The sequence below is a fragment of the Mytilus galloprovincialis genome, chromosome 2 (genome assembly GCF_965363235.1).
Source record: "Mytilus galloprovincialis chromosome 2, xbMytGall1.hap1.1, whole genome shotgun sequence".
Taxonomy (NCBI): domain Eukaryota; kingdom Metazoa; phylum Mollusca; class Bivalvia; order Mytilida; family Mytilidae; genus Mytilus; species Mytilus galloprovincialis.
The window spans coordinates 37,422,418-37,988,822 of NC_134839.1; the positions used below are offsets into that span (position 1 = coordinate 37,422,418).

General features: G+C 32.6%; 16 protein-coding genes and 6 long non-coding RNA genes across 30 annotated transcripts; 15 read left to right on the forward strand and 7 right to left on the reverse strand.

The window, feature by feature from the left end:
- Positions 1 to 14,571: 14,571 nt before the first annotated feature.
- On the reverse strand, positions 14,572 to 54,457 carry LOC143063530 (monocarboxylate transporter 12-like). 6 transcript variants are annotated; one of them, XR_012975034.1, is made up of 6 exons: positions 36,597 to 36,806; positions 33,406 to 33,549; positions 32,343 to 33,134; positions 29,677 to 29,773; positions 28,224 to 28,292; positions 15,411 to 15,481 (listed from the first exon to the last, which is right to left on the reverse strand). XR_012975034.1 is itself a non-coding variant. In XM_076235731.1 (5 exons), the coding sequence occupies exons 1-5, from the start codon at positions 54,401 to 54,403 to the stop codon at positions 15,315 to 15,317; spliced, it is 1,365 nt and encodes a 454-aa protein (XP_076091846.1). In that variant the 5' UTR covers positions 54,404 to 54,457; the 3' UTR covers positions 14,572 to 15,314. The 6 variants fall into 6 exon arrangements, 5 of the variants coding, with proteins under 5 accessions (XP_076091846.1, XP_076091847.1, XP_076091845.1 ...); XM_076235731.1 differs by lacking the exons at positions 29,677 to 29,773; positions 36,597 to 36,806 and adding an exon at positions 54,211 to 54,457 and having other exon boundaries at positions 14,572 to 15,481; XM_076235732.1 differs by lacking the exons at positions 29,677 to 29,773; positions 36,597 to 36,806 and adding an exon at positions 41,403 to 41,579 and having other exon boundaries at positions 14,849 to 15,481.
- A 4,918-nt stretch (positions 54,458 to 59,375) lies between these two features.
- Positions 59,376 to 140,223, reverse strand: LOC143063532 (uncharacterized). The gene is made up of 26 exons (XM_076235735.1): positions 140,071 to 140,223; positions 131,711 to 131,786; positions 127,782 to 128,111; positions 119,802 to 119,963; positions 116,749 to 116,848; positions 94,860 to 94,987; positions 94,031 to 94,189; positions 93,523 to 93,555; positions 88,800 to 88,961; positions 87,162 to 87,638; positions 86,405 to 86,590; positions 85,798 to 85,965; positions 85,486 to 85,517; positions 84,564 to 84,627; positions 83,616 to 83,792; positions 80,969 to 80,998; positions 79,154 to 79,306; positions 78,720 to 78,914; positions 76,735 to 76,893; positions 74,479 to 74,709; positions 73,913 to 74,003; positions 67,469 to 67,532; positions 66,376 to 66,474; positions 64,500 to 64,706; positions 62,483 to 62,536; positions 59,376 to 61,595 (listed from the first exon to the last, which is right to left on the reverse strand). Exons 2-26 carry the CDS (start codon positions 131,760 to 131,762, stop codon positions 61,503 to 61,505), a joined length of 3,606 nt encoding a protein of 1,201 aa, XP_076091850.1. The 5' UTR covers positions 131,763 to 131,786; positions 140,071 to 140,223; the 3' UTR covers positions 59,376 to 61,502.
- On the forward strand, positions 90,441 to 92,487 carry LOC143061938 (uncharacterized protein KIAA1958-like). Its single transcript, XM_076233800.1, has 4 exons — positions 90,441 to 91,150; positions 91,464 to 91,621; positions 91,925 to 92,071; positions 92,354 to 92,487. Exons 1-4 carry the CDS (start codon positions 90,585 to 90,587, stop codon positions 92,485 to 92,487), a joined length of 1,005 nt encoding a protein of 334 aa, XP_076089915.1. The 5' UTR covers positions 90,441 to 90,584.
- Positions 96,267 to 103,515, forward strand: LOC143062231 (uncharacterized). Its single transcript, XR_012974621.1, has 2 exons — positions 96,267 to 96,421; positions 103,306 to 103,515. It is a non-coding gene; the product is annotated as an uncharacterized LOC143062231 (long non-coding RNA).
- On the forward strand, positions 107,346 to 113,273 carry LOC143063533 (uncharacterized). Its single transcript, XR_012975035.1, has 2 exons — positions 107,346 to 107,635; positions 112,977 to 113,273. It is a non-coding gene; the product is annotated as an uncharacterized LOC143063533 (long non-coding RNA).
- A 3,353-nt stretch (positions 140,224 to 143,576) lies between the features above and the next one.
- On the forward strand, positions 143,577 to 148,232 carry LOC143062024 (uncharacterized). The gene is made up of 8 exons (XM_076233877.1): positions 143,577 to 143,603; positions 144,232 to 144,368; positions 144,746 to 144,881; positions 145,342 to 145,506; positions 145,828 to 146,013; positions 146,316 to 146,582; positions 146,996 to 147,172; positions 147,525 to 148,232. Exons 1-8 carry the CDS (start codon positions 143,577 to 143,579, stop codon positions 148,023 to 148,025), a joined length of 1,596 nt encoding a protein of 531 aa, XP_076089992.1. The 3' UTR covers positions 148,026 to 148,232.
- Positions 148,233 to 148,758: 526 nt separating this feature from the next.
- LOC143062232 (uncharacterized) lies at positions 148,759 to 152,447 on the forward strand. Its single transcript, XR_012974622.1, has 2 exons — positions 148,759 to 148,857; positions 152,195 to 152,447. It is a non-coding gene; the product is annotated as an uncharacterized LOC143062232 (long non-coding RNA).
- Positions 152,448 to 159,633: 7,186 nt separating this feature from the next.
- Positions 159,634 to 168,150, forward strand: LOC143062025 (uncharacterized). Its single transcript, XM_076233878.1, has 7 exons — positions 159,634 to 159,966; positions 161,630 to 162,143; positions 162,912 to 163,004; positions 163,253 to 163,929; positions 165,060 to 165,138; positions 165,973 to 166,080; positions 168,095 to 168,150. The coding sequence occupies exons 2-7, from the start codon at positions 161,657 to 161,659 to the stop codon at positions 168,148 to 168,150; spliced, it is 1,500 nt and encodes a 499-aa protein (XP_076089993.1). The 5' UTR covers positions 159,634 to 159,966; positions 161,630 to 161,656.
- Positions 168,151 to 178,851: 10,701 nt separating this feature from the next.
- Positions 178,852 to 180,048, forward strand: LOC143063538 (uncharacterized). The gene is made up of 2 exons (XM_076235741.1): positions 178,852 to 178,984; positions 179,639 to 180,048. Exons 1-2 carry the CDS (start codon positions 178,882 to 178,884, stop codon positions 179,962 to 179,964), a joined length of 429 nt encoding a protein of 142 aa, XP_076091856.1. The 5' UTR covers positions 178,852 to 178,881; the 3' UTR covers positions 179,965 to 180,048.
- Positions 180,049 to 185,666: 5,618 nt separating this feature from the next.
- On the reverse strand, positions 185,667 to 383,588 carry LOC143063537 (tRNA (guanine(27)-N(2))-dimethyltransferase-like). 2 transcript variants are annotated; one of them, XM_076235740.1, is made up of 8 exons: positions 383,434 to 383,588; positions 378,200 to 378,282; positions 376,780 to 377,020; positions 375,669 to 375,881; positions 374,344 to 374,534; positions 371,930 to 372,008; positions 370,580 to 370,834; positions 185,667 to 186,840 (listed from the first exon to the last, which is right to left on the reverse strand). In XM_076235740.1, exons 1-8 carry the CDS (start codon positions 383,490 to 383,492, stop codon positions 186,699 to 186,701), a joined length of 1,263 nt encoding a protein of 420 aa, XP_076091855.1. In that variant the 5' UTR covers positions 383,493 to 383,588; the 3' UTR covers positions 185,667 to 186,698. The 2 variants fall into 2 exon arrangements, with proteins under 2 accessions (XP_076091855.1, XP_076091854.1); XM_076235739.1 differs by lacking the exon at positions 185,667 to 186,840 and adding an exon at positions 367,694 to 367,948.
- Positions 203,046 to 205,501, forward strand: LOC143063534 (uncharacterized). Its single transcript, XM_076235736.1, has 4 exons — positions 203,046 to 203,572; positions 203,886 to 204,043; positions 204,347 to 204,493; positions 204,776 to 205,501. Exons 1-4 carry the CDS (start codon positions 203,058 to 203,060, stop codon positions 205,468 to 205,470), a joined length of 1,515 nt encoding a protein of 504 aa, XP_076091851.1. The 5' UTR covers positions 203,046 to 203,057; the 3' UTR covers positions 205,471 to 205,501.
- Positions 215,314 to 223,652, forward strand: LOC143063535 (uncharacterized). The gene is made up of 3 exons (XR_012975036.1): positions 215,314 to 215,456; positions 216,560 to 216,667; positions 223,490 to 223,652. It is a non-coding gene; the product is annotated as an uncharacterized LOC143063535 (long non-coding RNA).
- Positions 311,785 to 361,293, forward strand: LOC143063536 (uncharacterized). The gene is made up of 12 exons (XM_076235738.1): positions 311,785 to 311,874; positions 319,953 to 320,252; positions 329,850 to 330,092; positions 330,661 to 330,794; positions 334,928 to 334,985; positions 336,957 to 337,249; positions 337,712 to 337,790; positions 339,956 to 340,069; positions 341,681 to 341,845; positions 357,514 to 358,512; positions 359,719 to 359,859; positions 360,466 to 361,293. The coding sequence occupies exons 1-12, from the start codon at positions 311,796 to 311,798 to the stop codon at positions 360,789 to 360,791; spliced, it is 2,931 nt and encodes a 976-aa protein (XP_076091853.1). The 5' UTR covers positions 311,785 to 311,795; the 3' UTR covers positions 360,792 to 361,293.
- On the forward strand, positions 343,469 to 352,915 carry LOC143061939 (uncharacterized). The gene is made up of 3 exons (XM_076233801.1): positions 343,469 to 344,101; positions 351,972 to 352,148; positions 352,749 to 352,915. Exons 1-3 carry the CDS (start codon positions 343,696 to 343,698, stop codon positions 352,913 to 352,915), a joined length of 750 nt encoding a protein of 249 aa, XP_076089916.1. The 5' UTR covers positions 343,469 to 343,695.
- On the forward strand, positions 346,326 to 350,472 carry LOC143063539 (uncharacterized). Its single transcript, XM_076235742.1, has 3 exons — positions 346,326 to 346,727; positions 347,030 to 347,225; positions 350,414 to 350,472. The coding sequence occupies exons 1-3, from the start codon at positions 346,584 to 346,586 to the stop codon at positions 350,422 to 350,424; spliced, it is 351 nt and encodes a 116-aa protein (XP_076091857.1). The 5' UTR covers positions 346,326 to 346,583; the 3' UTR covers positions 350,425 to 350,472.
- Positions 352,844 to 355,900, reverse strand: LOC143061940 (uncharacterized). Its single transcript, XM_076233802.1, has 3 exons — positions 355,238 to 355,900; positions 353,303 to 353,479; positions 352,844 to 352,911 (listed from the first exon to the last, which is right to left on the reverse strand). Exons 1-3 carry the CDS (start codon positions 355,641 to 355,643, stop codon positions 352,844 to 352,846), a joined length of 651 nt encoding a protein of 216 aa, XP_076089917.1. The 5' UTR covers positions 355,644 to 355,900.
- Positions 383,589 to 388,164: 4,576 nt separating the features above from the next.
- LOC143063540 (uncharacterized) lies at positions 388,165 to 404,399 on the reverse strand. The gene is made up of 2 exons (XM_076235743.1): positions 404,240 to 404,399; positions 388,165 to 389,172 (listed from the first exon to the last, which is right to left on the reverse strand). Exon 2 carries the CDS (start codon positions 389,170 to 389,172, stop codon positions 388,576 to 388,578), a length of 597 nt encoding a protein of 198 aa, XP_076091858.1. The 5' UTR covers positions 404,240 to 404,399; the 3' UTR covers positions 388,165 to 388,575.
- An 8,895-nt stretch (positions 404,400 to 413,294) lies between these two features.
- On the reverse strand, positions 413,295 to 446,675 carry LOC143063541 (uncharacterized). Its single transcript, XM_076235744.1, has 9 exons — positions 446,336 to 446,675; positions 426,059 to 426,149; positions 424,084 to 424,183; positions 422,962 to 423,074; positions 421,105 to 421,278; positions 419,100 to 419,190; positions 417,148 to 417,269; positions 415,429 to 416,208; positions 413,295 to 413,731 (listed from the first exon to the last, which is right to left on the reverse strand). The coding sequence occupies exons 2-9, from the start codon at positions 426,105 to 426,107 to the stop codon at positions 413,469 to 413,471; spliced, it is 1,692 nt and encodes a 563-aa protein (XP_076091859.1). The 5' UTR covers positions 426,108 to 426,149; positions 446,336 to 446,675; the 3' UTR covers positions 413,295 to 413,468.
- Positions 446,676 to 477,784: 31,109 nt separating this feature from the next.
- Positions 477,785 to 481,535, forward strand: LOC143062233 (uncharacterized). The gene is made up of 3 exons (XR_012974623.1): positions 477,785 to 477,869; positions 480,847 to 480,892; positions 481,424 to 481,535. It is a non-coding gene; the product is annotated as an uncharacterized LOC143062233 (long non-coding RNA).
- Positions 481,536 to 513,032: 31,497 nt separating this feature from the next.
- LOC143063542 (flavin-containing monooxygenase 5-like) lies at positions 513,033 to 522,681 on the forward strand. 2 transcript variants are annotated; one of them, XM_076235746.1, is made up of 7 exons: positions 513,037 to 513,421; positions 514,136 to 514,244; positions 516,952 to 517,166; positions 517,950 to 518,249; positions 519,315 to 519,869; positions 521,384 to 521,549; positions 522,194 to 522,681. In XM_076235746.1, exons 1-7 carry the CDS (start codon positions 513,419 to 513,421, stop codon positions 522,457 to 522,459), a joined length of 1,614 nt encoding a protein of 537 aa, XP_076091861.1. In that variant the 5' UTR covers positions 513,037 to 513,418; the 3' UTR covers positions 522,460 to 522,681. The 2 variants fall into 2 exon arrangements, with proteins under 2 accessions (XP_076091862.1, XP_076091861.1); XM_076235747.1 differs by lacking the exon at positions 517,950 to 518,249 and having other exon boundaries at positions 513,033 to 513,421.
- A 1,723-nt stretch (positions 522,682 to 524,404) lies between these two features.
- On the forward strand, positions 524,405 to 531,207 carry LOC143063543 (innexin unc-7-like). 2 transcript variants are annotated; one of them, XM_076235749.1, is made up of 3 exons: positions 524,405 to 525,216; positions 525,934 to 526,877; positions 529,402 to 531,207. In XM_076235749.1, exons 2-3 carry the CDS (start codon positions 525,958 to 525,960, stop codon positions 529,640 to 529,642), a joined length of 1,161 nt encoding a protein of 386 aa, XP_076091864.1. In that variant the 5' UTR covers positions 524,405 to 525,216; positions 525,934 to 525,957; the 3' UTR covers positions 529,643 to 531,207. The 2 variants fall into 2 exon arrangements, with proteins under 2 accessions (XP_076091864.1, XP_076091863.1); XM_076235748.1 differs by lacking the exon at positions 524,405 to 525,216 and having other exon boundaries at positions 525,269 to 526,877.
- Positions 531,208 to 532,074: 867 nt separating this feature from the next.
- Positions 532,075 to 564,492, reverse strand: LOC143063544 (uncharacterized). The gene is made up of 5 exons (XR_012975037.1): positions 564,352 to 564,492; positions 537,763 to 537,906; positions 536,269 to 536,412; positions 534,377 to 535,159; positions 532,075 to 532,909 (listed from the first exon to the last, which is right to left on the reverse strand). It is a non-coding gene; the product is annotated as an uncharacterized LOC143063544 (long non-coding RNA).
- Positions 564,493 to 566,405: the final 1,913 nt, after the last annotated feature.

Consider the following 566,405-nt stretch of genomic DNA (forward strand, 5'->3'; position numbering starts at 1 on the left):
GAAAACAACGCTTGATACATTTCATGTGTCCGTCGGAATTTATTTCATTATTTTGTACTTCCGTTTAACACATATTTGGTACTTCATTGAAATGCTAAACAAACAAAAAAATGGACTGTCATCTTCCGATATTTCAAATGGTACAAGAGATCGAATTCAGCTGATACATAATCAAATAGGCCAAAATAAATATAGAGAATAATGGGGTGTTTAAATATAAAGCATAGAGAAAAATAGGCCCAAAAAATAAAAATAGAAAACAAAATTGCATAAACATTTAAAAAATACAGGAATGAGGACCTCAAAATGCCAGCCCATATATGATAGTTGATGTTTTGTCAGGGTTTAAAAGTACAAAAATTAAATCCGCCTTTAAAATTGATATATATTTATAGATTTGAAATGAATTTTTACCCGGAGTTTAAATCGGATTAATTATGAGATAACCAATTCAGCAATTCAAAATAACTGAGAGACCGAAAAGCATGAGTATATCGTAAAGTCCGTCATGTATGAGTTACTAAAAAACAAATTTGTGCAACAGTACATACTTATGAGGTTAAGAATTGTAAATGTAACGTTTAAAGATCGTTATTATCAAATAAGATTACATTAAGATATGCAGAAGTTGTATGTGTATCCCTCTCCCCAATGGTTGATTGTCTTGTGTGGATTTTTGTGTTGCTTTCTTGGAACCTCGATTCCTTATATATCAGGGATCATACATTTAGAAATATTAGAAAACTTTGAAATAACAGACGTGCAGGCAACTTGGGCAGGATCAATATTTAACAGCATGTTTATGCTCAGTGGTAAGTTTTGGAAATAAAACACGTGCGATTGGTTTTAGTTAAAATAAAATACTGGGGGTTAGTACAAGTTGAAAATAAATCTCAAGAGACATGTAAATCATGGCCTCTTTGTAAGCGAGCTTAAAGTAATACAGCTATACCTATACTAGTATATAAATGATATATGTAGATGTTGTATGTCAATGAGATTAAATAACTTGTAGGTGACAGTTAGGTCCGAGAACACAATTATTTCGTAGTGCATTTCTTTTAGAACATAAATGAAAATCAAAAAAATCCCACCTGCGCTTTCTCAAAGAAACTTTTACAGTGTGTTGTACTACTTTTGGGACAAATTATATCAAAATTATAGAAAACTTCATCGGCTCTAACTCAAAATATGGACAATTTTATGTTTAGGGCGTCTTGAAATCTTTTGACAGCTTCCGAAGTGCTAATTTTCAACCTTTTTCAGCTGGACCAAATCACTACTTTCCTTTAAAATTCTGGACCCAATTTTTTTTACAGTGTAATTTCACCCCCCTACTTGCAATTTGAGGCATTAAACATGGAGAAATAAATTTGGAAGGGGTATAAAAATTCATGGCAAGTAACCCACTGTCAACACTAGGGACTATATTCGTAAACGAAAACAACGAAAATCAAGGGACGACAATTGTGGTCTCGGACCAGTATGGTACCTAAACATAGAACAAAACCCATACCGCATAGTAAGCTATAAAAGACCCAAAAAATGCCAAGTGTACATCAATTCAAACTAGAAAACTAAAGGACTGATCTTTGAACAAAACCTTAAACGAAAAACAATTATGATATACCGTGAGCATCAAACGACAACCACTGCATCACAGTTTCATGACTTGAGAGAGGTACATACATGATTTAGCTGGTTGAGTATTTTTCAATTGTTATCTTTATCAGCATAAAGAAGATATTTGTCACTGGACTTATTGATTAAGCAAGCAACAATTCATGATAAAAATGCTTAGAAGTTCTGTTATTGTCAAAATTCTTCCAATCACTTTCAGATTGTATAAACACATTGTTACTCTTCTTGAAACTCGGAAAGATACTTAATATATTTTTCGTGTGTCCGAAAACTTTATTTACCTTTGTCGGGAACGTATGGTTCTCTGCATTTTACCTTTGTCGGGAACGTATGGTTCTCTGCATTTTAAGTTCATAGAACAATATAGGAACAAAGTATACACATTCGCTTTGTCTTCCTTTCGATTGCTACTGTCAGTTTAACATTGTTCGTCAAGAAACATGAGACACTTTTGCTAAGCCACTTATTAATATATATTGAAAAGCAAAATAATAATCGATGAAAGATTTAAGCAAACAAAATAACAGGTGAGCGAATCAGGCTTTGAGAGCCGCTTGTATACATACAAATATTTGTATATAACCATTTATTTTTAATATTTTCGTATATACAAATATCTAATATTGTGGCGCAAAACGCGAAAACACCCATCATAGTTTTACCATATTGTTTACTTGTAAGATGATATGTCTTGTTTTAAAGGTCCGATTGGAAGCCTTCTAACCAACGTCTTCTCCTGTCGAGTATGTATTATCACCGGATCTTTTGGTGGTCTAATTGGCTTTGTTGTAACCAGCCTGACAGAGAATATCTATATTATATATGTTACATATGGACTTATAGCAGGTACGATAAAATGTGTAATCTATTTGCATATATTCTAAAACGAAATCCCATAATACACAATGCCCTCCCTTGAATTTGTTATATTTTATTCAGATAATAATAATTTACGAAAGGATATAGTATGATAGGCTATTGCTACTGCTCCCTATTTTTTCCCTAAATTGAATTACACTCCCGCCTATTTCAAAAGTATATTTGGTGATTTTTCAGTGTTGGTTATCTTCCCTAAATCAAATATTTCATCCAAGGTGACCCTTCTTGTCCTAATTATCATACTTACAGATCTATATAGGTGAAATTTAACATGTGGAATTTAGAATTGATATTATAAATCAGTTTAGGAACAAATAGACTTGATAGGTAATGGAATTTTTTTTCGAGATATTAGATTTTTAAAAAAGTGTGTCTGATCCTTGTCTAAAACAATGGAATATGTTTAAACTACCAATTATCATTTTCTATACAGGCATAAGCCAGTCGCTGATATACACAGGCTTCGTTATTTCAGTTGGATACTACTTTGACAAGGGGCGTAGCATAGCAATAGGAATGGTTACTTGTGGTTCCGCGGTGGCTATGATTACACTCCCGCCTATAATGGACCAATGTGTCTTATCATTCGGAATTCATGGAACATTTCGTCTGATCGGTGCCGCTTTTTCCCAGTGTGCAGTATTTGGTGCATTGATGAGACCTAATAGTGTCGAAATGAACCGGAAAAAGGAAAATATAACTTCTATTTCCGAAGAATCATTTGATAATCAATTGGGAAAGGGAAAATCCGTTGTGAATTGTTTATCGGCATTGAGAAGTGTCGAGTTTGTCCTATTTTGTATATGTACGTTTTGCTGGAATGTCAGTTATAACATTTCTAATCTTTATTTTCCTAAATATTTCAAAATTAATGGCGTTTCGAAACTAGATGTGAGCTATTTGCTTTCAGCAACGGGTATAGGTAATCTCTGCGGTCGATTCCTCGTTGGACTAGCTGCAAGTGATCGTAAAATTGGGAGCCGTCTCTTACATTTTGGACAGTTCAGCTTGATTGGAATTTTCACTCTATTTTTACCTTTTTACAAGAATTTTACAAGTCAGTTTTTATACATGGCGGCCTTTGGATTATATACAGGGGGTGCGTGGATTTTACAGGCTGTTATAGTTGTTGAACTGGTTTCCCTGTCAAACTTAGCTTCCGGTTATGGAATTATGATGCTATGTGGTGGACTAGGTCAACTGGTTGTGCCCCTTCTTGCAGGTAATTTTTATGCGTCACATTCAATAGTAATGTATAATTATCTTAGATGCTCATTTAAAAAATAACAAATTAGAGTTGGCAGGAAATGGCCACAGCATTTATTAACAAATATGATATATGTACTATTATATGAAATGCAATTTTTGATATGATATGAACTAAAATTCAGTGATAGAAATGCATGTTTCTTTGAAAATGTTGTATGATGATCGCCGAATATGTTCGAGGTGGCAGACCATATATGAAAAGGGGCAAGTTCAAGATAAGCTATTAACCCTGGAAATCAGAGGCTAATGCTATCATACGATTTAAATAAGTCTGTAAACTGCAAATATGTTCTTTAAGCGCAGCGAAATCTGCCATAAATCAAACGACTAACTCTGGAAATCAGAAGTTATCGCTATCATTGATTAATTCAAATCTGCAACTATTTCACATGTTAGAACATTGTAGAATGTAATAAAATCCATAATTAATCACTTCCAAGTTATCCTTTCAATTTCTGTGTATGTCCACTCTTTTACGGCCAGTATACCTCTATAATCATCTATTTTTCGTTGCTTGACAGTCTCTATATTAGAATCTGAACAGCGTTCAACATGGTATGACGATATAATCTATGTGGACAATACAAATCTGAAATAAACAAACAAAAACCAAACAGCAGTATCTTCCGCAGGAATTGAATTCTAACAAATTAAGGGGAGGGTGGGCGGGTTTGCTAAAAAAAGCGTCTTCTTTTGCCAAATGTCGACGGTAAAAGGAGGATTATGGGTAAATCAATCACTTGGGAAGATCGATAATCCAATTAAAAACCAAATAATAATAAAATTGACGAAGTAGTATAACGGACATGGTGCCTGAGCACAACCGATAACTGATTTAAAATTTAGATTTTAAATCTTATTATCTTAGATGCTCATTTAAAAAATAACAAATTAGAGTTGGCAGGAAATGGCCACAGCATTTATTAACAAATATGATATATGTACTATTATATGAAATGCAATTTTTGATATGATATGAACTAAAATTCAGTGATAGAAATGCATGTTTCTTTGAAAATGTTGTATGATGATCGCCGAATATGTTCGAGGTGGCAGACCATATATGAAAAGGGGCAAGTTCAAGATAAGCTATTAACCCTTGAAATCAGAGGCTAATGCTATCATACGATTTAAATAAGTCTGTAAACTGCAAATATGTTCTTTAAGCGCAGCGAAATCTGCCAAATTGACGGTGCTGCGACAGTTTTAGTCCTCAGATAAAAGTTTCGTAGAACCGTCAACCGCCAATAAAATTGGGGGGAGCTGCGCGTAGCTGTGCCATTTCAAGCAAATTTGAATGAAACAATTTCTAATAAATGAACAGAGTAACAAGGAAGAAATTATTTACATTATACATAAAAGAGCATCAGTAACGCTGATGTTTCATCTAAACTAATTACAAAGTTCATAATATGAGCAGATATAATATTTTCAACGAGTCAACTATCAAAATTCAAAGCGTATAATAGTCGTCTGGAAAAGTAAAGCCACCCGTCTTACTAGAAGTAATTGTTTCTAGTGCTCCCTGGATTATATTCAGAAAAATTTCATTTCCAATCTTAGTTAAATGCACCCCATCTTCTGCTAAGAACTTATGTGTAGCTTTTATGTCAGGATACCGAATGTAACAGCCTCCATGCTTTATCATGTGGACACCAATGGAACTGTTTAACCGACGTCTGCACTTCTCCATACAGTTCCCATTGGTTGAATACCTCCACTGCAATCTTGGTAATACTTGCGACCAAATTAAAGTCGTTTCAGGCAATTTATTTGATAACCATGACATAAATTTAACAAGCTGGAAATGTAAGTAACCTAGTTTGATATTACCTATATCATTTCCCCCAATGTGCACTATAATATAGCTGGGAGGATCTTCAAATCTCAGCATTAATCTAATGCGATTTTTCATCTTGGAGAGAGTTAGTCCACCGGTTCCTTGCCACCAGTCCCTAATTAAAGGCAAAATCAAAAGCTCAAACACATCAAACAAGTGGATAACAAATGTCATATTCCTGATTTGGTCCAGATATTTTCTTAGGTAGAAAATTGTACCTGCTTTTATAGCCAGCTAAACCTCTCACTTGCAAGGCAGACGCATACAATTCCATTATATTGACAACGATGTGTGAACAAAACAAACAAACATTATAGGTAAAAATGTCAAAAAAAGGATACAGCAGTCAGCATTGTGTCATAATCTTAATCACTATAAAAACAAACAAATATGCAACAAAGAAACATAAAAAGGCATATAGACAAAGCACGTTAGCAATAATGAAGGACAATAATACATAAATTTACAATAACACAAGGACGGGATGGACAAGTACAGAGTAATGTCATATGTAACCAAGAAACTGAAAGGTATATAGATAAAGCACATTAACTAAAATGAAAAAAACAAGAATACAAACTTTTACAAAGGCACAATAATACTACGACTAGATGTATAAGGACAGAGCCACGTCAAATGGATATCACAAAAATACACTAAACAGTAAATGTAATATTCAAATAGACAAATAAAAAATACTTTAACACGTTATTAAGATAGGAAAAAAATCATCAGTAGCTGCAAACTCTTGAAGTTGGAAATGTATATCGTATATGCAGGTGAAGTTGGTATATAGCTACTATCTGCGGGAAATTGATAATTACATAATTAAAATCGTCTCGTTTGTCAAAGATTCTGGTACTGAGATGACTGTGTATGTCAAATTCAAGGTATAAGTGTAAAAAAATAAGCGGAGGCAGCCATGTCTGTTTTTTCTAAAATATCTAGTTTTGTGGGATATATGAATAAAACCCAATCAGAAAAGTTTGGATTGTTGATGGAACGAACATCATCAATATATATGAATGTGAAATTAAATGACCTGGCTTCTTTAATCTTCTTGTTTTTGACGAGTGTAAGAAGGAACTCCGACTCATATGAAACTTGAAAGTGGTTGACATGAAGAAGCGCACAGTTCGTTCCCATAGGAATGTAGACAATATGTTGAAAAAAGTCTACCTCAAAATTCAACAAATATGTTGTCAATAAAAATGTTCAACATACTGTCTATTATCAGTTGTTTATTTGTGTAGAATGTTTTACCTTTTTTTTTTTTAGTTTTAATCCAGTCATTGTCAAGTATATTTAAAACATTTGTGCATATTAGGCAAAAATCAAAATCATACAAAGCAAATTTTATACTTTAATCAAGCATCATAAACGTTCTTTTATTCAATTTTATTAAGTGACTAAGTTTTGTTATCTTGCAATACACAGTTTGATTAATTTGCTGATAGCCTTAAATTGCAGGGGCTCATATCACAAATGTGTCGGTTAAAAAATATGTGACAGTCAACAGGTGTTCAGGTGTGCGTTATATATATATATATATATATATGAGTCTGAAAGATTGTGTAACAATACCGATAAATAGATGGAAAAAATATATTTATATATATTTAAAGAGAGAGAGAGAGAGAGAGAGAGAGAGAGAGAGAGAGAGAGAGAGAGAGAGCGTAAACTATGTTGATGTACCGTACACATATAAATTATAAACATATAATACAAAAAAATCTCCAACTTATTTAATTTCAACTATTTGTAGAAGTGTTGGATGATAGCACGAATAACAACATAAAAGATATTGACCTGTCAAAGGCGTTCACATTATCAGGTAAACATGAGTGTTATGAATAACACAAACAATAGGTTTTGAGGAAAACGGTTTTACCTTTGTTCAGAATAGCATTTTGTAGAAGCATATTATTTCATTGTGGTATAAACAAAAAAAATAGTACTTTATTATAACTTGGTACTTATGAAAGTTACGAAGTGTTTTGTTTGGTTGGTAATGGTACATGTTGACATTCTGACTCAGCTGAAACCAAACATACATGGTTTCTAAAAACTGAGCATCACGATCTCAACAAAATCCGGGGATGATTCAGGTTTTGCAGAAGGGTAAGCAGATACTGCTCCACAAACCGGGTGCAACGTATCCGTTAATTTTGGACAGATGTTGAATAACCAACACTCAACCATTTCTGATAAAATAAATTGAAGATATGATTTCAACTGCATCACTGGGAACTCTTGGTTTTATACATTCTTTGTAAGCAGCATCTGTTCATAAAGAAAATTCTTAATGTTTTTAACAAATGTATTTAAAGTTAATGCATCTATCATAGTTAAGAATCTAGAACAGAGGTATCGAAAACACTGGTGTATACAACATTTTGGAAACTTTTGTCATAAATTCACTGCCATCCCATCTTATATAACATTGATTTTTGTTTCAATATATGAATTTGACAGGACCTTATAAAGCAGAGTATTCCGATAAAAATACTTATCGGTCGTCCCACTGCCTATATCACTCTGCTCAGCTTTTACCGATTATCAGGTTGTCGGCATGTTGATATTGTAAAATGTAAAACTAAGAAAACGCCTCCAAAAGATGTAAATACAGCCCGATAAATCGATTATCAGATTATCGGCATTTTGATATTGTGAAATATCAGCTGCTCGACAAAAAGTTTCACATTATGACTCGCAACTAATATTTTACAATATCAACATGCAGACAACCGGTAATAATCGGTACAATTGACCACAACTGGACTGGTAAGAAGATATCTTTTTTTGGTACGGCCAAATATCTGAATATGAATGCCTAGGAAGGTGTGCATTAGATGATATATTAAAATGAAATATTATTCCTATTATTTGCTCTTAACGTTGTAGTACCATTTAAAATTAATTAACCGTATCAAATACATGGGCTATATATATATTTTTTTTATAAGTGCATCATAACAGAATCAAAGTCAATGTAACAATATAGAAAAATTAATAGTTGTACTTTAAGCCAGAAATATCTTTACGTTATAGATAATGCATATTTTAAGGTTTTTCTTGTCGTAGAACACACCGAGGGGTGTCAGGATTGATCAAATGAAATCTGGCTTTTTTTTTTATGAAAGTCTATATTAAAATTCATCTCACATATATGATCATGTTTTGTTTATTGTAACGATAAATTAACAAAACTTCACGGTATTTATTTCTAAAATTAAAATGCGGGCAATGAAGGTTTCTTTTACATCTATCATCGATTGAACATTAAAAAAATAAATTTCCAAATCGGCAACAAAAAACTATCAGACGAATGAAATTTTGAAGTAAATTATAGATTGCATTTTTATCAAGGAAAATAATGACCTCAAACAGGTCATAATTTTATGCCTTTGAGCATATTTCATTGAAACATGGTATCGTCCGGGTTGATTCTGAAAAAGAATGACCTGTCGTTCTGAAAGAAAATAACTCCATATAGGTATATAATTTTAAAATAACCCACGCATATGAACGTAGGTTTGTTATAGGATGCTATATCAAAAGAATTTAACAGACCCTTTCAACATGACATTGAAATTGATCTAGTTCACAAAAAAGAAACACAACAACAACTTTGTTTTGCTCTCATCCTTTACACTTCATTTCTTAAAACCCTTCGAATCAATAACTTTCATGTCAATAATGACTCCGTATTTTAGACTCTTTTCTGTTTTAATATATTTGCTTGATATATTAGGAAAAAAACACCAACATTTTAAAACAGTTAAAAAAGAAGCGTTGCTCAGAAATTTAACACCTTTAATTATAAACCTATTATGGCAATACTTTGGGTGGAGAATTGTCTCATTAGCAATCATACCACATCTTCTTTTTAATATTTACCAATTTCAAGCCTATTTTGTCGCTTCATATTTTATATTTTATTATTCTGGACTTTGTGGTTAATTAAGACATGAGTGTTTTACTCATTTAAAATGAAATAGATAACAGAGAATCGTTGATAATAATAGGCAAAAACGATGAATCGAAACAAAGTGACATAAAAAGAATAATACAAAAATAAGGACCTCAATAATTGCTACGTACAGGGCATACGGCACTGGTTCCTTAAATGACCTAATGCGGTATGGGTTTTGCTCTTTGTTGAAGGCCGAACTGTGAGTTTCTAACATGAAGGAATGTTCCTTTATTGGCATCCATACCACACATCCTTGTTTTCATTTTAGATGAACCTACTGTAGCCCTTATGACTGATTTGATTCTAACAACTACTATATTTCAAGTGCGTTAATAATACGTATTTATCTTTCAGGTTCTCTTTACATTCTATCAGCTATGTTGTTTGCATTAACAGCAAGGAAACCGTCATCTAAATCTAATGCTTTAACTACCACAAGGCATGTTGACAAAAAGATTACAAGCAATGCCAATGATTTAAACTATGAATTAGAAATGGAACTATTTATAGAAAAACTTTAAACAATTCATTATTTACTAGTTTTATCTGTAAGAGGAGCAAATGTTTTATACTTGTAGTCAGCACTTCGGTGTTGACATGAATATAAATTATATGGTATTTCTTATAAATTTCCTGTTACAAAACTATGAATTTTTCGAAAAACTAAGGATTTTCTTATCCCAGGAATAGATTACCTTAGCCGTATTTGGCACAACTTTTTTTGGAATTTTGAGTCCTAAATGCTCTTCAACTTTGTACTTGTTTGGTTTTACAACTGTTTTGATCTGAGCGTCGCTGATGAGTGTTATGTAGACGAAATGCGCGTCTGGCGTATTGAATTATTATCCATGTACCTTTGATAACTATTTATACTAAATACGACCTGAGATTACCGACTTATCACTAGAGTTTTACATGCAATGAGCATCACGACGTGCAGAAGGAATTGCTTACCAAATAGAGGCTCCTAAGCCAATCCCCTGTATTTGGTGGGGTTCATGTTTCACATTATAGGTAAAGAGTGTTTGATATGTACCTGCAGGTGAGCTTGTAGAACTTATCATATACATTTAGCACCGTGTGATTTCAAAAAATGCGCCGCACCAACAAATTTGAATCCCCACAATGATCATACATTTCATAAAATCTATTCTGAGGACAGAACATATGTCATTGTGGTGCTTTAATGCTCTATGGGAAAAACAGGTAAAGATGTTTTATACGTACTTGAGTTTTGAAGTGTATACATGTGTATTTCTGTTTTTTTCATATTCTCTAATGATATTACTTTATGGATAAATGTACATTTAACAAAAATATCGAACTCCGAGGGAAATTCACTAATCAAATGGCAAATCCAAAAGCTCAAACACATTAAACGAATGAATGATATATTCCTGAAGGCTTTGTACATGCATTTACTAACATATATTAAACCTGTTTTATAGCTAGCTATAGATATCTCTCATGTGTATGAGTGTCGCATACAATTCCATTATATCGACAACAATTTGTAAACAAAACAAAAAGATATGATAGGTAAAAATGTTTAAAAAAAAAAAGGGAAACAGCAGAAAAAATTGTATTATAAATCTAATCACTATAAAAACAAACATATATGTCACAAAAGAAAAAAAATGGCATATAGACGAAGCAAATTAGGAAAAAAAAGACAGGAATACAAAACATTACCATGGTTCAATAACACAATGACGGAAAGTATAATTACCAACCCACGTCAAAAAAGGATATTACCAAAATTTAACTATACATTCAAAGTGATTATTTTCAAAGGCATATAAAAGAAAACTGTAACACGTAATCAAGATGATAAACAAAGTCAGAACATGGAATATATACTTCAAGACCATTGTGTATTATTTGTGAAGTTGATACGGAATATTTACCAACAAGGTATTGGTATCTTCCAATAAACGTTTTTTTAGAAAAAGGACGAGACGTTGTTTTACATAACGCTGGTTCATCAACTTTCTGGTCAGACAATTGTGGCGTTTTGAAAACTCGGAGTAGCAGCTTCAAGCTCTTGACTACCAAATGAGTTGGGAAATGTATATCCCATATGCTGGTGAAGCTAATAAATTGCTACTGAGGTGGAGAAAATTAATAATTTCAAAACTAAAATCGTATCGTTTGTTATAGATACGGGTACTAAGATGACCGTTAATATCAAATTCGAGTTATACTTCTACAATAAGAGTATAATTTGCTCTTTTCTATTCCAATACAAAACGTCTTTTCATCTGTCACCTAATATGCATACTCATATATAATATAATCACGTTTTTACCAGTTTAAATAGGACAAAACTGACAAGGGCAAACAGAAGCTTATAGGTTCCATTTCTGTTAATATCTACTATGCAATTTCCCATAGGAACTCCTTTTACGGCTAAAACTGTACCACTTTTACTATCAAGTTTTGAGAAAAATTATATCCTAGAATGGAAATGTCATATGCACTACTATTTTTTCCCCAAAGGTTAAAACAAAGGGCTGTGCGGCATATTTTCAACGTTTATATGCCCCGAGTTTTAACTTACACTAAAATTATGTACTACCCCTGCCTTAACTTAAGGATTTCTACAGACTTCAATATGACTGATATGCATATGCATATTTACTGGTAACATTTCCAAGATATTTCTCTATGAGCTGAAACACAGAGATCATAACTGGAAACTAGTACATTCACAAAATTATTATTTCTATGAATATTATATATCTCCCCAAAAGAGGCGTGGTTTGAGAAACAGCTGTATTTACAAAGTGCAACCTATAATGTTTTGTTTTGTATTTTTGGTATCATTTTGTATCTTGCATTAACTATTATTTTTACTTTTAAATATAAGTTTGCCCTTTGTGGTCTAGGCATATTGACATCAATACTTATAGATTATCGTTGATCATCTCAACGAGATACTTTCTCGCTTGAGCCGGGACGGCGAAAGGGAGAAAAGCAATCGATTTGAGATGACCAATGATAATCTGTTTATCGCTTTTTTACCTTTGACTACGTTGTCAATTTCATTAGCAACGCCACGTGCCTCCTTAGTTTCTAGCGATAATTGTCCATCTCAAGCGAGTACATGATGTGAAAAATTATAAGATCAAAGAAAAAATGCACAAAATAGCGATAATAAATGTTATTCTTACTATTGAGTCCTATAGCAAGTGATAATTTTCTTAAAACAGTGTAAATTGGATGAAACTCAAAAGGCTGATCAGACGGAAATATTTTTCATTGTGTTTACAGTACCATTTAAATCGTTTACTAAAAATTCAAATGATAGTCAATTGTTTCTTGCATTCAATTCATATTTCAAAATCAAAATGGCACAATATGTGAAAAAACAACAACAATCATTGTAATATTAAAAGGTTTTCACTGGGAGTTGTCCTTCGATGTCAATGTTTTGTGACTTCCTGATGAATCTGAAATGGTATTACTATTTCAAAGTGAAACGTTATCAACAATTGCTGAGAAGACAACACAACATAATTCACCCTTAACAATTCAGTATAAAAATTCGCTCATCAGACATCATAAGTCTGTGTCCACACTTGTTTTCCAATGACTAAAAGTTAGAATTATCTCTCTTTGTCAAGGTTTCGAGACAAATTTTAAAATGTTTCCAAAAAGATGTTTTCCCTTATGTGGGAAAAAATCAGAAAAGAATGAATGACATTTCTAATTTAATTCCAAATGCGATGCAAATGGATAAAATTACTTAAAAATTACTTATAAGATAATAAAATCTGTTTCGTCTTCATAAAGTTTCAACATATTGGCACTCATTCAATCGCCAATATCAGACAACCATTATTTTACGTTAGTCTGTACAGATCGGAGCAGTCTCATTGCGGTCTTGTTATTGTGCGTATCATCTGCGTACGAATGGTGTTACACTCCTTGGCGCCTGCAAACTTCATATACTGTTTTTTTTCTCCGAAAATACAACACAGTTTCGGCCCAAAGACCGACCCCTGCGGTAGAATCAATTGACAAAAATTTATCTGTACATGCATATAAATAAAATAATAGTTTATAAGATTGTTTAAACACGTGACTAGGTAATTGACGAAGCATCATTAGGAGAGGTAATAAGTACAAAAAAGTGTCCCATAAATGATTGAAAAGACGCATATAGGAATATATCTGATTGACACTACTTAAAGGGATATATCTGATTGACACTACCTACAGGGATATATCTGATCGACACTACATATAGGGATATATCTGATTGATACTACTTACAGGAATATTGCAACCAATAGTTGTATTGTGTCATTAATTTGAATATGTACGTATGAATATGATATTTTGCAAATATTGCTTACCACGACATATACCTTTATACATCATTCAATGAAGAATTTAGTTACACCGCTCTCCAATGTTACGGTTTTGACCCAACAAACTAGATTAACCCCGCCACATTCTGTATGTGCCTGTCCCAAGTCGGGAGCCGGTTATTCAGTTTTTGTCGTGTGCTGCTGTATATCATATTTGTTTTTCGTTCATTATTTTGTACATAAATCAGGCCGTTATTTCTTTTGTTTGAATATTTATAGCTGACTACGCGGTATGGGTTTAGTCCTTATTGAAGGCCGTACAGTGATCTCTATTTGTTTAAAAAAAATGTCAGTTGGTCTTTTGTGGAGAGTTGTCTCTTTGACAAACATACCATATTTTCTTATTTTCATTTTTTGAAAAAATACTTGTTAAATAGAAAAAAAAACATTTTGTAGTATGATGAGTCACACATTTAGATATTATTTTGAGAGGTCATAGAACCTTTAAAAATAAACTGATGGGCATTGCATTGTCGTAATAAAGAGAGATAACTCTTGATTGTCAGTTGAATAAGAATACATGTTATATTTTAGCTGAATTACAGCATCGGTACACTAAATGTATGTTCTACCATTTTAAAAACAAGCAATTGTTATGGGTTTTGCCTCATTCACTTTTTATTATAAATATATAAAAATTGAAAATTGAAATTAGAAAATGTCACTAAATAAAATGTACAAATAAGCAAACATAACAAATTGCTGTAAGTAAAATAATAAAATATCAAAATGGCATCTTTAACCACGTTAGCGATTCAGGCTCTTGGTAACCTCTTGTTTCTGGACATTCATTTGGCTATATTTCAAATAAAAGTATTGTAAAACAAGGGGAATATACCAACGATCAATGAAATAAAAAAGTCGAAGTAAAACAGACAACACTTTATGTTCAAAACAAAACAACAGTTCACAAAACAATAGATAGTTGACTTGTGAGTGCGACTCATAAACCCCCGCAAATATAGGGGATAGTCTCAGACGACCTGATTTGGTAAGCAGTTCCTTCCCCACTCATGTCACCCGTTACCATCGTGTTGCTTATTGCAAGTAAACTCAAGTGATACGTCAGTTATATCTCTACGCATTTACAATCATGATTGGTAACATGTTATGTTCTTTATGTCATATAGCTCTTCAACTGTTTCGCTTCGTATACATTCGGACTTTCAAATATTCGGATTTGTGCGTTCCTGGTGAAAGCAAATCCAGAAAAGCGCTTCGGAAATATGAAATATATAGTGTTTCAATCATTTCTTATCTCAATATAATCTATCATTATCTTTTGCTCCGCTCAAAGATAAATCTATAAAATAACAAACCATTCATTAAAAATTCAACGTTTTTCTATAAATAATTCCATTTCTAAATCATCATTTAATTCAATGTCATTAGTTTTCTTCTTTTCGTCACCGTGGCTTAAATTTGTTACAGAACTATATTTAGACGACGACTTCCTTGCTGTTAACGCACACAGTATAGCTGATAAAATGTAAAGAGAACCTGAAAGATAAAACGTATAATTATCGAACTAAACATAGTTATATAAATTAAGTCATGCATGTGGTCACATGAAGTTTGGCTTAAAGAATTTCGAAAATGTTCGAAATTCTCTAACAGAAAAAGGTTGACTAAGAAAATTGAGAGTTTTGTATTGTTTGTTTTAAAATCTCCTGACTCACCTAATTTTAGGTACCGAGTATCTGGCGGACATAAACTATTCGGAATCGTCACTGGCAGACAGAACTTTCATTTGTTACGCAGTTAACGTAACACGCCACAGTTTGGAAATTAAAATTGATCCACAAAATGTTTAATCAATTTCCTTTCCATGGTTTTCTAATAAACCAATAGAACTGTGTGTGTCCATACATATAATATAGATTACATTTTTGTTTTTTGATACCGACTTAATCAGCAAGGGCGAGCGGACATTTGAGTCAAAAAATAAAATGACTGTATTCTTTTCATCGGCAATTTATCTTAACTGTATGTTTGGTTTTTTGTTTGTTGAGAGTATGAATTAAGATGAAAAAGTTATAGTAACATTATTTGAACGCAAAAAGCTGTTGTATTTGTTCGGTTATATGAATGAAGTTGTGTGTATTGCATTAATAAATTGACACGTATGGTTAGTGGACATTTTCTGAAGTAAATAAACCCCTCATAGATACCAGGATTGAAATTTTATATTTACGTTAGGCGCTCGTTTCGTCTACAAAGTCTCTTTTTTATACAAATAAGGCCGTTAGTTTTCTCGTTTGAATTGTTTTACATTGTCATATCGGGGCCTTTTATAGCTGGCTATGCGGTATGGGCTTTGCTCATTGTTGAAGGCCGTACGGTGACCTATTATTGTTATTGTCTGTGTTATTTTTGGTCTCTTGTGGATAGTTGTCTCATTGACAATCATACCACATCTTCTTTTTTATAATCATCAGTGACGCTCGAATAAAAAATGTTAAAAAGGCCAAATAAAGTACGATTTTGAAGAGCATTGAGGACCAAAAATTCCTAAAAGTTTTGCAAAATACAAATTAGGTAATCTATTCCTGAGGTAGAAAAGCCCTAGAATTTCAAAAATTAAAAGTTTTGATTAACAAACTATCAACAAGAATGTGTCCCTATGGGGTAAAAAAATCTAATTTGACATTAAAATTAGAAAGATCATATCATATGGAACATGTGTACTAATTTTTAAGTTGAGAGGACTGCAAATTCCTCAATAACTACCTCGACCAAAAACTTTAACCTGAAGCGGGACAGACGAACGAACGAACGCATGAGCGAAGAGACGAACGAACAGACGAACGAACGAACGGACGAACGAAATGACGAACGAACAGGCGGACGAATGAACGGACGAACAAAAAGACGAACGAATAGACGAACGGACGCACATACCAGAAAATATAATCACCATAAATGGGGTATACAAATAAGTGATGTAAACCTGACCACGCCGTTAAGGAGGCATGCAATGATTGTGACGGTTATTTGGTTATTACGTTTATCCAACAAAAAAATAGTTTTCAACATATGTAAAAAGATTTAAAGATCTAGTTCATGTTTTGTGACATTGACATGGTTTAAACGGATCACTTATCAACCGTCAAGGTTTTATTTATTGAGTAATTTAAATTTAAATCTAAACACTATTCACACTCATAATTTGTGTAACATCATTATTTTCCCCTACGTTACACATTAATGAAGGTTATCAGACGGCATAAGTTAGTATGTCTATTACATCAACTAAATTAATATGTGTTTGAAGAATTTCTTTAAAACAAATGTACAAATGTAAAGGTATTAGTATATAATGTCTTTTTTTTTGTTGTGCTCAATTTGTTCTACCTTTCATAAATAAGGGACCTGTAATTCTTCACAATTTTAAAATAAGTACAAAAATTTCTTAAACTGAATGTATAATATATAAAAAAAGTCTGAATTGAAAACAACGTTCAAAACTATGATTGCGTAAAGATGCCAATGTTTATACGTGTGCATGTAAAACAAATTTTAAGGTATGTAAATAGTTATCAAAGGTACCAGGATTATAATTTAGTACACCAGACGAGCGTTTCGTCTACATAAGACTTAACAGTGACGCTCATATCAAAATGTTTATAAAGCCAAACAAGTACAAAGTTGAAAAGCATTGAGGATCCGAAATTCCAAAAAGTTGTGCCAAATACGGCTAAGGTAATCTATGCCTGGGATAAGATAATCCTTATTTTTCGAAAAATTCTAAGTTTTGCAAACAGATCATTTATAAAAATGACCACATTATTGATATTCATGTCAACACCGAGGTGTTGACTACTGGGCTGGTGATAACCTTTGGGACGAAACGTCCACCAGCAGTGGCATCGTCCCAGTGGTGTAAATAGTTATCAAAGGTACCAGGATTATAATTTAGTACGCCAGACGCGCGTTTCGTCTACATAAGACTCATCAGTGACGCTCATATCAAAATATTTATAATTAGGTACAAAGTTGTAGAGCATTGAGGATCCAAAATTCCAAAAAGTTAGAAGATGTCGTAGTGTCAATAATTTTTTATTCGGGGAAAACTTTCAAACAAAATTATTGCATAAGAATCAGTAGCCAATCTGTTTAGTTTTCCCAATATAAAGACCAATTTATCCTGGCAGTACCATAAAGAAACTCAAACTTCCGCTACTCGAAAAACGTTATCTGGAATGAATGCGGTTGGTAGAGTAAAAATTTTCAACCAAAAACATGGTGCTAATTTTATGTGACGGCGACTATACTAATTCTTTCAATTGAATTAAAAGTGCAAGATTTATGAAATACATTTTAAAGTATCCTAACATCTGAAGGCTTGTCGATACAAAATAATTGCAAAGTTCAATTAATTCAGACAATTTCCCTCTGCTTGTTTGGTAAAACTATAAACTATAAACACAAATTATAATTTATTAATTGTGGATATATACATATAAGCGTTGGTCGGGTAAAGCCAGTTGAATTAGCTGTTCATGTGTACATTAATTACTTCATTACTTCATGCATGTTATTTCAGAAAAACAACTATTAACGGCATGACACACTTAATCTAACCTCAATGAGATCCAAAGGGTAAACCAAGCAGAACAGTGTTAAATCACTAAACCAGACAGCTATATTTCTGTGTATACAAGCATAACGTTACAGTTTACTTGCTTTTTTTTAAATGCCTTAGTTTATAAATAATCGAAAAGACCATAAAACATAGATTGAAATGTAAATCATTGTGTAAATGTGTTTTTATTATACTGTAGAATGGAAGTATAATGCCTTCTCCTTATCCGTCCGTGCGTTTGTCTGTTCTTCAAAAATATGCTACCGTTGTTCTTTTTTAATTGTCAGTTGGTTGCTGGGTCGTGTATTTTTACCAAATATCCTTTTATTAACATTTACATATATCATTAATTTTTGACGAAACGCGTGTCGGGCGTACTAAAATATAATCCTGGTACCTGATAATTATTTGTATATTCCAACTAATTAGATTCGTCCAAAAATAGTCAAATGCGCCACTGTATTTTTAAAGTTTGACCGAAAGTAGTTTTAGAATATCTAAAAATTAATACTTTCTGACACAGTTGTAACATCTAGATAATTTACCTGGCGTGATTACAATAATAACATAACAATAGTAAGCTAGCATTTGTATGTGGTCGGTACGAGGATAAAACAACTTTAAGAGGTACTGGGACTTCCATCTCTGTCGAAATTCTTCTTTCAGGTTGATATATCCTCGTTTCGAACATCAACATACAAAATAAGACATTTTCAAAGGAAAAAGAAAACAATCACACAACAGAAGTGTACTTTCTGCACCTAGAAGCTCATCTAGCCACAAGCGTCATGCAAGGTATTGTCATCGCTTAGAATGATTAGACAGCTTCTAACAATGTCGAATATCAAAATGAAATCCCTTACTAATGATATTGGGATGATTCTTTACTTACTTGCAGTTTTTGTGAACAAACTGAAATAAGATATGACATAAATGGAACTATCATACGAGAAATACATGCATACGCTCGCATATTCATCCATTATGAAGAAATGTACATAATGTGTTCCTCCACTAATTTCGAATTATTGCTACTATTAGAAAGCAGAGTGGTGGAACATATAAAAATATGAAGATACTGTACATGTATTATTGCGACTAAGAAAACTCTCCACAAAAGACCAAAGGACATAGAATACACCGTTCGACCTTCAACAATGATTAAGACCGAAACCCCATAGGCAGCTATAAAATGCCCCAAAGATTATTTCAATTAAATCCGAAGAGCCACCGTAAAAATATTCTACGTGTAGCAAATTCAATATTGATTAGGGAAAAAAACCCAAGGGTTAGCAATTTCTGTTGTTATGTATAAAGCAAAACTATTAGCTGAATGGCAATTTGTAAAGACCCTAACAATGATTGTTTACCCGTTAGTCAAAGCTGTTTACTTTTTTTTTTTCGCAAACCCCTTGTTCTTATCATTGATAAAGTGAACTACAATTTCTATTTCTGTTTACAGTAATAGAATATATTATTGGTAATAATGTTTTAAATATTTTATACAAGAATTAAATATTTTATACAAGAATTGTCACTTAACAGCATTTTAAAAGGGGTTAATAAAAAATGAATTATAGATATTAATGTATATTTGTGGAAATAAAAAAATGTTTTTCATCAAATCAAATCATTTTCAGGTGCACCTGAGACATACATTGTGTATGAGTCCCCCCTTCTGATAACGACATCGACTATGTGACGAAATACTTATCGAGTGAAATTTCTTCTTCGCTCAGGGGAACGTTTTCTTTTAGGAACAACCTTTGTCTTGAAAGTACTACTAGTACAGTTATAAAGCTTTCTATCAGTACGGTCGTCTATTTGCCGACCCCATTGATCCTCGTAGTACTGGTATACAGAATTTGTATAAAAAATTAAAGTTATAATTGATTGTAGAAGCTAAACAGCAATTGTTACATTCTATTTTCTTTTATTAAAAATTGCGAGATCCCGCCATACTACGAGGGAATTTGTAACTAATGTAGTAATTTGACTACAGATATGGTTAATTTTTAATGGAATCATAGACATTGTCTCCTCCTAAGTTTTACAAATTTGTACATTTATTCTTTCTGAAAGAACCATAGGCTAAGCATGGTCTATTGTTGTGCTCGTTTTTAGTTTTTTTTTTCGAGTGATGCGAGTCAAGTTCTGTGTCTGTGTGACACGGGTGCTCAAAGAACGGAGAAAATAACTTAGGAAAGATAATCTAGAACTCTATGATGATCAAAAACATTTCTTCAGTTGTGCGAGTTTGTATAGTATTTTTTTTTCTGGTTGTGAACGATCTGATCTTTCTGTGTAACACGGGTGCACTGAGAAAGGAAAAAATACAAGTTTGAGTTTTTAATACTACTTATTTCATGAGTTGGATAAAGTGATGACAGTTGTAATAATTGGTGAGAGAGTACGTGGTGTGAGCAGATCGTGTTTTGTCATTATTCCATGTCCGCCTGCTTAGAAAACGAAGTATTCAATATAAGATGGGTAGTAATGTTAAAAAGTGTTATAATTACGGAATATCCGTTATTTGAACTTATCGCATGTTTTATCACTCGAAAAAGCCCGAACTACACTCGAAAAAAAATGGACCAAATCACTCGAAAAACCACGATCCTAGCTGGACACTATACCTACCGTGTACTATGTATAGAGACATGCATAGTAAATCTAAATTAAAAGAAGTAATTCTTAAAGCTTACTTTGACAACTTTTAAACTAACTTCATTTCAACAAGTTTAAATTACATGTTCTAAAATAGAGCTACAAAAAAAAAAAAAAAAAATGCTCTGCTCTATAGATTTTCTTTCATAAATGGAGTCTGAATTATATCCATAGTAAGTGCACCGTATCAAATGCATATATGAAAACACCAAGACTTATAAACTGTTACGCGTCGCATACTTTGTTTAGAGACATGCATGATAAATCTAAATTGAAAGACAAATTTAAAAAAAGGAATTCTTAAAGCTTACTTTGACAAATTTTAAACTAACTTCGTTTCAACAAGTTTAAATTATATGTTCTAAAATAAGGCTAAGAATTGTTTGTATTGTAGTAAATTTAATTCTTTAAAATTTTATTCAAATACGCTATTGAACATAACTAAGAGCCAATAAATACAATAATTTTGTATTTTACAATTTGGTGCCTTAATTCAATAAATAAAAGTCGTCATAGAACAGTCTCATTTTCATACCGGTATTCGAAATGACTCGTTTCATTGCTATGACAACAAATATGTCATAATAACAGTGTACGTATAGGAGCCAGGGGACAAAACTATGCCCCCTCCCATTTGAAGACAAAAATTGAAACTAAAAAATGAAAATGAAAGAGAACAATCAATAAATTTTAGATCATTACACTACATAGAAAATAGTTTTTTTTTCTTTTCACTTTCAGAAGTTTGCCTCCCCCCTTTTCCACACACAAACTTTTTTTCAAACTTATCCATTCTTGTAAATGGCCTATTTCTATACGAAGGTATATACAGACAGACGTACCGCCGGAATAATCTCAGCTACAGCGGAAGGGGCATTGATTTTAACGCTTGTCCGTCTGTACGTCCGTACGTATTCGTGGGAAAATTTACAACTTGGAAGTTTCCGCAATTTAAATTTATTTTGCCTCAAACAAATGCTATGAAACTTATATACAATGCTAATTACCAACAAACTGAGATCAAGTTTAAATTTGGCTGGCATCACTTTCACCGTTCAAGCCCATTTAACGGAAAAATGTTAAATGTGTCGTCTACGCGCTCTACCTTTATTTGCCTCAACAAAATGTTATGAAAGTTACATACAATGCTTATTACCACTTCAACAATGAGCAAACCCCATACCACATAGAAAATCATATAAAACCCCGATGTCATTATATGAAAAAGAGGACTGCTTCAAATGATACATATGTGGATAATTAGCATGTTCCAGAGAGGTATATACAGCTGGTAAAAACATAAATTAAAGCTGGTACTCCAGGAATTTATTTTCACCTAATTTGACACAAAGCTTCTGTTTTTTATCTTTATTATACACAAAATTTCTGTAACCTGTTGTACTCGTCGTTTAATTGCTATTTTAGGAGGGAAATGATAACTTTATTTGGAAATGTTGTTTTTTAGTGCAAATCTTTTTTATTGTTACTATCAGAAAGTTTTCTTGTGAATTTTTAACTTATAGTGTCTTTGCTAAAACAGAACCAACATTGAAAGATCAAGTTTTCAGTGTTTACTTAGAAGGTAATATTTTGACACTAGATTTCCCAATGACAGCAATGAAAAAATCCGAAAACCCTGGGTAAAATTGATATCCAGGAACATTGCAAAACATTTTCACCAGTTTCAAAGGCGGTTTCGGGTTAAAGAAATAACAGAAATAAATTAATAAATAATCATTTAAAAAAAACAGTTGAAATTGTATATTACAGTCAAATATAGTATGTCAAAACTATGTAAGCATCCTCTACAATGAAAGAAAATTTGTCTTTTCGGACACAATGCGAAATGCTTAATTTCTTACAGCATAAAACTCTCAATATGTTCCCTGTGTGGATAAAAAAAAACCGCTACGATCTCCATTCATAGCCTGCCTATTCTCTAATTTTACACCTGACAATAATTCTCATTCACTACACCGAAAAGTGGACGACATATTTTTTGTGTTGTATAAATGAGGATGCTGCACATTCTGTATGTGCCTGTCCCAAGTCAGGAGCCTGTAATTCGCTGGTTGTCGTTTTTTGCTGTATATCAAATTTGTTTTTTCGTCTGAATTGTTTTACATTTGTCATAATTTCGGGACCTTTTATAGCTGAGTATGTGATATGGGTTTTACTCATTGATGAAGGCCGTACGGTGACCTATAGTTGTTTTAATTTCTGAGTCATTTTAGTCTCTTGTGGAGATTTGTCTCATTGGCAATCATACCAAATCTTCTTATTTTAATATTATGAAAGATTCTCAAGTCATGAAAAGAAGAAGAAAAAAAAACAATCGAACAAGGATTGAAGTGACACTCGATATCTCTCTCTGCCGGAGTAAGTGATAACAAGAAATTTTTCACTTGTCTGACATAATGTCGGCACATATCCTTTGATAAGTGTTATAATGTTTGTCTGTGCACAATTATATTATTAATCTACGGTATATTTTATCAGATCAATTGATCAGATTAAGACAATATTTGTTGTGTTTGGATTGCAACTGCAATAAAACAGGATTATCTTTCTTGATTTGCGAGTTTTGAATTCTGAATTCTGAATGATCCTTCTCGGCTTTCGTAGTTATCATATCAATTTAAGTATACACTGTGGTGTAGCAGATCATCATTTCAACCTTATAGACAAAGGTGTATTCACTGAATGCCCACAGTTTATTCATATCATAGTGTATTGTATGAGAAAAGCAGGCAACTTTCTGCATTAACTCGTATTTTTAAATGAGCTGGAGTTGTGCAGGCAACACAATCTCTATATTTTTCGGCTAAATGTTTTAGTCTTCTTCCTATTTTAGTACTCAATATACATGGTCTAAATTTAAGCGATTTCTGTAATTTAGTTTTTTTTTTTTTATTTCGATATTACCTTTTTTTCTCCTATAAGTTCAACAGAAAAAAATTACCTTAACATAAATGCATGCTTCTTTTGAAGGCAGAGTGTGAGCTTAAATAAACGGTGACCCCATATTTTTATTTTATTTTTCTATTAGGAATAGGCTAAAGTTTATTTATAAAAAAAAAAATAATAGCGAAATCCTATCTAAGAAAAAAAAAAAGATTTATACTCGCGAGTCCCCTTAAATTCGTTTATCTATTATGTATGTTCAGTTTTAGGCTTTTTATTACCCGGTCCTTTGGACATTTACCTATTATGGTCCAATATATTCAAGTGTATTCAGCTATCAATTTTGAAGACATGTTGCACTCATATAAAATGATTTATTTTTATTGTTTAGGTAAAATATGCTCCTTACTTGATCTCTGTTGGAGAGTTGTTTCATTTGCAATTATACCGCATCTTCTTATTTTATATTCTAATTAAATTTAGTTCCAGAAAAAAGCCATGAAAAGGAATAAATATTAAAAAAACAAGAATGTGTCAACAGTACACGGATGCCCCACTCGCACTGTCATTTTCTATGATAAATGTACCGTGAAATTGGGATAAAAATCTAATTTGGCATTAAATTTAAAACGGACGAACGAAAATAGGGCATTAGAACACCTTGATTATTATCATTTCGCATACAACTATATAATTCAAAGAGAATTTGAATAATTGGATTTTCTAAACTTTCATTTCACAAAGATTACAAGGCATAATTATCTTATTTTGACATTAGGAAACTGACACTTTTTATTATCTTCATCGATGTAGTAAGGAGCTTGTTGTTTGCTTCACGTCCAGTGGCAAATATTTAATAAATATCCAATGAATGAGTACAAATTTATCTAATAAAAACGCAGACAAAGTTGTACTTTGACAAGGATGAAGGGCAAAAAATTTATTGTATTTGTATTTATATATTGTATGTTTCTATGTAAACTTGTACTTAGTTTTCAGAGAATAAAGTATCTATATATCTAACTTGCATAGAGCATAACACTTTCCATACACGAAGCATCAGGTTTACTGTCCAAATGACATGATATTTTGTGTGACCGAATATATACATCAAACTAAGCCAAACGGATGACCTATATACATTGTTTTGTATCATATGTAAGGGAGGTCATACCCAGCACAGAGACACTGGGATTATTTGAATACACCTGGACACTCCTGGTCCAAGTGGATAAGTTTGAATACATGCCCTTCAACATCCGTATAACATTTTTGATGGCCCTTGTGCATTCGACTTCATTGTAGTTTATGAATAGACTCCTGCAGTACCTGTAAAATGTGTCGTAGGCATTTGATTTTTGATATTTGTCCCAAATCATAATTATAAGTTCATATCACACTGACGAGAACGTCCATTCAATTTTTGGGGAAGGGATATTGCTTAACAATTAGATAAATGAAAATAAATAATTTGCCCAAAAAATGAAGGAAAATAGTTACAAAATTATAAATAAAATAATTTAGCACAGGTGAAAACTAATATTTATATCATTTATATCGCAAAGAATGCCTCATTACCAAAACCTATAAACGAGTGAAATCTTTGAAGACGTCATTCATTCTTTTGAATTAATTTCTTGGAGGAGAGCGAACAATTAAAAGTTAATTTTGAAGAAAAAAAAAAGACATTGTTTTTTTTAAAATATTTATAATCTTGACTGGATGTTTTTGAAAATATAAGGTTTTTTTTTGTTATTGTTGAAGAAAAAAGTTCGACTACAGAAATATACCTCTCTCTTACATGTATACAAAGATTTATAGCTGATACCAGATATAGATTAAGCTTGAATTAATGAAACGTACAATATTTATAGTTGTCAATGCAGAAGGTTTTACAGTTTTTTTTTTTTTTTTATTTACTCCTCGAGTTCAAAATGATTGAATAATATTTATTTGGGGTTTTCTTCTGACTAGTTACATTCAAATTAATAAGAATGCGAAGTTAAAACTCTAATCGCACATTTTGATATAATCCTTGACCAATGATGTCGGAATCAATCATACGAACCCTACAGACAAGATTATTATGGGATCAAAAACAGAATCAAAGTACTAAAATACTGAACATAGGATGACCGCAAGTTCTTTTGGGTGGTCACAAAAAAATAACATCTCTATACCTGAAAGTGAGGTGAAGGTACATAGACATAAAAAAAATCTGAGACAAGTTCGTGCGCTAATGATGAATAAATGAGTGGGAATTCAACCTCACCGTAATAACTATTACATAATAGTGATACAACTTAGTATACTCTGGTTTGTTGTTATATATTATATAAATGTTTGTTAATTACATTTACATAGATATAGGAAGATGTTGTATGAGTGCCTATAAGACAACTCTCCGTCCAAGTAACAATTTATAAACCATTATAGGTCAAGGTATGGCTTTTATATAGTTTCATCTTTTGTATACATTTTTTTGTATCTTTCTATTCTACTATTCTAATAATAGTGCAGTGCAAGCGCATGGTGGACACCCTTCTGTCATAATTCGGGTTTTCTAATAGACTGGATTTAAGTAGGCATTCACATTTCCCCCAAAATTTTCTTGGAATATTCTTCATCATGCGTAAACACAAATTTTCGGTATTCTTGATTTGTTATAATTGATATATATATATTTCCCACGACAAAACATTTTCAAACTATTTATCTATGTTCTTAAAAATAATTTTCATGAATATTTATTGATGAAATTGATGTATTACAAGCGATAAGGAATGTTGTGTTCTGTTTAGTTATCAGTCAATAACGATAGCCACGTGGGTAGAAATGTCTGTGGCAACAATACACTGAAATGCCCTCACGGTCATTCGATGTAAAAATCCTATTATCACCATTTACTTGAATGTACTTTTTGTGGTTTTCTTAATGCTCAGCGGCATACCGGTATGTTATTTATATTCTTTTAACCAAGAACATATTAACAAAAACATAATACCAATGGTAGGTTTTGCATCCGAGTTGACCGACAGGAATAAAGGGCGAAACAGTTATAAAAAATAGCGTATGGGGATAAGAGGAGACATTTTTTTTTAATAGGCAACTTTCAGACCACTCGTGCAGGATGTGAACGCTACTATCATCACAAGGGGCACAGGACGTTTGTGCTTTTTTACCTGTAAATCGATAGGACATTTGCGCGTCAAATAGTATGGACATTTGCGCTTTAAATTTTGATTAACCTGTATTAATTGCGCTTTTCGTCTTCCTGTAATTTAAATCATTACGTAAGTAAATTCAACTTTTTTAAAAAGCGCAAATGTCCTATGATTTGAAGCGCAAGCGTCAAGAATACAAAGCGTAAATATCCTATGCAAAAGCGCAAACGCCCCGCGTCGATCACAAGCCTATCAAATCAAATTAAACATATAGAAAATAGTTAAATGAACAAATCAAACCGAAACAAGATGAAGTCTTGATTGATTGATTGTTTGTTTTCGACTGAGGTTTGCGACGTATTGTAGCATATTGTCTAGAATGCACAACCGCTGGAAAAAGTTAACACTTATTATAAAAATGTACAAAACTCTTTGATCATTGTAGTGTCGAGTAAATTTATAAACCAATGAAAACACACGACATATCAATTACGTCTAATGTGCATACTAACGCACCCGTTAACCTTCAGAAACTACATGTTAGATCCCGGAATACATTATTCTGTAGATTATTTCAATGAATGCATATTCACAACATATATTTTTCAATTCATAAATGCATGACTTATCACATTATAGTAATTGCTACTATAGAGGTAGCTTTGAAAAATCACTGCCAATTCATAAAACTACCTAACAACTACATATTTTAGGATTCAGAAGGGTCTGAGATATCACAATTTACATGTAAAATTTTCAACCAAACTTGACACTTCGTAATCTTTTCTTTTTTTAAGGTACCTAGCAACCAAATATGTTTGTGATTACATTAGTATATTCCTCTACAACATGCTATTGTTAAACCCGGGACAGCCTTATTTGTTGTCTCTATTTGATTATTATTCAAAACACTTATGTTTACCTGATACAGCGAATACTTTTGGTAGATCTATATCTGGTACGTTGTCATGGTTGTCATTTTCCAATATTTCTGCAAATAGTTAAAATTGAGAAAGTTTGAAGTCATTTCTTTCTGCAATTCATAATTCATAGTTGTACATTGTATTTTACGCAAAGTTATTGTTTTTGTTTTGCTGTGCTTGGAAAATATGATTAATCTTATTTATGTCATTACATGTTTTACAGCTGATTTATATTTTTAAGCATGTCGTGACTATCACATGACAAACGTCTTACTGAGAAATTACTTATATAAGTCGGATTACACATATTTTCAACAAAACTGCCAACTGCTACACAGTATAGAGTACATACCTGTCGACTGGTACATATTTGGAACTAATACATTGAGGTTTGTCTCTATGCCTTTTGTGTTTCTTTGGTGCATACGATGTTGTATACATTATATTATTGGGCTATGTTAACTTTTTGTATTCTTGTCTTTAATTTTTGCTAATGTCGTTTGTCTATAATGCCTTTTTTTGTGCTTTTTTCCATATATTTTTAATAGTAATTAAGATTATTATAACACAATGTTGATTGCTGTAAACCTATTTTTGACATTTTTACCGATTACGTCTGTTTGTTTTGTGCACACATCGTTGTTAGTATAATGGACTTTGATGCGACTATCATACAAATGAGAGGTTAAGCTAGCTACAAAACCAGGTTTAAGCCACCATTTTTTACATAAGAAATAAGAAAATGCTTGTACTAAGTATGGAATATGACAGTTGTTATCCATTCGTTTGATGTGTTTGAGATTTTGATTTGCTATTTGATTAGGAATTTGCCGTTTTGGATTTACTTTGAGTTCAGTATTTTTGTGATTTTACTTTTTGTTATATATAATCTCATGCGATTTAAGGATGTGAGCATGTTCATCAAGTCATTGTTTGCCAGATAACAAATCTTAGTCATTTGTATTGGATTACAAAAGAAACCCACTTGCGGTCACTTGAATTGGAATATCATGATTATTTTCAATAAATACTGTATCAACTAATCAAGAACACGTAATTATAACTAATGTTTCAACTAGTAAGCGATTTTTAACGTCAAGAACATAAACCTTATTCCGTTTTTCATTTCATTTTTTGATATTATAGTGTCGGGTATTTTTTTATTTCCATTAAAGAACGTTTTGGTGCGTTGTTGTTTTGATACGAAGGAACACACTGACAAGCAGCAGAGACTGGAACAGGATCCCGGTAATATTATAAAAAAACTCAAAGTGAAATGAATTATGGCAAAAAATATAAAATACAAAAAAGAAATGATTCTAAAATATTAATACTGGTACAGGAAGTACTTATTACCGGTATTACAAAAAAAAAAACTTTGCGACATTCCAAGTTCCGGCTCATAAAACCTGCATGTCTATCAAGAAATGACTACAACAATTTGATACTCACGTGTTTACCTCTTTCTGGATATTACGGCTTTTTCCAAGACAAAGCATTGAAGATTTTTATATAAATCAGTAACTCTCCGTTTGATAGAGGACGTTACCTGTAAATCCAAGACATTTTTCAAGGCCGTAACTACCCTTGAGGCAAGTGAGGCAATTGCCTCACTAAAATTTCGACACTGATTTTTTTTTAATACATATATATAAATATAATAGTCATTTGATTGTTGTTCTGTCTCAACCTTAATTTCTATAACTTGTCATAATTCCTTTTAAACTATTCTTCCTGGATATAACTCAGCATCTCAACGAGTGATGTTTCTCGATTACATTAACCTAGTAACGATAATCATTATGGATCTTTAGTTAAAAACAGGCTCTTGCAGAAAAGGAAAAGCGACACTGAAGGTAAAGAAGGAATAGTTCTAGTAAACTAGTTTTTTTGTGAACAGAGTCTGAGTATTGCATATAACTTCATTAGAACAATCCAAAAACGATAAGTAGACTGACAAATCAAGTACTGGTCTTCGGAAGGGGGCAGTCCTGTCTGCGTATTCAATTCTCAGTTTCACCCACTTTTGACAAATCAAGTACTGGGCATCGCAAGGGGGCAGTCCTGTCTGCATATTCATTTCACGAACTTTAATCTTTCTCTTTACAGAATATAAATTTAAAATATAAATAATATGAAACATGAATGCATGGATTAGTTTTTATCCATGTTTCTTTAACCTTAAAAATTGAAAGAATATCCCATATTCCAATTTGATATTAATTATTGAGGAATGGTAGAACCTTTTACACAGGATTTTGTCTTTACTTATTCGGGACAACGGAATTTTGTTTCTTTATATTAGGGGTTTCGGAATCGGACACCCCCAACCCCTAACCCCTAAATTTATAGATTCTGGAACTAAAATACCACCAACTATTTCCAGAAATAATTTGAAATTACGGAACTACATGTAAACGTCAAAAACTCCATTCCAATTCCCCTGTACCCATATCATACATACTTACTCTATAGATAGAATCATATACATGTATCTTATCTCATTCTATCCCTAGTTTGTCTACTCTTTGTCAGCATAAAAGCGAGTTTAATATTTTGTAACTGCGACTGTATGATGGTGCTTACAGGAAAGCTTGATTTCCTCTTGCAAACAAAACTGTTACTACCGATGCTGCTACCGAATTGCTGATGGAGAAGGAATTGGAAGAAGACATTGATCATTGTGTTGATGATAATGTGCTACCTTTAGAAACACAGACTGCCCTAAAACGACTGAAAACTTGGAAAAGAGTATGCATGAGTGGCGAGAGATTGTGCGGTCTTGCCATGCTCCATGTTCATTCCGATAAGGATATCAGCAGACCAAATTATGATTCTGAAACGATTTGACTGAACCGGCCATAGAAAAATTTGGCAAACTCTACTGAATCGATGTTTGTTCTATGTTCTGGCAGCAGACTCAAATCAGTGATATTTGAATGATTATCTTACATATAAATTTTAATAAAGTTGTTGAAAATTTGGTGTTAGTAAAAGTCTTAAAATATGAAAAATTTATATAAAAAGTGTCCAAATTCAAAACATTATCAAACTCTCTAAAAATGCCTAGAATGCAGGATTTTGCACCATTCATTTCGTACCCTCAAAAAATTTTTTTCGCCTCGCTTCGCTCGGCTCAATTACTTTGCCTCACTAAAATAAGATGCCTAGTTACGGCCTTGTTTTTTTGGAGAATGCCAAACTCTGAACCAAAAAGAGCCAGAGCAACATATTTTCCATTTCGAAAATTGTAAGGCGGCAATAGACCTAGTGTTGAGTTTTCATCTGGACACTGTTCAACTCTCATGCGAATAAATTTTATAATACTTGTACTTTCATTATGATGTATTGATGGTTGATAATTTATGAAACAGTGTTTTGTAAGGTCTTAGGTTTTATGAGTGTCTAAGTTGCACAAATAACATAAATCAGACTTGGAATTATAAATGAGTGCTTTAGAGTGAGGGTTAGTTATGCCATACATCTGGTTCAGGCAACAACACTTTCATTTGCAAGGTGAATGTTCCAAGACAGAATTACGAAAAGTGCCTGCCCAAGGTCCGAAACCTGCCAGCCACATGTTTGTGTGCCTACCCAAGCTCAAAAACCTCGTCGGTGTTTTTATTTCAGCTTTTGTTAGTAAAGTCATTTATTTTTAAATTTTGGTTCATTTATATGTTTCGTAGCCGAGTGTGACGTCCATTTTCGCTTGACTAGTATACATTATGGTAAGCGAGCAGCTGATGCCCGCCTCCACGTGCAGGACTTTCTCGCTGTGTTGAAAACCAATTGGTGGCCTTGATATAGTCATTTAGGAATTGGGTGCTGATAGCAGATCTTTAATTTATGTCAACGATAAATTTATTCAAATTTTCTCCAGATGGTGCGATTTAACAAGACAAATATAGACACTCATCTACTGCTTGTCAGTGTATTTTGTCTTCAAAATATCATTTTATATCGTTAGGTTGTTGACTCCCAACCTCTTCCTTATAATATATACAATAAGCAGTCAGCGCTTTTTGTGTTGACTTTCGATTGAAATGCAATTTTCTTTATCTAAATCTTTCATATAAGGAGTCTGTTTTTGAGATGATCTTTTATTAAATAAAAATTACCTGCGAGAAGAGGCACAGCCAGCTGACCAAATCCACCACATAACATTGCGATACCAAACCCGGAAGCTAAATTGGATAGGGAAACCAGTTCAACAAGTATAACAGTCTGTAAAATCCATACACCCCCTGTATATAATCCAAAGGCCGTCATGTATACAAACTGGATAGTAAAACTTTTCAAAAATGGTAAGAAAAGAGTGAAAATTCCAATCAAGCTGAACTGTCCAAAAAATAAGAGACGGCTATCAATTTCACGGTCACTTGCAGCTAGTCCAATGAGGTATCGACCACAGATATTACCTATACCCGTTGCTGAAATCAAATAGCTTACATCTAACTTTGAAACGCCATTGGTTTTAAAATATTTAGGAAAATAAAGATAAGAAATGTTAAAACTAACATTCCAGCAAAACGTACTTAAACAAAATAGGAAAAATTCAACACTTCCCAACGTCGATAAACTATTCCTAACAGATTTTCCCAATCTTACACATTGGTTATCATATAATTCTTTGGTATTCTTAGTTTTATTTTCCATTTTTCGGTTCATTTCGACATTATTAGGTCTCATCAATGCGCCAAATACTGCACACTGGAAAAAAGCCGCACCAATAAGACGAAATGTTCCATGAATTCCGAATGATGAAACACATTGGTGCATAATAGACGGGAGTGCAAGCATAGCCACTCCACAGCCATTAACTACTATTCCTGTTGCTATGCTACGCCCTTTGTCAAAGTAGTATCCAACTGAAACTAATACTCCTGTGTATATCAGCGACTGACTTGTACCTGTATGGAAAATAATAGACGGTAACTTAAACATATTATTTTGTCCAAAACAATGACAAAAGTACCAGACACTAGTTTATTGCAACTAATATAGTCTTTTCCATAAACGATATTGTTTGATTATGTTATCAATGGGTATGTTAAATGTTGTTTTGGCTAAAATAAATGGCATATCATTATTGTCTGTGTAAAAGATGACCAATTTGATTGTATATCATGTTATTTCTTTAGACAAAAATATATGCAAATTGATAGACATATTATATCATACCTGCTATTAGTCCATATGTAACATATATAATATAGATATTCTCTGTCAGGCTGGTTAGAACAAAGCCAATTAGACCAACAACAGATCCTGTCATAATACATACCCGACAGGAGAAGGTGTTCGCGAGAAGGCTTCCCATCGGACCTATAAAACAGGAGAAAAAAGTTAAAAACGCAAATACCGAACTCCGAGGAAAATTAAAAAACGGAAAGTACCTGAAATTCACGTTTCAAGTTATGATGATGTTAAACTATTGTGGCTGTTTTCACTTTTCGTACCACCATGTAAAACATTTGTATACGCAACTATTGAAATATTGTAAACATGCTTATTATCATAACGTTTGGAAGCTAACACACAAGTGGTATGTTATGGCGAAACTAGAGTGTCGCAGACAGTACTACGGCCCTGAAAAAAATATTTTTACTTGGGACAGGCACGTGCTAAACATGCCAACCATACCAAAACAGCATAGCCCAAGAACAATAAGGAAATACAAACATGATAAACGACAATCAATCAATCACCGGCTAAACGCATATTGGCAAGCAGATACTAGTGCATTTATTAAGATAATAACCATAAAAAATGCCCTTTCTTGGATCTTGATATCTGTATCTTAACGGGAAGCTTACTACCACAATTTACGTTAAAAGAATATTTTTTTTATTTTCCTCTTAATAATTCGTTTGAAGATGGTGACGTTTCCTTGTCACCATCTTATACTGTTCATATATCTCAGCTTGTTCGCTTATTTTTTACCGTAATATAAACCCAAAAATCAGATTAAGACAAAGTTTAATTCTACAAATTTTTGGCTCCTCAGAGGTGTACCTCCTTTGATTAAAGAAGGATTATTCTATTTTGAAAAAAATGATTTAAAAAAAATATTGACATGATTGATTTCGAGAATGAACAAAATAATTTTGAAATCAATAAAATCTGGAATAAACAAATTTTGCAGTTATGCCTTAAAGATGTTCTTAGGTGAGGTTTAGAAATTTACGTCAAATGGTCTTACTCCTTGGTTTTTTCCTTTAACATGCTTAATACATGGTAAACTATTTGCCCCATAACACCTATTTTTTTTTTTTCATAAAAAGATTTCAATAACTCAAGCTCATAAAAGGTCATTTACAAAATTTTAAGAAGATTCTTGATTTTTTTATAACGATTTAAGACCCATATATAATTCCAATGCAAACATAAGGTAAAAGTCCGAGTGGGCCTTTTCCCGCCATTTATTAAAACTAAAATATCTGGAAATAGAGCTCCGACCATAACCATCAATATTTTAGCCTATTTTGTTCCTTAACTAATGCTTTTCTGACTTATAGTATCAATTTTAAAGCCTTGATGTATTCAATTTCACTTAAGTACATCCTTAAAATCAACGTTTTAGTTATATTAACAACACTCTATGAATATAAGATTTGCAATTATTACATTAGTACAATGTAACTTATTTCATTATTTACGGAAATAGTGTCAAGTGTATTGCCTTGAATCATTTCTTTTATTGGCTTGTGTATGGCGTAACCTTGCACGCATTCACCTTCAGTTACATTTATACTTTTTTACATTTATTATTAACATAACAGTTTTTATATTTATAGTACGTACCAAAAAAAGAGGTAAGGAGAAGGGAAATACAAATCAGTTTTTCCTTTTTCTTTTTTCTGAAGAGCTCGTTATTTTATGTATCTAAATTAAATTTTAGAAACACAATGTTTTATCATAATTGTTTTGCATTTTTGTTACTGAAGGTACTCGCGATCGTTCAGAAAAACACTCCCATTTAGCAGACGATTATTGCTGTGAATGTATCATAGCATTTCTATTTAAAAAATAAATAAAATTCATAAAAAGATTTTTTTTTGTAAAATTCACTACTTGTCCATTATTAATTGTTTTTAGTTTGTGAGTCCCCGAGTAACAATGTACGTACTCATTATAAATATACTAATCAACAAAAGTAACGAAACAGAATATTGAACTGCATTTTGTGATTACATTTTATAAATAGGAAAAACTGTTAAATTATCAAATGAAAAAACATTTATTTACAAAGCGAATACATTTGATTCAGAAAATCTTTCCATGTTTGAGAATGAGAAGAATATATCGTGATAATGAACACAAGGGTCAATTTTATTTTGTATGAAATGATAACAAAAGCATATGGTTTTCAATTAATTTTGCAATTAATAAAATTGAAAATATGCAACTTTTTCTTTCGTCATAGTTTTGATAAGAAATAAAAAAAACATGATTTTAAATTCGTCATTTTTTTTTATTGCATTTGGTCCCTTATTTTAAATATTAACGGAAATTGAATTTAACCTTGTGTCAATTATTTTGTTGACTTCTGTAAGCTTTAACCTTGACGCATTTACCTAAAGATTTGTTTTGCACATTTGTTATTAACAGAACATGTTACATTTATAGAACGTACTAAACATAATAAAAATGATGGTTAGATGATAATGGCAAAATGAGTGTGATTTGACCCAATATTGTTAATTATCTATAGATATAATTTCTAAAATTTCAAGCACCGATCACAACCACAAGTAATTTAAATCCGATATTTAATTGTTGGTATGTCGATTTAACAATATTATGATTTTTAAATTCGGAAGCTCTTTACTGATATAAGTATCTCTTTCATGCATAACATTTTTAAATAAAATAAATGATATTGTAATAATTTGTATACACTAAGTATTTAATGTATCAATTTTTTCAATACATATAATAGGTATATAAGTATATATTTGACCGATTAAAATGACATTCAGATATTTTAAACACAAAAAAGATAACATGGTCAACTTACACAAAAACTCGACTCCTGATGTTCAATTATATTCAATTTGAATCCTTATTAAACTTTAAACCGACATAAAGAGAAAAATACGTAACAATATGTTCCTGATGAAGGTTGATATAGCGTTATTCTAATTTAAGCAGAAGAACAAAATGTTTCTCAAGAATCTGAAAGCGATGACAAGAATAGAAAAAAGCCTTCAATATTAAAAATAGTCTATAATTTAAAAGTAGCTATATTTCTGTACTCTTACATAGAGGTCATGTTTTTCTACCTCTCGGGTGTATTTTCAAATTTTACTAACCTCCAATGATTTATTATAACTAGAACCAATCACCGGATGCTTTATTTATTAACTTACAACTGAGCAAAAGCATACTGTTGAATATTGATCCTACCCAAGTTGCCTGTACGTCTGTTACATCAAAGTTTTCTATTATTTCTAAATGTATAATCCCTGATTTATAAGTAATCGATGTTCCAAGAAAACAGCAAACAAATCCAAATAGGACAATCAACCATTGTTGAGGGTGGTAAATATCAAACTTCTGCATAACTTAATTCAAAAGAAATAATATTACGTGATAATAATCTTTACAATTCTTTAACTCGCAGTTATTATCAAGGACACATTCGTTTTAAATCAATAACCTACACACGAAGTACTACTCTATATTATACTCTAACTCAACCACACTAGTTAAGAACAACCAAATAACATTTACCTTTGATTTATATTATATGTACTTCCTAAAAATCGTCCAAGGTCAATGCAAATAAAAGAATAGCTAATCCAGGAATTCAGACATTGAAAAATGTCAACTCGTGACTAAACAGCACTGGAAATGAACTAATGCATCACACACATTCGTGAATGAATGTCCTTTTTCTGTTGAACTTTTTTCTATACTAGTATTTCAATTCCTGAATTAGTTATTCCATACTTAATTCGATTTCAAAGCCGGATAAACATTCATATCTAGTCTAAACATATTATCTGTTAATACTTTTACTACATTCTAAAAATGTTTTATAACATATGTTATTTCTGTTCTTTAAGGCTTTTGATCCCAAGATTTTTTTATATTAGTAATTAATTGTTTGTTAAATAATATGAAAAACAAAATCAATATTGTAGATTTATACTGTCCTAATATATGTAACACTATACTATAAGTATAAAGTATTGCATGAATTGTATTATACTGTATATGTTATCCTTCTTGTCAATGGCTAAATAAGATAATTGTATGTAGTTGAATGTTTTACCGTATGTTATCCAATAAAGATCCGGGTTATCGGAAAATGAACAATTGTAATAAAAACTGACTTATTTATAAATACATTTAAACATTCTGGAATTCGTAGAAGCATAACATAAATAAATTTAAAGATAAAAAGTAGTTATTGGACCTAACAAAAACTTAAATAAAGGACTTTACAAAAAATATTTCAAAGAAACTCAGGTTAAAAGAAAAAGAGGTTAAAACTGGGAACATAAATAAGAATGAAAGATGAAACGTATCAAAATCTAAATGAGGTTGACAAACTAAAAAAACCTATATCTACATGTATTTAACGAAAGAAAAGCAGAAGTTGTAGAAAAGAAGAAGTGGCAGAAGCAGAATCTAATACGAACAATGCGCACTGCTCTTTCATGAATCTTGATATCTTTATTATATTTAACGCCTCATATCAAGATTTACGATAAAACAGATGATTTTTCATTTCCTATTGTTAATTTTCCATTTATGTCGATAGTGAAGTTTCCTTGTCACAATCCTATCTCAACTTGTTTGATTTGCTCGTTTATATAGCAACGTATTTTACTTCAATGAAAGAAAGCATTGTCATAATTGCAGTACTGAACAATTATAACACCAGGGTTATCGATATCACAAACTTGTCAACACATTTACAAAATAAATCATCGTGCAGACATCTTCATAATTTCACATTTAATCGTTCATGGTAATATTTATACAAAGCAATTAAATGCATGTCGTCATTCAACTCAAAAGCTAACAAAAGCTGTATGCAGACTTGTTCAGAAGGAATATAGTTATTACAATACTGTTGTCAGCTCATTACAAATAACCTTGTTTTGAATTCATATGGTTTCACCCCAAGTATCTTTGCATTGAAATAAACACATTTATTCTAAAACCAGTTGTTGGCATGCTACGGTTTATAATTTATGATGGTATGAAACTTAAGCTCTAACGGTAGGGACTGCCTAATTTTCATTTGATGAAGACATAACCTTTCTGTCAGTTTAATTGAGGTATTGAGCTCACGTGATCAGTAAGACAATAACAATCAAAACCAAGGAGTAAACAAAAACTCCCAAAACCAAAGGAAATTTACATCAACAGTTATAAATGATAATTAAGAAACAACACGAACTCCACTAAAAACCGGGAGTGAAATCAGGTGCTCCGGAAGGGTAAGCATTTCCTGCACCGTATACGGCACCAGTCGTGTTATTTCTTTGTTCAGTTCGGTAATGATGGAAGATTCTTATGACTGAGGAAGAATATCAGACATGATTTCTGACACATTTTTGTCATAATGGCTAATCAGCTCATGATGGTGACCGTAAAATTTCTTGAGTGATGACCTTAATTTGATTGGTTCATAGCCCTGTCTTAGCAACTTTTGAGAAAGCAGTATTCCTCGTTCAACAAAATCAACGTACTTTGAGCTAGCTCTAGAGTAACGTGTCACTTGAGACCCATATACTGGTGCCGCTGGGATGTTGCTACACAGAAATGGAAAGTTGACTATTGGAAAATTAAAATCATCACGTTTGTCATAAATTTTGGTATTCAACCTACCATCAGTAGTCATTTCGAGAAAAAGGTCTAACTATGAAGCAGATTTATCTGTGTCGGTAGTATCTTTAATTTCAAGTTCACTTGGATATATTAAATGTATGTGATCACTGAATCTATTATTATTAAGAGACAGTACATCATCAATATACCGAAAGGTGAAATTAAAAGACTGGGCTAATTTATTTTCTCCTTTCTGTACAAGCCCTTGGATAAATTCTGCTATTAGTCCTTTGTTAATGTATGTGTATTATTGTCATTTAGTTTCATCTGTTACCTATAATAACATCGGACGTGGACTCATTTTAAAATGAGTTTTACATTAGCTCGATGTATATGGGGAGGCTTGAGATCTCACAAAACATGTTTAACATTGCAGCATTTTTACGCCTCCCCAAGTCGAAACCCTCTGGTCTGTGTAAGTCATATTTGTTTTATTATTTCTATTTTGGTTCATTGATATGTTTCGGAGATTAGTGGGACATCCATTTTTGCTTAACTTGTACAAATTTTTGTTAAGGGGCCAGCTGAAACTCGCTTACTGTTGCGGGATTTCTTTTCGCTGCGTTTAAGACCCATTGGTGGCCTTTATATGATATCTGCTCCTTGGTTATTGTCTCTTTGACAAAGTCTCAGTTTCCATTCTCAATTTTACGTACAAGAAAAAAAAAGTAGTATAAAAAAACTATAGAACAAAAACATGGACAAGAAAAACTTAAAAGCGGAAAATGAAACATATTATAGAAAGAAAGAGAGAAAAAAGAAAAATAGAGATAACGTTAAAGAAAAAAGAAACACTCCGAATTTTAATTTTCAGTCCAGTAACAAACATCTCCTGCATGCTGATAAGAATGACATCCCTTACAGTCCATCGGAACTGTTTAACTGCCAAAAGGGATTCAATTTGACTTACTTACTTACTTACTGCCCATTACGCCCATTGGCGTGTGGGGCAGCAACGAAGTTTCTCCACATCTGTCTGTTTTGTGGGCTTTAAATAAAACTCTTTTACTTAAAAGTAGAAATATTTTTGTGCCCATGCTGACAAAGAGGTCATGATTCATGCTTACCTACCTCTCATGCTTAATTTTCATATTGTACTAAACTCCAGTGATTTTTTTCTACTATAACAAATCACACATGCTTCATTTATAACTTACAGCTGAGCATTAACATACTGTTGAATAATGATCCTGCCCATGCTGCCTGTACGTCTGTTATATCAAAATTTTCTATTATTTCTAAATGTATAATCCCTGATATGTAAGGAATCGATGCTCCAAGAAAACAGCAACAAAATCCACATGGGACAATCAACCATTGTAGAGAGTGGTAAATATTAAACTTCTGCATAATTTAATGCAAAAGAAATAACTTATATCACATTGATCTTTATGTTTTAAACATGTCTTCTTTAACTCACTGAAGTATGAACTGTTTTCATTAAGAAAACATTCGGTTTAAATTAACAACCTACACACGCAGTAATACTTTATGATATACTCAACAACAAAAGTTAAGGACCACAAAACAACATATTTCGTATCAATGTTGATTCATTCATAGGGTCTTTGCATTGGTAATTAACACATTTATTCTTAAACCAGTTGTTGGCATGATACGGATTATGTTTCACATCTATATTTCAACATGGTATGATACTATAAATCCCAACGGGAGGTACTGTGTTTGATTTGAATATGACGAAGACATAATCTGTCAATCATTCTAATCGATGTCTGACGCTGGCATGCTAGAAGTCCCTTATTAATTTATGTATTATTGTCATTGTGCTTAGTTTCTATGTTACCTATTCTGACATCGGACTCATACTTCTTTCAAACTGAGTTTTACTGTGGGTATTGCTATGTGTTTGTTTATTCTGTATTGGACAGAGGTCTAAACGGGGGGGGGGGGGGGGGGGGGGGTAAGATCTCACAAAGCACAAAGCATGTTTAAACACAACCGCATGTTTTCACCTGTTATAAGTTAGGAACTGCTGGCCTTTGTTAGTCTTGTGTGTTTTTTTTTCAATTTCAGCTCATTTATATGTTTTGGAGTTTGGTGTGGCGTTGTCCATTTTTATTGAACTAGTACACATTTTCTTGAGGGACCAAAAAAGGATGATTCAATGTGACTTTTAGATAGAAAAGGAGTCATTTTCGAAAACTGTTTACTACTTAAAAGTAGCTATATTTCCATACCCTTGCTAAAAAAAAAAAAAGTCATTATTCATAATACATATCTCTCGTGATTAATTTTCAACTTGAACTAGCCTCCATGCAATTTATTATTAGTTTAAACTAAAACAAATCGCTCATACTTTAACTTACAACTGAACATTGCTATACTGTTGAATATTGATCCTGCCCAAGATGCCTGTACGTCTGTTATGTCAAAGTTTTCTAATATTTCTAAATGTATAATCCCTGATATGTAAGGAATCGATGCTCCAAGAAAACAGCAACAAAATCCACTTAGAACAACAAGCCATTTCGGGGAGGGGTAGATATTAAACATCTGTATATCCTAATGCAAAAGAAATGACATCATATCATAATGATCTTTATACTTTAAACATTTCTTCTTTAACTCACTGAAGTATGAACTGTTGATATATTCGTTCTAAATTTATAACCTACACATGAAGTACTAGCTGATGACATACTCAACAACTGTATTTAAGGACCACCAAGTTATATTCGTTATTTAAATACCAGAACTTGTAATATTTTTCAAAATTTGAATATCGAAAAAGGAAAAAGGAAAAGGAAACAACTTGTGTCTGGTTATTTAAATAGTATTATATAGTTTCTGTCTTAAAATGGTATGTAGCAGTCATCATTGGAATGAAGAGTGGCACCGAGAAAAGTCTTTTGTTTGAGTACTGACAACAGATTTTGATACATTAAAAAAACATTATGAAGTCTATATTCCAAGTTGTATCACATCCTTGAAAAATACATTGTTTGTAAATTAGAATGTGTTTTTTCATGATGTGACCATTATTAGAACAAACAGTTTATTTATGATTAATCGTGTCAACAAATAGTTATTTATTTTATACTTTTGATTTCTTTTAGATTTACGAAACGAAGATATTGGAATCAGTTGAACTAAAATTTAAGTAATCACGGAAGTAGGTAGGATACATTCCTCAGTTGTTTCTCAAGTTACAATTTTTTGTAAAACAGGGGATACATTTCAACCTGTGATACCTGTTAATTTAAATATAATTATAAATGCTGAAAACAGTCGTTAAAAGCATGACAATGAAAGCAATGACGTTATATGATACTTTTTTTCAGGACATCATGAATATAGTAAAATGTGTAATTCAAAACATCGTAATAAAAAAACAAGAATACATGCGTCGTCATACTGGCATACACCACTTGTATTATTCAAAGTATAGATGAAAAAGATCAGGAAGCATTTCTGAACAGCTGATCAAACATGAAGCAATTTTGCTAACTAGTGTTTAAGAAATATGTGCTAAAAATATTTAAATTTATTTAACATATCGAAAAATTTTGATACGAATTATCTGTTTTATAAAGTGCTCATACACTCATGCACATTTTACGTGTAATCTTATCACTGTTTAGTTGCTTCCCTTAAATAAATCATTCTGGTCAGTATTACATGTGAAAATAATGACAACAATACTTGTTGGACAAAAGGATGGACAAATAGACTACCGGACAATATGACTACAATCTGATTAAAATATGATAAAAAAAAAAAAAAAACAAAAAAAAAAAACAGGGGAAACAGAGTTATTACATTGTGGTCATGATCCGAAATACCTCTCTTTTCCAATTTAAGAAAAATTCGTCTTCCGTTTTAGTGTCGCATTTATAGAAAAAGAAATAGTTCCTTGCATTCCCTTTTTAATTGCTTTAAAATATTGATGATAAATTATACTCGAGAACAGATTTAAATTTTAACTAGTGAGGAGATCGCGATTGTGTGACAATTACTACGAACAGCAACGAACCAGAAATAGTTTCAGGTAACTGTAAAATAAATATAAGTGTAATAAAAACCGATATATCTAAAGCTACATTTATACATTGTGGAATTCTTGAAAATATAACATACATTATTTTAAAGGTACGAAGTTATGGGACCCTGCAAAAACTAAATAAAGGACATTACATATTAATAGGAAACATTAATACAAAACTATACTTTAAAAAGACAAAACGCAACAAAATATAAAATAAAGTATAAAACTTAAAAATTATTAATATATAAAATAACTTGGTATGAAAAAAATCAGTCAGTAATTGATTTCTTTAAATTCGTCTCATAGTAACATTATATGTACTGAAATATACTGTTGAATTATTCAACCAATATTTGCAAAGAGAATTAATCCGATTAAAAGCATATTACAATTAGAACACGAGAAAATGAACACATAGGTAAAATTTATGTGGAAGAAATTGATAACGAAAAAACAATTGAATTTGATAATTAAGTATAAAATGTCTGCACTTAACATTTTAATGAGACAATGTTCATGTTTCAACCCATCAGTTTCAATATGGGTTTGGGGAATTTTGGGTGAACAAAATATTGCAAATAAAACATTTCGGTTTAAATCAATGATTTTGATAGGAAATCAACACTATATAGATACTAGACCAATCTTGCAATGTTTTGTGTTGGTACCACGTACCTTATTCCATTGCTTATGGAAATTGTATTTTACCTTGTATAATTGTGTTGCTGACTTGTGTATAGTGTTATTGCACGCAGTTACCTTCAGCTACATAATTACTCATTGCACATTTCTCATTAATTTAAAATTTGATATATAGAGCGTAATTAAAAATAAAAAGGTAGCGAGAAGGGAAATACAAAGTAAGTTTGATTTGAAAGCCCGATGATTTTCATTTATCTAAGCTGAAACCAAATATTGTTAATCATCAGCATATAATTTCTGGACTTCCTAATTCTGATCACTTCCACCAGTAATTTTATTCAAACAATGAATGATTGGACGGTTTAAACTATATCCAAATGTTTAAATTTGGGAGGTTAATACTATCCTGATGGAGAATATCCCTTTTATGCATGAGATTTAAAAACAAAACAAAGATTGAATGAACTGCCATATATACCAAGTTTTACATTACTGATAATAGATATATTTAAGGAAAGTATTTGGCCAAATAAACAGTGGCGTAGCTAGGCTATTTTTGAGTGTACGCCCTAATCTCGGCGAGAAGTATGAGGGCCCCAATCGAATCCAAGTTCTAACATCTACTAGTAGTGGGTTTGTGGGGAAGCCCTTTTCTGACATTAAACAGTAATCAATAGCAAGTTGGACATACTATCTTTTGAATCTTTTATGTTTTGTGTTGATTTAGAATGGTCATTGGTGTTAGAGAAAATATCCAAACCAGTTACTTTAAAATATGTTAATAAGGAACCGTAGGGCAAAGCAGTAACTGTAACAAAACCCCTTTATGTGCAAATGACGTTAATGGATATGAAGTGATTAATTTGCATAGATGTTTAGGTGCATTATGAAAATTCGTAAAGGGTTCCTTGGGACTGTGGTGTTCGCCTGGATTACAGCTTCCCAGCGAAAATTGAATCCATTTATCAGTCCATTACAGGAGTTTGAATAATTGAACATTTTCTGTAGATTTTTTTCTTGAGATGGAATATGACAATATCGGAAAAATTATTTCAAATTTATCATGTAAAATATAATAATCACAGTTAGACCGTCTGTTAATTGTTAAAAGATAAGTCCGTATGTCAATGGAAAAAAACATATATATTCTTAAAATTTTTCTTCATACATTAATTTGTTTACTTATTTTGTTTGTCACAAACTTAATGTATAAAGTTATATGGCAATCAATATTTGAATCTGAATTTGAATTAATGACAAAACAGCTTTTGCCAAAGATTCATAAAATTCGATAAAGGTTTGACAAAATAATTGAAGTGTAACAAACTTTTACCACAGACAGTATCTACTTGTATTAAAACTGCAAAAAAAAAATTCTTTTATCAGTAAAATGAGGGGGAATTAAATATATGAATTCATCCCTATGCTCTGGATACTCTTTTGAGAATAAAAAGCTTGTCCAACTTTCGTAAAATTTCACGAAGGTTTGACAACATAATTGATATTAAAAAAAATTTAACCATACTAAACCTAAATGTTGAAACCCCCGACGAAAACTAGGATCGCTATTTCTTGCTTTCGCGACAAAAAATGTCACAGGCTCGGCTAAAATCAAAGCTCATATTAGAATCTCAGCTCAGGATTATGAATTGCTTTAAACAAAAGGAAAGTAAAAAGAATGCCAACTAGATTCAGACTTTGACTGACAGAAAATTAACAATTATATAATACAGTACCATTTGATCGAAAGTAAATTCCATCACTTTTATTCGCAATTACAAGCTATTGAAAAAAGATTTACAAGCTTTCAAATCAGATCTTTTTGATTTATTGAGATTATTTTTATTTTATCAAAATCCAAGTGTACGCCCGGGCGTTTTGACGTAAACGAAGCTACGCGCCTGATAAAACGGCATCCAAGACAGGTGTTTTAAAGATGGAGAAAAGATAGCATTGGTAACCCATGGCAAAATTCCACTCCAGTTGTTTCAGACTTGAGTTAAAATTCAATTTGAAACACGTTTAATAATTTCATGCGTCCGAAGCGCTTTTCTGGATTTACCTTCATCAGGAACGCTCAATGCCAAACACTTGAAATCCGAAGATGTGTAAGTACCGAAACCGTTGAAGAGCTATATGTCAACTAGAGGCTCTCAAGAGCCTGTGTCGCTCACATTGGTCTATGTGCATATCAAACAATGGACACAGATAAATTCATGACAAATTGTTTTTTGGTGATGGTGATGTGTTTGTAGATCTTACTTTACTGACCATTCTTGTTGCTACAATTATCTATATCTATAATGAACTTGGCCCAGTAATTACAGTGGAAAATATTTTACAAAAAATTTCAAAATTTATGAAAATTGTTAAAAATTGACTATAAAGGGCAATAACTCCTTAAGGGGTCATTTGAAAATTTTGGTCATGTTTGACTTAATTGTAGATCTTTCTTTGCTGAAAATTATTGCTGTTTACAGTCTTGCAACTAAGCCCAAGAAATCACATCAAAATGATGTTGGGCCTATCATTTGCACCACTTAAAAAAACACCATAATTTTAAATTAAACTGTCACTCCAATTAAAATTTGTTAGATGACAGGAAGCACATGTTATTTCATCCTGATCCACAAGTGGTAATTGTTGCATAAATGGATTAATAGTAAATACACAGCACTGCCTCCCCCTTTTTGAGAGGTTTTATATAAAAATGACCCTCCTTTTTATAACACACTATATAAAATGCATTTACGTTTGATAACTATATATTGATTTGGGGTATGTATGATCTTCATTTCATATATGAATATGCTATTTAGAATCTTAAATTATAAATAGTCAATGTTATTATACTAAATTAAACTAATATATGAATTATTATGAAAGTTCACCTTCAAAATAAGTTCCAAATGCCTCCCCTCCTTTTTTCATGGGAAAAAATTGGTTGATTATTTAGGGAATCACTGGTGACTAGAGCGGCCCCCTATTAGGTCAGTCAGCACCCCCTTTACAAAAAGTTCTGGATCTGCTCCTGACTATAGGTGCTGAACGTTATGTTACATGTATATTAAAATTGGTACATTTTTTAGGCCAGAATGGCACAACCCTACCATAAAAATATTGAGGTATCATTTAGTATCAACGGGATCTATCCCCTAGATGAAAAAGACCTAATTGTTCTTCTTATATTCTTTTCTTTTTTTTTTCTTCTTAACATATTTTGACAATCTATCAATACATGCAATAAGAGGGTGTGGTTGAGCTCTCATAGTATTTTAGTAACAACAAATTAATGTATATGTAATGAACTTAATTAGGCTGTTGAAATTTACCGAAATTTACCATATTAAAGATTCAAAGCTTAAATATAACATATAAAACTATGAAAAATAATACATTATTTAAAACTTGTGCTTCTTGTTTTTAATATCTGATGAGGTACATGTAAAACTAAATCAGAATATTTACTTTTTACTTTTGTAATTTCTTGAGGGTTTATCAAAAATTTACACACTCAGTTTTTGTTTTAAACATCTGTTTTATGTTATATCATCTGTCCCCTAATCAGTAGTGGATGACATATTTATATCTCTACTTAACCATTTTATAATTGAGAGAAGATATGAAATTTTCACTCTGAAGGGCTTAGTTGGAAGACGGTTTACAGTTTATCTCTATCTATAATGATATTCAAGATAATAACCAAAAACTGCAAAATTTTATTTAAAATTACTAATTTGGGGGCAGAAACCCAACAAGGGGTTGTCTGATTTGTCTGAAAATTTTAGGGAAAATAGATCTTGATCTGATAAACAATTTTATCCCTTGTCAGATTTGCTCTTAATGCTTTGGTTTCAGAGATATAAGCCAAAATCTTCATTTTACCCCTATGTTCTATTTTTATCAATGGCGGCCATCTTTGTTGGTTGGCCAGGTCACGCCACACACTTTTTTTAAACTAGTTACCCCAATGATGATTGTGGCTAAGTTTGGTAAAATTTGGCCAAGTAGTTTCAGAGGAGAAGATTATTTTAAAAGAATACTAAAAATTTTGAATGGTTAAAAATTGACTATAAAGGGCAATAACTCCTTAAGAGGTCAACTGAAATTTTGGTCATGTTGACTTTTTTGTAGATCTTACTTTGATGAACATTATTGCTGTTTACAGTTTATCTCTATCTATAATAGTATTCAAGATAATAACCGAAAACGGCAAAATTTCCTTAAAATTACCAATTCAGGGGCAGCAACCCAACAACTGGTTGTCTGATTTGTCTGAAAATTTCAGGGCAGGTAGATTTTGACCTAATAGACAATTTTACCCCCATGTCAGATTTGCTCTAAATGCTTTGGGTTCAGAGATATAAGCCAAAATCTTCATTTTACCCCTATGTTCTATTTTTAGCAATGGCGGCCATCTTGGTTGGTTGGACGGGTCACGCCACACATTTTTTTTAAACTAGTTACCCCAATGATGATTGTGGCTAAGTTTGGTTAAATTTGGCCAAGTAGTTTCAGAGGAGAAGATTTTTTTAAAAGAATACTGAAAATTTTGATTGGTTAAAAATTGACTATAAAGGGCAATAACTCCTTAAGAGGTCAACTGAAATTTTGGTCATGTTGACTTTTTTGTAGATCTTACTTTGATGAACATTATTGCTGTTTACCGTTTATCTCTATCTATAATAGTATTCAAGATAATTACCAAAAATTGCAAAAATGTCCTTAAAATTACTAAGGCCTTTGGGCCAGGTGAGCTATAAATACATAAAATAAATAGCCAAATTCATCTAAAGCCATCTTTGCCTGAGGGAGTTGAAACCTTATAGTTTCTTAATATTTTCAAAATTTATAAACGAACAGTTTTAGAAAGGTTTGTTAAATCATGTCAGTACCGAAATACTGACTTCTGAGCTGATGATACCCTAGGGGACTGATGGGAAAAAAAATAACATTGGTAACCCATGGCAAAATGATTGCAAACATAATAATTCATAAGGGTTCCGCGGAACCCAGTGTCTCGCCTGCTTCTGTTGTAAATCGCTTGCTCAACAAAAACTAAAGGCTCTTAAGTGCCTCTGTCGCTCACCTTGGTATATGTGCATATTAAACAAAGGACACAGATGGATTCATGAAAAAATTGTGTTTTGGTGATGGTGATGTGTTTGTAGATCTTACTTAACTGAACATTCTTGCTACTTACAATTTTCTCTATCTGTAATAAATTTGGCCCTTTAGTGCCAGAGAAAAGTATTTTGTAAAAACTTACAAAAATGTCAACTGACCATTTTAGTCATGTTGATTTATTTGTAGATCTTATTTTGCTGAACATTATTGATCTTGATCTGATAAACAATTTTTTCCCTTGTCAGATTTGCTCTTAATGCTTTGGTTTCAGAGATATAAGCCAAAATCTTCATTTTACCCCTATGTTCTATTTTTATCAATGGCGGCCATCTTTGTTGGTTGGCCAGGTCACGCCACACACTTTTTTTAACTAGTTACCCCAATGATGATTGTGGCTAAGTTTGGTAAAATTTGGCCAAGTAGTTTCAGAGGAGAAGATTATTTTAAAAGAATACTAAAAATTTTGAATGGTTAAAAATTGACTATAAAGGGCAATAACTCCTTAAGAGGTCAACTGAAATTTTGGTCATGTTGACTTTTTTGTAGATCTTACTTTGATGAACATTATTGCTGTTTACAGTTTATCTCTATCTATAATAGTATTCAAGATAATAACCGAAAACGGCAAAATTTCCTTACAATTACCAATTCAGGGGCAGCAACCTCACAACCGGTTGTCCAATTCATCTGAAAATTTCTGGGTTGCTAGATCTTGACTTGATAAACAAATATATACATGTCAGATTTGCTCTAAATGCTTTGGTTTCAGAGATATAAGCCAAAACCTACATTTTACCCCTATGTTCTATTTTTAGTCATGGCGGCCATCTTGGTTGGTTGGCCGGGTCACCGGACACATTTTGCAAACTAGATACCCCAATGATGATAGTGGCCAAGTATGGTTAAATTTGGCCAAGTAGTTTCCGAGGAAAAGATTTTTGTAAAAATTAACAGACGACAACGGACTCCAAGTGATGAGTAAAGCTCACTTGGCCCTGTAGGCCAGGTGATCTAATGAGGAAAAAAATCAATAAAAATATTCCTCTTGATACTATCTTTTGACTGTAAAAAGCTTCTGTCCAAGTATGAATCTAATAAATGTTTTAAAACCTTTAACTGCAGACTGTATGTCATGTTAACTGGAAGAAAAACTAAGTCCATTTATAAGTAAAATACAGATACACAGGTACAAATTATCAACAAAATTTACTAGCTTTTGATCATAAACAAGCTTCTGTCCAAGTTTGGTACAAATTAAAAATAGTATAAGAAAGTTATTAAAATTTTTGAAAATTTAACCACAGAGTAAGTGTGTTGTTTCCTGGCAGAAAATCTATGTCCATTTAAAAGTAAAATACGGAAAAATTATTAAAAACAAAATTCAAAATTTACTTCTGGATACTATCTTATGATCATAAACAAGCTTCTGTCCAAGTTTGGTACAAACCCTGGATAGTTTAAGAAAGTTATTAAAATTTTAAAAACTTTTACCACAGAGTGAATGTAATGTTTACTCGCAGAAAAACTAAGTCCATTTATAAGTAAAATATGGAAAAAATGGAATTTTATTTTTACCAAATTTACTTCTGAATACTATCTTATGATCATAAACAAGCTTCTGTCTAAGTTTGGTAGAAATCCGGTATAGTTTAAGAAAGTAATTAAAATTTCAAAAACTTTAACCACAGAGTGAATATTTGTGGACGACACCGACGACGACGGAATATAGGATCGCTTAGTCTCGCTTTTTCGACTAAAGTCGAAGGCTCGACAAAAATGAAATACAGTTAAACCTGTTTAAACCGAACCTCTTCAACGGGACTTAAAATTTTGTTCGGTTTTATCAGGTTCACAACGGACATAATTTGATATGACGGTGCTTACGAACATGTTTAGTTTATACAGGTTTTCGGTTTAATCGGGATTCGGTCTAGTCAGGTTTCACTGTACCATGAAAATGATTATGAGTTACAAGAATGTAAAACAAATCAGACCGTCTTGGCATTTTTATTATTAATTGTAGTTTGATAAAAGTCCACTGACAACATCAGAAAAAATGAGCCAAAAATAATGAACATAGAAAAGTAGGCCAAACAAAAAATTGAAAAAAGAGAATGATGGATTCTTATATAATATAAATAATTGACAATGATGGACCAAAATAGAAAGAATATGAGAAGAAAAAACATACGGAATGAAGAATACAGCAATGAATGGGTCCATCTAGACCCTCATATTCGCCTCATAAAGTAGTGGGCATGTGGGTCATTATAAAAAAAAAGTGCAAATTTCGACGAGGTAATATTTTGAAAAATGATGTCATTGTTTAAAACTTTTGAATGTGTCCCGCTATTCTATAGTATGGTAGCAACAATATTCAGAAATATGCAATGGGAAAAATTAAGAGTTTCTTCAATTTTTACAATTTTAGGTAATCCTTTGAAAGAATCGTGTCAATGGTGTTACCAATTTAAAGCATACATTTAAGTACTAAATATTATTGTTTTACATCAAACAACTGTTCCTATTTGTTGTTTAGGTTTAAATTACAACTGATTGACATTATTCATATAGCTGTGCACTCTATTTAAACATAAATTTCAGAATCCATTGTCGTAAAAAAGTTGGCTGTCCTAATTATGGCCGTTGTAAATACTAAAAAATACACTTAAACTGAATATATGTGAATTTTATAAGATTAAATGATAATTATATACCTAATCCTTCGTACACGACTTATAAAAAAACTTTCATTTATGAATAAAGATAAAAAAAAATGTCACATTTTTATATAGTAACACCACTGACCCTTCAGTAACTCCAATGACACAAAAGTATTACCAATGACATCACATTTCAAATTTAACCTTTATCAAGTACTGAACACAAAGCCAAGATCATCGAGAAAAAGAAAAAGATGAAAAAATAACTCTTAGGCTAAAACATATCAAATTATATAACATAACATCCATTACTAAAAATGTCAATAGCGTTACTAAATAGTGTCATTGGTGTTACCAGCATACATCAGTTTGTGAAAACTGTGTATATGTAATACATGATATTGTTAAAACATTGTTAAATAAGTATTGTTTTTCATAAATAGTATGATGTTTAGCTTGTTAAACATGAAAGAAACACAAAACAATGCTGATTGTCATGATATATTCAGTGGTGTTACTAAACTGGTCAATGGTGTTATTTTATCAAAATGGTCTCACCATTGGCAGTTACACCAATGATTTAAGGTGTATTTTAAGATTCAGTTACGAAATAAGTGCTCCATTCCCCTATTCTATATGTTTTTACTGGTGCATGTTTTTATAATCAATATATTTCATTATTCAAAGTTAAGGTAATGTTTTCAAAAAATGATTTTTATAAAGGGTACGCCATGGACACTATTTCCAATTACGATATAACCTTTACTTACTTTTACGATTTTGTCACTAAATCTTCATCATAATTGTTTGTTTTCTTTTGCATAACATGCTGACAGGTAACATTGCTAAGGGTATAACTGTTGTAAATGCCCAAATCTTGCGAAAGATAACTCTTATCCTACCAATTTGTCCTTTGGTAACACCATTGACTTAAACAAGAGTGCACACGCTGAAATGTCTCGCCTTCTATACTAATCATTGATATTATGTTGATAGTCCTAAGTATAAAGCTTAGTTTTATTACAACTGTCTCATAAACTTAACATTAACCAAGATAACTAAACAAAGACCAATGAACCTTGAAAATGAGGTCAAGGTCAGATGAACCATGCCAGGCAGACATGTACAGCTAACAATGCTTCTATACAACATATATAGTTGATCCATTACTTATAGTTTAAGAAAAATACACCAAAACACAAAAACTTAACACTGTGTAATGAACCGTGAAAATGAGGTCACCGTCAAATAAAACCTGCGCGACTGACATAAAGATCATAAAATATTTCCATACACAAAATATAGTTGACCTATGGCATACAGTATTAGATAAAAAGACCAAAACTCAAAAACTTAACTTTGACCACTGAACCATGAAAATGAGGTCAAGGTCAGATGACATCTGCCCGCTAGACATGAACACCTTACCATCATTCCATACAACAAATATAGTAGACCTATTGCATATAGTATGGGAAAAACAGACCAAAACACAAAAATTTAACTATAACCACTGAACCATGAAAATGAGGTCAAGGTCAGATGACACCTGCCAGTTGGACAAGTACACCTTACAGTCCTTCCATACACCGAATATACTAGACCTATTGCTTATAGTATCTGAGATATGGACTTGACCACCAAAACTTAACCTTGATCACTGATCCATGAAATGAGGTCGAGGTCAAGTGAAAACTGTCTGACAGACATGAGGACCTTGCAAGGTACGCACATACCAAATATAGTTATCCTATTACTTAAGATAAGAGAGAATTCAACATTACAAAAAATTTGAACTTTTTTTTCAAGTGGTCACTGAACCATGAAAATGAGGTCAAGGACATTGGACATGTGACTGACGGAAACTTCATAACATGAAGCATCTATATACAAAGTATGAAGCATCCAGGTCTTCCACCTTCTGAAATATAAAGCTTTTAAGAAGTGAGCTAACACCGCCGCCGCCGCCGGATCACTATCCCTATGTCGAGCTTTCTGCAACAAAAGTTGCAGGCTCGACAAAAATGTTACATTTCCTTTTGGTGAAAATTTTTATTACAAAACCAACATTCACCTCTCAAAATCATTAAAAATGTTTGTATGTATCAAAATGCAATAAAAAGTGATAAATCAAAATAACAAATGATATAATAGTCCTATTTCAAGTCTGAAAGGATTTATAGTAATAATAAGTTAATTCTTGCTATGTTCAAGGGTTTAAGAAAACATTAATGATGTTTTTATAACATTTCATACTGTAAACAGTATATTGTGTATTACAAAACATTCATATCTAACATATGCAAGTGTTATTTTGATATATTTTCATGTCTGTGACTTAAAAAGACCCAATAACATAGTTTTGCATGTTTGTTTGATAATGACTCATATATTTTACGGGCTGAGGGCATGCAACTTGCCCGGAACCATGACATTTGTAAATTGTTTTGATCTAACCACTCATGGCGGTATATTTAAACATCCCGAGAAGTCCATAGCAAATGTTTAACTGGAAGGCGGGATAATACAATGTGGCCTCTGAATAAAGGAGTTGCTTATCATTTTCGAGGACAGCCTACTACCTAAAATAAGCTATAGTTGCTAACAAAAAGATCACGATTCATGTTTACCTACCCCATCATTTTCAACTGGTACTAACCTCCAGTGGTTTATTCAAACTAAAGCCACTAAACTTACCACTGAGCAATAGCATACTGTTGAATATTGATCCTGCCCAAGCTGCCTGCACGTCTGTTACATCAAAGTTTTCTAATATTTCTAAATGTATAATCCCTGATATATAAGGAATTGATGTTCCAAAAATACAACAAACAAAGCCACACAGGACAATCAGCCATTGTGGACATGGGTAAATATTAAACGTCTGCATAACTTAAAGACAATATATATATATCAATATATTTAATGTTTGTATTTTAAATATTTCCGTTTCAACTCATTTAAGAATGAACTGTTTAAAAGTATTAAGGGCACATTCGTTTTTAATAAACAGCTTACACATGACCACCAAATAACATTTGCCATTTAAATAGTCTAATGGTTGTCAAAGGGTTATACAATTCTTTGAGATTAACAGAACGAAGATTTAAGAAAAAGTTAGGCACTGAAAATCTAAAGGTTATTCTGAATGCTTACAATAATCGTTCGAAGCATGACAATGAAAAAAATATTTTTTATGAAAAGTTTATTAAGAAATCGAATAAAATTTGTACATGAATTTTTAAAGATCGGATGCAAAAAAGACAAGAATACATGCACTGTGGTACTGAGCATAAATAAATCATAATAATTCAAAGTGCCGAAGAAAAAGGACAGAAAGTACGCCTGATCGGTTCTCAATGCATACTCACCTTACAACTCATCAATGACAAGCTGCTGGACAAATATAGAATATTTTCTTCAGTGATGCTGGAATCATGTGAGAAAAACTCTTCATTCATGCAACATTCTAATCAATATTAAAAAACAAAAACAAAAACGATCGAACAACGAGAAACACTTTTGAACCACAGCAACAAAATGCATTCGATGAAGAACTGGCTCCTGACGTAGAATATGTGCATACAATCTTAGCGGGTTTTAAACGGTTTAACAGGCGGCAATCTTCACCCTAACCCGAGTTAAACCTTTTTATCGTATCAAAAAATGCCTCTGAATAGATACAAAATGTGCTCATACACTCGTCCACATTTTTGTACAATACATATTATCACTGTTTAGCTGCTGCCCAAATATAAAGTAATTCCTGAAAAAAAAGTATGACGACAATACTTGTTGGACACACGGATTGACAAATAGTCTAACGGTTTGACGGACAATGTGAATAATATATAATTTGAGTACGGTAAAGAGACTAAGAAGGGAAACAAAATCATAACAATGTTTGCCATTAGATACCTTGATTTCTCAATAAAAAAATACAACCTGATAATTTCGTATTTGAAATATATCTTGCAATTGCATTCACTTTACTGAAGTCATTCAACAACTTTCAATCATATGTTGTGAAGAATTTGTCGATAACGTTGCATCCAATTCGTAAAAAAAAATACAGTTCACACTCGTGACTGAAAACGCTGAAAATGAACTCATCAGCTTTTCGGTCATTCGCGTTGTAGAATATTTTTCTAGTCTTGAATTCCGGAATTAGTTATTTCATATCAAATGCGATTCGAAGTCGGATAAAAATGCCTATCTAGTTGAAATACATTATTGTTGTAGTGTTAATACCCTTATTACATCCTCGATTTTTTTATAACAGATTTAATTTCTGAATTGTTAAGCCTTGACAAACCATGGTCTAGATATATTTTATTACGGTATTCATTTGTTTATTAAACAATATGAAGAAATTCACTGTGATATTTTAATACTTTTAATACGGTTGGGAAAATGTATTCTTTAATTGGTATTTAAATATTTGTATTATTTTTTTCTGTATTCTTTAATTGTTAGGAGCCAACTATTCTCTGTTGTTTATATTTAAGGACCGCATTTTAAAACCAAATTTTGGTTAATTTTTACATAGCGATAATCTTGAGGTCATGCCGATGTATTGTTATCGCCTAGATTTCCATTATGTAAATCAGTTTTGGGTTTTTAACCGTTCTATAAACATGAATACGCGCACATAAACGAGTGCAAAATAACATTCCTTATCGTTTGATATAAATACATCTCTTCAATGAATAGTGATAAAAATATTTGTGTTTACAATATAAATTAATAATATGAAAATGTGTTGTAGTTAGATATATATATATAAGTAAAAGATCATTGATAATATCAATGCACACGTACCGAAAAATTGTCTTAAAGCATGCGGAAGAATACCTTAAAGAACGTTTTGCGACATTACCGGGTAAGGACCAGTAACTCTGTAAATGGTTTTGCGGGAAAATATGAATGCCTACTCGTATCCATACAGTAGCATTGCACTATTATTAGAATAGTAGAATAGAACGATATACAAATGGATGGAAATCCTATGTACATGTAACTGTTCTTTAAATATAAATATAATATATAACAACAAATCAGTGTATCACTACAATATAAGTTATTACGGTGAAGTTGAATTTCCTGTCATTTATTCATCATCCACGCAAGAACTTGTCTCACAAAAAAAAATTATCTCTGTACATTGACCTCAGTTTCAGAGATATGTGATTTTTTTTCTGAGACAAGTGCTTTAGACCATCCACAAGAACTTGTGGTCATCCGATGATCAGTACTTCAATACTTTGATTGTCTATTCTGTTAACACAGCCAACACCATCTAATGTGAATTCTGAACCCATATTTCATTCCAAATTATTAATTTACATTTTGTAGCTTATCTTTTATGCTAGTAAATACAATTCAAAGATATCTTTGGCAATACTGGATACATTAACCCATTTCAAAACAATTGATAGCCCAAATCAAATCAGAGTTGAAGAGCATTATAAACCAAAAGCCCAAATGCTGTACTAAAACGGATGAGAACATTTTCAGGAGCCTATTAGAATCTATTAGTTGTAATACCACACTTCAACTCTTTATACTGCTCTTCCAAACCATCTTATCAAAGAAAGTTTTACTATTTGAATAAATATTCTTTTAAATGTTATTGCAAATTTACTTAATTATTACAACTCATATAAAACCGTCTTCTTTGATGAGAAAGGTAAATATGTTAGGTTAGTAGGTATACTTAAAAGAAGCGTGATGAGATATTTGAAACTTTAAATGCTTTGCATCATATATGTACATTTCGGAAATAAATTTTATACAGGTTGTATGTATTCCTATGAACACCAATTACGCCCCTTTAATAGCGGAATTATTTCTGTACTGTTATGAATCACATTTTATAGCCAAACTCAGTAAAGACCTGTCTTAATTAGATTTTATTGAATTGATTAAATTCTGATGAATATTTGTATACTTCCGAAATTTACCCAAAGTAATTTACTTTAAAAAATTCAAAGAAGATCTTCCTTTAAACACCACCGTCTGTTCATATATCCCACCGAGTTTGCTTTGCACGTGTCTGAAGTGACGTTTTCGATTTCAATGAGAGTAATTTACGTAATAACGGTATTACTGGTATATTTTTAGTCAAGGAATCAGTTATCACAAATTGCTTAAACCCTTTACTTAATTCTTTAATAGATAAAACGATTTGGTTTGAAAGTTTGCATGTTAAAAAGCTTGTTACAAACAGGATAGCAAATCCTTATTTGTCGGGTGATGTTGTTTAGCAAGACCAGAAATTAAGATAGATCAAGATACTATCTGGTTTTACTTATCGACCCCTTAAAAACCTTATATATGTAGAAGAAAGGTTACCATTTCAACACCACAATTAGATCTTTGAATATTCTTTAATGGTATACATTTTATTTTGATATGATGAATGTTATTTAACTCGTATTCATGATTTTTTATTAGTTGTTATTGGCTTTGAACTAGCAATCTATAACTGAGTATTCTCAGATCTGTACTTTGTGTATTGTGTTTTGTGCTTTGTATCTGTCTGGTGGAGAGTTGTCCTAGTAATCATATCACATTTTCAAACCTTTATATTTACACTATATTTGATTTTTGCTTTTAACCTGAATTATCAAGATTGGCCAGGTTAACGGGAATGGATTAATTGTCCAAACAGTATAGGTTTTAATTTAATTTGGGTTCAATTACAACATATTCCATATTTAAATATTTTAACACTGCTCACGTTTCAGCAGTCAACCATTATGCTTATACTAAAAGGAAATCCTCTGCAACAGTATAGATTCTTTGAGATCAAACTTTAAGGTTATGGACTTCAGACTTTCTGACTGTATGAATTTTTTGATTACAGCTACATTCCGAACAGCTCAGTTGCCAGTAGTTCGGTACTGACATGAAAATATGGATATTTTTTAGTACAGTTTGCTATTAAATTTTTAAGAAATCTTGCAAGAAATCGTTCTAAATATAGAAATATATCTCCCTCTTGCAAGAATCTGATTTCTTGTCTAGCTTTGTTTATATGTTAAGTCCTTTTAAGTTTCCAAATATTTTGGCCTCGAATATAGATAAACAGACAATTGTTGTCAAAATGCATCTGGTGCAGTAAAATTGGTACCACAAATGCTATTGACCTTAAATAGTAATTAGAATCTACACAGGACCCCTGAAAGATGAAAATGAGGTCAAGGTTAGATGTTTTAAATGACTGGCACTGAAGGTTTCACACAATATTTTGTTTTCATAAATGAAAATGGGAAAAATATTGTGATTATTTATAAATTCATATTCACATTTGCTGGAAAAATAATGTCTGGTCAAATCAAGTATATTTTGGCAGGGGAGGAAAAATTAGAAAATATTCATTTATAAAAATAAATTGTTAGCTTGGTTCTTGTTTGAACTGAAATCTATGATACCCCACTCTTGTAATAAATTTTTTTTTTTTTATAAATGAAAAAAAAAATAAAAAAAGTGCTGTACCAGTGTAAAAGATAGTAAACAGTTGGGATCCCTCTAACATGTTTAACCCCGCCACATTATTTATGTATGTGCCTGTCCCAAGTCAGGAGCCTGTAATTCAGTGGTTGTCGTTTGTTTATGTGTTACATATTTGTTTTTCGTTAATTTTTTTTACATAAATAAGGCCGTTAGTTTTCTCGTTTCAATTGTTTTACATTGTCTTATCGGGCCTTTTATAGCTGACTATGCGGTATGGGCTTTGCTCATTGTTGAAGGCCGTACGGTGACCTATAGTTGTTAATGTCTGTGTCATTTTGGTCTTTTGTTGATAGTTGTCTCATTAGAAATCATACCACATCTTCTTTTTTTATATAACACAATAATTTTTAGATTAAAATATTTATTTAAAAAATGATAATATATTAAAATAAACAAAACAATGCCTTGTATAACATGAACTTATATTGTAGTTAAAGACCATTGAATAAATATGAACACATGGAAAACTATTTGACTCTTTCACACCTTACACAGACCTTATTGCTATTTCAGAATCTTTCAAAATTGACCTGAAATTTTATGACACTTGAACTATTGAACTATTGACCTCATACCTTGTTCTGATATAAATTTTGATTCAATACTTTTTTAAAAGGTGCATATTAAGAGTTAACTTTCACTGAAATAAAATAGAATATATACACAAACACTGAGGCTCTCAAGAGCCTGTGTCGCTCACCTGTTAACTGATGCTTTGGAAATCATGTAAAATAAGGTAAAAATTATAACTAATAGTATTAGATATTGGATATTATTAGATACTTTAAAGATATCCAAGATAATAACAAAAAACTGCAAAATTTTCATAAAATTATTAACTCAGGGGAAGCAACCCAACAACAGGTTGAAGGATTTGTCTGAAAATTTCAAGGCAGATGAATCTAAATCTGCTGAACCTTTTTGCCACCTGTCAGACTTGCTCTAAATGCTTTTGTTACAGAGATATATAAACCAAAAACTACATGTTCTATTTAAGCCCATGTTGGCCATGTTGGTTGGAAGGCAGGGTAATCGGACACATTTTTTAAATTAAATATCCTAATGATGATTATGGCCAAGTTTGGTATAATCTGTCTCAGTAGTTTCAGCCAAGAAGATTTTTGTACAAGATTACAAATAATGATGAAAAATGGCTAAAAATTGACTATAAAGGATAATAACTCCTTAAGGGGTCGACTGACAATTTTGGTCATGTTGACTTATTTGTAGATCTTACTTTGCTGAACATTATTGCTGTTTACAGTTTATCTCTTTCTATAATAGTATTCAAGATATTAACCAAAAACTGCAAAATTTCCTTAAAATTTCGAATTTTAGGGCAGCAACCCAACAACGAGTTGTCAGATTTGTCTGAAATTGATGGGCGGATAGATCTTTACCTGATCAACAGTTTTACCCCATGTCAGATTTGCTCTAAATGCTTTAGTTTCAGAGATATTAGCCAAAAACTGCATTTTACCCCTGTGTTCTATTTTTAGCCGTGTCAGCCATTTTGTTTGGCAGGCATTTTTTTAAACTAGATACCCTAGTGATGATTGTGGTCAAGTTTGGTTAAATTTGGCTTAGTAGTTTCAGAGAGAAGATTTTTGTAAAAGTCAACAGACGAGGACGACGGACGCCAAGTGATGAGAAAAGCTCACGAAAGGTCGGGTGAGCTAAAAATGTACAAGAATTAACCCCTTTTTTTCAAAAGGAGCTGAAGAAAGACGCTTATAATGAATCATGATACATTAGGTATTGTATTATAATATCAATGTTTTGGAATCCACTATTTTCATACTATACGTTTTAAATGTAATAAGTATACTTGGTATCAGTCTTTTTATTCTTTATAGAATTTAATATCTTCATGTGAAATTAAAGGGTGAATTTGGAAGCTGGATGAAAATAATGAAAGTCTCTCGAAATCCATAGTTTCAACTATATAATGATGAGAAATTATATAATTACCTAGAAATAGGAAGTTTCACTATAATTTGATAAGTGTTTAATTAAGTATTTAGTTTCTGTGAATTAAGTAGTGAATAAATTTTACTCAACTGAAATATTTATATTTGCACTTTTGTAGGAATATGAGCCTAATCTGTCCTTAAAAAATTTACAATAAAAACAATATCAATTCTCAAATTTCCTTTTTTCTAAATATATTGAAAATGTTTCCAAAATCATTTTGAGAGTTCCATCTAAACACTCATATAATTATAGAGGAAACTTCCTATTTCTAGGTTATTGTAAAATTTCTCATCATCACATAGTTTTGAACTGAATTATATATCTATAAAATACATGATAAAAATATATTTTTTGTGTAGTAGGGGTTCAGTCTTATTGACACAAACCCGCATTTGCCTTTTTTTTTTTTATACAAATGATAAAAGTTAATATCATATCACACCACATAATAATGGATTTTGGATTTCATCAAACAATATAATCTTCTGCATCTTAATTCAGGATTTTTCGTCTTTTTTGTCATTCACTTGTTCATCTTTTAAATCGCATGCCTCATTTTTAAAATAACAAGAATTTGGCTGATGGACATTCTGTAAAAAAAGAAAAAAAAAAGCATTAAGTATTAATGTAGAAAGTACTTATGAATGCAATATATGCCCCATTTCAAAGCTTTCCCAAAACTGACTATTTTAAATTATACAGTGCAAAAAAATCAGGAGCTACCATCCCACTTTAAAGAAGTACGATTTCTTTGTTTAGTTTAAACATATTTATTTATAGTGGATTGGGAATTAAGTTTTGCAACTTATATTAATCCCTTTCCACTTTGTAGGATTTCTTTGTTTAATACTGCAAATGTCAAAAATCTAAATGGACATTAACCTTACATTTATAAAATTGAACTTTGTTATGGTGACTCATTACTGCTACTTTCCAACAAGAATTGCATAAGAATATTAATAATTTCACCAAACATGTGAAAAAATAACAAAATCCAATATCTATGAATTGGTACAGGAAAAAAATTGTACACAACTAAAAAGAAATTTGTTGCCCATGATCACTAATGATCAGTCCAGATTTGACTTAAATTTGTAGTTTATATTCAATCGATTGATTGTTGTTGTTTTAATGCCACTTTTAAGCACCACTTTGGGGCTATATCGTGGAACCAGTTTTTAGTGGAGGAGGAAGCTGTAGTGCCCAGAGAAAACCACCAATCTTTAAGAGGAAAAAATTTAAGATTAGAGTCAAGTACATAGCACGAGGGGGTTCAAACTCACAACTTCAGTGTATATAAGTGACTTTATTCTTAGTCTAATGGAAGTGGCCAAGTTTTTAAGAAAAACATATTGCAACAGCTCACAGCAAAATAAAAAAGGCCAAACATTTGTTTTATATAGTGAAAAAAAACTTGTAATTTCTAGGAAATCCAGTACAAATAGAAACGACACTATAAAAAAAATTAGTGACTAACCTCAACTGTCATAAGATCAGCTTCTTTGCTTCTTGATGATCTCCTTTTGGCACACTGAAGAAAAAAAACGTTAAAAAGTAATAAGGGAAAGAAAAAGAACAAGAATGTGTTCACAGTACATGGATGCCCCACTCACACTATCATTTTCTATGTTCAGTGGACCGTGAATTGGAGTCAAAAATCTAATTTGGCATTGAAATAAGAAAGATCATATCATAGGAAACATGCATGTATATTATTTTTTAAGTTGATTGGACCTCAACTTCATCAAAAACTACTTTGACCAAAAACTTTAACCTGAAAATTGCACTTTTATTTTCTATGTTCAGTGGACCATGAAATAGGGGTCAAAATTCTAATTTGGCATTCAAATTAAAAAGATAATATCATAGGGAACATGTATACTAAGTTTCAAGTTGATTGGACTTCAACTTCAACAAAAACTACCTTGACCAAAAACTTTAACCTGAAGCGGGACAGACGAACGAAGGAACAGACAAAGGGACGGACGAATGAAGGGACCCACAGACAGAAAACATAATGCCCCTCTACTATCGTAGGTGAGCATAAAAATATCAGGCTGATAAAACCTTATAAATATTTTTTGATAAAACATCAATTAGATACTCAGGTATGTGATCACTGAGAACCCTTATTTTTATAGATTGACATTTCCAAGGAGTATAATTCTCTCTAAAAAATTAAAGATCAACACTGCATTTCAAACTGTTTAAGAAATAATTGATGTAAGCTATACTTTATTGTAGTTTGTAGTATTAACCTCACTATCGCACGGGCAAAAATAATCACGAATATAATGCCTACCCATGTTAAAACTACAATAAAGTATAGCTTGCATCAATTATTTCGATTCTGAATAGGACAATTTTAAAAGGTAATTTCTATGTCCGATAAGTATAAGTGTAAAAGCGTTTGTGTAGGCTCTTCCATGAACCTCCCTATTTATTTGTAAAGAAGCAAACGGCTGCCACTGTGATTTTTCAGTGGGAGCGGTTTGAACAGCCAGCATGAACGGTTGTCGTATCTAGATCAAATATGTCAATTTTGGAATGCAACACATTACAGTCATAATAAATGAATTAGTAACAACATACATGTGCACTATTTAAGGTAGATAGGGTGACTTCCTCCATCTTGGATTTTGAAATACTAAAAAACATCGCTCTAGATCTTTGATAGAATGTGCAAATTTTGAGTGTAATAGGTAATTCATGTGTAAGAATTTTCATTTCAATATAGAAAATGAGATGCATTATCATATTTGTGGTTGTATTTTACAAATTCTCATATTTTATCTCAAAATTCTATGTTGCAGTTTTCGTTTTATGGCAGAAAGTTGGGTTTTCTATGCATAATCTATACAAAATCTGTCAATTTTTAACAACCTGTAGCATGAAAATAAGTCCTGTGACCCATTCTTTTTATTACTTTTTTTTTTAAAAGCATGATATAAACTACATTTTGGCAAATTATTAAAAAATTCTATGGATTATAATTTAGACACCCCATCTAACTTAAGAGTTTGAAAGTGTTTTAAAGTAACGGAAATATATTAAGTGCATGATAATTTGATAAAATTCATTATTCTGAAGAAGTCAAATGTGCAAACAAATTTTATTGGATTTAGAGCATTGGTGTGTTCACAAAGCGAAAGAAGTACTTCATATTAGAATTCAAGATATTGCTGATATTAATTTTTATGTATTTTTCATTTTAATCTGATGAAAATAGTACAAAGCCAGGATTTAGTTAAAATTATTGTATTAAAGGAGCTCCTGAAATATTCCAGGACTTCCATAATTTGAGTTTGATATCCATATATCATTGAGGACCTCCTTAAATACTTCATAATTCCCTAATTCGATTTCAGGATAATATGAGTATGCAGGATATCCAGATTGCATCAAAAAGTCAAAATAAGCTTTATGCTATAATTATTTACCACTGTGCAAAATATCTCTCACCTTAAAGAATTTAAGAAATACAAACTACTTACTATCATTATAATTATAAACAGCAGACAAATTACAGCACAAACAACAATAATTATTATTATTATTGTCCTCATACTAATAGTTCCACCGTCCAACTTTGTAGCTTTGTCTGGTGATTGCTGGGGTTCAAAGTTCAAGGTCGTTTCTACAGATTCCTTATTGGCTGTCATTAGTTTGCCATCCATATCAACAGTAAAACCTTCTCTTATCTGAAAGTTAAAATGTGCTTGTCAATCTTATCTTAAATTTTGTTATTGGAATAAAATGTTTTTTTAAGGCTGTACCATGACCTATTATTACTTACATCCACAACATTTGAACTCTGGTGGATAGTTGTCTCATTTGAAATCCTACCACATATCTGTGTTTTCAAATTTAAATATTATACAGGTTATCTTAATTTGTACCCCTATTTTTTGACATTTTAACCTATTGTGTCTGTTTGTTTTGTTCACGCATCGGTGACAATATAATGGAATTTGATGCGACTGTCATACAAGTGAGAGGTTTAGCTAGCTATCAACCAGATTCAATCCACAATTTTCTACATTTGAAAATGCCTGTACCAAGTCAGGAATATGACAGTTCTTGTCCATTCGTTTTTGATGCGTTTTGTTTTTTGATTTTGCCATGTGATTATGGACTTTCCGAATTGATTTTCCTCTGAGTTCAGTATTTTTGTGATTTTACTTTTTAATACCAGTCTTTACACCATATTTCTTCATTGTCAACTAATTCAAGGGTAAAACTAAATACCCCTTTGCAACAGGGGGGGGGGGGACATAAAAACAAACTTTGGACTTGTTAGGTATCATCAACTGAATATGTGCTGATGTTATTTGAACACATGAACAACAATGATTATATAAAGTTGGTGATATCAAAAGTGGATGAATATTTTTGATTTGACAAAAGTAAAAAATATTTTTTTTATCTAGTGGGCATAAGAAAGATGATGAGCAGGTTCTACTTACTAATTCAGACTAACTGAGATCAGCGCTGGCCTTTGGTGGGATTTCTGTTGCTGTCTTTATTTTTCTCTGTTGTTTTTGATATACTGTTCATGTTGTCTTTTGATTGTTTTTTAACCACAACATGGTCAGTTTTGTATCAACTTATGAGTTTGATGGTCCCTTAAAATTTTGGTATCTTTTGCCTCTCTATCATGACAGACAACCACCTTCTGACAACTACTTACTGAATAAACATCTGAACTCATGTTTAAATAAATGGGGAATGTGTTGCTGGGATATAGATGATGCCCTTACTTGCATACAACTTTTTAAAGTGAAATAACTCAAGAAGGGTAAACTTGACAATACAAAAAATAAAACTTGATCTGTGTATTGTGGTAATAAAATTGTTATAATTTTAATAATATATAGTTGAGAAAAACTAGGTTAGAAAACACAAAGTTCAAATGAAAATTCAGCAATTTTTCCATTTTCAAAATGGATAAGTCCAGAATGGTAAAAGTAATGCCACCAAAGTTCAAACATGATCTGTGTTTTGTTGTAATAAGCATTGTGTATAAGTTTCATAAAAATTTGGTCAAGGCAAACCTAAGTTAGGGAAGGGAAACTTACAATTAAGCATTTTTTCAATTTGTAAAGGGCATAACTCTAGGTAGTAAAAGTGAGAGCACCAAAATTCAAACTTGATCTGTTTTTTTTTTTTGTGGTAATATGCATTGTGTTTAAAGTCCATAACAATTTGTTGAGGCGAACTAAAGTTATAAATCAGAACCCAATTTCATGACGTACAGATGGACAAAGGTAAAGCATAATACCAGCCTCCAAGATGGCCAGAGCATAAAAATGTTATGGGACATAACTATTAAAACAAGTGATTTGACCCCTTTCATGAAAATATATATACCTGACTTTCCAATAGATTAGCATGAGAGGCAACTTGAGGAAATTCATCACTGGAACTTGCTTCTAATTCTACACCAACTTTGATACTTCCTCTTTGTACCTATAATAACAATGGTGAAATTTATATTAAAAGAATTTAAATGTAAAAGAATTAAATATAAAAAGTAAACTCTTATAAAAACAAATTCCTGTTAAAAGTACCCAAGAAAAGCTCACAAAATGATTGCTCATGCCCATTGTTTTTACATCTTAATATACAAGGATTTAACCATGACATTTAAGATGTCATTCCAACATGATTCGTATCAAACCTTGATAGTGGTCATCAATAATATCACTACCAGTAACAAACATTCCCTGCATATTCAAAGCAAAAATAATGTTCAAACATAAGTTTAAAGCACATTCAGAATTACGCAATAGCATTACTTTGGATTCCTTCAAAGTCATCTGGGTAAAAATCAATAAAAAGTAAAATCACAAAAAAACTCCCAAGGAAAATTCAAAAAGGAAAGTCCCAAATAAATGGCAAAATCAAAAGTTCAAACACATCAAACGAATGGATAACTACTGTCATATTCATGACTTGGTACAATCATTTTCTAATGTAGAAAATGGTAGATTGAACCTGGTTTTAGAGCTAGCTAAACCTCTCACTTGTATGACAGTTGCATCAAATTCCATTATCTTGTCACCGATGCGTGAACAAGATAGCTCTACATAGTTGGCAGATGGGAATGTTGGATATTGAAGAATTTAGCAACATGCAATACTCTTATATATTGAAACCAGCACTGAAATTTTATAATTTTTTTTATGCTAGTGGTACTTCTAAATGTTTTACTTTTTCACAATTTGTAGCACTTTCTTACCTTTTCCAAAATAACTAATCATTGATAACAGTCATTTATTTACTCATACCACATCTTATTTCTTTGTTTTCTTTGCTTCATTGACACAATTCTATTGTCAGAATTGTTATCATGATTAAAACAATGAAAAGAATCTAATAACTATCATATCTTGACTTTTCATGATATATTTTCTACTAAAGGTTAAGCAATCAACTATCTGTCAATCAAATTCTCACTTACTGTAACTCTCTTAAGTATATTTGAAAAGTCTGGAGAAAGCTTTCTTAATGCATCAGAAATCAAACTGAAAAATAAAATCATGAATGTAAGTACCTGTATATATCGCTATAAATAAGAGACCAATGTATGAACAGACTTTTTTAAACAAAATAAAATACTATTTGACATTAAAGTCGCAACATTTTTCATGGAGAAATAAATTACTAGTCCGGCGGCTTCATGAACAATTGTGCACAACGTGCTACAAGCATGAAACTTGGCACAAACCTTCCTCTAGTATTACTCTTTAATTTCAGATAGGGAGGCATTTGAAAAAAATGTCTCACTTCCGGTAAAATTCAAAATGGCGGACAGTATACTTAAATCAGCCCAATATCGAAGACTGGTATGTGAAAAGGTGTTAAAATCATGCTACTATAATTATATTTGGCACGAACAATGTTTATGTGCTACTTTTGAATACAATTAGAGATTGTAAGTCTTTGGAAACCCTACTTCCGATAAAAATTAATATGGCGGACATTGTAATAATGTAAGCGTATTTATTTGGGAGGATAATTGAAGTGTATTTGAATGTACTGCTACTATCATCCTATTGTACAGGAACCTTCCTTTGGTGCTTCTCTTGGATACAATATATAGGCCACATGTCTATAAAATCACAACTTCCGGTCAAATCCAATATGGCAGACATAGAAATATGATTTTTTTTTTTTTTTTTTTTAAAATGTAAAAACATTTTTTTTGTGCTAGTCATTCAACTTTTGACTTTAAGTTATCCTCAATCCCAAATATTCCCTATATCTAAAAGAGGGACGAAAGATATCAATAATATGGCGGCAACACATTGATTTCTATTCACAATCACCACCACAAGCACACAAAGCAGTGCACGGGAGACCTGATTTCCCACATTTACAACGACCACCGCAGCCTTTTTTACATCTGCAATGCACAAGCTCCTGACAAGATGACGATGCCTCAGAAAGTGCTGTCCAAAAAGGTTCCCATTGATTATCTTTGTCCCTTTTCCATCCATAAGCACCTGGACTAGGTAGTAATGGAACCAATTCCAAGCTCGATCCCCATACACAGCCGCCTTGGAATATTGCACGTTTAACATGTTGGAAAAGACTAGATCGAGTCGGTGGAATAGCCTCAATTAGTCTTCCCTTTTGCGCAAACAGTTGTTTTCTTGCTTCATTAACCCCATTTGATGTGTTCGTTCGATCGTACATTAAAACCACGTATCGTTCTAGCAATGCCATTATTAAATCCATATCGGGTGATGTAGGTTGATCAATCATTATTCGGAATGCTAAAGTAACATCTTCAAATGCCATCCATGTTTCCCACGCAGTCTTTTTTCCTTTTCCAGCAAACGAAGATACGGTATCACAACCGGTAAAGGCATGGAACACAGGAAGTGTGTGTGATATCTCAATGCCTAGTGCATTTGAAAGTTCATGAATGGATATATATCTGAAGCTTTTTCCACTCCCAAACGCTAGCCATAGTTCGTCTGCCCCAATTTCACGAAATAGTGACACAGCAATGACAGCAACATCCGTATCGACTGTTCGAATTATGACTCGTTTAAGTCCATGTTTCACTGCATCCGACACATGCACCATGATTCTAGTGTCAGCCTCTTCATGTGAACATGGTGCTAAATTTAAAACATCATCACGTGGTGGTTACATAACACATCCTGATCATTTGTTGCTACAACTATCTTTTCTGCAAAATGTTGTTGAGCAAGATGCTGAGAAAGAAAACTAAAAAGTTCCTTTTTATTGTCATCATCTCTCAAAAAACTTTGCCAATTTTGAGGAATTTTATTTTGACCCTGGACTCGTCTGCGTATTCCCTTCCCTCGTTTGCTTCTGGTTGCAGCCTTCAAGCTATTGTCGATGTACACATCCCAGACTACATCCACTCTTGCTACAGTTTCCAGTTGTTTTCTAATATAAGGACAGAATATCAAATCAGCATAATCGTCAAAGGTACGAGATGTTGATGGTTTAAGCATATTCACAATTGCGGCACCGTCAATAACTAAAGCATCCACCTCAGGAGCATCACATGTCGTTGTTGTCAATGGTTCTAAACACTTACTGAGAAGATCCGATTTGGTTCCAAGACGCATTTTCCCATGCTGGCTCAATGCTGGCGGATTAATATTGTTTTCATGAGCAAAGAAGTCTTCCAAGTCGCCACCTCTTGTCTGACAAGATATATAGAGTCTTGAAAATAACGACACATCACTTTTCAGTATGCTTATTTTGTCCTTCATGGCCAAAACAGTCTTCCCGTGTGGAGTTCTAAATAATGCCATTGCATTTTTCTTGATCGGTTCAAAAATTGGAACAGTTCTTTTTATCAGTCTGTCTTCTATGTATTTTTCATACTGTGTTTTACCGATCTTCTCTATTTTGCAGATAGTATCAACGACAGATGTTGGTGCTATATCCTTTGTATCAAGGACAAGCAAATCTTGACTATCTTCAATGAACGGATTCCCTAACTCATTCATTACTTCTACCATCGACCAAATATCCTTCAAGAATGATTTTTGTACACTAGTCTTATTTTCGTGGTGATGTTCCTCTTCTTCTACCTCAAAATCACTTACAGTGCTCTCAAACTCTTTTGTCAACCTTGCTATTTCAGGTCCTGCAATCATCCATCGTCGTAAAGCTACAGGATTTTCAGTTAATCCAACTGCACCAACATCAGACTTTATTATTGCATTATTCTGCTCATGAGCATGGTCTATTGCTATTGCAGAAAACCTTTTTTTTGTTTTGTGCACAACAAACTTCCCCAACAAAAACTCAACATGAGCATCAGGATTGGTAGAGGAAAGAGCGGTCATATCACGAAAATGAACCGGTAACCATCTTGAGTAGTGGATATGATCTAGTGCAAAGAACCAAGGGATAATTCTAGTAATTGCATCTATATAGAGCTTAAAATGCCCTTCTCTTATGGCTCTGATGAAAATAAGCGCATCTAGTTCAAGTTTCAGAGTTAGGAACCAGTAGTGGAACTGAGGTCTTTCTGTAGACATTTGCAAGCACCACTCCTCCATGTCCAGTTTATGATCAAATTCCTCACTATCACTGTATTCCGGTAAGCAGCCTTAAGCAAGATGTACAAACAACATGCTGATATTTGATGAGCACGTCTGGTCCTTGTCACGTGACTAGCATTTAAAAATGCCTCAGCTTTACCAGAAGATGCAACATTGGCTTGTGTCAGCACAGATGTCCAACCAGATCCTTCCAACCAATCTCCAATGGTCTTAAACGTTGCCATTTCAATATGAAGTCCACCGAACATTACTATGAACTTGTTTTCACCGTAGATTTCTGGCCAATTCCATTGAATTTGCTTAGCAACTGCAAACAGAGGTTGATCAAACGCTATGACTGGATTCTGACCAGAATTTAATGCATCGACACTAGTCTTTATAACATCAAATGAGTGCTTTATCATTGTCACAGATTTAGCCTCTTCTTCAAAGAGTGGTAGAAGTGCTGATACGCAGGGTTAAAAAAATCCTTGATGGGTTCATGTTCTGCATGATAGGCTCCCAAAGAAACCAATGTTCTTTCCTCTATATCATATTCCTTTGAATTGGAAACAGCTTCAAGCCACCTGTATTCGTTCTGGACTGCTTCATGTAATTCATCAGTACATCCTTTACATGTACTATCTGTCACAGGAATAACAGGCACATTTGTCTTCAAAACAGCTGGTTTGACAACAGCATATGAATCAGGCAAACTTTCAGTCACTCGTCCGCCTTGGATGTTTGTTAATTGGAAATCTAATCGCTGTTGTCCATTCATTTGAGTTGTCACATGTTGGAAGAGAGAAATTCCTGTTCCATGAAATGAATCTTTTGCTGTCGTTGAGCTAGGGTTATGATCAATATTATCTACGGCGGCAGTGGTGAAAAGGCCTAACCGTAACGACGGAGGACAAACATATCCGTCTTCTTGATACTGTTTACATAGTGTATTGGTAAGAGATGCTGATACTGATAAAATGCGATCATATGAGACTGACAATCCTAGTTTATACATTTTGTCAATTAACCCTCTCTTCCTTGTTTGACAAGGAATCACTATTCCCAAATACATCTGTGAAGGTGTTTCTCTTGATTTTGCATGTCTGTTGGACTTTTGAATTCTTTTATGACTATTGAAAATCAGCATTTGAGCAATGGATAACGTTTCTTGGGAAAAGGAATCAGTGGTTATGTCTGGTCCATACAGTAACATATTCACTAACGTTGAAAGAGATCGTGGTACAGATTTTTCCTGACAATCGGCAGCAAATGTACCATTGAATTCTGAAGATGTTGCCATCATATCACTTCTAACAATCTTCACAGCCTTATATATCTGCATATAATTTGAGTCAAAATCTTCCTCACATGCTCTTCGTAAGGCTGGTCCAATGTCATCTTTAAATGCTAATAAATTTTCTCGACCTTGCTTATAGGCCTCAATATCAGGTATATATGTCAATAATCTATTCTTCAGTCTCGTACTATGGACTCTACCTTCTTGTTCGGCTCCCATTTTCTCCAATCTGTTACCATACATTTTTAAAAGATCTGACATCTTGAATACTGGTGATTATCTTCACTTCTAGATTCTTCTATAAAGCTTACTAATTCAGCTAATGCAATTCCGTGGCTGATTCGTGACTGTGTTCCTCCTTCAGACTCGTCGTCATTAGCCACTCTTGAAGCTTTTCGATAAAGATCTATTAAGCACTTCGCGTGATACTTTGCCTCTTGGGCTACAAGGTCTCCTGCACTTAACTTTGCTAGTAAGGCAGTGTCTTGTAGCTTTTGAGCACATTCACGAACACGATTGTCAATGCCATAGGTCGCTGCTTCACGTAACCTCTCATCTTCCTCAATAGAATCACAAAAGAAACAAACATAATCTTTCAGACCTATTTTACAGGGTAAACTCAGACGTGTTGATTTTCTTGCCTCTTGTAATAATGATGCTTGCCCATCATCAGATATATATCTATGTTGTCTCTTTTGAGCCCTTTTGAGTTCCGTAGTATTGAATTTTAGACGACACTTTTTATGCCATTTAGCATTGCTCTTTATCAGTGTGTTCTGAATGCCACTCCCATCATTTAGTTTATTTAAGTCTAACCAAGTTGGTAAGGAGTTAATCTCATTAAATTGTTCAAGGTTTTCGGATAATGTTTTATATCCAGCACTCGTGTCATTCTGCTTTGCGGAGGCAGGACATTGGAGTGTGTCGAGACTATCAGTTTGACAAAATATGCATTTAAACCAGTCCACATTTTGGTCATGTCCCCCTATTTGAGAAGATGTTGGTACTTGTTCATCAAATGTATCAATGAGCTGAAACGATTTGTTGGACATCTCTAGTGTAAACAATATTTTATTGTAAATAATAAAAGTTTAACTATGAACACATTCACAACTAGGATTTATAAACAAGCAACAAAATTAAGAGCTTATATTTGTAGTCTGTCTAATCAATCAGTTGACTATAATGAATCTATAATTCATATCATTCTACAAATAATCGGGTGAATTTGATGTCGGGGAATGAAACGAACTATCATATACTTACTGCAAAATGCATCCGAATACCAACATCTTTTTACAAAACAATATACAAAAATTTTCCAAAATTTACCAAATTCTTTTTTTTTTTGTCTGCCATTTTTTATTTTACCGGAAGTACGGAATTTTTATAAAGGTCTGCTTAATATGATATCAAAAACAGACACAAAAGAAAGGTTTGTGCCAAATTTGATGCAGTTATATTTAGTAGTACGCCTATAAACATACTTTAAGTCGAAATTAACTTGAGTAGGAGATGATGTCCGCCATTTTGGATTTTACCGGAAGTGAGATATTTTTTTTAAATGCCTCCCTATCTGAATTAAAAGAGTAATAGTTGAGGAAGGTTTATGCCAAATTTCATGCTTGTAGCAGGATGTGCACAATTCTTCTGAAATATGCTTGTAGCCGCCGGACTATACCTTTGTGATCTAATGATAGAAATGAATATATGTTGTCTATTTGCTGCTGGATAAAAACAAAATTCTATTCATCCTCCTGAAGAAATGTGTCTTCAATACTTTAAATTATACATAATTTTAGAAATACTTGTCAAACAGATAAGCAAAGACAGCAATGCAACTTTACTGAAAATATCATTGTTGTTTCTGTTAAACTGACTAGAGAAGAAAACAAATGTAGACATCGCCAGAATAAGCAACATCTATATCTCACTTCCGAGACAAAATATCTTGACTTTCGTCACAAGGGAGATAAAAACCATAACAGGAATAACCAAATATATTTGGCAGTACAACAGACCACATCATCCCCAACATCAGACTAATGTTAAATCAATTTGGGTTTACCTTTTTACTTTCTCTTCTTTGTTTTTAGCATACATGTCATAATCTTCTAAGAAGCTGAATGTTATAGTTGCTGATGTTGTGGTATTCTTCACTGCAAAAATAAATGAGAGAAAAAATATAGATCTAAGAATGCAATTTGAATGGTTTTGGAATGTTAGAATTTCAGAGAAAGATGTTAAATTTGCAAAGATATTAAGAAAACAAAATATATATTGACTTCTTATTTGTTCCTAATTTTGTAATTGAATTTCTGTTAACTATCAATTAGTTTTAGTTGTTGAATTCCTTCTACTCTACCATAAAAATGTAAATCAAACCACTTAAGAATAATAAACCACATGCCTACAAAATATTACTTAAAAAAACTGGCCAGAAGCAAATAAATTGTTCAATACGTGTATATATTTGGTTGAAGAACTTTTAAAAATAAAAAGATGGTATGATTGCAAATGAGACAACTCTCCACCAGTGACCAAATGATATAGAAGGTGAACACTTATAGGTCATCAGATCTCCATTGATCTTTATAGGCAGATTATTTAAAACAATATAATTTCCTTACTTACAACAATCAATTGACTCGTAAGAATTGGACAGACGTTTTTGGCTATTGTGGATTGTATTTCCTATCCCATCAACACACCAACACATCTTTCCAAAACATTGTTGCGGAATGAAATCTCCCTTTTCATCACAAACTGGTAACTGTTTCCATCTTTTTGAATGATCAGAACTCTTAATGCTTTTCACCATCCAATTATGTACCAGGCTTCTCTGTTGCTGACAAACTGGATGAACTGAGAAAATAAAATATTTTTGAACATATAAATCTAATTTAATTTTTAAAATATCATTTGTGAAGTCTTCAGAAGCATATAAAAGTAATTTACCTTTCATTCCCTTTTCACTAATGTGACCTACCCAATTAGACTATTTTCTGGGTTTGTAATAACATTAGCAACACAACGCCACATGTGGAGCAGGATCTGCTTACCCTTCCAGACCACCTCCCACCCCAAAGTTTTTTGTGGGGTTTGTGTTGCTAAGTCTTTAGTTTTCTATGTTGTGTCTTTTTCTTTTGTAGACATGGCGTTGTCAGTTTATTTTCGATCTACGAGTTTGAATGTCCCTCTTGTATCAATTTCATTTAGGAATACAATGTATTTTTTAATATGATAAGTAATTTTACATTAAACAAGATGAAATCAAAGATGACTTGTATGGCATTTAATATAGCTTTCTGGATTTTTCCATCATTGAGATAGCACTTGTTTTGCCACCACCCAGAATGTATAAATATGTTGTCAAATTCTGTAAAATAGGGAATCTTTTCATCCAAAGCCAAAATGTTGTGCTATGTCATGCTTTCTGCAAAACTTGACCTTAAGTAATCAATGAAAAAGGGCTGACACTTGAATGTCAAAATTAACAGTTCAGATAGATTAGATGAAACAATTTAAATATTTAGAAGTATGCACAAAACACATTTTTGGACTTTGAAGTATACGAGAATCTGGATAGGGGGAGCAGGGTCATTCTTTTCTTTATTCATATAATTTCATACCCATTTTCAATATTCCTTATAAATTTTGCCCATTTTACTCCATTCTTCATTTGATTTGCCTATTTATGTCACCCGTACGACAATGTCAAGTGACATATTGCTTTTCCTCTGTTTCTTTTTCTGTATTATTATTATACTTCCACCTATTTTGTCCGGCAGGTTTTTTGGAGTAAAATGGAACCAATCTTAATGATAGTTCACTATCAGGTGGAACAAAAAATTTCGGGGTGCAGGTGGGTCTAAGACCATAAAAAATGGCTGCCGTTTCCATGGAAACAGAATAATTGTGAAAAATTCCAGTTTTTGGTTTTGGTGAATAATTTGGAGATTCTTAAACTCAGAATCATCATATTTTGACACAATGTAGGTGCCAGCCATATACTGGTTTTGGATGATTTTGGCATTCATTGGAACTACTATGTTGCCATGGAAACTACACCAAAAATTTCAAAAATATCAAAATGCTCCAAATTTTTTGAAACTTCATGGTAACGATGAGCAACATTGGTAGATGTGGAATTTGGCGTTGGAATTTCCAAAATGTCTGCCGTTACCATGGAAACAGAGCATAAGTGTCAAAATGCTCTAAAAACTTCAGGAATTGGTGAATAATTTTGATATGCTTGAACTTGAAATCAACAAATTTTTACACAATATAGTTATCCACTATATACAGGTTTTGATTGATTTTGACAATCATTGGAACTACTCTGTTACCATGGATACAGGATCAAATATCTCAAAAATTTCAAAATGCTCAAAAATTGATGAAACTTAATATAATAGTTGACTGGCAAGTCTGGATGAGACTTTTGACTTTGGAATTTCCAAAATGGCCACCGTTGCCATGGAAACTGCAAAAAAGTCAAAATTTCTCAATATGCTTTGAACTTGATGAAACTTGATATTATTGTTAACTAGCAAGTACAGATGAAACTTTTGACTTTGAAATTTTCAAAATGGCTGCCGTTGCCATGGAAACAGCAGAAATGTGAATTTGTTTAAAATGCTCTGAATGTACTGAAAATTTACAGAAAGATGTATTGCCATGAATATATGTGCATTCACTGTTAAACCATTTTGAAATGGCTGCCGGTTAGTGGCAATAGGGGAAGGGTGACATCCGCTATTGCTTGCAATGGCAATTCTAGTTGTATTTATTTTTTATTTGTCCTTTTTCTGCATATGTTTGCCCATTATTTTCTTTTTTATAAGCCCTAATTAGACCTTCATATATGTGATCTGATAGAAAACATACCTTTATTGCAGGAGACTTTCTCCATAGTAACTGGATCATAAAATTCTGGCTGACAGGTACAAAAATTCACCTGACACAAAGCACCAGTCAAATAAGGACAGGTCATTGAAGTACATGTATTCTCACATGTCTTTGGTTGTGAATTCTCACACATTGAACCTGTCAAAAGATTTACAGACAATAAAACTATTAATACAGAGATGTCTTGTCTGTAATATTACTAATAGTAATTTGGTGAACAAATATACTTTTTTAATGAAATTGGACAGCCATTACTTATCAGTTCTAAATAATTTTATTATAATTATTATAATAAAAATAAATAACCATATCTCAATCTTTTACAACAGTCCTGCATGAGGGTAGTAATGTCCTTTACTGTCGGGCGTCAAACAGTCATTTTTGGCTATCATTAGTATCAAATTGATTAAAATTCTAAAGTGATTCATCAAAATATCCTTATTTTGATTCGTCAGAGTTCTCAAATAGCTATCGTTACAGTTATTTTTGGAAAAAAATTAACGTGATTCGTCTAAATCATTCGAATTTTTTATCGTCTAAAAGAAAGTGCACATTTTATTGTCATGCAACAAAAATTACTGTTAACGTCATTTAGCAGGAACTTTTACCGTTATTCGTCATAAAGGTGTTCCCATTACCACTCTCCTGTGTATCTGATAGAATTTAGATTGTACATTGCAGTCTATAGAAATATTAGAGGACAAGAAGAATCTATTTTTACATTGAATTAAATAACTGTGATGTGATAACTTTCATGGAAATGTAATAAAGTGAGAAATCTATTTTTTATTTCTTATTAATTTACCTGTACATTGGTCCTGGTAATCTAATAATTTACCTTTACATTAGTTCTGACAATCTAATAATTTACCTGTAACATAATATACCTGTGCACTGTTTATGACAATCTAAAAGCGGCGTTTTGCATTTGCGCCGATTTTTTCTTTCATTTGCGCCGATTTTTTTTTTTGCGCCGATTTTTTTTACAGGTGAAATGGTATAAGAAGATGTGGTATGAGTGCCAATGAGACAACTCTCCATACCAGTAATGTTATTTTCATTTATCTTTAAAGACCTCTTCCGTTAGCGAGTTGTACATATGTTATGAATTGTCAATCATAACATGTATATAACTGTTGTCTCCTGCTTAAAATCAAGAAGTAAAAACCTAAGATATTTAGCACTTTGTTTATACTAAAATGACGAATCAAAAATATATGTACAGCATTCAAATCCATAAAAACTTAACGGAATACATTCAAATCATAAATCTGTTCTTGCTGAGTATGTAGAGGCAACACATCTAATATATTCCTTTCTTATGATTTCGTCTCTTCTATATTTGGCGTAATTGTCGATAACTAAGGCCATCTTTTCTTTGTCTGGCATACGTACTGGTGGGGGCATTTCTAGAATTCGCATTTTCTCACAAGGAAGCTATTAAACCAAGAGTTCCAAATGGTGAAGTTGAAATCATCCCTTCGTTAATTATATGGACGCCATCACGAATTGGTTGACCGTTATGGAATGTGTACTTGTACGTTGTCTAAGAATGTATGACGTTTGTCATCAGAAGGAGCAGCGCGTCAGACAATGTCAAACGTGAAGCAGGCATCGATTTCATTTAGGGAAGCAATGGTTACCCGAAACATTGGGATAGCCATTTACCAATTGCAGTCTCACTTGATTTGTCTTTATACTCTGTGCTCAGCCAATGTAAAAGTATGAACTTACCTGTAACTTACCTGTAAATCCAATTAGGAAAAAATATAAAATCGGCGCAAATGAAAAAATGAAATCGGCGCAAATGAAAGAATGAAAATTTTCAAAATCAGCGCAAATGTCATATGCCCTCTAATAGTTACCTGTACATTGGTTCTGACAATCTAATAATTTACCTGTACATTGGTCCTGGTAATCTTATAATTTACCTGTTCATTGGTTCTGACAATCTAATAATTTACCTGTGCATTGGTCCTGGCAATCAAACACACTTCTAAAGTAAACATCCGGACCTTCACACTTGGTGTATAGGAAACTTTCACATTTAAATGTAAATATGTTATATACATATCTCATGACAGGATTTCCACAAGCAAATTCTCCAACGTGCTCCTGGTGGTCTGAATGATCAGGCTTGTGGCTCTTGCATTTATCCACTATAAATGAAAATAGAGGTTTCCTTTAGTATGGAATTTCATCAATTTATTCTTTTTAACATCCTATCAATTTTTTTTACAAAGAAATTAACATTCAGGCATTACATTCTGATGCCATTTTTGTTTTAATGATAGCAAAGGAGTTTGACGACAAATCATAAAATATCCATAGTTAAGAAATGCATTATATAACATTTACATATCCCTATGTACTTCTCTAAGCAATACTAAAATCTTACTTCCGCAAACAACTGGTTCCCCTTGTTGGTTTTCAAATCGAATAGAGCAATTATTACATGGATCAGGTATACAAATAGCACTGGGATTTCCCCTACAGGTCGACTGCTGACATGCTCCTATGCAAGGTGATGGGATATTACCATTTAAACAAACTGAAAAACAAGTACATATTAATAAAAGTAAAAGTTTAGTATGCATCAATATCAATGCACACAAATTTGTAATAAACCAATACATCTAGAGGTCAATATACTGTAAACCAACTTATTTTCATGGATACTTTATTTCGTGTATTTCCATTTAAAGTCCACTTCGCTGCTACTTAATTTTGCGACTTTCTAATTTATATGATGTAGTTCAATAAGGAAAGATGCAAGTGTTACATATACGCGAAGATTTCTATTCGCGTTATTTTTCTACTCACGAAAATAAGTTGGTTTACAGTACTTTGGAATCATTCATTTTCATGGGTACCAATTTTTGTAGATTGAGGAGAACTTGAATTTTCCTGGATATTTAATTTCATGGTTTTGCCAAAGTCTGCATAATTTCTTATAGAAAATTCTTAATTCTTTGTTCATTGGAACTTGTGGTTCACAGGTAACCACAAAATGCACAAAAATTAGAATCAAACAAATAATGATTAATCAACAGTACATTTTACGACTATAGGTAGATGTTATTATTATATGTAAACCTCGGTCTACATTTCAATTATTCTTGTTCATGTCGAGATCAAATCCAATAAAAGTTTATATATCATTATGATTTTTTTCAAAAATGCTGGTTCATTTTATTGAAATAGGAGAAGAAGAAGATATTTTTAACAGCATATAGAAATATAGATAAAGAGTAAATGACATAATAAAGTGAAATGCTTCTTTTTGTAACTTCATAGAGTTGTAAAAGCGTTGACCGAAGTACATTTTGTATTAAGCGCGGAAGTGCATCATACTAAAAATGTGCGCACGGTCAACGCTTTTACAACCCTATGAAGTTACAAAAAGAAGCATTCAATACTTATAATTACATTTTTTTAGCAATGATCATGAAAACACAAATTTTATTATTGTTTTATTTAATTCACCTGTGCACTTTATTGTGGGACCATGTGTTATCATGAATGAAAAGTTTTATTGAGCTATGCAATAACATGTGATGTGCAGTTAGCCAATCAGAATAAAGTATCATAATGAAACATACATCTAATGTAATTATTCACTCTTGAACTCTGTCTTAATAAAAAAAAAATAGCACACACACCTATGGTGTCTACATTTATTAATGCAACCAAAATGCATTATTTTCAAAGCTTTTATTAACATAAAAGTTTTGATTTCTATTCTATTCAATCAACCTAAGTAAATAAAAATCATATATTGTTTGTTCTCTTTATTCTTGTGGTTCAAACACATTTATATAAACATTGTAGAACTACTGTGGATTCATTTATTTTCGTGGATATCAATTTTCGTGGATTGCTAAAAACTTGCATATTCATGGTATTTGATTTCGTGGTTTTGCCAATCTCTGTATACAAGGTCTATAAAAAATATGATATTCGTTGAACATTTTAATTCGTGGTTCACCTGTACCAACGAAACCCACGAAAATTGGTATCCAACGAATAATAATGAATCCACAGTAATCACTGTATTTCTAATATGGAAAAACATCTATGTCCGAATAATGGGCCATTATTTTCATTCTTTTATGATCTTTTGCTGAGTGTATTCTAATTAATGTTTGTTATACCTTTAAACTATTTTGCTGTATAATTGACTGCTGTTTTGTGTGTGTACATATCTACATACCTGGTTTATGTGAATCTGTCAAATTGCTAGCTAAAAAGAAAAAGAATCATTTATCAATTATAAATACATAGATCTATAGAAATATTTTTAAAAGAGAATAAATGGTAAAAATTGGACCATAATTAAATTCAAACCCTTTCTTTTAGAGTCAATCTCTTCTACTTGAAGTCTTTTTACAATTAAAATGTTTCATAAGATTCTGATAAATAAAATTAATCCCAAATGATAAATAAATGGATTGATGTAGGGCTGGTGAATGTAGACATATTGACATCTGGCATGAAATCATATTTTACAATATTGTTAACAAAAACAGGCCAATGGGGTATGAAAATAAATTTCAGAGCTATACTTTGTATGAAATCAGACTATATACTAATGATTCTTAATTTATGTCATTAGAGATGAGCTGCAAGTAAAGGTGTCAAGACAACAAATTCAAAATCACTATTTATTGAACCATTTTGTTCTTCAATTTTCACAGCTTTCAAAATATTTAACTTTTAAGTTTAACTAAATAGAAACCAGATATATCCTGAATTGTACATGTATCACCTTTCTACATGCCAATTTTGAACCAATGTTTAAAGTCTTGTACATACATGTGATGGACTGTAAAATTCAGATCAGGAAATTTGGAAATTTTGGTCAGGAGATTGGACCTCAGATCAGGAGGTTTTTTATCGACATATTTTTCATCGTAAAACTAACCATATGATGTTAAAATCTGTCTTTTTTGGTTTTTTTTGTGTTTTTTTCTTCAATCTTCCTTGTGAATGGCATTAGTTAAAGTCTGTATATAGTAAGGAATAATTGAGAAGAATCATTTTTTCTTTTGTTTTACATTGTTGATTGCTGATGAGAATCTTTTTTTCTTTTGTTTTACATTGTTGATTGCTGATGAGAATCTTTTTTTCTTTTGTTTTACATTGTTGATTGCTGATGAGAATCTTTTTTTTTTGTTTTTCATTGGCATTGGTTTGAGATATAAGAGAGATATATGCTATACATTTATTACATAATAAATAAATAATAAATTAACAAACAATAACAATGGGTATGCATGGTTAAAAGCACTAATATGATGACAGAAAACTGATCATTGTCATTGTTTAAACTCTTTCATAATAAATAAGTTAAAGCACTGTCTATTTTACATTATTTTACACTAATGTCTCAAAGTTTAAGCACTGGTTGTGGAGCACTGTGACTCGGACTAAGATGTTGAGCTTTTTGTTGTCACCCTTGTCGTTGGACTCGTCTATCATTACAGCAAACTTCTCTTCTTTACACATGTCAGTGACTTTGTTGTCCCAATGTGGTGCTAGTGCCTGTGTTACAATGTGTGTGGTCTTTGTACGTCTGCAGGCGAACTTCTGTGCAGTGGGTGAGTCTGGAAACATAACTTTCATACATAGAGTCAAGTGGTCTGCAATCATGAATGGAAGGTTGTGGTCTGCAATAAAGTTGGCAAAAACAGTCTCTGCATAAGTAACTTTGTCAACGTTGTTGCTGTTGGTGAACATAGATGCTACTGATGGAGTTGTTGAAATGGATCCATGCTTCTGCTTGTGAGAAGGGGTCTCACTGTGTCTGGTGATGTCGTTACGGCCCCCATAACAGATCTTGAAGTCTACTTTGCAAGTGGTGCAGTATGCCTGGTCTTGGCCCTTGGAACTGGGTTGGCACCATTTGAAGTCAGCTTTCCAGGCATTGTTAAACTTAGTCATATATTTCTGTTGTTTTGAAACTGGTGTCTTTGAAGACGGAGATAACTGTTGTTTTGGCATTTTGAACACATAATGGTGTACAAAACAATCATTTTGCTTATATAATGTTTCAGTCAGCTTGTGTAGCAAACAGCTCACATTGAGCTGAAACCATTCCTTTTTCCAGTATTTTTATATACAATAAATGTTTTTCTCGGCATCAAAAAACTTCCGATAAATGTTTACACAACAACATTCCATTTTCTATCAATGCCGGTATTTATCGGTATTTACCTTTAATCATCCTTGGCGTGTGCCATAAACAGAAGCCACATAGAGTGATTGATATACCAACACCTTATGATTGTTCAATCAAACTAACTAGCCTTAAGCAGGGATTAAAATCTCCACATGTTGCGTAATCAGGTAATTTCAGTTTACACCGGATACGTTCGATAAACCTCGTGTTTTTACGACTTGTTAAAATCTCGGGTTTTTACGATCTCAATGATAAATTTTGTAAACAAAATAGTAAAAAATGGCGACTGAAAATTTTCATTCATGAAATATTTTCTGCACGGGATTTTTTTCTCTTCGACGGGAGGACGGGAGGGGACCCCTGAAAACGCGAGTTTTGTACTCCCGTCGGGAGGTTCACATGTATGCTTGTAACGTAATATCATCATTTGGAAGGCAACTGCTACTTAAAGTATTGTTACCGCTGATTTCTAGAGCATATTAATCATCAATTTTAATAAAAATTCATATGGACAAGGAAATTTTGGTTCAAAATGGTTATAAGATGTCTCTCTTTGACCCATATAACAATACTTTAAGCCAGTTTTGGACTTTGTCAACTTAGCCCAAAACTAAGCAATGATAAATCCCAGGAAGTACAATACTACACGAATTCCTCTGAAAGGCAGTAAATAACATACCAACTGATGTATTGCACTGAGCACGTCCAATCCTCAGTGTATCCTTAATGTAGGTACCAGATTGTACATCAACACACCAACATACACTTCCTGCACACTGCTCAGCAATGAATGATCCATCCAATACATCACAGTCAGCCACATAGTAGTGTAACTCGGGTAATATATCCGTTTTCACTGAAATTATAAACTTTTTTTTATATTCTTGACAATCATATATACAAGATAAACAAATAATACATACATTTTCACATGATGTGGTTATACAGATAAAATAATTTTACACTACTATAGTTTGGGAAATTACAAATACATATTCATACTTTTTCAACAGTTCAAAAATATGAATTTAATTTGATTTTCTTTTGTTTTACCACCACTTTTAAGGCACCACTTTTAGGTTATTTCGTGGCGGCCAGTTTTTATTGGTGGAGGAAGCCAGAGAAAACAACCAACCTTTTATAGAAAAACTAACAATCCTAGTCAATTAAGATTGGAGTTTAGTGCACCTGCACATGCCAGGTTCAAATTCACAACCCCAGTGTCAAAAATATGGAGATATGGTACGATTGCCAATGACAAGGAATGATATAACTATCCATCTTAGACAAATGGAACACCCTTAAAGTCATTTTCAATTAAAGTTGTATCATCAATCAATAAAATAAACTCTAACCATATTTCATCAAACATTTCATAGTTCTGAACTGATCTCAAGAGTCATAATTAGATATCAGAAGATGTGGTATGAGTGCCAATGAGACAACTCTCTCATCTATTAAAGTCATATTTTGTAAAAGTAAACCATTATAGGTCAAAGTACGGTCTTCAACACAGAGCCTTGGCTCACACCAAACAGAAAGCTATAAAGGGCCCCAAAATGATGGTAAAACATGGCTGTTTAGACTATTTCTGTCCTTAAAATCTTTAAAATTCAATTTTACTTACTTAAACATTCTGCATATGTTTCATTGTAAGCTATACAAACGGTATTTTCTTGGCATGAGAGTTTCTGTAATAAAAACAAACTTGCTGTCAGAATCAATTTGCACAAAATAATATATGGCTTGTCAAGCTTACAAGTACAAAATGTTAAATTACAAACAGTTTACTGATAACTGTATATTAAAAGGTAAAAAAAGTCCCTGTTACATTATCTTTTGGGGTAATACGTAAAATATCCGACACATCTTGATAAATTCTGTGGTAATTACAAGAGCATTATGAAACTTCATTTGCCTCTTGAGTCACATCAAATTACCTTAAAACTGACTTAAAAACTATAAATAATACCTGAACTATGAAAACAAGGTCACACCATAACTTGGGCTTACATTTATTAATAAGATGGTTATTCTTGATGTATTATGCAATTACTGTAAATTCAGAAATTATTGTGAGCATTTATTATTTTGATTTTGTCATTTTAGACTAAAATGCAATTATAATTTTTGCAATATTGAGAAAATACATGTTTAATTCATATAAAAAATTCAAAATTCAAGTTTTAATTATTGGGATTGTATCTCGGTCGCAGCTTTCACAATAATAACATGGCAATTATTTCTGAAATTACAGTATTTAGAAGTTAAAACTGATAAAAACAGCTGGTTCAAAAATAACCTTATATTCAAATAAACTGAAAATTTAACTAAATATTACATCTGAATCATGGACTATTGATCACAACATCCTTTAAAATTATTCATAATTAAACAACCAGAAAATTATGCTGATAGAAACACTATGAGCATATAATGTGGCTTTCAGCAACTAGAAACACAATAAATTAATAAATTTAATTTTGTCTTTAAAAGATTGATGCCATTTATACTTATTGTTTTAAAATCAAATTAGAATTTAAACTTACTTGACAGGCAGATGGTAAATTCAATGAGGTCCCTGCAATATAAATCAAAATTTTGCTAAAATCTTCAAGTTCTTGGGGATCTGTTTGGTCAACTATCATGACAATAATACATACTTAATACAATGGCTAAATAAGGACCTTTTGTTAAAAAAAAACATTTCTAAAAAAAGTCAAAGCATATAAGAATCATTTAAGTGTTTTTTTAAAGATTTTTATGTTATTTGCTATTTTTAGTAATACTTTATAGAAAACAAATCTGTATGATACATGTACAAAAAGATCAATCATTATTGAGACAAATCAAATACCAACCACATGACATGTAACACTGCTTTTCAGTGGAGAACTTGTTCCTGTTGCCATCACAACCACCATAAACAAACTGTTCACATCTATTTGATGTCACATTATAATACCACATTGGAAAGTAACCTTCACACAACCCTGGATCAGGACTACTTAAACACAAGTCAGGGATACCTGAAATTTAAATACTAATTATTTATTGTATTAAGTTATTATCCTTGCCATTTTATATAAAATGCTTTTGGACGACTCTTTGGCTCTTTGTTAATTTTCCCAGAAAGTTCACACCGTAAGCCTGTTCCTAAAAAACAACCTGACAAATCATGCTTATGACGTCTCTTAAGATAAGACACAGTCAAATTGTGTCATCAAGGCTGGGCAAATTTTCACATTTTGAAAAGTCTTTTTTCTAAGTACTGCAACTATGATTTGAAATGGCACCAAGCATTGTTTTATTGTAGGTGAATTTTCAGGATTAAATAGGCCCCAAAAAGTCTATGTCATTTGAAATGTTACTCAACATGTCAAGATATTTGAAATAAGTACCAAATTTTATGAAATGGCATCAAGGTCTTGAAATATTCTTAAATTCATTTACTTATATATACTTTACCTGGTATACATCCTCGAACACATGCTTCATTTGTCAGGAAGTTGTTGCCATTGCCATGACAACCATCTCTATACCTAAATGTTTCACATTTGCCTGTTGCTTGGTTGAAGTATGTTCTGTTTACATATTGTTTGCTGATACATTCACCTGATATAGGTGGCAGTTTACAAACTTCATCAGACATAACTGAAATGAGAAAAAAGTTATATTTTAAAAAGATAAATAAGGGAGAGGGTTTAACCTTAACATATTAAGATAATAAAATAGGATTTTTTTTGTCTCTAACTTTTATAAAAGCAGAATATAGAAAAAACATTTATAAGAAGTCAGTTTGGTATAGTTTCGTCAAAATAACCTAAGAATGTATTTTGCTGATGTATTATTGACTTTCTTGAAATTACATTTTTGCAGTTTTTAATTCAACCTTTAGTCGGGATGATCCTGAGCTATACATGTGCTCAGAATTTGGTTCATTCATAAAGAATGACAACAAATCTAATACAAGAATTAGAGTCAAATAGGTGAACATGATTTTGACAATTAGTGCCCATTTAAAGTGTCACTTTAGATATATCTTTTAATTATATTTCATAACATTTGTCTATTTTTGAAGTGTGCATGTTGATCCTTTGGTCATTTGTCATTGGGTAGGGCTCTAACACCTATTTTTTTACAATCATATACTATTTTTTATTTGAAAAATAGATGTTTACAAAAAAAACTCCAATCTAACACATTTTTGTTCGTTTGGCCTTACCTTGTACAGGGTTCTGACATGTATTTGCACATCCGTTGTAACAACACATTTTACCAGACCCACAGTCTATGTCACTGTTACATTCCTGTTGACAAATTCCTGCTGTAGTCGGCAAAATTACTGGACAAACAAAACTTCCCTTTTTTGATTGAAATATATCATCTCCAGTTCCCGCTCCTCCAAGCAGGGAATCAGTTTTATCATTATCATCAGTTATTTTCTGTAATAAGAACATAATATCAAGCCATGTGGATGAAGCTCGATTCTGTTTGGGATCCTGGGGTGAGTTTAAGCTATAGGACTGCAAATATGGGGGGTTTGTTGTGTCTGCCCAAGAAGGAGTGACCACACCCAACATTTGATTTCCAGATGATCCCTTGGATTGTAAATATGGTGGATTTGTTGTGTCTGCCCAGTAGAGAATTGGAGCAGCTTTTCCCAGCCTACCATATTGCATTCTTTCACACTTTGATATGCCTGTAAATACAAAATGAAATATAAAAAGTGAATAAGAATGTATTATCACTTTATTATTTTTTCTCTGTGTTCTTCAAAAATAAAGCCAATTATTGTATGTGGAGCATCAATTTTCTGTACAAAAAAAGGGGGAAGGAATATGATAGTCTGCTTTGTTACAACTACTTATTATCTGTAATTTAAACAGTTATATATAAATGGTAGTTATATCTATTGGATACCATAAAGAAGCAATTTCCACTGTCACATCTGGGATTATTTTGCACCAAAAATAAAAGTGAAAACATTATTCAATGCACATTAAAATAAACTACAGTGATTTCACCAACAAAACTAGAGGTTCACCTTGGTCTATGTGCATATAAAATGAAGGACACAGATGGATTTATGACAAAAATATGTTTTGGTGATTGGTTTGTAGATCTTTCTTTACTGAACATTCTTGCTGCTTACAATTATCTCTATCTTTATTGAACTTGACAGTAGTTAGTGGAAATTATTTTGTAAAAATTTACAAAATTTATGAAAATTGTTTTAAAATTGACTATAAAGGACAATAACTCCTTAATGACTCAACTGACAATTTTAGTCATACTGTCTTATTTGTAGATCTTACTTTGCTGAACATTTTTGCTGTTTACAGTTTATCTCTATCTAAAATAATATTCAAGATAATAACCAAAAACGGCAAAATTACCTTAAAATTACCAATTCAGGGGCAGCAACCTAACAATAGGTTATCCAATTTATCTGAAAATTTCAGTGCAGATAGATCTTAACCTGATAAACAATTTTACTCACGTCAGATTTGCTCTAAATGCTTTGGTTTCAGAGATATAAGCCAAAATCTACATTTTACCCCCTATGTTCTATTTTTAGCCATGGTGGCCATCTTGGTTTGTTGGCCAGGTCACCTGACACATTTTTTAAACAAGATACATCAATGATGATTGTGGCCAAGTTTGGTTAAATTTTGCCCAGTAGTTTCAGGAGAAGATTTTTGTAAATGTTAAAGACAGACAACGGAGGATGACGGACACCAAGTGATGAGAAAAGCTCACATGGCCTTTCAGGCCAGGTGAGCTAAAAACCCAAGTTGGAGATTTTTATTCATTTATTTCTGTTTTATAATATTAGAAAGAGCCACATGTATGGACTTACCATCAAAACAGCTGTCTACTTTACGATTGATCTGGTCGTAGAACTCAGTAGAACAATCATTACATGGATTGATACGACACACAGCATGTGGATTATTTGGACACACAGCATGTAAACAAAGGTCAATGGCGCAACACTTCATCATCTTTCCATTAGAACATCCTGTGGAAAAGATGGAGAGAATTAAAATCTGTAAAAACTTTAGTAAATCCATCTCAAGGGGATTCGTTTATTTTTGTTGAAACACATTTTCAATGGATTGAGAGAAGAATTTGTGGATATATGTAATTTTTTAAGTCTGCATATATTACAAACATATAGAATATGACCACTTTGTTAAACACCCAAATTCAATGTTAATATACTTATACACACATAAATTGGTTTATAAGGAATAACAATATATCCGAAGTATAGGATAGTGTCAGCCACTTTGTTGTATCCCTTTTATTCTTAACTTTATCTCATAAAGAGATCAGACTACAAGCTACAAAAATGGAAGGCAATGTTTTTATTCAGAAGGAAGATATAGTTAAAAAAATTATGAATAATTTTGATATCATGCTATATTCATGATATTCAAAAGTTTCTTTGCCAGGTAAATGAAAATCCAAATTATATATTTCAAAGGAATAACATTTCTGACTGATATTTTAAAATTTGTTCTTATGGTGTGCTGTTATACCAAGGTCCAAGGTCGAGGGGAGGGCTGAGAGTTCACAAACATGTTTTATCAAGGTAAATTCTATACGACCCAGCTGTCACAATCTTAAGTCATTCAGTGGTTTTAGTTGATTGCGGTTGTTCATATTTGTTTTTCCCTCATAGTTTTGTCACAATTTGATTTTTCCTCTGAATGGTGTCACATTTTTTCATGTCAGAGTCTTTCATAGCGGACTATTATAAAGTTAAGCCAGTATGGATTTGCTCATTGTAGAAGGATGTATGATGACTTATATAGCTACTTACATGTACATCCATGTCATTTCAACTCTGTTGAATAGTTGTTTCATTGACAATAACACCACACATCTCCTTATCTTTATTATAGTATTAATGAATGGGTGTTTTTATAATGGCCCTGTTATATGTCCAAGGTCTGTAATAATGGTCGAGGAAGTCTGTAAAGGCCCAAGGCATATAACAGGGCCATTATAAAAACACCCATTTCTTAATACATGTATTTACCAACTGTACTCTCTTACTCTTTTAATGACAGTTTAGTTTGAACAAAATAATCTGTACTTCACCATGATAAAGCTTTAAATATACCAAATATCCAAGATATTAAGTTGAAAGAAGTTATGTGTTGAAAAACAGGATGAACAGTGATCCCTTTATATGGTTCTTTATAACTCTTTAATGTTTGTTACTGGTTACTAAATTAAACAAAATACAAAAAGGTATTATACTCTTTACAACTTATTTTATTAACTTTATTAAAAACCCTTACTGGGCTTAATACAGACAAACTGGGCATTAATACAGGGCCATTACAGAAAAACAGGGCCATTACAGAAAAAACAGGGCCATTACAGAAAAACAGGGCCAATACAGAAAATATGTAATTTTTAATAAATATTATTAATTAACTGGAGCTTATTTGACTAAATACGAGTAAAACTGTCAATTCGATAATTTTGTCCTATAAGGCCAATACGGATTTTTCCGTATTGGCCCGGGTTTAGCAAGCCCAATATTAGCATATTCGATTAGCTCTAGACTAATCGGTTGAAATCCCGATAACTCTAGAGAACTACGGCTAGTGTCGTCTGACAGGAGAAAATGACAACAAAACGATGGAGCAATAGCTCTATAAAAAATATAGATGATGCGATGGATGCGTTAGTTGAAGACTATTTTCACTACGACGATTTATCTAATAGGGAGGCAGAGTACATCAAGAGAAATCTCGCGGATGTCAATGGGGAAGGAAATTTGATTCTGGAAGAAGTTGATTCAGCGAATTTCAACTTCCCAAATGAAATTCTGCAGGACATTGAAAATGCACAGAATCATGAGATTGACGAATCAGACAAAGAAAATAGCTCGAGTAGCAAGAGGTTTCGCTCTGTCACTGATGAAGACACTGACTCTTTTCTAGCTTTAAGTGTTAACAAGAACACAAAAACTAAAACAAAGAGTGACTTGAAAGTGATGCTGGATTTTTTCATATCTGTTGGAGAAATGCGTGATTCAGTGGAAATACCTGCCAAAGACTTGGACAGTCTGTTATCAAGATTTTTTCTTGGAGTCCTGAAGAAAAATGGTGACGAATATGAGCCTGACTCTTTATCCTCTATGTTCAACAGCTTGGATAGACATTTGAAGGACTCAAAAAGTAGTATAAGGTACGATTATTTTCATGTAGATTATTTGATATCTGTGAGACATGTAACTCCCTTGTCTTGATATAGCATGATAGCCTTTGCATTATTCTGTCAAGCATTATGACTCGAATATTCAGTGCCAATATTTTAATTTTAGCCTTGTGTCATTTTTTTGGGTAAAAACTATATATATCATCTGGGTCAATGTGGTTTTGATGATCTTAAGCTTGTGTACAATGAATATTCCTTGGTTTCTCTTTGCTATAAGTATAAAACATGTACATACAAAAATTACATGTCAGATATTATGCATATCTTTTCTTTAATGTTTCAGTATTAAAAAGGATCCTGAGTTCAACCACACAAGACGGGTATTAGAAGCGAAGCGAAAGGCATTAAAGTCATTGGGCAAGGGCAGTAAGCCAAACAGAGCTGAACCTTTGACGACTGAGGAAATCCAAATCTTGAGGGAGAAAGGCGTTATTGGAACACGTAAGTTTTAAAAAAATGTTGTATTCCAGCGTGTCAGTCAGTAACTTTTAATTAAACATTTTTCTAACCTTGTGGCAAACAAATTATTTTATTTCCTTGTCGCCCTCTATCCATCCCTGATTATTAAATGGTTGTTCTAATAAAAAATGTTTAAAATACACATAAGGTCTTGAACAATGAGAGTGTCTCCAGAGGTCTTTTGCATTTTGATACAGTATTTGTCCTTTAAATACTATTTTAAGTTGGATATTTACATTAAGATACATGTATTTTAGTTAAGTTCTTTTTTTTTTCTTTTTCCAGAAAACCCTGATGCATTACTGAATGCTGTGTTTTTAAATAATGCAACATACTTTGGTCTACGAGGTCGACAAGACCATGTTAACATGACATGGGGAGATGTCAAGTTAAAAGCTACATCTGATGGAAAGGAGTATTTGGAATTTAATGGTGAGATTATGTTATGATTTCCATCATTTAAATAGTTGATATTTTAAATCTTTTAGAAATCACAGAATATATACTTCTGTGGATAATGGATGTACATGTACAACAGTCCTGACAAAAGTTGGTAATTTGTGCTTTTAAGGATATTAACCATTGTTTTATATTTATCAAAACAAATCTTATTTACTATGCAATACATGTTTTTTGTTATATAAAAGTGAAAGTTTTGTACAGACAGGAAGGATAATTCTTCTTTAAATATTGACATAAGCATACTTTTTTCAGAAAGAAGCACCAAAACCCGTAGTGGAGCAAAAAGCAGGGATTTCCGGGATATTACGCCAAAGATTTTCGGGGAAGGAGGAAGTAATTGCCCTATTCATGTTTACAAGGAATACAAACGGCATAGACCTCAATGACATTAACTGATGAACATAGATTTTATTTGAGGCCTTTAGATAATAAACATGAGGAAATATGGTACACTCGCCAAACCATAGGCAAAGATAAATTAGGTAAAATGGTAAAAAATATGGCAGAAAAAGGAGATCTTCAAGGAAGAAAGGTTAATCATTCGGGACGTAAAACTTTTGCTACCACACTACTTCAAAATGGTAGACCTGCCAATGAAGTTGCTCAATTAGGAGGCTGGAAAGGCATTAGTACCTTAACTCATTATTCAGTACCGTCTATTGAACAACAGCAACAAGCTTCTCACACAATATCTAAGGTCATGTTGCCGAACTCAGATTTACAGACGACATCAGATTCAGAGGAACCTTGTGAACTTTCAAACTCAAATACATTAGTTCATAATAATTTAAATGCAAATGTATCAAATACAAATAATCAAACTGCTAACAAACATGACAACCCAATGGCCATGTTTGCAGGTGCAACTATAACAGGTGGTGTTTTCAATATTAACATATACTCAGGGGAAAGAAAGAATACTATAAACTGCAGCCAAGAGCTTTAATCTGAAAACTAGATAAAAACATGTTTTTTACTTGTTGTGTTTATTTACTGTTGATTATTTAATAAAATTGTTACTATTTTATTGTTTTGATTAAAATCCTCAATTTTCATTGATACATATTCAAATCACTACTATTGAAGTCCTGAATGTCAGATTTTCACACTATTTTCAATCTTCATATTGGCCCGGCTAGAGTTCATATTGGACTGGTTAATTAATAAAGGTATCATTGCGTAACAATTTTCATATTGGCTTAGTTATAGGTCCTCGGGCAGCCATATTGGCCTTCGGCTTCGCCTCAGGCCAATATGGTACCCTCGGACCTATAACTAAGCCAATATGAAAATTGTTACGCAATAATACCATAGTCATTTTTGGCAATAATGTACTTAGTTTTAATTAATATTGAACTGGCAAAATGTTTTAATTACAACTATTTCAATGTTTCTATCATCAACTAATCTGATGTAGTTACCTGGTGTTGGTAAACTTCTTCTGTCTCTTTCAGCTGGAAAAAAACAATAGAATAATTTAGTTTCAAGTTCAAATTCATCACAATTCCTTCAATGTTGCACTAACTAGTCTTCAAACAGGAGTTAAAAGATTATTTTAACTAGAAAACTTACATATCAACAACTGAAGGCACAATTTAGTGTAAGACACAGCACAAATAATGAATACTGATGCTAAACAGTTCATGTGAAATCAATTTTGTTTTCTTAAATTTTGACATTAGGCCTTGAAGGCATAAAACTTTGCTCAGTGCTCTGAGCACTAAAATCATGCTCAAAACATGAAATCCAGCAATTTGATTGGTTGATTTTCGAGTCTGAGTACAAAATTGATGCTCAAAAGTTTTATGACCGTGAGGCCTGGACTTAAGGAAGTGTTCTATGAGGCATAACCTTACCACAAAACAGTAAATATTTCACTAAAACAACAGCCATGGTCATAATAACAACGATCACTTTTTAAATACTCACTGGTAAGCATGCCATCTGGTGGCACACACTGGTCCCCTAATCCATTAAAGCAGCATTTATCATCAGGTCCAGAACAATCATCGTCAGACTTGCAGCCATCGTCTAATAAATCCATCATGGTCCATTGATCAGGACTTGGACAACTTCCTGCTCTGGTTGCTAATAAAAAACATCACAAAATTTAAAGGCTATTTGACATTTGTTTTATAACTAAATACTTGATTTGTTCCATCAAAATATATTCATATCTCAAAATCTGAGCTCAAGGCATTCAAACAATTTGTTTTGAATCAATAAAACTAGAGGTCAGAAAAAAATTGTGTAGTAAAAAACACTATAAATATACACAACTGATTTCTAAATTATCAACTTCTAAAGAAATCTTCCAGGCACAGTCTATATAAGTCAAATGGCCTTTAACTTAACAGTTAATTATCCCACTATTAAAGGATAGATACAAACTGATTTAGATTTTTTTCTTTCCAATATCTGTTTATATTGGAAATTATTATTATAAGGCATTTAAGTTTCAATAAATTGTCAGTTAGTCACTAGTTGAGTATTGGACCTTTCTGGTGCACTTAGTTTATCAAGGTGTATAGGATCTAGGATCAATATAATGCTCAATTTTAGGGGTTTTCACTCTTGATATTTCTGTCAATTTGTATTTTTTTTTTTGTATTTGTATTTTTGTGTCGGTTTTACCTGTCATGTCTGTAGATAGAACAAAATTAAGAGTAAAATAAAAGTACTCATCTAATAAATTGAAATTTCAGCATGCTTGTTTGAAAGGCTTGAATTTGTTATATAATGCAGTGCAAAATTATACCTTTTGAGCAATCTGGGTTTCCCCTTACATCTGAATCTTTTATTTTCGTTCCATTTGAATGCACACACCAGCAGATTCCATGTGAATCTAAACACTGTTTCTTCTGAAATTGTCCATCACTATCACATCTATTAAATATATAATTTGATTTACATTTAAGAATTGATTCTACTATTTCAGATTTTGTAAATGATTGCTAAAAAATTATGTTTTCTGAAATTAACAGTCCTAATTTGCATGCAAGTTCCTCATAATGAAAATATCATTTCTAGTGCATATTATAGTACTAACCATTTTTTTCTATCTATTTTATAAAATATTTTAAATTCTAAAGAATTGAATTCTTTTACTTCTCACTCAGGATTCTTTATTTAATAACTCTGTTCTATTTTTAAGTAAGATAATAGCATGATTCTCTTTTTTTCTATACTAAAAGTACCTACTGATTATAAAATTTAGGAAATGTGGATCAATAACAAATGTGAAATGAGTAAACTATACCCATTTAGACCAGTAGACATAGATGTGAACAATTTCAATTCCCTACTCCACAAGTGGTAAGCGCATAATTTGTAGTTTTTGTACTATTTCATACTATAGAAATGATAGTAAGTCATGGATTATTTCCTTTGTCGATTTGCGCATTTTTAGCAAATCAGTTGTATAGAATTTATATGTCGGTATTCAAACATAGTAAATACTTTTTGAATGTTGTAATATTTGTGGAGTTTAATTGTGAACTTTCATGTACTTGCGAGAAGTAATTTTATGGGTTACATGTGTACATTTTCTGTTAAATCTAATTTTTAGATTTTCATTCAAGAGAACTGTTCATCTTTCTTAAACAAGTTAATAACATTTTTTGCTGTTACAAAATTTACCATATAAACAAAATTTTCATCAATTTATTAAGCGAAATATTGTGTGAATATAAAAACAATTTTTTTATAAGTTATAACATGTATAATAACACTCTATTCACAATCATGACAATGCAGACATGATACACATTGCAAGAATCATTGTTAAAACTTGAAGAAATTTAGTTTTTTTAGTTTTTTTTAATAAATATGTACATGACATTTAATAAATGAAAATAACTGACCCATATCATAAAGCACCTCTGGTTTATGAAAATATCAAATCGTTTCTGTGGATTCATTATATTCTAAATTATATTCAACATCCAATTACCTTCAGAAGAAAGAATTCACTTTAATTGGGTTTTTTTTATATTATAAAATCATAATACATTTGAAACATAAATATTTTTTAAAAGATGGTTTTCCAAAAAATACCTATTTCAATAATAAACATAATTTTCTAAAAATACTATAATTATTCATGCTAGTGCGTCAATTCTAAAAATAGCTCACTGGGATTTTGCAAGCTCAAACATATCTTACCAGTACATTTTGAAAATTACAGGGTATATAAATTAAGGGGATGTGAAATTAATGTGATCACATTTAAGTTATAACAAAGGAAATAACAACAAAAGGAAAAAAACCTTTATATATAGCATTATCAACTCTGATTTCAATCAGAAAAACCAGTTTAAGGTAAATTTAGATTATTTATTTTGAGAATATTAGATGTTTAAATCTTTATATGCAATATATATGCATGGTTGCATTTTGTTAACTTGTCATTTGGTTTCTGGTGGAGAAGTTGTCTAACTGGTAATCATTCCATATCTTCTTATTTAATATATATATGTAAGACTCAGATCGACGTCCGGTCTCAAATCGACGTCCGTGTCTCAAATCGACGTCCAAATCTGACGTCACAATAAAATAACATTCATTCCAAATCGACGGCCAATTTTATGTCTAATCGACGTCCATTCTTTTGGTTTCTCTAATCGACGTCCAATTTTAAGCTTCTCAAATCAACGTCCGTTTGGACACAAAATATAAAATTTAACTGAACCGGCAAAAGCAGCTGAAACCGTTAGATTTTTAAACAAAATTGTGACAAATAAGATCTATTAAAGAAAAAAAAAAACATTTATGTAAACAGGTAGTGAAATCAGTTTTTAAATTTTAGAGACTACGTGAAAACTAGAGGCTCTAAAGAGCCTGTGTCGCTCACCTTGGTCTATGTGCATATTAAACAAAGGACACAAATGGATTCATGACAAAATTGTATTTTGGTGATGGTGATGTGTTTGAAGTTCTTACTTTACTGAACGATTTTGCTTCTTACAATTATATCTATCATGAACTTTGCCCATTAGTAACAGAGAACTATATTTGGTAAAAATTTACATAAATTTACCAAATTAATGAAAATTGTTAAAAATTGACTATAAAGGGCAATAACTCCTTAAGGGGTCAATTGACCATTTAGGTCATGTTGACTTATTTGTAGATCTTACTTTGCTGAACATTATTGCTGTTTACAGTTTATCGCTATCTATAATAGTATTCAAGATAACCAAAAACGGCAAAATTTCTTTAAAAATTACCAATTGGAGGGCAGCAACCCAACAACCAGTTGTCCAATTCATCTGAAAAATTCAGGGCAGATAGATATTGACTTGATTAACAATTTAACTTCTTGTCAGATTTGCTCTAGATGCTTTGGTTTCATAGTTATAAGCAAAAAACTGCATTTTACCCCTATGTTCTATTTTTAGCCGTGGCGGCCATCTTGGTTGAATGGCCAGGTCATCGGACACATTTTTCAAACTAGATACCCCAAAGATGATTGTGGCCTAGTAGTTTCAGTGGAGATTTTGTAAAAGATTACTTAGATTTATGAAAAATGGTTAAAGATTGACTATAAAGGGCAATAACTCCTAAAGGGGTCAACTGACCATTTTGGTCATGTTGACTTATTTGTAGATCTTACTTTGCTGAACATTATTGCTGTTTACAATTTATCTCTATCTATAATAATATTCAAGATAATAACCAAAAACAGCAAAATTTCCTCAAAATTACCAATTCAGGGGCAGCAACCCAACAACCGATTGACCGATTCATCTGAAAATTTCAGGGCAGATAGTTCTTGACCTGATAAACATTTTTATCCCATGTCAGATTTCCTCAAAATGCTTTGGTTTTTGAGTTATAAGCCAAAAACTGCATTTTACCCCTATGTTCTATTTTTAGCGGTGGCGGCCATCTTGGTTGGTTGACCAGGTCACGCCACACATTTTTCAAACTAGATACCCCAAAGATGATTGTGGCCAAGTTTGGATTAATTTGGCCAAGTAGTTTCAGAGGAGAAGATTTTTGTAAAAGATTACTTTAATTAACGAAAAATGGTTAAAAATTGACTATAAAGGGCAATAACTCCTAAACGGGTCAACTGACCATTTTGGTCATGGTGACTTATTTGTAGATCTTACTTTGCTGAACATTATTGCTGTTTACAGTTTATCTCTAACTATAATAATATTCAAGATAATAACCAAAAACAGCAAAATTTCTTCAAAATTACCAATTCAGGGGCAGCAACCCAACAACCGATTGACCGATTCATCTGAAAATTTCAGGGCAGATAGATCTTGACCTGATAAACATTTTTACCCCCATGTCAGATTTGCTCTAAATGCTTTGGTTTTTGAGTTATAAGCCAAAAACTGCATTTTACCCCTATGTTCTATTTTTAGCCGTGGCGGCCATCTTGGTTGGTTGACCGGGTCACGCCACACATTTTTTAAACTAGATACCCCAATGATGATTGTGGCCAAGTTTGGTTTGATTTGGCCCAGTAGTTTCAGAGGAGAAGATTTTTGTAAAAGTTAACGACGACGGACGACGACGACGGACGACGACGGACGACGGACGCCAAGTGATGAGAAAAGCTCACTTGGCCCTTCGGGCCAGGTGAGCTAATAAGGAGATATGGTATGATTTTCAATGGGACAACTATCCACCAGAGTTCAAATAAAGGGGATGTCAGCGTCGATTATAGGCATCCGTATGGCTTTTAACAATGATAAAAACCCATACCGTTAAAGGTTGTAATAGGCCACGACATGAATAATGTAAACAATTCAAATTATAAAATTAACGGTCTTATTAATATAAAAAAAAAACTATTCCGAAAAACAAAAATGACAGACATAAATCATCGAAAACCATTGCACTTCAGTCCCATAAAGAATATGTCGGGGTTAAACATGTGTGTGCGTGTAAAGCAAAATTATATCCGGGTGAAATTTGATCCGGAGGAAAAAATGTCACAGTAGTTGTTGTTATTTTTTTATCCGGAGGAAACTATTTCCCTGGGATATTTTATCCTTTGCCGTGAAATTCTATCTGGGTAGTTAACTTATTGAATAGTTATTAGAAAAAAATATCCTTTAAAAATACAATGAAATAATAATAGTGTATTTGAAATAAAGCGAAATTGTTAAAAAAATATATATTATAATGGGAAATAATTTCACAAATTATCCTTGAAAAAATTTCCTGAAATACAAAAAAATGTATTCAAGTCCATATCATCCTTTTAAAAAGAAAATTATCATGAAACATAGGGAAGAATTTCAGAATCGTAATTGTGAAAATAATAAGGTTAGTGAAATTCATGTAAAAGTGAGTTGTTTTCAGATCTCAGTACACATATAAATTTAAAAGTAAGGTAGAAATATAGTTGCATATTGCTACTGTTAACAGTAATAGAAAAATTTGATTATGATGATATTTTTAACTATATAAATAGTTTTGTCTGGGGACAGAGATGTAGTTGTTGATTATATGTAAATCAGATAAATCATAGCATAACAATATATTGGAACAATAGCATGTTTAACAGCTGGATAGTTTTTACCTGTGAAATGTTATCTGTCTTATTAAATCAAGTTGTAAGTCATCTTTTTATATAAATGAATATATAAAAAATAAGATTCAAATAAAAATTTCGCTATAAAATAGATTCAGAAATATATTATATTAATGTCTTTAAAATATAAATTGCTCATAATTACCTCCCTTTGATAAATTATGCAAATTTAGTCTACCTTTGTGAAACATTTTATAATTATAGTTGGGTATACATTGATTGTGAATAACTTACATAGTAGTTAATGGGACTCTATTTCACACGGTTCTGTGAAATATAGTACGGCAAATATATACCGGTACATACTATCCGCATAGATAGATTTTCACTCCTCTGGAAAAAATCAACCTGTGAAATACCATGCCTGGAAAAAAATTACCGGGACAAATTATCCTCAGGATAAAATATCACAGAGGAAGAAATAAACCGTTACATGCGCACTTAACCTAGACCAGTGGTGTAACAGCACAACATAGAACATGCTAACAATTTCTTGCGTATATGATTCACTCCAGGTGTAAAACTTAGACATTTGTTGAAAATATCTTACAGAGTCAGAATTATAATTCTCTCAAAACAATTCGCTGTACTTCTTTATTTTGTGTTGAAGACTGAATAATGCCCTCTAGATGGCGTTTGGTCTCTTTGTCGTTGGGTTGCTTTTACCCTTAAATGCATGTCATTTATTAATAGGAATAGGAATGACACGTACACACTATTATGTAGATCGAGTGTATTAACTTTTTATCAAAATAAACATTTTAAAATATGCATGTTCCCTATTTCGGGTTGAAAAAAATCTATATGGAAAGTATCATAATGTTTGAAAGTTTAGTTGTCGTAAGAACCCAACAAAACACGTACATGTATAAGTGTAAATTAAGTCTAGTAATTTATTATTTATTGATATTGGACATCAATTATAAAAGACGACTACAATCAATCGGACGTCGGTTGTCACATTGGACGTCGATTTGAGGAACGGACGTCGATTTGAGAAACAGACGTCGATTAGAGGCCGGACGTCGATCTGAGTCTTCTTATTTAATTTAGATTATTTATTTTGAGAATATTAGATGTTTAAATCTTTATATGCAATATATATGCATGGTTGTTAACTTGTCATTTGGTTTCTGGTGGAGAAGTTGTCTAACTGGTAATCATTCCATATCTTCTTATTTAATATATATATGTTGAACATGTTGAATGTTAACATCAAGGAGATTTGATCATTTAATTCATTGGTTTTTTTTTCAAATTCATTGATTCCATATCCTATATTTCCATCAATGACTTGGTCATGTTGGTTTTGGTATCAATTTAATTTCAACACATGCATTCAATTTGTTTAACAGTAGCCAAAAGTATTAACACCTGACGATAAAAAGCATTCATACCCTAAATAATCAGTACTGATGTGATGCCCTTTATAGGCACCATTAATTGGGAAATAACAATATTCTATTCAATCTATAATAGAACTAGAGGCTCTTAATTAAGAGCCTGTGCCCCTCACCTTGGTCTATGTGCATATTAAACAAAGGACACAGATGGATTCATGACAAAATTGTGTTTTGGTGATGGTGATGTGTTTGTAGATCTTACTTTACTAAACATTTTTGCTACTTACAATTTTCTCTATCTATAATGAACTTGGCCCTTTAGTTACAGAGGAAAATATTTTGTAAACATTTACAAAAATTTACCAAATTAATGAAAATTGTTAAAAATTGACTATAAAGGGCTATAACTCCTTAAGGGGTCAACTGACCATTTTGGTCATGTGGACTTATTTGTAGATCTTACTATGCTGAACATTATTACTGTTTACAGTTTATCTCTATCTATAATAGTATTCAAGATAATTACCAAAAACTGCAAAATTTCCTTAAAAATACCAATTCAGGGGCAGCAACCCAACAACCAGTTGTCCAATTCATCTGAAAATTTCAGGGCAGATAGATCTTGGCTTGACAAACAATTTTACCCATGTCAGATTTGCTCTAAATGCTTTGGTTTCAGAGTTATAAGCCAAAATCTACAATTAACCCCTATGTTCTATTTTTAGCCATGGCGGCAATCTTGGTTGGTTGAATTGGCCACGTCACCGGACACATTTTTAAAACTAAGATACCCAAATGATGATTGTGGCCAAGTTTGGTTAAATTTGGCCAAGTAGTTTCAGAGCAGAAGATTTTTGTAAAAGTTAACTACGCCGCCAGACGCCTGAAGTGATGAAAAAACCTCACTTAGGGCCAGATGAGCTACAAAAACAAATATATATGCAGTATGACACAAAATCAGTCCATGCACAGCAAAAACAAAAAACACACAAAAAGCAAAGAAGCACTGTGCTTTTATTACTGTTCTTATCTCAACATGCTCAATGTGTCAAGGCCTTTAACCATTGTTAACAACGCCAAGTTAGAAAACTCATTGCAAGTTTGAAACAGACCCTTTTATGATATTAGCACTGGCTTGAGTGGGATTCTTTGCTAAAATAATTTGGAAAGACTCAAATTGTAAGATGTAACACTACCAAATTGGTCCGGTAAATGACATCATTCATGTAATGTTAATCCAAATGAAGTACATTGTATAAAATGTGATCATGGTAATGAAAGTCAAAGAAAAGGAATTATTAAGGCAGTGTTTCACAAATTTATCAAAAGCTTTAAGTGCAATGAAATGTCATTTTTTTATGATAATTAATAAAAAAAATTAATTACTTAATTAACCATGTGTACTGTACATGTTTTGGAAACTGTTTGATTCAAATTATAAGAAAAAATGTCCACTAAATACTGAAATTCAGCTCGAAAAAGTTTGTACACCTTATGACCTGAGATTTCATTCTTCAATGCAGGTCATGACCTGCATTTTCATTGTCGTTGACGGGTATGCAATGTCGTGATGAGCCTTTTTCATATAAAATTTAAAGACTGTCAACAAATTGTTTTTAAAACTTTAGGAAATTGTGATTGTTTGATAAAAATGTATATATTTATATAGCTTTCACATCTTCTGTGATTGCTTAGGTTTTATTACATTAATGGTTAAAGTTTTTAAAATACATAAGAAGAACATTTTGGGTATAATTTATAGTTGTACATGTAGTATATCAATGAGACAAAATTCCACCCAACACAAATAACCAAAATATATCTTTAATACTTGTAAAATTTGTGTTTCTTATTTTTATTGAAAAAAATGGTGGAAATATCATAAATTTAACTCTGCTGAAGCAGCAACACCATATAGATGTACTGCCTGTTTAGTTTAGTTTAGTTTTAGTTTAAACATATTTATTTATAGTGGATTGGAAACAAGTTTTGCAACTTATATTAATCCCTTTCCACTTTGCAGGTGCGAGTGCTGCCTTGTAGCAGCATTAGCCTACTCTTTTTCGAAATCTACAAGGGTGTCTTTAACGTGGCTCTCTCTTAACACGGGTCAGCCATTTATCGTCCCCTTCCGACAGACTATCATCGTTTCCTCAAGACCATACTCGCAGATGGTGTCAAGGGAGAGCTGAAAATTGAGTTCCTGAAATTTTCATCCCAAACGGGAATCGAACCAGCAACCTTTGTGTCATCCAAAAAAGATGTTATATATGCATGTATACTTATAAGTTATATTGTTGTAGGATGGAGGAACCTGTTATAGAACAGATCATATGTTTTCACTGCAAGAAGAAGACAAACAACATAAAAATGGAATTAATAATAGATGCAGCTGGAAGAAGAAGAGTTAAAGCTTTTTGTGAAATTTGCAAAAACGAAAAATCAATGTTCGTTTGAATTGAAGTACAAACATTTTATTAAATCAGATAGCAAAATAAACTAGTTAAACTAGATTGATTTTTTTGTGTGGCCTTTTTTTTACTGCAACAATGAGTCTCATTTAAATATACATGTTTTCCTCGTTTTTTTCAATATCAAAATGTTGAGTTCCTCACATTTTTGAGGTTATCATGGTTATGAATGTGATCCTTTCTTGCCTGGTCTGTAAACAACAATTGAATTTGTTTTTCTTCAGTAATAAATTTTATCAATAAAATAAATGTTTGAAGCCCCCCTCTAGGTGCTGGGTTTTCTTACTTTGTTGAATACCCATTGGCGGCAGTGGGTTTTTTCTGCTTTTGGGTTGGGTTGCATTTAATTGTCTATTTGAAACATTTCCTGTTTCCATTCTCAATTTTATTGCTAGCATATGATCATTGTCAGATGTATTTGAAATAATGACAATGAATGAGATGTGGACCATGATAGACAATGAGACAACTAAATTTGAACATTATCATAGTTAAAATGAAGTGGATTTAAGCATCTATAGGTCACCCTACTACATATTACCTTGAGCAACACATATACTCATCTATATAAGGGTCAGACATGACAAAATGGTAACAAAATCAGGCTAATGACTTGTAACAGGTTGTACAATATATCATTGAATTTTGCAGAGTTAAATATTTTATAAGTGCTCATCTAAAACCCTCCCCTTGAACCTGGGACAGAAGTGTTACTGTGATAACATATGTACATGTACAACAAAAAATAACAAACTGTAAAAATCAGTTTGAAAAGACGTCTGACTCATCAATGTGCTTGATGGATCGTCGTACGATGTAGATGTTGATGTAGATGATTCAAATCTGCATGAAGCAAATAAGCCAAGTGAACGTCACACTCAACTCTAAAACATATCAATAAACCAGATAAAAAAACCCAGACAAAACATAGAAAGGCTTGACATTAAACATGCTTTGTGAGGTCTATATTAAGAGGGTGGTAAAGGGTTATTTTTGTGCAACGTGATCACCGTTTTTTATTTCACGTTCAACGTGTTTTTACTTTTTTATTTGACATTCAGTCGTGCAAGAGTCATTCAACGTGTTCTGCTTATTTAATTTAACCTGCATAGCGATTTTTAAATGCTTATTTTGCGTGCTCCGTATTTTCAAATAAAATTCAACCTTGGCAGGGATCGTCCAGAAAAAATGGATTCAATTTTATTTTTTGATAAAGCGGAAAGGCCTTTGATGTTGTTCCTTATCGATTTTAAAGTTTTCAAGTACAACAGAGAGTTTACACATACATGAAGACAGTGACTCAGTCTCAAAAGGTTCACATCAAAGTCTTTATTTTTCGTGCAACGTTCATGACAGAAATCATTTCACGTTCAACGTGAAATGATGTCTTCTTTCACGTTTTTCCTTGCAAGCACCCCCCTTTACCACCCTCTATTAACCCTCCCCCTATACCTCTAGATAATGTAGAATAAACAAACATCCACAGGCAAAAAAAAAAGTATGCATGTTTACTGTACCCCTACCTACCCTAAAGTTTTTATTTTTGATTAAGCACTGTTAAAGTCACAATGTTGCTCCCATAGACTCAATGTAAAAAAAAATTAAAAAATAAAAGAAAATCCCTACCTACAATGACCTACCTACCCTGTTTTTTTTTCAGCATTTGCATGATTTGACAGTAAACACACCTACTTTTTTGTTTGACCACACAGTTAAACACTGTTTAAAAGAAATTCAAAATTCTAACATTGAGCTCCATCATGTTTACATGTACAACATGGTATATTTCAGGGAGGATGCCTCTTCCTATATTATCTATATGTACAATAAAATTGAGAATAGAAGTATGTATACACAGATATACTTAAGGAATGGACCCTTCATATATATAATTTATATATAACAAGAATGTGTCCACAGTACACGGATGCCCCACTCACACTATCATTTTCTATGTATAGTGGACCGTGAAATTGGAATAAATTCTCTAATTTGGCATTAAATTTAGAATGATCTTATCAAAGGGAACATGTATACTAATTAAGTTTCAAGTTGATTGGACTTCTACTTCATCAAAAACTACCTTGACCAAAAACTTTAACCTGAAATTTGCACTATCATTTTCTATGTTCAGTGAACCATAAATTTGGGGTCAACTCTAATTTGGCATTACAATTAGAAAAATCATATCCTACTCCTAGGGCACATGTAAACTAAGTTTCAAGTTGATTGGACTTCAACTTCATCAAAAACTACCTTGACCAAAAACTTTAACCTGAAGCGGGACAGACGGACGAACGAACGGACGAACGGACGCACAGACCAGAAAACATAATGCCCCTCTACTATCGTAGATGGGGCATAAAAAAAGTTTTAAAAACTTACAAAAACATCACAGCCATTATTGTACTCAGTAATTCAAGATCTTCAAAACTGCACGCACACACAATGTGTTGAACAGAGAACTGTTCTGTTTAGTTGCAAGTTGATGCAAACTATAATCTAGAGCCTGTGTAGCATACCTGTTATCTATAAATTCATGATAAACTACCTTGACCAAAAACTTTAACCTGAGAAAGAGCTGTTTCACAAAATCTCATTTTCATGTTCAATGAACCATGAAATGTGGACCAAAACCTAAATTTGTAGTAGTTTTTAGAAATTCCCAATCATAATGACTATATATGCAAAGTTACAAATGGATGCAACTATAACTTCATGATAAACAACCTCGACCAAAAACTTTAACCTGAGAAAGAGCTGTTTCACAAAATCTCATTTTCATGTTCAATGAACCATGAAATGTGGACCAAAACCTAAATTTGTAGTAGTTTTTAGAAATTCCCAATCATAATGACTATGTATGCAAAGTTACAAATGGATGCAACTATAATTTCATGATAAACAACCTCGACCAAAAACTTTAACCATGAGAAAGAGCTGTTTCACACAATCTCATTTTCATGTTCAATGAACCATGAAATGTGGACCAAAACCTAAATTTGTAGTAGTTTTTAGAAATTCCCAATCATAATGACTATGTATGCAAAGTTACAAATGGATGCAACTATAACTTCATGATAAACTACCTGGACCAAAAACTTTAACCTGACGGACGGACCAATGGAGGCACAGACCAGAAAACATAATGCCCCTACTACTATTGTAGGCGGGGCATAAAAAGTCTAAAAGGGTACGTATACATCACCAAAACAATAAAATCATGAACAAATGTTAATTCTTTGGATAACAAATGCATATACATGTATATCCTTCATCAGTAAGACCATGTAAGATGTCAAACAGTCAAATGGTTCTTATCTTGACATTTGGCAGTCACACTTTAATTGTTAATATCTAGATCGTTACACAAATTATCATGAATCAATACACTGGTAATTATTTTAATATATATGTTTTGGAGAAGGATAAGCTGTAAGAGTCAGTATGCATGGAAAACAATTTCTTCGCCGATTGTCCTTTTTAAAAAAAATTCTATTGACAGAACAGAACCTCTAGTGCCTGTGCCCTGTTTGATATATTGATAACTGATCTGAAAAATACTTGAATAGGCAATTATCAAGATGATTTTTACAATGAAATATTTAAAATAAGTTTTGATTATAAAACTTTAATTTGTGAACATGGTGAAGAGGGGGATTGAAATCACGTCTATACCCAATATACCCAAAATAACACGTTGACACCCCTGCCTCCCTTGATAATATGGATTCAGTTGAATACTTGTAATAAGCCCCGATTAAAGATAATAATGATCTCATATTTATTTCATTCGTATTTCCCGGCATAAATTTTACCGCGAAACTATGTCATACTTATTTTCACTTTCGGCAAGTTTTGCACAGTTGTTTGTTATGCGTAATGATATTTCATAGTTACAGCATAATTACCTTATTGAGATGTTATTAATACATCTTAATTCTTTTATATCTATCTTTTATAATATTTATAGTATCCAAAATCCTACATGTCAACTGGAAGGCCATTTTTGTTTACTTTCACATTGGTGTGCACGAACTATTTTTAGAGTGTATTGATTGACCTGTGAACTTGATGACGTTTTCATAAAATATAGTCAGTTTCAAATTAGTCCTTGGCTGAAACAGCTGATTATGACAGGAGCAGATAATTTGTTATTAAGGTATTTACCACCTACTGTCATTTATTTAGAACACATTGCAACTTATTTATATTAATTAATTACTGTTATTAATACTATAATTCTTTAATTTATTTCAACAGATTTTGTGGTTTCTTTTTTACAAAGTTTGAACTTTTAAAAATGCTGTGACATTTAGAATTGCTATGATAATTCACAGAACAGTTGGAAAGCAGGTCACGGTTTGACCCCAAGTTTATCAGCAACAATAGAGTCACGTGACCGTGAAAATTCAGTTAAAAAACGGATGAGACAAACCTTATTTTAACTCACTGAATACTATTGTCGTAATAAAAACTTATTGACCTAACTAATCTTGAGTATCCATTGTTTATTCTCGCCAAAGCTCACACATCAAATCAAAGTCCTTTATTCTTTATTTTATCTGCAAACTTGGAGTTTGGGTGAAAATTGTCAAGTCTCCTGAACGAAAAATCTAAATATTTACGAGGAAACTAAAAATGATGGGCTGAATTTAAATTTAATAAAGCATCTCATTAAGACAAAAACTCGATATGAATATCTCGGCAATAGAATGTTGGATACGCAAACGTCAAATTGATTTCAAACCGAAGCGGTAGTTTTTATGCCGATTTGTGCAAGTGGTTATCTCCCCTTAATATCACCAGTCAAAAATAAAAACACAGCAAAATGCATAAAAATTAAAAAAGGAGTTTACCTTACAAAAATTAGAAAGAAAATAAACGAAACTCGATTTATAACTATGTTATGATAATATAAAGAAGAGATACTTCCCCCTATTTTTCAGAGAAGGACTAAATGTAAATATTAAAAGACAAAATATTACTGCAGTAAAAAAAAAACAATTCAGAAATGTGGATAATGACACCTACATGTAAAATTAATAACCTAGCTATATTGAAAGAAATTAGATCTGGCGGATGAAATATACTACATGCAGAATTTTTTTAAACACTTCTGATTATATTTAATGCAATAAAACATAGGTTATACAATTTCAATAATCTTTCTGAAATTGATATAATTATTAAATAAATAGTACTGATCATATATATTTTATATTCTATAAAGTGTGACCAAGAGTCTCAACAAATTTCTTCAAATTAAGAGAGCCTTTAAACTCAAGCCTATGTTTCTTAGTTGAACAGTAAAATACAAAAAAGGGATTTATAAGTTTTATACCAAAAATATTGACAGAAATTTTGTAAAAAAAATATATGCTTTAAATTATAAGTGAAAGTGACACAATTTTGAATTTCAGAATCATTATTATTGTAAAATTAAACTATTAGATTAGCTTGCACAGTAGCCCTTTGTCTTATTTCTCAGGGTATTTTATAGATTATGAAAGTAAACTTTTTGGAAAAAATGGGGCTTCTTCTCTTGAACAGGTTGCTGTATCAGCTTCTTTAAATAATTACATATTTATAAACAAAGTATTGTATATATACTTTATCTGAATACTAGTAATAGGAAATGAAATGAAACTGGTGGGACAAATTTTGTGCATTTTACTTCAATAATGATCAAAGATGCTTAAATTTGACAAGAATTTGCCATTTGAATAAATTCAATTTTGTAAGAACACATCTCTGAATAAGCTTCTTGTTTGGCTGACTTGGCTTGCTTGATAAGCTAGTTTTTGCTCTTATTACTATAAAATTGAGAATGGAAATATAGCTTACTAAGTAAAGAGATAATAATATAAGCAAGATTTTATTAACTGACCTTCATTTTCTTTTTCATATGTTTTTTTCCTACAGAATTTTCTTTGCAATGCATTTTCTATTGCTATTTTTGTGCTTTTGTCCATCCATACAGTAGGCTATCAATAGTTTGTCAGATCTGTCAGAATTTTCCAAGACGTTTAGCTTTAAACGCAATAAAAGAAGATCTTTGTTTGTTGTTTCACTTTTCCAATGTGTAAATTTTTACTATGCACATGACCCTGACACAAATTTTGTTATAAACGTTACATGACGTATGTTGAAAAAAGAAAACAATGTCACCGTCAATTTGTGTAGGGGATCAAAAGGGGTTTTAGTTACTTTAAAATACAAGTATCGTATGGAATTGTGAAAATCCACAATTTTTAATCAAAATTTCATTCATGTCTTTAATAAAATCAGTATGTTAGAGCACTTTGAAACAGGTACAATGAAAAGAAGCTAAACTTCACTGTTTTGAAGTTGAAACGTAGCTAAAACCAGATACAAATTGACATGGCTGGTGGTCACTAAAATTGATGTATAAAAGTAAAAAATGATGGCTTCAAAAAAGTGTATAAATTTGAAATAGGTTTCCCGGTTTCATTTAAGATTATAACCGTTCTTTTCTGTATTTGGATACGCAAACGTCAAATTAGGAAAAATCGATTTTTTTGGCGAACAAAAAAGATGGCTATTTTTTTTAGAACGGACAGGAAAAAGGAATAGCAATAACAAGCTATTTTTTGTAATGTTTGTATGTCGTAAATAAATTATATTGGTCACAAAACCTACAAATTTTAAAATTTAATTATAATAAAAGCATGACAAGTTGCAAAAAATACTTTAAACGTCAATCTTTTAGCCGATAAATTTGGCGGACTTTTTGACGTTACGGACGACTGTAGCGCCACCTAATTAATTCCCCCTGCTATTGTTGCTGATAGAGCTTGACGACAACGGCCGTATCGAAGGACTTGCTTTCCAACTGAGAATATCTGCCCAACATTCTGGAAAATCAAAGGGTGGCAGCAATTTAAATTAAACAATTGAAACACAAAAAAAAGAAAAAGATTATTTAAATATCCAACAAGCTATCAATGCATTTAAATGTGGACATACAATGTATAGTTGGACCCCCCCCTTTTTGTCCTGGGTTGGGAACCCCCCCTTTTTCAAATTGCTGGATCTGCCACTGTAACTATACAAATCCTTGACTGAGGCAAAGCAGGGGAGTTCACCACATTTTCTATGTTATATTTCATTATAGACAGAGAAAAATATTACAGTCATATTTACCCTTTTACAGCTTATTTGAGAAATTTAATTGAAAATTAACAAATATTTGATATTTTATAAAACAGTCTAAATAATACAATGTGTAAATCACATTTTTTTTTATCTTTTTCTAAGCATTCACAATTTGTTTTGATCTGACGTCATGACAATGCCTATTGTTGTATGACGTCAGAGGAGTAAAATAACCACATTTTATCTTTCATGTGAAATCAATGTAATACACCTTATCGCTATTTGTCCGCCATTACTGGAAATCACACAGGTTCCTGTAAAATTTTGACGTCACAATGGAAAAGTGATTGTTGTTGACGTCAAAAGTTCAAGCGGCCGGGTCAGCCGGGATTAGCGATAAGGTGTATTCAATGCAACCAATGTAATAAATAATATATTAAATAACTTAGATGAAATAGCTCTATCAATTTGAAAATCAGAGGTCTGTTAAAAGAGGGGGTTCAGTATTTCATGAAAGGGTTTCAAAATACGATACGTTTTTGCTGATAATTTGAAAAGAAGTTTTTTTTTCTTCACCTGAGTAAGGCTATATAAGCAATTCAAATATGAAATAAAAAACATACCTTCATGAGCTACTTGAAGAGACAATTAATATATATATTGGGGTAGAAATTTTAGACATTTACTCAAAATTTGTTATTTTTGGACATTTCTATCCTTTGGTAAGACAATTACCTAACTTTTTTGTTCAAAAGAAAAACTCAAGCAGATTTTTGTAAAAACATTTGGAATATCTTTTTTACATAATCATGCTCTAGTTTTGTATCATAATTCTTTGGAAATAATGACTTTTTATCAAAGTTGCAGGATTCGAAAAAGCATAATTTTTTGCTGTATATATATTTATCTTATTGTAGTAATAAACCATTATTTCTGACATTTTGGCCATTGGCCTTCTTCGTTTTTTTATTTTATTTTGGTAGACATTTTTCCTTTCACAATTATTAAGATGTTATCATAACAACAAGTATAGTTATCTTTAATTCAAAAAAATTGCATCATTTAATGAATAAAAATTAAACCCTAAGTCTCAATTTTTTTTATGGGGGTTCAATTTCCTGCTATTTTCTATGGGGTTCAATGAGTTTTAGCAATTTTTAAATTTTTTAAGGGACATAACTCAAAAAAGGTATAAGTGACACCACCCAATTTAAATCTGTGGTAATATTGCATTCTGTATAATTTTCATAATATTTGGTTGAGGCAAACTAAAAAGATAGAGAATGGAAACCAAAAATTCAGCAATTTCTATGTTACATATGGGGCATAATTCATGAAAGACAAAAGTGAAGCCACCCAATTTCAAATTTGTTCTGTCACAGTGTGTTGGTGGTAATATTAGCATTGTGTATAAGTTTTATAACATTTAGTTGAGCCAAGCTTAAGGTAGATACACAGAAACAATCTTTTGGGATGTTTGCAACGGACAAGGGTAACACTTAATACCCCCTTGGCCATTGGTTTAGGCACAAAAAGTAAGCAACAACAATGAAGAAGTGGAAATAAGACTACTATTTTGATTATGGTCAGGGTAAATTAACAATATTGCCAATGCATTAAGGATGTACACCTCTGATGAGCCAAACATTTCTAGAATTAAACTTTTTTTCTTAACCTGATTTTTGGATTCATATGACTGTAAACAAATAATTGGTGAAGAAAAAATCATATGGTGTTGCACTTCTTTTCTATGGCCCTTTGAAAATACCCAATCTTGATGATTTTCCCGTTTTTACCTATTTTTGGGCTATTATCGTGAAAAAAATCACAGTTTCACAATTTAACTTTTTTTCATACTTTCAATGAAGATTAAGTGGACCAATATGAATAAATTTTACTTAAAAAAAACTATAGGTAGGTGTTAATATAAGAAAGTTTTATCATGTTTTGATGCTTTTTTGTGTCAAATTTACCATTCTGTCAATTTTATCAATTTGTGATTTTTCTCAGTTTTAAGAACAAAATGCATTTTATTTCAACTTTTTTGTTATAAATGATTGAAAAAATACATATCTAAGAAATTTGAAAAGACAATTAAGAATATGGGATGTAGATAATTTTTGTAAAATCATTTTTTGTACCCCTCACCCATTTTCTCAAAATTTTGGCTAAAAAGACTGACTTGATTGGTCGTTAAATTTGAAAACAGGATTACTCAAAAACTATTCATTGTAAACACACAGAGTTATGTTTGATTAAAATGTTGTTTAAATTCTTTGATAATTTGTATCACATGTTTTGGAAATAATTCCAGAACGAGATTTTAACAAGACTGAAACATCAGAAGAACACATCCTTAATTTACACGTAAAAATATATTGTAGAATGGCTGCTAAAGAAGTAAAAGAAAAGGCCTCAGTTGTAGGAGCAAAATCGATCCATTGTTTAAAGTGCAAAAGGAAGACAAAAAGCTTACAAATGGCTATCATGAGGAATCCTGCAACCAAAAGAAGAAGAGTTAAAGCTGTCTGTGCAGTTTGCAGTACAAAAAAATCAATGTTCGTCAATAAAAGTTTCAAATGAAGATGACAATGATAGAGTAGAAAGAAGGACATATTTATTTTTTCAATTATATATAGATATTTATTTAACTTTTTAATTAAAGACTGTTGTTTTTTAAATTTGTTTTTAATCATTTGTAATCTTGAGCCGTCACATGTACAGTAATAAAATAAGTGTAAACATAAAAATAATGTGGTATGATTGCTAATGAGACAACTTTCCACTAGAGTTGAAATGATGTGTCAGTTAACAACTATAGGTTCTTGTTATTTAGTCTTCAGCAATGAGCAAAACCCATATGGCATAGTAAGCTATAAAGGGCCCCAAATAAAGTGGATGTCAGCAAGTAATTGTAGACAACTGTATGACCTTCAACAATTTGGAGAAAAACCCAAATTAGTCTACGTAAAAGGCGCAGACTTTTCTTGCTGTGTTGAAGACCCATTGGTGGCCTTCAGCTGTTTTCTGCTCTTTGGTCTGGTTGTTGTCTCTTTGACACATTCCCTATTTCCATTCTCAATTTTAATTTTAAATTTATGATATACATCAACAAACAATTATTAATCTATTAAGAATTAAAACTGTGTTCATTCAGAAATTTTCGGGTGCATTTATGACTACCGTAGTGCATTTAAGAACATTGTGAAATCAACAAGAAAAGTCTGTTTGCACATTTTTGTGTGAGGCACAGTATATATACAAATTATTTATTCTGATATAAACAAAACATTTAATTCCCATGACTACAATTCCCCTAGAAAAGTTGATCATAGTCTTGGATGCAGCTGTCTCATAGTTCTTTTCCAATGCTTTTGGTATAACGAGATTAATAGGTGTTGATTCCAGATCTTTTGTTGTCCCAGATAATTTTTTACAACTTTTCCAAAATCAAAGAAATTCAAACACATTGTCAATTAACAATACACAGTTCTTTTGATGTCTTTTTGCTTTTGTTGTCAATTCGTGTTGTTAGGTTGGTTTGAGCAAATCAAAAGTTTCTGGATTTCCTCTTTTTGGTATTGAATGACACAATTTTATTCTGACATTCACATAGTACTGTGATGGTGTATTTTATCAAGCATTTCTTATCAGCATGTATGTTATTGCATCAATAAAGAGTATAGCAGAAACATAAGTCTGCTTGTGTAAAACGGAATCCATATCAAAAGTATGAAGTCTTTGTTCTTGATGTCACAACACTGATTGCCTTTGGTCAGAAAGTCTCAAAAAATTTGAAACGAGATGAAAAATTATGTCTCAAGCACCAGAGTTCAATGATGTGGATATTTTTGGTTTTATATTTACAATGAGAAAAAACTATACTGTATATATTGGGTTTAGCTTATAACTCAAAATATAGGAAAGAGTCACAAAAATACCAGCATAAAAACAGTAAACACAAAGCACAGATATAAGAGTAGTTATCATAGTTACTGAAAGCTAGTTCCAAGCCAATTACAACTAATAAATAAATCATATTCTCCCAGACTATAGTATTATTCAGTACACATCCAATGGATTTAGTACATGTATAAAAACCATCTGAGAAACGCATTACCTGTGTTTAATGCCAAAATATAAGTAACAGTATCGACAGGATGTAGGATCACATTTTCTTGGGAATCATATATATTTGCAATAATGTTTCATATGCTTAAAACCTCTTCAGAGCATACCAGAAATTAAAGGTGAAATAAACCATGATGATTAATTTTTCAGTATGCAATATTTATTCCTTGATTCAGAATAGATAAGTAACGCATGACCTATATTGGTTTTTTTTTAATAAGTAGAAAAAAATACAGTGGAAACTTTAATATTTATTTGGAAAAGAATTTGATATTTACCATTTTTTACAAATTATCAAACTATAAAAATAAGAACAAGTGGTAGATTGCCAATAAGACAACTCTCCACAAGAGACTGAATGACACAGAAATTATTAACTATAGCTAGGTCACCATACGGACTTTATACACAGTTTTCTGACAAGAAAGTTTTCTATTTTTACATGTATTTTGTTTGAGAGCCTCAATCAAAATTAGTCTACCTAGTTCTAATTGAGTTACCCTCTTTAAATAAAGCATTTATTATTATTATGGATTCTAATATGTTCTTCTTTCGTTTTGGAAAAAAACAGACCTATTGTGATTGCCCGAACGTCATATTTGAAATTGCAATGTCAGAGATCAACGACATTATGTTGATCTTCCTCGCACAGAAATTAAACATAATCATTCTTGTCCACAGTGAATACTTCTAGCATATGCAATAAAAAGATGGCATTTGTATGAACAAAAGGGAATTGAGTGGAAAAAACACCCTTCTACAAGGGACAGACTTAGCACCCAGATTAAAGCTCTCACATACTGTAAATTCAGAAATTATTGCATGCATTTAGGAAATTATCATTTTTTATCTGGGAGGGTGGGCTGGTCAAAATGCAGGAGGGATAAAGTTTTTTTCTTTATGTGAAAAAGGAGGGTTCAATTTTTTTTTATAAATCAAAAGTGGGGGAATCAATATTTTTTTGCACATGGAAATATGTAGTTTACATTCTTCAAGAGACATAATGTGTAGAAGAATATCACTAAAGTCTAATCGAAATATACGTTTAACACCACTCATATACAATTAGGTAATTAAGACATTACAAGACTTTGGTGATGAAGGAAGCTGCCATTTTGTGTCATATTGTCTCATATAAAATACACAGGTGCTTTATAACCCTTATAATTCAGTTGTTATATTTCACTCACTTCGATCACTAAATTAACAAGCATTACTGCCAAGTTTTGTTATGATCAGCTTCATAGTTTTAGAGAAATTATGTACGAGTTGAAACGAAATCTACAGCAATTTGTGCAAAATTTGTTCAAAAATTCAAATTACACCACATCATGAAAGAATATGGTGTAGAAAAATAAATCCTCCAATAAATGATAAGATATTCATCTAATCTGCATACAAACAGTTAAAAATTGATACAAAAGATGATTCTGAGATGACGAACATCACTAATGTATCTTTTTTTTTCAATACAAGATTCCTTTGGGTTCATAGCCCATTATAGGAAATTACAAAAAAAAGTCAGAAAAACCTTCTAAAAGCACTGGCTTGCTCTACCTTCTAATATTCATGGAAGAGTCCTATTTCAAGACAATTTTCCCTCAAATACGTTTTTGGACTCAATCCAATGTTTCATGAATACCCTTCAAATTACGTAGTCTACAAATTTTACCATTTTTATATGAATAGTTTTCCTCGTGGTACAATATCTTATTTGAAAGGTGGTAGATTTCTTGAGAGACTCAAATTGTGGGTACTGGACTGGAATCCTGTAAATGGGATCCTATTCCATATACAGAGAGCTACCCCCAAGATAATTTCTCATTTTACCAGTATTCTCTGTGAAAAATCACAACATAGAGTTATTTCCCCTTGCATGTACTATAATCTTGTTCTTGTCTGATTAGCATAGATAAAACATTTTTACCAATTTTAATTTCTAGAAGAAAGCAACATGCAAATTCATAAGAGTGTTATAGTGAAACTGTGAAACCCTAACAGCAGTCCTGTTGATAAAAAATTTACCTTGGCAAAAATATGGCTGAACATATTTCATTATCTCTCTGTGCAAATAACTGAAGTGCTGCCATTCTTAATTGTTTCTGGCATGGTTTCAATGGTTTTTCTACAAAACATAAAGACAAATCATATAGTGATATACTTTTTATTTTTATTTCAAAGTAGTGGATCATAGTTGAACATCTCAAATTTGGCGAGTTAGCTTTGCTAAACTAAAAAGTGTAATTTTGCACAAAATCTAATATTACACAATATTGCATTTATGACTGGTACAAATAATACACAACATCCTAGTTAACACATGCTCATTCTAAATGCCTCAACTAATTGCAATAAATACAAGAAAACTGGCAGTATCTATCAAGTATCCAAGCAACCAAAAACATGCTTCTCAGTACGCAGCTTTATACGACCACAGAGGTCAAACCCTGAATAGTTGGGGCAAGTATGGACACAACATTCAAGCTTGATACAGCTCTGAATGTGGATTGTGATTAAACAGTTGACACAGCAAAAGTTTCTGATACAGAATGAATGTGGTCTAATGAACCTTTTTTTTTTCTTTTTTGCTTTTGAGTAGTACACATTGCTGTTGAATATTAATCCCCTCAAAAAGAATTTGCAAAAATACCTACTCATTTTAGTACATCATAAAATATCAAAATATAAAATGACATTAAGTCATAGTTAAACTTAATATTAAATAATAGTGACTTCTAACATGTCTAAATATATATTTACAGCTAATCATCTCAAGACAATCATCATTTTTTAATTCATAATTTTCAAGCAGTGTAAGGGAGGTAATCAATATATATATATTACAGTATTCTTTAAATGGAATTGGCTTACCTCACTTACACTGCATTTAAATTGTCTTTAAATTGTCTTTTCACCAGAAAACCCCTTGTTTTCCCCCTTTGTTGCCCCTAATTGCTAACTGATTAGAGCATAACCCCCCATAACCATCCCTTTGTAGTATGGAAACTTGTGGTATAGATTCAGAGAGGCTTATATACTTAAACACAAGTTATTGACTGGAAACTACAAAAATATTTATTTTGGCCCCTTTTTTGGCCCCAAATTCCTAAACTGTTGGGACCATAACCCCAAAATTTAATCCAAACCTTCTACATTTTGATATAAAACATTGTGGTACAATTTCAGAGCAATTGAAATACTTATACACAAGTTGATATCCTGAAATAGAAAAATGCTTGTTTTTGGCCCTTCTGGGCCCATATTTTAAAATGGTTGGAACCTTCATACCTAAAATCAATCCCAGCCTTCCTTTTGTGGTATTGAACCTTCTTATTACATTTCATAGAGATCTATTCACTTTAACAAAATTTATTGTCTGGACAAGTTATTGACTGGAAACTACAAAAATGCTTATTTGGGCCCCTTTTTGGCCCCAAATTCCTACACTGTTGGGACCATAACCCCAAAATTCAGTTCAGATGAAATCCTGAAAGTAGAAAAATGCTTGTTTTTGGCTCCTTTTGGGCCCCTAATTCCAAAACGGATGGGACCATCATCACAAAAATCTTTTTTTTTTGTGGTATTGTACCTTCTTATTAAATTTCATAGAGATTGATTCACTTAAACTAAAGTTATTGTCTGGAAACCAATGTGTCTTTGGCCGACGACGACAACATCATAATATTACCATTATATGTTTTGCGGTCGTATAAAAACAATATAATAACTCTTAATAACTACAAAAGCGAAAGTCACTAATTAGTATGTGGATTTATGACAACTTTTTCTAATCACCTACCATGCAATATTTATAGATTAATGTTGTTTTTTCTAACAAAACGGTGTTCCTCAGATACAACCTCAACGAAGGGGACAGGCCCAAGATGAGATGTAGCCTAAAACATCCTGGAGTTTGAAAGACCATTGATAATCTGTTTATATCTGTTTTCCTAGTCAAAAATGTTAGGCTCATGATGACATATTATACTTTTTGTCTGGACTAATAGAAAATATGCTGTTGTCAACAAACAATAGATAATAGCAATAATTTTCTATCTTAAGCCAGTAGCAAATATGATTATCACAAAAAAGATCATGCAAAAAATACACAAAATAGCAATAAGATATTGAATTATAAATATTCTGAATGGTCAATATTTCATGGCATAAGAAGAACCGATTTCTCTTAAAGAAAAGTTGATTTCTCTTAAAAAAAAGTTAACGAAGCAGCATTAAGTCACTATTGCTAAATGGCGATATATTATATTATATACAATTCTAAATTGCCATACTTGCACTCATAGTCAGAAAAATACATCATTCACTTTGAGAATTGAATTGTCAGTTTATCTCAAGTTCTTTCAATACCTAAAGTTGGTCTGTAAAACATTATTTTTAAGTTTATTAAATTGTCAGAATGTTACCTTACTCTATTGTAATTTTAATGAATAAATGGCTGACCCGTGTTACGAGAGAGCCATATCTCTTGCACGTTAAAGACACCCTTGTAGATTTCTAAAAAGAGTAGGCTAATGCCGCGACAAGGCAGCACTCGCACCCGCAAAGTGGAAAGGGATTAATATAAGTTGCAAAACTTGTTTCCCAATCCACTATAAATAAATGTTTAAACTAAACTAATGAATAAATATTTTTGAAAGTTTGGATACATTAGATTCAAAAGAAAATTCATAGAGGTCTGGGAAACAATGGCCTCCAGCAGATCAGAATTAAAGTTCACACACTGGGTACATGCCACTAAAACTCATCCCAGTCCTCATAATTACATTAAGTACTTGCTTCTGGCATGTAATAATTAATATTATGTACTTTTATATGTCCTAGAACTCATTTAATTAACGTATAATTTTAAAGAAAAAGAAAAATTCATGCCATTCTTTCACCATTTAATTCAGTGATTATTCACAATATTTGAAAAAAACCTTACAGTATATACTAAAAATTTAATAAATTGGACTTTTAAAAGTTCAATGGTTAAGTTATACTCATGTCAGGTTTTACTCATTCCAATTACATCATTTATTTAGAAATTGGTATCTTAATTTTTATTGTAGCTTTACCTGGATTGGTACAAACAGATCCACATCCACTTGGACAACAGAGTTGTTCCCCCTGACAAACTTGATCTTTTCCACATCTTATACTGTCCTGAATGTCAAAACATAAACCTACAGGCATGTTCTCAACTGACGGACAAGAACCACTACTGGTTGTTAATGGTTCTGAAATACAAAACATAAACCTACAGGCATGTTCTCAACTGATGGACAAGAACCACTCCTGGTTTTTAATGGTGCTGAAATACAAAACACAAACTTACAGGCATGTTCTCAACTGATAGACAAGAACCACTACTGGTCGTAAATGGTTCTGAAATACAAAACATAAACCTACAGGCATGTTCTCAACTGATGGACAAGAACCACTACTGGTCGTAAATGGTACTGGAAAACAAATATAAACCTACAGGCATGTTCTCAACTGACAGACAACAACCACTACTGGTCGTTAATTGTGCTGAAATACAAATTATAAATCTACAGGGATGTTCTCAACTGATGGACAAGAACCCCAACTGGTTGTAAATGGTACAGTCGGTACTGAAATACAAAACATAAATTATAAGCTTGTTCTCAACTGTTGGACAAGAACCACTACTGGTCGTAAATGGTACTGAAATACAAAACACAAACTTACAGGCATGTTCTCAACTGATAGACAAGAACCACTACTGGTCGTAAATGGTTCTGAAATACAAAACATAAACCTACAGGCATGGTCTCAACTGATGGACAAGAACCACTACTGGTCGTAAATGGTACTGGAAAACAAATATAAACCTACAGGCATGTTCTCAACTGACAGACAACAACCACTACTGGTCGTTAATGGTGCTGAAATACAAAATATAAATCTACAGGGATGTTCTCAACTGATGGACAAGAACCCCAACTGGTTGTAAATGGTACAGTCGGTACTGAAATACAAAACATAAATTATAAGCTTGTTCTCAACTGTTGGACAAGAACCACTACTGGTCGTAAATGGTACTGGAAAACAAATATAAACCTACAGGCATGTTCTCAACTGACAGACAACAACCACTACTGGTCGTTAATGGTGCTGAAATACAAAACACAAACCTACAGGCATGTTCTCAACTGATGGACAAGAACCACTACTGGTCGTAAATGGTACTGGAAAACAAATATAAACCTACAGGCATGTTCTCAACTGACAGACAACAACCACTACTGGTCGTTAATGGTGCTGAAATACAAAATATAAATCTACAGGGATGTTCTCAACTGATGGACAAGAACCCCAACTGGTTGTAAATGGTACAGTCGGTACTGAAATACAAAACATAAATTATAAGCTTGTTCTCAACTGTTGGACAAGAACCACTACTGGTCGTAAATGGTACTGGAAAACAAATATAAACCTACAGGCATGTTCTCAACTGACAGACAACAACCACTACTGGTCGTAAATGGTTCTGAAATACAAAACATAAACCTACAGGCATGTTCTCAACTGATGGACAAGAACCACTACTGGTCATAAATGGTACTGGAAAACAAATATAAACCTACAGGCATGTTCTCAACTTACAGACAACAACCACTACTGGTCGTTAATGGTGCTGAAATACAAAATATAAATCTACAGGGATGTTCTCAACTGATGGACAAGAACCCCAACTGGTTGTAAATGGTACAGTCGGTACTGAAATACAAAACATAAATTATAAGCTTGTTCTCAACTGTTGGACAAGAACCACTACTGGTCGTAAATGGTACTGGAAAACAAATATAAACCTACAGGCATGTTCTCAACTGACAGACAACAGCCACTACTGGTCGTTAATGGTGCTGAAATACAAAATATAAATCTACAGGGATGTTCTCAACTGATGGACAAGAACCCCAACTAGTTGTAAATGGTACAGTCGGTACTGAAATACAAAACATAAATTATAAGCTTGTTCTCAACTGTTGGACAAGAACCACTACTGGTCGTAAATGGTACTGGAAAACAAATATAAACCTACAGGCATGTTCTCAACTGACAGACAACAACCACTACTGGTCGTTAATGGTACTGAAATACAAAATATAAATCTACAGGGATGTTCTCAACTGATGGACAAGAACCCCAACTGGTTATAAATGGTACTGGAAAACAAATATAAACCTACAGGCATGTTCTCAACTGACAGACAACAACCACTACTGGTCGTTAATGGTGCTGAAATACAAAATATAAATCTACAGGGATGTTCTCAACTGTTGGACATGAACCACTACTGGTCGTAAATGGTACTGGAAAACAAATATAAACCTACAGGCATGTTCTCAACTGACAGACAACAACCACTACTGGTCGTTAATGGTGCTGAAATACAAAATATAAATCTACAGGGATGTTCTCAACTGATGGACAAGAACCCCAACTGGTTGTAAATGGTACAGTCGGTACTGAAATACAAAACATAAATTATAAGCTTGTTCTCAACTAATAAAATTGAGAATGGAAAGTGGGAATGTGTCAAAGAGACAACAATCTGACCACAGAGCAGAAAGCAGCTGAAGGTCATCAATGGGTTGTCAACACAGGGAGAAAATCTCTAACTAAGAGCCTTGTTCAGCTGGCCCCTAAAAACTAAAAACTAAAGTTACCAAAGGACATTACTCATTTTCAACTTAAAACAAATGTTCCTGGTTTGATTCCCTTTTTGGGATGAATTTTCGGCTCTCCCTTGACACCATTTGCGAGTATGGTCTTGAGAAAATGATGGTAGGTTGTCGGAAGGGGACGATAAATGGCTGACCCGTATTAAGAGAGAGCAATATCTCTTGTAAGTAAAAGACACCCTTGTAGATTTCAAAAAGAGCAGGCTAATGTCGCTACACCACTCGCACCCACAAAGTTGAAAGGGATTAATATAAGTTGCAAAACTTGTTTCCCAATCCTCTATAAATGAATATGTTTAAACTAAACTTAAAACAAAAGTTAAACAATGAAAAAGAAGATTAACTGTTGACACAGAGATGCCTGTCAGCAGAAAATTCAGACAATCTGATGGACAGCAAAATTGTTTTTGCTCTTTGGTTCGGTTGTTGTCTCTTGGACATATATTCCCATTTTCATTCTCAATTTTATTAATCAAAAGTCACTGGACCATGACATAACAGGTAGAACCTCGAAACAGTCATCAAACTGATATGATAGTATTACAACTTTATAGAAAATATCATTGTTCAAAGTGAGGCAGAAAAATTACCAGTTATTGGCATTCCCAAAAAAGCAGTACCTATATCCTGCCTTCCATGACTTTTGTTTGAGGAGACAAAATTTTCTTCCAGGTTTTAGTAAAGTTGTGGTGCATTTCTAGTCTTGTTCAGTATGTCATGTATGTTGAAACTTAATCTTTTTAATCAGACTGATAATAAAGAGAAGCTTTTATCTGGAATTAGCATATAGGGCATACTGGTAACCATCAAATTATACAATACAATAAAGAAGTCATGTGATATTGTCAAATATGTGTCATTTTCTCAAGATTATTTAGTTGGATCATCTGTAGTCTGCCAAGTCACGATAAATTTTATTCGAAAGAGCGTGTATTTTTTGCTGTTTTTTTTAGAAAAAAATTGCTTCATGTAATGTTGTCATGGTGACATAGATACATGATATGATACTTTGACACTTTCTCAAGAACACACACCGACTTAGATTAAAGGGAAATTCCGCGATTTTTTACTTATCATCTAATTATGTTCATCTTAACATAAAAAACACATTTGCAAAGTTTTAAATTTATAGTCCTTCTAATAACGGAGAAAATCAAGTATTTGTAACTTTTTTGGTTGAATTCTCGAGTGGGTCGTGACGTATTAGCCCGATTTATTGAATTCTGGGAAAAAATAAAATCTGTTTAACTCTTATAGCTTATCGACAATATACGTAATTAAAAGCGCACAGCTGACGAATGGTCGAAGTTATTAACCACAATTTAAGAATGAACGAAAGTGACTATGCATATATATACCGTTTTGTATTGATTGAATTAAACTCCTATAAAATTATCTCTAGTAAATGTTTTTGAATAAATTTAATTAATTATTGTTGAGATTTTTTTCATAAAATATTTATTGAACATTTTTACTGATATTGAACTGAAAATATTTCAATTCTTTTTACCGTTATTGTTTTGATAATCATTTCAATGCAACTAATGTGTGAGCAGAGTGTGTATATTATTTTGTAAAGGTCACTGTATATTTCTCGGCTTGAGGTCAATTCGTTTACCTTGTAGCTATTAAGCCGCAGGTGTGAGTTCAAGCGTACACAGGTATAAATGTTGTTATTTGGAAAGGATAAACAGAAAGAATTAGAAAGAGTATATGCTGCCATGATGTTAATACACTAAGATTTAATACACGATGAGAATAAAGATACAATAATTAAATTGTGTAAATTAATTGAAAATAAAATTCTGATTCGTAATTCCGAAAGTGTATAAAAATAAAAGGAAACAATTTTTGATTACTTTCTTAGCGGCAATTGGCGTGAAGATTCAAATATGAAGCAAAAAATAGTAGTTTTAATCTTTAATAAAAACTAAATGCAATATTACCCAATTTGATATACCATTGTACATCTGTTTGATATCTTGTACAGATAAACGACAGAATTACCATACAAGCATTTATAGTCAACACAATCAGAAAGAGTTCCCATCGTTAGACGGGGAATATGAAGGCTTCCAAGAATGAACAAGTGACATGTCTAACTCTGAACAGTTAGAAAACAGACTATCGACATCGACCGCTTGTTCTTAATATTTGAAACTGTATGCATATATATACGTATACGTTTATGATATAGTGATGAGTTCTTGCGTCTGACAAAAACTAAATTCCTTCATGGTTATATCTTGCCATACGTTTATATTGGTTTGTAAGGTGATTACTCAAAATCGTTATTTGAAAATCCTGTTTGTGAGATGTAGATTCATTTCAATACAGAAATTTCGTCTATATATTTCACAAGTGTATAACAGAGAAGCTCTGAAGGTTCATTACTCCCATTTTGTTTGGGTGTGAACCATCGATGTTTACAGCAATATCAAAGAATAAGGTGAAGATGGTAGAAAGAACTATGGGCGTCATGTGGCAAATATTACATGCATATCGGACAATGAGTTGTCAATCTGTATGAAAAGATTTCCAATACAACTATATTATTGAGAAGGAATGTTTACATGCTATACTCTCGTACTAGTATTACAGGGTTCTTGTGGCGTTCACCTTAGACACACATCGTTTTAACGATGTTTAAAAAAAGACAGAACCAATTTAATGTCATATTTCCCTATTTTTTAAATATAACTAAATTCTTTTATCTGACAAGAATACCCCTATTCAGCGAACAAGTAATTTATTCTTTTTTCTGTTATTGAATACCAAGAAAGAAAATAAATCCCGAAATTAATTTGAAACTTTGATACTCAAAAGTTTCCCAGCAAAATATTCACATCCCCTGGGGATAATTAGTGTTCGTCCAGTGGCATATATAACAATTGTGATGACGAACTCCTTCCTTTGTTTGAGAACAGTCTTATTGAAATATAAATCTGTGATTTTCCTAGGTCCACAGCTTCAATGAACCAAAGCAAAAGTTATACATCGACCTGTATTTAAATCAAATTGGTTATCTTCTTCTTTTGGTACACAACTGTAGTCTAACGACATTCGATGATTACATACTGTTGGCATACGTGGACTAGTCTATTTTCAACACTTTTACCCCTATTTATTCAAAATATATGTTTTTTTCTTATGTTCAATGTATACACGTATATATTTTAAATTGCGCTATAGTTCCGTAACTTTCTATCCAGTCGTATAAACGAATCGTCGGCAAGTGCGTACATTTTTTTAAATCAATATTTCTGGTCTGTTCCAATCTGTCCTTCACTATTGACAATGACTATATATTACATTTTCCCAAATTCACTCTTGGAAAAAATATTTAAATAGATTTTAATTTCATCAAATCTTATTTTTTGGGTATTATTTATATTTTTATGAATTATATTCTTTACACCAGAAATGTTATTTATAAACAAGCGTTTGAGTTTAGTAATGACAAGTAAGACAGAGTTGTATATTATACATCTGATAGTTCAAAATGGAAAGTTATAAGTTATAAGTTATCAGCCGTGTACACTGATCAATACCTGCAGAAGTGAAACGATGCATGAACTTGCAAGCCCGACAGGAAATCGCTTGAATACCTGGACGTGTCACCTCACACCCCTCACAATACCTTTGGAAGTAATACCTTTAGCCATGCTGGTGATCAGATGAGGGAAGATCAAAATATATTTGAAAAAAGTTTATTACTTTAAACAAGGATTTGTATAGTAATTACTATACAAATCCTTGCTTTAAAGAATTATGAACAAATTTGATTTTCGAAAACAATTTTCACGGAACACTTAATTATGATTTCAACTTTGACTTTTCACCTAATTCCAATATCAACAGTTTAAAAACAACAGACCATGGTATTTAAAAAAAAAGTAAGAATATTTTCCGTATCAAGTTAGTTAGTCGGATTAAACAACCGTACGATTGACAAGATATCGACACGCAATTACGACTACATCGGTTACTGTAGTTTTGTTTCTTTGTGGTTTATAGACATATCGTTTTTATTCATCGGGAAAGAAGACAAGATGGCGGATCTCGGAGAATTGATACTCTAAATTTAAAATCGATGGTGATCGCTTATCTAGCGGAATAAAACTTTAATATCAATGAATTTGAGCATTTTTATACAGAATGAACATAATATCAATTTTTGATTTTTTTGCGAAGTTTCCCTTTAAATGTCATGAATAATTTATACACAGGCTGAAATTATCTGTATATGATGGTCTCAATGTCTTTACTCCTCCAGTATTGACAAAATTTCACTGTTTTTTTTATATGTCATCTATAATCTTAATACATGTACAATGAATGTACCAAATACACCAAATCACAAGTAAAAAAACTTGCTGCAAATCTCACCTTTAAAGGTTTTACTGTGGCCTATAATTGCTTACATTCACTTCATTTTAACTCTGGTGGATAGTTGTCTCGTTTGAAATCATATCACATCTCTTTCTTTTTATGCTAATACATATGACATTCCTGTCAAGTTATAATAAAACTGACCGGTAAAAAAAAATATGAAAAGATATGATTTCCCACAGGGTTTACTGGAAACTAAGTGGCAGCATTAAATCCTCTTTTCCCAACCAACCAACAGTCAGGGTGATATTAAAGGATTATTTTCATGCAATGAGTTTTGACATTTTTATTTAACGTGCAACCGTGAAAAAGGTTCGTTACTCACTGTGTTTCATGAAATCGGTTAAAAGGATCAACGTGCAAGAAATTTTTGAATTGTTCGTTTATCGTGAAATGGCAATATTACCTCGCGTTCTTCGATGCAGATACCCCCCACTTTAAGCCCCTCCAGAGTATTGTTCTAGAGTTGCATCCAATAATTTTTCCCTATAAATTTCAAGGCATTATATTAGTGTTAACTTGATTAGGGAATGATAATAAGAAAATTGGCTATGCATTGTGTAACCATAAAATGTCAAGTCAATAATCTGCATACTAAAGTACATCAGTTTTCTTGTTGACAAGTAGGATTTAAAGACAGAATTTATAGTTCTTTATCAACAATTTTTTAACCCCTTTTTATGTATTAAGAGTATTTTGAAATGCTTTATTTAACAGAAGAAATTTATTTCTGAAACAGGATATTTAACCAATATTTGTCCAGAGAAAGAACAAAAAGAAAAAAATAAACCTGGTGCTTACATATATAAAAAGACTGTCTGAAATCATACACTGTTAGAAAATTTCAAGTCTTTAGATTTGCTTTACATGGAACATCAAACATGTCTTGAGTCTTTTAAGCAATTTTAGTTTCTAAAAACAAAAAAATAATAAGAGCTTTATTTGACCTACCAGAAATCAATTTAGGTTCAACCGGACAACAAGTTCCCATCTTACAGATGTATAAGTTCTTGCTACAAGTCATGTTTGTTTTACTGCAATCTTTTTTCAAGCCGTTTGTATCTATTTCTGGATTTTTACATGTATCATTTGGTTCTGGATCCGTCTTTGGTATAATGTTAGATTCTACTGCCAGTACTGGCCTAGATAATTGTAAGATAGGACAACATAGCATTAGATGTGTGACACAGAAGTGGTCATCACTACATTGGTCATTGGTCCAGCAGGTTTTGTTTTTGGTGCCGTCAGAAGTTTTTTCTGCATTGGTACATCCAGTTATCTCTAAAAATAAATATTTACAAGTTCTATATTATTTCAAAATGACATTTTTAAAAATATTATCCTCTTTAGGCTGTTCCATTTAAATAGATTTTTCTGCAAGAAGTTAACTTTTCTCTTCTATGATAAAGCTGAACTAGAGCAATTACCTATCATTGCTGTTTATTTATAATTGTCTTGAACATGCCTGAAACATTTGCCACTCGACATTAAGCAAACAATAATACATAAATTATCTACTAAAGTGATAGAGTTAGCTCCCCTTTCCCCCCATTTCAGTAAATCATTCCATTGCAGACTAATAGAAGAAGACTATATACTATCTTAAAAGCATGAAAATATGTACAAAATATTATCTAAAATCAAATTAAAGGGGCACTAGCTGTCAAATTCATGGTCACCGATTTGACTCAAATTCTCATATTTAATTTATAACAATGTAAAACATTTATCCAAACTATCAAAAGTCTAAAATAAACAATTTACAGAGCATGGGGTAGATAATATATAGGTTCGTTTCGTGTGTATTTTAGTCCAGACGCCATCTAATTAACCTTCGATTTGACCTCAGATGACCATATAAGCGATGTAAACATAAATAAAGATATGAATAGATTAAACCAACACGTGCAATTGGATTTTTATAGATCTGTTTGATTTTATTTTATAGATTGAAAATAGATGTTTCTCATTGTTTTTAACCGTATAAGAATGATTTTATGTGCATCGAATTAGTAATCAATTGATTTACAGTAGTTTCACTTTCATTGTTGACATTCTTTTTCTTTAAATAAACAGTACACGTACAATGCATGCGTTGTCAATCTCTAGCTAGGGGTTAAATTGAAGTTCACATGAATACAGATTTAAAGAGGTCGACTCATTCACTTGCAAGTGAATTACTAATTATCAATGTTTCTTAGCGTAATTTGACAAAACTGAACCTTTTTGGCAGCAAAAAGCGAATTGTTATTTCACTATTTCACTTTCATTATTGATTGAACAGAAAAAAATCAAACTTTAGATTTTTTATATATCTCGTAGCTAGTGCCCCTTTAAATTACTAATATAAAAATTTTGTAATTAGTATTTGATTGATTTGTGTTTAATGCCAATTTTAAAACTATTGTGCTATTTCTTAGCAGTCAGTTTTTATTGGTGGAGGAAGCTGGACTCATTTTTAGAGTACCCTGAGAGAAAAACAGACCTTTGGTAAGAAAACTGACAATTCTAGTCAATCAAGATTGGAGTCAACCACAACTGCAAGCCTCATGTGGGGGTTCGAACTCACTATCTTAGTGTTGACAGGCTAGTGATACAGAAGTTCAACTACTTGGTTACTGAGGCCCTTTGGAATCCAAAAACAAAATTTTCAGTGAATAAATATTTCTCAAGTTAGATTTGATTCAACTTAAGTGTATTTAGATCATGAACCTAATATAAATAAAAGTTCTCAAAACCATGATTTCCCAAAAAAATCCAGTGGCGGATCCAGAAATTTTCCTAAGGGGGGCCCGCTGACTGACCTAAGGGGGGGCCCTCTCCAGTCATGCTTCAATGATTCCCTATATAATCAACCAAATTTTTCCCACAAAAGGGGGGGGCCCAGGCCCCCCCCTGGATCTGCCTATGAAATCATATAATTATACTTAGTACCAATAGAAACCCAATAATCATAACCAAAGCCCTCTCGACCCTTTTAAATAAAAATACATAAATATCCTATCAATGCAATCCATACACATAAGATACATGTTACTCTATCTGGGTTTTTTCAAATTGAAAATACATGAAAGGGTTTGGTTTTTATTGGCACTAGGTATAGTTCACTTTTCTTCTTTTGCCGTCCATAGGTATTTGTTTTAGGCTTTTTATTACCATAATACCTATTACAAATTTAAAAAGAAAAGGTGTCAATATTTTTGCAATATAAGAAGTACAAATGTTTTTTTTTATATTTTATTTTTTATAAAAGGGAGGTCACCAAGGGCTGACCTCTACCTTCTCAGTATTGATGTCGATCTAATAAATACAGATGTCGAATGACACAAACACTAAATTCAGGTCTTTATATCTTAATCCTATTTTACGATGGTATTTATTGTCATTTATAAATGCAGATGACTTTAACTCAATGTCGTGATGGTATTTTTGCTTTTAACCTTGTTATGTATTTTAAAATGAGAGATAAATGTGCATTAAACTTATTTTATATGGTATCCATGTAAACAACAAAATTCTTCCACCCAGCAACAAGTATCTGGTTAATAAACAACAATTCAACTTGCACATGAGCTGGTTTTTTTTCTTGTTTTGCCAAGGACAAAGGTAATGTGTGCACTGTATGGAATTCACTATTCCTCAAGTGGTTTTGATCTACCTCCAATTTTTCAAACGTGAAAAAATGGTGCAAAAAAAATATCCTAATATTCATTTCTACTTTTGTCATAAAGAACATGAGTATACTTATTTTTCCATGTAAATATTCTGTTTTAAAAGTGTGAGGTCTTTTTTGTATGAACTATAGAACAGATTTGTGTTTAGGGGCCAGCTGAAGCTCTCCTCCTAGGTGCAGTATTTTTGTGTTTGTTGAAGACACATTGGTGACCTTGGGCTGTTTTCTGCTCTTTGGATGGGTTCTGTCTCTTTGACACATTCCCCGTTTCCATTCTCAATTTTACTAATCAAGATCTGAACAGTGATAAGTTAAGGCACAAAGTACAAGTTAAATTGCAATACCATTTTCTTTTGCTTGTTTACAACAAGAATATTGATCATTCCTTGTTTTCTTAGAAAATTTGAGTTAAAATATTTAATAATTATAACTTTTTCATTTTATTTTAACAATATGTGGATCAAAAAGCTTTTTGATTGGAGCTACTTCTTGATTGAAAAGATGTAATGAATAAAAAAAAGTCTTCATTTTTATACTCAATTAAGTTGTTTTCAGCACAGTTAGAATTTCTTTTTGAACTTTTTTTGTCTTGTTTGGTTGAAATCATGTATAACTATAAGTATATGTATATAAGTTATATCTGCAAAGTTGTGTATAACTTAATTGTATCTCCTTTAAGATATATCTGCAAAGTGAAGGTAGAAATCTGTATCTTGACACAGGACTGCATGTGTGCCTGTCCAATGCTTCTGATAGACATATGGTCCTTGATACATGTACTACCAATTGCTCATTAATAAGCCTGTGCTTTAATTTCATACTGGAATGGTTATGATAAATATGTAGATTTTTCACATAAATTTCCAATACGAAAATCATCTAAATCTGCTTTATAGACTCCAACATGCATTATTGTTGACCTCAGACAATTAGTTAGGCCTTCCCGATAAGGACCATTTGGTTTTTTGCTTAAAGTTGTTAATTTCTGTGTCATTTGGTCTCCTGTGAAGAGATTTCTCATTGACAATCACACCACATCTTCTTTTTTATATAAATATTTTATGACTTTTAAATTTTCAGGTTGAAGTGTACTTAAATGAAGCTTATTTCAGAAACATGACATATTCTTCCATGTTAAACATCAATATAATTTTGTTTTTAAACTGGTTTGCAATAGCCCTGGGAACAGTATTAATTGTAGTATTACCTTTCACAAGCACAGCTTGAATTAAACACAAAACAATAACCTGTCTCATCATTTTCAGTTCAGTTCATTGAATCGCCTGAAAAATAAGAAAAAATTAAAGCAATTTTATTTACAGTCATAAAAATATATATATATATGTAGGACTCTAAAGTACGATGGGGACGCTAAAATGCGATGGTCACGCTAAAGTGCGATGGCCTATGCTTAAGTGCGATGGTTTGATAAGCTAAAGTGTGTTTGTTTGCGAAATTATGGATGTTTAACGTTAAGTATCATTATGACATTACAAGACATTTCAGTAGAAATGCAAATAGACATGAAGGGAAACAAGAATGCTTATGAAAATTAAGGATTTTTTTCTTATCGAAAAGAGAAACAAATGATCCCAATCCAGAAATTTTTTAGTCGGTGCCTGGAGAGTGTTTATGGAGAGGAGTTATTTCCCCACAATATCCTCAACAGTAACAGGTATGCAAACCTTTGATCTCCCTGTATAGTCGGGGACAAACGTGCTTTTGTTAGTAAACGCGACAAACAAACTTCTCATAAACAGAGAAACTGACTTATAGTGAGGGAAAGGTGTATACTGTAAAAAAAAGAGCAAAATACACCAAGTATCAAAGAACTTAATTCGTCCAAATTTAATTTAGAATATGTTTTTAATCTCGTCTACTTGCATGAAATAAAAGCTGTATTTTTTAACTGTTTAATTAAATTATTTTGTAAAACATTATTTTTTAGATATGATTCCGTCATTTCTGTAAAAGAGATGGACTACTCGTCAACAAGACAGTTACTAACGACCAGATGTGTAGTATAACATACTATGATTGATAATATTCTATAACGACCAAAGGGTATCAAAATGACCAGTGGCCAGTATAAAACAATTCAAAGGAGACAAATAACAATAAACAAACAAAAAACAGATTAGAAGATGTGGTGTAATTGTCAACAAAACAAATATCCACCAACCAAATGTCGTTCATCTATGCACCTAATAACATTGTAACTTTCAACTAGGAGCCATGGCTTACATGGCAAAGCAAGTTATATAGGACCACAAAATCACTATTGTAAAACAATTTATAAGAAAATTTATAAACAACACAGAAGACAAAAAACTAATATGAACACAGCAAAAAACAAACATCATTGCCTGAACCCCATTCCAGTTACATCATCGTAATTTAGCGTGTCATATACCATCGCACTTTGGCGTCTGACACCATCGCACTTTAGCGTAGACCATCGCACGTTAGAGTACCATCGCACTTTAGAGTCCTACATATATATATATGTTTTATTTCAATTGATATTTTTCAATAATAACCATACATTTCCCTGGTATAGATATAACTACATACACAATGTACATGTAATTATATTCTTTTTTACACCATAATTACTTTTACTAATCCTTAAAACAACTGTAAATTTTTGCCAAAAAAATATGCAAAAATATCGAGAAGTTTGTTATGCATAACTTGAACCATATCATCAAATATCTAAAATAAAGTACTTTTACATTCTAAGTAGACTTTGATTTCTTCTTTCTTCAGATAAACTCATTCACTGAATTTGGATACATTTTATAGTTAAAATATGTGTACCCAGTCTTAATTCAGGTTTTAGGACAGCTTGTATACCAGATAATCCACCTATACTCTATACATTTTCAATTTGTTAGAGGTGGAAATATGTCCTTGGCGTTGTTAGGGAGGATCAGAAACCTGAACAAACAGAATGTGGAAATCAGTGGCTGTTCCAGGGAGAGGGTTCAAGGGGTTGGAACCAACTCCCTAATTATTTTTTTGGATCAATGCATTTGAATGGGGACATAAAGTTGGAACCCCCCCTTTATCTTTGGTCTTGACTCCACCCTCATTCCCCACCCCATATAAAAATGTCTTGATCAGCCCCTGAAAATAAAACCTTTCCTCCAGATTTGGTTGTAAAAATAGCAAAAATCCAATAACCCTTCAATAATAAACCTCCCTTACAGGATTTTGATCAGACAATAAACAACAGGAATTATGCATATAAAATTAATCTAGCATGACAGACACAAAGTACAATAAACTAAATAAAATTTGACATATATATCAGATTAATTAATGATGTGTTATAGCGAACCCTATCATAGTTTTCCATAGATTCACCTGCAAGTTACCTGTCCATTTAAACTTTTGTAAGTTCTATTGTCCCATTGAACAAATACAACAGGTATTGTTCTCTGTATAGTTTATTTGATGGACCTTTAAATTTCTTCCAAGAGAAATCTATCACTCATTGATTAATTTACCTGAACAAAAAATTGAACTGTCAATGATAAAAAAATACATGTACAAATAATAAATAAGAACTCCTGCAAAACTGCATGTGGCATTGTATTTATTCAATATCAATAATACAATTTTTATAGTTTCAATAAAAACACTGATTCAAAAATTAAAAGTTGATTTCTGATCAAACTTTTGTATAATTAACCTTATAACCTATAGGAGGGTAAGCTTGTCTAAGGGGGGATTAGTTTGTTCATACTTCAGTATTTATGATAGTAAAATGAATCTCAGCCAAGTGTACATTGCTATTATTTAGTTAAGTTAGTTTGCAAAATAAATTTCAAAGTCATTTTCAAGATTTCAAAATTATTCAAGATGCAAAATTAAAGCGTTTTTTTAATCAAATTATTCATGGAATTCTTAAAATATTTTTTTTATCTAAATTGATGTAATGTGTAAATAATGTATCCAATGCAAAATTTGCACTTTGTATGAATCAAAAGAACTACATAATACATGATCAGTCAGACTCAACAATAACCAGGGGAGATAATTTTAATGAATATATCCACAGTGTTTAAAAATGTTCTCAGATTTTTCAAGTGTTATTCCATCTATAACTGCATCACATATTGCAGCTCTTGTATGGTCAAAAGTAAAATAACAGTGATTTTATAAAATAAGAGTACAAATAAATCATTGTACAAATGTTACTTTTTGGTCTTCCCTTACATAAAAACAGCAAGAAAATTATTAATCTATTCAGATACATAGCTGAGAAATCAACATAAAAGGAATAAGTTGAGATGAATAACTATTTGTGAAAATAAGTTGGTTTACAGAATTGGAAAAATAAACAAAAAACACGCATTCATACACCTTGGGCATCTATTATATTGATTTCATAAAAACATAACAAAACCTCAGTTTTGAATGAAGAATAAAAAACAACAACCAGGGTATATTGAACAATTACAAGTGTATTTTCATTTATTTGGAAGATTTTTTTTTACTCAGGTAAATTAATCAATGAGTGATAGATTTCTCTTGGAAGAAATTTAAAGGTCCATCAAATAAACTATACAGAGAACAATACCTGTTGTATTTGTTAGATGGGACAATAGAACTGCCAAAAGATTAAATGGACAGCTAACTTGCAGGTGAATCTATGGAAAACTATGATAGGGTTCGCAATAATAATTTATCAATAGATTTAAAAATCTGATTAGTTCTGGATACTTATAAAAGCATTAGTATTATAAATACTATCAACCTAATCTCATGCTTATTACATATATATCATCTCAATTGTGCACTGTTATGACATCTCCTGATATCTATATATAAATTATAGAAAAAGTACACCATATAAACTTTCTACACATTTTGTGAAAAATGTTGAAATCAAAAGCCTGTTGTTTTTCTTTTCCTCTCTTTGAAAGTGTTTTAGCAGATAAATTTTAACCAAAAAGATTTTAAAACTACTTGATAAGTTTTTTTTCTTCACATCATCATTGGTATCATTGCATGTATATTAAAATTGTTACTTCTAAATCTTTTGTTTTTTTTTGGGTTATTTTAGGAGTTTTGTATTGATGACGGATCTTTGGTGCAAGAGATATGGAAGGGAGTGTTATTAGGCTGCAATAGTTAAAATAAACAAATGCCAGGGTTGGTATTACAAAACTTTTCTGTGCAAATTTTACAGAAAAATAATATTTCATTGAAAGGGAGTCAATACATCCTCTACTTCTACATGAAGTTTTTTATAGCGAACCCTATGATAGTTTTCCATAGTTTCACCTGCAAGTTACCTGTCGATTTAAACTTTTGGCAGTTCTATTGTCCCATCTAACAAATACAACAGGTATTGTTCTCTGTATAGTTTATTCACTGGGACCTTTAAATTTCTTGTAGGAGAAATATATCACTCATTGATTAATTTACCTGAACAAAAAATTGAACTGTCAATGATGAAAAAATACTTATACCAATACTAAGAAAGGACTCACAAAACTGCATGTGGTGTTGTATTTATTCAATACCAAAAACTTGTTTTTAATGTGTTCAATATTAATAATGATTTAAAAATTAAAAGTTGATTTCTGATCAAATATTCAATAAATATTTTTGTGTGTTTGATAAATAAAAATTTGAATATTATTATTTTTAAATTAAGGTCTTCATAAACATAGTCTATAAATTAACAACAACATAAACATGCAAATTCATTGGAAAATACTAAAAAATGTGTCTAAATAAACTTTTTATTATTAAATCAGATTTTATATTGAACAGATTGAAAATATATTAATGATATATTGAATAAATACAATATTGCATACAGTTTATGTGAGTTTATAGAAGTTTTTCAATAAAAAAACAGATAATTTTTTGGTCAGGTAAATTAATCAATGAGTGATATATTTCTCCTAGAAGAAATTTAAAGGTCTTGGTGAATGAACTATACAGAGAACAATACCTGTTGTATTTGTTAGATGGGACAATAGAACTTACAAAAGTTTAAATCGACAGGTAACTTGCAGGTGAATCTATGGAAAACTATCATAGGGTTCGCAATAAAACTTTGAGTAAACTGTTAATTGACAACCAAATATGTTAAACTAAAGAAAGTCTTCTTTATTTTTAATGTTGTTGGGTTACTGTCTCATTAACTTCATATTTTCAACATTCTCCTCTTTCACTGGCTTTAAACATATATACTGATAAACCATTTGCCTCGATCTATATTAAAAATTCAGTAAAATGACGATCAGAAAAATACACAAGTACATGCAGATATATTTGTTTGATAATGTGTTAATATTTCTCATATCATCAGTTACATTCATAACAAAACTTCAAAGAACTGAACTGTACCAAAGTTGCCTATAGCACATGTACATTATATATATATATTTTAGTGAAATGCATTTAAGTAGACAGGACTTCTTTCATTTTGTTGCTATTATTTAGACACCCTTTATGTAGTCAATAATAGATCTTTTATTTGTTTAGACCTAGAAAATTGTTGAATATCTACTTTTAGCAAAAATTAAGAAAATTTGACTTACTTAAACGTAGATGCATAGTAAGAAATATAATAATATTACAATAAAAAATCTGATCTGCTAGTAAAACTGTTCTCTTTAATAAATTTTAAACACACATGTTACAGGCAACAAAAGGGCTTTTAGGTGCTTATAAGGCAACTAAGAATGAAGAAAGTTTGGTGTTCAAGAGTTATGTACAGCAAAAGTCTTACAACTTTTTGAATCAAATTATGAGGATTGGCAGTTTTCCTGCTAAAAGTAATGGTTCTCCCTGGCTTCATCAACCTATAAAAACTGTCCACTCATATTGAAATATCCAATAGTGCTGCAAGTGGCTTTAAACACAAAAAATCAATAGAAATTGGCCATCAATGCACTATTCTAGCTTTACATTTATTTGCTGCAAAACCAGAGAATCTGAGAATCAATCAGTATATTTTTCAATCGATAAATAAATCGAGTGCAATTATACATTTTGTTCCTGATTAATTATATAATTGGCATAATTATGTGTAATAATATGACTGACAAATTTCTTAACCTGGCCACAAAACCTCAGTGTATCAAACACATGTACCCCTGAAGCATATATTGACTTATAATCTTTAACATGGTCAATTATTTATCAATTATAAGCTGATTAAAAATATGTCATTATCTTTCATTATAAATGTGTTTCATTATAATTCCATGTCTAAATGCTAGCTAGTTTATAAAAAAATATTTCAAAATATCAAAGTTACAAATGTAATTTCACCTCTACATGCAAATAGTTATCCTTCAAGTTTAACTATCACTTCAACAGAGTTCGCGAAAAGTGTCAGTCCTCAGGATTTTACCATCAAAATTTTGAATAGGACTGACACAATTTTAGCATTTTTCAATAGAATTAATACTGAAGACCAGGAGATTTTCTTCAAGGACCACCAGGGAAAAAAAGATTTCACAAACTCTGCTTCAAGGAAGAATTTTTTTACCAATAAAATAAAACTGACATGTATTTTCAAAATTTGGTATTTTATAAAGAGCAAAAATAAATGATATCAAAAATTACACAAATGTATATGTAAACTAAAGATGTTTCATACATACAACTGAAGAAGAAAATATAACCTATTTTCGTGTTCCATGTTTAATTTGTACAGGTGTATGAAAATAAATTTAAGGAGATGTGATACGATTGCCAATGAGACAACTATAATCCACCACAGACTAAAAGGGCATGCCTATTAATACATGTATAAAGTACATCTTCATCTAAATTAATATGTTTTATGACTCTAAATGACAGGATAAAACAGTTAATGACAGTGACCCTGAAATAGACATATGTATATGCCACATCTTCATATATCTATATTTATATAGCTTAATATTTACAGTATAAATCGATGACAATTGGTCTCTGGATGATAGTTGAGGGTTTGGATGGGGTCAAATGATTAAAGAATAATGCACTTAGAATATGAAGATTAGAGAATAACGGGCAAAAAAAAATGAAGATTAGAGACAAAAGGGGTTAATTTTTTGAAGATTAGAGAAAAAAGGGGTTAAAATTAAATGTTTACAGAATAACAGACCCCCCATCCAGAACCTCATAGTTGTCTGCTTATTTTCATACAAAAGCTAACTTAAGCTACATTGAATGGTTTTGAAATTTGATTTGAAATACAAACATTTTTTCTACCTTAGGCATAGATTGCATAAATCATATTTGGCACAATTTGTTGGAATTTTAAGTTTTTAATACGTAACCTTCCTATTTGATTTGGTCTGTCAACAGTTTTGGTTTGAGGGCCACTGATGAGACTTGTGTGAAGATGAAACAACTAGCTAGCTGTGTCTGACGTTTCAAATAATAAACCTATTTCTTCGATGAGTTTTTTTCAACAAAAGCTAAGGCCAAATAAAAATATATGTGTGGTTCCAGTTACCCTACCTACACTACTTTTTAGTCTCTAAAATAGCCTACCCTAAAGATTTTTTTGCCATTTTTCATTAAGCACTGTTTAAGTCAGAATGTAAAAATAAAACATAATATAAAAAAAAATCCCTACCTATACCTACCCTATTTTTTTTAAAGATTTTATAATTTTATTTAAATAATATTTGTGAATAGATATCTGACTTATGTCAAAAACTGAAGATTCATTATTATTTGTCTCAGTTTTTTTTTTTATTTATGTGGATTGCATGGGAAAAAAGTTAAATAAAGTAGCTAATGAACTTATATGATGTATGGGTTTATAATTGAATCTATATATGTATAAAACAGAGCAGTTTTGTAAAGGCTAAGCAGTCTGCACGATTAGCCACTAGTCCAATGCCCCAGACTAGTAAAATTTCATTCGGACTAGTAAGTTATTGCAAAACTTTGTTTGGACCAATAAGAAAATTGGTCTTCGGACTAGTAGTTGAAAAAGTTTTTGGTGAAGACTGGCTAAGCATGAAAAAACTGTACAAAAAATATAAATTGTAGAGAAAAAGTGAAGACACTAACTTGAAATTAAAAGTATTGTTATAACACACAATCTGTCTCCTTATATTATTCCCTGCCAGAGTATTATATTTTCCTAGTAAAAGGGATAAAAATATAGCAATTTAGTCTACATAAGGGGAAGTTGCAGTTAAATTTTGATTCGTAATTTAGTTTACAAAAACTTAAGTTAACATATAATGTTGCATACTTGTCGTACATGTTACTGTAAGGTCAAACATATATATGTTTACCTACAATTTACAATCTGTTGACCACAAACATGACTAATATGCATATAAATTAACAGCCTAATGCACATCAATCAAATTTCCCCCCTTTGTTGCATCTAATTGTATCAGTTGTTATAGTAGTATTTCGCTCTTTGGCTTATTATAAGTTAAAATTTTACTTACTTAATATAAGTTTTTTTATGTTTTCATCCAATGGGAATATATATATATAAATATCAACTTTTATTATCAACCTTCCGAAAGCTGCAGACTACAGGTAACAGAAACAATAAAGGAAACATAAATTTTTTACCTGTCAATAACTTTATTACTTTAATCCTTCAGCCATTCAGGTAAACAGAATATTTATGAAAACTATCATCAAGGATATCCTCTATTTGGTCACTGTGGTCATGCATGGTCGGTTTCAACATCCAAATAACCATCACCTGCACCTACACATTAAAAGATTAAGTTATAGGCAATTTTACCTGAAAGTGCTGATAAGGTGTCAATAAAATTTGCATAGTACTCTGAGGCTATATAATATATCATCAATAATGATCATTATCACAATTGTTTACTGTGAGCTGGAACAATATATATCCTGTATAACAATGATTGCATTCCTTTTTTTTGTGTACCGGTATATAAATTCTGAATAATTTACTCTGATTGAATTTTAAGTTTACATGTCTATTTTCTTTAAATTCATGATCATTATGATCATTATTAAATTGAATTGTAAAAGTGTAGTATTTAAAATTAAACCAAAACTTTTAAATAAATCTTTCAAATTTTAAAATCCTTACAATATTGAGTACGAAAAAATAAAAAGTATTAATTTTGAAAAATCAATGGGTGCTTTTCAAGTGAAACCCCTAAAGAACCCTCAGGCTCCATCAAAAAGTTAGGGAAATTTTCTGCGTATGTTTATATATACATATGTATATATATAGGTAGGTATCGATCAAGGTCACGGAAACAACTAGTAGTACATTTTAATGTTTACAACGAAGAAAAACTACTATTTCTACCATGACAAATGTTTTGATGCACTTGTACTATAACTTGAGAGGTTTTCTTTCTGTCAGAAGATTTGCATAGACTTCTATATTTTTTTCTGAACTACAGTAGGGTTCCAAGTGGTACTTGGAGAGTTATGTTTACAAAATAACAGGACAATAAAATAAAAGTACACATTTAACTCACTTACCTAGTACAGTAGATGTTTGGTTTACAAGCAGTAAACATTTGCAATACCTTACAAACTAACATCAAAAAATAAATCTAAAAGTAAAATTTAAGCAAGATTCCAAAATCTCGAAAAAGTCCGCCTTATGATTTTCAATTTTAACAAATTATGACATAACTTGAACCCAAATACATGTACCAGGATCAGATAGATAGGCAATCACATTAAATCTTCTTATTTTTTCGTTTGAAGTGTGCACGACATTTTTTATGTTATTAATTTCGAACAGTCAGAAAAAATATTAGTCATTCCTTATAATTTAATTCTAAATTCCATTTCATACCGGAGTAAATCATGAAAAAATTATATCTATGAGCTGATAGACAAAACAGTCAGCCAGTCAGAATACGTGTTACATCCAAAATTAAATTATTAAGACATAAAACATTTTTAAAGAATGTTTAATTTGTGCATGTATAATTTTATTTGGGAAATGCTATTATTTTGTTCAAACAGTATTGGTTTTTTGTCAAGCCTTCCACTTTTGTTGAAAAAGCGAAACATAGTGATCCTACATTCCGTCATTGGCATCATCGTTGGCCTCCACATGTATTCACTCTGTGGTTAAAGTTTTAGAAATTTTAATAACTTTCTTAAACATAATCCTGGATTTCTACCAAACTTAGACAGAACTTTGTTTCTAATCCTGGTACCTTTGATAACTATTATGATCATTAGATAGTATCCAGAAGTAAATTTTGTAAAAACAATTCCTGTTTTTCTGTATTTTACTTATAAATGGACTTTGCATTTCTGACAGGAAACATTACATACACCATTTGTACACTCGATCTGTGGTTAAAGTTTTAAAAATTTTTCATAATTAGAACTTTCTTAAATGATACTTAAATTGTTTTAAAACTTGGACAGAAGCTTGTTTATGATCATAAGATAGTACCCAGCAGAAAGGTTAGTAAAAAAAATCATTTAAAATCATTTTTTTTTCTGTATTTTACTTATAAATGGACTTGGTTTTTCTGCCCCCAAACATTATACATTCATTCTGTGGTTAAATTTTTAATAACTTTCTTAAACTATCCTGGATTTTTACCTAACTTGGACAGAAGCTTCTTACAATCAAAAGATAGTATCGAGAGGAATATATATTTTTTTTCCCTCATTTCTGTTGAGTGTGTGATCAACAGCAAATTAGGCGAGACACTCGGGCGGCCAGGTTCTGCGGAACCCTTTCAATTTTTTTTAGTTTAACTGCTGCATGTGTTTCTCGTTTACTAATTATTGTTATTTCAGATCATAACAATCAACATGGCTATTGTTTTAGGAATACACAGTTAAACTTAAATTAGCAATAACCTTTGATCAAACGTTTCAATGGGGAAGGGTTGCATTATATGACAAAGGATGTGCCCCCCCCCCCTTCTATGTGAAGGAAACATTTTGTTAACTATATATATCATTTTATTCTGGTATCACCTAAGTTGGACAAAGGTATACAGAAAAACACATTAGTTTACATTACATTGCATACATGTACATTTGTTGAGGAAGCATTAAATATGAGTTTTTTACAACGGTATGATCAGTATATAGCCGACAGGTTAACATCAGAGAGAATCCAGTTTGTCATTTATAATTCTAATAAATTGGCACAATTTTCGAAGTTTAGATTTCTGTTTTTGGTTCATAATGGCATTAAATTTTAAAACATTCAAGTTCGTTAGGTATTTCTTGTCAATATGTAGTGTTCTATCTGTCAAGAGACTGCTGCATTCCATTACATAGTGGTATTCGTCACCTATAGCAACTCTGCACAACGGACACTTTCTCTGTTCTCGGGGAATGTTTTGCCATCTACCATTTTCAATTGGCAGTTTATGGTTCATTGTCCTAAACCGCGACATTGTTATTACATCTTTATCATCAAGTACGTTAAGGTAGTGTTCGAAATTGTGTGATGTCTTGTATAGGCGATAATTCAGGGCTTTCGGCGAATTGTTTACCTTTCCTGACCATGACTGTGTAAACTGATCTTCTAGTCTTTGTTTAATTATCGATTTAATGTTAGGTGATGTGTTTTGGAATGACCATAAGTAAGAGAATCCACAATTGTCTAGAATACTTTTCATCTTGTCTAACGATCGCGATCGAAATGTTGTTTCTTGTGTTAACTTGAAAAAGTATCTAAACATTACAGCAGCGAGCTTACTTTCTTTACCGGTAATTTACTTTGTCCAATAAGATATAATTCTAGTTTTTATATCTATTTCTAGGGGATACAGACCCAGTTCTCCATAAATGAAGTCGTTTTGAGTAGATGGCTTAAGATGTAAAAGTAGCTTAAAAAATTTAGTTTGAACTCTTTCTAGTATATCTAAGTTTTCGTAACCCCATATTTCGCATCCATATAGCAGAATAGGTTTTACCAGTAAGTCAAACAAATCTACATGGCATTTAATTGATAAATTGTGAATTCTTCCCTTCCTTAAAACTTCGTACATTGCACTTGTTGCTTTGTCCTTTAGATGTTGTTTGCATTGTTTAAAGCTGCCTGTTTTGCTTAAAATAATTCCTAAGTAGTTAAAGTGTTTTACAGTTTCAATATGATGGTTGTTGAATCGGAAAAGTGGAGGGTTTGTAGTTCTTCCTTTTGAAAAAATTAAGATTTTAGTTTTAGCAACATTTACTCGCATCTTCCAGGTTTCGCAATACTTTTTAAATTTGTTAAGTGCATGTTGCAGTTGGTCAGTTATAAAAGATTAGGCCGATCCTTGGCAGTTAGTAGGCCCATGAAAATTCCTGGGCCTGCCATGCCATTGGTTTAATGATTTTTTTTTTTATCATTCTACTGTTTAACAATGACAATTGGGTTTACTTATTTAGTATTAATATGGAGATTTAATCATATATATGCCTGTATTCATGTCCAACTTTTGCTTCCTATAAAAATTTGCAGATACCAACGAAAAGAAAAAGTATTTCATCTTTAAAATCTTCCAAACTCCCGCCAAATTTTATCACCAAAGCTGTCTAACGGATACACGACAACTCGTACTTTCGGCAAGTCGTACTCAACCAACTCGTAACCTATTTTTACCAACTCGTAACCATGTTTTATTTGATATTATTTATCAAGTTTATATGCATAGTTATTGTAACTTTCTTTCGTATATTATTATATAGCAAAATACAAATAAAAAAACAACTTTCATTGTTAATAAAATTCAATCATAATTGTTTTAAATAAGCTTATGTGACCAGTCAACTATCGTCCAACTCAACAACTCATCGTTCACCGTATCCGACGAAGAAGACACAACTATTCATCTCAACAACCTTGACCAGTCGTTCGACATCACACAACGTACCTTTGCTGAACCAGATATTATTACAGAAACGTAAGTATTCATAAATATTTTAACAATCAGAAGGCTTGGGTTTCATTAAAACAAATCTACGCTATAAGATATATATTTATAAAAAAGATGTAGTATGATTGGGATCCCGTATGATTGCCAATGAGACAACTCTACACATTTAAACTACAAGTCACCGTAAGGCTTCAACAATGAGCAATACCGCATAGTATTTTAATTCAACTTCAAGTATATGAATATTAATAAGTAGTTTTAGTTTTCTTGTATAAAATACAAAATAGATTTTGTTTTTAAACGGATTGCAATTGTTACTTGTTATTATATATGTTGAAGAAGATTTTCGATTGAATTGATGCAAAATAGTATGCATATTTGTAAATATATATTGTTTATTTCAGTTCTATTCAAGATGACCCCTTACCAGATCAACTTACAGATGCTATTGATCAGCCAACATACTCAGTTGTAGATGGTGCTTCTCAGCGAGGAAAGCGTAAGCTGGTTGACGTAGATGGGTATACTTACACAGTAAAGGTAGGTTTTATAGTAAATATTCTGTTGTAAAATTATGTAAAATAATTTTAAAAAAATAGATCAGTAAATATAGACCGTTCTATATTGTGTAGATAATTATCTGATTTTTGATAAGCTACAAAAATATTGAGTATGTTTTAATTGTACTGATTAGTTGGAGATGATAATATAAAAAAGAAGATATGGTATTATTGCCAATGAGACAACTATCCACAAAAGACCAAAATGACATAAACATTAACAACTATAGGTAACCGTACGGCCTTCACCAATGAGCAAAGCCCATACCGCATAGCCAGCATGCCCCGATATATATATTTGTCCTGTATGATCAGATATTTGTAATGCTATTTTTACTCATCAAATAATTGTTGATGACATTTTTATTTTTTTACATATGTATGAAAATGACAATAACTAATTTTTATATATTCAATAAAGCTTTCATTATTCATTTCAGAAACAGAAAGGTGATTCAACAACCTGGTGGTGTTCAGTTCGCAACAAGACAACCAGTTGTTCTGCTACTGTCTTACAGAAAGGTGACAACTTTACTGCTGGTCGTAAATCCCACTGTCATACTGCAAACCCTGGTACTGTTACAGCAGTCAAGATTACAGCTCAGGTATTTCTATTTTACTTTCCTTCAATCATACACAATGCTAATACAATACATAGAATCGGATTATAAATGAGACAGTTGTCCTGAACATGAATGAAATATTTGCCACTGGACGTTAAGCAAACACCACTCTGACTCAGACGAGACAGCTATTCTTTAGATCAACCAAAAATATGTTGATGTTCGGAAGACAAGTGTCAAAATGTATATATTTTTCATTAAAAACAGATTATAATTAACTTTCGTTTTTTTTTTATCTATTCTATTATTTTCATTAATTAGTACTTGTGTATATCATTTTTACATTATTTCTTCATATTTCAGGCGAAATCTCAGGCTCGCCAAGATGTCTTCAGGTCTGCAGGTGCTATTGTAGAGACAGCTATCCTCCAACATTCAGACCCATCCCAACCAGCAGGTAGCAGAGTCAAGCAGTCAAATCTTGTTCGTGTTGTTCAGAGAACCAAACAGAAACTACGTCCAGATGAACCACATGATCTTGAATTTGAGGTAAGAATTTATACTTTATACATACCTTGATTATGTGAATGTAATGATGAAATAAGTTAAACTGTAATTGTATGTTAGCTAGATATCACATGTAGTATTTATATGCAAATACAATCGGTTGATTAAAGATACATGTACCGAATGAAGTCTAGAATAACAGAAACATAAGAAGGTTATAATCACCAATGAGACAAATCTCACACCGTAGATCAATTTTTAAATACTAATTAAAATAGAAATATGGTTTAAAAATATGAATTGATAATGTAATGTATATATAAAACTATTTTCTTAATTTTTAGTTGGATCTTGACTTTATCCCACCTGGCTTTCTGCAACGTGACATCCATGTCGACTCCAAGAGACACCTGCTATTCGCAACTACTGCCCAGCTGACAGTTTTAGAGAAAGCCCAGCGTTGGTTTATAGATGGTACCTTCAAGATCGTTGCCGCACCATTCTATCAACTACTATCCATCCACGCCTTCATAACAGCAAACAACTGTACAAAGAGTGTGCCTCTTGCATTTATTGTCATGTCCAGACGATGCAAGATTGATTACATACCAGTAAGTGAAATCATTTTTTTTCTTTTCCTTTTAATATATAATTTTATTAATTTATCAAGCATCATCATTACTGGTCATATTAGTTGGATAATTATTATCATATTATTTTTTAAGTTATTACTATGAAAATTATTATAATATTATTTTTTAAGTTATTACTATGAAAATTATTATAATATTATTTTAAAATAATTTCTATGAAAACTATTATAATATTATTTTAATATAATTTCTATGAAAATTATTATTATATTATTTTCATATTATAATTATGATAATTATTATAATATTATTTTAATATGATTTCTATTAAAATTATTATTATATTATTTTTATATTATAATTATGATAATTATTATTAAATTATTAGTATTATCATGATCATTGTACTAAATAAATTTTTCAACTTTCAGGTCTTCCAAGCTCTGAAAGATCTTCTACCACAGAGTGCAGTCCGTGGGTTCGTAGCTGACTTTGAGAGTGGTGTGTGGCAGGCCCTGAAGGAGGTGTTTCCAGGCATGATGATCAACGGTTGTCTTTTCCACTTCACACAGGCTGTGTTTAGACATGTCCAGTTTCTTGGTTTGCAGGTACATATTATTATATTGAACTTATAAGATCATTTCCTTATATATATAAATAAAATATCGATAAACAAGCAGAGTCACAAGAATGTCATAACGGGCACCGAGCTACAACTATTAATCAATGATTATAACTAATGCTGCATTAAAAAATATCCACAAGTATAATAGTCCCGGTATAAGATTCGAAATAATGAACTACGATAGATTATTATTAAGTAAAATATAAATTAATGGATGAAAGAAAGACATTTTAAATTATAGTTCATACTTATATAGACTGATTATAACGTAAAATGATAATACAAACATGTTCATCAGTTTATGTACATATTTTATATGTCTATTTTTTTTCCAGCCAGCCTACCGTCAGCAAGACTGTATTTTTAAGTATGTCCGGAAGCTGATGGCGTTGCCTTTCCTGCCAGCAGACCACATCAGACCAGCTTTCAGGCGCCTGAAAGACCTTCAGACCGACCCACTTCAGCGTCTTGTTACGTATGTAGAAGACACGTGGATCAAGAGTACCGTTTGGCCCGTGGAATCTTGGACAGTCTTCAGCCAGCCGACACGTACAAACAACGATGTAGAGGGGTGGCATCGCCGCATCAACAAGAAATCATCAGAAGAAAAGAAGCCCTTCTACTTACTACTTCCAAAACTGAAAGAAGAAGCCGAACTTTTACCCAATCAGCTGAAGATGGTTTCAGAGTGTAAGTTGACACGTCAACAGCGATCTACTTCCAAGTTTCTACAAGCCAAGTATTTCCAGTTGTGGGACCAGTATAGAGACGGGGATTTAACCGCAAGTCAACTTGTCCGAATGTGTGGTTTGTTGAACGGTCCGTCTGCGGATTAAAAGACATTTCGTTTTCTGAATGAAAACCGCTCAGTGGTTAATTATGTGATTGAACAGTATTGAACATTTATTGAACATGTAAACTTTTTGAGATGAACAGTTATATGAAATGAATTTGATTCAGATAAATCAAATTATTTAATGTATTGTTATTCTTATCTGTTATTGATTATAGTATCTAATAAAAAATATATAAATCTTTTGCAATTTGCTTTATAGGTAAATAATAAAATATGAAGCATTATAATGTTAAAAATATTTTCTACTAACACGAAAAAACTAAGACATGGTCAACGCAATGTTCAGTAAAAAATATCCTTTTTCATATTCTATGGATCTACCTCAGGGTGCACTGGGATACTTCAGGGAGTTAAAATATCCATATCTACTGATATAAACGTAGAAAACTTATATTATAATGCTAAAAAAATATTGGGTACGACTTAGTAGAAGTACGAGTTGGTAGAAGTACGAGTTGCCGAAAGTACGAGTTGGCTGAGTACGAGTTGCCGAAAGTACGAGTTGACATGTATCCCTTAATTGTGAATTCTTTATTGATGGCTTTAATAAAATAATGTTTGTAATTATATCAATAAACGATGACTGCATATAAATGTGGTTATGGTATTACTGTTTGTTATCAAAAAGCGAAATTTTGATTAATTTGGTGAAATACGGTAATTTTGTCTGGCGCGAGTTGCTTCCCTCTAATTTGGCGCCATTATCAGACCAGAGAAATTTCAAGGTCGCCATTGCCGAGCAGCATACTATATTGATGAATACGACCATGTGCATGCATAACAGACATTGTGGCGAATATACAACGATGAAGGTAGAGTTATTATATAAGAAAACATAGATTTCGATATATTAGGCAGCCAAATGTTATCAGTATAACGAAAAATACAAACTTGGGGGTTGTCTCAAAATACTTGCTACTGTTGAAAATCACTGCGGCTGAAACCTTGCACGGGCTCAATTTCTGTTCCATGTTTAATGTTATAGATCGTTATAGCTGGTATCTTATTTATGTGTTTATTTTACCCTTTACAGACAAGTTGTAAACGTCTGGCCAGTTTTAAAAAATATCCGGCCGAAGAGGAAGGGATGACATCTAATTTCTACTATGAAGCACCATGCACAACTGTCATTTTTACGCTACCGTTAGTGTCAATCAAGGACGTATATTATGTTAGTTATACGTCCTTGTGTCAATGAACTAGTCTTTTTAATCATCATTTGTAATATCTAATTTCTTAGCCAAGTCAGGGTCATATGTATGTGGGGAACCCCATAACTTCCCTCGGAACAGTTTCTACTCCTTAGGCTTAGCCCTAACTATATTTCCCTTCCCTTTTTACCCTAACCCCCCTCCCTTTTACTTCAATACTTCCATCTCCTTGCTCCAAGACAAAATAAAAATGACAAAATATATTTCCAAGATACCCCCTTTTCTCTGATCCCTCATTCCCCTGTCTCCTTATCCCTGTCCACCCCTCAATTAAGGTCCTCAAGGGGTTTGATTGACTTGTTTATTTTCTTGAGAATATGATATAGTTGGCCTAATTTGTAAATGATAAACCCTACACCATATTGAAGGATTTGTCTTGATCAATCACAATTTGTTTACCATAACCTCCCCCCCCCCCCTAATTCTGTTAGGTATACAAAAATGTCTTAAGGTCTAGTAATAGAAGTATCAGGGTTAAACATGTACAGAGTGTGGCCATAAGGATTTGTCACTTGAGATTTTTAGCTGTTCATGTATATATTGTATATAAAACTAAATTTTTTTTTTTTAATATTTTGGATTGATTTTAAGCATCCTGGTACCAATAGAAGCAGTATTATAAAAGGTTTATTTTTTTGGTTATATTTTTTTGTGTCTCATTTTCATTATTTTCTGTAAAAATTTTCTATATATATTCAACCAAATTAAATTATAAAAAAATATTTTATGTGTTCTCAAGGGAAAACAAAAACACATGAAAACGAACCTATTATCAAATAAACACATATTAATTTATACCATTCTACTTCTTTTAAGGTTACCCTTGCATTGTCAGTCTTATCAAACTTGCATGTACCTCCCAAATTAGGTTTCTGTTCTCCAACTTCAGTTTGCCTCTACCAATGTTATGAAACTAATACACAATTAATGCATATACATGATACTACAAACAAACAAACATGAAGTTTGAATTTTTGGTGGGGTCGCTTTTACTGTTCTGGAGTTATGCCCCTTTACAAATTAAAAAAATGCTGAATTTTTGTTCCTTGCATTAACACAAGTTTGCTTCATCCAAATGTTCTGAAACTTATATGCAATGCTAACTACAACAACACTCAGATCAAGTACAAATTTGGGTGGTGTCACTCTTTTCATTCTTTATATGCAAGCGGCAGCTCATCTGTGTCCCATGGACACATTACCCATTATGAACTAGTCTACATCTATATGCTTTTCAGGGATGGGGTCGATTACTTTAAAATGTAATCAATTAAATTACAATTACTTTGCTAATAAAATGTAATCGATTACATTACAATTACACCCTATTTCATATGTAATCGATTACATTAGATTACTTTTCTTTGAAGTAATCATGATTACTTTAGATTAATTATGATTACATTGTTTTTTGCAATATCAAAGTTTTTTTTATAACTTTATATCCTCACAAAAAAGCTACTTTTGGTGCTTTTTTGAAAAGCCTTAATGTATTCATCTTATTTAAAAGAATTTATAGACAAGTACAGTGTAATATGTGTAATTTGATAAAATAGCTATAGACAAGTGTCCTTTCTCCATGTAAAAGATATAACTTTATTTTATTCTACAAATTTTAACCAATAGCCTAATTAACAAAAACCCTGCAGAAATAAGGAAAAATTAATTAAGTATAGTTTTATTGTCTGTTGGGACATAATTGACACATCCATTAATGTTTTTACAGGTGTTAATCCCTTCTTCCATTTTTTTTAACAAACAATAGGTGAGCTTGGGTATTAAAATTGTATTGTCTTAATAACAATATCAATAAAGTTAAAAGTGCTTGATTGTCATTATTTGTTTGAAAATTTTTAATACTTGATCTAATTAATAATTACTAGAATTATTTCAGGTGAAAGCACAAAACAGCGTTGTAACTTAGGAATGAATATACATTTCTCTTTAAATTAAGAAACAGTGTATTGTAATAAAAGGTATTTTGTATTCATGAAACTTCTGAGGTCACCTTTTGTTTGTAATATTATGCCATATGTATATACTGTACATGTACTTGTTTATACTGATGAGCCATAAGGCTCAAAGTTAATAAAGAATAAAAAAACTAGAAAGCACATATTATATATGAATTTATGGAAAACAAAATTTATTCAATTTGTCAATAAATGAAATCTGGTTTTAATTTCCATTTTGAATAAAGTGGGCTCAAATACATGTATTCATATATCGACAATCAAAGTCAAATTGGAACTAAATGTTTTCTGCATTTGAATTTCAATGTAGTTATGTAAAAATATTGGATAAACTTATATGAAATTGGAGTAAATATCAGAAGTTTTCAAACAAGGAAAAGAATGCTTACAAGGCATTTAATCTTGTATCATAATTAAGAGCTCAATCTCACAACAAAATATTGGAGAGGCAATTTCCTTTTGTTAACTGTTAACAAAGTAAAACATTTGGTTATACAGATTTTTTATATATAAAAAGAAGATGTGAGATGATTGCCAATAAGACAACTGACCACAAGAGACCAAAATGACACAGACATTAACAATATATATTTAGATGATACAATTTATCCCATTAAACAAGGTCCCATCGTTTTGAATACTAGTACTAGTTTTATGATTTTCATTCAAGCTTTACATTTTCTTATTTTCATCTTGTCTATCAAAAACTATTTTCATATATATACAAGATTTGTAATCAGCAAGTAATCATATGAATGTAATCTTAAAGTAATCTAAAAGTAATCATGATTACACCTGTTTTTTGCAATGTAATGGATTACATTATGATTACTTGTAATCAGAAATGACATGATTACTGATTACAGCTGATTATGATTACTGATTACGATTACCCCATGCCTGATGCTTTTGAATGTCAATAATTGTTGATTTTCTGACAGAATTACTCTGATATTTAATTTCAGGCTGCAAGTACATTTGTACATGTACATTGCAAATGGAAGGAGTGATCTTGGAATGTTCAACTTTACTTGGAAACTATTGGCAAAGTACTGACAGAATTTCATGAGAAGCCAGTATCATATTCTAGTCTTGCAACCGGAAACTATGCGTAAAGTGCTGAAACTTAAGAACAACATTCTGCATGTATATATGCAATATGTGTTGCCACAATCCACTTAAGGAGCTAAGATCAACAATAAATTGGAACTACATGTATATGCTTTAGTGCTGTCAAAATCCTTTAAAAAAATCCAATCAAAAGGACCTACTTCACCTATATATATTGCTACCTGTCCCAATGATGAATACAGATCATATATATGAGTCTTATAAAAAAACAGTGAAGGAGAATAAAAATAATGAAAATATAGAGCTGATCAGCTAATGATTGTACATGTACATGTATGTACATGATGTATACATGGCAACAATTCTTACATGTATACTAGTACATTGAAATTAATTATATTAATAAATGTTTTATAAATTTGATCTCATATATATAGATATTTAATAGAGGAATAAAATCAATCACGTTTCAAAAATTTGCTTTAGTTGAGGCTTTTTTTACACTCGTTTTCAGGACATATTATGGTATACCATTGACTGTCCGTCGTCAACATGTCGGACATATACTCAAAAATAATAAATACTAAAAGGTACATGTATAGTAGATAAACTATTTGCGTGCAATAATTTACAATTCTGTCTGGAAATGTCATTGACCACATAATCACTTGTATGGTTCATTGGTCAACAGTAAGTCCTCTTTTAATATGCTTTATTGTGAAATAAATATGTCATCTTCATGTATATTTGGTGTATGAAATGATTATTAAATGTATTATAACAAATTAAAATATCAAATAAGAGGATGTGATATGATTGTAAATGAGACACAAGAGACCAAATAACACAGAAATAACTATACATGTAGGTCACCATATGGACTTCAACAATGTGTAAAAACTATTCTGCATAGTTGGTTTTAAAGGCCTTGAAATGACAAATGAACAATTTAAAACATTTCAAATGAGAAAACTAATGGCTGATTTATGTAAAAAAAGAATGAATGAAAAACAAATATGTCTGTCTTGCAGGGTTTATCTGAACTTAAACTCATTTTCATGGACTTGTCTGTTTCTTGAATTCTAAATATGTTTCAAAATATTTGGTTGATGGGATGATTGTTACAAAGTCCGACATAGGGTTCAGGCTCATTGGTTGATTATATTGTGAATAACAAGCCGGTCCTGCTTTGGCAGTCAGTCCCCACATTGCCACTGGAGAAATAAAATAACTAAGAAAAAAAAATTGAATCAGGATAATTTTCTGTCGATATGCACATCTACATAGTATGTCCTTATTATCTAAAAAGGTTTCATGAAATTCTGTTGTGCAGTTTGAGAGGAGTTGCAATGACAAACTGTTGCAGTAGTATATTGAAGCAAATAAGTTCAAAGGGGCCTTACTCCTAGAAAAAAAAAATGTGTACATCTAAATAGTATGTCCTTATCTAAAAAGGTTTCATAAAATTCTATTGTGCGGTTTGAGAGGAGTTGCAAGGACAAACATGCAGTAGTATATTGAAGCAAATAAGTTCAAAGGGGCATAACTCCTAGAAAAAATTTGACTCGTAAATTCCTGTCGATATGTACATCTGCATAGTATGTCCTTATTATCTAAAAAGGTTTCGTGCAATTTTGTTTGGCGGTTTGAGAGTTGTGATGACAAGAAACAAGACTGATAGACTGGCTGATGGAAGGACGGACGGGTCAAAAACGTTATACCCTGCGCCACTTCGTTGCATAGGGTATAAAAATAGGAAGATGGGGTATCATTGTTTATGAGGCAACTCTTCATCAGAGACCAATTTACATAGAAGATAACAATTATGTCCCCGTACGGACTTCAACAATTACTATAAACTAATATACCACATAGTCAAACAAATAAAAGTCCCAGAAATTACGTTTTTTTATATGATTGCACATAATGAAAATTTAATTTGCATACTGAATGATCACTGGCAAATATTTCAAGCATAATACGGATGAGAACATGCAGATAAGTATCAATTATGAAAGTTATGCAAAGTAAGAGGATCTAGATATATGGACTGCCATAAGAAAATGAATGGACAATTATGTTGGTGCATGTATGTTAACCACACGATATGAAAATAAGCAGATGTGGTATGATTGCCAATGAAACAACTATCCACCAAAGTTCAAATTTAAAATTCAATACTATAAATAAAAAAACGTCTTCTTTTATCATCACGCATAGATCGATGATTAGTTATGCATTTTTTTGCCGCAATGACATCACTCGACTATATTTTTTTTAATCAAGAACTTTCCTTATTAGCTTACCTTTTAAAAGAGCATGTCAAAAATTAAGATAGAAGTTAAAGTTTGCGAACATTACCGGCTAATGTAGCGTTCCTGTGTACTGGGCGTAGTTTTTAAATTACAATCCAAACTTTTCCTGAACCTAGTAGTAGTATAGATTTTTTTATATATAAAGTCTTTAGTAGTGTTTGAGACTGTCCGGCACGCTGTGGGTGTATGTCCTAGCAAAATCCCGACATCGTGAAACCAAAAATTTTGCGGTTCTCCGCAAAGCATGCAGTATTGAGGAATTATATCATAGACCGATATATAAGGTTGGAATACTAGGCCAGTCCCGGTTACTTTTGACAGTGGTGGATCCAGGGAGAGGGTTCCGGGGATTGGAACTCCCCTTTTTTGGACGATAGAATAGGGAAATATAGTTGGAACACCCTAGCTCTTTTGTCCTGGGTTGGGAACCCCCTTTTAAAATGGCTGGATCCGCCCCGATTGATTAATTTTCATCTTCATGAAAAGGCGGAAAACAGCAAATTATTGAAGTGTCGTTTTATTTCTGCAGGAAAACAAATTATCATTTTAGTTAAATAAGTTGCTGGATTCATTAGTCTATTTTAATAACACTCAGTGCTCTGATTCAATTATTTTAGTTTTAATGCTGATATTTCTTTTTTTTTAATATGAACTCGGTTGACATATTGATAGATACGACAGAAAATTGCAAATCAACAAAATAACAATTCAGCAAAATAAGTAATAGAAGAAAAGTATCATAAAAATAGAAAACATTGGCCCAGAGGTCTTAGATTATAGGACTTAGTCTAGTGTTCCGGAAATCATGGAATTGTGATACGAGAAAAAATTCAAATGATTTTCGTGCAGGTAAACAAATCTTTAAATTAAAATGTTAGGTGTGCCTGTCAAGTATTAAGTCTGTTAGAAAATTGGCATGTTCAAATTTGTTTTGGGGAAAATAAAAAATATTTAACTATAATTATCAAAATTTTGCAGTGGAAAAATATATCGCATACTCGGGAATAAACTCCAAAAAATACTTGAAAATAAAGATATTTCAAGTTTTAAATAGATTTATGACAGAAACAAACTGTTATTAAACGCCAAACGGATTATAGCTTGAAAATAAACCCGCCCCGATGCTTTAAAGCATACTATACGGGCAGAGACATATATACACATATTTGTCTCTGATACGGGTCACACGTTTACCTGTTTTTGAAAGCTGTCCGATGACATGAAGTTGTTTACATCGCTATCATTTGTTTACAGTTAATCATTGCGTCATTGGCAAAACATTTTCAAAAATAAATCTCCAAGACATCATTTAATTCAACCGGTATTTAAGTGAATTTAAAATATGGTACGAACGGACCCAAGAGGCGACCGTGTAAGACGAGAATGCGTTTTGGGAGCGAAGCAGCACCAAGGATTTGTATAGTAAGAAGTTCTTACTATACAAAAACCGTCGACGTTATACATGTGACTTTGTCAATATTTATGTATTCTTTTTTTTTTAATGTTATATTCATGTATATTTCTGTCCTTTTTAACTTTTATGCGAAAAATGAAGAAAGCACTTTGAATTTCTGATCGAACATATTTCCTGTTTTAAAGAACGTTTTGCATCATTTGTTTACATCGTCAAGGGTGCTTTCATACACGCCCGCGTTCCAAGTTCGTCAAAGCTATTTTTGAGAAGACCCTTAAAAGCGACCGTTCCCAAGGCACTCGTCGTAAGAAACATGCGTTAAAATATGCGCACTGTTAAAGGGCCGAGCCACCTTAAGGGGCCAGCTGAAGGACGCCTCCGGGTGCGGGAGTTACTCGCTACATTGAAGACTCATTGGTGACCTTCGGCTGTTGTCTGATCTATGGTCGGGTTGTTGTCACTTTGACACATTCCCCATTTCCTTTCTAAATTTTATATATATATACCTTACAATCCTTCCATACAACAAACATAGTTGATCTATTGCTTATATTAAAGAAAAACAGACCAAAACACAAAAAACTTAACACTGAGAAATGAACCGTGAATATGAGGTATGAGTTAAATAAAACCTACGAGACTGACATGTACATCATAAAATATTTCCATAAACCAAATATAGTTGACCTATTACATAAAGTCTGATTAGAAAAAAAGACCAAAACTCAAAAACTCAAATTAACTTTGACCACTGAACCATGGAATGAGGTCAAGGTCAGATGACACTTAGCAGTTGGACATGTACACCCTACAATCATTCCATATATCTATCGCTTATAGTATCTGATATATAAACTTGTATGACCACGGAAACTAAACCCTGTTCACTGATCCATGAAATGAGGTCGAGGTCAAATGAAAACTGTCAGACGGGCATGGGGACCTTGCACGGTATGCACATACTAAATATAGTTATGATCCTTTTATTCATATTAAGAAAGAAAGTTGCATTACAAACAAATCTTAAATTAACTTCAAGTAGTCACTGAACAATGAAAATGAGGTCAAGAACAATGCACATATGACAAACGGAAACTTCGAAACATAAGGCATCTATATACAAAGTATGAAGACAAAGTATGAAGCAGCCAGGTCTGCTAGCTATTAAAATATAAAGCTTTCAAAAAGTTAGCTAACGCCCCCGACGCCACAGGCTCAAAAATATAAACTAGCATTAACCTATACTTTCCGCTATAAATATGATATCCTCACTAAATGATTAATTTTTGGGCTTTATTGGACGCATCTATCCAACCAAACTTAACTTATAGGATACAACAGATACAGTTATTAACTTTAAGTCTGTCATATATCTTGACTTACATCTATAAAATGACAATGATTCATGAATGAGTCTCGGTTGAGAACAAAACTTCACAACACAAGATGAGTTCAGCTTCCCAATGGTGAACTTTTCATTTCTATGTAGCAACATTCAAGACCCACCTGCATATGGAGTATGTATCTCATTATTGTGTTATGGTAAGTTTTTGTCTTTGCTTTTCACTTATGTGCTTTGTCTATTTGCCTTTTTGTGGTTTCTTTGTTACATATTTGTTTGTTTTTATATATATTAAGATAATAACACAATGTTGACCGCTGTTCCCCAATTTCCATTCGCACCCTTTGCGACACATGGTGCTAACGGGAGTTGTAAGTTGTAAGTTGTAAGTTCCCCAATTTTTGACATTTTTACCAATTGTGTCTATTTGTTTTGTTCACACATCGTTGTTAACATAATAAAATTTTATGAGACTGTCATACAAGTGAGAGGTTTAGGAATTTTGATACTCAATGCTTTTTAACTTCGTACTTTATAGTTTATTTGGCCTTTTTACCTTTTTTGGATCCGAGCGTCACTGATGAGCCTCATCAGAGGCTTGGAATGTAGACGAAACGCACGTCTAGCGTATCCTGGTATCTATGATGAGTTTATTTAACTTGCTATAAAACAAGGTTTATTGTTGAAGGCCGTACGGTGACCTATAGTTGTTAATGTCTGTGTCATTTTGGTCTTTTGTGGATAGTTGTCTCATTGGCAATCATACCACATCTTCTTTTTTATATTAATCCACCATTTTCTATATTAGAAAATGCCTGTACGAATTCAGGACTATGACAGTTGTTTCACAATCGTGTGATGTGCACGTGTTCGAGCTTTTGATTTTGCCATTAGGTTGTTGTATTTTTGTATTTTGTATTTTCCTCGAAGTTAGGTATTTTTGTGATTTTACGTTTTGATACGATAGTCCATGTTACATTTCCTTTACTGACGATTTCCTTGATAAAGTGTTGCTTCTAACAAATTAAGGATGCTATCAAACCAAAAGTTCCAAGTTGTGAAGTTGAAATTATCAATTCGAAAACAAATTCGGATGTCAAAACGAATTTGTTGATCTTTATGGTATATAGATATAGGAAGATGTGGTATGAGTACCAATGAGATCTCAGTCAACTCTCCATCCATGTCACAATTTATAACTTGAAAAGTAAACCATTATAGGTCAAGGTACGGTCTTCACATGGAGCCTTGGCTCACACCGAACAGCAAGCTATAAAGGGCCCCAAAAAATTACCGCAGTGTAAACCCATTCAAACCAAGAAATTTCTTGTATATCAATACAACTATTCTAAAACTTGGTTCATGTTCGGTGAATATCAACAATAAAACTATCAAATTGGTGCTCGATAAAATTGGTATGTCTTCAGCTTTCTATGATGTGTTTTGTATAATGCTGTTCGTCTTTTTCATGGTCTTTTTCTATTTTTTTCTTTTTTAGCCTTGGTACGTGTCGTCAGTTTATTTTACTATTACCGCTATAGTTTTCTGTTTCATAGAATGTTTCATTATTCAAATTTGTGTTACTGTTCTAGTTTAGAAAAGAGATTTTGGTAGTATACTATTTATGGCCCAGAGTGTTTAAAACGTTCTGCAGGTAATCTACATTCGTCTGCTGTTTTCTTAGTTTTTAGTTGATTTGAAGCTACCTCAGGCTGGATGTCTTCCCCGTCGGAAATTTCTTTGTTGGTTGAATCTGGGACTATTATTGTTAGATTTCTAGTATAATAGTCCCAGGTTGAAGTTTTTTGCGATTTTACAGCATTTTTACACTACTAGAGCTGTTCAAGCTGAAATTTGTCGTTGTTGAAGTTGTTTTAATTGAGCCAAATCTTCAAATTGAGCCTTATTATATTGTTAGAAGCTTTCAGTGCTCTTTTTTGATACGATTTCTTCCTCTTTCATTTCCAGAACACCAGTATCAGATTTTGAATTTATGGCAATGTGTAATATTTAAAACTCCCGCCAAATTTTATCAAGGAGGTTATACTAACAACCGCAAAACATCCAGTTAACCGATTGATTTATTAAACACTTCTTAACTCAAATGATATCTAAATGTGATTTTTTTTAATTATTTTTAATGTTTGCGTTACATAAAATTTATTAGTGGGATATGAATTATTTTATTTTGTATTCGGAAAATCATGTCAAAATGTAAATTTCAACACTTTATAATTGCTTTAAGTTAGCCTTAAAATATACACTTTATAATGAAAAGAGAAAGTGCAAGGATTTTCCCAACGTAGACTAGGGAATTTGACAAGTTTGTCATTTCCATTTATGATCATTTTTGACATAACAACCACGAAAGTAGTTTTAAAAACGTGTTCATATAATACCTGTAATTGTCTTAATCGGACTGATACAAAGCATTTCTACAACGATTGAAAAAGGGAAAGAGACAAAAGGAAAATTGTTTCTTTTTTGTACTTTTACTTTGTCACCTTTATGAATGAGTCATTTAGGAGACCTTACGTTTTTGTAACTATATAATTTATAAAGTCTGGAAGGAGTATCTTCACGGAAGGTAATACGGTAATTCCCTCCCCTAAATATGTTTTAAAGAACTTGTCAGAATCATGAATGATACTGACAAACATATAAGATTTTGAATCAGATCACAGTCGCCTGTAGTCCGAGATTACTCTGACGTCCAACGGCTGTTTTGCCAGACAAGCTGGGGCCGTGGGATGTCCCAGCTTGTCTGGCAAAACAGCCGTTGGACGTCAGAGTAATCTCGGACTAAGTCGCCTGAAGATTTCAAAATTTTATTTCCCCCATTTTTTCGCTATAATTATGAAATCTTCAGGCGACTGTGATCAGATGTACCACATGAACATATTGAAAGGTTTTTCACTGTTTTAACTTCTTATACTCATGGAGACACAATTTTAAACTTATAGCCTCGATCATGTCGATGTAACTCATCATTTCATTTAAGACATTTTTCCAACAAATTATATAAACGATTGGAACAGTTTACCCGAAAATGTTGTGTCTTTGAGGCCGACTTAGGCCGTTGATAACTTTAAATTCATCTTGATCATCATTGGGAAGATTTTATGTACTGTACAATGCTGCAGTTCTAGTGATCATGGTGATAAATTAGACAATTATTTTTTATTGTTGAATATGAGTGGATTGGCATATTAAAAGAAAAATTAAATACCAGTTCTAGTGAAGAATTTTGACTTCTTTAAATATTAACTATTTAAAATATGAATTATTCGTCAACCAAAAGTGACCCATAAAATGCAGGATTGTTATGAGTTTAGTTTTTAGAACATGTACGAATTTGGGTGGGCTAAAAAAGGATTGAATTTCCTTACACATTAGCCCTTAAAAGATTATACAGGTATATTCTACAGGTTTGATATTTGACATGTTGATGTGGGCAGTATATTGAAGGTCCATTCTCATTGTAACAGACATGATTGTTTTGGAGAAAGGACAGACGTTTTACCTATGGTTATTTACATCTATGTGATTTTGCTTAGGTGGATACCACATCTCCATATTTTATAACAATATTGTATAGATACATGATGAAGTTCACATCTGTGACTCTTGTGTCTAATGGACCAACAGTAACAGTCCATGCCCGCTTGAAGTAAACCCGTTTAATTATTTAGACTATGAAAAGAAATAGAAGATGCAAAATAACATCATGTGACCAAGACTCTGTGAAAACAAACAAAAGTCTGTCCATGAAAAAATGCACTTGTAATTTATAATTATAAATCTTTTAAACTCATGTTAATGGAAATGTCTAATTTTTCTGAACCATATCCATAATTATTAAAGGAGATGTGATATGATTGCCAATCAAACATATTACTATCAAGTTCAAATGAAATGGATGTACAAGCAATTATAGGCAACCATACACCTTTCAACAATGAGAAAAAACCCATACTGTAGTGTTGCCTATAAACATAACAAAAGGCGCCTTACCTAAAATATTTAAAATGATTCATTTGAGAAAACTATTCAACAGCCTAATTTGATAACAAAACACTTTAAGAAGAACAAACCTTTAACAGACAGGAACCAACAGCAACCACTGAACTACAGGCTCTTGACTTGGGACCAGCATACATAGAATGCCGTGGGTTAAGCATGTTTAATTAATACATTAGAAATAATTACAGCTGTCTGACATGTCTGATTACAGTTACAGACTTCTGATTATTTTCAGAATTCAAGTAAACTGTAAACAGAAAGCATGGGAAACTTTAACTGCAAAGGGAAAATATCAAAAGAAAGTAGAAGCCAGATGAGAGGGGAAGCTTATAGACCCAGTAAACCAGATCCTCAAGGAAAAGAGACAATACCTGTAGTGGATACACCAGTTAATGAGAATGGCAAAGTAGAGGATGCAGTAGTTACAAATACTGAGATACCATTTGTTACTCCAGAAACCCCCACTAAATCTGAGTCCGTAATGCAGGGCCCAAATACAAGTGTATCTGATACAAATGGATTAAAAGCAAATGATAGCATGGGGAAACGAGATAAAAAACAACATGAATCTGATACTATTCTGCAAAAACCGGTTCAACAAACAAGTAAAGATGAACTATCTTCAGCGAATATTAAAAACAATAGTGGAGAAGAGACAAATTTAAAGGAGGCTCCACCAACAGGCATTTCATTGAATAAAGAACCTGATTACAAGTCAGATGATGAGGAAATTGAAAAGCCGGGCTATTGTGAGTAAACTGATTTTGCAGAATATTCCTTGTTATAATTCAACCTCGTCGTTTAGTTTTTAATAATGCAAAGTGAAATTTCATCCTGGATAACTTTCAGTTTCAAAATTGTGCAGTTATACAATGGAGCCTGCTATAAGCAACGATAAAAGTTATGCGTATTAAGGAAAAAACTTCTCTTGTCAGGTCACCATTTTCTTTTCCTACTGTAGTTATAGTTATTTCTTTTGAGCCTCAGTTCAAAGGTCACCCTCTTATAACGTATTTTTGTGTGTCTGTTTAACAGTGTTTCAATTACAATGTATTCACAACTTTTATACACTCTTTGACATTTAAGGTGGTACCCAACACTTTCACTAAAATTAATTTGGCTTGTTTAATTTTCATAAAATTTTGTCAAAATATTTACTTTGACCCTTTAACAAAAATATAAAAAAATTAAAAATTTTGAACCAACCGTTTTGTCAGAAAAATTACACTGGTTATATAGCAGTTTGACAAACATCAATTTTGATCATTGAGAAGCTTAATATTCCTTTTACAACACAACGTAATTAAAACGTTTAGCTGACTTTACAGAGTTATCTCCCTGTAGTGTTAGGTACCACCTTAAGCATGAATCATTTAAAAGACATCTGTCTCTATAACTGTCATGTTGCTCTCTAGATGTCTTTTGGTTATTTTGGTTGCTGGGTAACTATATTATTGATGAACACCCCACAACCACATGACAACTCCTTTTATTTATATGTATTTTTATTAATTTAGTATTTAGCAAAGGAGTTCCAGGAGAAGAAGCACAAACTGAAGACTTTGGTTTTACCAACAAAATAACTGGTATAAAAGATCCATTACCTACAGGTTAGGACCAAAAAAAATCTTACATTATATTTATTCTTATTTTGAAAAATAATTTTGATCGAATATTAATTAATATATTTTATCAAGTAGGATGGTATTCTACTTTATGAATAAAGGCAACAGTATACTAATGTTCAAAAGCCGTAAAGCAATTGAGAGAAAACAAATCTGGTTACAAACTAAAACTGAAGTGATATTAGGTATAAATAAATATTTTTAAAATCGAAATATATATTTTTAATTTGAAGATCAAAGTAGTAGCTCTCGTGAGACTGTTCCAACTGAAAAAGCAAAAGATGAAGACAAAAAATTAACAATAGTGGATGGCAATGTACTAACAAAAACGGCTAGTGGAAATGTTTCAGAACCTACTGTGGAAAACAAAAGTAACCAATCAAATGAACATAAACATGATTCAACAGAAAAACCATCTGACAAGTTACAGCCAGGAAATACTCTGTCTGACAGTTTACAGCCAGGAAGTACTCCGTCTGACAAGTTACAGCCAGGAAATACTCCGTCTGACAAGTTACAGCCAGGAAATACTCCGTCTGACAAGTTACAGCCAGGAAGTACTCCGTCTGATAAGTTACAGCCTGGAAACACTCCATCTGACAAGTTACAGCCTGAAAATGCACCATCTGACAAGTTACAGCCTGGAAACACTCCATCTGACAAGTTACAGCCTGGAAACACTCCATCTGACAAGTTACGGGCTGGAAACACTCCATCTGACAAGTTACAGCCTGAAAATGCTCCATCTGACAAGTTACAGCCAGGAAATACTCCATCTGACAAGTTACAGCCTGAAAATGCTCCATCTGACAAGTTACAGCCTGAAAATGCTCCATCTGATAACCAACAGAACAATAGTGATTCTACTGGCTATAATCATTCTAAATTTTCTAATCCTTGTGATGAACAGGTATAAAACAGACAGATTTTTGCTCTCGTTTGTTTTGATTTATTAGAAGATATTACATCTTCCTTTTTTCATTATACTTGAGTCATGTCTAATTTGTTTAAGAGGTGTTGCCCTTGGGTAGATATTCTCTATATAATTCTTATAGCAAAATGATATAGCTCTTTATAGATAAGGTATTTGATACCCACAAAAAAAAAATGGTCCATAAGTTATCATAAGGTACATCTGAATACTGATGAAAATAACAAATATGTAATTTGACTTTTTAGGTAAAATTGAACGTATAAAATGATAGATATGAATATAAGTTACTAGCAATATAATAATTATGTACTCATTTGGTATCCTCGGGAGAGTTGTCTAATGGGCATCATACGTCATCTTCTTTTTAATATCAAAGTAAAAAATGGATAAATTATATTAAAGTTATTTGAGGTTATTTTTCACTTGCTTGAACAAAGCTTTGGATGAAGAACAACATTTCATCAACAGATATGTCTGTCCGTTTATCTCTCTTTCTTCATCATAACAAGTGTGTTGCATTCAAGGTGCTAGTTAGACTTTGAAATAAATTCATGTCAAGGTTTTTATAAGCAAATTATTTCAAATGAATTTTGTGGTAACCACCAATCATTTAACTTTGGGATGGTATGCCTCTTTCACATGACAAGTTGCAGAGATAAATAAAAGAAATATGGAAATATTATGAAGAAATCACCATTGGTATTGCTGTTGCCTCAATTTTTCAATGGATGTCAAAGGTCAACAATCAGCAATACATGTAAATCTGATGAGTTGTTAAGTCACTGTGTTGGTAGAGTATATGTCCTTCCAAATGCAAATGATATGGAAAATCAACATTGCAAAAATTTTCTCACCTTTAAAATTTACAGTTACACGTCAGCAATATCTTAGGATTGATAATTTGAATGGAAGTTATGCCCCTTTGCATTGAAAACTTCAGTATATCCAAAGGGAACTTTTTATTGAAATGTAAAATTGAGAGTTTTGTGTTAAATCAATCATTAGAAGGAAGAAATGTTCATTGTAGAGATTATTTTATCATTTGTGAAGCTTAAGAAAATGCATATTTCATATGTTCATGGGAAATTTTGTTTTTGTTTTCACAGGATAAAAAAATGTCAAAGGAAATGAAAAAAATTGATGGTAAGAAAAAGAAAAAAAAGAAAAAGAAACCAGATAAATATGGTGAGGTCCTGCATATTGTTGATATAATGCTAGAGTGATGCATACAGCATTATAGAATTCCTTTTTTCTTTCACATGGGGAATACATAATATGTTAAAAAAACCAAAAGATAAGTTAAAGATAAAGGAGAAGAGGCATTAAGGTCTAGTTTTGGCCCAAGAAAAAGAAATGTTTGATAACCATTTCAAAATGGCACATAATGTTTAGAAATGCATCGGGACAAGAAATTAAAATGAAAAACTTCTTTAAAGATTTTTATCTGATGACGTCATTATTAGGACATTATATGTACTGTTTTCACAAAAACGATGAAAAAATACAGAATTTTTGCAGTTTTCTATCTTTATTTCTGTTGTGGAAACATCCTGCACAGCCAAGAAGCAACAAAATAATTTTACAGAAGCTTTATTATAACTATTGGCATAATCTCACCAAATATAAAGTTGTTTCTTGGGTGCGCACATACTTTTTCAATCTAAAATATACTAAAAATTTGATGAAAAAACAAGGAAAATCACGAAATTTAACATAATATGCAAATTAAGTCATGATTTGTTGCCATGGTAACTTGTTCGATGTCAAATTTGTTTTGTTTTTCTTAGTTCCTTATACCTTAGTCAAGTTTTCAGTTATTTAAGAATTTGTATGATAACTTGTAAATTTGCAGTAATATTTGAGCCAAATAAGGGCCTTGTTACCCCTACTCCTTTCCTACAGAACTGTACAAGATAATAAGGGAGTATTTCAAAGTCTTCAAGTTTATGAAAATGTCTCATTCAAATACATTACTTATTAACCAAGTTAAAATTTGATATTGACGTTTCTATTTTTCAGATCCACTTCCCACTGCTAACATTCAAAACTATTATGGATATGTAGATGTGGTAAACATTGGTAATGATGTTGTTAACATAGTTCAAAAAGAGAAAGAAGTGGAAAAAGGTGACAACATTTTCTTAATAACTATTTACATGTTTTAAGTTTTCCTAGATCATTTTCATTGGATCCTGCTTATCAACACAAAACATTATGCATCTTCTCCCAAAGAATCAATTGAGCTATTTTTATACGACCGCACACATTTGTTGGGTGTATATTGGTATCACGTTGTCAGGGCTGTGTCAAAGGATAGAGGCTCCTGTCTTGGGACAGGCTCAAAAATGTGGTGGGGTTAACCGTTAAACATGTTTTTTTGACATCTCAACCCTCCCCATACTTCTAGTAAGTGTAGAAAAACAAACACACAACAATAGGCACAGTAAAACTCAGTTTGAGAGAAGTCTGAGTCCAATGTCAGAAAAGGTAACAAAAGAAACAATAAGACAATATTACAGCATTCCATTGGCTATTCGTTAGCTCTTTGATGTACATTTCATCCATTGCAACGGACATATGCAATTCCTTCTATAATATACGAAACACTCACACTTTTCACCTGACACTCTTCTTTTTGTTAAATGTTTTTACATTCTGAAGAGTACAAAAAGTATTGAATTGTCTGATGTTAAAGTATGACGCCAGAGTAGGACATATGATGTCATACTGGAATGTGCAAAAGACTAGATAAATGATTTGCAGAATGTTTAATTAAACACAATAAGAGTGTTGACCATCAGGGAAATAATTTCAACAACTTATGAGAATTGAATATTGTTTGATATCAACTCTCATTATTTAATTCAAATAGTAATAATAAACTTGCTGAAGGCTCATTTATTTACTTCCTCTTTTCACTCCTCTGAAAATATTTTTTTTCTTAACAAGATATCCTAGAAAAAAAATAAACACATATAGGGTTGTAGGTTCGCTACAAGATCACCTTTAATGTAACATGTTCAACATAAATATATACAAAAGTCATACATAGATGAATCAGTTTTTACCATACACAAGTCGATAAAAAAAAATAAGGCTACATATAAAAGGGTAAGGGGTGGGAGGATGGGGAAAAGCACACCAAACTAACCTATTCCTCACTATCTTGTAAAGAGCTTCGCATTGGTCAAACACATCTCAAATCTTCCTTATATACTGACTGCCAAAATCGTCCGTGCAGAAAGGAATTCAATGGGTATTACCCTATCTCATTAAAATATACAAAGACCGTTATATAGAAAACATAGGGCCGTAAAGAAATGTATTTATTATTATATTGAAATTAAATAATCAAGTTGATATCAAGTGATATCCCATTCTCACTTTTTATAAAATCTATAAATCTTCTTTAAAGTCATTTCTTACTTTATTTTGTAGATAAGAACCACAAAATAACAAATGCTAATTGAAAAAAAATCTGCTCTGTTGATTGGCTATTTATGGCTTCAATATAATTCTATTGTCTATTCTAATGTCTTTACTAAACTATAAACTAAACCCACCAAGTAACATGTACCTGAAAATAATATAAACAAAATAATAGAAAACACAGTAGTTAACAATCTAATCCTTTTCTCTTTTCACTAGAAATGTTAATGTCCAAATAAAAAATGAAAATGAAGGCAATTAAAATGTCATAGTATCAGGTATTTATCTGATCTTTCTTCTCCTTTTTTTATTGTCAGTTGCACTAATTACAAAAGGCTTGAATTCAAAAAACCTTTTTCAAAACAACATAAGATGTCTTGTCCAGAAGCACCATGCTTTGTAAGAACATTGGCGATTTGTTCATTAGTCTGAATCCATTTTACTTTTTTAAGCTCTCCACCTTGAAGCAATTGCTTTATTGCATTGATCTCCACCCTCAATCTCTTTTCTCCAACAGGTTTATCAGAGTATATTGCATGATAAAGGTCTTTGTTGTCAACGAAACAATCTACTGGAGTATGCATCAAATCGTTCTCATTATGCATTAATTCCTTAAACAGAGCTGCTAAAGATATAACACAGTCCACACCATCAGCTAAGGCCAAGGCTTCACTTGCTAAAGCACTACGTACAACTCTTCTTAATTTCTTAGATTGCCAAGTGATTGGGTTCACTTTACCATCATCGCCCATCAAAAGCACAACATAACCACCCTGACTTCCACCATCTGGAAGATTTCCAAATGATGCATCACTGAACAAAATAAATTTCACATTATGTCCAAGATTCTGGAATTGCAGTGAAACGGGATCGTTTTGCACCTTCCTAATTATTTTATTGACTTTCTTTAGATCTTCAATAGTGCTAGACTTAATTTTTGATGAAATAGCAGCAACATCAAATGCAATGTCTGGACGTGTCTAGTATTATGTCATCTGTTTTAGTGCCAATACCGGTAGTAGAAAAATTCCAGCAGGCTTATGTGATAAGTGCAGAAAAGATGAAAGTCCTCCTAAAAGTGTCAGAATCTGTGGGGATGTTTTATGGACCAAGGTCAACTGGAACATGTTGGAGAGTAGGAAAAGATACAGTCATGACTGCTGCTCATGTTGTTAAAGATAATATATGTGAGTATAAGGTTGTTATGTACATTGTATTTTCATTTGTGCGATGAATTACAAATATTGGGAAAATTTATTATTTTAACATTAATAAAATCTATGATAACAGAAATGTTGCAGTAGACCCTGTTGCATTCTTATGAGTACCAAGTGTGCTTCTATTCTTCACTTGTTCCTTTATTTGTACTAGCCAGAGACTTATTTAATTTTATATAAAAAAAAGATAAAGGTGCTGTCCTTTTCATATGGCAATGTTGTAGACCAAATTTTTCTGTTCCTGTAATGCAGATATTTATTTTTACTTACATAAATTTGTTTTTACTGTAAATTGTTTTGCTGTTTAATGTTATTTTGGGTTTTTTGGTGGGTTTTTTTGTGCAATATTTAAGGGTTGTTAACATAATATATAAGTAGCAAAATCAATAAAAAGCAATGTAGATAAGGAAATATATGCATTGTTGGGACAGAAGAATTGGGTCTATGACATCATCATACCATTATATTCAAAGAATTCAGTCTAGGGATGTCTCTAAACTACAATTTATCCCTGAACTGGGATTGGCTGCACATTCATTGGCTAGCATGTTTAGTTATTTATAAGGAAAGAATGTCAATATTTATAGGCAAAAACAAGGTTGCCACTGGGAAGATCCTTACATCTATAGATTCTGCTCACAAAAATATAGGTAAAAAGATAATATACATATATATTTTTTTAAATCTATGACATGAAATCAAACAGACATAGGAACTCTGTTGCACTGGGGTCTATTCTAAAATACACACAAAATGATGATACATATTATAACAACTCGATACATTAGAAATTGTTTCTTAAGGATTTTTTGTAACTTGGACAGACTTTTCAGTATGTTATAAATGAAATACAATGTATATGTGGCTAGAATGACAACTTTTTTTTTTTCTTACAAAACTGTGAAAACAATTTATAACCCATAACAAAACATCTGGTCACCTTACATACCTAAGCAAACATTATTGCCTCATACAAAAAATAATAAAAAAATAAAGCTGATGGTATTTTTTAAATTTCACTGTGAAATGCAGAAAAAGTGTATTTAATAATTTTTCTGTAATTCTCAAGAACTCAATGGTCATGATGGTTGTAACATTGTAAGGATATTTTTTCTCTCTTTATTCATATTAATAATTAATTTTTTGAACACACAGGGAGCACCTTCAATCAATTCCTGAATGAAGAGAAATATAAGGAATGCTATGTTGACTTTAACTACAATGGCCAAATAAAAAAAGATACAGATTCGAAGTATGTTTTTGATTTAGAGAGGACTTCATATTTTGATGAGACTTTAGATGTTGCAGTTGTTAAATTAAAAAGAGAAATACATAAGGAATTCCCACCACCGCTTGAATTCTTTGAAGTTCTGGATCCTGAAAAAAATGATGATGAGCATATCTATTTAATTGGCCATGATAAAGGTAATAAATTACACATTAATTATGGAATCGGACTCTGGAATCCTACAGAAAAAAGACTGATAGATTTAGAAAAGTTTTGTCAGGAGTATGGAAAAGGAAATGGTTACAAAGATTTGGAAAGAAAAGATAGATTAGTAATCAAATGTAAATTTGTCAGTGGTGCATCAGGATGCCCGGGTGTTATTATACATGGAGACAAGGCTTCTGTTGTTCTTATTTATACTCGAGGTTATCCAGATTTTTATTTTAGTAAAAACTTTCCAGAAAAAGATAGGCAAGCATTTCCAGATGAGAGACTACTCCAACAAGGAGTCAACATTGGGCCTGTTTTTGAATCTATGACCAAAAATAAAATGTATCTAAATTTGAGAAATGAAATCTTCCCACATCAAGCCAGTGAAAAACAACAACAGCTAAATGGTCAACACCAGTATGCGATAGATGGGGCCAAAAAATCCAATCCAGAAAGTACATTTGATAATGTAAAGGATTTAGAGGATCACATAACTGTAAAACGGGAAATAGAAAATAATACAGCAAAATGGACCACTTGCACAGAGGGACATTCAGAAACAGCAATACCAGACTCGGCCAAATATAATAGACAACCATCGTATGCTCTTGCAATTGACGACAGAGTAGACATAGCTTATCCTAATATGAAACCTCCTGGAGATGACACTGACATAACTTTACCACATGGTCACAGTCAGAATATCCCAGTTCATAGAAATGAACAGAATATTACACAAGGTAAAAATATTTATCAATTATGGACTTTTGAATAGGTCAATACTTTATTATGGACCTGTTCAGATTATATTGACTGATGACGAAGTCCAAGTGTCAATATAATCTAACAGGTTCATATATAACGTATTGAGTGAGTGAAAGTCCTATTATGTAAGATGCTATGATGCTAGGGTTAGTACTTCGCTTTTGTAGGCAATAAAAAGACGTTGTGTTGCTTTCAATTCTATAATTCAGATCCCATACAAGTTTGCGTTACAATAACGTTACGTCAACAATAGTAACGTTGGGTACGTTTGAACAAGGTTGTGAATCTTTGACACTCCGGGCGCCGAAAGTGAAATATAAATAGAAATGAAATGAAAATTTGACTAAATTGAAGACATAAATCATAATTCATCACTTAACTTTAAAGTCTATGTATCATAAAAGAAAGAATTAATCACTGAATTTGAACAGTCTATTTCGATCATAATTTGAAAAGTTATTTTGTCCACTCGTGAATCTTTTGTACGGCATCTGACTTCGCCTGACGGAACATCTTGGGTCGTGTAACATCCTCTGGTTCAGATTCAATACAGTTCACTTCGATTGGGTATAATTTCGTGATTGGGCGGTTGGTGGTTCCATTTTTAGTGCGAAGTTTTACAGTTCTGATAAGATTATCCTCTCCCTTTACGAGTTCTTCGACAACGAATTGTTCCCGTAATGAGGTCAAATACTCATATTTCCATCGCTGTTGAAAGTGGTTTAGAATGTCTCTTTGTAATTGAACACGTTTGTTAAAGTTAATTGGTTCAAAATGTCCATTGTTTTCACTAACTGGATACGGAAGTCGCGTAATTTTTCGACCATACAAAAGATGTGATGGTGTCAGTGGTTCTGGATCCGTAAGATCGGATGAAACATACGTTAGAGGTCTATCATTGAGAGTTGCTTCGATCTCTGTTAACACAGTTTGTAAAGTCTCTAAATCGACACAGTTACTTCCTAATACTTTCTTTAAACACATTTTCGTTAACCCAATCAACCGTTCATAGAAACCACCAAACCACGGAGCTTTCTTTGTAATAAATTTCCAATTTGTTCCTGTAGAGCTTAGACTTTCGCGCACTGAATTTGAGTTTGTAAGATGTTTGATTTCTCGACTGGCAGCTTCAAAAGTTAGTGCATTGTCAGATATTAGTAACTTCGGTAAGGATCTCCTGCTTGCGAATCTTCTGAAGGCTAACATAAATGTAGGTTCTGATAAGTTATTCACAAGTTCTAAATGAACAGCTCTCGTCGACGCACATGTAAACAAACATAAGTATACCTTTGATTTTGTATCATCTGTATTTCGTACATACATAAGACCAGCAAAGTCTACGCCAGTAACAGTAAACGGTATATCCTCGTGTAACCTCTCTTTGGGCAGTGGCGGTGGATCAGGTTGTTGGTAAGCATGCCCTGTTACTTTCCGACAGTTAACGCATTTTCTAAGAATAACTTTGACTCGTTGACGAATTCGAGGTATCCAGTATACTTGTCGCAAGTGTGTTACGGTAGAGTTGACGCCTTCATGTAAATGATTGATATGAGCATCCATAATAATGAGTGAAGTGAGTCTCTGTAACGGAGGTAACAAGTATGGATGTTTAGCTGATTCCTCCAAAGGTGCATGTTGAATTCTCCCGCGGCAACGAAGTGCATTTTCTTCATCAAAGTACAAGTTCAATTGTCTTACAATAGACGGCTTAACTGTCACAGATTTGTTGAAATAATTAAACACTTCATGATATTCTGATTTCTGAACCGTTTGTATCCATGTCAATGTAGCATGCTGTATTTCATTAACGGTTAATTCCGACAATGTTCTATCACTCCGTGCTAACTTACAGTTTTGTATAAATCTCATCACATAGGCTGTAACACGTATTAATGTCTTCAAACTGCTATAACGTTCGATATCCATAATCTTATGTATGCCAAATTCTTGACGTTTCTGAGATGTGAGTAAGACGTGCTGTTTTTCTGAGGTTTCATTAGTGGGAATCTCCATTATATTCTCGTTTTCAATAAAGGCAACAGTAGTATACCGCTGTTCAAAACTCATAAATCCATGGACAAAAAACAAAATCGGGGTAACAAACTAAAACCGAGGGAAACGCATTAAATATAAGAGGAGAACAACGACACAACACCGAAACGCAACACACACAGAAACAGACCAAGCAACAGACAAAACACCACGAGAATCACAAATATAACATCAAAACCAAATACAAAAAATTGGGATAGATAAGTACCGTGCCACGTCTTATCTAAAAAATAAGAGAAAACACAAACGACTCAACGTTAAAATGCAACACACACAGAAACGAACAATATTATAACAATGGCCATCTTCCTGACTTGGTACAGGACACTTTTAAAGGGGAATAAAAGTGGTGGGTTGAACCTGGTTTTATGGCATGCCAAACCTCGCACTTTAATGACAAAGTTAAATATAACATTGAAATGACAACATAATATTACAGGACTACAATACAAACAAAAAGGAGACCATATTAGACAAAGAAAAGCATGATTAATAGACAACAAAAGCATCAAGTTTAAAATTCAATACGCCAAAAACGCGTCTTGTCCACACAAGACTCAATAGTGACGCCCAGATATAAAAGATCGAAAGTGAAAAAAGTACAAAGTTGTACAGCACTGAAGATCAAAAGTTGAAAAGGTTTTGCCAAATACGGCATTGTTTGTATGCCCGGGATAAGAACATTCTTATTATATAGAACAATTCATGCTATTGCAAACAGTAAATTTTATCAAATGAATATGAAAGAGATATACATAATCATGATAATTTCGTTTCCGCTCCATGTTGGCCATTGTGTTTTGTCTGTTATCCACTCGGGTCCATGAAACCATAATCTGTTGTTTATGAATTTCGTTCCTGTTATGCCTCTAGTTAATAAATCTGCAGGATTTGCATCCGTCGGACAATAACGCCATTTTTGATTTTCATTTGACTCCTTAATTTCCTTGACTCTGTTTGCGACATACTTTTTGAGTGGTTTTGTTGATTGAAGCCATTTCAAAACGATCTGACTGTCACACCAGAAGTTGATTTGTAAGTTTCCAATATGTAGATTTTGAATAAGATGTTTCGCAAGTCGAGCCCCTAACAGGGCAGCCATCAGTTCAAGATTAGGTAGAGTGACACTTTTCAATGGGGCAACTCGATTCTTTGCCATTACTAATGCAGACTCCTTTTCTGTGACAAGATACGCACAGGTTCCATAAGCTAGTTGACTTGAATCTGTGAAAATATGTAATTCTGCTGTTTCAATGTCCGTTATTCCTGAACACTCAAAATAACATCTAGGAATCTCAATGTTCATTGCAAATTGTAGATCTTCTTTATCCAGTTCGACATTCAAAAACGCTTTCTCTATGTCGGTAGTCACTGCGTGCTTGTGTAATCTAAATCTAGCTAAAATTCCCGTCAAATCGTTTAACATCGGCGGAACTGACATGAGACAATCGTTTAAACTAGCCTTGTGAGGTGATTCCTGACAACTACAATCATAGACTATACGTATAGGAGTCGTAGATGAATCCTCTTTTACTGCATGGTGAGGAATGTTGTGAATTCTTTTTGACTGGTTTCCATTTTCTGTTACCCGCTCAATGAACCCTCGGCGTTTTTGGTCCTTAATTATGTCGCCATACATTTTCAGCATGTTGGTATCCTTTTTGAGTCTATCGATCATATTACAAGTTCTGCGTAAAGTGACATTATAGTTCGTAGGTAACTCATTGAAATCATTTCTCCATGGCAGTTTTGCGGTATAGCGATTATCCTGGTCACGGCACCAATATGTAAGATGCTATGATGCTAGGGTTAGTACTTCGCTTTTGTAGGCAATAAAAAGACGTTGTGTGCTTTCAATTCTATAATTCAGATCCCATACAAGTTTGCGTTACAATAACGTTACGTCAACAATAGTAACGTTGGGTACGTTTGAACAAGGTTGTGAATCTTTGACACCTATTGTTAATAGTATTTTGCAAGAATTTTAACTTGTTATTGAAAATGTCATTTTTTTTTTAAACTTCATAGCTAATGTTGCAGAAGCAAGTTAATGTATTCTTATTGTCTGCATTTAACATTAAATTCTTGAAATTTCCTGATAAACTTGAAAATTTTCTTTTCTAATGTGGTGCTTCCTGCGTGGTTGTTATGTGTATGTGATATTATCAATCTAAATTTGGCAAGATTTTTTTTATATTGACCACCAATATACATATAACATGTATAAATAGAAAAATAGCGTCAATATACATGTACATAAAAATAGAAACAAGGCGTCCGATACGTAAAAAAACCTTTGAAACACGTGATTGTCATATCCAATGAAAACAGTAGGATGCTTAGTGACACCATATATAATATTATATAAATAACACATAGCTGAGAGGGTGATAGAGCAGATTGTTACCCCGAGAAAACATTGTCAACCGCGGCGAAGCCAAGGTTGACAATGTCTTTTCGAGGGGTAGCAATCTGCTCTATCACCCTCTCAGGTATGTGTTATTTAATTTATTATACTGAATGTTCTGTTATTACTGTCGATTAAATTTCAAATTCAAAGTAATAAACTATGGCGTCTTGTACATAGCAACCATCCGTATTTAATAAAGCGCACACTTGATCAAGCGTCTCTGTGAAGGGTAATAGAGTATTTGACATAGGATAGAGTCGTATTTAATAAAGCGCACACTTGATCAAGCGTCTCCATGAAGGGTAATAGAGTAAATTAGCACCTTCGTATTAGCCAATCAAAATCTGGCATTTTAACATGAGGTATAATAATATTGATTATTGCAATAAACAGTTGTAAAACACTCACTCTTTATAAAAGGAAGTAATTGAATATACAAAACTGTTGCAAAGCATATTCGAATGATTGGACATTAATTTTCAAAATTTCTTAACTTGAAACTTTCTGTTTGACAATTTATTTTATCTATTTTTTTACCCATATATATCTTTATAGTAGATGAAATTCCAATCAACTATAACAGTATACATAACACTGTACATGCTGTATCTGTCTTGCAGGGTTCTTCTGACTTTGACCTTGTTCTCATTTTCCATTTGTCATCTTTAAGTGAACATTGGTGATTAGATCTGCTTCTTAGATTATATAAGAACTTATAAGATCTGCTATATATGGGTTTATAAAATAATTATTCTGTAAACATGTTTGTCTGGTAGGGTTTATTAGACCTAGACTTTATTTTAATGGTTCATTTGTCATAAAAAAAAGTATTCTTTCTTACCTGGTTAGTCAGTTTCAAATATACATGTACTGATACTATGGGTTTGACTGTCCCTTTTTGGTATCTTTTGCCCCTCTTATATAATGCAAGACCAGTAAATCAACCATATATATGCCCAAGATTGTATTCTGTCTCTGGTATACTGTACTGATCAAAAGTCCTTATATTATAGGAAAATATTAAATTCATTTATATGAGCTTTAGAAACAAAGATTTTTTTACCCATGTATGTACATAAAAATTACAGAATTGTATTATATAGATTCCATCAAATCAGCTTTCTATTGGAGTATCATCTCCAGTTTTTCACTAGCCCTTGGTCAGTGTTTGTGGTAGGATATAGGGATTTTACACAGCTGGCGTTTCTTCAAACAAAATATTTAAAGCTTAAGTGTTTGAAAACTTATATCATGTATATGTTGCTGATGTATACAAAAATATTGAAATTTCAGAAACCACACCATTTTGATGTATTGGAAGATCCTACCTGTTATTATACAACCACAAATTTTTTTTGGGGTCATGTTATGCTATAGATCATGTTGTAATCATCATCTGCATCATCGTCCGAAGACGCATGGTTTCTGGATAATAACTTTAGTATAAGTTAATAGAAATCAATAAATTTTTTAACACAATGTTTATAACCTCAAAAGGAAGGTTGTGATTGATTTTGGGTGTTATGGTCCGAAAGGTTTAGGAATTAGGGGCAAAAAAGGGGCCCAAATGAGCATTTTCATAGTTTCCAGTCAATAACTTGTGTTTAAGTGAATAAATCTATCTGAAATTATACCCCACGTTTCCATACTACAAAGGGATGGTTATGGGTGTTATGGCTCAAATCATTTAGCAATTGGGGGAAAAACAAGGGTTTTTTCTGGTTAAAGGACAATTTTGACAATTTAAAAGCAGTGTAAAGGAGGTAATCCAATTCCATTTAAAGAATACTGTTATATATAATAATGAAAATTTCTTCATTAATTTATTTTTTGAGGGGATTAATATCCAACAGCATATTGTATTGCTCAAAAGCAAAAAAAATTATAAGTTCATTAGACCACTTTCATTCTGTGTCAGAAACCTATGCTGTGTCAACTATTTAATCACAATCCAAATTAAGAGCTTATCAAGCTTGAATGTTATGTCCATACTTGCCCCAACCGTTCAGGGCCTGCGGTCGTATAAAGCTGCACCCTGCAGAGCATCTGGTTGTTTTCTAGTTTCAGAAACTTTGAAGCAACTGTAATGAGCCCCTTACCAAAACGTGCTAATATGTTGCACATAAGATGCTCACGTTGGAAACTAACATGATTACACATGAGGTTTTTAACATGCAAATTAGGTGAGCATTTTGTGAGCAAAAAATTGCACATATGAAACTAACCTAATTTGATTGTTAAAAACCTCATGTGCAAATGCTCATATGAGCTTTTTGTTTCACATGTGCATTTTATCAGATTGCTCATATGAGCTTTTGTTTCACATGTGCATTTTATCAGATTGCTCATATGAGCATCTGCTCACATGCATGTTGCACACGTGAATATTAGTTGACCCATTTGATTTTTTTATCTAATTATTTCCAGATGATGATGATTAAAGTGTATCTAAAGATTAAAACAAAATGGCTGCTTCAAATAGGAATATTTTTCAAGTTTAAATGAATATCTTAAATAAAATAACTGACACATCACGTTCAGTGTTATTCTTTAATTACTGTCAATTAATTATGATTTTTATACTAATTTGTTTTATTTTGTTACTTAAACTATAATGACTAAAAACATAACATTGCATTTTAAAACTAATGGGTGGACTTGCAAGTTTAGTTCATATTGAATGAATACTTGTTCTGTACATTTTTGTATTTCAGAAAGTTTTAAAAGGAATTATCTATATACATGTAATACCTATTTGTAGCAATCTGCAAAATAATACTCCATTAAATAAATATAAAGGACTAGTTATAAAATTGTAATATATTTCAGAATCTGACACAAAAATGAACATAATGAAATAGAAATGATAACTTACAAATAATTAACCACAGTGGCTGGTTTTATCAGATTTCAACAATGCCATTTTCTTCAAATAGCACAAAATATGGCTTCACATTTTTCATATCCATCTCCCTGCAATTATTGCATGCTTTGAATTTGAATTTACAGGAAGTACATGACTGGGCATGTCAATTTGAAAAAGCTCATATGAGCAATGATGTAGGTTAGTTTTGAATGGTTAGAAGAAAGGAAAAACTTTTCAAAGTACAAAACTAACATAAAACTAACATGGATGATAAAAGCTCACCTGAGGTTTGAATTGCACATGTGAGCATTATGTTAGATTTTTATGGGCACATATGAACTACCAAACTGCACATGTGAGCAACCTGATTTGCATACAATTCTTACTTGCATCTCATGTGCTTCACATGTGAAACTTATGTGCTTTTGTTAGCAATTTCTGTATGGGCGTGAAAAGAATTTTTAAAATAAATACAAGGAAGAGATTATCATAATTTCACAATATGGATATGATAATATATGTATATGCTTAACATTGTTGTGGCTGAATTGATGTGCCCTTTCCCAAAATAACAGTCATAATCATGATAAGTTATTCTCAGTTGATTCTATATGATATCTATAAATATATATCCAGGTTTATATTCAGAAACACTATATATTAGTTAATACTTTTTTTTTTTTTTTTTTTTTTTAAATTAAACCTTTAATTTGCAGAGACAAACTTAGATGTAAATAAAGGCCAGTCAAGAATGGAAAATGCTTCTGCAGACATTCTTGATATGGTTTCAGGAGAGAAATTAGTGCCTTATACAAACCATGGGAAAACACAACCTGTCAAGGATATAACTATTGGTAAAATTTATTACTGTAAATTCAGAAATTATTGCGTGCATTTATTATTGCGATTTTGTCATTTTAGACTTTTAATTTTTACAATTTTTAGTAAAATTCTGTTTAATTCATATAAAGTATTTCAAAATGCGAGTTTTAATTATTGCGTTTACAACTCTGTCTCATTTTTCTCAATAAAAAAATCCTCGCAATAATTTCTGAATTTACAGTATGTAAAAAAACAAGAATTGCATACTGTGGATTCATTTATTTTCCTGGAATGAAAAACTTGCATTTTCAAGACATTTGATTAAGTAGTTTTGAAAAAAAAATGTATGCTAGTTACCTTACAATAAATTTGTAAGTATTAAGACACAAAATTGAATTGCCGCAAATTGGGCAAGAAAAGTTATAAACATGAAATAAAGTATCTGCGAAAATAACTTGGGTTACAGTAATCATTATCTATATATCTCCTGTCTGCAAATTAAATTAATATAGCAAGTATGGTTTTAAAATACATGGGCATCAAAACACAAGGAAAAATTGATTTCATATTCCATCCCACTTGAAATCTGAATTTGTCACAGCATAATTCAGCACACAATAACATTGAATTAAAGATATCTTTTTTTTGGTTGAAAACCATTGACAATTATATAATTTATTTTGTAGAAGAATGGATAGGAAATGACATGCAGGCATTCAAAGAAAAACAATTAAAAGAATTAGACCTTTCAATCCTCAGTAAAGCTATAAATATTTCAAAGGCAAATAGTGTTGCATTACAACTTGGATTAAGTCAATCTGATTTTGAAATAATAAAGCATGACGCTCAAACAGACTTATGTTACCGTATTTTGTATAAATGGAGAAACAAAATCGGTAATGCAGCAACTCTTGAAAGACTCATTGGAATCCTGTTCTGTGCCTGGGAATGTGATAATGAGAGTGTGTTTACTGAACAATTAAAGTCTGCAATTCTTAGAGTAATGAAATGATACTAGAACATTTAAAATATGTCTTTCTGGGGGATACAGGAATGGTGATGTCATTCCCTCTGTCATTCTATGCAAGCTCACATATATATAATATACATATATATCTTATCAGATTGGAATGATACTTGTGTCTAAGGTTGACATCTGCAATACCTGAGTTGACTTAAAGTGGTGATTAATTATATTTGAGGAATTTGAGCCACTTAGACATGTTAGAAGTATATTAAAGTGAAAATTCCAGTACATGGACTTGTTGATAAAGAAATTGTGAATTATTTTTATTACAATGTACATCATATTAACATCAAAAATATCAATGTCGTAGGTGCACCTAATCTGGCATATAGAAAATTTTCACTGTTTGTATTATCGTAAATATTGTTTTAATATTGCAATTTTATTTTGATATTGCAAAAATTAAGACTGGATAGCTTATACAAAAATAAAAACACACATTTGAAATCATTATATTTATGCAGCATCTCAAGCATTGGTAATATAATATTTTTATACATTGCTAAAAATTCGCAATAACTTTTTGCACCTAAGTATTTCTTATTTTAGGTACAAAACATGTGCAAAACATGTAACATTTTAAACAATATTTTTCAAATAATAGTTTTCTTTTATATAAGGTTTAAAACTCATGATATGTATGCATGTTTGTATAATGTAGCAATAATTTCTACATTAATACTCTTAAACATCCAAAGCAAAGGAACATTGCTTTTATTGTTGTTCTTCATTTAAAAAAATCAAATTCTTGATACTTGTAATTTTTCTTTATATTTATTGTATAGAAAGCATCATAAACTATATTTTAGGATTTTATAACAGTAGATTGTTTAATGTTCTAATTTTAAATTTGTATTTGAATTGTATATAGCATCATTGTGTATGTATGAATTGTAAATGCAGTTTCTGTGAGGTCTCTAAGGCATTGTCATATTTTTTGTACTAAATAGATCTTATTGTTTGTTATGAGTTTTTCCCATATTTCAATATTAAATGTATTGGTTTGTATGTACATTACATTTGAGTGTTCCTCAAGAAGGTAAATCCATAAAAGTGTTTCAGAGGCATCTAATTGATAAAGTGTTGTTTTCTTTTATTTATTTTTCATTAATGATCACATTTCAATTTTCAATTGTAATATTCTACTGTAGCATGTGGAGGTATCATATATATATAATCAATCACACTTTATTATATTTCATTTCTGTAAAATACTGAATTTTCAGTTATTAATCATGAAAATATTTTGAAATGATAAAAAAATATATATGTTCAGTTTTATATGATGTTAATTGTATATTTTCATGTTTAGGTCAGTATAAGTATTTAAAATTTTTCATCAATATAAATAAAAAATGTGCTTTGTTCCTTTAGCTGAAATTTGCTTATTTGTGATAATAATTGACAATCTAAAAAAGTATCCCAACAGGAAAATAAATTGTTGCAGATCAAAGATTTTAAAGTTATGATATATGTACCGGTATATAAATAAAGCAATCAAGATGTATTAGATTATATTTTGTTTCTGTCCATATGACAATTGATACACAAAGAACCATATATTGTCAAACAGTGACATGTATCACATTAAGACGTCCCATTGTGGTGAAGTCATTACCTAGGAAATAAGCCAATACAGAAACATGAGATAATGAAAAGTAAAAAAACAAACTGTATGCAGATCTCATAATGTTTCTATATGGTTTTATTATTCGGTCTTATTGATGTTAAACCACAACATTTTTTAGAATTGTATGCCTTTTCTAAAACCATTTTATTACTGTATAGCAGGTTACTTTTGGGGAGTGTTAATTTTTGCAGATAGAATAAAATCGCCGAAATAAATTCCACAAAATTTTACAGTGCACTTGTAATGGAATTGCATAAAAGTTTTGAAATGCCAAAAATTATAACCGCCAAAATATTTTGTATACCTTATTTAATGAAAATTCATGAAATTCCTTTAACGCACCTGTGAAAATAACCTGCTATACATTATCTATAAATCATCTTGTCCATTTTCCTTGAATCTTCAAAGTTTATTCCTGAACAACTGAATGGATTACAAGAAGAATTTGAAGGTAATACAACATATGGGGATACATGTAGTTTATTTAATAAAAGGAAGATGTGGTATGATTGCCAATGAGACACCTCTCGACAAGAGACCAAATGACACAGAAATATTTGTTTGTTTGTCAATGCTTAACATTGCTTTCAATAACACATATTATATCATAAAGCTGTGACAACACCATGACATTGGTTCTCAGAGTTGATATGCTGGTGATTACTGCAGACGACATGTTTATTTATATTGTAGCTCTATAAATTTTAATGATTCTTGAGAGGCCGACAATTGAGTATACAGAACTATTATCTATATTACTAAACCATCAGAAGGATTTCAATAAATCTGTACACAAAGGCAACACAAGTTTTAGCTTTCTAAAAAGCTATGGACTGCTTCGCTCTACCCTAATTTAAGGTAATAGGTGTGCATGTGGTTGTTAATTAGTATTGGAAAATGGATGCACTTTAAGAGTGTGCGTTTTACACCAATGCTTTTAAAATTCTAAATTTCTTGTTGAAAATTGAAACAATTATAAATAGACACGACTCTTGAGGTGTGCCTTTCTGGAGGTGTGCCTAGATTGTCAGAAGTTATAAACTTCAGATAATGCATTTTTGTAAATATTGTATATGAACATTGTTTAGCACAGCAAATCATGCAAATTGCAGAGATACAAAGCAATTAAACATGTATTAATAATTGATATTTCAATATTGAATTTATCTGTGAAATGTATGCATAATAAAACGAACATGAATTAATGACAGTTGATCGGAACTGAAATACACATAGTCATTTTTATGGCATTTGATGTCTTATCCTGGCCGAGAAAAGTCTGCAATTCTTTGTCTCATTTAATCCAATAGCCGTTGCTGTAGCTCAGCCGCATCCGATCAGAATCTTTATGTGATAAGTAATTTATTCAAGACGGCGTGTATTTCGACTGAAACTAATAGCTCTGCATCTTGATGCAAAGCAACTACATGAATCAAAGGACTTTTTTGGCAAATTAAAGTGAGATAACTATTCTTAGAATTTAAATCATTATTTTCCATCAACCTTGCAACTGTAACCAATAAATATCATATATAATCACAGCTAGTAACCGCAACTTTAAATGGATTAAAAGGAAGCTTCAAATAAAGACAATACACAAAATGAAAATGTATATGTTTGAATTGTTTTACACTTGGCATTTTAGAACTTTTTAAGCAGCAGTTCAGTGTGAGCCAAGGCTCGTAGCTTTACCTTTAATGGTTGACTTTTACAACCAGATGCTCCGCAGGGCGCAGCTTTATACGACCGCATAGGTTGAACCCTGAACGGTTGGGGCAAGTATGGACACAACATTCAAGCTGGATTCAGCTCTAAATTTGGATTGTGATTAAATAGTTGACACAGCATAGGTTTTGGACACAGAATGAATGTGGTCTAATGAACTTAAAATATTTTTTTTGTCTTTGAGCAATCACTATGCTGTTGAATATTAATCCTCTCAAAAAAATGTTTGAAGAAATTTTCTTTTTATTTATGAAATCTGAAATGAGAAAACTTAACCCCTCCCCCCCCACCATTTTTTTTTCACATCCCCCTTTCCCTTTTTTTCAAAACTGATCTCAATTCAAATTTCTAATGGAGTTTGCAACAATAACTACTCATTTAAATACATCATAAAATATTAAAATGTAACAAAAAGTGCTTGTTATCACTGAATGGTAAAGAGTGTTTTAATTTATCAGTTGGTAGTAAAAGTGAATATACATTGTGCATTGTATAAAACAATGATTTAAGTTGATTCAACTACTATTCTGGACAAAGAAAGATAACTCCAATCAATTGAAAATTTCTTGCTATTGCACAATATTGTGCAATTAGATATTTCTTGCTATTGCGCAATACTGTGCAATTGAAAATATTTGCTATTGCACAATACTGTGCAATTGAAGATTTCTTGCTATTGCACAATACTGTGCAATTGAACATTTTTTGCTATTGCACAATACTGTGCAATTGAAGATTTCTTGCTATTGCTGAATACTGTGCAATTGAAAATTTCTTGCTATTGCACAATACTTAATATAATAATTTTGGATCCTGATTTGAACCAACTTGAAAACTGGGCCCATAATCAAAAATCTAAGTACATGATTAAATTCAGCATATCAAAAAAGCCAACAATTCAATTTTTATTAAAATCAAACTTAGTTTAATTTTGGACCCTTTGGTATTTAATGTAGACCAATTTGAAAACGGGACTAAAAATTAAGAATCTACATACACAGTTAGATTTGGCATATCAAAGAACCCCAATTATTCAATTTTTGATGAAATCAAACAAAGTTTAATTTTGGACCCCGATTTGGACCAACTTGAAAACTGGGCCAATAATCAAAAATCTAAGTACATTTTTAGATTCAGCATATCAAAGAACCCCAAGGATTCAATTTTTGTTAAAATCAAACTAAGTTTAATTTTGGACCCTTTGGACCTTAATGTAGACAATTGGAAAACGGGACCAAAAATTAAGAATCTACATACACAGTTAGATCCGGCATATCAAAGAACCCCAACTATTCAATTTTTGATGAAATCAAACAAAGTTCAATTTTGGACCCTTTGGGCCCCTTATTCCTAAAAACCTGTTGGGACCAAAACTCCCAAAATCAAACCCAACCTTCCTTTTATGGTCATAAACCTTGTGTTTAAATTTCATTGATTTCTATATACTTATACTAAAGTTATTGTGCGAAAACCAAGAATAATGCTTATTTGGGCCCTTTTTTGGCCCCTAATTCCTAAACTGTTTGAACTAAAACTCCCAAAATCAATCCCAACCTTCCTTTTGTGGTCATAAACCTTGTGTCAAAATTTCATAGATTTCTATTTACTTAAACTAAAGTTAGAGTGCGAAAACCAAGAAAATGCTTATTTGGGCCCTTTTTGGCCCCTAATTCCTAAAATTTTGGGACCAAAACTCCCAAAATCAATCCCAACCTTCCTTTTGTGGTTATAAACCTTGTGTTAAAATTTCATAGATTTCTATTCACTTTTACTAAAGTTAGAGTGCGAAAACTAAAAGTATTCGGACGACGACGCAAGACGACGCAGGACGATGACGCCAACGTGATAGCAATATACGACGAAAAATTAAAATTTTTGCGGTCGTATAAAAAGTGACTTGGATGGAGAGTTGTCTCATTGGCACTCATTCATCTTCTTATATCTATGGATCAAAATTTCTGGTTTAATAATGTAACAGTCAATTAAAGTTGGGGATAGCTAACGTTTTCTTTAGTGTGATATAGTTTGAAGGACAGTAGTTAAAACAAACTAATGCCAGCTTGCAACTTTATTTCAAATAAAAGAAATCCTATAAATCGTGACCTCCACATAAGACATGAGGCTGGCAAATGCCTTGAGGTTATACAAGGTTTTACTAAGTATATACATTGTATAAGTATATAAGTAAAGCAACATATGATCATGACTCCTGTCAAGCATAACTTTAAATAAGTCAAAATCAAACATGGCCTCATTGTTTTGTCATCAGAAACTATTTATTTTTATCTTAAAAGTTGTTAAACAGTTCCCAAGATATGGCATGGAAACAACATAAGGTGTCATTTTTAATCCAATGAAGAACTAAAACTCCTGAATGACAAAAGTGAACAATGTTTATATAAACTTCAACCCAATTTTGTAATGAAAAACAAAACAAATTAGAAAATTTGTTGAATCATTCTCAAATGACATAAAATGGTATTTTTGTAGAGCTTGAAACTTCCTGTTGATAAAACAAGATATAAATCTTTCTTTTCTTTATCAGTTGCATCAACTTTATGTGGTAAAATTCTTGTTGACACAAATGACTTTCTAAAAAGTTGATATTAGATACTTTGCACGTATAGTGAAGCCTTACAGCTATAGTCATCCTGCCTGCCTACTATACTATCACAAATTACATGTTACATACGGATTCTTTAAATGGGAGAGCCAAGATCTAAAATTGTGAGCATGCACATATTTTTGCTCTGTGTTCATGACTTCACTGTGAGTTTGAGATGAAGACCAGCAATAAAAGCATTGTTTCTTTGCTTTTTGTTGTGCGTGCACTGATTTGTTTGTCATCGATGGTTTCTCCATATCCTTTGATTTTCTACTTTATACCTACAACCTAACCTTCATGATGAAGACCTACAGATTAAGAAAATTGGTCTGTTCAAACTAGAGTTATTATGAATCATTTGAAAAATCCTCTTTTTGTCACATGATTTTTTCTGCATCAATAAATTTTAACATACTGGGGTAATTTTATTACATGTAAATGTACATCATCCAACAAAAGTTCTTCATAATCAATAAAAAAAAATGACTAAAAATTATACAAATATATAAATAAGATTAAGCAACATGTAATAAATACTATGCCGACTTTTTGCATCGAATCAAAAACTCACAGAAAAATTGACAAAATAAAACCAAAACCCACCGACCCTTTTCTTATAATTTAGACAAATTTATGGTCAATTTGTAATTGCATTGTTTAATATTGAAAAGTTTTAACACGAGACATACTAACTATGTTGTCCATAATAAGTTCCATCCTTTACAGGTGTATAAAAAATAACAAATATCAAATAAAATATCAGGACTTTTGTTTACAGTATTTGTACATAATGTCTGTTATCTGCTTCAGTGTTGCATTTGTTCTGACACCATAGACATCTAAGTGTGTCCGGCTACATTTATATCCATCTTGTCTCAGGTACTCTAACAAACGACTCAATCTGAAATTCTATTTAAAAAAATAACCCTATTTTTTCTTGACTTATTTCACTAGTCTAGGAAACTGTATATTTTGTAGTATTTTAAGGTAGCACAATACAAAGTTTTTTCATCTCCAATCAGACATCTTTAAACTGATGTAATTCCACTCATCTTTCTTTAAATTTTATAAATGAGTACGTACCAAAAGAAAGAAGGATTAATCTTTCAAATTGTGATAATTTCATTATGACATAATTATTACATAATTAATTGTTATGTAATTAGTTGCAATATTGTGATGTCCATACTTGCATGAATTTAGCTTCTTTGTTATTCATAGCATCCCAAAATATTTTATAGATTCTTGCACAACACAGTTTGACCTCCAAAACTGTGTCTCAGATATTTCCTATTGTATTTCATTCTCTCATAAATCTTCAATGAAGTTTGCAACATCAATTCATAACAGACCACTAAATTCAATTGGGTATAAAATTTGTTCTATTGATGTTTTTGGAAATCTGAGACATGGTTTTGGAGGTCAAGCTGTGTTGTACAAGAATCTATAAAATATTTTGGGATTCTATGAAGAACAAAGACGCTAAATTGATTCAAGTGTGGACATCACACTATAGCAACTTTTAAATTAACTTTTAAAAATATAAAATAAATCTTTGATTTACCCACTCCTGTAAATACTCCCAATTACCCAGTAAGGGGTGTTCCTAAGATAGGAAGCTTATACACAAGAAAGAAGAAAAGCAACTAATTACATAATTATTAATTATGTAATAATTATGTCATAATGAAATTATCACAATTGAAAGATTAATCTATCTTCTTTCTTTTGGTACCTCATCTATAAAATATAAAGAAGGATGAAATGAATTACATCAGTTTAAAGTTGTCTGATTGGGGGTGAAAAAAAACTTTGTATTGTGCTACCTTAACATGCTTAAGGCACTGTTTCAATTGATATTCCAGCAATGTTTTTTTTTATTAATTTTATTTTTATGCCCCACCTACGATAGTAGGGGGGCATTATATTTTCTGGTCTGTGCGTCCGTCCGTCCGTCCGTCTGTCCCGCGTCGGGTTAAAGTTTTTGGTCAAGGTAGTTTTTGATGAAACTGAAGTCCAATCAACTTGAAACTTAGTACACATGTTCCCTATGATATGATCTTTCTAATTTTAATGCCTATCTATATTTTTTTTACCCATTTTCACGGTCCATTGAACATGGAAAATGATAGTGAAAGTGGGGCATCCGTGTACTTTGGACACAATCTTGTTTGAACTGTTTTTCTCTAGAAATATATTTCAAAATTGTTCTGCATGTCTTTCTTCTTAGGTTGTTACTTTTAGCATGCCAAAAGACCCAAGGCATAAACCTTTTATAGGGACTAAAAGGGTCTTGTTGTTACAAAGGTAAAATAGATTAAAAACAGGATTGAAAATAGAAAATTATCTTCGGGGAGGGGGGGGACTTTACATTTAATGAAATAAAAACAGACTTTAGGTGAGGGTTTGGGCGGGTTTACAGGATGGAGAATAATGAGCAAGAAGTGCAAAACAAATAGCAAATAAAATACACACACAGCTAGAATAGATAAAAATTATAACATGATAACATGTATGAAGAAGAGAGAATAACGGCATACTAAAATATAAAGCTTAGATAATATTGGGCAAATTAAATAAAGGAAAGAAAGTACTGGACTAAACAAATAAAGATTAGTGAATACTGGGAAAAACAAATAAAGAATAGAGAAATATATAGTATACAGAATAGAGAAATATATAGTATAAAGAATAGAGAAATATATAGTATAAAGGATAGAGAAATATACAGTATAAAGAATAGAGAAATATATAGTATAAAGATAGAGAAATATATAGTATAAAGAATAGAGAAATATATAGTATAAAGGATAGAGAAATATATAGTATAAAAGATAGAGAAATATATAGTATAAAGAATAGAGAAATATATAGTATAAAGAATGGAGAAATATATAGTATAAAGAATAGAGAAATATATAGTATAAAGAATAGAGAAATATATAGTATAAAGAATAGAGAAATATAAAGGATAGAGAAATATATAGTATAAAGAATAGAGAAATGTATAGTATAAAGAAAAGAGAAATATATAGTATAAAGGATAGAAAAATATATAGTATATAGTATACAGGATAGAGAAATATATAGTATACAGAATAGAGAAATATATAGTATACAGGATAGAGAAATATATAGTATAAAGGATAGAGAAATATATAGTATACAGGATAGAGAAATATATAGTATAAAGAATAGAGAAATATATAGTATAAAGAATGGAGAAATATACAGTATAAAGAATAGAGAAATATACAGTATACAGGATAGAGAAATATATAGTATAAAGAATAGAGAAATATATAGTATACAGGATAGAGAAATATACAGTATAAAGAATAGAGAAATATATAGTATAAAGAATAGAGAAATATATATTATAAAGGATAGAGAAGTATACAGTATAAAGAATAGAGAAATATACAGTATAAAGGATAGAGAAATATATAGTATAAAGAATAGAGAAATATACAGTATAAAGAATGGAGAAATATATAGTATAAAGGATAGAGAAATATATAGTATAAAGAATGGAGAAATATATAGTATAAAGGATAGAGAAATATATAGTATACAGAATAGAGAAATATATAGTATAAAGGATAGAGAAATATACAGTATAAAGAATAGAGAAATATATAGTATAAAGAATAGAGAAATATATATTATAAAGGATAGAGAAGTATACAGTATAAAGAATAGAGAAATATACAGTATAAAGGATAGAGAAATATACAGTATAAAGGATAGAGAAATATACAGTATAAAGAATAGAGAAATATATAGTATAAAGAATAGAGAAATATATATTATAAAGGATAGAGAAGTATACAGTATAAAGAATAGAGAAATATATAGTATAAAGGATAGAGAAATATACAGTATAAAGGATAGAGAAATATACAGTATAAAGAATAGAGAAATATATAGTATAAAGAATAGAGAAATATATATTATAAAGGATAGAGAAGTATACAGTATAAAGAATAGAGAAATATACAGTATAAAGGATAGAGAAATATATAGTATAAAGAATAGAGAAATATATAGTATAAAGAATGGAGAAATATATAGTATAAAGGATAGAGAAATATATAGTATAAAGAATGGAGAAATATATAGTATAAAGGATAGAGAAATATATAGTATACAGAATAGAGAAATATATAGTATAAAGGATAGAGAAATATACAGTATAAAGAATAGAGAAATATATAGTATAAAGAATAGAGAAATATATATTATAAAGGATAGAGAAGTATACAGTATAAAGAATAGAGAAATATACAGTATAAAGGATAGAGAAATATATAGTATAAAGAATAGAGAAATATATATTATAAAGAATAGAGAAATATATAGTATACAGGATAGAGAAATATATATTATAAAGGATAGAGAAATATATAGTATACAGAATAGAGAAATATATAGTATAAAGGATAGAGAAATACACAGTATAAAGAATAGAGAAATATATAGTATACAGGATAGAGAAATATATATTATAAAGGATAGAGAAATATACATTATAAAGAATAGAGAAATACATAGTATAAAAGATAGAGAAATATATAGTATAAAGAATAGAGAAATGTATAGTATAAAGAATAGAGAAATATATAGTATAAAGAATAGAGAAATATATAGTATAAAGGATAGAGAAATATACAGTATAAAGAATGGAGAAATATACAGTATAACGAATAGAGAAATATACATTATAAAGAATAGAGAAATATATAGTATAAAGAATAGAGAAATATAAAGTATAAAAAATAGAGAAATACATAGTATAAAGAATAGAGATATATACAGTATAAAGAATAGAGAAATATACAGTATAAAGGATAGAGAAATATATAGTATAAAGAATAGAGAAATATACAGTATAAAGAATAGAGAAATATACAGTATAAAGGATAGAGAAATATACAGTATAAAGGATAGAGAAATATACAGTATAAAGGATAGAGAAATATACAGTATAAAGGATAGAGAAATATACAGTATAAAGGATAGAGAAATATACATTATAAAGAATAGAGAAATACATAGTATAAAAGATAGAGAAATATATAGTATAAAGAATAGAGAAATGTATAGTATAAAGAATGGAGAAATATATAGTATAAAGAATAGAGAAATATATAGTATAAAGGATAGAGAAATATACAGTATAAAGAATAGAGAAATACATAGTATAAAAGATAGAGAAATATATAGTATAAAGAATAGAGAAATGTATAGTATAAAGAATGGAGAAATATATAGTATAAAGAATAGAGAAATATATAGTATAAAGAATAGAGAAATATATAGTATAAAGGATAGAGAAATATACAGTATAAAGAATGGAGAAATATACAGTATAACGAACAGAGAAATATACATTATAAAGAATAGAGAAATATATAGTATAAAGAATAGAGAAATATATAGTATAAAAAATAGAGAAATACATAGTATAAAGAATAGATATATATATAGTATAAAGGATAGAGAAATATATAGTATAAAGAATAGAGAAATATACAGTATAAAGAATAGAGAAATATATAGTATAAAGAATAGAGAAATATATAGTATAAAGGATAGAGAAATATATAGTATAAAGGATAGAGAAATATACAGTATAAAGGATAGAGAAATATATAGTATAAAGAATAGAGAAATATATAGTATAAAGGATAGAGAAATATATAGTATAAAGGATAGAGAAATATACAGTATAAAGGATAGAGAAATATATAGTATAAAGAATAGAGAAATATATAGTATAAAGAATAGAGAAATATACATTATAAAGAATAGAGAAATACATAGTATAAAAGATAGAGAAATATATAGTATAAAGAATAGAGAAATGTATAGTATAAAGAATAGAGAAATATATAGTTTAAAGAATAGAGAAATATATAGTATAAAGGATAGAGAAATATACAGTATAAAGAATGGAGAAATATACAGTATAACGAATAGAGAAATATACATTATAAAGAATAGAGAAATATATAGTATAAAGAATAGAGAAATATATAGTATAAAGAATAGAGAAATACATAGTATAAAGAATAGAGATATATATAGTATAAAGGATAGAGAAATATATAGTATAAAGAATAGAGAAATATACAGTATAAAGAATAGAGAAATATACAGTATAAAGAATAGAGGAATATATAGTATACAGGATAGAGAAATATATATTATAAAGGATAGAGAAATATATAGTATATAGTATACAGGATAGAGAAATATATATTATAAAGGATAGAGAAATATATAGTATACAGGATAGAGAAATATATAGTATAAAGAATAGAGAAATATACAGTATAAAGAATGGAGAAATATATAGTATAAAGAATAGAGAAATATACATTATAAAGAATAGAGAAATACATAGTATAAAATATAGAGAAATATATAGTATAAAGAATAGAGAAATATACAGTATAAAGGATAGAGAAATATATAGTATAAAGAATAGAGAAATATATATTATAAAGAATAGAGAAATATATAGTATACAGGATAGAGAAATATATATTATAAAGGATAGAGAAATATATAGTATACAGAATAGAGAAATATATAGTATAAAGGATAGAGAAATACACAGTATAAAGAATAGAGAAATATATAGTATACAGGATAGAGAAATATATATTATAAAGGATAGAGAAATATACATTATAAAGAATAGAGAAATACATAGTATAAAAGATAGAGAAATATATAGTATAAAGAATAGAATAATGTATAGTATAAAGAATAGAGAAATATATAGTATAAAGAATAGAGAAATATATAGTATAAAGGATAGAGAAATATACAGTATAAAGAATGGAGAAATATACAGTATAACGAATAGAGAAATATACATTATAAAGAATAGAGAAATATATAGTATAAAGAATAGAGAAATATAAAGTATAAAAAATAGAGAAATACATAGTATAAAGAATAGAGATATATACAGTATAAAGAATAGAGAAATATACAGTATTAAGGATAGAGAAATATATAGTATAAAGAATAGAGAAATATACAGTATAAAGAATAGAGAAATATACAGTATAAAGGATAGAGAAATATACAGTATAAAGGATAGAGAAATATACAGTATAAAGGATAGAGAAATATACAGTATAAAGGATAGAGAAATATACAGTATAAAGGATAGAGAAATATACATTATAAAGAATAGAGAAATACATAGTATAAAAGATAGAGAAATATATAGTATAAAGAATAGAGAAATGTATAGTATAAAGAATGGAGAAATATATAGTATAAAGAATAGAGAAATATATAGTATAAAGGATAGAGAAATATACAGTATAAAGAATAGAGAAATACATAGTATAAAAGATAGAGAAATATATAGTATAAAGAATAGAGAAATGTATAGTATAAAGAATGGAGAAATATATAGTATAAAGAATAGAGAAATATATAGTATAAAGAATAGAGAAATATATAGTATAAAGGATAGAGAAATATACAGTATAAAGAATGGAGAAATATACAGTATAACGAACAGAGAAATATACATTATAAAGAATAGAGAAATATATAGTATAAAGAATAGAGAAATATATAGTATAAAAAATAGAGAAATACATAGTATAAAGAATAGATATATATATAGTATAAAGGATAGAGAAATATATAGTATAAAGAATAGAGAAATATACAGTATAAAGAATAGAGAAATATATAGTATAAAGAATAGAGAAATATATAGTATAAAGGATAGAGAAATATATAGTGTAAAGGATAGAGAAATATACAGTATAAAGGATAGAGAAATATATAGTATAAAGAATAGAGAAATATATAGTATAAAGGATAGAGAAATATATAGTATAAAGGATAGAGAAATATACAGTATAAAGGATAGAGAAATATATAGTATAAAGAATAGAGAAATATATAGTATAAAGAATAGAGAAATATACATTATAAAGAATAGAGAAATACATAGTATAAAAGATAGAGAAATATATAGTATAAAGAATAGAGAAATGTATAGTATAAAGAATAGAGAAATATATAGTATAAAGAATAGAGAAATATATAGTATAAAGGATAGAGAAATATACAGTATAAAGAATGGAGAAATATACAGTATAACGAATAGAGAAATATACATTATAAAGAATAGAGAAATATATAGTATAAAGAATAGAGAAATATATAGTATAAAGAATAGAGAAATACATAGTATAAAGAATAGAGATATATATAGTATAAAGGATAGAGAAATATATAGTATAAAGAATAGAGAAATATACAGTATAAAGAATAGAGAAATATACAGTATAAAGAATAGAGGAATATATAGTATACAGGATAGAGAAATATATATTATAAAGGATAGAGAAATATATAGTATATAGTATACAGGATAGAGAAATATATATTATAAAGGATAGAGAAATATATAGTATACAGGATAGAGAAATATATAGTATAAAGAATAGAGAAATATACAGTATAAAGAATGGAGAAATATATAGTATAAAGAATAGAGAAATATACATTATAAAGAATAGAGAAATACATAGTATAAAATATAGAGAAATATATAGTATAAAGAATAGAGAAATATACATTATAAAGAATAGAGAAATATACATTAGAAAAGATAGAGAAATATATAGTATAAAGAATAGAGAAATATATAGTATACAGGATAGAGAAATATTTAGTATAAAGAATAGAGAAATATATAGTATACAGGATAGAGAAATATACAGTATAAAGAATAGAGAAATATATATTATAAAGGATAGAGAAGTATACAGTATAAAGAATAGAGAAATATACAGTATAAAGGATAGAGAAATATATAGTATAAAGAATAGAGAAATATATAGTATAAAGAATGGAGAAATATATAGTATAAAGGATAGAGAAATATATAGTATAAAGAATGGAGAAATATATAGTATAAAGGATAGAGAAATATATAGTATACAGAATAGAGAAATATATAGTAGAAAGGATAGAGAAATATACAGTATAAAGAATAGAGAAATATATAGTATAAAGAATAGAGAAATATATATTATAAAGGATAGAGAAGTATACAGTATAAAGAATAGAGAAATATACAGTATAAAGGATAGAGAAATATATAGTATAAAGGATAGAGAAATATATAGTATAAAGAATAGAGAAATACATAGTATAAAGGATAGAGAAATATATAGTATAAAGAATAGAGAAATATACAGTATAAAGAATAGAGAAATATACATTATAAAGAATAGAGAAATATACAGTATAAAGAATAGAAAAATATATAGTATACAGGATAGAGAAATATACAGTATAAAGAATAGAGAAATATATAGTATACAGGATAGAGAAATATATAGTATAAAGAATGGAGAAATATATAGTATAAAGAATAGAGAAATATATATTATAAAGAATAGAGAAATATATAGTATACAGGATAGAGAAATATATATTATAAAGGATAGAGAAATATATAGTATACAGAATAGAGAAATATATAGTATAAAGGATAGAGAAATATACAGTATAAAGAATAGAGAAATATATAGTATACAGGATAGAGAAATATATATTATAAAGGATAGAGAAATATATAGTATAAAAGATAGAGAAATATATAGTATAAAGAATGGAGAAATATACAGTATAAAGAATAGAGAAATATATAGTATACAGAATAGAGAAATATACAGTATAAAGAATAGAGAAATATACAGTATAAAGAATAGAGAAATATACAGTATAAAGAATAGAGAAATATACATTATAAAGAATAGAGAAATATACATTATAAAGAATAGAGAAATATATAGTATAAAGAATAGAGAAATATACAGTATAAAGGATAGAGAAATATATAGTATAAAGAATAGAGAAATACATAGTATAAAGAATAGAGAAATATACAGCATAAAGAATAGAGAAATACATAGCATAAAGAATAGAGAAATTGACAGTATAAAGGATAGAGAAATACATAGTATACAGGATAGAGAAATATATAGTATAAAGAATAGAGAAATATATAGTATAAAGGATAGAGAAATATACATTATAAAGAATAGAGAAATATATAGTATAAAGAATAGAGAAATATATAGTATAAAGAATAGAGAAATATACAGTATAAAGAATAGAGAAATATACAGTATAAAGAATAGAGAAATATATAGTATAAAGGATAGAGAAATATACATTATAAAGGATAGAGAAATATATAGTATAAAGAATAGAGAAATATATAGTATAAAGAATGGAGAAATATACAGTATAAAGAATAGAGAAATATATAGTATACAGAATAGAAAAATATATAGTATACAGGATAGAGAAATATCAGTATAAAGAATAGAGAAATATATAGTATAAAGGATAGAGAAATATATAGTATAAAGAATAGAGAAATATACAGTATAAAGAATAGAGAAATATATAGTATAAAGGATAGAGAAATATACATTATAAAGGATAGAGAAATATATAGTATAAAGAATAGAGAAATATATAGTATAAAGAATAGAGAAATATATAGTATAAAGAATAGAGAAATATATAGTATAAAGAATAGAGAAATATATAGTATAAAGAATAGAGAAATATATAGTATAAAGGATAGAGAAATATACAGTATAAAGGATAGAGAAATACATAGTATAAAGAATAGAGAAATATATAGTATAAAGGATAGAGAAATATACAGTATAAAGGATAGAGAAATACATAGTATAAAGAATAGAGACATATATAGTATAAAGAATAGAGAAATATATAGTATACAGGATAGAGAAATATATAGTATAAAGAATAGAGAAATATATAGTATACAGAATAGAGAAATATATAGTATACAGGATAGAGAAATATATAGTATAAAGAATAGAGAAGTATATAGTATAAAGAATAGAGAAATATATAGTATAAAGAATAGAGAAATATACAGTATAAAGAATAGAGAAATATATAGTACTAGTATAAAGAATAGAGAAATATATAGTATAAAGAATAGAGAAATATATAGTATACAGGATAGAGAAATATATAGTATAAAGAATAGAGAAATATAAAGTATAAAGAATAGAGAAATAAACAGTATAAAGAATAGAGAAATATACAGTATAAAGGATAGAGAAATATACAGTATAAAGGATAGAGAAATATACAGTATAAAGGATAGAGAAATATACAGTATAAAGGTTAGAGAAATATACAGTATAAAGGTTAGAGAAATATACATTATAAAGAATAGAGAAATACATAGTATAAAAGATAGAGAAATATATAGTATAAAGAATAGAGAAATGTATAGTATAAAGAATGGAGAAATATATAGTATAAAGAATAGAGAAATATATAGTATAAAGGATAGAGAAATATACAGTATAAAGAATAGAGAAATACATAGTATAAAAGATAGAGAAATATATAGTATAAAGAATAGAGAAATGTATAGTATAAAGAATGGAGAAATATATAGTATAAAGAATAGAGAAATATATAGTATAAAGGATAGAGAAATATACAGTATAAAGAATGGAGAAATATACAGTATAACGAATAGAGAAATATACATTATAAAGAATAGAGAAATATATAGTATAAAGAATAGAGAAATATATAGTATAAAAAATAGAGAAATACATAGTATAAAGAATAGATATATATATAGTATAAAGGATAGAGAAATATATAGTATAAAGAATAGAGAAATATACAGTATAAAGAATAGAGAAATATATAGTATACAGAATAGAGAAATATATAGTATAAAGGATAGAGAAATATACAGTATAAAGAATAGAGAAATATACAGTATAAAGGATAGAGAAATATATAGTATAAAAAATAGAGAAATATATAGTATACAGAATAGAGAAATATACAGTATAAAGAATAGAGAAATATACATTATAAAGAATAGAGAAATATATAGTATAAAGAATAGAGAAATATATAGTATAAAGAATAGAGAAATATATAGTATAAAGAATAGAGAAATATATAGTATAAAGAATAGAGAAATATACATTATCAAGAATAGAGAAATACATAGTATAAAAGATAGAGAAATATATAGTATAAAGAATAGAGAAATGTATAGTATAAAGAATAGAGAAATATATAGTATAAAGAATAGAGAAATATATAGTATAAAGGATAGAGAAATATACAGTATAAAGAATGGAGAAATATACAGTATAACGAATAGAGAAAAATACATTATAAAGAATAGAGAAATATATAGTATAAAGAATAGAGAAATATATAGTATAAAGAATAGAGAAATACATAGTATAAAGAATAGAGAAATATACAGTATAAAGGATATAGAAATATACAGTATAAAGAATAGAGAAATATATAGTATACAGGATAGAGAAATATACAGTATAAAGGATAGAGAAATACATAGTATAAAGAATAGAGAAATATACAGTATAAAGAATGGAGAAATATATAGTATAAAGAATAGAGAAATATATAGTATAAAGAATAGAGAAATATATAGTATAAAGAATAGAGAAATATACAGTATACAGGATAGAGAAATATACAGTATAAAGGATAGAGAAATACATAGTATAAAGAATAGAGAAATATACAGTATAAAGAATGGAGAAATATATATTATAAAGGATAGAGAAATATATAGTATAAAGAATAGAGAAATATATAGTATAAAGAATAGAGAAATATACAGTATAAAGAATAGAGAAATATATAGTATACAGAATAGAGAAATATATAGTATACAGGATAGAGAAATATATAGTATAAAGAATAGAGAAATATACAGTATAAAGAATGGAGAAATATATAGTATAAAGAATAGAGAAATATACATTATAAAGAATAGAGAAATATATAGAATAAAGAAAAGAGAAATATACATTATAAAGAATAGAGAAATACATAGTATAAAAGATAGAGAAATATACATTATAAAGAATAGAGAAATATACATTATAAAGAATAGAGAAATATATAGTATAAAGAATAGAGAAATATATAGTGTAAAGGATAGAGAAATATACAGTATAAAGAATAGAGAAATATACAGTATAAAGAATAGAGAAATATATAGTATAAAGAATAGAGAAATATACATTATAAAGAATAGAGAAATACATAGTATAAAAGATAGAGAAATATACAGTATAAAGAATAGAGAAATGTATAGTATAAAGGTTAGAGAAATATACAGTATAAAGAATAGAGAAATATATAGTATAAAGAATAGAGAAATATATAGTATAAAGAATAGAGAAATATACAGCATAAAGAATAGAGAAATATATAGTATAAAGAATAGAGAAATATATAGTATAAAGAATAGAGAAATACATAGCATAAAGAATAGAGAAATATACATTATAAAGAATAGAGAAATATATAGTATAAAAGATAGAGAAATATATAGTATAAAGAATAGAGAAATATATAGTATACAGGATAGAGAAATATATAGTATAAAGAATAGAGAAATATACAGTATAAAGAATGGAGAAATATATAGTATAAAGAATAGAGAAATATACATTATAAAGAATAGAGAAATACATAGTATAAAATATAGAGAAATATGTAGTATAGAATAGAGAAATATACATTATAAAGAATAGAGAAATATACATTATAAAGAATAGAGAAATATATAGTATAAAGAATAGAGAAATATATAGTATAAAGAATAGAGAAATATATAGTGTAAAGGATAGAGAAATATACAGTATAAAGAATAGAGAAATATACAGTATAAAGAATAGAGAAATATACATTATAAAGAATAGAGAAATATATAGTATATAGAATAGAGAAATATACAGTATAAAGAATAGAGAAATACATAGTATAAAGAATAGAGATATATATAGTATAAAGGATAGAGAAATATATAGTATAAAGAATAGAGAAATATACAGTATAAAGAATAGAGAAATATATAGTATAAAGAATAGAGAAATATACAGTATAAAGAATAGAGAAATATATAGTATAAAGAATAGAGAAATATACATTATAAAGAATAGAGAAATACATAGTATAAAAGATAGAGAAATATATAGTATAAAGAATAGAGAAATGTATAGTATAAAGAATAGAGAAATATATAGTATAAAGAATAGAGAAATATATAGTATAAAGGATAGAGAAATATACAGTATAAAGAGTGGAGAAATATACAGTATAACGAATAGAGAAATATACATTATAAAGAATAGAGAAATATATAGTATAAAGAATAGAGAAATATATAGTATAAAGAATAGAGAAATACATAGTATAAAGAATAGAGATATATATAGTATAAAGGATAGAGAAATATATAGTATAAAGAATAGAGAAATATACAGTATAAAGAATAGAGAAATATACAGTATAAAGGATAGAGAAATATACAGTATAAAGAATAGAGAAATATATAGTATACAGGATAGAGAAATATATATTATTAATTAACTACACTGTTATTGGACTTAATATGATGAAAACTGCCTATGCAATATAATGTGTAGACTGGGCCAATACAGAATAACTGGGCCAATACAGATTTTTTTCTGTATTGGCCGAGTTGACACAAGTGCAGGATTTCGGAACGTCTCTAGGTTTTACATCGAAAGTCACGATAAACACAAACTGAAAGTAAATAGTTGTTTTGAAGACGCAGTTGTCATTTAGTTATCTTAAACATGCTGAAAATGTCAGTATGGCATACATTTCAGGTGAAAGACGGTGACATTCATTTAAAAGGTATTTTGAAAGCAGACGTGACGATAAAACTATTTCAGGTTTGGGGAAGTAGTAGATTATCACAAAGTTCATTTCTTGACGACCTCATAATTTTACGATTGTACACATCGATTTTAAATTAGTTTCTGCATTACACATGCAATGGCAGTACCTTTCCAATTACTATTTATGTGTTGCGTCTAAATTTAGGTTGTAACACTTTATAGTAACTGAAAAGGGTAGAAAAATTCATCAGATGAGAAAATGGTGAAGACACCTGGAAACAGCACCAGATCATTATGTATCGCATCTAATAAAAAGAAACAAACTGAGATTTGGATAGTTCCACTTCAAGGTAAAAATATTTATCTCTTTTGAAATGAAATTAAAAAAATATTGTAACACTGTAGTTAATTAATAAAGATATTATTACGTGTATTTCTGTATTGGCCTTGTTATTGGTGCTCGGCCAGCTGTATTGGCCTTCGGCTTCGCCTCAGGCCAATACAGCAAGCCTCGGACCAATAACAAGGCCAATACAGAAATACTTACGTAATAATATCATATTATAAAGGATAGAGAAATATATAGTATAAAGAATATAGAGAAATATATAGTATAAAAGATAGAGAAATATATAGTATACAGGATAGAGAAATATATAGTATAAAGAATAGAGAAATATACAGTATAAAGAATAGAGAAATACATAGCATAAAGAATAGAGAAATATATAGTATAAAGGATAGAGAAATATATAGTATAAAGAATAGAGAAATGTATAGTATAAAGAATAGAGAAATATATAGTATAAAGAATAGAGAAATATATAGTATAAAGGATAGAGAAATATACAGTATAAAGAATGGAGAAATATACAGTATAAAGAATAGAGAAATATACATTATAAAGGATAGAGAAATATACAGTATAAAGAATAGAGAAATATACAGTATAAAGAATAGAGAAATATATAGTATAAAGGATAGAGAAATATATAGTATAAAGAATAGAGAAATATACAGTATAAAGGATAGAGAAATATACAGTATAAAGGATAGAGAAATATACAGTATAAAGAATAGAGAAATATACAGTATAAAGAATAGAGAAATATATAGTATAAAGAATAGAGAAATTTATTAATTAACTGGAGCTTATTTGACTAAATACGAGTAAAACTGCCAAATCGATAATTTTGTCCTATAAGGCCAATACGGATTTTTCCGTATTGGCCCGGGTTTAGCAAGCCCAATATTAGCATATTCGATTAGCTCTAGACTAATCGGTTGAAATCCCGATAACTCTAGAGAACTACGGCTAGTGTCGTCTGACAGGAGAAAATGACAACAAAACGATGGAGCAATAGCTCTATAAAAAATTTGTAAGGGTTCCGCGGAACCCAGTGTCTCGCCTATTTTTGCTGTAAATTGCAGACTCAACAACAATGAGGGAAAAAATCAATAAAAATATTCCTCTTGTTACATGCACTATTTTATGATTGCAAGAAAATCTAAGTCCATTTAAAAGTAAATTACAGAAAAAACTGAGTAATCTTTTTACAAACTTTACTTCTGGATACAATATTATGATCATAAATAAGCTTCTGTCCAAGTTTGGTACAAACCCAGGATAGTTTAAGAAAGTTATTAAAATTTTTAAAACTTTAACCACAGAGTGAATGTAATGGTTCCCTGGAGAAAATTTAAGTCCATTTAAAAGTAAAATATGGAAAAAATGGATTTATTTATTTACAAAATTTACTTCTGGATACTATCTTATGATCATAAACAAGCTTCTGTCCAAATTTGGTACAAACCCAGGATAGTTTAAGAAAGTTCTAAAAACTTTAACCACAGAGTGAATGTAATGTTTCTCCGCAGAAAAAACTAAGTCCATTTATAAGTAAAATATGGAAAAAATGGAATTTTATTTTTTCAAAATTTACTTCTGGATATTATCTTATGATCATAAACAAGCTTCTGTGCAAGTTTAGTACAAACCCAGGATAGTTTGAGAAAGTTATTAAAATTCTAAAAACTTTAACTACAGAGTGAATGTTTTGTTTCCTCGCAGAAAAAACTAAGTCCATTTATAGTAAAATACGGAAAAAATGGAATTTTATTTTTACAAAATTTACTTTTGGATACTACCTTATGATCATAAACAAGCTTCTGTCAAAGTTTGGTAGAAATCCAGTATAGTTTAAGAAAGTTATTAAAATTTCAAAAACTTTAACCACAGAGTGAATATTTGTTGACGCCGCCGACAACGCCGACGACGACGGAATGTAGGATCGCTTAGTCTCGCTTTTTCGACTAAAGTCGAAGGCTCGACAAAAATATAGATGATGCGATGGATGCGTTAGTTGAAGACTATTTTCACTACGACGATTTATCTAATAGGGAGGCAGAGTACATCAAGAGAAATCTCGCGGATGTCAATGGGGAAGGAAATTTGATTCTGGAAGAAGTTGATTCAGCGAATTTCAAATTCCCAAATGAAATTCTGCAGGACATTGAAAATGCACAGAATCATGAGATTGACGAATCAGACAAAGAAAATAGCTCGAGTAGCAAGAGGTTTCGCTCTGTCACTGATGAAGACACTGACTCTTTTCTAGCTTTAAGTGTTAACAAGAACACAAAAACTAAAACAAAGAGTGACTTGAAAGTGATGCTGGATTTTTTCATATCTGTTGGAGAAATGCGTGATTCAGTGGAAATACCTGCCAAAGACTTGGACAGTCTGTTATCAAGATTTTTTCTTGAAGTCCTGAAGAAAAATGGTGACGAATATGAGCCTGACTCTTTATCCTCTATGTTCAACAGCTTGGATAGACATTTGAAGGACTCAAAAAGTAGTATAAGGTACGATTATTTTCATGTAGATTATTTGATATCTGTGAGACATGTAACTCCCTTGTCTTGATATAGCATGATAGCCTTTGCATTATTCTGTCAAGCATTATGACTCGAATATTCAGTGCCAATATTTTAATTTTAGCCTTGTGTCATTTTTTTTGGTAAAAACTATATATATCATCTGGGTCAATGTGGTTTTGATGATCTTAAGCTTGTGTACAATGAATATTCCTTGGTTTCTCTTTGCTATAAGTATAAAACATGTACATACAAAAATTACATGTCAGATATTATGCATATCTTTTCTTTAATGTTTCAGTATTAAAAAGGATCCTGAGTTCAACCACACAAGACGGGTATTAGAAGCGAAGCGAAAGGCATTAAAGTCATTGGGCAAGGGCAGTAAGCCAAACAGAGCTGAACCTTTGAAGACTGAGGAAATTCAAATCTTGAGGGAGAAAGGCGTTATTGGAACACGTAAGTTTAAAAAAAATGTTGTATTCCAGCGTGTCAGTCAGTAACTTTTAATTAAACATTTTTTTAACCTTGTGGCAAACAAATTATTTTATTTCCTTGTCGCCCTCTATCCATCCCTGATTATTAAATGGTTGTTCTAATAAAAAATGTTTAAAATACACATAAGGTCTTGAACAATGAGAGTGTCTCCAGAGGTCTTTTGCATTTTGATACAGTATTTGTCCTTTAAATACTATTTTAAGTTGGATATTTACATTAAGATACATGTATTTTAGTTAAGTTCTTTTTTTTTTCTTTTTCCAGAAAACCCTGATGCATTACTGAATGCTGTGTTTTTAAATAATGCAACATACTTTGGTCTACGAGGTCGACAAGACCATGTTAACATGACATGGGGAGATGTCAAGTTAAAAGCTACATCTGATGGAAAGGAGTATTTGGAATTTAATGGTGAGATTATGTTATGATTTCCATCATTTAAATAGTTGATATTTTAAATCTTTTAGAAATCACAGAATATATACTTCTGTGGATAATGGATGTACATGTACAACAGTCCTGACAAAAGTTGGTAATTTGTGCTTTTAAGGATATTAACCATTGTTTTATATTTATCAAAACAAATCTTATTTACTATGCAATACATGTTTTTTGTTATATAAAAGTGAAAGTTTTGTACAGACAGGAAGGATAATTCTTCTTTAAATATTGACATAAGCATACTTTTTTCAGAAAGAAGCACCAAAACCCGTAGTGGAGCAAAAAGCAGGGATTTCTGGGATATTACGCCAAAGATTTTCGGGGAAGGAGGAAGTAATTGCCCTATTCATGTTTACAAGGAATACAAACGGCATAGACCTCAAGACACATTAACTGATGAACATAGATTTTATTTGAGGCCTTTAGATAATAAACATGAGGAAATATGGTACACTCGCCAAACCATAGGCAAAGATAAATTAGGTAAAATGGTAAAAAATATGGCAGAAAAAGGAGATCTTCAAGGAAGAAAGGTTAATCATTCGGGACGTAAAACTTTTGCTACCACACTACTTCAAAATGGTAGACCTGCCAATGAAGTTGCTCAATTAGGAGGCTGGAAAGGCATTAGTACCTTAACTCATTATTCAGTACCGTCTATTGAACAACAGCAACAAGCTTCTCACACAATATCTAAGGTCATGTTGCCGAACTCAGATTTACAGACGACATCAGATTCAGAGGAACCTTGTGAACTTTCAAACTCAAATACATTAGTTCATAATAATTTAAATGCAAATGTATCAAATACAAATAATCAAACTGCTAACAAACATGACAACCCAATGGCCATGTTTGCAGGTGCAACTATAACAGGTGGTGTTTTCAATATTAACATATACTCAGGGGAAAGAAAGAATACTATAAACTGCAGCCAAGAGCTTTAATCTGAAAACTAGATAAAAACATGTTTTTTACTTGTTGTGTGTATTTACTGTTGATTATTTAATAAAATTGTTACTATTTTATTGTTTTGATTAAAATCCTCAATTTTCATTGATACATATTCATATCACTACTATTGAAGTCCTGAATGTCAGATTTTCACACTATTTTCAATCTTCATATTGGCCCGGCTAGAGTTCATATTGGACTGGTTAATTAATAAAGGTATCATTGCGTAACAATTTTCATATTGGCTTAGTTATAGGTCCTCGGGCAGCCATATTGGCCTTCGGCTTCGCCTCAGGCCAATATGGTACCCTCGGACCTATAACTAAGCCAATATGAAAATTGTTACGCAATAATACCATAATACAGTATAAAGAATAGAGAAATATACAGTATAAAGAATAGAGAAATATATAGTATAAAGAATGGAGAAATATATAGTATAAAGGATAGAGAAATATATAGTATAAAGGATAGAGAAATATATAGTATAAAGAATAGAGAAATATACAGTATAAAGAATAGAGAAATATATAGTATAAAGAATAGAGAAATATACAGTATAAAGAATAGAGAAATATGTATACAGGATAGAGAAATATATAGTATAAAGGATAGAGAAATATATAGTATAAAGAATAGAGAAATATATAGTATAAAGAATAGAGAAATATACAGTATAAAGAATCGAGAAATATACAGTATAAAGAATAGAGAAATATATAGTATACAGGATAGAGAAATATATAGTATAAAGAATAGAGAAATATATAGTATAAAGAATAGAGAAATATATAGTATAAAGAATAGAGAAATATACAGTATAAAGAATAGAAAAATATATAGTATACAGGATAGAGAAATATATAGTATAAAGAATAGAGAAATATACATTATAAAGAATAGAGAAATATACAGTATAAAGAATAGAGAAATATATAGTATAAAGAATAGAGAAATATATAGTATAAAGAATAGAGAAATATATAGTATAAAGGATAGAGAAATATATAGTATAAAGGATAGAGAAATATATAGTATAAAGAATAGAGAAATATACAGTATAAAGAATCGAGAAATATACAGTATAAAGAATAGAGAAATATATAGTATACAGGATAGAGAAATATATAGTATAAAGAATAGAGAAATATATAGTATAAAGAATAGAGAAATATACAGTATAAAGAATAGAAAAATATATAGTATACAGGATAGAGAAATATATAGTATAAAGAATAGAGAAATATACATTATAAAGAATAGAGAAATATACAGTATAAAGAATAGAGAAATATATAGTATAAAGAATAGAGAAATATATAGTATAAAGAATAGAGAAATATACAGTATAAAGAATAGAGAAATATACAGTATAAAGAATAGAGAAATATACAGTATAAAGGATAGAGAAATATACAGTATAAAGAATAGAGAAATATATAGTATAAAGAATAGAGAATTATACAGTATAAAGAATAGAGAAATATATAGTATAAAGAATAGAGAATTATACAGTATAAAGAATAGAGAAATATATAGTATAAAGAATAGAGAAATATATAGTATAAAGAATGGAGAAATACATAGTATAAAGAATAGAGAAATATATAGTATAAAGGATAGAGAAATATACAGTATAAAGAATGGAGAATTATACAGTATAAAGAATAGAGAAATATATAGTATAAAGAATAGAGAAATATACATTATAAAGAATAGAGAAATATACAGTATAAAGAATAGAGAAATATATAGTATAAAGAATAGAGAAATATATAGGATAAAGAATGGAGAAATACATAGTATAAAGAATAGAGAAATATATAGTATAAGAATAGAGAAATATATAGTATAAAGAATAGAGAAATATATAGTATAAAGAATGGAGAAATGTATAGTATAAAGGATAGAGAAATATATAGAATAAAGAAAAGAGAAATATATAGTATAAAGAATAGAGAAATATATATTATAAAGAATAGAGAAATATACAGTATAAAGAATAAAGAAATATACAGTATAAAGGATAGAGAAATATATAGTATAAAGAATAGAGAAATATATAGTATAAAGAATGAAGAAATATATAGTATAAAGGATAGAGAAATATATAGTATAAAGAATGGAGAAATATATAGTATACAGGATAGAGAAATATATATTATAAAGGATAGAGAAATATATAGTATAAAGAATAGAGAAATATACAGTATAAAGGATAGAGAAATGTATAGTATAAAGAATAGAGAAATATATAGTATAAAGGATAGAGAAATATATAGTATAAAGAATAGAGAAATACATAGTATAAAAGATAGAGAAATATATAGTATAAAGAATAGAGAAATGTATAGTATAAAGAATAGAGAAATATATAGTATAAAGAATAGAGAAATATATAGTATAAAGAATAGAGAAATATATAGTATAAAGAATAGAGAAATATATAGTATAAAGAATAGAGAAATATATAGTATAAAGAATAGAGAAATATATAGTATAAAGAATAGAGAAATATACAGCATAAAGAATAGAGAAATATATAGTATAAAGGATAGAGAAATATACATTATAAAGAATAGAGAAATACATAGTATAAAAGATAGAGAAATATATAGTATAAAGAATAGAGAAATGTATAGTATAAAGAATAGAGAAATATATAGTATAAAGAATAGAGAAATATATAGTATAAAGGATAGAGAAATATACAGTATAAAGAATGGAGAAATATACAGTATAACGAATAGAGAAATATACATTATAAAGAATAGAGAAATATATAGTATAAAGAATAGAGAAATATATAGTATAAAGAATAGAGAAATACATAGTATAAAGAATAGAGATATATATAGTATAAAGGATAGAGAAATATATAGTATAAAGAATAGAGAAATATACAGTATAAAGAATAGAGAAATATACAGTATAAAGGATAGAGAAATATACAGTATAAAGGATAGAGAAATATATAGAATAAAGAAAAGAGAAATATATAGTATAAAGAATAGAGAAATATATAGTATAAAGGATAGAGAAATATACAGTATAAAGAATAGAGAAATATACAGTATAAAGAATAAAGAAATATACAGTATAAAGGATAGAGATATATAGTATAAAGAATAGAGAAATATATAGTATAAAGAATGGAGAAATATATAGTATAAAGGATAGAGAAATATATAGTATAAAGAATGGAGAAATATATAGTATAAAGGATAGAGAAATATATAGTATACAGAATAGAGAAATATACAGTATAAAGAATAGAGAAATATACATTATAAAGAATAGAGAAATATATAGTATAAAGAATAGAGAAATATACAGTATAAAGAATAGAGAAATATACAGTATAAAGGATAGAGAAATATGTATACAGGATAGAGAAATATATAGTATAAAGAATAGAGAAATATACAGTATAAAGAATAGAGAAATATATAGTATAAAGAATAGAGAAATATATAGTATAAAGGATAGAGAAATATATAGTATAAAGAATAGAGAAATACATAGCATAAAGAATAGAGAAATATATAGTATAAAGAATAGAGAAATATACATTATAAAGAATAGAGAAATATATAGTATAAAGAATAGAGAAATATACAGTATAAAGAATAGAGAAATACATAGCATAAAGAATAGAGAAATACATAGCATAAAGAATAGAGAAATATATAGTATAAAGAATAGAGAAATATATAGTATAAAGGATAGAGAAATATATAGTATAAGAATAGAGAAATATATAGTATAAAGAATAGAGAAATATATAGTATAAAGAATAGAGAAATATATAGTATAAAGAATAGAGAAATATACAGTATACAGGATAGAGAAATATATAGTATAAAGAATAGAGAAATATATAGTATACAGAATAGAGAAATATATAGTATAAAGAATAGAGAAATACATAGCATAAAGAATAGAGAAATATATAGTATAAAGAATAGAGAAATATATAGTATAAAGAATAGAGAAATATATAGTATAAAGAATAGAGAAATACATAGCATAAAGAATAGAGAAATATATAGTATAAAGGATAGAGAAATATATAGTATAAAGAATAGAGAAATATATAGTATAAAGAATAGAGAAATATATAGTATAAAGGATAGAGAAATATATAGTATAAGAATAGAGAAATATATAGTATAAAGAATAGAGAAATATATAGTATAAAGAATAGAGAAATATATAGTATAAAGAATAGAGAAATATACAGTATACAGGATAGAGAAATATATAGTATAAAGAATAGAGAAATATATAGTATAAAGAATAGAGAAATACATAGCATAAAGAATAGAGAAATATATAGTATAAAGAATAGAGAAATACATAGCATAAAGAATAGAGAAATATATAGCATAAAGAATAGAGAAATATATAGTATAAAGAATAGAGAAATATATAGTATAAAGGATAGAGAAATATATAGTATAAGAATAGAGAAATATATAGTATAAAGAATAGAGAAATATATAGTATAAAGAATAGAGAAATATATAGTATAAAGAATAGAGAAATATACAGTATACAGGATAGAGAAATATATAGTATAAAGAATAGAGAAATATATAGTATAAAGAATGGAGAAATATATAGTATAAAGGATAGAGAAATATATAGTATACAGAATAGAGAAATATATAGTATAAAGGATAGAGAAATATACAGTATAAAGAATAGAGAAATATATAGTATAAAGGATAGAGAAATATATAGTATAAAGAATAGAGAAATATATAGTATAAAGAATAGAGAAATATACAGTATACAGGATAGAGAAATATATAGTATAAAGAATAGAGAAATATATAGTATACAGAATAGAGAAATATATAGTATAAAGGATAGAGAAATACATAGCATAAAGAATAGAGAAATATATAGTATAAAGAATAGAGAAATATATAGTATAAAGAATAGAGAAATATATAGTATAAAGAATAGAGAAATATGTATACAGTATAAAGAACAGAGAAATATACAGTATAAAGGATAGAGAAATTCAAGAGATTTTCTCATTGTAGCAGTGCATTCGGATAGAATCTTGAACATAGTACTGTCTCCTAATGATAAAAAGATTTAAAATGTTTTAATATGGTAAATCATACCAATTCACATCTAAAAGCATAGTTATAACATTTGTAAAAATTTACTAAATACTTTCCTGCAAATAGAAATTCTCATGTGAAAAATGCATTGATCATTACAAAATTAAAAATGGATGACTGTAAATGAGAGACAAATCATGTTAGCCACATGTATGGAGTTACATGCATAATATGTTTACTTCAAAATTATTTTTTATATATTCAAAATATGGGTCAAAGTAACAAATGGCCAGATTGCAAAATATGGGTCTTTAAACTGTCTTTGACACAAAATAGATAGGTCTTTCAACATTTTGATGGAAAAAACCTAACTTCCAATGTCAAGAAAAATTGGGTAAAAAAACAATTTAATAATAGCACTTCAATACATGTACTATCAGCCTGTGAATTTAAAGAAGGTGGGTTGAAAACTGTAGGAAGAGTTGATGGCAGAAGATTTGTATCAATCCCCCCCCCCCCCCCTTCCGACATAACCATACTGGAATTCCCCTAAATGCAACGCAGTCAATCACCAAAAGTCAAGTAAAATACCTAATGGGTTGAAATCATTTTCTTTGCAGTACTGTTTATATTGATCAACTATTGCTGCTGGCCCCATACATCTGATTATATTGGGAGTCTCGATTTTTTTACCATCTTGTAGCTTTAATTTTCTCTCTCCAAAAGGGAGGTCCTTGATAACATGAGAAGATGTTATAAAGTCCAGAAAGGAATCTAGTTTTGCATGATCCATTCTATTTCGAGTATCTTCTCTATTCTTGGGTGGCATCCCACATCCTTCTTTGTTAGAATGTTTCTTAGCTGCATAATATCTGTACTCTGAAAGGCCTGGTATTAATTGTTCTATCTCATTATAATTTAATTGTACCGAAATGACAGACAAAATCTGTCTTCTTATTTGCCATGACTCTGCCTTTGAATAAGAATCTGCTAGTGATCTTAACAGTTTCATTTGTATTGGTGGAACTGCTTTCATAATTACCGGAATCATGTGATGCTTTTGTTGTATGGTCTATCATTGTTGACATATCCTGTTATCTTCTTTCTCAATGTAGTGTTATCTATATATGTTTATTGAACCTCTATTCAAAAGTAACCTTTTAAATATTGAACAAATCTACCGAATAACAAAAAAATTATGACTATTTATATCTCGTCCGGTCAACCGTCCTGTCACTATCCGGGCAATCGTCCTGTCATTAGTGCTTCCCTTCTCTCTCTCTTTCCGGTTAACCATATAGACGACAAGTCCTAAAAGAATAATCAAAGAGACAATCGCAGCCATCTAGAGCCAGAAAACCAATCAGCGTCTTGGGTTATTTTGTGAGTTGAGGCGACGTTCACTTCAACAGAGTTTCCCGCGGAAAAGGATTCGGGGGAAACCTTTGCCGATCGTTGTTTTGTTGTGTAATACTCTGGTAGAGAACATTACATAACATTACAGGGGTTTTGCAGCGCGGTAGAACCCCTGTTTTTGCGTAGTATTTAAGTATTTGTTGTTTTTCGTATTTGCAAAACGATTTGGATCACGTGACCCAGAAGGGACAGAGTACCAGTCGTGTTCTTATTGTTTTGTTTACCTCTGATAACTGCAGACCAGAAGGACGGGTTACCAGTCGTATTATTGTTCTGTTCGCTTCCGCTACTAACCGCAGACCAGAAGGACGGGTTACCCGAAGCAGAAGTATTTGTTATTGAATAAAAAATAAAATAAAAAAACATCTGTAAGCATTAAAAGTGTTGGTTGTTGTTGTTTATTGATCACATAAATACACTTTGTTGAATATCAGTGTTAGTTATTTACAGTTACAATGTCCATTATAAACAAACACTTGTAGCTTTCAAGAGTTCCTCCAGCTCCCAGGTATAGGAATTAAAACTGGGGAGCAAATAATGGTCATAAGGGAGGGCAAGGGCTATGTGACTGAGTCAGACCAAGCCACAACTTCCCATCTACGAGTGACAATGGCCCTTTTGTCCAGGCTGGACTTCGACCAAAATGGGGGTGGCCAAAATATTGGGCCACCACCTGAGGCCCAAGGCAGGCATAACTAGATATCATTGAGATGGGAGCCATCTCTGTGGGCCCCGCTGTGAATAATGTGCATTAAAAAATTGTATCTTTACCATAGGACATGGGTTTGTCAACTGAAATCAAAGTATTTGACCTTGACCTTTGACCTAGGAAGTTGTAAATAAAATATGACACCCTGTGGTGTTGGTTTACTGTAAACCAACTTATTTTCGCGGATACTTTATTTCGCGTTTATCACCAGCTAGTCAATTTGGCGACGATTTAATTTCGCGATTTCTTAAATTTACTTGATGTGGTTTGATAAGGAAATATCCAAGTTATACATATTCGCGACGATTTTATTTCGCGTTCGTTTTCTTCTCGCGAAAGTCGCGAAAATAAATCGCTCACGAAATTAAGTTGGTTTACAGTATACACATGTCAAGTATAAACTTTGAAATGATAACGGTTCTCAAGATATAGAGCGGACACGATCTTCACCATAGGACATGGGGTTGTCAACTGAAATCAAAGTTTTTGACCTTGACCTTTGACCTAGGAAGTTGCACATAAATTATGACACACCCTTTGGTGTTGGTTTATATACATGTCAAGTATAAACTTTGAAATGATAATGGTTCTCAAGATATAGAGCGGACACGATCTTTACCATAGGACATGGGGTTGTCAACTGAAACCAAAGTTTTTGACCTTGAACTTTGCCCTAGGCAGTCGTTCATAAATTATGACACACCCTCTGGTGTTGGTTCATATACATGTCAAGTATAAACTTTGAAGTCATAACGGTTCTCATGATATAGAGCGGACACGATCTTCACCACAGGACACAGGGTTGTCAACTGAAACCAAAGTTTTTTTACCTTGACCTTTGACCTAGGAAGTTGTACATACATCATGACACGCCCTCTGATTGTGGTTAATAAACATGTAAAGAATAAAGTATGAAATCATACTGGTTCTCTAGATATGGAGCGGACACAAAGTTAAAGTGTTACGGACGGACGGACGGACGGACAGACTGATCACTATAGGGCGACCCGCCTAAAGGCGGGGCCCTAATGAAATGTTGAACAGGGTCAACACACTAATAAATGGGGGACACATTGCCTCACAAAGCACACCATCACGGGTCCATGTCCAATCAACATTTAAGCAATAAGCATGACATCAGGGGCAAAGTCCCGGGCCCTGGGGAGGGCCCAGTTAGATTAACTCCGCCTTTCTTGAGTGTAGTCCATATCCCGGGGATGCCGGAGCTAGACCCAAGACCCTGAAAATTGGGATGGGGATACAGGGAACAAATAAAAAAGAACGAGTGGAGTCACCCCAGTATGGGTGACCCAAACCAAGGTAATCCCCAACACCAAGGGAGAAGTATCAAGACCAAGCCGCACTGGCCGAATGCAGCCAGTGCATGGGACAAGACTGTCACCTTTATACCCCATGGATCACACAAGCAACTATGCAGGTCAGGGGTCAGGACCCTGTACCCAACCAGCTCACACTGGTGGGGGACAGTATGAGATACTCCGCAGTAGATATGGCAAGTGGCAAGACAATAGGGACGAAGACACAAGGCAGGCTCCAGCCCAAATGTATGTAGAAAGACAAGACAATAGGGGTGAGGACACAAGGCAGACCCCTGCCCGTGCCTATGGGGATAGGCAATCCCAGAATCCGTTCAACCAAGGGTATACACCGATGCCCCACAAGGGGTCATCGCATGGGGGGGGGGGCGCTATGGGCAACAGGCCTTCCCAATGCCACACAATGAGGATAGGCCAAGGAAAAACATAAGGGGACCTGACAGCAGAGGTGGGACACGAGGAACTTTAAGAGGAGTCTCTAAGGTTAGCAATGCCCCAAAGAATATAAAGTATGACGGAAAGGGCAACTGGCAAGCCTTTTTCACAAAATTTGCAAGGTACGCAGAGGTTTGTGAATGGGTTCCTCAGGAATGAAAGGACCAACTTTGCTGGTGTCTTGAGGGAAAAGCCAGTGAATATTATGCCCTATAACAGAAAGAGACAAGGAGGTCAGTCTCAACTTTGTACTTTATTTGGCCTTTTTTTTTAAACTTTTTTGGATTCGGGCGTCACTGATGAGTCTTTTGTAGACGAAACGCGCGTCTGGCGTATATACAAAATTTAGTCCTGTTATCTATGATGAGTTTATTTATAGGGAGCTTGTGGAGAAGCTACACAAGCGTTTTGGTTTCAAGGCGCTCCCTGAGACTCCCCGGGTCCAGTTTAATAATGCGCGGCAAGCCCCTGATGAGTCTCTAGAGGACTGGGCTGATTGGGTGTTGTCCTTGGCCATCAGGGCATTTAGAAAGGTAGGCACTTAAAGTTAACCATCGAGAGACGTTAACCACCGAGAGTCGGTTTTTAGACCCGCCCAGTGCACCTAAGCACGCCTACTTTTGGAGCTCTTTAGTATGAAGATAAGAAAAATATACGAAATTACGGAACTGTGTACCCTGTTTTATCCTTGTTGTTGGTGTTTCTTACGCATGCGCACAAAGCACGGGGATAGTTACGGTTACTGACCCAGGAACCTTGTATATTATATACCTCGGTTTACAGACGTTTAATAAACTGGATCACTGTTGTGTTCACTTATCGATACACTACGATGGAATTACGGACCAGTTTAACAGAAACATGGTAAATAGATAGACAGCTGATAATCATAATTGATTAAGAAATAACCTGGAAGAAGAAATGAGTTAACTATTGATTATAACAGAGACGAGAATGCCATCGTGTTTGTTCTGCTAAAAAAAGCAGGAACATTGGAGTTTATGGTTAGATTTTAAATATTTATTGTCTCCAAACTGGATAAATTTGATATAGTAACAACCCCCCCTTTTTTTTTTTAAATAACTCGAGAACCACACATCGCGCTCGCTTAACAAAGTAACAATAAGAAATAATTATTGTTAGTTTCAAGAATAATTAATCGTCAAAACTTATCCCCTCCCCGACATCAAAGGAAGTTAAATGTATTATCCCAAAATTAGACCAAATTATTATGATATAAGGACTTCTTGACAGGCTTTTATTTTATTTTGTTTTGTTGGGTTTTTTTTTTTGCTTTGACGTCTTCCTCCTGTATGAAAAAAACATGATAGACCCCCCCTTTTTCCCCATAATATAGCTTTTTAAGAAGTCATAATTATTTGGACTACCCCTGAATATATTTCAGACAGACTCTTCTCTAAAAAAATGTAAACATGATTTGAGAGAAATCTTTGGAATAGTTTTTTAAATGATTTAATTATTATGTCATGTATGTTATTAGTTATAAACTGAGGCTACTAGTATAACACATAGTGTTATAATAGTCTCAGCTATAAACTTTCCATTGTATTGACCAATTTGACTAACTCATATGCTCTTTCCCATAAATGTCACAATATCAATATATTACAGTAAAACTGATAGTTTGATGACATTGTTTAAGACTATTGACCTCAGGTCAGCCTAAACTGAGTTTAAAACTGTAATTTATTCATTAAAACAATTCAAGACATGTACCTTCTGAAATGTGATTGCATCAAAATTAAACCTAAGGCATAACATACTTAGTGTGCAGGAAGTGCCACCAAATAAATACTGATTTGTAAAATTAGATGATGATATTTGTGAAGTCAAAGATATTATAGCTAGTTATAACTGGTTTTAGATATAAATCTGAGTAAAAGGTTGATTTATATGTGCTCTTTCATGTTTAGATTATAATTTAAATTTAATCTTTTGAAGTTTTTTTTATAATATTAAGACATTAAAATCACAATTATTTATTTATACACAAAAAAATAATTTTTGTCCTTTTTTAGTTGAATGACTGTACACAAACATTATACACACATAATTTTGATAATTCTGTAATGTCTTTTTTCTATAGCCCCAGAATGTGACAAAAGACTTATTAATCCAGATTTACAAAAAATAGAAATAGTTCAGCTACCATAAGACTGCTATGACAAAAATTCTGCAGTTTCCAGAATTTGAGGTAGAGTATAGTTAGGAATAGTTTGATTATGCAGATGCTTAGTTTGCCATAAACAATTATGCCCTTGATACAAAAGCAGAGGAAACAAAAAAGTATGAAAATAGTTGAAAAAAGTAATCATTATTACCTAGTCATATACTGTAAATAGAAAAAGAGAAAAGCACTGGTTATGATTTGGTATTTTTAATAGCATTATCATTTGTCCATAACTTAAAGCTTGGAATATATACTGGATTGAGCTTGATATTTATTTAATATCATTGACACATGGTTGCAAGAAATGAAAGATGGTAATTTAAACCTAGCAATTTTATTAAGATTTAAAAAAAAGCTTTTGATTTGGTAGAATATGACTTTCTTTGTTTAAAGCTCGACATGTATGGATTTAGTGAGACTACTGTTAGTTTTTTTAAGTCGTACCTGAATAACAAAAGGTATAAATTTGTAATGTTAACTCTGAACAACAACATGTAAACTTTGGTGTTCCCCAATGTTCTATACCTTGTCCTCTATTGTTTGTGCTATTTATAAATGACCTTCCCTTATGCATTAAAAATTGTGAAACAGACCTATATCGTTGTATATGCTGATGACACCACTATTCATAAATCAGGGGGAAACATCTAGAAAATATAAATGATGATGTTCAAGAAGATTTATACAGGGTTGAAGAGTGGTGTAAAATGAATAACATGTTCATAGATGCAAATGAAACAAAATGTTTGATTACTGGAACAAAGCAGAAACTATACAGACTTTTTAACCAAACTTGATAATAAATTAAAGTATTACAAAATTCTTCATGTGAAAAAATATTGGTTTCAAAATTGACAGCCCACTAAGTAACTGGAGAAATCAAATTGACCAAGGTTGTGCTAATATATCATCCAGAATATACCATCTTTCTTAAATACATTTTTTTTTATATCTGCAAGAAAACATAATACAATGGGTGTTCTGCCCCTAATTGACTACTGTTGTATTATTTGGGATGAATGTAAAAATTGAGGGATAACAAGAATTTTAAAAATCCAAAAAAAGGGCAGCATGATAAATTCTAGATGCAGATCCGTTATCCCTCTTGGTATATAGGAGCACTATATTCTATGTTAACCTCCGATAGTAGGTATAAACAAATACTGTTGATAGACGGTATATAGGAGCACTATATTCCATGTTAACCACCGACGGTAGGTATAGACAAATACTGGTGATAGACAGTATATAGGAGCACTATATTCTATGTTAACCACTGACGGTAGGTATAGCCAAATACTGTTGATAGACGGTATATAGGAGCACTATATCTTATGTTAACCACCGACGGTAGGTATAGACAAATACTGGTGATAGACGGTATATAGGAGCACTATATTGTATGTTAACTACCGACGGTAGGTATAGACAAATACTGTTGATAGACGGTATACAGGAGCACTATATTGTATGTTAACTACCGACAGTAGGTATAGACAAATACTGTTGATAGACGGTATATGGGAGCACTATATTGTATGTTAACTACCGACGGTAGGTATAGATAAATACTGTTGATAGTAGGTATAGACAAATACTGTTGATAGACGGTATACAGGAGCACTATATTGTATGTTAACTACCGACAGTAGGTATAGACAAATACTGTTGATAGACGGTATATGGGAGCACTATATTGTATGTTAACTACCGACGGTAGGTATAGATAAATACTGTTGATAGACAGTATATAGGAGCACTATATTGTATGTTAACTACCAACAGTAGGTATAGACACATACTGTTGATACACAGTATATAGGAGCACTATATTGTATGTTAACTACCGACGGTAGGTATAGACAAATACTGTTGATAGACGGTATATGGGAGCACTATATTGTATGTTAACCACCGACGGTAGGTATAGACATATACTGTTGATAGATGGTATATAGGAGCACTATATTGTATGTTAACTACCGACAGTAGGTATAGACAAATACTGTTGATAGACGGTATATAGGAGCACTATATTGTATGTTAACCACCGACGGTAGGTATAGACAAATACTGTTGATAGACGGTATATAGGAGCACTATATTGTATGTTAACTACCGACGGTAGGTATGGACAAATACTGTTGATAGACGGTATACAGGAGCACTATATCTTGTTAACCACCGACGGTAGGTATAGAAAAATACTGGTGATAGACGGTATATAGGAGCAACTACCGACAGTAGGTATAGATAGATACTGTTGATAGACGGTATCAAAGAGCACTGTATTGTATGTTAACCAGCGACGGTAGGTATAGACAAATACTGTTGATAGACGGTATATAGGAGCACTATATTGTATGTTAACCACCGACGGTAGGTATAGACAAATACTGTTGATAAATGGTATAAAGGAGCACTATATTGTATGTTAACCACCGACGGTAGGTATAGACAAATACTGGTGATAGACGGTATATAGGAGCACTATATTGTATGTTAACTACCGACAGTAGGTATAGACAAATACTGTTGATAGACGGTATACAGGAGCACTATATTGTATGTTAACTACCGACAGTAGGTATAGACACATACTGTTGATAGACGGTATATGGGAGCACTATATTGTATGTTAACTACCGACGGTAGGTATAGACAAATACTGTTGATAAATGGTATAAAGGAGCACTATATTGTATGTTAATCACCGACGGTAGGTATAGACACATACTGTTGATAGACGGTATATGGGAGCACTATATTGTATGTTAACTACCGACGGTAGGTATAGATAAATACTGTTGATAGACAGTATATAGGAGCACTATATTGTATGTTAACTAACAACGGTAGGTATAGACACATACTGTTGATACACAGTATATAGGAGCACTATATTGTATGTTAACTACCGACGGTAGGTATAGACAAATACTGTTGATAGACGGTATATGGGAGCACTATATTGTATGTTAACCACCGACGGTAGGTATAGACATATACTGTTGATAGATGGTATATAGGAGCACTATATTGTATGTTAACTACCGACAGTAGGTATAGACAAATACTGTTGATAGACGGTATATAGGAGCACTATATTGTATGTTAACCACCGACGGTAGGTATAGACAAATACTGTTGATAGACGGTATATAGGAGCACTATATTGTATGTTAACTACCGACGGTAGGTATGGACAAATACTGTTGATAGACGGTATACAGGAGCACTATATCTTATGTTAACCACCGACGGTAGGTATAGAAAAATACTGGTGATAGACGGTATATAGGAGCAACTACCGACAGTAGGTATAGATAGATACTGTTGATAGACGGTATCAAAGAGCACTGTATTGTATGTTAACCAGCGACGGTAGGTATAGACAAATACTGTTGATAAACGGTATATAGGAGCACTATATTGTATGTTAACTACCGACAGTAGGTATAGACAAATACTGTTGATAGACGTTATATAGGAGCACTATATTGTATGTTAACCACCGACGGTAGGTATAGACAAATACTGTTGATAAATGGTATAAAGGAGCACTATATTGTATGTTAACTACAGACGGTAGATATAGACAAATACTGTTGATAGACAGTATATAGGAGCACTATATTGTATGTTAACCACCGACAGTAGGTATAGACACATACTGTTGATACACGGTATATAGGAGCACTATATTGTATGTTAACTACCGACAGTAGGTATAGACAAATATTGTTGATAGAGGGTTTATGGGAGCACTATATTGTATGTTAAACACCGACGGTAGGTATAGAAAAATACTGTTGATAGACGGTATATAGGAGCACTATATTGTATGTTAACCACCGACGGTAGGTATAGACAAATACTGTTGATAGACGGTATATAGGAGCACTATATTGTATGTTAACTACCGACGGTAGGTATGGACAAATACTGTTGATAGACGGTATACAGGAGCACTACATTGTATGTTAACTACCGACAGTAGGTATAGACAAATACTATTGATAGACGGTATATAGGAGCACTATATTGTATGTTAACCACCGACGGTAGGTATAGACAAATACTGGTGATAGACGGTATATAGGAGCACTATATTGTATGTTAACTACCGACGGTAGGTATAGACAAATACTGTTGATAGACGGTATACAGGAGCACTATATTGTATGTTAACTACCGACAGTAGGTATACTGCTAGTAGTCTGTTGTTATTTATGTATTATTGTCATTTTATTTATTTTCTTTTGTTACATCTTTTGACATCAGACTCGGACTTCTCTTGAACTGAATTTTAATGTGCGTATTGTTATTCTTTTACTTTTCTACATTGGCTAGAGGTATAGGGGGAGGGTTGAGATCTCATAAACATGTTTAACCCCGCCGCAATTTTGCGCCTGTCCCAAGTCAGGAGCCTCTGGCCTTTGTTAGTCTTGTATAATTTTAAATTTTAGTTTCTTGTGTATAATTCGGAGTTTAGTATGACGTCCATTATCAATGTACTATTATGCATATTTTAGGGGCCAGCTGAAGGACACCTACGGGTGCGGGAATTCTCGCTACATTAAAGACCCATTGGTTGCCTTCGGCTGTTGTTTGCTCTATGGTCGGGTGGTTGTCGCTTTGACATATTCACCATTTCCTTTCTCAATTTTATAGACAAATACTGTTGATAGACGGTATATGGGAGCACTATATTGTATGTTAACTACCGACGGTAGGTATAGATAAATACTGTTGATAGACAGTATATAGGAGCACTATATTGTATGTTAACTACCAACAGTAGGTATAGACACATACTGTTGATACACAGTATATAGGAGCACTATATTGTATGTTAACTACCGACGGTAGGTATAGACAAATACTGTTGATAGACGGTATATGGGAGCACTATATTGTATGTTAACCACCGACGGTAGGTATAGACATATACTGTTGATAGATGGTATATAGGAGCACTATATTGTATGTTAACTACCGACAGTAGGTATAGACAAATACTGTTGATAGACGGTATATAGGAGCACTATATTGTATGTTAACCACCGACGGTAAGTATAGACAAATACTGTTGATAGACGGTATATAGGAGCACTATATTGTATGTTAACTACCGACGGTAGGTATGGACAAATACTGTTGATAGACGGCATACAGGAGCACTATATTGTATGTTAACTACCGACAGTAGGTATAGACAAATACTATTGATAGACGGTATATGGGAGCACTATATTGTATGTTAACCACCGACGGTAGGTATAGACAAATACTGTTTATAGACGGTATAAAGGAGCACTATATTGTATGTTAACCACCAACGGTAGGTATAGACAAATACTGTTGATAGACGGTATATAGAAGCACTATATTGTATGTTAACTACCGACAGTAGGTATAGACAAATACTGTTGATAGACGGTTTATGGGAGCACTATATTGTATGTTAACCACCGACGGTAGGTATAGACATATACTGTTGATAGACGGTATATAGGAGCACTATATTGTATGTTAACCACTGACGGTAGGTATAGACAAATACTGTTGATAGACGGTATATAGGAGCACTATATTGTATGTTAACTACCGACGGTAGGTATAGACAAATACTGTTGATAGACGGTATACAGGAGCACTATATTGTATGTTAACCACCGACGGTAGGTATAGACAAATACTGTTGATAGACGGTATATACATTGTAGGAGCACTATATTGTATGTTAACCACCGATGGTAGGTATATACAAATACTGTTGATAGACGGTATATAGAAGCACTATATTATATGTTAACTACCGACAATAGGTATAGACAAATACTGTTGATAGACGGTATATGGGAGCATTATATTGTATGTTAACCACCGACGGTAGGTATAGACATATACTGTTGATAGATGGTATATAGGAGCACTATATTGTATGTTAACTACCGACGGTAGGTATAGACAAATACTGTTGATAGACGGTATATGGGAGCACTATATTGTATGTTAACCACCGACGGTAGGTATAGACAAATACTGGTGATAGACGGTATATAGGAGCACTATATTGTATGTTAACCACTGACGGTAGGTATAGACTAATACTGTTGATAGACGGTATGTAGGAGCACTATATCTTATGTTAACCACCGACGGTAGGTATAGACATATACTGTTGATAGATGGTATATAGGAGCACTATATTGTATGTTAACTACCGACAGTAGGTATAACCAAATGCTGTTAATAGACGGTATACAGGAGCACTATATTGTATGTTAACTACCGACAGTAGGTATAGACAAATACTGTTGATAGACGGTTTATGGGAGCACTATATTGTATGTTAACCACCGACGGTAGGTATAGACAAATACTGTTGATGGATGGTGCAAAGGAGTACTATATCGTATGTTAACCACTGACGGTAGGTATAGACAAATACTGTTGATAGACGGTATATAGGAGGACTGTATTGTATGTTAACCACCGACGGTAGGTATAGACAAATACTGTTGATATACGGTATATAGGAGTATTGTATTTTATGTCAAACATCGACGATAGGTATGGACAAAATCCGACAAATACTGTATACAGACAGTGTATAAAAGTACTGTATTGTATGGTAAACACTGACGGTTGGTATAGACAATTTCTGTATCATGCATCAATTGTAAATAAAAGTATCATGTGAGTGACACAGGCTCATTGAAGCCTCTAGTTTTGATATTATTAATGTGGAGATCTGGTCTAATTTATCATTTTTTCTATTACATGCATGATAACTGCAACAATTGAATTGAAATAAAAGTGATAATATTTCTGTTGTAGGTTATCAAGATTTAGTGTTTCCATACAAGTGACAAAGATTGAACAACAAAAACATCTCAAACTTTACAGGACAGAGTAGACTTTTTTCACTGTGCTTAGTTTTGTCTTTATGTCTAAATTATGATACCTTTAAAAAAAACAATAAAATATGGAATAACATTTATTTCTATCTTATAAAGTGGAGTGAAGAAATAAGGGGTCATTCAAAACATAAGAATATATTGCTATCATATATGCAGATCAGCAGCCCATACATTTGCTATAGCACATAAATATGGGACCAATAATTTCAAGTTGCCTTTTAAAAAAGACCTTATTAATGTTATGCGAGATACCACCAAAGACCACTAGGTGTTGATCAAATGATATTGTAAATAAGAGGGTTGTCCAAAATATTTCCAACAGCTGTTTGATATACACTACCTTAATCAAACCACAATGGTAAAAAAACAGTTTTGGTCAGTCTTAAAAGAAGCAAATATAATTTAGAAAAAGTGCAAGCTGTTGATAAAAACTACAAATAACTGCCAGTCCTAAATGTGGGTGGAGATTACCATTTAGCACAAATGAGTTTCTGGACTAAAGAAAGTAATTTCGGCACAAACCGATTATACCCTTTCAAAAACTATGTGTAGTCCCTTTTATAAAAGTGGCAGATTATCTTTCTATCTAGAGTATCTATGACAACTAACTGCTGCTCCTAGTGACGTTAGTCTTTGGTTTATGAAAAGATTGGATATATTGTCACAATTCTTTTCTAAGGTACCGGTCTGATAAACAGGAAGTAGCCAGATTAGCTACTAAATATATGCACACTGAAATATAGTCCCTTAAAATTCCCATGGCTGTGTACATGTTCAGATACGAACTATGAAAATTTTGTTTATATCTTTAGAGAAGTAAAATCAAGTATGTATGTCTTTAGTTTTGTCAAATTGCTGTCTTGTTTTGTCCTGTTATTAGATAACAGTACTGATACAATACTGTAAAAATACGGAGATGTGGTATGATTGCCAATGAGACGCCTACATGTATCCACTCAAGTTCAAATAAAGTGGATGTAAGCAGTTATATGCAACCATACAGCCTTCAACAATGAGAAAAATCATATCAAATAGACCCTTGTAAATAGGTGTTGATCAAATGATATTGTAAATAAGAGGGTTGTATATTTCATGACGGTATAATACTAAACCCCTAATAGGAGGGATTGTGCCTGATATTCATATGATGAAGACATAATCTTTCAATCAGTTTAATTAAGGTCTGGTTCTGGCATGTCAATAACTGCTAGTAGTCTGTTGTTATTTATGTATTATTGTCATTTTGTTTATTTTCTTTTGTTTCATATGCATATTCTGACATCGGACTCGGACTTCTCTTAAACTGAGTTTTACTGTGCGTATTGTTTCGCGTTTGTTTTTTCTACATTGGCTACAGGTATAGGGGAGGGTTGAGATCTCAAAAAACATGTTTAATCCCGCCGCAATTTTGCGCCTGTCCCAAGTTAGGAGCCTCTGACCTTTGTTAGTCTTGTATGATTTCTAATTTTAGTTTCTTGTGTATAATTCGGAGCTTAGTATGACGTCCATTATCACTGAACTAGTATACATATTTGTTTAGGGGCCAGCTGACGGACACCTCCGTGTGCGGGAGTTTCTCGCTACATTGAAGATCTATCGGTGGCCTTCGGCTGTTGTCTGCTCTATGGTCGGGTTGTTGTCTCCTTGACACATTCCCCATTTCCATACTCAATTTTATAGTATGATTTACATCTGCAATAATCACGAAACAATCAGAGACAAGTTTGGGTCTAAATCTGTATGTCCCACATAATCAAATTGACCGAAGAGAGAGGCGAAAGATACTAAAGGCTTATTCAAACACATAAGTCAATAATAAACTGACAAAACCACGGCAAAAAAAAGAGAAAGATTAAAAAACAAACAACAGAATGCAAAACACAACAAAGAACATCACAGACTGAACAAAACGAACCTCGCCAAAAAACTGGTGTGACCAAATGACTAATTTATCTCAGCCTTACATTATTTAGCAGACCCTTTATTATACCAAACCAAACAAAGTTCTTTATGGTACAATGTTTTTGATCCATCGGTCTGTCAGTCCTGTTCTCGTTATTGCAACTCGTCTGAAACCACATAACAGAGTTTTATAAATCTTTGTAGATAATGAGGAAATTATGAAATTATCAATTCATTGATTTTCTATATACTCCTACAACAGTTTGTCATAAAATCTGTCGCAGAAAGCTCGACATAGGAATGGTGATCCAGCGGCGACGGCGACAGCGTTAGTTCAATTCTTAAAAGCTTGATATTTTAGACGGCGAACGACCTGGATGCTCCATACTTTAAATACAGATGCCTTAAGTTTGGAAGTTTCTGTCTGTCACATGTCCATTGTCCTTGAACTCATTTTCATGGATCAGTAACTTCTTGAAAAAAAGTTAAGAGTTTTTGTAATTTCTCACATGTCCAACTGGCAGGTGTCATCTGATCTTGACCTCATTTCCTTGGTTCAATGGTCAAAGTTAAGCTTTTGAGTTTTGTTCGTTTTTTTCTAATACTATATGCAATAGGTCAACTTTATTTGGTGTCTGGAAATATCTTATGATGTCAGTCTCGCAAGTCTCATTTGACCTTGACCTCATTTTCGAGGTTCATTGTTCAGTGTTTAGTTTTTGTGCCAAGTGTCATCTGACCTTGACCTGATTTGTATTGAATGATTGTAAGGTGTAAATGTATTCCTCATTTTGGTCATATGACCTTGATCTCATTTTCTTTGGTCATGTTATTAATAAGTTTATGTGATAATTGTAGTAAAACTTTATATTTAGGTCTATCAACATAAATAAGGCGAGAAATTTCAACGTGTGTACTCTTGTTAGGAATTAGGAACTATGCCTTCTGAACTTAGAATTTCGGCCTAAATATACTTCTGCATATCTTCTGAAATTACACAACAGAATTTCATGCGTGTTTGAACTAAATAATCTGTTGAAATTTTGTTTGCTTAGTGACAATGTCGGGCTGTGAAGTATGTGAGCGTGCTCACAAAGGTTCTTTGATTACACACAGTCAATGCATTGTCTGTGCTTCCCAGATACAGTCTGTATGCATTTTCTTTGTTGTAAATTAAATTAAGTTTATCTATTGTACGTCGTTCTTAGTCTTTATACATTGTTTATATGCTTTGACTATGAGTCTAAGATACTTCTATTGTCGGTATATCTTAGATTTTGTCGGTTAACACTGTCTATGGATCAGAGACACAGTATGTATGCATTGTAAGTTGTTCCAAGTTGAAATAAAAGTCTGTATGTTTTGCCTGTTACTGCAAGATAAAGTGTGTGCACTGCCTGTGGCTCTTATATACAGTCTGTATGCATTTTCTGTATGCTTTATCTATGGGTCTAATTTTTATATACAGTCTGTATACAAACTGTATCTCTGACCCATATACAGTGTCCAAAAAAACTCTGTATGTGTGAAAATGATCTTTGGTTCTAAGATGCATTTTGTTTGATTGGCTGAATGCTTAGTATATATTGGTTTCGATATATGGTCTGTATGTATTGTATGGATCTTATATATTTGTATTTTTTTCCATCTGATGAGTAAGCCTTTTTCAACTGATTTTTATAGTTCGTTCTTATGTTGTACTGTTACACCAAAGTCCCAGGTTATTGGAGGTTTGGGATCCCGCTAACATGTTTAACCCCGCCACATTCTCTATGTATGTGCCTGTCCCAAGTTAGGAGACTGTAATTCAGTGGTTGTCGTTTGTTTATATGTTACATATTTGTTTTTCGTTCATTTTTTGTATATAAATTAGGTCGTTAGTTTTTTCGTTTAAATTGTTTCACATTGTCATTTCGGGACTTGTTATAGGTGACTATGCGGTATGGGCTGTGTTCATTGTTGAAGGCTGTACGGTGACCTATAGTTGTTAATTTCTGTGCCATTTTGGTCTCTTGTGGAGAGTTGTCAGTAGTGTTTGTGGGACAGAATGAACCCATAAAGGTGGACGTCGGACGCTGACGCTATATTTGGACCTGGGTGTGAATGCCGACGCCATATTTGGGCCTTAACGCGGACGCCATGGTCGACCATGAAATCGGGACGCGAATTTGAGGTTGGACCGTATGATTCGGACATCGAGACACCGACGCCATATTTGGGCTTGGACGCTATACCTTAATGTTATACCAGTAACGAATTATAAAATTCGTAATAACGATTTAAATTCGTGATTTCGAATTCAAATTATATTTGTGGGAGGTCCTATGGGCGTCCGTAGCTTTCCGACTTATTTGAACCACTTAATTAATATCCTATGGTCCTGTTTAACCTGACATCTCAAATAATTAGATTAAGAGATAAAGCACATTTGGTGATTAAAAATAAGTATCTTTATACACTTTCTTTCAATAACATGTTTACAGGTGTACACTTTTTTATTTGGTTCTAATTAACGGACACCAATAATAAAAATATAGTCTGTGACATTAAATAATTATCTTTATCTTTTAGATAAGCATGACAACCGTAAACATTGAGTAGTATTGCATTCCAACTCATTTCAACCACAAATAATTACTATCATATGATTAGGATTTCAACCCAAATGATTAACTAAAACCACGTCTGGTCATTTAAAATTGTTTCTCATTTAACATAATCTTAACTATATATTTGAAAATTCCACGGTCATAGTTGGTTTTTATCTTCAAAAATTACACGGATAATATATTTAATCAATCAATATTTATATACAAGGAGTTTGGATTGGGTTTACAGAATAGAGAATAATGGACGAAAAAATAAATAAAGAATGATATGGGCGAGAAAAATAAAGAATAAAGAAATATGACCAAAATAAATATAAAGAATAGTGAAATAGGGACTGGTAAAATATATCGAATAGAGAAATATACGGCTGCTTAAATATAAGGAATTAAGAATTATGGGATGTTAAACTATAAAAAAATTATAAAGGAATACAAACAAATACGACTGTTACAGTATATAATTGCAGTAGCATTTTTTGTTTGTTTGTGCACGTGCAAGAATTATCTCCGTGCAGAGAAACAAGAACCGGTTTGAACCGGTATAAATGAGATGATTCTGGCTCTGTAGGTGGCCGGCTCTTAGCATACGGTCCAATCAAACAAGTTTTATGTCTATATAGTCCTTAACATAAAATTATGATGAAGATTACTAAATACTTAAGGAAGAAAGATGATCAGGAGGATTCATTAATTATACAGAAACACAAAAAATTGTATTGACTATAATAATTATTTCAACCGTATAGAAGATAAATTAGTCTACTGTACTTATATAGTTATACACAACACATTTTAGCCTATTGCAAGGCAAAATTTATGTTCCTATCCAATATACCCTTTATCCCGCGGGGTGGCCTCTTTTACAAGACCTATACCTATTGTATTTATGGTAACGTGTTCTAAACATTCATGAATTATTTGCCACTGGACGTTAAGCAATCAATTACTATTTCCGTTTATTTCCTTAAATACGGCTTTGAGTATAACAAAGCTGTAAGAGAGATACTAAAGGTTTCACTGGAATTAACACTATGGACGAGTTTTGTTTATTTATTAATAGCGAAAACTCGCTTTCATCCATCGTTTGAAAATAACGTACGTGGCAATTTCAAAGTGCGCCTTGCAAAACGCTATACGTTGGATGGATCGTGGGAATGTTCATTGAAGGTGTCGTTCATACCGGAATTAGAAGCCTAAACGAGACGTATGTACTTCTGTTCCGATTTCGTGCACCAGTCGTACGTTAGGGAAAATCTCTCCATATTCTCCAGTCGATACGATTAAATAAGATATTACGGACGTGACGTTTGGGAAACCAGTCTATTTCACGGTAACCAGGAATGAATTGTATCACATCGAATTTGTTTTGAGATACGATCATCTTCAAATATGTCGTCTAAAAGATGACCATGTATTTCTCTTGCTATATTTTCGAAGGAAGTGAAGTAAATCTATAAGAGGAAACTACTCACTGTCATTTAGGAAATTACGAGTATGTTTAATTGCAATATTTGCTGTTAAGTGCATGTGTGGCCGCACGATCTTCAAAGACATATAAGAAGTAAGCATTCTTCCGATGAGCCACTTTACCACCCAGGTGTTACCCAGCAGCAGCAAAAGCAGCAACAGCAGCAGCAGAAAAAGAAGCAGCAGCAGCAAAAGCAGCAGCAGAAGGCTTTCGTGTTTAGACACCCTTCTACCATGATTGTGTCCGGTCCAACCTCCTGCGATAAAACTTATTTTATGTTATTTGTTTCAACACATAAAAAAACTGTGAAGTCCTAGTCCAGACAGGATCGTTTGGTTGTATAAAAGGTGGCAACCTCTTTACGAGGAAATACAACGAACATGCAGTGCTTCCACGCGTTGAATTCATTCGTGGAATTCCTTTTGATCTCGAAAGGGACGATGTTTTCGATCCCAACATTCGAAACATGATCCTATTAGATGACCTCATGTCGACATCGGACAAAGACTCCAGAATAAATGATTTGATTACGGAAGGGTGTCACCATAGGAAATTATCGGTCGTCGTTTTTAATCAGAATTTATACTTTGGCAAAGACCCCACCCAGAGACGAAACTGTCATTATCTCATTCTCTTTAATAACCCCATTGATCGACAGCCCATCGTGACTCTTGGCCGACAGATGTATCCTTCTCGAGGGGACTTCTTTCTCCGGAAATTTGAAGAGGCAAAGAGGACACCTTTCGTGTACTTTCTTGTTGACCTAAAAGCTAGAACCCCAGAAGCCTCCAGATTGCACACAGAGGTCTTGCAGGTCGGTCAAGGAGAGACACCAGACGGACAGAGGGATGACGACCGTCTCTCGAATACTTTTAAAGACGATAGTTCGGTCTCATCAGACGAAGATATTGCCGACGAGACAACACATAGTTCGTCAGAGGATGCTGAAACACGGAAAGATCTCATCGCCTGTCAGGATTGTGGAGTACTTAGTGTTTGCTCACCTACGTGGATTAGAAGCCCAACGTCAGCAAGGTTGTGGGAATAAAAACGGCATTGCCCTTAACGATGACCGGGAAAGATGTAGAGGATGCTTTGAGTGGATTGCCCGTGACCGTTTGCTGTGTAGAAGACTTGCCTATATATGTGAGCGACAGGCGTAGAAGGTTTGTGGTCAATACGGACAACTGTGATCAAAAGGGGAGTCATTAGGTTGCATTTCATTTCCCCGCATCGGGTCCATCAGAATTTTTCGACTCCTTAGAACGATTACCGGAAAAGTACCAACGCTATTTCAGAAATGTACTCATCGTCAATGGACCGAAATACTGTGTGGTTTGCAATCAAATCCAACACAATGATTGAGATACATGTGGCCTGTATTGCATTTATTACGTCAAATTGAGATGTCGGGACTCGAGATGAAGGACATTATCAACAACTTTTCATCCACTGACACGATTCAGAATGACAGTAAACTCGTAGCTCTATTTGGTTAAATGAAAAATAATGATACAAAAAAAAATAATGAAAAAAGAAAGAAAAAAAAATCTTAAAACACATACATGGATGTATAGCAGGTCTCAAGTCTTGAAAAACTCTTTCTAGGGTCACTAAAAGTATCCACCCTGGAGGGTAGCCTGGTCAAAAATTAAGATATAGCGTCCAGGATTTAAGCCCAAATATGGCGTCGGCGTCTCGATGTCCGAGTAACATGGTCCAACCCGAAGTTTGCGTCTTGATTTCAGGGTCGACTATGGCGTCCGCTTTAAGGCCCAAATATGGCGTCGGCGTCTGCGCTAACTTTCGAATATGGCGTCAGCGTCCGACGTCCACCTTAATGGGGGTTATTCTGTCCCACAAACACTACTGTTGTCTCATTGGCAATCATACAACATCTACTTTTTTTATATTATATATATATTATCTATACGTATATATTTTCTATATACGAATTTTACATGTTTAGATGATGAAATGAAAATTCAGAAGATATGTGGTAATATTGCCAATGGGAAACTTATCCACCAAAGACAAACGAATGTGAATCAGCCATGAGTTACACATATGTATTCATGTAAAATGCTATTCAAACCCATTCCTGACTAGATGTGACGAAAAACGAAAACTAACAGCCCGATTAATGCTGAAACGATAAACGTAAAATCAATATCAAAGACAGCAACCAATAACAATACAGTGCTCCTATATATCGTCTACCAACAGTATTTGTCTATACCTACCGTCGGTGGTTAACATGCAATACAGTACTCCAATGTACCGTATATCAACAGTATTTGTCTATACCTACTGTCGGTAGTTAACATACAGTATAGTGCTCCTATACACCGTATATCAACAGTATTTGTCTGTACCTACCGTCGGTGGTTAACATACAATATAGTGCTCCTATATACCGTCTATCACCAGTATTTGTCTATACCTACCGTCGGTGGTTAACATGGAATATAGTGCTCCTATATACCGTCTATCAACAGTACATACGATATAGTGCTATTATATATACCGTCTATCAAGAGTTTTAGTCTATACCTACTGTTGGTAGTTAACATACAATATAGTGCTCCTATATACCGTCTATCACCAGTATTTGTCTATACCTACCGTCGGTGGTTAACATGGAATATAGTGCTCCTATATACCGTCTATCAACAGTACATACGATATAGTGCTATTATATATACCGTCTATCAAGAGTTTTAGTCTATACCTACTGTTGGTAGTTAACATACAATATAGTGCTCCTATATACCGTCTATCAACATTATTTGTCTTTACCTACTGTCGGTAGTTAACATGCAATATAATGCTCCTATATACCGTTTATTATCAGTATTTTTCTAAACCTACCGTCGGTAGCTAACATGCGATATAGGGTTCCTATATACCGTCTACCAACAGTATTTATAATGAAATTCAAAACAGTGTGGCTGTGGCCATTGATTGACACATTAAATTCATCCATTGACTGGGACAATTAAGGTGAACGTTTGTATGTAACTACCACTGCTCACTATATACTTTTTAAAGACACTTAAACTATTGGGTCACCAAAGGTTCTCAACAACTTAAAAAAGTAATTCGAAAAACTAATCAGAAATAACACGATGTTTTGATTTATATCAATTATATAAATCAAAACATAAAGGTTATTCCTGATTAATTTTTTGAATTATTTTATAATTAAAGGCGTTAAGAAACCTTTGGTGACCCCACAGTTTAAATGTCTATCGTAGGTACGTCGTGAACAGTGGTCGTTACAGACAAACGTTCATGTAAATTGTCCCAGTCAATGGATGAATTTAATGTGTCAATCAATGGCCACAGCCACACTGTTTTGAATTTCATTCTATCTATACCTACCGTCGGTGGTTAACATGCAATACAGTACTCCTATTCACCGTATATCAACAGTATTTGTCTATACCTACCGTCAGTGGTTAACATACGAATTAGTACTCCTTCACACCGTCTATCAATAGTATTTGTCTATACCTAACGTTGGTGGTTAACATGCAATATAATGCTCCTATATACCGTCTATTATCAGTATTTTTCGTAACGTCCCTTGATATGTTAAGACGTATCGTACAATACTCCATAAAAAAAGTGATTTAACTAGTTGGAAAAAGCTGAAAATGAATGCAGAAGTAGAAGCATTATGCAGAAAAATGACTCAGGATCGCCTTCAAAGGCTTATAGAAGGTCTACAGGGTACTGATACATTTACATTACAAAATGAAGCGACGGTCAGTTCAGATGTAAACAATGACAAAATGGCGACGTACGCCGAGGCAGTTTCAGATATTCACAAAAATCAAAGTAACATTCAATCTGATCAATCATATACAGAGAATAATACTCACTATAAAGCACCAAGAGAACAAAGTGACCCGGGCGATTTTGTAAAACCTATTTTCTTGAAAGATCAAGATGTTCATGGCTCAGTCAAACCTCCTCGCACCCAATGGCTCACAAATGTCGAAATATACAAGTCAATTGGTGCTAAAGTCCCAGAAGAGTGCATTAAGGGGATACAGAGAATAAGAGAGATGTGGCGTATATACATGGACAATGAGGGTGACAGACTGTCTTTGTTAGTACAGGGGTTAAACTTACGTGGCAGGCAAGTACCCCTTCTCTCACAAAACCCTCACAATCCATCTACGTTACAAAGTGACACAGTCCGCATAAAGGTGAAGAACATCCCCCTTTCTGCGGACGATGGGCAAATACATCGAGCCCTATCCCTTCAAGGCTGTAAAATTCAGGGATCGTTTAAGGAGCGTTTGCGCATAGACGGAAAAGTAACCAACTGTGAGACTGGTGATAGACTAGTGATTAGCAAGACACTAGATAAACCTATACCTAGGAATTTGCAAATTGGAAAATACATGGGCAGAATTTTCCATTCGGGCCAACCTGAATTCGAAAACAGAAATAACAATTCAGAAGAAAGAATTTGTCACAAATGCCTTCAACCAGGACATATGCTGTTCCAGTGCCCTAATGATTGGGCTTGTAAAATTTGCAAAGAGAGTGGACACAAAATGATTGACTGTCAAAAAAACTTCCAGGACAAAGATGAGAATAATCAGCAATTAGAGCAGAATTGCATTGAGTCTGGTGATGACAATGTACAGGAGGAGAGTGTAGAACTTACAAAAACTCCAACAAAATCTCCTTCTTCAAAAACATCTGAAAACACAAAAGGTGGTAGTAAGAAACATGCAAACAAGTCAGGACAACAAAAAACCAATCTTGGCAATAGTGGTAGCACAGACAAAACACAACCATCTATGGAGAGGTTTGTCAGAACACCACATAGAAGAACAGTTAATGCAGGAGACAGAACACCACCAACACCAACTGAAGCTCTACATGAGAAAACTACTGGAGTTCATGGAACTAAAAAGACTAAAGCATAATCAAATGTTCAAATTAATATCTTAATGACATTAAAGGATTGTATTATAGTTTTATCATATAAATTAAACTACAAAAATATTTAAAATATGTACAACAAATTCAAGCTCAGATTAAGAGTTAACCAATCATACATAAAAAACATTAGTGAATGTTTTATATGTCTCAGCTTACTTTTTTGTTTTGCTGAAATTTTATTTTATATCAAATACATGAAAAAAAAATTAATAAAAGTATATAAAAGTTTTAAGCTCTTTGAAAGAGTTCAATCATGTTGTAGAGAAGTGTATAACAGATGTAACAAATTGAATGTGATAAAATTGAATGTGTTAAAAGTTGTTAAAATACTATATGTTTTCTATGTACCAATATTATGTACGGGTATAGCAATCTTTAGACAGATTAACGACTTAGTAGTAAAATAAATATGTACAAATTGCTACAAAACTATTGAAAGTTATAGTAATGACTCTCGTATAGAACAATCTTGTATAGAACAAACTTTTAGAAATCAGCTGTTCAATATTATCAAAACAAGTAGATTATTTGGGTTTTTACCTATGCTATTTTTAGTAACACAACACGCAGTGTCAATCAACGATAAGCCACACACGAGATTCGTTAGTCTCAGTACAACATTTTCTCAACAACACCTGAAATTCAATAAAACATACGATAATAAAATGTTTATTAAAAATAGTTACTTACCTGCAAAATATAGATATGGTCACATGAACCACTCATGGTTATATAATCCAAAACAATTGATTGAAAAACCGCACACATATTTATACAATCCAACACTTGATAAACTTCAGATTCAATTTGTTGAGCTAAAGATGCAAAGCAGTGTAGAAGTGTATTATACACAAATAACTTATATCCCGGTTGAAATTTTGTCTTATAAAATTGGCAGACTTGTAAATACAATTGCATCATCATGCACACACAAAGCGGAAGAATCTTTTTGTTTCGAACTTTCACAAAGATATTCCATTACACAACTTAATCGAATACATAATGCGTTGATAAATAAAATATCGAATAGATTGTATACACAATCGAAAGCACAGAGTTCACACAGGGAATGTATAAAATTTATGTATGTCTTTTTTCCGAAGTTAGCCAATTATCTTTATTGGTATGTATCAACATGTATTAAAGGGCACACGATAGACCCGTGGTTTAGTAGCGTATCAATAATTATGTTGAGGTCACACCAGGGTATACCTACTGGTAAATATTATATGTTTTTATTTTATAGAAAATTGTGCTATAAATATGACTTTATTAAAATGATGTATATTTATGTCAATCTTATAGTAAATATGAGCAGTACTATGCATGCTATAGTTAATATATCAAAGCTAATAAGATCTTTAATTTGTAACTTTAATAATGGCTTTAGCACATACAATTAACTTATGTAGTCTCAATGTTAACGGCATCGGTTCTAGAGGGAAAAGGAATAGAGTAATAGAATGGATAAAAGCACAGAAAAGTCAAATTACATTTTTACAAGAAACACATTTTGACGAAAATATTGAAAGAGAAATTAAAAATAAAACAGAATATGAAACTTTTTGCAGTAACGGTACAACAGCTAGTAGGGGTGTAGCTATTTTAATTAAAAAGTCAATGAGCTTTGAATTTATAAATAAATTTAGTGATAGTGAAGGGAGATTTGCACTTATTAATGTGCAATTAAATAATACTATTTTCACATTTTCCAGCATATATGCACCGAACTGTAAAACTTCAAGAAATTCTTTTTTTTTAAAAAAGTAAGCGATAATTTGAAAGAATACAGTCTTGGTATACATATACTAGGGGGAGATTTTAATGATGCACTTAAACCAATCGATAGAAAGTCTTTATGTACTGGTAAATTTATTCAACCTGTTAACGGATTAAAGCAATTAATAAAAACTAACAAATTAACGGATGTTTGGAGAAATTTAAACACAAATAAACAGCAATTTACATGGAGAAGAAAGGATAAATCACAAGCTAGTAGACTAGACATGATTTTTATTGGGTCAGAATTTTTACCTCTTATAGAATGGTGTAAAATTAAACCGGCTGTTATACAGTCTACTGATCACCAAAGTGTATTTTTAAAATTTAAGCCAGGGTTATCAGAAAGGGGAAATGGGTATTGGAAAATAAATAACTCAGTATTACAAAATAAAGATTATCAAGAATGTATAAAATGTTTAATTGATAAATATACATTTAAAAAAGACTCAATAGATTGTAGGCTTTTATGGGATGGATTTAAAATCGAGGTAAGGGAAGTAACTACAACTTACTGTAGAAATAAAGCGAAGTTAACAAGAGAGCGAAGGCGTAGTTTAGAACAAGATCTGGAACAAAAGATGGAACTTATAGATGAGAGAAATAATGATGAAAATCAAAATTTGGAAAAAGAAATTAAAGATATAGAAAAAGAATTAAGTAACATTTATGACGAAAAGGCAAGAGGGGCACAAATTAGATCTAGAGAAAAATGGGTTGAGTTTGGGGAAAAGAACAATTCCTACTTCCTCGGTCTAGAAAAGAAGAGGCAAGTGAAAAAATCAATAAGCAAACTAAAAGGAGAGGATGGGGAATTAATTACTAATCAAGAAAATTTACTCCATAAAATAAAAAATTTCTATGAAAACTTGTATAATGTAAAGTCTGCAAATAAAAATTTAACTGAAAAATATATCAATGACACAAAATTAGAAAATCAAGTAGACGAAAAAGATAAACTGATATGCGATGGAAAAGTTACAGTAGAGGAATGCACGCAAGGCATTTATAAAATGAAACTAAATAAATCACCAGGGCTTGATGGTCTAACGGTTGAATTTTATAGACAATTTTGGGATAAACTTAAATTTTTAGTTGTGGATGTTCTAAATACTGGCTACGATAAACAAAGTTTATCATACTCACAACGTACCAGTATATTAACTTTAATATTTAAAAAAGGAGATCCTTTACTTTTGGAAAACTACCGTCCAATTTCACTTCTAAATGTAGATTTTAAACTTTTGTCATATGTTCTAGCTCAAAGATTAAAAAAGGTACTGCCAAAAATTATAAATGAAGACCAAACCGGTTATGTTAAAAACAGATTTATTGGGTTTAATTTGAGACAAATTCAAGATGTAATAGACTACGCAGACACATATAATATTAAGGGGGCATTAGTTTTTGTAGATTTTACAAAAGCGTTCGATTCATTGGAATGGGATTTTATGTTTGGAACATTGAAACATTTTGGTTTTAACGATTCATTTATTAACTGGGTTAAAGCAATGTACACAGATATACAAACCTGTGTTATGAACAATGGGTGGGTATCAGAAACTTTCAAAAATTCACGTGGAATAAGACAAGGCTGTCCTTTATCGGCTCTTTTATTTGTTTTGGCTGTTGAAATTATGGCCCAGAGATTAAGAAATAATAAAAATGTAAAAGGAATTAATATAAAATTAGATGGGAAAAGTCATAGTATCAAAATTTCACAATTAGCAGACGACACAACACTATTTTGCAAGGATAAAAACGATGTGGTAGCTGCAATGAACGAAATAGAAATTTTTGGTTCCTTTTCAGGTTTACTACTAAATAGAAATAAAACTGAGGGATTATGGATTGGAAAATTGAAATCTTGTAAAGATAAAATTGTCGGGATTAAGTGGGGAGATAAACCTATTAAAGCTTTAGGGGTGTTTTTCGGACATGACAAAGAAGAATGCAAAAAGTTAAACTGGAATGGTAAAATAGAAAAGATGAATAAATTATTTATGATATGGAAAAAACGAAATCTTTCTATTTTAGGAAAAATCCTAATTATAAAGACTTTAATATTGCCTTTGTTTACTTTCTTGGGAAGCGTATGTCTAACCCCAGAAAATTATATAAAAGAAATAGAAAACAGTAGCTATAAATATATTTGGGATGGGAAACCAGACAAGATTAAAAGAAACATGATGATTGGTCCATATGAGAAGGGGGGTCTTAAAATGGTAGACTTTAAAAGTTATTTTGTGGCTTTAAAAGCATCATGGGTAAATAGATTGGTAAATGGTAAACTTGAGACTTGGAAGCTTATACCATTTAAATACTTAAATGTCTCAAACAATATTTTGTCAATATTTAATATGAATTTTAGTGATATCAAATCTTTAAGATATCTTAAAGATATTCCTGTGTTTTATAAAGAAGTAATAAAGTCTTGGAATTTGACTGGCGGGGGGCAAACAAAACAACCAGACACATTTTTTGATATAAGAAAGCAAGTAATATGGGGAAATAAATCTATAAAATTTGATAATAAACCAATCATATTTGAGAACTGGATTAAGAGTGATTTAATTTACATAAATGATATCTTAGATGATAAAATGTCATTATCAGAAATCTACATTCTAAACAAATTAAAGCTAAAAATAAACTGGATCGCCGAATTTCAAAAATTAAAAAAATCTATACCAGCAGAATGGATTCAAATTGTTCAAAAAGAGAGTTCTGTCAAAACTACAATTAATATTCAGAGAAATAAAATCGTATGGAAAAATAATTTTATTGAGATTACATTATTAACAAATAAAATGTTATACAACTCTTTGGTAAATACAAAACTAGAGTCGTCAATAGGGATAAACAGATGGCTTAGAATCCTACCAATACAAGAAACTCTTAATATGAATTCATTGTACAAATTTATTTTTGAATATATGACTGAAAATAAATTAAAAATATTTAGATGGAAATTATTACATTATATTGTTCCAACTAAAAAACTGTTATTGCAGTGGAAAGTAACTAAGACAGATAAATGTAATTTTTGTAAGCAAGAAGAAGATTATGTTCACTATTTTTTGAAGTGTAGATATTTGAACAAATTTTGGCAAAAAATCTATGAACTCTTTAGAAGAAGGAAAATAGATTTTGATATTAAATTGCAACATCTGGTATTTGGATATAAAATCACAGATAGTAATTATTATTTTCTGAATTATATACTAACAGTATTAAGTTTTTCTATATATAAGTCATACTATGTATCCGAGCAGAGAACAAAAACTGTTGATGTCTTTAGCATTTTTGAAAATGAATTTAATAAAAGAATAGATGCATATAAATCAAGATGTCCAATATTATTGTCAATTAGAAAGAATTTTTAGCATTGATAAATCTCTGCATAAGACAACTATACAACTTTATATTATTTTTTATAACTTAATAAGTTTGATCAGCTGTTTATTTCCCTGGATAATCAGTGGAGTGTAACAGGGTAAATCAAGAGAAGCTTGGACTCTTGGTGAAACTTGTAACAAGCAAGATTAGATGAATAAATATTATTATGTTGTTAAAAAAAAAAAAAAAAGAAACCTTTGGTGACCCCACAGTTTAAATGTCTATCGTAGGTACGTCGTGAACAGTGGTCGTTACAGACAAACGTTCATGTAAGTTGTCCCAGTCAATGGATGAATTTAATGTGTCAATCAATGGCCACAGCCACACTGTTTTGAATTTCATTCTATCTATACCTACCGTCGGTGGTTAACATGCAATACAGTACTCCTATTCACCGTATATCAACAGTATTTGTCTATACCTACCGTCAGTGGTTAACATACGAATTAGTACTCCTTCACACCGTCTATCAATAGTACTTGTCTATACCTAACGTTGGTGGTTAACATGCAATATAATGCTCCTATATACCGTCTATTATCAGTATTTTTTCTAAACCTACCGTCGGTAGTTAACATGCGATATAGTGCTCCTATATACCGTCTACCAACAGTATTTATTAGGGATGGAAACGAGTACTCGAGTACTCGGGTACTCGCTCGGAAGACCGAGTACTCGAGTACAGTTTTAGTACTCGGATACTCGTTTGCTTTTTATACATCTTGAGATAGTTCTCTTCACATTTCCACTCAATTTTAGTTCTGTTGAAATTTCTCCTTCGTAATACTCAATAAAATAAATTTATAACATAACTATGTTTATCCTGAGGATACTATCTGTTATAGTAGTACCAGCAACGTCCTTTCCTTCCGAGGGAATATTTTCATGTGCACTTCTTGTAACAAAAAAATAGAGAGTTTAACAGTCTTTCGTCTGAAATTGTTGACCAGATCATATTTTTAAACGAACACAAAATCAAAGTAACCTGCGGGGAACCCTACACAACTGATTGAGACATTTTTAATGGTGTTTGTACACGGATCAACACTTTCATGGATTAATAATTAACTCATCACAAGCCGTTGTTTGTTAATCAAGACTTCTGATTGGTATGAGATGTATATTTAAATTAATTTAATTACTCTTTTTTTTAAAGCTTAACTATAATTGTTTAATTTACAATTTAGAGATATGCGAAAGTATGAGAGCGACATTCAACCACAAAAGTTGAAAATAAACTAACAACGTCAAGGCTAAAGAAAAAAAAGAAAATCAGACAAACGATAGTGCAAAAAAAAAAACACAGAAAAAGTAATACTGAGCAACACGAAAAAGCACAAGTAATTTGAAGTCCAATATCATAATTGTTGTTGACAAATTTTAGATAGACAAGTCGTGTTATAAAAAATACCAACTCCTCAGGAACAGATGCTAAATATATTGTCTACTTTGTCGGACTTAAAATGCAAATAGTTTTGATTTTTGGTTACCAGTATAAAATATTTTGATTTTATTGAAATTTGGTTCATAAACACGTAAACAAACAACAATAATTACTATTATCCTATCTTATCCCAGGCATAGTTTACCTTAGCCGTATTTGGCACAACTTTTTGGAATTTTGAATCCTCTATGCTCTTCAACTTTGTACTTGTTTGGCTTTATAAATATTTTGATATGAGCGTCACTGATGAGTCTTATGTAGACGAAACGCGCGTCTGGCGTACTAAATTATATAATCCTGGTACCTTTGATAACTATCATAGGTTATTTGTAAAAACGGCAGTCGTTTATTTATTGTTTCATTGACACAAAAAAAAAACAGAGGAGCAAGCTATGTTTGCAGTACGTTTGTATTTCGTCAATGTGTTAATGAAAGGTAATAACAAAAGCACTGCATCCCACCTAAAATCTAACTTAAACTTTTCAATAGACGTTTAAGATTCATCCGAGTACTTGCGAGTACTCGAGTATTATGACCGAGTATCCGAGTATTAAATTTCAGATCTTTTGACATCCCTAGTATTTATCTATACCTACCGTCGGTGGTTAACATGCAATACAGTACTCCTATTTACCGTATATCAACAGTATTTGGCTATACCTACCGTCGGTGGTTAACATACAATATAGTGCTCCTATATACCGTCTATCAACAGTATTTGTCTATACCTACTGTCGGTAGTTAACATACAATATAGTTCTCCTTTATACCGTCTATCAACAGTATGTGTCTATACCTACCGTAGGTAGTTAACATACAATATAGAGCTCCTATATACCGTCTATCAACAGTATTTGTCTATACCTACTGTTGGTAGTTAACATACAGTATAGTGCTCCTATACATCGTATATTATACCTACCGTCGGTAGTTAACATGCGATATAGTGCTCCTATATACCGTCTATCACCAGTATTTGTCTATACCTACTGTCGGTGATTAACATGCAATAAAATGCTCCTATATACCGTCTATTATTTTATTTTTTTCTAAACCTACCGTCGGTAGTTAACATGCGATATAGTGCTCCTATATACCGTCTATCACCAGTATTTGTCTATACCTACTGTCGGTAGTTAACATACAATATAGTGTTCCTATATACCGTCTATCAACAGTATTTGTCTATACCTACTGTCGGAAGGTAACATACAATATAGTGGACCTATATACCGTCTATCGCCAGTATTTGTCTATACCTACTGTCGGTAGTTAACATACAATATAGTGCTCCTATATACCGTCTATAACCAGTATTTGTCTATACCTACCGTCGATGATTAACATACGATATAGTGCTATTACATATACCGTCTATCAAGAGTTTTAGACTCTACCTACTGTTGGTAGTTAACATACAATACAGTGCTCCTATATACCGTCTATCAACAGTATTTGTCTATACCTACTGTCGGTAGTTCACATACAATAAAGTGCTCCTATATACCGTCTATCAGCAGTATTTGTCTATACCTACCGTCGGTGGTTAACATACAATATAGTGCTCCTATATACCGTCTATCGCCAGTATTTGTCTATACCTACTGTCGGTAGTTAACATACAATATAGTGCTCCTATATACCGTCTATCAAGAGTTTTAGTCTATACCTCCTGTCGGTAGTTAACATACAATATAGTGCTCCTATATACCGTCTATCACCAGTATTTGTCTATACCCACTGTCGGTAGTTAACATACAATATAGTGTTCCTATATACCGTCTATCAACAGTATTTGTCTATACCTACTGTCGGAAGGTAACATACAATATAGTGCACCTATATACCGTCTATCAGCAGTATATGTCTATACCTACCGTCGGTGGTTTACATACAATATAGTGCTCCTATATACCGTCTATCAGCAGTATTTGTCAATACCTACCGTCGGTGGTTAACATACAATATAGTGCTCCTATATACCGTCTATCACCAGTATTTGTCTATACCTACTGTCGGTAGTTAACATACAATATAGTGCTCCTATATACCGTCTATAACCAGTATTTGTCTATACCTACCGTCGGTGATTAACATACGATATAGTGCTATTACATATACCGTCTATCAAGAGTTTTAGTCTTTACCTACTGTTGGTAGTTAACATACAATACAGTGCTCCTATCAACAGTATTTGTCTATACCTACTGTCGGTAGTTAACATACAATATAGTGCTCCTACATGTGTATATACCGTCTATCACCAGTATTTGTCTATACCTACCGTCGGTGGTTAACATACAATATAGTGCTCCTATATACCGTCTATAACCAGTATTTGTCTATACCTACCGTCGATGATTAACATACGATATAGTGCTATTACATATACCGTCTATCAAGAGTTTTAGACTCTACCTACTGTTGGTAGTTAACATACAATACAGTGCTCCTATATACCGTCTATCAACAGTATTTGTCTATACCTACTGTCGGTAGTTCACATACAATAAAGTGTTCCTATATACCGTCTATCAACAGTATTTGTCTATACCTACTGTCGGAAGGTAACATACAATATAGTGCACCTATATACCGTCTATCAGCAGTATATGTCTATACCTACCGTCGGTGGTTTACATACAATATAGTGCTCCTATATACCGTCTATCAAGAGTTTTAGTCTATACCTACTGTCGGTAGTTAACATACAATATAGTGCTCCTATATACCGTCTATCACCAGTATTTGTCTATACCTACTGTCGGTAGTTAACATACAATATAGTGTTCCTATATACCGTCATCAACAGTATTTGTCTATACCTACTGTCGGAAGGTAACATACAATATAGTGCACCTATATACCGTCTATCAGCAGTATTTGTCTATACCTACCGTCGGTGGTTAACATACAATATAGTGCTCCTATATACCGTCTATCAGCAGTATTTGTCTATACCTACCGTCGGTGGTTAACATACAATATAGTGCTTCTATATACCGTCTATCGCCAGTATTTGTCTATACCTACTGTCGGTAGTTAACATACAATATAGTGCTCCTATATACCGTCTATAACCAGTATTTGTCTATACCTACCGTCGGTGATTAACATACGATATAGTGCTATTACATATACCGTCTATCAAGAGTTTTAGTCTTTACCTACTGTTGGTAGTTAACATACAATACAGTGCTTCTATATACCGTCTATCAACAGTATTTGTCTATACCTACCGTCGGTGGTTAACATACAATATAGTGCTCCTATATACCATCTATCAACAGTATATGTCTATACCTACCGTCGGTGGTTAACATACAATATAATGCTCCCATATACCGTCTATCAACAGTATTTGTCTATACCTACTGTCGGTAGTTAACATACAATATAGTGCTTCTATATACCATCTATCAACAGTATTTGTCTATACCTACCGTCGGTGGTTAACATACAATATAGTGCTCCTACAATGTATATACCGTCTATCAACAGTATTTGTCTATACCTACCGTCGGTGGTTAACATACAATATAGTGCTCCTATATACCGTCTATCAAGAGTTTTAGTCTATACCTACTGTCGGTAGTTAACATACAATATAGTGCTCCTATATACCGTCTATCACCAGTATTTGTCTATACCTACTGTCGGTAGTTAACATACAATATAGTGTTCCTATATACCGTCTATCAACAGTATTTGTCTATACCTACTGTTGGAAGGTAACATACAATATAGTGCACCTATATATCGTCTATCAACAGTATTTGTCTATACCTACTGTCGGTGGTTAACATACAATATAGTGCTCCTATATACCGTCTATCAAGAGTTTTAGTCTATACCTACTGTCGGTAGTTAACATACAATATAGTGCTCCTATATACCGTCTATCACCAGTATTTGTCTATACCTACTGTCGGTAGTTAACATACAATATAGTGTTCCTATATACCGTCTATCAACAGTATTTGTCTATACCTACCGTCGGTGGTTAACATACAATATAGTGCTCCCATATACCGTCTATCAACAGTATTTGTCTATACCTACCGTCGGTAGTTAACATACAATATAGTGCTCCTATATACTGTGTATCAACAGTATGTGTCTATACCTACCGTTGGTAGTTAACATACAATATAGTGCTCCTATATACTGTCTATCAACAGTATTTATCTATACCTACCGTCGGTAGTTAACATACAATATAGTGCTCCCATATACCGTCTATCAACAGTATTTGTCTATACCTACTGTCGGTAGTTAACATACAATACAGTGCTCCTATATACCGTCTATCAACAGTATTTGTCTATACCTACTGTCGGTAGTTAACATACAATAAAGTGCTCCTATATACCGTCTATCAGCAGTATTTGTCTATACCTACCGTCGGTGGTTAACATACAATATAGTGCTCCTATATACCGTCTATCGCCAGTATTTGTCTATACCTACTGTCGGTAGTTAACATACAATATAGTGCTCCTATATACCGTCTATCAAGAGTTTTAGTCTATACCTCCTGTCGGTAGTTAACATACAATATAGTGCTCCTATATACCGTCTATCACCAGTATTTGTCTATACCTACTGTCGGTAGTTAACATACAATATAGTGTTCCTATATACCGTCTATCAACAGTATTTGTCTATACCTACTGTCGGAAGGTAACATACAATATAGTGCACCTATATACCGTCTATCAGCAGTATATGTCTATACCTACCGTCGGTGGTTAACATACAATATAGTGCTCCTATATACCGTCTATCAGCAGTATTTGTCTATACCTACCGTCGGTGGTTAACATACAATATAGTGCTCCTATATACCGTCTATCACCAGTATTTGTCTATACCTACTGTCGGTAGTTAACATACAATATAGTGCTCCTATATACCGTCTATAACCAGTATTTGTCTATACCTACCGTCGGTGATTAACATACGATATAGTGCTATTACATATACCGTCTATCAAGAGTTTTAGTCTTTACCTACTGTTGGTAGTTAACATACAATACAGTGCTCCTATCAACAGTATTTGTCTATACCTACTGTCGGTAGTTAACATACAATATAGTGCTCCTACATGTGTATATACCGTCTATCACCAGTATTTGTCTATACCTACCGTCGGTGGTTAACATACCATATAGTGCTCCTATATACCGTCTATCAAGAGTTTTAGTCTATACCTACTGTCGGTAGTTAACATACAATATAGTGCTCCTATATACCGTCTATCACCAGTATTTGTCTATACCTACTGTCGGTAGTTAACATACAATATAGTGTTCCTATATACCGTCATCAACAGTATTTGTCTATACCTACTGTCGGAAGGTAACATACAATATAGTGCACCTATATACCGTCTATCAGCAGTATTTGTCTATACCTACCGTCGGTGGTTAACATACAATATAGTGCTCCTATATACCGTCTATCAGCAGTATTTGTCTATACCTACCGTCGGTGGTTAACATACAATATAGTGCTTCTATATACCGTCTATCGCCAGTATTTGTCTATACCTACTGTCGGTAGTTAACATACAATATAGTGCTCCTATATACCGTCTATAACCAGTATTTGTCTATACCTACCGTCGGTGATTAACATACGATATAGTGCTATTACATATACCGTCTATCAAGAGTTTTAGTCTTTACCTACTGTTGGTAGTTAACATACAATACAGTGCTTCTATATACCGTCTATCAACAGTATTTGTCTATACCTACCGTCGGTGGTTAACATACAATATAGTGCTCCTATATACCATCTATCAACAGTATATGTCTATACCTACCGTCGGTGGTTAACATACAATATAATGCTCCCATATACCGTCTATCAACAGTATTTGTCTATACCTACTGTCGGTAGTTAACATACAATATAGTGCTTCTATATACCATCTATCAACAGTATTTGTCTATACCTACCGTCGGTGGTTAACATACAATATAGTGCTCCTACAATGTATATACCGTCTATCAACAGTATTTGTCTATACCTACCGTCGGTGGTTAACATACAATATAGTGCTCCTATATACCGTCTATCAAGAGTTTTAGTCTATACCTACTGTCGGTAGTTAACATACAATATAGTGCTCCTATATACCGTCTATCACCAGTATTTGTCTATACCTACTGTCGGTAGTTAACATACAATATAGTGTTCCTATATACCGTCTATCAACAGTATTTGTCTATACCTACTGTTGGAAGGTAACATACAATATAGTGCACCTATATATCGTCTATCAACAGTATTTGTCTATACCTACTGTCGGTGGTTAACATACAATATAGTGCTCCTATATACCGTCTATCAAGAGTTTTAGTCTATACCTACTGTCGGTAGTTAACATACAATATAGTGCTCCTATATACCGTCTATCACCAGTATTTGTCTATACCTACTGTCGGTAGTTAACATACAATATAGTGTTCCTATATACCGTCTATCAACAGTATTTGTCTATACCTACCGTCGGTGGTTAACATACAATATAGTGCTCCCATATACCGTCTATCAACAGTATTTGTCTATACCTACCGTCGGTAGTTAACATACAATATAGTGCTCCTATATACTGTGTATCAACAGTATGTGTCTATACCTACCGTTGGTAGTTAACATACAATATAGTGCTCCTATATACTGTCTATCAACAGTATTTATCTATACCTACCGTCGGTAGTTAACATACAATATAGTGCTCCCATATACCGTCTATCAACAGTATTTGTCTATACCTACTGTCGGTAGTTAACATACAATACAGTGCTCCTATATACCGTCTATCAACAGTATTTGTCTATACCTACTGTCGGTAGTTAACATACAATAAAGTGCTCCTATATACCGTCTATCAGCAGTATTTGTCTATACCTACCGTCGGTGGTTAACATACAATATAGTGCTCCTATATACCGTCTATCGCCAGTATTTGTCTATACCTACTGTCGGTAGTTAACATACAATATAGTGCTCCTATATACCGTCTATCAAGAGTTTTAGTCTATACCTCCTGTCGGTAGTTAACATACAATATAGTGCTCCTATATACCGTCTATCACCAGTATTTGTCTATACCTACTGTCGGTAGTTAACATACAATATAGTGTTCCTATATACCGTCTATCAACAGTATTTGTCTATACCTACTGTCGGAAGGTAACATACAATATAGTGCACCTATATACCGTCTATCAGCAGTATATGTCTATACCTACCGTCGGTGGTTAACATACAATATAGTGCTCCTATATACCGTCTATCAGCAGTATTTGTCTATACCTACCGTCGGTGGTTAACATACAATATAGTGCTCCTATATACCGTCTATCACCAGTATTTGTCTATACCTACTGTCGGTAGTTAACATACAATATAGTGCTCCTATATACCGTCTATAACCAGTATTTGTCTATACCTACCGTCGGTGATTAACATACAATTAGTGCTATTACATATACCGTCTATCAAGAGTTTTAGTCTTTACCTACTGTTGGTAGTTAACATACAATACAGTGCTCCTATCAACAGTATTTGTCTATACCTACTGTCGGTAGTTAACATACAATATAGTGCTCCTACATGTGTATATACCGTCTATCAACAGTATTTGTCTATACCTACCGTCGGTATTGTTAACATACAATATAGTGCTCCTATATACCGTCTATCAAGAGTTTTAGTCTATACCTACTGTTGGTAGTTAACATTAAATATAGTGCTCCTATATACTGTCTATCAAGAGTTTTAGTCTATACCTACTGTTGGTAGTTAACATACAATATAGCGCTCCTATATACCGTCTATCAAGAGTTTTAGTCTATACCTACTGTTGGTAGTTAACATACCATATAGTGCTTCTATATACCGTCTATCAACAGTATTTGTCTATACCTACCGTCGGTGGTTAACATGCAATATAGTCCTCCTATATACTGTCTATCAACAGTATTTGTCTATACCTACCGTTGGTGGTTAACATGCCATACAGTACTCCTATATATCGTCTATCAACAGTATTTGTCTCTACCTACCGTCGGTGGTTAACATGCCATACAGTACTCCTATATGCCGTATATCAACAGTACCTGTCTATACCTACCATCGGTGGTTAACATGCAATAGAGTGATCCTATATACCGTCTATCAACACTATGTTTCTAACCTGTTTCTATACCCACCGTCGGTGGTTAACATGCAATACAGTGCACCTATATACCGTATATCAACAGTATTTGTCTATACCTATCGTCGGTGGTTAACATGCAATATAGTCCTCCTATATACTGTCTATCAACAGTATTTAGTCTATACCTACCGTCGGTGGTTAACATGACATATAGTACTCCTATATACCGTATATCAACAGTACCTGTTTATACCTACCATCGGTGGTTAACAAGCAATACAGTACTCCTATATACCGTATATCAAAAGTATTTGTCTATACCTACCGTCGGTGGTTTACGTAAAATATAGTGCTGTCTATTAAAATTATGTGTCTATACATACTGTCGGTGGTTAACATACAATAAAGTGCTCCTATAAACCGTCTATCAACAGTTTTCATTGATACCTACCGTCGATGGTCAATATAACGTATTATATGGTCCGTATATAGTGCTCATACCGTCTGTCAAAAGTATCTGAATTTACCTACCGTCGGTGGTTAACATACAATATAGTGCTCCTACATACCGTCTATTAACAGTATTTCTTTATACCTACCGTCGGTGGTTAACGTAAAATATAGTGTTCCTTTATATACCGTCTTTCAATAGTATTTCTTTAGGCAGCAACCATTTGATTTTCTGGGGGGGGGGGGGGGGGGCTATGGTTTTTTTTTTCTGTGCAAACTTTTTTTTTTCGCCTTCGGCGAAGAACAATCTATTTTTTTAGCGACAAACCAAAAACAATTTTCTTCTTTCAATTTTAGCATTACATATAGTGGCAGCTGAGGGTGAAACAAACATTTTTTTTTTCTCAGGGTCCAAAACAAATTATTTTTTTCACCAAAACCTGGAAACAAACTTTTTTTTCCAAAAAAAACCATAGCCCCCCCCCCCCCCCCAGAAAATCAAATGGTTCCTGCCTTATACCTACTGTCGGTTAACATAGAATTTAGTGCTCCTATATACCGTCTATCAACCGTATTTGTCTATACCTACCGGCGGTTGTTATCAAAACAAACTATTTTCAATCGACGGTCCAAAGTTTCGTATCTATACTTCACTCTGAATGACCGATGACATTTATTTGAACAGTAACATTCCCTATTGTATTCATTATTTAGTTTTCTCCCTGAACTTGTCTGAAATATTTGCGGCTGTACTGATGGCAAACAACAATCAATCAATTTCTTAAAGTACTTCTTAATCTAAATAATATATTATTTTTTAATCTAACCAGTAATATGTGATCGGTGAATGTACGTATGACAATTACGCCAATTTTGAAAAAGCATATTTTTTTTCATTTGCGCACATTGACATTTTTTAATTTGCGCCAAATTGATTCGAAAGGTTAGGTCTGATAAATTTAGATGATACAATTAAACTTGTTTAACCAAACGCAGCAATTCAATGAACACAAGCTACAATATAGATAAATGTGTGTATAGACGCATGTTGAGCTCATGGGTATCATCATTTAATCACACTTCTGGTACCCGAACATTTACTTTCATATATGGAACCGATGCCATAAAGAAAAAAACAGGCTTTAACTTCTACAAATTTTGATAAAAAGGGGATGCTGTATTGTAGGGAAGATATCACAAAGTTGCAGTTCAACAGAAGTGTTTGCATGACAATACTCAGTTAAAAAAGATTTGTGCATATGCAAATGTGCCTTTTATGTCAAACTGTTACAATCTTATTTTATAAAGTGCTACTTCAAGTGTGATGTACACTTGCAATAAACTTATCCTGCTTTCAATCCCCCTCCTCCTCCCCGTCACGTGTGAGCAAGTGGCAGGTGGCAAAAGGCCAGAAGGAATATTTTTGTTATTATATAAATAAATTCTATACATCTTATATGCCTCATGACTTGTGTTTACCTGTTAATTTGTGCAAATGAAGAAAATAAATTTGGCGCAAAGAAATAAAAAAAATAGGCGCTAATTAAGTGCAGATTGGGGCAAATGGAAAAAGCCGAAGCAAATATAATCTTTTCTTGTATCAAAATTTCAAGATTTTATTCATAACCTCAGACACATACTTGTGTACAAGAGGACAATAATATATACAACCATATTAAGATAATACATAGCGAGACAGGACAAACGAAACACAAATACATAGTTTATTTTAAAAGACAATTGGTATAATTAGATTAAGTATTTTATGATTTTCTTTACGAAAATTGATAATTTCCTTCGAACTTGTACGTTACATATAGACAACAAGCCAGTGAATTTCTTCTTGCTTGGATTCATTACATAGTAATTTGGTACAAACTTTGATCTAAGAGCAGACACATCAGCATTTTTACAGGTAAACAATATATGAAACTCGTCCCCTATTCCCTCATTACATAATGTACATATTCTATTTTCCCTCGCGATCCCCGCCCATCTACCCGTGTCAATAGGTAACTTCAAATTCGAGCATCGAAGTTTAGATATGTTATATCTGTCCTTGGGTAATAATCGCAATAAATACGGTTCCAAACCTAACTCGAGTTTGAATAAAGAATAGAATTCACCCCTATCAGATCAAATTGTTGTTTTCTTTCTTTTTTTCGTTCAGTTTCATCTAGTCCATTTGTTCATTTGACTCTGTTTCCATCACGACTAGGATGCATTTTAATTTATAATGTAAAGTCGTTCAGGTTTTTGTTTTATTATATAAAAGAAGAAGATATGGCATGATTGCCAGTGAGACAACTTTCTAAAAGAGACAAAGTGACACCGGAATTAACTATTAAAAAAAACCTTTAACAGATCACGGTACGCTGACGGTACAGATGTCTGTAAATTCAGAAATTAATGCGAGGTTTTTATTATTGCGACAATAATTAAGACTCGCATTTTGAAGTATTGCGTTTGAATTAATCAGAATTTTTTCTTAATCGTTGTAATCAAAATCTCATTTCAGGTCATCGCATTAAATATTTAACAATTACACGCAACAAATTTATATTCAAAGACTATGAATTTGATGTATATTTGACAAGATTAGTTCGTTAAAAGCTGCCAAAAATTCTATAATTAGTGTATTATTCTCCCAAGTTTATTTGAAAAGGTATAATTCCTCTATACAAATGGCAAAATCTTTCATAAAATATCCAGTAAGTTGGATAAACGTTTACCAAATCATCCCAGTACAGTTTGATTTATATATTCACTTTGCTATTCCGTTCTTGCACAGTGATATAGTTCATTTTGCGTCATCCCATATTCTAGCAAAGGGAGATTATCTCAGCATCACCGTTACATTAGTAATAGCTCTCGTACATAAAATAGTTAGCTCGAACTGTATGATCCTGTGTGAATCTGATCTTTATATTAAAAGTGCATAAATGGTTCACATATGGGTCTTATTTAAACATTAAACAGTATCAAAACAATTAGTGCATTATAATATAACCAAATAGGCATGCAAAAAAGAATCAATAGGCAAAATATGCTTGTCTACCGTCTAATTCTAATTGCTATTATTTACTGTATTGTACATAGCTCAATATCATTCCATTCCATTCAATTTTATTTATTTTTTAATTTTCAGAAGAAAACAGTATTTCTAACAATTAAATTGAATTAATTTGATATGACGTTGACACACGGTAATCACTCTCATGTTTTTATTTACATCGCTGTCAATCATTCGGTAAAGATGAATATTCATTACTACCCTCGGTAGTTAACGTCCCTCGATGGTTAACTTTAAGTGCCTACCATTTAGAAACCTCCCGTACGATTACATGTACGAGCAAGCCGTAATGCGGCTGTGCCAAGGCATCGAAAACAAGGAGTTGGGGGTGCAAGTCTCTAACCTTCAGCCCCAAAGCATGGAGGAGGCCGTAGATAAAATACGGCTATTCCAACATAACACCCAGGCAATGTATGGTAAGCGAAATAGGCGTAAAGTTAGGCAGGTAATAAGTGGACGGTATGAAGACCACCCAGAGGTTTTCCATGAGTATCAGGTAACTCAGGTAAGGGCTACTATGGCCCCTGAGAGGGCCCCAGCGAGTACATGGAAAAGTGAATTAGAAAAGACCAATAAGAAGTTTGAAAATAAACTTGGTCAAGTACATGAAAAATTGGACGACATGATGGACCAATTTAGGAAACTCCTCACTCGCCTTACGGCAAGAAGCCCCTCACCGGGCGGACGGCCAGCTACAGGAGAATGCTTCCAATGTGGGGAGAGGGGACATTTCAAACGGGACTGCCGAAAATTTAGAGGAAGGTCTCAATCAAGCATTCCATCCTCATATCGAGGGTCTGGGCGGGAAAGTGTATTTTATCACTTCTATAAGCCCGGACATCTTCGAAATGAGTGCCCAAATCTGCGGTCTAAAGAGAGAACTGTCACTTTTGCTGACCAAACTCGTACAATACCAAATCCGTTAAACTCCAACGGGACAGCTTCAGAGGCCAGAGCAAGCCCCTGAAAATAGAGTTTAGCCTGTCGACAGATGTGCAGTTTAGGGAGCAAAATGTGGGAGAAGTGACCTTGGGATATCATTGTCCAGAATCAGTATGTCCGGGGAAGGAGGTAATGCCCAAAAAACTACAAGAGGGCGAGGGGGCATTATCGTCAGAGTCTGAAGGGGAGGGCACCCAGGACACAGGGTCTGTAAATAACCTAGCGCCTGAGTGTCCATGAGAGAATAAAGGGAATGCTTCCTCCGATTCAGAGGAGGAAGTAATACAAGACCATGGAGTTGACCGTCGGTTGTCAAAAACACTGATATATGTGGTGCGGTATGGTGCCAGTAAATGGGGACTAAAGGTTTTCCCTGGGGAATTTGTTTATGTTGATGAGCTCCTGTCTAGGCACTCAGGGTTGTCGGGGTACACCCTTAAGGAGCCCACCCGTCTGGTTGAGGTAGATGTGGACAAACGTTTCACTTTAGAGAGGGACCCAGATCATGGTTGGTGGAAAATAAAGGCAAACCAGGGGCATTCCATTGATGTGGGATCTTTTGGTATGCCCTCAGTAGAGGAAAATACTGTTGCACATGCCTACCACTGCACAACCATGCTAGCTTGGGGGATATAGAAGAGGAAGGATTGAGACGGATGAATAGGCAGCACATTCATCTATTGAGTGAGGTACCCCCTACCTTCAAGCCTCATTCGAAAGTAGAGATAATGATAGATGTCCCAAGGGCTCAAGCAGAGGGTTACGAGTTCCCTTTGGGCACCCATTAGGGCTATTTTATGCCCAGGTAACCAGGCAGGAGTCTTGCCCTTCAAGTTCTTTATTGGGGTTGTTCATCTAGACTCTAGGGAACAAATCAAATTGGGACCCCCTATTGTTCAGTCAGTGCCTTCCCATGACCAGTGGGACCCTGGGGTGAAGAGAGGGGTGAAATACCAGCAGAGAGCTTATGGTTTGAACGCGGAGGTACCAGCACAGCAGAAGTAACTATGGCCAGTTATGGAGAGACCCAGGGAAGCTGGGACTCCACTATAGGTCATAGCCCTCTCAGGGCGGTAAGCACCATTGATACTGCCCTGAAAAGTAACGAGGAAGCCCATAACAGTGGGACCTCCTCATCAGAGGGGGAAGCAGACACCACATTGGTTGATGAGGGAAATGATTGCGAAATAGTCACTGTCTGTCAGCTCCGGTCTGGAACTATATTTAGGGTACCCATGAAAGTTCAGGGGCAGAGTTTGTTTGCTGTAGTAGATACTGCAGCAGAAGTAACCCTAATATCAGAAGAGGTGTACAGGTCCCTAAAATCGGTTCCACCAATCCCCAGGGAGGTCATAATGAAAACTGCAGGAAAGGGGTTGCAAATGAATGGGTATGTTGACGGGCCAGTGAATTTGGAACTGGGTTCCAAGCTCATTTAGACAAATCTGTACGTGGCCCCTATAGAGGACGACATGCTTCTCGGTTTTGATTTATTAAGGGCACATTAAATCGACTAGCAAATGTCTGATGGGGACAAGGTCTGGCAAGCACCAATGGTAGCTAATGTGACAAGTCGTGAGAAAGTTATGGTGCCGCCTAATTCAGTGATGAAGCTCAGCTGTCAAGTTAACTGTGAAATGCCAAGTCATATTGTTGAGGCAGGCATCCACTCTGGTCTTTTGGTCCCCCGCACTTTACATGCAGGGGGAAGCCAACCAGTAGTGTGTCTGATAAATACTTCAGATAAGCATGTGCACGTGTGTCAAGGGGAATTAATTGCCCAGGCAGTAAAAGTGGAGACAATAGAAGTCCCAGCAAAGGTACGGGTAGTAGGTACAGGGGTGGGGTTGGTACTGGCCAAACAGAGTCTGACCAGGGAGTCCCAGAGCACCCCAGAGATCTCTTTGATCTGCTGGGAAACCAAGAACAAGAAGCCTTGACATCTCTGTTAAGGGAGAATGGGGATGTCTTCGCAGCAAGTGAGTTTGATTTAGAGAACTTTTCAGCCATTGAGCATCAAATTGACACCGCGGGACACCCTCCGATAAAGCAACGAATGAGAAGAACCCCTATTGGGTTTGCTCAGGAGGAGGAGACCCACTGAAAGAAAATGTTTGAGGCAGGGGTCATTCAGCCTTCAGTTTCTGAATGGTGCCCTGCCCCAGTACTGGTAAGAAAGAGGGACGGGAGTCAGGTGGTGCATTGACTATAGGTCTTTGAACTCTACCTATGTGAAAGATGTATTCCCCTTAGCGTTAGTAGAAGAGTGCCTGGATACCCTTGCAGGGAATCGAGTGTACTCCAAGCTGGACGCTAACTCAGCGTATTGGCAAGTGAAAATCAAGAAGGAGGATAGGTCAAAAACTGCATTTATTTCAAAATACGGCCTTTTTGAGTTTGCCAGGATGACATTTGGGCTCTGTAATGCCCAAGCTACTTATGCAAGGGTCATAAGCTTGGTTCTGAGGGGGTTTAACGTGGGATATAGTGTTGGCCTTTATAGATGACATTTTGGTTCTTGGAAAGGATATAGTTTCTCATTTGGCCAACCTAAGAGCGGTCTTATAGCGCTTTAGAAAATAAGGCCTCAAGCTTAAGCCAAAAAAATGTTAACTGTTTCAAGAACAGGTAGAATTCCTTGGCAGAGTAGTAAGCAGGAAGGGTATGAATATTGGACCAGACTATATAGAGGATGTGAAGAAATGGCCAACCCTTCACAATACGAAAACGGTAGACCGTTTTCTTGGGTTCGCCAATTATCACCGGGCTTTCATTGAGGGGTATTCTAAAATCGGAGCCCCACTTCAAGATGTTACAGGCAAAAGGTCTTTCACATGGGGGAAACACAGCAGGAGGCATTCGATATACTGCGGGAGGCTCTCACCTCTGCACCCCTACTGGCCCTGCCGAATACTTCTGATCCATTTGTCCTAGATACAGATGCCTCGGACTTTGCAATAGGGGCAGTCTTGTCCCAATTACAAAATGGGGAGGAAAGGGTAGTTTGCTATGCCAGTTTCACTCTAACTCCAGAGCAAAGGCGGTATTGCACCACCCGGAAGGAGCTCCTAGCAGCAGTACGCTTCACCAGACAGTTTTGGCACTACTTGCTCGGAAGGACTTGTGTAGTCGGAAGGACTTGTGTAGTCCGCACAGACCACAGTAGCCTCACCTGGCTGCTTCGCTTTAATCAGCACCAAGGGCAGCTGGCCAGGTGGCTCAAGGAGTTGAACCAATATCACATGGAAGTGCGACATAGGGCGGGCTCCAAGCACATAAACGCGGATGCCTTGTCCAGAATGCCTGTTGACTCTCTATGTCAGGACTTTAAAACTGATGTCAACTTTGCAACCCTGCCCTGTGGGGGTTGTCCATATTGTGCAAGGGCTCAAGCACAGTGGTCTAAATTTATGATCGATGTGGATGACGTGGTCCCATTTGCATCCAAAGGAACAGGTGTGTGTGTGGGGGGGGGGGGAGGGGGGGGGCGGTCTGTAAACGAAATACTGGTCACTGGCCAAGATTCTGCAGAGGGTGGGTTTTTAGTAGGGATGTCAAAAGATCTGAAATTTAATACTCGGATACTCGGTCATAATACTCGAGTACTCGAGTTCCCCGCAGGTTACTTTGATTTTGTGTTCGTTTAAAAATATGATTTGGTCAACAATTTCAGACGAAAGACTTTTAAACTCTCTATTTTTTTGTTACAAGGAGTGCACATGAAAATATTCCCTCGAAAGGAAAGGACGTTGCTGGTACTACTATACCAGATAGTATCCTCAGGATAAACATAGTTATGTTATTAATTTATTTTATTGAGTATTACGAAGGAGAAATTTCAACATAACTAAAATTGAGTGGAAATGTGAAGAGAACTATCTCAAGATGTATAAAAAGCAAACGAGTATCCGAGTACTAAAACTGTACGCGAGTACTCGGTCTTCCGAGCGAGTACCCGAGTACTCGAGTACTCGTTGCCATCCCTACAAATTAGGGGACGTTGTCTATAAGCTGGACACAACTTCACTGCCATGAAAGTGTAAGAAGCTAAGGCTTATGTGGAGGGGAACGGGGTCATCCTAGAAAGGATCTCCCCTTACATGTATAAGGTAAAAATGAAGAAAGCTCTCACCATGGTGAATCACGACCGTTTAAAGCTGTGTAGGGATAGGGAGCTACCGGCATGGGTCAACCGGGCAATAGTAGAGTTTCAAAACGGAGGGGTGGCACAAGCAATGCAAATTAATAACCATGTAACCCCTTCTCAAGCTAGTGTTCAAGGTCCTGTCGGGGTGGACCCGATGCTCCCCACCCTGCAATCAACTGAGGGCGGGAAAACAAATGCCTCAACAGATAGTACTGGGGCACTGTACTGCACTTGCCGAGGACCTTATTATATACAGGGGAGTTTATGATCTCCTGTGACAAGTGCAGTAAGGTGGATGGGAATTTCTCCACAGGAAGCTGAAGAGTGGGAGAACCAGGACTATATATGCTCTGGTTGTAAGATCAAAAAAAGTAAAGCAGATCCACCGCAAGCTAGTCTGAACCCTATTGGACTGCGGAGGTCAGCCCGTAGGAAGGGTTCTGAATACAGTGCAATAAGGAGGCTGTTGTACATAAGGAGTTTTTAAGTCATTGTATATAGTTTTAAGAGATTTTACATATGAAGGCAACTATTTACACTGTTCATGATTATCTAGTTAGATAACTGTTATATTTAATGACGAGGCCAGATGTTAGTATGTTTGGCCCTGAAAATGTATATTTTGTATTTGCAGGGAGCATTAAATATATATATAGCATTAGAGATGTCCAGTGACGAGAGTACTGGAGGCAGCCCGAAGAGGAGTTGGCCTGCCGAGGAGAAGAGGGAAGAGAAGAGAGAGGTAAGCCCCAGGGGACGACACCAAGATAGGGTCCCCTCAGTTGAAGGGAATACCCAAAGCCTGAGAGATAGAAAGGGTCAGGAGGGGGAAGCTGAGGTCACAGGGGAAGCCATCTCTGGGGACAACAGGTACCCATCCCCAAAGGCTTGGGATATGAGTTTGGAGTGGGGTTCCGGGGTAGTTAGGAGCACCAGGGATGGGAGCCCCAATGCCAGGGAAAGGGCTCGGTCAGGTAGTAGGGAGGGAACAGCTAAGGACCCCAGTGGAGGAAGGAGCCGCTGCTCCGTTATCAGGAGCACTCCAGGGGCCGCTGTCCCGATGGCTAGGGACACCCGTGTGAGCATTCCAGCCGACCGGGATGCTCACAGCGTCTCTCCACTGGGTAGGGCTTTCAAGAGAAGAAGGAGACCACCGAGGATAGGAAGAGAAGGTGGAATAGGCAGAAAGAATACCCTGCAGAGGAACCGCTAGGCTACAGAGGGCCCTTAGAGACGCTCAAGAGAGGCGGACACCCCAGTCCGGATCAAGGGGAAGAGCGGGGATGTCTGCACAGAACACATTCCAACATGGAGGAGGAAATAGGGAGACTGGGGTGTCGTGGCAAAGGACAACCCAACGCAGCTACACAGCAAAGGGGACAGAGGTGTCAGGACAGAGGACACCCCAGGACAACTTTACTCAAAGGGAGACTGGGGTGTCAGACCAGAGAACATCCCAAAGAAACTATAAGGCAAGGGGAACTGGGGTGTCAGGACAGAGGACACACCAGAACAGTTATACACAAAGGGAGACTGGGGTGTTGGGCCAGAGGACACCCGAGGACAAATTTTCTCAGAGGGAGACTGGAGTGTCAGACCAGAGGCCATCCCAAAAAAACTATAAGGCAAGGGAGACTGGGGTTTCAGGACAGAGGACACATGCCCTAGGACAACTTTACTCAGAGGGAGACTGGGGACTCAGGCCAGAGATTTGGAGGATTTGGTGGCCTACATCAACAGACTGGCGATTACCCGACCCCACATCATTGGGCAGGCAAATGCATATATGTATTTCCTTAAATCTCATAAGTTTGCAAGAATTCTTACAATGACTATTTGTATACAGGCAGGAATTGACTTTTTAAAAATATTGCTGTGTAATTTGAAAGAGATAAATTGAATGTGTCTACACAAATGACATTGGTATATGTGTAGTTCCTGCAAGTTAACCGCAAGTTTGCAACAAACAATTGCCGCAAGCTTGCAGAAAACAATTGCAGCAAATCTAATTTGCATAATTATGTTTGCAGCAAGCTTGTCGCAACCTTCATTTGCATGGTAAAATGGTTGCGGCAAGTTTGCAGCAAATGTTTGCTGCAAACTTGCGGCAAATGTTTGCCGCAGGGCTTATTTTTCGGTAAGGGAAAATAAGTTCATATAACATAATTAAAGCTAACAATTTTTTTTTTTGGCATAACGGAGTTACTTCACTTTCAAAAAAAAAAAAAGAAATATGAAAGGATTCAACATACGAAGAAATTGATACATGTAATGAACGCTTGAAATAAATCCATAAAACAAATTTAAAGCTAAAAAGTTGTTATTGTTGGCGTTTGTTTTCTGTATAAACAAATGGAAGTAAGCTCTTAATACTAAGTATTGAAGACTTGATGACTTTGATAGGCCGCTAGTCAAAATACCTCATGTGAAGATAGTCGGTAAGATAATTTCGTTACACGGTGTGCTAGTGACCTAATACGATATATATGGGATCAGTAAATTCCACATGGGGATTCGATATGGGATCAGTTAATTCCATATGGGGATTCGAGCTTCGCTCTTATCCATATGATCCCATATGGAATTTACTGACCCCATATTTACGGAAATTTAGAACTGTACAAAATACTATAAAATTCAAAGTTCAACGTAACAAAGTAAATAACATGATTATTCATGCAAAGGAACAGTTTTACTTAAACGCTAATGGTCTCTTGGACGAAAAGTCAAACAAAAACCCGAAAGCATTCTGGTCTCTCGTTAAAAAAGTTATGGGTAAATGTCGTTCTACGTCGATTCCTCCGTTGATAAATCCAAATACTAATGAAATTTCTGTTGGTGAAAAAGAAAAAGCAGATTTGCTTAACTCATATTTTTGTAATATTTCTACATCTTCGGATGATGGAGTTACACCTCCAGATTTACCACTTCGTACCCAACATAGCTTAGATATTGAGGAAATAACGGAGAATGAGATTAAAGACATACTCAAATCTTTGGAAATTGGTAAAGCATCCGGTGAAGATTGTATTAGTCATCAAATGCTGAAATATACTGCTAATAGTGTGTGTGTACCTTTATTATTTATATTTAATTATTCAATGAGAACCTCCAAATTTCCAAGTTGCTGGAAAGATGCTAATGTTTTAGCTTTTTTCAAAAAAGGGGATAAATCGATGGTTTCAAACTATCGTCCTATTGCATTGTTAAGTTGTGTGGGTAAAGTTTTTGAAAGAATAGTTTATAAACATATTTTTAATTTCATTTTTGAACATAAGCTATTGTATAAATTCCAGTCAGGTTTCGTTCCTGGTCATTCAACATTTCATCAAATGATTGAGATTTATCACAGAATTTGTTTAGCTATGGAAGATAAAGAAATTATGTGTATGATTTTTTGTGATATATCAAAGGCTTTTGACCGACTTTGGCATAAAGGTCTTTTAGAAAAAATCAAAACTTATGGCATAAAAGGCAACTTATTGGGTTGGATTGAAAATTATTTGAGTAATAGGAGACAGAAAGTACTTCTAAAAAATTCAGACTCTGCATTTGGAACATTAAAAGCAGGTGTGCCCTAAGGCTCAGTACTTGGGCCTTTATTATTTCTGATGTTTATAAATGACATAGCAGATGAAATTCAGTGTTTAGTTAGACTTTTTGCCGATGATAGTTCACTTATGTATTCTTCAAACAATGCTTTAGATATAGAAAGGAGATTAAATGGGGATCTACAAACATTAAATGATTGGTCAAAACAATGGCTTGTAGATTTTAATCCTCAGAAAACAGAATATATGGTTTTTAATTTCCGTAAGGATGCACAGCCTATTTATTTGAAATTTAATGGAGAATTGATTAAAAAGGTTGATGACCATAAACATTTGGGTGTTACTTTTTCTGATAATTGTAAGTGGTCAGTACATATAGATAACATTTGCTGTAGTGCCACTAAACAAATTTTTGTTCTGAGAAAATTGAAATATATTCTTAACAGAAACAATCTTAATAAGATATATCTTGCATACATACTTCCACTTTTAGAATATGCATGTGAGCTATGGGATGGATGTTGTGTTAGAGATTCTGAAAAAATTGAGCGCTTGCAGTTTGAGGCAGCCAGAATTATTACTGGACTTCCGCAATTTGCAAGTATAGAATCCCTACTTTTTGAAACTGGATGGGAAACTTTGAGTTCTAGAAGAAATAGACGTAAATTATGTTTATTGCATAAAATACACAACAATAATGTTCCAGAATATCTTATGGATTGTATCTCGAATTATACAGATGATAATTATTATAATACTAGAAACCGTTCTCACTATAGAGTACCAAGATGTAGATTGGACATATTTTCTAAATCTTTTTTCCCTTCTTCAATTCGAACATGGAATTTATTACCATTAGATATTAGATCCATACAATCATCTCCAAATTTCAAAAACACTATCCGGAGAAATGATATTTCTTTTTTGGTACCTAAATATTATTTCATTGGAAACAGGATAGAAAATATACTACATACAAAATTACGACACAGATGTAGTCCTTTAAAAGCTGATTTATACAGAGTTAATTTAGTAAATGACCCCAGTTGTGAATGTGGGTGTCCATTAGAAGATTCGATTCATTTTTTCTTAGAATGTCCACTCTACATAAACTTTAGAAATCAGCTCTTTAAAAACATTCAACACTTAGCTGATATATCTATAGAACATATTTTATTTGGAACAGACAAAATTACTGTTGAACAAAACACAATCCTTTTCAGAAATGTACATAGTTATATACGCCATACAAAAAGATTCTTTGATTAATATTGCTGTATCTTAAAATGTACTCGTATCCAACTGTTATACTGTTTAAACATAATATAAAATTGCATATATTTTTCATATTGTACTGAAATATTTAATTGCTGTCATCTTGAAATTTTGTATATTGTACTTATATGGAGAGGATTTTCTTAAGTTGTTATAACTTGTATCCAATCCACTAGTGTGGATCTAGCCGTCGATAGCAGCCGGCGTTAATATTCATGAGGCCAGCCTTCAATAATATTCATGAGCCGTCAATAATATTCATGAGATGACTTGTGTTCGAAGAAGTGTTGTTAGAAACTATGAACGATAATTATAATTAAATAACGTTCCTATTTATATTTGATATTACTTCAAATAGGCATGTCAATGGGTGTCTTCTTCGAGGTCCGCGTTTATTGAATCAACTTTGGGTCTTCTTCAAGGTCTGCGTCTTTAAACAACATCATCAGTGTAAATGTAATAAAAACAATGTAAATGCCTCCATAAATATAAAACAAAGAAACGGTCTTTTAACATTCTGTGATTAGAGAAATAATGTAAACTAAAGCAATAACAAGTTTTAAAAAAATATAATTAAATATAGAAATTAAACGGGACATTACAACAAACAAATAAAGTAAAGAACAGTTCTTATTAAAATTTTGTGATAATTAAATCAATGTAAGCTACAATAAATTTAAAAAATTGATTAAATATAGAAGTTTAGGACTATGACAGAGAATTGATGGTCATTTGTTCGTTGTCTACAAATATAGTCCAATCATGAAACTAAAACATACAATATTACGACAGTATTTTCTATTTAAACATATCAGAAAAATAGAAACATAGTTAATTGCAGAAATAAAAATAACAGAAAAATAACAACTGTCAATTACTATTTCAATGACATCTTCAAAATTATGGAGACCAATCTGAGTCATTATTAACAATTCATATTATTGCCTCTAAAATGGCCCATAGCAGTTATGCCCTAGACCCGTACGAGTTAGTCAGGAGAGAATAAGGGGGTACCCTGGTATATCACAAATTCGAAAATGTACTTTTGCCGGCTGGCCAAACGAAGAGATTCTCCACGTGACAGTGTTCTAGGATTTTTTTGGCACCTTGACTTACCACGGGTAAGATCAATAAAAAAATTACTTACCCACATCTAAAAGTTAAATCCGCCAACCAATGCGGACGACGAGCTTTAGCTCGCCGCCCTTATGGCCGGGGGTCGGAAGCTCTGGGGTAAATGATGCAAAATCCTGCATTCTAGCCATTTCCTGGCACCTTTTTCATGCTTCAGAAAGTACCCTTTTTTGTGATGTCAAATGATGTTTTGTATGAAGCAATGATGACTAAAGTGTATTGAAAAGTATTTGAAATATATGGCTTAATTGTAACTATATACCTATACCACCAGAAAAGTACATTGAACTATAACAGTACTTCACTGACTTTCATACCAATAATCCACTGTAAAAAAAAATAAGGGACTTACATGCAACTCTTTTTAAAACTCAGACATGCTCTTTATAAAATACTGAATATTTTTCAGGCTGATTCACTGAACATTAATGATTAAGGATAAGTCATTTGTTGCACATAGATTTTAAATTTAAAAACTTTTATGACATGCTTTAAATTATATGTTGTGAAGTTTGTCTGAACAAAGCTGGATTCGGATACGATTGAATTTTGTACAAAATTTAAAAAAAAACGATTTCTTACTAAATTTGACAAATATGTTATAGTTATTACTATGTCATTTATTAAGAGCTATAATAAATGCAACTGTAAGTTTATTTTCCTCCGATGACAAGAAAAAAAATCGTTTATGTCCCGATTTAAGCACCAGTTACCAATCCGGATTTTCCGATTTTACCGACACCGTGACCGACTTTTAGAATGATAGGAGAAGAATGTGGTCTCTTTTGCGCTTGATTACACCTAGTAAACGAGTGCTTGAATAAAAGCGCCGATAGACATCGACAAAATCTTCGATCTTATCAAAGTTTTTTCTCGTGATTTAATAAAAATAAAAAGCAGATATGGGAAAATTGAAGAGGACCGGGAAATTTCAAGAGTTTTTCGGCTTCCCCGAACTTGAAAATTGACTTACCACCGGGTGACAAAGGCTAAAAAATGACTTACCCGTTGTCCTAATCCACTTACCCCGGGTAACGGGTAATGGGAATCCTAGAACACTGGACGTGGGCAATGGTATCAGACGAAGAGGTACTTATTGCCTTTAAAATGGCCCATAGCACTTATATCCTAGACCCGTACGAGTTTGTCAGTAGAGGGTTCAAAGGGGGGATATGGTATCCGGTTTACAACGAATTCTTACTGAACTATTGCCGGCTGGCCAAACTAAGAGATTCTCCACATTGACCATCATACCAGAGGTAGAGGTTGGTATTGCCTCTAACATGGCCCATAGCACTTATGCCCTAGACCCGTACGAGTTAGTCAGGAGAGGATAAGGGGTACCCTGGCATATCACAAATTCTAAAATGAACTATTGCCGGCTGGCCAAACGAAGAGATTCTCCACACGGGCAATGGTACCAGACGAAGAGGTACTTATTGCCTTTAAAATGGCCTATAGCACTTGTACCCTAGACCCGTACGAGTTTGTCAGTAGAGGGTTCAAAGGGGGGATATGGTATCCGGTTTACAACGAATTCTTACTGAACTATTGCCGGCTGGCAAAACTAAGAGATTCTCCACATTGACCATCATACCAGAGGTAGAGGTTGGTATTGCCTCTAACATGGCTCATAGCACTTATGCCCTAGACCCGTACGAGTGAGTCAGGAGAGGATAAGGGGTACCCTGGTATATCACAAATTCGAAAATGAACTATTGACGGCTGGCCAAACAAAGAGATTCTCCACGTGGGCAATGGTACCAGACGAAGACGTACTTATTGCCTTTAAAATGGCCTATAGCACTTGTACCCTAGGCCTGTACGAGTTTCTCAGTAGAGGGTTAAAAGGGGGGATATGGTATCCGGTTTACAACGAATTCTTACTGAACTATTGCCGGCTGGCCAAACTAAGAGATTCTCCACATCGACCATCATACCAGAGGTAGAGGTGTGTATTGCCTCTAAAATGGCCCATAGCACTTATGCCCTAGACCCGTACGAGATAGTATGAAAAGGATAAGGGGGTACCCTGGTATATCACAAATTCGAAAATGAACTATTGCCGGCTGGCCAAACGAAGAGATTCTCCACGTGGGCAATGATACCAGAGGAAGAAATACTTATTGCCTTTAAAATGGCCCATAGCACTTATACCCTAGACCCGTACGAGTTTGTCAGTAGAGGGTTCAAAGGGGGGATATGGAATCCAAGATACAACGAATTCGAACTGAACTATTGCCGGCTGGCCAAACTAAGAGATTCTCCACACCGACCATTATACCAGAGGTAGAGGTTGGTATTGCCTCTAAAATGGCCCATATCACTTATGCCCTAGACCCGTATGAGTTAGTCAGAAAAGGATAGGGGGGGGGGGGGTACCCTGGTATATCACAAATTCGAAAATGAACTATTGCCGGCTGGCCAAACGAAGAGATTCTCTTCGTGGGTAATGATACCAGAGGAAGAGGTACTTATTGCCTTTAAAATGGCCCATAGCACTTATACCCTAGACCCGTACGAGTTTGTCAGTAGAGGGTTCAAAGGGGGGATATGGAATCCAAGATACAACGAATTCGAACTGAACTATTGCCGGCTGGCCAAACTAAGAGATTCTCCACACCGACCATTATACCAGAGGTAGAGGTTGGTATTGCCTCTAAAATGGCCCATATCACTTATGCCCTAGACCCGTACGAGTTAGTCAGAAAAGGATAAGGGGGGGTACCCTGGTATATCACAAATTCGAAAATGAACTATTGCCGGCTGGCCAAAAGAAGAGATTCTCCACGTGGGCAATGATACCAGAGGAAGAGGTACTTATTGCCTTTAAAATGGCCCATAGCACTTATACCCTAGACCCGTACGAGTTTGTCAGTAGAGGGTTCAAAGGGGGGATATGGAATCCAAGATACAACGAATTCGAACTGAACTATTGCCGGCTGGCCAAACTAAGAGATTCTCCACACCGACCATTATACCAGAGGTAGAGGTTGGTATTGCCTCTAAAATGGCCCATATCACTTATGCCCTAGACCCGTACGAGTTAGTCAGAAAAGGATAAGGGGGGGGGGGGTAACCTGGTATATCACAAATTCGAAAATGAACTATTGCCGGCTGGCCAAACGAAGAGATTCTCCACGTGGGCAATGATACCAGAGGAAGAGGTACTTATTGCCTTTAAAATGGCTCATAGCACTTATACCCTAGACCCGTACGAGTTTGTCAGTAGAGGGTTCAAAGGGGGGATATGGAATCCAAGATACAACGAATTCGAACTGAACTATTGCCGGCTGGCCAAACTAAGAGATTCTCCACACCGACCATTATACCAGAGGTAGAAGTTGGTATTGCCTCTAAAATGGCCCATATCACTTATGCCCTAGACCCGTACGAGTTAGTCAGAAAAGGATAAGGGGGGGTACCCTGGTATATCACAAATTCGAAAATGAACTATTACCGGCTGGCCAAACGAAGAGATTCTCCACGTGGGCAATGATACCAGCGGAAGAGGTACTTATTGCCTTTAAAATGGCTTATAGCACTTATACCCTAGAGCCGTACGAGTTTGTCAGTAGAGGGTTCAAAGGGGGGATATGGAATCCAAGATACAACGAATTCGAACTGAACTATTGCCGGCTGGCCAAACTAAGAGATTCTCCACACCGACCATTATACCAGAGATAGAGGTTGGTATTGCCTTTAAAATGGCCCATATCACTTATGCCCTAGACCCGTACAAGTTAGTCAGAAAAGGATAAGGGGGGGGGGTACCCTGGTATATCACAAATTCGAAAATGAACTATTGCCGGCTGGCCAAACGAAGAGATTCTCCACGTGGGCAATGAAACCAGCAGAAGAGGTACTTATTGCCTTTAAAATGGCTCATAGCACTTATACCCTAGACCCGTACGAGTTTGTCAGTAGAGGGTTCAAAGGGGGATATGGAATCCAAGATACAACGAATTCGAACTGAACTATTGCCGGCTGGCCAAACTAAGAGATTCTCCACACCGACCATTATACCAGAGGTAGAGGTTGGTATTGCCTCTAAAATGGCCCATAGCACTTATGCCCTAGACCCGTACGAGTTAGTCAGAAAAGGATAAGGGGGGGTACCCTGGTATATCACAAATTCGAAAATGAACTATTGCCGGCTGGCCAAACGAAGAGATTCTCCACGTGGGCAATGATACCAGCGGAAGAAGTACTTATTGCCTTTAAAATGGCCCATAGCACTTATACCCTAGACCCGTACGAGTTTGTCAGTAGAGGGTTCAAAGGGGGGATATGGAATCCAAGATACAACGAATTCGAACTGAACTATTGCCGGCTGGCCAAACTAAGAGATTCTCCACACCCACCATTATACCAGAGGTAGAGGTTGGTATTGCCTCTAAAATGGCCCATAGCACTTATGCCCTAGACCCGTACGAGTTAGTCAGAAAAGGATAAGGGGGTACCCTGGTATATCACAAATTCGAAAATGAACTATTGACGGCTGGCCAAACGAAGAGATTCTCCACGTGGACAATGATACCAGCGGAAGAGGTACTTATTGCCTTTAAAGTGGCCCATAGCACTTATACCCTAGTCCCGTACGAGTTTGTCAGTAGAAGGTTCAAAGGGGGGATATGGAATCCAAGATACAACGAATTCGAACTGAACTATTGCCGGCTGGCCAAACCAAGAGATTCTCCACACCGACAATTATACCAGAGGTAGAGGTTGGTATTGCCTCTAAAATGGCCTATAGCACTTATGCCCTAGACCCGTACGAGTTAGTCAGAAAAGGATAAGGGGGGGTACCTTGGTATATCACAAATTCGAAAATGAACTATTGCCGGCTGGCCAAACGAAGATATTCTCCACGTGAGCAATGATACCAGAGGAAGAGGTACTTATTGCCTTTAAAATGGCCCATAGCACTTATACCCTAGACCCGTACGAGTTTGTCAGTAGAGGGTTCAAAGGGGGGATATGGAATCCAAGATACAACGAATTCGAACTGAACTATTGCCGGCTGGCCAAACTAAGAGATTCTCCACACCGACCATTATACCAGAGGTAGAGGTTGGTATTGCCTCTAAAATGGCCCATAGCACTTATGCCCTAGACCCGTACGAGTTAGTCAGAAAAGGATAAGGGGGGTACCCTGGTATATCACAAATTCGAAAATGAACTATTGCCGGCTGGCCAAACGAAGAGATTCTCCACGTGGGCAATGATACCAGCGGAAGAGGTACTTATTGCCTTTAAAGTGGCCCATAGCACTTATACCCTAGACCCGTACGAGTTTGTCAGTAGAAGGTTCAAAGGGGGGATATGGAATCCAAGATACAACGAATTCGAACTGAACTATTGCCGGCTGGCCAAACTAAGAGATTCTCCACACCGACCATTATACCAGAGGTAGAGGTTGGTATTGCCTCTAAAATGGCCCATAGCACTTATGCCCTAGACCCGTACGAGTTAGTCAGAAAAGGATAAGGGGGGGGTGGGTACCCTGGTATATCACAAATTCGAAAATGAACTATTGCCGGCTGGCCAAACGAAGAGATTCTCCACGTGGGCAATGATACCAGAGGAAGAGGTACTTATTGCCTTTAAAATGGCCCATAGCACTTATACCCTAGACCCGTACGAGTTTGTCAGTAGAGGGTTCAAAGGGGGATATGGAATCCAAGATACAACGAATTCGAACTGAACTATTGCCGGCTGGCCAAACTAAGAGATTCTCCACACCGACCATTATACCAGAGGTAGAGGTTGGTATTGCCTCTAAAATGGCCCAGATCACTTATGCCCTAGACCCGTACGAGTTAGTCAGAAAAGGATAAGGGAGGGTACCCTGGTATATCACAAATTCGAAAATGAACTATTGCCGGCTGGCCAAACGAAGAGATTCTCCACGTGGGCAATGATACCAGAGGAAGAGGTACTTATTGCCTTTAAAATGGCTTATAGCACTTATACCCTAGACCCGTACGAGTTTGTCAGTAGAGGGTTCAAAGGGGGGATATGGAATCCAAGATACAACGAATTCGAACTGAACTATTGCCGGCTGGCCAAACTAAGAGATTCTCCACACCGACCATTATACCAGAGGTAAAGGTTGGTATTGCCTCTAAAATGGCACAGAGCACTTATGCCCTAGACTCATACGAGTTAGTCAGGAAAGGATAAGGGGGGTACCCTGGTATATCTGAAATTCGAAAATGAACTATTGCCGGCTGGCCAAACGAAGAGATTCTCTTCGTGGGTAATGATACCAGAGGAAGAGGTACTTATTGCCTTTAAAATTGTCAAAAGCACTTATACTCTAGACCCGTATGATTTTGTCAGCAAGGGGTTAACAGGGGGATGTGGTACCTCTGTTTACAACGAAGTCGAAATAAACTATTGGCGGCTAGCCAAACTGAGAGATTCTCCACGTGGACCTTTATACCAGAGAGAGAGTGGACCTAGCCTTTAAAATGGCCTATAGCACTTATGCCCTCGACTCGTCCGATTTTGTCAGCAAGGGGTTAAAAGGGGGAGGTGATACCTATGTTTACAATGAAGTCGAAATAAACTATTGGCGGCTGGCCACACTAAGGGATTCTCCACGTGGGCCATAATACCAGTGGTAGAGGTGGGCATTGCCTCTAAAATGGTGCATAACACTTATGCCCTAGATCCGTACGAATTAGTCAGTAAAGGGTAAAGGGGTACCCTCGAATATCACAAAGTCGAAATGAACTGTTGACGGCTGGCCAAACTAAGAGATTCTCCACGTGGATCATTATACCAGAGATAGAAGTGGACACAGCCTTTAAAATGGCATATAGCACTTATGCCCTAGACCCGTAGGATTTTGTCAGCAAGGGGTTAAAAGGGGGAGGTGGTACCTCTGTTTACAACGAAGTCGAAATAAACTATTGCCGGCTGGCCAAACTAAGGGATTCTCCATGTGGGCCATTATACCAGTGGTAGAGGTGGGCATGGCCCATGACACTTATACCCTAGATCCGTACAAATTTGACAGCAGACGGTTTAAAGGGGGATATGGTATCCCGGTGTACAACGAAGTCGAAATGAAATATTGTCAGCTGACTGACTAAGATATTCTAAACGTGGACCATTTTAGCAGAGGTAGAGGTAGTCATTGCCTTTAAGATGGGCCATAGCACTAACCCTGATGGCGTTGTCCATTATATCAGATGTAGAGAATAATATTGCCTCGAAAATTACGCATGGTTTTTATGTCCTAAACTCGTACCTGTTGGACAGCAAAGGGAAAGTAGGACTCTTGTATATCACAAAGACCAAAATAAGAGATTCTCCTTGTGGGCTATTAAAAAGATTAACGTAGTTGTTTTCTCTAAAAAGGCCCATATATCGTATATCATAGATCCGTACGTATTGGTAGGAAAAGGGTAAGGGAAGTACTCTTGTATATCAAAATATTCAAACATACTTTTACTTGCTGGCCATTTTAAAGGCAATTATTACCTTAACCTCTGTATCATGGTCCATGAGGAGAATCTTTTAGTTTGACAAGTCGTCAATAGTTCAATTCGACTTTGAGATATAGAAAGGTACCTACCTTTCTCTTTGCTGACTAAGTCGTACGGGTCTAGGGAATAAGTAATATGGGTCATTTTAGAGGCAATGCCTACTTCTTCCTCTGATATAATGACCCACGTGGAGAATTTCTTAGTTTGGCCATCCGGCAATAGTTTGTTTCGACTTCGTGATGAATCGGAGTACCACATCCCCCTTTTTACCCTCTACTGACAAACTCGTACAGGTCTAGGGCATAAGTACTATATGGGCCATTACACAACTACTACATCTACCTCTGGTGTCATGACCCATGTGGAAAATGTCTTGGTTTGGCAAGCTGGCAATAGTTCATGTCGACTTTGAGATATATAAAGGTACCAACCTTATCCTTTCCTGGCTAAGTCGTACGAGTCTAGGGCATTCATGATTTGGGTCATGTTAGAGGCAATGGATACCTCTCCCTCTGATATAATGGCTCGTGTGGAAAATCTCTTCGTTTGGCCAACCAGTAATAGTTCATTTCGACTTTGTGTTAAACCGGGTTACTACCCTTTTAACCTACAGCTGACAAACTTGTACGGGTCTAGGCTATCGTTTAGTGGATAAATCGGGCAACTATATGGCTAACAATAACAAATCTCTCTATTCAAGCTCTAATGTCAACATGTCACACTTAGGTGACATTACAATGAATAGCGGCAGCGAGAACGTTACGTTTGTGATTTTGCTCCCAACATGCTTGGGCCGCACATGAATTACTTTACAATAAATGAAAGTGATCACAACTTTAATTATTAAAGTTCTAATAAAATAAATTAAAACTTGAAAGTTTATATGTAAAATATTTAGCAGCCCACTTTTTATATTCATTTTAATGTCCATATTATGCTAATCACACATTATCATTTTACTTTTCACAATTTACATTTAACACATGTTAGTCCAAGTTTTTATTTTCGTCTTTGCCTCACTCTGAGCTGCTCTATTTTCAAGTTCCAAAGAATTCAGTTCTTACAGATAAAGTTTGATAATTGGTCTAGATATCAAACCAGTTTTTGTTCGATTATGACTGATCGTGTAAGTCCATCTTTGCCGTAAAATAATTTGTCAATGATCTAATTTACTTTTGATACATAGTCCTGAATCTGAACTACATTTCCGACTTTAATGTTCTATGTGTTTCGATCTGTGTATCGGTAATGTTCCCTAAGCGAATTTATGTGTTCCTGCTTCCATCTTTTTATGTATTTTTTACGTTTTTTAATGAAAGAAACTTCGATTGTCTAGCCAGTTACTGATTCATGCGTAGTGTCTTTGGTTCCTAGTTGTAAACTACAGTCTTCAAGTCCGTTATACGGTAGCGTCCTGGTCCGTTTTCAATGTAATGAATGTGACGGACTAAGGGGTTTGTCGTCCGTTTGATCCGATGAAACGTATGTTAGTGGGCGATCACTGAGTAAACTTTCTACTTCAGTAATTATCGTGTTGAGTGTTTTATTGTCCATAAGTGCTCGTCCTTATACTTTTTTAATGCAGTTTTTCGTTATTCATCTCAATCTCTCCCACCATCCGCCGAACAAAATTGTTCCATAAGAATTAAGCTTCTCGGTTCCATATGATGATTTTGATAAATGTTCAATTTCTTATGCTCCCGCATCATACAAATCATTTACAAATACTCAACGTGATGCATGAAAGAAGTCTAACAAAGCTCTTTGTTGATCAAAGCTCGAAATATTATTGTCGACATAAAAGTCTTTCTTTAAAATTGTGGTCAAGTCTGTGGAATCGCAGTCAAATGTTTACGTATAACAGCATTTAGGATAAACGGAGAGAAAGTTGCTCCAAATTATACTGACTTGAATCTGTTTGCGGTTAGTTGACTATTTTGGTCATCCGGGTTACTAGGTTAAAAGAATCTGGTAACATCACGATCTTCTTCATCCAACCCATATTAAGAAAGGCTTTTTTCTATATCTGACGACACGGCGTATTTGTGCATTCTAAATCGGAGAAAAATTCCGGTTAAATCATTAAAGTTTGGCCAAAGATCCATCAAACAATCATTTAATCTAAGACTAACAGGTGAAGGTTTGCAGCTGCAGTCAAATACAATTCTGATGGGCATGGTTGACGACTTTTACAGTATGATGGTGCGGTATGGAATGAACATTTGTTTTGGTTGATCGTTCATCAACTCTCTCGATAAATCCACGTTTTTCTTGTTCATTTATAATTTTTCCGTTGTTCTATAAAAATGTAAGTTCACGACTAAGACGCTTATTGACATTATCTGTTCTCCGTTGTGCAACACTTCTGTTGTCTAGTAAGGTGTGGTGTTCCTCCTTACAAGGTAACTTAGCAATATATCTTTCTGTTTCCATATGGTAACCTCTACTATTTGATTCATATACATCTTGGAATGGTCTGTTTTCAGATTTGTTGTCAGTATTATTTATACTAGCAGCTTCAACTTCTCAAAATGTCTCCAATATATGCTCTTCAAATTTGTGACCTACTAATATGTTCATCATTGACGTAAGTGTGTGATCTGGATTTGCAGGTATTCAATTGATTGTGCCGGACAGAAGGTTACGGATTTCCGACTTGACGGTAGTAGGTCCTGCTCCTCATACTATTCTATCATCGACAATTGACCAGTAATAATCGATTTAGATAGAATTCAATAGAGAAACTTCAACCATTGGGTCATGTGAGAGCGGATGGGCTAATTTCAAGCCAAACAAATACTTTAAATTTGTAATATTATGTACATAAGTTTTCATTGGTACAGCTATTGCTGGTACAATCAAAACGTTGATAGGTAATTTTCCGTTGTCTGTAAGTAAGTAAATGGTACCATTATTTTGATGTCGAACTGTTTTGCCCTCACTTGTGTCACAAAATCCTGACAAGTTTATGGTCTCCTGTCTGGTAATTGTCAAATCAAGCTCTGTAGCTAATTTTTCTGTGATGAAGGACATCTGTGCGCCCTTGTCAAATAATGTGTTTGTGTTAGTACATTGAATGCCCGAACTTACTTGCGCTACGGCAGTTTTTATTCTGTGTCTGTGAGTGAAGAACTGTGCCCGTTTTCTTCGCGTTGTGTTGTGTTTCCTGAATTGTGTTAATATTTACATAAGTGTTACTCTGTTTTTCATCTTTTTCAACCGCGTCTTTGCATAAACTAGTATGGTGTCATATTTTACATTTCCTGCAACTTTGGTGTGATTTGCAATCATCTATATTGGGAGGTCAAAGACAGTTAAAACATAAACTATCCCGTTTAACAATAGAAATAATTGCTGTGTGATCAATTATCTTAGTGCAGTTAACGGGGACATGTGATTCGTTACAAAAGTACACATGGTTTTACGTTTATTTGTCTGTTGATTTATTTTGTACGTACTTTTGCATTGGTGTGAAATGCTGCTGTAGCGGTATACGTTTCCGTATGATCATGCAGAGGAATTGCCTTCCTCCATTATGTAGAGTTCGTGAGATAGTATTTGTAGTAGTTCATTTAATTGCCAACTATTTGATTCATGGTGTCTTGTTAGATTTATGCGTACGTCCCCCAGTAACTTTTTAATATGACAGGGACCAATAATGGGCCATATGTATTCTCTGTCTGACCAACGGATTCTAAACCACGTACATATGTTTCAATTTTCTCGTAAAAAATAACGTCAGCCCTTATATGAAGGTATGTAAAATAATGCATTCATGTACTTTTGTGTGATGTTGTGAACTTGTGGCATTTGTGTTTAGCGTTGATGTTTGTACTTAGATACATTTTGCTATTAAACGTATTTTTGTTTCTAAATTAAATAAATACTCATCAGAGTCAACGATTTCTGTTTCGAAAGTTCATCGGAATCAACAAGTTCTGTTCCGCTCTCCCCATTTTCGTCTAATTTCTGGAATATTCTGAAAACGGCGCTTCTATGTCCTGCTAGTATCGATTTCAGCTTCAAATTCATCCTGGTCACTTGACACCAATATCGTTAAGTGGATACATCGGGAAACTATATAGCTAACAATAACAAAAGCGAATAGAATGTATGTATATCTATTCGGACTCTAATGTCAACACGTCACACTTAGGTAACATAACAATGATTAACAGGAGCGAAAACTTGATCAATTACTCCTTAACAAATTGTTTAAGTATCGGTACCCAATACGATTGTAGTACGTAAGTAAGCGTAGCACTGAGTCCAAAATGAAGTGAACGCTCGTGTGCGTCTGTCACTATCAGTTTGGTAAGTAAATGATTCGCAGGTAATAAATACGGAAATTTGGTATTCTCTGAAATCGTTGCGGTGTGAATCCTTCCATTGCATCTCACAAAACCACCGTCTTCTATGAAGAGTCCTACTTGTCTAATGCTAGGATATTTCCTTGTGTTTTATCTCAGATGTTTGGTATATCGGTATATTGGTAGTTGGATATGAACCACTGAACGTAAGCAGATACTCGAATCACTTTCCGGAAAGTTCCATATTTCGAATTGTCTATAACGTTACTGATACCATAGTGATCAGTATGAACTTCATTGTTTAGAAATTCCTCGTCTTCGTTTTCTTCTGTAATTGTCAATACCTTTAACTAACTCGGTCTTTTTTTAATGACACTATTGATGTATTGATCGACGTCAATTCCTCGTGTTAAGAGATCGGTTGGGTTGCATTCTTTCGGGCAATATCTCCATTAATGTTGATTTTGTAGATTTTGTTATTTCTCGCACTCGATTCACAATAAATCGTTTAAACGGTTTCGATGATTTTAACCAGTGCAATACAATACAACTATCCGACCAAAAAAACACGTTTTTACATTCAAAGGTCGATTTTACATGAAAAGCTAGTCTAGTTCCAATAACGGCGGCCATAAGTTCTAGTTGCGGTTATGTTAGGTTTTTCACTTGCGCTAATCTGCTTTTTGCAATCACTAACGTAGTTTCGGTTCCGTTGTTCAGATATGCAGTCGCAAAATACGTGTAGTTCAAGGTATTCCGAAGATTAGATGAAGCAAAGGAGAATACAAATTTCGATGAAGTAGAAGTCATTGCAACACTCGGAAAACTTGTGCAAAAACAAACATTTTTTAGGACTTGAATGAACAAATTCTAAAGTTAACGGAATGTTACGATGTGGTAAATTAGATTATTTGATTCAGATGAATTTTCGGTTAATATGGTAACGAAGATTCAACACGTACGTAAGTGCATACAAAATGTCCAAAACCCTGCAGTCCCGTCATATTGAATCAAATACTTAAGTACTAAAACGCACACTTTAAATCCAGAAACTATACCGTTTGTTTCAACGCACAACATAGCCAACCCACACAACACACAGTCGTTTGAAAACCAGTTTGCCCAAGCTAGTCTCACAATCAACACGCAACAAAGTACATTTTCTGCAGCTATTAATCAGAGTCACGGCCTACAAAACTTACGCTTCCAACTTTCAAAGGCACCATTTTAGAATGGCAAACCTTCTGGGACTCATATGAGTCGGCCTCACATCTGAACCTGTCACTTACAAATATACAAAAGTGTAACTGCTTGAAAGCTCATGAGCTAGAACACGAAGCACTAGGTTTAGAAATTCCTTCGCCTATAAATCAGTTTACAAGCTTACGAAGTTTTTACGATCAAATTGAAGGTAGTCAGGGTCTAGAAACTTTTGGTCAGACACATGAAACATACGGCACGCTACCATTATTGTGAACAAATTACCCGTGGAAGTCAGAAAATATCTCGCGCGAGAACATAGAATAAAAACCTTGGTATAACGGGACCTCCGTAAAAGCATATAAGATGAGATCGTTATACTGGACACAGGACAATAGAGTCGACACCCGAAATTGATGAAATCTAAATCTTACAAGAATATTGAGACTAGACCTAGCGTTTTCTGTCACGAAATACACGCACCAACTCGTTGCAGTAAAATAGCCGACACAGAATCCCGTATGAACAGCTTAGTTATTCTTTAACTGCCTTGTTATACACAGACTAAACGAATGTAAATCTAAACACACATGTACACATTGTAATGAGAAACACCATACAAACTAATGTAATGCACTTCCAAGAAACAATATAATTTTATTAAAACAAGGGAATGAGGTTAGCCATAGAAACAAGGGTAGTAACTCAGCGCATACTAATTTTCGCGCAAAAGGAAATCAGAGCAGCAACCCGTTAATCCCACTATCTTCGAATTCGACCAACGTTCAACTCGTGAATGACATTCGTAATACGGAACATGATGCTACTAGTTTGTATTCTCAATCGACAGAGTTGCAATCAATGTAATTTGGTAAACTGCCGTAGCACAAGTAGGCTCAAATCAGTACTTTTTCGATACGAATATTCTTTTTGACGAAGGAGCGCAAACATCTTTTTTAACGCAGAACTTAACTTAATTTACAGATAGCGGGAACAGAAATAATATATTTATCGGCATTTGGATGTGCAGAGAAAAACGCGAGACACATAGAAAAGTCAACAATCTATCTGAAAACCGTTGCAGGACACGTCTTGTCAATCAAAGTACAGATGATCGGCATGTTGATCGGCATGCCTCTACAGAATTACATACGTAACATTGATACACAGAACGGTTATTTGCGTGGTTTAAAGTTAGCGCACACGGTGAAAAAGCATGATTCATTCGAGATATCGTTGCTGGTAGGCGCATATCACTACGGGGACATTGTTAACGATTATATAGTACGTGGAAACGATCCGACCGCCGTGAAATCCAAGATCGGATATATGCATTCGGTACTTACATACGGTACAAAAACAAACACGTCGAAGACTAGTATGTTTAATGTTCTAATATCACACAAAGTTGAAGAATACAATCTAGAGAGATTTTGGAATTTAGATTCAATAGGAATAAAAAGCAGGGAGGTAGACGAAGACGACAATGCATATATTAAAGTTTATCAGGACAGATCAATTGAGTTCTGAGAAACTAAATATTTCGCTAGGTTACCTTGGAAACATGATGAATTGCCTATAAATTAAGCAGTCACGAACAGAACGACTGAAAACGTCCTTCAAAGACTTACTAAAAACTCAGATATGTTAAAGAAGTACGGAAACATTATACAAGAACAGGAACGAAGAGGATGCAAAGAGAAGGTAGATGAAACAGCTGAACTTAAGAAAAATATCACTACATTCCTAATCATCCTGTACAGAAGGAATCAAGCACTATGCCTATCAGAATTGTTTACGACTGCAGTTGTCGACAGTCGCATAATTCGCCAAGTTTAAATGACTTCCTTTTGGATACACCGCCGAAGCTAAACGACCTGAAAAAAATTCTGATGAGATTTACAGACAATTCTGTCGCCATAACAACGGATATTTAAAAAAGCCTTTTTACATGAAGGATTACAAAAAAGGGTGATCGAGACGATACACGTTTCTGGTGGCTAAGTAACCCATCCGACCCAACAAGTTATTTACAGACTTAGAAGTTCAAATCCGTTCTGTTCGGAGCGACTTGTTCGCCGTTTATACCAAACGCCACGATATTTAACATTTACAACGTAATAACACTATAACAGCTACATAACAGCTGATGGAAAGAGATTTGTATGTGGACAATATTCTGTTAAGTTTACAGAACGAGGGTGTGCTGACTATAAATAAGGGAGAACAATGATGGAGGAAACTGGATTTTATCTACGATCCTGGACGTCAAACAGTGTGGATATACGTAAGCTAGCTAAGACAGAAAAAGTACTATATGCGGACAAAACACAAATTAAAGTACTTGGTATGTTATGGAATAGCTGATTCGATGATCTGATGTACCAGAAATTAATACGGCAGCTTTGTGAAAAATTGTGCAAATCCTGCTACAAGAATAAAATTTGGCATAGACCTTCCTCATCTATTACTCTTTTATTTCAGATAAGGAGGCATTTGAAAAAAAATGTCTGACTTCCGGTAAAAATCCAAAATGGCCGACATCATACTTAAATCATCCAAATATCAGAGGCTAGTGTGTGAAAAGCGGTTTTTATCATGCTGCTATAATAATATTTGGTACAAACCTTTGTTATGTACTACTTTTGGATATATTATATAGATGAGATGTCTTTAAAACCCTACTTTCGGTAAAATCCAACATGGCGGACATTGTACTAAAATAAGCTTATTTTTTAGGGAGGGTGATTGAAACGTGTTTTGACGTATTGCTACTATCATTAAATTGTTCAGGAACCTTTATTTGAAGCTGCTAATGGATATAATAAATAAGAGATATGTCTTTAAAATCATTACTTCCGGTTATATTCAAACTGGCGGACATAAAATATCATTATTTTATTTTGATATTCAACTTTATTTCAAAATGAAAAGAAACTGGGTTTTTTTGTGCTGGTCAGTAAACATTTGGATTTGGCTTTAGGTTATCCTCTAAACCACTTATTCTATTCTATAGATAATGATTAAATACAAAATTAACACTTCTAGTAAATAAAACCAATTTTGCGTAAATTTTAAAGATGAGTCCTCAGTCCATATCTACGATGTAGAGTTTTGGATAGATTGATGAAAATAAAATAAAATCACTTTAGTACTAAAACATCTTTAAAATTACGGATTAATGGCCGCAAATATTCACAATCGGAGAGCTGATTTTCTTCATTTAAAAAGACAGCGGTATTGTTTCTTACATCAATAATGTACAAGCTCCTGATAAGGTGAAGAGGCCTCATAAAGAGTTGTCCAAAAGGGTTCCAATGGTTAATATTTTTCCTTTCGCCATACATAAGCGTCTGGAATAGTAAGCATAGAAACCAATCCCAAGCTTGTTACTCATCCACACCCGCTATGGTATATTGCACGTTTTACATGCTGAAAAAACTGGACCGAGTCGTTTAAATAGCCTCATAAGCGTCTGGACTAGTTAGCATAGGAAAAAAATAAGCTTGTTACTCATCCAAACCCGCCATGGTATATTGCACGTTTTACATGCTGAAAAACACTAGACCGAGTCGTTCAAATAGCATCAATAAGTCTTTCCACTTCCAAAAACATGTTTTCTTGCTTCATAAACCCCATCTGATAAGTTTGTTCGATCTTACTACAAAACCACGTATCATTTTATCAATGACATTATCAAATCCATATCTGGTGATGTTGGCTGATCAATCATCATTCTAAATCATAAAGTCACATCTTCAAACGCCATCCATGTCAACAACGAAGTTCCCTTTCAAGTAAAAGTGCATTTGAAAGGTCATGGATAGATTATATCTAAAGCTTTTCCCACTTCCAAATGCAAGCCAAAGTTCGTCTGCCCCTTTGTCACGGAATAACGAAACAGCAATGACAGCAGCATCAGAATCGACTGTTCAAGTCATGACTCAGTTAAGTCTGTGTATCACTGCATCAGACACATGTATATTGATTCTATAGTATAAGCCTCTTCATTTTAACATGGGTCTAAACTTGAAACACCATCATGTGGTGAATAACACAGAACATCCTGAGCATTTGTTGCTACAACTTACTCTCCCTCAAAATCTATTGAGCAAGCTCCTGAGAATAAAAACTAAAAAGTTCTTTCTTAATGTCGTCATCTCTCAGAAAACTTTACCAATTTTGAGATTTGTTTTGACTCTGGATACGTCTATGTATTCCCTTACCCCTAAATGTAGCTCTTTTTTCTTGTGGCAGCCTTCAAACTACCGGTATTTTCTATGTACGCATTCATCCACTGTTGTTTACAGTTTCAAGTTGTTTCATAACGAGTATGCTGATAGGGCATTATGCCCTTACCTTAAAAAAAACATGAAACTATTATGATGAAGTCTTAAATGCATATGACAGTTGTAGCAACACATGTTCAGGATATTCTATCTTTACCACCACGCGATGCATTTCAAGTTAAACACCATATTCATATTAAAAGGCTGACACTAGAATCATGGTGTATGTGTCTGATGCAGTGAAACACGAACTTAAACAAGTCATTATTCGAATAGTCGTTTCTGATGATGCTGTCATTACTGTTTCGCTATTCCGTGAGATAGGGGTAGACAAACTATGGATTGTGTTTAGGAGGAGGAAAAGCTTTGGATAAATATATATCAATGACCTTCCAAATGCACTAGCAATGAGTGATCACACACAAATATTGTGATCCATATATTTTCCGGTTGTGATACGGTTCTCTGTTTTCTTGAAAAGGGAAAAAAAAAGGCTGCTTGGGAGACATTGCATTTGCAGATGTGACTTTCACATAAAGAATAATAATTGATCCGCCTCAATCACCGGTGTTTACTGTAAGATAGCACAAACTTATCATATGGGGTTAGCATGGTTAACAAAGCAAGAAATATCTATTTACGCAAAAGGGTAGGTTAATTGAGGCTATCAACTTAGTCTAGTCTTTTCCAGCATGCAAAACGTACAATATACTAAGACACGTGTCAAGGGGACGAGCCTGAAATTGGCTCTTATGCTACCAAGTCCAGGCGCTAATGGATGACGACGGGACAAAGAGGATCACTTTAAAAAAAACTCTTTCTGAGGCCTCATCATGTTGTCAGAAGCTTGCACATTGTGGATGTAAGAAAGGTGCCGCGGTTGTTGTTAATGTGGAAAATCAAGTCTCCCGTGCCCTGCGTCGTGTGCATGTGGTGGTAACAGGGAATACACATATTTTTGGGCCAAATAGTAGTAGTTTTTAAAATGTTTTAGTACTTAAGTGATTTTCTTTGTTTAAATCAATCTATCCAAAACTCCACATCGAAGATATAGATTGAGTACTCATCTTTGACCTTTACGCCATATTGTTTTTTTTTTACCGGAAGTGTTAACTTTGTATTCAAATATCAACTACAGAATATGATTAGTGGTTTAGAGGATAAATTAAAGCATATGGTTAATAACCACCACAAAAAACCCCACTTTTTTCACATTTTGAAAAGAAGTTAAATATCAAAATAAAAAAATGATATATTTATGTCCGCCATTTTGAATATTACCGGAAAAAAGTGTTTTTAAGACATATGTCTTATACATTGTATCCCTTAGAAGCATCACAGAAAGGTTCCTGCACAATTTAATAATAGTAACAATACGTTAAAACACATTTCAATCACCCTCCCTAAAAAATAAGCTTATTTACGTCAATGTCCACCATATTGGATTCTACCGGAAGTTGTGTTTTTAAAGACATCTAATCTATATAATATATCCAAAAGTAGTACATAAAAAAGGTTTGTATCTTTTAGTTTTGCCAGTCGGCAATAGTTCAATTCGACTTAGTGATATACCAGGGTAAACCCCTTTCTCTTTGATGACTGACTCGTAAGGTTCTAGGGCATAAGTACCTCCGGTATCATTGCCCACGTAAAGAATCTCTTAGTTTGTCCAGCCGGCAATAGTTCATTTCGAATTTGTGAAATACCAGGGTACCCACCTTACCCTTTCCTGACTAACTCGTACGGGTCTAGCGGATAAGTGATATAGACCATTTTAGAGGAAATACCCACCTCTACGTATGGTATAATGGCCAATGTGGAGAATCTCTTAGTTTGTCCAGCCGGCAATAGTTAATTTCGAAATTGTGATATACCAGGGTATCCACCTTACCCTTTCCTGACTAACTCATACGGGTCTAGGGGATAAGTGCTATGGCCCATTTTAGATGCAATACCTACCTCTACCTCTGGTATCATTGCCTACGTGGAGAATCTCTTCGTTTGGCCAGCCGGCAATAGTTCATTTTCTGATTTGTATATATACCAGGATACCCCCCTTATCCTTTCCTGACAAACTCGTACGGGTCTAAGGCATAAGTGCTGTGGACCATTTTAGAGGCAATACCAACCTCTACCTCTGGTATAATGGTCGATGTGAAGAATCTCTTAGTTTTGCCAGCCGCCAATAGTTCAGTTCGAATTCGTTGTATACCGGGATACCATATCCCCCCTTTTAACCCTCTACTGACAAACCCGTACGGGTCTAGGGTATAAGTGCTATAGGCCATTTTAAAGGCATTAAGTACCTCTTCCTCTGGATCATTGCCCACGTGGAGAATCTCTTCGTTTGGCCATCCGGCAATAGTTCATTTTCTAATTTGTTATATACCAGGGTACCCCCCCCCCCCTTATCCTTTCCTGACTAACTCGTACGGGTCTAGGGCATAAGTGCTATAGGCTAATTTAGAGGCAATACCCACCTCTACCTCTGGTATAATGGTCGATGTGGAGAATCTCTTAGTTTGGCCAGCCTGCAATAGTTCAGTTCGAATTCGTTGTTTACCGGGATAATATATCCCCCCTTTTAACCCTCTACTGACAAACTCGTACGGGTCTAGGGTATAAGTGCTATGGGCTATTTTAAAGGCAATAAGTACTTCTTCCTCTGGTATCATTGTCCACGTGGAGAATCTCTTCGTTTGGCCAGCCGGCAATAGTTCATTTTCGAATTTGTGATATACCAGGGTACACCCTCCCCCCTTATCCTTTCCTGACTAACTCGTACGGGTCTTAGGCATCAGTGCTATAGGCCATTTTAGAGGCAATACCAACCTCTACCTCTGGTATAATGGTCGATGTGGAAATTCTCTCAGTTTTGCCAGCCGGCAATAGTTCAGTTCGAATTCGTTGTATGCCGGGATACCATATCCCCCCTTTTAACCCTCTACTGACAAACTCGTACGGGTCTAGGGCATAAGTGCTCGGAGCCATTTTAAAGGCAATACCAACCTCTACCTATGGTATCATTTTCCACGTGGAGAATCTCTTCGTGTGTGCAGCCGGCAATAGTTCATTTTCGAATTTGTGATATACCAGGGTACCCCTCCCCCCTTCCATTTATCCTTTCCTGACTAACTCGTACGGGTCTAAGGCATAAGTGCTATAGGCCATTTTAGAGGCAATATCAACCTCTACCTCTGGTATAATGGTCGATGTGGAGAATCTCTTAGTTTTGCCAGCCGGCAATAGTTCAGTTCGAATTCGTTGTATACCGGGATACCATATCCCCCTTTTAACCCTCTACTGACAAACTAGTTTGGGTCTAGGGCATAAGTTCTATAACCCATTTTAGAGGCAATACCAACCTCTACCTCTGGTATCATTGCCCACGTGGAGAATCTGTTCGTTTGGCCAGCCGGCAATAGTTCATTTTCGAATTTGTGATATACCAGGGTACCCCCCCCCCCCTTATCATTTTCTGACTAACTCGTACGGGTCTAGGGCATAAGTGCTCTGGGCCATTTTAGAGGCAATACCAACCTCTACCTCTGGTATAATGGTCGATGTGGAGAATCTCTTAGTTTGGCCAGTCGGCAATAGTTCAGTTCAAATTCGTTGTATCTTGGATTCCATATCCCCCCTTTGAACCCTCTGCTGACAAACTCGTACGGGTCTAGGGTATAAGTGCTATGGGCCATTTTAAAGGCAATAAGTACCTCTTCCTCTGGTATCATTGCCCACGTGGAGAATCTCTTCGTTTGGCCAGCCGGCAATAGTTCATTTTCGAATTTGTGATATACCAGGGTACCCCCCCTTATCCTTTTCTGACTAACTCGTACGGGTCTAGGGCATAAGTGCTATGGGCCATTTTAGAGGCAATACCAACCTCTACCTCTGGTATAATGGTCGATGTGGAGAATCTCTTAGTTTGGCCAGCCGGCAATAGTTCAGTTCGAATTCGTTGTATCTTGGATTCCATATCCCCCCTTTGAACCCTCTGCTGACAAACTCGTACGGGTCTAGGGTATAAGTGCTATGGGCCATTTTAAAGGCAATAAGTACCTCTTCCTCTGGTATCATTGCCCACGTGGAGAATCTCTTCGTTTGGCCAGCCGGCAATAGTTCATTTTCGAATTTGTGATATACCAGGGTACCCCCCCTTATCCTTTTCTGACTAACTCGTACGGGTCTAGGGCATAAGTGCTATGGGCCATTTTAGAGGCAATACCAACCTCTACCTCTGGTATAATGGTCGATGTGGAGAATCTCTTAGTTTGGCCAGCCGGCAATAGTTCAGTTCGAATTCGTTGTATCTTGGATTCCATATCCCCCCTTTGAACCCTCTGCTGACAAACTCGTACGGGTCTAGGGTATAAGTGCTATGGGCCATTTTAAAGGCAATAAGTACCTCTTCCTCTGGTATCATTGCCCACGTGGAGAATCTCTTCGTTTGGCCAGCCGGCAATAGTTCATTTTCGAATTTGTGATATACCAGGGTACCCCCCCTTATCCTTTTCTGACTAACTCGTACGGGTCTAGGGCATAAGTGCTATGGGCCATTTTAGAGGCAATACCAACCTCTACCTCTGGTATAATGGTCGATGTGGAGAATCTCTTAGTTTGGCCAGCCGGCAATAGTTCAGTTCGAATTCGTTGTATCTTGGATTCCATATCCCCCCTTTGAACCCTCTGCTGACAAACTCGTACGGGTCTAGGGTATAAGTGCTATGGGCCATTTTAAAGGCAATAAGTACCTCTTCCTCTGGTATCATTGCCCACGTGGAGAATCTCTTCGTTTGGCCAGCCGGCAATAGTTCATTTTCGAATTTGTGATATACCAGGGTACCCCCCCTTATCCTTTTCTGACTAACTCGTACGGGTCTAGGGCATAAGTGCTATGGGCCATTTTAGAGGCAATACCAACCTCTACCTCTGGTATAATGGTCGATGTGGAGAATCTCTTAGTTTGGCCAGCCGGCAATAGTTCAGTTCGAATTCGTTGTATCTTGGATTCCATATCCCCCCTTTGAACCCTCTGCTGACAAACTCGTACGGGTCTAGGGTATAAGTGCTATGGGCCATTTTAAAGGCAATAAGTACCTCTTCCTCTGGTATCATTGCCCACGTGGAGAATCTCTTCGTTTGGCCAGCCGGCAATAGTTCATTTTCGAATTTGTGATATACCAGGGTACCCCCCCTTATCCTTTTCTGACTAACTCGTACGGGTCTAGGGCATAAGTGCTATGGGCCATTTTAGAGGCAATACCAACCTCTACCTCTGGTATAATGGTCGATGTGGAGAATCTCTTAGTTTGGCCAGCCGGCAATAGTTCAGTTCGAATTCGTTGTATCTTGGATTCCATATCCCCCCTTTGAACCCTCTGCTGACAAACTCGTACGGGTCTAGGGTATAAGTGCTATGGGCCATTTTAAAGGCAATAAGTACCTCTTCCTCTGGTATCATTGCCCACGTGGAGAATCTCTTCGTTTGGCCAGCCGGCAATAGTTCATTTTCGAATTTGTGATATACCAGGGTACCCCCCCTTATCCTTTTCTGACTAACTCGTACGGGTCTAGGGCATAAGTGCTATGGGCCATTTTAGAGGCAATACCAGCCTCTACCTCTGGTATAATGGTCGATGTGGAGAATCTCTTAGTTTGGCCAGCCGGCAATAGTTCAGTTCGAATTCGTTGTATCTTGGATTCCATATCCCCCCTTTGAACCCTCTGCTGACAAACTCGTACGGGTCTAGGGTATAAGTGCTATGGGCCATTTTAAAGGCAATAAGTACCTCTTCCTCTGGTATCATTGCCCACGTGGAGAATCTCTTCGTTTGGCCAGCCGGCAATAGTTCATTTTCGAATTTGTGATATACCAGGGTACCCCCCCTTATCCTTTTCTGACTAACTCGTACGGGTCTAGGGCATAAGTGCTATGGGCCATTTTAGAGGCAATACCAACCTCTACCTCTGGTATAATGGTCGATGTGGAGAATCTCTTAGTTTGGCCAGCCGGCAATAGTTCAGTTCGAATTCGTTGTATCTTGGATTCCATATCCCCCCTTTGAACCCTCTGCTGACAAACTCGTACGGGTCTAGGGTATAAGTGCTATGGGCCATTTTAAAGGCAATAAGTACCTCTTCCTCTGGTATCATTGCCCACGTGGAGAATCTCTTCGTTTGGCCAGCCGGCAATAGTTCATTTTCGAATTTGTGATATACCAGGGTACCCCCCCTTATCCTTTTCTGACTAACTCGTACGGGTCTAGGGCATAAGTGCTATGGGCCATTTTAGAGGCAATACCAACCTCTACCTCTGGTATAATGGTCGATGTGGAGAATCTCTTAGTTTGGCCAGCCGGCAATAGTTCAGTTCGAATTCGTTGTATCTTGGATTCCATATCCCCCCTTTGAACCCTCTGCTGACAAACTCGTACGGGTCTAGGGTATAAGTGCTATGGGCCATTTTAAAGGCAATAAGTACCTCTTCCTCTGGTATCATTGCCCACGTGGAGAATCTCTTCGTTTGGCCAGCCGGCAATAGTTCATTTTCGAATTTGTGATATACCAGGGTACCCCCCCTTATCCTTTTCTGACTAACTCGTACGGGTCTAGGGCATAAGTGCTATGGGCCATTTTAGAGGCAATACCAACCTCTACCTCTGGTATAATGGTCGATGTGGAGAATCTCTTAGTTTGGCCAGCCGGCAATAGTTCAGTTCGAATTCGTTGTATCTTGGATTCCATATCCCCCCTTTGAACCCTCTGCTGACAAACTCGTACGGGTCTAGGGTATAAGTGCTATGGGCCATTTTAAAGGCAATAAGTACCTCTTCCTCTGGTATCATTGCCCACGTGGAGAATCTCTTCGTTTGGCCAGCCGGCAATAGTTCATTTTCGAATTTGTGATATACCAGGGTACCCCCCCCTTATCCTTTTCTGACTAACTCGTACGGGTCTAGGGCATAAGTGCTATGGGCCATTTTAGAGGCAATACCAACCTCTACCTCTGGTATAATGGTCGATGTGGAGAATCTCTTAGTTTGGCCAGCCGGCAATAGTTCAGTTCGAATTCGTTGTATCTTGGATTCCATATCCCCCCTTTGAACCCTCTGCTGACAAACTCGTACGGGTCTAGGGTATAAGTGCTATGGGCCATTTTAAAGGCAATAAGTACCTCTTCCTCTGGTATCATTGCCCACGTGGAGAATCTCTTCGTTTGGCCAGCCGGCAATAGTTCATTTTCGAATTTGTGATATACCAGGGTACCCCCCCTTATCCTTTTCTGACTAACTCGTACGGGTCTAGGGCATAAGTGCTATGGGCCATTTTAGAGGCAATACCAACCTCTACCTCTGGTATAATGGTCGATGTGGAGAATCTCTTAGTTTGGCCAGCCGGCAATAGTTCAGTTCGAATTCGTTGTATCTTGGATTCCATATCCCCCCTTTGAACCCTCTGCTGACAAACTCGTACGGGTCTAGGGTATAAGTGCTATGGGCCATTTTAAAGGCAATAAGTACCTCTTCCTCTGGTATCATTGCCCACGTGGAGAATCTCTTCGTTTGGCCAGCCGGCAATAGTTCATTTTCGAATTTGTGATATACCAGGGTACCCCCCCTTATCCTTTTCTGACTAACTCGTACGGGTCTAGGGCATAAGTGCTATGGGCCATTTTAGAGGCAATACCAGCCTCTACCTCTGGTATAATGGTCGATGTGGAGAATCTCTTAGTTTGGCCAGCCGGCAATAGTTCAGTTCGAATTCGTTGTATCTTGGATTCCATATCCCCCCTTTGAACCCTCTGCTGACAAACTCGTACGGGTCTAGGGTATAAGTGCTATGGGCCATTTTAAAGGCAATAAGTACCTCTTCCTCTGGTATCATTGCCCACGTGGAGAATCTCTTCGTTTGGCCAGCCGGCAATAGTTCATTTTCGAATTTGTGATATACCAGGGTACCCCCCCTTATCCTTTTCTGACTAACTCGTACGGGTCTAGGGCATAAGTGCTATGGGCCATTTTAGAGGCAATACCAACCTCTACCTCTGGTATAATGGTCGATGTGGAGAATCTCTTAGTTTGGCCAGCCGGCAATAGTTCAGTTCGAATTCGTTGTATCTTGGATTCCATATCCCCCCTTTGAACCCTCTGCTGACAAACTCGTACGGGTCTAGGGTATAAGTGCTATGGGCCATTTTAAAGGCAATAAGTACCTCTTCCTCTGGTATCATTGCCCACGTGGAGAATCTCTTCGTTTGGCCAGCCGGCAATAGTTCATTTTCGAATTTGTGATATACCAGGGTACCCCCCCCTTATCCTTTTCTGACTAACTCGTACGGGTCTAGGGCATAAGTGCTATGGGCCATTTTAGAGGCAATACCAACCTCTACCTCTGGTATAATGGTCGATGTGGAGAATCTCTTAGTTTGGCCAGCCGGCAATAGTTCAGTTCGAATTCGTTGTATCTTGGATTCCATATCCCCCCTTTGAACCCTCTGCTGACAAACTCGTACGGGTCTAGGGTATAAGTGCTATGGGCCATTTTAAAGGCAATAAGTACCTCTTCCTCTGGTATCATTGCCCACGTGGAGAATCTCTTCGTTTGGCCAGCCGGCAATAGTTCATTTTCGAATTTGTGATATACCAGGGTACCCCCCCTTATCCTTTTCTGACTAACTCGTACGGGTCTAGGGCATAAGTGCTATGGGCCATTTTAGAGGCAATACCAACCTCTACCTCTGGTATAATGGTCGATGTGGAGAATCTCTTAGTTTGGCCAGCCGGCAATAGTTCAGTTCGAATTCGTTGTATCTTGGATTCCATATCCCCCCTTTGAACCCTCTGCTGACAAACTCGTACGGGTCTAGGGTATAAGTGCTATGGGCCATTTTAAAGGCAATAAGTACCTCTTCCTCTGGTATCATTGCCCACGTGGAGAATCTCTTCGTTTGGCCAGCCGGCAATAGTTCATTTTCGAATTTGTGATATACCAGGGTACCCCCCCTTATCCTTTTCTGACTAACTCGTACGGGTCTAGGGCATAAGTGCTATGGGCCATTTTAGAGGCAATACCAGCCTCTACCTCTGGTATAATGGTCGATGTGGAGAATCTCTTAGTTTGGCCAGCCGGCAATAGTTCAGTTCGAATTCGTTGTATCTTGGATTCCATATCCCCCCTTTGAACCCTCTGCTGACAAACTCGTACGGGTCTAGGGTATAAGTGCTATGGGCCATTTTAAAGGCAATAAGTACCTCTTCCTCTGGTATCATTGCCCACGTGGAGAATCTCTTCGTTTGGCCAGCCGGCAATAGTTCATTTTCGAATTTGTGATATACCAGGGTACCCCCCCTTATCCTTTTCTGACTAACTCGTACGGGTCTAGGGCATAAGTGCTATGGGCCATTTTAGAGGCAATACCAACCTCTACCTCTGGTATAATGGTCGATGTGGAGAATCTCTTAGTTTGGCCAGCCGGCAATAGTTCAGTTCGAATTCGTTGTATCTTGGATTCCATATCCCCCCTTTGAACCCTCTGCTGACAAACTCGTACGGGTCTAGGGTATAAGTGCTATGGGCCATTTTAAAGGCAATAAGTACCTCTTCCTCTGGTATCATTGCCCACGTGGAGAATCTCTTCGTTTGGCCAGCCGGCAATAGTTCATTTTCGAATTTGTGATATACCAGGGTACCCCCCCCCACCTTTATCCTTTTCTGACTAACTCGTACGGGTCTAGGGCATAAGTGCTATGGGTTATTTTAGAGGCAATAATATGGACTGAATTAAAGATTAAAGACTCTTATTGATCTCCGTAATTTTGAAGAATTATGTCATTGAAATAGTAATTGACAGTTTCTATTTTTCTGTTCATTATATGTCTTTAATTAACTATGTTTCTTGTTTTTCTGATCTTTTTAATTGTGTGATACTATCATATGTATTGTATATTTTAGTTTTAGAATTGGACTATATTTGTAGACAACGAACAGATTATGGAATGCCCATATGACAATTAATTCCATTTAATTACCCTCTATTTAATCATCTTGTTTTAATTACTAAAGTTTACATTGATTCAATAATAACAACATTTTAATGATCATAATTATTTTGTGTTGTGTGAGGCAATGCAATTAAACTATCATTTACTTTCATTTTAAATGACGCGGACCTTACAGAAGACACCTATTGGCTTAATATTTCTTAATTACTTTATATTGCTATAAATAGCATAACCATAATGGATATTGACAGCAAAATTTATTTTATTGTCACAATCTAATAACTACCCAAAACATTTCATCGAACGCGGTTTTGATCTCATGAATATTATTGACGGCTAGCCTCATGAATATTAACGCCGGCTAGATCCACACTAGTATCCAATCCTATTGTATATTTAGACAATAAAATATGTTTAAACTAAAACCATATTTATCGTATTAGGTCACTAACACACCATGTAACTATTAATATGGTATACAAACGACTAGTAATATATTAGTCGAAAATTACAAAATCTTGACCGGAAGCCTTCCTTAAATAAATAATAAGAAAATGTTTTGTCGTGTAAAATATATTCATATATATTAGTAAAAACATCATTAATATCTATGCACATGTACCGGAAAATAGTGTTTGCGGATGAATATTTTTTTTGAAGAACATAGATAATTGATATGATTTTTTTTATCGTGAGAAATATATATATCACTTACAAATCATGAATATCGAATATGTGCAACCTAGGCATGCTGAAGAATATCTCGAGGACGTTTTGTAACGATCACGGGAAAAATATGAAAACCTACTCAAATGGAACTTATCATTAAAGAAGAGAGTCCACCATGCACTTTCAATGCACTATCATTAGAATAAAAGAATAGATTGATGGTATAAATGGATGAACATTTGCCAGTAGAGTTTTTAAGATGATCTGCAATATATATAACTGTTATAAAAATATTAATATGATATGTAAAAACAAATCAGATAACACTTATAAAAAATGATTGTCCCATTATTAAATATCACTACAATATAATAATTATTAGTACGGTGAGGTTGAACTCCCTGTCATTTATCCATCATCCACACAGGTACTTGCAAAAACAGATATTTAAGTACCTTAACCACTTTCAGGTATAGAGATATTTTCTGAGACAATTAATTAAGTGTCTGTGGCTATCCACCAGAACTTGCGGTCATCCGATGTTCAGTATTTCAGTACTTTGATTTTTTTATGAGGCTACTAAACTGGGGGAGGGTTTAGATTAACCGAGCCCTTTAAAAGTTTTGTGCCGAATACAAAACAGACATTTTATGCCCCATTTATGAGCATAATTATCCATAATGTTTTTCGGTCTATGCGTCCGTGCATTCGTTCGTCCGTTCGTCGTTCCCGCTTCAGGTTAAAGTATGCTGTCAAGGTAGTTTTTGACGAAGTTGGAGTCCAATCAATTTTAAACTTAATGCAGATGTATGATATGATCTTTATTATGCCAAATTATAATTTTGACCCTAATTTCACGGTCCACTGAACATAGAAATTAAATGATAGTGCGAGTTTCGCATCCGTGTACTTTGCACACATTCTTGTTTTGACATCAAACTAATATAATTGTTTAAGTTCTACAATAATATTTATGAAAATGTTTACACAATAATATTTATGAAAATGTTGAGGAAAATGTTTACACAATGATAAAATTTGTTTCACATCCGTAAACGATTCTCAGATTGTGAGTGATATGTATTGATATTGAACTTAGTTTCCCGTTGTTAATATATTTGATAGATAAAGACAGATAAAGACACCAAGAAGTGTTCTATCAGTATCAATCAGGTTATTTCCGTGTGTTGTGTAAAAGGTATATAAAAACCTGCTAACTACCTTATTACGCAGTTGAGAACCTCTAGAATTAGAAACATTTCAAAAGTAAGCATGTTACAACATTATAGCTATACATGTATTCATTTATAATAGATAATATCTAATACATTGTATGTTGTGATTTTTATTATGAATTTCAATTTTGATCAGAATAAAGATGGACTTTGATAATAAACAAGGGTGCTATAAATATCACATTCGAAGGAAAGTTGACGTTGTTGAGCAATTTGCAGTGCATCTTTTCTGATATCTTGTTTAATCTGTAACGGTTGTAGTTACATATAACAATCAAAAATAGTAAAATGTGTATTTATATTTTACAAATTCTGTAAGTGATCCGTCAAAGTATCGGATATTGAATACTTTCTAGACTAAATAGTTTTGCGGGGTGTTGTTACAATGTTTTTTTATACATAAAAATTATGATGAACATAATCAAATAAAATACGCAATAATAAAATTATGGTAATGACGTTCTATTGTTGAATGCGCATTTCCATTTTGGACAGATCTTCTTATAAATTGTTTTTTTTTTTACATCGAGATGACCGTGAGGTCATTCCGATGTATTGCTATCGCATACATTTTCCTTATGCAAATTAGTTTTGGTTTTTCAACCGATCTTTAAAAATTATAGATCCGCGGACACTATCTAGCGCCAAAAAAACATCCCTTATTGCTTGTTTTAAATTCATTTTTTTCAATGGATACTCCTAAAAATATTTTTTTAAAACACAAATTTATAATATGAAAATGTTTTGTCGTTAGATATGTATATAAAAGTAAAAATTCATTGATAATATCTATGCACACGTACCGAAAAATTGCGTTAAAGCTTGTGGAACAATATCTTAAGCTGTTTACGATGACGTTTTGCGACACTCCCGGCAAGGACCGGTAACTCTGTAATTGTTTTTACGGGAAAATATGAATGGCTTCTCTTATATTAAATATAATATATATAAGGGGGTCATATAACAACAAACCAGTGTATACTCTGAGACTAATATTATATTAGTATAATAATCCCAGGTATACTGATTTGTATCACTGCAATATAATAGTTATTACGGTGCGGTTGAATTTCCTGTCACTTATTCATCATCCTCGCACGAAATTATCTCAGAAAAAATATATCTCTGTACATTAACCTCAGTTTTGTGTATAGAGATGTGATCTTTGACATGTGCTTTTGACCATCCACTAGAATTTGCAGTCATCCGATGTTCAGTACTTCAGTACTTTGATTCACCTTGAAATTGACATTTTTTCTCACTTTCAAGTTGCAAATAAGAAACTATCCAAGCTGGAACTGAGAAAATCTTTAATTCAACTCATACTATATGGAAGCGCATATACTACATCCCTTGTAAAGTTATTTTGTTGCAAATAAGTCGGATTTATTAGTTCTTTTGTGTGTAATAAGCTGGAATAAAATCATCATGTGGAGTCACCTTGTCGTAATGATGAAGAAAAATATGCATTACAATGTCGACTTGCAAGAATAGATGTAATAACAAAGTCGACATGTTGTATTCAACTTGTTAACTGATTAAGTCGACAAGTTGCTCATTTGATGATAATGTAAAACAACGTGACCATTTTGGCAAAAACATAGGTCCATGTTTAAATCGATGTCCATATCAATCGGGTTTTATTTAATGTGCTACGGATGTTTGAAGCTATCCATAGAGTTCAAGTTCAAATTAAAGTTCGAGTTGATGTTCAGAGTTATTTGTTATAAAAAAGGGGGAACGGCAGTCGAATATCAGAAAAAAATGTACTAAAAAATAACAATTTTTGCGGACATAAGAGGGATATACCTACATCATTTAGTCTGTTTATTTTCCTTAGTTTTCCAATGGAATCAGTATTATAATAAATTCATTAAGGATTCGACAGTACCCTCTTTTGCCTGATTTTTAGATTTTAAACATATTTTATTGTCCAAAAACATTGACAATAGGATTAGACACAAGTTTTGCAACTTAGAACGTCTTTGACCTGAGATCGCTGCTGTCAGTGTAAAATTGTATTGCTGATTCTTTATCTTGATCTAAAAGATTAACTCCTATACAAGTTTTATAACAATTCACTGAGAGTTACACATTTATCAGGACAAAAATGGTTTATAACTTAAAAAAAAAACTAATATGGAAGGTCTTTCTACCAAAAACATTATATTTTAATATGAAAGTAGTAAAATTAGGTTTTAAATGTCATTACAATCGTCAACTGATGGCTTATTGTACGCTGATTCCAAAAATATATGGTTTCTATACAATATTTTTTAATTGAGGGAGATAATTTGTTACTTCCGGTTTAAAAATGTTACTTCCAATAATATTTGAATATTTACCTGACACTGATTCCAAAAATAGCTGGTTCTATATTCTTTTATATTGATATAAAAAATAGCTACTTCCGGTTTACACAAGATCACTTCCGGTTGTTTTTTTTCAAGTAAATGGTTTGATAGCTTTTGCCAAAAGTCTCATGGCTTTATAATGTATACATATGAGGTAAAAGCAAAGGTCAAAATCTAAAACAGCAGCAATCTCAGGCGAGATAAAGGGTTCCGTGGAATCCACGAATTTGTTACGATACTGCTTCCGATTGAAAACTAAGGAAAATTAACGGCTTGACTAAGTGGTGTTGGTATATCCCCCTTATGTCCGAAATATTGTTATTATTTCAGAACTTTTTTTCTGATATTTGACTGCCGTTCCCCCTTTTTAAAACAAATAACTCTGAACATCAACTTGAACTTTAATTTGAACTTGAGCTCAATGGATAGCTTCAAACATCCGTAGCATTTTAAATAAAACCCGACTGATATGGACATAGATTTAAAAATAGACCTATGTTTTCAAAAATGGTCACGTGGTTTCAAATTATCATCAAATAAGCAAGTTGTCGACTTAATCAGTTAACAAATTGAATTCAACATATCGACTTCTTAATATTTTGTTATTACATTTATTCTAGAAAGTCGACATTGTAATGCATTTTTTCCTCATCATTCCGACAAGTTAACTCCACATGATGATTTTATTCCAGCTAATAACACACAACATAATTATCGGCAAACGATTGGTTGAAATTTAATTGTGACGTTAAATTTTCTTGTTTTCGTCTGAATTTTCTTATTATGACGTCATGAAAAAAGGCGACCATGCCTGATGACGTCACATCAAAAGTACACAACTTTCCTCATATCTTTGAAAAGGATTGATGAAAATCATTAGAGAAACAGATTCCACAACTTAAACTCGTGTATTACGATATTTATCCACTCTCAACAGTTAAATTATAATGATTTAAAAAAGCTCGGCAAGCTTCGCGCTTTACATGTTAAAATATAACTGTCTCGAGTGGAGAAATATCGTAATTACACTTGTTGCAGTTGTAAGGAACGCCACAGTTGTCTTATGTGGAACTCTGATATTACTTTATGTTGTTTTATTATTATTTGATGATGTTTTGTCTTTACTTAATATGGTTTTGACATTACGTAATGATGTTTTAATATAACTCAATATGGAATAGTCATTACTTAATGATATTTCGATATCACACGATATGGTTTCGTATTGACTTGATGTAGTTTTGTCATTACTCAATATGGTTTTTGTCGAGCCTGCAACTTTTGTTGCAGAAAGCTCGACATAGGGATAGTGATCCGGCGGCGGCGGCGGCGGCGGCGGCGGCGGCGGCGGCGTTAGCTAACTTCTTAAAAGCTTTATATTTTAGAAGGTGGAAGACCTGGATGCTTCATACTTTGTATATAGATGCCTCAGGTGACGAAGTTTCCGTCAGTCACATGTCCAATGTCCTTGACCTCATTTTTATGGTTCAGTGACCACTTGAAAAAAAAGTTCAATTTTTTTTGTTGAATTCTCTCTTATTATGAGTAATAGGATAACTATATTTGGTATCTGCTTACCTTGCAAGGTCCCCATGTCTGTCAGACAGTTTTCACTTGACCTCGACCTCATTTCATGGACCAGTGAACAAGGTTAAGTTTTGGTGGTCAAGTCCATATCTCAGATACTATAAGCAATAGGGCTAGTATATTCGGTGTATGGAAGGACTGTAAGGTGTACATGTCCAACTGGCAGATGTCATCTGACCTTGACCTCATTTTCATGGTTCAGTGGTTATAGTTAAATTTTTGTGTTTTGGTCTGTTGTTCTCATACTATATGCAATAGGTCTACTATATTTGTTGTATGGAATGATTGTAAGGTGTACATGTCTAGCGGGCAGATGTCATATGACCTTGACCTCATTTTCATGGTTCAGTGGTCAAAGTTAAGTTTTTGAGTTTTGGTCTCTTTATCTAATACTATATATGCCATAGGTCAACTATATTTGGTGTATGGAAATATTTTATTATCTTTATGTCAGTCGCGCAGGTTTTTTTTTTTTACCGTGACAACATTTTCACAGTTCATTGCACAGTGTTAAGTTTTTGTGTAATGGTCTATTTTTCTTAAACTATAATTAATAGGTCAACTATATATGTTGTATAGAAGCATTGTTAGCTGTACACATGTCTGCCTGGCATGGTTCATCTGACCTTGACCTCATTTTCAAGGTTCATTGGTCTTTGTTTAGTTATCTTGGTTAATGTTAAGTTGATGATACAGTTGTTATATAGGTTAACTTTATATTTAGGACTATCAACATAATTTCAATGATTAGTATAGAAGGTGAGACATTTCAGCGTGTGCAATCTTGTTTCATTACTCGATGTGGTTTCACCATTATTTGATATGGTTGTGTCATTAGTCAATGTACATGTGGTTTTAACATTACTTGATATGTATGTGACTTAACGTAATGTAGTTATTTCATAACATGATGTGGTTTTATTGTTTCGTAATGATGATTTAAATTGTCTATTCTTTATATGGTTTTTTTGACGATTTTACACTACTGGATGTGTTTGTTTCATTATTTGATGTGGTTTTGTCATTCTTTAATATGGTCCTGTCATTCTTTGATGTGGTTATCCCATTACTTGATGAGGTAAAACCACGTGACCAATTCGGAAAAAAACTGTTCTATTTTTAGATAGATTTCCATGTTGTATGTGCCTTGAATGCGTGTGGCCATCCATCTTATTAGTGTTCAAATTTAAGTTCGGGTTACTGTTCGAGTTAAACTCTGAGTTAGTTTTCGAATTCAAGTCATGCTTAGAATTTAAGTTCTAGTTAGCATCGAGTTTCGAGTTGGACTTCGAGTTTGAGTCACATTTAAAGGCAGAGTTCTAGTTACAACTTTAAATTTGAGTCACTTCTTGAGGTAGAGTTTGAGTTAGATTCGAATTTAAGTCTCATTTAGATAAATTAAGATTTCGAGTTGAAATTCGAGCTATTTTATATGTCTTTTTGAGTTCGTAATTAAATTTTCTATCGCGGAACAAGGGCTTTTGCTCGGGCTTCCGAAAAGAGGGCTCCGGGATATGCGTACTAAATAAACAATGTTGCAGTATACAAAAAGCAACATAGAAGTTGAAATAAAGTTAGATGTGGTGTGATTGCCAATGAGACAGCTATCCACCAGAGTTTAAATGCAGTGGATATAAGAAATCATATATAGGCAACCGTACAGCTTTCAACACTCTGTATAGTCAGCTACAAAAGGCCACCATGCACTTAGTGAAAAAAAAAATCTATTTTTTTACAGATTTTTATTTGTCGTTTGTGTAATGTGCTTTGGATGGGTATCGTCAAAGATAAAGTTCAAATTAAAGTTCGAGTGGTTTTTCAGAGTTATTTGGTATGAAAAAGGGGAACGGCAAATAAAAAATTAAGTCCTGTTATTTGATCCGAAGTTCTCAAATGGAAGCAGTATTATAATAAATTTGTAAAATATTCCACGGAACGCTTTGTCTCGCCTGATTTTGCTGCTTTCAGTGTTAAAGCATAATGTTGATAGGCTGTACATTCATCGGTCAAAATTTTTTAAAAAAAAGGCTTTTTCTGTAGATGCTTTTTCTTGATATAGAGGAAAAACTCCTACACAAGTTTTAAAACACTTCATGGAGGTAACAAATTTATCATGTCAAAACAATTTAATTCTGTTTTATTTAACTCCAAACAAAACTGTATGGTTTTCAACAATAACCAAAACCCATACCCCATAGTAAGCTATAAAAGGTCCCTAAATGACGCCACTTTCGACGACGTTGTTGTGTCTCACTGCCGCTAAATTGATGTCGCAGGCTCGACACAAATCAAAAGACTAATACTTTTTTGTTAACAAATGACACTTCAAATCAACTCACACTTAAATTACAGGAAAATCGGGGGAGGGGAGCTTGGACTAAGCGACAAAGCATCAATACTATAAAATAAGAATTCTCCGATTTGTTTTTAGCGTGTCACTGAATGATCATTTGAACATATATATATATATACGAATATCAATCTTTTACTTTTCATCAATTGAATTCTCTGATCTACCTCGCACTAATTGAAAAATACACTTTTTGGAATATCTGTTTCACATGTGACGACGAACATGTTCCAGTTGTCGTAACCATAATACCTCCATCTTTTACTCGAATGTGAACTTCCAAATAAAACCAAATCACTCGGTTTGTAATTTCGCGAATAACACGACGGGTGCCACGGTTGAGTAGAATCTCCTTACCGTTCTGAGGAACCCGAGATCACCCCGATGGATTTAAATTACCCAGTCATACTGATCTATTAGGTCAGCCAATTGAAACTGTTTTTAAGCCACCACAACTTTAACGCAACTGAAAGTTGGGGGCATAGTGTTTAACCTCTGTCCGTCCGTCCGTCTTTCCGTCCCATTATGAATATATAGTTATTCCGCATAACCCCTCCAACATTTTGAATCCTGGGAAGTTTTCTCTTTACTGTCTGTTTGTACATATATTGAAGGTGTACTGCATGTGGTCAGGGTTTAATTTTTATTGATATGTGTTCTTTTGGGAGAAAGTTGAACTTTGTCATTTTTGGGAAATTTACTTGCATAATAAGTAGGGCGTTTCTAGATAACTCCTCCTACAGTTTGAATGCTCGGAATTTATCACTCTGCTAGCTGTTTGTACATGTATTGAAAGTGTGCATGTGGTCAAGGTTTTTTTTTTATTATTTTTCCTCTTTTGGGAGAAAAATGAACTTTGTCCTTTTTGGGGTATAAGCGTTTAAATGAGTGGAGTGCGGGGGCATAATTTTGTCTAGTTTACATTTTTTTCTCGTATTGTGCTGTTACACTACTGTTGCAGTCCGATGTTAGGTTAGGATTTATCGCTCACATACATGTTAAACTCCGACACGTGCACTTTCTTTATGTACCTACCCCAAGTCAGGAGCATGAAGTTCTATTGTTGTTGTTGTATGCATATGTGTTGTATTTGTTTTTTGTAAGATAGACCGTTGGTTTTTTAGTTTGATTTTTTTTCACAAAGTGCATGGTGGCCTTTTGTAGCTGACTATACAGAGTGTTGAAGGCTGTACGGTTGCCTATATATGATTTCTTATATCCACTGCATTTAAACTCTGGTGTATAGCTGTCTCATTGGCAATCACACCACATCTAACTTTATTTCAACTTCTATGTTGCTTTTTGTATACTGCAACATTGTTTATCAAGTACGCATATATCCCGGAGCCCTCTTTTCGGAAGCCCGAGCAAAAGCCCTTGTTCCGCGATATTTTAATTACGAACTCAAAAAGACACATAAAATAGCTCGAATTTCAATTCGAAATCTTCATTAATCTAAATGAGACTTAAATTCGAATCTTACTCAAACTCTACCTCAAGAAGTGACTCAAATTCAAAGTTGTTACTAGAACTCTGCCTTTAAATGTGACTCAAACTCGAAGTCCAACCCGAAACTCAATGCTAACTAGAACTTTAATTTTAAGCATGACTTGAATTCTAAAAATAACTCAAAGTTTAACTCGAACAGTAACCCGAACTTAAATTTGAACACTAATTAGATGGATGGCCACACGCATTCAAGACACATACAACATGGAAATATATCTAAAAATAGAACAGGTTTTCTCGAATTGGTCACGTGGTTTTACCTCATCAAGTAATGGGATAACTACATCAAAGAATGACAGGACCACATCAAAGAATGACAAGACCAAATCAAATAATGAAACAAACACATCAAGTAGTGTAAAATCGTCAAATTTTGAAACATCAGTACGTAATGTTAAAACCATATAAAGAATTATAGACAAACCATCATTACGAAATTACAAAACCACATCATGTAATGAAACAACTACATTACTTTCAGTCACATACACATCAAGTAATGTTAAAACCACATTGACTAATGACACAACCATATCAAATAATGGTGAAACCACATCTAGTTATGACAAAACCATATTGAGTAATGACAAAACTATATCAAGTCAATACGAAACCATATCGTGTAATATCGAAATACCATTAAGTAATGTTTATTCCATATTGAGTTATATTAAAGCATCATTACGTAATGTCAAAACCATATTAAGAAAAGACAAAATATCATTAAGTAATAATAAAACAACATAAGATACGACCGGGACACGTCTCAGATAAGCTCAAGAGACTTTTCCCCCTTCGTAGCGTGTATTCCATCTAGATAAATGCCAGACATACGCAAACATACGTTACTTGAACGCCCGATAAACGCTAGCGTTTTGGCAGCATGATCTCTCACCACACCCGGTGTCCTATAGCCATTCTTCACTCATTCCGATTCTTCCGGAAGGGGGAGGGGGAACTGGATCGATCTAATTTTTCCCAGGAAAAATTGGCATGATCCAACTTTTCCCCCTCAGTGTGATAGGGGGAAAACCAGGATAATGCCAACTCCCCTTGTAATATAACGTTTACGACGTCATTCAGCTCGAAATTTTTATCCAAAAAAGAGATTAGCAACATTGTTTGATTATTTTATCGATACCAAACCTTCATTGTATTAATATAAGTCTGAATATTTTACCCAACAGTGTTAGAATTAGATTTGTATGTTGACAAATTTTGTCCCCAAACGGAGCTCGAACTCACACCAATTACAGACGGACTAATGAACATATAGAGAGACGGATGGACACGTAGACACAGTATAGTAGACATATAGACTGACTGGTAGACGTGTATAGACAGACTAGTGAATATGATTTCAGACTATTGAACATACAAACATAGACAAACCGGAAAAAATGTAGACGGACTAGCTAGTGGACAAAAACAGACTTGTGGACACATAGTCAGACTGTTGAGAATGTAGGAAGACTACGGAGGGGACTATTAAAAAGACTGGTGAAAATGACAAACTTTTGGACACATAAACAGAATAATGATCATGTAGAAAGACTTGTGTTAATGCAATTTGACAAAAAATATTTATCAGCGTAAAAATATTATTCTAACTCTGTTGGGTTTCATTTTCAGACTTGTATAAATATAGTGAAATCAAAACTAGGGGGGGATGACTATATGTATACGTAGTGTCAAATTTCCCCGGGAGAAGAATGGCAATGATCCAAAATTTCCCCGGGGGAAAAACTGGCATGGGGAAGAATGGCTATATAACACCGGCGTACGTCGAAGCTATCAAATAATGTGAAGATATGCAGCTATTGGTCACGGTCTTCAACAACGAGAAAAAGTCCAAACAGAATATTTACGGCCGTCACTCGGCTAACCGAGTGAATGGTCGGTTAATCTACATTGAGTATGCGGCTATATGGGGCTGTTGGTCTGTTAAATAATGGGGTTGGTTAAACGTCTGTTAAGAGTAAAACGCACAATATAATGTTAAACTCTTTTAAATATACTCATTTTCGGCATATTATAAGAACCAAATTAAAAAAAGAAAAGTGTCTAACAAAATGATAATGATATCTATCATAGAACATTTTCCACCTGTAAAAACATTTCATAGCCTGCGCATTTTTCAATAATACTAAAAGGCGTCGCGCAAGTGTGTGGTATTTATGCTCATACGCATAGCAACTTTTGGATGAAAGGCGATTTTTTTAGATATCATTTAAAGGACACAAAAAGGTACTTTGGTTCTAAAAGATAAATTGACATTAAGTAAATATTTCATAATTGTAATATAACTTGAGTATTACCACATTTTAGTGAATATTACGGGAATAAAGTCTGTTAATGGGTTGGACCAATTAAATTGTGTTATTTAAGAGTTATTTAGCCACGAAAATAGTTTTGCTACCTTTATATTTTCCCATTGAGAAAGTTAAGAATGAGATGTACTTGTGTAGAAAAATGACAATACGGTGCAACAGTATTCTTCTAGGAAGAGCATTTTTATTTTGACTTTCTTTGCATTTAATTGAAGAGTGTGTCACTTCAATATAGGTGTAATACCACCATTGATTTTCCCCTATTAGTCTTTGTTAAATTGGCATGAATAAAATTTAATCCTTTCCAGTGCTACAGTGAAAATTTCACACTACATTTCATTGCATATAACAAAGTCAACATCACCGGAAGTAAACAACCCAATTTTTACACTGTTATTTACTGGTTACCTGCTTTGGTAACTATGTAACCTTAACTTTACAAAATATTTTATAAGACCATCAAATAAAAAAAAGATTGATGCTTTCAGACACCCAACATACATGTTTATGACTCAGAAAAATTTAAGTGCATTGAAATGCAGGGTTTATTTTCTACAACTGTCAAATTCAAGGGAATATTTTTTTAGACCTACTTTTGTATACAACCGAATGTGACGTACCATGATTTGGTGGTATTACACCTATAGCGTGATATACATTGGCCGCAGAAGTATGCATGCATTTATTATTACATTATCAATCAGCCTTATGTTTTGTGTCTGTTCAAAGTCTGCAACATCTATGAATCTGTCATGTGTTGCAATGCAGCTGGTTAAATTCCATGCGTTTTCCGATATATATATGCATTGTCTTTTCTAACTAGTCATCATTGTCATTTTCTGCCTTAGAAAATGTCTGTACCAAGTAAGGAATATGACGTTGTTTTCTAAGATATGGTTCTAAACAATAAATTGACATCAGTAAGTTTTTGTTCTGTCAATATTTGTGATGGGTGCTGATTAACTTTAATGTGTAACAAAAAAGAAATGTTTTATTCTCCTGGAAATCAATATTAAGTTTATTTTTCGAGTAATGATATATTTCCATTGTAATTTATTTAGCCGACTGGCAGTCCGCACACGTGCTTGTTTTTGTATCAAGTGACCTTCAAGTTGGTGTAGAGAAAGATTGATGTTGAAAGGTTTGTTTATGTTTGTATGCAATTATAAACATATTTCAGTCCATTTGATAAAAAAATGTTTAAAAGTGAAGACAAAATTGTTTACATGTAAATTAAAATTTTTCGAAAAACTAAGGATTTTCTTATCCAAGGCATGGATTACCTTAGCCGTATTTGGCACAACTTTTTGGAGTTTTGGATCCTCAATGCTCTTCAACTTTGTACTTGTTTGGCTTTATAAATATTTAATATGAGCGTCACTGATGAGTCTTATGTAGACGAAACGCGCGTCTGGCGTACTAAATTATAATCCTGGTACCTTTGATAACTATTTACACATGGTATAATAATTTTAAATGTTTTAAATTGAATTTTCCGCGATGTTTAATCACTACAGAGTGACAATCAATTTTTTTCACTTCATGCTAAAATTTAAGAAAAAAACATTTTACTTACTCAAGGATTTGTATAGTGTCACTTTACAAATCATTGACTTAATACTGATGTTTTGTTACATTACGAAGTTTATCTCTGATTTTTTATACTGTTTACCAATTTAGATGACAAGTTGGTGTCATTCATGACAATAAAACAGAATCCACATGATATATGCGACCATTGTTGGATGAAATTAATATTACTTTAATATTACTTTAATAATACACTTTTTGAAACCATGTTTATCAAATTTCAGTTTCCATTGTTTAAATTTTTGTTTCATTGTTCATGTGTTGTTCCCGTATATTTTAGCCACTCGTCTTGGACCTACCCATATGTTCCGATAAAACCCCATATAGCAATTAAATTATACTTTTATTGTCATTCATAACTCTTAACAGACCAATTAACAGACCAAGTTTTATACATCCGACCAATTAACATAGTTATATTATAGTTTATTCTCATAAAACCATGTAAGTTCAAAGGTTACAGAGAAGTTAAAACAAACCAGGTTTTTAATAGAAATTGATATATGTAACCGAAATACAGATTTTCTGGTAGATTTTTCACATAATGATATAAATATGGTGTAGCATTGTCGTTTTTGTATGGATTCTTGTTTGTCGATGTGTTATTTTGAGGTAGCGTAAATTACACAGGCACTTGTTTCTATCCATACGAAGGTCGACTATCCATATAAATAGAAGAAGGTGGCTAACGAAATTTTTTTTAGGTCACGAGTCTCCTCTTGGGACGCTTTTTCTACCCTTCAACTCAATGTTAAAAATCCCTACCTTATATGAATCGATTCAGTGAATATTTTCCTTTAACACTAAACTAATTTCATAATCCCCACAGTGTTCCTCTTCACGGTAATCTACTCTCAATTCACTAAACCATGTCCAAAAGTTCAACTACCATCTTTTCAATGTATCTACTTCCGGTTGTGGGCAGAATGCTATCTTTTTAAAAACGAAATGATTCTGTAAAATTACCAGTGTATTATTTTCATTATCAATATATTTTTAAAGATGAAATTTCACCGAAATAAGTACATTTATCGTTGTTATTAAAAAAATCAGAAAGTCAGAAACTAATTTGAATGAATTCGATAATACTAGAGAATTCCGAATGTATATGGTAACTCTAAAGAATTTCATCGATCTTTTATTTTGGAGGTAAAAAACGTATTCAGATTCATAAGAATTAGGGGAAAGAAACTGAGTCAATGAAAACAAAATAAATTTACTGCGATGTCAACGGGAAGTAGATACATTGAAAAGATGGTAGTTGAACTTTTGGACATGGTTTAGTGAATTGAGAGTAGATTACCGTGAAGAGGAACACTGTGGGGATTATGAAATTAGTTTAGTGTTAAAGGAAAATATTCACTGAATCGATTCATATAAGGTAGGGATTTTTAGCATTAAGTTGAAGGGTAGAAAAAGCGTCCCAAGCGGAGACTGTCGTGACCTAAAAAAAAATTTCGTTAGCCACCTTCTTCTATTTATATGGATAGTCGACCTTCGTATGGATAGAAACAAGTGCCTGTGGTAAATTACGTAAAATCCATGTTCAAATGGCACAAAGAAAACAAACCACAACACAAAGTTTCAATTCAAATCACAGTGTAATATGTTAAATTTATAATATCAGTTTAATATAATAAAACAGTTGAACAATAATCCTTATCCACTAACACAATATCACTCTCAAGCCTTCTAGATCACAGGTACTTGTGGACAGGACACCCTTTGGGTGCCCCTGAGTGGGAATATCCCGAATGACACCCCCCCCCCCCCCCCCCATGTAGTTTAATTTTGATTTATTTTTTATTAAACGTTTATTTAAATTGTTTTCACTGGGAATATATGTCGAAGTTACTGACAAACAGCATTTGAGATTTTTGCCAGTCGACTGATATGTTTATAGAGAGAAGGTAAGTCACTCTGTTTTTGTTTACTTGAGGTAACCATTAGTAATCACCTTAAAAATAATATTAATAAACGATCCTACCTTTCATGTCACTGACTTCTTTCCTTTCAATAATGAATTTGCTCTTTAGGGATACATATATTTATTAAATCGGAGCTCAAATAGTCCAGTAATTCATAGTTTTAATCGAACGATTCACAATTTTTATCGACATTTTGAAATGTTCAAAGCAGAAATGACGGAAATGATGACCAACTGACATCTGGCGAGTAATCTGCGCAGCAACGACAACTCCGTTCTTTCTTCCGAGGACTTCCGAATTGCACTGAAATAAATAAAAAAGACAGAGAATGACTAAAAAAAGTACGGGAAAATTTTAGCGGTTTTTTATGAAATTTTCCCGTACATGGGGGGCGGGGGGTCATTCGGGATATTCCCACTCAGGGGCACCCAAAGGGTATCCTGTCCACAAGTACCTGTGTTCTAGATAACTATCTCATTTCTATGATCTCTCTCGCGTCCCCTTGTATACATAATTACAGGCGGTACCCCGACGGTTCCAAAGATAGGGTACCGGGCTTTACATGAACGGTTCTAATAATGAATAAGACACCGTTCAAATTAATAAAAATACCGGGCGGTGCCCTATAGAAATGTAATTTAACCCAAACGTATTAATAAAAATATATGTAACATAATAACGAATTATACATTCAAACTTATATCGCTACAATGGATAACAAACATTATGCCTGTCTTTTCGATATTCAAAATATTGCATGCAAGTAAATGCAACCAACTTGTCATTTTGTGTACATTTTGTGTGTGTAACCTGTATATACATTCATTGATGAGTAAGTTACCCACCTTTTTATTTAATACATCGTTTATCGAAGCTAGAATATATAAATATATAAATTATTTCTCCTGTTAACCTTAATCACATTTCCTTCATTCATTCGTATACTAGGCTTAGTTCGCCTTATAAACATGCGGAACTCCTCTGACTCACCGCAAGCGTCAAGAAACGATCTGATACTATTTTCTTGGACAAGTTCTGAATGAGATGGGTATGCACGCCTATACAAATCTTCAATAGATTGACCCAAATCTCTAAACGATTCACCAGGTTTCCTTCTTCTTAGTTTTTCCTCTGCAAGGTAGCTTTCTTTCATGTTTGAATGTCCAAACCGTGACTCCATCTTATTAATTAAACTCTCCCATCTCATTTGGATATCTGACGGCAATCCGTTCATGAATGTTTCTGCCTGTCCTCGCAAGGTAGTAAAGAACACTAACCTTTTTCTCTCTTCAATCGACGCATCTAGTGTCGCAATGTTTTCAAAGTAACATAAAAAGTCTGCTAGCACATCATCGTTACTGCCACTAAATGTTATCTTTACCTGAACTTCGGATCGGTTAACTTGCAACGATGATGATGAGTTCTGCATTGTCTCTAATATGTGGAATATTCTGGTCGAAGTTCAATTTCTGACGTACGGTATCAGTTGGCCATCTTCTGTCTTATTTGTGGTTACCAAAGTGTTCCAAACGTCTCGAGGTTTCATCTACGAATAACTTCAAAATTACCGATACTAGAAATGTTATCAGTAGAGTAACCACAGATAATATAACATTTTGCTTCAGCCAGCAAACAATGTCATAAAAAGGAAATGTTACAGAAAACGACCACAAGTATCAAACTTAAGATAAACCAAATTCACCTAGGAACGAATTTCTTCAATTTATTATCAATTCCGGCTGTATTGTCATTTTGTCGTCTCTGGTTCATATCAGACATCGGTGTGCTAAAAAAAAAAATTCATCCTTCCAATTACTGCTACCGTCGAAACCACCCCAAATGTTAGTTGTCGGCACCGTCAACCATAGTGTTCCAAAGACCGTCCGCTGTGCGGTTCTGGAATCTCCCGGTGTCCTTAGAATGGAATCACGTACTCCCTGGAATTCTTGAGACGGTGAAAATAATCCCAGTGAATACTGACTTCTGTTCCAAAAGTTGTGTTCTCCAGAAACAGTCTGCTCTTGTCCAACATTCGTAAAATCCATTGGATAAATATTATAGTCAGTTCTATTTCGATCTATCTCCATAATAAATTAAAAAATCACAACTTATACTGAAATTTTTAACAGGTATCCAAATAGTTAAAGTCTCACTGATATTCCAACAATTATTTTCATTACGTATATTTAACTTCCTGTAGGGCTATCCCACCGCTGCCACCATTTGTACCGTTACTGTCTTTTTCTATGGATTCTTGTTCTTGCGTAAATTACGTAAAATCCATGTTCAAATGGCACAAAGAAAACAAACCACAACACAAAGTTTCAATTCAAATCACTTTGTAATCTGTTAAATGTATAATATCAGTTTAACAAAATAAAACAGTTGAACAATAATCCTTATTCCCTAACACAATATCACTCTCAAGTCTTGTAGCTTACTATCTCCTTTCTCTGATCTCTCTCGCATCCCCTTATACACATAATTACGGGCGGTACCCCGACGGTTCCAAAGATAAGGTACCAGGTGGTTCTAAAGATACCGGGCTTTACATCAACGATTCTAATAACGAATAAGACACCGTTCAAACTAATAAAAAAAAACCGGGCGGTGCCCTAGAAAAATGTTATTTAACCCAAACGTATTAATAAAAATATATGTTACATAATCACGAATTATACAGTCAAACTAAAATCGCTACAATAGATAACAAACATTATGCCTGTCTTTTCGATATTCAAAATATTGCATGCAAGTAAATGCAACCAACTTGTCATTTTGTGTACATTTTGTGTGTGTAAAATGTATATACATTCATTGATGAGTAAGTTACCCGCCTTTTCATTCAATAGATCGTTTATCGAAGCTAGAAAAAAAATACACCTCTGGATTCAGTACACTAAATTGTTTTGCCAGACATGAATAGTTTTTATGATAAAAAAATATTTAAAAAGTAATACTATGAAACATCCTGACCTTGTAATGATTTTCTTGATAACACCAGATTAACAGACTTTAGCCAATCCGATTAACAGACCAACCGCCTATATAGCCGCACACTCAATATGAATTAACCGACCAATCTCTCGGTTAGCCGAGTGATGACCGTGATAATGAACTATTAAAAGGCACCGACATGAAAAATGTGAAGCAATTTGAATTCGAACTTTCGACCTTATTAATAACAATTCATTTTTATTTTAATACAACCAAACAAACACCAAGAACAACCACTAAATTACAGACATCTGGCTTGGAGCAGGCACATAAAGCCAGTGGCGAGGTTGAACATGTTTGTTAGCACCTTATCATTCCCTAACTTTGAACATTGTTGTTACAGCACAACATTAGAACACACTGTAAAAATCAGTTGCAAATCGCGGAACTTAATAGACACGATAAATCAGTACTAAGCAAAAAAACAAGAAACATATTGCATTTTAATGAAAAATACCGCAATTGTATTTTGACAGGTTTGAAAGAAATTAACAAAAAATATAAAATGGCATCATCGGTGTTATATACAAAAGAATCAAAAACCAGATTAGCACGTTATTCATTAGTTGTATTAAATGAGTTTCCAGAAATGATGCAAAAACTTCTATTACATCATATTAGACCTATCGCACTTTGTAATATGATTGAACATGACGGCAAACTCAATCCAACGGAACAAAACAACGTCCGTCTCAATTTTGAGGAAATAAAGATGTTTCAAAGCATGTACCATAAAGGATATGCTGACGTGGATGTGACACTGGCTTATAAGTTGCTTAAATATTTTAATATTATACCAACTCCAAAACAAAAATGGGGACGACAACCCAGGTCATGTGATATATCAATCAGTGATGATGTAGAAAGAATTCGCCTTTATCGTAACAGTTTATGTCATAGAGCATCAAAAGAAGTTTCAGAAGCAGACTTTCAAAAGTATTTTACCGATTTTATTGATATCGGAAGACGTTTTGATACGTTCCTTAAAAAGAGTCCTAAAAATGGGTTTTTAGCAAAAATTCTGTCGCTACAAACTGATCCTATTGACGCAAAAACCGAGGAGAAATACGTGAATGCACTTGAAGAAATTAATGAGCTAAAACGTAAGTTAAATTATTGTTATGATAACCTTTTTAAAAGGGGTTTTAAGTACTTGTATTTTGCAATGTTTTTTGAATTGTTAATAGTTATTCTTCCTTAAATTTTTGTTGATTTGTTAAAGATATCAAAAACCTGTTTTTATATTTGCTCATTAACTTTTAGTTTCTATATGGTTACATTCTTTTTTAGTTCGGTCCATGTGAAATATTTAAACAAGAGGATTCAATGACGAAACTTTGACATCACATTCCTTTTAAAGGAAACGATATTATTATCGTATCATGTCCTTTGTAAAAGATAAGATTTTATGACGAATTCTTTTCTTAGCGTACTTTTTTTGTCACAAGAAAGGAAATTTCAATTTGCGCCACAAACAACATGGATCTTCAGTATTACAGTTGATTCTATATACTCCGAGGCTATAATCGTTCTGTAAACGCTACCAACCAACAAATCGTGTTGACAACATATATTGTAATGCATGGTTTACTTTCTGCTCTAAATATACAATATATGTACATTGGCGCGGAAAATATAAAATGTATTTGTACGAGCTTTAGAAACAGGACGAAAAGCAAGGCCGTCAAATTTTCAATGGCTTATATCTCGAAAACAAGCACATGGACCAATAATTTTTGTTCTGCGATTTTTGTTTAAAGGCGGACCGCCATTAGATGATCCCAAAATGAGCTGTTACCCATATTACTGATTTCTCAACATGAAAGCAGGTTATATGTGGACCTGTTATTTGCAAAACAGTTACCTGATTGCAGGATTAAATCGAAAATCAGCGGGATGTTTTTTTTTGTTTTTTTTTTTTATTGTAGAATACATGCATCGTCGTAATAAAGAATAATTGTGCAATATAGTAATCGCTCTGTTCGAATTTTATTATTCTTTTGCTTTCAAATCTTTTTTTTTTAATTTTTCTTCAATTCAGATCAGAAGAGCCATAAAATGGAAAATAATGGAATAATGCATATTTACTATGAAAAAGATTTTGTAAGAGAGATACAAGAAACAAATGAAAAAGGTGGTAAGGAAATAATATATCACTGCATTTACTATAACAGTCAGTTCCTTGAAATATTTATGTTTATTTGTGTTAAGTGTATGCATTGATTTTTAGCTCAACTGGCCCGAAGGGCCAAGTGAGCTTTTCCCATCACTTTGCGTCCGTCGTCCGTCGTCCGTCGTCCGTCGATATATCTTCTCATCTGAAACTACTGGAACAAATTAAACCAAACTTGGCCACAATCATCATTGGGGTATCTAGTTTAAAAAATGTGTCCGTTGACCCGGCCAACCAACCAAGATGGCCGCCATTGCTAAAAAAAGAACATAGGGGTAAAATGCAGTTTTTGGCTTATAACTCAAAAACCAACGCATTTATAGCAAATCTGATAAGACATAGGTAAAATTGTTTATCAGGTCAAGATCTATCTGCCCTGAAATTTGCAGATGAATCGGACAGACCGTTGTTGGGTTGCTGCCCCTGAATTGGTAATTTTAAGGAAATTTTGCTGTTTTTGGTTATTATCTTGAATATTATTATAGATAGAGATAAACTGTAAACAGCAATAATGTTCAGCAAAGTAAGATTTACAAATAAGTCAAGTGACCGAAATGGTCAGTTGACACCTTTAGGAGTTATTGTCCTTTATTGTCAATTTTAACCATTTTTCGTAAATCTTGGTTATCATTTACAAAAATCTTCTCCTCTGAAACTACTGGGCCAAGTTAATCCAACCTTGGCAACAATTATCTTTGGGGGTATTTCGTTTACAAAATGTGTCTGGTGACCCGGCCATCAAATCAAGATGGCCGCCACAGCTAAAAATAGAACATAGGGGTAAAATGCAGTTTTTGGCTTATAACTCAAAAACCAAAGCATTTATAGCAAATCTGATATGACATAGGTAAAATTGTTTATCAGGTGAAGATCTATCTGCCCTGAAATTTGCAGATGAATCGGACAGACCGTTGTTGGGTTGCTGCCCCTGAATTGGTAATTTTAAGGAAATTTTGCTGTTTTTGGTTATTATCTTGAATATTATTATAGATAGAGATAAACTGTAAACAGCAATAATGTTCAGCAAAGTAAGATTTACAAATAAGTCAAACTGACTGAAATGGTCAGTTGACCCCTTTAGGAGTTATTGCCCTTTATTGTCAATTTTTAACCATTTTTCGTAAATCTTGGTTATCATTTACAAAAATCTTCTCCTCTGAAACTACTGGGCCAAATTAATCAAAACTTGGCCACAATTATCTTTGAAGTATTTCGTTTACAAAATGTGTCTGGTGACCCGGCCATCAAATCAAGATGGCCGCCACAGCTAGAAATAGAACATAGGGGTAAAATGCAGTTTTTGGCTTATAACTCAAAAACCAAAGCATGTAGAGCAAATCTGACATGGGGTAAAATTGTTTATCAGGTCAAGATCTATCTGCCCCGAAATTATCAGATGAATAAGACAACCTGTTGTTGGGTTTCTGCCCCTGAATCGGTAGTTTTTAGGAAATTTTGCTGTTTTTGGTTATTATCTTGAATATTATTATAGATAGAGATAAACTGTAAACAGCAATAATGTTCAGCAAAGTAAGATTTCCAAATAAGTCAACATGACCGAAATGGTCAATTGACCCCCTAAGGATTTATTGTCCTTTATAGTCTATTTTTAACAATTTTAATAAAATTTGTAAATTTTTATTAACATTTTCCACTGAAACTACTGGGCCAAGTTCATTAAAGATAGAGATAATTATAAGCAGCAAGACTGTTTAGTAAAGTAAGATGTACAAACACATCACCATCACCAAAACACCATTTTGTCATGAATCCATCTGCTTCCTTTGTTTAATATTCACATAGACCAAGGTGAGCGACACAGGCTCTTTAGAGCCTCTAGTTTGTATTATATACCAGTAAACATATTACGTGTAAATATGTTTTTATTGCCGTCTTTCTGGGGATGGGGACTACGAGCTTTATTTTTACATGGAATATTTCAGACAATATCGTGGAAACAATTGTCTAAAATAGTAACGTTCTTTAGTGTGCAAGTCAAGTTTGCTGCAAAATCAACGACTTTGTTGATACCAAAAATGGCTAACAAGGTGTTAGTTAAGTCCCGTTGTTTACTTCTTGTATTTGTCTGATCTTAATGGTTTTTTTTTCAATCGAAGTCTTCTTTAAAATCAGGTTGGTTTATTTTTTTTCTCTAATGGAGCAAACAAAATTAAGATTCGAACAATAAGTCATTGTGTATTTAGTTTAATTGGTTTTGTTTAATGCAAAAAATATAGCTCACAAGATTATGAGTATAATGCATTTTCTCATTGCCCATACCCGTTTATCGATTAGTTTTATAAAAATAAATAAGAAGATTTGTTAATTGATTTTTCCCTCAATGTGACAAGAAATTAGAACTATTATTTTCTGAAATAAAGACGGTAAGGAAAAATTAAAATAAGATGAATGTTGAATAAAAATTAACTATATCTTAAATCTTAATAGTCAATAACTTTCACGAGTCTACACTGTATCGTAATAGTTTAATCTGTATCAGTTTATAAGCAACGAGTCCTGATCTCTTATTATAATAATTTACGGATGTCTAGCTGGTTCAATATTCAACATTCAATACATTTATTATCCACATTTAACATTCGTTTTCAACATTCGATGTTGAACATACATCATTCGTTTTCAACATTGAACATTGAATTTCAACAGTCAACATTCAAACATTTTTTTGCGTAAAACTTCATTTTTTCAAAAAAAAAAAATTTGGGCATTCGTTGTCAACATTAAACATTCGTTTTCAACATTCAATATTCGTTGACAACATTCGATTTTCAAGAATTAACATTCGCTTTCAATATTCATAGTTCGATTTCAATATTTAAAATTCGTTTTTCAATACTCAACATTCGTTTTCAACTTTCAACATTCAACATTCAACTTTCATTTTCAACATTCGATTCTCAACATGCAACATTCATTTTCAAAATTCAAAATTAAACATTCGTTTTTCAACATTCCACATTTGTGTTCAACATTCCACATTCGCTTTCAAAATCTTTAATTCATTTTCAACGTTTGATTTTCAAAATTCAATATTCGTTATCAATATTTAACTTTCGTTTTCAACATTCAAACATTTCTTTGTGTAAAACTTCTTTTTTCAAATATCTTTTTCAGCATTCTTTTTCAACATTCAACACCCTTTTTCAACATTCAAAATTGGTTTTCAACATTCGATTTTCAACATTAAATGTACGTTTTCAATATTCAATATTCGATTTCAATATTCAACATTCGTTTTTCAATACTCAAAATTCAACATTCATTATCAACATTCAACATTGGTATTCAACATTCGATTCGTAATATTTAACATTCGTTTTCAAAATACGAAGTTGTGTTAATTGATTTTTCCCTCTTTGTGACCTGAAATTACAATTATTATTTTCTGAAATCAAGACGGTACTTAAAAATTAAAATAAGATAATTGTTGAATAAAAAATAATTATATCTTAAATCTTAATAGTCAATAACTTTCACGAGTCTACACTGTATCATAATATTTTAATCTTTATGAGTTTATAAGCCACGAGTCCTAGTCTCTTATTACGGATGTCTAGTTGTATTAATTTTCAAATAAACTAATCATAGATACCAGGATAAAAAAAAATGTTATTTTTACGCCTCCGTTTCGTCTATAAAAGACTCATCAGTGATGCTCGAATAAAAAAATGTTTAAAAGGCCAAATAGAGTACGACGTTGAAGAGCCTTGAGGACCAAAAATTCCTAAAAGTTCAGCCAAATACAGCTAAGGTAATCTATTCCTGAGGTAGAAAAGCCTTAGTTTTTCAAAAAATCAAAGTTTTGTTAACAGTTGATTTATAATTATGAACATATCAATGATAACTGAAGTCAACACATAAGTGCTGACTACTGGGCTGGTGATACCCTCGGGGAAATAAATCTCCACCAGCAGTGGCATCGACTAAGTGGTGTTGAAAATAAACTTATCATAGATACCAGGATTAAAATGTTAATTTTACGACATACGTGTACATTCAACAATCTAACGGATGTCTAGTTGGTTCAATATTCAATATTCAACATTCAACACATTTATTATCAACATTGATCAACATTCGTTTCAAAATTCGATGTTGAAAATTTAACAATCGTTTTCAATATTTAACATGCGATTTCAGTATTCAACATTCGTTTTTCAATATTCAACATTCGTTTTCAACATTCGACATTCGTTTTCAACATTCGATTCTCAACATGCAACATCGTTTCAAGAATTCTACATTAGACTTCAACATTCAACATTCGTTTTTCAACATTCAACATTTGTTTTCAACATTCCACATTCCCTTTCAGCATCCTTAATTTATTTTTAACGTTCGATTTAAACATTCAGTATTCGTTATCAATATTCAACTTTCGTTTGAAACATTCAAACATCTTTTTGTGTAAAACATCATATTTATACGATCGCCAAAAAAAGTTTGCGTGGTATAATGGTATCATGTCGTCGTCGTCTGCGTCGTCCGAAGACGCATTTAGTTTCCGGACAATAACTTAAGATTTAGTGAATTGATCTGTATAAATTTTTACCAGAAGGTTCAATACAACTTAAGGAAGGTTGGGATTGATTTTGGGGGTTATGGTTCCAATAGTTTACGAATTAGGGGGCCCAAAATAAGCATTTTTGTAGTTTCCAAACAATAACTTGTGTTTAAGTGGGTGAATCGCTCTGAAATTATTCAACAAGTTTCCATACCATGAAGGGATAGTTAGTTATGAGTTTTGGGGGGTTGAGGCTAAAAAAAATTGGAATTGATGGCTAAAAAAGGCGAAATTAGGAGCAAAAAGTGGAAAAACTAAGTTTTCCGGACAATAACTTTAGATTTAGTGAATGAATCTCTATAAATTTTTACCAGAAGGTTTAATACCACTAATGGAAGGTTGGATGGATTTTTGGGGGTTGTGGTCCCAATAGTTTAGGAATTAGGGGGCCAAAAAGAGGTCCCAAAATAAGCATTATTGTAGTTTTCAAACAATAACTTGTGTTAAAGTGGATGGATCCTCTGAAATTATACCACAAGTTTCCATACCATTAAGGGATGAATAGTAATGACTTTGGGGGGTTATGGCTCAAAATGTTTTGGAATGAGGGGCAAAATAGGGGAGTAAGGGACAAAAAAGGGGGAAACTAGGTATTTCTGGTCAATGGACAATTAAGACAATTTAAAAGCAGTGTAAGGGAGGTAATTCAAAAACAGTTAACTTACAATGTTTGGTATGTTCAGATTTACCTCCATTACACTACTTGTAAATAATGTATAGAGAAATTTTTTGGACTTGGGGGTTGGTAGTAGTTTTATTTTTTTTCCCAAATTTCTCAAATTCCAAATTTTTGAAAAGTTTGAAGAAGAAACCTTTAATAGCACAATATTCATAATAGATTTGTAAGATCTTGACATTTGTTTTGTGTCAGAAACTCATATTATGTAAAAAAAATTGATCACAATCCAAATTCAGAGCTGTATCCAACTGTTCAGGGTTCGACCTCTGCGGTCGTATAAAGCTGCGCCCTGCGGAGCACCTGGTCTCAATATTTTTTTGGCATTCTATTTCAACTTTCAACATTGGTTTTTAACATTCAACATTCGTTTCAATATTCAAAATTCGATTATCAACATTCAATATTCGTTTTCAAAATTCAACATTCGATTTCAATATTCAAGATTCGTTTTTCAATACTCAACATTCGTTTTCAACATTCAACATACATTATCAACTTTCAACGTTCGTTTTCAACATTCGTTTTCAACATTCGTTTTCAGCATTCGTTTTCAACATTAATTTTCAACATTCGATTTTCAACATTCAACATTCGTTTTCAACATTCGTTTTCAGCATTCGTTTTCAACATTAATTTTCAACATTCGATTCTCAACATTCAACATTCGTTTTCAAAATTTAACGTTTGACTCAACATTCAACATTCGTGTTTCAACATTCAACATTTGTTTTCAACATTCAACATTTGTTTTCAACATTCCACATTCGCTATCAACATCCTAAATTTATTTTCAACGATCGATTTTCAACATTCAATATTCAATATCAATATTCAGCATTCGGTTTAAACATTCAACATGGGTTTTTGGACATTGAACATTCGTTTTCAACATTCAACATTTGTTATCATCATTCAATCTTGAAAGTTAATAATATTCACGAGTCCTAATCTCCTGTACGGATTACAAGTTGGTTCCATATTCAATATTCAAGATTTAACATATTCTTTTCAAACATTCAACAATCTTTTTCAACATTCGATTTTCAATATTCAATATTCGATTTCAACTTTCAATATTCGTTTTTGAACATTGCATATTCGTTTTCAACATTCAACATTCGTTATTAACCTTCAATCTTAAATTTAAATAGTCAATAACATTTACAAGTTCTGATATCTTGTACGAATGTCAAGTTGGTTCAATTTTCAACATTCAAGATTCTTTTCATCATTCAACATTCAAGATTCCTTTTCATCAATTAATGTTTAACTTCAAAATAAAATTGAGAATGGAAATTGGGAATGTGCCAAAGAGACAACAACCCGACCATAGAAAAAAAAAACCCACAACAGCAGAAGGTCACCAACAGGTCTTCAATGTAGCGAGAAATTCCCGCACCCGGAGGCGTCCTTCAGCTGGCCCCTAAACAAATATATACTAGTTCAGTGGTAATGAACGCAATACTAATTTCCAAATTGTACACAAGAAAGTAAAATTAAAATAATACAAGACTAACAAAGACCAGAGGCTCCTGACTTGGGACAGGCGCAAAAGTGCGGCGGGGTTAAACATGTTTGTGAGATATCAACCCTCCCCCTATACGTCTAGCCAATGTAGCAAAGTAAACGCATAACAATACGCACATTAAAATTCAGTTCAAGAGAAGTCCGAGTCTGATGTCAGAAGATGTAACCAAAGAAAATAAACAAAATGACAATAATACATAAATAACAATAGACTACTAGCAGTTAACTGACATGCCAGCTCCAGACTTCAATTAAACTGACTGAAAGATTATGATTTCATCATATGAACATCAGGCACAATCCTTCCCGTTAGGGGTTTAGTATCATACCATCATAACATATATGAGAAGAACATAACCCGTGTCATGCCAACAACTGGTTTTTGAATAAATGTGTTTAGTTCCGATGCAAAGACCCTATAAGTGAATCAATATTAACACCAAAATATGCAATAGTTAATGACCTGACAACAGTATCGTAACTATATCTCTTCTTAATAAGTCTATTCAAAGGTTTTTATTAGTTTTTGAGGTGAATACTGACACCTTTGTGCTTTATAAAGAATAAAATCCATTTTTCAACGTTCAACATTCGTTTTCAACATTCCAAATTTATTATCAACATTCGACATTCGTTTTCAACATTCGATTTTCCACATTCAACATTTGATTTATTCAATTGTCAACATTCAACAATCGATTTTTAACATGAACATTCGATTTTCAACATTCAACATTCGATTTTCAAAATTCAACAATTGTTTTCAATTCAACATGTTGAATGTTGAAAAATGAATGTTGAATGTTGAAAATCGAATGTTGAATGTTGAAAAACGAACGATGAATATAGAAATCGAAAGTTGAATATTGAAAACGAATATCAAATGTTGAAAATGAATGCTGATTTTTTTTTAAACATTCGAATGTTGAATGTAGAATATTGAAACAAATTGACATCCGTTTACTGATTTTCAATATTCAAATATATACACAATATATATACAAACAATTTGACTTGCTTTCGCGTATTATTGCATATAAATAGGGAAACAAAATTTTCCATCAGTACGGAAAACATCAAGAAGATGGGTTTAAAACTGATGTCATAGAGTCCGGTGCATTGACTGATGTTAGGGTATTCGTCGAATTCCTTCACGCAATTTCTAGTGAAATTATCTTCGTCTGTAAAATTTCTCCTTTTAATGAAACTAGCTAACTAATGAATTTTTGTTCTCTATCTTATTTATATCAGAATACACAGGCGAAATTCCAGCAACAATTGAAATACAAGGTTGTACAAATATAGAAGAAGCCACGGTTAAAATCAATCGATTAAAAGATAGATTGAATGATGGAAGATATACAATCAAGCTAGACAATGCGTCACATGGAAGCATTTTATTGTACATCTCAATAAAAACAAAAATGCTACAATATAGAAAAAGTCTTCTGGCTGAAGTAAATGGATTTTTAGAAGACATATTGGTCCTTGTCGATGTGGACGGTGACGTTACAGCTACGCTACGTCTTTTTGATAACATTTTAGATACAGGTATTTAATCATGATATAGCTTTAAGGCTTTTAAGTATTTTTGTCTGAAGAAACATGTGGAATTACTTTAAGACAAGATAAGCCAATATTTCGTTTAAGTCTCATCTCTTATAAAACTTTTATATAATGAAACAACTTCACATATAAAACAAGGGCCACTCTAAAAAATAGTTTGAGAGACTTTAAACATTATATATACATTCCCATATATAAAACATAAAGCACAATAAAAAATATACATTTTAAGAATATATATACACTTTCTTTTCAATAATACATCACAGGAGATTTTTGGCAGTATAAAAGTTTCTCTAATTCTATGGAATTATATCCCTTTCCCAACCCATTGAATAATTAATCAACGTGTGGTCCCCGGTGATCTCAGAAGATGATTGGCTGAGTCAAAGGGTCATAACTTTTCTAAGCTCCCTGAAATGATCAAAATGTTCTAACAGGTGTTAATGAAATTGACAACTTCGTGGAAAATGGAAAGCACTCGAAGGGGATTTTGGTTTAGAAAAAAAAAGAAATTTTCTTTTCATCATTAGAGAAACAGATTATTACATAGTAACGCTTGGATTGTCGGATTTATCCAATAGTTAAATGATAAATTTTAAAGTCCTCGCCGAGGCTCGAACTTTGTTAATTTAACCAGCTCGATTGGATAAACCCGATAATCCAATTGTATCAATGTAATAATCTTCTTATATACATTTTCATCACTAAATAAAAATACGAATTATCGTCATGTGACATACTATTAAAATCATGACAAAAAGAATTAGCATGACTAAACAATGCAGCACGAAAAACTGTAAATAGTGCACTTTCCAAAATACCATGTTTCTCATCTTCAACTGTATATTTGTTACAATTAAAACATATTCTATCATTAGTAGGGAAGTTTTGATACCGGCCCGTTTCAATTTTTAAGGCGCAACACCACAGCAAAAATTTGCAAAAGCACTTCTATATATCCCTGCAATATTTTTACTTATATAATTTTCTACCTTAAATTCAGTTTAAAATAATTGGTATGGTCATGTTTATAGCGAAACTGCTTACAAAACTTTGTGTTATTGAAATACTAAGGTTTTTCTACCTCAGGAATAGATAACTTTAGGTGTATTTGTTAATACATTTAAAAATGTTTAATCCTCACATCTCTTCACCTTCGCACTACCTTATTTGTCCTTTAAAAAAATAAATTTGGCCGTCACTGATTAGTCTTTTTTAAACGAAACGCGCTTCTGGCGCATATGCAAAATTTCAATCCTGGAAATCTATGGTGAATTTCTTTATAAATAAGTAGTTTGGTATATTCATTCTAATTCAACTTATTATGCCATTCAGTTTTATATAAATCAATAGCTATTCAATCTATATCCTTGATTACATTTAACAATTAACCACTTTTACACTATGGTTCAAGATTAAACTATAAACTTTATTTTTTTAATTTTTACTTGGTTTTATTTCCATACTTATACGACCACATAAATATTCGTTTGTTCAACATCATCAGCATAGAGAAAAAAATCACATTTTATCTTCCTTTAGCGGTTTACCAACATTTAAACTTTTGACCTCGTTTACCAAATTATTAATGAAATATTGAATCAAGTGTGAGATAACACACACATCCTTGTTGCAGACCACATTTAACATCAAACCATTTGGTTAAATTCCCAGTAACTTTTAATAACACATGACTGTACTTTATGGGATACAGATTTTAAATACAATTGAGAATGGAAAGGGGAATATGTCTAGGAGATCTAAGAGACAACAACTGGACCATTCCTAAAGTAATGAGCATAGAGATGTACTCGCTCAGACACACACACACTCACACATTATCTAGTATATCATAAAACATTTAACATTTACTACCAATTCCTATTGATTCAAGTTAACAAAATAATAAAAAATCTGTTAACAGCGTCTTATACTATTTTGAAATCATTAAAAACTGCAAAATTTGATAATTTACACAATTGCCTCGTTTCAATAATTAAATATTAGTAATTGTTGAAAAATGAATAATAGTACTACGATTAGAGCTAAACCTATTTTGTTCATCATGTTTAAAGTTTAGTTCATCAAGCTTTGCAGTTGATCTTAAATTCTGTACTCCACAATACAGTTTTTATTAAGTTTGCACCAAAGACTATTCCTCTGTAAAATTTGGTCTCGAGGATCAGAAGTCGAATTCTTTAGTATCGGGGTGATTATTCCTCCACTGCATAGCTCCGGTATCATTCTGGTATTATAAAATATATTGAAGACGGTAAGGGCGTTTATAATTATTTTTATACATCTTCATCTAAATTTTATCAAAACCAGGATATTTTCCCGCTTTGGACAATTTTAAAACATTAAGAACTTCTTCTTTCGTTATATCACTATTAAGAATATTGTCGGTTATTATGTAAATGCGATCATCATTTTCGGTAGCTTCATATCAATTTTCAGAATTTAATATACTTGAAAAAAATCACATATTTCTTTATTTTAAAACAATTTTCGGATCGGTACATATTGAATTATCTTCCATTTTTACTTCCTTTGGATATCTTTGCCTGTTGTTTCCTACTCCAATTTACCGGATTCTCCTCCAAAATTCTTTTTTTATTATCTTCCAAATTATTTAGTTCATCTTAAATACTATACCAGTATTGTCGTTTTGAACGTTGACATGCTTATTCGAACTGATTCTTTTTTTTTTAGACATAATCATGACGTAACGTGCTTTAATCCATATTTTTTCGGCACTACAGATAAAATTTCTTAAAACGAGTAATTCCCCATTCCACCATAGTATGCAAAAGCTCACACCAGAAAAATAATCGCAGAATATAATTCCTTACATTTGAAATCAATTATATGTCGTTCTGATAAGGAGTCGACGCCTGGTATGTAGGATAGCATATCACAACATCGGCTATTTCAATCTCCATATAGATAAAAAAAAAATCATTTGGAATTGTTTTAATATCACAGTGACTGATGCTATTGTCGACCCTTGTTCCTCTCATTTCTAGCTTATTCATGCCAATTGCTGTCACTATCTTGCGCAAGTTGTTGTTCATTAGTCTGTGCTTTCGGTATATCATTTTCGATAAAAACGTCCTGGAAATTGTTTGACTGTTTCAGCTCCCTTTTCTTTTCCACCACTTTATTCGTTTTTCTGCACTTGACTACGCCATGCTTATTTCTATTTGTCGTTTTCTTTCTTTCTTTCCACTGAGACCACTTGTATATCTTTCAGTTGTAATCCTTCTTTAAATCAATGATTACCTTATTCACAACATTTTGGTTTCTGTTTCAGGTAAGTTACAAACCACAAGGCTATTATTTTCATTATAAGTTGTGCAGTCTGTATAAGCTTTTTACTACATTAGTGAGAACATCTTGTACACTTTATCTGTGACAGAATTCAGATCAACATTTAATTGCTCTTTTACCTTGATAATCTTTTCAGGTAGTTTTGTGTCAATCATAGCGGCAACTTGTCATGGGATATTCTTTTCAAAGTCATCCATCCAAAGTTGAGATTTTTAGCTCACCTGCCCTAAAGGGCCAAGTGAGCTTTTCTCATCACTTGGAGACCGTCGCCCGTCGTCCGTCGGCTTCCGTCGTCATCCGGCGTCGTCCGTCGTCGTTAACTTTTACAAAAATCTTCTCTTCTGAAACTACTGAGCCAAATTAAACCATACTTGTACACAATCATCATTGGGGTATCTAGTTTGAAAATTGTGTCCAGTGACCCGCAAAACTAACCAAGATGGCCGCCATGGCTAAAAATAGAATATAGGGGTAAAATGTAGAATTTGGCTTATAACTCTGAAACAAAAGCATTAAGAGCAAATCTGACAGGGGTAAAATTGTTTATCAAGTCAAGATCTATCTGCCCTGAAATTTTCAGATGAATCGGACAACCGGTTGTTGGGTTGCTGCCCCTGAATTGGTAATTTTAAGGAAATTTTGCCGTTTACAGTTATTATCTTGAATGTTATTATAGATAGAGATAAACTGTAAACTGCAATAACGTTCAACAAAGTAAGATCTACAAATAAGTCAACATGACCAAAATGGTCAGTTGACCCCTTAAGGAGTTATTGCCCTTTATATAATTTTTTACCAATTTTTCGTAAAATTTTGGTAATCTTTTACAAAAATCTTCTCCTCTGAAACTAATGGCCAAAATTAAAAATACTTGTCCACAATCATCATTAGGGTATTTAGTTTAAAAAATGTGTACGGTGACCCAGCCAACCAACCAAGATGGCCGCCATGGCTAAAAATAGAACATAGGGGTAAAATGTAGATTTTGGCTTATAACTCTGAAACCAAAGCATTTAGAGTAATTCTTACAAAGGGTTAAATTGTTTATCAAATCAATAATTATCTGCCCTGAAATTTTCAGATGAATAGGACAACTGGTTGTTGGGTTGCAGCCCAAATTGGTAATTTTTAAGGAAATTTTGCCGTTTTTTGTTATAATGTGTTTGTAGATAGATGTTTTTGTGTTCTGTTAAATTGTTCCTTTTAAAATTGTTATACGATGATGACTGATGTACCCATATTTTGACTATTTTATTTATTGTGTCTGTTTAGTTAACGCATCAATGTAAATATAACGGAATTTGATGAGACTGTCATCAGAGTGAGAGGGTTGGCGCTATGAAACCAGGTTTAATCCACCATTTTCTAATTTGAAAATGCCTGTATTTAGTTCTTGTCCATTCGTTTTTGATGCGTTTTGTTATTTGAATTTTCCATGTGATTATGGACTTTCCGAATTGATTTTCCTCAAAGTTCAGTATTTTTGTGATTTTACTTTGAATACTATTATAGATAGAGATAAACTGTAAACAGCAATAATGTTCAGCAAAGTAAGATCTACAAATAAGTTAACATGACTAAAATGATCAGGAGGAGTAATTGGCCTTTATAGTCAATTTTTGACAATTTTCATCAATTGGTAAATTTTGGTAAGTTTATACAAAATAATTTCCTCTGTATCTAAAGGGCCAAGTACAGATAGAAAACATTGTAAGTAGCAAAAATGTTCAGTAAAGTAAGATCTACAAAAACATCACCATCAACAAAAAACATAATTTTGTCATGAATCCATCTGTGTCCTTTGTTAAATATGCACATTGACCAAGGTGAGCAACACAGTCTCTTAAGAGCCTCTAGTTTGTAATGTTAATTGATGTCGATGCCACTGCTGGTGGAAATTTATTTCCCATAGGGTATCACAAGCCCAGGAGTCAGCACTTTTGTGCTGACATGAATTATCATTGATATGGTTATATAATTAATTAAATGATTACAAAATTTTAATTTTTTAGAAATACTAAGGCTTTTCTACCTCAGGCATAGATTACCTTAGCTGTATTTGGCAAAACTTTTAACTTCAACTTCGTACTTTATTTGGCCTTTTTAATTTGTTTGGATTTGAGCGTCACTGATGAGTCTTTTGTAGACGAGACGCGCGTCTGGCGTATATACAAAATTTATTCCTGGTATCTATGATGAGTTTATTTATCTCTTTATAACTATATTTGGTATAAAAAAAAATAACTGCCCTACACGCCAATGGCTTACAAGGACAGTAAATAAGTAAGTAAGTAAGTCTAATAGGTATGTGCGTACCTTGCAAGGTCGTACTGCGCGTCACACAGATTACACTTTACCTTGACCTCATTTTATGGATCAGTGAACAAGGTTAAGTTTTGGTTGTCAAGTCCATATCTCAGATACTATAAGCAATAGGTCTAGTATATTTGGTGTATGGAAGGATTGTAAGATGTACATGTCCAACTGGCCGTTGTCATCTGACCTTGACCTCATCTTCATGGTTCAGTGGTCAAATCTAGGTGTTTTTGTTTTGGTCTTGTTTCCAAAAACTATTTGCAATATGTCAACTATATTTGGTGTATGGAAATATTTTAGGATGTTCATGTCAGACCCTTCACGGTTTATTCGTCAGTGTTAAGCTTTTGGTTTGTAGTCTGTGTTTCTTAAACTATAAGCAATAGGTCAACTATATTTATTGTATGGAAGGATTGTAGGCTGTATATGTCTATCTGACAGGTATCATTTGACATTGACCTCAATTAATTGGTTCATTAGTCAGTGTTAAGTTTCCACGGTAAAGTTTGTATCTTAGATTCTATCAGCAACATGTTAACTCTATGTAACGCATAGATTGATTGTAAGGTGTATATGTCTGCCTGGAATGGTCCATCTCACCTTGACCCCTTTTTCATGGTTCATTGATCAATGTTTAGTTTTCTTTGTTAAGTCTCTAAGTTTCTAAAAAACTACAAGCAATAGGTCAACTATATTTAGTGTATTGAATGATTGCAAGGTGTACATGTATTTGATGGGCGTGGCCACTTTTGAACATGTTCAAACAAATTGTGGTGCGGTCGTGTCGAAATCAGGTCGTATTACAAGCGTAGCGAGAACGCAGAAAGGATCGCAAAGGTCGCTGTACCATCGTAACGAGGGCGTAGTGAAAGCGCGATTCTAGTCAGAGGGATTGCGCTACGATCTCATAGAGACGTTACTAAGACCTCACCACGACCATCACGTTCTCTTAGTGACCTTACTCGTGTTATGACCTGACTACGTTCGTGCTACGACCATTTCTAGCCATGATTATTGTCATTGTCACATAATATATATATAAGCTCTCCACGTTTTGTTTGTCTGTATGTAATTTGGACCTTGTGTCCACAATTATTAACAGCTCAACCAAGCTTTGAAATATCTGTATCATTCGCACTATTGTTCAATAAAATATCGTCCTTTGAGCTTGATGGATTAGCAATACGTTTAATTCAGGTTGGATTGGTTGATTTGACATCTCTACTGGATCAGGATAGTATCAAAGGTACCTCTGACTCTACCTCTACCACAACCACCGCGCCCACGAGTACTGGTAGATTTTGATGGCATGCCCGTGTTGTTTTCGAGAAATTTACGTATCAATTAAAATAAGAAGGAATAGAACTATATTTATATGGCACATTATGTTGACGTAATTGCTGAAAGCGTAGTTAGATCGCGATATGAACGTGATAAGTTCGTAGAATGATCGTTGTAAGAGCGTGATACGATCAAAGAAGAAATGTGGTAAGATCGTGTTGTAATCGGATAAATCTGGGTATGGTCGTAGTGAGAACGCAATGAGCGTAATAAGATCGTGATAATCGTAGTGAGGTCGCAGAAAAAACGTGGCGAGAACGTGATATAATCTTAGCGAAATCGTTGTAGAAGCGTAATTTGGGCGTATTGGCATCGTGAAAGCAACGAAAATGTACATTTTCATGCCGCTCATACCGGGACCTTAGCACGATCTGATTTTGTTGTAGATCGCTTTGAGCGTGGTGCAATCGTGGTCTAGTGTGACTGGGACATTAAAGAGGCGAGACATTTCAGCATGTGCACTCTTCTTTTACAATTAGACGATTTTTAATTAGGTTCTGGTGGCATAGTTTACATATGCTATCATTTCAATTTTATAAAGCTGCCTATTTATATTTCGAAATCATGGTTAGGCTTGGGGTAATTTTATCGTAAACATCAATCATTTTTTTAAGTAATCATTGTAATCGTAAATCTGATTACATTTAATTTAAGTCAATTTAAAAATACTTTTTCAAAATACCTTGTAATATTGATTACTTTTTAATAACATCTGATAACATTACAAAAAGATCTAAAATTGTGTTCATGGTCAAGGTGTTATGTCATAAAAATTAACATTTTTTTAGTAATATTTAATAATTACTAAATTTGTTAATAAGAGTTGTGTTAATTGATTTATTTACTTCAGTTAAACATAAGTTGTTACAGTATTGAAAGTCATCACTACCCCAATTAAAAGTATGAGACATACATTCACAATTTAAGTATGCACATTTTACTGTTATATTAAAGTTATACTTTTGTAAACCCTGAATTATAATCTTTTGTTGATATTGTGATTATTGTCACCTTTGAATTATAGGTTGGAGACAAATTAAGGTCTGTTTTTATTGCAATTATCAATTATGTTTAGCTGTAGGGGACCTACAGTAGGGCTATATATGATTAAAGATAATTCAGACATGTGAAAATTTATCAAATAAGCTCAAACAAAACGTGTGACAAATACGTTGTTTAGAATAAACAGATGTTGGTATATATCATGATATATATGGACATAAAAAATGTAATGATTTTCAATACTTATATTTTGGTAGGATTTTTCCGACAAATCTATTAGAATTTCAGATATGCTTTTAACTGGCATTTTTTCTTCATTCATATTTTTACATCCCGAGATTGCACCCCGGCAAAAATATAGCCTTGAAGATGTTAGAAAGACAAAAACGAAACCTCTCTACAAACTCAATTGAAGTCGAAGTAGTTTAGAGATTAATGATAACAAAGTGTAATAGGTCGTAACCAGTGACATAATGTTTATATAAATATATATATGCTGTGAATCTTTATTAATTTGCTAAATTTTGAAGTAATAATTTAATAACATATCAAACAAAATCCTTTCTCAAAAAGAGCTACAGTTATATTAAACCTTTATTCATTTACATTCTTCAAAAGGGTTATTTTGAAATGCATTGTAATTAGATGTAAACATGATTACTTTCCTATGTAATCATTAGTTTAATCAGTAACTTTGAGAATATTAATTGTAGAATCGACAAAGTAATTGTTAAAAAGTAATCGGACCCATCTCTGAGATTCATGGTAACTTCTTTTCAAAAGGTCGAAGCATTATCTAATAGTAAAGTCATCGGAAGCTTAGTTTTAAACTTTTAACAAAGTAACAGTTTATTATTTTCATCCTAGCTATTTATTCTATTTCAAAACTATTTTTATCTTGATATCAAAAGTAAATCATCTGCAAAAGATATGGATCCCAGAGATGAGTTTCCGTGGCATGCAGTCCAGAACATAAGATATTATCCAGGTTATTTATAAAAATACGAAAAAGAGTGGCATTAATGGAATCTGCCTGTTTAGGTCATATACGATGGTCGATGTTTGTTTGACAGCTATTGGCCAATTTCACGTATATCGAGATCATCATAATAAGTTTATCCTGAAGTTTTGGTCGACGGGGATAGATATAAAGGAACCAAATATTAAGTGCTTCATATTATATATCAAGATAATAAAAAAAATCATGTTGAGGATGTTCAAATCGGCATTTGAAGCAAGAAGTATGAAATGGGATCACACAGACTTTCATGTAATTTTTTTATATAATATATACTGTTATGAATTAAGTCAGGAACCTTTAGTTCAGATGATGTCGTTGGTTCACGTCTGCCATGGGTTTTTTTAAAAATTGTTTTGTTATAAATTAGGCCGTTTGTTTTCTCATATGATTTCTTTCATATCTTCATTTTGGAACATTGAATAGCAGATTTTATGTGATGGGTCTTTCTTATTGTTGAAGGCCGTACGGTTGCATATAATTGCTTACATTCAATTCATATGAACTTTTGTTGGCAATCATACCGCATCTCTTTATTTCTATATTAGTAAATTTATATCTTTTCGTTTTAGACGGGTTTACCAAAGGTTCAACAAGACAAGATGAGTGGCCATCGACAAACTTTACGGAACAAGGAATTCAAAAGAAAGGAATTCACTTAGATGTAGAAATAAAATCCAAAACACTGGAGTTTTCGACTTGCTTGCAAGACAATGTCATTGGGTTAGTGACAGATGTCTTAGAAATGGCAAATGAAAATACAATTTCACAAGAGCTACAAGATATTGATGTCATCTTAAAAGGACGACATTCTGGTAATTAAAATAGAATAATATCAAGATCAGAGCACGGTAGGCAGCCGAAGTTCTTAATTCTATGGATTTGTTTTAGTTAATGATTTGTTTGCTTTTGATGCAAAAGAGTTCAGTAACACTATCTTTCAGACTTATTAATTTCAAAACTCTTTGTTTTACATTGAATTTGTATTACCCTTAACCTTAGTTTCTTTTTCGTGTTTGGTGTTCGATTACAATGAATGTCATCATCGAGGAACAATTGTCCCGCTTTCTATAGACATACTCAACAGAAAATTTTGTCATGGCTTGTTGCTATTATTATTCGTTTAAATAAGAAATTTGATTTTATGTTTTTGAACACTTTGTTCTCTTTAGTAACGTTATAAAGATATATAATCCTTGTGTGGATTTTTCAATTTGCACTAAAATTTGAACGACAAAATAGCAATTATAAACATGAATCCAGTCTGGTCCGACTTGTGAATTGAAATGACTCCGAATATAGGAATGATGAATATATGATTATTTTTTGGTTAATGTTTCATTGATTGTTACCAAATATCTCTTACTAATCATAATGTTTCAGAAACAAAGACAGACTTAAGTGACCAAACACAGAGTGTTGCAAGTGATGGGAAGATAAGTAACCAACAGAGTATTGAAAATCAAGAGGACTTGGTCATTGATATACATGCACGGGAAAAGTTATCCGCTTTAACTGTGAGTAATCGTTGCCCACTCTACAGTAGATATATAAACTGTCCATACATCTCTGTTCTGTGTCTGTTTGTCATTTTTAACGCATTTCTACCATTTTTTCTTAACAACTACGACCAGAACTTCTATTTGGAAAGCTTCATATTGGTAAAATTTATCGGTTAAATATTTTCAAATCAACAACTTCAAATATTTTATTGTACTTCTAGTTGTTGAAAATGTTCCTAATAACATTAACGGTACCAATTTTTCTCCACCAGATGCGCATTTTGACAAAACATGTCTCTTCAGTGATGCTCGTGGCCAAAATATTTGAAATTCAAAGCTTATATAAAAGATGAAGAGCTATAATCCAAAAGAACAAAAAAGTATAGCCAAATCCGTGAAAGGAATCAGAGCTTTGCATGAGGGAGAAACATTCCTTAATGTATAATAATTTCTAACATTTTGTAACAGCAAATTTTAATAACACAAAAAACAAGAATGTGTCCAAAGTACACGGATGCCCCACTTGCATTATCATTTTCCATGTTCAATGGACCGTGAAATTGAGTAAAAAATCTAATTTAGCCTGTATAGTAAAAAGATCAACTAATAAGGAACATGTGTACTAAGTTTCAAGTTGATTGGACTTTAACTTCATCAAAAACTACCTTTACCTAAAACTTTAACCTGAAACTCACACTTTTAATTTCTATGTTCAGTGGACCATGAAAATTGGGTCAAAAGTCTAATTTTGTTTAAAAATATGAAAGATCATATCATAAGAAACATGTGTACTAAGTTTCAAGTTGATTGGACTTCGACTTCATCAAAAACTACCTTGACAAAAAACTTTAACCTGAAACTCACACTTTTAATTTCTATGTTCAGTGGACCATGAAAATGGTGTCAAAAGTCTAATTTTGTTTAAAAATATGAAAGATCATATCATAAGAAACATGTGTACTAAGTTTCAAGTTGATTGGACTTCGAATTCATCAAAAACTACCTTGACCAAAAACTTTAACCTGAAACTCACACTTTTAATGTCTATGTTCAGTGGACCATGAAAATGGTGTCAAAAGTCTAATTTTGTTTTAAAATATGAAAGATCATATCTTCAGGAACATGTGTACTAAGTTTCAAGTTGATTGGACTTCAGCTTCATCAAAAACTACCTTGACCAAAAACTTTAACCTGAAACTCACACTTTTAATTTGTATGTTCAGTGGACCATGAAAATGGTGTCAAAAGTCTAATTTTGTTTTAAAATAAGAAGGATCATATTTTAAGGAACATGTGTACTAAGTTTCAAGTTGATTGGACTTCAGCTTCATCAAAAACTACCTTGACAAAAAACTTTAACCTGAAGTGGGACGAACGGACGGACGCACAGACGCACGGACGAATGGAGCCACAGACCAGAAAACATAATGCCCCTCTACTATCATAGGTGGGGCATAAAAATCCGTACAGAAGTACTGGCTACTGGGCTGGTGATATCCTCGGGGACTAACAGTCCACCAGCAGTGGCATCGACCCAGTGGTGATTATAACATTAACGGTACCAATTTTCCTGCACCAGATGCACATTTCGACAAAACATGTCTCTTTAGTGATGCTCGTGGCCAAAATATTTGAAATTCAAAATTCAAAATCTTGTATAAAATATGAAGAGCTATGATCCAAAAGATAAAAAAAGTATAGCCAAATCCGTGAAAGGAATCAGAGCTTTGCATGAGGAGCTACAAACAATGACACTAAGTTTCCTATTATTAATTGCTAATGAAACCAGGAGATTTAATAAGAAAACAATATCCTACATTTAGATTCTGTGTTTATTTTACAAAGTATTTCTACGAGCATACAATATACTTATGCATTTGTATACGTTATTCAGTGACATTTAAGCAATTATAATCATCTTCTCTTTTTTTTTCAGCAACGAAATAATCAAACCGTATCAATATTCGTCATCGAGCCTCATATTGGTTTATAGTATGTGACACGTTTTTAAATCGGTTTCTTATTTATTATCTACTTCCTGTGCCCTTTGTCACTTGCGAATTTTGTTAAAAATATCACATAGAAAAAAATGGGTTTTTATCTGGTCGGATGTTATTCAAGTTGATTCAACCATAAAAGAAAACTGGAAAGAACATTTTTATCTTGTACATTATGGAGTGGAAAAGCCGACATAATTACACATTTCTTACTATGTAACATGCAATTTTTTAAATTATTAAATTTAATTTATGTATGTTTTACATCCATTACATGAATTTCTACATTTTTGATTTGTAAAGTGAAACTTCTTAATGTTTAAATGCAATTTCTTAAACTTCAAGTTAAAAATCAACAAATCAAGAAGTATTAAAAATCAATAATGAAACAGTTCCACAATATTCCACACGATATCGCTGTGGATCCATTTCAAGTCGTACCTTAGCCAACCCGTATCCAATATTTACTTACTTTTACAAAATCATACTTTAAATTATATTATGTGTATGCAACACAATGTCCAAGTTCTTTTGTGTAATTAACAAAATACAATTAAATACAACTTTATTTTTTGGTATACTGGTACTCATGTTCAACGCAAAAATAAGTAGAAGTTATCCTTCACCCATTTTCTATTTTTATTGTTTGTTTGCGGTAAAGATCTACTTGTTGTGTTATTTATGAAGGCATTTGAATCTTTTTGAAGCTAAAAAGGCAGCACAGAATATTTTTTTTAGATATAATTGTCTGGTAGGTTTAATTATCTAAGCCAGTTAAGAGAAAATACAGATATGTCATGAGTCCCAGCAAATTGTGAGTGAAATCCGGAGACAGCAGTTTCTGCTTCAGCCCACACACATTTGAGAAACAAAACTTAAAGTCATCGTTTTTAAATTACATGAACTATTTACAGTTCAATTACTGGTCGATTTCTTACCAGATTTAGGCCACTTGCACCAATCTGCAGAAGTCGATGTGCATTTCGGTGGATTAGGGTACGGTCTTTGTCGCTACCTTTTGCTAAGTGGGATAGCACTAGAGTAAGATCCTTTTGTGGTTGTGTCATGATTGATTAACGAAGAACTGGTACATTCTGTTATCTATTTGTCTCATATAGTGCCATGAATATAAAGCTGTTTGTCGTAAACGAATAAGAAAATATATATTTTTGATTTGAAATTACTTCATATATCAAATCAATAAAGTCTATTTTTTTGTATTTGTATGTTATATATTATAAAAAAGGACATAACAACTTTAATGCACATATAATAAAATAGTGGGTACTTGTTGGTAGAAATTTGAGTTAGCTGAGTACGAGTTGGCTAATTACATAGATCAACTTCGAACTCGTGCTGAATATTGTAGAACTATTTCATTTTTGACTTGAAAAACTTCCTGATATGTAAATAAACTCATCATAGATACCAGGACTAAAAACATTTGGATTTGTAAATTGTTCATTTTCAACATTTTAAGAGATTATGACGCGATGCTTAATCTCACAGCAGGAGGCTACAATTACATAAATAAGAGTTAATTGAATGGCGGTTGATAATGAAATTTATGAATTTTATATAACTTTGGGACAGGATAGATTAGACCTATTTCATAGGGAATTTTGTCTCTTTCTATCACTTAATACTGGCTGTCACATTTTCTCTATCTATAATGATGTTTTTTTTTAAATAGACAATATTTGCATTTTACCTCTAATCAATGCTCCTCTATATAAATAGGAAGATGTGGTATAAGTGCCAATCCTCCATTCAAGTCACAATGAGCAAAAATTTAACAATTGTAGGTCAACGTACGGCCTTCAACAAGGAACATTGGCTTACATCTCACAACAATATATAAATGGCTAGTGTAAAACAATTCAAATAGGGAAACCAACGGCCTAATATATATATAAAAAACGACAAACAAGAAACAAACGACAACCACTGAACAACATGTTCCTGACTTCGGACAGTCACTGTCTGTTTGACATTACTTTGAATTTTTATTAAACCAAAATGGAAATGCTTCAATGCTTGTTGTCTAAAAGTAGGTCTAAAAGATTTCACGTTGCAAGACATTGCATGGGTTCTACTTCTTGTTGTATCTGTAGAACACAATATTAATATTGTTTAATTTTTATTTTTAAGGGTAAGAACGGTAATACAGATGAAGAAAAGAAAAGGAAAGATGAGACATATAAATATGGTGATGTATCTGTTCTATGTTTATAGTATAATGCACTTTATTTAGTTTATTGCATCTAGGATGCCAAATTAGAGTATTGACCCCAATTGCATGGTCAACTGAACATTGAAAATTATAGTGCAAGTGGAGCATCAGTGAACTATGGACACTTTCTAGTTTCTGTCTAAATTTAGGAATGGCAGAAAATCATCATTCAGTTACCATGGTGACAGTTTGTTCTTTAATCTTTAAACATTTATCAACTAAAAACCAGCAATGATAGTACTTCATCTCTTAAATTTGATAATGTCATCAATTATATTTCATAACAATTGGATCATCATCAGCTTCAATCTATTGCAAGTAGATGTTTTATCTTCAAAAAACAATTTTCAGAGATCAAGTGATACACAGTAGTAGCATTAAAACTCCAACTTGAACTTTGCCTAGTGACAATATTGCTCAAGAAATTTTGTGTGCCACATACACTTAACTCAATTTAATCGTGTTGCTATTCTTGAAACTGTAAAATATAGACAAAATATGAATTAGAAATGGAATATAAAATATAAAAATAAGCCAACAAAACTGAAATTATAGATTTCATGATTCCTTAGTCACATTCACTAAATTATTGTTCCTAAAGGCATTTGATAAAGTAGCAAGGGCAGATAATAATGCATACACATATAATGTGTTGTTTTTGCGACATAAGAGTAACATCAACATATAATTGTATCACTTATGTTTAAATTTGAAAAGGAAAACATCTCCCACTAAATGTCATTGTATTTCTTTCAACTCCAAATTTGTTACAAGGATATAGATATAAGAAGATGTGGTATGAGTGCCATTAATGAGACAACTCTCAAGCTAATCCACAATTTGTAAAAGTAAACCATTATAGGTCAAAGTGGCTCACACCAAAAACAGCTAGCCATAAACATTGACAAAGGCCCCCAAAATGACTAATGTCAAACCATTCAAAAATGAAAACCATTTATAGTCTAATCTATATAAAAAACAAGAAACACTAATGAAACACATCAACAACGACAATTACTGAACATCAGATTCCTGACTTAGGACAGGTTCAAACAAATTCAGAGTGTTTAAACATTTTAATAGGTACAACCTCTACCATTATCTGAAACAAAAGCGTAAAATATAGACATGATTTTATAACGAACAATTTGGAATTTTCTTTTTAAGCCCCATTTATGGGCATGGCGGGAATTTCTCGCTACAGTGAAGACCTGTTGGTGACCTTCTGCTGTTGTTTTTTCTATGGTCGGGTTGTTGTCTCTTTGGCACATTCCCCATTTCCATTCTCAATTTTATTATAATTTGTGGTCTGTCCGTCTGTTCGTCTGTCTGTTTGTCCGTCTGCTGGTCCGTCTTTCCCGCTTCAGGTTAAAGTTTTCAGCTTCAAGTTTTTGGTCGAGTTAGTTTTTGATGAAGATAGTACACATGTTTCCTATGATATATGATCTGTCTAATTGAAATGCCAAAGTAGAGATTTTCTCCCAGTTTCACAGCCCTCTGAACATAGAAAATGATAGTGCAGATGGGGCATCCGTGTACTGGGGACACATTCTTGTTTATTATCTTTTACGATATCTGCATGAGGATTAATAACCTTCACAAGGAAAAGAGCATACATAACTCCTATAGGAATAAGAGTTTGGTTTCAATGGTAAAACCTTTATCACTATACAAAAGTATGTGCTGAAACACATCTCTGTTGGGGGTAGCAAACAAAAACAATAATCAAATCAAAAGGTCTTTCCACGGAAATAGACCTAATTAAAGGGTTCCTTGTAATATACTCTTTTGTTTGCAAATGTACTAGCTGGAATGAATATAAAAAATATTTTGTTATAGAGAAAAGAAAATAATTAATTTTTGTCTTTTTGTGGTGTCAGATTGCTGTCTCATGGATGTTTACCCCACATTTCTTATTATTCATTGTAATAATTCATAATGTTTCAGACATAAAGACAGATGGAAGTGACCAATCACATGATCAAAGAGAAAAGGATGAAAAAGGTGGTGATGCTTCAGACAACAAGAAAGACAAAATTGGACATTCAAATTTGTTAGACTGTGATCAAAATGGTAAAGTAAAAAGTAATGGTTCAGAAACAGGGAAAGACAATAGTTGTCAGACAAATGATGCTGACAGTGTTCCACCAAAGAGTGCACCAAGTGATGGAGATAAAAGTAACCAACAGAAAACTGGTGGGGAAGAGTTTGCATTCCCCATCAATAATGAATTTAAAAAGGTATACACTTTTAAATAATTTTTTAAGTAATTAACATCAAATCCAAAGTAGAGGGTGCAAGTATATATATAAAACAAAGTCTTAATTAAAAACAACGTTCAAACCTATGATAACATTATCTATATAGTAAATTTATTTTTGTTTATGTACAATGTTACATATTTGTTTTTCGTTCATTTTATGTACATAAATAAAGCCTTTAGTTTTTTCGTTTGAATTGTTTTATATTGTCATTTCTGGCCATTTTTTTGTGGTGTGGGTTTTGCACATTGCACAAGGCCATACGGTGACAACCTATAGTTGTTAATTTCTGTGTCTTGTGGAGAGTTGTCTCATTGGCAATCATACCACATTTTCTTTTTTTTTTAGAATAAGTATACTTTGCAAGACATTGTGTTCTTACTTCTCATCGTATCATAAAAAACAAAGGATTAATTATGATTTTTTTTTTTTTAATTTTAGGATGAGAAAGGTAAAAAAGATCAAAATGAAGTAGTCAAATCAAAAACAAAGAAAAAGAAGGATAGAACAGATAAATATGGTAATTATCCCATTCTATGTATAATATAATTTTATATATATATAGAGCCCTGCATTGAGGATGCTGGATTCCCTTCTAGTTTAAACTTTGTCCATCTGTTTGTCTGTCTTTCCATAAAAAAAAATGTTTAAAAAGGAAAAGAAAGTTTTTATGAAAGCATATAAACTTCAAAAGTATTATGCATTCAAGCCAATAAAATTTTACACAGTTGTTATGCATTATAATTCAATTTGGATATACTGTTTTAGTGGAAAATTGTCTATTATTTTTATAAAACTTAATTAGTTTTTATCTCCATTGGCTCTAAGGACCATGTGAGCCATTGTCATAATTTTTTATCCATCATCCGAGTCATAAACTTCTAGAAAGATGTTTTCCCCTGAAAGTATTTAGGAACTAATTTCAACCAAAATTATGGAAAAATTCTTATGGTAAAGTTTGTGTTTTTCATTCTGGTCAGTCAACTAACATGGCCACCATGGCTAAAAATAGAAAACAAGGGTAAAATGCAGTTTTTGGCTTATATAATAAACTGAAGTAGATAGTAACTGGAGTTATTGCCCCTGTCAGAAATAACTATTATAAGAACTTTCTGTTTTTTGGTTGTTATCTTGAAAACTGTTAAAGAACAAGAGAAATTTTATACAGAAAGAATGTTCAGCAAAGTTAATTAAAAACCTACAATAAAAAGTCAAACATGACCACAATTGTCAATTGATATCTAATAGGATTTATTGCCCTTGAAAGATGATTTTTCAACCATTTTTTTTTTAATGTTCTTCACAAAGACTGTGATAAATAGACAGCAACTGCAAACAATGGAATTGGCAATACACACACATTTATATTTACTAAAAAATAATTCTGTTCGATAATTAAATACTATTAGTTATTACTCAGTGTGCAATTGTCTTAATACAAGAATTTATCAGGTCAATAAAATTCATATTTGGTGAGGCGTCAAGCCAAACCTAATATGAATTTTATTGACCCGATAAATTCTGTATTAGGACAATTGAACAATGTGTAATGAATTTATCCTGATTTTGTTATATTGCATATATCATTGTATTCAAATTCAATAGGGTTGTAACCATACATACATGGTCACAAAAAAGTTTGTGGCCAATGCAAAGCCTTTTTTTCAGAAGAAAACTAATGACAAAGCTAGAGTAACATCCCATGATCTAAACCTTTCCATTTTCTAGAATTCTTAATAAACTCTTAATCTAAATAATTCTCTGTTATTAGGGGGGTCTCATTGGGGGGTGCCGATCCCGGATCCTGCTTACCGTTTTGTCACATTCCCGTTTCCCGCTTACACTATGTACGTAAGCAATTCTCATTTTTTTGTCATTTCCCGGATCCCGCTAGACCTCATTTCTCGTTTTCACGACACAATAATTTGACTTTCACATTTCAAGCTTACAAAAAATCGGCAATCCCGCGTCACGCTTAGACCCCAATGAGACCCACTATTAGGACAATATCAACCAAATATATTTTGGATATTTAATCTAAAACTGTGAAAAAATCAAAAATATTAGGACTATAAACCAACTCAATTTTTTATTATTATTCAATGGTTTAAGGAAGATAATTCCAATTGCAGTAATAAATAAGGGAGATAATTCAAATTGACATAATAAAAAAATGGTACTGAAATTTATTAGGACAATATTAGCCAATCAAATTGCGAGAAATTACTCTAAATCAGGATAAACCTTTTTATACCCCTTATAACTGTTTTACCTTGGTCTGTCTATCCGCCAGTTAGTCAGTCCATCTGTCTTTCCCTCCCCTGAATATTCTATGTTGCATCTCTCTCAGGAACTACATTACAAAGAATTTCTGAAATTTGGTTTCAGGGTTTATGTTAGTCATCTATACCTAGACTTGCTACATGTCCCTTTCTAATTATGTTTTTTCTTTTTTTTTCAATTTTGCCCCTTTAATAATTTTCTGCTATAACTAGGAGATTACAATTATACTGACATCTGCAGGAGGAAGGGCAATCAGTAGGCTGGCACTTATCAGTAAACATATAAATTAGTAAGAGAGAAATAATAGAAAGGGAATTGTAGCAAGTCTAATCTATAACATGCATTGCTCTTTCTGATTCATCACTCAACAACTTCCTCCAACTGAAAATTTATACTTTACAGTTTTACCACCTGGTACTACAGTACAACATCATGAATACCATGAAAAAATAGATATTCTTAACATTGGTTGTGACAACGTTGTTGTAAAACATGAGAAGATAGAAGAAAGAAGAGGTATGCTATCATCATTCAGTGAAAATTATTTATTTGAGGAACACTTTTACCTTTATCGCCAAATCAGCAGTATTATAAGAAATCATCTCATCAATGCAATTAAAACCCATTATCCTAATCTTAGCCATCTCGACTCAAACCTTAAAAACTATTTTAGATCCCAATTAAAGATATTTTGTCGAGTGTTGTATAAAACGGAGTTGTGCAGGTATGATTGCAAATGAGACAACTCTCCACAAGAGACCAAATGACACAGAAATTAACAACTATAGGTCACCATACAGCCTTCAAAAATGAGCAAAGCCAATAGTTATACCACATAGTCAGCTTTAAAAGGCCCCAAAATGATAATGCAAAACAATTCAAACGAGAAAACTAACAGCCTAATTTATGTACAAAAAATGAATGAAAAACAAATATGTAACACATAAACAAATGACAACCACTGAATTACAGGCTCCTGACTTAGGACAGGCACAAACATACAGAATGTGGCGGGGTTTAACATGTTAGCGGGATTCCAACCCTCCCCTAACCTGGGACAGTGGTGTAACAGTTCAACATAAGAACAAACTATAATCAAAGTACTGAAGTACTGAACATCGGATGACCGCAAGTTCTTCTGTATGGTCAAAAGCACTTGTCTCAGAAAAAAAATCACCCTGAAAGTGAGGTTAGTGTACATATGTAATTTTTTTCTGAGACAAGTTCTTGTGTGGAAGATAAATAAATGAAAGGGAATTCAACAACACCGTAATAAATATTATATATATATATTGTAGGGATACAAATCAATATACTCTGGTTTATATTATATTAATATTTGTATATTAAATCAGGGACTTTCTATACTTAGTACAGAAAGTCCCTGATTACAGTTACATGTAAATATAATTTTCATCCATTTGTACATCATTATATTCTACTAATTATTAATTGTGCAGTGCAAGTGCATGGTGGACACTCTTCGATAATAATTTGATTTTTCTTATAGATTGATTTGATTAGGCATTCATATTTTACCGCAAAACGAGAGTCAGGACCAATAACTCTGCATGCATCTATATACAATCTTCACTTCCTCTATAGGAGATTGTAATCGTTCTTGAGATATTCTTCCGCATGTGTTAACACAATTTGTCTACACCTCTGCATAGATATTAATAATTTTTACTTACATACATAAAAAACATTTTAATGTTATCAAATTATGTTCTAAAAACATTATTTCATGAGTATTCATTGAAGAAATGAATATATAGCAAGCGATAAGGAAGTTATTTTCACACGATGATGTCAGCGTATTTATCATGTTTATAGATCGGTTAAAAACCCAAAACTAATTTGCATAATGGAAATTTAGGCAATAACAATACATCAGAATGATCTCAAGGTCATCCTCTGAAAAAGTCAGTTGAAAAAGGCTTAACTCATCAGATGGATACAAATCCAAATACTGCACAGAGTGGACTTATGGACTATATAAATCAATCCATGGAATTATGCAAAATAAGGTCCACATTGCCCCCCTTTTTAAAATGGCTGGATCCTCCCCTGTTCCATGCATTTAAATGTTTTATATTTCCATGCATTTATATGTTTTATATTTAGTAGAGACTACAAAGACAACCACCCATAGTTTAGAAACAATGAATGTTTTGTCAGAAGTGGCAAAATCTGTTGGGCATATAATTGGACCTAAAGAATCTGGAACTTGCTGGAGGGTTGGTAATGATAAAATTATTACTGCTGCGCACGTTGTAGTAGATAATATATGTAAGTAAATTTATATGTACAATGCAGTTATATCGTTATTTTCAATTTTTCTTTGATCTGAAAATACTGCAGTGGTCAGTAGAGTGATATAAAAAATTATTGCTAGAAACTAGGGACACACGTTGTCAATGTATTTTAACACCCAAATTGTCATAGGCAATATAGTTATAAACAGATTATCCTTGGTCATCTCAACTCAATTGTTTTTCTCACTTTTCCGTACAAGCTCAAGCGAGATGACCAAAGATAACCTATAATTACAGTACGTACTATAAATAAAAACTTTATAAAAATAAGTAGATGTGGTATGATTGCAAATAAATGGATGAGACAACTATCAACCAAAGTTCAAATTAAGTGGATGCAAACAACTATAGGCAGCTATATGGCCTTCAACAATGAGAAACCCATGGTTGGCTAATTAAGGCCCCTATACACTAGAAATATGAAACAATTCAAGTAAGAAAACTAACAGCCTAATAACATTAAAATTTGCGAAAAAACAAATACATGTATGCCAAACATTTTGTCATCATGTTGGCTATCTGACAGGTTTCATGGTAGTACAAGAGACAAAGGGTAAAATCTCTACCATGGTCAAACCAAGTACAGTCTTTTGATTTGTTAAATTATATAAAGCAATTAAGAAAAAAAAGATTTAATTTTAACTCTCTTCATTGTTTTGAATATATCAATTGTGTTTGCCAGTTAAAAATATTTTGATCCTTTTCAGAACTTAAAATGACCCTCTATCCTTATTTGAATTGACTTTTGTTGCAGGTTTGAAAAAACATCTGTCATAGATACCTAATAAATGTTTTCAGATATAGAGTTAAGATTTAAGTTTTTACATACTGTGAATACAATTGAATGACTAATGAGGAATAAAATATAAATTTTAATATGACAACCTACCTTTACTAGTATATTGCAAAATTAACCAGTAATAGTATAAACACAGTTTATCTATACTTTTAGCACAAACACATTTTTATACACAAAATTGGCACATTTCACCCTGCTTATTTTCAATACCAGATAAACTCAATGCATGACAAACTTTTACCAACCTTTAAATCGATAAAGTTATCTCTATTCTAAATTAAAAAAACAATCCATTTCAGGTGGATTTTCTCAGTGGAAATTTCATAAAACGAAAATTGAATAGCGAATATAAATGCCCTAACCATTTATGGTTAAATGAATACAAATCAACAACTACCATGAATTATTTCTTAAATAAGTTTGGTTACAGTGTAAGTGGAGATTTGATTGTTATATGTGTTTGTGCATTACTTTAAGCATTAATCCATTAATATCAATATTTCAGGGGACGAAAAGATTGCAATTCTCTTTGAACAAGACTTGACAAAATTTAGGGTGGACTTTGAATACATTAGCAAAAAGTCATCCAGTCAGTTCAAAGTCATACCAAAAGTATTGTTTATGGATAAAAGTTTGGATATTGCAATTCTACAGCTAAAACATGATGAGAAGAACCCATTTCCTCCCCCACTTAAGATGTTTCATGTACTTAATCCTGAAGAAGATGGGGATAAACAAATTTATCTGATAAGTCATAATCAAATTGTCAACAGTATGGAGAGGAGAATGGTTACTTGGGACTGGACAAAAAAGATAGATTGGTTATTAAATGTGACTTTGTTGGTGGAGCTTCGGGTAGTCCTGGCATAGTTATTTTTAATAATGTGGCCTATGTTGTTCTTGTTTATATTAGGGGATTCCCATCTTTTTATCATAATCAACAGTTTGCTGAAGAACAAAAAAGAACTTTTCCTAGAGATAAGCTATTTCAGCATGGTGTCAATATTGGCAATCTGTTTGCCACCATGTCTTCTGGAACGTACATCAGACTTCGTAATGAGATATTTCCGGAGGAAGCATTAAAACTTGAGCAGACTATAAATCAGCACAAGCTAGCTATATCTGGTGACAAAACATCAAGCAATACAGAAACAACAGAACCATCAACTCATATTGTGAAAGGCAAGATGGACAATATCAGTGCAAAATCTGAAACGAAAATTACCATTTCTAAAGGGACTGCTTGCACTGATCAAAGTGAAGACAACATTCCAGATGCAGCAAATTATAATAGACTGATGTCACATAATTCTGTCCCTGGCCAAACTTTTATTACATCACCACAAGAGGATACAGACAGATACAATATCACTGGTAACCAGTCTGCTCAAGATATTAAAACTGGTGGAAGTGACATTTGTACAGTGCAAGGTAAATAGTCTTTTCTCAATACTTATTCAAACATGTTTACTGTAAATTTTGATCATTTTGTGGGTTGTTTGACTCAATTATTCAATGGTTGAGCTTTAATTATATGTCACTTTTCCTTGATTTTATTTTTTTTTCAATCTTTCATTGTCAGTTCTTTTAACATTGGTGTGATTATCAGTATTAGAATTCAACCCTAACAAAAAAAGTAATTGGTTGGTTTACGATAGTAATAAATCCTAATCTTGCTCTGTGAAATTCCTTACGTATATCATTTGATATGGGTTTATCTATATTGTTTTTATATTGACTAGGATTGTAAATTTTCTGGTAGATAGTTTAATTTCTCAGGGACTCTAGCTTCCTCCACCAATAAAATCTGGCGGCCACGAAATAGCCCAAAAGCAGTGCTTAAAGTGGCACTATTATAAAAAAATTTGTAAGGGTTCCGCGGAACCCAGTGTCTCGCCTACTTTTGCTGTTAATCACACACTCATCAAAAATGATGAAAAAAATCAATAAAATTATTCCTCTCAATACTATCTTTTGATTGTCAGAAGCTTCTGTCCAAGTTTGGTAAAAATCCAGGCTAGTTTAAGAATCTTAAAAATGTTTTAAATACTTTAACTGCAGACTGTATGTAATGTTAACTGGAAGAAAAACTAAGTCCATTTATAAGTAAAATACGGGAAAAATGGAATTTTATTTTTACAAAATTTACATCTGGATACTATCTTCTGATCATAAACAAGCTTCTGGCCAAGTTTCTTACAATTCCAGGATAGTTTAAGAAAGTTATTAAAATTTTAAAAACTTTAACCACAGAGTGAATGTAATGTTTCCTGGCAGAAAAACTAAGTCCATTTATAAGTAAAATATGGAAAAAATGGAAATTTATTTTTACAAAATTTACTTCTGGATACTATCTCCTGATCATAAACAAGCTTCTGGCCAAGTTTTGTACATTTCCAGGATAGTTTAAGAAAGTTATTAAAATTTTAAAAACTAACCACAGAGTGAATGTAATGTTTCCTGGCAGAAAAAACTAAGTCCATTTATAAGTAAAATACGGAAAAAATGGAATTTTATTTTTACAAAATTTACTTCTGGATACTATCTCCTGATCATAAACAAGCTTCTGTCAAAGTTTCGTACAATTCAAGGATAGTTTAAGAAAGTTATTAAAATTTCAAAAACTTTAACCACAGAGTGAATATTTGTGGACGCCGCCGACGACGACGACGACGCTGACGACGACGACGGAATGTAGGATCGCTATGTCTCGCTTTTTCGACTAAAGTCGAAGGCTCGACAAAAACACCCACAATAAATCAGTCTTTTATATCTTTTATATATATATATATATATATATATATAAGACTCAGATCGACGTCCGGTCTCTAATCGACGTCCGTTCCTCAAATCGACGTCCAAACCTTACGTAACAATAAAACAAGACTCCAAATCGACGGCCAATTTTATGCCCCTCTAATCGACGTCCAATTTTTGGCTTCTCTAATCGACGTCCAATTTTCAGCTTCTCTAATCGACGTCCGTTTTATGAACTGGCAGCAATGACGTCATAACTTTATAAGATGACGTAGTAAGTGTCTTTCAGACAGCAATGATGGAACAAACCAACACAGTACCGGATGAAGGGTATGTTTTCGAAAGAAAAAGAAAAAAAGGGATAAGCAAAGATCCGAATGCCGAGACTTTTTGGGCCGACATGCCTTATTATGTGGAAATAGCTAAAGCAAAAGAACAAAACAGCAAATGGGGTCCGAAAAAAATTATTGCAGAACTAAAACTTGGATTATCTGAGAGAGTAGTAAAAACGGTATTAAGTCAATATTTCTATGATCAAAATACAGATTGTTTGTTCAGAAAATCTATTGATTTAAATGTTCACCACAGAAGATGTGTTAGCAAAAATGATTTGGTGAATATGATAAAAGAAAATCATCAAAAGGACCACAGAAAAGCAGACACAATATACGAAGCACTAAGGACAACAGTATTTCCCGTTGTCAGAGAAACCATTAAAATTCTGTTCAAAACAGAAGTTAAATGTCAGCAATGTGCCAGTGCTATTGATTTACCAAAAACTACTACAACACGCAGACCTATTCCAGCTACATATCCCAACAGTCGCTGGCAAGTAGATTTGAAAAAGATGCCAGCAGTAAGAGGATATGCATATGCATGCAACATAATTGATTGTTATTCAAGATTTGCCTTTGGAGGACCAACAAAAACCAAAACTGCTAAAGAAATAGCAGATTTAATTCTAAAGTATCTTTACCTGTTAGGATCACCAAGAATTTTACAGTCTGATAATGGAAAAGAATTTTCAAACTCCAACCTAGCAGATGTTATTGATGTTTTTAAAACACGACAAATTCATGGGCGTCCTTATCATCCCCAAAGCCAGGGCCGGGTAGAAAGGTTTAACAGAACGTTAACAGAGTATTTTAGAATCCAGATGTCTGTACAAAAAGACTGGCCTTCTGAACTTCAAGAGTTTTACTATAACTACAATAACAGAGTCCACAAAGCCACAAAGCCAGCAACACCTTATCAGTTATTTTTCCAGCGACCAAACTTCGCTCCCCCAGTAGATGAACAGGTAAGTTTCGTTGAAAACATATTATTATTTAATTAATTAAAAAGATATATGAATATGCTAAATTTATGATGTAACGCTATTTTATTAAAAACAAAGGGAACCTTGAATTCCGTATTTGCAAAATATTTGTAAATGTTCAATTTAATTTATTTAAGGAATAACTGTAATACTTTTTCTGTCTATGAAAAAATAATATAAAAAATTTGGTACACACTGAATAAAGCGCGTATGTACTTTAGATATTACTGCATCTCATGCAATTAGCTCATTTTTAATAGTTTTACATTTTAAAATATTTGTAGATTCCATTCACAATCCTCACCCAGGAGGAGAGACTATTTTTGACCACAGCACATTTGGATGTAGAGGATAAAGATTTAGAACCTCATGGTACAGAAGAATCTACAGAGACCCATCAGCCCGAGGTCGGTGATGGTTTCATTAGTGAGCACATAAATGATGGGGTTTATCCTAGTGAAGAAAATATTTCATTTGAAGGTATAAATTTAGTGTACTTTGTTTTTTTTATTAAAGTATATTTTTTTACCAAAAAAGGAGATTTTCAGTGTTAACTTTTGCACGTAAAATAATTCATTTTTTGCTAAATAGCTTTTGGATTTTCGAGTCCAAGTTAATAACAATAAAAAAACACACAGTTCATCATCTAGTTATATATACATGCTGTAAAGATGCATGTATACATGTATTTGATATTTACTGGTAAAATTCTACACTAGCGTGCTAAAAGTATCCAAAATCGTCATTAAAAATACGCTAAGACGACTATATATCGTTCTAGAATCTACCAAATATTTGCCACTGGACATTAAAAAACCAACATTCTAACATGACGTCCTTCAAACGCTTTGAGTACACACCCGTGGTAAAATATGAATATATTGGTTGGGCTGTTCTGATTGTACTCCCACGTCATATGATTGTTTATGGATGGAGTACACGACGTCATAGAATGATAACGTAATAGTTTAAGCATTTTTCGGGAAAATACACGCTTCTGATACCGAAAATCATCACCAGAATGAAACGTAAACAAACAATACTAAAATGTGGTATAAGCCCTTTTTTATATACATAGAAGATATATAAGTAAATTATCATTAAAATTCATCCAAATCTATCTAAATATATTATTGTAAATAGTTTGAGCATGTCACTAAATCTGTTTGCTCCGTTCTTTACCGCCAATCTTAAAGTGGGTTAATTTATGGGAACGGCAAATATTTGCCTCCATCTAGTGCGCTTTGAACCAAAACAATTGCTATATTTGTCTTATCAGAATCGAAATAATTCAGGGGGGCTTGAATATATCTAGATTTTACCACGGGTTGTCCCTTTTTGCCGATATTTTACCCCTCGCTATCGCTCAGGGGTAAAATATTTGTCATAAAGGGCCAACCCGTGGTAAAATAACGATATATTCAAGCCCCCATGAATTATTTCTTAAATAGATATACACTATAATATTATAGTAGTCTACGACAAACGTTAATACTTTGTCACTTACTAACTAAAATTAAAGTAGGTACATGTACACATGTTATCCTTGTGAAGCTGGTTTCCGCGGGACTACGTACGGTCTGATGTCTATATACACTGCTAAATTTGTATGTATGTAGCATACTTGATATTCTAATTGGACACCAGGCTAGTACAATTATATCATACGGATATGCATATCATTTTGACGTACCTTATGGTAACTCTAGTAGTATTATAAATGTTTTTTTTTTGTTTGTTTTTTTAAACTCTTTAAAGTATTATGCATCTACATATTTAGGGATCTTTCTTTATTTCGGTGTACTCGAACTGCATAGGTTAAATATTTGTTCAGACAATGTTAACTGGAATAATTTCAAAAATAAATAAATTGCATAAAACCAAGAGGGACGGTTCTAAACTTTAAATAATAAAGAATAATATATAAATATATTTTTTAACCCAGAAGCTATGGATATACTTGAAATGGACACGAATGAAGAAGAAACAAGTAGAGGACAAATTTATTCTACGAATAACAATAACATCACTGAAAATGTCAATAAGGAAGCAGAGATATCAAAACAGTCAAATCCTGTAGAAGAAAATCCTGATGAAAGAATTTGTGATGATGTACGTGTGTATAAATTTACTGTGGAAAACTTGTGAAAGTTAACTCTAAATTGCAAAACAAATAAATTGACATAATAAAATGTTTTATTTGAAAAGTTTGTAAGAGGATTACATATATTTTTTAAAGTTCATAAACAATAAAAATTTAATTTAATTATAACAAATCAGTGGGCATATTGCATTTCCGCTAATTTTCCAAAGTCCCAATACTACGTTTCCGCAAATTTAAAGTATACGTTTCCGCAATTTGTATTTATTACTTTTCCGGAAAATTACCTGGTAAATTATAAATATGTGAATATAATTATATTAGATAAATATTTTATTTTATTTTCTTAAAAAAGAAAAGGTTCTGATCTTATATCTTCAATATATTAGATATAACTAGTTGACTCTGGATTTTGGTAAATGGCTAACACATTTCTTTGGTTTGGCTTACTTACCAACTGACATGATTAAAGCATGCTTTGTTGAATTAATAGCCGATTCTCCATCTGACGATAAATGCATAAAGTTTGCCGATTATATATTGGAGTTTTATATAGATAGCAATTCGAGATTTCCACCAACCATTTGGGCATCACGTCCTGACCCCGACCAAAAGAGAACAATGAATGGTGCCGAGTCTTTTCTTTTTTGTCCATTGGCGGATTCAGGGGGAGGGGCTGGAACCCCCCTTTTTGGGCCGATCAATGCATTTGAATGGGAACATATAGTGGGAACCCCCCTTTTTGTCCTGGGTTGGGACCCCCCTTTTTTTAAAATGGCTGGATCCGCCCCTGTTGTCTATGTCGATGTGTTATTGAAACTGCAAACAACATCTTACATTAAGATGAGAACTCTAACTGTAAAAGCACCCGTTCGGAAGTATGAAAAGGAGAAGATGAACTTCCTTCTTGAACAAAATGTAAAACTTTTAAACAGAGAATGTACTACTGTGGACTTTGTACGACGTGTGGGCTACAAATATATCTGCCAGAACTGACTTATGAATTCATATCAAGTTATATCGGATTAGTGCTAACTTTTGAACATATGTTTTCATCCATTTTAATGATGATTTTTACTTGCATGTTTTGATGACCTTTAACTTGATAAATACTGATTTTTTTATTATGGCTTTGCTTTCGATCAACAGGTATTCCTTAATTATTTGCGGACAAATAATAATTATTTTTTGCGGAATTATAGTTACTTTTTTCCGGAAAAGTAAGATGCGGAAACGTAATCTATTTTTTCCGGAAACGTCATCTTTTTTTCCCGGAAAAGTAATGCCAATTTGCGGAAACGTAAAACGCCGAAATCAGTACTACACGAAAAGAATCGTTTTAAATTATACCAATTAAACATGCTTTTCAAATTTTTTAATGTTGATGGGTGACTGTCTCAATAAAGTATAATAACATCTCATGTATATATACTTTATGTGCGGAAAATAGAAATTAATATTATATTTAAATAAGATTCAACAAATTTATAAACGTCCGAAATGTTTTAAACAATATTCGTATTTATGGAAAAAAACCCTGAAACTATACATTTTTTTCTATTTTTAGGAAGCTGTTGATTGCGATCCATTGGCCAGTGCCAGCCACTATTACAGAGCTTTATACGAACGCCAGTTTGGTACAGATCTTACAATTGAAATTAACCCAAATTACGTAAGATTTTGATGACAATTGTTGATTTGTTACATTATTTCAGTGTTAAACTTAAGCTTATCACTTACAAAGATAAACTATAAAATCTAACTGATAATATTATCTTAATTGACGACATATTGATCGTAAAAGTGCTTTTTTTCTTAATATTTACAAGTTATACTTTTCGGTCAATCTAATCAATTGCTATATAAAATCTTAATTTCAAATGTACTTTTAGACTTATAATCTATTTTTTAGAATCCATGTACTTCACGAAATCAATTTGTTAACAAGGGACTAATGGAATATTTGAAGGAAAAACAGCTAGAAGTATATCCCTTAGAGTTGTTTGGTGGAGACTCCGAAAATGTATTTACACCTGCAGTGGGAGAAGTTTTACAGTTTAGGACCAATCCCGCCATGAACAAGGGAACAGCCGTATTTGTTAGTGGATACTGGAGAAAAGGAAAATGTATAAATATCATCAATAATATGTCAAGAGGAAAATTGTTTGTAATAGAAGATGACAATACAAAATACAAATTTGAACTCAACAGATACCAGCTTAGACCTTACAATTGTTAAACATATTCTCAGTGCCAAATAAAATATATTTAAAAAATATGTTTTTTTTTATTACCAGCTATCTAATTAGGTTTTGATACGGAATTAAATTATATTCATTTAAAACAAAAAGATGTGGTATGATTTTTACTAAGACAAACATCCACCAGGGTTGAAATAAAGGCAACCATACGGCCATCAACAATGATAAAAACCATACGGTAATGTTATTGATTTAAATCCGCTTCATTATTTAAAAAAGCCATACTGAAAATGACATTGAATACAGAAGACCACAATAAATGTAGGTCGTTGTTTTTTAGCAATATTTGGACGTCGATTAGAGGATCAAAATATTGGACGTCGATTTGAGAATGTGACGTCATATTTGGACGTCGATTTGAGGATTAAAATATTGGACGTCGATTTGAGAATGTGACGTCTTGTTTGGACGTCGATTTGAGGAACGGACGTCGATTAGAGACCGGACGTCGATCTGAGTCTAACATATATATATATATATATATATATATATATATATATATATATATATATATATATATACAACTCGTCTAAACATCAACCCAACAATGTTAGATCTGTAAATTTGCTTTCGCAAATTTTTGGTTCTTCCCTCGCCGGGATTCGAACCCATGCTACTGTGATATCGTGACACCAAATCGCCTGCACTGCAGCCGTCCCGCTATACCACACGACCACCTGGGCTCTCATAAAAAGAGCTTTCGCTGGCCGTGTGTTACCTTTCCTCGTCAGTTTTAATCTAGCGGCTTACTACAGTACATGATATATAAGGCATGAAAATGTTATTGTTACAGATCAGCTAAATTATCTATAGTAAAGGATCATATATATATATATATATATATTCATTTCAATTGTTGTACAGATCAAGGTAACCACACCCACGCAAGCAAGGATAATGTCGCTGCGGAGAATCACAATTTGCATACAAAAGAGGGAGAAATTATTTCACTTCAGAGGAGTCCTGGGAATACAAGACCAGTGTCTGCAGAGCAAATTTCTAGGAATACAAGACCAGTGTCTGCAGAGCAAATTTCTATTGGTAAGATGTAATAAATTCATTAAGTGACATGCTTTTTATTGTATAGCTAAACAGAACTGTATATATTCTTGACACCATAATTGATGTTGCCTTTAGTTGACTAATAAATAGCTATAATGACTTGAACAAAACAATATAAATATAAGTAAACGGGGATCCAGGATTTTGAAAGGGGGGGGGGGATTAGGAAGCTAGTTATATTTGGTGTGATATATATTCTTGTAAAAAGTCTGTATTTTTCATATGTAGCTCTATAAAAGGGGGGCTTACTCCAGTCACTTAAATACTAGTATTTTCAGATTTGATTTGAAATGTTTCGTAATAAATGATTTTATTCATATGATATCTAGTTTAAGAACTCCTGTTGTTATCTTATCAACAATTTGTTTTAGATGAGTGGGTTGGACATGAGTGGCAGGAACAGTTGATTCAAGTTGAAATGGACTGCGACACTGTTTAAACTTTCTGGATGAATAGCTTTACTCAGAAGTAAAAGATCGTTGTCTTGTAACTGTTAATATCGGTGTTCCTGCCACTCATGTCCAACCCACTCATCTAAAACAAATTGTTGATACTTATCTTATCAACAATTTGTTTTAGATGAGTGGGTTGGACATGAGTGGCAGGAACACCGATATAAACAGTTACAAGACAACGATCTTTTACTTCTGAGTAAAGCTATTCATCCAGAAAGTTTAAACAGTGTAGCAGTCCATTTCAACTTGAATCAACTGTTCCTGCCACTCATGTCCAACCCACTCATCTAAAACAAATTGTTGATAAGATAACAACAGGAGTTCTTAAACTAGATATCATATGAATAAAATCATTTATTACGAAACATTTCAAATCAAATCTGAAAATACTAGTATTTAAGTAACTGGAGTAAGCCCCCCTTTTATAGAGCTACATATGAAAAATACAGACTTTTTACAAGAATATATATCACACCAAATATAACTAGCTTCCTAATCCCCCCCCCTTTTCAAAATCCCGGATCCCCGTTTACTTATATTTATATTGTTTTGTTCAAGTCATTATAGCTATTTATTAGTCAACTAAAGGCAACATCAATTATGGTGTCAAGAATATATACAGTTCTGTTTAGCTATACAATAAAAAGCATGTCACTTAATGAATTTATTACATCTTACCAATAGAAATTTGCTCTGCAGACACTGGTCTTGTATTCCTAGAAATTTGCTCTGCAGACACTGGTCTTGTATTCCCAGGACTCCTCTGAAGTGAAATAATTTCTCCCTCTTTTGTATGCAAATTGTGATTCTCCGCAGCGACATTATCCTTGCTTGCGTGGGTGTGGTTACCTTGATCTGTACAACAATTGAAATGAATATATATATATATATATATATATATATATATATATATATATATATATATATGATCCTTTACTATAGATAATTTAGCTGATCTGTAACAATAACATCTTCATGCCTTATATATCATGTACTGTAGTACGCTGCTAGATTAAAACTGACGAGGAAAGGTAACACACGGCCAGCGAAAGCTCTTTTTATGAGAGCCCAGGTGGTCGTGTGGTATAGCGGGACGGCTGCAGTGCAGGCGATTTGGTGTCACGATATCACAGTAGCATGGGTTCGAATCCCGGCGAGGGAAGAACCAAAAATTTGCGAAAGCAAATTTACAGATCTAACATTGTTGGGTTGATGTTTAGACGAGTTGTATATATATATATATATATATATATAAAAGATATAAAAGACTGATTTATTGTGGGTGTTTTTGTCGAGCCTTCGACTTTAGTCGAAAAAGCGAGACATAGCGATCCTACATTCCGTCGTCGTCGTCAGCGTCGTCGTCGTCGTCGGCGGCGTCGTCGGCGGCGTCCACAAATATTCACTCTGTGGTTAAAGTTTTTGAAATTTTAATAACTTTCTTAAACTATCCTTGAATTGTACGAAACTTTGACAGAAGCTTGTTTATGATCAGGAGATAGTATCCAGAAGTAAATTTTGTAAAAATAAAATTCCATTTTTTCCGTATTTTACTTATAAATGGACTTAGTTTTTTTCTGCCAGGAAACATTACATTCACTCTGTGGTTAGTTTTTAAAATTTTAATAACTTTCTTAAACTATCCTGGAAATGTACAAAACTTGGCCAGAAGCTTGTTTATGATCAGGAGATAGTATCCAGAAGTAAATTTTGTAAAAATAAATTTCCATTTTTTCCATATTTTACTTATAAATGGACTTAGTTTTTCTGCCAGGAAACATTACATTCACTCTGTGGTTAAAGTTTTTAAAATTTTAATAACTTTCTTAAACTATCCTGGAATTGTAAGAAACTTGGCCAGAAGCTTGTTTATGATCAGAAGATAGTATCCAGATGTAAATTTTGTAAAAATAAAATTCCATTTTTCCCGTATTTTACTTATAAATGGACTTAGTTTTTCTTCCAGTTAACATTACATACAGTCTGCAGTTAAAGTATTTAAAACATTTTTAAGATTCTTAAACTAGCCTGGATTTTTACCAAACTTGGACAGAAGCTTCTGACAATCAAAAGATAGTATTGAGAGGAATAATTTTATTGATTTTTTTCATCATTTTTGATGAGTGTGTGATTAACAGCAAAAGTAGGCGAGACACTGGGTTCCGCGGAACCCTTACAAATTTTTTTATAATAGTGCCACTTTAAGCACTGCTTTTGGGCTATTTCGTGGCCGCCAGATTTTATTGGTGGAGGAAGCTAGAGTCCCTGAGAAATTAAACCATCTACCAGAAAATTTACAATCCTAGTCAATATAAAAACAATATAGATAAACCCATATCAAATGATATACGTAAGGAATTTCACAGAGCAAGATTAGGATTTATTACTATCGTAAACCAACCAATTACTTTTTTTGTTAGGGTTGAATTCTAATACTGATAATCACACCAATGTTAAAAGAACTGACAATGAAAGATTGAAAAAAAAATAAAATCAAGGAAAAGTGACATATAATTAAAGCTCAACCATTGAATAATTGAGTCAAACAACCCACAAAATGATCAAAATTTACAGTAAACATGTTTGAATAAGTATTGAGAAAAGACTATTTACCTTGCACTGTACAAATGTCACTTCCACCAGTTTTAATATCTTGAGCAGACTGGTTACCAGTGATATTGTATCTGTCTGTATCCTCTTGTGGTGATGTAATAAAAGTTTGGCCAGGGACAGAATTATGTGACATCAGTCTATTATAATTTGCTGCATCTGGAATGTTGTCTTCACTTTGATCAGTGCAAGCAGTCCCTTTAGAAATGGTAATTTTCGTTTCAGATTTTGCACTGATATTGTCCATCTTGCCTTTCACAATATGAGTTGATGGTTCTGTTGTTTCTGTATTGCTTGATGTTTTGTCACCAGATATAGCTAGCTTGTGCTGATTTATAGTCTGCTCAAGTTTTAATGCTTCCTCCGGAAATATCTCATTACGAAGTCTGATGTACGTTCCAGAAGACATGGTGGCAAACAGATTGCCAATATTGACACCATGCTGAAATAGCTTATCTCTAGGAAAAGTTCTTTTTTGTTCTTCAGCAAACTGTTGATTATGATAAAAAGATGGGAATCCCCTAATATAAACAAGAACAACATAGGCCACATTATTAAAAATAACTATGCCAGGACTACCCGAAGCTCCACCAACAAAGTCACATTTAATAACCAATCTATCTTTTTTGTCCAGTCCTATGTAACCATTCTCCTCTCCATACTGTTGACAATTTGATTATGACTTATCAGATAAATTTGTTTATCCCCATCTTCTTCAGGATTAAGTACATGAAACATCTTAAGTGGGGGAGGAAATGGGTTCTTCTCATCATGTTTTAGCTGTAGAATTGCAATATCCAAACTTTTATCCATAAACAATACTTTTGGTATGACTTTGAACTGACTGGATGACTTTTTGCTAATGTATTCAAAGTCCACCCTAAATTTTGTCAAGTCTTGTTCAAAGAGAATTGCAATCTTTTCGTCCCCTGAAATATTGATATTAATGGATTAATGCTTAAAGTAATGCACAAACACATATAACAATCAAATCTCCACTTACACTGTAACCAAACTTATTTAAGAAATAATTCATGGTAGTTGTTGATTTGTATTCATTTAACCATAAATGGTTAGGGCATTTATATTCGCTATTCAATTTTCGTTTTATGAAATTTCCACTGAGAAAATCCACCTGAAATGGATTGTTTTTTTAATTTAGAATAGAGATAACTTTATCGATTTGAAGGTTGGTAAAAGTTTGTCATGCATTGAGTTTATCTGGTATTGAAAATAAGCAGGGTGAAATGTGCCAATTTTGTGTATAAAAATGTGTTTGTGCTAAAAGTATAGATAAACTGTGTTTATACTATTACTGGTTAATTTTGCAATATACTAGTAAAGGTAGGTTGTCATATTAAAATTTATATTTTATTCCTCATTAGTCATTCAATTGTATTCACAGTATGTAAAAACTGATTACTGTAAATTTATTTTTAGAAGTTACTATTAATTAATATAAATTTTAACCATGACTGTATGTCATTTTATATTTTGATATTTTATGATGTATTTAAATGAGTATAGTTATTGTTGCAAACTCCATAAGAAATTTGAATTGAGATTATTTTTGGAATAAGGGAAAGGGGGAGGTGAAAAAAATTGGAAAGGGGGGGGGGGGTTCAGAAACATTTCTTCAAATATTTTTTTTTAGGGGATTAATATTCAACAGCATAGTGCATTGCTCAAAAGCCAAAAAAAATTAATTTAAATTCTACAGACCACATTTATTCTGTGTCAGAAACCTATGCTTTTTCAACTATTTAATCACAATCCAAATTCAGAGCTGTATCAAGCTTGAATGTTGTGTCCATACTTGCCCCAACTGTTCAGGGTTCGACTTCTGCAGTTGTATAAAGCTGTGCCCTGCGGAGCATCTGGTCTTTTTTATTTTGAAGATATTGCCTTGATATTTGTTATCTAATTTACACCATGACAATGTTTTAGATCAAGTTAGCATTGTGTTCCAGTACAATGAATTTTTAACTGGTAGGGGACTTATGTATTGCAATGCAATACTCTCAGAATGCTTGTTTGTTTTGTTTTTTGTTTTCATTTTTTTTTGGTTGGAGTAAAGAGGGGGAACATTCTGCTAATGTATGCATCTTCAAGACACAAAGGATAACCATTGGTGTCTTACAGATGCAAAATTTCCATACTTTTCCTTTGAAAATCAATCTAATATAGATGTTACTAATTGTATATTATAAAAATTATATTTTAAAATGGTGTATGTGTATTTTTTTCATATAATTATTTATCATAACTGTTTTAAACAGGGAACAAAATGATTAACACAATGTATGAAAGCAGCCTTGACAAATGTTATGTGGATTTTAATTACGTTGACAAGAATAAAAGATCAAGTAATGCAGAGTCAGATTTAAATGTTTTCAAAATAGAACCACAAGTGATGTATAAGAATGAAGCTTTAGATGTTGCAGTTCTAAAACTAAAACGAGAAAAGAATAAAAACTTTCCACCTCCTTTAGATTTGTTTGACAGTCTGGATCCCGAAAAGGATGATGATAAAGCGATTTATTTAATTGGCCACAATAAAAGTGATGAAAAAAACTTTAATTTTGGGATTGGTCTTTGGACTCCTACAGAAACAAAAATGAAAGACATGGAGAAGTTTTGTCTGGAGTATGGAAAACCAAATGGATATATAGGGTTGGACAGAAAAGATAGATTAGTAATTAAGTGTGAATTTGTCAGCGGTGCTTCAGGGTGCCCTGGTGTTGTTATTTACAAAGACAAAGCTTATGTTGTGCTTGTTTATATTCGAGGATTTCCAGATTTTTATTATAGTAAACAATTCCCGGAAAGAAAAAGAGAAGAATTCCCAAAGGAAAGATTACTCCAACAAGGAGTTAACATCGGATCTGTTTTTAAAACTATGACTGAAAATACAATGAATTTAGGACTGAGAAATGAAATCTTTCCACATGAGGCTAATCTAGAACAGCAGGCAAGTGGTCAAAACCCATATGCAATTGGAGGTGCAAGTTCATTTCAAAATGAAAAGAATTTAAAGGGACAGGAAACAGAAAAGAAATCTGGAAAAGGGACTACTTGCACAGAGGGACATTCTGAAACAGCAATACCAGACTCGGCCAAATATAATAGACAACCATCGTATGCTCTTGCAATTGACGATAGAGTAGACATAGATTATCCTCATATGAAACCTCCTGGAGATGACACTGACATAACTTTACAACATGGTCACAGTCAGAATATTGCTGTTCCTAGAAATGATCAAAATTATACACAAGGTAAAAATATTATTGATTGGTAATCAATTGTTCCAATGATTGGACATTGGATTCATAATTTCTTAACTTGAAACATTCTGTTTGACATTTTTTTTTAAGATAAAAATTCCAATAATACTATACATAAACTCATCATAGTTACCAGGATTAAAAATATGTATTTGTGCCAAATGCGAGATCATCTACAAAAAGATTCATCAGTAACCAGAAACACTGGAATACATTTTTTTATAAAGGCAAAATAAAGTATGAAATTGAATATTATAGATATTCCTCAAAGAAGATGAGGTATGATTGCCAATGAGACGACTCTCCATAAGAGACCAAAGGACACAGCAATTAACAACTATACATGTAGGTCACCATACCGCCTTCAACAATGAGCAAAGCCCATACTGCATAGTCAGCTATAAAAGGCCCCAAAATGACAATGTAAAACAATTCAAACGAGATGACTAACCGTAACGGCCTAATTTATGTACAAAAAAATGAATGAAAATTAAATGTGCAACAAATAAAAACCACAACCAAATGACAACCACTGAATTACAGGCTCAGGACTTGGGACAGGCACATACATTCAGAATGTGGCGGGTTGAACATGTTAGGGAGATCCGCTTCTTGGATTCTATTATAAATTTGCTATATTTGGTTATAAAATAATTCTTCTGTGTACATGTTTGTCTGGTAGGATGTATTAGACCTTGACTATGTTTCAATTTCTGGACAGGGATATGATAAAATATATGCTTAACATTGTTTTGGATAAATTGATGTGCCCTTTTGCAAAACACCCATCATAATCATGATAATGTAATGTTCAGTTGATGCTGTATGATATATATATTTATTGCTGTTTTGTGCATTTTTCCTTTGATCTTTTTTTGTGATAATTTTCATATCATGCTACTTGCTTGAGATGGAAAATTATCGCTAGAAACTAAGGAGGCACGTGCGGGGCGTTGCTAATGAAATTGACATGAAATTGACAACGTCGTGATAGGTAAAATAGCAATAGACAGATTATCATTGGTCATCTCAACTCGATTGCTTTTCTCACTTTCGACATACCGGCTCAAGCGAGAAAGACAATCTCGTTGAGATGATCAATGATAATCTATAAATATATCTAGGTTTATATTCAGAAAATACTTTAGTCAATACTTTCAATCTCATTTAAAGAAAAATTAAACCTTTTATTTGCAGAAACAAACTTAGATGTAAATAAAGATAGCCAGTCAAGAATGGAAAATGCTTCTTCAGAGATTCGTGATATGACTCGAGGAGAGAAATCAGTGCCTTATTCAAACCCTGGGAAAACACAACCTGTCAAAGATATAACTATTGGTAAGATTTATTACTGTAAATTCAGAAATTATTGTGTGCATTTATTATTGCAATTTTGTCATTTTAGACTTAAATGCGATTTTAATTTTTACAATTGTTAGTAAAATTCTGTTTAATTCATATAAAATATTTCAAAATGCGAGTTTTAATTATTGCATTTACAACTCTGTTGCATTTTTTGCAATAATAAAAACATCGCAATAATTTCTGAATTTACAGTATGTAAAAAAACAAGAATTGCATACTGTGGATTCATTTATTTTCCTTGTTACCAATTTTCCTGGAATGAAAAACTTTTCAAGACATTTGATTAAGTGGTTTTGAAAAAAAATGTATGCTAGTTACCTTACAATAAATTTGTAAGTATTAAGACACAAATTTGAATTGCCGCAAATTGGGCAAGAAAAGTTATAAACATGAAATAAAGTATCTGTGAAAATAGCAAGTATGGTTTTAAAATACATTTGGCATCAAAACACAAAGAAAAATTGATTTCATATTCCATCCCACTTGAAATCTGAATTTGTCACTGCATAATTCAGCACACAATAACATTGAATTAAAGATATCTTTTTTTTGGTTATAATTATATAATTTATTTTGTAGAAGAATGGATTGGAAATGACATGCAGGCATTCAAAGAAAAACAATTAAAAGAATTAGACCTTTCAATCCTCAGTAAAGCTATAAGTATTTCAAAGGCAAATAGTGTTGCATTACAACTTGGATTAAGTCAATCTGATTTTGAAATAATAAAGCATGATGCTCAAACAGACTTATGTTACCGTATTTTGTATAAATGGAGAAACAAGACTGGAAGTGCAGCAACTCTTGAAAAACTAATTGGAATCCTGTTCCTAGCCTGGGAATGTGATAGTGAGTGTGTGTTTACTGAACAATTAAAGTCTGCAATTCTTAGAGTAATGAAATGATACTGGAACATTTAATATGCGCCTTTCTGGGGGATACGGGAATGGTGATGTCATTCCGTTTGTCATTCTATGCAAGCTCACATATACATATCTCATCAAATTGGAATAATACGTGTGTCTAAGGTTGACATCTGCAATATCTGAGTTGACTTAAAGTGGTGATTAATTATATTTGAGGAATTTGAGCCACTTTAAGAAGTATATTAAAGTGAAAATTCCAGTACATGGACTTGTTGATAAAGAAATTGTGAATTATTTTAATTACAATGTACATCATATTAACATAAAAAATATCAATGTCGTAGGTGCACCTAATCTGGCATATAGAAAATTTTCACTGTTTTTATTATCGTAAATATTGTTTTAATATTGCAATTTTATTTTGATATTGCAAAAATTAAGACTGGATAGCTTTTACAAAAATAAAAACACACATTTGAAATCATTATATTTAGGCAGCATTTCAGAATTTGTAATAACTATATCATATTTTTATACATTGCTCAAATAAAGGCAACAGTAGTATACCGCTGTTCAAAACTCATAAATCCATGGACAAAAAACAAAATCGGGGTAACAAACCAAAACCGAGCGAAACGCATTAAATATAAGAGAACAACGACACAACATCGAAACGCAACACACACAGAAACAGACCAATCATCAGACATAACACCACGAGAATAACAAATGTAACATGAAAACCAAATACATGAATTTGGGATAGACAAGTACCGTGCCACGTCTTATCTCAATATCTCAAAAATAAGAGAAAACACAAACGACTCAACGTTAAAATGCAACACAAAGAGAAACGAACAATATATAACAATGACCATCTTCCTGACTTGGTACAGGACACTTTTAAAGGGGAATAAAAGTGGTGGGTTGAACCTGGTTTTAAGGCATGCCAAACCTCGCACTTTAATGGCAAAGTTAAATATAACATTGAAATGACAACATAATATTACAGGACTACAATACAAATAAATAGGAGAACATATTAGACACAGAAAAACATGATTAATAGATAACAAAAAGCATCAGGTTTAAAATTCAATACGCCAAAAACGCGCCTTGCCCACACAAGACTCACCAGTGACGCCCAGATATAAAAGATCGAAAGTGAAAAAAGTACAAAGTTGTACAGCACTGAAGATCAAAAGTTGAAAAGGTTTCGCAAAATACGGCATTGTTTTTATGCCCGGGATAAGAACATTCTTATTATATAGAACAATTCATGCTATTGCAAACAGTAAATTTTATCAAATGAATATGAAAGAGATATACACAAAGAAACTAAAGTATTAAATAATTACAGAAAACTAAACCTGAAAATCACAATAATTTTTTGAACCTAAGTATATCTGATTCAATGGACATGACATGTGCAAAACATTTAACATTTTAAATATGTTTTTCTAATAATAATTTTCTTTTATATAAGGTTTAAAACTCATCATATGTATGCATGTTTGTATAATGTAGCAATAATTTCTACATTCACAATCATAAACATCCAAAGCAAAGGAACATTGCTTTTATGCTGTTCTTTATTTTAAAACCAAAATCTTGATACTTGTTATTTTATTAATCTTCATTGTATAGAGAGCATCATATTAAACTGTATTTTAGGATTTTATAACAGTAGATTGTTTATTGTTCAATTTTAAATTTGTATTTGAATTGTATATAGCATAATTGTGTACATATGAATTGTACATGCAATTTCTGTGACGTTCCTTGTAATTTTTTTGGTTCTTATTATAGATCTTATCGTTATGAGTTTTTCCCATATTTCAATATTAAATGTATTGGTTTGTATGTACATTACATTTGAGTGTTCCTCATGAAGGTAAATCCATAAAGGTGTTTCAGAGGCATCTAATTGATAAAGTGTTGTTTTCTTTTATTTATTTTTCATTAATGATCACATTTCAATTTTTAATTGTAATATTCTACTGTAGCATGTGCAGGTATCATTTATATAATCAATCACACTTTATTATATTGCATTTCTGTAAAATACTGAATTTTCAATTATTTATCATGAAAATATTTTAATATTATAAAAAAAAATTATATGTGTTCAGTTTTATATGATGTTAATTGTATATTTTCATGTTTAGGTCAGTATAAGTATTTTTAAATTTTTCATCAATATAAATAAAAAATGTGCTTTGTTCCTTTTAATAGCTGAAATTTGCTTAATTGTGATATTAATTGACAATCTAAAAAAGTATCCCAACAGGAAAATAAATTGTTGCAGATCAAAGATTTTAAAGTTATGATATATGTACCGGTATATAAATAAAGCAATCAAGATGTATTAGATTATATTTTGTTTCTGTCCATATGACAATTGATACACAAAGAACCATATATTGTCAAACAGTTATATGTATCACATTAAGATGTCCCATTGTTGTGAAGTCATTACCTAGGAAATAAGCCAATACAGAAACATGAGATAATGAAAAATAAAAAAAACAAACTGTATGCAGATCTCATAATGTTTATGGTTTTATTATTCGGTCTTATTGATGTTAAACCACAACATTTTTTTAAATTGTATGCCTTTTCTAAAACCATTTTATTACTGTATAGCAGGTTACTTTTGGGGAGTGTAAATTTTTGCAGATAGAATAAAATCGCCGAAATAAATTCCATAAAAATTTTACTTTGCACATGTAATGGAATTGAATAAATGTTTTGAATTGCCAAAAATAATAACCACCAAAATATTTTGTATACCGTATTTAATGAAAATTCATGAAATTCCTTTAATACACCTGTGAAAATAACCTGCCATACATTATCTATGATTCTAATATGACGTCCTTCTTTCGCTTTGTAAACAACACTGTGTGGAAAAAACTCGATATATCTATACTTAGCGCAGACTCAGACACATAATAATGGATGTTACAATATTCCTCCCACGTAAATCCACATGTATTTGAGCCTACTTTGCAAACGCTTTGCCAATTTTATTGTATTAGAAATTGTAATGAAATAAAAGACAAAAGAACTTTTATTCTTAATCGGATGCATAATAAAAAGAATTAATATATTGCAACTAGTTTTGTTTATTTCCTAAATTGTAACACAGCTATATTTTGTGCAATGTCAATTTCATCATGGAACACTTTCTCCATAATCAGGGGTTAATTAAGGGATGGAAATAAGCTTGATATTTATGTTACGATATTAAAAAAGCTATCAATATACTAATTTAAGTTGCAGTATAAAAACAATATTTAGTCAATGTCACAAAAATATAAACTTTTTGTTACCATCGAAGTTCGTATAATATTGTATTAAAATGGAATTCTGAGGTAGGTTTTGTTTTGTTTTCTATTCTATTGCATTTGATTTCAGTGAGTCAACATGGCAGCTCCTTCGTTTTACGAATTTCAATTTTGGATTTGACGATAGTTTACGAGAAAACATGTAAACTAAAAATCGGAAATATTGGGTTTGAGAATTAAACATATTCTTTCTAGCGGTTATTAACGAAATAATCAATGCAAGCTACAGATTTATGAGAATATTTGAGCTTTATCTAACAAGGATCAGTAAAAAGGAACAGCTACACACACGGCATACCCACCCTCGCTTCAGTATTTGAATGAACTTATTTGTCCTATTAGAATCGAAATAATTCATGGAAGCCATAGATTTGTTGGAAATTTACACATGGCCTGGGCTGTGATATTCGTTAATTTTATCCCTCGCTAACGCTCAGGATAAAATTCGAATATCACGGTCCAGGCCATGTGTAAATTTCTAACAAATCTATGGCTTCCATGAATTATTTCTTAAATCATCTTGTCCATTTGTCCTTGATTCTTGATAGTTCATTCCTGAACAGCTGAATGGATTACAAGAAGAATTTGAAGGTAATACAACATATGGTGATATATGTAGGTTATTTAAGGGCATACAATACAGTTTTGATCCCGTATTTACAGTTTATGAAAATTTCCATGTAGGCTATTTTTTGCCTGATTAAATCAAATATGGTATAAAAAATATACCTTCATGTGCTACTTTTTGAGTTAAATGAGGTCGAAAATTTGTATATTTGCTCAAAATTTGGATTTGTGGCCGTATTGTCCCTTTCGAAAGAAAGCCATAACTTTTTTGTTTTAAAAGATAAACACAAATTGTTATTTGTTAAATAATTTGTAATTTCTGTTTTTTATAAGTATCCTAAAAAATTATGCCTTTTTTATTCAGAAATAACTCATATTTATCAAATGGTCATGAATTGAGAAAAAAATGTAATTTTTGCTGTATATGTATCAAAATTAAAAAAAGTTGCACTATTTACAGTTTTATAAAATTTGATCCACATAATCTCCCTGCAAAATGAAACAAAATGTCGTTTTAAAAAATAGGGGTCCATGCACTCGTTTTCAAATTAAATCAGTTTGAATGATAAAAATCAGTCAAAAAATGCATCTTTTCCTGATATGTCATAGTTTGAATTGTTTTACACTTGGCATTTTAGAGCCCTTTATAGCTTGAAGTTCAGTGTGAGCCAAGGCCCGTAGTATGACCTATAATGGTTGACTTTTACAAATAGTGACTTGAATGGGAGAGTTGTCTCATTGGCACTCATTCATCTTCTTATATCTATGGATCAAAATTTCTGGTTTAACAATATAACAGTCAATTGAAGCTGGGGATAAATAACTTTTTCTTTAGTGTGATACAGTTTGAAGAAAAGTAGTTAAAACAAACTAATGCCAGCTTGCTACTTTATTTCAAATAAAAGAAATCTTATAAATCTGGACCTCCAAATAAGACATGAGGCTGTCAAATGACTTGAGGTTATACAAGGTTTTACTAAGTATATATAAGTATATAAGTAAAGCAACCAATGACCATGACTCCTGTCAAGCATAATTTTAAATACGTCAAAATCAATCTTATGTCATCAGAAACAATTTATTTTTATCTTAAAAGTTGTTAAACAGTTCCCAAGATATGGCATGGAAACAACATAAGGTGTCATTTTTAATCCAATCAAGAACTAAAACTCCTGAATGGCAAAAGTGAACAATGTTTATATAAACTTCAACCCAATTTTGTCATGAAAAACAAAACAAATTAGAAAATTTGTTGAACATTTCTCTAATGACATAAAATGGTATTTTTGTAGAGCTTGAAACTTCCTGTTGATAAAACAAGATATAAATCTTTCATTTCATTATCAGTTGCATCAACTTTATGTGGTAAAATTCTTGTTGACACAAATGACTTTCTAGAAAGTTGATATTAGATACAAATGTACTTTGTACGGTTAGAGAAGCCTTACAGCTTTAGTCATCCTGCCTGCCTACTATACTATCACAAATTACATGTAACATACAGATTCTTTAAATGGGAGAGTCAAGATTTAAAATTGTGAGCATGCACATATTTTTGCTCTGTGTTGATGACTTCACTGTGAGTTTGAAATGAAGACCAGCAATAAAAGCACTGTTTCTTTGCTTTTTGTTGTGTGTGGACTGATTTTTTTGTCATCAATGGTTTCCCCATATTCTTTGATTTTCTACTTTATACCTACAACCTAACCTTCACGATGAAGACCTACAGATTAAGAAAATTGGTCTGTTCAAACTAGAGTTATTATGAATCATTTGAAAAATCCTCTGTTTGTCACATGATTTTCTGCAGCAATACATTTTAACATACTGGGGTAATTTTATTACATGTAAATGTACATCATCCAACAAAAGTTATTCATAATAAAAAAAAAAAAAATGACTAAAAGTTATACAAATACAGTTAACTCTCGTTGTCTCGAACTCGGTTGACTCAAAATTTCGGATAAGTCGAAGTTTTCACGTGGTCCCGAACTTTATTCCATACAAAAGTATGTAATTCGACTCCTGATGAGTCGAAATTGGATGAGTCGAAATTTCGGTTGAGTCGAACTAAATTTACGGTCCCAAGGTTAACAAAAGCATTCAAAAATCATTTTTTATCTCGAACTAATACACATATGTCAAAACATGACCTCCGGGATTTAAATGGATTGAAGAGTTAATCTGTCAATACACGTGTAATTAAATTTCCGGTCACTGACCACTGTATTGATTTATGACATGCTATTTCCATGAGTGTTTTCCTAAGATTATCTTTTGTAGAATTTTTATAAATAATTAGTGATAAATTGTTAATGTTCATGAAAAAGTATTTTAATTGTTTACAAAACAATTAATTTGTGATTTACACTAATGAGCTTGGGTGTGTATAAAGTGAGGATTATGGCTTCCATTGATGATCACCTAAAAACTACTCAAACGGCGTCTTTAATCTTATTATATGTTCTTTTGAAAACAAAGAGTGAGATAAAACAAAATGAATAGAAATCAAAATTTTCTTAAATCTCTTGTATCCGAGAATAAACAATTTTGTCAGCTATTAGCGACCTGAATTACGAAACTGTCGATTGGAAATTACTCTCTTGGAAAAGCCATAGGATTTTTTTTTTAATTGAAACAATTGAATAAGTAAAAATAACAGTCATTATAATAATAAAAGACTGTGACATACAAATACATCGATCTGATACTAGAATATCGATCCCCTTGTCATATTCACCCGGATTTATTTTAGCTTTACCAAGCTAAGCAAGAGTTGTGTCCCTTAGATTGTCGAACTTCCGGTGTTCGTTTGAGTCGAACTACGTGTATCTCGAAATATTTCTCTGGTCCGGCTGACTTCGACATAACGAGAGTCGACTGTATATAAATAAGATTAAGCAACATGTAATAAATACAATGCCGACTTTTTTCAACGAATCAAAAATTCGCCTAAAATTGTCAAAATAGAACAAACCCTCTGACCCTTTTCTTATAATTTACACGAATTTTAGTCAACTAACAATGGTTTTGTTAAATATTGAAAAGTCTTTACACTAGACAGTCTAACATTGGTATACCACATAATGTTCTATCCTTCACAGGTGTATAAAATATAACAAATATCAATAACAATATCAGGACTTTTGTTTACAGTATTTGTACATAATGTCTGTTATCTGTTTCAGTGTTGCATTTGTTCTGACACCATAGACATCTAAGTGTGTCCGGCTACATTTATATCCATCTTGTCTCAGGTACTCTAACAAACGACTGAATCTGAAATTATAAAAAAAAATGTATATAATGCATTAGTTCTTGACTTATTCCACTTGTCTAGGAAACTGTATAAGTATCTTTTAAAGCAACAGTTAAAATTTATATTCCAAAAATGTTTTTTTTTATTTTTAAATGGTCTTTCTCCAAAAACGTATATTTCAAAATTGTTCTTTCTTCCTAAGTGCTTATGTTTAGCATATCAGACTAAGAGCATAAACTTTTTGGGCTCAGGATGTTTGCCTGTTTTTAACGTTTATCCCTAATGAGAATTATAACGTTTAACAATTTCAAATTTTATCTAACAGACAAATTAGAAAGCTGATCAATGAAAAAGACAATAGAAGGGAAGTCATAAGAAACAGATATTGAAAAGCCCAAATGTCCTATCACTAATACAACAAGAGTGCACACACTGAAATGTCTCGCCTTCTATACTAATCATTGATATTATGTTGATAGTCCTAAGTATAAAGCTAAGCTTTATCACAACTGTCACATAATCGTAACATTAGGCAAGATAACTAAACAAAGACCAATGAACCTTGAAAATGAGGTCAAGGTCAGATGAACCATGCCAGGCAGACATGTACAGCTAACAATGCTTCTATACAACATATACAGTTGACCCATTACTTATAGTTTAAGAAAAATAGACCAAAACACAAAAACTTAACACTGTGCAATGAACTGTGAAAATGAGGTCACGGTCAAATAAAACCTGAGCTACTGACAAAAAGATCATAAAATATTTCCATACACCAAATATAGTTGACCTATGGCATATAGTATTAGATAAAAAGACCAAAACTCAAAAATTCAACCTTGACTACTGAACCATGAAAATGAGGTCAAGGTCACATGACATCTGCCGGCTAGACATGTACACCTTACAATCATTCCATACAACAAATATAGTAGACCTATTGCATATAGTATGAGAAAAACAGACCAAAACACAAAAATTTAACTATAACCACTGAACCATGAAAATGAGGTCAAGGTCAGATGACACCTGCCAGTTGGACATGTACACCTTACAGTCCTTCCATACACCGAATATACTAGCCCTATTGCTTATAGTATCTGAGATATGGACTTGACCACCAAAACTTAACCTTGTTCACTGATCCATGAAATGAGGTCGAGGTCAAGTGAAAACTGTCTGCCAGACATGAGGACCTTGCAAGGTACACACATATCAAATATAGTTATCCTATTACTCATAATAAGAGAGAATTCAACATTACAAAAAATTTGAACTTTTTTTTCAAGTGGTCACTGAACCATGAAAATGAGGTCAAGGACATTGGACATGTGACTGACAGAAACTTCGTAACATGAAGCATCTATATATACAAAGTATGAAGCATCCGGGTCTTCCACCTTCTAAAATATAAAGCTTTTAAGAAGTGAGCTAACACCGCCGCCGCCGCCGGATCACTATCCCTATGTCGAGCTTTCTGCAACAAAAGTTGCAGGCTCGACAACAAACTATAGGTGAGGGTCTGAGTGGGGTTTACAGAATATAGAATATCATTGACAGGGTTTACAGAATATATGGCCCGAAAACACAGTTATTTCGTAGTGCATTTTTTTAGACAATAAATTCAAATTAAAAAAATCGCACCTGCTCTATCTCAAAAAGATTTTTTAAGTGTAGTCTACTACTATTGGGACAAATAATATAAAAATTATAGAAACTTCTACCAGCTCTTACTCAAAATATTGACAATTCTGTGATTAGGTGGTCTGAAATTTAGTTTGACAGCTTCAGAAGTACTAATTTTTGACCTTTTTTAACTGGACCAAATCACTCCTTAACATAAAGATTCAGCACACAAATTTTTTTATGCCCAATTTATGAGCATTATGTTTTTCTGGTCTGTGCGTCCGTTCGTCTGTCCGTCTGTCCTGTTTCAGGTTAAAGTTTTGGTTAAAGTTTTTGGTCGAGGTAGTTTTTGATGAAGTTGAAGTCCGATCAACTTCAAACTTAGTAAACATGTTCCCTATGATATGATCTTTCTAATTTTAATGCCAAATTAGAGATGTTATTCCATTTTCACAGTCCACTGAACATAGAAAATGATAGTGCGGATGGAGCATCCGTGTACTTGGGACACATTCTTTTTAACATGTAATTTCATCCCTTTACTTAATATTTCATGCATTAAATATTAAGAAATAAATTGGGAAAGTGTATCAAAAAAAAAGCAAGTTATACACTGTTCACACTAGGAACTATATTCGTAGACAACGAGAACCAAAGGTCGATATTCAGATAACAGTGTCCTTGGACCATAGAATAGCCTGGATAAGGTTTACAGAATAAGGAATAATGAGCAAAAAGTGCAGAATAAGTGGCCAAAAAATACAGAATAGACAAAAAATTATCAAGAATAACAATAATTCTGGGTTCTAAAATATAGAGCTTAGAGATTATTGGGCTAGACAATTGAAGAATAGAAAATATTAGGCAAAACAAATAAAGAATATTGAGCAAAACAAATAGAGAATAGGGAAAATGGTCTAAAAATGGTCTTAAATTAGAGAATAAAGAAATAAAGGACCCCGATCCAAATCCTCTTAGGTAACGATAGAGGAATTAATATATTTCAATGCCTGATGACATACTTTGGATGTTCAACTGATTTCAATTTCATGCCATGAAGATTATAGTAAAATGGTGGCATTGGTTCTTCAGGGGGAGATAACTTTGTCTTCTTCTGATCTGGTTCCTCACTGTTGTCTTCTGGCAGGGAACATTTTGGACACTTTGCTTCTTCCATTAAAGTTTCAATACTGAAACTATCTGAGAAATTCCAATCCATGTCTTTACAACCATGTAACATGGACTCTAAAAAGGAAACATTGAAAAGTTTTCCAGACCTATAAAATAAAATAAAAACTGGTTTAATTTGTGTAAATAAAATTTAATGAGATTTCATTGATGTGACACAATGTGGAATCATTATTTTACTTGGATGATAATGGGAATGTTTAACGACCTTGACTGGCTATACAGCCCTTGCACGGTTGGTAATTTTTCTTGGATAACTAATTTTCATTGATTTTGTTGGTTAAGATCAACTCTAAATTGAAGTGTTCAAAGGAAATAAAAATGTCCTATAGGCTTGTATACAGAATCTAATTCGTATCTATGAAAATTGGTAACCAAGAAAATAAAAAATTCTACAAAAGTGGGTATTGGTTAATTTTTCATATGACAAATGGATTTTTAAAATAGCATGAATATGTAAAACTTCGATCTTTTTTTATTATACAAAAATGTACTACATTATTTTAATAAGTATATTAGAAAATCCTGAAAATTTGATGTGCTGTGGTTATTTTTATACCAGATATACCATCAATTTCACTGGCTAGGAATATCATGTTTTGACATCAAGGTGTCAGACCACCAATTAAAAGTCCCTATCTGTTCAACCAAATTTTGCAATTTTCATAGCTTTCTAAATGTTTTATCTTAAGTTTAACCTCTTACAAATCAGGTATGTCCTGAATGGTACAGGTATCACCTTTCTTCATGCCAATTTTTAACATACCTTAAAAGCCATATAAGAAAGAAGATACCTTCCGAACTGATGTACCACTAAAAATAACCCCTGGTTTTCTTGAAATCTTAAATTAGTATACTATGGAGCGCATTAATCCTCAATTTTTAATGTCAACTCATAGACAAGTAAATTTGGGCTCAAAATGGTCTTAATATATTTCTCTTTCACCAAAAGTTTCATTTCTGCAAATTTGTTGGGTAGTTCAAGTAAACAATGACATCAAATGCACTATTTTTTGTCCGAGTAGGCCTTCTTTCACATACATTCTAAATTTGGGGGAGTAATTGGTGGTGTGACACCTCAATGGAAGTGCTAATGGACATTTTCTTCTTTCTTATTATTATCTAGTCTTCTAACATTTTTTTAATGAGATCTATGAAAACAAATAAAGTTATTAATTTCCTACCAGGCAGGTCCTAAAATAACAGCAGTCTTCCCAGGATTATTCTTATTGCAGGAACATGGTAGCAAACTGTATGGGTCTTCTGAAATTTTTAGAAAATACCTAAAGCATGAAACATACAGGAATTTCAATCAACAAGTTTCTAACAAATGTTCTATTTGAATCTTATAAAGAGATGGGTATTAATACACCTTATCGCTATTTGTCCGCCATTACTGGATATCACACATGTTCCCGTAAAATTTTGACATCACAAAACAAAATATCTGACACCACAATGTAAAAGTGATTGTTGTATGCGTCAAAAGTTCAAGCGGCCGGATCAGCCGGGATTAGCGATAAGGTGTATTGCCAACTAGCATGAGGTCAATGATTGATGAATTACCTTCATTTCAATTACCTAAATATTTTTAAAAAGGTATTTATGAAATTTAAATATAACATGTTTCAGATTACAGTATACTGATTAAGAAAAATTTATAATCTTGGTTAATGTTTCATCATATATGTTTATCTGTTTTAATATGACATGACTGATGAAAGTATCATGAAAATTTGAAATCATGAGTTATAATCTGATAAAAATATAGTTTTATCGTCCCTTTCAAATATGATAAAACTATAAATGTAACATGTAAACTTATAAACAGACAAATTGTCACGCCAGGAACATATTTTGTGTTCATTTTTTTCGCTTAAAAAATCAGTACGAGAAATAGTTTTCTATTATCAAATATTAATGTTTCTCAGGAAATTATTAATTACTTAATAAGAAAAATGTTCATGGTCATTTTATGATTCAAAAGGAAAAGTCCAGCTGACTTTAAATAATAACAGATCAAATGCTACCAATATACATGTATCTTCACAGTGGGTCTCATTGGGGTCTAAGCGTGACGCAGGATTGCCGATTTTTCATAAGCGTGACACGGGAAAGTAAAATTATTGTGCCGTGAAAACGGGAATTAAGGTCTAGCGGGATTATACGGAATTTACAAAAAAATGAGAATTGCTTAGGTACATAGTATAAGCGGGATACGGAAATTTGACAAAACAGTAAGCGGGATCCGGGATCAGAACCCCCCAATGAGACCCCCTTCACACTAGATTGAATAACCCAGATCTGAATAAATACTGTCTGGGTACACACTTCATTTACAACTCTTTTGAAGTATGTACCCAGACTGTATTTACAACTCTCTGTTCTACTTTTCTGTTCTGATTATTATTTCATCAATCAATGAAATTTGTATTTTGGAAATTTTTATGGGGTTTTATCTTTGCAACAATATATAAATTTCTCACCTTGTTAATGGGAGATAACTCAGATTTTTAACACAGTTCTAAGTTTAAATATTAAAAGTTGATTTTCTTTACACATCTACCAAATAAATTTTCCTTACAAACATTCTTAAATACTGCTCTTCCATGTTAGAAAAAGATGAAAAAAACTGAAAACAGATCTATTATGTATTTTTTGAGTGTTAAAATATAAATCCTGTGAAGATAACTTTTCACTAATATACTGATTCCACAGGAGTTTGAATATCTAGTAGTGTGGATTAATTTATTTTCGTGAATATCAATCTTTGTGGATTGAGGTAATTTTGCATTTTCAAGGATTTCTGATTTCATGGTTTGCTAAAGTCTATAGAACATTTGTTGTTTGTTGTAACTCTAAATTTGTTGTTTAAATTATACCCACGAAGTCTATGAAAATTGGAATCCTAAGAAAAACAATGAATCCACATTACATAGAAATATCTCACACATTCCACTATAAATTTTCATCTAGTAGATACTTATAACTGCTGTCTACCATACCCCATTATTTGGTTGTTATATAAAATTAAAGTTCAATAAGGGGTTATCGTTTTGCATAGTTCGTTATTGTGTTGCAACTTTACTCCACTGTCCCAGATTAGGAGGAGGGTTTGGTGCCAGTCTAAATGTGCCTGTAACTCAGTGGTTGTCGTTAGTTGCGTTGTTAAAAAATATTCCTTCATTATTTTGTACACAAGTAAGGCTGTTAGTTTTCATGTTTGAATTGTTTTACAGTTGTCATTTTTGGGCTGTTTATAGCTTACTATGTAGGGGTTTCATTATCTTTCATGTTGACTGGTACTTTCCACGTTTCTAGGTGGTACTTTCAATTTATTCCATGAATATCTTATATAAAAATTCATACATTTAGGTGGTACTTATCAATAGCATAGGAGGGTAAAAGTACCGGGTACCGCCTCCTAATGAATGGCCTGACTATGTGGTATATGTATAAGCTTTGCTCATTGATGAAGGCCATAAGGTGACATATAGTTGTTAATTTCTGTATTGTTAGGTTTGGTCTCTTGTGGGAAGTTGTCTCATTGGTAATCATACCACATCTTCTTTTTTATATTCCAAACTGTTAATGTTACCTTGCGGAGACAATGTGTTGGGATGAAAAACTCTCTCTTCACATATTTGACAGTGTAGAACTGGTACAATTTTATTTACGCAGCTATCCCCTTCTTTGGCCCCTCTTAAAATACGTACAACAATGAGGAAATTGTCATTTGCACACACCGATAATAACACATCTATTCCTTTGTTACATTTTGCACATGACCTGAAAATACAAAAGATCATATTATCATCAAGAAAATTAGAAAGTTGAGAGCCATCCATGTTCAATGTTAATTGATTAGGATTGTCAGTAGTGCTGCCAAAAGTTTTTTGTCCTTTCAAGCTTCCTCCACCAATAAAAATTTACCTCCTCAATATAGCCAATAGTGCTTAAAATGGCTTTGTTTAACCCCGCCACATTATTTATATATGTGCCTGTCCCAAGTCAGGAGCCTGTAATTCAGTGGTTGTCGTTTGTTTATGTGTTACATATTTGTTTTTCGTTCATTTTTTTACATAAATAAGGCCGTTTGTTTTCTCGTTTGAATTGTTTTACATTGTCTTATCTGGGCCTATTATAGCTGACTTCGGTATAGGCTTTGCTCATTGTTGAAGGCCGTACGGTGACCTATAGTTGTTAATGTGTGTGTCATTTTGGTCTTTTGTGGATAGTTGTCTCATTGGCAATCATACCACATCTTCTTTTTTATATTAACATGTTTAAATACCAACAATCAATCAATTAACGGGATCAATGATTTAAATGCGTGTACAATTGAATTATTGGAACTTTTCATACACACACTTATGAAGTTGCACAAGAATTTCTAAGGCGAAACCGTTTAGATCAAAAACGGTACATCATTTCTCTTTTTGTTTAATGAAAAAAGATATTGCAATACAGAAACCTACCAAAGGATGTGTCAGAACAGGGCTAAGAACAATAATTATAGTTATGCCCTTATGTGCCTCTTTTTTACGTATTTGTTTGTTTTTATAGTGATTAAGATTTTAACACAATGTTGACTGCTGTACCCCTATTTTTGACATTTTTATCTATTATGTCTGTTTGCTTTGATCACACATCATTAAATATAATGGAATATGATGCAACTGTCATTCAATTGAGAGGTTTAGCTAGCTTTAAAGCTAGATTTATTCCACCATTTTCTGCATCATAAGAAAATGCCTGTACCAAGTCAGGAATATGACAGATGTTTTTCATTTGTTGGAAGTGTTTGAGCTTTTGATTTTTCCATTTGATTAGTCATATTCCTGACTTTGCTTTTTGAATTTCCTTTGAGTTAGGTATTTTGGAAATTTTACTTTTTATATTACCCAATGCTGATTTACATACCTGACTATATTTGCTATGACAATTCTGAGAGCTAATTCTTTCATATAACTAGTTTTGATAACACTTGCTCCGTAATGTCTATGTATGACGTGAGCAGTTCTTGTAAATTTGGATGAAATGTCTGTAGATGAGACACACAATATTCCATTATGCTTTAGGTTCATTGCTGCTGAATCTAAAACATTGACTAAATGTTGGTTTGGATTCATGTTTCTGAAAAATATCATTCAAGATCAGTAAAATTTAAACAGTAAATAAACATTTTTAGTGGGCAGGAGCTGGCAGGGAGATTTATTTCACAATTTTTGTGTATACATGACAAGGTAACATTAGTAACAAATATGTAAAACTTGATTCTTCATTTATTCATACTTCAGGAGTATAAGAAAATTGTCAAAAAATTCCAAGCCCACTTGACTAGTAAAGGCTTTATAGTTAAAAGTTTAAAAATCATTGCATTGCATAATCTGAGCAAAAATGAACATTCTAAAGACATAAAATCATGTACAGTAATCAGGGGTAATTTTTTCGCTTGATATCTGAAGCCCAAGGAGTGAACAAATTTAGCTGTTGTTAATTATCCATAAAAACATGGTTTACAGTATTTGATCTGTGAATGCAAGGTTGGGTTTATTTATTATACGGACCATTTTCATCATTAGTCTAAAAATATATAACATCAAATGTATATAGATGGACAATATATGTGCATAGCTTTAATATACAAATTTTATAAGCCTCAGAAAAATTATAAAAAGGCATTCTATTATCAAGTAGGGGTATTGTGCACAGATAAATATTAATGTTTGGGAAATAAAAAAAAATTGCCACTTTTTTCCACTTTGTGAACAATGGTCTTCAAGCGCATAAAAAATGCAAAAGAAAATAACAAACTTGTTGCACAAAATACCCTGTAAGTACTTACAATGACTTAGCAAATTTTAAAGACTATGTCTTATTTTTTTAGTTTGAGATACAGTGGATGTTTTAAAACTGTTGGGGATTTATTATGGTAAAATTTTCAATAAAGTAAATATAAATTTGTCTTTAACTTTTAGAACTTAAGTTACTTAAATGATTTGCAGTTAAAAACAAAATATTATAAACTAACATGAAATCGAAGGCTTCCATATGTAGAACAACATTAGCTGAACATTTTGCAGTAAAAATTTCATTGACATGTTGTGGTTCCATAGGATCTCCAGGTATTCTATTTATATCTAATGGTAAATCCCGACTTTTCAGACTGTATGTGTCTAAATTTGTCTTCAAAGAATCATCAATCTCCCTGTCTGCTATAGTCACATGGATTTGATCTTTCAAGACATTCTTCCATAATGTTCCAGATTGACCTGTTAAATGTAGATTAAAATAAAACGATTCAGAAGCTTAATCATGTGTAAAACTCTGTGTCAGGAATCAGAAGTTGTTATGAAATTGTAATACATAGAAACGAATGCGGCATTCAGAGGCTAAATGATTTTAAAGTCGGCACCATAGGCTTTCAGAAGACTTGAAGTCTTCTTCCACCAAAAAAACTTATACTGTGGATTTGTTATACATGTTATAACTTGTTGGATACCAAAGTTTCGTGAAATTTGTGAGTAAAGGTGATCCACAAATTTTAATATTTGACAAATTGCAAGTTGTAATTATATATCCTGGCATTCAGACTTTATCAAAACCATGGAATCCAATATACTCAAAAATCAACTTTTCTTCAATCCACAAAAATTGATACATACGTAAAATAAATGATTCTACAGTACAGTCTCTTTTCAAAGTTTGTAATTGGTTTTGATTTTCAAATATTTTTTGTCTCTAGCATTACTCCCTACATTTTTAATCAAGCATCAGAATGATCAGTGATAAGTGTTTTATAGACAAAACACCTGTCTGGCATGCAAAATTTTAATCCTGGTATTTATTAAGAATTCATTGACAACAGTCTGTAGACAAAGATACAGAAAGTAAGCCCATACCTGCCAGCTGTCACTATTTGTGGGGGATTTCCCCCATGGAGGCTCCCAAATTGAAATTTTGAAAGAGCAATTTTGTCCACATTTAAACAAAACAATTAATTTTTCAATGACTTTATGCTTATAAAAGTATGAAGAAGCCACAAAACAACATTAAAATGTACATTTTGTTTTTCAAGGCCCCCTTGAAGATTTTTTAGGACTATGACAGACATCTTGCATGCAAAGCCCCCATGGGCATTTTGAAAAGTTGGCAGGTATGTAAGCCATGAATGAGTTCACATATTAAATCATAACAGAAGCAATGATTGAAAATAATATATTATTGAACTTTTTCTAATCAAAAATGTCATCTGACTGCAGTGCATTTATAAATTTCTACAGAGATCGCTATATCTGTCAGATTTTCTGTTTGACAGTAGTTTTGGTACATCTTAGACATATCATTGAGATTTACTGGACTTTATCAAAATATTCATAAATGAGATTTGCTAATAAAATAATATTAACTGATTCAGTGAATTTCAATCTTTTTAATATTTATATACAAACCAGATTTATCTAAAACATCCACACAATACAGTGGTTCATGACGCTGCCTGACCTCTGCTGATAGTACACATAATACCATGTTTCTGTAGAAAAAAAACAATTACAGATAAGGGTTCATAATAAAATTCATGTGTAATGAATAATTATAATTGAGAGTTTCTGAAAAAAAAAATGTATATAGGTACACAAATGTACATTGTGAAAGGGTTAGAAAGTATAAAAGTATAAAAATAATTAGATTTTATGCACTGCATTTTTGTAATGTAGACAGTCTAGAATTGATATTTAAGGCGAAGTGTACGTAATTGCACGCCTCTAGCGGAATATGGGATTAAACACGTTCGTCGTTAGTTACGCAAGTTATCTCCTTACTCCAGGAAAGGACACACGAAAGAGAAACTACTTTCTGCGGTCTATAATGAATCCAACAAGCACGCCTGTGCTGTCTTAAACCTCATAGAAATTATCTAAATAACTCCAATTAGAAATCACAGCATTCTGTACGTTGTTCTGTGTGCAGCCTGACTTTAAAACACTGTTGTTTTTTTTTTGTTTTAGACGCGTAGGAGAAGGCATTTCGTGTTTATGATATCAACAGAAAAAAAAACGCCTCACAACAAAATTATAAACAAATAAACAAATAAACATGTAACAATTTTTCTTCTATTGATATCAAATTAATTAAAATGAAACCTGAATTGACCGAACAATATCGTTTTAAAAAGCCGTAGTCTTGAACGAAAAACACAGTACTCAACGTAAAGTTTTATAATAGGTTACAAATAATTAATGAAAGACGTGTGAATTTAATTGTTTAATTAAAAAGACGTTAAAATGTTCGTATTTTGTGCAATTGAAAATTTAAGGACATGATTTATATTCATATATATAAGAAATCAGACGATACCAAGAGAATAATTTGACCACCAGTGCAAAACACATGACATGAAATAAAGTCATTAGACACATGGGGAAAGTCGCACTACTTTTAAATCTACGATTTGTACGCTGTTTAAGTAGACAGAGTTGCCTTTCATACATCTCTGACACTTAATTCAACAATGACAACTGAAAAAGTTATGATTTAAAGAAATGATGATACACATCACTATCAAACAAATAATTAACATAACTAATAATTTTTAGCCATACATTTTCCCCTAAAAGACACAGTTCACATTCATAAAACTGACAGGGACTATATTTATAGACAACCAATATACGAGTGACCAAACAGGTCGTTTTTGAAGAAAGAAAAAAAATCATTTCTTCTTTTTCTATTAAGTCCTTTGATCTTCTCTTCTGCATTTTCTCACTTTATTATACATGAAATAACACTTTAACTTCATATTGAAAATATGTAGTGTGCAACAAACAGAATGCAGGATAAACGTCAATGAGACAGCAACCTAGCGACAAAAATAAGCAAACGACATGTGCACGCTGAATATAGAAAAGGAGATGCGAGTTTCCCTCAATGAGACAGCATCCCAGCGACTACAGATATATATGAATGATATATTCACTTTGCTGATACTACCACTTGTTTCTTTTTTTTACTTTTCTACTGATAAAAAACTGTCCGCAATGAAAAATCCGGTAGTGATGAAAGTGGCATTAAACACTAAAAAAGCAATACAATCAATCATGGTTTATTTCAGACGTGTCCTACATCGTTTTTTTGGTTTGGGAAACAAGAACCTGTTGAACGGATTTTAAATTGACTGAAAGCAATGTTTTGCAACACATACATTTTACTCTCTTCTTGGATAATGACTGATATATTTGTCGCTGGACATGAATCAGCTACATCAAATACAAATATTTCATCAATGCCTTGTAGAATTGATTGATTTGTTGAGAAATTTCATATTGCTAATGTCATTTATATGCTTGACAAGCACTAGTATATGACTAAAAAGTATAAGTATACTTAAGAGAAGGTAGGAAGGGTTAAGCATGAGATATAGGACCTGCGTTAATAGGTCTTAGTGTCCATATCTATTTGATATGGAGACTTTTAACTTTGAACTTTATATTTAAAGTTTATAAAGGTAAAGTATGTTCCTTGTGTAACTTTAAGACGACGCCTTTATATATAGAATATTTTTTCTTACTACAAAAGGGTGTGGTTTATGTCCAAGGATTGCAAAATTCCTGAGAATATATCGCGCAGTCATTATCTGAATGCATCATTCGGTAGCTAAGTAGACATGTCGTTGAGAAGCACAAATGTACTACACTGACTGTGTCTGTAAAGATTCTATGTGCAAAAACGTAAAAGAGTTACGTCCCTGCTATACTGAAGTCTGTATGTTTCAGCTCTGGAGTTCCCAGTGAAGACATATTTTTGTATGTTTGCAAACACAGGCACATTTAAGATTAACAGTTACTAATAAAAATAAAACAAAAGTTGAAATCTGTAGTACATCTTGACACGAACTCGTGTGCTTACTTATTATATATAATGTCCTTTTAACCTAACAAATAAGGAGCTGCGACGTGAGTATGACATGATATTCCAATCCCATTTTTTTGCTCTTTTATGGATAAATATAAACAACTACTGCGAGCTTTCAAAAACAAAACAAATGCACACAGAAACAATCCCATTGAAACAATCATGAATAGTTTGGCACCATTAAGGCTACCTCAGGTTTAACGAAGTTTGCAGCCTTTATTTATGAACTAATAAAAAATCTATATTAACAGTCATTTGACAGTCCTAAGTGTGAAAAAGACAATGTTTGTTGGATTATGATGTGTATTTTATTCCTGCAGAAGGTGTAAAAATAAACTTAGTTGGGATACATCTTTAAGATGCTCCCATTCATGTAAAATTGTATTGTTTTGATTGTCTTGATTGACATGCCTGATGGACAAAAGACATAAAATCTACACAACTATCATGAATATTGATGAGTTAAAAAGCTGTAACTGAGTGGACATTATCAAATGCTGTTCAGGTGTTTGTTTATTTTTACATCTGAGATGCAGGAACGAAAAAAAAAATGCAAATCAAAATTAGAATTTAAATAATAATGTCATAAAAGGATTTTATCTGTCTGAAACACCAAATCAAACATTCAAATACATTTAACTTTTATATATCTAGCGGATGTCAGACCTTATAACTATTCCAACTACACAGGTTAGTCTGTACTCAACATGCTCAAGAGTTGTTTTAGTTGTAAATACAGCCATTTGTTTAGTCCGAGATAACTCTGACATCCAACAGCTGTTTTGCCAGACAAGCTGAGACCTTGTGACAAGAACCTCATATTGATTTTATTCACCGAGCCTTTACAGTCCATAGGGTGTAGTGAACTGTAGAACAGATGTATTTCACCAGGGACTTTTTCTGGTGCGTTTTGTAGAAAAATAAACATTGAAACACAACAACATTTATAAATGACATCACCATTAATAGTAGACGTGACATCATGAACCCCTATGAAATTTACTTACCCCTACAGATCCATAGGGGGTCATCACCTGACAGGGTTTAACCAATCATCAATTGATAATTTACCCACAGAGTAATAATTGTTATGATGAACCTTAAATAGTATGAGGACTTGTGTCAGTTGTGAATTCTGAGGGGATAGCTTCCCTTGCATACTTTAGTTAGAAAAGAAGAAACTTCGTTAGGACAGACGTTAGGGAATTGACTGGAGGAATACTTCTTGAGCTCATACCTGCCAAGTTTTCAAAATGCCCATGGGGGTTTTGCATGCAAGATGGCTGCCATACGCCTAAAAAAAACTTCAAGGGGGCCTTCAAATACAGTGTAATGTTGTTTTTTGGCTTCTTCATACTTTTATAAGCCTCAATTCATTGTAAAATTAATTGTTTTGTAAAAATTGTGGACATAATTGCTCCTTAAAAAATTTAATTTGGGAGCCTCCATGGGGGGAATCCCCCGCAAATAGTGACAGTTGGCAGGTATGTGAGCTCAGTGGTTATAGCACTGATTTGTGACTCATATGTAGCAGTTCAATTCCCTAGCCTAAGGTTTTACATAAATGTACAACATGTACAGGGAAAACGGTAGTATTAAATTTTCCCAGCATTAGGTTGGCCTTTTGTATACCCAAGGCAGGTGAAGGAAGTCAAATTAGGAGCGCCGTGATTGGATGTAAGGGTACAATATATTTTTTTATTTATCTATGAATAACTGCAGTGTGTATATTTACAATATAAATTTTGAAACCAATTGATATATTTTCTAGAGAAGTATTCGAAAAGACTTCCAAAATTTCATAAATTTAGTGCAAAATGACGGTGCGCATGGATAACATAAACAAGCTCCGTTGGAAGTTGGTCATGATACTATTTGGCTTTAATTTTTAAAACAGAATAATAAAGTACTAACACAACATATAACTGTTTTATCCAGGTTTTTATCTTAAAAAGTGGAAAATTTTGAAAATGTTACATGTACTATTGTTGCCTATGGCGGAATAAATAGTACCGTTTTCCCTACAACAGGTCAGGAATAACCACCAATTGGTGGATTATACCTCGATTGACGTATAATCCACCAATTGACATATATGGGTATAGACCAATTGACGTATAATGCAGGTTTTTTTTATAATTCAATGCTAGTGTGAGATAGGAGCATGATTTTGCAACTTGCAATCTATTTTATGACCCTTATTGAGTCCTTTGAAAGTTTTAGTTTTGTCAAAGCCTGCTGCATCTCTTGAGAATGCATTGTGTACAACAATTCTTTTGTTGAAACATTTGTACTATTGACCATGATTGACTTTTGATAATGAAAGTCAGGTATTAACAAAGAGCTCCATTCACCTGTGGAGTTGTACTCATGATCACATGACCATGATGACTGCACACAGTATTGATGTCCATTGACAGGTGATTAGTGGTTAATTTACCAATCAAGAATTGACAAGATAACAATAGAAGAAACTGCAAATACAATTATTGATTAAATGCAATATGTTATGTGACTATACTAAACTAGGAATGTTTGACAAGTTTTCATACCATAATATGTTAAGAAAACAATGCTCCATTTTGGTGGAATAATTTGCTTTGAAAAACAAAGAATTATACACCAATTGGTCTATATCATTATATGTCAATTGGTGGATTATACGTCAATTGAGGTATAATCCACCAATTGGTGGTTATTCCTGACTGTACAACATGCACAAGTTGAAATCATCATTTTGACTGGGTACATATGTGATTTATAATGCGTTTACCTGACGCTTTGAATTCTGTTGCTCTCGATACATGGTCGCTTTTGAACTGGTGTTGTCATATTGAATAATTATTTGACATGGGAACCTTTTCAAATATACCGGCTAAATATTTCTGCTTTCAGTTTCACTTTCGCAAAAAAAAATGCGTTTCCGGTATAACCTAGATTTAGGGTCAACATCGGTGATCCCATGCATGTATTACGACATTGTAAAACAACTTTAATTAGGTCCTTATCGTATATTATTCCCGGGTCTATAGTATAATACCACAGGTATTTGGGGCATGGACCCCCTAATTTGGGTCCCACATTCAGAAAAAAAAAATCTTGTTTTTTTTCTATATTTACAAAAAAAAAAAAAAATAAAGGAAAATCACACAACTGTCTCCGAGGAAAATTCAAAACGGAATTTCCTCAAACAAATGGCAAAATCAAATGATAAAAACACATCAAACGAATGGAAAAAAACTGCCATATTCCTGACTTAGTACAGGCAATTTCAAAAGTAGAAAATGGTGGATTGAACCTGGTTTTATAGCGCTAAACCTCTCACTTGTGTGGCAGTCGTATCTAATTCCATTATATTTAAAACGATGTGTGAAAAAGAAGACATGATAGGTAAATAGTCACAATATGGGTATGTTCCAGACCGTATGAGTATTTGGACCGTACGCGTACGGTCTGGACCGTATGCGTACTTTTTCGAAATACTCATACGGTCGGACCGTACGCGTACGGTCTGACTAATATCAAGGAGTTGGTCAATTGTACTAGATACAAATACATATAACAGATCAACATAACTTAACTCTCAAATAAATAGAAAAAAAAATCAATTGTAATTGAAATAAAAACTTTACATTTTAACTATTTAAAAAATTCACGCTAATTAAATCTGTAAATCACTAGTATTTAGCATGTAGATCAGTCATACATAATCCACTAATTGAATTATGACAATTATTCTCACTGAAATTGAACGCGAATAATGTGGGAGGACAATTGCTTTAGAATATTTAGCAACTTTTAAAAAAAATGCTAATCGAAAGGAACATGCATGAACTGAAAAAATGTAAATATGAAAAATATACTTTTGGTAGCGAGTGTCACCTTTGACGAGAGTTTCAAAATAGGATTCAGATATACAATTAAACAAATATCTAATTTAAATTGTTAGGTAGTTCATTTTATCCATCTTATGTAATAATAACAATTTGTAAAACTAAAAATAAAGATTGTGATAAATGTTTGTATAGATGTATCCAATAACATGTATGGTCAGCTCATACTGGACCATACGCGTATACTCATACGGTCCGACCGTACGCGTATGGTCGGACCGTACGAGTATACGTATACGGTCTGGACCGTACGCGTACGGTCCAAATACTCATACGGTCTGGAACAGGTACATCAGTCATCATTGTGTCACTATCTCAAAACAAACAAATATTTAACAAAAAAGCACAAAAAGCATCTTTCCAATTTAAAAAACCGCATGCATTGCTTCGCGTGAATGACGTCAGAAAATATAAACGTCACATAGGAAGAAAAAAAAATACAATTTTCTACAATGTATGACATGTATAGGCATAGAACAAGTCTCAACAATCCATTACTTGTCGATTACAATACCTTTTTTACTATCCACACGAACCCCAAGTGCTCAGCAGTTATAGTGTAGTTATAAGTTCATTCATTATGCGGCATGATTTGGATTTGGGACAAAATTTTGCACAATTTGCTGTAGATTTTGTTTTAATTTATGCTTTATGTCTCTCAAACTATTAAGCTGAATAAAAAAAAATATCCAGTCAAAATGATTTTTTTTGTCTATTTGATGAGTTAAGCCTTTTTCAACTGATTTTTATAGTTCGTTCTAATGTTGTACTGTTATACCACTGTCCCAGGTTAGGGGAGGGTTGGGACGCCGCTAACATGTTTAACCCCGCCACATTCTGTATGTTTTTGCCTGTCCCAAGTCAGGAGCCTGTAATTCAGTGGTTGTCGTTTGTTTATGTCATGGTTACATATTTGTTTTTCGTTCATTTTTTGTACATCAATAAGGCCGTTAGTTTTCTCGTTTGAATTGTTTTACATTGTCATTTCGGGACCTTTTAGAGCTGACTATGTGGTATGGGCTTTGTTCATCGTTGAAGGCCGTACGGTAACCTAAAGTTTTTAATTTCTGTGTCATTTTGGTCTCTTGTGGGTAGTTGTCTCAGTGTGTAATTTTCATCCACATTCTTAATCCAGAGAACCATTCACGACTTTGACAAATATATTTAAAATTATATGACATAAAAGCTGTATTCGATGTCTCATGGAAAGGGGAATAATATAAAAAGAAAAAGTTAGCACCCACTGCGTCACAACAAACATGTACAATGAAAACTGTCCAACAGATATTAAATGAAACGGATGATGTTTGGAATTACTTGCTTCACTACGACTTTAATGGAGAGTTGTCTCATTGGCATCCGTACTACATTGCCCTCCGTCCGGTTGGAAAAAATATGACAATATGTAGATTTTTTATCTTGCGCAGTGGCAGATCCATGGGAGGGGATTCCAGGAGATGGAACCTCTTTTTTTGAAGATCAGTGCTTTTAAATGGGGACATATGATAAGAACAACCCCCTCTTTGTCGTTAATTGAAACCCCCTTTAAAATGACAGGATCCTTCCAGTTATTGCGTGCTTAATGCCAGTATTCATCCACATGGCTTATCATTCGACATAAATCATTAAACCATTTCGATGAGAGACATATTTATCATTACATAGAACATTTACACGTTATATCATCGTTTACAATATTCTAGTTTCTTTCATTGTCAAATCTTATTCCTCAATCAATATCTTGCAGGTACATGCACACATGAATACAGCATACTAATCTGATTTATCATATTCACATGCTAATTTCTTAAATGATTTCCCCCTAGAAACAGATTTGTTGCTTTAAATATTAGCTTGAAATTGATCATTACATAGTTGGTTAACACATAACAATCTCTTAAAATATCATAATTATTTGTCATTTAGAATAGGATCTTTAATGTAAATCATGTAGATATATCATAAAAATATAGAGATGTGGAATGATTGTCGATGAGACAACTATCAGTGAGAGTTCAAATAAAGTAAAAGTAAGCAACTATATGCAACCGTTCGGCCTTCATCAATGAATGTTCCGGAGCACATGAGATCGCACCAAGTTTTTGTTGGGGTTCGTGTTACTTAGTCTTTATTTTTCTATGTTGTGTCTTGTGAACTATTATTTGTCTGTTTGTCTTTTTCTTTTTTAGCCATGGCTTTAACGTTGTCAGTTTATTTTCGATCTATGAGTTTGAATGTTCCTCTGATATCTTTCGCCCCTCTTTTATGATAAGATCTTACCAAAAAAGATTCTATCTCCTCTTTTCTCTGCGACTTGATATTGTTTTTCAACTTCATTTGTGTAATTTCAATGTTCAATGTTCATCTCATATTAAAAATAGGGGGGGGGGGTGTGAGGTATTATTGTCAACAAGACAACTACTCACCAGTGTTCTATTAACATGGATGTAGTTTTGGCAACTACAGGTCACTATTCGACTTTCAGGAATGAGTAAAACGGATATCAAATATTCAGGTAGAAAATGGCCGACATATCATGTTAAATAGCTTAAACCGATGAACGAGGTACAAAATTGTATGAATTTAATTTCAGGATTATAGATATATACGTCACACAAGTACGTCGCTGTTTGTGTAGTCCTGTGTTGTCGTTAATGGAATATGTTCGTTGTTATTCTGGGGTAACATGTTAGTAAACGTACGTACACTATTCCTGTCACGTAGTGTTGTCATCTTATATATATATATTTAAACATTGTCATATAAACGGGATGTTTGGCCATCAATAAAAACACGTTCAGCCTATCATTTTTCTCCAAATGTCCTTTACAAAGTCGGGAATATGGCAGTTGTTATAAAACTGTCCGTTTCTATGTATGTTTGCGTTTGTTCTTGTTGCTCTTCAATGTGTCTTGTTCTGAACAGCGGTTTACTACTGTTGTCTTTATTCATAAGATGAATTTATGAATTTTTATAACATAATATGTTGTTGGTATCTAAACTGTTATTGACGAAACTTATTTTGAGGAAGAAATAATTTTTGTTAATTATTACGCTAACATATTGGACGCAATAGTGATGAGTAATATCTACTTCAAAAAATTAGATTCCATTCATGTTTTATGTAAGGACAGTAATTCAGATTAGGAGGGTTCTCAATTTATGAAGTCCATAATCAATAAGTGCCTTCTCTTGGGGATTACCTATGTTAGTCACCTTCGGTAATGGATGAGGACAAGCTACATAAAAAAAGAACCGAAAAGAGTAATAATCTCTATCGTGTCATGCAAACAGACATTAATATCATTACTTTTCACAAACTATGATGCAATACTGGTAAACACTTACTCAGTTTTAGTTTGTTACCCGGATCTTTTTTTTTCTATCGATTTATGACTTTCGAACAGCGGTATACTACCGTTGCCTTTATTTTGTTCCAGTTCATAAACTAGTCGTATAAAAATAAGGTTGCAATACTTTAAGATAATGTCAATCAAGATTGTTATTCACTGTCAATAACTTTACTAGAAATATTTCGCTAAGATGTAATCGGATAATATTAAATAGATGGACGAATCGCAGCTGGGAGTACAGGTAGTCTAAAGACAAACTTATCTATGTAATTAATTAATAATATTTAGATACCTGTTAACCAATAATAGCAATGCAAGTAAGACAACTCTGGTTTACGACATTCAACTTGAACAAAAGATACAAGAAAAGTTTCTGATAAAATTCTGATATTTCAGCTGTACAAATTAAACCAGTTTTTATTTTATTTCATCATTAGAAAGAATAATTGACTAGAGAAATGCGTATCCCAATTTAAAATATAACCTTTTGCAGTTGTTTTTGTCTCCACAGTATTCAATGTGGTCGTGAGTTTAAAATAAGAAAAATACATTAGTTATTTACATATATCAAAGTGGCACTCCGTTCTGTGTATCCTCTAATGGTCTATTTACAATTATTTTACACATAGGTTCTAAATATTGTACATCAAGGCATATACATAAACATGATCACCACCTGCTCTTTCCCAGAAACAACGACCCATACCGCTTGTTTCCTCCGGTCTGTGAAGTAAACAGCCTTCCAAATCGCTTCCCAAACTTTGTACTAGATCGATACGGGTACCCATATCCATTAGAAAATACTCTTCCAAACCTCTTATTCATCCGATTTCCAAAGAGGAATGATCGACCAGGATAACCTCCTCCGACAAACATTTTACCATAACGCTTATCTTGTCGTCCTGGATACGACCAGCCTCCCATAAACATTCGACCATATCTCTTGTCTACTTCAGTCTCCTCAGAGGATCCATCATCTATGTATTCGTCGCTTGAGATACTTCTTGCATCTTCAAGACAACCGCTTGGATCTTTTGTACATATTTGACACACGGTGTATGCCTTTGGTTCTGTACAGCAATCAGTTATGCGAACGGCAATGTCTCGATTTATGCGGGAACATGCAAGACACGTATTAGCCACTTCCATGTCTGTATCACAGGCTGTTCCTTCCCCCGTGTCACTCACCGAAATAGGATGTTCTTTAACGGCAAAAATTGTGGTGAACACGGTCATAATAAGCACGGACGTATGAAAGGCTTTCATCTGAAAAATAGAACAAATTAGTAAGAAGACAGAACAAATGTTATCGTATACTATCATTATTCGAAAGCTGTGATTTGTGAATTCAAGTGACTATGTTTTGCGCTTATTGATTTATAATATGTTTAAAACGATCACGGTACATGAATTCAGAAATAGAAAACTAAGATTTCAAATCTCTGTTTAACCATAGTGGACATTTCTCCGTGACCACAATTCATTACAATTTCACTTTGTTTGGACATATAGAGCTAGAATAAGAAATTGACTTGGGAACTCGAAGACAATACTTCCACTATATAAATCAGTCGGGGAATCAAGATGAAAAACCTGCTAAAGTCAAAGGAAAACAATAAATTAAGGCACGAAAGAGAAGAGAAGTTAAAAAACTAGGCTCGGTACGTTAGACCCACCAACAACCAACATTTTTTGTTTAAATCGGTTATGTGATTGTGCAATGATTTGCAATTACCAAACAGAAAAAGTATTATGAAGGCCTGCCTTTATGTTCACATATGCCAGGTTACTTGATCTTAAAGTAAATAAAGGAAACAATAGTATACCGCTGTTCGGAAGTCATTAATCGATTGAGAGAAAACAAATCCGGGTTACAACTAAAACCGAAGGGAACACATCAAGTATACGAGGAAAACAACCAAACAACAGAAACACTAATTTGCAACAAAAAATCGAACGACAATGTAACACACACAGAAACGAACTTTAAGATAGCAACTTGTTAATTAAAAAAAATGATAGGTTAAACCTGGTTTTGTGGCTAGCCAAACCTCGCGCATGTATGGCTATGTTTGATATAACACCAAAAGGACAACATTACATGACAGGACTACAGTACAAATAAATGCAAGATCATTCAGGACAATGAAGTACACAAATAAACATTACAATAACACATTTCGACATGCTAATAGTTATCAAAGGTACCAAGCTTAGATTTTAATACGCAAGACGCACGTTTCATCAGTGACGATCAGATCAAAATATTCAGAAAAACAAACAAGTATAAAGTTAAAGAGCATTGATGACCAAAATTCCTTCGCCATTTACCAAACTAATGTCTTGTGAAACAGTCTCTCTTTCATATACATTACACGTTCGTCAAAAAACGTAAACACAATCAATAACTATATCGAGTTATTTTATTTCAGATGGATAACCTTTGTAAAAAGTTAGTGAAATTCCATGATATTTAACAAATTTGGCACAATGGCACAATGGCCTGATTTATAAAATTGGATTTGATTAGATAATGGTAACATACTGAGCCGAACATTTAACGTGTTTCTTACATGACAGTCCATTTTCAGGAAGACATGTCATAATAATCTTATACTAAAATTTGGGGTATTATGAATTCACATGAAAACCGGGAGGGATATAATTCGTCTTGATTAATGGACAAAGATAAATGCATGCGAACAACTATATGTAGTTAATGAATTCCCAAACACTGACATTTTAATATAAGTCTGTATATAAACTCTTCATAGGATTTAAATTTTATGCTAAAAACAAATATCCATGTGCATTTGAAAACAGCAACTAAATATATCTGAGCTTTATAAAAAGGTATTTGCTTAGTCATAAAAGTATTCATGAACAAAAATAAAATGCAACGGCTCATTTAGTTCTAGGTGTTTGAGCTTTTGATTTTGCCATTTGATTATGGTCTTTCCGGAGTTCAGTATTTTTGTGATTTTACTTTTTGCCTAGCATAGATCTGAAAAGATCTTATTGGCAGATTTTATATACTTTACAATATCACAATAAATGGGTTGTATTGTTTTGTTTCCTGTGAAAGTATGCACGGTCAACATTCTGTTCTGTTGATTACATGTGTATTCTTTTGTATTCACAGTTGATTAACAATTAGTATCGTATTTTAAAAGCAACTTTTTGAATTACTTCAAGAATGGAAACGCATTCGAAATTTGAATCCGAAAGTTGATGATCTTGTTAAAATGATGTTTATCAAACCTGGTTAACCGGAAGTTAAACAAGTAGTTCTACAATCAACAACAATTATCGGAATCCTTTATGTAGCTTAGTTCTATAGTAGGTCAATTAACCGTTTCTAAGTACAATGGATAATATTTGTTAAAATTTATATAATGTTAAGGAAACTGAAGGCATAATAGTTGGAAGAGGATTTCATAAAATTAATATGTCACTACCATTACTCAACTCGCCTCAAAGCAGTTTAAATTTCCCTAAAACATTATCAAATTTTATAAACTTTTACGAATTTTAACAAAACTAATTCGATTTAACATGCATCTGCATCTCTTTTTTAAGTTAATTTTGGAATTGTGGTTGTAATGTCCTCAAACTAAAAAAACTTGCTTGATGTAATAGTCATTTACTTGAAATATTTCTTTTCCTAATACGTATTTTATTGTCAAGGCAAAATCATTGCCAACGCATTCATAATTTGTTATATTATATTGCAAGTGAAGAAATCAATATATAACTTTTATCAAAATCTCCACATTGAGGTATAGTGTTATGTTTCCACTGTGTTGGCACCAATCTCTCTGAAATAAACATTAATTGGAAAATACGCGTCGATTTGTTCCGATTATATTTAATAAATTCGCTACTGATGATGTTTATCCGTCCATAACATTATGTTATATTCTTCTTCTATCAATGATGATAAATGCAACATAATGTGTCTGATTGTAGACGGAAACGTGACAAAAGCACTATATTGGATGCTTTTGGCAGACAACTGGATCCTTTTTTACGAAATGTTAAATCATTGATAGTTGATACTTTCGGGGACATTTGAGAGATTTTGCAGGAATATTACAGTTTTGACGGTTTTGTACGGTTTTATAAGGCATATGCATCACATTTCGATAACATATCTAAGATTTAGGCAGTTTTATATGTCTATAAAGCGGGTTTGCCTGTATTCATTTTTATTTTTTTTTCATTATCTTATTCGTTCAATTTAATAGATATAGGAAGATGTGGTGTGAGTGCCAATAAGACAACTCTCCATCCAAATAATAATATTAAAAAAGTAAACCATTATAGGTCAATGTACGGCCTTCAACATGGAGCCTTGGCTCACACCGAACAACAAGCTATAAAGGACCCCAAAATTACTAGTGTAAAACCATTCAAACGGGAAAACCAACGGTCTAATCTATATAAAATTAAAAAAAAAGAGAAACGAGAAACACGTATAAATTACATAAAATAACGAGAACTTCTGTACATCAGATTCCTGACTTAGGACAGGTGCAAACATTTGTAGCGGGATTAAACGTTTTAATGGATCCAAACCTTCTCCCTTTTTCTGAAACAATAGCATAACATCACAACATAGAAAAAACACATAAAGATATTGTTGATCAATATTTTCGAACCATAATGGGACAAGGTATAAAGGAGTTAAGACTACAAATGAAATTATTTATTTAAAATGTTGAAACTCGTTTAGAAATCTTATATATTGAATCCAGAACCATTTGAAAAACAACAATTCCAACACTGATTACCAAACAAAATCAAAACAAATTATAAAAGAACAGCATGACATAAAACAAAAGCAAAACACACGCTAAATTAATAAGACGAAGAAGAAGTACAAAAACTTAAGAAAACTTAATAATAAAAACAAACCAGCAAAAAAAAAAAGATAAAAAAATACATAGCACTAAAACAGAAGTTAAACAAAAAAAAGTAAAGTAATTAAAAATGAGTAAAATAGATATACTCTAGTAACTTTGTGTTTAAAGATTTTTATTTTATATTGCCATTTTTTAATTCATGCTTCCAGATTATTATAGATCTTTATCCCATCTGGTATTGTGTTTCATAAATAGACTTATCGGGCTTTTGCATCATGGTCAGTGCTAAACCCTTAGACAAATATCAATTTTTACGACCAAGCAACTCCCTATCTTGGATAAGTTCCTGTTTATAACATACACTACGTAATGTCACTTTTTATGATAGAGATTTTCGTTAAATTACAACCACAGTTCTTTAAACACGAATCTAATATTAATATTGAAAATATCAAATATAAGTCAATTTATGTGTAAAATGTAAAATCCTTATAAAGAAGCACATTCGATGTATACAATACCACTATTTGTTCAACACAAACTGGTGAATCAAATGCACTGTCATTCTCAAAATCATATCTGATTTTATTAATATGGAAGGGTTAAAATTTTAATGAACTTCTATGTATCCTTATTTTACTTTAAATTGAAATGCATTTTACATTAATAGTTATCAGCCTATCATCGAACTATCATATTATGATTCCACAACATTTTAAGCAAAATTTAATATCTAATCACGTTTTAGAATCTGCTTGAAAGAATGAAATAATACAGAAAATTCCCGGAAAAACTAAATTGCAATAAAGGGATTGCATCTATTCGATCCAATTAACAATGACTTTTCTGCAATATCCAGCATGTATAATAAGGACGTTCAACGTTGTTGGCTATATTGGTCTTGATGACCACCAGGAGATTTCAAAACGTTATAAATATCTCCCACGCTTCTAAATAATAATTCGTTATACATACCAAAAATATCCAAGTTAAGTGCTTACTTGTCCAAGTTTTTACAATAAACAATCTTACATATATATTTTCTTAACATCAAACTAGTATATGATGCGTTAGTTATAACTATTCTAATGTTTTGTTTATCTACTTCATTTCCCATCTCTGAGCACCCATCAAAATCAAAGATACTCTAGTTTTTGTTTTTTCATACACGGGTTAAGTTTATTGAATAAAATTTCGCATTAAAAAGTAGTTTCAAGGTTTGGAAAATTTCAAAGAAGTTGTTTAGTGTTTATTACCAAAACTAATGCTTGTCTTTACAGTCAAGATAAAGATATATCAGTACCAGTAAACTTAAGACATGAAAACAACGCATGTGGAGCAGGATCTGCTTACCCTTCCGGAGCACATGCGATCACCCCTAGTTTTTTGGTTGGGTTCGTATTGTTTATTATTTAGTTTTCTATGTTGTGTCGTGTGTGCTGTTGTTTGTCATTTTTTCATTTTTAGCCATGGCGTTGTCAGTTTGTTTTAGATTTATGAGTTTGACTGTCCCTAAGGTATCTTTCGTCCCTCTTTTATTAAACGTTACACTATACGTTATGCAGCAGAATATTAACTTTAGATGATTCGTCCTAGTATAAATTTTGCATGGTTACACAGTATTTCAGTTTTGTAATTAAGAATCTCTTGCTTTCAAAATCATTGATTAAATTATTGTGACAATGTAGAGATGATGCATTTTAATTCCTGTCACAATCTAAATTTCTGTTCAATGAATTTTAAAATGAAGGATCAATATCATTAACATTGATCATTAATAATAAAAAATTAAGCATTTAAGACAGCACTATGTAAATTGCATGCTCTTGAAGACCTCTTCTGTATTTATCATTATGAATGATCAAAGCCGAATATTTAAAAGCAAGGATGTATTAGAAAACTCTAAAAAAAATTGTCTAACAAGATTGTCTTATCAAAAGATTTTACTATTTTGTAATTACGCAATGTGACTAAATTTTCAGCATGAAAACGTTTATGACAGTCATTTCTAGACACAAAGAGTCTGTTGTTTAAAATAGATTTAATGAATTTAAAAAATAACCGCAGTTAGGAAGGATATAATACATAGAATTTATTCCTATATTTTTGATGAGATTCCACTCCTTTTTAGTCACGCTCACAAAAGAGAAGCGAAATATACCAAAGGGACATCCAAACTCGTAAGTCGAAAATAAAAATTGATAACACATCATGAAAAACTAAAGACTGAGCAACATGAACCCTGCCGGGATGATCCGCAAGTGTCATAAATTTAATTCTAATTATTTCAAATGGAACGGTAGATACCAAAGGTCTAAACCAAACGCATAAGTCAAAGCAAGACAGACACGAGATTGGCACAATAAAAAGCAAAAGAACAAAAGAACAAAAAAAAAACAAACCAAAAGTTGTCTGAAACACATGATACAAAGCAATACAAAGGTGTACACAAAACGGATATAATTTAAAACAATCTTTCTACAATCATTATTTGCGGACCATACAAAACAAGATTGGTTTTGAAAAAGTTATTTTGAAATCAAAAGACAAACTTTTTTTGAATAGTTTTAACCCATGTATTACATGAATAATCATGAATAATCATTTCTTTTCCATTGCTATGCTTTTAGCCAAAGAGCTCTGGTCCATGTGTGACAAAATTTTGAAGTTGTAACAAGTCAATTTATGAATTTTTTAAAATTGTGTTTATCAGAGAACATTTAAATTCTAATGGGATTTTTTTGTTTTTATTTCAATTAAATAATTTATCATAAAAACACATCTACACACATGTGACACACACCACTAATTAATTATCTATGATTTGTTAAAAAATTTGATTTATGAAACTGAAATTAAACGTTAGAACAAACAGGACTAATGGAGATTTGTGATAATAATTGGTTACTGCAGGGCCATTAGAAACACATACCCATTAATCTGTGTTTAAATCTAGATTCTAATAAAAAAAATATCCTCGTTAGTTTAATTAACATTCGGGCGGTTTTGTCAAAAGCTTTTCTAGAAATACAATATGACAACTGAAGAGTCATCAAATGAAACGGTATTGTAATATAATTGTTTTTAAACACCAGCTGAAGAACTGAATCAACAAAGTTAAGTGGACATTTGAGACATCGAATAGATTTATTGGGCTATTCAACAATTTTGTAAAGCTATTCAATCCAGAATATTGAATCATCCAATAAAAAGCTATTGTGGTGTATAAAAACATTGCAACGAGCGACAAGTGTCGTGTTTGTTAATAACTATAATAAGATTTTATCTGTTGACATTCCCGAAGTACCGACTTGAGTGCCAGTTAGACATTTGCTCTAGAGTGATTAAACATTGTATTAAAAAATAAAAAGTAGCGATGGCTGAAATAGATAACCCGTGTTTCCTTTAAAATGAAAACGTCGACACCTACAGTATATGTCCACCAGTGCATTTCTTAATCATTTAAGAATTGCATGCTTCTTTTTGTAGATTCATTGGGGTGTAAAAACGTTGACCGAAGCAGTTAGTTGTTTCACTTTAAAAATGTGCATGTGCACACAATCAAAGCTTTTACAACCCAATAAAATTGCTAAAAGAAGCATTCAATAATAGCACTTATTATTACATTTTTATTAGAATCATAAAATAAGATTTCTGTCAAGTTTGTCTTTTATTTACCTGTGCACTTTAATGTGGAAGCTCTTGGCATGATGAATGTTACATGTCATTTTGAAATTATTGCATTAAAGTTTCATTATGATACGTTATTTTAATTGGCTTACAGCAATAGGTACAAGGACACAGTTATCGTCCTTTGGTTTTCGTTGTCCACGAATATATACACATGGAAAAAAGTATTGCAACACCTTGATTTTTTAAAATTTGAAAAATCAGCCTCTTTTTTTGGATGGAATATAATAAAATATTTGTATAATATTATTGAAACATAGTTTATGATAACAATGGCATTGAAACGAACAAAAAATGTTTGAAAAAAAATGATTTATATAACCACAATTTTAATAACAAAATGAAGTGTTTTTTGTACAAAAAAATGCATTTTACAACTTTTACTGTAGTCGAACCTTACAATGTCAGACATTTCAAAATTAATCTTCAGATGACTGTTCATATCATGGTTGATCGTTATACGCAAAAGAATTAGTACTTTGTGCGCAGCCTCCATTCAAACGGATAACTGCATCTAAACGTCTTCTGATTCCTGCCAACAATCGACTAATTTGTTGCTAAGGTAGCAGCACCCATTTCCGATGAAATTGTTTATTTCATGATGTGTTTGAACTGGGGTGTCCTTTCGTGCACGTTTCGCCCAATAGTGTTCCATATATGCTCGATATGGTTCAAATCCGGGCTACGATCCGTCCAAGGAAGATGAACCGAATTCCATTGGAACAATGGATCTTCCTCCACGATGCTAATTTTCAACTTTAACGAGCTCTGCACTACATTGGATACGGAAAACTGTGTGTCTGTTTGTAAGCAAAGGTCTCTGAAATGGTCTAATCGCACGATAACCAGTAGCGATGAGTCGATCTCGAACAGTTCTTGTTAAAAAGCTCTTGTATGCCCACCACTCTCTTTTTAGGATTGTATTGTATGCAATGGGTTTCCTTCGGACCAACCTTCATTATGCTTGATTTCCCCTAGCAAATGGTATAGGGGGTCTTCTTTATCTCGGAATGTCTTTAACATCGTTTAGTGCCTTATTTTTAACTCAAAATCTGTTTTGCTGTTTACGGGTACAGTAGCTGCATGTGCAGATAAAAACTTATCGATTCGATATTTATTGATTAAGCTCAGGTGATACTTAAATAATGTTTAAGTTGTTCTATTTTACCAAATTATATCACAAAAAAAATAAAAAGTGTTTTTTTTTTTATTTCAATTTCAATTTGGTGTTGCAATACTTTTTTCCATGTGTATAGTTTCTAGTGTAAATAGTGTATAACTTGCATGTTTTATTTGATGCACTTTCCCAATTTATTTCTTGATATTAAATGCATGAAATATTAAGTAGGGGGATGTATTTACATGTTAAAAACATTTGGAGGCTGAATCTCTATGTTAAGTAGTGATTTGGTCCAGTTTAAAAAGGTCAAATTTTATCACGTCTGAAGCTGTCAAACTGAATTTTACACAGAATTGTAAATATTTTGAGTTAGAGCTGGTAGAAGTTTCGATAATTTTGATATTATTTGTCTCACTGGTAGTACACTACACTGTAAAAATCTTTTGGAGAAAGAGCAGATGCGATTTATTAAATTTGAATTTATTGTCTAAAAGAAATGCACTACGAAATAACTGTGCTCTCGGGCCAATAGCGCGTCATTCTGAAATTAGCTATATTTTAAAAATGAAATGTAACGTTCATGATGACACGTGCTTCCAAAAATAAAGTGCACAGTTAAATAAAAGAAAAAAGTTGATAGGTTTCATGTTTGCATGATCCTAGCAGAGAAATGTAATTATAAAGATTGAATGCTTCTTTTAGTAATTTCATAGGGTTGACCATTCGACCATTTATTTAGTGACACGTCTTATCGCTTCATACAAAGTGTACTTTGATAAACGCTTTAACGTCCCAATAGATTTACAAACAGAAGCTAACAATTCTTAAATGAAGGTTTCAGAATGACGTGAAACATACATTATTACTAAGTTAAGTTAACTTTTAACTAGTGGTAGAAGTGATCCACACAGTTTCATAATTTGCTGTTTTGCGGATAATGTTAGGTTGCAAATTGTTTAAAATGATCAATGCTCAATGTCCCGAACCCATATGGAGGTTGTGAATATACATTATATAGTTATCATACATTTAACTTTTAAACTTTTAAACTTTTTGAAAATGTTTGTTTTGTTAAAATATCAAATTTATTCATTCCCTATAATCATCCCAGGTCAAATGTGTACATGTATATAAAAAGTAAATACACAAAAATATATAGACACTTGTTTGTTCATTGTTCTATTCAGTCTTTTTCATGATAATCTATAACACAAAATTTAAACTTAACATGAAATAGAATTGCTTGAATTTTAATGGGATATTGACATTGCAATTACAGCGTAGAATATATTCAACCGTGTTTCATTTTGAGAACCACAAATTGAACGTTAAATGAAAATAATCTGCCGATTATGCATAGTTTGCTGGTTATATATTCTGTACAAGAAGAATTGGTTATAACTGTAATTACGCCGTTATTCCTTTAATAGCTAATTCCGATACAGATAAAGCGATAAGGTTTCATATTTCCGGCAAATTATGCTGTGAAATATTGTCTTATATTTTCCCACTAGTGAATAGATTGAGGAACCGACACAAATAAATAGCTGTTGACCTTATATTGTTTCTAATAGTTGCAATGATGTCCTAATTCACAGATTTTTAACCTTTTGCTGAAATGTTATCGTCTTTGTTAATTTTGGTGGTGCATCGATTATTTCTGTACCATATCAAACAATCATTTATAGATGGATTTTGATAGTTGATTGCTCGTGATGAAGTTAGTGATGATCATTAACATGTAATCATTATTTCTTAGTATTGTGTACTATCGACAATTTGTTATTTTTTCCTTTTATCCTACTGCCTTACATTTTTTAGAATAAGAAGAAGGCATAATATTCAAAAATAGCCGATAACACCACATGCACGTACCATTGCAGCAACGTCGTGCACAAAAAGGTGATGTCTCTTCTTTTATGAAGGTATACTGTACAGCTTTGAAATAGCTGGTATAAGTCACATGTTTTGGTATTTCAAATATATCAGTTGGGGTCAATTTCGTTCAGGTAGTATATCAATTGGTAGAAATTAATATGTAAATGGGTCATTCATGTTCCACTTTTGTTTAGATGTCATTCATGTTCCGCTTTTGTTTAGATGTATGAAATAACATTAACGGTACCAATTTTCCTGCACCAGATGCGCATTTCGACAATACATGTCTCTTCAGTGATGCTCGTGGCCAAAATATTTGAAATCCAAAGGCTGTGCTCTAATTTTTGTTATATTTTATATGAATTAAAGATCCGATGTGGTTGATACACATTAAGATATCATGTTTTATAGCTGGGAAATATATAAAACTGGGTTGTGATTTTCTTGTGAAATATATGAATGGGAAGGGATTTTCGCCTTTATCAATAAAGGCAACAGTAGTATGGGGAACAATATGTAATGAGGCGTTTTTCAAAGGCAAGACGGACATCTGTTCCCAAATTTGTAGATTTGGACCCTCGTGCATCAAGTTTTCATAACACAACAATTTGTACCCGTTAAGCTAGTTTTACTAACTACTTCAAGTAATTTCAAATTCTAAACGAAAACACATACAGTTAGAACAAGTTGCATTAAAAGAAAAATGGCATTTTATTTTCTCACTAGCGGGTTCGCTTGGCATTCTTGCTGATAAATATCAAAAACCAAAACAACGTTATTCTTAAAATACCTGTTACTTTTTAGGCTCTACTGAATTGATTAGGTCAGTATCAATATAAAATACATTTTCGCTTACAAAATTCTCTTTTTTTTTGTAAACTGCTATTACTTTTTAGACTATTCTTTAACATTTTTGCTGAGCAGCCAATTTATTCCTCTATTCATTTTACAAGAAATTTAAAACAAATTCTAAATAATTATTTTTTTCATATCAAATCATAGAAAAATATCTTATTTTCGAACACCTCATCTCAAACACAAGCACACATAATTATATTCTATGTTGCATAGTATTGATGTTTTTGCTACGTAATGTACATTTTCTACTGGAACAGACAACATTTATGGAAACGATGTTATAATATTTGTAATGGGAACACAGTTTCGTTCGATCTTTTGAGTTAAGCCAATCGCTACTGATTTTTACAGTTTGGTCTAACATTTTTCTATTACACCACTGTACCATGTTAGATAAGAGTTGATATGTTTAAAACCTCTACATTTTTATGCATGCTTGTCAATTAATATCTGTCATGTTTGTTTTTGGTAAATTTTTTTGCTATCAGTTAGTCGGTTTGTTCTCTTGATTATATTGTTTCGCACATTTATATCAAATACGCATTAAAGAAAAAGAACACAATAAATTTTGCATATTAGTAATTATCATTATTGCTATATTCAATGCATGTTGGTATTTGCCGATACAGTTGTAATTGCATTCAGTACATGTTGGTATCTGCCGATATCGTTGAAATTGTATTCAGTGCATGTTGGTATGTGCCGATACCGTTGTAATTACATTCAGTGCATGTTGATATTTGCCGATACCGTTGTTGCTGTATTAAGTGCATGTTTTGTATTTGCCTATACCGTTGTTGCTGTATTAAGTGCATGTTTTTTTTTTGTATTTGCCTATACCATTGTTTCTGTGTTCAATCCATTTTATTTCAACGGTATATTTACTGATACCGTTGATGCTGTACATAATCAGTGCATTTGTTGAATTTGCCAGTACTGTGTTTTGCTGTATTTGGGGCATGTTTTGTATTTGCAAATATAATTGTTGCTGTGTTCAGTGCTTGTTTGTATATTCCGATACCGTTGTTGGTGTAATCAGTGGATGTTTTTATTTGTCGATACCGTTGTTCCTGTTATTAGTCCATGTTTGTATTTGCCGATACAGTTGCTGATTTGTTTAGAGTATGTTTTATATTTGTCGATACCTGTATGCTGTTATCAATGTATGTTTTATTGTATATGCCGATGCCATTGATAATGTATAAAGTGCATGTTTGATTTGTCGCTACCGTTGTTGGTGTATTCACTCTTCAGTTGTGACAATTAAAGTGAAACCATTAATTTATAAAACCATCGTCAGTATCTTCAAGTCATTAGCTGTCTCTTTTTATTTCATTTTTCCTCGTATAGTTTTAACATGTACATTGTTATATATTAATGATTGAAATTTGTTAGATATTTAACGAGCTATCTACTTTAAAATCGACATCTTCATTTGCAAATTTCTGTTATATGACGTATAAGAATTGATTTTACTTTGATTAATACCAATTTTGTCTCAACAGATAATTTCTGGCAAAGATTGTGTTAAAAATTACATACAAATTTAAAAAAAAAATCGAAAATTAATACAATATTGAATTTGAAAATATGTTTCTGCGCTTTGATGAAAAATATGATAATCACTTAATTTCGCATAAATTAGAAAGAAGAAGAAAACAGCAATCAATTCTGTAATGAATTCTGCTTTCTTATATTCAGATAGATTTTTTTTAATACTTTATGTTTGAAGAATTCATTTGTGTAATTCGTTGATGAATAATAATTATAATTTAATGCAATAATACGCATTTATTGATTTTATTTGAAATTTCAAAATCAGGTCGGATGGCACAAGAAAGCATAAAATATGGAGATTGTTGTATAAATTTAAACTTAAAAACAGAGGTATGCTAATAAAAATAATAAGCAAGAAAGTGAAAACAAATCAAAGATAACTTGCACGATTTACAACTTTCACACATTTTGTGAATGTGAAGATTTTTAAAAAATGATTTGAATTTTATTTTAAAATTTGAACAAAATCTTTTATATTGTGCAAAAATAGAATTGTTGGGTTTTTGCAAGATCAGTTATGAAAAGAAAGATTTGCCATCGATTTATATATATCAATGGGACTGTTGGTTTTCCCTTTGGTTTGAATTGATTAATATTTTGTCTTTTTGGATCCTTTTATAGCTTTTCTATTCGGTATGGGTTTTACTCATTGTTGAAGTCAATTCTTCTCAGGTGGACGGTTGGCAATCATATCATAATTTTATACAAAATGAGTCTCGTTTGCATGTTTTTATATACAAATACAAATAGTTCTTACCCGACGATAGACATTATATATTTGAATTTCTATTGACTTTTCTAATTTGTCAACTGTACTAAATCACTTTAAACATAAGGGAGGGTAGAGATCTAACAAAACATGTACACCCCGCCTCATTTTGTGCCTGTCCTAAGTCAGAAGCCTCTGGCCTTTGTTAGTCTTGTATGTTTTATAATTTTAGTTCATTTATAGGTTTTGGAGTTTTGTATGACGTCAATTTCCACTGAACTAGAACACATTTTTATATAGGGGGCATCTGAGGACCACCTCCGGTTACGAGATTTTCTCGCTGCGTTGAAGACCAATTGGTGGCCTTCTGCTGTTATCTGCTCTTTGGTCGGGTTGTTCTCCCTTTGACATATTCCCCATTTCCATTCTCAATTTTATAATTCTTTAAAAACACATGAACGAAAGATATTTCGAGGTTCATTGGAAAATCAAAAATTTTAAATACTGGGAATATCGCGAGTGTAAATGATAACAAATAATAGCTATTGTATTCAAACACTCGCAAAATTGTAAGTGCAAGATATCAAAGTTATAAAATCAAATATAAAGGAATCAAAAGTGTCAAAAAAAGACTTCTAGACCACTACTTTAATTGTACATGTAATATAAACATCATAAACTACATAAACATGTTTTTTCCAAACAAAAGAGTTTTTCGTTGACAATTGATAGTGACATTGATCCTTACTGATGTTATCAACTGTTACTGTACATCCTCGGCTTTCAAATAATTGACTTGGAGTTCCTGATGAGGGTAATTTCAGAAAAAAAAGCGCTTCAGATGCATGAAATTACAATTTGTTGTTTACATTTTTTTTATTTTCGAATTGTTCGATACACACTACATATTACGGATTTCAAATTTAGAGCATCGTGTTTATATGATTTAGGAAATTGAGTTACAATCAAATTCACACAAATATCAAGAAGCGTGAAATTAACAACTTATATTGCATTACCAATCTAAAACTGATTCAAGTTATTTCCTGCTGCAATAATTGTACTGAAGGAGAATGACAAGCCAAAACAGACCTTGTAAATTATTGGCACAGTATTTTGCAAAACCATTTGACGCTGTTAATCGGAAAAAGGAGGGGGTCACTATATTTCTGTACTTTATAGCGCAACAATATACAAATCAGTTTGCTTGCAAAAACCTGTAGAGAATAGTCTGTCTTGGTCCAGAAAAGAGTAAAAACGCATTTGAATTATACATAGTAAACGACCTGAGATAACATTATTAAACAAAAGTTAAAACTTTCACTAAAAATATGGCTTCCGCATTTATCTCTCTATCCTGCATTCCAGGTTAATTTTTAAAAAGATGTAACGATGAAAAGTTGATAAAATAAAGGCAAAATATGTTGCCCTCTTGTGATCTTCTTCTTGGTTAAATAAAAGTTATATAGTTGCTGTCTTATTAGTGCATCCCGCTAAATATGTCAAAATTTAGAAAAAAGTATATACACTATTAACAATTCACTTTTTGGGACGTGAACATTAAAACAACATAAGAAACAAATTTTGAATTCTTTAGCTGTCCCCAAAAGTTTTTATATTAGAACTGAAAAACAGAAATAAAAAATGTCCTCTTACCTTTATGGTCAGGTGCGTTGTATCAATGCAAGCACAGATTAGTATGGAAACATTCTCATAGGTAGTTTATATATCAAGAATCAAACCCACTCGGCGGGAAAATCAATGCAGCAGATCTAACGGAGCATTCCGCTACATCCGGTTTTGAGAAATGGTATTTATTTAAATATTTTCATTACATTAGCAAATAAAATCACTTAAATTGCATATTACAATAGTCATCGCTATTTCGTGTTTGAAAATAGATTTTAGAATTTTCTCACTGATTAATGAGATTTTAAACAACATGCGCTAATTGTGGGTCGTTAAATGACTCAAAAACTAATAAAATGTCAACAAACATGTAAATAGGAATGATTTTCTAATGGGACCTTTTGTAATTGGCACTACCATCGATTCGATAAGTAAATGATACTTTTTATCTGATTTTAGCAATTTGTAAATGTTTTGACTACATATTGATCGACAGGTGCCCGAATTGATTATGATATATCAAAATGAAATAAACTAATTCAAATTAATAGTATAGGAGCTAGTCTAGAGCGAAACGAGTTTCTTTTTGAAAGTTTGAAGCAAAATGTTTAGAAATCAAAACTAAGTAAAAACGTAATTTGATAGATAAGCTGTTGATGTATTATTGACATGAATAATAATTATTTGATCACTTTTAATAAATTTCCTGTTTACAAAAAATTAATTTTTTAAAAATACTAAGCATTTTTTTATTCAAGACATAGATTTCCTTAGCCGTATTTCCTACAATGTTTTGAAATTTTTGGTCCTCAATGCTCTTCAACTTTGTACTTGTTTGGCTTTTTTTATCTGGGCGTCACTGATGAGTCTTATGTAGACGAAATGCGCGTCTGGCGTATTAAATTATACATGTTATAAGCTTGGTAACTTTGATAACTATTGTTATGCTTAATTTGATTTCACTTCAATAAAACCTAAACATTTACTTGTTTGTGAACAAATTGCAGGAAAAGTGAGTGCTCTTATATTTTAATTGGACATTCGTTTTTACTACCAGTTTATTCTATCATTTTGCAACAATTTCAAAAGGCGCGATTTGCCTTAATGTTACATGACAGTATGTTTTTGAAAAAAATTGTATAAGACAGTGGAAATTGCAAACGAGAATGGGAATGCACGTTAACATTTTATTATTAACAATAACCACAATAAAAACCTATTTCTCGTATTAAACATAAACTAAAAGAACTAGCCAAGGAATGTGTTTTTTTCCCGGCCGATAAAGCTGATAATAATATTATTATTGTTTGACGTAAATTTTACATTGAGGTTCTGAAAAAAGAAATTACCAATTCACCAACATTCTCCATTTTCAGAAAACGACATCTATAACAAAAATAAACTTTTAGCTACCGCTTTACAAGCAGAACCAAATACAATGAAAGTCAAAACTATGTATTGGCTTCCGAAGCTACACAAAACACCTTACAAATATAGATTTATTTCGTCTTCAAGCCATTGTTCCACTACTTAATTGTCTATTCTCCTTACCAGTACACTTGGTACAATCAAAAACCTGATAATAAACTGTTCAAATAAGGCCTTCGAAAATAGTGGAATTAATTACGTTTGGAGTGTCAAGAACTCATTGGAAGTACTTGATAAATTGCATGCTTATATTGGTGATTTTGAATCTGTTCAAAGTTTTGATTTTTCTACCCTGTATTACACATTGCCTCACATTCTCATTAAGAAAAAATTCACATACCTAATTAAATGGGCATTTAAAAAGTCAGAATGTGAATATATATGTTCAAACTCTTTTAGGTCATTTTTTAGTAGCAATAAACAAAAAAACTATGTCAATTGGACATGCTTTCATACTATATATGCCCTTGAATTTTTACTAGATAATATTTTTGTTCGCTTTGGAATTTACGTATATCGTCAGGTTATCCAATGGGAACAAACTGTGCGCCACTTCTTGCCGACTTGTTTCTTTACTATTATGAGGCTGACTTCATGCAGAAACTTCTTAGGAAGAAAGGTAAGAAGTTAGCAATATCCTTTAACTCGACTTTCCGCTATATAGATGATGTTCTTTCACTAAATAATTCAAAATTTGGTGACTATGTGGAACGCATCTATCCCATCGAGCTAGAGATAAAGAATACTACAGATACAGTTAAGTCGGTCTCATATCTTGACTTACATCTAGAAATTGAAAATGAGGGTCGGTTGAAATCAAAAATTTACGACAAAAGAGATGATTTCAGCTTTCCAATTGTGAACTTTCCATTTCTAAGTAGCAACATTCCAGCAGGAACTGCATTCGGGGTATATATCTCCCAATTGATACGATATTCCCGTGCTTGCATTTCCTATCATGATTTTCTTGATAGAGGGTTGCTGCTCACGAGGAAGCTTTTAAAACAAGAATTCCAAATGGTGAAGTTGAAATCATCCCTTCGTAAATTTTACAGACGCCATCACGAGTTGGTTGACCGTTATGGAATAACCATTTCACAAATGATATCGGATATGTTCCTTACGTCGTAACTACCATCTCCTTCTCTTTCATGAATGTGACCTACCGAATTAGACTATTTACCGGATTTGTTATCACGTAAGCAACACGACGGGTGCTACATTCGGAGCAGTATCTGCTTACCCTTCCGGAGCACCTGAGATCACCCCTAGTTTTTTGGTGTTGTTTGTCTTTTTTTCATTTTTACTCATGGCGTTGTCAGTTCGTTTTAGATTTATGAGTTTGACTGTCCTTTTGGTATCTTTTGTCCCTCTTTTATCGGAATTCCAATGGGGACTAACTGTGAACCACTTATTGTAGACATGGTTTTGTATTGCTATGAGTTACAATTTATGACAAAATCAGCAAAGACCCATCAAAACAACATCTGATAAACAAATTTAATATTACTAGATATTTGGATGATATTTTGGCTCTCAATAATGACGACTTCAATATGTATACTAAAGAAATTTATCCAGTTGAACTTACTTAAAATAAAGCTAATACTAACAATGACCACTGGTCTTTCCTCGATCTTGATATCTATATCACTAACGGAAGCTTAATACTAAAATTTATGATAAAAGAGATGATTTTTCATTTCCTATAGTTAATTATCCATTTTTTCCCTTGTCACCATCTTACGGTTTTTATATATCTCAACTTGTACGATTCGCTCGTGTATGTAGCAATGTTTTAGATTTTAACGAGAGAAATTTATGTATTACTGAAAAATTATTACACCAGGGTTTTCGATATCACAAACTAGTCAAAATATTTAATAAATTTTTATCATCGGTATAAGGATATCATTCGTAAATATAGCTCAACATGCAGACTTCTTATACGTTTAGGTATTTCACATCCAATTTTTTATTGAAATATTCTTTATAAAGCACAAAAATTTCAGTATTCACCTCAGAAATAGACTTTTGCCAGGTCATTAAAGATTGCATATTTTGGCGTTAATATTGATTCCCTTATAGGGTCTTTGCATCGGAAATAAGCACATTTATTCAAAAACCAGTTATTGGCATGACACGGGTTATGTTCTTCTCATATATGTTATGATACTAAACCCCTAACGGGTAGGATTGTGCCTGATATTCATATAGTGAAATCATAATCTTTCAATCAGTTTAATTGAAGTCTGGAGCTGGCATGTCAGTTAACTGCTAGTAGTCTGTTGTTATTTATGTATTATTGTCATTTTGTTTATTTTCTTTGGTTTCATCTTCTGACATCAGACTCGGACTTCTCTTAAACTGAATTTTAAATGTGCGTATTGGTATGCGTTTACTTTTCTACATTGGCTAGAGGTATAGGGGGAGGGTTGAGATCACATAAACATGTTTAACCCCGCCGCATTTTTGCGCCTGTCCCAAGTCAGGAGCCTCTGGCCTTTCTTAGTCTTGTATTATTTTAATTTTAGTTTCTTGTGTACAATTTACAAATTAGTATGGCGTTCATTATCACTAAACTAGTATATATTTGTTTAGGGGCCAGCTGAGGGACGCCTCCGGTTGCGGGAGTTTCTCGCTACATTGAAGACCTGTTGGTGACCTTCTGCTGTTGTTTTTTCTATGGTCGGGTTGTTGTCTCTTTGAAACATTTCCCCTTTCCATTCTCAATTCTACGTTTTTACAACACGCATGTTTTAAATAATTAGAAAAGTGAAACTAATTCTATAAAGTAATTTTTGTTTCTTTTTCTAGTGGGGAAAAAAGTACTCAATTGCCAATGCACATCATTATGTTTTCATATAAAATGGATTAAAGACAGAATTTTATTGTTAATATGTAATAAAAAATAATATGTTGTAATAATGTAATGTCAATTGTCAAACTGAAAAAACAAGTTTGAAGAATAGCACTATATAAATAAAGCAACATCAGTATACCGCTGTTCAAAACTCATAAATCTATGGACAAAAAACAAAATCGGGGTAACAAACTAAAACTGAGGGTAACGCATTAAATATTAGAGGAGAACAACGACACAACATTAAAATGTAACACACACAGCAACAGACTAAGCATTAGACAAAATCCGATGAGAATAACCAATATAACATCAAAACCAAATACATGAATTTGGGATAGAAAAGTACCGTGACACGTCTTATAGTAATGTGAATTCACACTCAAATATTGGAGAAAACAAACGACACAACGTAAAAATGTCACCCACACAGAAACAAGCTATGATATAACAATAGCCATTTTTCTGACTTGGGACAGGATATTTTACAGAAAAAAATCGTGGGTTGAACCTGGTTGTGTGGCATGACAAACCTCGCACTTTGATGGCATTGTTAAATACAACATTAAAATTACAACATAATAATACAGGACTACAATACAAATAAATAGGAGAACGTATTAGGCAAAGAAACACATAAATAATAGATAACAAAAGGCATAAGGTTTAAAATTCAATACGTCAAAAACGCGCCTCGTCCACACAAGACTTACCAGTGACGCCCAGATATAAAAGTTCGAAAGTCAAAAAAAAGGGGTACAAAGTTGTACAGCTCTGAGGATCAAAAGTTGAAAAAGGTTGTGCCAAATACAGCTAGGGTTTTCTGCTTGTGATTAGAACATCCTTATATATAGAACAATTTATGCTATTGCAAACAGTAAATTTTATCAAATGAGTATAAAAGATTTACATGATAAAACTGATGTCTTAATTAATTACAGAAAACAAAACCCGAATACATAATACATTGAAGACCAACACAGAAAATAGACACACCCGACTCAGTCCAGGCCTGAACGCAAAAAGTTATAACAATGACGTCACATACGAAGTGGTGAAAAGGCAAAATATTACGTCACGCAAACATTTGAATTTCTGAAACAGCACAAAAATGACGTCGTATATGAAAGAGGAAAAAAGGATACAAAAGGGACTCGTTTGATATGAAAAAAACACGAAAACGGAAAACAAATTACAATATCATGAATATACAAAACTCAGCATGGAAAATCAAAGAAGGACTAAAACGAAAACAACCAAAAGTCGAGGATTATATCAGCTACTCTAGAAGAGTATAAGCATAAAATCATAGAATAATCGATCTACAAAGCTCACCTCTAAAATAAAATCAGAAGGAAAGCGCCTTATCAACGGAAAAATCGAAAGCTCAAGCACATCTCACGAATGGAAAACAATTGTCATATTTCTGACTAGAAATGACAATCCACCCACGACGTTACCGCCCCAGTTAAGTAGCAGTAATAAGAATTTAAGTGCAAATGACACTTGATTTTAAAATATCAAATAAGGTTAAAACTAATCAAAATGCATGTCATTGTTTTTATTGCTAAATTTCATTTTTTCTGTGAATTATGCAGTATTTCAGTCTCAAGATATTTTAACGTACCACTCAAATCAGACATTTTTCAGCATTTGAATTAATTCTCTGTGCACTTTATATTCTTATATTAAAGATCATGAAAATTATATCTGAGAAATTTCTTGAATAACTGTATATTATCCGCTAGAGATTACACAAAGAAATACATAGTTTGTATACTAAATTGGCCTGACAGAGTAGACAAAACGTCAATGTCAACTTTGGATGCGGGTCTTGATGGGGATTACAGAAAAGAAAATTGTTGAAAATAAGTATGAATAAAGAACAATTACGCAAAAACATATAAAGAACCGAAAATAAATAGTTGTAAAAGAATAAAGAATAACTGTCGAAAATAAAAGAGTTAGGTAATAAATATATTCCACAGCATCAAACAATGTACAGAATAACACAAGCGTTTTATTACAGTAAAATTTGATAACAAACTCGTGTTTATTAGAATCTTATTTTTTTATAAGTGTATTTCTTAAGAGAAATAATGCCTTAGTATTTTAAGAATACAGAAATAAAAGACCTCCAAACCAGGCCCCCTTGCATTGGGAATTGTTAAACTAGTTTATGCACAATTACATAATTTATAACCTGAAAACTAATATAATACACGTAAGTCTCCAGAACTTTCATTGTGTCACTTTAATCCGACATTTTCAAAATATGAATTAATTCTTTGTGACTTTTACCTTTTTACATAGTGGATTATGGGAATGATTGCTGGCAAAATTTGTCATCAAAACCATATGTATCAAACACAGGCGTTCTGTCTGAGATGAGTAGTTTACATCTATAAAAATCAAGAAGTAATTAGAATTAAAAGTTCGTTTTTTAGTTGATAACACCAACCTTAATATTATTGTTTTATATTATATGTATATGCACATTCATGTTTTTTCAATCAGTCGATACATGTACCTGTAAATTGTCATCGCACACGGACATGATTTTATCTGACTAGTAGTGACATCTTTACACTAAATCAATTGCATATTGGATGAGTTATGATGATATTTTAGTTTTAGACACATAATCTTTGTATTTATTTTTATTGGCTTTAAACTACCTGACGATAAATATTTTTTCATATTTTTCGTGCATGCCGGGGCTTGATGTGCCCGGCTTTGTTGTATGAGCTTTGCCCCAAATTGAAGACTAAAGTTGCTTATATCCCCTTCATTTGAACTGAGGTGAAAAGTTGTCTCAATCGTTACACCTACTTATCAAAACTTAAAATTGTAATATTGCATAAAAACTGTTTGCAAAAACTGTATTTTCGTGCCAAATGTACGCTTTTTAAAATTTGTTGATTTATTTGTTGTATCTTTAATATTCAAATGCCACCAGGATTTAACAAATCTGATTTTGACCATATTAGCTGAAAAACATTTACGGAAACCTGGCCCTACCTTTTTTATTGACCAATAATGTACGTATATCGTATATCAATACTAAGTTTCTGTTTTTCAATACAAATGACCATGATGAATATTGATCAATATGTCCCGTCAGATAAATTTTCATTTGGAATTAGTTTTGTTTGTTTATATATTTACGATATCACTTACCTGAACCAATATTGATAAAAAAATTGTGAAATCAGAGCTTATTTTTGCTAATACATAACCGTATCATATATTGGGAGTTGGGGAGTTATCATTTCTGTATTTTTACATGGAGTAAAATTATCAAAGTGTTATATCTAATCCGATATACCAATGTAATATGTGTATATGTATATAATGGCACACAAGACATTGAATCCATTTCAATTCAAAACGCTCTATTGCATTTTGTATTTTTAACATTAACGGTACAAATTGTTTCTGCACCAGAAGCACTTTCCTACAAGAAAAGTATCTTCAGTGATGCTCGAGACCAAAAAAATTTGAAAAGAAAAGTTTATAAAAATAATATAGAGCTTATACATCCAAAAAGGACAAAATGTATAGTAAAACAAAATATAACTACAATTGCAATTACAGCAAATGTGTCATTCTTCAAAGGCAAACGCTGCCTCGTGGTCATGATATATGATACTTGATGTTTATAATCACATCATCTTTATTTTTTTTAGTGTTTTTTTTTGTAATATAAAACATGAATGAGTAAATCATAGTAAATGATTTGAAACAATTTGGTAATTTGACAAAGGACAATTATTTAGCTTTTCATGTCATATCTTGTCCCAGGAATAGATTACCTTAGCCGTATTTGGCACAACTTTTTGGAATTTTGGATTCTCTATGCTCTTCAACTTTGTATTGTTTGGCTTTATAACTATTTTGATATGAGCGTCGCTGATGAGTCTTATGAAGACGAAACGCGCGTCTGGCGTACTATATTATAATCCTGGTACTTTTGATAGCTATTGATAGTAACTTTGACAGTTCTTTTCTTTTACTTCACCAGGTGAGCGTTTCAACAATGAATGTTCTCAGGGATGATCGAAACCAAAGCATTTGAAAGCGGTCTAAAATCTAATACATGCCAATACTATTTACAAATAAGGAAACGAGATATGATTGCCAATAAGACAACTATTCATCAAAGCTCATGAAAAGTGGATTTAAGGGGGTAGACCTTGGTTCAGGGAGATAACTCTTTAAATCAGTTAAGCGTTTGTAAAAGTCAAGTTCATCAATGTATTTTAAGCATTTACCTGAAACAGATTGAAAATAATCTATGTAAGCTAGAAGCTTAGAATATATTTTTGAAAATGGTTGACACAAACGTACTGATGATTTTAAGAGTTATTTTCCTTAACCTAGGTCTACCTCCTTAAGCAATTATATTAGATGATTTGTGAAATTGTTTATCTTCTTTTGATAGGACAACAGAATGAACAAGTTGTATTTGAAAATTGCAACATATAAATACCAAAAGATTTGTGTAGCTATAAAAAGTAATATGCATTGGCATATCAATTTTAATTTAATTTATGTAATACGATGAACTTATAAATCCGGGTATGCTATGAAATCCCTTCCGGAGAACGTATTTTTGTTATGGAAAAACCTCTCGTTTAACTTGTTTTCAGTGGTTCTGCTAATTTCCATTTAGCGATCTTTTAATTTTCACAAGGGGCTACTAAATTTAGACAAGACAACATCGATCATTATTGTATATACTAATAAAGTAAAGCATTTATCAGAAGTTTAAATAATTTAAAGGGAAAAAAATATATGAGACATTTTATTTTGATATAAAAATATTGTTTTCATGACAAATGAAATAGAGGGTTATGTTTATGAACTGATTTTATACATATTTAATAATTTTTATATTTTTCAATTACAAACCAATCTCAGTATTTCAATCTTTTTAAAAGAATATCATTATATAATTATGTCTCAAGTATTTTCAATGTTTAAAAATACTGGGTCATATCCGGATTTTTTCATCGAATTAATCAAAGTTATCCAAGATGGAGTTGTGTTATCGGGAACACGTGTATTCTTAGTCTTTGCTTGTTTGGTAGATGTTTCATGCTTTCCTCCTGTTTTCTTCACCATCAAATAAGCAATTACAGCAAGCAAAGCCCCAATACCTGCTACTCCTATAATTGCGGTTGTAATAATTCCAGCAGTTGCCGCTGATGACACTGGGCTTTTGTCTGTAATAATATTAAAACATAATATAGTGCCTTAAGTTGCCAGAAATTTCTACACTGCAAAAATGTCTTATATCTCAAATTGCAATTTTTAAACGAAATTCATTCTAGGGCATGAGCGATATACTACAAGAGTGGTAAGATAATAAATTTGTATAGTGAAAGATGTCAATATATCATGATATTTATTCTGAAAAGATGCTTGCGAGTGTATTTTGAATTCAAGAAAAACAGACATCAGCATGACCGACAGAATAAAAAAAAAACAATAGTCAACACATCAGTTTTCAATAGACTAAACAAAATATATAGCCAATTCATACGTTTAGGGCTGAAAACATTTTCTGCTTAACTTTAGGCACCACTGGTGTTGCTTATGACTTTTAAATCATTTCAAGAAGTCATATTAGGTAGCAAGTCCGGAAACGCGGACGATTGTTTTTTTCTTCGACAGATGTCACATTTTAATGGATACAGCTTTAACCCAGAAATTCCGTTGCTGTCACCAATGTTTTGTTGATCATTACAAATATGGACTTTTGGCTTCTTTATAAAAGACAACTCTATATCCATAGTGTCTTCATTGAAACAAAATCCAGGGCTGATATGCATAACATCACTTCAGTTGAGATGTCCACTCGTAGTACTAATTTATCTTAGGAAACAAGGGGCCTCGGTAGCCAGTTACCACTAAGGTTGTGAGTTCGAAGGTTTTCTCCGGATTGATCGACCTATACAAAACTAGCCGCCACGAAATAGCCTAAATGCTGTGCCTAAAAGTGGCGTTGAAACACCAAAATTCAAACAAATCTTAGGACACAATAGCGTCCGTCCGTTCAGAACAAATCTTATTTTTTGTAGTTTTATACATTTCTCTCTGTCCATTGACATAGAGAAAAATATTCAACGAGTGACCGAACAACACATTAATTCCCGAATGCGCGTAGCGCATGAGTTAATTATCAGTGTTGTTCGGTCACGAGGCTTTATTAAATAGAAAGTTAATAGAGAAAATATTGGCCTCTTTTTATTCTTCACAGACCGTTAGTTAAAGATGGACATATATTCAATATTTAGTCTAAGAATGCAGCTTCACTAATCAAAGTGAGATAACTCCAAATTTCTGAGCTTTAATATTGCTAGGCCTAACCTATACGAATAGAAAATACAATTCTGCAGTCAAATAAAGTCTCATTTTAAGATTGAAAAAAAAACAGATATAAAATTAAGAACAACGAACATTATGTGAAATATACTGTCATATAGGTTTTTTGCAATAGTAGTGTTTATGTTTTTTAAATCTTTCTTGTGGCTAAATTATTTTTCTTTTTGTACTATTGATATTAGTTATTGTATCTATCATGTTTGGGATAAATATAAATTCAGTATTATGGATCAACACGAATCAAAATGTGGTACAAAGCTTTCACGTTTATAATTTGTCTGCGTTGTATTTTTGTCAAAATATATTTGTCTCCTTATCTATAATTTTTCTGTGTCTTTTTTGTCAAAATATATTTGTCTCCTTATCTATAATTTTTCTGTGTCGAATCGATGTACGTCCTTTTCTTCCTTTTCATACTACTGCTTGTGCAATTCAATTGAGCCAATTAATGTAAATTCATGTAATGTAAAACAAAATAAAACATTAAACCTGTCGGGAAAAACATAACAATATCATGATATAAATAAAATATTACTTTCTACTTCCTGTTCAGTTGAAGTTGTAGTTGACTGATGTATATATCCATTTGTTGTTTCAAACGCGATAGTAGAAGATATGGACGAGGTTTCAGTTGTCATACCATCGATAGTCGTTGGAGAGGCTATGGTTGTACTTTGTGACCACGTCGATAAATCTGTAGTGTCCGTAGTTTGAGTAATTGTCAGCAAAGATGTGGTTCCTGTCGGTGTTGAAGAAAATTTGATATCTGAGGTCTTTGATTCTATACGAGTTGTTGAAAATAACGATGACGTTGAATCTTTAGTTGATGTTGATAGATCTGTAGTATTGATCGTAGATGGAAGCTCAGTTGTAGTTGTAAATAGTAAAGATGTGTTTTCCATTTTGCTTGATGATTCGGCAGTGGCACTGATTAGTGATGAGGTTGTTATAGACAGTGATGAAGTGCTTGCTGTTTGCGTCGATAAAATATCAGTGTCTGTTGTTTGTGTTTCAGTATTTTTTGTTGACAGCATCGATGAATTAAATGATTGTGTAGATGATAAAGACGAATCAGATGACGTTTCATGGCTTATAATTGTTGTAAGCAAGAACGATGTACTTACTGGTTGCGTTGATGTGTTTTGTTCTCCAATATTTTCTGTGGTTTTTGGTTCTTTTATTAACATCATATACGAGATCACAAATCCCCCTTTATTTACTTGATCGTCACTTTTAAATTTGATTGAAACAGAGTCATTGTATTCATATAATGATTCATCGTTCCATTCGTTATGTGCACAAAGTTGGCCAGAATCTGAAATGAGTCAAATTTGCTTATAAAGAAATCAATACAAATTTGACAGATCAAGAACACAAGGGATAAACTTATTCTTTTGAATATTACTTTTTCATAAAGGACTTTAGATGTTTTATTATGCCGACATCATCTAATTTTAATATTTTGACATCATCGCGGAAAAAAAAAAGAATACATATTTTTAAATGTAAGACTTTATAATATTTTCTAACTAGAAAGTTAACTTTGCTCCAGGAAATGTTATCCTTGTGGGAAATTAACGAATCTTGCAGTTGTGCTTTTTATAGTAATGCCTTTTATTTCTATGCTTTGATTGGATCACAAATGGATAAAAACAGATAGCCAATTGATCTTTGCGATCTCTTTTCCAAATATGAAATATGGTAGTTGTTTGGACCTGTTTAAAACATATTAAAAAGTGACAACTGATTATCAAGTTTACATTTATAAACAGACCAATTATCAATATTAGGTACTATGATACTATTAAAAATCAAAATCGACTCGTGACAAGAGTATATAAATGAGTATTGTATTTCGTTAATATTAAGAAGTAAAATAATTAAAATTCTGAACGAAAGTCCATAAGCAAATGGCAAAATAAAAAGATCAATCACATCAAAAGAATGGATAACAACGGACCTTTTCCTAACTTTGTACAGGCATTTTCTTATTTAGCAAATGGTGGATTAAACCTGGTTTGAATACGTGTATTAAATAAAAAAAAGAGTGAATGAATGGCAAGAATAATCAAAATAAATATGAAAGAGGTTTAAGTTTCAATTATAAACTTTCAATACTTACTTTCATGGACAATTATCAATATATCAGAAATATCAAACCAAAATGCGCCGATCTCAATACATTTCAATGCATGAAATATATGTCAGTGCGGTTATGCATAACTTAAGTATATATTATATATAAAGTATTTACCACCGATTAGGAGATAATCATAACAAGAGTCAGTATTTTCTATTTCAACATCCATATACACCACGGATATTACTATGACTGAACTGTCCGTAGAAGATATATTCCATGAGCAATCGGTATCCCTAAAAAAAAAAAAAAAAGACTCAAAAGTTATAATTTTAAAATACTCTATAATTCATCTCTATAAATCGAGTATAACTTGTGAATTTATAGTGAGATTCTAGCATTAAGGTTAAAATGAAGCATTTTCATTTTATAACTCGTATATGATCACTTATAGTACAGATTTAGCGCTATTTAAAAGTAACACCGCAATATATGGCCAGTATTATTTTAATGTTATTTCCGTCTTTAATTAAACTTTAACTTCAAAAAAAAAATTGCAATTGCTTAACAAGGATGAGAAGTTCATTTTGTTTTCTGGAAAAGCCGAAAAATGCTTAAAAATATGGATAGGTAAGAAGGTGAGAGCGATATTAAAATAAATATAATATAATATATCATTTTATTCCGTACATGACAAGCCATAAAATAGTGTTGTTACAATATTTAAAAAGATCGTCGCAGAAAATACGATCTTTTGATTTTGTTATTTCTCTCACAAAACATTTCTCTCTCATTTTACAAAGAGATCTTCCGAACGAATGCTGCAGACACTTTTCACATTTTACATATATGTGTGTCAAAATTATACAATAAATATAAAGTTTTGTATATTTTCCATAATAATATATTGTTTAACTTATTTCCTTTATTCTTTATTTTATTAAATACGTTGAAATGTCACACTTGCCTTTTTTGTGACGTTTTCGCCGTATTTGTTTAATGTCTAATGTATAACAATATGCATTTGCGTTTTGTTTTTAGTTAGACAAGAAAATGTTTTTCAACGTGAAAAGATGTTTCTTTGTGTATGAAAAAATATATAGAAGTTAAAAGGGAAAATAATAAAAAGAAAATAAACACGCTATGTTTGTTTGTTTCTAGTCAAAATGTCACAAAACGTCGTGTGTTTTCTAACATTTACATTCTTAAGAACAATACAATATTGCAGTTACGTTTTCAATGAAAAAACACAAAACCGGAGTCCGAAACACATAATACAATATGCAATATGTTATCAAAAATTCAAAACAATTAATAAAGGATTACTGAATTGAAGAAAAAAAAAACGTATAGAGCACTATCTTGTCTACCATTTACTTTACGAAAGTGGAGTCAAGGTTCAAAACAAATGCGCTGTGCTGTGAAGTAAAAAGATTAATCAAATACCACACATACCATCATTTTTTAATATCCTTCACAAAAATAATAACCTTCGAGGAATTCAAAACGGAAAGTCGCTAATCAATTTGCAAAATCAAAACAAAAAACGCATCAAACGAATGGATAATAACTGTCATATTCCTGACTTGGTACAGGCATTTTCATATGTAGAAAGAGGTGGATTGAACCTTGTTTTATTGCTAACGAAATCTCTCACTTTTATGACAGTCACATCAAATTCCATTCAACTTATATCACATACGGTAGGAAAATTCTTAATTTTTATTTCTGTGGTGTTGTATCTCGGATTGTCTGAATCATATTCCTTCAATAATTCACATTGTAGATGCAGAAATATGCTATTTGAAAGATGACAAAAAATTCAAACTATTTGACAAATATAGGTATATTTGAAATGATTCTTTTTTATACATTGTTTATATTATCAGATAAACTTATGAATTATTAATGATATATAGCTAGGTTAATTCATTTTGAGAAACTGCAATTATAATCAATGTGAACGGATGTTTTTAAATTGTGTCTTAATGTTTAACAATACTCGTATGAATTTGGCAGAACCAAAAAGGTATATTCTTGTGCCATAAACGCGAAACTGAAGGGAAAAGAATATTTTAAATATGATTCCTGTTATTATTTGATAAACAAACTATAACAAAACTTACTCTTGGTAGTTTTTTGGAAAATTTGGACTAGTAATGAATTTTGGTAAAGATTCGGCTTCCAGGACACTTGTTTTAGAACAATCTCTTCCTGCTGAAAAAAATACAATTTAATATACATGTATATATTCTCTCAGTAATCTCTTTTAAAATAAACCATTCTAGTTGAATTAAACTACGCTCTTCTTGCCACAAATTTGAATATATTGGAATACTTGCTTATAAAATGATGAATCATAGAAGGTCTATGTAACCCTTTTGACTATGTTCTTTTTAAACAAATAAGTTAAAGGTATACTTAAAAGATGTCCATAGTACAGTAACAACAATGAAAAATTAAAAGAAACAATGTTATTTTTTTTTCTTATGTTTTGTGTACAATTGTTTGTCTGTTTTTATTTTTTAGCCATGTTAAACAAAAATAGGATAAATTCTACAATTTTAAAAGATGTCAGCTGCAGGTTGAAATCTGGTTATATCAAAAGCACAAAATAATTGCAATATATTTTGTACATCAAAACCAACCATGTCATGTATTTTACTTTCTACAAATTAAATACTTTAGACTCAAAATTCATAAAAACATAAAAAATCATTGGAAAGTAATAATTTTGGTGGTAAACGTCATCATTTTGTTTGGTAATCATGCATCATTTGAAAATAATGTATTTATTCAAAATGTCAAACTCATTTCCATTCTCCAAATTCAATTGGCAAAAATAAACTAAGTTGAAGCAATGGAAATTTACTGACATTGTCTTGATTTTGAACATACACTTTACTTCGAACGCAATTAATATTTTGAACATATATTATGGCGAATACGCTTTCACATGTGCCATTTTCAATTCCTAATAGCAGTGTAGCTATGCATCATGGAACAGTTCCACATTTAAAATTAGAAAGGACTATATTTGTATATAGGCATAATTTTCAAGATCTTCATTAGAATTTGGAGGAGATACACCCAAAATTGTTCACATTATGAAAATATGAAAAGTCTTTAAAGTAAAGTTAAAGATATATCATGCTGATAGTCATTACAAAACGCATGTCATGCAATACATCTCAAACAAATAACCACATAAAAAAGACTACTCATACAACTACATATCATGAAATATATACAAAAAGAAACTGATTTATATTGAAATAATGTTAATGCAAATAAATGATATATAAATATGTATGTCTAAACAAGTGATACATCTATGACCGATCCATCAATTGGATCACCAGTGAAGGTGATACACGGCTGAAAACATATATTCATAATCACTCTAAATATCATCACGACAATGTTAAATTTGCAAATTTGTGGTCTTCCTCGCGGGATTCGATCTCATAATGTTGAGATATTGAGATAACACAGCCTGTACTATGTCCAGTGCTCTAGACCACTCAGCCATCTAGAATGAACTAAACAATTCAGCTTTCGGTTTCTTAGTGTTACCTTACCTCGTCAGTAGAATCTTGAATTGTTACACAGTAAATGAAATATTAAGCACACAATGAAATTAAATGCAGGTTAGCTAAATTATCTATCGTAAAGGATCGTAAGATACAGTCACCGAAATATTTATTTTGATAAGAACGTCTAAAAAAGTGATAACTCTACAACAGATCCATACATGGCTTTACTGATAATCCTTTTGTCTATTTCGGTAACTTAAAGGGACGACCTGTGTTGCATGTTCTTGATGAAATATCTGGGTTTTTTTTCAGAACATACGTATCACTGTACAGGTGTATTTAATCTGTGAAATTGTAAAGAGTCGTCTCCCAATTCCAATTTCCCATTTCAACTGCAATATAAGTTCTCACCTATTTATAGTTTACATATGTAAAGCATAGTTATGTTACTTCCTTAGATTTCTCTAGTGATAATATATACTTTTATAAAAAAAATACTTTCTGAATCTTTGATTGCCTATGACTATATTTTGCTACACACGATAACAAGTCCATTCAAAGATCAAATATTATAATTACAGAGGAAAAATCTTACACATATCAGAAGATTCAATGATATCTATTCTGAAGCCTTTTCCATTATTTGTTTGGTCATCATCTGAGGTGAACTGTACGTATAACCCTTCCACGCTAGCTGTCCCTGGAATAGTTTTATCTGGAGAATCGTTATTGGTGGTATCAATCAAGACCTTTCCCGTGTCATCTAAACCTGAATAGAAAAAATAAAACAAATACAGTCTACGTCATTTCCTTTCAAAATGATTCACTTCGATCACAGAAAGAAATAGTCCGGTCATAATATTAATAATAAAGTAATCACAAAAAGGCATGTTTTGAAACAATGTCGAAATAGTGAATTCTTAGCTAAAAACTTGACGAACATAACATAATGAAGACACATTGCCTAAACTACGTAAGATATGAAGTGTTTTGGCAACACGACCGCTTTAACTGTGATATATTCATGTGCCATATCCAGATATGGAATACCGAGGTTCCAAGAAAGTTGAACTTGAACGTAAAATACCAAATAGTTCAGATGAGACTTTTTCGGACATTTATTTCGTCTGTGAGCTGCAAGTAATCAGTCAGCTTTATTAACGAAAAATCATTTTAAACTTTCACTCAAATTAAAAACAAACCTTTCTACTTAAACGATATGTTTGGATTCTGTGCGTATTTTTACATGAAAGTAAACACCAGGACGCATGTTGACGATTTTAATAAAAGCTTACAGAGAATATGTTCTGCAAAGGACATGAAAATAAAGTGATATATTTCCTAATCTTAATTTTACTAAAACTACAGTCTAGAAAGTTGTATGGGCATATGCTTTTTGCAAACATTACCATATTATATTAATATTTTTGCACAAGTCACATATCGGAACTTGACCTATACGTGTAATAAATATTGTCTTTTAAGATTGTTAATAACCATGAAAACAACGCATTTATATTCTAGCTTAACATTTGAAACGTTTCATTGTAAAAGGGGAAAAGATCTAGTAAGGAAATCGAAAGAAATAGGTCAGATACTAGAAATAAAATAAAGACTAATATCTGACATTTTATATTTAGGCTTTTCAGAAAAACAATTTATTTGTTTAATTTCCATTCAAAAACACTGAAACAGATTAAGCTCTTTATGTGCATCACAGAACTATTTGGATAAATAAATGCAAAACAATTCAATTTTCCAATGACATTGCGTGGTGCATTCCTTCTGAATGAGATTTGATATGATTTAACTATGATGTTTATATATACCATATATACCGTTTTCATTTACCTTTTAGTTTATAAAGAAACAAGAATGTGTCCCAAGTACACGGATGCTCCATCCGCACTATCATTTTCTATGTTCAGTGAACCGTGAAAATGTGATAAAATCTCTAATTTGGCATTATATTAGAAAGATCATATCATAGGGAACATGTGAACTAAGTTTCAAGTTGATCGGACTTCAACTTCATCAAAAACTACCTCGACCAAAAAGTTTAACCAAAATTTTAACCTGAAACGGGACGAACAGACGAAAGAACGGACGGACGGAGGAAGAATGAACGAACAGAGGAACGAACGGACGGACGGATGCACAGACCAGAAAACATAATGCCCATAAATGGGGCATAAATATACATGCATCTATACGGACATGAAACGAAACTCTCGATTAGTTTCTGAATTATCATTTTATAAATACACATGAACTACTAAATTGAATATAAAGTTGATTCATTTCTCCATTGTCTAAGGTAAGGTTGATATATATCAAAGTTGAATTGATTATGTCACTTGATGTCGTAGCTGTTATACTCTGTTGCAAATGACGTTGCTAATTTGATTGAAATGACGTTAAACGACAAATATCTTTAATCATATTGCATTACCTTTGAAGATCTTCAAAATATCGTTAGTGGGTACCTCTAATACATGACGAACCCTATAAAGAAGACTGCTTGTATTTGAAGAAGATATAACTCTCCAGGAGCAGTTAAGGTTCCTGAAATAGTACAAGAACAATCAAACAAACAAAATACATAATAATACAGCTCTTGTATCTGAATTAACAATTGTTAGTAAGGGTGCTTTTTAACTCCATTATTTTGTTCTACTTGTGTGTTCCTCTTTTTTAAAAAACAATCTGGTTCAACAACAGATACTTCGATAACAAGAATCTGATCAAGATCCGTTCTACTTTTGAATACTTATTCAAGATACTCGAGTTTGGTCATAATGGATGATAATATAGCGGGTATGTTAAAATTTTGAGGCAGAACAACGAATCCGCAGGAATTTGAATGTAGCGAATTGTCAATCTTTATTTCAATCAGAGTTATAAGACTGTTTCATGTAACCCCCTTATTTCTTGATTTTAAATGTATTTTCATTGCATATCATGCACAGTTATCACACTTCCAACAATGTTTTTTGTTTCCATTTATTGATCATTGGACACGCATCTTTATCCGGCATCCTTGAAAATAAGTAAGTTTTATTTTGTTTACCTTCTTTTTAGAAACATCCCACTGTTTTTATTTTAGCGCTATTTGTGACTATAATGAAGATCAAAAGCGCATCTGTGGTAATTAGAGGTATCAGTATTATACTACCGTTCAAGTTTCAAGTATCCAAGGTACAAAACACAAAAACTAAGGGAATGACATTGACCGCAAAGAAACATGACCGGGTAAAATGTATATTGCTTTCATGCATCGCATGCCAACTAATCCACATTTAGTCAAAATATCGCAATCGTGAATGGAACACAATCGATAAAATAACATAAGAGACGTTTATTATAGTATATAAAGATCTGAAACATCAAACATCAAATACATGGGAGTTGAAACATAGGCCTTCGTGTAAATGAAACCTTTGTAGTGTCTATTCTTGTGTGTTTCAGCATTTACTAGTATCAGCCTGTTTTTGAGAAGTTCTTGGATGAATTATTAGAATAAATGGAAAAGACATTTTAGAAAGAAATATAATTGGATATCCGTTATACGTACTGTGAATAATTTCCTGATTGAAAATTTGGAGACTCAATATATATTTTGGTAAACATCTGTAACTCTATGACTAATGATGAACCTGAACACTGGCTGTACACTAAAATAACATTTTTAATAAAAACAAATAAATGAATCAATAAAGTGACAAAGATCTAGTGAAAACACATTCTTTTATAGAATCAAAATAATTCATGGCAACCGTAGATTTATTTTCATTTAGCCACAAGTTTAGCACTCATATTCGGATACAAGTTTAAAATGTTCTCAGACAGTTTATGAAGTTTCTACACTAAATCCATTGGCTGTGTTTTGATTGATTTTCCAGTCTGAAAAAAATAGTTTGTTTACTAGTTGTGATCACCTTTGAACTAACTGTCAGTAACTGCAAGTAGTGTTAGGTCGTTCTTTTGTGACATTATAGATGCACTTGCCTCACGTGCTATTATCTTTGTTGGTTAGCTGTCTCATTGGCAATCATACCACATCTCCCCAATGTACAATTGGTATATATTTGGTGAGTGTTTATACTGATATATCTTTAATGAGTGGGTTTACTAATATCTGATGAGTTTTTTCTGATTTCTTTGCTGGTTTTCATACATATATATTTGATGAGATTTCTTAAGCTCATATTTTTTTTTAGTTTTCATACTGATGTCTTTGAGTTTCTCATGCTGATATCGTTGATTAGTTTTCATACTTATTTCTTTTGTTGTTTTTTCATGCTGGTATCTTTGATAATTTTTAATACTGATATCTTTGATGAGTTTTTCATGGAATAAAATTGAGAATGGAAATGGGGAATGTGCCAAAGAGACAACAACCCGATTTTTAACCAGTTTTTCATATTGATCTCTTTGATAAGTTTTTCATGGAAATATCTTTAACCAGTTTTTCATATTGATATCTTTGATGAGTTTTTCATGGAAATATCTTTAACCAGTTTTTCAGACTGATAGCTTTGATGAAATTTTATACTGATATCCTTGATTTGTTTTTCATTGTCATATATTGATATTTTTTTACACTGATATCGTTGATGAGCTTTTCACTTGTAAAAATGAATTTTAGTCTAAAGGTAGAAGGATGTGTGAATTAGAATATATAGAACTTTTGATAAAAAGTGTGGGTCAGAAGTCTATTTTCACTCTACAGGTTGTGCAAAATTGTCAAATTGTGTATAGATTATGCTCAGCAAATCCAATTTTGTGTGATTAAAAGAAAACTACACACTATAGTTTAAAGATAAAATATGAAAAAAAGAAACATAGAGGTCACCAGACTTTTTTTCTACTTTATAAAAAAAGTCAAATTCATATCACATTCGATTACAAAAAGGTTCTTTATCTAAAATCTAAAATATTCTGTTTTTTTTTCAATAAAGCCGTAAGTATGATAAAAAATTAATTTTCTATATTAACAAGAAAAGTCATACATATGAATTACATACTACTTTCGAAATTTGCCCATTGCATGAAAAGATCTAGACCAATTGTTATTTGTTATTTCCTAATCCAAGATGTAGGAAGATTAAGGAATAAAGAGGGCATACTTGTCCTGTTCCTCGGATAAGAAATGCATGTTTTAATGCTATCCAACTTCCTGGAATGGAATAAGTGCGCTCTCATATGTTTTTCGATGTCATTGAATGTTTCAGTACAATTCAGAATAAGGTATAGTTTTACGACTGCCACTTTACTTTGAACTTACAAGACAAAATAGGTATCAATGCTTGAAATTGCATAAATCAACATAGAAAGCAATGTTAATAGCACCAACTAAGCCGTCTGAACATAGACTAATCAGATATTGATTGAATGCTAATTGTCTGAACAGGACTGAAATTACCGCAGTGGATAATTCTGAAAAAAAGACAATTTATCTGTTCAGTTCAAAATGGCCGTCTCAGGTCAAAATTTGTTTAGTTGTGTTTTTTACTGAAATCTTTGATGAGTCTTTGTTATATACATACCTTTAGGGAAACATATTGATAGCAGTATTAACCAATAAAACTTGTTCATGTCTAAATTCCACTTTTACAAATCATAGTGTCATGATGCTGTCTGAAATACCAATATAAAAAAAAATATTAAGCGATCGATAAAAATTGACACCAGCTTACATCTAGGTAAAGGGATATGCCAATTACTTTCTATTATTCCTTTTTAGTGTTATTATTGTATTTCAAAGATATATAAACTTTAAGATAAGATCTTTTACAGTATTTTATACTTTTGACTGACAGAGCAATCATTCCAATGCGATTATTTACTTCTGAATAAAATATAAAATCAAAGCACGTGCTCACTGTGACAAGAATTTTTTTTAACATAAAAGATGTAATTATATGATAATTTAACGCTTCCGCGGCTCATACCGAACGTGAGTCAACGCTTTTACGCTGTAATAAAATTACAAAAAAATGGTATTTAAACTATGTATCGTATCTATGAAGTTATTGAACCAATGCATGCATACAGAATATATTCAACTAAGTCCTCTGCGTAAGTCTCCCTACCAAAACATTTATTACGAACCCTTGCAGTATAATCAACAAAAACATTTCATCCTGTAGTTTTGGATAGAAAAATAAATTTCGGGTTTTGGCGCCAAAGTACAAAAAAGTGATTCGACAGAGCTGTATATATTTGGAAAGTCTATGTACACGTATTTTTTTTTTATAGTAAAACTTCGCATTAAACATGTTTAAGTATATAAAAAATACCTTTTTTTCAATTACTAATAAGTTTCAAGTATCGTATGACCTTGATTATGATATGAATGTTTCAATTTACATATTGCACAGGTGTATTCGTATTAAATTTTATTTTTCATTATAACACGTATCACAATTAAATTACTGTTTTATAAGAAACCTTTTCTTGTCAAATTGTTATATAATTAAATTATAATATATACGATGTAACACAATTGTACATGTATATACAATTTCATGTTTTAATTTGTAATTCGATGCACAAACAGTCTATAATTTTAATTGGTTAGAGGTGTAGTATTAAAACACAATACCAAGCATTCGTATTTTTTTTTTTAAAGAAACATCACCATTCCTTTCATTTTAATAAAAAAAAATGTTTAATCATTTAAGTAACTACTTTTAATTCAAGAGCATATTACATTACTCCCTGTTTTCGACTTTCCATTTGATGTAATAAAGAAGACAGTGAACAAATTACATATGTTGAAATTGTTTTCGGTTGAAATTCATATAATTACATTCTTCTTTTTTTCATGAAAAAAAATCATATAGTTACATGCTCTTTAATGATGGTTGCAATCAACTAAAAGACAAATAAGTTTATGACGTTCTTTTTCTCTCTCACTATTATGGATAAATAAAGATATATTATGCATTGTAACTATTATTTTTTTCTTATTTATTTAAGTCTAGACATTTGGAAAAACATAAGGATTGACAGGAAAATGTGTCTTTACATGATAGCCAAGTAAATGATTGATCGTTAACTTCCAAATTAAAAAACAAATGAAATTTCTTTTATCAAAAAAGCGAATCACTGTTATCCTGACTACTTCTACTTAATATGGCCATGAAATTATAAATAGCAATCATGGTGAAATGATCTATTCGTCTTTATAGTTATTAAGCTTAGTCAGGTAAGTACTCAAATAATTTAGAAAAGGAAGTTTGTTCGTAAATGCTTTCTGTCATGTTCCGAAAATACATCAATGTATTTATTTCTGGAAATGATTAAAGCTGATAAAAACAAAATGTTTTAAATAACAGCAAAAAATTGAATAAAAAAAAAATATCAAATTTGACCTAAAACTGCGAATCTTTTGTGTCCGATTCTTTATTACGCCTGAAAATTGAAATAAGAGTTTTGATAACAAACTATGCTCAGCAAAAATCAAACAAAACACCAAACAAACAAACAAAAATAAACTAACCTAATCAAAAACGCAAAGAAACAAACAATAAAAAAATATTTCATATGCATACAATCCTCTTGCACACTTATTATGTCTGAGGTTAAATAAAGATTTTTGAATCTTTAAATCTTTACAATAAAATTAAAAACCAATTGTTCAGAGAACAATTGAAGGTCTTTCAACCAATAAGGATCTATTTAGATATGAAAATATTAAAATTCAGTTGAAAATGTCAGTTCCTATGGCTTAATGATGTATAAATATGAATTTTAAGCAAAGGTCAAAATCTAGAACGTCCAATTAACCTATGACCTTGACCTCAATTTCAAGGTCATAGACTAAACATCTCAAATAAAAAGACACTAGTTCCTTAATATGTATGGTTCATGAGTAAAATCACTTTACGCATAATTCTTAATATAAGAGGGGCGAAAACTCCCTTTTATTGTTTATGCACCCTCGCAACCAAAATTTATAAGTTACGACATGTCGCAACTAACAATTTAGTAAAAAAAAATTGTCGATATCTTATAAGGTTAATGAAAAAAGGTGAAAAAAAGCCAAAATCAAAATTAAGAATTTGACCTTGACCTTTGACCTTGACCTAATTTTCATTTTTTTTGGATCTTAAATCAAAAGACCCTAGGTCTCTATCACTTATAGTTTACCAGTTAGAAATGCATATCACTGATATCATATATAAAAGGGGGGATAACTCTCATATGGAGTCTCCGGAGAGCTTCCGTTGAAATGAAACAGAACATCCTAAGGATATAACGAGCAATTTGGTAAAATAAATTTGTCGTAATCTTTTACGGTTGCGAAGGAGTAGTGGCCACAAGAAAAACAGTGTTTGGGGAGATAACTCTTACAACGTAAAGTTTTTTGTTACGCGGTGTCGGTTTCAAAAGCGTATGAACTGTTCGATATCATATACCATATATCTAAGCGACATCTTGTGAAACAAAAAAACAGCGAAGGAAAAAAAAGTTGGCGGAAGAAAAAAAAAAAAAAAAAAAATAATAATAATAATAATAATAATAATAATTAAAAACCAATTGTTCAAAGAACAATTGAAGGTCTTTCAACCAATAAGGGTCTATTTAGATATGAAAATATTAAAATTTAGTTGAAAATGTCAGTTCCTATGGCTTAATGATGTATAAATATGAATTTTAAGCAAAGGTCAAAATCTAGAACGTCCAATTTACCTATGACCTTGACCTCAATTTCAAGGTCATAGACTAAACATCTCAAATAAAAAGACACTAGTTCCTTAATATGTATGGTTCATGGGTAAAATCACTTTACGCATAATTCTTAATATAAGAGGGGCGAAAACTCTTTTTTATTGTTTACGCACCCTCGCAACCAAAATTTATAAGTTACGACATGTCGCAACTAACAATTTAGTAAAAAGAAATTGTCGATATCTTAAAAGGATAATGAAAAAAGGTGAAAAAAAGCCAAAATCAAAATTAAGAATTTGACCTTGACCTTTGACCTTGACCTAATTTTCATTTTTTTGGACCAAGGATCTTAAATCAAAAGACCCTAGGTCTCTATCACTTATAGTTTACCAGTTAGAAATGCATATCACTAAAATCATATATAAAAGGGGGGATAACTCTCATATGGAGTCTCCGGATAGCTTCCGTTGAAATGAAACAGAACATCCTAAGGATATAACGAGCAATTTGGAAAAAAAAATTTGTCGGTTTCTTATACGGTTGCGAAGTAGTAGTGGCCACAAGAAAAACAGTGTTTGGGGAGATAACTCTTACAAGGTAAAGGTTTTTGTTACGCGGTGTCAGTTTCAGAAGCGCATTAACTGTTCGATATCATATACCAAATATCGTAGCGACATCTTGTGAAACCAAAAAACAGCGAAGGAAAAAAAAGTTGGCGGAAGAAAAAAAAAAAAAAAAATAATAATAATAATAATCAGAACAAACCCTATAGGTCTTTCAACTGAAAGGTTGAAAGACCTAATAATAATCAGAACGAATACAATAGGTCTTTCACCTGAAAGGTTGAAAGACCTAATAATTTGACTGCTGTTTTAATTGTTCCTTCTTATACATGACTTATTTGTTTATTTATTTATTAGGTCTTTCAACCTTTCAGTTGAAAGACCTATAGGGTTTGTTCTGATTATTAGGTCTTTCAACCTTTCAGGTGAAAGACCTATAGGGTTTGTTCTGATTATTATTATTATTATTATTAGGTCTTTCAACCTTTCTGTTGAAAGACCTATTGTATTTGTTCTGATTATTAGGTCTTTCAACCTTTCTGTTGAAAGACCTATTGTATTCGTTCTGATTATTATTATTATTATTTTTTTTTTTTTTTTCTTCCGCCAACTTTTTTTTCCTTCGCTGTTTTTTTGTTTCACAAGATGTCGCTTAGATATTTGGTATATGATATCGAACAGTTAATGCGCTTCTGAAACTGACACCGCGTAACAAAAACCTTTACCTTGTAAGAGTTATCTCCCCAAACACTGTTTTTCTTGTGGCCACTACTTCTTCGCAACCGTATAAGAAACCGACAAATTTATTTTTCCAAATTGCTCGTTATATCCTTAGGATGTTCTGTTCTATTTCAACGGAAGCTCTCCGGAGACTCCATATGAGAGTTATCCCCCCTTTTATATATGATATCAGTGATATGCGTTTCTAACTGGTAAACTATAAGTGATAGAGACCTAGGGTCTTTTGATTTAAGATCCTTGGTCCAAAAAAATGAAAATTAGGTCAAGGTCAAAGGTCAAGGTCAAATTCTTAATTTTGATTTTGGCTTATTTTCACCTTTTTTCATTAACCTTATAAGATATCGACAATTTTTTTTTACTAAATTGTTAGTTGCGACATGTCGTAACTTATAAATTTTGGTTGCGAGGGTGCGTAAACAATAAAAGGGAGTTTTCGCCCCTCTTATATTAAGAATTATGCGTAAAGTGATATTACTCATGAACCATACATATTAAGGAACTATTGTCTTTTGATTCGAGATGTTTAGTCTATGACCTTGAAATTGAGGTCAAGGTCAAAGGTTAATTGGACGTTCTAGATTTTGACCTTTGCTTTAAATTCATATTTATACATTATAAAGCCATAGGAACAGACATTTTCAACTGAATTTTAATATTTTCATATCAAAATAGATCTTAATTAGTTGAAAGACCTTCAATTGTTCTTTGAACAATTGGTTTTTAATTAGGTCTTTCCACTTTTCTGTGGAAAGACCTATTGTTTTTCTTCTGATTATTTTTTTTTTTTTTTTTTTTTTCTTCCGCCTAATTTTGTTCTTGCGATAAACATTTGTTTCGCAATAAGTCGCTTAGATATTTGGTATATGATATCGAACAGTTTATGCGCTTTTGAAATTTACCCTGCGTAAACCAATACTTTTCTTTGTAGGAGTTATCTCCCCAAACACTGTTTTCCTTGTTAGCGCATCTCCTTCGCAACCGTAAAATATTATGACAAATTTATTTTACAAAATTGCTCGTTATATCCTTCGCATGATTTGTCCTATTTTGACCGAAGTGATATGAACGCTCCATATGAGAGTTATTTCCCCTTATGCATTTGATATAAGTGAATTGCATTTCTAACTGGTAAACCATAATTGATAGAGACTTAGGATCTTTTGATTTGAGGTCCTTGGTCCAAAAAAATGAAAATTAGGTCAAGGTCAAAGGTCAAGGTCATATTCTAATTTTTGAATTTGGCTCATTATCACTCATTTCCAGAAACCGTATGAGATATCGAGAAATTATTTTTTCTGAATTGTTTGTTACGACATGTCGTAACACGTAAATTTTGCTTGCAAGGGTACGTTGAATGTAAAAGGGAGTTTTCTCCCCTTTGGTATTTAAAAATACGCGTATGGTGATATAACTCATTAACTAAACATAATTAAGACCTATGGTCTTTTGATTTGAGGTTCTTGGTTAATGACCTTGAAATTGATCTCAAGGTCATAGTTTAATTTGACGTTCTAGATTTTGACCTTTGCTTTTACCTTATGTGTATACATGATAAAGCCATGAGACTTTTGGCAAACGGTATCAAACCATTTAAGCTTGAAAAAACAACCGGAAGTGACCTTGTGTAAACCGGAAGTAGCTATTTATTGTACTTTATTTATATAAAAGTATATAGAACCAGATATTTTTGGAATCAGTGTTAAGTTAATAGTCAAATATTATCGGAAATAGCGTTTTTTTAACCGGAAGTAAGAAATTATCTCCCTTATCTAAAACAATATTGTTCAGAAACCATAGATTTTTGGAATCAGCGTACAATAAGCTATCATTTGACGATTGAAATGACATTTTAAACCTATTTTTACACCTTTCATATCAAAATTCATTGTTTTGGTGGAAAGACCTTCAATTGTTCTCTGAACAATTGGTTTTTAATTATTATTATTATTATTATTTTTTTTTTTTTTTTTCTTCCGCCAACTTTTTTTTCCTTCGCTGTTTTTTTGTTTCACAAGATGTCGCTTAGATATTTGGTATATGATATCGAACAGTTAATGCGCTTCTGAAACTGACACCGCGTAACAAAAACCTTTACCTTGTAAGAGTTATCTCCCCGAACACTGTTTTTCTTGTGGCCACTACTCCTTCACAACCGTATAAGAAACCGACAAATTTATTTTTCCAAATTGCTCGTTATATCCTTAGGATGTTCTGTTTCATTTCAACGGAAGCTATCCGGAGACTCCATATGAGAGTTATCCCCCCTTTTATATATGATATCAGTGATATGCATTTCTAACTGGTAAACTATAAGTGATAGAGACCTAGGGTCTTTTGATTTAAGATCCTTGGTCCAAAAAAATGAAAATGAGGTCAAGGTCAAAGGTCAAGGTCAAATTCTAAATTTTAATTTTGGCTTATTTTCACTTATTTTCATTAACCTTATAAGATATGACAAATTATTTTTACTAAATTGTTAGTTGCGACATGTCGTAACTTATAAATTTTAATTGCAAGGGTGCGTAGACAATAAACGGGAGTTTTCGCCCCTTTTATATTAACAATTATGTGTAAAGTGATATTACTCATGAACCATACATATTAAGGAACTAGTGTCTTTTGATTTGAGATGTTTAGTCTATGACCTTGAAATTGAGGTCAAGGTCATAGGTTAATTGGACGTTCTAGATTTTGACCTTTGCTCGAAATTCATATTTCTACATCATAAAGCCATAGGAACTGACATTTTCAACTGAATTTTAATATTTTCATATCAAAATAGATCCTTTTTGGTTGAAAGACCTTCAATTGTTCTCTGAACAATTGGTTTTTAATTATTATTATTATTATTATTAGGTCTTTCAACCTTTCAGTTGAAAGACCTATAGGGTTTGTTCTGATTATTATTATTATTATTTTTTTTTTTTTTTTCTTCCGCCAACTTTTTTTTCCTTCGCTGTTTTTTGGTTTCACAAGATGTCGCTACGATATTTGGTATATGATATCGAACAGTTAATGCGCTTCTGAAACTGACACCGCGTAACAAAAACCTTTACCTTGTAAGAGTTATCTCCCCAAACACTGTTTTTCTTGTGGCCACTACTCCTTCGCAACCGTATAAGAAACCGACAAATTTATTTTTCCAAATTGCTCGTTATATCCTTAGGATGTTCTGTTTCATTTCAACCGAAGCTATCCGGAGACTCCATATGAGAGTTATCCCCCCTTTTATATATGATATCAGTGATATGCATTTCTAACTGGTAAACTATAAGTGATAGAGACCTAGGATCTTTTGATTTAAGATCCTTGGTCCAAAAAAATTAAAATTAGGTCAAGGTCAAAGGTCAAGGTCAAATTCTAAATTTTGATTTTGGCTTATTTTCACCTTTTTTCATTAACCTTATAAGATATCGACAATTTTTTTTTACTAAATTGTTAGTTGTGACATGCCGTAACTTATAAATTTTGGTTGCAAAGGTGCGTAAACAATAAAAGGGAGTTTTCGCCCCTCTTATATTAAGAATTATGCGTAAAGTGATTTTACTCATGAACCATACATATTAAGGAACTAGTGTCTTTTTATTTGAGATGTTTAGTCTATGACCTTGAAATTTAGGTCAAGGTCATAGGTTAATTGGACGTTCTAGATTTTGACCTTTGCTTAAAATTCATAGTTATACATCATTAAGCCATAGGAACTGACATTTTCAACTGAATTTTAATATTTTCATATCTAAATAGATCCTTATTGGTTGAAAGACCTTCAATTGTTCTCTGAACAATTGGTTTTTAATTATTATTATTTTTTTTTTTTTTTTTTTTTTCTTCCGCCAACTTTTTTTTCCTTCGCTGTTTTTTTCTTTCACAAGATGTCGCTTAGATATTTGGTATATGATATCGAACAGTTAATGCGCTTCTGAAACTGACACCGCGTAACAAAAACCTTTACCTTGTAAGAGTTATCTCCCCAAACACTGTTTTTCTTGTGGCCACTACTTCTTCGCAACCGTATAAGAAACCGACAAATTTATTTTTCCAAATTGCTCGTTATATCCTTAGGAAGTTCTGTTTCATTTCAACAGAAGCTATCCGGAGACTCCATATGAGAGTTATCCCCCTTTTATATATGATATCAGTGATATGCATTTCTAACTGGTAAACTATAAGTGATAGAGACCTAGGGTGTTTTGATTTAAGATCCTTGGTCCAAAAAAATGAAAATTAGGTCAAGGTCAAAGGTCAAGGTCAAATTCTTAATTTTGATTTTGGCTTTTTTTCACCTTTTTTCATTAACCTTATAAGATATCGACAATTTTTTTTTTACTAAATTGTTAGTTGCGAAATGTCGTAACTTATAAATTTTGGTTGCGAGGGTGCGTAAACAATAAAAGGGAGTTTTCGCCCCTCTTATATTAAGAATTATGCGTAAAGTGATTTTACTCATGAATCATACATATTAAGGAACTAGTGTCTTTTTATTTGAAATGTTTAGTCTATGACCTTGAAATTGAGGTCAAGGTCATAGGTTAATTGGACGTTCTAAATTTTGACCTTTGCTTAAAATTCATATTTATACATCATTAAGCCATAGGAACTGACATTTTCAACTGAATTTTAATATTTTCATATCTAAATAGATCCTTATTGGTTGAAAGACCTTCAATTGTTCTCTGAACAATTGGTTTTTTTAATTATTATTATTTTTTTTTTTTTCTTCCGCCAACTTTTTTTTCCTTCGCTGTTTTTTTGTTTCACAAGATATCGCTTAGATATAAGGTAAATGATATCGACCAGTTAATACGCTTCTGAAACTGACACCGCGTAACAAAAAACTGTACCTTGTAAGAGTTATCTCCCCGAACACTGTTTTTCTTGTGGCCACTACTCCTTCGCAACCATATAAGAAACCGACAAATTTATTTTTCTAAATTGCTCGTTATATTCTTAGGATGTTCTGTTTCATTTCAACCGAAGCTATCCGGAGACTCCATATGAGAGTAATCCCCCCTTTTATATATGATATCAGTGATATGCATTTCTAACTGGTAAACTATAAGTGATAGAGACCTAGGGTCTTTTGATTTAAGATCCTTGGTCCAAAAAAAATGAAAATTAGGTCAAGGTCAAAGGTCAAGGTCAAATTCTAAATTTTGATTTTGGCTTATTTTCAACTTTTTTCATTAACCTTATAAGATATCGACATTTTTTTTTTACTTAATTGTTAGTTGCGACATGTCGTAACTTATAAATTTTGGTTGCAAGGGTGCGTAAACCAAAAAAGGGAGTTTTCGCCCCTCTTATATTAAGAATTATGCGTAAAGTGATTTTACGCATGAACCATACATATTAAGGAACTAGTGTCTTTTTATTTGAGATGTTTAGTCTATGACCTTGAAATTGAGGTCAAGGTCATAGGTTAATTGGACGTTCTAGATTTTGACCTTTGCTTAAAAGTCATAGTTATACATCATTAAGCCATAGGAACTGACATTTTCAACTGAATTTTAATATTTTCATATCTAAATAGATCCTTATTGGTTGAAAGACCTTCAATTGTTCTTTGAACAATTGGTTTTTAATTTTATAATTGCTTCCCTTCACCGTGCGAAGCTATTAGTTTCATTCGATATTCCTCAGGCAGAAATCCCATTACCCCCCCCCCCCCCTAAAAAAACCCAACAAATAATAAATAAACAACAATGGAATCTTTTGTTAGAGACCCCCACACACACATACACAAAAATCGAACATTTTGTTAGAGAAGGTAAGTACACAATAAAAATCCAATTTTGTATGCACTTATGTTTTTTTATTACTTATAATGTCTGCCCATATGAAAAAAAAAATCTGTGGGTTTTAAAAGCCAGTTTAATATAGGTGTATTATTTATTATTGTATGCATCTGATATTCGAGATATTTGTAAATCTTATAATTATAGACAAATTGTCGTAAAACAGTCGATTGTGGTAGGTGAAAACATTAACTTTTTTGTTTTGTTTGTTTGGGTGTATGACATTATTGCTCTGTGGATTCCGATGTCTTGCTTAATTGCAAATGCCATATGTATAAAGTATGTTTTCTATCACTTTATTTTATTTATTTATTATGTGAAAACATGTGATATTTTGTTTTGTACAATGTTTTTTATGACAATGTACTTTGAAGATAGGTTGGTGTATTTTTAATTAAATAAAATAACATATACGAATCTTCTTTTTTGCTTTTACAATTGTTAAGCATGGTTGCTATATTTCTAATTAACAGTAATAAATAATATTAAAAAAGGGAAATACAAATCGCATTTAATTTACTGGGGAATATGATATTATAAACATAAAACGGAAACAAGTACAAGTTTATAGTCTCATTTCATCCAATTTTGACTTGACACATGTTTATATTGCATATACGTTTCTTAAGTCCGGCTTTAAATCTATATAAAGTATCCGAAGAACTTAGTTATCTCAAAAGTTATTGAGAATTATTTCAAATTTGCACATATTTTTTGGAAAGTCAAGGAGTAAAAGAATTTATAGAAAAAATGTGAAAAATGCATTCGTGCAGTCTTCTGTCAACATTTTCTCGTAAAAACATCGCATGCAGCGGGGCGGGCAGCCAGGAAGTGAGCAAGGAAACAACAAAATAGTTTTAGAGAAGTTTTCTGTTGTCCTAGAGCTATTGCGTCATTATCGCAAAATTGAAGTAATCGGGTACCAAAAGAGTCTTTGGGCAGGCCATTATGCATTTATACATAGATCTTTAATGTTTTGTCAGTTTAAAGTTCGTTGGATCAATGTCTTTGTAAGTCATTTCGGTAGAAAGAGTACGATTTTTGACACAGTGCAATAATACGGGTGGTTTAAAACAGATCACTGCTACTCGTTGTTAAACACTTTGAAGTATTGTTTTTGACGGTCAATCCAAAAAAAAACTGTATGTTGTTTCTAATCGTGGTATGTAAAAATATTTTGTTTGTACACAATAATTCTTTATTTAAGAAATATATTGACAAAATTCTTGACAGAAAGCTTTTAAATCACTAGAAAATTGTCCGAATAATATCGCACATCTTTTCTCATGGGAGACAACAGTTACTCTCAATTAATTATAGATTTAGGATGGTACTAGTATATATATATATTGAAAGAATACCGGGGGCATATAATATTTCGCAAAATGTGCGGAATAAAGTGGGGAAAATTAAGAATAGAAACAAAATAGGCATAAATAATTAATACTAGACAATAATAGGCAAAATCAATAAAGGATGAAGAAAATGATGTGAAAATTAAAGAATAAAGAAATAAAGGAACCCATCTAGACACTCATGTGCTTACATTAACAATACAAACTTACATAAACTGTTTGAACATATCAATATGAGTTTGAAATTGATATATAATAGGAAACATTTATATTCAGTTTTCGTATGAAAGGGAAACCCATTAACTTTTGTCAAACTTGGCTATTTTCATTATTTATTTGGAGGTAAAGTACAAAAAAGGGAGATTTATTTAAAATTAATGCAATACTAATTGACATTTTTCAAAGGAACTTTTGTTGAATACATACATCAATAAGATAAAAATATCGTATACTAAATTCATGTAGAAGGAACATCGTGACGCAGGCAGAAAAGTGCAAGCTTTATATGTGAATGATTCAAGTCGGAGATTTACTTAGACTTATCTTTCCCCTGTTCCCCTTCTTTAGAGTAAATAGAAGTACAATTAATTTTCATGTTATTTTTTTCAAATAAAATATCAGCAAAGAAACTCAAACAAGCCATCTTAAGACTTTTGTCAAGTTTGTTGCTTATATCCGTAAATGAACTGCCTATTTATTTCAGTTCAGACTCGTAATTATTATTAACAAAATATTTTTTCTTTTTCTTTTTTTCTTTTTCCTGGTCCTTCAATATCCTTTGCAAAATTGGGTGTAACTGATAGAATTTATTACGTTTATTTAAACACACTCGCAGTTATTATTTATAAAAAACATGACAAAAATAATGATTGGTTTAGCTTACATTAATAAAGGTAAAAATATTACTCTAATAAAACATTTAAGAGGAGTTATGAGAGACAATCTTAAAAATGTATACACAATCTACAAAATAAACTCTAACAATAAAAAGTACATTTTCTTGTCATTAAAATTTTGTCTGTATAAAAGTTCATGATTTCCTCTGTAAATAACATCATAAAATCGTCACAAGAGCCCCCGCCCCCTTTATTTTGGACGATCAATGCATTTGAATGGGAGCATATAGTTGAACACGGTAAATTTTCATTCAATGTGCCATGTTTTTCGTCGTCAGTAATCAGTTTGCCTTTGTTCTTTTAATATATTAAACTGTGCCAGATATTCCCAAAAATTCATCAATATTAACAAAACATTGTTCATATCAACATCCTCAATTTGTGCTTGCATGTGTAGTCTCTTTTTTAAGTTCACGGCATAGACATTTTTTATCTCCAACTCTGTTCTTTTCGGTTGTTCGGTACATCTAAAAATCAGTTGAAAAGCATGACCATATGTCATATTTCTTAATCTTATAACAATCCAATACTAAAATATCAACTTTCTGTATTATATACAATACAGCGTTTTTAACAGCAAATTGTTTTTGATTTAAAAGTGTTCTAAGTGATTTCATTACGTAGGAATCAATTTACAGATGAAAAAAATAAATAAATTGTATTCTGCCACAATCTCTAATGACATTTTATGAAAATTTTATATTGTCAATTTAAATATTATTACTGATAATGTATATACATCGCTTAGCTTTACCATCATGGGTCTAGCAGCTATTATAGAGATGGCTTCGTGCATGTGAATAAAGGGAAAGTAGAGGGACCAAACCCTGTTTTATACTATTATGTATTATATTTGAAATAACTTTTTTAGTAAGACTGTAAAATGATTAACCAGGCTAGATTTAGCTGACTTTGCCATTTGCCGTATGTTTAATGCTAAAATTTGTGACGTAAAGAGAGATATTATTCGCCCGTATTGACGTTGAATATATTATTGATTATATTAAAGTCAAAACGATTCGCTACTGGGAGTTAATCAGTATGTCGAAAAAAGTCACTCTGTAGTTTTGAAATTCAAATTACAGTAATAGCACATTGCTAAAGCTGAGGATGGCAGATAACGACAAACGATGGAACAAGGACGTATTGACTTCTATTTCACAATTCCACCAAACAATATTTCTCGGTTGTAAACGGCATCAAAAGAGAAGTGCGTAAGTTCTCGTTCATAGCATAACTACAGATCTCATAATCGTAAAAACAAATAATTAAATTGAAAAGGCCTCCATCAGAAGATCAACGCAACAATTTTCCATGACAAAAAAATGTCTTCTCCTGCAACAGAATTTTTACCATGATTGTTTGCAATTTTCATATCTTTACTAGTCTTCCTGGTGAATTTAATTAATTCATTTCTATAAAATATTTTGATTACACCTATTTTATTTTTAATTTATAGTAGTTTTATTTCACGACATATAAAAGTGTCATAAGAAGTTTTTTAAGAGTACTTGATACCAACGTGTTAGTTAGGTCCATAACCATAAATTCTAACTTGCTATCTACTTACCATTATACAATTAAGTTTTACAATATTGCGTTAAATTACTCTCGTTAAAATTTGTATTCGTTCATTTTTTTTGTATGAGACACAAAGAAAAACCCACGGAGGAAAACATAAAAGATAATAACAACCTTTAACTATATATAATTGGCTGTTAAGATTAGAAAGCGATAGAGTGTAAAATATTTATTTCATTTATTGAACTGGGTGACTTATGTTTATAATAAAATTGAGAATGGAAATGGGGAATGTGTCAAAGCGACAGCACCCCAACCATAGAGCAGACAACTGCCGAATGCCATCAATGGGTCTTCAATGTAGCAAGAAACTCCCGTACCTGGAGGCGTCCTTCAGCTGGCCCCTAAACAAATATGATACTAGTTCAGTGATAATGGACGTCATACTAAACTCCGAATTATACACAAGAAACTAAAATTAAAAATCATACCAGACTAACAGAGGCCAGAGGCTCCTGACTTGGGACAGGCGCAACATTGCGGAGGGGTTAAACATGTTTTTTTATATCTCAACCCTCCCCCTATACCTCTAGCCAATGCAGAAAAAACAAACGCACAACAATACGCACAGTTAAACTCAGGTTCAGAGAAGTCCGAGTCCGATGTCAGAATATGGAATAAAAAAAAAATAAACAAAATGACAATAATACATAAATAAAAACAGACTACTAGCAGTTACTGACATGCCAGCTCCAGACCTCAATTAAAATGACTGAAAGATTATGTCTTCATCATATGAATATCAGGATCAACCCCTCCTGTTATGGGTTTAGTATTATACCATCATGGAATTTATGAGAAGAACATAACCCGTGTCATGCCAACAACTGGTTTTAGAATAAATGTGTTTAATTCCGATGCAAAGACCCTATAAGTGAATCAATATTAAAGCCAAAATATGCAATCTTTAATGACCTGACAACAGTATCGTAACTATATCCCTTCTTAATAAGTTTGTTTGAAGGTTTTGTTAGCTTTTGAGGTGTATAATAACATTTATGTGCTTTAAAAAGAATATTACCATAAAAGATTGGATGTGAAATACCTGAACGTATAAGATGTCTGCATGTCGAGTTATATTTACGAATTATTTCCTTGTACCGAGGATAAAATTTAGTAAACGTTTTGACTAGTTTGTGATATTGGAAACCCTGGTGTAATAATTTTCCAGTAATACATAAATTTCACTCGCTAAAATCTAATACGTTGTTACATTTACAAGCTATTATGAGGTTATTTCAGTGCCCAATTATATTCGAGCGTCACTGATGACTCTTTTGTAGAAGAAACGCGCGTCTGGCTTAAATACAAAATCCAATTCTGGTATCTATGATGAGTTCATATACACAAATAATTCTTACATTTGTACAACTACAATAGTTCGAAAAGTAAAAATTGAAGAACTATGATTTCCCGTTATTTCTTCATTGTTTTGCCACCGCAAGGCTTTAGTGGTATATAAAACTGATATCTGCAGATCCTCCTCTCACGACAGTTATACTCATTCTAATAAACAATGGTCATTCGATAGGCTGAGCTTGAAATATGAATGGTATTTAAAGGTTGAAATCGATGACTTGTGTAGGAGAGTTCAACTCTCTCTCTCTCTCTCTCTCTCTCTCTCTCTCTCTCTCTCTCTCTCTCTCTCTCTCTCTCTCTCTCTCTCTCTATATATATATATATATATATGTTTGTGGCATAACATCGTGGCCATAAGTTAATTTTTTTCTGTTTAGTATTAAATTTATATTAAGATCCATTTTGTTGCATCTTGTGATCAATTTTATTTGGCAATCGCCAATTGCAGTCAGCAGGGTTAAAGAACATCAGTTGTTCGACCTGTTAGTCAAATGCGTATTGTTTAAATATACTTTTTTCACTTTTTTGGTCTTTTGGAAAATGTTGTTTGTGCTGTATATAGACCCTTCTACAACGAAACATGCACACGTATAAAAATTCCGATTTTTATCCAACGCAATCATAGGTTTGAACGTAGTTTTCAATTTAGACTCGTTTATCTGATGTAGGGTTGTCACTGACTCAGACGTACTTATAAATATAATTATTTTCTGTGACTGTATCTTACATTAATTTGTAGGATCCTTTACTATAGATAATTTAGCTGATCTGTAACAATAACATCCTCATGCCTTATATATCATGTACTGCAGTACGCCGCTAGATTAAAACTGACGTGGAAAGGTAACACACGGCCAGTGAAAGCTCTTATTTTGAGAGCCCAGGTGGTCGTGTGGTCTAGCGGGACGGCTGCAGTGCAGGCGATTTGGTGTCACGATATCACAGTAGCATGGGTTCGAATCCCGGCGAGGGAAGAATCAAAAATTTGCGAAAGCAAATTTACAGATCTAACATTGTTGGGTTGATGTTTAGACGAGTTGTATATACATTATGTACACATCCATGTATCACCATCATTGATGGCGATCCGATGGATACATCTGTTGTAGGGTTGTCACTGACTCAGACGTACTTATATATATATATTATATATATATATATACGTTAAAGAAATTAAACGTTTGCAACACACCTTTTAGGGGTCTGTATAGCTAGCCTGTTGCAAGCCAATACCATAATTTGACAGTTGAAGTTTAAATTATTAGAACCCACAAGTCGACCCATTTTGTCGAATCTACGTTTAGTTATGGCACATAAATATGTCATAAACAACTTTTTTCTTATGGTCTTTACGTGGATTAGTAGTCTATATAATACACAATGCAACTAACTATGTGATATAATAACTCCCATAATGTCCTACAAAATGCATTATAAAATACCTGCCAAATATCTGTCCGGGTATAAAAGGAAAATATTTTTCATTCCTTTCATGTGCATTTATATATTGCACCTAATTGACAAAACTAATTATTTGACGCCTTACGTGAGATGTACCATTTTACAAGATGTCAATTTCAAATGAAACTTTAATTGACAACTACTTAATATGATGAATTTTAATAAACCACATCAAAACCCAGGATAACCATTCATTTTATAATTGATATGTTAAAATTTATGACAAGGCTAAATTATTATATAACGCATCGCATTTCTTTCTATCATAAAGGTTGGGTGTCATATCAAAACGTTTTGATATGATAAATTCACTTAATCAAATTTAACTTTTTCCGGGTTATATAATTACCAATCGATGCTAAATATAGGCAGTTGAAAGTTAAAAATTCAAAGAAGTATGACCAATTTGCCGGCCTGTATTTGTTTCAACTGCAAATTTAGACTTGAAAATTGCTAAGACATATTACTGATTTCAAAATCCGTCTTTAACGAAAATGAATTAACTTATTTCTGAAGGATACTATACAGCTTTACTTCTCCCACGATTTGAGTTTTTGATTTTTTGGTTTTGTTAAAGGATGTCCTCCGTTTGAGACGTATATCTGTTTAGGATCAAATAAAATTCAAAATGGCAGTTTTCATTTAAGAATTGAATGCTTCTTTTTGTAAATTTATTGGGGTGTAAAAGCGTTGACCGAAGTACATTTTGTATGAAGCGCTTCATTCTGAAAATGTACGCACGGTCAACGCTTTTACAACCATATAAAGTTACAAAAAGAAGCATTCAATACTTATAATTACATTTTTTAGCTATGATCACGAAAACACGAATTTTATATGTTTTATTATTTAATTCACCTGTGCACTTTATTGTTGTTAGCACGTGTTATCATGAGTGAAAAGTTGTATTGAGCAATGCAACTGCTTACGGAATAACAAGTGATGTGCAGTTAACCAATCAGAATAAAATATTATAATGAAACATACATCTAATGTAATTATTCATCTTTGGTGATTTATTTGTGTGGGAACATTTTTGAGAAGACGCCAAAATATGGCTACAACATAAAAGTACACATTTGGAATTAAAGTTGGTGAATAAAAGAATTAATCGAAAGAAAATTGCACTGTTTTAAATTATTTTCAGGAGAAATAATTGGTCCCACCTCTTTGTGTAGGCAGCACATCATATCATCTAAAACAATTAACGAATAGGATGCAGATTTTATAAACGGATTTCCGATTCTATAAAACTATTGCGGTGAAAGCAAATATGGTCAAATACGTGTAAGGCGGGCGGGGTCTGAATATGCAAATTTAAATCTCAATTTCATCCTTTAGATAATAGTATGCAGAAATATTTATACTTCCAGAGGTATTTTGAAATGAGTCAAAATATTTATAAAAGTATACATGTTGTCAAATTGAACAGTTTTGATTAACCGGTTACCCGGACAATCTTTCGACCGATTAACCGGTTAACCGATCGTTGAATTGATGTTTTAAAGGTCTTCGGTTTTAAAAGAAGATGAATTGAGGTTTATGGTTTGACATTATAAGGCTTGGCTTTGAGCAGTCGGATAAAAGTTTATTTTTGATAATCCAATACTACCATATCTACAATGGCATCTGTAATAACTTCAGGATGTGAAGATGAAAATCGTCTTAATAATATCATCGGATTAACAACGTATATAACCGGTAATTATTTCTTTTTTCTCTGGTGTCACAGAAAAATTATGCTGTGGAGTGTTTCAATTTGAGTTCATTAAGCTTGTTACTAGTACCACACAGTATTATACATTGATTCCGGCATTCACATAATTCGCGTTTAACCATTTTTGAGTCCTCATTTCGTTTAAGGTATAACAAAGCATTAGAAGATAGAAGTGACATATTTTCATTATCTACGCGATATTAAATCAAAGTAAAATAATGAAGTTAATCATAAAATTTAAACAGCTACCAGCTGCTCACAATACATGTACGCTAATTATGTTTACTTTTAAATTAGATCGTGCCCCGAGCTGATTTAAAAGTTGTCTGTGTGTTAATTAATTTTGTAAAAATGGAGTGTAAACAATATAGTTATCAATATTTTGGACAATAGATCTGTCAAATTAATTAGCAGGACTATCATTTTAATAATTAATTAATCATTTTGATACGCAGATTCAGATTCAATATTTTATTAAAGTCTCACCACTTGTATAACATTATACATTCCAATAAACATATAAAACATTGCGTATAACATGAAATATTGGATAACATTTATAAAACATATTGTATATTAAAACTAACAGTAAAATATCATTAGCTTAAATACTAAAACATATACAAGTGCCATTCTATTAAGAATTATGAGAGACTAATATTAAAGGATTAATTATATACAAAATTTATACAATTTTAAAACTACACATATCTCAAATCTATTAACATAGAAAAAAAGGTCTGGTTAATCGGTTTGAATTTTTGGTATTCGATATTCGATCCTTTCGACGGTTAACCGATAATTAACCGATTAATCGTTAACAACACTACTTATTTTAGTGCACTGCCCGAAACAACAAAAAGATTCAGTTTTAAATATAATTATATATTGGAATGTGACCATTATAGATACAAAACGGTGTTTTTTTTTCAGTGAGTCCAATAAACTTGTTTTGCGCCTTTTGTGTTTTCTTATTTTTCATAAAGCACTGCGTCTTTTCTTTATCTTATTGCGCAATATTATTGAGAAAGTTAAACCATTATAACAAACACAATTTGTCAGTATTACGTTTTGAAAATACAGCAGATTTTTCACAAATTTTGAAGTAAAATTACATTCACGGTCCGATGAAAATGCTTGACCAACGTTTGGTATTCTTTTACAATAATTTTCTAGATATACCGAATAACAGCCGTGCATATGAAAGTGCAACTAAACAACTAAATGTCCAATATTACGTTTTAATCTGTAGCTTAAGCGACGGAACAAGATCGGGGTAGAAGAGGGAGGTTCTAAACTCTTTTGTCTATTGTCGCCTGTTCCTGTCAAAACTCAGCTAAAATTAGTTAAAAGTCATTGAAAACTTAACATGTCCTATGTTTACCGTTAAAATCCGTAAACTATCAAGCTTATTAAAAGATGGCACTATAAAAAACCGCATTTCTTTCGCATTTTTTTCAAACATGTTATTTTTTGTCATTTTTTTTTAAAGAACGGGGTTAAGGTAAAAGGGACGAGGGACGAGGGGAACGTATCTCCTATGTTTCCCCAAAGTTAAAAACCCACTATCTTCATAAATCCAACTGAGGTTATAATTCCAGATTTAACATATCAGAGATTTTTTTTGTTTTTTTTTATTTAATCCTTTTTTCAAATCTTTAATATTCTTATATGCTTACCTTAATTTAGTACTGCACTTTTGCTAATCCAAAAATCGTGTTCTCACTAGATATATATTTTAATGTCTCGTGTACTGCAAAGAAAATTTTAACATGCAATTGGTGATAGCGTTTTTATCCATTAAACTTCGTTGCTTTTCTGACAAATCCTTTCGTTTAATTCCTAATTTTCCAATTTTTCGCGTCAGGTATTACGATTCTGGTTTTTTTTTTATAAATTTTCTTTCGTATATTTTTGTGCACGATTGCGTTGCATACACACTAGTTTATGCCCACTAAATAGTTGCATTGTGGGTTTTATTAACTTAATGGGGCATGCTTGAGTTGTAGATGAATTGGTTTTTAAACGACTAAATCACAGCAATTTTAGAGTATACTTAAGTAGTTAGAGATGATTATTTTTCTTTCATTTATAAAGTATGACACCTGTGTGTTTAAGGGTAGTGACACTTGAAGTATTGACAACATATAATTTATTCACATATTTTTATTTATTTTCATGAAAGAAATACTCTCGAGCCCCTCCATCACATCGTTACATGTTGAGTGTGTATAGTTTCAAATTGTCTTGTTTTGCCTTCATAATTGTGACAATCAACTATTTGACCAAGTCAATGTTTGTTTTGAACACAAAAGGCTTTTGTAAAGCGAATGGTAGTTTAGTAAACAAAAGCTCTAACGTTACATTACTCTAACAATTGACCCCATTTTTAACCTCAGTCATGGATTTTCGTTTTTATTTACTAATATTGTTTATCCGTCCATTTGTTCCTTCGTCAGAATTTCCACATCATACACCCTTGAACTCTTCCAAAACAAAAGAATATGTTCAGATACAATTGTAAGATAATCGCTATTATACCGGGTACCTGTCTTGACATTTTTATCCTGCAATCATCCAATTATTAAGAATACATATAATTATTACAAAAATACATTTTTGTTTTATTCTTTTACACAAAAAGTCTCCTGTTGAGCCGCTTCCAGGTTGGGCAAGATGTTATGTGACAAGAAATTACCTCGACCTGGCTCGTTTTTCGTCATGTTTCTAAACTGAGAAGAAACAGAAAATTCCCGACAACGCACATATACTTGTACATATGTATATGCCTCTTTTTTTTGCCATAATATTTTCAGACTGAATCTCTCTTCGACTTATGCGTTTTGTATATCCCTTTGATATTTTCCGCCTCGTTTTATATGCATTTTTTTTTTATAGTCACTTGTGATATCAAGTTACATGGAATATGAATTCCTTATTGTGATAAAATACGGCTGAACGCTGCTTGTCTATAATTTATAAGTTCTCAAAGTCCGCTGGTAAGTTATCAACTAATTGATAAATGTACTTTCCCATCATCGGCCCAGATTAAATTTATTTACATACCAGCCTTCGATATTGGACTGATTTAAGTATAATGTCCGCCATATTGTATTTTACTGGAAGTATTTCCTGCCTATCTGAAATCAAAGAGTAATACTAGAGGAAGCTTTGTGCCAAATTTCATGCTTGAAGCAGGATGTGCACAATTCTTCTGAAATATGCATTTAGCCGCTGCAATAATTGTATTATCCCTTTGCGTTAAATATCAATTTGTATTTCTCTTTTTTTTTAAATAAGGAAACGAGATATGACTGCCCATGACACAACTCTCCACCATTACATAGACGTTAACTACTATAATAATCAATGCACGGTTTCAAGAAGGAGCAAAACCCGTACCGCACAGTTAGCTAAAAAAAGACAACGAAATAACGGCCTGATTCATGTACAAAACAATAAATGAAAACTAAAAATGACCTACAGCAACACACGACAACCACTGACTTACATGTTCCCAACTTGGGACAGGCACATTCAAGGTACGTTTTTTTCTTGTTTGATTGGTCGACAGTTTGTTGCTAAAAGTCAAATGACAGTACCAGGTGTACATCAAGATCGTAACAGAAGTATATTTAGATCAAACACAGAAGGATGTAAGGAGTTAAAAACCTTCATCTAAATCTAATAAAAAAAAGTCAACGAAGGCCCCTACTCGGGACAACAATTGATTCATTTTGGATTTTTCTGATTATCGAACGCATCTAACATGTCCAATGATTGTAAGCTTGAAGAGGATATAGGATCCTATAGCAAAAATGAGGGTGGTTCCCTTGCGACACCAATGAGATAACTGACAGTCAGAGCAATGTACAGACTGACAGACAGGTCGGTTTTATTGCGTTGTAAAGGGTATAAATATGTCTCTTCAATGACTTAATGATAATTATTGGTACATTTGTACATGATGGTGAAAACGCAATTTACCATCAAACGTTGACGCCATGTATTTGCATGAATTTATTCGTGAATTCTTTTAAACTAATTATTTAGTTACTTAACATTAGGCTCATTATTCTTTTAATATGATTCGTCATACTTGGTTGAAATGATGTGTAACCCATGCAATTAAAATAAACATGGGGCGATCAAAGTAAGCGTAATATAACGACTGTAATATAAAGGTCCAGTAAAGAAATGATAACATTAATGATTATATGAATGGAAAGGGAACGACGTATACAAAGCTGCATGCATTACTAATTTAAAATTGAACAGTTATTTGCTGCGCATGATAATTTAATGGCATTCATGAGAATTTTTTTATAAAAATTGCACTTTAAAGAGGTGATTAAATGTTTTATAGCTCACTTAAGTCTGTAAAAGATCTGTTTAAATACCAAACAATAAAGGTAATGTTATCTTTAAAATCTACATATATACGTGGAACAGGTGAAGTAACATTGTATGTTATAGAGTCACGTAGATTTGTTAAAAGATATATATGATATATTAAAAACAAGTCTAAATTGAAAACAACGTTCAATCCTATGGTTGCGTTGAATAGAAATCGCACTGAGTTGTTATACATGTGCATGCAAAACAAATTGCTATGTTAATACAGCACAAACAACATATTCGAAAAGACTAAGATAGTAAGAGAAAAAAATATTTGAGCAAAGCATTAGATTAGCCTGTCGAAAAACGGATGTTTTTAAACAATTCTAACTGACATGGCGATTGTCAAATAAACGAATCACCAGATGAAACAAAATGGATCTCTTAATTATATATTTAATACCACAAAGAAAACAATAAATAAAAGATGGTATATCGCAAATATGAGGTGCAAACATTGGTACACCATATCTGACAATTAATGTGTCTTCAGTGATGTTCATATATATGTTTCGGACCATATGAGTATTTGGACCATATGAGTATATACTCGTATGGTTATTGACCATGGTTATTTTGACCATATAGATATTTTTTTCAAAACGTTTCAATAATACAATAAACTTAATCTAAAAAAATACAATGATGGTACATGTAACATGACAATGTATTAATTTAAAGGCTTCGTTAAAATTAAATATTGATGCCAAAGTTAATTTTCATCGCTTATTACATTCCTGCATGTAGGCTTATGGTGCCATTTACTTCCACACGGCAGCATAACCTTTTTTCGCATTTTCACGTCATCCTTTTCAGTTACACCATTTGTTTGCAAGTGAAAAGATGCGTGCAGTGATGCCGGAGTTTTGAGTTATTCCGATATGTCTACGGTGTTTAGAAAGCTCTAGATTTCAAATATCAATCGTAACTACTCGGCCATTCTCGCTACGCAGTACAATAGCCTCGTATGCACTACGGAGAAATTCTTCTTAAATTGTTGGCCGGAATTGTAGTGATCCGCGACACAAAGAAGTTCTATCCTCCAGGTGGCGCTATAATTTGGTTACATATCACAGTAATCAAGAACTTTAACTCTGCCAAATATTTTGGCGCGAAAGAAGGAGCAAAGTAAATAAGTAATGGTAAAAAATTTGTACCATTCCAGTCGAAAAAATATAAAATTCAATCGGATCGGAAAATTTTCCGGACAGGAGCAAGTTAAATCAGTAGTGGTAAAAAAAATGTACCAGTCCAGTCGAAAAAATATAATTTTGAATCGAATCGGAAAATTTTCCGGACAATGATTCCTCCGCCTAATGCATACGAGGTTATTTCTTCGTGCAACCAGAAAGGCCGAGTTGTTCCGATTGTTCAAATATCGTAATATGACTACAGTACATCATATTCACAAAACAACTTAAATAAAATATGTTGCTTGCCAGTGACTTCTTGTGTAACATTTTATTGAGAAATTTTTGGAAGTTATCTTTTCAAGACGACATATTGTTATTCACTCGTAATAACAAATCGGTAATGGACATCGGTATAAAATGTGTTTATTATAGTTTTGACTAGGTAGTAAAATTAACTACTGTATGTGAAACTTCTTATTTTTTTTAAAATTAATCTCTTTACTATAATATGATAATAAAAATTAATGACCTTTTTGATAGCGTAATTTTAAGGAACGGTCATACCATATGAAGAGTTTAGAAATATTCAAAGTAAACTGTACCAAATCACCTGCACTGTATCCGGCCTGCTAGACCACTCCACCAACTTGGGCTTCACAACATATTAAAGCTTTCGGTGGCCGGGTGTTACCTTTCCTCATCAGTTTTAATATAGAGTCGTTATACAGTACATGATATATAAAGCATGAAGATGGAATAGTTACAGATCAGCTAAAATATGTATAGTAAAGGATCCTACAAATTAATGTAAGATACAGTCACAGAAATAGTTATATTTATAAGTACGCCAAAACCAGTGACAACTCTACAACAGATTTATCCATCGGATCACATGCAGTGATGGTGATACATGGATGTGTATATTCTGTATATACAACTCGTCTTAACATCAACCCAACAATGTTAGATCTGTAAATTTGCTTTCGCAATTTTTTTGTTCTTCCCTCGCCGGGATTCGAACTCATGGTTCTGAGATATCGTGACACCAAATCGCCTGCACTGTATCCGGCGTTCTAGACCACTCGACCTCCTGGGCTTTACAATAATAAAGCTTTCGGTTGCCGGGTGTTACCTTTCCTCGTCATTTTTTAATCTTGTGTCGTTATACAGTTCATGATATATAAATGATCCTTCAAATTAATGCAAGATACACTCACAGAAAGAATTATATTTATAAGTACTTCTGAACCAGTGACAACTCTACAACAGATTACAACAGATGTATCCACTGGTTCAGACGTACTTATAAATATATTTATTTCTGTGACTGTATCTTGCATTCATTTGTAGGATCCTTTACTATAAATAACTCAGCTGATCTGTAACAATACCATATTCATGCCTTATATATCATGTACTGTATTACGACACCAGATTTAAACTGACGAGGGAAGGTAACACCCGGTCACCTAAAGCTTTTTTATTGTGAAGCCAAGGTGGCAGAGTGGTCTACCGCGTCGAACACAGTGCAGGCGATTTGGTGTCACGATATCTCAGAAGCAAGAGTTCGAATCCCGGCGAGGGAAGAACAGAAAATTTGCGAAGGCAAATTTACAGATCTAACATTTGTTGACTGATATTTAGACGAGTTGTATATACAGAATGTACACACCCATATATCATCATCACTGTTGGTGATCCGAGGGATAAATCTGTTGTAGAGTTGTCACTGGTTCAGACGTACTTATATATATATATAAATTCACATCTGCTCGTTGGTCTAGTACACGACAGGGTTTAGTCATGAACAATGCATAACTTCAGCCTAAAACTTATATGCATATAATATTTACCAAGGAACGTTTAGCACCAGATAATCATCAGTAAACTTCCAATTTTTTTTCATTCGACTAAAAAACGCTTTTTTTGTAGATTCACGACCACTTGGTTACAAATATATAAAACCATGATTGTGTCTGTCTTGTTCTCTGCCAACAACTTCATAAGTATACTTTTCTACAAAGCTGATGCATTAAGCTAAAACAAGGTAGTTTTCACGAATATTAGACATTGATTGGTTAACAATTAATACATCAGATATTATTATTTTATATTAATTGTGTTGAAATATATATTTGGTTTTATTTCTTTATATAACGTCTGAATAATAGTCAACGATTTTTCAACGAGGACGCTGGATCGTTACGAGTAGCGATACATGTACACAATAAATAGATTAAGAATGTACACAACAACACGAATAACAAAAAAAAAATGGAAACTATAAATGTAATTATCTATAACTATTTCGGATAACAGATATCCTTCATCAGTGAGATTGTGATGTTAAATGAATCATCTTTCAGTCTTCTTAGATTAAACTATAACAATCTTGAAATTTAAACAATAAAAAAGTCAAACCGAAAATAAGGTAAGACGCTTGCGCCATTCTACATATTTAGTAAATAAAGGCAACAGTAGTATACCGCTGTTCAAAACGCATAAATCTATGGACAAAAAAACAAAATCGGGGTAACAGACTAAAACCGAGGGAAACGCATTAAATATTAGAGATGAACAACTACAAAACATTAAAATGTAACACACACAGCAACGGACTAAGCATTAGACAAAATCCGATGAGAATAACTAATATAACATCAAAACCAAATACATGAATTTTGGATAGATAAGTACCGTGACACGTCTTATAGTAATGTGAATTCACACGCAAATATAGGAGAAAACAAACGACACATCGGAAACACAACGTAAAAATGTTACACACACAGAAACGGACTATGATATAACAATGGCTATTTTCCTGACTTGGTACAGGACATTTTTAAAGAAAAAAATGGTGGGTTTAACCTGGTTTTGTGGCATGCCAAACCTCGCACTTTGATGGCATTTTTAAATATAACATTAAAATGACAATATAATAATACAGGACTACAATACAAATAAATAGGAGAACGTATAGGAAACACGATATAGGTTGTATGGCTAATTACAATTTGATGCGACTGTCATACAAGTGAGAGGTTTAGCTAGCTATAAAACCAGGTTCAATCCACCATTTTCTAATTTAAAAATGCCTGTACCAAGTCAGGAATATGACAGTTCTTGTCCATTCGTTTTTGATGCGTTTTGTTATTTGATTTTGCCATGTGATTATGGACTTTCCGAATTGATTTTCCTCTGAGTTCAGTATTTTTGTGATTTTACGTTTTACAACAGAATTTTCAAATATTTGCTTTAAATAAAAATAATAATGGGCGATATGAACTAGCACAATTGTAAAATCTTAACGGTGACGACAGTTATGATGTTACAAGAACTATAACGTCAATAAAAATTCCAGATAAACAGCACTGAACGATCTAAATTTATGAATATTTCAAATTGAAAACAACGTTCAAACCTATGATTTTGTAGGATAAAAACCACAATTCGTATACGTATATAACATGTTTTATACAATTATAGCCTTTATATGAGGTCGATACAAGGATATAAATGGCCTGAAAAAAGTATATTGGCTGAGGACGAAGTCCGAGGTCGATATACTTCGTTGGGTCGATAATTAAATAGGCTATAATTGTTATATTATCAATTTTCCGGCCATATTTGTATCAAAATAGTCAATTGATTTTAATGGAATTTTATAGATATAATATTGTCTCCTAGAAAATATCAACATATTAGTTGTTATTTCATTTACTTTTTTTTTTAAAGATTTTTTTCTTCTTCAAATAATCGATTATAGATATTTTTTATAAAACTTCTAACAATATCATGAAATTCATTACATGACGTCACAAAGTATATCGGTTTTTAGATATTCTAAAAATAATCGTGCAATATGCTTTTTGCTGTGCAATATTCTTTTTGCTATCCGTTTTTCTTTAATTTCTACCTTCGAAAATATAGTTTAACATGTGACTATCACTAAACGAATCAAATTATTAAAAATATACGAATCAATAATATTTTTTAATAAAGCAATTTTTATAAACATATATAATAAGGATATGATTTTATTTTTTGAATCGATTAAATCAGTATTCTATATTCTAGGAGCGTTAATGTTCATATGTGAATAAATGTGATATTGTTTTGTACCTTTTTCGTTGACATTTTTCTACGTTATTTTTCTCAATCGATAGTAGCGCAGAAGCGTGTTAACTTTCAGCAAAGTACTAGTAGGTCGTTAGTTCGATCCATGATTAAATGTGATTTTATAAATTCACATCTGGTCGTTGCTCGAGTACACGACAGGGTTTAGTCATAAACAATGCATAACTTCGGCCTTAGACATATATGCATATAATATTTACCAAGGAACGTTTAGCACCAAATATTCATCAGTAACCTTCTATTGTTTTTCATGTGACTAAAAACGCTTGTTTTGTAGATTCACGACCACTTGGTTACAAATCTATAAAACCATGTTTGTGTCTGTCTTGTTCTCTGCCAACAACATTTATGATAATACTTTACTACAAAGCTGATGCATTAAGCTAAAACAAGGTAGTTTTCACGAATATTAGACATCGATTGGTAAACAAATAATACATGAGATATTATTATTTCATATTAATTGTGTTGAAACATATATTTGGTTTTATTTCTTTTAACAATAGGTGTGCACGTGATATGGACCATACTATGATGCCATGTCAGCTAATCAATGTATATAATTTGTTGACTTTTACAAACATATCTCTATACTATATAGATTAAACATCAATAATATTGATGTAACTATGTATTTGTGTGAAAGTGGCAGATTTGAGAGATGGATGACTGAGACCACGTGTTTGTATGATACAGACACAGAAAAGAAAGGTGGGAGAGATGAATGACTGAGACCACGTGTTTGTAGGATGCAGATACGGAAAAGAAAGGTGAGAGAGATGAATGAGTGAGACCACGTGTTTGTAGGATGCAGATACGGAAAAGAGGGTGTTATGAGTGTTAGTGTAAGAGAGAAAAACCAGATAGGGTTACAGAGAAAGAATGAAGAACTAAGATAGATTGAAATGAGGATAGCCGTCTTTCAAACACTGAGATTGTATACATGTAAGAAATATATACCAAATAGATATTCCAACTCATGAGTCGAAACAAACTGAATATGCCTTGGCCTGTCTTAAGTATTACGGAGACAGTGTTAGCGAGTGCACGTTTGTAAGAGACTACTAGAGGTAATGTGAGAGAGTGTATGTTAATATGAGAAGAGAGACAGTGTAAAAGAGTGTTTGTAGATATGAGAAGAGAGACAGTGTGAGAGAGTATATGTAAATATGAGAAGGGAGACAATGTGAGAGAGTGTATGTAGATACGAGAAGGGAGACAATGTGAGGGAGTGTACGTATATAATGAGGAGGAGACAATGTTAGAGAGCGTATGTTAATATGAGAAGGGATGCAATGTCATAGAGTGTATGTTAATATGAGAAGGGAGATTATGTGTGTGAGCGAAATGTACCACCTTAAATGTTCCTAGCTTGTTGCGGCGTTCCCATTGATATTTTCTCAAATATGACGGATTTGTTTTGTATATCTCGACCATTTTTAAATTCTAAAACAGGAGGGATGGGGTGACCCCAGCGACTCTTCCTATATTTCATTTGATTTTTCATATTGTCACAAACATGAACATATATGGTTAAGGGATGTGGATCTCTAAATCCACATAAAAGAAAACCATAGAACCCTATTTTTTCGGAAAGATTTTCTTTGGTCTGATTCAATTATTTTACATGAAAGTTTATTCTTGTATTGACCGTTCACATTGAGTTTTTTTTTTTATTCATTTACCTTTTTCCTTAAAAAAAATGTGATTCTAATTTAAGGAAAACCTACATTTAAGTTGATGAAGACACTTTTTGAAGAAAGGAAAGATTGCGAAAAAGGGAAAAAATAAATATGCGCATATATTTGCCATGTAAGCGATTCGGCCTATACCGAGGTTTTATTTAGTTATCCATATATAATCACACTATCAAAAACAAAAAAGTAAGTATCTAACACCAGCCTTTTTATGTACCTATGTGTCAGTTTTTAACCTTCCTTGTTCACAAATCTTTGAAAAATAAATTACTCTTTAAGGTATAGAACCACTAATTCAAAAGACATACAAAAAAGTAGTACATATTTAGATAAAATAGTTCCTTTGCATAGCTGTATCTTTGTCAATAGTGGGTATATCTGGGTAGTTTTGGTATCAAATGAAAGCTTGTGGACTTAAGATCACTGGAGAATTCTTTTCAAAGATGTATTTTAATAAAAAAGAAGCTTATGAAATTTTGATACAAGGGCATATTTTGCCTGTTGTTCAGATCAGAAATTCCTGTTTTCGTATTATCAAACTTCTGGAAACCAGTATGCTCTTATATTTAATTAAAGGTATTTTGATTTTTTCAGCAAAAGTCAGGATAAGGTACAGTTTTGACATGAAATAACTACCACTTTATTTGAAATTAAGACAAAGAAGCCACTAATGGTTAAAATTGCAGAATTGAACATAGAAAGCAATGGGGCTATGAATTAGTGGTATTTTACCTTAACTCAATGTTTTGAAACGATCTGAAAATGAGACAATTTCAAACCAAAAGGAAATATGTCATTGTGTGAAAAGGTTGTTGAAAAAAAATTAATACATTTTTGATATTTCATTCATTGGAAAGTATACAAATGAAATAAACACATTGTCACTATAATCATCAGAATTGAAATTGTGTGCGCCAGACGCAGTACGTAGTTAAAGAGCATCGTGTATTTTTGTTATTGTGTCTGAATCAAGTAAGTGTCCTTAAACTTAGTATTCTGTGATAATTAATTTTGTGCCATAGATCTTTACGTATTACATGTAAAAAATGATTAAAAGTTTAGCCAATTTAATCAAGAGAGGCATGTCATACGTCAATGTAGTATATAAATATATAAAATAATGTTACATATGATTATAGTTCGAATTAGAGCAACAAGTGGCGGTGTAGAACATTAATCACTCCAAACCTACAACCGGTGCAAACACTATAATTCATGGATACTTGGAAATTTGTTTATGGTTTTTCAATCTGCTTTTTAAGCATAATAAGCAATGGATATGCTATTCACATTCTCAGTACTACAAAACAATTGAAAAAATCCAGATTCCATTTTCTGGTTTTGCTCCTAAGTATAAGTGATTTGAGTGTTGCGTCTTTATATACTGTTCATCACTTTGTTAACTATTTCAACACAGGAGCAGATATGTATCTCTATGGTTGTATGATATTGAAGCATTCTATCGGAGGAAGTATTGGTTTTTCACAAATTCAAACTTTAATGATCTGCATTGAAAGACTACACGCAACGTTTTCTGTAAACGTGAAATTTCTGAAGTACATCACAACAAACATTGCTATCTCGGTAGCCTTCTTGATGTCACAATTGTACACTTTTATACCAGCAATTATAGAGATTGTAAATGGACCACAGCCGTGTACTGTTGAGTACACAGCCAGATACATGTATGTTTTAACACTTGATGTTCCACTACTTTTTTCCGCCTTGTCAATCATTGCCCTGTACATTATTGTCATACGTAGAATTTGCAAGCAACAAATAATGATAATCGATCAGTCAAAGCCAATAGAACTTTGTAAAAGAAACAATGCTTTGAAGAGGAAAAAAATGAACATTATCACTCTTGGAATAATAGTTCTAGTGACGTCAATTGCAATTATTCCAAGAGAACTCATAGCATTTTATTCTATAATTGTCGAACAGACTGAATCGGTTCTACAGTTAGTACTGATTGGAAACCATCTTACTCTAATTAACCCGTTAATAGACCCTATAATTTACGTCTTAAGATTCAAAGAAGTCCGAGATAGAATCATCTGTAGAAAGACATCTGCTTCTATGAAAATCACTCGGATTACTGTGGTACCATCCTCTTCTTTTAACACAATCTCGTCAGTTCTAGATAAAAGAGATTCGAGAAATAATTATATATAGAAAAGCATCATTTTTTAGCTGCTACAACCAGTAATATGCACACTCATGAACACAGCCTTATTAAGTTGAGAGAAAGGGGGGTATCAGATAGAACTATTAGCTTCTGTGACAGTCAAATAGATCCACCTGTTACTTTCCAACAAACGTTGTATCCTGATCAACAAAACATCATCATTTCTAAAATTTGTTGTATTCTGTGAGAGTAAAATGATTTATATAGCATCACTATTTAACAGTTCGTCACCTTTATGTGATCTCTCTAAAGCAGTTTAAGATGAGGAAAGAAATTTAAATAGAACTGAGGCATTTTATTTGCAACATTTGATTATTTCATTTTATAAATATTTCACCGTATTTTAATGCAGTATGTATTTTATCACATTTTATAAAAAAAAGTATTTCTTTGCATTCTGTCTATAACTTTGTTTTCTTGATATTACAAAATGGTTCATTGTAGTCTATATCATATAATATCTCATTTAAGTTTCAATGTATTATGTGCTGCCTGTGTTTTATTATATTTAAAAACATTTCCAAGTGCTCATTTTAGTCTGCAATTTATTATATTTCATAGACATTTTATTATCTATTTCCATTTTAGTCTTTCTTTTATTTAGTTTACTAACATATTAAAGTGTTTTATTGTAATTTGTATTTTGTTACATTTCATAAATATTTAAAAATGTTTCTTTGTTGTCTGTCTTTCAATTTGTGTTAAATTTATTTCAAAGTGTTTCATTCCAATCTGTATTAAATATATTTCATAGAAGTTTTTAGTGTTTGATTGATGTCTTACTTTTATTATGTTTTATAAACATTTTAAGTTGTTTCATTTCAGCTTGGATTTTTTTGTATTTTATAAAGAAAAATCATCATCACATTCCTTTTCTTCACATGTCACAATCATTTAGATGACTTTATCATTATCAAGTTATTACCAAACATGCATCTTTAAACAAAAACACTATCACATAATAATGATAAAACAACTAGTCGAATGACTGAAATAAAGAAAAAATACTAAACGAGTGACCAAACAACACATTTCAAGATTCAATATTCTATTAAAGTCTCGCCACATACAATTGCATATTCAATTTTATTTACACAGTATTATTCATACAGGTATATAAAACATACATAAATTAGTCCGTTAGTTATCTCGTTTGAATTGTTTTACATTGTCATTTCGGTGCCTTTCATAGCTGACTATGAGGTGTGGGCTTTGTTCATTGTTGAAGGCCGTATGGTGACCTATGGTTGATAATTTCTGTGTCATTTTGGTCTAGTGTGGAGAGTTGTCTTATTGGCAATCATACCGCATCTTCGTTATTATATTGATACATAATGAAAACAAATCTTTACATTAACGTTGTGTGTGGCAATCCTTGATGATTAACGAGAGACTGTACTAGCAATATTTAAATCCAAGTTTGATAAAGATCGGTTAGTGCTGTTTATTGGGAATGTATTCCTACGACATCTTAACTGTCGTCATTTGGGGTTTCTAGAGTTGTGTTAGTTCATATCTCAAATTGCTATTTTTATTTCAGGCATGCCTTTGGGCCGTTTTTGGAAAAAGTAAAATCACAAAAATACTGAACTCCGAGGCTCTGTATAATTTGTATTCATCATGCATAAAGCTACCAAGTTAATGATGCCCTCAGGGAATAATCAACCAGCAGTAAAGTTTATTCTAGGAAGAAACTTGACATCGACTTGGTTGTAGTAAAAAGTAAAATCACAAAAATACTGAGTTCCGGGGCTTTGTATTATTTGTATTCATCATGCAAAAAGCGTCCAAGTTAATGAACCATCGGGGAATAATCCACCAGCAGTAAAGCTTCTACTAGGAAATTTCTAAATTGTACTAGCGTCTCCATATATGATGTTCGGTTGAAACTGTTTAACTTTTTTTTATTGTATAGAATTCAAGATTGCTATAGTTTAATACTCAGAATAGATTGATATGATTCATTTTACATCGTGATCATACTGATGAAGGATATCTGTTCCAAAATATTTAAAATTTGTTAATTTTTGGTGATGTTGTACCCTTTGAGACTGGTTACATATTATATATAATATACATATTTGTTCAAGAATGTAATTAAAATACAGTATAATCAATTATGTAAAAAAAAAATCTGATTAAAATGTTGAAGCAGGTTATTGCAACACTTTCAAAAGCTTTATCGTAATTTTCATTAATTTACGAATGCGCGTAGCTTATGATTTAATTATTAGTGTTGTTTGGATACAAGTTGAATATTTTTTTTATTTGAATTCTTTGATTAGTAATTCTTCTTTTTTTACATTGACAACTGGATTTTTATTTGCTTTAAAGTAGAAAATGTATTGAACTACATCACATTCAAACTCATAGATCAAAAATAAAACTGACAACACCATGGCTTAAAAGACTAAGCAACACGAACCCCAACAAAACCAAAAACAAACTGGGTGATCTCAGGTGCTCCGGCGGTGTAAGCAGATCCTGCTCCACATATGACAACCCATGAAATGGTCTAATTCTAAAGGTCACATTTTTTAATTGATTTATCTAATGAGAATACAAACTAAATATACATGTATTTTGTTACCTTATTTAACCAAGCCACAACTACTAGGAAACGAGAACTAAAATAAAGTAAACGTTTTGTTTGCTTTGTAAATCTAAATATTAGTGTTGCCTAATGAAACATATGCCTTAATAGTTAATTCGATACTCTTTCGATCAATTAAACGTTTAACCGGTATAAAAATAATCATTTCAAAGAAAATGTTTGAATTTTCAAATTTCCATAACAACAAATCAATTACAGAATCAATGAAAAATAAATGCAAGTAGTATCGCGGATAATAATATAATGTGATATCATATGATGTATTTAAAGTCATAAGAAACCTCAAATTAAAAAAAAAATAATGTATATGTTTTTTTGTAACTCAATGGATAGTTTTCTTTATAAAACTTATGTACATATACTTTTTTCTGAAGAAAATTCTTTAATTTGTTCATATTTAGAAGAAGAAGTTTACATTGTTTTAATTGCTTGCTACCAGGAAGCAATTCCCCGACAAATTTTCCGTATGCAAAGTGACCTCAGTGTGACCCATCTCGTAAAAATTCGGTGATCGCAATACGCATGGATGTCCTTAAAATAAACTATTATCTGATTGTACATTTTAAACACGTGCTCAATATCCATGCTTTTTTGTTGATAGCTGAAAAACAGGTGACAATCGTTTAACTTCGGCTTCAAAACACGAACTTTAATTACCTGCCATATTTTCACAACAACACTGACCGATTGAAAAAAAAAACCGACAATTATACGAAATTTAAGCGAAAAAATGATAAAATCGTGCACAGAAGACTAAATTTATGATGTTTGTATGCATTTGTTCAAAAATTGGAATAACATTATTTTTCACCGGTCACTCGTTTCATATGACTTTAAGTTTATCGTCACAGCTTTTCCTATAACATTCTAATATAATTAGTTCATGTCTTTTGGTAATGGGACAACCAATGTTTAAACACCACTTTTAAGCTCTGCTATTTTGTGGTGGCCAGTTTTTATTGGTGTGGGAAGCCAGAGTGCCCGGAGAAAACCACCGACCTAGGATAGGAAAACTGGCAATCCTGGTCAATAGATAAAAATCAAATAAAGTCACAAGCTTTTCAACAATTCCACAGATTTGATAACAGATATATCCGTTTTGGAAAAATTAAACATAGACTACTCACTTGTTTTCCATGATCTGCCAGGGTTTATTCACGAGCTGAGCTTCAAAAGTCAATCTTACCTTAGAAGGTGTTCTTGAACGACATTGGGCTGATTTTTAATATGTGAGTTAACAATGATGTGTTCCAGATCGAGTTTAAGTGTCATTCAGCTTTGCTGATTTTTGGCGAAATTACGGTTTTAAACTTTGAATTTTTTTGAAAATCACAGTTACTTTCAGTTTGTAACCCGGATTTTTTTTTTTCTCAATCGATTTATGAATTTAAACAGCGGCATACTACTGTTGCTTTATTTATACGGATTATTAAAAAAAAAAAAAAAAACCCTTAAAAAGTTTAGCTTATTTTTTGGTATGTGAGTTAACAATGATGAGTTACAAATCGAGTTGAAATTTCGTTCCGCTCTGCTAATTTCCCCGAAGTGACGGGCTTTGGATTTTAATGAATTCTTGAACATCACAGTTATATGGATATTTTTTCTGAGTAAGTTAATAGCTATCAAAGGTACCAGGCTTATGATTTGATATGTCAGACGCACGTTTCGTCTACATAATAGTTATCAAAGGAACCAGGATTATAATTTAGTACGCCAGACGCGAATTTCGTCTACTTTAGACTCATCAGTTACGCTCATATCAAAATGTTTATAAAACCAAACAAGTACAAAGTTGAAGAGCATTGTGGATCCAAAATTCCCCAAAATGTGCCAAATACGGATAAGGTAATATATGCTTGGGATAAGAACATCCTTAGTTTTATCATAAGATGCATTAGTGCGCTGAAATCAAAATATTTAGAAACCAAACAATTACGAGTTGAAGAGCATTTAGTTGATGACCCAAAATTCCAAACAGTTATGCAAAATGCGGCTAAGGTTATATATGCCTTGGATAAGAAAATCCTTAGTATTTCGATAATTCATAATTTTTCAAACAGTAAGTTTATAAAAATGACCACATAATTGATATCCATGTCAACACCGAAGTGCAAAGTACTGGGTTAATGATAGATACCCTCGTATCAATGGTGAGATAACAATGATGATATACCAATTGAATTTTATTACTTTTGTTGTTTTTTTGCGGCGGGCTTTGGACTTTAATGAATTGATGAATATCCATGTTATACGGATATTTTTTTCTAAACACCTTTAGATATTGGACTGATTTGTTGATACTAGTATGTAAGTTAACCATGATGTGTTACAGAACGAGTTTAAGTTTCATTCGGCTCTTCTGATATTCACAAAAATAACGACTTTTGGATTTTGATAAATTGTTGATCTGCAGTTCATCCATTTCAATTTTGAAATTAAACTTCTCATTGATCAATGAAATTTTTCATCAGACTAGTATTAGTCTTGAGAGCTGGGGCCGTGTCAACGAAGCTTTCCTAGGACTAAGACATTATTTTTAATTTGTAGACAAATTTGATCTTTAAAATACTTCCAGATATCAACAAAAAGCGTTTTTGATATTCAATTTGAGTTTTTTGAATTATAAACACATTTCAAGAACTTTGTGAAGGTGTGCTAGAACTAACTTGATGCACATATCTAAATACATTGACATATTGCCGAGTCATTTGAGGACGTGCTTTACTGTAAACTAAAATTGCATTTCTTTATACAAATCATAAATGAAATGGACATCAATAGTAACTCTCCAAACAGTATGTGTGACGATGTCACAGTGTTACGCTGAACTATAGTGGTGCCGTCCTTTTTGTTTAGACAATACTTGTTGCACCTAAGCAAACGGTCCAATGTTAATTTAAAAGTGGAAAAGGTTGACAATAATTAATCCTTATTCAATTCTTGTAATGTAATCAAGTGGACCCAAAGACAAAACTTATTTACATACTAACATTAAATTGCAGCACGAATATTGCATTTAACAAAGTTGTGTGACTATTCAGTTTTGTTGTCGTATGAAATTCGTTTTTATATTATTTTATTATGTATAATAACGGAACTACTATAGTATTCCGTTAAAGGTTTTTTTATTTTGCGTAAATTGTTTTCTATAAAAGAGTCATCCTCCCTCCCTTTAAACATAAAGGTTTTTTTATTTTGCGTAAATTGTTTTCTATAAAAGAGTCATCATCCCTCCCTTTAAACATAAAGTGATATACAATAAAATGTATGTCATTGAATTCACAACATTTTTTTCAATTAAATGAATGTGTTAGGATGGTCATAGGACCATCGTAGTTAGAACTGTCCTAAGGTAGCTTTGTTTTACACCCTAAGATATGTCTCATACAAGTCCTAAGACAGTCCTAAATAATGTCTTAAGACATATCTTAGGACATATCCTAGGATACTTTCATTGACACTGGCCCTGGATACTATCCATGCATGTTTGAATTTGAGTCTATACGCCATCTAATTAACCATCGGGGTGACATTCCTAAGAATGCAGACGGTCACATAACCCGTTGTCAACATAAACATAGATATAAATAGAAAACGAACTCGTGCAATTGGATTTTTCTATTTCTGTTTGATATCATATTATTGGTTAAACAATATGTTAATAATTGTGTTTACCTGTTTGAAAAAAAGTTTTTGTAGATCAAATGGTGTACCCTTTTTCACTTTCAATGTTGACATCCTTTTCTGTTTGATGATCACGCCGAGTTCATGTGTGAACAATCTCTAACTAAGAGGTTCAATTGAAGTTCGCATGAATACGGATTTAATGAGGTCGAATTATTGACTTGCAAGTCAATATGATATTTTTCTATACCTTATAGCTAGTATCCCTTTAAACTATATATATACAATTCGTCTAAACATCAAACCAACACTGTTAGTTCTGTAAATTTGCTTTGCAAAGTTTTTGTTCTTCCCTCGCCGGGATTCGAACCCATGCTACTGAGATATCGTGACACCAAATCGCCTGCACTGTAACCGTTGCGCTAGACCACACGACCACCTGGGCTTCAAATGAAGCTTTCGGTGGCCGGGTGTTACCATTCGTTGTCAGTTTTAATCTAGTGTCGTACTACAGTACATGATATATAAGACATGAAAATGTTATTTTTACAGATCAGCTAGATTATCTATAGTAAAGGATCCTACAAAAAAAATTCACAGAAATAATTATATTTATAAGTACGTCTGAACCAGTGACAAAATACCAAACTCCAAGGGAAATGCAAAACGAAAAGTCTTTTAAGATGGTACCTAACACTACAGGGAGATAAATCTGTAAAATCAGCTAAACGTTTTAATTACATTAAATTGTAAGGGAATATGAAGCTTCTCAATGATCAACATTAGTGTTTGTCAAACTGCTATATAACCAGTCTAATTTTTCTGATAAAATGGTTGGTTCAAATTTTTTAAAACTTTTATATTTTTGTCCAAAGGCCAAAGTAATTGCTTTGTCAAAATTTTATGAAAAATAAACGAGCCAAATTAATTTTAGTGAAGGTGTTGGGTACCACCTTAATGATAGCACCTCAGTACTCGTTAATATTATTATGACTAGAATATTTACCTAATGTGTTGATCAGTGGCAATGTAATTTGCAGATAGATAAAGCTTGAATTACTAAAAGAGGGACCAAAGATACCAAAGGGACAGTCAAACTCATAAATCTAAAACAAACTGAAAACGCCATGGCTAAAAATGAAAAGGACAAACAACAGCACATACGACACAACATAGAAAACTAAAGAATAAGCAACACAAACCCCACCAAAAAACTAGGGGTGATCTCAGGTGCTCCGGAAGGGTAAGCAGATCCTGCTCCACATGTGGCACCCGTCGTGTTGCTCAAAGGTTGTAACCAACTAAGAACATATAATTTATATAACAACAATTTTGAAACTGAAACATATTATAAAATTCCAATGCCATTTACACAAACGGGTTCCTTTGTCAAATTTTGATGTGGAGTTGCACCATTTGGAATAGAAGCACGAAGATTTGAACAATAAGTTTTAGAGAAGCGAGTCTGTGATGATCGTTAAAATATTTTATAAGATTCCTTATGTTACTTTATCGTGTACAGTTTATGACGATTTTAGAAGAAGACAAATAGTAGTAACAAATTGATGACCTATAGTTGTTAATGTCTGTGTCGTTTTGGTCTTTTGTGGACAGTTAATTGTCTCATTGGCAATCATACCACATCTTATTTTTTATATGATGATAAACTAAAAATATTTATTATTATTCACAGACATTTCGAAGTTGTGTCAAAGTCTGTATCACCAGCCCAGTAGTCAGCACTTCTGTGTTGAAATGTATTATTATTTATAAGGTCATAATATGAATTAATTGTTTACAAAACTTGGAATTGTTTAAATACTAAGGCTTTTCAACCTCGAAAATAGATTACCTTAGCTGTATTTGGCAAATCTTTTTGGAATTGTTGGTCCTCAATGCTCTTAACATTGTACTTTGTTTGGCTTTTTTAACTTTTTTTTATTCGAGCGACACTGGTGAGTCTTTTGTAGACGAAACGCGCATCTGGTGCAAATGCAAAATTTCAATCCTGGTATTTATGATGAGTTTATTAATATCTTATTATAAATAAGCGTATAAAAGTTTTATACTGTAAAAATGTATCAATAGATATGATTCATAATTGAAAAATTTTCTTTAATGTTTCAATGTTTTAGTCTCTTATAATTCTGTGCTTTACGGCTTTGTAATATATATATATATATATATATATATATTCCACTTTATATAAACTTGTATTATACATTGTTATATATTATTGAGAGATGATACTTAAATAAAATATCAAACTGAAGATATGAATAATCCCGAAGTCCCATAATTAGCTAAATGTTATAGAATGTAACTAATTATCTCATAAAATCTGATTTTAATTGTATGTAGCCAATTGTTTCTATCAGTATTTATGTAATTGATGATTAAGGTGGTACCTAACACTAGAGGGAGATAACTCTGTAAAATCAGCTTAACGTTTTAATTACGTTGTGTTGTTAAGGGAATATCAAGCTTCTCAATGATCAAAATAATTGTTTATCAAACTGCTATATAACCAGTGTAATTTTTCTGATAAAACGGTTGGTTCAAATTTTTTGAAATTTTTATATTTTTGTAAAAGGGTCAAAGTAAATACTTTGTCAAAATTTTAAGAAAATTAAACGAGCCAAATCAATTTTAGTTAAAGTGTTGGGTACCACCTTAAACTAGCAATTAGTAACATCTTTACATAGGCAGCTACAGATATAAATACTATTAATCCAGGATTAACAGAATCACCTTGAAAAACACGATTATTGAATATCAAGCAGCTAACTGTTCCATTTCTTAAAAAGTCGATTGTACTTAACGATGTACTCGCGACGCATCAATTCCTTTGTTAGGTATGAAAGTGCACGTATGATTTAACGTTAAACGTTTATAAAATTAAGAATTAAAAAGAAATGGAAACCGACACATTGCAAAAACAAACGGGATACAATATTTGAACAGAATCAATGCAGGCTCTGGATAGTCCTTCTTTTTGAAAGCAAATGAAATTTACTGATAAGTTAATCTGGTCTACCAACCTCCAAATGTTCAGTCGAATTAAACAACCCATTGTTGGGTTGCTGCCACGAAATTGGTTATTTGAAGGAAATTTGACATTTTTTGGTTATTATCTTAAATATTATTGAAGATAAAGATAAACTGTAAAACAAAATGTTCAACAAAGTAAGATTTACAAAAAAGGTTTATATGCTCAAAATTGTCAATTGACCCCTTAAAAAGTTAATGCCGTTTGATAACAATTTTACACAAGGTGTGTTAAAAATCTTCTCAAATGAATGTAGTATACATTTTGTATTTTATTTCCTTATACGTCGCGAAACATAGACTCTATGGCAAAAATGGAACGTATGGGTAAAATGCATTTATTTGCTTTTGAAGAAATATTTAAATATGACAGATACAATGAACATTTAAATGGCATTTTTAAGCCACTGATTAATATATATTGAAAGCAGAAATAATCATTGATGAAAAATTTAAGCAAAAAAAGGTGAACGATTTAGACTTTTGAGAGCATCTTGTTCATGAAAACGTCATTTTACGTGAGACATCGTGGTGAGAACAAAACAAAAACTTGGGCCAATCTTTTCGCATTTCAATATTAAAGCTCTTTCAATCTAGCTTTTAATGTCCCAATTTATAAAGTATAAATGCTAGTTTTCAAAAAGCCTATTCGAGCTCTACGTAAAGTTGTTGTCCTTCGTCTATCATAGTAAGTGCTCATAAAATATTTTGTCATTTGTTTTCCTTTCTTTAAAAAGCTATCACCAAAAGGATCTACAAAAAATAAGTAAGTAAACACGGTCCAAATTATAAGTCGTCACTTTAAATGAGTTTGTGCCCTAACACTTTACCCTTTTTGCATTTTTTGTGAAAACAATACATATATGAGATATAGAAGAACTGTCGACTTAAAACAAATATTAGCAAAATGATATCTATATAATATTATGAAAAATAAGCAAACAAGTTAGTTGAATCCATATTGAACTTTTAGAAGTCAATTATCTGATATTTTTTTTATCATATACTTATATATTATACATAATGGTATAATTTTACCCCATGATAAAACTAATTTTGACATTTATTTATTCATTTAATTAAAGAATTGCTTCAGTCCTGTGATATGAGTTTTGTTATCAACAGTTACTACTTCTGGTTTATATCAACTGCTTCCGTTTTATATCAACTGCTTCCAGTTATTATCGCATGACATTTCGACGTCATTCTGCAAATCCGAAAATACACCTCAATGGTACATTTGTTGTGTAAACATAACAAAGTTGGATAAAAAAATAATATTAGGATTCAGGAAAATATATTATTAAAAAAAGCAAAACAAATATTACAACAAATCCAATTTTTTCAAAGTTTTAAAAATATTTTTGTCTGTATGTCTTCTGTTAAGTGTATGATAAAAAGAACATAACATGCCATTTTTCATATCAGACCCCCTCCATAAATGTATCAGCCCATGGTCAAAATCATCCCTCGAGCCTATCGGCTCTCGGGCTGATATCATGACCTGGGGCGGCATGATAAGGGGTCTGATATGAAAAATGCCATGTTATAAACTATATTCATCATAGTGTTTTAACATTATATCTATCGTTAAATCTATAACAGAAAGGCAAAAACTTTTTACAGGAAAACAATGTATGCTCAGCAACACAAGATCTACAAAAAAGGTTAAATGATGAAATTATCAATCGATTCAATTTGCATTTCTGCTGATTACAAAGAAACTATATATAATAAAAAAAATTCATTAAATATTCGTATTACATTGTACAGTTTGGAAGCCTAACTGCTAAGTGAGCGAAACGGTCTCCTTGAAACCTGCAGTTTCAAACTTATCGTCATTTTAATTTCAAGTACTCGTTTGTTTTTGAAATATTGAAATACCCCGAAAAACTTAGCAGACTATTTTCAACAGTAAATAGGCCTGAAACAAATTATACATCTCGACTGAAACATGTAATACAATGGCTCTTTCGATAGATATCATGGCAATATTTTCAAAAGGACTATGAACTTAAAACAAAAACGGAAGCCATTTCCAATAAATTAAGGTCTGCTTTCAAAGTATATAACACTTATGTCTGTACGAAGTCAGGAATGTTGCAGTTGTTTTTCGCTTTTTCCTTTGATGGACTTCTTGATTCGATAAATCAAAAAGTTGATCCTTTCCTGACCTTCATTTATTCTAAATTAATAACTGTATCATAACTAATCATTTACACAGACGTCACACGAATTTGTGTTACCATAATATTGATTAATATATTCTTTCATAACTACAAAATGTTTATGCAGTTCTTCGTGTTTTTGATCACAGCAACAACAACAAACAATTTATTAGAGTCTCAACTCTTTAAAACATTTGATATTTAACACCATGTAATATTAACAGATCAATTAATAAAAGAACCACTGTCTCTAAATTGAGTTATGAGAGACTGTAAAACACACATAAAAATACATTTATATTATGTCATGGATGTGAAGTTAGCATCCGGTTCGTTATTCGATATTCGATATTCAATATCCAATATCTAGCAGTCGGTTGGATATTCAAATTTATTTGAAAATCATAAAAAAATACAATATTTGATAACATTAAAAGCATGATTTTCATAGTTCAAAGGATCGAAAAGATACGTAGGAAATTGTTTTATGACCCCATCAAGTTGTAAACCCTTTTCAATGCTTTTGCCTTATGTAAGTTGCATATTTGTCTTTATGATATATAGGTTTTTAGCTCACCTGGCCCGAAGGGCCAAGTGAGCTTTTCCCATCACTTTGCGTCCGGCGTCCGTCGTCCTGCGTCCGTCGTCCGTCGTCGTCCTGCGTCCGTCGTCGTTAACTTTTACAAAAATCTTCTCCTCTGAAACTACTGGGCCAAATCAAACCAAACTTGGCCACAATCATCATTGGGGTATCTAGTTTAAAAAATGTGTGGCGTGACCCGGTCAACCAACCAAGATGGCCGCCACGGCTAAAAATAGAACATAGGGGTAAAATGCAGTTTTTGGCTTATAACTCAAAAACCAAAGCATTTAGAGCAAATCTGACATGGGGTAAAAATGTTTATCAGGTCAAGATCTATCTGCCCTGAAATTTTCAGATGAATCGGTCAATCGGTTGTTGGGTTGCTGCCCCTGAATTGGTAATTTTGAGGAAATTTTGCTGTTTTTGGTTATTATCTTGAATATTATTATAGATAGAGATAAACTGTAAACAGCAATAATGTTCAGCAAAGTAAGATCTACAAATAAGTCAACATGACCAAAATGGTCAGTTGACCCGTTTAGGAGTTATTGCCCTTTATAGTCAATTTTAACCATTTTTCATAAATTAAATTAATCTTTTACAAAAATCTTCTCCTCTGAAACTACTGGGCCAAATTAATCCAAACTTGGCCACAATCATCTTTGGGGTATCTAGTTTAAAAAATGTGTGGCGTGACCTGGTCAACCAACCAAGATGGCCGCCACCGCTAAAAATAGAACATAGGGGTAAAATGCAGTTTTTGGCTTATAACTCAAAAACCAAAGCATTTTGAGGAAATCTGACATGGGGTAAAAATGTTTATCAGGTCAAGATCTATCTGCCCTGAAATTTTCAGATGAATCGGTCAATCGGTTGTTGGGTTGCTGCCCCTGAATTGGTAATTTTGAGGAAATTTTGCTGTTTTTGGTTATTATCTTGAATATTATTATAGATAGAGATAAATTGTAAACAGCAATAATGTTCAGCAAAGTAAGATCTACAAATAAGTCAACATGACCAAAATGGTCAGTTGACCCCTTTAGGAGTTATTGCCCTTTATAGTCAATCTTTAACCATTTTTCATAAATCTAAGTAATCTTTTACAAAATCTCCACTGAAACTACTAGGCCACAATCATCTTTGGGGTATCTAGTTTGAAAAATGTGTCCGATGACCTGGCCATTCAACCAAGATGGCCGCCACGGCTAAAAATAGAACATAGGGGTAAAATGCAGTTTTTGGCTTATAACTATGAATTCAAAGCATCTAGAGCAAATCTGACAAGAAGTTAAATTGTTAATCAAGTCAATATCTATCTGCCCTGAATTTTTCAGATGAATTGGACAACTGGTTGTTGGGTTGCTGCCCTCCAATTGGTAATTTTTAAAGAAATTTTGCCGTTTTTGGTTATCTTGAATACTATTATAGATAGCGATAAACTGTAAACAGCAATAATGTTCAGCAAAGTAAGATCTACAAATAAGTCAACATGACCTAAATGGTCAATTGACCCCTTAAGGAGTTATTGCCCTTTATAGTCAATTTTTAACAATTTTCATTAATTTGGTAAATATATGTAAATTTTTACCAAATATAGTTCTCTGTTACTAATGGGCAAAGTTCATTATAGATATAATTGTAAGAAGCAAAATCGTTCAGTAAAGTAAGAACTTCAAACACATCACCATCACCAAAATACAATTTTGTCATGAATCCATTTGTGTCCTTTGTTTAATATGCACATAGACCAAGGTGAGCGACACAGGCTCTTTAGAGCCTCTAGTTATTAATAAAACGAAATCAAAAAATTACATTTCTTAAAACAAAAACAAAACCCGAAGACTCTTGAAACATTTAGAAATATAAATAGAAATTAAAAACCAATTTTCAGAGAACAATTGAAGGTCTTTCCACCTCGTAATAAGAATGAAATTTAAAAAACGATGTTAGAAAATGTCACTCCTTGTTGATGTTATTTGGTTCTTCAAATTGATATAAAAAATAAGACTAATAGGTATATGCAGAAGCAGACTTGGGGTAATTGTAATTGTAATCGTTAATCAGCTGTAATTGATTACAATTTTTCAAGTAATCAGTGTAATCATTAATCAGCCAAAAATCTGATTACATGTAATTTAATTTAATCAATTACTTTTCAAAATACCCTGTAATCATGATTACTTTTTGATTACATTCCGATTACAATGAAAAAAATCTAAAATTGTGTTTTTGGTCATTAAATTAACCTCTTTGTTCATATTTGATAAATTTTTAACATACTAAAATGGTTTGGTTACTTTAAGCTTGTCTACTTCAGTAAAGAATAAACTGTTACAGTATTGAAAAGTCATCATTAGCCTAAGCAGAGACATATAATACAATTATATACCTTTTATCTTGGTAAAAGATATTGTACATACATGTATATTCATCATTTTATAATGATCTTCATATTAATATTTGATTATAACTGTTATATATATATTCAAGTAATACTTTTCTTTAACCCTGAATTATAATCTTTTGTTAATTTTTGTGATTTTTGTCAACTTTGAATTGACAGGTAGGAGACTAATTATGGCACCCTAAACGGAGTTTGGGTGACATATTGTTATTCTACGTTTCTTTTTGTTTTTTTTATTTTTATGTCACCCTGACGGAGGTCGGGTGACATATTGTTATTGTTCCATTCTTTTTTTTATTTATAATTATTATTCCACACTTTTTTGTCCAGACTATTTCTCGGAACTGCTTGGACCAATGGTGCTGGAACTTCAACATAATGTTAACCCTCATGTCCAGATGTGCAATCGGGGGTTGGCATTTCCAAGATGGCTGCCATTGCCATGGAAACAGCAAAAATATGAAAAATTTCATGGAACATTCCAGAACATTAGGGTTAAATTAATTCTACGGCCATTAAATGTTATATGATGGTATAATATTGGGAGCACAATATGAAGCGGCAGTATGACTTCGGAATTTTCAAATGTTGCCATGGAAACTGTTCAAAAATAGCAAAATTTTGAAAACTCTTCAAAAATATATGAAACGTTACAGAAATGTTAACTTGTAAATCTAGATGCGGCATTCAACTTTGAAATTTCCAAAATGGCTGCCGTTACCATGGCTGCTGTTTAGTGGCAATTGGTGGACCAGGGTGACATCCGCTATTGCTTGCAATGGCAATTCTAGTTTTTCTTATTCTTCTTCCACACATTTTGTCCGTCGTGTTTCTCGGAATCCTATGGACCAATGTTGATGGAACTTTAGTATAATGAGGACCCCCATGTAAAGTTGTGCACCTTGGTATGGAATGGTAAAAGATGGCCGCCGTTTCCATGGAAACAGCAAAAATGCTAAAAAAATCAAAGTGTTCCAAACTGGAAGAAACTCCACAGGAATGGTAACTGACATGTGCTGATTTCCAATTTGTCTTTGGAATTTTCAAAATGGCTGCCGTTACCATGGAAACAGCTAAAATATCAAAAATTCTAACTCTTTCGTTATAACACTCAGCTGGATGAAACTTTATAAAAATGTTACCCGGTACGCTTAGATGTCAAAACAATATTTTGATAATCCAAAATGGCCGCCGTTGTCATGGAAACTGGGGCCAAGTTTTGCATTGACCCTATGGAAAAATGCATAAAATCTGCATTTTCTCAGTGAGTATTGGAACAAAGTAAATGAAACTTCATTGATATATAACATGACATGTGGCAATAAGATGTCTGCTTTTAGAATTTTGGAATTATCTACTGTAACCATGGTTGCAGGACAAATGTTAAAAATTTCCAAAAAAAATCAAAATGCTGCAAACTGGATGACACTTTACAGGAATAGTGACTGACGTGCGGAGTTGCATTTTGAAGTTGAAATTTCCAAAATGGCTGCCGTAACCATGGAAACAGCAAAATTGTCCAAAATTTCAAAATGCTCCAAACTTAATAAAATTTTACAAAAATGATGACTTGCATGTGTAGATGCACTCTTTGACTTTGAAATTTTCAAAATGGCTGCCGCTCGCCTGGCAATGGGGGGACGAGGGTGCCATCTGTTATTGCTAGCAATTACAAATCTAGTTATGGCACCCTCAACGGAGTTGGGGTGACATCTTGTTATTCTACGTTTCTTTTTTTTCTTTTTATTATTTTTATTCTTCCACACATTTTGTCCATGCTATTTCTCGGAATTGGCTTGAACAATATTGATGAAACTATGCCATAATGTAGTCCACTATATGAAATTGTGCAAACGGGGTATGGCATCATCAAGATGGCTGACGTTGCCATGGAAACTACACAAATGTGGAAAAATACAGTTTTTTGTGTAGGTGAACTATTGTGATATGATTGAACTCAGAACCATTATATTTAAATACAATGTAGGTGCCCACTATATACAGGTGTTGGGTGATTTTGGCACTCATTGGAACTACTATGTTGCCATGGAAACTACTCCAAAAAATTCAAAAATCCCAAAATGTTCCAAACTTCATGAAACTTCACAGTAACGATGAGCAACATTGGAAGACGTGGAATTTGTCGTTGGAATTTTCAAAATATCTGTTGTTACCATGGAAACAATGCAAAAAGGTCAAAACTTTGAATTTTCACAGAACATTCCAGAACATCAATGTTAATTTTTTTCTAATGCCATTAAATGGTATACGATTATGGAGGGAATAAATTGCAGCGGTGGTTTGACTTTGGAATATTCAAAATGGCCGCCGTTACCATGGAAACAGCAAAATGTGAAAAACTTCAAAATGCTTTAAATTTAATGAAATTTATAACAATGTTGCCTACCTTATGTAGACTTGTCTTTCGAGTTTAGAATTTTCAAAATGGCCGCCGTTGCCATGGAAACAGCAAAAATATGAAAAACTTCAAAATGCTTCAAATTTAATGAAACTTATAACTAATGTTGACTAACTTATGTAGACTTCACTTTTGAGTTGGGAATTTTCAAAATGGCCGCCGTTGTCATGGAAACAGGAAAAATTTGCAAAAATTTCAAAATGATTTAAAATTAATGAAACTTATAACAAATGTTGCCTGGCTTACGTACATTTGACTTTTGAGTTTGGAATTTACAAAATGGCTTCCGTTGCCATGGAAACTGCAAAAATATGAAAAACTTTTAAATGCTTCAAATTTAAAGAAACTTATATCAAATGTTGCTTTTTTTATGTAGACCTGACTTTTGAGTTTGCAATTTCCAAAATGGCCGCCGTAACCATGGAAACTGCAAAAAATGAAAAAAAATAGAAATGTTACAAATTCAAAACAAATATTGCCTAGCTTATAATGTAGGCTTCAATTTTGAGTTAGACATTTTCAAAATGGCCAAAGATACCAAGGAAACTGCAAAAATTAAAAAAAAATCAAAAAGGTCCAAACTTATTTAACTTTTATCAAATGTTGTCAAACATATGCATGATATGTGGATTTCACTTATGAATTTGGAATTTCCACCATTTCCACCATTGTCATGGACATTTCTAATATAGGGACATATATCTCAATGTTTTGATTTATGTAAGTTTCTTCTTATTGCTGTACCCTTACTGAAAAAATCAGCCTCCTGCAAACATTTGCTGCAAGTCTGCTGCGAACTTGCTGCAGACTTGCAGCGAACATATAGTCCGTGTTTGCGCCGTGTTTGCTGCAAATACGCTGCAGGTCTGCTGTAAACAATTTACCATGCAAATGAGTGTTTGCCGCAGACCTGCTGCATGCAAATATTTATATGCAAATGAGTGTTTGCTGCAGACCTGCTGCAAACATATTTATGCAAATTAATCCTTCTCCTGCGTGTTTGCTGCAGACCTGCTGCAAACATTTATATACAAATGAGTGTTTGCCGCAGACCTGCTGCAAACATATTTATGCAAATTAATCTTTCTCCTGCGTGTTTGCTGCAGACCTGCTGCAAACATTTTTATTCAAATCAATCAGTTATACAATTAACCAAATTCATGTTGTGTACATATCATTTTATCTATATTACACAGCAAATTCTAAAAAAGTTACATCCATCCATTCATAAAATAATTCAATTACTTTCTCATTTGAAAAATTATCATAGCATAAGTTTATACCTTTTAACATGTCTAATAAGCTAAATTAATTCCAGGTACGTTTTCAAATGAATTACATGCATGAATCTAAAGTTAAAAAGATTTATTTGAAATTTACTTTGCGCATGTATATGTCATTGATTGTATACTAAAATTGTCACAAAATTCAACTAGACTTACATATATTTTGTAAGTTATGATACCTAAGCATATGAGGGAGTACGTACTGTATATTGCATGGTTACATATTATTTGAAAATGTATTTTAAACCTCATGCAGATATCTGTGGAGGGAATGAATTTATTAAGTTAACATTCTACGATGAATATGTACTTACAAATAATGTCTTTAAAAACTAATCTGTTAATTGCCAAACTATAATGCCTCCCTGAACACTAATATATATCATGAAACAAACATCACCAACATTTTCAAATTTCAAATCTTTATCTTCCAGGAAGTTACCAATAGGCATGCTCAGTCGTTTTATGTAGTTTCTTGCAATGCTCTTGCAAACATATAAAATTGTCAAAGTTTACTGCAATCTAGCTGCAAAAAATCCTTATATTCTAGTTTTTCCTGCAATCTTACTGCAAACATATTTGTTTCTGCAACCTTGCCGCAAGCTTGCAGCAAAAAGCTGCAACGTTTGCAGGAGGTTTGCAGCTAGCTGCGAACATCTGCAAACATTATTCAAAGGGTTCCTGCAAGCATTTTGTTTGCAGCAGACCTGCAGCAAGTTTGCACCAGATCTGCTGCAAACATTTCAGTTCTGTAAGGGTATGAGGGTGTGGATGGGGGGTGTCTGTTTTTCTGTAGACATTTAAAATTTCACCCCTTTTTTCTCTAATCTTCAAAAAATTAACCCCTATTTTCTGTAATCTTTAAAAAATTAAACCACTCATTTCTCGAATCTTAGATTTTTGCCCGTTATTCTTTAATCTTCATTTTTTTAAGGGCATTATTCTTTAATCATTTAAGCCCCACCCAAACCTTCATGTATCTTTCTTTCAAATAAAACACCAAAAGAGGGAGGGTAGGAGGGTCCTGATCCCGAAATCCTGGACTTAAAAACACGAAATTCCGAAATCCCGGGCTTAAAAACACTAAATACCCAGGTCCCGAAATTCGTAAAAAATAATTCCCAGATCCCGAAGGGATCAATTCCGAAATCCAGAGCCTCCCGATCCCGGAGTCCCGATATTGTGATAAAGGTCCAATCCCAACAGTGTTATATTGTTCTTGACTTTTTATAATTGTTCTTAAATTTTTTATCTTTGTTATTGATCTTGTTAATGTGTAGCTATGCATTTCATTTCATTCTTGTAAATGCGTTCACTATTTGTATAGTTTGCATCGCAGATCATATTAAATCGTAAACAGCAGGACATAATTTTACGGAATAAAACGTGTGTTTCCGTGTTTGCTTTTGCATTTACACTCCATTCCAAAACTTCCGCTAATACACACATGTAAAATTCAACTGTTTAATATTTGTTACATATATATTAGTTCATCCCAGAATAAAAAGAAGGTGAGTAACACGAAAAATATATGGCCAGCACCGCATTTCCAGAAACGTGAAGTCAAATCTATTATATGCCCACAGACACATCATTTGTCATGGATACGAACTTCTAGAAAATATTTTTTAGGGGTTCGTATGGATTAAATATTTTTTAGGGGTTCGTATGGATTGTTAACCTGCCAATTATAACAAACAATTATCACAGACGTTTTGTCAATAGTAATAAAATATTGGCAATTGAACATACAAAAAATTAAGAATGGGGAATGTGTTAGGGAGACAACAACCCGACCATAGAACAGACTTGTAACAGAATGTCACCAACATGTGTTCAATTGATATCAGGTCCATTCGCACCCAATACACTTCGCACCCTACACCTTGCACGTTCGCACCCAAGGTCTGTTCACACTCTACACGCTCGCATCCAATTTTAATTCAAATTCCCTCAGAATAATTGCAAAATCATGATTGTTGTTTTAAATTGGTTTAACTGAATGTATTTGGCTTGGTATGAGTAAAACATTGAAGATTTTAAATGAAAAACACAAAAGATAATTGTTTTTAACAGCTTCGTCCCTTTGATCTGAAACAATGAAACAATAAAATATAGCAATACACTATTATAATCAAAACATTATTAAAAAAAAAATCAACACACCAAAAAAAAAATGTAGTCAGAAATTCACTTTATTTTGAAACAAGTCAACGAAAAAAAGTTATCGCAAATACACTTCCCAAAACATAATAAAGAGTTATTCAACACAATTTAAAACGTTGACAGAATCTCACTTAATTTAGGATAATGAACGCCATACAAAACTCCAAATTGTACACAAGAAACTAAAATTAAAAATAATACAAGACTAACAAAGGCCAGAGGCTCCTGATGTATCTATGAAGTAAGCATTATGGTTTGTTTTTTTTCTTCTTTTTGATCTCACGGCCTTCTATTGTCTGTTGTCTTTTCGATATAATAAAACACTTACAGACTGGATATTCGTAGAATAGCAAGTTTATCATGTTTTTAGTCCATCGGATACAACTTTTGCTACGCCTCAGGACAATAGTTGCTTCATCTGTCCAATAAACTTACTTTTCCACTCAATAAGTATACATTATTATGCCTCAGTTGTAATTTTCTATATAAAATAAGTACACAATATTTTCATTATTTTGCAAATTACATTAGCTTTGAACATGTTGAACTATTCATCCTATTGGACTGGTTAAAAAAATTTCACTGTTGTAAACGTTCTGGTTTGGTTTCTTCTTTTAAATATTACGATGGTTCATTTATCACTGCAATTTATTGTCGGTTGTCTTTTTCGATATAATAAAACACTTATTGACTGGGTATGAGAGGAATAATATTTTTTTTGTCCCGAGGTGCAACTATTGTCCTGAGGGGTAGTGCAATTAAACAACGTATTAATTACAATGTAGCATGAAACATGGCACCTTATTTACACACCACCTTGTGGCGCCTACAATATTCTCATTCTCGGTTGAATTTGAGATTACGGAAATAAACGAACAAATCGAACATTTTGATAAATTCTTAGGAAACAGCTACATGTACATTGTGTATCTGCAAACCTGGCCAGATACCATTACACTACATCTACATATATGTGCCAATGAGTGATTGATGGATTAATGTAAGTCATCATATTGCATTAATTTTATAGAAAAACATCATTGAAGATGGAAATTTGTACCAACATGACCAAATTTATTTAAATAAATGCCCCATTTTCATTGATTTATTTTTGGTAGAAATTGCACTGTATGCAAATATCACTTTTTTTTGGTGTTAATATAAAAGCATGCACTAAAATGTTGTCATTTCTGTTAAAAACCACCTAAACAATTGTAACTGAAGTAATGACATAAAGTTTTACATTATTTCATAACGCATGCATAAGATTATCCATAATCCTTTAAATTCTTAAAAAGGTAGATTATCTAGGAATATATACTGTATACATGGTATAACAGGTTTTTTTTTGCGTAATGCACATTTTTCACTTATTCTTACAAATAGAACATACATGTAATTGCAAAAGTATTAATTCTGCCAATTTTAAAGGCACACGCAAAGGTATTGATCAAATATTTTAATCCGACAAAATGATGACCACAGAAATATTATGTATACATTCAATGAAAATCGGGCCTGCTCTAACTTATTACATGTATGTTTCAGGTTAAAGTTTTTGGTCAAAGTAGTTTTTGATGAAACTAAAGTCCAATCAACTTGAAATTTAGTACACATGTCCCCTATCATGCCTATTGGCAATGATTGGTTGATCTTTTTACTTTAAAGGCCAAATTAGTTTTTTTCCCAATTTCACAGTCCATTAAACATGGAAAATGATAATGCGAGTGGGGCATCCGTGTACTTTTGACACATTCTTGTTTTATATATATATTTTAAGTATACAATATCATAATTCATAATAACTAAATTAGTAGGAATAAGTGTATTAAATGAATAAAAAACATCAAATTCATTAATTTTATAAGCTGACACATGCATAAAAATTACAGTTTAAGTATATATTTAACATGTGTTTAACTTTGTATTAAGTTTTTACTTCAATTAATAGTAAAAACAACCATGGAAATTTCAATTGACCAGTATTTGCCAGTATTGACCACTTGGGGAGTTTTATCTGGGGCGGTTCATACCAATAAATACCACTGGTAAATACCAGGGGTGGTATTTACCGCCCAACCTTGCATCTATTTTAATAGCATAATTAGTATCTCTCTCAGTTTTCAGGTATAAAGATATACGAAGATGTGGTATGAGTGCCAATGGCAATGAGACAACTCTCCAATCAAGTAACAATTTATAAAAAGTAAACGATTTAGGTTAAGGTACATCTTCAACACGAAGCCAAGGCTCACGTGATCAAAATTGTCAATTGACCACTTCCAGAGTTATTCTCCTTAAAAGTATTTTTTTCCATTTCAGAGAAATGGAGAAATCAGTTGAAAATCTGAGGAGGACATCAGAAGAGGTAATTGCTATGTCCTATCAATTACAGGGCTGCATAGCCAAACTACCCAAAATTCCTTATGAACATGGAATCTTTTTCAATACCTCAACTGATCATCTTAGGGAACTGGGAAAGATTATTAAAAATGAGTCACAGCAAATACAACATGCATTTCAAATGTATGAGAGTAAGGAAAAAAATGAAAGGCTGGAAGTATGTCATCTAAAACAGGAAAATTTTCATCTAAAACAACAGATTGAACAACTTCAGAGTTCCAATGATGAGTTAAAGGAGGACAAGCAGTTATCTACCATGGATTATAGTGAAACAAAATTAAAAGAACATGAAGAAGAAGAGCAGCAAAATTAATTATGTTCGACAACTTTTAAAACTTATTTAATTCAGTTGCTTTATTTCATAATTATATTTTATATTATATATTATAGACTGGTATGTCTATTTGTGAAATATACATGTTTACTTGATATTCATCTCTCTGTATCTTTTGATATGAAAGTATGTGTTTGTAAACAAAAGATTTTTTTTTTTTAGATTTTCACAACACAAGTTCATTGGACCTTATAACATGTGTTTTGGATTAAATAAACATGATTTCAAAGATGTAAAGACACAACCAGAAAAGAGTCAACAATAAATTATGCAAGTAGAATAATAATAGTTATTTTTATCATCCTGTTTACAAGACATATTATGCTATACCCTTGTCTGTCTGTCGTCAACATGTCAGATATGAACTTAAAAATACTTTAACCAATTTGCAAAAAACTTTGGTCAATTGTTTATATCAACTGAAATGTTCTTTCTTACATTTATTATCTTTTTTATATATTAAGTTTTAGAGAATTGAGGTTTTAATCATTCCAAAAAGAGTGATTTTCAAGTTTTCAGACTCTTAACTCAAAACACTTCAAATCATCAATTTGTAAGTTTGGTGCTTCATTTTTATTTTTATCAATTTTTTATTTTTATGTTTCCTAGTTATGGGGTTTTATTCATTACAAAAAGGAGGGTTTGCCTCTTTTTCCAGCAATAGCTAAAAAAAAATTAAGAGCAAGCTGTTTGGTTGAGCTTAAGTAATTTATTAAAAAATAAATAACTAATGGTATTGTTTTGATGTTTCGTACACAGTTGTATTAGTAGTAGCTCATATCTATATAAACATGATAAGTCATGGTTCATTGATTTTCCATTCATTTTATTAAGATAGTCGTTATTTTAGAATTTTAAAATTATATAAGATAAAGCGAAATATCTTTCTCCAAAAAACTTCCTTGCTCGACTTTTGCAATTCTTTTAGCCATTTTGATTTATAAGCTCTTTGCGTGTTTCACATGTTTTTCGACTTTCAAATAATTTATTATGACATATATGTCATTGACATTAAAATTCTTTTCTGGTTTTTATTAGTCTGTAAGTGGTCTTAAATCAGATATTTTGATTTATTATTTCATCTTATATTTTTAAAATTTTGATTTATTTGTATTGTTTAAATTGTGTTTTTTTTCCAACAGCAATTATTTTAAACAACCATTGTCATCATTGTATTTAAATTTGATGTAATGATACAACTCAGCTAAGGACACTGTGATTATCAATAAAAAATATTCCATTCTATTCATGGACTTTGAATACTTCTTCCCATAGTTGACATGTTACAATATTACCTATTTCAATTTCACCATTTGCAAATACCTATCAATTATTATACAGTTCACACATATCTCAGTATCAACAGTTCTTTTTAAAACCTGCATAATCCTAAACTAGTGAAAAGGTATCTTTTAATACAACTACAATTGTGTAAATATATCATGTATATATAAAGGAGACATTAATTTTGAATATCAATCACAAAAAAAATCAAAAAGTACTATCATTACTTTATTATCACTATCCTACCATCCTACTAAAATGACCTAAAAAGTCAAACATGGTAATGGTCCTTCAACTTCAGATGTATGGCTTTTTTTAAATCACCTTCAGATGTTGGGCTGATTTTTGAATTTGAGTTGACCATGATAGTAACATATCAGTTTAAGTTTTTCGTTCTGCTCTGCTGATTTATGCCGAAATTAGGGGCTTCAATTTCGATTAGTAAAAAATCACAGTTATATAGACTTTTTAGCTCACCTAGCCCAAAGGGCCAAGTGAGCTTTTCTCATCACTTTGCTTTGTCGTCCTTTGTCTGTTGTTTTTGTCCGTCATCCAACTAAGATGGCCTCCCTGGCTAAAAATAGAACATAGGGGTAAAACGTAGACTTTGGCTTATAACTCTAAAACCAAAGCATTTACAGCAAATCTGACAACCGGCATACTTGTTTGTCAAGTCCAGATTTATCTCCTGTGAAATTTTCAGATGAATCAGGCAACCAGTTGTTGGGTTGTTTGCCTTGAAATGGAAATTTTAAGGAAATTTTCGCTGTAAGATCTACAAATAAGTCAACACGACCAAAATAATCAGTTGACCCCTTAATGAGTTATTGCCCTTTATACAATTTTTTTATGAATTGTTTAAACATCTAGTTTCTTCACATATTTATTTGATAATTGATATATAGTTTTATAATTGGAATGTTCCAGTCTTATGATTGTAAAAGCTTTATATTTTAGAAGCTGGAAGACCTGGATGCTTCATACTTTGTATATAGATGCCTCATGTTAGGAAGTTTCTGTCAGTCACATGTCCAATGTTCTTGACCACTTGAAAAAAAAAAAATATTTTGTAATGTTGAATTCTGTCTTATTATACGTAATAGGATAACTATATTTGGTATGTGCGTACCTTGCAAGGTCCTAATGCCCGTCAGGCAGTTTCCACTTGACCTCGACCACATTTCATGGATGAGTGAACAATGTTCAGTTTTGGTGGTCAAGTCTATATCTCAGATACTATAAGCAATAGGGCTAGTATATTCGGTGTATGGAAGGACTGTAAGGTGTACATGTCCAACTGGCAGGTGTCATCTGACCTTGACCTCATTTTCATGGTTCAGTGGTTATAGTTAAGTTTTCGTGTGTTGGTCTTTTTATCTGATATTATATGTCAAAGGTCAACTATATTTGGTGTATGGAAATACTTTATGATCTATATGTCAGTCCCGCATGTTTTATTTGACCATGACCTTTATTTCACGGTTCATTGCAGTGTTCAGTTTTTGTGTTTTGGATCATTTTTCTTAAACTATAAGTGATAGGTCAACTGTATTTTATGTATGGAAGCATTGTTAACTGTACATGTCTCCCTGGCATGGTTCATCTGACCTTGAACTCATTTTCACGGTTCATTGGTCTTTGTTTAGCTATCTTGGTTAATGTTAAGTTTATGTGACAGTTGTAATAAAGCTTTACACTTAGAACTATAAACATAATATCAATGATAAGTAAAGAAGGCGAACATTTCAGTGTGTGCACTCTTGTTGACACATTTATATTGTATAATCATCAAAACAAAATTATCTCAGTCTGTTCTAATGTGAAAATATGGCACCTAATTATTTGTCATGTTTTCAAGCCTTTATTTACTGATACATTTACCTTAGTAAATATTCAACAAAGAAGCATTGGTATTCATGCGTATAACATATATGTACAATAACATAATAATTTATTTAAGTGACAGATCTATGCGTATTGTTTACACTGGATTTTTACGAGAAAGGCCAATTGAAAGCAAACAATTAAAAAAAAAAAATTCTTCTAAATTTGAATTTTTTTTTATATTTACCAAGTTTTATAATAAAAACTAGGCATTTATTTATCAAAACCTCTGCATTTTTTTTAACAAATATATTACACAGCAATAAACTTCAACCAATGAAAACACATTTTTTCTGTTATGTATGATATAAAATTTGCATCAAGAAAGGGTATGATGCTTAAACTCTGTGGTATTCTATCCATACATACAAATATATACTCACCTATGTACTACTTACCTTATACTTTTAAAATTTAGTCTCATTAACATAAGATTCAAAAATTATTATTTTTTCCTTTTTCAGGTAAAACAAACATATGTGTATTCACCTGTAAACAACATTTGGAAAAATGAACAGAACAGCAGATTAAAAATACCTTGTCAGGTACCAAGCTCCTCCAAATACTGTATTAATTCCTTACCATTGACAGCACCTTTTGCGTTTCATCATTTAAATTCGAAAGGAAACAGTCTTTTTAGTGCTTTATCATATATATTAGCTGCTACTGAAGACCATCAATGTCATATAAGAATAAAAATTTGCAACTACATCAAAGAAAATCAGAGCAATGTATCAAAGAGTCTACCTTCTTCAGCAAAAGGATATATCTAAATACAAATCAAATGGAACAAGATACTCCTTTTAGAACAGAAATAGAATTACATACAGCATGTCTGTTATTGCAAACAAACATATTTGTATATAGTAAGAGTGGTGTGCACTGGACTTGGAAAAACTATTCTCCGTTCAATTCTTCAGTACATCATGGAATCTATACTATTAAACGAGAAGACCTCGATTTCGGTGTGACTTCTCTTCTTTCCACAATAAATTATTCAACACGCCTCTGTGTCCTATAGGTACTGTGCATAGTGCCATTTGTCATCCATTTATATGATTATTCAGATTCAGTTATTTTTACAGAAAAACGAGAAAAAAGGCATCCGGATATTGTCCCCTCATTGGACGAAATTTTAAGTCGGATTAGACTTCCGGTTTGCATTTTTCTGTATACTTTGAACATACATATACAAAGAATAAAGTGTATTTTCAGAATTCTATCTGCTATCATTTTCAATTTTACTATCCACGACAGTAACAGAGTTTTTTAAATAGAGAGGGTCTGTATACTATATCAATGACCACTATGGATCGATTAGGGAGCTACCATTTGATTTTTATGAGGGGGGCTAGGATGAAATTTGAAAAAATAGGCATGACGAGTCTTGAGTAAAAAAAAAGGCAGGAAGAGACACTTGCAAAAAAAAAGTCAGGAGGACAATTTAGGTAAAAAAAAGTCAGGATAAACTAAATAAAAAAGGCAGAACCGAACAGAGTGAAAAATTAAAAAGGCAGGACAGAGATTACAGCTACTGAAAAAAAAAATGCAGGACAAAATTTTTCATCCTAGCCCCCCCCCCCCCTAAAAATCAAATGGTAGCTCCCTTAGTAAACTTAGAATTGAAAGTAAATACACTATACACTAATGAATGTTCATAATATACAGATAAACGCTAAAAATATTCATGTGAACTTTTGATACCTTTTCTGAAATTCTCCAGTCATTAAATCTTTTACAAAATTCATTGATTACAAAAAAAAAGAAGATGTGGTATGATTGCCATGTTGAGACAACTCTCCACAAGAGACCAATATGACACAGATATTAACAACTACAGGTTACCGTACGACCTCGAGCAAAGCCCACCAATATGACACAGATATTAACAACTATAGGTTACCTTACGACCTTCAACAACGAGCAAAGCCCATACCGCATACTCAGCCTTAAAAGGACCCGAACTGACAATGTAAAACAATTCAAACCAGAAAACTAGCGGCCTTAATTATGTACAAAAAAATTAACGAAAAACAAATATGTAACACATAAACAAACAACAACCACTGAATTACAGGCTCCTTACTTGAATGTTCATAACATACTCAATGTATGTTCATATTGAAATTGATAGAAAACCAAAAAATGGGAAAATTGGAAATAAAGGAGGAGGGATAAAAAAAAAACATTTTCCTGTCCCCAATAACATATGACTTATGATACTTTTGCTGAAATTCTGCAGTCATTCAATATCTTACAAAATTCTTCCAACAACACTTTTCATACTTTAAACTACGCTCTGAATGCCCGCGATTTCGCGGGGGTGTTCTAGTATATTTGTATATGGACAGAAACAAATTCGATGTTGTAGTTGCTGTGGAAAATTCCAAAATCTCACCAAATTTAAACAAAAATGAATACTATTGTCAAGATCCTAAGAAAACAGTAATGATAAATACAAGAAAGAGAAAACAAGAACAAAGAGCAAACTTGAAGAAAAAAAGATATAAGTTAGATGACCAATTCAGACACTCTCAGCAGCAGGAAACAAGTCACAAATACAAGCTGAATACAAAATATAGAAGTAGGCAGTTGCATATGCAGAGACAGAAATATGCTTTTGATGAATCATATGTTCTAAAAAAAAAAACAATATGAAAAGTTGAGATACTCCAACTGTGAAACGTATAGAAGACAGAAAAAGCTTGCATCAGTCTTAAAATACTGTACGAACTCTGTTTTTAAAAGAAAATTACAAGCAATGTCTCAGTATAATTATTCTCAATTTCCCCATAAACAGAAAAAAACCAAAATAGCAAAATAAAATATGTTACAGACATTAGTCATCACAAAAAAGTACAACAAACTTAGATATCAACGCTTTGAAACTTTTAGAAATAATATCGAGGCATCTTCCATAAAAAATTATGCATCAAATCCACTTTTCAGACATACTTTAAAAAATTATCTTCGAGATAAATACCATAACAACGTTCAACATCAAGAAATGAAAAAAACAAAGAGTTATAGCTGCAAGACAGTCTGTAAAAAAATCTGGGAAATTGTTTCAAAGCCACATTAATAACACTCCACAATATGTATGCAGAGTATGTTTTAGGCTGCTGTACAAAATGCAAGTCATTAAATGCATCAGAACCAAATATTACCTGGACGGAGTACTCAATGAAGCTTCCAAAAAATGCTTCAGGGCATTGGATTCTCAAAACTGTCAATTTGAACACTTATCTATCATTGAGATCAAAGGAGTGAATAAAAGCGAAGAATACATTTGTCACACATGTGATAGACACTTGAAAAAATGTTGAAGAAAGGACATATGCCACCTCAAGCACTGGCAAATAACCTTTACTTAAAACCTATTCCACCACAGTTAGTGGATCTTAATGATTTAGAGGAACAGCTTGTTGCTCTTAGAATTCCATTCATGAAACTGTTGTCATTGCCACGTGGTGGACAGAGGGAGTGAAAGGGCCAGTGGTAAATGTTCCATCAGACATTTCAAATCTTACAAAGACTTTTTCAGGTATAATACCGCTCAACTGATGATTTTAAAGAAATTTTGCAGTTTTTGGTTATTATCTTGAATATTATTATAGATACAGATAAACTGTTAATAGCAAAAATGGTAAGCAAAGTAAGATCTACAAATAAGTCAATTTGACCAAAATTGTCAATTTAAGGAGTTATTGCCCTTTAAAGACTTTTTTCACAATTTGTTCATCATGTTGACTTACTTTAAAAAATCTTCTCCTTTGAAACTGCTGTATCAATTTCAGCCAAACTTAGGCTAAATGACTTTCAGAGTATCTAGTATAAATTTTATATTTTATTTCCTTGTATGTCAAGAAACATAGCTCCTATGGCTAAAATAGAACATAGGAGAAAATGATTTTTTTTTGCTTTTGAAGAAAATAGGACGATTCAAAGAACATTTAAATAAATTGAAAAGCCAAAATAATCATTGATGAGAGATTTAACCAAACAAATTAAGGTGAGCGATTCAGGCTCTTGTTTGTAAGATAAATAATCATTATTATAACTCCTTGAAAGGTTAAACACTCTTTTTGTTCTGACAGAGCAATTTAACTGTGTGGGATGTATAGATACACAGACACGTCCGGTCTGAATGAGGACAGTGCTTCCTACACATTTAGAAAAACATGTAAATACTCTTTTAAGAGTTATACCTTACTAGAATGGGAAGATATGTATGACATTCAAATGCATATCGTACCTTTTATACTGTAGAGGTTCAAAATGATATTTTGTGTGGGAATATTTCCTCTCGCTCAGAGAGTTTTAGATATTCAAAGTATCAACTCGTTGAGCAGTAATTTCCTCGTTGTCTTCTGACAGTAATTCACAGCAGTGCACAATGAGACATCTATTATACCGTGCGCGATCTCATAAATCAGAATGAGAAGATCTGTTTGGCTGTGTAATAAATCAAATCCACTTATGGTCACAAGGAGGACATTTTAAACAGGCATCTAGTAGGCAGATTTTCACATTCTTTAAGCGACCCAGAACCATTGTAATAACAATTCAAAAGGTTATACCTTCGTATTCTTCTAACAAGCAGTGAATTAACTGCATGTCAGTTATAAATACACAGAAAAGTTCGGTCCTCCACGTTAAATAATACAAAAATATATGTTACAACTTTTAGTCATCCTTTAGCGGAATGGGAAGATCTGCTGCCTGTTAAGGACATTCATATTTGTAGCCACTCATTTTCACAATGAGGACAGTGAAAGTGATGCCTGGTGTTGAGATAGTTCCAAGCGCCTAATGTATATATGCCTTTTTGTATGTCTTCCATACATATGTTTTTCTGTACTGTTCCACCCGTTATTGTACTATTTTTTTACTTTTGTCTTTCAACTTTTCTAACGTGCTTTGTCTATATGCCATTTTATGTTTCTTTGATACATATATGACGTGGCTATGTACTTATACATCCAATCATTGTGGTATTGTACTATAGAACAATTGTTAAATTGAGAAAGGAAATGGTGAATGTGTCAAAGCGACAACCACCCGACCATAGAGCAGACAACAGCCGAAGGCTACCAATCGGTCTTCAATATAACGAGAATTCCCGCACCCGTAGGTGTCCTTCAGCTGGCTCCTAAATAATATGCATACTAGTACAGTGATAACGGACGTCATCCTTAACTCCGAATTATACACAAGAAACTAAAATTAAAAAGCATACAAGACTAACAAAGGCCAGAGCCTCCTGACTTGGGACATGCGCAAAATTCCGGCGGGGTTAAACATGTTTATGAGATCTCAACTCTCCCCTATACCTCTAGCCAATGTAGAAAAGCAAACGCATAACAATACGCACATTAAAATTCAGTTCAAGAGAAGTACAAGTCCGATGTCAAAAGATGTAACAAAAGAAAATAAATATTCTTGTCTTTAAGTTTGGCTAATATGCTTGATCTTTATGCCATTGTGTGCTTCTTTGATAAATATTTGTTTGGTTTAAAGTAATTAAGATTGTACAATGGTGACTAACAACACAATGTAGACTGCTGTACCCCAATGTTTGTGACAATTTCATCTATTAAGTCAGTTTGATTTGTTCATATATCGCTCAAATATAATTTCAATTTGATGCGACTGTCTTACATGTGACAGGTTAGGCTAGGTTTAAAACCAGGTTAAATGCACTATTTTCTCCATAAGAAAATGTCTGTAACAAGTGAGGGATATGAAAGTTGTTATACATTCATTATATGTATTTCAGCTTTTATTTTGCCATTTAATTCCAGACTTTCCTTTTTTGAATTTTCCTCAGAATTCATTATTTTTTTGTGATTTTACTCAATTTTACAGAACCATAGTTAATCGCTCTCAAAGATAATTCCTGTGTCTACCTTTAAAATATAGTAAAATCTATCTCACAGTCTCACGTTCATTGAACGGATTGGGATGTATAAATACACATCCACGTCCACTCTCAATGAGGACATTGCTCTCTCAATAGTTATCAAATATATTAGGATTATAATTCAATACGCCACACGCGCGTTTCGTCTACATAAGACTCATCAGTGACGCTCAGATCAAAATAGTGATAAAGCCAAACAAGTACAAAGTTGCTCAGATCAAAATAGTTGTAAAGCCAAACAAGTACAAAGTTGAAGACCCTTGAGGACCAATTGAAGAACACTTGCGATAAACTTTTGAACAGACAATAATACTAGAGGGAAAAGATCTGTTTGGTTGTGTAGGATATACAGCTATCAATCAACGTCCTGGTCAAAACGTTGACATTAAGGAAGTGCTTTATATAGGCAAAGGTTAACGCTTTTTTTAAAGTTATAAAACTATACCATACACTCTTTGAAATTCTTTCCTTGTCTTTTTCATCCACGTTTGGTATGAACATTTATATTGCTCTCTGCACATTGAATAACACTTACAAAAGGTCTATCAACATTAATCATTTACCACACGTTTGACCTTTTGATTTTGCCATTTCATTCGTAACTTTCTTTTTATAATGTTCTGCGGAGCTCGTGTTTTTGTTATTTACTAAGACTTTACAGAACCATTGTAAGATCTCTTAAAAAGATAATTATTGTGTCTTCTTTTGTAAAGTATCAAAATCTATCTCACAGTCTGACATTCATTGGACGGATTAGGATGTATAGATACACATCCACGTCCAGTCTCAATGAGGACATTGCTCTCTTAACTAAAGAACACTTGAGATTAACCTTTCAACAGACAATAATCCTTTACCAGGGTGGAAACATCTGTTTGTTTTCTTAAGATATACAAACATATAGCATCTCCTATTTATAACGTGTAAATAAAAGAAATGCTTTATAACGGAAGAGGTTAACGCCTTCTATAAGTTACAAGACTATACCATACACTCTTTGAATTTCTGTCCTTGTCTTTTTCATCTACGTAGAGTATGACAATCTATATTGCTCTCTGCACGTTTAATAACACTTGCAAAACCTCTGTAAACATTTGTCCTTTACCACCATTTGATCTGTTAGGCTATTTACAATATACAAACGTGAAGCCACTCTCGTTCTCACTGAAGAATAAATACATCCAAACTAATGCCTCTCCGGGAGTTATAACAGCAACATTTTAACAACTCTTTCAAACGTCATGCCTCTGTCTTCTTCTGACAGGCAGTAAGATCTGTGTCATATTCTGATGTCCATTATTATTAGATGTGTAGGATGTATGTATAAATAATACACAGCCACGTCCGGTCTTAATTGAAAGTTCAGGATCATTCCAAGGAGATCCATGAAGAGTCATTCAATATTAGAAAGATACGTATGAATTTAAAAAAAATGTATAATTTTGCCCATTGGCCGGTCACTGATTACCTGTTTTGAGATAAAGGCTCTGTCCTTATCCTCCGTGTACTGATATTGCAATTAAATCATCCATTGCAGGACCTATATATATTTGTTAATTGTACATTTGTGTTCGACATTAATGTATCTAACTTATCTAAAAAAAAAGAACAGAAGGTACGAGTTGGTCAGAGTACGAGTTGATATATATTAGGTTCGAGTTGTCGTGTTCCTGTAAATCTTGAATTTTATACAAATTAAACAGTTTTTGTGAAAAGCTAGTGTGATTTTTAATTTGATAATCATAAAATGTGATCATGAAATCACATCAACGCCTAGTGAATTAAATATTGCTAACGGCAGTCTCGTGTCTATTGGGTGAAGTACAATATCAGTGCTCTTTAGTTTTAATGGAAAATAAAGGTTACAAAAGCTAGTGTGATTTTTAATTTGATAATCATAAACTGTGATCATGTATTCACATCATCACCAAACACAGAATGAAATATTGCACACGGCAGTCTCATGTCTGTTGGGTGAAGTACGCTATCAGTGCTCTGTTATTACAGATTTCAATCTCCCATCAAACTTTATAACACAACAGCCCAAATTACCTGTGAAGCGAAAAAAACGGAAAGCAAATTCTAGAAATCGACGGACTTTAGATAAGGAACGTAAAAGGAAGGAAAGAACATTACTTAAACACGTTGAAGAAGCTTCAAGTAATGTAGATGATACATCTGCTTCCCGATTTCAGACACTATATAAACAAAATGACAGGTACAGGGAATCAAAAAAAGTATACAGTAGATCTAAATATAGCAGTGATATTCCATATCAAACAGTTAAAAAGCAGTCAAATAAACAAAAATATAAATCAAACATTGACTTCCGAGAATCGCATAACGATTATATAAAAAAGAAATACAGAGAAAACATTCAGTTCAGAGAAGAACGTAAAGACTACATTAAGAACAAATACAAGTCAAACATCAGATTTCAGTTAGCACAGAAAGATTACATCAGAAACAAATACAAGTCAAACATTCAATTTCAACAAGCACAGAAGGATTACACCAAAAACAAATACAAGTCAAATATTTATTTCAAAGAAGCCCGCAAAGATTATAGCAAGAAAAAATACGTTCAATTTCAAGCAGACGTTAAAAAAGCCAGAAGAGAAAAATATACTACCGACAAAGACTTCCAGCTTAAATTGAAAACATCCAACGTTCTGAGATATAGACAGAATGTGCTATTCCGAGAGAAGTGCAAGAATAAGCTGCGTCAACAATACAGAAGTGAGTTACGATATAGGGAAAAGAAAATTGCACTTGCACAAAAGAGACGTACAAAGGATGTACACAATATTGCGGCATGGTTTAGGCAGCAAGTAATGGACGGTATTTCTTGCCCTATATCTACATGTACATGTTCTCTGAACTGAATGTTTTCTCTGTATTTCTTTTTTATATAATCGTTATGCGATTCTCGGAAGTCAATGTTTGTTGTGTGTGTATAAAATTAAAGTATGTTTGTTGTGTGTGTATAAAATTAAAGTTCAGGAAGCAGGTTGTCCAACTGGACAAAGACAAATATATCAAAAAAGGCAAACATAGTGCAGCTGTTGCAAATATGTGTATTTCCTGTCAATTTAAATCTGAGTGTACAGATGCATGTCCAATCAAGTGTCAGACCATCGTCCACAAGTTATGGATATGCTACACTTGCCATCGCCACCTCTTGATGGGAAAGATTCCAGCAGATGCTAGTGCAAATGGTTTACAGCTTCCAACTATTCCAGAAGAACTCAACTCTTTAAATTTATTGGAAAAACAGCTAATCTCTCTCCGAATACCATTTATGAAACTTGTTCAACTACCGAAAGGGAAGCAAAGAGGCATAATCGGCCCATGTGTTTCGATACCAACAGATGTTCAAAAAACTGTACAAATTCTCCCTCGTTCTGATGATGAAACACAGGTTGTCCGATGTAAACTCAAGAGAAAGCAGTCATACATAGGTTATTGCCAGTATGAATTTGTCAGCACCAAAAAGATTTGTAAAGGAATACAATGTTTAAAGGACAGAAATCCATTGTATAAGGATATAGCTTTTAATGATAAATGGCATGACAATCTACCACCAGATTTTGAAGATATGACTGCAGCACAGGAAGAGACTGAAAGTTATTCTGAAATATCAAAGGTACAAGACGAAACAAACGAACACGACCAAGATACACAACAGCATGAAGGTGAGAATGTTGAAGGAAATGAAAGTATACCTGAAATATTAGAGGAAGAAAATATAACTAAAACCGACAAAGAACAGCATCATGAAGAGGTTCAGTATATCAAAGACCGAGGATTTCCGACTGATACATGTTTGCAACCTGTAGATATAGGGCAAGAAATACTTGATCAACATTTCGACGATATTTTTTGTGTTTCACCAGGGGAAGGTAGTACACCTGTGAGCATGATGCAGGAGGTAGGCAATGAAGCAATGTCCTTTCCTGTACAGTTTCCTGAAGGATTGTTTGGCTCATTTGATAACAACAGACCAGTTCATCTCACAAGAACAAGGTACTTCCATGCCAGGCTCTTAAGCGGTGATATGAGATTTTCAACTGATTCGTGTTACATATTTTATGCTCAGTATCTTTCAGAACTAGAACAAGTAATATCCAAAGTTTCAATAGCTCTACGAAAGAGCAGTGGCAAAGATACAGCAGGTAATAATATCACAGCTAGTATGTTGACGGATAGTAATCAACTGAAAAATCTGTTGTCTACAGACCAGGGCTACAAATTTCTAACTCCCATTCGAGGTACCCCTCCATATTGGCAATCAGTTTTAAAGGATCTATTGGCAACAATTCGCCAGCTAGGAATACCAACATGGTTTGCCACATTTTCAGCTGCTGATATGAGATGGTCAGAAATTATTAATCTACTTATGGAACAACAGAAAAGTACTCAGTCTTTTGAAAATCTTGACTGGACAGCAAAGTCTGAAATCTTGAGGTTGAATCCTGTCATGAACGCGGTCATGTTTGATCACAGGTTCCACACCTTTCTTAAGGAGATAATCATTAAGCGTGGCATTGTTGGTAAGGTGAAGGATCATTTCCATAGGATAGAGTTTCAACAACGTGGCTCTCCTCATGCACACTGTCTTTTCTGGATAGAGGATGCACCGTTGCTCGATAAAGCTGACGACCAGACAGTGTGCGATTTTGTTGACAAATATGTGACCTGTGAATTACCAGATATCAAAGTGGACCCTGAACTTCATGAAATAGTGAGCAGTGTTCAGCAACATAGTAAACAACACACTAAATCTTGCAAAAAGAAAGGCACCACTTGTAGATTTCACTTTCCGCGTCCGCCTTCAGAAAAAACTTTCATCTCAAGACGTCAAAGCCTGGCAGATCCAAAAATAAAAAAACCTCCGCAACAGCTAAAAGATCATGCTCAGGCTGTTTTACATAATCTCTGGACTATTATTAATAATGAGGATTTGGGAGATATTACAACTGACCGTTTGTTTGCTGCTGCTGGAATTACTCAAAAAGATCTTGAGGATGCTTCTAATATCCTGACAAAAAGAAATACTGTCACACTGAAGCGTTCTCCTTCTGACTTGTGGATAAACCAGTACAACCCCAATCTGTTACGATGTTGGAATGCGAACATGGACATACAATTCATCACCGATGCATATTCGTGTGTTATGTATATCATATCTTACATTTCCAAAGCAGAGAGAGAGATGGGGATAGTGTTAGAAAATGCAAGCAAAGAGGCAGCAGCAGGCAATTGTAATGCACAACAGGCAATGAAGAAGGTAGGGGGAGCATATTTTCGTCAACGAGAAGTAAGTGCACAGGAAGCAGTTTATAGAGCGTGTGGCTTACATTTGAAAGAAAGTTCTAGGAAGGTGCAGTTTGTTCCTGTTGGTCACAATCCAGTTAAGATGAGTATCCCGTTAAATATGATCAAGATGAAAGCCAACCAATTGAAAAATGACATTTGGATGCTGTCCCTATATGACAGGTATAAGGCAAGACCAATTGATATTGTGTTTGAGAATATATGTTATGCATCTTTTTGTTCGGAGTATCGTGTTCTTTCAGTATCCCAAATACCTAAACATCCTGTTAAGTGCCAGGTCTACACGTTACAAAAGGAATTTGGATGCATCAAAAAACGATCCAGGACTGAATCAGCAGTTATTAAATACCCTAGATTTTCCAAGGAAAACAGCCCTGAATTACATTTTCATGCCAATCTTCAACTGTTTCTGCCACACAGATTAGACAGTCAATTAAAACCGATACAATTTAAAACCTATGAAGAAATGTTTATGACTGGTTCTGTAATATTACCTCCAGCAAAACAACCAGTTAGTGTAAAGTCCATTGTTGATTCGAACAGACTACTATTTGAACAAAATGTTGAAGCCTTGGATGAGGCAGAGGAGTTGTTACAATCGGATGGACCACAAGAAGATGCATGGGCTCTGATTGCGCCTGAGACAGAGGCAGAGCGATTAGATGGAGAACTAGACAGAGAACAGTTAAATGAAAAAGAAATTGATGTTGAAATACCTGAATTAGACACTTTTTCACGAAAGAACAAAAAAGGACATGATATTGAAATAAGGCAAACATTATTTCCTGGTCCAGAAATGAAAACCTTTATTCAACAACTTAATTCAGAACAAAAGGGTATATTTTACAGAATACGACAATGGTGTATAGACAAGGTGAATGGTAAGAATCCTGAACCTTTTAGAGTTTTTATTAACGGAGGTGCCGGCACAGGGAAAAGTCATCTGATTAAATGCTTGTACTATGAAATCACCAAAATCATATCACCTCACTCTGTAAATCCTGATGATCTAGTTGTCCTTTTAACTGCTCCAACAGCAACTGCAGCTTACAATATTGGAGGTACTACACTTCATCAAGCTTTTTCGCTTACAAAATCGCTACCACTTCCATATATATACCTGAGAGATGATGCAATTAACAAACTTCGCTCCAAATTGCAGAATTTGAGTATACTGATAATTGACGAAATATCTATGGTTGGTCAACCGGTCCTTTTGTATATTAGCGAGAGATTGCGTCAAATTAAACAGAGTAGAAATGCACTGTTTGGCAACATTTGTGTTATAGCAGTTGGAGACTTTTACCAGTTGCCACCTGTTAAACAGAAGTCTCTGTACAATTTAAAGCCCGATAGCCAATTCCCGCTTTGGAGTTCCAATTTCTCAATAGTGGAACTAACACAAATCATGCGACAGAAGGACGATGCGATGTTTGCACAGTTACTCAACCGTTTACGTGTTAAAAAGAAAAGTGACCTTTTACGGTTAGAGGACCAAACCCTTTTAAAATCATGTGAACGACATACAGTTCCACCTGAAACACTGCATATTTTTGGAACTAACGACGAAGTTGCTTTACACAACAACCAGATGATTAAATCAGTTTGTTCAATCACCCAAACTATTAACGCACTGGATTACGATAAAAATCCTGAGACTGGCAGACTCAAAGGTAGAGAGGTGCCCTATGAAACTTCCCATGACTTTTTGCCAGCACACTTGGTCATTGGACCGAAAGCAAGAGTAATGCTCTTGAGGAATATAGATTTGGCGTGCGGTTTAGTCAATGGAGCAATGGGAATTGTTACAGAAGTTTTACCACCAAAACAGGGTTCTTCCTCGCCAGAAGGTGTCATGATACTTTTTGACAACTCAAAAATTAATCAAAATAAACAACAATCTGGATCTAAACATCAGGCTACGAAAATTACTATGTTTGAAGAAAATCTTGCAAAAAATGCTGTTAGGTATCAGTTTCCAATTCAACTGGCTTGGGCGTGTACCATACATAAGGTGCAGGGCTTGACAACAGATAAAGCTGTTGTTTCTCTTAAACATATCTTTGCTGCAGGTATGTCATATGTAGCCCTTAGTCGTGTCACATCAATGGCAGGACTCGTCATTACAGATTTTGACGAAAAACACATATATTGTAATGAGCAAATCTGTAAGGCTCTGAAACAAATGCCTCAGTTTTTGACCGTTAAAAGCCGATCCATTTTGGAAAATGAGATGGTAATAGTCCTTCATAATATTCAAGGACTGATTCCACACATTAATGATATCAGAGCTAATACTGATATTTCAACTGCAAACTTTATTTGTTTGACTGAAACATGGTTGGAAAAGAAAACTGTATTACCATCCTTGGAAGGTTTCAATTTTATACATAAAGACAGGTATTCTTCTTATCCATCAGAAAAGGCTGAATTTCAAGAACTCCAACGAAAAAAACACGGTGGTGTAGGAATTTATGTAGGAAATCATCAACAGTTCTGTCAGGTAACACATGGCTCAATGAATATAGAATGTTTAGTTATATACATCAAGGAGATAAATACCAATTTAGTCCTTGTATATAAACCAGAGACATACACTACCTCATTGTTTCTTGAGGAATTATATCAAGTACTAATTTCTGTACCACATCAAGATGTAAATACGTCGACCATAGTACTGGGAGACTTTAATCAGGATATTCTTAAGACACACTCCTCTATTAATGATTTTATGGCAAAACAAGGTTTCGCTCAAATAGTTTCCGGGCCAACAACAGATGGAGACACACTTATTGACCATGTATACCTCCATGGCAATTTACAAATTTCTGTAGAGGTTATTCAGACCTACTACAGCTACCATAATATGGTGTCATTACGTATTAAACTTCCGACCGTATAAATCAACAGCCAATTTCAAAGGTTTTAAATGGTCGTTTACAGTGCACATCGTTTAATATCTTTTATGACTTCCTTCAAAAAATGATTAAAATGGAAATAGGCTTTTTGAATTATTTTCGCATGATCTAGAACTTAATATCTATGTTTGAACATGTAAAACAAATGATTCTACCCAATACATTCCATTATCTGTTCGTAGTCACCTTATATGTACATATTGTTCATTTCCTCTGTATATGTCATTCAATTTTATGAACGGCTGTTCCAACAAGTTAATATATTGTTACTGTTACCAAGTCGAGGTTTGACATGTTTTCCCCCGTTTTATTTCCTAAGGTTTTACCATATGTTTGTCAGGAGCCTTTCGTACTCACCTTAGATGTTGATAATGCGTTTTTATTTCCTTTGTATTTAGTTCACCATGTTTTAACGGCTATCTGAAAAAGTGAATGATTGTTATTTTCACAAAATCGAGGATTGAAATGTAAATAATGTTTTTGAGTTCATTTTCCAATGTCTTTACCATGTGCTGGTAGGGATCTATCATTTCATACTCATTTCACATGTTCATAATGCTTTTTTATTTCCTTTGTATATAGTTCACCATGTTTTAACGGCTGACTGAACAAGTAAATGCATTGTTATATTCACAAAATCGAGGATTGAAATGTAAATAATGTTTTTGAGTTCATTTTGCAATGTATTTACCATGTGCTGGTAGGGATATATCTGTTCGTACTTACCTTAGATGTTGAAAATGCATTTTTATTTCCTTTATATATAGTTCATCATGTTTTAACGGCTGACCGAACAAGTGAATACATAGTTATATTCACAAAATCGAAGATTGAAATGTAAATAATGTTTTTCAGTTCATTTTCCAATGTTTTCTTTACCATGTGCTGGTAGGGATCTATTCTTTCGTACTTACCTTAGATGAAAAACATGTTTTTAATTTCCTTTGTATATCGTTCACAATGTTTTAACGACTGATTGCACGAGTGTGAATGCATTCTCATATTCACAGAATCCAGGATTGAAATGTTTATAATGTTTTTTGAGTTCTTTTTCTAATGTCTTTACCATCTGCTGGTCGGGATATAGCTGTTCGTACTCACCTTAGATGTAAATAATGTTTTAATTTCTTTTGTATTTCGTTTACCATGTTTTAACGGCTGACTGAACAAGTAAATGCATTGTTATATTCACAAAACGAGGATTGAAATGTAAATAATGTTTTTGAGTTCATTTTCCAAATTCTTTACCATGTGCTGGTAGGGATCTATCTGTTCGTACTCACCTTAAATGTTGATAATGCGTTTTTATTTTCTTTGTATATAGTTCACCATGTTTTAACGGCTGACTGAACAAGTAAATGCATTGTTATATTCACAAAACGAGGATTGAAATGTAAATAATGTTTTTTAGTTCATTTTCGAATGTCTTTACCATGTGCTGGTAGGGATCTATCTGTTCGTACTCACCTTAAATGTTGATAATGCGTTTTTATTTTCTTTGTATATAGTTCACCATGTTTTAACGGCTGACTGAACAAGTAAATGCATTGTTATATTCACAAATCGAGGATTGAAATGTAAATAATGTTTTTTAGTTCATTTTCCAATGTCTTTACCATGTGCTGGTAGGGATCTATCCTTTCGTACTCACCTTAAATGTTGATAATGCGTTTTTGTTTTCTTTGTTTATAGTTCACCATGTTTTAACGGCTGACTGAACAAGTAAATGCATTGTTATATTCACAAAATCGAGGATTGAAATGTAAATACTGTTTTTTAGTTCATTTTGCAATGTCTTTACCATGTGCTGGTAGGGATATATCTGTTCGTACTTACCTAAGATGTTGAAAATGCATTTTTATTTTTCTTTGTATATAGTTCATCATCTTTTAACGGCTGACCGAACAAGTGAATACATAGTTATATTCACGAAATCGAAGATTGAAATGTAAATAATGTTTTTGAGTTCACTTTCCAATGTTTTCTTTACCATGTGCTGGTAGGGATCTATTCTTTCGTACTTACCTTATATGAAAATAATGTTTTTAATTTCCTTTGTATATCGTTCACAATGTTTTAACGACTGATTGCACGAGTGTGAATGCATTCTCATATTTGCAACGTCTTTACCATGTGCTGGTAGGGATATATCTGTTCGTACTTACCTAAGATGTTGAAAATGCATTTTTCTTTTTCTTTGTATATAGTTCATCATCTTTTAACGGCTGACCGAACAAGTGAATACATAGTTATATTCACGAAATCGAAGATTGAAATGTAAATAATGTTTTTGAGTTCATTTTCCAATGTTTTCTTTACCATGTGCTGGTAGGGATCTATTCTTTCGTACTTACCTTATATGAAAATAATGTTTTTAATTTCCTTTGTTTATCGTTCACAATGTTTTAACGACTGATTGCACAAGTGTGAATGCATTTTTATATTCACAGATTCAAGGATTGAAATGTTTATAATGTTTTTAAGTTCTTTTTCTAATGTCTTTACCATCTGCTGGTCGGGATATAGCTGTTCGTACTCACCTTAGATGTAAATAATGTTTTAATTTCTTTTGTATTTCGTTTACCATGTTTTAACGGCTGATTGAACAAATGAATGCATAGTTATATTCACAAAATCGAGGATTGAAATGTAAGTAATGTTTTGAGTTCATTTTCCAAATTCTTTACCATGTGCTGGTAGGGATCTGTCTGTTCGTACTCACCTAAGATGTTGATAATGCGTTTTTATTTCCTTTGTATATAGTTTACCATGTTTTAACGTCTGACTGAACAAGTAAATGCATTGTTATATTTACAAAACGAGGATTAAAATGTAAATAATGTTTTTGAGTTCATTTTGCAACGTCTTTACCATGTGCTGGTAGGGATATAACTGTTCGTACTCACCTTAGATGTTGATAATGCGTTTTTATTTCCTTTGTATATATTTCACCATGTTTTAACGGCTGACTGAACAAGTAAATGCATTGTTATATTCACAAAATCGACCATTGAAATGTAAATAATGTTTTTGAGGTCATTTTCCAATGTCTTTACCATGTGCTGGTAGGGATCTATCCTTCCGTACTTACCTTAGATATTGATAATGCGTTTTAATTTCCTTTGTATATAGCTCACCATGTTTTAAAGGCTGATTGAACAAGTGAATGCATAGTTATATTCACGAAATCGAAGATTGAAATGTAAATAATGTTTTTAAGTTCATTTTCCAATGTTTTCCTTACCATGTGCTGGTAGGGATCTATTCTTTCGTACTTACCTTAGATGAAAATAATGATTTTAATTTTCTTTGTATATCGTTCACAATGTTTTAACGGCTGATTGCACAAGTGTGAATGCATTCTAATATTCACAAAATCCAGGATTGAAATGTAAATAATGTTTTTTAGTTCATTTTCGAATGTATTTACCATGTGCTGGTAGGGATATATCTGTTCGTACTCACCTTAGATGTTGAAAATGCATTTTGATTTCCTTTGTATATATTTCACCATTGTTTCACAACTATTTCAAAAAGTGAATACATAGTTATATTCACGAAATCGAAGATTAAAATGTAAATAATGTTTTTTAGTTCATTTTCCAATGTTTTCTTTACCATGTGCTGGTAGGGATCTATTCTTTCGTACTTACCTTAGATGAAAATAATGTTTTTAATTTCCTTTGTATATCGTGCACAATGTTTTAACGACTGATTGCACAAGTGTCAATGCATTCTTATATTCACAGAATCCAGGATTGAAATGTTTATAATGTTTTTAAGTTCATTTTCCAATGTCTTTACCATCTGCTGGTCGGGATATAGCTGTTCGTACTCACCTTAGATGTAAATAATGTTTTAATTTCTTTTGTATTTCGTTTACCATGTTTTAACGGCTGACTGAACAAATGAATTCATTGTGATATTCACAAAATCGAGGATTGAACTGTAAATATTGTTTTTAAGTTCATTTTCCAATATATTTACTATGTGCTGATAGGGATTTATCCTTTCGTACTCACCTTAGATGTTGATAATTCGTTTTTATTTCCTTTGTATATAACTCGCCATGTTTTAACGGCTGATTGAACAGGTAAATAGTATATATAGTTATATTCACAAAATCGAGGATTGAAATGTAAATAATGTTTTTCAGTTCATTTTCCAATGTCTTTACCATGTGCTGCTAGGGATCAATCTTTTCGTACTCACCTTAGATGTTGATAATGCGTTTTAATTTCCTTTCTACATAGTTCATCATTGTTAAACAAGTGAATTCATAGATATATTCACAAAATCGAGGATTAAAATGTAAAGATTTTTTTTAGTTCATTTTCCAATGTCTTCACCATGTGCTGGTAGGGATCTATGTTTCTTTACTCATCTTAGATATTATTATTTTTTATTTCCTTTTTATATTGTGTACCATGTTAACTGCAAAAATTACAAAAACAAAAAAAAAACCATCTAAATCTTTCGTTAGAAGAGGCAACCTCTTGAAAGTTTATGTAAATGTTGGCAGTGGTGCCCTGAGTTACCAACAGTACTTGGCAATTTCAAAACGGCTACCATTACCATGCAAACTTGGGAAGATCCTATGGATAAAATACATCAAAGTAGCAGTTTAGTGGCAATGTGGGAAGGGTGCCATCCGCTATTGCTTGCAATGGCAATTCTAGTTTTTATTATTCTTCTTCAACACTTTTTGTCCACACAGTTTCTCGGAATTGTATGGACCAATGTTGATGGAACTATACCATAATGTGGACCAGCATATGAAGTTGTGCACCTGACTTTGGAATGGTCAAGATGGCTGCCGTTTCCATGGAAACTGCAAAAATCCGAAAATATTCAAAGTGTTCCAAACTGGAAGAAACTCCACAGGAATGGTAACTGGCATGAGATGATTTGCAGTTTGACTTTGGAATTTCCAAAATGGCTGCCGTTACCATGGAAACAGCTCAAATATCAAAAATTCTAACTCTTTCATTATAACATCCAGCTGGATGACAATTTAAGAAAATGTGACCCAGTATGCCAAGATGTCAAAACAATATTTGGATAGTTCAAAATGGCCGCCGTTGTCATGGAAACTGGCGCCAAGTTTTGCATTGACCCTATGGAAAAATGCATAAAATCAGCATTTTCGCAGAGAGTATTGTACCAAAGTAAATGAAACTGTATGGATATATAACATGACATGTGGCAATGAGATGTCTGCTTTTAGAATTTTGGAATTATCTACTGTAACCATGGTTGCAGCAAAAATGTAAAAAAAAGAAAAATAATAAAGTGCTGCAAACTGGATGAAACTTAATAGGAATGGTGATTGGAATGGACAAAGATGTTTTTTAAAGTTGGAATTTCCAAAATGGCCGCCGTAACCATGGAAACAGCAAAATTGTGTAGATGCACTCTTTGACATTGGAACTTCATAAATGGCTGCCGCTCACCTGGCAATGTAGGAAGGGTGCTATCCGCTATTGCTTGCAATGGCAAATCTAGTTATTATTATTTTTCTTCCACACATTTTTGTCCAGTCTGGAACTCTCATGGGAATGGACCCAAAAAGATGGAACTATACCATAATGTGAACCACCAAATGAAGATTTGCTTTTTGGGGTTGGCACTTTCAAGATGGCTGCCGTTACCATGGAAACCTAACAAATGTGAAAAAATCCAGTTTTTTGTTTTGGTGAACTTTTTGGATACTATTTAACTCAGAATCATTATATTTTAATACAATGTAGGTGCCCACTATATACAGGTGTTGGATGATTTTGGCACTCATTGGAACTACTATGTTGCCATGGAAACTACTCTAAAAAATTCAAAAATATCAAAATGTTCCAAACTTAATGAAACTTCACAGTAACGATGAGCAACATTGAAAGATGTGGAATTTGGCGTTGGAATTTCCAAAATCGCTGTTGTTACCATGGAAACAATGCAAAAAGGTCAAAACTTTGAATTTTCACAGAACATTCTAGAACATCAATGTTTAATTTATTCTAGAGACATTAAATGGTATATGATTGTATATGATTATGGAGGGAAAAAATTGCAGCGGGGGTTTTACTCTGGATTATTCAAAATGGCCGCCGTTACCATGGAAACAGCAAAAATACAAAAAACTTCAAAATGCTTCAAATTTATTGAAACTTATAACAAATGTTGCTCAGCTAATGTAGACTTGACTTTTGAGTTTGGAATTTCCAAAATGGCCGCCGTTACCATGGAAACAGCAAAAATACAAAAAACTTCAAAATGCTTAAAATTTATTGAAACTTATAACAAATGTTGCTCAGCTAATGTAGACTTGACTTTTGAGTTTGGAATTTCCAAAATGGCCGCCGTTACCATGGCTACCGCTCACCTGGCAATAGGGGAAGGGTGCCATCCGCTATTGCTTGCAATGGCAAATCTAGTTAATGTTTGTTTTTATTGCAATTACCAATTGAGTATAGCTGTAGGGAAATATATATGATAAAAGATAAATCAGACATGAAAATTTATCTAATTAGCACAAACTAAATTAAAAGTTGGACAAATATGTTGTTTAAACTTTTTTTTGTATTTGGACTGGACGTGTAAAATGCAATGGTTTTTAATAAATACTTTAATACATATTGTTTACAATTTGATTAAACATTTCTATTAAAATTTAACATAGTTTTTAAACTGGTAACTTTATTTCATCCATATTTAAACTTCCATAAACTGCAACTTGGAATACATATAAATTATGAAAGAGGTCAGAAGACAAACAAAAAAACTCTTGATTATGATATATCTTTATAAAATTTAATTCAAAATAATTTAGAGATCATTGGTGATAAAGTGTAATGTATATATATATGTAGTGAAATTTGGTGTTTATTTAAATAGATGACGTTTAATTTGAAGTTATCATTTTATAATTGAACCAAATAAAATACGTTCTCAAAAATGCTATAGTTATATTAAACGTTTATTCATCCACATCATTCAAAATGTTTTGTTTTTAAATTCATTGTAATCAGATGTAATCATGATTACTTTGCCAATGTAATCATTAATTTAATCAGATACTTTCAGAAATGATGTAATCATTAATTTAATTTAATCGTACAAATGACAAAGTAATTGTAATTTAATCAATTACATTGAAAGTAATCGGACCCATCTCTGTGCAGAAGACTTGAAATAATTTTTAGCAAAGGTCAAAATCTAGAATGTCATATTGACCTATGACCTTGACCTCAATTTCAAGGTCATAGGTCAGGGATTTCAAATTAAAAGACCTAAGGTCAATAATTTGTATAGTTGTGGAGAAATACTGATTTCAAATACATAAGGGGAGAAAACTCCTATAAGGGTTAACCAAAACACTTTGACTGAAATAGGCTGAAGTTGTGCCTTAATGTAAACAGTTATTCGGCGAACCCATCATATCATTTACTATCACAGTTTCTGTGGAATAACGATAACAGGCAAAATTCAAAATTTATAACATGACCTTGACCTTCGACCTTGGTCTCGATTTCAAGGTCATAGGTCAGTGAACACAAAACGGAAGACCGGAGGTCAATCACTTGTATGGTTGTGAGAAATACTGATTTGAAATACATAAGGGGAGAAAACTCCTATAAGGGTTAACCAAAACACTTTGACTGAAATAGGTTGAATTTGTGCCTTAATGTAAACAGTTATTTGGCAAACCAATCATATCATTTACTGTCACAGTTTCTATGGAATAACGATAACAGACACAATTCTAATTTATAACATGACCTTGACCTTCGACCTTGATCTCAATTTCAAGGTCATAGGTCAGTGAACACAAAACGGAAGACCGGAGGTCAATCACTTGTATGGTTGTGGAGAAATACTGATTTGAAATACATAAGGGGATAAAACTCCTATAAGGGTTAACCAAAACACTTTGACTGAAATAGGTTGAAGTTGCGCCTTATTGTAAACAGTTATTTGGCAAACACATCATATCATTTACTGTCACAGTTTCTGTGGTATAACGATAACAAGCAAAATTCAAAATTTAGAACATGACCTTGACCTTTGACTTTGACCTCAATTTCCTTCAAATTGACCAAGGACTTCATACCAAAAGACTGTAGGCCTCTACGACTTATAACGTATGAATTGATCCAAAAAAATCGCCTATCTTAAATTTTCAAAGGGAAATAACTCCCATAAGATGTCTTCCGATCACTGAAGTCAAATAAACCAAATCATTCTCAAGAGTAGACGATCAATTTGGTGAAAACAGTTTGCTAAAATCGTTTACGGTTTTAGAGATATAGCGATAACAAAAAAGGGGACGCGGGGAGATAACTCCTATAAGACTAAGTGTTCGGTCACACAGGGTGAGTTTTGAAACCCCCATTACTGTACAACATCATTGGCCAAAAAATCCATTCGATATGTTGTAAGACAAAAAAGCATCTCAGACGGCAGAAGAAGAAGAAGAAGAAGAAGAAGAACAAATAATCAGAAGAAAAACAAAAGGTCTTTCCACGAAAAGTGGAAAGACCTTATAAATATGGAAAGCCCAAGAAACAGAAATATATAGTGTAAACCTAACTGAGACCGCTTAAATGACGGTCAGACCCCCTTGTTCTTTCAATGTACATAAAACTGGACGAATTCATAGACTCTGTATATATAAAAATTGTATCAAAAGGATTTATGAGAATAATGTCATCTTCGATATCTACGGAGGGCTTAGATTGTCACTTTTCAGCTAAAAATTGTCAAAATTTCAGGACAAAGAGCACAGGGCAATGGTGAGAGCCCCCTGATCTCTCAATCTGCCTAAAATTAAGCAGACATTTAGTGAATAGGTAGATACAAACGAAACTAAAAGGAATTTGGGTACACTTGCTGTCTTGTATGTTTACGGAGGGCACAAAGTGCCAGTTGGATATTCAAAATATATAGCGAAAACCTACCTGAGACCGCTTAAATGACGTACAGACCCTCTGTTCTTTCAATGTACATAACACTGGACGAATGCATAGGCTGTATACATAAAGATTGTATCAAAAGAATTTCCGAGAATAATGTCATCTTCGATATCTACGGAGGGTTTAGATTGTCACTTATCAGCTAAAAATTGTCAAAATTTCCGGACAAAGGCACATGGCAATGGTGAGAGCCTCCTGATCTCTCACTCTGCGTAATATTAAGCAGACAGTTAGTGAATAGGTAGATACAAACGAAACTAAAAGGAATTTGGGTACACTTTCTGTCTTCTATGTTTAATTAAATCATAGACTCTGTATATATAAAAGTTGTATTAGAAGGATTTCCCAGAATAATGTCATCTTCGATATCTATGGAGGGCATATATTGTCACTTTCCAGCTAAAAATTATCAAAATTTTAGGACAAAGGGCACAGGGCAATGGTGAGAGCCTCCTGATCTCTCAATCTTTCTAATATTATGCAGACATTTAGTTAATAGGTAGTTACAAACGTCACTAAAAGGAATTAGAGTACACTTCCTGTTTTTTATATTTACGGAGCGCCCAAAGTGCCAGTTGGATATTCAAAATATAGAGCGAAAACCTACCCGACACCGCTTAAATGAAGACGAGACCCCCCTGGTCATTCGATGTCCATAAAATTTAATTAAATCATAGACTCTGTATATATAAAGGTTGTATTAGAAGGATCATTTCCCAGAATAATGTCAGATTCGATTTGGACAGTTAGTGAATAGGTAGATACAAACGAAACTAAAAGGAATTTGGGTACACTTCCTGTCTTCTATGTTTACATAGGGCCCGAAGTGCCTGTTGGATATTCAAAATATATAGCAAAAACCTACCTGAGATCGCTTAAATGACCGTCAGACCCCTGTTTTTTCAATGTACATAAAACTGGACTAATTCATAGACTCTGTATATATAAAGCTTGTATCAAAAAGATTTCCGAGAATAATGTCATCTTCGATATCTACGGAGGGCTTAGATTGTCACTTTTCAGCTTAATATTGTCAAAATTTCAGGACAAAGGGCAAAGGGCAATCGTGAGAGCCTCCTTTGTTCTAAAATTTTGATAATTTTTAGCTGAAAAGTGACAATATATGCCCTCCATAGATATCGAATCTGACAATACTCTGGAAAATTCTTCTGATACAACCTTTATATATACAGAATCTATGATTTAATTAAATTTTATGGACATTGAATGACAAGGGGGGTCTCGCCTTCATTTAAGCGGTGTCAGGTAGGTTTTCGCTCTATATTTTGAATATCCAACTGACACTTTGGATGCTCCGTAAACATGTAAGACAGAAAGTGTACCCAAATTCCTTTTAGTGACGTTTGTATCTACCTATGGACTAAATGTCTGCATAATATTAGAAAGATTGAGAGATCAGGGGGCTCTCACCATTGCCCTGTGCCCTTTGTCCTAAAATTTTGATAATTTTTAGCTGAAAAGTGACAATATATGCCCTCCATAGATATCGAAGATGACATTATTCTGGGAAATCCTTCTAATACAAGCTTTATATATACAGAGTATTCTGATTTAATTAAATTTTATGGTCATTGAATGACCAGGGGGTCTCGCCTTCATTTAAGCGGTCTCAGGTAGGTTTTCGCTCTATATTTTGAATATCCAACTGGCACTTTGGGCGCTCTGTAAACATGAAAGACAGGAAGTGTACCATAATTCCTTTAAGTGACGTTTGTATATACCTATTGACTAAATGTCTGCATAATATTAGAAAGATTGAGAGATCAGGAGGCTCTCACCATTGCCCTGTGCCCTTTGTCCTAAAATTTTGATATTTTTTAGCTGAAAAGTGACAATATATGCCCTCCATAGATATCGAAGATGACATTATTTTGAGAAATCCTTCTAATACAACCTTTATATATACAGAGTCTATGACTTAATTAAATTTTATGGACATTGAATAACCAGGGTGTCTTGCCTTCATTTAAGCGGTCTCAGGTAGGTTTTCGCTCTATGTTTTGAATATCCAACTTGCACTTTGGGCGCTCCGTAAACATAAAAGACAGGAAGTGTACCCAAATTCCTTTTAGTGACGTTTGTATCTACCTATTGACTAAATGTCTGCATAATATTAGAAAGATTGAGAGATCAGGGCTCTCACCATTGCCCTAGCTGTACCCTTTGTCCTAAAATTTTGATAATTTTTAGGTGAAAAGTGACAATATATGCCCTCCATAGATATCGAATCTGACATTATTCTGGGAAATCCTTCTAATACAACCTTTATATATACAGAATCTATGATTTAATTAAATGTTATGGACATTGAATGACCAGGGGGATCTCGCCTTCATTTAAGCGGTCTCAGGTAGGTTTTCACTATATATTTCTTTTTGCGCTTTCCATAAATATTTCTATTTATATTCTTAAATGTTTTCTAGAGTTTTTGGTTTTTCTTTTTGTTTTAAGAAATATCATGTATAAAAGTACATCTTTAAAATTTTTTATTGACAACAATCTATTACATAAAGGCAAATATGCAAGTTAGAAAAGGGTTTATATTCGAGAGTGCTACGAGAAATTACGACAGCTTGAAGAGGTCATGAAACAATTTCCTACATATCTCATCAGTCCTCTTAACTATGAAAATATGCTTTTTCACTAAGTAAGCTGAATTCCGGCCCAAAACTAGATATTTAAAACGTCTAGTGCCCTTTTTGTTAAAGAAGCATAAGCTGACTAGTTCTTTCAGTCGAGCTTTAAGTTTAGTATGTGGAATAGTGGTATAAAGAGTTGCAAAACCAAAGGTTTTAATGTTGGTACAATGTTTTAATGATTGAGATTGTAAATTCACCAATAACTCTTTTGATTTTTCAGTATCCACATCTGATTAACACCACTTCTTGAATATGCCGTTTCGGAATATTTCTGAAGCCCTTATTTGACTGCATTGAGTATGGCAGTAAGAACTTTATAAAGGGGTTTAGTGGAACACTTGGAAGAACCTGCAATATACCTTTCCTTATAAGGATTCTTGTGAAGCTTAGGAATCCAATATAAAGATGGAAGATCCTGGTCTTCATCCTTTGGATTAACACCAAAGGAGAATAGAACCGAATTGTGGTTTTCCAGGATCTCCTGCTTCGTAAGCGTACTTAGTGTATATGTAGGATTTCCAAGTGTGTTATTTATCCCCAGTTCCTTAATCAGGCAGTCAATGTAGTGTTTCTTGCAAACAAAAACAATATTGTTTAAGGCTTTGTCAGCTGGAACGACATCATATTTGTCATAGAGGCAAGACAACTCCTCTATGACATGAGAGTCTTTAAAGATGGAAGGAGCTTTGGTGCTCATTGACCCTTTAAGCTTACTTACTCTTATCTGAATCAATGACCTCACTGATTTTACCCACTCCGAAAGAGTGTCAACATCAACTTTTTCTCTTTTTGCCCAGTCTTTTGCATAGCCCTCATCAGAATACATTAGAAGTCTGAAGTTCTGCTTCCAATTGATTGGCTGTGGCTCTCTGTATTTCGGACCCTTGGACAAAAGTTGTCTCAACTTGTAGTTATTAAAAAATTTAGTAAATGTTTTGACTAGTTTGTGATATCGAAAACCCTGGTGTAATAATTATTCAGTAGTACATAAGTTTCTCTCGCTAAAATCTAATACGTTGTTGCATACACGAGCGAATCGTACACGTTGAGATATATATACTCCATAAAATGGTGACAAGGGAAATATATAAAGTAAAGTATATATTATATAAGAACCATTTGATTCCTGGAAGTTTGTTACTACAAACACAAGTACTGTACTTTCGATCTGAACAACAGGGCAAATGTGCCCTCTTATTATAATTTTTTTATTTTTTATTATTCAAAATAATCCTTCAACAATGGTTATACAGTGACCCAAGTCCTTAAGCTTTCATTTTCTTTCAAATGTACCCAAATTATTCACAAAGTTACGGATTTACAGTTTAAAATATATACTACATATGTGTAATTTTTTTTACCGTGCTTCAATTGGTGTTTCTATCGGTATAATATCTATTAATAACTATTAAAGGAGAAATCAAATCAATTCGAGTTAAGGGCCAGTCTATTTCTCCTTTTGCCTTGCATTTTTATTATTTCTTTATCAATCTAGAACAATTGTAGAAAATATGACAATGTAAAAAGTAGTAATATGTGTATTTATAATCTGCAATTTCATACAAATAACAGATAATTAAACAGTAATACTATCTTTATCTGTCTTTATACTTCCAGTCACAAAACTTGATATTATAGATACAATCTAGTCGAAACAATTGTTTCCGGGGTAGATTTAAGACACAGTGTGATAGACTGATTAACAGGTTATTTTACGAATTTTACTTTTAGGACTGATATCTATCTTTTTAGTAATTTAACATAATTTTATAGCTAAACCATACTAAAATATGGGTTTTGTTATTTGTTGAAGTCCGTACGATTAATTCCTATGTTCTCTTGTCTCTGGTGGAAAGTTTTCTAATTTGGTAATCTACCACATGATATTTTTAAATATAAATATAAATATAAATCAAAATTAAATCAAATTATAATTTACTATAATTATTTCTTTTTATTTTCATAATACAAATGACTATCAATTATTAATTTTGAAAATATTTGTTTATTCAAATTATATATTGTTCATATTGAATTCTAAAACAAAGTATAAAATAATCATGATAAACCTGTTATAGCTTAAATCACACATGCTTATGTATCTTCATTGCGAATATTTCAGAGTAAATAGTGTTTCCACGAATAGTGATCGCGTTTAAAATTAGTAAATAATTTAAGTTAGATTGTAAAGTTACACCAAGGCACGAACATGGAGTTTCGTTTGTCTGAAACAAATCGAGGAAAACAATCATTAATATACGATGGATTTACTTTCCGTATTGATAGAACACTGGAGTCTGGGGATATACCTTAATGCGCGCGCGCAAACGTAATGCACCGATATTTTTATATTTGATATATATGATATATTATAATTGTTCGATCTGTACATGTGGGTTTTTATTAATTTACTTTATTGTCGGTTTACTGGTATCATACAGATAAATGCTTATTCAGGACTGATTTTTATTGTTTTCAATGTATTTTTATCTACGTATCTCTATTGCTATTCCATGCAATGACTGATATTTAAAAAGGTTGGACTACATAAGAGCTTTTTGCAAGTAGACAACGGATTACATACATGTAAACCTTTATGGTGATTTATTACTTAATATTATACTATTGAAAAGGTCACATGTTTCGTTTAGTTTAGAATTTTTGATAAATTTTGGAAGACCAATGCCGTTTGTAGTTTTTGGTCGCAATCATTAACGACCTGGATGTTGCTCTAAAGTGATCATATAACCTACTTTTCAGATGACATAAACCAAATAGTATGTTGACATCTTTATACCAATATCTCCACGCAAGAGTTAGTGCTATAACTATTTGACGATAATTGTTTTATTAACTATACTAATCAACGAAAGTTTTGCAACACTTCCGATGAGGTTAAGAAGGACAAAACTGTGAGGATAGTAAATGCTCAAACTGGTCTGATATGTACAGCACTCGTATTTCAAAAGGCTGTTGGGATGATTAAAGAAGAAAACAAAAACAGTATGATAACAATGTGAGCGAAAAAAAAGTGAAAGATAAATCGAAATTTTGTTTGTTTTACATTTTCTATCTAAAGTTGTGTTGCTTAACTTGTTTCGAGTAGTATATTTTAACATATGAAAGCAATAAAAACGGAACCGAATAACTACCTACTCTGAGAATCAAGAATACTTATATTAATCATGGTATGTATATTTTTATCCTCTTTACTTTTTTACAACAAAAATGGATTGCTAGTATACAACAACGTCAGAATAATAATAATAATTTTATACAAAATTTTGATAATAAAACAACTATTTTTAAAAAGAGCCATACATGTACGTGTGGCTAATTCATAGCAAGAAAACAATTAATTTGATTACGTCCGTGCTTCAATAGAATGTGGCTTATACGCATATTACTTTAATACAAGTAATAAATAGAAATACATAAGACTTCAAAGATTAATTTTACTGATTTTTTTTCTTCTTTTTTTGCATATTTCTCAGTCTTAAAAACTACAAGAAAGTATTCCATGCATATTCCGGAAGAACAGTTGAATGTGTTTAGGTTATTGGCACGCCGAGATGTTTTACCAAACGTGCACAGCTCACAAGGTTATATCCCATAGGATGTCATGTCGCCATACCCAATTTTGTTTTCTATTCTTATATCCTGCATTCCAAGGATGGAAAAGTTATTTTTTACGACCATGGAGATAATGCACTCGGACACTCAAGAACACCAAAGTATCTACATGTAAACTTTAAAAGTGACATACTTGTGTTGAAGAAAACAGTTTACCGTGAAAAAAATATATATATATTTTGGTTAAGGTGTCCTTATTCGGTTTTACAATAATTAGTTAATTATTAAAAAAATATCAAAATATCATTACAAAATTTATTTTTTTACAGACAAAACGAATAGCCGTGATCGGTGCCGGAGCCAGCGGACTTCCTGCTATTAAATGTTGTCTTGATGAGGGGCTGATCCCAGTCTGTTTTGAAATATCAGAGAGCATAGGTTTGTTATAAATTTCATTTTTTTTTTATCAAATGTAGTTGTAGGTCAACAATGAACAAGCGCTTTTTTTATTCAGCCAATTCCGACTATTTTCTACAGTTTGTTCTTATATTATATCAACTCATCACAGTCTATATGTGCCTCTCCTAAGTTGTCTTTAGTTTTTAGGAGAATGAGAAAATGTGGTATGAGGGCCAATGAGTCAACTCTCCATCGTTGTCACAGTAAGTAAAAAGTAAACAATTATAGGTAAAAGTACCGCCTTCAACACGGAGCCTCGGCTCACATCGAACAGCAAGCTACATGTACAATGTATAAAACTCCCAAAATGACTGGTTTATAAACAATTCAACAGTAAACTCAACGATCTTATCTATGTAAAACACAATAAACGATAAACACTTCTGAACCACATCAACAAACGACAACCACTGAACACCAGGTTCCTGACTTAGTAGTTGTCTACCATAACTTTTTAATTTTTTTGTTGAAGTACAACTCTGGACGTTTGTATTCTCTTCATAATGTGAATAAATTTCATTATCCGGAACACGCTCCGGTTTTGTTTTGTGTTGCTAAGCATAAGTTGTCTAGTGTGTTTTGTAAACAACTGTACACGCTACTGGTGTTACTTTAGTGAAATCACGGACAAGACACATTCATCTTGTTAATTTTTTAAAATAAACAATGATATCATAAAAATTGCAATAATCTGAAAGAAGAGTTTAAAAGCTTTAAAATGATATACAACACTTTATGATATCATTGTTTATTTTATAAAATTAACAAGATGAATGTGTCTTGTCCGTGATTTCACTAAAGTAACACCAGTAGCGTGTACAGTTGTTTGTATCTGGTCGTTTTTTCGTTTTTTGCCATGGCGTTGTTAGTTTGTCTTCATATCATGCCATTGAGTAAGGATATGCCTTTGGGATATTCTGTCTGTAAATTCTGAGCAATGGAATATACTTGCTGAACCTTCTAAAGAAAAATATGAATGAATCTGCAATTGACAAAATCACTGTCACAATAGACATTTTATCCTGCAGTTCGACATTTTTTAAAAGGTGGTACCCAACACTTTCACTAAAATTAATTTGGCTAGTTTAATTTTCCTAAAAAATTTTCAAAGTATTTACTTTAACCCTTTAACAAAAATATAAAAATTTCAAAAATTTTGAACCAACCATTTTTATCAGAAAAATTACACCAGTTATACAGCAGTTTGACAAACACCAATTTTGATCACTGAGAAGCTTAATATTCCATTTACAACACAACGTAATCAAAACGTTTAGATGACGTTACAGAGTTATCTCCCTGTATAGTGTTAGGTACCACCTTAATATACAAATGAAGGTTCACGAATACATTTCAAGTTAAAACCGTATACTATTTTAATGAATGGCTATTATCTATTTTGAATTTATTGAACCATAAAACTAATTTTTGACTCTTCACATTGAATAATCCGCGAAGCGGATTATGTAAAATGTGAAGAGTCAAAAATTAGTTTTATGGTTCAATAAAATCAAAATAAATTATTGCCATTCATTATAAATAAATTTCTATCAAAACTAAGGCTCAAAGAACTTTTAATATTATTTATATTAACAATAACAACGTACACACATGTTGGCGTATGAATACACAACGTCAAAGTGGGCGTGTCGCAATAAAAATTGACAACATTGAAAATAAAACTAATAAATTTAACCAATCAGAAGACAGTATAAACACAAAATTTATTTATATAAATATGCTACTCAGGTGCTGCTATTCCGAGCAAAGCAAACGGATATATCCAGCTTACTGTTTTTTTCACATTAATGCCTCGTTCACACGTACATTTAATTCGAATTGAATTCGAATCGAATGCGAATCAAATTCGCTAATCGCGTTCATACACTCTTCTTTTTTTTAATTCGAATTAATTGGTTAATTCGAATTATCCAATTCGCGAATACGCTGTTAATACGAACTAAAAGTTAACGTCGTTTGGACAGTAAAGCGAATTTGACGCGCATTGTAATTCGAATTAGAATATGACGTTAGGACGTAAAACGTTTTGAATGCGAGTTAAACTAATTCGAATTAGTTAATGCGAATTGAATTCGGATTACGTGTAAACTCAGCATGAAGGTTGGTGTCTGATGCTGAGTTCACACGTAATTCGAAATCTCATGCAAACAAGACCGGAAAAGGAAGAAGATTTCTGCGCGAATGCGGGGAAAACCGAAACAGGAAGTAGATCTGAAAAAAAAGTTAACGATTTTGAGTTCATTAGTATGCAATGTAAACAAAGAAACGCTATCATCAGGTAACGTTTTTTCATATAAAAAAATATTAAAAATGAAATTGGTATTGCGTCCCTTCCTATTTTATACTAGACTGATAAATATAAATTTTACTCAAAGTTGCATACAAACGAGACCGGAAAAAGGAAGTACATTGTAGAGTTCTGCGCAGATACGGGAATTCAAAACATGACATCAAAAAAATTAAACGATTTTGAGTTCATTAGTACAATGAAAATGTCGGGAAAATTTTCCCGTTTTTTTTTTTTTGTTTTTTTTTTTGTTTTTTTTTATTGGTTTTTCTACTGTTATTGGGGACTTTGACCCCATATTAAGTTCATTAAAATGCATGTATATGGCATGTCTTAACTAATCTAATGTCTAACAAATGAAAAATATATTAAATTTAGGTGGATTATGGAATTATACTCTCGAAGCACGAGATGGACGAGGTACGGTTATGAAATCTACGGTCATCAATGTCAGCAAGGAACTTATGGCTTTCAGCGACTTCCCTATTCCGAAAGAATTCCCAATGTTTATGCACAATACCTTCGTTCAAAAATACCTGGAAATGTATGCTGAACAGTTCAATCTTCTACGACACGTGCAGTTTCAAAAGGAGGTACTGTGACATGGTTAAGAATACTTTTACGATCTAGAAACGATAGCTTGTTAAATTAAATGACTTAGTTAGCAAGTTCCATGTATATGAATATGGGTTAGGCCTATTATGTGTGATCAATAAAAATGAGACAGCAGACAAACACAGATTATATGCTACCAAAAAGTTAACATTTTTTCTCAGAAGCAACTGTTCAGTGTTGTGTTTACTGCACCGGTGTATATACAGAAAGAGCAAAGTCTCTCTTTAATGTTTATAACAGAAAATTACAACTTAATTCCTACACTTAAAATTTATTAACCTTCTGCATGAAGACTTTTTAAAAATGGGTTCTTTTTCGTATTGGTGGCTACTTCGGTGGGAACCTTCTCTTCAGGTTTAGTAGATAGTGTGGTAATATATTTTTTTATTCATTATTGATAATTAGTTTGATGTGAATCTTTTCTTCCTTTATGATAGTTAGTTTGGTGTGAACCGTTTCTTCCTTCATGATAGTTAATTTGGTGTGAACCTTTTCTTCCTTCATGATAGTTAGTTTGGTGTGAACCTTTTCTTCCTTCATGATAGTTAATTTAGTGTGAACCTTTTCTTCCTTCATGATAGTTAATTTGGTGTGAACCTTTTCTTCCTTCATGATAGTTAGTTTGGTGTGAACCTTTTCTTCCTTCATGATAGTTAATTTGGTGTGAACCTTTTCTTCCTTCATGATAGTTAATTTGGTGTGAACCTTTTCTTCGTTAATGGTAGTTAATTTGGTGTGAACCTTTTCTCTATTATATATAGGTAGTATGTTGTGAACAAACTGTTGATTTTGAGAAAACAGGAAAATGGACACTTAAAATAAAAGACATAAAAAGCGGAAAAATCACCAACGAAATATTTGATGGTGTTATGGCGGCTACGGGTCACCATGCAGTGCCATTTTTGCCAGCTTTTGATGGTCAGGATACATTTAAAGGTAGAACTCTACATACCGTGCAGTACAGAGACTCGTTAGAATTTTCCGGAAAACGTGTACTTATCATTGGTATAGGAAATTCTGGTGCCGATATTGCATGTGAACTCAGTCGTGTTAGTTCAAAGGTAATAACTTCAACCGAACATTGATTATAGTAATCTTTTTCACTTTCTTGGTCTCAAACAGGAACCAGAATCGGTTATGCTCTTTTACAAACGAAATAGGTTTTCTTTATTTTCTACATGTCCTAAGAAACTGCAAAAATACGGTATTTCAATAGGGCGTTGAAAGACTTTATATATTATAAGATATAATACAAATTTCGTGCGTCCGAAACGCTTTTCTGGATTTACACCAGGAACGCTCAAAGTCGAATATTTGAAATTCAAAATTAGATGTCCCAAAACAGTTGAAGAGCTATATGTCCAAAAGAACCTAAAAAATGGCAAATCCGTCTACGGTCAACTTTGCCTGAGGGAGTTTAACCCCAAGTTTCGTTTAATTTCCAAATTTATAAACGAATAATTTAGAAAGGCTTTCTTGTAAACTCGATCAATCATGTCAAAACTTTCTTATAAGGCGATATAAAAATATATGTGTGGTTCCAGTTACCCTACCGTCCCTACTTTTTTGTCTTAAAAATAGCCTACCCTAAAGATTTTATTGTCATTTTTCATTAAGCACTGTTGAAGTCAGAATGTTGCTCCCATAGACTCAATGTAAAAAAAAAACAACATAAAAAATAAAAAAAAATCCCTACCTACCTACCCTAACTTTTTTCAGATGTAACTGGAACCACACATACTATTTTATTTGGCCTAACCTTCAATACTTAGTCTTTACTTACTCCACAAAAGATTAACATAAAACGAACTATATTCAATGATAAAAGATCATCTGTGGGCATCGGTGGAATTGCTACCCCTCGTTTACAATAAATACAATATTTTTAGCGCGTTTCTACTGCTTATTCATATTCTGATCATTATTTGTTTTTTAATGATTTTGTTTTTTGTTCAGTGTTCTAAATTAAAATCATTCCGAGGCTTACGTCAATGGCAATTGATCATAAATAAGCAATGAAGTTTATCGTATACTGTAGACTATATTGCATGTTGTCTAAAATATGTTTTTTTCTAATCATCTTTAAATTTTTCAAAAAATTTAAATTTGCATTTTCATTTTCATAGGTCGTTCTAAGTACTAGAAGTGGAAGTTGGGTTATTCAGAGGATAGGAGATAAAGGGATGCCAATTGATATGCTTGGGACAACAAGAGCAGTTCAGTACTTCCAAAAATGTTTGCCTCTCTCATTATTGAACAGCTTAACAGAGAGGCAGATTAACGCACGGTTCGATCATGAAAAATATGGGATAAAGCCAAATTATCCCCCAAGAGCACAGGACCCCTTAATTAGTGATGAATTTCATTTGAAAATAGCAAATGGGCTAGTTCAGATAAGACCAAATGTTAAACATTTCACTAAAACTAGTGTCGTCTTTGTTGATGGCTCGGTGTATGATGATATAGACGTTGTAATATTTGCGACTGGATATAAAATAGGATTTCCTTATGTTGACAAAAAAGTTACGGAATCTAGAGATAACGTAGTGGACCTGTATAAATTTATTTTCCCGCCAAATTTAACTAAACCAACTTTCTCTGTTATTGGATGTGTCCAGCCGTTGGGATCAATCACTCCAGTAGCAGAACTACAGAGCAGGGTTGCTACACGTGTTTTAAAGGTAAAGCTTCTTCACTCCTCTCAAATCTTATGAAATATAACTACTATGTCGGAAAAATATGATGTGATGCTTAAAAGAAAACGGGATTTGTTACAAAATACTGTAAAGGAGTAGGTCCGGTAAGGGCCGATTTTGGCCTCAAATTTCAGGTTCATCTGACGAAAGATTTTGCATGGACACTTTTTAAACACTAAAGTGTCTATTTCAGTTGATTCAATTAGTTTATGTGAAAGATTTTAACTGATTTAGTCATTAAAAACGCTCCGATTCAAGCTCAAATATGAAAAATCTATCAAATATGCCAAAAAATGTCACTTTTCAGATGGTTTTTGTCAAAAATGAAAATGGCCGCATCCGTGTTCATCCTCAACCTTTATATGTATGTTATGTATTATCATCAAATAAAACTTACATTTCAATATTAAGAATGAACACAAATGCGGACACTTTCATTTTAGACGGAAACTGTCGAAAATTTCACTAAAATGCTTAAATTGTGAAGATTTCAGTTAATTTAGCATGACTTAATGATGCAAGTACCCGATATATATGTAAATTGTATTATCAAAAACAGCCCATATTTATGTAGCAGAAGCATTCTTCTTTTCAATAAATAACTAAAAGTTTACATTTTAACAATTTTGTAAAACTGCTATATTTTGAGGCCAAAAATGGGTCTTACTGGACCTACTCCTTTTCAATACAGTAAAGCAAACTTCAACAAAAGCATAATTTAGATTATAAAATTTTGTAAATGTCAGATCTATGTTTTAGTTGCTATTCAGTGGCGCAGGAGCGAAATGGAAAACAGGGGTGAAGGGCTGGACTTCTTAAAACAACAAATAAAAAGTTGAACAAAAAACTCTGCGCGAAAGTCTAATAGTATAAATAGTTTGTTAGTTTTATCTTTCATTTCCTCTTTTATTTCCAATAACAAATTACCACAAAAATTTGGTTGGCGCATGAAAATGTCCCCTTTCCCCTTCCCTACGTCCCTATGTCGTTTTTCATTTGATTTGCCGTATTATTTGGATGTTAAAGATGTTCCTTGCAGTTAATTTTTCAAAGGTACCTTTTCATGTAAATGGTCATTGTCATTTTGTTCTGGTATTCGTCACCACCAGTTCTATAGGCAACAAACTTATTGATTGGTGCTCAGATGTTAAAATTCCTTTGTTTTGTTTGATAAAAAGCAAATTTCATCACGTACGCCTCGGATGAGTTAGAAACAGCTTTGATCATGACCGTTAACCCAAAGGACAAAGTAAAAAAATGCATAGTTTTGTAGAGAAATCAGGCTGTTATATATTAGTTTCCTCGTTAGAATTGTTTTACATTTTGTATTTTGGGGTCTTTTATATTTTTATATGCGGTATGGGTTTTTCACTGAGTTTAAGGCCGTACGGTGACCTATAATTGATAACTTGCATGTAATTTGGTCTCTGGTGGATAGTTGTCTTATCGCCAACCAAAGTAATTTACCATATCTTATTTTTATATGGTGTACATTATAGGGAGAAGTGCAATTGCCGACAAGCAAGCAGATGTGGGATGAAATCTACCAGAAAAGACAGGCACTAGCCAAGAATTATACTTATTCATTACGTCACACTGTCATGGTGGAATTTATTGATTATCTTGATGAATTAGCAGAAATTATAGGTTGCAAACCTCGACTGTGTAAGTTTAGTTTTAATTATTAAAATAAAAGATTGCACTTTCATGACGAATTTTGATTGAAAGATCCTTCTACGCAGTTAAAAACAGGAAAAAATTCTGAAGATTGTTTTTGAATTATGAAATTCGTCAATCTAAAATTGAGAATGAAATGGGGAATGTGTCAAAGAGCAAGAACCCGACAAAAGAGCAGAAAACAACACAGCAGGGTCTACAACACATCAAGTAAATCTTGCACCCGGAGGCGGGTTTCAGCTGCCGCTTAACAAAATGTTTACTTGTTCACACTGAACAAGGACGTCACAGCAGACTCCAAAACATATAACAGTGAACTAATTAAAAATTTAAGCAAAAATTCAAGACTATAAACAAAGGCTAGCGGCTAGAGGCTCCTGAATTGGGACAGGTGCAAACATGCGGCGGGGTTAAACATGTTTCGAGAGAGATCAACTCTTCACCTTTAAGTTTGTTTACATCTTCCTATTTCAAGTGTTGTCATAAATGTAGTAAGTCAAAAAATGGAAAAAATTGAATAAATATTTCAATATCAAGTTTTCAAGATTTTACAATATTGCCCGAAACCTTTTAAATTGCAAATTAAATGCATTGTTTTGTTGGCACTAATAAACATAAATATATATTTCAAGGTAAATTGTGGCTCACAGACCCCAGTTTGGCCTATGCCTGCACTTTTTATCCGTGTGCAGCTTACCAGTATCGTCTAATGGGACCACTTCCATGGAAAGGAGCGAGAGACGCCATCTTTACACAATGGGAGAGAACTCTTTTTCCATTGAAACACCGAACCATTAAAGATGCAAATGAAACACATTCAAGATTGCAATATTCTGTAGTATTATGTGTCTCTGTTTTTGCTTTTCTGACATACATACTATTTGTAGGAAATATGTAATCCTTTTGTTTGATAGAAAACAAATGCTTAATATGCTTTCATTTTGATGATCTAATACGATACTTTTTTATTTATCTAGAATTATAGATGATATAAATAAAGATAGGCAAATGTAAGTAAAGATATTCTAAAAAAACAAAAGATGGCTGGGTGCGCGCGCATTGGAGGTAAATGTTCATGTTTAAGAGATGAAATAAAACACTTACTTATTATAATAATTAACCTTTTTCTTACTTAGTCATTTACTATGACTATGAATTATCATACTGGTTCGTCGGTTTTTCGTGCCTCAGTTTAACAATTCCATATTTAGATATCACGTGCAATTGTAACATTAAGGATGACACGAACTTCTATAATAAACTGCACAGGTTAATAAAAGAAAAATTTGATAGAAATCATGTGTTCATGATTCTTGCAAAAAAATGTAATTGTAAGTACTGAAAGCCTCTTTTGGTTATTTTAAAGAGTTGTAAACGAGTTGACCATTTTCAAATTTTTAGAATTAAGTGCTACGGCGCTTCATACAAAATGTTTTTCGGTCAACGAATTTACACCTCAAAAAATTTACCAAAAATATTCAATTCTCAATTACAGTATCCAGGACAATTCATTTCGTTTCGTTTCTGACATATAAAACTACGAAATTTCTTTCAATAACATAACGGGATATTTCTTATCCGTATCTTTTTATTCGGCCGTCATAGACGGGATGTGCTACATTGTATGTGGTTTACAGTTGTCTTTCTGTCCATCCATACGTCTGTCTGTTCGTTATAAAAAAAAGAGCAAGAGAAGACATTGATAGATTCCATGACACTTGTATATATATATGGGTGGAACAAAGTTTTTATTTTTTTATTTTAAATTTTTTTTTATCTTTCTCAGATAACTTGAACATAACCGTCAGCTTTTGTGCATTTTTTCCTCATGTTGCACACATTACTCGAAATTTAGGCTGTTGATTGGGTTGAAAAATGTAATCTCACTTTTTATTCCAATTTTGAAAATTTTTCAATATGTTTTTCCAGTTTTGTGACTTTAACCATCAAATGACATGTCACATATTACCTTAAGTAGTATCTAAATTGTACTTGATAGAATTGGCAAAAATAAGTCTTTGAAATAGAAAGTTTTTTTCGATAAGTCATTCCCGAGTTATTGGACTTTTAACCGTATAAGTTACGACAAACTTTATTAAGATGTCCTCTGACCTTTCCAGCAGGACCCTTCTATTGACTTCAGAGTTTGTGTCTCATTCAAAATAACACTTTACTCTTTATAAACTGCAATATGCACATTAAAGACGGACGAATCACGTGCTACTGTCACAGCTGAATGATAAAACCGGAAGTACATGTGGCTTTCAAACATTCGAAGCACTGGGGAATTTTATTCATTAACGACATAAGATGTATATTAAAATCTTATAATTACATTAGATGTATGTTTCATTATAATACTTTATCCTGGTTGGCTAACTGCACATCACGTGTTATTCCGTAAGCAGTTGCATTGCTCAATACAACTTTTCATTCATGATAACACGTGGTCCAACAATAAAGTGCACAGGTGAATTAAATAAAAAAATATATAAAAACATGTGTTTTCACGATCATAGCTAAAAAATGTAATTATAAGTATTGAATGCTTCTTTTTGTAACTTTATAGGGTTGTAAAAGCGTTGACCGTGCGCACATTTTTAGAATGAAGCGCTTCCGCGCTTCATACAAAATGTACTTCGGTCAACGCTTTTACACCCCAATAAATTTACAAAAAGAAGCATTCAAGTCTTAAATAATAACTTTTTAAACTATGGTACGATTACTTCTGCATGTTCTGCGAAACTTTCCGTAATTATGAAGATATATTCTTAATGTGTTAAGCATGTTAAGCATAGATGTACTTTTAATAATAACTGTCGTTATTTTTATCTTTTCTATTGGTGTTTAATTAATTTAAATATATCCGTGTTTATTGACATAAGTTTTACAAAAGTAATTAATTAAATATATAAATTCTTGGAAATGGAGACTAATTATAACAAATATATCGTACCATTATTTGTTGCAACATGTTAACATTTCTGAAAATATAAAAACGATAATTAAACAAACATGATGTTGTTTTCATGTTATTTACGGATGTCATAGTCCACACATCTACAAACAATTAATAAAAGTACGATAGTTTATGCGACAGATGCGAGAATGAAAACATGTACACCATAGAATACAATTTAAAGAATGCGTTCACGTTGCTGAGTTTATTAGAACAACGTTCTCTATTTTTCTTCAAAATCCTTCGTAATAAGAAAAGACAACTCACCATGTACTTGTATAATTACAGTCACTATTCTGTTGTAATTCGACAATAACCTTTTCTTGTGAGTATATTAACCTCTCTTGCAAGATCTTGAAACATATATTATATTCAAACAAAATACATTTTCCCACACAAAACAAGTTTGCTTACAGTTACAATAATTAGTAAAGTATACAAGATAAAAGATGAACTCGCGTTATCTTAACTTTATATCACGAGATTTCTAAAACAATCATATTCTTTTGTTTCTCCTTTGTATATAAAAATGTAGCTTGTCATCTTGTTACAAAATATTCTTTTATACTGCATCTTGTTTGCAGGAAAGGTGTCTGTAAGGGCGTCAACAATTAGTTTTCTTTTCTTTCGTGCACTTTTATGTGTTACTTTCAAGATTTTCGTGTGAACGAAGCTGTTCTTTTTTTGCTCAGCGTCGTAAGTATTAAGTTTGGTTGGTTTTTATATGTTTTTTGGGGTGTTTTTTTTTTATTTTGCCATTTGTTTTTGTAACATATTTTTATTATGCTTTTCATTATAACGTGAATAATTATAATTATTACTTTCCATTTAAAAAACAAATTCACAAGTTCACATAATACAATGATGTATATGATTATCTATTTTGTTATAATTGGGAACAATTGTTAAAAGACCAGTAGGAATTTACAATACGCAGTTGACAATTTGATGAAGTTATATCATAATCAATATTTTTTAAACTATCAAATTGTCGACTCAAATCTAAATGAATGATAAGTTCAAATAAAAATAAACTAGAAAATCAGTGCAATGGCATAATTCCCGAAAATGTATCGGATTAATAATGTAACAGGAGAACCTAACGATTCCAAGAATGTTTCTTTAAAATTAGGTTATTGTTATTATTAGGATTTTGTTAATAAAAGAGGTTTACCTTCTGTTTTCCGTATATGCAAACTTTTAAATTTAATTCTTGAAAAAGAAAAGAAAGAGAAATCTATTGAAGTTAATTGTACTGCTCTTCAAGTTACTTTTCATTTTCGTAATTGTTCGAAGGCCTTTTTAACTTTTATTCGAAAGTCACCGACAAGTTCCTTCGAAGACGAAGAGCACGTAGCGAACATAAATTGCAATGTTTATTTACATGCTATTTTGTTTTAAATCATATTTCAGATTTAACTGACATTGTTCTGGAAGATGATTTCAAAATATTTCAAACCAGTTATCAACTACAGTAGTTGGGCCGACAGATTTAGCAGTATATGGACATTTCTTGCCTTTATAATAATTGCGCTTGTTGCAGCATGGCGTCACCACGTCGGACCAAATGTGTCATGCTACTTACCATATGGACTGAGATATCAGCCGAATTTTACATCAGAAATGTCTAAGTATATACACGATAGGTGTTGGTCCGCTCGACAATTGACAGTATACTATCCAGAACACCGATACGAGTACGCCGTTGTTTCTGACGAATATTATAATCGAAGGAAAGATAGCAGACGTACACTTTACCAGTGGTTACCTGTCATAATTGCTTGCCAGGCCTTGTTCTTTAGGTTACCAGATGTGCTTTTGCGAGTATTTGATTCACTGTTTGGATATGGCTCCTCAAAGATAGTAGGACTTGTACGTGGATATAAATCCTTGTCCGCCATTGACAGGACAGCGTTGGCAAGAGAATTGGCAAATTATTTTAACGTTATCTTTGCATCACGGACATTAAAGAAGATTGGGATATTAGCTGTTGTAATCATTTTTGTGAAAATTTTGTTTTTTGCCAATGCCTTAACTCAGCTTATTCTTCTCGACGGATATTTATCTCCCACGAATGAATCTTCTTATGGACAGCATATTGTTGATGGCATTATCAGCAGGAACTATTCCGAAATAGATCCCTCACCAGCGTTTCCACGTGAAGTTTATTGCTATGTCAATCTCCATCGGTTCATTCCCAACTTGAACCATACGTTGCAATGTTCAGTACCTGTCAATGAATTCAATGAGCAAATATGTTTCTTCATGTGGGTCTGGTTACTGGTAGTTTGTGTAGCAGCTGCTCTCAGTCTTGTTGTCTTTATTATCAAGGGATTCGTACCTATTTTCAGAGAACGGTAAGAAGTTTATAAATATATTTATTGCTTTTTGACACAGTGACTATCTGTATATGTGTTTAAATTTCTTTATATGTATACTGTATGACTGTGCAGTAAGCTTGTTCAAGTATTTCAGCGATTTAAATTCAACAATAGCTGCAAATTGTTCTGCAATTTTGACGTCCTGAAAATAACGACCATGTTTGATGACTAAAACAGAGAAAAAAGCTGAACGGGTCCATGTAACACTTATCAATTCAAAACGGTTTGCCTAATATATATCTTATTTCAAATATAACAATGTTAAAGCTGCAACTCGAATGTAAAACCTTTTAAAGAAAATTTTCAATGAACAAATAAAGTTAATGCAACAATAATATATTGAGTTAGTTCCCTTTGTATATTTGTAGTTTTAGTTGAAGAGTTGTCATGCAAAAGAAAACATAGAACCCTACTTGCAACGTCTGATTTTATCCAAATTTGGATTGCTGTTGAAAATCATAGTGGTATTTTTTATAACATTGGCCAATGTCTAGCTTATTTCGGAAATTAAATACGATCGAAATGCGAAAATATTTCAGAAATTTATGTTTTACCGATTATGGCTTATTTGAATACACTCAAATAAAAATCATCACCTGCTTTTTACGTTTCGGATTGTCCATAAAATCATTTTGCTTTCAAATAATATTAAAAATGTAGTTATGGTTTGAGTCTTATAAATCAGTTGTTGAAAGATGAGTTGTTTTTATATTAAAGTATATTTGTTTATTTGGTCAAAGTTTTTTTCCCCTGCTGATAATTTTACAATTTAATTCGTTTAAAATATATTGTAAATTTCTGAGCCAAAAATATTACTTTTGTTCAGGGCACCAGAACAAAAACTCTCCACAACAAAATTACAATAAAATAAAAAAAAAATAAACATGACTTTGACTATTTTTCTGTTGATTAAATCCAACCAGAAATGACCTCCACAATATGTTTTCAGTTTCATATGAAATATTTAGTGAAAAATCAAAAGTTTACTTCGGCTAGTATGCACTGTGAAGATATACTTGTTAACCTGTTTCTGTCCTCCCGGTCCCTCAGGAATATGTTTGTACATAATTTATTTAAAATACAAGCAGCGGTTAAATAAATGAACAAAAACTCAAAGTATATCATGTATGTTTACAAGCCAGATAGCATTGATGAATGTTTGCATGTCATTGTTTAGTGTTTAAACACAATGTTAAAGTCATAAGAAACCTCAAATTAAAAAAAATATGCATATTTTTTTTTTATAACTACATGGATAGTTTTCATTATACAACTTATGTACATATACTTTTTTTCTGAGGAAAATTCTTTAATTTGTCCACATTTAAAAGAAGTTTACTTATTTTTAATTACTTCCTTTCAATTCGCCGACATATTTTCCGTATGCATAGTGACCTGAGCGTAACCCTCCTCGTAAAAATCCGGTGGTCGCAATACGCATGGATCTGTCATTAAAATAAACAATTCTCTGATTGTACATGTTAAACACGTGCTCAATACTCATGCTTTTTGTTATTTGTTTACTATAAGGTGACAATCGGTAAACTTCGGCTTCAAAACACGGCATTTTAAAATGAGCAGCCATATTTCTTAAATCATAACAGACAGAGAGAAAAAAAAATTGACGATTATACGTCCTATTTGCGTAAAAATTCAGAAAATCGCGCACAGAGGACTAAGTTTATGATATATATATATATATATGCATTGGTAAAAGAATCGGATAAACATTTTTTTTCACCATTCCCTCGTTTCATATGACTTTAACATAATGTTTGCCTGTACAGTCTTCTAGAAAATCATTAGAAATAACAAATGCGAAGGAACTTTTTTGTTTTAATATGTTCTACTTTCAAGAATGTTCTTTTTTGACCGTGCCCGATTACGTGATGTTACGTCTTGCAAAGTCATACAAAGTTTATCCAAATTATTTTGCAAAGAATTCCGCTCAAGCCAGTACTAGGGGTCGTCTTAAACGTGCAGTGAGGTGAGAATTTTTGTAGCTCCGTGTTGATAGCCGCCTGACTGGGATTTTGAGCAATAAAAGCGCTGTGTTTTTGCTTTTTTGTTGTTGTTGCTGTGCATGTATTGATTTTGTGTCAATGATATATTACCACATATCCTTTGTTTTTCTATCAATTAAAAACGATATATCATCTGATACGTCATTTTCCCTCTCTCGAAATTAAATTGTTATCGAGAGAGGCTTTCGTCTAAAAACTGGAAAATCTTTACATCTCGAATGAAAAATCTCTGATTCTGCTTGATGCGATGGTTCAATCTTTGTTTGTTTGATTGTATTGAAGCACAGCATACATACATGTATATATAAATATATATTTGGGCATATTTTATCATGTTTGTTTATCGTGTCAACATTAAGATTCTATCTACTTTATTTCAGATTCATACATACATGTATATATAAATATACATTTGGGCATATTTTATCATGTTTGTTTATCGTGTCAACATTAAGATTTTATCTACTTTATTTCAGATTCATACTTAAATACCTGAAGATGGCCAGTCTTGCACCAACTAAGACTCAAACGGCAACATTCACCAATTCAGTCATTGGACAAGATGGAATCCTTCTTTTAAAACTGATCAGGGAAGTCTCGTCTGATATTCTCGTACGAGACATAGTTGTCAAAATCTGGTACCTTCATTATATAGAACCTAGGAGCAAGGATCAGAGTGTTCAATATCCTGATAAATCTACCGGTTACAAAGTTTAAACGAGATTTGAGTTGGCGTCATTGATTTGACTGGAAGTGCTTACTTTGCTTTATGTATTTTTCATTGTATAGTGTGTTTGTGTATGTGTAGGATTTTTTTTAAGAGAAAACTGTTGTTACATAAAACGTAAATGCCATTATAATAAGTTTGATGTTGCTTGATTAAAATAATAAAAAATAAAGTTCTCTTACTTTTTCGGGAGATTTCTCTATTCCCTATGAAAAAATGCTTGCGAATATTTGGGAAGGTTTATCAAATAAATTTGAAAGGAAAAAGATGACACAAATTTTATACAATATAAAAATATATGTTAAAGATTGATAACATAGGGGAGTATCAATCCAACCAAAGAGGAATTAAACGATTTAAATTGAAATAAATGTTCCAAAAGGTCTATTTCAATATGCAGGTAATAAGGTAGATCATAAGTATATATTTTTTTTGAGACAGAATTTTCTTATAATTTACTAAAAGGAAGATTTTACTATGCTCTTTTTAAAAATTTAATAAAAAGTTTGGGTCACCGTGCTATTTTTCAAGCTATGAGTCGTTGAAAATTGCCAAAATTTAGTAAGTTTGTTCATGACAAAAACACATTAGTGTGCATACAAAAAATTCTATGAGATAGAATTTTGAAATAAATTGTGGGAAGGTAGCTTTCATAATATGTTTTCAGAAAATAAAAAGAAAACATGATGTCATCGAACTTGTTTTCTTGCTATAAGTAAAAATTAAAAAATCTCCTATTAGTCCAGTATAAATTTTGCACTAAAAGAGTTATCTCCCCTTAAATGGCTCATTTGAAAAAAATGTTTCCAAAACCAAAAAAATGATATTTGTTAAAACATTTTGTATAATACAATGAATTAACAAGTTTTCTTTATATGGAAACAAAACAGTCTAACCATTAAATTGCAAATCTGTCTCCAAATTTGCAGATTTAAGCAAATAACTAGACCGATTTTGTACTGTGATTGTACAATCCAAGATGGCGATATACCATGTATCTACCTTATGTAAGTATAACCGGAAGAAAAGTGACTTTTGGAACTTTTACAATTTTTTGCAAAGTGCTTTACATGAACTCTCGTTTTAAATTGAATATTTATATGAACTCTCGTTTTGAGTTTCTATTTCTATGAACTCTCGTTTTATTTTAAATTGAATATTTCTCATTTTAGTTTTAGTTGAATATTCTTGTTTTAAAGGTTCCTGTTTTCTTAAATATAATGTTTCTTATTTCAAATATCCAAAGAGATTATAGATTTACTATTTCACAACTTAATCCGATGGCTGTCAACAGTGTGAGAGATAATACATGTATCTAAACACTCGAACTACAAAAAGCAATTATCGCTATTTTATAAAGTTAAGCCGGAGGACAATGATCAGCTTATTATTACATAAGATTGGACAATTATATTTATAATTAATGAACCTTTTATAATGTTTTAATACCCTTATCTTGGACTTAATTTATATGTTTTGTAAACTGTTGCTGGGGCAGTCTTCCCCTAGCTTTCGAACTGTAAACTTGTGTTAATAAATTTGTATATATTTTATACGGTCTTGCGTTTAAAGCAGCCATAGTGTCAATTATAGACCTACAAACTTTAGTGTAACCCGTTCCGAAGTTCACGGAGTTAGACCGGAATTTCACGGGGTTATATAAGCTTTACGAGGTCTTAGGGATAGTTAAAACAATTGAAAAGAAAGTAAGACCAATACTGGGTCTTGTACAAAGAGTGTTGTAACATTTCATACTATCCGGGCGAACATAAATTGGATACAGCCACATATTTCAAAATAAACTTACACGCGACACTTCTACATTATAAAGCACCAGACCAAATATTTACGATAATCCATTTCAACGGAAGCCTATAAAACTTTCCGTACACGGTGAGTGTCGTAAAATTTCAAACTATCAGGAAAAACAGGAAGTGGCTTACGACAGATGTACAAATTGCTTAAACTCTACAACAAGCTGCAGACCAAATATTTAAGATGATTCTATTCAATAGAAGCCAGAAAAAATAAAATTGCTCATGTACGATGAGTCGTAAAATTTTAAATTACCATAAAAACAAGAAGTGTCTTCACGACAGATTTACATATTGCTTACACGCTAAGAAAAGTGTGACGAATGTTTTCCGTGTATAATGAGTGTCGTAAAATTTCAAATTATAAAAAAAAAACAGAGAAACTCAGCGGTTAAAATTTCAAACAATTGACTAACAGGAAGTATCTGTCATGTTCTTTTGAGAGGACTAATGGACGGACAGTTCTAGTACATTGATGTAAATGTGTTTCTTACTTACCTTTTTTCTTTTTAAACTAATATACAATTGTAACTGATTGATAATTTGTTTAATATTTTTCTGAAAATCAAATTGTCATAGTATTTACAAAAACAACAGAACAATACCACTGTAACAATAATAAAAACTTTATTCGTAAGCAATACAGCTCATAGAATATATATATTTAACAAACATTCACAGCGCAATAGCAACAGTGTCCAATTAATAATACTGCCCAAACAACATGAAATCGCAAAGACAGAAAATATACAATACAGAAACCATTTACATATCTTTTCAGCAAGATATAAATATTTTCATTAAATACTCAATTGTTTTATATTATGGATAGACATCAGTTATAAAAGTTTGGATAGTCATGTCCAATAATAAATTTCAGTATACATTTTTCTTAAAATGGCATATTTTTCACATAATAAAATAAAATGACATAAACGCATATATCAATCAATGTTAAGAGATCAGCTATGAGAAGATAAACGATATTTACAAATGAATGATTTATACATGCATATGATTTACATAACGATAAAAATAGCAACCATTTGGACCATAAATAAATCTAAAAAAATGACATTTCGATGATTTTCAAAATACATTTATGCAATATTTTTATTTTTAAGATATCAAAAATTAATTTCAATGACTAGATTAAATAAAAAAAAATCGTTTCTTTTAAAAATTTAACAAATAAAACTTCTTCAAATGTTTAGAATCTGGTGTTTTCCTTTTCCTTTACGATTTCTTTTTCTGTACACTGCAGAACTATTTCTGGGTAGGCAGTCTTTTTGCAATCATTGGATTTCTCTTCCTCTGTCATCTTCCTGTTGCACATGTTGCCGAATACATACTCAAGTAAACAAAGTAAGAAGGCAGCCCCACTTAGGAAACCATTAAAACGGAACGACATATCCCAGTTACCCGTTATGTCCTCCAACCAACCTGTAATTCAAATAACATAGTGAGACCTTTTAAACTTAAAAGGACGTTGACAAGGAGGGCGGTTTTTAAAGACCTTAGCTACCAATGATTCTTGCACGGTCTACCCTGGCTTGCGCCTTTTTGGACAGTAACATAATGTATGATTTACCAGATGGTAATTGTCGTAATTTAGAGTGATCTTAATCTCTGTTTATATAAAAAAAAAAAGAAAATGTGGTATGATTGCCTATGAAACAACTGTCCACAAGAGACCAAAATGACACAGACATTAACAGCTATAATAGGTCATCATAGGCCTTCAACAATGAGCAAAGCCCATACCACATAGTCAGCTATAAAAGGTCCCGATATGACAATGTAAAACAATTCAAACGAGAAAACTATCGGCAATATTTATATAAAAAAATATTTAACACATAAACAAATGACAACCACTGAATTACAGGCTCCTATAATATGACGTCGTGTGTGATTTCATATTTTTATTGTCTCTACCAATCACCTGTTGATAGAGACATCAAGGCAGATGCTTAAATTATTAACGATATATTAAATGTGGTCATAATTTTGTTATACTTTGCTTATTTCAAACACCCAATCAAAATTAGGGGACTCAGAGCTTTTTTAAAGCCCAGATTGCGCTAAATTGTCACACATTTAAGAAAGAAACTTGGGATAATAAGATATAAGAAGATGTGGTATAAGTGCCACTGAGACAACTCTCCGTCGAAGTCATAATTTGTAAAAGTAAACCATTATAGGTCAAAGTACGGTCTTGGGTCACACCGATCAGCAAGATATAAAGGGCAAAAGTACATTTGCGTGAAAATAAAGTCTTATAGTACTTAACGACCTTGCAATTGAAAACTAAAATAATAGAAGATTGATCGAATAATATAAATAATTATATTATAAGTATATAAAACCTAAGGTTACAACAACTTCTTGAAACTTATACGATTCCGTTATTTCAACCAGTGATTAAAAATAGTCGAAAATAAAGTTACATTCGGTATCCGTAGGGATCAAAACAACAATAGAACCCTAAAAACTTGCGCTAGTAAGTGAAGTGTCATGGCGTCACTCTCGAACGATACCATCAGGCAAGTCTGATCGACTGTCTAAATCGGTAATACTTAAACTGTTAGATCATTGACACGATCTGCTTACCCTTCCGGAGCACCTGAGATCACCCATGGTTTTTGATGGGGTTCGTGTTGCTCAGCCTAAAGTTTTCTATGGTGTATTTTGTGTAATCTTGTTTGTCTGTTGGTATCTTTTTTTTTCGTTTTTTACCGGGGCATTTTCAGTTTGCTTTCGACTTAGTATGACTTAGAATATTCCATTGGTATCTTTCGTCTCTCTTTTAGAATATCACAGTTAAGATATCATTGTCCGATATCATTCTTTTTAATTAATTTTTATAAAATATTTTCACAAAACTTATCTTGTTTTTTTAGTTCTTACCTGCAAGAGGTTGGGTTAACAATGTTGATATAGCAACACCCATGTATACAAGTCCAAAACCAGGTGAAAAGTCATTAAGTCCTACACAGTCTATCACAATTACTCCAACTAAACTCCATGCAGATCCAGAAAACAAAGCCACAAGTACTGCATACACAAATAACGACTCCTGGCATAATACAAACGGAATGCAAATGGCAGACACACAACTGCCTAAAGAACATATCATTAGTATCGTAGTTCGTTTCATGATGTTCAGGTCGCCTACCCACCCTAAAAATATTCTGCATACAATTTCTGATGCACCAACTAATGAAACAGAAAGTGCAACTGTTTCTTTTCCCAACTGAAGCGATCGCACTTGTCCCGGAAGTGCAACAAGATTTCCACCAAAATTGGCAAGTTGAAAACATACCGCCATAAGGTAAATAGTAAACCTTTTGTTTTCGAATAGTCCAACCTTGACAATTCTTTTTCTGTCTTCCGCTGACATATTGATCAACGATTCTCTTCTTTTTTCTCTTACTCTCTTTCTTTGTGTCAGCATTGGTGGTTGGCGCAAACACGAGCTTGCAGCACATGTATTAAAGAATATAGCACCAATTATCAATAAGGCACCATGTAAACTAAAGTTATCAAATAAGAATCGGTAAAGATATGGAAATCCCATACCACAAAATCCACTGCTGCCTACCATTACACCATTAGCAAAACTTCTTTTCTCTTTAAAATAAAAATTCATAACGGTTGCACTGGGAGCCATTATCAGTGAATATCCAGTCCCTGTAAACAAACAAATATTTGTTTTGAACAACGCATAGTCTTATAAATCAAGATAAATATATGCAACTCTATTTCATCGATGTTTTAATCTCATACATCGATTAAGATATAATAGATCAAGGTGAGGGGATCGCATAAACTCAAAAAGGAGTAAGACAGGTGTATCTACAATGTAAACGTCTTCTGCTATGTAAGTATTCTCGCCTAACAAATCCATACTCACCAATTTCACAATCCGGATAAAGGTTACTGTTGATAAAACTTCATATGACGACCTTACTGGTCTAACCTAATACGTATACATAATCCCTGGGGTGTTTAAAGCTTGTGATTTGTATATCAGCTAAAAAATTTTCAGAATATCAGAGTCGGTCATGATAAATAAACTACACAGTAAATATTTATTAAAGGCGCCAGGCTTTTAATTTGATTTCACTCCCGGTTTTTAGTGGAGTTCGTGTTGTTTCTATTTATTATTTATAACTGTTGATGTAAATGTCTTTTGGTTTTGTGAGTCTTTGTTTACTCCTTAGTTTTAATTGTTATTGTCTTTATACGCCAGACGCGCGCCGGTTTCGTCTACATATGAGCTCATCCCGCCAATTCCGGGATTCGCGATACTCATTGTCACCTTTAGCTTTTATGTGTATTGTTTTTTTTTTACCGTTGTCTGTCTTTTTTCTTCGACTAATATTGTTTGATTGCTGATTTGCTGAGGTGAATGTTATTATATTTTTCGATTTAGACAAATTGCTTATTAGTTGTCTCTTCAGAAATCAGAATACGCAAATCGGAGCAACGATATTATAAATAACTATAAACTATTATAATTATCAAACTGGCAGAGTCTGACCGGAGGTGCATTTCTGTAAAACGTACAGTTTTTGTTGCCATGCAGGATATTGTGAAACCAATAGTGAAGTCACCGTTGGTAATTTTCTTTTATTTCGGTTTTTTTTTTTTGTGGGGTGGCGTCACCGGGTTGTGGTTTATTGTCATGGATTTATGGGTTTTAAAGAGTAATTACTTAAAATTGGCATATTGAAACTAAATAAATATTTCTATACATAAAATGGTTGACCACAACGATGTATTTGTATTAGTCTTACCTGTAACTATCCCATATGTAAAATAGAGCCATTCTATATTAGGCACAAAAGCACTTGAAGTGTGACCTATCAAAATGAGACAGCTCCCAGTAATCATAACTGCTCTATACGTATATCTCTCTCCAAAAAAGTTTGCAAATGGTGCTGAAAATGATAATTAAAAAAAAACCTAAATGAGTTTAAATGATTGAAGCCAGCTTTTGGATGCGGAAATTTCTCGCTTTGTTGAAGACCCATTACTGGTCCAAAACCGTTTTGGACTTTTTGTTCTTTGGTCGGGTTGTTGACTTTTTGACACATTCCTCATTTCAATTGTCAATTTTGATATGATTAACGTAAACAATACCAATTCGAGTAGAAAACTTTTGTAATAAAAGAAATTTTGCATCTAACTTAAAAGTTCGTTTATCAATTATCTTCGTTTTTTGTCTAAATACTCAAGATAAAATTGAATTGCATAACACCTGATAATGAATGAACTTCATTCATGGGATCGTTTCATAAATTACAAAATACAAACAATACATTATATTATACAAATGATATGATTAATTCAACAATATTATCAATGTAGGTTTGACAAATAATACACATTAATCATAAGACAGAGAGATAGATGTGTGTGTTTAACATCTTTTTCGTGAATGGAATTATCTCAATTAATATATTGTTTACGTCTGTGCGTATGAAGTTAGATTAATTAAGTAGTATAAAGACAAACGGGGAAAACAACGTGGAAATCGTACGATTTTTACACTAAACGAAACAATGTGCGTCCTAAATGCTCTTTAGTTTCGTACTTTATTTGACCTTTTCAACTATTATGGATTCGAGCGTCACTGATGATCCTTTTGTAGACGAAACGCACGTCTGACGCATTTCCAAAAATGTCAATCCTAGTATCTATGGTGCGTTTACAAAGAAAAGACAAAACAGCTTAATCTAAAACTAAAACAAAAAGGTAATGTCGCCAGTAACAAATACATCGACAGTAGTTTCTATTTACAAGCATTAGCCTTTCAAAAAGGGCTACGGTCGACTCTTAGCTGATGAAAATGGAAAGTGCTCTCGCTTTGTAGATTTATTCATTTACTAGAATAGCCACGTGCATCAATCAACAAATTTTACCACATACGTGAGGTCACATGTTATGAAGTAATATATATGGTTTAACGTTGTTGTTTACGAAACTCCAGAAGATTCGACTATTTATAGATAAAAGTTACCTGTGTACCAATATCATGAATATGCATGATTAATGACCAGGCAAAATCTAATTGCTAAAATAGAGAGGACAAATCCGATACTATACGGGATTGAAGGACATTTACTAGGTTTGGATTGTCCTAACCAATCAATAAACTTTGATTATTCACGTCTCGTAATATCTTCCAATCAGGTAGCAAGAAAAATTTACGCACTGACTGTCCATCGTTCAATTCTTAATATCGACTCCTAGGAGTCGATGATAATTTTACATGTTAAGTAACTCACCTAGTGCAAGAGCAACAAATATATTAACTCCGGATATCCAAGCTGTATTCCCAGTGCCAGCGTCGTAATAATCTAACAATTCTGTATATAGAACTCCAATAGACTTCATAGCGCCAGCAACAATTGAATAATTGATTGTGCAAACTGCAAAGAAAAAAGAATTAATGTTGCACTATATTTAATACCGTTAATATGTACATTAATCATGATTATTTGATTGATAAATTGATGTTTAACGCCACGTAAAGAGCCATTTCGTGGCGGTCAGCCTTGATTGGTTTAGGAAGTTGGATTGATCGCAGAGAAACACAGATTTAAAATTGGAATCGATCGCACTCACCACGTTTGGGATTTGAATCCTTAAAACATACTAGTAGTTGCATGGCTAGTGAAACAGTAGTTCGAATACTTCCACCACTCGGCCACTGAGCCCCCATTACAATATTAAAAGTTTTGGCATATTTATTATAGAATAGAAGAACCTTGAAATGGTTAACACTATAGCTACAAATGAAATTTTAAAAATACACGTAGCTGTGATTAAATTCAGATTTTTTTTTACCTTTATATGATATCTATTTAAGGAATGACTGTAATATTTGTTCTGTCTATGAAGAAATAACATAAAAAATTTGGTGCACACTGAATAGCGCGCGTAGCGGGTTATTTAACAGTGTGCATCACATTATGTTATTTCGAATAGACAGAAAAAATATTACAGTCATTTCTTATAATTTAATTCTAAATTCCATTTTAAACCGTAGAAAACCATGAAAAAACGTTGATGATGTCACGGTCACATGACTGAATTATGTCTATGGGCTCATAACAAAATAACGTCAGCCAATCAGAAGACGCGTTACATCCAAAATTAAATTATATTTGTATATTTGTATATCCAAGTCAATATTAAGGTTAAGGAACATAAAATGTTTACAAGTCATACTCTACCTTGATTAGAAATTGTTCTCAATATATCATGTACATTTTTATCAACGTTTTACTCCGAAACATTGAATTGAACCTTTAACTTGTTTTCTTAGTCTTATAATATAAAAAAGAAGATGTTGTATGATTGTCATTGAGACAACTCTCCACAAGAGACCAAAGTGACCCCCCCCCCCTCGCGAACCTGGTACAGTAATGTAACATTACAACATAAGAACAAAATATAAAAATTAGTTGAAAAAGGCTTAAGTCATCAGATATATTTGAAGAATTGTCATTGTTTTTAAATTTTATAGGTAAATACATTATCTAAACTGATGGAAAAAGTGTGTGTGTTTACCTTAGAAATTTTGTAATGGACATGAAACAAAAAAAAAAGGAGAAAGATTATCATAAAATGTAGGTTAAGCCGAGTCAATTTAGCTTTCAAACAGGAGAATCAAATTAACTGACATGGAAGAATTTTGAATTCTGAATGAAATGATATTCAATTGTTGTGTTTTTATAATCTAAAAAAACAACAATACCGTGTAGTCAGCTATAAAGGACCCCGAAACATGGTTAGAAGAAAAAAGATGAGAAGATACCAAAAGAGCTGTGCAAAATACGCAGAAAAAACTGACTAAACTATGAACGTCAAAACATAAGAACAGGAACAAACAGACACAGAAAAATATGATTTGACCATCCCGAACCTAAACAAAAAGGGGGTTGGTTTATGTACTCTCGAAGAGTTAGATCTTTTATAACCCGTTGTTATGCTTATAACAACCAAACTTGTATTCGGTAATATCACATTCTAGTAAAAAAAAACCTCTGAGACGGGATGGTGGGTGGAAAATACCCAGGGTCAGTAGTGATACAGATACTCCATTGAACAAAAAAAAAATTCAGAAAGAAGTCATTTTTATATATTTGAAATATACGTCTTCTCGAGAAGCCCTACATGCACTCAGACTCGTACGAATACGGAAATAAGTCGACGAGAAGAGGAGAATAGTTGGTTCCTATATGAACACCAATTGTGCTCGTCTAAAACAACGTTACAAATATGTTGTCGACCAAACAATCAAGCATCTCAATGATGACAATTTTAGAGATTTATTTGATTGAATCAGAGCTGTTGAAATATTTTTCTTTCGAATAATGATAAATTCCTTCTTACAACAGAAATATCTTTATCCACGTTGGCACTTCTTTTTAGGAAACAATGAAAATAAATATTAGATTGGAAAACTGCCGAGCAAGTTTGGACTCATAATTTCAATCTGCTTAGTTAATATAAATAAGAAGATGTGGTATAAGTGCCAATGAGACACCTCTCCATACAGGTCACAATGTATAAACAGATAATAAATAACGGCTATCAACACTGAGCCTTGGCTCACATCTAACAGCAATATATCATGAAAGGACACCAACATGACTAGTATAAAACAATTCAAACAGGAAAACCGAAATAAAAATGTGAAACACACCAACAAACGACAATAACTGAACAACAGGCTTCTGACAAGTGCATTATATTGCAGGACGATTTAAACGTTTTACTCGACGCCAACCTTCACCCTAACATGAGACAGGTCGGGTTAAATTTAAAATGAGGAATATTGATGTATACGACGAAGAAGTTTTATGTTGTAATATTATTGCACAAGGAGATAGAGGGACTTGTTTTTAGTACTATGCATTTCAAATTTTGATCTTTAACTCATTCGGACGGTATCTACATCTTCTTTTTCACGATCGTCCTGAATATGCATCAAATATTTGCCACTGGACGTTAAGCAACCAACAATCAATCAATCTTTTTCACGTTTATGTCTTTGCTGTCTTTTCTTTAATTATATTTATTGAAAATAGGAGCACAACCCCTTAGCGCTATCATCTCTTGCATCTTGTCTTCTTCGTTTCCTCTTTGATTACATCTTAACGTGATTTAAGTTTGTACACGTTTAAAACGCCTTACTTCACCTGACAACATAGACGGAAAATCTTAATGCACTAAATCATAACAGATACACATTTGTAGTGCATACGTACTTGTAAACATGTTTTATTTTTGACCGTTTACAAAATTGATGTGTACTTATTGACAGAAGTAAGGCCTTGTCAATTCAATCACTTTTTTGTGTCATTTACATTGTCAAAAAGTATGTCACATATTATCAAAAGTGACAAAATAATAGTACAAAATCTGTAAACGTTACACCCTATTACCGGAGACAAAATTCTTTGTATAATTTGAGATATTCTTTTTTAATAAACTTCTATGCAGATAATTACCATAATAATATATCTTAATGAATTCAAAGTTAAGAACATATTTACTAAATTCACCATATATGGAAATTTAAATTTAGATAGCGTGTCGCAAACCAGAAAGCTTATTTGAGAATAGGTCAGACTAGACATTACTTTGATTTAAGGACTCAATGCAGGTGTTGGACGAACTTTTACATTTAAAAGAAGAAAACATTAACGGCAGTAATAACATTTTTTTATAACTGGTAGGCTGCTATGGTTAAATATGATCAGATGTCATTAAAAAGATCGCCTTTTATTCGAAAAAAATGGTATTGAAAAAGAGGGGACGAAAGATACCAGAGGGGCAGTCAAACTCATAAATCGAAAATAAACTGACAACGCCATGGCTAAAAATGAAAAAAAGACAAACAATAGTACACATTACACAATATAGAAAACTGAAGAATAAGCAATACGAACCCCACCAAAAACTAGGGGTGACCTCAGGTGCTTCGGAAGGGTAAGCAGATCCTGCTCCACATGTGACACCCGTCGTGGTGTGGCTTATGTAATAACAAATTCGGTAAAAAGTATAATTCGGTAGGTCACATTCATGAAAGGGAAGGGGATTGTAGTTACGACGTAAGGAACATATCCGATATCATTTGTGAAACGGTTATTCCATAACAGTCAACCAACTCGTGATGGCGTCCGTAAAATTTACGAAGGGATGATTTCAACTTCACCATTTGGAGCTCTTGGTTTAATAGTTTCCTTGTGAGCAGCAACCCTCTATCAAGAAAATCATGATAGGAAATGCAAGCGCGGGAATTTCTTATCAATTGGGTGATATATACCCCGTATGCAGGTTGGAATGATGCTACTTAGAAATGGAAAATTCAAATGCACTCAAACTGGTCAAAAATACATTTGTGACCCAATATTGCCTTGAACATGTTGCAGACATGTATATATTTTCTGTAAATTGAAAGCTTTTTTTTTTATTATTATTGAATTAATAGACATAAGTATTTGCATGCTTGATATAAGTTAAGTATTGAAATTAAAAGAAAATGTCCATTGGTAAAATTGAAAAGGGATGATCAAGTTTCTTTCGCCCAATTCGCACAAATTAAGCGCCAGCCAATGAACAATAATCTGGCATTAATGTTTAAGCAGGAGTTCGCTTAAAATACATTTGTTTGCAAATAAATTCGGTTACTAAGGCTAGTTCGTCATGGAATAACGACGGTATGGAAACAATTTTGACAATAAAAATGATGTGAAGCCAAATGATCAATCTATACAAAATTCAGATCTTTCGTAACTCGCGCTCTCATACATTTATTTGCGATCTTTATTTTAACTAGATTACCAGAAGAACACAGCCTATTGTATATAACCTTTAAATTTTCAAGGCTATATACTATTTCTATGCTTATAAAATATACAAAATAGTAACTTGCAATATAAATAGTTCTATACATGTCACCATGAAATAAAAATCACGCTGTAAAAATGGATTATTTTCCTTTATAACAAAAAAGCCTACATAAATTGTTTAAGGAATAATTGATGCAAGCTATACTTTATTGAAGTTTTAACATGGGTAGGCATTATATTCGTGATTATTTTTGCCCGAGCGATAGTGAGTGCTAACATAACACGAATATAATGCCTACCCATGTTAAAACTACAATAAAGTGCACGTGTAGCTTGCATCAATTATTTCGATTCTGAATAGGACAATTAAGGTAATGTCTTTGTCCGATTAGTATAAATGTAAAAGCGTTTGTGTAGGCTCTTCCATGAACCTCCCTTTTTTATTTGTAAAGAAGCAAACGGCTGGCACTGTGATTTTTCAGAGGGAGGAGTTTGAACAGCCAGCACGAACGGTTGTCGTATCTAATTTAAATATGTCAATTTCGGAATGTAACACATAACAGTCATAATAAATGAATAAGTAACACCATGTGCATCATTTAAGAGTTTTAAAGCGTTTTAAAGTTATGCATGATAATTTGATAAAATTCATTATTCTGAAGAAGTGAATATACGCATGTGCGAACACACTTTATTGGATTTAGAGCATGGGTTTGTTCACAAAGCGAAAGAAGCACGTCATATTAGAATTTTGGTTCTTCAATCCTACTAGACACACCTTTAAACAAACTATATTGCAACGCCTCAGAATCGAATAACAAATTTATAAAGCTGTGTAGACAAACCAAATATAAATTGTTATTCACCGCAAAAAAGCAATTTAATCAAAATGGCAATCATTTATTGATTGAAAAAATGATTCTTTTTGTACATTGTAGACATTTACTTTATGAGAAGAAGACAAGTATTTGTATGAAAAGCATGTGTTCGTTGTTTTTATAAATTACCCAATCATTTCCTTACATTAATTGAGAAAAACGAAATATCTCTTTGTCAATTTGTTTTCAGATAACCTTTTGTAGCATTATAATGTGGTCTGTGGAAAACTTAAACAAATGACTTGGCTTTTTGGTGTGTGTGTTTTTTGTTAATTAAATACAATCTTAACTTTTGCGCAGGCATTGTAATTATGTTTTTTTTTTATATTTTCGTTGCTTTTCAATTTAATATATATATAAATATTATGTTTTAAACAAACAAATCATGTTAATGACATGAACATGTTTACAGAAGACATATATCATTTAATGCGAACTCTTATGTCTCATAAACACTCAGAAGTGTAGCATATATTTGAATCTTAAGTGAACAGTTTTTACTACATTTCTATGTTTTATTTTTTATTTTCATTATATTAAAACAGTAAAACAGTCTTTGGTTAAACAATTTGCCAATGTCATAGCAATTGTTGCCGTATAGTTTATATGCAATAAAAAAAAGTCAACATAAAATAAAGAATATATTGAGAATCAGGCAATAGTTAATTTGTAGATATAACTTTAAAAATATGGAGGTGCTGAATGATTTTCCAGCTGTAATGGTCCTAGGATGATACAACGGAGAAACATAAAAACAAAAAAAATAAATTGCCTAATAATATCTAATCTAATGACATTAAAGAAGGTCTGGACAGGATTTACTGAAAATAACATAATTGGCAAACAGTCAGAATATAAGAGGTAAAACAAATAATGAATAGAGCATTATTGGATGCTCAAATATTATAAATAGGGAATTATGGGCCAAAAACAAACCCAGACACAAATGACTAACGACATGAAGTATAGAACATTTCCCTGATCAAGACCGAAAAATAGCAATTTTATACACGTAGTTTATCTGAAATGAATATTGTGCTCTTGATTTTTTAAAACTCCAAATTATTATACATTTATACGGTGTTTATTATTGCTTCAGGCGACTCAATGGTAAGTTTGGAATATCAAAATTTTCTGATTGTGATTCAAGTGCATATTTATGAGTGATATCAACTTCAACTTGAACTTAGTATGAGGGATCATGAATTACTAATTAATTGCATTGGGCTGTGAACAAGCTCGCATTAACTGCGAATTCTCTAATCTCGGTAGTTTTTGTTTTCTTCAATTTCGTCGTATTGTATGTTTCGTACCAATCTATTGCGCTAAGTCATTCAAACTGATTATTCTACTTGTTCTTATGTTGTGTAGGTACATTGTTCATATGTATCGTCTATCCATGTTCCTGTTCAAAGTTTTGAGCCTGCAAAATTATTTTATACCTTTGTGTTATAATTAGTTCGTCGCTTTTCTAGTTTCCATTATTCCGTATTTGGTAACGTCAGGACCCTTAATAGCTGACTATAAAGTATAAGTGTAACCTCATTGTTGAAGGTCGTATACTTGCTGACATCTACGTCTGTCGTTTGGAATAAAATCATTTCATATTTCTTAGTTTATATTGAAGACGTTTTATAAGACATTTCATATAAAAATGGTCAACGGGATTTTTGAAAAAGGCTACATGCATGGATGATTTTATTCATCCATTAATATAGAAGCCATGATAAAGATGGATGTCGGTTTGACTGTGTATGATATGTAGTCATGTCCCGTTGGAATTAGATAACTTTTCTTGGGTGACATGTTGCACAACATCCAAAATGTCTGCCCTATCCAGCATACCCTCAGTTTCTAGTGGCAGTTCTCATTCTATTTTTTTTTTTTTAAATCCTTTCTTTCATTTTCATTGTTTATTTGTTTATGTCCTGCATGCCTATAATATTATATACTACTTAATATAATATTTTATACTAGCTAATTTATAAATGAGGCATACTTGTTTGAAAAATAATGCATGGTACAAATTATAAGACGTTCGCGTTTTTATTACAGTACTGCAATTTATGAACTTGAAATAAAGGTTTGTCTAAATTTCCTTGCATGCAGGAATTATGCGCTCATTATCTCAGTAGTCGGTCCCTTAGTTAACTACCTGACGGAAAGCTGACCTTAGGCGACTTTGCCTATTTCTATTTTTTTTATTTTGGTAATAACAAGGCAATTATGCAACTGTGGAATTTTTATTATAGCAATTTGTGTCCGCTTAAACATATTTTACCAGGACTTATCTATCACTTACACATGTAACATCTACAAATGTATGGTTAAATAGTTGCGAAACGACGTTAATGCTTTTCTTTGACCTCAGCGATGAGAACAAGTTGACAATTTAAAAAATATATTAAAAATGAAAAAGAAAAAAAAACATACAAAATAACGATTAAAGTTGTGTTTACAAATGTTGTCATCCGATATCAGACAGAAGACAAATAAACAAATGTTGAAACAAGTATTATTGTTTTACATTGTCTTATCGGGGCCTTTTATAGCTCACTATGCGGTATGGGTTTTGCTCATTGTTGAAGGCCGTACGGTGACCTATAGTTGTTAATGTCTGTGTCATTTTGGTCTTTTGTGGATAGTTGTCTAATTGGCAATCATACCACATCTTCTTTTTTATATTAGGCATTGTTGTTATCTTTTATTAATAATTTTACCAGTGTTCAAATTGTTTAATAGTATTTTTTTTTAATCTTCACACTTAACCTGAGAACTTTTGGTTCTTAAACTATTGGCGTCATAAGTTTCAAACACTAATTCTAATGGTCGATAGACATTTTATGTAACGTCAAATTTTATTGGAATTTTATATGATGTCCTGTAATTGTAGAGTTACATGATTTGTATGATAAATGCATAGACTTTTTACAAGTATCATGCCAAAAATTGCATGCCAGCCCCCGTCCCTATTCAAAATCCTAGAACCGCACCTGGGTATGGTTTAAATGTATTGATTAATTTTTTAACACTAACATATTTGAGTGTTGGAATAAGGTAACCCACCTGTTGATTATTGAGTAACGCTAACAGTAGCTCAAAACTACGATATGACGAATGACAGTTAATCTGCGTAGGCTCTATTATAGTTTAACAATAATAGCCATTCTTACTGAAATACTATTTGATTTTCGATGATCAGGTTGTAGATCAATATCTTGGTCTGGGATGAGAATACAAAATGTAAATGAATATTATACAACACAAAATGCAGGGCATAGTTTTGTACAAAAGTAAATATTGATATTCGCACAAGGAAACCTCGGATAAACTGTTACCATGCTTAGCAATAGATAAAATAATCAGTTAATCCGCAAAACAGAACATCATTAGCATATCGAATGGTCGTCCCTTTACCGTATAATGCATCTCTAGCAATACGAGAAATACATGTTATGGCTCTCTTTCATCTCGAATACTTATAGAAGCCCTTCAGCGACAAATACACTTAGTAACTATAACAAATGATTTAAAGATGTATCTATATATGCAACAGTAATCAATTATTGTTTGTGTTGACAATTATTATTGATTTATAGTCTGAAGCTGTTACAATTGCCTTATTGTTACAGCTTTCAGAAACAAGGTACAGAGATATATATTTCTATCGTTAAGAGCAATTTGTTATTCACAAGAGAGGTGTTGGAAACAAATGAAACATTATCTGCTGAATTGGAAAAAAAACTCAATACATTGGCATACTTTAACAGTTTCAATTCATTGTCAATCTTTTACAAGAAAATTTTACAAATATCAAATTGACAATGATAGCAATTTATTCATCTTGAATATGTTGTCCTTATTTTGATTTAGACTATAATTTGCATGTTGTAGGAGGGCTTATTACTAACTGTGTTTGAAAAGCTAAGTAAATGATGAATGATACCGTAGTTTCACTAATAGAAAAAACTATGAATGTAATACTACAAACATTTAAGGTGAAAAATTGATAGTTCATGTCACAATATTTTCTTCAAAATCATGGTTGCGTACCATTAGATTAGAAGGGGAGCATAGTTGGTTCCTTTAAGAATTTTGACGTTCTATTAAAAACTACGTCCGCCAGAGGTTACAAATATGTCTGAAACTAAACAATTTATCATCTTGCCAATAGCAGTTTCAGAAAACCATTTGTTTGATTTAGAGTTTTCTTTCTTTAAGTTATGACTTGTCTCTTCCTAAAACAAGATATTTTGATCCACGTTGGCACTTCATTTTATGAAACAAGTTTGAACGAATTATTTCCATTTTTTAAAGTAAATTAAGAATGACAACATTGGTGAAAATAACCCATACGTTGAAATGCTATTGCACAAGGAGAAAAACTGAGATTTTTTTTTTAACTCAAACATTTTTGGAGCTTATCAACGTCTTGTTTATCTTTCTCAATGTAACAATTGCTTGCATAACCCACGACATATTTGATGAAACTTTCAATATTAACTTTCGTTATTCTCGTTCATCTTGATTTCCATTCCCTCTTTATTACCCTTTACCTTCAGTAAACACGTGATTAAAATACCTTACTACTACATCTGACAACAAAGACAGGAAAATCAATAAAACAAAATGTTTTTGTGTCATTTACCGTGTCAAAAGGTATGTCACATATCAATGAGGTGACAAAATAATAGTGCAACAAAATCTATAAACGTCAAAGCTTGTTACCGAAGACATAATTCTCTCTATTATTATGAGATTTTTGTTCAATTGAATTATATGCAGATAACAGAAATATATCCAAATGATTTAAAGTAAATAATATATTTACTATATTCCACCATACATGAGAAAAAATAAATAAGACAACTTAACAGGCCTTAAATAAAAAGTAGACTTTCAGAACAGTTTAGATAAGACATTTTTTTTTATTTGAAGACTGCAAAATAACTGAGAAGATAGTTTACATACAAAATCAAACATTAAGTGCAACAGATCGAAGATTATTGCTGACATGTTGACTTACTAAATCATATACGTTTTAGGTTTTAGCCAATTGATCGCATTTATCAATTTTTGTTTCCTTCTAAACGCAGGTATAAAATAACTTGATTCTAATCCAAAACCAAATGTGACTCGTGAAGTTCGACAAAACAGCCAATCAGTTGTCAGTTAGTAGTTTTTGTAATGTGGGAGTCATGCGTATGTTCATGCTTGTGTGGTCAAAAATATTGGAAAAAATACTATTTCAATGAAAAAATAAAGAATATTTTTTTTCCGTATCATTCACATGAAATCGTAAGCCAGTGATGAGAAGAGAAACAAATCTTTGACCGAACAATTAAAACCTAAGTGGGCTGAAAAAACAATTTAATAATATTAATAATAAATTTCATACTTTTATTGATTAATCCGAAGGAGACAATTAACTCTAACCAATGGCTCAGCGGAATTGTCACTCTTGCGTGCAGACAAATCAAAGGTCAATTAATTTGAGGACAATGATATGAATTTGCAAAAAAAAACAGTTTTAGAGACAATACTCAAGGGCTACGTTTCTACCCCAGACATTTTTTTATCTACTGTTAACAGAAGAAAAACCCATTCTGCTTCACTTGTTGTTTTTCTAATTTCTTTAACGTTGTTATGTACATGAAATCATAGTTAAAAAATGGATCTATAATTAAAAAAAACAATAAAGGGAGTTCATTCAGTAAAATGAATTAATAAACACATGACCTATCGGGTGATAATGCAGATCGTTACCTCTAAAAAATCATTATGAAGCTTGGCTTCGTCTCAGTGTACTATTAAGCTTCGTTAATCAGTCAAACAAAATTTTAACATGTGAACGACAGAAGCCTGATGTTCAACCCGTTTGTATAATGGTTTTGATAGGGTCATTCAATTATGTATTTCTTAACTATTACTATTATTATTGTTCTCTATTATACGCTCATTTTCTTTTTGTAGCAAGGGGCCATTATTCTCTTTTCTATAAATCTCTTCGAGATTCGTTTATATGCGACCATTCAATCTCCGAAATAACTTGCATTATATATACATTTGTGTCACTTTTAAAGAAAAACATTTTTTTAAATGGATTTTTTTTTATATTTGGTTCTTGCTGTTTTCCTGCTGAATACACCCTGAATGAATCAATCTATATTTAGCTACATCAGAATCGTACCAAAAGTTGTAATGCTTTTAAATATAAAACCCTAATATAACATGTTATGTAAATCGTTAGTCAACACCAATTAAAGCAATTTCACTTAAAAAGCACTCATTTATTAAATGTTTAGTAGATGTTTGCTGCATATAGTATTTGAGAAGAACAAAACATATTTGTATGAAAAGCATGTATCCAATGTCGTATCCTTTACTGTTACATTTCCTTACATTAAATGAGGAAATAAAATAACTGTTCTTCAAAGCTGACCTTTTGTAGCGTTATGATGTGATCTGTGGGATATTTAAACACATGTGTTGGCTTTGCGGTCTTTTTTGTTATCCATTCATCTTTTTACGCAGGCGTTTAGAATGTGTCCTTCTTAGAATTGTTCTCTTTTCCTTGATTTAAAGTTTAATTCTGACCTATAAATACCAAGAGTCACAGCAAGCAAATCCTGGTCATGACATTAAAACTTTTACAAAAGACATATATCATTTTATTCGTCCTCTTATGTCTCATAAAACATACAGAAGCATACAATAAAATCTTAAGTGAATAGATTCTAAATCATTTCTGTGTTTTATTTCATTTTTATTTTCATGATATTCGAACAGTCAAACAGTCTTTGGTTATAGATTTGCCAGTGTCAATGCAATTGTTGTTGTATATTTCATATGTAACGGTGGATGGGGGTTAAAATGAATATCATTGTCTGGAAAGAGCTGCATTTTAATCAAATTTTAATCAGCATTTTGACTCATGTACACTAAAACCAAAGACGATGACCGCTCTCATATTATAATATAAATTTGGAACAAAACAGGCAAAGAGATACTAAGGGAGCAATAACAAAAACGTTTAATAATAAATGGACAACACCATGATGTCAAGTAGAACATAAAACGACCTTTTATAGCGTTGTAATGTGGTTTGTGGAAAATTTAAACAAATGCTTTTTGGTCTGTGTGGTTTATTCATTTTACTTCTAACACAGGCGTTACATGGTTATTAATGTGTACTTTTTAAAATTGTTCTATTTTCCTTGATTTACGGTTTAATATACATAAATATTTGGTGTTAAGCAAGCAAATCATGTTAATGACATGGAAATGTCTACAAAAGGCATTAATCATTTAACCGTACTCTTATTTCTCATAAAACGTTTAGAACTTTTAGCATACGATACAATCTGAAGTCTAAAGATTTTAGAATATTTCATTTTGTATTTTCTTGATTTTAGATCAGTAAAACAGTCTTTGTTGTTCGAAGTGAGCCAAGGCTCCGTCGTGTTGAAGGCCGTACCTTGACCTATAATGTTTACTTTAATAAATTGGTATTTTGATGGAGAGTTGTCTCATTGGCACTCATACCACATCTTCCTATACCTATTTGGTTAAAGAATTGGCCAGTTTCATAGAAATGTTGTCGTGTATTTATATACAACATAAAGAATATATTGAGATTTGGAAATAGTTAATTTGTTAATAACTTTTATAGACCTGTAAGAATATAAAGATGCTGTATGATAGTCACAGGGACAATTATACAGATATCAAGGTCAAGGGATAACACAATGGATAAAAAACATTAAAAAGTGAAAATAAATTGCCTGATTTAATGTTATGCCAGTTAAGAGGGTCTTGATTCGGTTTATTGAATAGAGAATAATTAGCATCATCGAAATTAAGGATAAAACGAATAATAGATAGAGAAATCATGGGTTATCAAATATATTGAATAGATAATACTGAGTGAAAAAAGAGAAAATTTGTATAAAAGACTTGGAAAACACAACCACTCCCTAATCAGGACCACCAAATAAAAAGACACATAATTTAAAGTAATACGTGGAAATATCTAAAATGAATATTGTACTTTTGGTTTTCTATAAATCTCCAAGTTATTATACAATTATACTTTGTTTATTATCGCTTCAGGCGACTCAATGAGAAGTTTACAATATTAAAATTTGTTTGTAGAATTTTCTGTCTAATAAATTGCAACTCAAAATCACATAATGAGTGATATGAACTTCAACTTGAGCTAAGTCAGAAAGAACACGAATTATGAATTAGTTATAGTTAGTCGTATGTTGCGTTTGTACTAATTTATTGCGTCAAGCCATTCAAACTGATTTTCCAGCTTGTTCCTTTCATATTGTTACACCATTGTGATTGGTTCTTTACTGCTTGCATACAGTCGGGAGCCTGCAGATGATTTGGTAACTTTATGTCATAACTATATTGTCCTTTTTTGTCGTTTTAATTCTTTCATAATAGCGGTATATATAGATGTTGCTCATCGTCGGAGGCAGTACGGTGACCTATAGTTGTTTACATCATCATCCGTCATTTGGAGCCCGTGGAGTATTATCTCATTGGCAATCATACTACATCTCCTTAGTTTACATTGAATAAGTTTTTTTAGACAGTCCTTATAACAAATTTAGAAATAGTTACTTGGATTGTGCATCCTTTAGTAAAACCCATGCTAAAGAATGACGTCTGTTTAACTGTGCATGATAAAGATGCAATCATGTGGAATTTTCGATGTTAAACTCGACTTATCGTAAGGAAAGAACACCCCTCTCTTGTTGTTAAAGACACATCGAAACAACTCCTCTTTAAAGTGGTTTGTTGCAAGATAAAATGTCTCCCCCTATCTACCATACCCGCAATTTCAAATGGCAGTCAAAATTTTCATCAATTAATCAGATCGTTCTAATTGACAGAACGTTTCTATCAGATTCATTGCTTATTTGCTCTTGTCCGGTATAATCCATCCGTTTTTTAACCATATCAGTTTCTCAAATATGCATGATTAAAATAGTTTATACTCGGTGGATATATTAGTCTGTACTCATCAACATATAAAGAATATTTGGTTTTACACCTTCATAGACAAGACAGCTGTATGATGCAAACTAGTGTTGTCAAATCGTAAATTTTTGCCTAACCGGTTACTCGTATAATCGTTCGACCGATTAACCGGTTAACCGGTAGTTTAAGTTAATGTTTGATTGATTGATTGTTGGTTGCTTAACGTCCAGTGGCAAATATTTCATGCCTATTCAGGACGAAGTTAATGTTTGAAGGCCTTATCTAAAGTACCCTACACATCGATGTAAGAAGATGTGGTATGAGTGTCAATGTGACTACATTCCATCCAAGTCATACATTTACGTTTTTATAATACGATGAATGCAAGTTTGGACTTTGGTTTTATAATGCTTGTCTGTGAAGATTCCTGTCGAAGTTTGACTTTTAATAATCAAAAACACGGTATCAATTATGGCGTTTGTACTGGCGTTTGTACTAACTTCAAATTGAAAAATTTATAAAGAAAACGTCTTGATCTTGAAATTGATTAATCCTGATACATTGATTACATCATAGATGTAATACATCTATGATTACATTCACGTTGGTTTGCTTTTTACAGTTTTTGATTTAGTATTTAGTTATGACAAAGACCTGCACGACGCACATTCAGATGTAGGTCTACACAATATGAGATCAAAAGTGAAATAATGAAGTAAATCGTAAAATTTAATCGTATTACTGATTAAAAATTATTGTTAAAAAAACATGAAACTAATTATGTTTCCTTAAGATCTTGCCCCGAGCTGAGAGACAAGTTTTAATTAATTTTATATTTTTGGATTAACAATACCACTCAGTATACTGGACAGTTGATCCGTCAAATTAATTACCACAACATTTTTTAAAGAAAACACAACTATTTAATGATTTCAATAAACATTTATATGAAATCTATTTCAATTGAAAAAAAAAATCCGGTTAACCGGTTAGCTTTTTTGGTATTCGGTATTCGATCGTTCGAACGGTTAACCGGTTAACCGGTTAACCGTTGACAACACTAATGCAAACTAAAGAACCTTTGCGTTTTTATGAGATTTCTGCAATTTGATAATTTCATATAAAAGTTCACCAAAAACTCCTTGCCGAGAGAAAAATATTATCATTATCTCAGCAGTCAGTTTTCATGCCAACTATTTGAGTGAAAGCTGACTTTGGTTGACTTTGGATATTACTTCTTTGTCCCGTTGGGTAATTACAAGTAAATTATGTAACAATGGACTTCTTATACTTAGTCTACCAATTTGTGTCGACCAGACATAATTTACCTGGCCTAATTTATCGCTTACATTTATACTAAAAAGTTACCAGGACTAATTTATCGCTTACATATATGCTTAAATACTGAAGGAACAACGTTACAGCTTTTCTTTCACCTCAGCGACGAGAACATGTACAAAAATAATAAACATGCGTTTATAAACATATGTGAAAAAAATATATAAAATAGACAAATGTAGTTTAAGTTAACGAATGAAGTTTTTCACAAGACAATGAAACAAATGGTGGAACAATTATTAGACAATTTTGTAATCTTTAGTGATTATTTCAGGAATGGTAATATTATTTTGATAGTCCTTATTTCAGGTAATTGTAGTGTAACATGTATGATTAATGCATAGACTTTTTACAAACACCACTTCAACCGTTGCCCTGCCAGACCCTCTGCTACCTGCACCTTGGTATTTGGCAAATATATTGAATAAAATCTACATATAGGATTATCGGAATGGGGTTCCCCACATACATGTTGTACCAATTTACATTAAAAAGAAAAGCTACTCAGTGTGACGCCAACTCCAATATAGTATATGATGAATGTCAATAACCGTGTTTAGGCTCAATAATCGTTTAATGACGAAAACCGTTCTTAACGAAATACTATTATTTTGATAAACATACTGTCATGGTAAGATAATATAGGGTGAAAGTGAATATTCTGCAACACAAAATGACAAAATGCAGAAAACAGTGGTGTACACAAGTAAAATTGAGCATGCTTGGCAATAGATGAAATAAAATCGTCAATCTGCAAAAATATCTGCCCTCCCCTTTTCCTATCCTTTTCACCAACTTGGAATATCGAATGGTCGTCCCTTTACCGTTTAATTCATCACTAGAATAAAGATAAAATATCTTTTATTTTCTTTTTGACCTTGAATATTTATGAAAGACCTTCAGCAATAAATAAATTCATTGGTAACTATAAAAAAATATTCAAAGATGTATCTATATATGTAGCATTAATCATTTATGTATAAACAAGAAAGGTAATGGAAGTTATTGAGCAATCGGTAAATGATTGAAAAAAGTATACATTGTCTTGTCATTCATTGTTACAGGTCACTGTCAATCATTAAGAAAAGTTAACATATAACAAATTAGGAATGGAAAGGGGAATGTTAACGGAAATATTTAACAATCAATCTCTTATTCTTCTATATCTGCCTTTGATGTAAAAACTTCTCATTTAACTTTCATATCAAAATTATTATTGTAATATAATCACCTTGAATTGTTTGTCTTTGTTTTGAATTTGAAAATAATTTGCATGTTGTATATGGCATATTTTGTGTTTAAAAATACTTTGTAACTGATCAATGATATATAAATAAAGGCAACAGAAGTATACCGATGGTCAAAATTCATAAATCGGATAGAGAAAAAACAAATCCGGGTTACAAACTAAAACTGAGGGAAACGTATCAAAATAAGAGAACTACGACACATCAGAGACACAACAATCGTTTCAATACTAGAACAACAAAAAAACAAGAATGTAATACTTCAAACATTACAGGTGAGCAATAGATAGGTTGAGTCACAGTTTTTTTGCAATTTTTAAGTTTGCGTATTACTTTGGTTCGTTAAAACTGATCAAATCATCGGGTAAGATACATGTATCTTTTTAATCTTTTTAAACATGATTGTATAAATTCTTTGAATTAAATGTATAATTGCATTGAAATTAAAATAAGTACTTATAATTTGTTTTAACTTGTCTTACAATTACCAAATATCTTATAACAATTCAGAGGTCTTTTAAACAATTACATGTTATTGATAGTAGATATACATTTCCATTTGATTGATAAACCATCCTTGATATAACATACTCATTGGGCCATATATCCACCAAAGTACCAATGTTCTAGTAGTGAAATACGTCGAAACGTTATGTTTTATAGCTTTAATTGAACAAGGTCACGTTTATTATCGATGTTCCATGGTATTTCCTTTTTTTTTTACTAAGAGGAACACGTGGTCTCATGGGTATCCTAAAACAACAAAGACGATGACCTATCTCATTATCCAATTTAGGTCGGGGAAATAGACACAGAGAAGAAAATAAGGGAGCCATATTAACTTCAATTTGAAAAACTTAGAACACCATGATGACTGACGACAAAAAAACGAACAGACGAAAAACAGTCCATAAAAATATTATACAGAAAACAATATAATTAAAAAGCCCGAAACCCAAACAGATAGAATCGCTTGATGTACCCCAAAAGTGTTGGCAGGCCCGTTATATTGGTTATACCCGTTATGTTGCTATGACAAGTAAAAATATTCGGGATTCCGTAAATAAACAATTGGGTGAAGGAAAACAGGATAATTCTGCCAAGTTGAGAATATTCATGACTAGAAAACTTTTATATAAAAAGTGTTCAAATCCCTTCGCACTATTATATCGTGTATCTTGAAATGTATTCTCCCTTCTATATCTCTTTATGTAATTTTTATTTACGCGTGTTAAGAAAGCCTTAGTCAACATTTAAGAATTGAATACTTCTCTTTGGTAAACTCGTTGACGGAAGAACATTTTGTATTAAGCGCAGCAGCCCTGCATTCTAAAAATGAGACCACGGGCAATGCTTTTACAACCCTATGAAATTTCTAAAAGAAGCGTTTAATACTTATAATTACATTTTGTCATTGTAATTACTATCATGTTTTTTTTCTTTCTTTTATTTACCAGTGCACTTTATTGTGATAATGTGTGTCATCATAAATGTTAAAATTCATTTCGAAATGAATACCAATTTCAGAATGACGCGAGATTGCTGTTAGCCAATAAACATATCGTATTATAATGAAACATATATTTAATGTGATTATTATAACATGGACTGAAAATCTTCCAACTGCACTAAGTCATATTATATACGTATCTAATGCATACTATATTAGCTTAAAATTGTTTTATTTCACCGTTTACAAATGTGCACCTATTGACAAAAGTCAAACTATGTCAGTTCGATAACTGTTTTTTGTGTCATGTCCCTTGTCAAATATGAATGTCGCATATCAATGTAGGTGGCAAAATAATAGTGCAAAATCTATAAACGTCAAACATTGTTACCACAGACACAATTCTCTGTGTAATTGAGAGATTTTCTTTTTTCAACTTTTATACAAAAAAAGACATACATGTATATCTAAATGAATTCAATGGTAAGAAAATAACATATAAATTACTTGTACACGTATAAAAACGGACAACACAACATGTTTTAAATCAAATAGAGGACTTTTTGAATAGCACATATTAGACATTTATTTGATTTTAAGACTGAAAATTAATTTATAAAGTAGTTTTCGTATAAATCAAGAAAAGCATTAAGTGCAACAAAGCGAAGGTTTTATTTTGAATTACTGAATTATATTATAAATATGTTTTTAGGATTTAGAGAAAACGCATTTTCAAAATGAATTGATATTGATTTCACAACCAAATGTGCCAAAAGAAGTTAGACAAAGCTACGGACAAGGTTGTCATTTAATAGTTTGTTACATTAAAAGCAAATGTTTTTAGAATCGGTTTCTTGTTGTTCTCCTTCAATACAACATGTATGAATCAAACTATGCTTCGCTCCCTCGGAATCGAAACAAAATTTCTAAAACTTTACGACAACCCACATATAACTTTGATGTAATTTGTTTTTCAGCACAAATTTAAGCAATTCTAGTCAAAATGGCAATCATTTATTGATTGATCAAATTAAGTATGTGGTCGATTGTAGACATTTACTGAATATAGTAATTAGAGAAACAAAACATATTATTAATTTTTGTATGAAAGCATGTATAGCAATGTTTTATCATTTACTGTAACATTTCTAAATATTAAATGAGAAAATGAAAAAACACTTTGTCAAAATGTTTGTCAGCTAACCGTTTATAGCTTTATTATGTGGTCTGTTAAAAATATAGACAGATGTGATTTTTATTTATGTAATAAATTCAACTTTTTAAGCAGGCGTTAATGATGTGGTCTGTGGAAAATTTAAACAGATGTGTTGGCTTTTCTTTAATACATTCAACTTTGTAAGAGGCTTTGTAAGCTTTGTATAACTTGTACTTCTTACAATTGTTCTATTTTCGTTGATTCATAGTTAAATATACATTAATATTATGTGTTAAACAAGCAAATCATGTTCATGACATGAAAATGTTTACAAAAGACATCTATCATTTAATTCGTACTTTTATTTTTCATAAAATATTCAGACGTTTTAGCTTACAATGCAATCTACAGTGAACCGCTTTTAAAACATTTTGAAGTTGAATATTTTATTTTTATGTTATTAGAACAATAAAACAGTTTTGGTTAAAGCATTTTCAAGTGTTATAGCAATTGTTAACATATGTTTTATAAACAACATTAAAAGAATATATTGATATTAGAAAATAGGTTTACACTTGTACATAGCTTACGTTAGATATAAACATATTGAGGTGTATGTATTACCAAAGGGACAAATATACACCAAAGACGAACATAGCAATGATGGATGTATATACGTGTACAGGCTTCAAGAAATAGTAAAAATAAAGTGTATAGTAAGATAGAAAAGGCCAGGGATAGCACAATGAAAAACATGAATAAGAAATAAACAAATTGCCTGATTTGATTTTATGCCATTAAAAAGTCTCTGGTTGGGGTGTACAAAAAAGAGAATAATGGGCATGATAGAGAATAAAGGGTAAAATAGAATAGAGAATAAAGGGTAAAATAGAATAGACAATAAAGGGTAAAATAGAATAGAGAATACTGGGATGCTAAACTATAATAAATAGAAGAATAATAGGTCAAACAATAAAAATAAAAAATTGCCAGTCATCGATGACAAGAATGTTAGATGGAAAACCCATAATTATATGTCTATACAGTTGGTTAATTTTAGGTATATATATTCTAATATATTCTAATTTTGATTGGGTTTTTGTTAAATCTCCAATTAATAATACAGTTATGTTTTGTTTATTATCGCTCCAGGCGACACATGATAAGTTTAGAATGTTAAAATCTGTTCAAAGAACTCACTCACTAATAAATTAATTGTGATTCAAGTTGATTTGTATGTGTGAGATGCACTTTAATTTGAACTAAGTCTTTAAGAACATGATTAATTTATCAGCTTTAATCCACTTTGAACAAACTTAAGTAGCTGCGAGTACTCTAAGATCGATACTCAGGGTCTTTTTATGTTAGTGTGTTGTGCTTCGTATCAATTTGTTACGTCAGGCCATTTCAAATTTGGTCTTTTTCAGTTTTATCAAATGTTGTGTTGTTGCAAAGATTTGTTTTTTCGTTAAACTGATGTCATCATTGGGTTGGTTTTCTCGTTTTAAAATTTCATACTTTGTCATGACATGGAATTTAGTTGCTAATATTACGATAAGGGTGTTGATCATTGTTGTAGGAAGGAAGAAATACGCAGTCATGTCGGGTAGTAATTGTGAAATACAACTCGACGCTTCGTAAAGGAGTCAAACTCTTTTGAAACTCCTATTTGATGGGTTCTATTTTGGCATGTTACAAGGCAAAATATGTGTCATTATCCAACAACATACCCTCAGTTTTCACTGGCAGGTATCATTTCCACCCCTTATTCTACTACAGAACCTACCAATCAGATGTATTGTTTATTTGTTTTGTTTTGTTCTGCAAACTCCCCTGATGCATTTTTTTAAAATCAATTTGAAAGATTTTCTTGGATATTTATATAAAGTAAATTAAAAAAAAAATGACGGAATTATCTAATATTTCAAGTTTGGATATTAAAATCTTCACGTGAAGCAAATTTGTACCTATAATAAAATTGAGAATAGAAATGGGGAATGTGCTCAAGAGACAACAACCCGATCATAGAAAAAAAAACAACAGCAGAAGGTCACCAACAGGTCTTCAATGCAGCGAGAAATTCCCGCACCCGGAGGCGTCCTTCAGCTGTCCCCTAAACAAATATATACTAGTTCAGTGACAATGAACGCCATACTAATTTCCAAATTGTACACAAGAAACTAAAATTAAAATAATACAAGACTAACAAAGGCCAGAGGCTCCTGACTTGGGACAGGCGCAAAAATGCGGCGGGGTTAAACATGTTTGTGAGATCTCAACCCTCCCCTGTTAATGATTTTTCTTTTAAGAATATTTTTTTTACAAAATTTTGCATAAGATTTCATGTTAATGAAATAGAAAATAGTTGTAACATGTAAGTTTCTCGAGCACAAAGACTTGCAAAACCAGCAGTCATCGAAGAGGAATCTCATTTTATTCTGAATTGTTAGGAAAACAGGTTATCAGACAAAATCCATGTAATGATATATAATTAGATGATGTACATTTCATTCATTTCCTTGATGAACAGACATTATTGTATATGTTAAACCCCGCTTCCTTTATACAGATCATCAGAATTGTTGACTTTTTAAAAGGTAATTAGAACTAAGATCAAGACGGAGGGTAGGGATCACATAGTGAAATGGTTATTGAATATTGTAAAAAAAATCTATTTCTTATCTTCTTTGTATTTTTTGTTTGTTTTTATTTTGCTGTTTATTGTTTGTTTAAATTTGTTTTACCACATACCTACTGTAAATATCTAATGACAACAAATTTGATCGGTTAATATATTACATTGAATTTAAATAGGATTATTTGGTTTTACACTGTCATAGAAAACGTTATGGGGAAAATTACAATAGTTTTGCGTTTTTATGACATTACTGCAATCTATTAATTTGATACAAAAGTTTCAAATAAAGACCTATAACAATTGGAAGATGTGGTATGATTGTCAATGACATCCCTCCATCAAAGACCATATAACGGAGAGGTTAACAACTATAGATCACCGTACGGCCTTCAACATACTCACTGGACCGATATCTCTACTGGTGGACTGCTATGCCTGAGGGTGTAAGTATTTCAAAAGGCAGTTATGTGGCACTGACATGATTTAATATAACGTATCATTTATTTAAATTTCAAATGATAAATTTACATTTTAGAAAGGTTCCAACTAAATAACACAAAAGCTGACCTCAGATGGTTATTATGCTTATATCTGTTTGGGTAATTAAAAGTAATTCATGTAACATGCAATGGACTTTTTATACTAGTAGTTAGTGTATGTCCAGACATACTTTACCAGGTCTTATTTATCGCATACTTATGTTCTTGAATACTTAGGGAACAACATTATTGCTTTTTTTACCTCAGCTTTGAGAACAAGCAAAAAAATTTAACATGCGTTTTAAAGATATATGACGAAGAAATATATAAGATGAAGAACGAAATTATCTTATAAATGCTGTCATTAAATACCTAACAAAAGACAAATGAACTACCCTACAAATTGTTGAAAATGTTTATTATCTTAAGCAAATCATATCATGATTGTTAACATTTTGATAGTCCTTATTTTGAGAATGTTAGACACTTGACATGAGAACTTGTGGTACAATTCGTACAATTGACGACATACTACACAAGCAAATTTCATTCACACCAATTTCACGTGAATTTAAATTCATGTGAATCTCACGTAAAATTCACGTGAATTTCACCTCAAACGAGCTTATACGTGAAACTCACGTGAAATTTGTGCATGTGAGTTTCACATGAATTTTATGTGAAATTCACATGAAAATCACATGAATTTTTGAAATAAAGTAATTCAAACAACATCTAAATTTTCAAATTTAAGTAAAATCAAGATAAATATCAATTTTTTTGTTGAAAAATTCATGTGAAATTAATGTGAAAATTTTCACATGAAAATCACGGGAATCTCAATTCACGTGAAATTCACATACAAATTTTCACCTGATTTTCATGTATAAACTCGTTTGAGGTGAATCTCACGTGAAATTTTTCATGTGAATTTCATGTGAAATTCATGTGAAATTCACGTGAGCAAATTTTGCCTGTGTACAAGCGTCTTTTCTTGTTGTAGTCAAACAGGCGTTTATGTTGTAACATCAAATTTTATTGGAACGTTTATGATTTCTAGAAATTGTAGAGTAACATACATGATAAACTGAATAGACTTTTTACATGTTTCAAAACATTGGCTTGATAGCACCCACTCTCCTTTTTCAAAATCCTAGATTTGCACCTGGGTAGATAGTGAATGTATTGAATACTATTACATAGTTGGGGCTGGGAAAAGCATACTTCACTTTTCATTTAAAGATAAAATATAGAATGTACTGCGTTTGACGCTAATGGTAGCTCAATAATACAGCATGACGAATGACAATATTTTTAAGGCGCACTTATCGTTTAATGATAAAGGTTAACCACTCTTAAGGGAAAAGCCATTTTATTTTCTGGGGTTGGAGTTGGGAATGAATATCTAGGCCTGGTAAGAGCTGAAAATGAATAAAATTGAATAATACAGGATGGAAATGAATATTCTGCAACACAAACTGCTGGAAACTGTGTTAATTTTTGCGCAGGGAACTCCTGATAAGAAAATAAGCATACGGAGCATCAGATGGAAATGAATTGTAAATCCGCAAAAACTCCTCCTCTTGAAATAAAATAAGACATTGTCATACTTAAAACGATATAAGTCAGTCCTTAAATATCAAATTAGGACTGAAAAGGGGAATGTTTAAGACAATAAATAACAATCGTTATCTTGTTCTCCTTTGTGACCTTTTGGTAAGGATACTACTCATTTCATGTCAAAATTATGATTGTTATGTAGTCACCTTGAATTGTGTGTCCTTGTTTTGTTTTTGATGATTAGTTGCATGTTGTAGGTGGTTTATTACTAATAGTTTATGAAAATATTTTGTAACTGATGAATGATACAATAGTTTCACTAGTCTACTAGAAAAGGAAATATAGGAATGTCACGTAAATACTACAAACGTTAAAGGTTAACAATGGGTCATATCTCAGATTTTTATAAGATCATGGTGGGTACAACTACCGGACGTAAAACTTGAACCAAAAATAGGGATCATGTATCTCTTTTATTTTATTAAATAGTGTTGCATGAATCCTTTAAATTAAGTATATTATTGCGTAGAATTTAAAATTTGTGTTAATAGATATAGAAAGATGTGGTGTGAGTGGCAATGAGACAACTCTCCGTCCAAATAACAATTTTAAAAAAAGTAAACCATATTTGTTTTGAAGTTGTCTTAAAATTATCAAATCTCCATTAACATTTCATATATTGACATAAAGCTGCTAGACGATACGAATATCACCTCCTTGACATAACACAATCACGTGGTGTCCAATTTCGCTTATCTTTTGTATCAACTAAAGCATCACCTTGTTCGGTAAAATAAGTCCAAAAAAAATATGTTTACAGCTTCATCGTTACCAGGTCACGTTTATTTCTATGTTTCATAGTACTTTGGTATTTTGTGCGTACGTAATACAACATTTTGACTAATGTGTACCCTAAAAACCGAAGACGATGACAGATATCATAACTAATTTACAAAACAAAGCAGAAATTCATCTGGCAGCAACATATAGATTTTTAAGAAAATTCTATGATAGACTAAGTACTGAGAAAGGTTTAAAACTTGCAGTCTAAACAAAGTAACACCATTCTAAGGATATCAATTCATTGATATTTAAGCGAACTCTTTTTCCTCCTATCTGTTTAGATCTTCATAAACTGACACCAACATAAATCATAATTTGCATTAATAATACTAAGTCTTAAAGGTCATAATAAAGTCTTACATAATTTTTGTGACACAAACAATTATAAACAATAAAAATAAATGGATATGAATACATACATATATAGATATACATAGACATAATAGGTGATCTGAAAGGTATATCATTTACTTATACATCATGTACTGTGTTACAATCAGAGATAAAGCCGACGAAGAAAGACATTACTCGAAAAGCGAATGATTTTGTTTAAAACCTATCTGGTCGAGTTGTTTAGGGCACGGTTCAGGCAGTGTTGCCACGATGTCACACATGCAAGTGTTGGAATACCGCTGAGAAATGAACAAAAATTGCTAACCAAAATTTAAAGATCTTGCATTGTTTGGCTAAATTTGAGACGAATTATAAATCCAATTCTGTATAGTAATCTCATTAATCTGTTAATAATATTTTCATCTCCTAAATAACATAAATATTATTTTAATAGAAAAGAAAACGGAAACGTGGAATGTGTCATGAAAACAACAATAACCCGACCAAAGACCAATGGGTCTTCAACGCTGCGAAAAATCTCTTACCCATAAGGAGGCTTCATTTGTTTCTAAGATAAATAATGGATATAAGTTTGATAAGAGAAATGGACGCCAATTAAAAATCCGAAACATACAAATTAGAAAAAAACCCACACAAGTCTACACAAAGCGAGATGTTCATTACTTGGGACAGTCGCAAAATTGCTGCATGAAAAACATGCCGTAAAAGTCATTTGCAATTGGCCCAATTCAAACGATCAGTACGAGGATCTTAATCTGATAATCGTTTAACAGTTGGGTAATAATGTCCGTGAAAATATTATTATATGTTAAAATTGAATCTAAATAAGAGGATAACGTACTGTAGAACTGCTGGAATATAAGGCTCAGTGGTTAATATTTTTTAAATGTTATCCTCTCATGTTTATATCCCATAGAAGACTGCCAAATAAAAATCTATATGTATGATCCTTCAATAATGAATTAAATAACACATGACTGAAAGTATGATAGAGCAGAGTGATACCCCAAGAAAAACATTGTGAAAGTCTTGTCTATCCTTTATACTATAATTACAATAACTCATTTTACTTACAAAACAGTATTACCCAAGAATATCCCTGGTCTATATCAGTTAATTTCATCGTGAAAAAAAAATGAAAAAACACAGTCCTGCTCTTGTACGGTAGTAGTTACAACTGCAATGTGAGGAATACGTGAAGAGTATAGTAGTATGTGGTTATACATATGCTAATCATGTATTATCCTTGAGGCCTCGACACAACATATAATTAATTTAGATTTGGCATTTAACCACTTTGTCTCAATAAATATTGAAACAGATATGGAATTGTTTTATACATCTTTTAAATAGAGGAAATTCCAAATATAAATCACATGTCACGGCAATAGTCATCGACTCTTGGTAATGGTTAAAGAAACACGTGTAATAACTTAAATGTGGCTTGTCTAGTTAAAAAAAAATCCCCGGAAAGATTTATTGTTGATAATATTATATAATCGTTTTAAAATAGATAACATCAAAATTTCCAATTAACTTTATAAACTCCTAGATCGGTACACTGTGGTTTTTGTCTTTATGTAAGTTGTTTTTGTTCAACGTGCTGATCAAATGAGTCAAGCCATTCCTAAATAAATATCTTCCTATGGTGTGTTGTTAACTATATCACCGTTCCGGGTTAGGGACAGTTTGGCACTCATATGTATGCTTGAACCTAACAAGTTTCGTGTTTTCCTGTCCTTGTTCAACTGCTGTAATGAGGTTGTCGTAACAGGCGCTTTTGGGATGCCTCCCTCTTTTTTCATGTGTAAATTAAGAATAGAAGGGTATCATATATAAACTGCAGTTATTGTAATATCGTATGGATAAAAGCAATAACACATTAATGAGGCGAAATAAGTTATGATATCGGAAACTATTTACTAGCTAAAATTAAAACACATATTTTTAGGGAAAAGGGGGTGTTCTCCATCAAAGTGCCTGTTGTTGTCGTTTATTGTTGTCTGTCATACCCCCCCCCCTTCCCCCCCCCAAATTGATTGTAACGTTGTGTCATAGATTAGGACGTTGTTTTCTTCGTTTGAATTTTTCCAATTTTTGTCATGATGTCTCAATCTTTTATAGATTAAGTTTAAAAAAATCTATAGGGTATGGTATTGCTCATTGTTGAAGACCGACATAAAACCTATAGTTGCTTAAACCCGTCTATTCTAGATTTTGTCGTATAGTTGTCACATTGAAAAACAGATCAAAGATCCCAATTTTTTGTCAACGAATGCAATTAGCATGTTTAACACATACTTGAGCTTGTGCCCAATGTATTGTGAGTTGTGAGCTATTTTGTTATGGTTTTAAGACTCTCCGGTAGTTTTTCATCTACTAACCACAGGTGGTGCACTATTTTCTTTGTTGATTTAAGTTTAATTTTTCATTTAAGTGTGGCTTCAAAGTATATCCTCCGTCTTCTCCGATCAAATTATATCAAAAGTGAGATACTATAGGTACAGAAGCTACTATATTTACCCTTCCGGAGCACCTGAGATCACACCCGGTAATTGGTGGTTTCTCAGTCCTTGAATTTCTATGGTGTTTTTTTTTTTTTTTTGTAGATCGTTGTTGTTTTTTGTTTTTTTTTTTCGTCGTTTTCGATTTATGAGTTTGAATATCCATTTGGTATATTCCGTTTCTCTATAAGCGGGAATACAAAATGACAAACGAATAAAAGGCACAAATAACGAAAAAAAGTGTAGATATTGTGTCATAATTGTTGACACACTGCGATCCTTCTTTTCATTACATTGATAGTATTTTTTCCCCGAGCTTTATGGGGGTGGTCGTGTTATACTTAAAGTTTCTTGTCCTTAAGATATATCAATGTGTTATCATGTTTTGCACTTGTGGCATATTTCTTCTGGAGATAAATTTATTTTCTATTTTCTTTTTTCCCTGTTGCATTTGGTCTGTCTGTTTATTGAAATTAGTATGATAATAAAAAGACGTGGTATGATTGTCAATGACTTTGGTGGTATGAAACAATGGGTCACTGTACAACCTTCAATACTGCGCAAAACCCATACCGCAAAGCAAGCTCTCAAAAAAGTCCCTGAAATGACCATGTCAAACTATTC

What these genes read in the sequence shown, in the direction of transcription:
- LOC143063530 (XM_076235731.1), bottom strand. Translation starts at nt 54,403, where the DNA reads ATGCAGACGTTTAATATTTACCCATGTCCACAATGGCTGATTGTCCTG. An exon ending in GGCTGTGCCTCTTCTCGCAG is followed by an intron (nt 28,293 to 32,342) that starts GTAATTTTTATT and finishes AACTATTTGCAG; the next exon opens with AAATATTGGAAAATGACAAC. An exon ending in AAAAGTATTCGCTGTATCAG is followed by an intron (nt 15,482 to 28,223) that starts GTAAACATAAGT and finishes TTTATCTTTCAG; the next exon opens with GTTCTCTTTACATTTTATCA.
- LOC143061938 (XM_076233800.1), top strand. Translation starts at nt 90,585, where the DNA reads ATGACAACAAAACGATGGAGCAATAGCTCTATAAAAAATATAGATGAT. An exon ending in GACTCAAAAAGTAGTATAAG is followed by an intron (nt 91,151 to 91,463) that starts GTACGATTATTT and finishes TTAATGTTTCAG; the next exon opens with TATTAAAAAGGATCCTGAGT. An exon ending in GGAGTATTTGGAATTTAATG is followed by an intron (nt 92,072 to 92,353) that starts GTGAGATTATGT and finishes TACTTTTTTCAG; the next exon opens with AAAGAAGCACCAAAACCCGT.
- LOC143063532 (XM_076235735.1), bottom strand. Translation starts at nt 131,762, where the DNA reads ATGATGAGACAGGTTATTGTTTTGTGTTTAATTCAAGCTGTGCTTGTG. An exon ending in TGAACCTAAATTGATTTCTG is followed by an intron (nt 119,964 to 127,781) that starts GTAGGTCAAATA and finishes TTTGTATTTCAG; the next exon opens with AACCATTAACAACCAGTAGT. An exon ending in AAGAAGTTTACCAACACCAG is followed by an intron (nt 88,962 to 93,522) that starts GTAACTACATCA and finishes TCTTTTCCACAG; the next exon opens with GATGTTCTAATGGAAAGATG.
- LOC143062024 (XM_076233877.1), top strand. Translation starts at nt 143,577, where the DNA reads ATGGTTGTTGAATCGGAAAAGTGGAGG. An exon ending in GGTATACTTACACAGTAAAG is followed by an intron (nt 144,882 to 145,341) that starts GTAGGTTTTATA and finishes TATTCATTTCAG; the next exon opens with AAACAGAAAGGTGATTCAAC. An exon ending in CAGTCAAGATTACAGCTCAG is followed by an intron (nt 145,507 to 145,827) that starts GTATTTCTATTT and finishes TTCATATTTCAG; the next exon opens with GCGAAATCTCAGGCTCGCCA.
- LOC143062025 (XM_076233878.1), top strand. Translation starts at nt 161,657, where the DNA reads ATGGGAAACTTTAACTGCAAAGGGAAAATATCAAAAGAAAGTAGAAGC. An exon ending in AATTGAAAAGCCGGGCTATT is followed by an intron (nt 162,144 to 162,911) that starts GTGAGTAAACTG and finishes TTATTAATTTAG; the next exon opens with TATTTAGCAAAGGAGTTCCA. An exon ending in AGAGAAAGAAGTGGAAAAAG is followed by an intron (nt 166,081 to 168,094) that starts GTGACAACATTT and finishes TTAATTTCTTAG; the next exon opens with ATTGCCAAGTGATTGGGTTC.
- LOC143063538 (XM_076235741.1), top strand. Translation starts at nt 178,882, where the DNA reads ATGGAAAATGCTTCTGCAGACATTCTTGATATGGTTTCAGGAGAGAAA. An exon ending in TGTCAAGGATATAACTATTG is followed by an intron (nt 178,985 to 179,638) that starts GTAAAATTTATT and finishes TTTATTTTGTAG; the next exon opens with AAGAATGGATAGGAAATGAC.
- LOC143063534 (XM_076235736.1), top strand. Translation starts at nt 203,058, where the DNA reads ATGGATGCGTTAGTTGAAGACTATTTTCACTACGACGATTTATCTAAT. An exon ending in GACTCAAAAAGTAGTATAAG is followed by an intron (nt 203,573 to 203,885) that starts GTACGATTATTT and finishes TTAATGTTTCAG; the next exon opens with TATTAAAAAGGATCCTGAGT. An exon ending in GGAGTATTTGGAATTTAATG is followed by an intron (nt 204,494 to 204,775) that starts GTGAGATTATGT and finishes TACTTTTTTCAG; the next exon opens with AAAGAAGCACCAAAACCCGT.
- LOC143063536 (XM_076235738.1), top strand. Translation starts at nt 311,796, where the DNA reads ATGGAAAATAATGGAATAATGCATATTTACTATGAAAAAGATTTTGTA. An exon ending in CGTTGTAGTAGATAATATAT is followed by an intron (nt 341,846 to 357,513) that starts GTAAGTAAATTT and finishes TGTTTTAAACAG; the next exon opens with GGAACAAAATGATTAACACA. An exon ending in TGTCAAAGATATAACTATTG is followed by an intron (nt 359,860 to 360,465) that starts GTAAGATTTATT and finishes TTTATTTTGTAG; the next exon opens with AAGAATGGATTGGAAATGAC.
- LOC143061939 (XM_076233801.1), top strand. Translation starts at nt 343,696, where the DNA reads ATGTCTTCTGGAACGTACATCAGACTTCGTAATGAGATATTTCCGGAG. An exon ending in TGACATTTGTACAGTGCAAG is followed by an intron (nt 344,102 to 351,971) that starts GTAAATAGTCTT and finishes ATTGTTGTACAG; the next exon opens with ATCAAGGTAACCACACCCAC. An exon ending in TGCAGAGCAAATTTCTATTG is followed by an intron (nt 352,149 to 352,748) that starts GTAAGATGTAAT and finishes AATTTGTTTTAG; the next exon opens with ATGAGTGGGTTGGACATGAG.
- LOC143063539 (XM_076235742.1), top strand. Translation starts at nt 346,584, where the DNA reads ATGTCTGTACAAAAAGACTGGCCTTCTGAACTTCAAGAGTTTTACTAT. An exon ending in CTCCCCCAGTAGATGAACAG is followed by an intron (nt 346,728 to 347,029) that starts GTAAGTTTCGTT and finishes AAATATTTGTAG; the next exon opens with ATTCCATTCACAATCCTCAC.
- LOC143061940 (XM_076233802.1), bottom strand. Translation starts at nt 355,643, where the DNA reads ATGTCTTCTGGAACGTACATCAGACTTCGTAATGAGATATTTCCGGAG. An exon ending in TGACATTTGTACAGTGCAAG is followed by an intron (nt 353,480 to 355,237) that starts GTAAATAGTCTT and finishes ATTGTTGTACAG; the next exon opens with ATCAAGGTAACCACACCCAC. An exon ending in TGCAGAGCAAATTTCTATTG is followed by an intron (nt 352,912 to 353,302) that starts GTAAGATGTAAT and finishes AATTTGTTTTAG; the next exon opens with ATGAGTGGGTTGGACATGAG.
- LOC143063537 (XM_076235740.1), bottom strand. Translation starts at nt 383,492, where the DNA reads ATGACAACACCAGTTCAAAAGCGACCATGTATCGAGAGCAACAGAATT. An exon ending in GGATGTTTTAGATAAATCTG is followed by an intron (nt 377,021 to 378,199) that starts GTTTGTATATAA and finishes TACATTTAACAG; the next exon opens with GTCAATCTGGAACATTATGG. An exon ending in ATGGAAGCCTTCGATTTCAT is followed by an intron (nt 375,882 to 376,779) that starts GTTAGTTTATAA and finishes GATATTTTTCAG; the next exon opens with AAACATGAATCCAAACCAAC.
- LOC143063540 (XM_076235743.1), bottom strand. Translation starts at nt 389,172, where the DNA reads ATGAAAGCCTTTCATACGTCCGTGCTTATTATGACCGTGTTCACCACA.
- LOC143063541 (XM_076235744.1), bottom strand. Translation starts at nt 426,107, where the DNA reads ATGAACAAGTTTTATTGGTTAATACTGCTATCAATATGTTTCCCTAAA. An exon ending in ATCAATATGTTTCCCTAAAG is followed by an intron (nt 424,184 to 426,058) that starts GTATGTATATAA and finishes ATGTTATTTTAG; the next exon opens with TGTACAGCCAGTGTTCAGGT. An exon ending in TATTTTGAAGATCTTCAAAG is followed by an intron (nt 421,279 to 422,961) that starts GTAATGCAATAT and finishes TTTTCTATTCAG; the next exon opens with GTTTAGATGACACGGGAAAG.
- LOC143063542 (XM_076235746.1), top strand. An exon ending in TGAAATATCAGAGAGCATAG is followed by an intron (nt 514,245 to 516,951) that starts GTTTGTTATAAA and finishes TATTAAATTTAG; the next exon opens with GTGGATTATGGAATTATACT. An exon ending in TTGCTACACGTGTTTTAAAG is followed by an intron (nt 519,870 to 521,383) that starts GTAAAGCTTCTT and finishes TGTACATTATAG; the next exon opens with GGAGAAGTGCAATTGCCGAC.
- LOC143063543 (XM_076235749.1), top strand. Translation starts at nt 525,958, where the DNA reads ATGATTTCAAAATATTTCAAACCAGTTATCAACTACAGTAGTTGGGCC. An exon ending in GTACCTATTTTCAGAGAACG is followed by an intron (nt 526,878 to 529,401) that starts GTAAGAAGTTTA and finishes ACTTTATTTCAG; the next exon opens with ATTCATACTTAAATACCTGA.